The 551,497-nt window shown below is 35.4% G+C and overlaps 1 protein-coding gene and 1 non-coding gene across 3 annotated transcripts; both read left to right on the top strand.

Annotated features, from left to right (window-relative positions):
• The first annotated feature begins 242,190 nt into the window (after positions 1-242,190).
• SEMA3E (semaphorin 3E) lies at positions 242,191-486,348 on the top strand. 2 transcript variants are annotated; one of them, XM_045827770.1, is made up of 17 exons: positions 242,191-242,884; positions 385,742-385,902; positions 402,056-402,115; positions 404,444-404,563; positions 436,380-436,473; positions 446,140-446,259; positions 447,576-447,718; positions 448,709-448,823; positions 449,225-449,294; positions 452,309-452,453; positions 454,596-454,818; positions 457,250-457,350; positions 459,584-459,625; positions 461,257-461,423; positions 467,737-467,804; positions 469,324-469,463; positions 485,111-486,348. In XM_045827770.1, the coding sequence occupies exons 1-17, from the start codon at positions 242,770-242,772 to the stop codon at positions 485,561-485,563; spliced, it is 2,337 nt and encodes a 778-aa protein (XP_045683726.1). In that variant the 5' UTR covers positions 242,191-242,769; the 3' UTR covers positions 485,564-486,348. The 2 variants fall into 2 exon arrangements, with proteins under 2 accessions (XP_045683726.1, XP_045683727.1); XM_045827771.1 differs by having other exon boundaries at positions 457,250-457,341.
• LOC123812269 lies at positions 392,821-392,946 on the top strand. The gene has a single exon (XR_006784549.1). It is a non-coding gene; the product is annotated as a small nucleolar RNA SNORA28 (small nucleolar RNA).
• Positions 486,349-551,497: the final 65,149 nt, after the last annotated feature.

Genomic DNA, 551,497 nt, shown 5'->3' on the forward strand with positions numbered 1-551,497 from the left:
TTGTAATTACATGAATAGAGAGAAACAAAGTGTTTGACATGTGTAGGCTCCATACACGATTTAGTTCAGGTACTAAATTCACCTATTTTTTATTAAAAGGTAAGTAGGTGCCATAAATCACAAAATTATAATCCTTCACTGCTGGAGAACCAAAATAAACAAGTGAATAAGAATACTTGCAAATACTGAATAACTGATCCTGCATCCAAAAGGTATTTCTTTAGCCTCCAAGACCTTACTGGTTAGAAACCACACATGAGAAAATATGCTTTTCTTTCTAAACTTTCTCATGAACTATAAAGAATAAAATCTTGTTGGATAGGAGAAAGGAAGTAATATAAAATCCAATGAATAAGTGAAATAGATTAACATGGAGAAATGTGAAGAAACTACTTGTTCAGAAAATTTTCCTAACAACAGCTCTTTTCTGCCTCTGTCTCTTAACTCTGAAATCCCAGTGGAGTTGAATATTATATTTTCTTATTTGGATGGATTCACCAAGTTCTTTGTTAATTGAGAAAGCTGATATTGTAGGAATTCTTCAAATGACTGTGGTTTCAAATGAGTGGCACATTTGTAAAAGAACTTTAATTCCGCTACTATGAAATGAGAACACTATTAATCTTAATTATATTTAAAATGGCACCTAATGTTTTAAAACAGGTGTAATTTTGAAAAGAGTAAAATGTAACTTTTTTTCAAAAAGGCTTTCCTATTAGAATACAAAAAAATATGTTTTAAATATGTTGAACTTTCTCTAAAGCATTTAAAGCTAATTTTATTTAGAAAACATTGGGTTTCTTATTCACTGTTAATTCAACTCTGAAAGTTAGCCAACTATATATCTGCAGTTAGCTACATAATAAAAATATCTGCCATTGAAATATTTGGTCAAGCTGAACCTGGAATTATTAAGTAAATATTTTATTTTACAATATCTCAATCATCTCTCAATTTTGTCAGTACTTTCTAATTAATTTAACATTTTTATCATTCTGATCACAATTATACCATACTAAATGCAAAAATAAAATAGGAAAACATAAAAATATTAAAATATTTATGCAAAATAGGCATAAAATTCTCTTAGTAGCATTGGGAATTATCAAATACAAATTTTAGAAAGTTATGTAAAATGTAGCAGAAACACACAATTTACACTGATATTATGTGGAATAATTTCCATCTTTTCCTGACAGTTACCTGCTACTGCATACCCCAAATTATCTAATAGATAGAAAAGAAAACTACAATTTAATACTTTTATATAATTAAATTACAACAATCTTTTAAAATGTAGTTTTCTTCTGAAAAAAAGATAGGAGCCTGAGACCACTATGCCATACATGAGAAGACACAAACAGAATTTTCCAGTAAGATCTGGTTAAAGAAAACCCATTGTAGCTCCATCTACAGCAGTAACAGGGTGGTTTCTAAGATAAACTATAGTGACCCCAAGCAGAAAACAAGATCAAGTTGGTGGGGAAATGCACCTGTTACACAGATTAGTCTCCAGTAAGATAATGGCACAGACAGGTCCATCTGACACTGAGCTAAGACAAAGTGAAATGTTTTAAACAAAGATTTCGCACAGTGCACAAGGCAAAGAGGTGGAGTCTACGTCAGATTGTAGAAAGAATACAAAACCACCAGAAAGGCTTTGCCTGCTCAGACAACGTGACCATAGGAAGCCAAGAGACTCTGACTCTGAAGTCTTAAATGAAGCCCCACTGTCCTCTCAGAAAGAGAGTCCCTGAACTCAGATAAGGAACACAGAGGACGTAGACAATGAACACAAACCAGAAAAGCAATGAAGACTATTGAATCCTGATCCTTCAAAGGCATAATCACATTATTTATTTTTTAATCTTCAGAAAAAACTTTCTGAATAGGCTTCTAATCTAGCACTTATTAATTATTATAATAATACAGAGATATATTTGTCTGGCATCTTAACCAAATGGTGAGCTTTTTAAGAGAAAATAAAGCATGTCCTATTTATTTTTATATCTGTAGCATCCAGCTCAGTTTTAGACAAACAGTAGTAAGTTCTCAAAAATATTTAATTGACTAATTTTTAGTTAAAGCACTACCAGGAACATGTTAAATTTCCTTAACAAGCATATTAAAATCTCCAGTGCCATCTCTGAGTGTGAATGAGAAAGGTGTGTGTAATCTAATATGTATCAGCATCAAGCATATGCAACTCTCATTGGACAAAAAGGCATACTGGGTACACACTATAGTCTTTCCCTTCACATTACACCCTAGGACTGTAACGGGGTACAGCCAGCACCACCCTACAACAAAGAGGGATTTGTAATGGGGTCCAGAACTCAAGAGTGTCTAGGAAACATTAAAAATATAGATTGACCCCACACCCACAAGTCTGAACTGGAAGACTGGACTCATGGAGCAGGGCCATTGAGAGTTATTTTGCACACCACAGTTTTGCAGTTAACCTCTAGAACAGTCATTTAACATATCTATAACTTTTAATGGGTTCCATGGATGTGTTAAATAGCAGTGGTTATGCTGTGACCCAGGGAGATGGGAGTGACTTGCACCCAGGATGTAACTGGGAGACAACTCCCCCTGGTTACAGAGCCTGTGTGAGAGCTTGGAGATGGTTGGCTCCACTCCACGGGGCCACACCTGCCCTAACTTACTATGGCAGGCCAGAAAACCTAGAAAAGTCCAGGAACTCTGGCAGGTGTAGCTGATTATGGGAGGAGTCAGAAATGGGGATGCAGAGGAATATTGGTGCTGGGATTTAAACCCAGGCATAGCAGCTGTGTGGGGCAGAACCATGTGGCTTTGGGGCTCCCATTGCCACGTAGCTTAGGAACCTGGAAAGTAAGATGTAGCAACAAGGCAGAGCTCTTCATTAGCAGTTTGGAAGAATGCAGGAGAAACATTGTGGGAAGGAAAGGGGTGAAAGGATTCTTGCTGGTGGGCCAGGAGAAGGTGCCACGTGGTTTTGGATTAAGAACTGGAGATTCTGGTGACACAGCTGGTAGTGCTGGGAACTAAGAGAGGCCTGCCAGCGGAGCACAGATTACTGGGAAGGACTGAGGGCTACTTGAGTCATGGACTTCTATTTCTTTTCCTGAGATACAGTACCCCAGACTGGGCAAAGGGGGGAAGGAGGGACAGTATCTGTTTTGGGTGTTTTAAAAGACTTTGGGGTTTTAACAAAGATGTTAAGTCATTACACTAAGTCTGTAAAACTTTTGAATAAATAGTTCATTTCCTGTTCACCAATCTCCAACATTGAGAGCTATAATTCCCTGGTGACATGCAAGGTGAACCTAGTACAGGGGGACCCCAGGAGAAAGGGGGTCCATTGGGTAATAGCATATCATCCTCACCATGAGTCTGTTCTGTAACAGGACTGCAAGAAAGTGTGTGTGTATATATATTTTAATTACCTAAATGTAGACCATACTCAGAAATGAGAAGGAAAGTTTCAGAAGATCAGAACTGAGTTATTCCTGAGAAACTGAAAGAAAACAAATTTTGATCAAGCAAAAGAATGTCAGCTCAACAAACATTTGGAAGAGTATGATTTTTTAAATTTGGTTAAGAGCAAAGCCACAGAAATTCCACGGTGAATGCTTAGAGTGGGAGGGATCGGGAGCAATCATGGCAGGATGGATTGGGGCACCACAAAGAGAATAGTCTATCTACAGCCACACGCATTTCCTGCCCCCTGCCATTCCACAGTGTATCCCTCTCCACCAAGATAGGCTGTACTATTAGTGTTTGTCTCAAGGCAGACTTCAGCTTTGGAGACAAAAGACAATGCTCTAGGCAGCTGGCAATGCTAGAGAAAAACGGGGTGGGTAGCAGGGGAAGGCCCAGAAAAAAAGAGCAGAAACTCTTTTATTTAAACACTAACCTTGCCCTTCAAAGAATCACTGAAACCTTTGGGTAGTTAAAGGCCAGCTCTAGTTTGAGTGCTCAACCCTCAGACTGATTTCACAAGCTAAAGGAGCCAAACTCCTAAAGAGGCTGAATTACAAATAGGAACACTTTAATACACCACAAGCCACTTTAGGAGAGTCAGCTTCATGAGGCACAACAATCAGGAGAACTTACGTAAGAGAAAGGATTCCATACAGCAGTAATTGTCAGCCATTGTTGCAATGGAATCTCTTTAAAGAGCGTTGAGAGACCTCAACAAATGAGGATTTGGTATTATGATGTATTTGGTCCAGGATAACCAGGGATTCAGGATTTTTTAAAGTTTCTCATGTGACATTAATGTGCAACCTAGGATGAAATCTTTTGTGAATAGGCATTGCTACTAGGAATTTAAAACACATATAAACCCTCATAGAGTTAAAGGAGAGATTGCATCTGTGATATTCAAAGATCCAGAGGATCTCCACTAGTTTTCCTTTGTTGTCACTGTTATTGGGAATGAGAGAGGTTTGAATACAGATGAGCTGTGTTAAATTAGGGGTCTTCAAGGGATAACCTAAAAGTGAACCAAACAAAGGCCACGTAAAGCAGGATTACCTGCTTGTATTCAGCAAGGTCCAATGTCTGGTTTTACATACTCAGAAACTTGATCTGCCCGATTAGCTTAGTCACATGCCTCAAATGTTTGAGGGTTTCAGCTATGATTATTGGAAGCATCGTTTTATTCATTTATTAAAAAGTAAAAGGATTTACTGATATTCTTTTATGTGTCAATATAGCACATAAACATATAGACAATGTTCTTATCTCAGGGGCTTGACATTCTAATGGTAGGTGGGATGAAAAAGATAATAAAGAAATCAATACATGAATCATGAAATATATCAAGTAGTGACCACAGTGGATTTAACAGTGTCCCTCAAAAATCCATGCCTGCCTGGAATCTTCAACTGTAACCTTACATGAAAATAGGGCTTTCACAGAGATCATCCTGGACTAAGGTGGTCCCACAATCAGAGACTAGTGTCCTTGTGAAAAGAGGAGATACTGAAAGACAGGGAGAGAAGAAAGGCATGTGAAAACAGAGGTGGCTGAGATTGAAGTTACGCTTCCACAACACAAGCAATACCAAGAGCCACCAGAAGGTAAAAAAGGAAAGAAAGGATTCTTCCCCTCCAGCACCTCAGTTTCAGCCTTCTGGTCTCCATAACACAACACCTAGTTTGGGGCAATTTGTTATGGTGATCCTAGAAAACTAACCCAGCAGGGGTCCATTGTAGATTAATTCAAAAGCAGCGAATGGTAGGATAGAAAGTTAATGAATGCCATTGATTCTGCAATCTGAATGTAAATAAAGAGCTAGCCCCCCCACCCCCCCCACACACAAATAAGCAGTAAGAATGTGCAAGATAGAAGCAATGGCTAGAGCAACAATTCTAAGGCTGTCACAGGCAGGCTACATTGCAGGAACCAAAACAAGGCTAGTGCAGCTTGGAAAAGGGTAGGAGATCATATTAGAGAAGATTTCAAAATGCATGTAACATAAGGATACACATGGATTTTAATTTTAAGTGCAATTTTAAAAGGTTGGAAAATCTTAGGTAGGAAACAAACTCAATCTGATGGAAAATGTTAAAAGATCTCTCTGGTTGCTTTGGAGAGTGTGTATTTGTTTGGTTAACCCTTCAACAACTAACATATAGTCATAAGAGAGGGATAACTCAGGGTAGGCTCAGTATGTCATTTCCATGTCTAACTCAGACCAGTCACTGGGGGCAATGAAGTGGCAATAGGACAGCTGAAGAATATTGAAGTTGTGAGTGAGAAACCTTTTTAGCATTTGCTTTCATTCACTCTCATTAGCAGCTCAATTTCTAAAGGAAGACTGAAGGCCTAAGACCCATAGCTTATCAGGTGACATTACTGTAGTTGTCTTGAACTAAAAATAATTTAGAGAAGTTCTGGTTCTTTATTATGTATACTTATTTCTTACAGGATGACATAGCTAAATAGCAGAACTATTTCTAATGACTTGCATCTAAGAATCCAAGATTACCTAAGAAACAACAAAATGTTAGCCTGAAATGAAGTTGACTAGATATCCAGTTCAACTGGATATCAGTTTTTGTACTGTATAAACAAAGAACTTACCTGTACATATTGATGAATGTACTTTAATATTATATATATAAAGTTGTGTGAGTGATCTTAATGTTTATAATAATCCTGAAGATTTCCAATATATAACTTCAGTATTTATACAGTACTAAAAAGAAAATGAGTAGCAGGTACACACTTTGTTCTACGAATAAGAAGCAGTGACAGGGATATAGAAGGGTTATTGTGCTCAGTGAATCTGCTAGCATGCAACGTTGGGAGTGACAGATAGTGAATGCATGTTCTTTGGTCACCTACTTCAAGGGGGAAAAAATCTGAAGAACTTATGCTCACCTGGGGAACTGGCTCTCATCAGCTAATTCTGAGAGCAGGAAAAAGGAAATTGCGTCCCAGGCAGCTCGACAGGAGACAATGGGGCAGTCTCCTTATTGCTTAAACACACATCATGTGTGCAAAGGCTTTCCGCGCTTTGCTGTGGACAAAAAGCAAAATCAACCTCAAAAGCCAATGAAGATATTGCAAAAGGAGGATTTATTGAGCTTTATTATATCTTGAAAGGATTAGTTGCACCTGCGTATGAAGAATTTCAATCGGTTCCGATAAACAAGCTGAAGGCCCCTTCTTTATTACACTTCTGTCACGAGTTTCAAACCTCCAGGTTCACTGCTGAGGAGCGTGAGCGCCATCTTCTGGTAAATGAGTTGAAAATATACAGAAAGCTTTCCTTGAACTTTTTAGGAAACAGTTATTGAACAAATAATTTCAGTTCTTTGTAGCTGAATTGTAGAATTGTTGAAAATATTTCCTCCTAAGAATTTTATGTCACCGTAAATTACATAAAGTAATAATGCACTCTAAAAGTTAAAGTGAGAAGAAAGGGATAAGAATGACCAAAGGATGTTTTTTGACAGAGACCATTAGAAGAGAAGTTCTAATTTTACAGTTAAGAGAGGGTTTTCTTTTTTTTTTTTACACAAGGTTATTTGTATTTTCTAAAAATACCATTGGGTAAATTAATTATTTAAAAACCTTAGCCTTGAACAGATAGCTCAGTTGATTAGATCATTATACCAACACACCAAGGTTACCGGTTTGATCCCTGGACAAGACACATGAGAAATAACAATGAATGCATAAATAAGTGGAACAACAGATCAACATCTCTTTCCACCCCCTTCCTTTCTCTAAAATCTATTTTAAAAATAGAAATCTCAAACTGATGATACTTAAAAGATAATGTTCACTATTCAAGAATATTAATATCAACACTTAGAATTAGAACAAACATATATCAAAGTATAACAAAGCACAGTAGGTTTGTCAATTTTGAACTATGTCTATAACTTTGTTACACTTAAAGCATTACTGACTTATGCAAGGTAACTTTACACTTTTCTCTCAACTCCTGACCTGGATGTTAATATGCTTTAAACATCCATGTGTTAATTTTAAAAAAAAATCATTACATTGTAAATATCCCACTTGCTCTACAAAACGTTCTTTGTTTCTAACTATATTAACCAATTCCAGACTCCCCACTTAACTAATGGTTTCACCATTAAATTTAATTTAATTTAATATTTCACCATTAAATTCGCCATAAAGCTACATTGTGATAGACACAGCCAGAGCACTACTCAGATCTCCCTTCAGAAAGGACTTACTGCCCCAGACCTCAGCTTCCTGCCTCTTCAGAGATTCTGCAGTTGCATCTACCAACTCTCCTAACTGCTCCAGGTCCCCATGGTCCACATCCAGTGACAGGTGGCCAGAGAAATATAAAGGCCAGCCATTTGGGTCTAACTTTGAACTACTTTAATGAGCCCTCATAGCTCCAGAGCAACTTGTAAGGTTGATTTCTATCAACCTTCAATGCTTGACCTTAGTCTTTGCCCAATCCTGCTTCCTCTCCCTCCCGTCCACAGGCGCTAATCTCAATGGTGTCCCCTAGTGAACATCTGGCAAGCTAACTCCATCTCTGAGGCCACTGCCACGGGGGAGGGAAACAGCAACTCAAGCTGGAGAGCCTCCTTGTGACCACTTCGATTTTCACTCTTCTATGGAAAAAGACTTGTTTTTAACTCAATTAAATTTATTTATCTCTTATTAAATCATATCAGATACATAATATATTCTAAGATAACTAAAATACTATAAGATGCATGGTTCTGGCCATTATGTCTATTTTATATCACTGAAATATCTTTGCATATGTGTGTTGTTATATTGAGCTAAATTGGAAAGCCTGAATAGTTTATTAGATCAATGTTTTAAATCCTAGTTGGTTTAACTATTAGAATATAGATGCTTAAAATACATATTTTAAAGTATATGTGCTCTTAATAACTTGAGATGATTGATTGATATGAAATATTTCACCTTTGCCAGTTAATAAAGTATACTCAGTGTCTCCAGTTTAAGAGGAGGACTAGGATTTTAAGATGGAGGGAAAATGCCCTCTAGTGGTAAATATTCATAAGTCTTTTATTTTAAAGCATTAAACTCAATACTTTAACAAATAGGTATCTGTTCTCTGCTAGATGCTGTGTGAGGCCCAAGATACAATTATGAATGGAATAGAAAAAGTAAAAACCTCTTCTAATGTGCATTCTAGGAGAGAGAGAAACTGTAAAAAGCAAAACAATTAAAGTAATTGTATATTTAGTGAATAAGATGAAGGGAACAAACAGGATTCCGAGAGAGAATAGCAAGGGGAAACTTGCTTTACTATCAAATACCACTCCTCCATTTGTAGAAAGCTTCAATGCTCTTATTTATATTTTGTGGACAAAGCAAGTTTGTCATTGTCGCTATTGCTTTGTTTTAAACATTTAAGGCATGTGAGTGTATAAAACCAAAATCTCAAATTCTAAAGAGGACTCAGAGCTAAATCAATAATCTAGAGCAATATTTTTCAACCTTTTTCATCTCATGGTACACATAAACTAATTACTAAAGTTATGAGGCATGCCAAAAAATATATTACATTGTTTGCTATTACATTTTTATGTTGCTAAAAAATATACAGGCATCATTTTGTTTCATTCACATTGGACAGCTATTGTTGTATTGGCTGTTGTCATTTTTGTTATTTGACAATCTAAGCAAAAAGAGGTCAGAGCCCCTGGCTGAACAGGTATTATATGCTTTAAAAGTTCTTGTGGCACACTGGTTTAAAATTGCTGGCCTACAGACATCCTGGAATACAGCACTGGAATTCACATATACAGCAACTAAAATTTTATATAGGACTTTTTCAGGTTTTACAACATAACAAAGAAGTAAGGAAAAACTTACTTATAATTAGATGAGTATTGGACAAAAGAAGAATGAACTTTGAGATTCTACAGATGCCACTGCTTTCATTATTAATGCCACCTGAACTTCAAAATTTTGCTACAGGATTAGATGCTTTACAAAACATAAACAAACAAACAAAAAAATAAAAATGAATCACTTACCTTAAAGTAAAATGCAAAACTATAAAAGTCCTAGAGATAAAATCTAGATATCTTTGTGTTCAGAATGATTATTTAGATGAAATACCAAAGACTGGATCCACCAAAGAATAATTGATAAACTGGCTTTCATTAAAATAAAAAAATTCTGATCTACAAAAGACAATATTAAGGGAATAAAAATACAAGTCACAGACTGGGAGAATATATTTGCAAAAGACATAACTAATAAAGAACTCTTCTCAAAAACACACAAAGAACTTTTAAATTTCAACAGTAAGAAAATAAAAAATCAATTAAAAACACACCAATACCTAAAGAAACACCTCACCAAAGAAGATATACAAATGCATACAGTACAGGCATATGAAAAGATGCAGCACATCACATATCATCAGGAAAATGCAAACTAAGAGGACAATGAGATACCATTATACATCAAATTAAAATGGCCAAATCCAGACACTGACAGCATCAAATACCTGCAAGAAGCTGGAGCAACAGCAGCACTCAGTCATTCGTCACTGATGGAATGCAAAGTAGTGCAGCCACCTTGGAAGAAACTTTAGTGGTTTCTTACAAAACTAAACATACTTTTGTCATATGATTCAGCAATTGTGCTACTTGCAGTTTACTCAAAGTAAATGAAAATTTGTGCCTACTCAAAAGCCTGCACGCAGATGTTTATGGTAGCTTTATTCACAATAGATAAAAGTGGGAGGAAACCAAGATGTCTTGCAATAGATAAATAAACATTGTATATTTAAATAATGGAATATTATTTAGTGCTAAAAAGCAATGGGCTATCAGACCCTGAAAAGACATGGAGGAAACTTCAATGAGTATTAGTAAGTGGGAGTAGCCAAGCTGAAAAAGTTCCACACTGTGTGATTCTAACTACGTGACCTTCTAGGAAAGGAAAGCAGGAGACAGTTAAAAGTTCAGCGGTTGCCTGCTTTGGGGAGGGAGGGAGAGGAAGAATGAACAGATGGAGTACAGAGGATTTTGGGGGGCAGTGAAACTATTCTATATCGTATTACAATGATGGTTATGTGTTCAAACCCATAGAACAGACAACTGCAAGAGTGAACCCAATATAAAATTATGGACTTTAAATAATGATAATAATGTGTCACTGTTGGTTCATCAATTATAACCAATGTACCACTATGATAGAGGATGTAATAATTAGGGAGGCTATGCGTGTTTTGGCGCAGGGGATACAGGGGAAATCTCTCCTCTCAAAATCACTGTGAACCTAAAATGGCTCCATAAAATGAAATCTTTTTAAAAACACATTGGTTTAGGTTGTTTTTAGGGAAGAACTAGGTTGCTACCATTTTGGAACTCCGTCATCAAGGTTAAGTTAGTGACATCTAATTGTACGTCTTCTCCTCACAAATGGAGTCTCGGTGCCCAGTCAGTGCCTGACCCAGGTTGGAGAGCTGTTAGTAAATAGGTAAATGACTCATGAATCAAGGATAATAAGTAGGGAAAGAGTTTGTTATCACATCAAAAGAGTTGATTCAACTCTTCAATTGATTTTCTTTATTTCAGGAGCATGTTTGTCCATCACGTGCTGTATCTGTGCATGTATTTGTGCATGTTTATTTCTCACATCAATTGATTTTCTTTATTTCAGGAGTGTGTTTGTCCATCACATGCTGTATCTGTGCATGTTTCCTAACATGTTCCTCTTTTCCCATCTGCCTTGAATATAGCACCCGTATTTTTAGTGATTAACAAAGAATTCTAGTTCACTCCTAATTCTCTAGTTTATAAAGCATTCAAGGGAGCACCTAATTCTGGGATTATGTCAGATAAAGAAATAATTCACACTGTGTGTTATTATAGATGAAGGTAAAAGAGAACATAAAGTATAGGGCCAGACTATGGGAATGAGGAATATAAATGCAAAAATATTGCGGCGAAATGTGTTTGGGTGTTTTATTCTTGAAGTCATTTTTTCCTTCAGGATTTAGGTAATCATATTTATAAACTAAATATTCTAACGGGACTCTGACTAACAGAGCTGAGGGCAGGGAGCAGTTTGTCAGTAGTCATGGAGAAAATTATTCTAAGTACACACCCACTAACTGTCATGTCTAAATAAATAAATAAATAAATAAAATGTCATGTTCATCCAGCCAATATTTTTCCTTTGTTTTTGCAGAGAGAAAATAAGTAGTCCTCAGTTTTTTCAGAGAAATTATGAACAACTTATAATAAATAGAAAGTAGGTGAGAGCTTAAACCAGCTAATGGAAAAATCTAACACCTACCATAATGCATGTTAATAAAAAAATAACAATGGTTTTTAACAAGTTTGAAAACCCAACAACAATAGCATTTCCAAACCATGGGTTATAAATATCAAGAATAAGTTGGTAAATATGAAGGAAATAAAATTTTAACACATTTTCTCACACAACTACTTGTTGAGAAATTGGGATTTCTTAAATTTACACTGAAGTAAAATAAATACAAGCTTAAATTTATCATTGCCCTTCCCTTCATGCCAAAAAATTGGGAAGGACAACTTATCATTGAGAATGATACCCTTCATAACTGAAGAATCCACACACTTAGAAACAAATGAAAATTTTCTATGGCCCACTTCTTTACATGTCACTCTATTCTGTAAACTTTTATCTGTTATTCCACTAGAGCATGCTTCTCCAAGTGATTTCTGTGTATTCCTTGGGAATGCTGAACTCATTTCACAAGATCCCGAAGATCAATAGTATTGTTGTTTAAGTTTATTTGAGCAAATGTCCATTGGAGTTGCCCTCTGCTAAACTAGAAGTGGTTAGAAGTGCTCCCCCAATGGGAGTTAGGGCAAAGATGGAGGGATACAGATGAGTCAAAGAAACAAAGTTATTTGAATGGTTACAACTTAAAGCCTAGCTGGCTGTGTGTGTTTGTCCCTCGCATTTTGATTTCATAGCCTTGAGGCATTTACAGGTTTAGAGTTTGGTTGGCTTAGGTAGGCCACCATGGCATCAGGGCCACATCAGTTTAATGGTCTCCTGATTTAAATATTCCCCTATTTTCCTCATCTTCTCATACATGAGAGATTCACCAAAAATTTGTTATTAGCACCACTTTCTGTCACATTCAGAGCTAAGTTGCTCATGTCTCATGGTGCAACTCACAGCTTATGCTGCTCATCAAGTGAGACATCCGGTGTGCTGCTGGTGGCTGCGACTAGGTGTGTGAGGCCTGTGAGGGAACGTGGTGCTTCAGGGAGACTGTAATGACACTATTAGGAGGACAATACCGAGAGTCGGAAGTCTACTCCCTGCCAGGGCCCCCTTGAGCAAAGCCAGTTGGTATCAAATACATCAAAAGATGTAACCAAAGAGGCATTAACCTGTTTTACCCAAGTGACTTGTTTGATAATTTCTTATATTTGAAACAACACCACAAGTGTTGATCCAAACGCAGCAGGAGTTATTTGCTGTAGCAGAAACTCCTCCTTGTTCGGGCGGGAAGTGATTTCAAGTGACTGTATCATATAAAACCACTTTCGCAAGCAACTCTAGGACTTCGTGTTAGTGGGCTGACATACTTCTACTAATGATTCTTCTTACACTTTTAGTTGTATACATTCTGATTGCTTCTTAAGTTAACAACCATTTTATAATTGGATTTACTGTAGAGAAAATAGGAAAAAATTACCTGTTAGAACTATTTTACCCTCACAATATCAGTTAATATCATGAAAGTTCTTAGGATGGTTGTCAAATCGGGGACACATCTATCAGGTTTTTTTCCCATAGGAGCCATGTTATGATAGGACATATCAGGATTGCTTATTCCCTTTATATATTATAGTAATGTATTATAAGTTTTGTATTATTTTTATCATAAGCATTTTCAAATGTGTTCATATTATTGAGTTCTCTTGAATAACTTGATCATATAATCAAAAGTTTATTCATTACTTTCACTCAAAATTTATCTCATCCCCTTAAATTACTGCTTTAATATTGATCTAAAAAGTTTTGTTAAAATTCATTCTGGAAATCAGACTGATTACTACTGACATTATACATCTTTAGAATTTTTGTTTTATATTTCATTTTTCTCTGAATTTTCTCACAGCTTTTTAATAAACAAACTGCAAAGTGACTAAAATGTACTCTTCAAATATCCTCATCTCAGGAATCTGTAATTTCTCTCTTGTTTTATTAAGCATTCCAAATTAAACTTTTAAATACACTTTTATATTTTCCTTATATTCTGGTTTCACTTTTAAATCTTCAAAACTACATTTACAACTTTATAATAAGGAGCAGATTTTCTCTTTAGAGAAAACCCCCGGTTGTCAAATGTGTTAAAGATAAACCAAAGACAAAACTTGTAATTACAGCAGAACACCAAAGCAGTGTTTCCAGTATCCTAGCACTAGCTGTTACGTAAGGATGCCAAGGTTAGGCATTTATGGCATCTATTCTGTGCACTCAGCTCTGTTTTATGGGATGCTTGCAGCTCGTAAAAGCAACAATGTCATATAACAGTCTATGAATATCATTCAAAGGTAAGTTACAATCATGATGATTTTTTATCTATCACATAGTTTTAAAAAATCACTCAAAAGATTTTCCACTGTAATAATAGGGCCAGTAATTGTCAATCATTGATAATTATGCTATAATGTAAAGTTTATAACTATGAGTTATAATTAGTTTCTAGTTTATTTACTTGGACCATTATTTCATATATACTTTATCATGATTTTAATTAATCTTAGAATGCTTTAAGTTAGTTACATACTTTTGATATTTTCCATGTGCCTATGAAAATTGGCTCAATTTCAGCAATTTAGTATTTCATATGAATTTCCATTTTATTGTAGAACATCATTTTTCATCTTGACCACTGAAGACAAACATAATTTGCCTAAAAATGTGTAACCAAAACTTCTTTTCAGTATTTCAAAATAAAGCCTGTTTGTTGAGAATAATTTACACAAAACAAAGTAGAGAATCTTTTGTCCTGGGTAAAACTAACTAATATCTCTTGCATTTGATTACTTTAAAGTGTTATTTTAAAATCTTATATAAAGTGACATTTTAGTAAATTCTGTGTTCTATTTTATTATAATACTATAATACTTTCAGATAATCAAATGGAACATGGTATTAATGTAATCATAATCACTAAAAACCAGCTCTCCTTTATTAGACAATTTTGAATAAAGTTATTACTCAGCACAGCAGTCCATACTTGAGATGATGGTGGTTGCCAAAGTCAGCGTATGAAGACACAGCTCACTTTGGTGAGTGTTTTGTTGATGGTACTCATTCAAAGGGCTTTAAAAATGATTCACTTTTCACTTTTTTATTTCTTGTTTTGTACATCTAATTCTCATAATGCTTTTACCTCATCATTATTCTTATCTATATTTTACACCAGCCAAGGTTTGCCTGAAAAATACACACACACACACACACACACACACACACACACACTCACAGCACAAGAAGGAATAAATAGTCTTAACATTTAATGGTTATAATCCTCATTTCCACGACTAGTCGCATAGTTGCAGCTGATATTTATAATTACCTTGTTTCACTACCCTCAGCAAACAGCTAAGCTGGTTGTGTTGTTTACCTAGTGAACTGACCTTTGTTCCTGAAGGCCCTGGGACATTAGTAGCCCTTCATGAATTGGCCATTTGTAGCTGCCCACTGACTTTAATGACAGAACATGGTAGAACTTGGAAACACCTACAGGGATCTCCTATCTTTCAGACACGTTCCTCCTTATTTCCACTTCAGAGTTTCAGTCCAATTTTCCTGTGGTTATCAGGATCAGTAACCTCAGTAGGTACACAAACTCCCTTCTATGCCTATAGATTCAGAGGCATGAGGAGCTCAAAGTGGCTGAGAGACAATCTTAACTTCCAGTTCAATGGAATCATTTGTGCAAATCCCAGGGGAAACACCCCATCCTTTGGCAGTGAGAACTCTCGATCAACAAAAGGAGATAAGTTTCTAGAAACAGGAAGAAAACATTCTTCCAATGGATCACCAGGTATAATAGTAAGCAGCATCACTCCCATTTCCACCTCTTCTTTCCTGGGCCTGAGAATTCTGGCTATTAGAAAAACAGCAACATATATTGACAGCTGATTCAGAGCTTTTACAGCCTCCTGGAGAATATTAACCAAGTGCTAAAAGATGTTCCCGCCTATTTTGCATTGTAACTGGGTGTTCAAAGAGCTGTTTAACCATTCTATCAAGTCAGCTGCTTCAGGGTGATGGGAAACATGGTGAGACCAACAGATTCCACAAGCATGGGTCCAATGATGCATTCCATTTGCTGTGAAGACAGTTCCCTGATCAGAAGCAATGCTGTGTAGGATATTATGGTAGTGTATTAGGCATTCTGTAAGTTTTTGGATGGTACTTTGGGAAGAAACATTGTATGCAAGAATTTCAAGTCTGTATTCAAAGAGGTATATGTTCCAGTAAGAACAAAATGCTGCCCTTTCTATGATGATTAGCAATCCAATGTGATCAGCTGTCACCAGGTAGAAGACTGACAACCTGGGGGAACTGTGCCATATTGGGGGCTTGGTATTGATTTCTGTTGCTGGCAGACTGGAAGACATGCTATTGAAAATAAAATTCCTGGAACCACAGTCCAGAGTGTGCAGAATATTTTAGCAATAGTATTAAATATGCTCTTTGAAAGTGACTGCCTATTTAATATTTTACTATTAGAGTATGACTCAGGTACATTAAAGGAGTTAAAATTTTGAAAAATATGTGTTCCTAAAGTATAATGTAAACTTTTAGAAAGTGTGATTCTATATGTTGAATGATAAGTTGAATCATGTTTTGTGTTCTTTTACATAAAAATCAGCATTTTTTCTTGTATACCAGAAACTCATTCTCTATGTTGATATTTTTCTCATTTTCACTTTCAGCCAAATTTGATCATAAGTGACATAACCACCTAACATTGGGTGACAGATTTATTTAGTGCCCCTCACAGTTTCTTTCAATTAGTGTGTCAATTAGTGAAAGTGTCAAATTGGCCACAATGCATTACCTGTGACAAATGATCATACCCTGAACAGGAAACCCAAGAAACAGAGGGCAGTGTTTTCTGTGTTATCAGAATTGTGAGTTTCTGGACTTCTGATCAATTCTGAATCACTGAGAAATTAAAATTTCCAGAGTGTAGAATATGACTCTGAAGAAAAAATCATACGGTAAGAGTTAGATAAGAGTAAGAAAAATCTTACGGTAAGAGTAAGAGTAAGATATGGTAAGAGTTAGTCATACGAGGGAATCACATATGTATAATATATGTATATTAAAGAATATGAAGGGAGAAATTTATTAGGTCTTAACTGTAACAAAGAGACTTTGAGGCATCATATGGAAGAACTTGTTGATATATTAAACCTTAAAAACTTCGCCAAAGAAGATGGTGGAGCCTCCTTTTTTGAAAATCTAAATAAAAGAAGTAGGCCGGATTTCATCTTTCAGACAGAAAACCCGTGCAGTGTCAGGAACCCATGCAGACGACCTTTATGTTCTGTGATTCCATTATTTGAACCGTTTGTGAAACCCTAGCCCTTCAAGTGCTTTCTGGTGCTTGTCTCCTGGTAAGCCCCATAGGTATATTTTCCTCCCAGGCACCAGCCCACTTAAAGCAAAGCAGTAGTGGGAGTTGCCAACTCATCAAAAGCAGGGTCTAGTCCAGCATTAACCTAATTATATGCTGCAACCACTTTTCTTATGCATCTGGGAGTAACTCCTTGGCTTCCAGCCAGCATCTCTGGGATTTGATTTTCAAGTGACATAGCCAGTTACTTTAAAATGTTTACTTCCTGAATGCTGGAGATGGGATGTCATCATCACAAAGGAGCAAATTCACAATTAGATCAAAAGCCTCTGCTCGTGTTAGCCCGCATGGCATTGCCAAAGGCCAGAGAGCCCTGATCTCTGGTTTCTCTGGACTCGTATTTTCTCAGTAATGATACGGTATCTTTTTCATTACGTCTCACTATGAGATGATCAAGTCATTATGTGCCTTGCTTTTTCTTCACAGAACATTGGTAAGCAGTTTTAAAGAAAAATTTGATATAAATCTTATAAATTTCTGGCAAGAAAATTAGGCAGACATCTGGAAAAAAAAGTAGCACCACCCATCTCCATCCAAAATGTAATTTTGCTTCATGTCTATACTTTTTTTCAAAGGACAATATACAAATTCCTTAGCCATGAGCCTTTCGGGAGCATAAGTGCCTCAATAGTCTATGGGTTATCTTCTGTATCTTAGAAAAAGAACTCTGTGTTTCTCTTCCATCCCTATATTTCACAGGGCTATAGTGTGATGTAGAGCTCACACGTATTAAATCAATAGCATTTACTGTTGGAAGAAAATATGATCTGCACCCAGTAAGTAGAAACATAAATACAACCTCATAAGGAAGTTAGTCAATAAGAGCATTTCTTCTCCATCTGCTGCTGCCGAGTTTGGCTAGTTTGTTACTGCAGGGCGGTTTGTAGTGTCTGGTCCTCCCTTCTGTTCTCCCTGGTACAGGCTTTATGGGATGGTTTCCTGGGCTGTTATATGACTCTTTTCCACACTCAGTGAGTGGCTGCTTTGATTGATCTTAACAGCACCTTTGAAAATTCTGGTGGAAATCTTTTCTTAGTTGAGGTTTTTAGATATTGGCTATATAACTAAATAAGAAGTTCCATATTTCAAAGTAGTGTGTTTGGAAGGGTGCCCAGAGTAAAGAAAACATTAATAGGCATAAAAAGCTAGCATATGGATACTATAAGAAGTATGATGGAAAATGTCCAAATAAAGTAGTGGAACCTTCCAATCAAAGAGTGTGAGGGGCAGCAAGGAAAATATGTTCTCTCTTATGTTTCTGCCAAAATGTAAGGACAATACAACCTATATAGTAAATTCAGCAGATGCTGGAAACTGCAAAAAAGAACGCTAGTTGCAGCCAAGTTCGTTTAAAGTAACATACTACTTATGTCTGAATTTGATTGCAATTATATTGTTATTTGATCTATTTTATTTTGTTATTTTATCTATGTTATTTTGTCTATTAAGATCATCTTAAATTAATATAGTTAGATTATATAAAATTGTCCTGACAGAAAAAATGAAATAGTATCATTTCCTTAGAAAGATCAATATAAAAATATCTATAATATGTATTGAACCCAATCTCTTGGTAATTGTATTTTAAGTTCCCATTATGCATCTAGACATATGATAGACATATAAGTGTGGAATACGGCATAATTGCTTCTTTGAAAGTGTTTAAAAGTTAGTTTAAAAAAATGGTAGCAAGCTATACATTTTCTTTGTCCACTCTTAAGGAGTTATTTCAAGGCTTTTGATAATAAAGATTTTTTTTTGCTACTAAATTCTAAGGAACACTTTATTTTCAATCTTGAATATAGATGCTAAATTAATTATTTCTATTTGACACACATAGCTTTTAGGTAAGAGTTGTCATGTGTTATAGTATACAATTTAAAGATTCTTTTGATAGTAAGAAATAGCATAGTAACACTAGATACAGGGAAAGCAGAACTTTTTGTTTCTGACGGCTCCAAACATGACAAGGCACCAGGCCAGGCCACACAGGGTCTTCACATCCAGGGACGTGGTGGCAGAAAGCTGGAGCAGGTTAGGGCTGACGCGCACTGGCCCGCAGCATGAGTGCCCAGGAAGAGGAGTCGCTCGGCGTATACTTGATTAGCTGCTCAAAGAGAGAACTGTCCTCTGCTGAGGACCTCAAAACTGGGTCGACACAACAAAATTGTTAAGAATCTATACTATATGACACAGATCTAAACTGTGAAAATATTCTTTATAATTCACTCATAATTTCTGTAAATACTTAATGAACACATATTATGTGTTGACTCCAAGATGGACATTAAGAAAATAAGAATGGACAAGAGGATTTAAGTTTAGTGGGAGACAAAATAATGATGGCAATTTAGTTATAAATCTAACTGAGTCACATAAGTTGCTATTGAAAAACAGATGTAGGTTTTGTTTCAGTAGTCCAGATCACTCGGGGGAAGTTTTGAGACATAGGATACATCATTAAGAAAGATAAAAAAGCTAGATAAAATTTAATAAGCAGCAATCTTTTAAAAAACTAGTACAAATACACTGTATAAATAAATTTAAAAAGTCCCAGAAAGATAAAGAGACGGTTTATGTCACTAATAGTATAGGAGGCAGCCTAGAACACCTTCCACACCTAATATTCACCTATCTTTTCCCTTGTATGGTCAATATTAACTTAGTTTAATTGCAAATTCCACATATTTGACTGTCAGAACACGATGTGTAAGCATTATAATAATCTGGCCAGAAGGACCTATAAAAAAAGAATAGATTTAGAATTCTGTTTTTTAATGAATGCATTTTAAAATGAAATTCTTTTCCTGCATCGTTAAGATCTTCCCTCCCACAGTCGTCATGTCTAAGTCAGAGTCTCCCCAAGAGCAAGACCAATCTCTTTATTGGAAGTCTGAGCTTTGAAACAACCGATGAGGAGCCCTTCCAAGCACTGGCGAACACTCGCCGACTGAGTGGTGATGAGAGATTCAGGGGATTATTCTGAACAGTGCGAGAAAGCTAAAGTGAGTGAAATCATGACTGACCGAGGCAGTGGCAAGCAGAGAGGCTTGCTTTTGTAACCTTTGATGACCATGACTCCATAACAAAGATTGTCATTCACAAAAACTACATTATGAATGGCCACAGCTGTGAAGTAAGGGGAGTGCTATCTAAGCAAGAGGTGGCTTGTGCTTCATCCAGTCACAGAGGCCAAAGTGGTTCTGGAAACTTTGGAGGTGGTTTTGGTGGGAATGACAACTTTGGCTATGAAAGAAACTTTTCATGGTCCACGTGGTGGCAGCGGCGGTGGCGGCGGAGTTGGAGGCGGATATGGTGGTAGTAAGGTGGTTGTAATGAACTGGGTAATGATGGAAGCAATTTGGCAGGTGGCAGAAGCTATAATGATTTGGACAATTACAACAGCCTTCAGATTTTACACCCGTGAAAGGAGGAGACTTTGGACACAGAAGTTATGGACCCTATGGTGATAGAGGCCAATTCTTTGCCAAACCACAAAACCGAGGTGGCTATGGTGGCTCCAGCAGCAGCAGTAGCTAAGGCAGTGTTGAAAGGTTTTAATTACTGACAGGAAATAAAGCTTAACAGAAGAGGAGGGCCAGAGAAGTGGCTGGGAAGCTACAAGTAACAACGGATTTGTGGACTCAGCTAAGCAGAGGTGACAATAAATGCTAGCTGCTACAAAGACACATTTTAGACAGTACTCATGTCAATGGGTAAAAGTTCAAACACTGTATTTGTGACTAGTTTTATCACAGGTTATTTTAGTTTCTGTTCTGTGGAAAGAGTGAAGCATTCCAACAAAGGATTTGGATGTAGTTTTGTTTTTTGCTTTTTTTTAACTCATGCTCTTGATTGCTAAAAGTAATAGTCTGAGCATGATGCTGAATTAGTGTGTCTTTTTAAAATAATAGCAATAATAATAATAATAATAATAAGGAAAGAAATTCTTTTCTATTTGACAAGTGAAAATCTGGGCCTTCACCTGGTCTAGGAACCTTAGACCTGATCTTTAAGGTGGCTATAACTGGGGTTGAGCTTTGTATAATACGACAGCATACAGCAAAGAGTAAAATGCAGTTGGAGTCTCATGCTAAGATATAAATGAGTTCTCAAAATGTTCAATATTAAACCCAAAGGAAAAAGCAGGGAGCAAATTCAAGGATTAGTGACACATGCGAGGAGTGAGCCAAACCTTGGAATACAGCCTGGAAATACAACCCAAACAAGGGTCGGGGAGGAAAGCTGTAATGGATGTTGATGACTTAATCTGTGGGTAAGGAGGGAGCCCGTAAGAAAAAAAATGTGTTGATGATGGAGTTTTACCTTATAAAACTGAGGCTTTCCATTTGTATTTTTTTACATTATAATAGCTCTGTACTAGTAGAAATATATTGGGATAGTCAATTTTTATGTAGTAGTAAATTATTACAATATACTATAATGTTTATTCTAATATATTAAAGAATTAACTAGATTATATTGATTTAGAAGCCATTAGAATTATACCTTGATTATTTATTTAAAAATTATTGATCATTAGAGCCTAATAAAATTTATTAGGTGTAACTCTAGAGCTCCATCTATAGGGAGGTCCATAAGAGTTTAGAAAAAATAAATAACCCACTTACAGTCTCATTAGATATGACAAATCAACATATAAAATATTTCAGGTGTATGCACCATTTATGTGAAACAGTTGACTCTTGGGGTTATGACTTCTTTGTCTGCCTCTGAAGATGCAGAGTGTAACTTTGTGGTATTTGCATATGGAGGTATTTCCTCCATGTTTAATATCCAGTTCTGAACCAACCCCTGAACTATCAGTAACTCAGGCCTTCAAACAGACTGCAACTCAAATTGACTTCGTCATTCTTCTCCTGTTCAAATTTCCCCTGACTGCTAAACTATGCCTTTATACACTTGGTTTATTTAGATCATGATTAAAACAAAGTACAGTTACTAAATTGAGTTGTATGTCTCTCAAGGCATACATAAATTGATTTTGCTCTTGAACTGATCTTTCCCATGCCATCTTCACCATTTTTATGTCATTGACAAGGAAAATTGTTCTTAGAATGTGCTATTCTCTGAAGCTAACTAACGACTTTATAGTTTTATCATTGCATGTGTTTTTGTATCTCCTGTATTATCCTTACACAGGTAGTATACACATAAATTGATTTTCCTTCATTATCTTATCTGATAACCTATGTTTTTCTATCTGTCAAGCTTGGTCTATTATGTCTATTGTGATAACTGACACATTTAGACTTCTACCATTTTTATTTTACATTCTTATTTAAAATATTTTATTTATTTATTTTTAGACAGATGGGAAAAGAGGGATAAAGTGAGTGGGAGAAGCATCAATGTGTGGTTGCCTCTCACACACCCCCTACTGGGGACCTGGCTGGCAACCCAGGCATGTAACCTGACTGGGACTTGAACCAGTGACTCATTTGGTTCACTCAGTCCACTGAGCCACACCAGCCAGGGCTTATTTAACATTCTTAATGTCACTTTTTCTGTTTCCTGTTTTCTTATATTTTAATTTTTGGCATATTGATTGTTTTTTACTTTTAATTTTTTCCCTATCAGGTGTGGCAGTACAAAAACAAATATGATTCTGTCCTTTGCTTTGTACATTAGTTGAGGGCCATGTGAATGTAGTTGCATTGTATTCTATTTAATTATACTTTTACAGAGTATGCTAGATTCACATAACTATCATTTCTCTTTAAATTATTACAAAGAGCAACTCCCGCCAAAAGTATAAAATTTATAATGAACTAGATACATCAAAGCAATTAATTAGTTTTTAAAATCAGTCACTTTCAATGAAAATATTTCTACTGTGAAAATAGAAACAACCTCAAAACTTTATTACATATATTTAACTTAACAATTTCCTAAGTTATTCAGTATCTCAGTCCCCTAACATATAACAAAAAGTCCTTAGAACACTTTAATTCTGAACTTTCCTTTTCTGATATATATGCTACTTTTAATAGAATTTTATTTGTGTTTTAGTTAAACCTGCAAGTTAGACCATACTGTTCTTATCTTATATAGACAATACATATTTCAGTTTATTTACATATTTACTTATTTCCTTGTTCATTATTACTTTTTGCATCTCAGGTACATATGATACACCTCTTAGGTACATATGATAGAAAATTCTTTACTGCCAACCTATTGAATATTTATTCATTTTGGCTTTTGTTTTCTATTCGTTTGGCTCACTATTTTTATTGTTGTTGGTTCTGTGGTTCGTTTTGTTTTGTCTTATTTGTCCCTAGAAAGTTTTGTAGTTTTCTTCTGAGCCCAGTAATGAATTAAAAGTATGTATATTTTCATTGATTCAGGATCTTGTTTTATTTCCAGAGGGCTCTTCAGATATCCAGACCACATGCCACAGGGAAGCAGAGATTGCAGTGTGTTTTGATTCAGATGACTGGTACAATAAAAGGGAGAAGAATACTTATGGACCGAAGTAATACCTAAGAAAGGTAAGTCTACACAGGTTACTGTGACAAGTCAGGACTAAATGTCTCAAAAGGCAAGAGCATTTGGAAGAAAGGTCATCTTTATGTTTTTATAATATAATGAGTTTGATTCAAGGTCACTGATATGAACACATCAAGACTTACTGTCACCACCACTTGATTAAAAACCAAGCTAGTATATTACAATGTTTTTAAACAAATGAAGTTCTAGAATGTTGTTAACAAGTTTAAAACTAATAGATTCCTTAATACTAATGCATTTAACTTTTAAAGATTCTTTTTGGAAACTAGATACAACAGTCATGAGTTACTAAAGAAACAACAGGCACTGGCTGGCATATCTCAGTGGATTGTGTGCAGGCTGCAAACCAAAGAGTTGCAGGTTCGATTCCCAGTCAGGGCACATGTCTGGGTTGCAGGCCAGGTCCCCAGTGAGGGACACACAAGAGGCAACCACACATTGATGTTTTTCTCTCTCTCTTTCCCATTCCCTGCCCCTCTCTAAAAAAATAAAAAATAAATATATATTTAAAAAAAGAAACAACAGGATATCAGTGTTTCTAAAATACATAGTCTTCCTAAACATACATGTTTAAAAACCCCCTTCCATCTGCCCTAAAGTCCTTCTTCCAGATTTGTCGCATTTGGTCATCAACTTTGACACAAGGATGGGATTTACATGACACCTCACCATCTGGCATTCTTTCTAGCTTTGCTGCTGAGATGAGATTTCTGAGAAACTCATAGTGCAACAACATGGGACTCTGGCACTGCCAGTTTGGGGCTCAGCTCGTTATTGAGAATGTTTCTCATAACTCATCTGCACACTTCCTCATGCAGATGAGTATTCTCTATAATTCAAATGACCTGAAGGAAGGTGTATTGTTTTACTTGCTCTTTTCGCTCCAATATCCAATAAAAAAGCATGATGTTTTGGAAAGATACATTGAATGAATAACTCAATATTAATAACCTGATTTCCCTTTTCTATAAATAACCCCACTCTTAGTTATGTTTGCTTTCGTCTGAGTTTCAAATTAAATATCCAATCTTGTCCAGTAGCACAGGCTGTGGCAGTCAGTACCAGAAAGAAGAGTGTGTGAAATGCACTACCAGGTGTGGCAGTGCAAAAACAACCATGATGTTGTCCTTTTCTTTGTAAATACATTGGAGGTCTGCAAATGTAGTTGCATTGCAATCTATTTAATAATACTTTTACAGAGTATACCAGATGTACATAACTCTCATTTATCTTTAAATTATTTTTTTCTTATTTTTATCACTATGAATTGTTTATTAGGATAAAACTTTGTGGTCTCAGGACTTTTAAAACATTTCATAATTTTTTAATGCTATCCCATCTTTATTTTTATTTATTTTTATCTTTTAAAAGTATTTTTATTGATTATGATATTACAGTTTTCCCAATTTTTCCTCCTTTATCCCCCACCACCCTGCCTCCCCAACCCTCCAGCATTCCCCCACCCCTTAGTTTATGTCCATGGGTTATACATATAAGTTCTTTGAGTCCTCTGTTTCCTATACCATTTTTATCTCTCCCTGTCTATTTTATGCCTACTAATTATGCTTCTTATTCCCTGTTCCTTTTCTCCCCCATTCCTCCCTTCCCCCTCCCCACTGAAATCTCTCCATTTGATGTCCATTTCTCTGATTCTGTTCCTGTTCTAGTTGTTTGCTTAGTTCTTGTTTTCATTGATTTTCTTTTCCTTTAGGTTCATTTGTTGATAGCTGGGAGATTGTTGTAATTTTATTGTGCATATTTTTTTTATCTTCTTTTTCTTAGATAAGTTCCCTTTAACGTTTCATAGAATAAGGGCTTGTTGATGATGAACTCCTTTAACTTGACCTTATCTGGGAAGCACATTATTTGCCCTTCCACTCTAAAGGAAAGCATTACTGGATAGAGTAATCTTGGGTGTAGGTCCTTGCCTTTCATGACTTCAAATGCTTCTTTCCAGCCCCTTCTTGCCTGTAAGTTTTCTTTTGAGAAATCAGCTGATAGCCTTATGGGAACTCCTTTATAGGTCACTGTCTCCTTTTCTCTTGCTGCTTTTAGGATTTTCTCTTTGTCTTTAATCTTGGGTAACTTAATGATGAGGTGCCTTGGTGTATTCTTCTTTGAGTCTGACTTCTTTGGAACTCTCTTGGCTTCCTGGACTTTCTGGAAGTCTATTTCCTTCACCAGATTGGGGAAGTTTTCCTTCATTATTTGTTCAAAGAAGTTTTCAATTTCTTGCTGTTGTTCTTCTCCTTCTGGCACCCCTATAATTCAGATATTGGAATGTTTCAGTTGTCCCAGAGAGTCTTGGGCCTCCCTTCATTTTTCTGGATTCTTGTTGCTTTGTTCTGATCCAGTTGGATGTTTATTTCTTCCTTATGTTCCAAACAGTTGCTTTGAATCCTGGTTTCCTTCTTGTCACTGTTGGTTCCCTGAATATTTTGCTTTATTTCATTTCAGGAATCTTTCATTTGTTCTTTCATTTTTCAACCAAGCTCAATCAGTTCTGTGAGCATTTTGGTTACTAGGGCTTTAAATTCCTCATCAGATAGGTTGGCAGTCTCCTCATTGCTTAGTTCTGAGGTTTGGCTGTGTTCTTTCATTTGGGCCATATTTTGTTGTCTTGGTGCACCTGATTAAGTTGTAAGGAGCAGGGTCTTAGATATTCCTATCTTTAAATTATTATAAAGAGCAACTACCAAAAGTATAAAATTTATAATGAGCCAGAATCATCAGAGCAATTAAGTAGCTTCTAAAATCACTCACTTTCAACAAAAACATTATTTCTATTCTGAAAATAGAAATAATAACATCAAACATATAGTTGGGTTTAGGGAGGTTTTCGGTCAGTCTGGCCACAAGTCTCATTGGCTGAAGAAACAGAAAAAGAGAGGAAAAAAAAACAAGATAATTTAGCTAGGATTGAGAAAACATCTATTTGGATTCAAATATTTATAACTGATGTAATTTTACTTTACCTATTTGGAGCTTCATATAATTGTTTTAGTTAAATAACATTAGGCTTTTATAAACATGAAAGAAAAGTCTAATCTCTATCATCTCCATGTGAGTTACTCTTGCCACACGTAAATACAAGATTTCCCGTACATCTGTTTCATAATCCTCCTTCCAAGGGTGACTAGCTAAAGAATTTGAATGTCATGACAGCTCTAAACCAGCTGCCACGCTCCAAGAGCTCTTCCTGGAAGGAGTTTAGTGAGCACTCATGAAGACTGCCATTCTTGGAAGTAAGATTGGAGGCATCAGGGAATGTTCTTTTCTACCAATTGAGCTGTCATGTATCTTCAAATTTAACACCAATCTAAAAAAGACCTTCCTCTTGGTTTCTACTTGCCATATAAACATTTACATAAAACCAAGATTTGAGGAAGATCAAGGGTTGCCACAGTACAAATTGTCTGAGTGGATTAAGGTCGTTCTGTGTTTATAATAGATATGCATGTTTGATTTATGTTTGAGCAGTCTATAATATGCTTACAAAATAGACAACTAAGGTTTCACAGTTTTCATTCCAATGGAATGCTATCTATTCAATTATTTTTATTCTTTTTATATGATTTAAAACAATATAAATTGAATAAAAATAAAAGTTGTAAGAAAGTAAAAGGTAGATAATTTAATCCCCTCCTTTACTAATCTAGATTATACTAAACTATCTATTAAGATTAGACTAAAACATGAGAAAGAAATATTTAGAGGGTAAATGCAGTGATGCAGCCCTGAAAATGACAATTCTTATGACAAGCAAAAGTTTTTGGGTGAGTATCAATTCAGCAGATAAAATTTGTCTGATGGATAAATATTACATAAAGATTAAGTTGACAGGAAGTTATTGATAAGGCTCATGTAAAAATTTTATATATTATTCTTTATAGAAAGGACACAAAATGTAATTGAATATGTTTTATTAATTTGCAAATTTTAAGAAACTCATAAGCTTTAAAGATAATTGATTAGTAGTAGTAGCAGTAGTTGTAATAATAACATAGTAGTAATTAGAAATAGTTATTTTCATTATTTATTAAGTACCTACTTCATGCCTAATATATGTTAGACATTCATGCTATGAATGTATCATGCTTAATACATTAAAATGTATTAAGAAAGTTACATGAATGACATGAATAGTCCAAGATCATAATGTTGGAATGAGGTGAAGACAGGACGAGAAAGTAAATGGTCTAACCCCAGAGCCTGCACTGTTGGCCGCTGCGCCACGCTGCCTTCATTTGTAGCATCATTATTATTGATGCTACAATAATATCACATTATCTCTTATCACAGATAAGAGATAGCCTAAGATAACCTAAGTCTTTAGAAATATTACATTTAAAAATATGTTTTTATAATTATTTCTTAATTATTTTTACATCAACATTATGTAGGTTACAAGTACTTGAAAGTGGAGGAAAAATGATGAGTAAAGGTAAAGAAGCCCTCTAACCAGCCAATAGAAACGAGAACAGTATTTCAAAGCTCTTTAAATGTTACACTCAACTAGCTTATCTTGAAAGTTTCCAAATGTAGAAAAATTAGAGAAAAACAGAAAGGAAAAGGAATAGGCTCACATCATGTTATGTAGGGAACAAGGGCAACTGCTTTCTTTAAATTGATAATGTATTATACCAGACAGGCCATTACAGAGTATGCCCCACCTAGAGTTTCCAGTTGGCTGTCTGAGCATCACATGAATTCACAGCCCTAAACATTGCTGTTTACATTGCAATAGACACACAACCCCATGGATAGAGAAAGGATTCATAGGCTAAACTAAGCTAATCAGATTTTTTCCAGTAAGAACTTGAAGAACAAAGACTATAGTCAACCAATAATGAATGCTAGCCAAGTGACTCCTTTGGGGTTACAGTAGCTAGCACTGCATCATTTAAGGGTGGCAAGTAAGCAGAAGAAACCGTTCCACTGCCAGAAATAGGAAAGTATAGCAAATAAACACAGAGATAGGCAGAAATGGGAGAGATGTAAGCTCTGAGAGACATAGATTTAGTTCAATTTCTGACAGCTTGCCAGGTTCTATAAGAACAACCTCTACGGTACATTCTTTAGTTTCTGAGTCTGGGTTTCTTACACAACAATGACCCTGTGCCTGGTCTTTGCTGAAATGACTTATGAATCCTTATTGAAGTTGCCAATGACCAGATCAGTGATTTCAACCAGTGTGCTGCAAGAATTTTTAAACCATGCAATTCCTGACTATTTAGTCAGGGGCACTAACCCTTTTTCCCTTAGATTGTCAAAAATTAAATGCAATAGTCAACATAACAAAAGCTATTCTGTATGAATGAACCAAAATTATACCTATTTTTTGGTCAGATTGGCAAAACATATATTTTTGGTGTGCTACAGAATTTTAGTAACTAGTTTTTGTGTGCCATGAGATGAAAGAGGTTGAAAATTGCTGGACTAGACCAAGATTAGTGTACCAATCTCCATTTTTCTTATAAAAAAGACATTGCACTTTGTTTAGATTGAAGTAAAAGAAGTAAGAAATAGAAAAGTCTTATTCTGTATAAAATTATTTTGTTATGAATGAACAAACTTAACAAAAATTTGCTTCCCAAAGCAAACCCTCCACTGAGATAGTTTCTGTACAAGACTAACAAGTTATCTCCTTGTTCAGTAGCTACATCCTGGGAGGACGCTCAACTTCTCATCAAAGAACAACTAGAAAATGGATGAGGTAACTGAGATTTTCAATGTTCATAATAGTGAAAGATTACACTGCATTAAATACAAAGGCATCCAAGTTATTTGGTTTATGTAAAATATGTCCCAGTAGAGTTTCTTTCCCACTGTTAAATAGTTTTAATTTGGTGAATTTAACCCATTGTCATCTACATTACCAAATAATGATATTTTTATCATTTTTTCCAGAAATAGAAGTAATTATATATATTACACTTTTGACTCATTCAATTAACATTTATTGAGAGCCAACTCTCTGTTTGGTGCCAGGGTTTCATAGAAAAATACCATATATCCCCATTATAAAAGTAGTTTACTATATAGGGGAGAATACTAATTCTAAAGTATAAAAAATATATTAAACATTTAAGTGATTTTTTAAAAACTTGATAATAACTTATTAACATTTGCTAGGGATTAAGTTATAGTTGAATTAAATTAAGAGTTTTAAGCAAAATGTGAAGTGTTATCTGCTAAACTGAAATAATGAATCTATTTTTATTAAAACATTTTTTGTAAAATATTTTACCCAGTGTACATTAAATCTGCCTAATGATTTAAAAATTCTACTGTCAGGGGATTAAAGAGTTAAATGTGAGACCTGAAATGAAGAAATTTTAAAAAATAAATAAACATGGAATAAATGCTCCTTGACCTGGGTGTCGGTAATGATTTTTTTGTGATGAGGAAATCCTACCACTCATCACAACATAAATGGAATTTGAAGCGTTATGCTAAGGGAAATAAGTCACACAAACACAAAGCTAAAGTAACAAAATTAAAAATTAACAAATGGGACTACATTAAACTAAAAAGTTTCTGCAGAGAAAAAAAATCATCAAGGTGAAAAGGCAACCTATGGCATGGAAAAAATATTTGCAAACCATATATCTGATTAGGGGTTAATATTCAAGATATATAAGGAACTCATACAACTCAATAGCAAAAAAAACCTAATAATTGAAATTTTAAAATGGACAAAGGATCTGAATCGACATTTTTTGCAAAGAAGATATACAAGTAGTCAGCAGATCCATGAAAAGCTCAAAATCAGTAGTCATGAGGGGAATGCAAATTTAAACCGCAATGTGATATTAGCTCAAGCCTGTCAGTATGCCCATCACTAAGAAGACAAGAAGTGCCCTGTCTGGCATAGCTCAGTGGATTGAGCATGGGCTGCGAACCAAAGTGTCGTAGGTTCGATTCCCAGTCAGGGCACATGCCTGGGTTGCAGGCCATGACCCCCAGCAATCGCACATTGATGTTTCTCTCTCTCTCTTTCTCCCTCCTTTCCCTCTCTAAAAATAAATAAATAAAAAATCTTAAAAAAAAAGAAGATAAGAAGTAACAAATGCTGGCATGAATGTGAAGAAAAGGAAACCCCTGTGCATTGTTGATGGTGGTGTAAAATGATGCTGCCACTATGGAAAGTGGTATACATAGATTCCTCAAAACATTAAAAACAGAACTATGATATGATTCAGCAATTTCACTGCTGGGAATATATCCAAAGGAAACAAAAACAGTAACTCAAAAAGATACATGCACCCACATATTTACAGCAGCCTAATTGACAATAGCCAAGATTTGGGAACACCCTAAGTGCTCATCTAGGGGTGAATGGATTAGGAAGATAATTGTATATGTATACTAGAAAATTATTCAACCATAAGAATGAGGAAATCCTACCACTCACCACAACATAAATGGAATTTGAAGCATTATGCTAAAGGAAATAAGTCAGACAAACACAAATACTATATGATATCATTTATATAGAGAATCTAAGAAATAAAAACACCAAACTCATACAAAAAGAAATCAGATTTGTTTGTGACTATGAGAATAAGGGGTAAGAGGTATGGTGGGAAGATGGGAAATTGGAGGAAGGTGGTCCAAGGTACAAACTTGCAGTTGTAAGAAAAATAAGTACTGGGTATGCAAGGTATGACATAATCACTACAGTTAACACTGTTGTATGGTATACATGAAAGTTGTAAAGAGAGTAGATCTTAAGAGATAATTTTTTTCTTTACTTTTTATTGTATCTCTATGAGGTGATGGATGTCAACCTGGTATATTGTGGCAACCATTTCATAGTATAGTAAATCAAACCATCATGCTGTATACTTTAAACTTATTCAGTGATTCATGCCAGTTATTTCTCAGTAAAACTGAATAAAATCATACTGTCAGACAAAAATAATATTTAACACATTATTCTCCAATGGCTTCTTATACATTAAATTGTGAAATATACAACTGAGGATTCTTTACTCAAAATTAGTAAATTGCATGCTGTCATGTTGTAAAAATAAATACCAAGTATTATTTTAGCACAAGAGAGGAATTAATTAGATATTTTAAAATCTTCAGTAAATCAACACTTATCTGTAGGGGACTGGTTTGTTTTGGTCTGGCAAATGTGACTTCAGCTCTATATGGAAAACTTACAGAAGCGAGGTGGTAGGCAAGAGCCAGACCTTCAAACCGAGTTTTCCCGTGGAAATGAACCCTTGAAAATGCATACAGACTGTTACATCTTGCTCTTGCTAAAACTCCATCACCCTGGTATGAAATAGTGAATGTGTATTGTCTATCTTCAAGGTAATTTCCAAAGCCTGTATAAATTTTCCCAAAGACGGAGCTAATCAGCTCACCGCCTTTCCCTTCTGTATGTGTTATTTTCATTTCCTTGATTATACCTAAAATGTAGACAATAATATTCTATGTAATAAATAATAAATCCTTCTTTGATATAAGACCCAAGAAAAACAATAAAACCCTGTCTAGGCAAGGGTCAGGGTGCTCTCCTCTTGAGAGAGTAGCTGTGCCATCCCCTTTTTTTCCACAGGATTGCTGTAGCCTGTGCATTTATTCTTGTCTTCAGTCACAACAGGTGGAGTCTGCTGGCCAGAGTCTTATCAAATATCAAATAACACTTATCAAATAATACTTATCAAATAACATATAGTAAATGCTTAATAAAATTATTGAATAAAGTAATAAATCAAGAGTGTTTTATTTATTTATACTTTATTAAATTATTGAAGTGACATTGATTAATAAGATTTTGTAGGTTTCAAGTGTACATTTCTTGAAGTTCTTTTACATTTATTTCTTTTTTAATTTATTGGGTTTATATTGGTCACTAAGTATATAGAATTGAAATGCATGATTCTATGACACATAATCTGTATATTGCATTGTATGCCCACCACTCAAAGTGAAATCATCTTCTGTCACTATATATTTGGCCCCCTTTACCATTTACTGCCTTCCACCCCCTCCCCCTGGTACTATACTGTTGTCCGTGTCTATGAGTTTCAGTTTTATATCCCACAAATGAGTACCCTATGATTCTTAGCTTTTTCTTTCTGACTTATTTCTCTTAGTATAGTATTTTCAAGAACCATCCATGTTGTCACCAATGGCAACCATCCATCTTTTCTTATGGTTGAGTAGTATTCCATTGGATACATATGCCACATCTTCTTTATCCAATCTCCTATTGAAGAAAACTTCAGTTGTTTCCATGTCTTGACCACTGTGAATAATGCTACAATAAATATAGGGGTGCATAAGTCTTTGTGAATAGATGTTTTCGAGGGTTTTTTAGTGGATACCCAGAAAAGGAATTGCTTGGGTTATATGGTAACTCTATTCTTTATTTTTAGGAACTGCCATACTATTTTCCATAATGGCTGTACCAGTTTACATTCCCACCAGTGGTGAATGGTGAATGAGGGTTCCTTTTTCTCCACAACCTCTCCAACACTTGTTATTACCTGTCTTGTGGATAATAGCCATTGTAACAGGCATGAGGTGATGTCTCATTGTTGTTTTGATTTGCATTTCCCTAATTGCTAGTGATGTTGAACATCTTTTCATATATCTGTTGTCCATTTATATGTCTTCTTGGGGGAAGTATTTGTTCAGGTCCTCTGCCTATTTGTTTAAATGGATCGTTTGTTTGTTTGGAATTGAGTTATATGAGTTCTTTACATATTTTAGATATTAACCCCTTGTCAGAGCTGATGATTGCAAATATGATCTCCCATTCTATCAGTTGCCTTTTTATGTTGTTTGTGGTTTCTTGTTCTGTACAGAAGCTTTTTAGTTTAATATAGTCTCATTTATTTATTTTTGTCTTTACTTTCTTACTGTCTTTCAGCCAAACTCAAAATCTCTAAGATTAAGGTCCATGAGGTTAGTACCTGTGTTTTCTTCTATGTAATTTATTATTTCAAGTCTTATATTTAGGGCTTTGAACTATTTTAAGTTAATGTTTATATATGGGAAAAAATGTCTAGCCTCATTCTTTTGCATGTGGGTTTCCAATATTCCCAGAACCATTTATTGAAGAGACTCTTTTTTCTCCATTGTGTGTTTTTAGCTCCTTTGCCAAGAATTTTTTGCCCAAATACATGCGATTTTATTTCTAGGCTCTCAATTCTGTTCCATTGGTCTGTGTTTCTGTTTTTCTGCCGATACCATACCGTGCTGTTTTGATTATCATCTCTCTGTAGTATATTTAAAGTCAGGTAGTGTGATACTTCCAGCTTCATTCTTTATCCTCAGGATTGCTTTGCTACTCAGGGTTTTTTCTTGTTCCATTCAAATTTGATTTTTTTGTTTGATTTATTTAAAAATGTTATTGGGAGAATGGACATTTTAAAATATATTTTCTATGCTAAACAATATACAAAAGTAGAAGAAAGCTTTCTTGAGAAAGAGGTACTAATATAAACAGTTACTCTATTTTTTTATTGTTTATTTTCTGATGTTACTTAAGGAAAGTGACAATTAATATAATATTACTAATTATAAGAAAACCAGATACTTTAACATAAATATATCACTTCATAGAGTTGCATGTGGAACTATTTTATGGATGACTCTAGTAAATATTCCAGACTCAATAAACAAAAAATAAATATGCTTTTCTCTCTCTTAGGACACCTTACATTAGAAAGGCATGATTACTTTCAAAACAAGCAAATTTATGGTAGATACCCTTTATATCAAATTTTCAAAATTATTTCATAAAGGAAATCTTTGATTTTTAGACATAGATGAGCCAGAGAATGTAATTTAAACCAAATGCAAAGAAATTCATTCAACTTATATATACACATACACACATACACATACATGTGTGTGTGTGTGTGTGTGTGTGTGTGTGTGTGTGAGCAAAGGAAAGGAAGAAAAGCAGCATATATGTGTATGTGTGTATGTGTGTGTGTTGTTTATATGTATGAGCAAAGGAAAGGAAGAAAAGCAGCATAGACACAACTGATCATTTTCAGCACAGAAGAATTAGACAATTACATTGAGATATAAAAATAATCCGACAACCCACCCTGGCCTGGTTGTTCAGTTGGTAGGAGCATCATCCCATACACCAAAAAGTTGTGAGTTTGATTCCCAGTCAGGCACATACCTAGGATGTGTGTTCAGTCTCCAGTAGGGGCACATCCAGGAGGCAACTGATTGGCTGATTGATGTTTCTCTCTCTCTCTCTCTCTCTCTCTCTCTCTCTCTCTCTCTCTCTCTCTCTCTCTCCCCTCTTCCTCTCTAAAATCAATGAATACACCCTCAGGTGAGTATTGAAAAATAATCTGACAATCTCTTTTCCAGTTGGAACTATGGAGCATGAAAGAGAGAAGGTTTTTTACTCTGCCAGAAACCCTTAAGAAAAATAAAGAAATTTCATATAGAAATTCAAGTTATTTTGTAGAAAGTAGAGATACTAGTAACAGGGAAGACCAAATCAACAGGCTTATTATAAGGATGAAATGGGGTATCTACCATGGCTGTTCTTTAATCTAGTCAGTTAACAAATAGTAACTTCTTTCTCTGAAAAAATAAATAAACAATTTCTTCAAATTTTTAAAACCCATTGATGTTGTATAACATTTGTTTCTAAAAATAGTACTCTTTCTGGAATTATAAATGTAATTCATGTTCATTATACATTGAACATGTCTAAACAAAATATACTGTTTTTGAAATTATAAATATAATTCTTATTCATTATACATTGAACATTTCACCCTTCCATATTTTCTTATATCGTAATTTCTCATATAGTAACTTAAATTTCCATGTGAAGTGAAATCCTTTCCACAGTTTCCGAATGTTTATATTTACTTGAGTTTCCTTTGTCAACAATCAGTCTATACTAATGTTCTTAATTTTAGTTAGGCTTGAGGATAACTTATAAAAATTACAATCTAGAAAACAATTTAAAAGAAATAATATCATAATTTAAAACTTTCCCATGAAAAAAACTCCAGGCCTAGATGTCTTGGCTGATAAATTTCTCCAAATATTAAAGACATAATTTTCTCAACTGAGTTCCAGACAAGATAGAGGCATAGATAGAAACTCTTTGCTTCTTCTCACAACCAAAAAGAGAATAACAACCCATCTGAAATCAATAAACAACAAAAATTGCCAGAAAATCAAACTGCATGGAACTCTGACAACCAAGGAATTAAAGAAAAAATCAACCAGAACAACCAGACCTCAACGGCTGACTCAGAAAAACCACTGCCAGGGGGCTGAGGGGCCAGGCTGACTGCTGAGTTCTGCAAAGCTGCGCAAGGGGGACTGACTTAAGGGGAAAACTGACACTCAGAGCTGACTGTGGGCTATGCCTGGAGTTGCTATGGTGGGAGATACTTCCAGTCTGACAGGAAACTTTGTTGGAAAGTAAGCTAGAGATGAGCAGGCCAGCTGTACTGTTCCCTCTCTAGCCCCTCCACTGCAGGCAGCTGAGCAAAGCAGCAAGGTTTGCCCTGTCCCAGTAAATACCTAAGGTCCCACCCCTTACAACTTAATCAGCTGTGCCAAGTACGGCCCAAATGGAAGAACATAGCCAAACCTCAGAACTAAGCAATGAGGAGACTGCCAACCTATCTGATGAGGAATTTAAAGCCCTAGTAACCAAAATGCTCACAGAACTGATTGAGCTTGGTTGAAAAATGAAAGAACAAATGAAAGATTCCTGAAATGAAATAAAGCAAAATATTCAGGGAACCAACAGTGACAAGAAGGAAACCAGGATTCAAAGCAACTGTTTGGAACATAAGGAAGAAATAAACATCCAACTGGATCAGAACAAAGCAACAAGAATCCAGAAAAATGAAGGGAGGCCCAAGACTCTCTGGGACAACTGAAACATTCCAATATCTGAATTATAGGGGGTGCCAGAAGGAGAAGAACAACAGCAAGAAATTGAAAACTTCTTTGAACAAATAATGAAGGAAAACTTCCCCAATCTGGTGAAGGAAATAGACTTCCAGAAAGTCCAGGAAGCCAAGAGAGTTCCAAAGAAGTCAGACTCAAAGAAGAATACACCAAGGCACCTCATCATTAAGTTACCCAAGATTAAAGACAAAGAGAAAATCCTAAAAGCAGCAAGAGAAAAGGAGACAGTGACCTATAAAGGAGTTCCCATAAGGCTATCAGCTGATTTCTCAAAAGAAAACTTACAGGCAAGAAGGGGCTGGAAAGAAGCATTTGAAGTCATGAAAGGCAAGGACCTACACCCAAGATTACTCTATCCAGTAATGCTTTCCTTTAGAGTGGAAGGGCAAATAATGTGCTTCCCAGATAAGGTCAAGTTAAAGGAGTTCATCATCAACAAGCCCTTATTCTATGAAACGTTAAAGGGAACTTATCTAAGAAAAAGAAGATAAAAAAAATATGCACAATAAAATTACAACAATCTCCCAGCTATCAACAAATGAACCTAAAGGAAAAGAAAATCAATGAAAACAAGAACTAAGCAAACAACTAGAACAGGAACAGAATCAGAGAAATGGACATCAAATGGAGAGATTTCAGTGGGGAGGGGGGGAAGGGAGGAATGGGGGGAGAAAAGGAACAGGGAATAAGAAGCATAATTAGTAGGCATAAAATAGACAGGGAGAGATAAAAATGGTATAGGAAACAGAGGACTCAAAGAACTTATATGTACAACCCATGGACATGAACTAAGGGGCAGGGGAATGCTGGAGAGTTGGAGGGAGGGGAGAGGGGTGATAAAGGGGGAAAAATTGGGAAAACTGTAATTGTATAATCAATAAAAAAACTTAAAAAAGATATAATTTTCTTCAAATACACTTTTCCAGAAAACAAAAAAGAAACAAAATATGTCCCAATTTATTATTTGAAATCAATGTAATCATTATACCAATGTGCATGGTATGATCATTACAAAGATAGAAATATATAATGTTTCTTACACAGATAAACATAAAAATTGCAAACAAATTCATATATATATATATATACATATATATCTCCATATCCAAGTAGCAGTTATTTCAGAAATTTGAAATTAATTTGCATTCCCCCAAAAATGTAATTTATATCACCTTAAAAATAAGATAGAAAAAAACATGACCTTCCCCAGAGGCAGAAAATTTTATAAATTTTAATAACAGTTTATAGTAAACATTCTCAAATATCTAGGAAATTAAGGGATTTTTCTTAATCTCATGAAAAAGTCTATGAAAAACATCTACAGCTATCATACTAATACTAAAAGACAAAATATGTAATGCTTTCTCTCTAAGATTAGAAAAAGAGTAAGGATATCCACTTCCACCATTTTCAATTTTGTGCTGAAGGTCCTAGCCAACAAGGTATAAGCGAGGTTAATCAAATCTATAAATATTTTAAAGAAAGAAGTAAAACTACTTTTGTCACAGATGGCATAAGCATGTCTAGATAGTTCAAGTGGATCTAAAAATATTAGTATTAATAAGTTATTAGGAAGTAATTAATATTAGTGTTAATAATATCAATAAATATAATGCTAATCCAATGTGTTAATGAAGAGCATTCTAGAAACTGACCCACTTGCTGCAATCATAGGAAAAAGGCTACTCTGATAGAAAGATGTATGCTAAATTTACTCATATGGAGTACTAAAAGAACGTACAGATGTTTTTTGTATTGAAGAAGTAAATTATTCACACTCTCTCTATCAAACCTTGCTTTATTTCCCAGGAAGTCAGTGACTACACCTTTGCTTTTAGAGTTTAAGGCAGACTATGTATTGAGTTGGCCAAAATGTTTGTTTTGCTCCATAAGATAGCTCTAGTAGTGCTTAATTGTCTTTAACTTATTTCAAAACAATTTTGTTGAATTGTATTGTGACAGCTGTCACATCAGCATGCATTTAAAAAAAAACACTCATCAAAACTGGTGAACTTTTGTGTAGCCATTTTAATATTGAAGGTAGAAGAAAATACGCAACATTTTCAACATATTATGCTTTATTATTTCAAGAAAGGTAAAAATGTCACTGATACACAAAAATAAAAAATATAAAGATTTGTGCAGTGTATGGAGAAGGTTCTGTGACTATCGAATGTGTCAAAAGTGGTTTGCAAAGTTCGTGCTGGAGATTTCTCGCTGGATGATCTCCATGGGTGGGTAAACCAGTTAAAGCTGATTGTGATAAGATCGAGACATTAATTGAGAATAATCAATGTCATACCATATGGGGAGATAGCTGATATACTCAAAATATCCAAATCAATAAAGTTATTGGTGAAAATGAGAAATGTGTCTTTTATTTCATGGAAAAAACTGAACAGCTTTTTGGCCAACACACAGGACTCCTGGCCAATATACAGGAGTAAGGCCCGCTTGAGTGTGGTTGGTAGGGTAATAATATGAGTGTAATGATTTACAGTTTTAATTTGAACATTTCACCTAAAATGTCATATGGTGCACTTGAGCATGATATTGTTGTGTTACAGAATTACATGCTTATGATTTGTAATAAAATATTTTGTAATTTAAAAAAGCATTGTTTGTGCCAGACCTTGTATGTTTTGAAGTGAAACTTGGGGGATAGTGGAACAGACAAGTGTCTGTATTGTCCTAGCATTATTTGTTTTAAAGCTATGGTCAATCGTAGAGAGAAAAAAGTTTAGGAGAACACTTAATGATGCTGCAGTTAGTCATTATGTATCAGAAGTCCAAGTATAGTTGAATATTCAATTTATTGTTATAAATGAGCAGCAAGTTCTGTTCAAATTTAGAATTAGTAGCAACACTCGTGTGTCAGAGATCTAGTTGCATTTCCAACATATATTCTTCTCTTTATTATATTAAAAACTTGGTTACAATTCACAGCCTTGCTTGGAGTTTGATGTAGCTTTGGGAGTCAATTCCAGCCAATGAATTAGATCCGCAGATGGCGGAGCTGAGTTGGAGGTAATTTGGTGGAGCTGTCATTCCAGCCCAGTGTGTATCCTTCCTGATGGATTCTTTTTCAGTATTAAACATTTGAGACTTTACTATGGGTTAAGAACCATCCTTTTTGTCTTATGTGTATTATCTGATTAAATCCTCATGATGATTCTTTGAGATGAGTACAGCAGTCACCTCCATTTTAACAACAGAGTAAAGTGAGTTTTTGAACAGGATAACAAGTGATAAAGCATAGATTTGAATCCAGGCTGAGGTTGTTAATGTAATTGTGTTTAATATGCTTTTAAGATGTTGTTACACAGATTGACATTATCGCCAAGTATTTGTGCTTTCTTCAACCTGTTTACAAGAAGTTTTCAGTGATGGGTTTGTGTCCCCTGGTGTTTAGTCACCATTATGATTTTTCTCTTAAAAAGACCGATGTTCCTTTTGTTTAATTTATTCCTCATGTTTCTACCATTTCTTTTGGTGTGTTTCTGAGTGATCATTGAACAGAAAACTGTGGTGCCTTGCCAGTGGGTAAGGTTTTGAGATGATATTATAGAGGTGTGTGTGTAGTGTAAGGCGGGGAAGAGGATAAATGAGAATGGGGATGAATGTATTACGGCTACAGGTAATTACCTATGCCTTTATTGTTGAGGACAGCTATATCATTCTATTCCTTATCAGAAAAAAATGAGTATGTTTTTCATGACTTTCAGTCTCATCAAGCAAATATAATGAGTAAAATTTATTGACATCTGAGACTGTGGGTTTCTCGGTTCACGAGACTGTTGTCACACTGTCCATGGCAGACCCCGCTCTGTACACCAGATGGCACAGGCAGCTCTGGCTACAGAAGCAGCCATCACCAAACCAACAGTCATGAGGAAGAAAATAGCACTTGTTCCTGATTTATCACATTATTGGCATGGGAAAGTGTATTATATTTGACATTTATTCTGCATAAAGAAACATTTATTTACTGGTATATATATGTATTTGTGAATGCCAAATTGATATATATTCATGCATATATTTTTATTGTAAAGCTCATAAAATTTATTGGGGTTGATTATTGCATTAAATACTTTATATGCACATAAAACACCATTGAGGAGTTATATTGAGGAAGGTATAGCCACTTTGCCTGATAAATAGTCATATGATGCATATACGTTGTACCTAGAGACAAGTGGCCACTATGAAAATGATGATATGTTTGGTAACAGCCACAGTGTGAAACTCTTGTGCATCTACCCCTGAAATTCACCAGAATGCTAAAGTGCTTCTCATATCTTCTTGGCTATTTGGTTAAGAACCTGACTAGCTTTGTCTGAATCTTAGCTTCACCATGTAGTTGATGTGGGTCATGTTGAGTAAGTTATTTACTCCTGTTTCCTTATCAGGAAGATGGGGGTGGTAATAGTTGCACTACCTTGATGGAACTGTTCTCGGAAATCACCAATGTCACATTTACCAGATTTAGACTATGAAAACATACAAAAATATTAGCTGTTACCAGTAACAGCAGTAATATTAGCAGCAATATATAAGTACAATAATATGGATTCTGAAGATAATTACAAGGAAGCAGCAATACATTTTAACAATCAATTTTTTAAAAAATAGATTGTATATTTTTACATCCTGGGAAATGATGTCTAATATATTTGGTTTTAACTGTGTTTTAGGAATTGGTCATGCACAATTTCATTATTCGAAACTAAGTAGAAATTCCAAAAGCAATAAACTTTCCAGTAATAGAGTTCAGTTGTGTAGGACTCCGGTGTGGTCTTTACTTCCTAGTGTCTGTTGGGGTGGGAATGTCAAAAAAGGCTCTCTAAAATCACCACATGATCTGTCAGGCAATCACAGTAATACCACAAAACACTGCCCTGAATAACAGTTGTGAGCAAGGTACATGTTATAGTGATTTATTACTGAAACAATATTAATTCAGGAAAACTTTGAAACTGAGACTTAAGTGTAATATAATACTACACAGTTATATTTATGAATGAGATTTTTCTAAGGCAACATGAAGAATTTGGTATAAAATGCCTCAATTTGTGTGGACTTACAATAAATTATTGCCTTCTCTGTAACACAAAACCTTTTCCATCTTTGGAATGTTTTTCATATAGAACAGCATTTCTTTTAAAAACTGAAAGAATTTGATTGCTGCAATAACTAATGAGTTTGACTTCCACAAAACTAATGAATTGCTTGTTTATATCTTTCTGATTGGTAAGACACTAAAATGGACTTACCAATAATTGCATGATGAAACCGAGAATGTAATGTTAGAACCAGAAATAAAAACACACTTTTTTTCAGATAGCAATTCCCATATGATGATTGGATAAAGCAGATGTGTTGAGGGATCCTATCTCTGTGTAGCAAGAAGTAGAAAAAAATGGGGGCTTAGATTAGCCTATATTACTGCCAGTAGCCCCAATATGTGCCAAAAAATTATGACCAAAGCAAAACCTATTATTCTGCATGTATACAGACTGGGGTCAAAGTAATATAATAATTGATAAATAATAATACAAGAATAAACACTGTTTTGTATACTCTCAACTGTAAAACTACTTTTGTCTTGCTCTGTATACTTACTCCACCTAATAAAAGGAGAAAGAAGAAATTTCTAGAGATGATGGCAATAGTGCACTCGAAATGACTACTAGGCCACGTGCAAATGGAAAATGACAGAAGATTGTTTTGTATACAAAATGAATTCTAAAATTCATTCAATGTCCACAGTCTAGACTTTATTCAAACACATAAGCAGTATAGGCTCCCTTTGATTATATAAAGCAAATAACATATTTTATCTTTACCTTGCATTAAAAATTATAAAAATTTTATATATAATTAATTATAATAAAAATGTACATACATGTATCCCCAAATTAAGAATGTTTTATTATAACTTCTAAGTCTTATTCATGACAAATATTATAAACAGTTAAAAGAGAATTATGTAAGAATATCTAACTTCAGTTTTAGTTAAGAAATAACATTCTGGGTCATTAAGCACCAAACCTCACAGACATTAAGATTCTCAGAGTAAGTTTGGGTGCTATCTTCAGGGTAAATGAAGAAGAATACAGCAAAATTAAAATTAGATGTCATAATATAGCTATAGGAATGAATATATTAGAAATTTTCTTTTTTAAAATTAACTATATTTTATTGAGTATGTTATTAGAGCTGTCCTGTTTTTCCCCTTTGCCCCCTTCCATCTGGTTCCCCATTCCCTCCAGCAATCCCTCCCTTAGTTCATGTCCATGGGTTGTACATATGAGTTTTTTTGCTTCTCCATTTCCAACTATTCTTAACATCCCCGTGTCTATTCTGTACCTACCAAGTATGCCTATTATTTCCTGTACCTTTCACCCATTCTCCCTTTTCCCCATCCCCACTGATAACCCTCCATGTGATCTCCATTTCTATGACTCTGTTCCTGTTCTAGTTTTTTTTTTGCTTAGTTTGTTTTTGTATTTTTAGAATCCATTGTTGATAGTTGTGAGTTGGCTGTAATTTTACTATCCCAAACAAGTTGGACCTAAAGAGGACTACACCAAGACACATCGTAATTAAAATGCCGAAGTTTACAGATAAAAAGAGAATCTTAAAAGCAGCAAGGGAAAAAAAGAAAGTTACCTACAAAGGTATTCCTACATGACTGTCAGCTGATTTCTCAAAAGAAACCTTGCAGGGAAAAAGGGATAGGCAAGAAGTATTCAAAGAGATGAAAAGCAAGGACCTACATCTAAGATTACTCTATCCAGCAAAGCTATCACTTAGAATTGAAGGGCTGATAAAGTGTGACCCAGAGAGGGTAAAGCTAAAGGAGTTCAGCATCACTAAGTCCTTATTACATGAAATGTTAAAGAAACTTATCTAAGAAAAAGAAATAAAAAAAGAAACTTTTAATTTCCAGTTTAGTGAGCTTTTTTACTTTGCCTATTTTATTTTGCACAAATTTTACTATTCTGATGGAATAATTTTTGCATTTATGGAGTAGGAAGTTAGAATACTAACACAGAAAATAATTTTGCTTCATCTGAGCCTTTCCTTCCTTCCTTCCTTCCTTCCTTCCTTCCTTCCTTCCTTCCTTCCTTCCTTCCTTCCTTCCTTTCTCTCTCTCTCTCTCTCTCTCTCTCTCTCTCTCTCTCTCTCTCTCTCTCTCTCTCTCTCTCTCTCTCTCTCTCTCTCTCTCTCTCTGTCCCTTCCTTCCTTCCTTCCTTCCTTCCTTCCTTCCTTCCTTCCTTCCTTCCCTTCTTTTCTCTTCTGGTCAGATTCTTAATACCTCTAGATTAATATACATATCTTTCACTTTTGCTGTGCAACTTAATACAGTTTAGGGTTAACTAAGTTGAAATACTAAATACTGATTTCATCACAAAACTTGTTCAAAATAACATTACCAAAAGGTAATGTACAATAAAAAATTAAAATTTGTATAGTATACATTTTGACAAAATACTATATTGCCTCTGTGAATAAAAACATTTGCAAATGACATTTCTAACTTTACCACAAATTTCTATGTAACTGAAACCAAATACATTAAGCTTCCTAGAGGGTAATTTTTAATAGTGAATTTGTAAAGCGAAATTATTAAAATATAGCTGAAAGTAATTCCTGGGTTTTAGATTTCATATATACTAGTGTAAACAATTTCTACAGAACTTAGACATTACTCTATCTCATTATTTTAAATAATTAAAATATTTAGACAAAAGGGGTAAATCCTCCTTTAGTTTTACCTTCAGCTTAGTCTTGTAAAATGCCACTCACCATTATCTAGGTTTTACATAACGTATTTTAATGTTTACATAATGGGCACTAGAGTGCATATATACAAAAACATAAACTACTTTTTAAAATAGCTACAATAATGACTTCTTCCACATTTAAAAAAATTACTTTTCTTACAGACTTTGTTTGTGCACTGCACAAATGCTCTTATCACTTCACCTGGAATGTGTAATACTACTAAATGAGAGATGAGATTGTGATGATAGTTAGGAGGTGACCCAATTATATCTAATTAGCAGAGTTTCTTATTTTTAAAGCTCATCCTTCTCTGTCATTTCTCCTGCAATTTCCCCAGGGATTTCACTTCAGCATGTAAAAGATTTGAAGGAGCTAAACTCCTCCCTCTCCTTTAATTCTCATCGAGAATTTTATTTTTTAATGCAGCCAAGGAAATAAAAACTCCTACCCATTCTCTCAAATGTGTGTCCCTTAGGCAAGGCTTTTAATGAAATTCAGGATATATTTAAAGTCACAGTAACGATATACTTATTCTTAAAAGAAAGTTATATTAGTATATGTTTAGCTATAATTATGTGGTTAAGACATGAAAACAAGAGGCATAAGAGTTTTTGTTAATATTAAAGTGCTGCCAGTGGCAAGGATTCAAACAATCTTGAGCTGTCGAACAGAGAATAAATTAAGACAGTGGATGATATACCCATAGCCTATACAATGAAGACATTCTCTTAACAATTAGACTTGTTCTTGACCAAACAGTTGCTAATTTATTGGCTAATTTCCAGAAAGATGCACAAGAAAGAAAATGAATTGAATGATCTCTAAACTCACTTTATATCTGATATCCTGGTGAATAAGCCTTTAGTGAGACAAAGGAGAGTCTTAAATTTCTGCTATATTTTATTAATACTTACCATCTGATGATATAGGTTGTTAAATTAAAACTCCACACCAGGAAACATATTATACATGTCTTCTTACAAAATTGGCTCTTTTGAAATAGCTAATCTCAATTTCACTTTATGTTGCTGAGTGGTTTCACTGTATTTTCTTCTGACAATAAGCAGAAGACACCTCTGAGCATACCATCAGGAAAGCCCTCATAAAGGAGCTAAGATATATTATATTTTGATAATAAATTATACACATTAGTCTAGAATGCATGAAAGGAAATCCAATTTAATAAACGAATAAGATTTATACTGTTTAACAAATGAAAAAAATTAAAGGAAAAGATAAAAATATGGAGAAATACTCTTTTTTTCAACTAGGTATATTGAGAGACTAAATATCACAGAAGTAACAACCTCAAAATTCACCTTATGTAATTAAATTTTATTTCTTGTATTTGCTCTACATAAAGTTTGACATTCTTTGTATTTGTCTGTCTTACCTTTTAAAAGAGAAAACAAAATACTGTAAAGTATTTTTACGAACTTGATTTCAAATTCCAGAAGCAGGCCTAGAAGAGTACATATTGGATAACGGACTATTGATAAATTATTTTTCTGACTCTCTTTTTGTTAACAAATAACAAGAAATGTTACCAACAGGAACAACTTCAAATGCATGCAAATAAGCATCCACGAAAAGTGAGCTGTTTCCTTTGGCACTTTTTTGATTAGAGAAATTAGACTATTCTATATCATCACTCACTATTTAGACCAGATCAGACAATTTAATTCTTCCTATGACTTTATTTCTTCATTTGCAAATCAACAGGTTTTTTTTAAGCATAATCTTTACCTATTGATCTTAGGGTTCTGCTTACTGAATTGGAATTTCATTAAGAATTCCAAAATCTGTAAAGAAAGAAAAGAAAGATTAAGGTAGGATGCAAGCCAAATTGGGATTTCTCTTCATCCTATAATTATTTGAAGGCTTTAGTAATAAGAGTAAATTATTGGTTGTATTGTGGAACTGAATGCTGGAAATGCATGGAAGTGTGGTAGAAATAATTCTGTATAGAAGATAAAGATATTTTGGGCTTAGTCTTGGCTATAAAACAACTAACCATTCAACCTTGGAAATTCATTTTACTTAGTTATTAAATTTCACCCTCTATAAAATGGGGGGTTTATTAGATACATTATTTTCAAGGAGTTTTGTTTGTAAAATTCCGTGGCGGCCATGAAGGTGCACTACCCAGATCTCCCTTCAAGAAGAAACTTTCTCCAAAGAATATAGTTAGCTGACAGCTCCCAGCTGCTGCGCCTTTAAAATCTGATGTGGTGTTTATATCAAGGCCACTTTCTTCTGGGGTCTACTCCCACAGACAGAACAGTGGGAACACAAGAACTGGATCATTTGTGCCCAATGAAGGTAATTTCCTCTATCAGGTAATCTTGCTCATTTCTCCATCAGGCTAATGGGAGTTTCTCAGAGCGGCAGTGTTATTTGAGGCTTTATCACTCAATCTGTTCCCCTCACCTGTCTTTCTTCACAGATATTAGATCAACATTATAGTCTCATGCTCATCTATGTAGGAGCCGTGAGAATATGCTTCACAGATCTCCAACTACAGACAGAATTAATTGACCATGAGCCTACCTGCTGTGCTCTAGCATCCTTTGCCAAGTTTGCAAGACAACTATACTTCCCGGGGGATGCTGCCCACCAGTGACTGAGGGATGTTAAGGCAGGCCTATTCTTGGTAGACTTAGGATTCTGTGGTGGATATCAGCCAGCAGTATCCATCTCTGCTTCGGATGCTTGTTGAAACATGAGAAAAACATACACAGAGGCAACCAGGTCCTGTGGGGAAATAGGGACAGAATGGCCACTCTCTCTAGTGGGGAGTGCCCTGTATCTATTCCCAAGCAGATTTTTATTGAGAATACAGACTTAGTTTGTGGATTCACAGTCTGGCAGAAAAGATCAAAAGAAGTAGGTGATTTTCAAAGGTGCAGACAGAACCCCCACTGCGATTCTGGGCAGAGCTTGGAATTTTATCATTTGAAAGGTCTAACAGGGTTCAAAGGGCTAGTTTTGGTTTCCTGTCTGTGCCTTCAAATTCTAATCTAATAACATCCTCCAGCAAACAGATCTCACAGGATCTTGCATATTCTATGTCCCAGGCCTGATTACCCCAGGGGTCTGCCGTTTCTGGTCTGGGCTGTACCACCCCTGCTATTTCCACAGGCCTGAGTTAACAGAGAAGAAAAAGGCAACCAGAAGACTTGGAGTACTCGCTTCTAAGAGCAAGGACTCAGGCTTTGACAAAGCCGAGGGGGGAGGGGTTGATGTCCATCACCCCTTCATTTCCTCAGCCTTGAGTCTCTTCCCAGAAGCCTCCACATGATCATGCCTGTCTGAGATGATTCCCTCTGTGGGAAATCTTACCCGTCACTGGCTAACTGATCAAGCTTAGGAGATCAGGCACAGAACAGGCAGCGTTCATGCCAGGGAAATAAGTTTTACCTCCTTAGTGGCTCCTGGTCCGGAGGTCTCTCACCCAGCCTAAGTCACGGGAGGTTACATCTTCCTGAGACCAGGCAGGGTGGTCCCCAACAGGATTCCTCTGAAGGCTAAGACTTACATCATTGTCCAATGACTGTCCCTGCCTTCTCCAAACACTTGACCATCTTTTTTTCACACAGGCTTTTCCGTATAAATCCTGATATTTTAAATTTTATCTTGGCACCTGCTTCTCTGAGGTTTCAGATATCACACTCAGTCTCTTCCTGCTCCTTCTCACCGTTATCCGTCACTGGTATTTTCCCCAATCAATATCTTACAATCTTAGTTTCATATTGACCTATGCTTTCTAGAAGTATAAAACTGACAGAAATCCTTTCTTTAAATAAAATTCAACAAGTAAGCCCAATATTGGAAGTAATAGAATGGGTCTCTTCTGGCTGAAGCAAGATCTGGGGGTTGAAGAGTTCCTTATTCACGGCCACTCTCACCCCATCTGTCCTTCCAGTGAAAGTTTCTAAAACATCTTTGAAAAATGTTTTAGGACATGGGAAAGTTTAGAATTTCCTGAATAAGATGTCTTAACACATTAAATACTATCATTTTATAACACCTAAATGTCTTAATTGAAGTCCATATAAAGCCTTTATAGTGATCCCCCAAATCTGAAATTTTACCACCAAAGTCAGGCCATGGTAGACGTCTCCCCTGATTGCAGACACAGAAACCAGAGTGCCAGATGTAGTATGACCTTTTTTGAGGACACTGGTCAGGTTGAGAGAGGGAGAGGTGAGTGCAAAGATGGTATTCACTGGCCTGTGTTTCTTGAGAGAAATTCCCCCCTTTTTAAAATGTTCAATCTATTTAATTTATTTTCTCATTCAATTTATTGGGGTGACATTGGTTAATAAAAATTATATAGGTTTCCAGTGTACAATTCTATGATACACCATCTATAGACTGAATTGTGTGCCCACCACCAAAGCTCAATTTTTTCTGTCAACATATATTTGATGCCCTTTACTGCTCCCCCAAACCCCCTTCCCCCTTGGCTGTGTCTGTAAGTTTTTGCTTGTTTGTTTTGTGTTTGTTCATTTGTTGCTTTCAGTTTTATATATCCCACATATGAGTGAAATCACATGGTTCTAAGCTTGTTTTTGTCTAACTTATTTTGCTTAGCATGATATTCTCAAGATTCATCCATCTTGTCACAAAAGGCGGTATTTTATCTTTTCTTATGGTTGAGTAGTATTCTGCCATATCTATATACACATATATATCTATATAGGTACATATAGGTACATATAGATATAGACATGGTTAAGTGTGTGTGTGTGTGTGTGTGTGTATATCACACCTTTTTTTTTCTTGTCATCTATCAAAAGACACTGGTTGTTTTCATGTCTTGGCCACTGTGAATAATGCTGCACTGACCATAAGGGTGCATATATTTGTGAATAAGTGTTTTCAAATTTTGGGGGTAGGTACCCAGAAGAGGACTTCTGAGTCATATAATAACTCCATTCTTAATTTTTTCAGGAGTCTCCATAGTGTTTTCCACAGTGGCTGTACCAGTTTACATTCCCACCAGCAGTGAATAAAAGTTTGTTTTTCTCCACAACCTCTCCAACAACCCAATACTTGTTATTGCCTTGTTGGTAATAGCCATTCTAACACATGTGAGGTGGTATCTCATTGTAGTTTTGATTTGCATTTTTTGTTTGTTATATGTAGTCCCATTCATTTATTTTTTGCTATTACTCCCCTTGTCTTTAGGATCATATTGACAAATTTCTCTCCAAGGCAAAGGTCCATAAGTTTAGCACTTATGTTTTAGTCTATGTAATTTACTGTTTCAGGTCTTCTATTTAGGTCTTTGATCTATTTTGAGTTAATTTTTGTACATAGGGACAAACAATAGTCTAGTTTCATTCTTTTGCATGTGGCTTTCCAATTTTCCCAGCACCATTTTTGAAGAGGCATCACCTCAGGGAGAAGCTCTGGGTTTTCTGTCATCTCCCAGTTGTGGGTCACTATGCTGAGAGTGGGTTTATGGTGAGGTTGTGTTTCTGCATCTTCTACAGGATTTGTTTTCCCAATTTGTAGTAGTCTTTGCTCAGCTGTCCTTTAGATTTTTTCCAGAGGAAATTGTGCCATGTGTAGCTGTAGACTTTGTATGCCCATGGTTGGTGAGTTCAGGGTCTTCTTTGTTGCCATCTTGAACCAGAACCTACCTTTCTCTTTTAATTGAGAATTTTCAATTTGATTTAATCTCTTAAGTCTTTGTTAGACTCTTGCAGTCTCCTGAGCCTACTTGTTTTTTGTCTCTACCTGTGGCTTGGGATATTAGGCAGATTTGTGAAAAATTATATGAGAGACAGTAAGAGAAAGACAAAAGAAAAAATTAGATGAGTTTACTGTAAAAAATTATTCATTTGAAGTTGTAGACAAATGCTTTTGGTAACTTGAAGGGAACTGAGTACAAATCAACTTTTCTGATGATTTCAAGTTTGTATATCCATTAAAAAGAAACATTATATTCAGTATCTAAAGTGATTCTTACTGGTTAATGTGCACCTGAGCTTTACCTTACACTAATTCCAATGATAAGAAAAATGAAAAATTTTTATTTGCTCATCTGCTGTTGTGATGTACAGGGGTATGGGACTGGGGGTTGAGGCTGAGGGAAGGCTGGAGGAAAAAGAAAAGAAATATTTCTAAAATAAGCTGGTGAAAATGAAAATGTACAGCAAATAGGTTGGAGTGGATATACAATAGTTTCTAACAAAGAGCTGTCTCTTACAGTCATTAGGAATTTTAATAAAAAGATAGCAAAATAATACAGCCTGATAACTGTGGGTGTCAAATTTTCAGATTCCTTGAATAACAAGGATCAAATTTGAAGTTGTATTGATGTAACTGACCCATGAAGCTTTTGATTAGTTTCCTTTTCAGTCTAATCTGGAATGCTAATTGCTCAACCCCATTCACTATTGTGAGCATTAAAAGGGCTGTTTGTTCACATTATTCTGACATGCCATCACTTTGGGGGGTTCATTAGAAATATAAACACGGTTTCTACCTGTGAGTTATAGTCAACTCAGCAGGCATTTAAAACATTAAAGGTATGTGTTCCCCTTCAAAAGAGAAGCTGTGCAAGCAGTAACTTTTTATGCCTAGAGTAAATAGGAATTATGTCTTTTGTGGTAGTCAATTAATCACTTGGAGTTTACATGTGATCCTGGCTGAACTGGAAAATTTATTTATGCTATTCATTAGTTTTTGCTAATTCAACTTTGAATAGTTAATATGCATAAACTTCTTAAGTTGGCTTTCATTTTGGGTGAGTCAGGAAAATGTTTATATTTCATTGCCTCTCTCCTACCTCCTGTAGTCTTTTTGGACTGCAGGCTGTCTTCTCTGATCAGAGGTTAACTTTCTTTCTCTATCATTAATTTGTCACTTTCTACCTTGCACTGTAATTTTCTTTCCTATGCATGTATTATCTCTACAAATATATTTTAAGCGACCTGGAACTGAGGCATTATCTGAAATCTCTATATCCCCCAATTCTTCAATAGTCTTCTATTAGTTCATTCTTGGTAAATTTTTGAAACATAAATTATTCTCAGAACATAACCTGATTTTTTATATAAATATCTCACTCTGTATTTTAACTTGTGATATTCTGATAAAGCAAATAAGATACTAAATACAAATGAAGATTCCCCTCCTTTTTTATCTTAGACCATAATTTGCAAGTCAAATGCTAAAAATACTAGAGATGAAAGTTAGTTATGTATAATTTTTCCAAATAAGTGTATTACCTGTACAGCAAAAATTATTTATCATCCAGATCAAATCTACCTGGCATTCAGTCTAACTGCAGTACCACACTTTCTGATTGAATCATCAGGTTCTTTGATTATAAAACCAAAGGATTTAGAATATCAAGAAGCATGAGTATCAAAAGCTCCCAAGACTTATATCTTTAAAAAAAGTATTTCTTGTTGCCATATTGCTTGGCATTCAGACAACATTTACTGAATATGTACTATAAATTAGTAATTTTATAAGTACCTAGGACACCACAGTGAAAATAAAAAAAAAAGTTCTTTAAATTAGCATTTATGTTCCTGTAAGTGTGTGTGGAAGCAGGAATGGAGAGTGAATATGCAAGATGTCAAATTGGTATTAATTTTCACCCCTTAGTAGAGAAGGACTCTATGATGTGGTTTCATTTGAAAGGATACAAATGAAGTGATCCCTTTGGTTATTCAAGGGAACAAAGTCAAGTTAATACTATATGAGCAAGAGGAAATATGACAGAAAATTCCCCCTTGCCCAGAGAGGTGGCCAGTGTCTGATTGTAGGATCTTGCAGGATACAAAGGATATTTAAATTCTGAGTATGATGATAAGCCTTTGAAAGTTGGGAGTCAGCTGAGATATGATCTGACTTCAGCAATTTACATACTACCTTATTTTTCAGACCATAAGACGCACCTAGGTTTTAGAGGAGGAAAATAGAAAAAAAAATTTGAAGCAAAAAATGTGATAAAATATTTAATAACATAAATAACATAATATTTGACCAGTATAAATGTAAACAAAAGTCAACAACAGCATTAACAACCATTATTCCTCTTGGCCCAGGTGGGGGGGTTGCATCTTATAGACCAAAAATATGGTAGTTAATAGAGACAGAATTACTGAACGGATAAAATGTGATTTATAATGTGAGTTAGAGTCAACTCAACAAGTAGTTAAAACATTAAATATATGTGCTTTTTTTCAAAATCTCATATATGTAACTGTCATATCTAGGACTTTGAATCTTAGAGATTAACCCCCAAATATATAGAGCATTGATTTGTTAGTTTTTGTTGTCTTCAAGTGATGGAGACTTTGGAGCTGAGTACTGTGAAACTTTAAAAGGATTTGGAGGTGGCAAGACCAAGTCAGTGGTGCTACTAATGGCTGCTTAGTGTTTTTAAGTGATTTTGGAGCTCTATTTGATGTATTCAGGTAGCATAATGCCACCATATTTTCACAGGCAACTTTCTTTGGTTTCCTGTTTGCAACCAAATTCTCTGACAATGAGACACTCTCCACATTTAAGAGTCATTACTTCCAAAGGCAACTTCTACTACCAAATAAATATAAATAAAATTGGCTTTTTGGGACTAGCTGCCCCACCCCCAAGCAGTAAGCCAAGAAGCAGGGGCCTGATCCTCTGGATGTGGAGCTTTTCCCATTGATGTGGGACAACACTTTCGGCAAGGCAAACACCTCAAAAATCTGTTTTCCAGTTCCAATGACAGAAATTGGAACAAGTAGCAAAGGGCATAGAATAGAGTGCAGAGAACCTGGCCACTCTTGGCCAAAAGTGAAAATCAGAGTCTTGGGAGACAAGATCAGAACCAAAGTAACTCACAGCAGCATTCATTCACCCACTCATTCAGTAAATATTTAGTGAGTGGCTAATATGTGTAGGCATCTGGAGATATTGTGAGAACAGTGTGACCAAGACAGAGTCATGATCATTTATGCACCCACATTCTATGGTGATTTTCTTCTTGCTTTTCTCCACCCAAACTATAGTCAAGACAATCCTAGAGGAGAAAAAGCTTTCGTGATGGGGTCAGTGGTTTGTTCGGAAAGAGGGATACAAATCTGAGAAACAGAAGACTGGTATGTTTTTTCAAAGGAGGGGAAAGCAAAACCCTTTGTGACCAAGTTAGCCTAACAGTTGCTATTTTTTTTAGGTGTATGTTTGAACTACCTGGGAAGCTTTGGAACAAATGCAAAAGCCAAAGCCAGTGAAATTGGCAGCACTGGGATGGATGGGGCATAGGCATCAATGGTTTTTATAGCTCCCCAGATGATCTCAATGGGCATCCAGGGCTGGCAACCACTGCAGTCACTCAGCATGTGTCTTATGTTCTCCTAGGTATTTTCCTGGACAAGTTTATACTCCAGAGCATATGTTTACATGTGTACTTGTATGTGTGTAAATACATATGTCTTTGTGTCTATATTATACAGGGCAGTTATTATGTGAAAGCAGAAGAGTTTATCTCACTGGAAATATATTTGGGGGACTTTTGTTTTAATAAGTATATCCAAGCCCTTCTACAGGCTGTGGCAATTTAGTGTAATTAAAAAATCATGTTTGATATCACTGCAGAGAATAATCCACTTGAATCTACAGAAACTCTACAATAATAAAAAAATAGTCCCAGTATCCTTTTCTGACTAGAAGTTATTATTATCCCTGCATTAAATCCATGATTGTACTAACCCAATTAATTTTTCTATAAAAAACAGTACAACCTCTCAAAAGTTAGATTTTATCTGTCTTTTATTTTTCAGTTACAGTGTATATGCAATATTACTTTGTATTAGTTTCAAGGGTATAGCATAGTAGTTAGACAATTACATGCTTTCCAAAGTGTTCCCACCCCCAATATTCCCAGTATCCACCTGGCACCACACATAGTCATTACAATATTATTGACTTTATTCTCTAGACAGTTCATCTTTAAATAGCATGAAGCTTTTTTTACTGTACCTCTTTTCAACTATCAGATATTGATGTTACTATTTCTTATTAAGTAAATGTGTTGTTTGCTATAGTACTTATTTACTGAAAGCCTTCCTCTTGACAATGATTTCTAAAAATAAATGGTGTATACAAGTCACACTAACACTAAACCCTGACCTGAACTGCCATACCTCCCTTTGTCCCTTCTTGTAGAGTGGACAGCAATTTCTCAAAAAGTTCCCATGTCTCTCTGTTCCTCATCTTCTGCTGAACTGCTGGCACAACAACTGCTTCAGTCTCTCCCATCTCACAGGAGTGGCTACAACCCCTGCGAAACAAAGGAAAGCAGCTTCTTTGGGAGCTTAAAGCACATGTGGTCTCATAAAAAAATGGACCACACAGCTCACTTATGTCCTCTGCCTCCAGGGAAATGTGCATTCTTTAGTGTGAAGAGAGAACCAAATCAACATTAAGCTACCTCTGTGTAAATAAATCATACGATGCCAGTCATTGAGAAACTTGAATATAAGAGCATGGCCTCATACACAAAAAAGATGATTTACTTCCAGATCAGTTGACATACATCTTTAAACCCTTTCATGATGCAAACAAAACTAAGCAATTTCATTCTCTGCCTCTCTCTTCACCCTTCCAGGAGGATTCCAGCTGTGATCAGTCAGATTTTATGATGTTATTATCAGATCTAGAGTGGTTGTGCTACTTATTCTCCTGAAACATGCCAGAATTTGATCATACAATAATATTTTGCTCCTATTGAAGTGATGTTAAAAACAGATTCTATCACACTGTTTTTAAGTGCTTATCCCTTTTTTAGTTATTTTGTAACAGAACATGGGGCTTATTATACTGGTACAATAATACTTTGGGATGCATGACAAATATTTCTTCAACAGTTTATAAACATGAATAGACATTACAGGGGTTTATTGCTGAAAACTCAATGCCTATTGCTCTTGGCTTCTTGATCTTTTTGCATTTGTGTGGCATAAAGAGCCTTCCACTGACTTGATGCTGTTGCTGCTAACACTGCCAGATACAGCAAAACTAAGACACATTGCTGTGAGTTATGTCCCCATGGTTTTTGTTAGTGTTGTAACTTAGTTCCTCCACTTCAGTTCACTCAAGTAGTTCTGCAGATATCTTGATACGTTCCATATTATACATGGTCATAAATATCCTGTAGAGAAGGATTGTGTATAATAGTTATTGCTTCTGTGGTTATGATATAGGTTGCTTCTAGAATTGAGGTTATTTTTACCAGTAAACAGTTCCCAAAATGTAATTATGCATGGGCCATCCTGATGAAACAGTCAGTAAGCCAAACCTGTTTGAGCCACATGCAACCAAACCATGATAAAAAATGGTGTCTTACTGCCAAGCCTTCCCTGACCATTCATCATCAGGTTAGCAAGTCTGGGTGTTTATTAGACTCTACAGATCAGTGCTTCTCAGTTTCGATGTGTGTAGAAGACACCTGGGGACGTGACTGAAATACTTCAAAGGTTTGGTGTGGGGCCTGAGATCCTCAGTTTTCTAAGTTTCCAAGTGATGTGGATGCTACTTGTCTAAGGATCACTCTTTAAATAGAATGAACTAGGAAACTGGCTTAAAACCCATATTTTGGAGCTCTCTTTGCCTCACTTACTAAATTGGAATTTCCATAGGAATCTTATTCTTTTTATTAATTCCAGTGAATAAAAAGTTATAAGCTATAAAATATGACACATAATGTGAAGGACTCAATAGGGTAGGTCAGAGTCCAATTTCTAATTAATTTTTCTAATATATAATTGTCTCTGAAACCTTAAAGTAAGCTAATCAGGTTAAGCACTCCTGAGAATTAGGCACTTAAAGTAGAAGCCTGCTTGGGAACGCAGTGTTCAATCAGTATATACCCTTTCTCTCAACTGTCTTCTCAATCCAAAGTACAGCAAGTCCCTGACTGTCATTTCACTCAATGTAGTTTTGTCATAACGTTGATGAGAAAAAACACCAATTCCCTGTTGCGGCTACTGTCAGTGTGGAGTTTGCACGTTCTCCCCACATCTGCATGGGTTTTCTCAGGAGACTCTGGTTGCCTCCACTCTCCCAAAGATGTGTAGATGTGTAAGTGAGGTGAATTGCTACATCCAAATTGTCCCAGTCTGAGTGTGTGTGCACCCTGTCATAAATGGTGTCCTGTCTGGGATGGCCTCCCACCTTGCTCCCTGAGCTGCTGGGATAGGCTCTGACCTTGAACTGGAATAAGCAGCTTGGAAAAGAATTATCTAACTTGTTTTACTAATCTGTTGTAAATATATGTGCAGCTCACATTTCATGTTTAATATTAGGAGTGTTTTAGGTCTTTATTTAGAAATTTGGTGATGTTTTTGTGACCAGAAATATGCCATAAGATGTTAAATCATGTATATATCAATCAACCTATGGAAAAGTGGTTTTGTTATATGTTGTTTTGCTTAAAGTCACAGTTTCCAGTAGCATCCTTTAGTTGTGACAACCAACCAAAAATGTCTGTAAACATTGCCCAATGCCTCCCACCTCACCCCTGCACCAGGAGGGGAGGCAAAACATCATTTCCAGTTTTCCCAGCTGCCTCACTGGGGGTGCCATGGCAGTACTTTTGGCCCTTTATTGCAGTACTCAGGCATTAGTCTATCATTTGTGTGCACAGTACAAAATAATACTCAATAATTTAGGGTGCATACCATGTCCTCATGGAGAATGACAAGATACCTTCTCTAAGTTGACCTTTTAACTGCACTCCTTAAAAATTACCCTAAACTCTATTTTTCCAGAATTTTAGGGATTTATAGGGACCCAAGAAAACACACTTACTGGGTCTGTGGCCCTAGGGGACACATTGTGAGCCAGCTTGGCCAGGACTTCATTTATCACTGAGTGCTCAGGCACCAGTTTACAAGTGACCTGGGTTATCAGTATCAACTCAGACCGTGGGTCCTAGGTCTAAAACCCCTGTTCCCCTTCATCCCAGTATACAGCTGCCAAGTATATGGTCATGAAGTTTGTTTAGAAGTTTAGAAAAGCACTGGGGTGTCACTGCTGTATACACTTACAGTCCTGTTATAGGGTCCTTCCTTATGGGAACACGGTGTGTCTCCTTAGTAGATTCTGGTTGTAGACCTGGCTCATGTCTGGAAACTGGGCCTGAGAATGTGGCATTTCATTGCCAAGGCTGCCCTCAGCTTCCTCATTATCCACCTTTGATATTTTTTTATTGTATAAATTAAGCAACATTTCTCTTGGCTTCCTTACCATTTTGTGCCCCAGAACATTGTGTCATGCTTTCAATAGCTCTCTGTGGGTCGGGATCAGAGGCTGCCACGCAGACCTGGCTATTCATTATGCTAATCGCTCCCACCTGAATTCTGATGGTTAAGTGCTACCAGCTGGACTCTATTTTTTTCAGGCTCCTTACTACTCTCAGGGACCTCTGTTCTGAATCAGCATTTTGTATAGTCAGCCTAGCCTACAGAGGACAACTAGCAAGGGGCTTCTCAGTGATTCTGGCTCACTCTCACTAACATGCTCTTTTCTGCTTTGATAAATGGAGGGTCCTTTGGGCCCTCCCAGGAACACAATTGGCTGTTTGGGTTTTCCGCTTTATCTAGTGTGGCCATTACAGCATCCACACCTGTTTGAGCCTTTAGAAACTGTTAGTAAATGAATGTTTATGCCCCCTCCTCATTCCCATTGAAGCCTTTAACTCCAATGTGATGTTATTAGGAGGTGGGGCCTTTGGGACATAGATTTCTATGAGATCATGAGGGTGGAGTACTCATAACTGGATTAGTTGCCTAATAAGAAAATGAAATGTCACAAGAGCTTCCTCTCTGACGTATGAGGATATGGTAAGAAGGGAGAGGCCTGAAAGCCGGGAAGAGAGTTCTCACCAAGAAATGAACCTGACAGTATTTTGAACTTGGACTTGCTTGCTGTTGCCAAACAAATATCAACCACCCAGTCTATATCTTGTTACACTAGACTGAGCAAACTGAAACAGCCCTTCCTCATATATTTTAGGACATCTCTTTTTCTAAACTTCCAAGAGTATCTCAGTAGCTTATTTGCAATGTTTCATAGGGTCCCTGCCAAAATAGTAAATCTTACTTTAGGGGAGAACTCTTTGTTATCCAACTTTATGCTCTCTCCTTCATCCTGCACTCTTACCTATTATTTCTTCTTTTTCTCGTGCATTTGACCCCAACTGTGGGTCTAGGGGCCAGGTAGGGAAGAAAGGATACATTCTGTCTTGAAAAGCAGAGGCCTCTGCATTGTCTACAAATAAGGGGAAAGACTCACATTTAACTAAAAGGTTGAGTGACTTCTGCCTGTTCAGAGGATTCAGGGAGATCGGGAGTTTCAGAGATCTCAGACTCATAAACCTAGATGCCCCTATCTCAAATCTCAATCTCAAGTCCTGTTTCAGACAAACCAGTGCCTAATCTTGGTGCAGTAAACTTGCCAAGGTTTAGATTTCAAACCTCCCTAGAGCTCTATGATTAAGTTCTGGGCCTGGCCATTTTTTTCTGCCCTCTGGCTGCAGGTGATGGGAATCTCTTCACAAGTAGACAAAGAAATACTCTGACTTTCACATTTCCCCTTAAACTACTGATCATTCACCTCCAGCACTTTTTTCTTTAATACTTCAATAGCTCCCAGTAACAATCAGTCAATTTCATAGTTCTTAAAATTACTACTTTCCCAACACCTCTCTTGAGATGTTCCACCAGGCCTTATATTCCTTTCATGGGTGTTTGCCCTCATTTACCACCAGTGGGATTACTTCATTAGAGAATCTCAAGGGCTGCAGGTAGTCTACTGACCATCAGATATGGGTGTTTATTGTCACCTGGCTGGCAGGTGAGTCTAGCCAGCCAGGTAACAATTCTTGTTTTAGAGTTGGCTTCCTTAGGTCCTACCTGACAGGGGTGTTGAACCTGCAGCCCCTCAGCAGGAACTGATAGCTATGAATGTTGGTTGACTATGAATGTGACCCAACACAAAATTGTAAATTTACTGAAAACACTATGAGATTTTTTGTGATTACATGTTGCAATGAATTTAATGTGTAGCCCAAAAACAACTCTTCTCCCAGTATGGGCTGGAGACACAAAAAGGTTGCATACCCCTGCCAGGACATTTCTGACACCAACCCTTAGGCCATGTTCTCCTGGAAACAAAATGCAGTAGAGACTTGTGTACGGGAAGTATTTTGGTAGCAAACTCAGGACCACCTCTGTAAGGCTGTGAAGAAAGCAGGATTGGGAAGGGGAAAAAATAAACTGTAATCTACTTACAGTAAGTGTACTTCAATAGGTCCCCTGAGAGCTCTAGAGCAGGAGTGGCCCTTCAGATTGTTCAACACCATCTGCTCTCCTCTACACTTAAAATTAGTCATGTTTATTGTTTATAAATAATACCTTAATAAAGGAAGGAAAAACAATTTACACTTTTACAGCAAGTAAATAATTCAAAAAGCATCATTAAAAGGGAATGAAGATTTTTCTGATTATGTGACAGACAGAGCACATTTTATATATGTTAGAACACATATAAAACACAAAGCCATTAAAGTCCCTTTAAAACTCTTTTGCCCAATATCCTGCTCCTTGCAGTAGTCACTACATCTCTTCTGTAGTCTTATTCTGCCTGCAGAATTAACCCTTCTAGGAATAATTCCAACATGTCTCGGGCTGATTTCTGCCTTCTTATGCGCATCTGTATCTTGCTGTTTATTTCTTGTACTAGTTTGGCTCTCTCTCAGCTTCTGCTGTTCACAGCTCCACCTACTGGTCTACTTTACTAATGAAGGATCTTTGGGCTCTATCTGCCTTAGAAAGTTAAAGACTGGAAGTCATAAATTCTTTGTAGTTGGTATTTTGTCCTCTAATATCTGCATATGCTATGTATTGCTTTCAAACTTTCCACACCGATAAAAATAAAACTTTTTAGTATTGTACTTCAAAATGATTAATACCCTCCATTTCTACAGAATAAAAATTAAAACTCAGTGTCAACTTAATCAAAGGTTACAACTTTTAAAACAATTCAACAGGAAAAATTAAAAAGCTGTTTCTTGGAAAATGCTGTTTTTGTTACAGCAGAATAATTTAAACATGTATATCAAAAATTAATAATATTTTAACAAGATTTTATCTTATTCCATGTAGAAAAATTGACTTAACTAAAAACATACATTTCAGTTAAATGGTAGACAATGCAACAACTCATATTAAGACTCATTTTTAAATGGTGATTGCAAATTAGAGTGATACAATTTCTTTTAGATGTTTAAAAACTATTATCTGGGCTATGCCTCAAATACTATCTTAAGTTGAAAAAGAAAAGCCATAGGAATATAAGAAATATTTTTAAACTATAGGTGAGCTCACAATTTTTTTATGCCAGGAGAGGAAATCAGAAATTGCTAACTATAAACAGTTTATGTTAGATGGAGTTATGATGCCAGAAACTAATGTGAGAAAATGAGCCAGTAGACAAGCAGCTCTCTCTAATGTGAGAGGAGACTGCTTGTGAAATTCCCCAGGAGGATTTTTTAATGCCCTTTATTCATCTTCACAGGAGCAGTCGTGAGCTGCTTTTGGACTTCATTTGGACTCACCCAAGGTTTTTCTTTCCTGATTTATTTATCAATACAAAGCCAGCTCTCTTTTGTAAGAGAAATATATTGAAAAGGGAAAAAATCTTTAATATCCAAGACAATTCCAAATAATTTGAAAATAAATTGGAAGCCCAATGAATTGTACTATCATTATATACAAAATAAGGATTGCTTCATACTTGATCCACTGCCTTTGTTCTGATTTCAGCAATAGAACCTAAAAATACACCACTTAAATATAATGCAAGCATTCACCATGACGCCTGATTATTTAAATATTAACTTCTAAAAACCTTAGAGATGATGATGCTTATTGGGTTGAATCAAAGTCTAAAGATAAGTGCTCTGGAACAAAAATTTCACCCAAATCCTATCAGGCTATTTCATGCTTTTGGTGATTTCTCCAAACATAATGAAATCAGTATGAGTTCAGAAATTTTATAAAATAAAAATTACTATATTTTCCATTTTTAGCAAAGTAGTATGACTTTCTGCAGTTACAGTTGCCTTGACTCAGATAGTCTATAAGGCATCCACCTCATTGCTATGTGCCTAGCAGAGACTCAGTAAAGGAATGGAGATTCTTTCTTTAGTCCTCACCCATGGACATGCTTACTGGAAAGGAGAGAGAGAAGGAGAGAAACATCAATGGGCAATTGAACCCACAACTGTTCAATTTATGGGATGACGCTCCAACTAACTGAGCCACACTAGCCAGGGCTGCATGGGAGTTTCTTATCTCCAGAGTTCAACCCTCTTTCTCCCTTTCCTAAACAATGGTTGTGTCACTGGGCTCATTCTTTCTCATTTTTTTCCAACCAATTCTGCAAATGAATTATTTTTTAAAATCTAAATTTTTAATTACATTATATCACCCGCAGAGTAAAGTTTTGAGTTTTAGAAAGCCATTCAATGTCCTGTGCACTTTGGCTTTAGCTTCCTCTTCCTGCCTCGTGTTCCAAATCTTTCTCCTTCACGACACAGTATTCCCGTCATACCAGAGAAGTCACTTATCCAAACACATTTTGACACCTCTGTGCTGGAAATCATACCTTTCTCTCTGCTTGAATTCCCTCAGCCAGACTCTTAGCACAGGCCTCATTCAAAATTCTATGACCCTGTTCTGTTCTCTGGAGACAATTTATTATTCCTTCATCTGTGCTCCAAAAGCACACCACTGCCAATCTTCCGGTAGTTCTGGTCACCCTCTGTTGTGTTTTATAATTAATTGTGTACCTATTTGTGTTACTATGAAGGGAATAATTGCCCTCTACACTCCTCTACACCAAGAAAAATGCCTTTATGTATTAAGTTCTTAAATATTTACCATATGCATAAAATATGGATTGAATATTTAATGATTTCTCAAGGACAATTTGAAAAAGGTAGCTATGTCAGAAATACAGAAGCAAAACAAAAACTTAATATTTACATTAGAAAGTTGGTTGGCATTCATTTTCTGAAAACAAATTTGGAAAAAAAATAATATAAAGCAGATACTGAGTTAATGGGAGCAAGATGGAAAGCGCTATTGCCAAGCCATCTTTAAGAGTAATCAAGTTCTCTAAATGGAGCATAAGTCTGAGGCATGATCGAGTTAACAAAGAAGAAAAGGTCAGTGTTCTTTCGACTGAATTGAAAACAGAGTGTGGGGAAATTTGTATCCTTCCCTTGGAGAACAGAGTGACTTTATTCCTTCCATTAAGCCAATTGTGTGCCAAACCTTAGCCAATGCTTTAAATCTTTATTGATACCTCTTCTCCTATTCATTCATTCCTTGTCCTATTTTTGCCTTGCTCTGTTCTCTGCTAAGTGATTGCTTACTCACCTTAAATTTTGTGTTAATTGGCATAGTGTAATGGCTTCCATTATATTAAATACATATTTCATAGAGCATTCTGGATTTAGATACTTGATTAAAGATAAGTAAAGGTTGAATTTCCCTTATATTGACCATGCAAGATGGTTGGTCAGTCAGCAAATTTATTAAATATATAATATATGTCAACTATTATAGGATGCAGCATTGCCGAAAGAAAGACCTAACCATCGTACACATGGAGCTGACAATGAAGCAAGAAATGTAAACAAATAAATGTTAGTGAGATGTTATAAAATAATACTGCATATTGGCAAAACTAGAGCTTGTTTATCTAGTTTAGCAATAAGAAAGATATCCCTAAGATAAGATATTTAAGCCTAGTCTTAAACAAAAATTATATTTACCTGAACATAGTAATAAAGATAAGGGAGATGTATTTTTAAATGAGCAGAGTAGTCAATGTAGTATGAATAACATTGCATAGTCTCACAGACAAGAGACCAATGAAGGACTGTGAAATAAATCAAAAGATGTCACCATTTTTGCAGAGAAGACAATGAAAGAAACACTGGAATAAGTAAGGCTAGAGATGAGGGCAAAATAATCTGAGGTTTCCTAGTTGACTTCAGGATTTTGGACTTGACCCCAGGAGCTCTACCCTCTCTCTTCAAAGGATGGATTCTTCCTGCAGTTATCAAAAGTCATTTACTTTTTTAGGTCTAAATGTGTTATTAATAGTACTCCAAATTTAATTAAAATAGCAATTATTTTAAGGAAAAGCTGTTCAGTCTTCTTGTGCTCTGTATCCTGTTTCCTCTAGCATACCAAAGACATTGTTTTTGCAATCATATTCTCTTCCTCCTGAATCATTATTTTCTCCTACCAAATTATTCCTATAAAAAATAAATATACCATAAAAGAGCACATCTTTTTAAAAAAAGTCATTTCCCACCAGCCCATCATCCCTGCCACATTTCCCTGCAGCCCTTATGGAATATCTCATCCAAAAATAATGTTTATATTCACTGTCTATACTTTCTCACCAATGCACTTCACATCAATATAACTTCATCAAGATTTTGTCCCCATGCTACATAAAACCCACTTTGGCAAAGTAATCAGTGGCTTTCATCACATGCTCCAGCTGATTCAGTAACATCTAACAAGCCCCGTCTTATTCTTTAAATTTCTCAGTCAGATATCTGAGATTAGTCCACTATCATATTTCTAATTTTAATGAACACATATAAAACTCTTCATGTTTTAATTAAAACTATTTTCACTAATCTTTTAGTGAAAAGAATATCAAGGCTTATAGCACAGCAACAGCTATCTTTTTATGTAATTTTTATTGTTGATGCTATTACACATATCCCCATTTTTCCTTGCTCTGCCCACCTCCACCCAACCCTCATGTCTCCTCTTTCCTCCGGCCACTTCTGGGAATATATCCTGAAACATCCATTCAAAAGAATACTCTCATATATGCACCTCAACATTCATTGCAATGTTACTTGCAATAGCCAAGACCTGGAAGCAACCCAAGTGCTCATCAGTAGATGAGTGGTTAAAAAACCTGCAGAACACTTACACAATGGAACACTACACAGCCATTAAAAGGACATCTTACCTTTTGTGACAGTGTGGATAGAACTAGAGAATATTATCCCAAGGGAAATAAGCCAGTAAGAGAAAGACAAATACCATATGATCTCACTTATACGTGGAATCTAATGAACAAAATAAACTGATGAACAAAATGGAAACAGAGGTATGGAAACAGACTGACAGCTGTCAGAGCAGAGGGAGGGTCAGATGAAAGATGGTGAAGGAATTAGCCAAAGAGCATACTCGTATAGGCATAACCCATAGACACAGGCAGCAGCTACCTTTAAAATGTATTTTTATTCTCCTTTGGTCTTTAACTCCTGAATTTTTGGTACCCTAGATATGTGTAATGGTTTGAGATTCCTGACAGGTTTTTAGTCACCTGCATTTGACAATTCTACATAGTTGTTTCACTTTGGAATGTACAATCTCTAGTCTTAATGGCTCAGATAAACAGATGAAAACATTTCCATTTTAATATACTCATGTATCTTGACATGGGGCACAATTTTTCATTTAGAACAGAAAATCAGTCTACTTCAGGACTCTCACTCAGTTCAAAATGCCTTAGGGACTCTCCTCTATAATCGTTAAGTCACTAGGCAATTGTAGTTGAGAAAAGTGTCCACAGTAAAGTCACTTTTAAGAGCAGCATGCTTGACTTACTTGCTTTTCACCCATGTATAGTAGAAACATATGGATGAGAGAAAACATAGGACCATTTGCTAATGCACATAAGAGAACCATTTCAGTCACATGATTAAGGAAAGGAAGTGACTGAACTTCCTAAGTATGTACAAACCTGCTTTCTTGGGGGGGAAAAACCCTGCAAAGTTAATTTTGAAAGACTAAAAATATTGCAGAGAAAAAAAATAATACCTAAAAATATGAGTGTTTCATTTTATACTCAGTACAGGAAGAAAGATGGCTCAGCTCAATGATTTTCAATGGTTTTTTTCTTAAGAGCAAAGATCAATGAACATGGCAGTATGGTTTATCATTTCTCTGATAATAGAAGCAAATATATGTGGAATTATATAGTGAATTATATATTTTATATATGTAAAATTATAGTTATTTTATATTAGACACACTTTTGGCATTCTTATAAAGGCAAATAACTAGAAAGAGTACTGTTATTGATATGATTCCAAAAATTACAAGATTTCAATATTTTCATAGTTAATAAAATGGACCATCTCAGGATCATTAGAGAAAAAAGTACACTATAAAATGTCACATTAGAGTTCTGCCATTTCTACTTAAGATATTTGTCACCAATATCTATAGTTAAATGTTACCAAATTTCATAAAATGCAGAGATATTATATTGATAAGAATAAAAATTTATTGCTGAATAAAATTTATGCACAATATATAAAAGAGTTTGATTGATATTTCTATCTATTGCATAATTTTGTGACCATTACATATTGTTGTAAACCTACTATTACTTAGAAATTAACAGTTTTTCCTATTCATATTTTATTCAAATTTTTTATCAGATGCACTTACATTTAGTATATTTCATAACTTAATTGTTTGTAATGATTGTGGGCATCAACAAGATAATACAATTTAGCTTGCTTGCTTTATTTCCCTACTAACTTTATAGCAGACCATAGCATATCATACTACTGACATGTAGGGCATAACTCATTATCCCCACCACTGCATCTAATTATATCATGTATTTCTATTAGTTAAGAGCCACATTCATTTAAGCTATATGGTACAATTTAACTTTTTTGGACTAATTTGAAGAGAGAAATGGCCCTGGCTGGCGTAGCTTAGTGGATTGAGCGCGGGCTGTGAACCAGAGTGTTGCAGGTTCGATTCCCAGTCAGGGCACATGCCTGGGTTGCAGGCCACGGCCCCCAGCAACCGCACATTGATGTTTCTCTCTCTCTCTCTTTCTCCTTCCCTTCCCTCTCTAAAAATAAATAAATAAAATCTTAAAAAAAAGAAAATGTTAATTAAAAAAAGAGAGAAATGATGAACAACTTCAGGAGGTATAAGGAAGGAAATATGAATGATAGATTAAGCAGGAGCAAAGGAAAGTTGAATGCATATCTTACAATACATACTGATTACTGTTTTGCAACTAATTAGTTGAGTCATTGAATTTAAATTATCTTACTTTGTCTAATAGCATAGGGTGCTCTACCTCTGTAAGGTCTTTATCATTTCCCATTTGTGGACCATCTTTCGTACAAAACTCTCTTTATCCTCAGCACTTAGAATCATGTAAATAAAACAGAGTATAAAAATAATGGTTTTGACAGAATATAATGTACAGATAATGTGTCATAGAATTGTACACTGGAAACATATGTAATCTTCTTAACCAATGTCAGCCCAATACATTTAATTTAAAAAATAGCTTTTTTACTATGTACTAAAATGAAATATCATAGATCATCTTCAGTCAAGTCAATACTCAATTTTCTTTAGTTTTCTAATAATGTATTTTAAAACAACATTGCCTGTTAAATACTGTTGGTAAAAAAAACAAATCATACCTTTAGATGTGAATAAATAGAGGCAAGAAAAGAAAACACCACATTTTAATGGCTCATTGTCCAATTGGTACTAAGGAAAGGAGGTTTTGTATTAATTTCTAAGTTTAGAATATATGGGGGGAAATATGAGAGTTTGAAATTTCTAGCTGAAATTTTAACCTTTTCTAGCTGAAATTTTTCTAACCTTTATGTGTTAATTTGTTAATTCTTGGCAAAATGTAATCCTAGTTTAGAGATAAAAAGGTTCAAATGGACTCTAAAAAATCTTCTTAAACTTCAAAGAGCTCTTAAAGTGAACATTTTCACAATTTCAGTACAAATGAGTGAAACCATGTGGGTTATGCTTCCCTTAAATTTTACATGCATCTAGAAATTAAGGAAAAATACACATAAGAAATAAATTCTAGGATTTTATCAGACTGCATTGAGTGGCCAATAACGCCATAACATGTCCATAATTCATTTAAAATTTAAATATATCTGAAGCAGAAAAACAATTGCTAGATTAGAATTTAAAGAAAAAAAACTTTTATTGTAATACAAATCCTCAGTGTCACCAAAAATGAGTTAATTTCTGACTATACATGGCAATGCACCATAAAATGCTACTAAGTTAGATCCAGGCTCTGCTTTCTGGGACTTCACAATAATTCACAGATATTGTGAGATGAGTTTATTCATTCACCCTAAAGAAGAAAAATTAATAGATAATAAAATGTTAACAGGATATTTTACAAAGTGCATTGCGCTTTTCAAGACTGGACACGTGGCTGAAGAACCATGGGCCTGCCAATTCAAACTCTGCTGTGAGAGAAATGGATATGCCTGGGGGAATTGAGAGTGCTTTCTGTCACATCTGAAAGATAAATTAAATCTTATGTGAGATTTATTTTAAAATAATGACAAGATAGTGGCTTGTCAAGCTGGAGTTTAGGGACATTCTAAGTAGGTGGTGCTGCTAATCAAATCAATTCTGTGCACATAGAGTTAAGGAGTTCTGGCTATTGTCCTCTGCTACCAGCAAACATTCCTTATAACAGTAATTACTGGGCATTCTGTTCTCAAGGGTCATCTAGTGGAGCTACTGAATCTTGGAAAGAACCCAAAATTCAATTGTATTTTTTTATTCAAGTTATTTTAGGTTCTCCAAATTGAGATGGGAGACAGAAAATATGCAGAATTGAAAATGGCAAGAACTATGTTGTAGGCAAGCTCAGTAAACAAAGTTTCCAGTATAAATGTGGCCAGTTATTATAGGTTTGGCTGTACTTCCTAGGCGGGGTTTTTTCTGTGTTATTGGTGCAGGTCTCTAGGATTTTTCCTATTGACTCTGCTTTTTTGTTCATTGGGAATCATATTCACAAGTTTATTCTGAATTGTACTGTCAGAGTGCCTTCTGAGGTAGTCATGTTTTTATACCTACTGAGTTGATTCTCCTTTTTGAACTTTTCTGCTTGGCATTTGATCCCTTAATTCAAAATTAAGTCCCTCCATTTTTGCAGGTATCACATGGAATTTATTTTTTATTATAACCATACATACATCTCCACATTGATTCAAATAAGAAAATACATTTGTGTTCTGACATTGCCAGTCCCTAGGAAACCAGGTTTCTATTTCTCCTGCATCATCTACCTAAATGGGATACTCTGCCCAGAACTAGATGTTCTAATAAAATGAGCCCATACTCACAATCTTGAATGTACTCAGTTCCTCCAGGTCTGTCTTTTAGAAATTCAGAGTCAACTCTCATCCATCAACTTTGTCTTCTTTTTCAGAAAAGCATAGGTGAAAAATTGTAGTTCTTTCTTCAAGAAAATCAAACAAACTTGTTACCAGTGGCAAAACCTAACTGATCTTTAAGGTTTGCAACTTTACCCAGATCCTGATCTCTCACTGGGAAGGAGTGACATATCCAATTTAGACCCGTGCACAAAGCCTCTATTCTAAACAATAATGGCAGTGTTTTGGTGTCCATTAAAGACCCATGGGTCTCACAATTCTCAACAATGAATTAACATGAAGTTTTGAATAAAGAAATCTCAGTTTATTTATATTGTTTCCCAGAGGGTGTCACTCTTAATTGACTCAATGCTGGTCTCTGGTAATGGAAGAGGTGCCCATTACCTCTAGTTCAGAGTTAATGATATTCTTCCCAAAGGAAGCCTCTTAACACAGTGTGAGTACCTGTTTATTGCACTTAAGTTTAAGGAGGGCAAGACAAATTAGACAAGTAGGCTTGGGTTCACAGTCTTTCTTCCCCTCTTCATCAGACCATGTTTGATAGAAAGGAACCCAAACCTCCTCAAGCAGATTTCAGGAGGACTAAAACTTTAAACTCACAGGGATAGATCATGAAACCCGAAGGAAGGAAGCACAGCAGATAAGAAATGCTTGCTGCAAGGTCATCAGGAATAACGGAAGTTACTGTCGCATTAGTACAGGATTTCGTGGTGGTTAAGAGCATGGAATCTGCAAAGACTGTATGAGTTCAAGTCTGAGTGCTCCCAGTTGCTTGCAGTGCATTTTGAAACATGTGACCTCTCTTGCCTCCTATTTCTTCAGCTACAAAATAGGAATAATAATAACAATTCCTATTACAGAGGATTTCTATAAGAATTAAGAAATACAAGTACTTATAGTACCTGGTACATAAAAATGTATTCAATGAAAGTTAAGCACAATAATAACTTGTTTATTGCCAGTGTTGCATTTATATTACTTGTAGGCAATTACTCTTTGAATACTTACCTTTAGAAAAAGCTAAAGTTTAATGTAGAATGTCAATAAATTCACTCAGTCAAAAAAAGGGGGTGAAGCAGTGACAAAATAAATTGAAAGAGTAACATCAATCAAAATAGCTCATGGTAAAGAGTACTCATGAAATGACAATGTTTATTCAATAATATCAATCCCATTTAAATTGCCTATTTATTTTATGTCACACAAAAATTCTCCATGAAGTCTAATCTTCTATGACTTTAATATGCTTTAACTATAATTTAGCAAGATGTTTGTGTTTTTAAAAAATATGAAATGGTCATATCTAATAAAAACCTGTCACATAGAATAACAACATTTGGTAAGTAAATACTGTGTTTTTAAAAAATATGAAATAGTCATATCTAATAAAAACCTATCACATAGAATAACAACATTTGGTAAGTAAAAAAGAAAAAAACTACAATGAGGAAATTCATTGGCTTTCTACATGTACATATGTGGGCAGGTACTTTAATATACTGCAGTATGTAATCACCTAAATTTTATATTGGAAGGGGTGTGCTTTGAAAAGAAAAAAATATGAAGGCAGACTAGTTTAGCAGAAATCAAAATATATTAGGCTTAAATAATCAAAACAGTTTTCTGATAGGAATATAAATAGGAGAACAATGAATAATATTAGAAAGTCCAAAAAGAGATTCAAGTGCAAGTAGTTATAACATAATGATGAATTCGAACCAATAACTGTTATTGGAAACAAGATAGTCATTTTTGAAATCAATAAACTTGAATCCATTATATGCATCATACCTGAAAATAAAATAAAAATTAATAAAATATTTATCTGTAAAAAAATAAAATAAGAAAAAAGCTGAACGATAAAAGGAAATATCATTTTTATTTTCATTGAAATTGGGAGGCCTGTCTATAAATCAAAATCCAAAGCCCATGAAAGAAAAAATGCATTAAGCATAATTTCACATCAGTGAAATGGCTCACCAAGGAAGTAGCTCAGAGAAAATCTTCAGTCTGAAATGGGACCTGGAAACAGCCTTCTGGCCTAATTACCAGACACCAAGGAACATGAATGACTCAGCACATGTGCCAAGTGGAGAAACAAGAACCAAGGGCCCGGTGGAAAATTGTGCTTCCTAGCAGACATCAACAAGATGACAAAATCAAAGACATGCCTACAAAGTTATGGCAATGTGTTAGCCCTGAGAACTTAGACCTAAAATTAGGGAGATGAGGAAGAAGATGCCTGAATTGACTGGGATATCCTAATTGACTGAGTTAACCTGCAGCCGCTGACTTTTCACTATTAGGCAGGGTGGGACTCAAGAAACAAAATAAATTCAGTTTTTTTTGTTTGTTTGCATAAGAACTGCTTCAAAGAAAAGAGCATCATAAAGTCAAAAGACGGTAAAGACCATAAAAGATTTTTTAATCTGGCTACATATAATTGAATCCGATGTAAATACACCATTAACAAAGTCAAAATACAAATAAAACACATTGAAAAATACTTGCAATGTGTCTTATAGAAAAAGACTAATCTCCTCAATATATAAAAAGCTTGTAAAAATAAATAAGAATAAAGATATAAAGCACAAAAGAAACATAGGTTGTATAACATTAGTCAAAGAATAGCCCTGGCTGGTGTGGCTCAGTGGATTGAGTGCCAGCCTGCAAACCAAAGGGTCACTGGTTCAATTGACAGTCAGGGCACATGCCTGAGTTATGGGCCCAGTCCCCAGTAGGGAGTGCATGAGAGGCAACCACACTTGTTCCCCCCTTTCTTTCCCCCTCCCTCCCCCTCTCTCTAAAAATAAATAAATAAAATCTTTTAAAAAATTAGTCACAGAATAGAACTTTTGAAAGTTCCCCAGCCTCATGATATAAATTGTATTTTAATGCCAAAAGTCATCTGACAATGCGCTTTATTTATGAGTCTGTGGAGAGACATACTCTCATATATTATGGATGAAAGTATAGGCTTTTACAAACCTTGTGGACAATTAGTCAATATCTGTCAAAATTACAAATATGTATACATTTGACCCAATATTTCATCCTATAGATGTATTTGCTTATGTGTGTAAAATGAATGTTTATTTTTATAATATATCAATGTCTATAGTAGCAGTGATTGGAAATAATTCAATATCCATCAACAAAGTACCAATTAAATAAATTATGGTAAATCAAAATATTTTTTAAATATTTTATATATTTTTATGTATGAAACTATCATAAGATGATATACAATCATTATATTGAAAGATCACTTAAGTGAAAAAAATGACTACTTACCTTTTTACACATCTTGAATTTGTAACCATGTTAATGCATTACCTATTCAAATAATTAAAAAATTTTTAAAGTCAGAAAATGATACAGTAGTGTTCACACAAAATAAATAAAAGCTCATTAGAGAGTTGTTCCATTTTTTCTAGCAGCAAATAAGTAGTAATAAGTTTGTTCAGTCCTTTATTATAAGAAAACATCACATTAAAATCATAACATGGTACCTTTTTTCATTTATCAGACAGGGAAAATCTGAAACTTGACAAGTCATAGCACTGGCGAGGCCTTTGGGGAAAAAGGCACTGTCGTACATAGCTGGGGAAAGTGTGGGCTGTGGGCTAAATCTATGCCACGATCCTCGCCTATTTCTCTTTTGTCCTAGTAGAGCCTGTTTCCCACTGTAATAGTCAAAGATATCAGCGACTTGCTTTCCCAGCAACATGTAGCAGGGGCACGAGCATGCAAACTAGCACAGACAAATAGACTAGCATAGAGGATCCTGGGTTTGTTTTTTTTTTTCTTTTCTAGTAAAAAGAAACACAGACAAGGAGACTATTTTTCCCCTTTTTATTGAGCTGAGAAGGGTGGCACTGGTTATCTGGGGGTGATGAACACATAATACAGTGCACAGATGATGTGAAAAGGAGAATATTCCTTACTCTGTATGGTGCTTTTGACTGCAGCCATCTTCAACCACAGGGGACAAGCTAAAAATGCCTTATGTTCAACTTTTTCATCATATGAAGAGGATATATCTGCCACTGTTGGGGGGGGGGATGCCTTATTGGCAGCTGTAAGCATCCTGATACATGAAGTTTATCAGAAAATGGGTCAAATGCTAAGAAACAGGGCAACTTCGAGTGATGGTTGTAACCTTTGCTCAGGCTAGAAGCAGAAATGTACACGAGTATAAGGGTAAAAGAAGACGGGGGACGACAAACCTTGCACTTTTCCATAGGTGTGCATTGCTGGGTGTGCAACAACCTTTCTTACTTGTGTGATTTAATCCCACCATCAACTATAGTTTGTGGGCATAAAAAATGATAATATAATATACCAAATGAATGTGGAATTCAAGAAAATAGCTTCTCAATGACCAGTGATAACATTGAGTTTTAGTTTCTTTTATATCTTTGTTGATTTTATCTATTTCCAATATCAGAACCTCTTTATCATTTACACTCTTAAAAACAGTGATCATTTACAACACAGTCTCACTAATGAGCTCTCTTAAGCTGTCCAGTGACCAACAATTACCGTATGATGATCCCCACATCTACAAACCTACTAAACCCCTGCAGAATTACTTCTGCCTTCAATAAGTTTACCTTCCAAGCAAAATTCACTTTTAAATTTTCAATGCTATGGTATAAAATAACACCAAAAATTTTGTTTTTCTCTAAGTCAAGTAATATTGCCATTGACAGATTGTTAAGCTACTTGTATATAACAGATAAATTAATTGTAGAATTTACACAGTAGAATGTAAGTAAAACTTTTTGTTATCAATGACTGAACCAATTCTAATCAATCACAAAGCTGGCTAAAATGACCAATGTCACTTCTCTGGCTTTAATTTTTTGAACTAGAAACACTTTTTTTTGAAATCAGTAGTATCATCTTGAAATTAGAAAATTTTATATAAGCCAATACCCAAAAGTTGTATGTTTTTTTTAAATTTATGAATATTAAAGATTTATGAATCCTTTATTTTGCCATCACATCCCTGGCCAAAGCATATATCTTGCATAAATATATATATATTCAAGATTACTATTTTTTATTAAATCAAATTTTATTTGCCTTGTTCTTGAGTTTCTCACATAAAAGAGAGCAGAACTTTTTCTTGTGTTGCCTAAAGGGGGATCTGATGCTGCTGAGTTCTAGGATAGACTCCTATGACCCCAAACTAGGACTCTACCCACCTAGATCTTCACGGGTCATTTTAAAAATTTCTTTAGAAATTATTTCATTGTTGTTCAATTGCAGTTGTCTGCATTTTATCCCTCCTACCACCCCCACTCAAGATTACTATTTTATAGAGTTTGAGATAAATTGCTCTAAAACCTTATAAAATCTAGATGAAATTGAAACCATTTTATTTGCAATAGAAATTGCATTTAAGAAATTGGGGAAGCAAAATATTTAACATTTCATTTTTCATAGTTATATAAAATATATAATATAGAATTTGATAAACAAATTCTTTGTTAAACATTAAATTCTATTTGATTATAATGACATATATCTTTCTCTTTATATTTGAATATTTTAATCAGTATGAGATCCATATTGCATCTTCATAAGGAACAGATATATATAAATATAGCAAATTTGGTTGTTTCCCTATACCTTAAGGAGACTGAACTAGTGATTGTTTCAAGGAAGCAGATGAGGATGAAAGAGGTGTTGTGAGGGGAAGAGGAGAGGAGGGCATATATTGGAGGGAAAAAAATCAAAGTTCAACACCGAGAGCATTAAGGGATAATGAAAATTTCTGTGAATGATTCTTGGGAATATGGAGGTGGAGGCAGCATTACCACATATCACAACAAAACTTCTGAGAAACCTTCCTTGAGCACAACTTGCTTATTTACAGTTTCCATTCCTTAAAGCAGACAATACCTTCCTATTCTCATTCTCTCCTTCTGCCCAAACTTCTTTCTTCACAGGTCCCTCCTACCAAACTTTTCTTTTTTTTCTTCCTCAGCCTCTCCTTTATTTTGTTTGCCTATACCACTTCCAAGCGAAAAGTGGCTCAGCCATGAGCACTGTTTAGACTATGTTTTCCCCCTCGAAGAAGTGCATGTTTGTTAGGGTGTAGGGGAGAGTCTCAATTACTCCTCCTAAAAAGAACATTATATGTTTGTGAGAATGCATTGTGGCATCTGTCCTATGTGTCTAGGACTGTGCTCAACAGAGGCAATTCATAGTTACTGTGTGTGTGTGTGTGTGTACACACACATAACTACAACTACATGTATACACACATATATCAGTACATACACAAATACACACATATATAATGTATATTACATAATTTCCCCCATTTAATTTTATACAGGACTAACTTTTTTACAATGAAGGTTCATACTCAAACACAGATTACATGCTTCCCTATGTGATTTCACTTCCCTTTCAAAGATTCTTTGATAAGATTTTTAAATAATTTTATTGGTTTTACACCTTACACACCCATTGTTACTCTTTGCTTTCTCTGGTTTCAATTTGTTTCTGCTTCTTGGACCCCACAATGATCACCCACAATCAACCTCACAAATAGACTTGCACACAGAAGTATAAAATTCCAGAAGGAGTACATTTAAATATACTCAAAACAAGCAAGCTGCAGCCTTATTCCCAGCTACTCTCATTTTATTAAGATCTCCGTTCATGTTTCATGATGAGCCTGGTGTCATATCTATTCTGCTTTGATAAGAGCTCCAAACTACACGTCTTTACTATCATTTCATTCCAGTTGCCCAACCATTTCAACTTTTGACTCATGCAAATATGCCCTGGTTTTACAACCCCAATAGAGGAAATTTTTACAGTTAAATTTACTTTATCCAGGCACTTCCTATTCTGTTTTACTTATAATCCTCTTTGTTGGGACTTAACATCCCCCTTGTCTTATTCTTAGAGGAAATAAAGAATAACTGGTCATGTTTCAGTCATCTCCCCCTTATTTGTAAGCCATTATACACTCATTTTCTCCATTCTGTTTGATTTTTCCCCAAACCCTCCCTGTCAATTGAAGTGCATACCACAGCTAAGAAATAACTAATTTTTCAGGTTTGATTACATTGTGATGTATTGCCTTTCCTTTTAATTTCATCTATATTTTAAAAGATAAACACACAAAATTTTCCAGGAGTTACCTAATTTTAAACCACTACCAGTGTTCATGGGCATTTAAGTAAAATTGTCACTTATTCTGAAATACCCTCACTTATCTTTAAGGAGAAGGTCTTCATGGGATGTTTTTTCACTTCTGTGTACAAAGCAGTACTGTGTGTGAGTTGCAGAAAACCTTACCAGAATAGGAACAATAGGCTTCCTCAATTTCAACAGGTATTTATATATAAATATATATACATATACAACATATATATGTATATATATATATAATCTATTCCAATTAGAAACATTAGAAAAGTATGATATTTATTTTCCTTGGGCTCTAAATTTCCAAATTTTTAATCTTATACTCATCTATGGAATAACCAGAAATTTCTTTTATATATACATCAGGAAAACACTTGACTAAAAATATTTAAGTGAGTTTGTGCAGACCCACATCTAATTATGGTATTTGTGTCTCAAGGATTGGGTCATACTGCTAAAGATTACCATTATTTTTAGGTCTTTTACATTATTAGCCTTAATGCACTTAAATGGTACTTGCATCTTAGTATGGGTAAGCAGTTCAAATGAGTATCATTTTATGACAAAAATGCTTAGGGTGAGTGAGTTTCCTTTTCCAACAACTTTTTTCAGTACTAAGAGGGAAGGAAATCATTAGTAGTTATGGAACATTCACTGTCAGGCCATTTCCATTTCCTGAAGGTAGAAAAAGGCCATTAAAAAATCGTTATGGGTAATGGTAGACAAGCAACCAGAGAATGATGATGTCTCATAACCCATGGGAGCATGGGAGGGAAGGAGCAACAAAACAATCAGAAATTGTATGAGACAGGTTTCTTGTGTTTAAAAAAAAAATCTGCCGCCTGCAATGTCTCATGAGAGGTGCCCTTACCACTCTGGTGTCTAGATTTCCCGGCCTTTGCTACACGCTCACCCCTCACTCTTTAGATCTGTTCCAGCTAGGGAGTGCGAGTCATTTTCATTGTGTGATTCTTCCCCCAAAAGGATTTTTCCTCAAAATTTTAAGAAAAAGTAAACAAATTTTTGAATAATATTGTGATATAAGACTTAGAAAATGAAAGTCTTTTTTTCTATTGTCTACCTTTCTGCCCTTTTCTTTCTTCCTTCCTTCATTCCAATTATTTATTGGTCTAAACCATATATTTCTTATTTTGTTCTATTATAATGTTCCATTCAGTTCAAATAAATAAACATTTATTGAGCAGCTATTGTATACAAGGCATTTACCACCTTTAAGATACCCTCTAGCAAAGGCCAAAGTCTTAGAATTTTGAAGGTCATGGATGAAAAGATCAGCAATCAGAATAAAAGGCATCGAAGCACAATACTTATCTATCGGGCAGAAGTCCACCTGAGCCCTTGTGTGTACAGATTTTTCATTCTTTCTATGGTATTCACATGGCTTAGCACTTAGAGCCCATATTTTGAGTATCTCTGATGATTTGTTACATATCCAAATCTTACTTATTTCGATTGCTTGATTCCCACTCTTGGCCCATTTAGGACATGATACTAATTTTTCCCAGCTCCATTAAAGTTTACTAAAGCCCTTCTATTTCCAGTGGGAGGAGATTATAATTGATACTAGAAAGCGTTAGAATAGAGCCTTACATTGTTTTACACAATAACCCATTCCAGGTGGATCAAAAGCCCACGTGTGAAAGACAAAAGTAGAAAAAAACCTTGTAAGAACATACAGTAAGATATTTTCCATGGCCTTGAGGTAAAATAGGTTTTCACAAACAAAAAGGAAAAGCAATAACTATTTTTAAAGGGGTCAATAAGCTATATTTAAATTAAAAACTTGTGTTCCTCAAAAGACACAATAAAACAGTAAAAAGACAAGCCAGACACTAGGAAATAAATGATGTTCCGAAAAAACTCATACCAATTGCTGGACAAGCAGACAAAACTCATGAAGAGGCAAGATTTTGATAGTGAGGGAGCCGTATGTGTGGGAGCTAGCAGTGTATGGGAAATCTTTATACCTCTCTTTGTTTTGCTGTAAATCTAAAAATGCTCTGAGAAAAGAAAGGCTATTTTAAAAAATTATTTCAGGAAAACAAGCATTTCCATGGAAAGGCAACATTAAAGACCTTAAACATAGGGAAATTGTTTACCCTTAATAATGACTAGAAATACGCAAATTCAGGCTGCAGTTAATCACCATTTCCATTCATACCCCCAAATTGGCAAAAAATAAAATTTCTGATGAAGCTGAGGACTGGTGTGCACATGAAATGATGAACCTCTTTTCCACAGCTGGCTGGTATCTTTATTATACAGCCACTTTGAAGGTAATCTGACATGGCATGTAGAGATAAGCATTTGCATTTTCCACAGTGTTCCACTCTTGCGCAGATGTGAAAGGATACAGGTGCTTAGAGGTTATAATAACTAAACCAACCCACGTGCCCTTAGAGAAGATAATATATAAACAAATCAGGGTATATAAACAGAGTAGTATTATACAGCTACTAGTGAAATTACTAAATAAAAATAAATGAAATATAATTATATACAGCAACATAGAATAATATCCAAAACATATTTGAAGAAAGATGTTACAAGTTACAGCAGGAATAACATTTTTATGAGGTTTAAAAGCACACAAAAATCTAGCAACACCTGGGCTGTCTATATATACAATAAATGATAAAATCCTTTAAACAAAAAGAAAAAGACATGGTTAGCCCAAAATTCAGAATAGTGATAAAGTCTTAAGAGAGATAATAGAATAAAACAAGAAGCATACACAGATGGTTGTAAGGGATTGTAAATGATTTAGATCCAAAGTGGACAGTGACAATGAAAGATGCATACTTTATTATTCAGGTTTCTAATTTTGTGAATATTACATATGTTTGAGGAATTACATTGAGTGTAGATACATTTTAACAATATCCACTTATTGCAGTGATCAATTATTAGTAAAATAACTGGTACTTATAAAATTGAGGGGAATGGCAGATTCATAGAACACACTAGTAGTCACCTTACAGTTTTACCTTTTAAAGATAACAAAAACAAATTGTAATCAAACCAGTAAATGAGCAATTTATTTTTCAAAAGATTAAATCCAAACTGAACAAAACTCTACCCTAAAGCTTATTTCATCCAAATAAAGGAATAAAAGTTAGTATCCACACCTTCTCTTCTCAACTTCAGACTTTCTGGAAAAATATATGATAACTTCCAGGAGAAGTTCTTGTTGGAAAGCATGTCACCTCACTCTGAGACCTTCACTCAGGCTGATCCATTTCCCTCCAATGATTGGAATCAATGCTGAAATTAGCACTGTGAGTGATTCTAGTTCCTCTCGTCACAGACTCGGGTCTACCTGGTCACAGTGAATATCTTGTGCAGTCTTGGTGTCTCGACTTCTTTTGTGTGGCCTGGATGTGCTAAAAGCTGGAGCATTCAACTACACTTGCTGCTTTATACAGAAAACAGACTTTAGAAGACAGCAGTCCCTCACAAGCCAGCCCTGCCTGCCCTGGCTTCTTCTTCCAGAATATCACTGGAGATTAACAAATGGCTATCTGGGAGACTGCCTCAGTTTGCTAGGAATTGGAACTAAGACAATTTGGGCTAAGTGAACTGAAACATGGGCTTATATAACATGTAACTCCACTTTATGTGCATCTCTACTACTAGAACACCTTGCCACAATACAGGAGTACTCATTTATCATCTATTTAAAAAGTAACTGAATTTCACTCAAAGTTGAGCTGAATTTGTTTCCATCGAAGTATTTTCAGTATTTTTATAAGCCAACAGAAAAAATGTGTGTGTATGTGTGTGTATAATAAATCTATTTTAAGAAAGAGCTGTAAATAATGTCTACCATTTCCTTTAAATTATAGGAAATGTATTCCTCACATATAGAGAGAAAAGGTGTTTCTCCTATCCTATCATAAATTGCTCTTTTACACATTTTATTTTAGGCAAAGTCCTAATCTGGGAAAACAATCTTGCAACTGCATAGGAATTGTAAATTATAAAAATATTTAAGGTTTTTCTACAAAAGCCACCTGACTGGAAGTGCAGGGAATGCCATTACAGTGGGTTGGGCCACCCTCCCTCCTAATCTATGGGCATGTGGGCCTGCACTCTGTAAGCTGTAGACCAGGAAGTCAGTTTATAACCAGGTGTCAAGCTACACTATTTACATACTTAGGCAATTCTTCTTGCTCAGCAGGACCAGTTTAGGTATACAGGAAAGTATTTTGGTTACAGCAAGCACAACAGGTTTACAGTAAAATAAAAACTAGTTAAAACCTTGTTGATTTAGAGTTTGATCCATCATGACAATGTATGTAAAATCAGGCAACAAAACTTGCTCTGACACAGCAATAAGCACAAATATTTGAAAAAAGCAGTTTAGCACTAACAATAAGAATAGGATGAAACAACAACAAATTGCAATAATTTTCTCCAAACTATAACTAAAAAAAACAAAATTCCTATATATTTTATAATTCCCAAATATTTTTGCTATGAAGACAAATATTTGTTTTCTGTGTAATTTTTCTCACAGCTATTAGATTTATGCCTGACACATGAGTTTTATCTCCTTTCTCTTTATACAATCAGGAATAAGTGGTCATTCAATCTGACAACTAAGGACATTATTTTTAAAAATTTTTTATCATTGACACTATTACAGATGTCTCCCATTTTATCCCCCTTTGCCCTGTCCACCCAGTCCCAGCCTACCCCTCCCTCACCCCAAACTTCACCACATTTTTGTCTTGTCCATAGGCCTTGCATATATGCATGGGCTCTTTGGCTAATTTCTTCCAGTCCCCCCACCCCCTCACCTCTGAGATCTGTCAGTCTGTTCCATGTATCCAACTGAAGACACACTAACTTTTAAAGCAGTTCAGACACGACTCTTGTCACCTCCCCTTTTTCCTTTTTCTCCTTTCTACAGTTCTTTCCAAAGACATTCAGGGCTTCCTGCCTTAGGAGCACCATACAACATTTCTAAACTATGTTTGGGTATCATTTAAAATAGAAAAAATGCGCCCAAAAGAAAGAGAAATGTGGAGGACCCTTGCTTATTGTGTGAAGGCTAAAACAGGAAGGCAAGCTTGCCCTGTTCAACCTTGGGTGGCAGCACACACGTTCGGCAATTGAGATTTTCGATGTCCTATACATGTCTGCAATAACTGCATAGCTGCACCCCTAGTACAAATCCAGGGTACCAATACATTTTAGCAAGTAGATGGCATTGCAAATACCAAGCCCTTGGATAATGAGTGCTGGATGTATTTATCCTCCCACCTCTCAGTATCAGAGAGAATAAGGCTATATGTATATGCTCTTTTAGGTAGCCCTTTTCAACTTAGAAGATAAAGTAATAGCTAACATTTATTTTGCATGTGACAAGTGCCAAACCTTTGCACAGGATTTTACTTGTATTTTTTCATTCGATCCTAAAATAGTTGTATGAGGTAGAAATGTCATGATTCGCATCCCTATTTCAAAAAGAAACCAACAAGTATGGAGAGATTCCATCATTTTCTCAAGTTACATTGTCAATAATGGGCACAGGTGGAATTACTGCCAGACCACCTGTACAGCCTGGTCTACTGAAGCACTCTGCTGTGCAGCTGTGCAGGGCACAGCTCCCCACTGTCCCCACCACCCAATGTCCTCAACATACCCTGTGGCTTGGTCTCAAATTGTGTTTTTTAGCTGGGTTTTATCTCTTAAGTTAAATAGCAGCAAATTCTGCATTTCTATAACATGGCTGTGGCTTCTTGGAGGAACGTTTTTCACAGTATTTTGTCCTGCATTCATTCCGCAGAACACCATAAGCGACATATGGAATATGTTATTTTATTTTTTGAAGAGATGTTGTTGAGGACGTTGTTTTCTACATTACTCAGTGTTCCCAATATAAAAAGCATGTGAGTCATTTCTCTCAGGCTTAGTGCCAGGAGAATGCTGAGTAATACGCATGCATTTTTTCTATTGGGACAATGTGAGTCAGATTGATACCATATTGTCTAAGTGGATGCCAGGAAACTCTAGAACTCCAAAGACCGTGTATACACAGTGTCCTATACAGTCATTAAAACTTGTAGTACTAGGTAATCATCACATGTTTTAATTTTCTTCTTGTTCCTGACACTTCATTTTATTTGAATTTCCACCTCTTACATACCTCTAAATATGCTACCCAAAACCAATTGTGGGATAAAATACAAGGAAGGTATATAAATAAATAAATATTTTTGCTATGAAGACAAATATTTGTCTTCATAGCAAATATTTAAATTCATTTAAATACATAAATGAATTTGATTTGGAGTCATCTCATTTTCCATGCCACTGTCCCCTAGTGCATTTTACCTTATAGGCACAACTTGAAAATTAGCATCCAAAACTAAATGTGTAATTCCACATTTGCTCTAACCAACAATTTTAGCCTTATTCTCATTGCTTTTATCTATTTCTGGTTAAAAGAGAATGTCTAATTTGCATCTAACTTTTCTTAATTCAGTGTGATGAGATCTTACGTTTTATAAAATGTATAAGGTTATTTCTGATAAATATCTATTAAGATTTGTAAATGATGATAAAAATCTTTATTTAAAAATCATATCAATTTCTACAGTTGTTTCTACAAACAATGAAATTATATTCAAGCTCTGCAATTTATTTACAAACTTATGCATATAGATGTCACCAGGTTTCCTGAGAATGAGTAGAGGACCACATGAGGGTGTGAACAGAGTTACACCAGCAGATTATGTTTCAAAACAAAGAACGACTCAGCTTTGCAAATATTATATCAGCCTAGCACCATCATCACATTAACTTAAAGGCTAGGAACTCTTACTGATTGTGATTAAGGAAACTTACATTTTTTGTTACCCTTGTTTTTCTAGAAATGTAATAGTTGCTGACCATGGCATCAAAAATTAAAGATTAATTATGATGGGGTGAAATGGTGAAATTCTCCTGTGAGCCTGTATATAGACTCTGTCCAAAAGGTATCCAACCATGTAATATGAAAAAGAGACATTTATTGAAGAAAATACAAGATACAAGAAATACAGTACATAGGACAATGACACCTCAGTCCCCTTCAAAGTAGGTACCTTGGGACCTCACACAGTTCTCCCAGTCACCATCAGCTGCCCTGTTGTATTTTCCTGAATCTCATTGGTGGTTTGAAATCTCTTTTATTTCAAAGGTGATTTTAGTTTTGGGAAAAGCCAAAAGTCACAGGGCACCATATCTGGGCTGTAAGGGGGCTGAGTCACCTGGATGACTTGATGTTTTGCCAAAAACTCTATACCAGACGTGATGCATGAGTAGGTGTGTTGTCTTAATGAATCTTCCAATTACCAGTTGCCCATAGCTGTGGCTTTCTGAACCATCAGAATAGTTTCTGTGCAGGATTGTTCAAGCTTAATACAAAATTTGATGCAGATTCGTTGCTCTACTTGCTCAGTCATTTTGAATGTGATGGCCACACAGTACACATGCTCACTCAATGGTGTTTATCACCCCCACTGACTAGTACAGTAAAAATTTCATTTTTCACACATGTGCATTCCAGTCCACTTTCCTTGGATGCCAAGTTACATGATGTCATGAAAACCATTCTCATTATATTAACAATGGCTGAAATTTTTCCAGACAGACCTCATATATTAGAACTTTAATCCTTAAAAAGTCAAAAGGAGCAAGAAGAGAGAATAGGCAGCTATCTCTCTTACAGGAGGGATCAGCTAAGTATGTTATAAAATAAAACATGGTTTGGTCTCAATATTAGTTAACTTTATTTTATTAAGGACAATTTATATCCAGTAAGATATGGTTTATGTTGAGACTTTGAAAAGGCTTTAAATTTTATTATATAAAAAATAGTGGTTTCTGTTAATTTTCTAAGAATCAATAATCCAAATTTTGTTTCCATTATTATGGTTATAATATTGAATATATTTAAACAGCACATTGTGGATTGAGTTTGTTACCTTTGGAAAGTGCATTTTATAAGAGATAGATGGATACTTACTACATTTATATATGTGTGACTAATGGGACACTATATAAAAAGCAGAATCCTCACCTTTCCAGAAAACCAAGAGGGCAGGCCTGCTTAAGGTAAAACTAAATAAATATATAGATTGCATTTCCCCCCAGAATTTGCTGAATTTTAAACACATTAATTTACAACTTTTTTCAAAACAATGCTGAACTTTAAGCATTCAAATTTATACAAGGAATATTAGGGGAAAACTAAACTTGATTTAAAGTCATAAAGAAAAGGCCTTGGCCAATGTGTCTCAGTTGGTTAGCATGTCATCCCATAAACCAAAATATCGCAGGGTCAGGGCACATACTCTGAATTGCATCATAACAATTTAGTAATTTCCCAAATGTGGAAATTGATGCTAAAACATGTATTTAAATTTATACATGATGAGCCTGTTATTGATATTTAAATAAATTTCTAATTTTTTTATTTTTAACTTTTAATTTATAATATGACATAAAATATTAGACATCACATACATAAATAAAAGCTTTATGGTATCCTCATAATTTTTAAAAGTTAAAGTGTTCCTGAAATGAAAGTTTGAGAATTTACAAATTAGGGTAACTGATAGGGTCAAAATATATTTGAAGTCATAGTAAAACAAAGAGTGATCTGAAAAGAGAGGAGTTATTGGTGAAAGAGTAAAGTGCATGGTTGGGTTGAATAGTTTAAAGGTATTGAGTGCAAGGGCTACAGCAGGACTGTCCAATAACATTTTCAGTAATGATAGAAGTGGCTTATATCTGGGTCCTACGATATAATGGCCACTAGCCAGATGTGGCTATTAAGCACTTGAAATGTGGTTAGTGAAAATGAAGGATGAAATTTTAATTACATTTCATTTTAATAAACTTAAATTAAATATAAATATCCATGTGTGTATACCATATTGAGCACTGCAGTATCACTATGAGACTGTTTGGCTGAAATAAGGTTGGAATTAATATATTAATGATCAAAGTGCCAATATTCATTCATACAGCTATGAGTATTAACATGTACCATGTTGATACTGTCACATGTATTTATTCACTTACTCGTCACACTGGTCCTCATCACACTAAATCACACTGAGATTTAGGTGTGACTGTTATCTCCACTTTACAGATGAAGAAGCAGGGACTGTAGGCTGATAGGTAGTGTGTCATGTAAGAGGACACGAGATTAAGGCAGATTTAAACCCAGAGACTCCAACTTCAGATTTCACTATCTTAGCACTTTATACTGACTTTCTTATTTTATGTTGCTCAACTTTCTAAAGTCATCCTTTAAATATAGCAGGTCGTTGATGTGACATTAGGTATACTCTATGCTAATTACTAAGACAGGAGTCCTACACAAAGGGCTAGTGATGCAAGGCAAGCAAGACTTTACCAACAGAAAATGGTAAATAGCTTTTTGAACCACACCTCCTGACATGTATTGATGATAAAATTCAGATTCCAATGGAGGGTATCAACCTTTCTAAATTTACATTTTTCCAGTTGAGTTAATTATCCCTTTTAGCTATTTCAACAGCATTTGGGATAATAACATAGAAAGACTGAACAGACTTTTTTCAGGGTACATTTAAATATCTCCAGAGCAGGGGTGACGTACCTTTGCCAGAAAGTAAAACAATGCCATATTATACTAGCTTTACCAAGTCCTTTTCATCATTAATGATGATAGATTTAGAATATGGCATTTTGCTGATAAACACATTTGGTTTAATAAATCATAGACAGTCTTTAAACAATCCTGGCTACAGAATAAAATGATAACATAGTTAAAAGAAGATTTAAACTCCTTCTTTCATTAAGGTATTAGTTAAATTAAGAAAAAGGTAGGCACTACTTACTTTGAAAGTAATATTTTATCCACTTAACTTCTATTCCTATCTTTTATTAAGATTTAACATCTAAAGCTAGTTGAATCAGAGAGCAAGACAGAGAAAGTGCTAACACAAAACATGGGCAGTCTTAATGGAATTAGTCTATGAACAATAAAAAGCATATAGATGGAATTCATTGCCACAGAAAATAGAACTAAAATAAAAAATAGTACTCTTGGAAGTTAAGGTCAGTGGCTGAGACTGACAATACGAGTTCATAACTGTTGGTGAAGTGTCTGCACCATCCCGGTCACCATCCTAATTGATGGGGATCCAAACTGAACAGCACAGGTAGGCATCACCCCTGCTTTCGAGTCACAACACAGAGCATCAGAAAAACTAAAGGAACCTCAAATATTCAAACCTCTGTGAAGTGTAAAACATTTGATGGTTAAGAGTAGTTATACAAATAAATATCACATAAATATCACTACATAACTTTTTTGGAAAAATCAGTTTGTAGTAGAAATTTGTCAAGGGAAGTGTGAAGTTTTTGTACATAGTGAACAGTCCTAATAATATTCTTTGTGTTTTCAGTGTCTCTAGTGTGAGATCAGGAGTTATCATACCTCTCTGGGCCTTTTATTTTTCTCTGTCAAATTATCATAATGAGTCATCTCAGTTAGCAATTCTTGAAGGTGTGATAAGCCATGCATACTCTTCAAAGAGCTTTGAAAAATTTATTACCAGCACAGTTTGGTGTTGCTACAGGTTTGGCAACTTTTATTGCTACAATATATTTGATATAAATATCAACAAATGGAACAGATATTATTACTTATTATTCAAATAGTTGTTTCTAGCTATGATGTTCATTTAGGAGTAAACATTCTAACCTGTTACTATCTAAATATCTTTATTTACTTAAGTTGTCTGACTAATTATATAAAACTCTTTTGGTTACTAAAACAAATAATGCACCATCTTTCTTCCTTGTCAGGGCAATGTACCGGTTTAATTTCTTCAATAATATATAGCTTGATGAACCATTTAATTAAAGTAATAAAAATGATACTGTATGGTGCAATTAATATAATAAAATAAAATAAATGAACATCATAATGGATAGAGAATAAAATATATTTTATTATTGATTTTTGTAATTCCAAGATTGGTTTGCTTGGTATAAATTTTAGGTCCGTCAGTTATGCTCTATTTTGTGCATTTGTTGGAGCGATTTCCTGATGTATATTTAGCCTATACTTGGTTTAGTTCATTATTGTTTTAGAACTCCATTATTAAAATGATATGTGTTGCTCTAAATTAGAATGTTTTTTTGGACACGTAGGATTTGCCTTCCTATTTGGAAGTTTCCTAAATACATGGGCATGGGCATTTGTGTGCATGTGTGTGTTATATATATGTACCTTTATTTACTGTGTATCAGGAGCCCATGGCCGTGAAACTCTGAGGAGGTGGTTTTGTTATGAGAGTGTTTATTTTTAACTCAGCTTCACAATCAATCTGAAATCTGCAGATTGTATGGTCTGATGACTTCTTGTCAATAGGAAAACTCACATGGGACAGTAACATATCACCTTGTGATAGCAGGTTTTAAAAAAAGGCATTAGATGTAATGTTTCTAAGTCATAATGCTATTTGCCCTTCCTCATTTAAGCGCACATCTTCCTCACTGTTCAGAATATTTGTATTGGCAAACCTCAGTGTCACTGGCAGTTAAGAAAAAGAAGAGTGTGGCTGATCAACACTTCCCTGTGATCTAACATCCATGAGGATCCTCACTTTTTTGTATTTTAATGAACATGTGAGAATTTTTAAAGCAATGAAATATTTTACCTTAGTTTTATTTTATGAAAATTACATCCAATTGGAACTATAATTGAACAACAATAAAAAAAAAGAGAGTCACTAATTAGTGATCTATTTAAAATCATTAGTGGGTGAGTTATTTTTGAAAAGGAAAATAAATAAATCTATCTTTTTGTACATTAAACTTCTTATATCTTTTCTCTCTTTTAAGATTTAGTTTATTTAGCTCTTTATTCCCCAGTAGTAAAATAAAAAATGTTATCCTCATATTGAAGCATTTCTCTGTTATAATAAAATGGTGCTTTTCTGTATATTTGGAAATTTTCCACATGCAACATACACTGCATCTGTTTCTGTATAACTTGAAACATTTTAACTTTCTTTGTACTTGTGTTAGACATTTGATTTATTATGTTTATAGACAAAATATATTAACACGCCTTTTATACTTCACAAACACTTAAAACATATATATGGGGTGGGGAAAAGTAAGTTTATAGTTCTTATGGGAAATACTACAATAATTAAGAAATAATAACACAGGAAAAACACTGTTTCATGTACTCACAACTGTAAACCTATTTTTGCCCCATGCTGTATATAGACAGAGAGAGAGATAGACAGATACATAGGAATCCTTACATTGGTAATACACGTTATGTTATATTAGTGTTACTGATAGTACTTTGGAAAGTTTTGTTGTTTACAAGTAACACTTCTGAGGAGTCTGAGAAGGAGATTGAGACTTCAGTAAGACAGATTCTCTATATGATAAATGTTAACAACAATCAAATAGAGAATTGATCTTTCTTATACAGTGATAGCCTTCATAGACTTTACAACAATCCTTGAAATATGCAGTGATTGGTATTACTTTCATTTTATCTTGTTGAGACTAGGAGGATCTATCTACTTTACTGATTTCTTTTCACATAGCGCAGAGGTAAATAGTGCTGATCCTTTATGATCAGCTTCCCCTTCCCTTGGTGTGAGGATGGCAGACGGGACAATACAGTGTACTGGCCACAGTACTAAAAACATACTAGAGGTCAGAGGTGAACAACTAGGTGGAATTTCTCTCAGTACTGACTCTCATCCACAGAGATTCTCAGTCTTCAGTAATTTCTGAATACCATTTTGAGAATCAATTTGTATTTCTTTAACCTTAATCTGTGAAAAATTGCCCGTGATTCACATGGTTTCAACTACCTGTATTCACTGTGCTGACTCACCAAAAATTTGGAGGGTACTTGTGACTGCCAAATATGACAGTATTCTAGAAATAGCCTTTTAAAATTTTCTTATCTTCCCGTGGAAAAGAAGCTGCAGTTACGATAAACTGTGTCTTGCACACCAAACAGCTGTGCAGAAGAGTTGCCAATCAGATAACAGGCCAGAGTAACAGATAAATATTTGACCACTGTTTCCTCTTTTTAAAAATGTGTTTCTAGGAAAGTTATTCTGTAGTAAAACCTACAAACAAATTACAAATTTTACTAAAAGGAAATTCTGAATAAAATATTCTATTCTCTCCATTGTCTGAGACAAGCATTGTCAGTATAGGTCAGCTGAGGGCGCCAGAACGCCCAGACGGCTGGTGGTACTGCCCTACACAGGCCGGGGCCCAGAACAGTGCTGCCTCAGATCAACACGACCTTTATTGTTTACTGTACACGCTTAATATTTCAGATCTGCTGAATATCAGAGTCATTGACAGCAACTTGCAGTTTAGGTTGTGCATTCAGGAGACAGAAAAATCATTCAAAGTACTACAGACTAGTTTAGAGGCAAGGTTCATACCAAGTGAACGAATTATATTTAAGAGGAAAATTCCTGACTTCACAGAACAGAAATTGCCTCAAGGAACATCTGTTCTTACCGTGATTATATTTTTTTGGCCTTTTCTCCTGAGTAACTAAATTCTCAATTATCATTAAAATCCTCAGAACAAGCTGCCATTTTACATTTCAGTCTGGACTTGTAGAGGCCATTGAAGACCAATTCTCACTTTGGTCTTAAGAGAATTTCAGCTTGAAAAAAGAACAATATGTTTCAATGGATGCACTATTTTCATCCTCTGTAATATAGGTAGCCTACATCCCCTATAGGTTCCCAAGGTCAGGGATTAGTGTTATGAAATTTATATTTTACTTCCAGCACTAATGTGATGTGTAACAACTCCAAGATATACTTTGTTGAAAGAAATAAATCAACTATATTACATTATTTTTTGTTCTTCCCTTATTTATTTTATTTTTAAAAACAATAATCAGATATATACAAGGGGGGACCAAAAAACCTGAAGTTTATTTACAAAAAATTGTGTATTTATTATTACATGTTTAAACTGTAGTCACCTTCAAAGTAGCCTCTGTTTGATGCAATACCCTACCGAGACCCTTTTTTCACTGCTCAGAACAGTTTTTTTGAACTCATCGATTTTGATACCTTTTAGTGTTTCTGCTGCTTTGTGTTTCACCTCCTCCACATCAGCCAAATGTTTCCCTTTGAGGACATTTTTCACCTGAGGAAACAAAAATACATCACTCAGGGTGAGATCAGGTGAATAGGGAGGGCAGGGCCTGGGGGTATTGCTGTTTTTGGTCAAAAACTGCTGAACACTCAGCACACTGTGGGCAAGTGCACACGTAAATCACCCATCATAAAATGGGCAAACACTTTGAAAGAATCTTCAAAAACAACTCACCGAAGCTAAGTGCAGACTCTCACAACAGCATCAGCTGGTACACTGATTCAGATGGGTTCCTGTGCTATAGGTACCTATACTACAAGAGGCCTGCTCCCCAGAAGATAATTCTGATTTTTAGGGGTCCTCCTTGTATTATCAAATTTTAATAATCCAATTCTAATATCAAATATACTTTATATGATTTTATGTTACATGACTATGGTATGTTAATATTATACTATATTGTACTTTAAAATATACTCAATACATTAAAATTGATGTACATTAAAGGGGTGTTATTGTGACACATTATTCATTAAAAAATGAAAATATTAGCTAATATAATGTATTATGCTATTTTATGTTATATAATTGTATTAATTATAACTAAATATGAGTACATTATTTAAACAAAGTTTAATATCACCATATTAGTGTTATTACATTAAAAATACTTGCTATGTGCTAGTCACTTTAAATACTACAGGGTACTGATAGAGAGTGAGGAGTTCCAGCCAAGGCAGAAGTGTAGGCAGAAATGCCTCACTTCCTTGCATAACAAAAAGGAAGATAACAGCCAATTTAAAAGCAAAGAACAACCAGAACTGCCAAAGAATCAAACTGTATGGAAGTTCAACAACCAAGGAGTTAAAGAAATATTCATCCAGACTTGTAAGAGGGGCAGAAACCAGGGTAGAATGGACATGTGGCAAGGCAAGGTGGTAGACCTCGTGGGTGATCCCATATTTGCACGTGGTAAGCTGGGAGGAACAACAGGGGAGTGAAATCAACAATTTGGAACAATAGGAAGAAATAAACATCCAACCAGAACTGAATGAAGAAACAAGAATTCAAAAACAGGAGGAAAGGCTTAGGAACCTCTGAGACAACTTCAAATGTTCAAACATCCAGATCGTAGGGATGCCACAAGGAGAAGAGAAAGAGCAAGAAATTGAAAACGTATTTGAATAATGAAGGAAAATTGGAGTCAAGGAGGAACACACCAAGATTAAAGATAAGGAGAGAATCTTAAAAGCAGCAAGAGAAAAGGAGACAGTTACCAACAAAGGGTTCCCATTAGACTATTAGCCAATTTCTCAAAAAAAAAAAAAACAACCTTGCAGGCAAGAAGGGGATGTAAAGAAGTATTCACAGTCATGAAAGGCAAGGACCTACATCCAAGATTACTCTGTTCAACAAAGCTATCATTTAGAATGGAAGGTCAGATAAAGTGCTTCCCAGATAATGTAAAGTTAAAGTTAATCATAACCAAGCCCTTATATGAAATATTAAAGAGACTTATCTGAGAAATAGAAGAATATCAACAACAATGAACAGTAAAATGACACAACTCACAACTATCAACAACTGAACCTAAAAACAAAAACTAAAGCTAAGCAAACAACTAGAACAGGAACAGAATCACAGAAATGGAGATCACATGGAGGATTATCAGTGGAGAGTGGGAGGGGGAGTATGGGAGGAGAGGTACAGGGAATAAGAAGCATAAATGGTAGGCACAAAATAGACAGCTGGAGGTTAATATAGTATGGGAAATGGAGAATCCAAAGAACTTATGTACAACCCATGGACATGAACTAAGGACAGTGGGGGGGATGATGCAGGGTAAGGGGATGCAGGGAGGAGGAGATAAAGGTGAGAAAAAATAGGACAACTGTAGCATAATCAATAAAATATAGAAGGAATGAAAGAAGGAAGGAAGGAAAGAAGGAAGGGAGAAAGAAGGAAAGAAAGAACAGGGCACTTAATATAATCATTAAAACAACCTCTGATTTATTATTCCCATCTTACAGAGAAGGAAATTGAGATATTAATTTGCTTTTCTGATGAATGGAGGAACTAAATTTCAAACCAAAGTATGAGCAATTCTTGAATGATTTAGGGGACATTCTCTATCCTACATAATCATACATTAAATTCTTCTAATAAGTAGCATACATTGAACAAGTTTACATTTTAAAAGACTGCATTTAGACTCCCAAATGAAACCACTCAGTATGTTGGGTAACATGTAATAGTTTCTTATCTTATGGCATCACCAAAATAATCATGATTATTTTAGACGAGGCACGACTACTTTCCATGCATTATAAGTTATGCTATATTTGTAATAATTAAATGGCTTCCAACAGCTCAATTCACCAAGGAGAAAAACAGACGGATGCTAACACGCTCGTCACCACTGTTTTTCTTAAATTCCAAAGTTCAGTTGATATTAGAGTAAAAGAAACAAGCTAATTAATTTAAAAAATATATCAGTTGATTATTTTAATGCCCAAATGACAGCACTGGCTGCTGTTACCAAATGTCATTCTAACACTTAGTTTCTGAAACTATTCTACTTAGTGGAAGAGAATGTGGAAAATGTGTAACAGGTGCTGCCAACTCTGCAGTCTCAGTGCTCGGTTTTGCACTCAGATGTTCTAGCACCAAGGAATCAAATGAAACAGAGGCCAGGGTCATCCTCCTGTTGAAAATGGACCCCATAGCGAATGCCTGGACGTGTATTTATTAGCTCAGTGGGAATACACAGCATTGAACACCTTGCAACTGAGCATTCTGTCCATCAATATGTCACTGGTAATATTAACTGGCTATAATTAGTGAGTAAATTATGTCCCAGATTATTTCAGTGCCTTTCAAAGGACAGGAATTTTATTTTTCTTTTGCCACAGTTTTCTGGATGTATTACAAATTCTCTCCTTTATTTTTTTTCCCTTCCTGTGATTAGATAAAGGGACTTAGTTGTTAACAAGTAGGAGAAACCTTCCAAGATGATTATTTTCTAAATTTGTATTTATTTTTCCTACATAAGGTTCTGATTTTCTGAATCCTTTTGTTCATCTGCAAATGTAGAGGCTTTCCCTGTTTTGCTGCATCTGAATGGAGACTTTATAAATTTTAAATTTATTTTCTATGTATCTCTCTTCTAAATCTTCAAAATAATCCCAGGCAAATATCCATATAATGCCAAGAAACTCTGAATATAAATATCTAATTCATGTAATTAGCTCACAGGCAGTATTCCTTCAAGAAATGACATGTAAGTTCTTTGTAAAAAGGATTAAGTAATTCAAATGCAGTATTTCCTAATGTAAGTAGCTTAGATTTCCAACCTTTTGAACTGTTATGCATTTAAATTTAATTTCAACTGAAATATGAAGATTATAATTCCCACTTTGCAATTAAAAAAAGAATACAGTGACCCTAGTCTATTTTACTTAAGATAAGGCATGTGCTACTTTAACCTGTTACAATGAAACATCTTTGTTTAATTAGTATTGATAATCTATTGACATCTCAGGCATAAGAAAAGAAAACAAGCATCAAGATTTCAGACAGTCTTCCTATTTTGGAAAAATCATCAGTGAACATCCTTTTACAGCAAGTTGTAACCCCAAGAAAATGGATGTGTAACTCAAAATGCCCCCCCAAAATAAAATAGCCATTCACTAGATTAATATACATTTAGAAAACAAGAATATAGCACTTAAATCACCCATACACTTTAAAATTGCTGTAACAAATGTTTAGTTCTGTTTCTTATTTAACAACACTATCATTCTGAGGCAGGATCCTATGACAGTGGGTAAAGATAGCAACGTATAAGATGATCAATAAAATATTCACTCTCTATATGGCAGTTGCTGGAACAAAATATAAGGAAATTTTTAGTTCCTTTTTTTCTGGAATCTAAATTTTTGCAATAGATCCCAGTCAGTGTTCCCTTTTCAGATGAAGAAGCTCAGTGACATTAACCAAGCAGCTGGTCACATCAGTGTGGCCTCAAAGGGATGTGGCCCAGAGATCTACATGAGATGAAATGAGTGATTTCTCTTTTTATTTTTTTAGATTTTATTTATTTATTTTTAGAGAGGATGGGAGGAAGAAAGAGAGGGAGAGAAACATCAATGTGCAGTTGCCTCTTGCATGCCCTGCATTGGGGACCTGGCCCAAAACCCAGGCATGTGTCCTGGCTGGGAATCTAACCAGTGACCCTTTGGTTCACAGGCCAATGTTCAATCCACTGAGCCACACCAGCCAGGGCAAAATGAGTATTTTCAATCCCCACACTAAGTATGCATATAGCTCTTAGGAACTTGCTAAGATAATGGCTAAGAAATAAGTGCAAACTTACAAATCAACATGGTTTTGGTTATGGTCTATATGGCTGGTTAGTAATGAATAAAAAATAACATTTTTAGATCTGTTTACATTAACAAATGTAAAGATTTTGCCTCAGATTCTGTTTTGCTTTGTGTAAATTGAAAGATAAATTGATTTCACCAAATAATGCGGAGCCTATATCCAGACACGCTTGACTTACTGTGAATAACATCATGGCATTCAGTGTAGTAATGCAGCTACTCCACAAGAGTAAAGAATGGCAGCTTCTTTAAGGACAGTGAAATAGATTGTGTGGCAAAGCTAGTTCTTTCCATCTCTGAGCACTTACGCCTGCCAACCTATAAAAAGCACACAGACACACTCACAGAAAATCTCACAAATCACAAAATAAGGGATAAATTTAAGAGATAGAGCAAACCTTTCATTAGGCAAGGCCAAGAATTCAGTAAAAGAATAAGGGCTCCAAAATGAAAAATTATTTAAATACCCCTTATTTTTGACATCTGAACATAATCGGGGGTATTTGATGTTATAAAATATATGAAACTGCATGGTATGTAAGATATTCGCTACAAAAATAAAATACCCAATGATGGGAGCATATATACATTCCAAATTATGACTCTGTTTTACTGATTGATCCTGATACAAAACAGTGCATAGGTTCTCCTTTTATCCTATAGCAATCCTGTGGCAGGAAAGGTGGATCTTTTAATATAAGAAAAAAGAGCAAAATTTTTGTCTACCACTGACATAGACTTCAATATGGAATCAAACTAAGTTAAAATGGTAAGTAGTTTGACGATTTTTTTTTTTTTGGTCAATCAGAAGTTACGAGTAAAGTGCGTAGATATAATTTATAAAAATTTGAAAGCAGAATTTGCTAAATGCAACTGGACTTCAAAATATTGCTAAATGATTGTTAAAGTATTTAAGAAACAACTATAGAATTTAAACAATAAATATTCCATAGTGGTAAAGCTAACAGTGATTTCTACCTTGGCCATAAATTTTATGTGAAGCAACTATATGGCTAACAAGTACAGATAAGTAGATCTGTATATATGTGTTTTCTTATATATCATACACATTCTTATCTTTTAAGACTTTGTTTATTTATTTTAGAGAGAGAGGAAGGGATGGAGGAAGGGATGGAAACATCAATGTGTGATTACCTCTCATGTGCCCCCAACTGGAGACCTGGCCTGCAACCCAGGCATATGCTCTGACTGGGAATTGAACTGGCAACCATTTGGTTCACAGGCTGGCACTCAGTCCACTGAGCCATGCCAGCCAGAATAATCATACATATTCTTATAATGTATTTTTCTAACTATCCTCTAGAGCAAACAGAAAGGTTAAGTATAAACATTGCCTTTCAAAATTTTAGTTTGTGTGCCTAACATGAAAATAAAAATAGAAAGGCAGGTTGCTATTCTCTTATTATTAATGAGATCCTTTTCTGAAACTGGTCATTTCCAAACATACTTGAGCTGAAAATGAAAAACTTATAATCAAAGAGCTAAACACAAAGGAAACAAATTAAGGATTCCTAATTCGAACTGTGATCTTGATTTTAACTTAATTTTGTTAAAATTAAATATCTCTCTCTGTGATTCAATTCCTTCAGCTTTGAAAAGGTCATATTAATTTAATCAATTGCCACTTATAATGATAATTTTGTCACTTCAAGGCAAAAGTATTTTAATATAAATCTTGACAGTTCCCTGTAAACCTTAATGAACAGTAGGCACAACTGAAAGTAATTTCATGTTTTATGTAGAAATTTTAACCTAGAATTTTATTATGCCATACTTAATGATAATAATAATAATATGCCCACATAGTTTTCCCAAAATTTTAGGGGTGCATGTTTTTAAAATTTTGGAATTGAGGGTGTATAAAGTTAAACAATGCATATATCATATCTTATGTCAAATTTCCTCTAAAGTCTGGGGCTCAAATTTATAGTTCAACTCATTAAAATGCTTGCAATGGAAAATATATTATTCATCCTTTAAGTAGTCTTATACCAATTCAGGTTAAATACTGTCACCAAAAAATTGCAAAAAGTCTATTATTTTTAAAGCATTTTGGATTTCATAATTGTGGACCTATAATATTTAACATTTTAACACACTATTATTTTTTAAGCTGAATTTAGCCCTCAAAACTACCCTTAAGGCCAGGATTACTCATTAACTTTGTAGACAGGAAAGTTGAGGTGCAGAGAGTATAATCGATTTCTTGACTGAAAGCCACATTGACTGTGACCTCTCTGCTAAGATGTACTGCCTCAGAAATGGAGAGTAAAGGGATAATGTGGAAGTGAGAGGCATTTATGCAACTTTTATTTTCTTCTGACATTTTAATATATATTTTTTAAATTTTATTTTAATTTTTGCAGTACAATTTTCTATCTTTTACTCCCATCCCAACCCACTCACCCAGCCCTCCCACAGTATGGAATTTTCTCAGAAAACTAAAAATGGATCTGCCTTTTGACCCAGTAATTCCATTGATGGGTTATATCCTAAGAACCCTAAAACACCAATCCAAAAGAACCTATGCACCTTAATGTTCATAGCAGCACGATTTACAATAGCCAAGTGTTGGAAGCAACCTAGATGCATTTATGCAACTTTTCAAGCTGAAGGGAAAAATATCACCAAACTTCTTCCCACAATTAGAAATTATTAGGAAAAATGGTACTATATTTGTATAAAATATTGTAACTGTGATACAAACACAGACATTTTTTTATCTTCATCAACTTTGGGTTCAGTCACAAAGTAATCTGACAGATTTGTTTTCAGGGAGGCATTCGCTCTTCTATTCTGAGCGGGTATGCATTTTGTCCTTGGAAAAATGCAAGATTTGAGTTAATATCTCAATTTTTTTAACAGAACTGTTGAAATCTCGGTAATGAAAATGCATAACAATGAAAGTTGTAACAGAAATTTAAAGCTAGATTTAAGTGAGTTTGTCTGAACTACTAATCACATACCATAAGCAATCACTAAACCTTGTTTTTTTTTTAAATTGAAAAGTGGGAATAGCAATAGTTATCCAAAAGGGTTCTTGTGAGGATAAAGGAGATAATATATAGTTAATGCTTAGTAAATGATTGGTAGTCAATAAATGGTAATCATGGTAAGTTCCATTTTATAAATGAGGAAAAACAAACATTAAATTAGTTGACTTTCCCAAGGAGTATACCCCCAAATTATCTGGCATCCAATTAAACAAAAGAGAGGAGATACAGAGAAATAACAAGTAGTTCCTTAAGGACATGAATTATATCTTTTAATTTGTTTTAAAGCAAAGAGTCCTGACCAGGGTGGTTCAGTTGGTTAGACATCATCCTGCAAAGCAAAAGGTCACCGATTAGATTTCTGGTCAGGACACATGTCCAGGTTGAGGGTTCGCTCCCCTGTTGGGGTGCATACCAGAAGTAACCAGTTGATGTTTCTCTCTCACATAGATATTTCTTTCTCTCTTTTTATTCCTCCCTTCCCTTCTCTCTAAAAGTAAATGAATAAAAATCCTATAAATATATAAACAAAGCAAAGAACTATAGTAATACATACTTCAAGTCTCTCAAGTGGTTAAAATTAAACTGCCTCTTTTCTTGAGCTGCAACCGTCTCAAAGCTCACCTACTTTGAGCCTCTAAGTTCATTTATGTGGTTGTGGGAAGACCTGGTTCTCTATGGGCTGTTGAACTGTGTCTCAGTCCCTCCTCGTTATTGGCTAGAGACCTTCCTCAGTCCCTTGCCAAAGGACCTCTCCATAAAGCAGATCACAACATGGAAACTGATTTTCCCCAGAGGAAGTGATCCAAGGGAGACAGAGAGAGACAGAGAGACTGAGACAAAGACAGAGAGACACAGACAGAAAGACTTTCCAAAATAGAAATCAGACTTTTATAACCTAAACTTGGAAGTCACATACCATCACTTCCACTGTAACCTATTAGTCACTAGACCAATCCTGGTACAATGTGAAACAGGACTACCTAGGATATGAATTCCAGAAGGGAGGGATTATTGAGGGTTATCTTGGAAACTAGATACTACAAGGCGCATTGAGAACACTCAAGTAGAAAAGATATACGTTTATATTTGGGAATCCAACGTATATGCAGAGATAATATTAAAATATTTATCACAGTATCTGCCATGTATTTATAGAGTAAATAATAATTTCCTTATTTTTTAAGTAACATCATGTTAGATGAGAATTTAGCCATTTAGAAGACATTCTAGTTATATAAACCCTTTTATTCTGCTAATGTGAAATGAAAATAAAGACAAAAATATTGAATGTTGGAATTATTTTCATTATAGCCTGCCTATATGCCAAAATTAGACAGTTCTAATTCTAACTCATACATTTTTAGAATCATGTTCAACCCATAATTTATTTAAAGGATTCTCTAAAGCCGTGTCTATCTTGTGAGGTCATTTTATATTATACTGGGTAGAAGGTCCACACCCATCTAACTGAGCACACAAAAGCAGCAATATGTCACATGGCTTCCTTTCACATAATTTGCAAGACAGGTAATCAATCAAGTAAATAAGGGACTATGTGAGGACACCAATATCAACTCGTGTGGTTGGTATCATTACAGCTTTATTCTTCTTATTTTCCTATAAAAAAATAACACAAATAGAGTTTTTATAGTTTTTATATGCTGTTAGATCTTGCACACTTTCATACACCTTACTTTGTAGACTGCTGATGTAATGGTCCCCGAATTTATCTCCATATGATCTGGTCTATTAGTAGAGTTTTTTTTAAGTTTTGGCTTAGAAGTATCAATCATCTTTGAATGCAAACTCCTTGAAATAATCCAATTCTTTCTATCATATATCTCACAATAGCTTTTCAAAAATAAATGAACCAACCCAAAAACAAATGAACAACTACAACAACAACAACACATCCACACAAGAGCAGAGGTATATTTTACTTTATGAAAACACACCATTACCAAATTCATCATTTTTCATACTATTAGTTATTTACACTATTATAACATTTTAAAAATTGTTAAAGTAACAAAATTCAAAACACAAATGTATTTTTACATGCTAAATAAGTTTTCCAGACTTAACTGCACATATTTGCCTCTGTTTTTAAATATAGCTCATTTTCTTAACCAAAAATAATACCTGATGTTAAGTTTAATTATGATGTCAGTGAATAAATGAAGCAGGAGGAAATGTTGTCATTATTTCTTTCAAAAATTTTCTCTATAGCTCTTTTGTAATCATATAACTATATACATATTTTACACCAAATAAATTTCACATGTGAAAAAAGGCCCTAAATCAGCTTTGATAAATTTAAATACTATCCTGATACAACTACTTAAAAGTGCATATTTAATCAATATAAAAATAACCAGAAGTCTAAAGGCAAGTTCTTTGATTATTAAATTATTACAATGAAATGAAATCACAGTATTTTCCTGAACAATTCAACTAGAAGTAATGTGTAGTTATTCAATACATATTTTCATCTTTTAAGGTCTATTATTACTGGTAAGAATTTTATTTTTTTAAAGATTTTATTTTTTTCATTTTCAGAGAAAGGCAGGGAGTGGCAGAGGAAGAGAAACATCAATGTATGGTTGCCTCTCCCATGCCCCCTAGTGGGGACCTGGCTTGCAACTCAGGCATGTGCCCCAACTGGGAATCCAACTGGTGACCCCTTGGTTCACAGGCTGACACTCAATCCACTGAGCCTCACCAGCCAGGGCTATTACTAGTAAGAATTTTAGAAGTGAGTTAAAGTCATTTTAAACTTGGTATCTAGGGTAAAATTTCAAGATTTTTTTCTCTAAGGATGAAAGGTCTAGAAGAAAACAGGTATTTGGAAGGAAGTATGGAAAGGAGTAAATATTTGCAAGAATGAATGAGTTATACTCTAGTTGGTCAAGGAGTTAAGGCCAATTACTTATTTTTTTCTTTATTTTTATTTTTTAATTTAATATTTTTTATTGTTCAAGCACAGTTGTCTCCATTTTCCCCCCACCACTCCCACCCACCCCAGCCACCCCAGCCATCCCTACCTCCCACTCTAGATACTACCCCCCTTTGGCTTTGTCCATGTGTTCTTTATACATGTTCCCTGACAACCCTTCCCCTTTCCACCTCCCATTATCCCCTCCCACCTCCCCTCTGGTTACTGTCAGTTTATTCTTAATTTCAATGTCTCTGGTTGTATTTTGCTTGCTTGTTTGTTTTGTTGATTAGTTTCCTCTTATAGGTGAAATCATATGGTATTTATCTTTCACCACCTGTCCTATTTCACTTAGCATAATGCTCTCTAGATCCATCCAAACTGTCCAAAAGGGTAGGAATTCCTTCTTTCTTCCTGCTGCATAGTGTTCAATCATGTAAATGTGCCATAGTTTTTGGATCCACCCATTTACTGATGGGCACTTAGGTTGCTTCCAGTGTTTGGCTATTGTATATTGTGCTGCTATGAACATTGATGTGCATAGGTTATTTTGAACTGGTATTTCAGGATTCTTAGGGTATAATCCCTAAGCAATGGAATTGCTGGGTCAAAAGGCAGCTCCATTTTTAGTTTTCTGAGGGAACTCCATACTGTTTTCCACAGTGGCTGCACCAGTCTGCATTCCCACCAACAGTGCACTAGGGTTCCCTTTTGTTCACAACCTTGCCAGCACTTTTTGTTTGTTGTTTTGGTTATTGTGGCCATTCTCACTGGTGTGAAGTGGTATCTCATTGTGATTTTAATTTGCATCACTCTGATGGCTAGTGATGCTGAGCATCCTTTCATATATCTCTGTGACCTCTCCATGCCCTCCTTGGAGAAGCATCTGTTCAAGTCCTTTGCCATTTTTTAAATAGGTTGTTTGTCTTCCTGGAGTAGAGTTGTATGAGTTCTTTATATATTTTGGAGATCAAACCCTCGTTCGAGGTATCATTTGCAAATATATTTATCCATACAGTTGGTTCCCTTTTCATTTTGCTGATGCTTTCTTTAGCTGTTCAGAAGCTTTTTATTTTGATGAGGTCCAATTGTTTATTCTTTCCTTTATGTACCTTGCACTAGGGGACATATTGGTGAAAATATTGCTGAATGGAATATCTGAGATCTTCCTGCTTATGTTCTCCTCTAGGATGTTTGTGGTGTCATGACTTATATTTAAGTATTTATCCATATTGAGTTTATTTTTTGTATGGTGTAAGTTGGTGGTTGAGTTTCATTTTTCTGTGTGTAGCTGTCCATATCTCCCAACACCATTTGTTGAGGAAGCTATTTTTACTCCATTTTATGCTTCTGCCCCCTTTGTCAAATATTAATTGATGATAGAGTCTTGGGTTTATCTCTGGGCTCTCTATTCTGTTCCATTGATATATGTATCTGTTCTTATGGTTAGGTTGTTTATTTGAAATGTTTCTATCTTTTTTAGGTAGGCCTGTATCGCTCTGAACTACCCTCTCAGGACTGCCTTGGCTGTGTCCCATACATTTTGGTCTGTTGTGAGTTCATTTTCATTTTTTTCCAGAAACTTTTTTTATTTCTTTCTTGAACTCACTCTTAACCCATTCATCATTTAATAGCATGCTATTCAATCTCCATGGTTTTGAGCATTTTGGGTTTTTTTCCTTGGGGTTGGTTTCTAGTTTCAGTCCCTTGTTGGAGAAAATGCTTGGCATGATTTCAATTTTCTTGAATTTGTTGAGGCTTGTTTTGTGTACTATCATGGGGTCTATCTTTGAAAATGTTCCATGTGCATTTGGAAAGAATGTGTATTTTGCTTCTTTGGGATGAAGGGCCCTATATATATCAGTTAAGTCCATTTCATCTAGGGCATTGTTCAATGCCACAATATCTTTGTTGATATTTTGTTTGGAAAATCTATTTATTTTTGACAGTGGGGTTTTAAAATCTCCTAGTATAAGTGTGTTGCTGTCTATATGTTTCCTAAAGTCCTTCAAGATTTTCCTTATATATTTGGGTGCTTATATGTTGGGTGCATATATGTTTATAATGTTTATGTCTTCTTGATGGATTTTTCTCTTGAGTATTATGAAGTGTCCTTCTGTGTCCCTTTTTATGGCCTTTGTTTATAAGTTTATTTTGTCTGATGTAAGTATTACTACCCTGGCTTTTTTTCCTGTCCATTTGCTTGCAATATTTTTTTCTAACCCTTTACTTTCAGTCTGTGTAGGTCTTTTGTTCTGAGGTGTGTCTCTTGTAAGCAGCATATGTGTGGGTCATGTTTTCTTATCCATTAAGCTACTCTATGTTTTTTATTGGAATATTTAATCCATTTACATTTAAGGTTATTAATGAAAGGTACTTATTCATTGCAATTTTACTCCTTTTGTACCTGTGCTCCTCTCTCTCTCACTCTTTTCTTCCTTTTCTTAAAGCAGTCACTTTAGCATCTCTTGCAGAGCTGATTTGGAGGAGGTATATTCTTTGAGGATCCTTTTGTCTGGGAAACTCCTTACTTTGCCTTACATTTTAATTAAGAGCCTTGCTGGGTACAGTAGTCTTAGCTGCAGGCCTTTGCTTTTCATTACTTGGAATATTTCTTGCCATTCCCTTCTGGCTTGTAGTGTTTCTGTTGAGAAGCCAGCTGCTAGCCTTTTTGGGGCTCCCTTGTATGTTACTTCCTATTTCTTTCTCCCTTGCTGCCTTTGAGATTCTCTCTTTGTCTTGGAATTATGCTATTTTAATTATGATGTGTCTTGGAGTGGGCCTCTTTGAGTTCTTGATTGGGACCCTCTGTGCTTCCTGGATTTGTGTGACTTCTTGTCTCATCAAATTATGCAAGTTTTCCATCACTACTTTTTAAAACAGGTTTTCTATCCCTTGCTCTTCTTCTCCTTCTGGTATCCCTATTATACAGATACTATTATGTATAATGTTGTCCTGTTCCCTTAACCCCTCTCCATTATTATTGAGTTTTTTTTCCTTTTCTTGCCATTTCTGGGAGTTTTTTTCTACCTTTTCCTCCAGCTCGCTGATTCAATCTTCTGCTTCATCTAGCCTGCTTCTACCGCATTCTTCAGTTCAAAAAGTATATTATCCATTTCCTCTTGGCTCTTGTTGATAGTTCCTATTTCTTTTCTCATGCTGTTATAGTTTGTAGTAATTTCCTTGTAGTTTCCCTATATATTTTAGTAATTTTCAGTGAGCTAATTGAACTTCTTTATAATCATTGTTTTGAACTCTATATCTGATAGTTGACTTGCCTCTATTTCATTTAGCTTTCTTTCTGATGATTCCTCCTTTCCTTTTGTTTGAGGTTTGTTTCTTTGTCTTCCCATTGTTTGTGAGACTCTTCTTGTTAGCCTCTGCTTCTTAAATTGATCTGTTTTCACTCTCTGAGTTTGTGGTATAAACATCTATGGTAGGAGACCTGTGGTATTCAGTGGTGCAGTCTCCTTGATCTCCTGAACTTGATGCTGTTGGGATGCTCTTTATTCATTTATGTTGGCTCTTCAGATGTAATTGGGTTTTGATTGTTATTGGGTCATTCTTTGGTGGGTTCTTCCCTCCATCTGGTTGGCTGAGGGTCACTCTGCCCACCACATCTTGTGTGCTGTTGTGCAGGTGCGGCCAGAACAAAACCACAAAGCCCAGGGAACAAATAAACATCTGCAAAAATATCTCCCCCTCAAAATCCCACTATCAACAACAAATAAACCAGCATTAAAAGGGTGTAAAGAGATTAATACTATTATAAGAAAGGAGAGAAATAAACTATAGTATAAATTCTAGTGACTTAATATGCACAAACTTGCTGGACAAGAAATGAATGTTATAAAGCTATGCAGGAAAGAAAATATCACTAATCAGGAGTCCCAGCCAAGATGGAGGTATAGGTAGGAACCCTTCACTTCCTCACACAACCAAAAGAAGTATTACAACCAATCTAAAAATTAATAAACAACCAGAAGTGCCAGAAAATCAAACTGCATGGACCTCCAACAACCAAGGATTAAAGAAAAAATCAGCCAGCACAACCACACCAGTAAGGCAGCAGACCATGCAGGATGGGCCGACTCAGAAAAACTGAGGAGAGGTGTCAGAGGTATCAGGGGGGCAGGGCTGGCTAAAGGTGAAACTGTGACTCAGAGCTGGCAGTGGACTACTGCAGGGGTTGCCATGGTGGGAGAAACTCCCAATCTCACACAAGAGTCCCTTAGAAAGTACACTAGAGATAAGCAGGTGAGCTACATTGTACCCTCTCCTGCCCCTCACCCCGCCCACAGGCAGCGCCACAACACAGCAAAGAGGGTTGCCCTGCCCGGGTAAATACCTAACACCCTGCCCCCTTACAGCTTATCAGGTGTGCCAAGACAAAGAAATATGGCCCAAATGAAAGAGTAGAGCAAAACTTCAGAAAGAGATCTATGTGATGAGGTAATAACCAGCCTATATGATGGAGAGTTTAAAGCCCTGGTAATCAAAATGCTCACAGATGTGATTGAGTTTGGTCGAAAAATGAAAAGAAAAAAAAATGAAGGATCCCCGAAATGAAATAAAGCAAAATATTCAGGTAACCAGCAATGGCAGGAAAGAAACCAAGAGTAAAAGCAACAATTTGAAACAAAAGGAAAAAAATAAACATCCAACAAGAACAGAATGAAGAAATAAGAATTCAAAAAAGTGAAGAGAGACTTACAAACCTCTGTGACAACCTGAAATGTTCCAATATCTGAATTATAGGGGTACCAGAAGGAGAAGAACAACAGCAAGAATTTGAAACTTATTTGAACAAATAATGAAGGAAAACTTCCCCAATCTGGCAAAGGAAATAGACTTCCAGGAAGTCCAGAAGGTCCAACAAGCCCAGAGAGTCCCAAAAAAGTTGGACCCAAAGAGGAATACACCAAAGCACATCATCATTAAGCAACCCAAGATTACAGATAAGGAGTATATATTAAAAGCAGCATGAGAAAAGGAGACAGTTACCTACAAAGGAATCCCTATAAGGTGATCAGCTGATTTCTCAAAAGAAATCTTACAGGCAAGAAGGGGCTGGAAAGAAGTATTCAAAATCATGAAAAGCAAGGACCTATGTCCAAGATTACTCTATCCAGCAAAGCCTTCATTTAGAATGGAAGGGCAGATAAAGTGCTTGCCAGGTAAGATCAAGTTAAAAGAGTTTATCATCAACAAGCCATTATTATATAAAATGTTAAAGGGACTTATCTAAGAAAAAGAAGATAAAAATATGAACAGTAAAATGACAACAGCTCCCAACTATCAACAAATGAACCTAAAGGAAAAGAAAAACAATGAAAACAAAAAGTAAGCAAACAACTACAACAGGAACAGAATCAGAGAAATGGACATCAAATGGAGAGATTTCAGTGGGGAATGGGAAAGAAGAATAGTGGGGGAAAGGTACAGGAAATAAGAAGCATAATTAGTAAGCATAAAATATACAGGGAGAGACAAAAAATGGTATAGGAAACAGAGGACTCAAAGAACTTATATGTAAAATCCATGGGCATGAACTAAGGGGGGGAATGCTGGGGAGTTGGGGGGCAGGGAGGAGGGGAAACAAAGGGGAAAAAAGTGGGAAAACTGTAATTACAAAATCAATAAAAAATACTTTAAAGGAAAGAAAAAATATCGCTGATCGTGGAGAAGACCACATTGGATTTTTGTCTAGGTAGCCTCTAGTATTTACCACTGTTTTTACTTTCTGGTAATGGCACATGTTGGACCCTGTATGACCTTAGGCAGCCTGCTCAGAGACTGCCAGGGATCTATTGTCTGTGGCTGTTTCCTTCTGTTGTTAATCTAGTTAATCAGCATTCAGCAGTGAGGCTTAAGCCATAGGGCAAGTTAGAATCCCTCCTGGGGTTGGGGCTATTGTTTCCCCTCAGGCTGCTGCTGCTCCGAGGGGAGTGGTCTGCCTGAGCCAGATGGCTGCTGCTGTATGGGAGATGACTCAGCACCGAGATCCCTGCAGCTGCTCTCTCAGTTCTCTCCCCAAAGCTTCCATCCCCAGTCTCTCCTCAGGTGCCTCTGACCCACTGCTTCCACCTTTGCTGGAGCCCCAGGTAAGTGGCTGCAAATGAAAATTTGTGCATTGCCCTTTAAACAGCTCTTTGCATCTCCAGCCATCTGTCCCTGGAAGAGGGCAACCCTGCCGCTTTTCACCATTGGTTGTTATCTGTGTACTTTTTGGGCTCTGGTGCTCTAGGCTAAGGATCCCAGCTTAGGGTTTAGACCCCATTCTTCTCAGGGGATCCAACTGGCCACTTAGTTATCCCTCCAGTCCTGCCATCTGTGGGCACCAGGCCAACCCTCTCAATTCTCCACTGTACTCCTTACTAGGCAGGTTGTTCTGAGGCTGATTCTTCTGTCTGTCTGAGATTATAACACTTCTCTGTCACTATTGTTCAGTTGTTTGTTCTGGGTGATTTATCTACAATTTAGTTGTAATTCCAGATTGATCCTGGGTGTGGCTTCTATTCATTCATCCACCATCTTGCCTCCCTCTCAAACACACTAATTTTCCAATTATTTATTTTTTATAAAAGCAAATTTACATTGTTCAATGTAAAATTTTTTAAAAAGATTTTATTTATTTATTTTTAGAGAGGGAAGGGAGGGAGAAAGAGAGAGAGAAACATCAATGTGCAGTTGCTGGGGGCCATGGCCTGCAACCCAGGCATGTATCCTGACTGGGAATCAAACCTGTGACACTTTGGTTCACAGCCCATGCTCAATCCACTGAGCTATGCCAGCCAGGGCTCAATGTAAAATTTTTTAAAATTGAAATAATCTATGAAAAAATAGTTCTCTATATTCTCAATGAAATAACAACAGCTGGCATTTACTGAATGCTTACTTCCATCAGGATCGCTAGTAAATAAATAAACATCTTTCATTCATTGCTTTATCACCTTTGTAGTCTACTCAAAACATGAAGTAGGGGCTTTTTTACATATATTTCTAGAGATGAGGAAACTGAGACTTAGAGGGATTATGAATCTTGTCCAGTTCATTCAGGTCAGGCAACAAAGTGATAGAGCCAGCACTAAAATATTTTTCTTATTCCAGAGCCTACATCTTTTAATTCTATGCTAAGCTACCATTTAGAACACAAATGGCAAAAATTATCTACTAATTTAGTTGAAAATTACATACCAAAAAATGTCTACTTCTTAGGTTACAGAAATAGAATACTGCTGATAAAAGAAAAGAGGCTAAGATCTGAGTAATAAGAGAAAAATCAACATGGTCTATAAAATAGAATCTCAGCATAAAGGCAAGATATGAATGACTATTAAAATAACCTAGGTGAAAATTGATTGGAGTCTAAAGGAGAGTTGAAGTAATAGAAAAAGAGATGAGGAAAAATAGTCAAATATATCTAGGAGACAAAATTGGTGATAATTGGTGATAATTCAAGGACCCAAATTAATTTTCTTAAAAAATAGAGATTGAGAACCTTAATATAAAATGTAACTGGTCTTCAAATATATAGATTCTGGTCCTCAGAGAATTTTAGTAAATCTTTGATAATATATCTATAATATATATATATATATTATAGATGTAAAATATATCTATAATATATATATTATATATATCATGACTTTACATATATTTAAAACAAAGATAGTAGTTTCATCTAAAAATACTTTGAGAAATCAATTTGAAAAATCAACATACAAATTTTATCAAGAATTTTTTTCTCATATGAAAATTTATAAATGTTTATAAAATTGAAAAAAGTTATAGTATACAACCACAAACACTTTAGCATGTATATTATTAACTAAAAATTCAATATTTGTTTACATTTCTTTTTATGTAAAATTTACATACAATTGATTCACTAATGTTATTTTTACCATTCTGTAGGTTTTGATAAATGTACAAATGTGTAATACAAATACCTATCAAACATTGCTGTTCATCCAAATAGTTCTTTCATGTTTCTTCCCCCTCAGTCTTAACCCTATCCTTCAGTAAGCAACCATTGTTCTGACTTCTTCCTTCACACAGACTAATTCTGCCTGTTATAGAGCTACAATTACTTTATCCTGCAGTAATTGAATCATATAGTTTGTGCTCTTTTTTGTAAAGCTACTATCACTCAGGATATCTTGGGAAATTGGTAACTCCATATATTTATGTGTATATGTGTTTTCTGCTCCATTTTTACCATTTGAGCAAGTATATTTTCAATATTCACAACACATATATAAATATGCCATTTATTAATGTAATATTTTTGAGCAACTGCAGACAGAAATCAATGTATCTACTTTTTAAATGTATTAATTGGCTATATATTTGGCAGTTTAGAGTTTAGATGGAGAAACATTAGAAAATCACAGAAATATTGATTCAATTTGATAATGTTAATTATGAACTACTATCAGAGCCAAAAATATGTAATAAACCTAAAGGATCATAGTTGACTATCTCTGTTGTAAAAATATAAATAATGAGTTGTTTCACTTCTAAATATATATGCAAAATGAAAAATCAATTGTAACATAAGAAAAAATTTATACATAAAAACATTGCTTATGTATAAGCAATGTTATGTATATGTGGTTTATGTATAATAAACCACAATGTGTTTCTTCATTATTTTTAATAACTTCTTCAGCAACCTTTCCAAATAACACTTCACCAAAAATTAATTTTATGAATATTATTACTTTTAATTAAATGAAACTGAATGAAAAAGAAAGCAATTATGAAATGCATCATTTGCATTCTTTCATAAAATGAAAAACTACTTTTTCTTTTATACAATAAATGCCATACTTAAGTACATTTTAATCAGAGCCAAGAAATATTTTCAGAAAAAATATTATTTTTAAATGATGACTAAAGAAATTGTTCAGTTTGTATGGTAGTCAATCTTTTATGAAGTGAGCATATCATACCTTCATTAGGTTGGGCAAGATCAAGACAATATTTATTCACACCCACATAGAAATAAGAAAAAAAGTTCTGTTTTAAAGATATAAACATTTAATGTGTTTATTGAATTTATTGGGATGACAGTGATTAATAAAACCATACAGGGTTCAAGTGTACAACTCTGTAACATATCATCTACATACTGCATTATATGCTTACGATCCATAGTGAAGTCACTTTCTGCCACTATTTATCTCCCATTAGCCATCTTCCACCTACTCTACCCGCTTCTACCTGTCAATCACCATACTATTGTCTGTGTCTGCTTCTTTTTTTTTGCTTAAGTCCTTCACCTTTTTCACTCAACCGCTCAACCCCTTTCTCTCTGACAGCTGTCAGTCTGTTCTCATTATCTATGAGTTCATTTCTATTTTGTTAGTAATTTTTTTCATTACATTCCACATATGAGTGAAATCATACAGTATTTGTTTTTCTCTGTATGGCTTATTTCACTTTGCATAATACTCTTCAGGTCCATCCATGCTGTTGTAAAACTTAAGATATCCTTTTTGTGGCTCATTAGTATTCCACTGTATACATGTACCATAGCTTTTTTTTATCCACTCATCTACTAATGGGCACTTGGGTTGCTCCCAAAACTTAGCTATTGTAAATAATACAATAATGAGTATAGGGGTGCCTATACTCTTTCAAATTAGTGTTTTGGGTTCCTTTGTATATATTCCCAAAACTGGAATCACTGAGTAATAAGAGAGTTCTATTTTTAATTTTTTAAGGAAGCTCTATACTGTTTTCCAAAATGGCTATACCAATCTGTATTCCTACCAACAGTGCATAAATTTTCTCCTTTTATCCATATCCTTGCCAATAGTGGTTGTTTGTTTATATATTGATGACAGCCATTCTGATATATGTGAGGTGACTCCAAATAACCTCAACAAGCTTGAGAAAGAAGAACAAAGTTAGGAAAATCATGCTACCTGATATCAAACTGTACTGCAAGGCCACAGTAATTGAAGCGACATGGCACTGGCATAAAAACAGACATACAGATCAATGGAGCAGAATAGAGAGCCCAGAATTAAACCTATGCCTTATGGCCAATAAAATATTTGACAAAGGAGGGAAGAACACACAATGAGGTCAAGACAGTCTATTTGATAAATGGTGTTAGAAAAATTGGACAAATACATGCAAAAAAGATGAAACTAGACTACTTCCTTACACTACACACAAGAATAAACTCAAAATGGATTACAGACTTAGATATAATTTGCGAAACCATAAAAATCCTAGAAGTAAAATCTTACCACAGAAAGTAAAATCTCAGACATTTCTAGTAATGGTATTTTTTCTAATGTATCTCCTTTGACAAGGAAAATAAAAGAAAAAATTAAAAAATGGGACTATATAAAACTAAAAAACTTTTGCACAGCAAAGGGAACCATCAGCCAAATGAAAATTTGCCCACTGAATGGGCAAACACATTCACCAATGATACATCTGATAAGGGCTTAATTTACAATATTGATAAAAAAAACTTATACAACACAACACCAAAAAAAAATAATCCAATTTAAAAAATGAGCAAAGGACCTGAATAAACACTTCTCCAAAAAGGACATACACAGGGCCAATGGTTGAATGAAAAGATTCTCAGTGTTACTAATCACCAGAGGAAAGCGCATTGAATCCATTTTATATTCTTACAAATAATTATAATTGAGATTTTTTAATGTTTTTGTATCAAATGGTAAAGGCAAAATGTTTCAATGTGTTATTTAAATATATTAAAATGTATACAGGACTACAAATCACAGAGCTGATGAAACTGTAAAGTTAAAAGCATAATGTAACAGATTAGCTAAAAAAACCAAAGGATCCTAATATAATTTTAAATCTTTGTGCCTAGTTTAGATCAGTGAAATCTCTATGACCATCTACAGTCTGTAAAATACCATCCGTACATTTATCCTTTTATCAATAAATAAGTATTTAGCATTTCTAATGTGAAGCATCACATTAGACTCTTGAAATGTGTTGGTATACATAGAGAGCTTGAATTTATCAATGAGTAACTGATGAAATAATATGAGACTAATATATGAGTAAATTATACAGCATGTTAAAAGGTAATCTGAAATATGAACAAGGGGTGTTGGGGGACCATATGCAATTTTAAAAGGGTTGTTAGGGTCATCCTCATTAAGACGATGACAGTGGAAAAGTAAGAACAACTTGAGAGAGGAAAATCCAAGATGATGTCAGGGAGATATTCTAAGCAAAAAGGACAGTGACACAGACTTTCAGGCAAGGAGGCCAGTGTAGCTGGAGCAGCATGAGTAAAGGGAAGACAAATAAGAAATAGAGAAGGGAAGTGGGCCAGAACATATATTGTATTGCAAGTCATGTTAAGGACTTTGGTTTTGCCCAAATCCTTCCTCCCATTCTTTCTTAAACCTAGTAAGGGCTTTGTTCTCACTGCTCCACACACACAAAAAATAGTCAAAATCACCAATGACCTCCATTTTGCAAAGTCTAACAGCCAGTTTTTAATATTCACCATACTTGACCTATAAGAAGTATTTTACACCGTTGCTCAATGTCTCCTCTTGAAATGCTTTCTTTATTTGGCTTATGGAACAACCTCCCCCCTTTATTTATCTCCCTGAACAACCCTGTTAATTTCTCTAATTCCCAATCTCCTAATGTTGGGTACCCCATCTCAGGCTTTCTCCTCTTTTCTTTTCTATTTATATTCATTCGTTTAGTGATATTATCAAATCTTCTGATTTAAATACCATATTTATGACATTTTCTAACTTATATTTCTACTCAGATCTCTCTCACTCCCAAACTCTAAGTTTAAAAATCTATTTCACATCTCTATTGGGATGTCTGATCTTAACATCTCAAACATCATATGCAAACTAAATACATTATCTTCCCCTCAAACTCTGTACTTCTGGTTATTCAAATATCATAGTTGTTTTGAACTTATTTCTCTCATACTACATAGATAATTAATCAGGAAATATTTTTAAAGACTTTATTTTCAGAGAGGGGAAAGGAGAGAGCTAATTGTCCATATGTGACAGGTACAACAATCGTTTCCTCTTGCACACCCACAACTGGGGACCTGGCCTGCAACCCAGGCATGTGACCTGACTGGGAATTGAACCGGCAACCTTCGTCTGGCAGTCTGACACTCCATCCACTGAACCACACCTGCCAAGGCTAATCAGGAAATATCTCAAAATACATCTAATATCCAAACAAATTTAGTACCAGACCACCATTTATTTTATTTTTCCTAGGTTGTTGTAACCTCATTGGTTAGCTTCCTCACTGGTCAACCATTATTAATTCAATGCAACACTTCTCTTTAAAAAAAAAAAATTATTGTCACAAAAATGGAGCTTTGCTTTCAACATACATGCTTGATTTAATTTAACTCTCCAGTGGACTCAGAGTTTTAAGGTCTATATGGTATGGTCAATTTTAATTTAGGTACCATAATGCTACATTATTCTTGCCATATTTGTATACTTGTCTTTGGTTGAAGAAATATTTACAAATATTTTTAAATAATATAATTATTGTAATTTTCAATAAGACAAGCTTATCTGAAAGCAACTATTTGTCTTATATAGTAGCATATCTGCCTGTGTATCTGGGAAGCTTTACTATGTCAGAATAGAAACTGGCCTGTGAAAGACCTATGTAACATTAAGTGACATATAGTGGGAGGTCTATTGTTCTGGCATTATTAATGATATAAAATATGTTAACTAATTTTTATAATTGTATCAACTTTTATCTGTCCAGACTTGTTTTCTGTCTCCTCCACTCTAAGAGAACTGAAATAAATGTTTAGACCCATTTTTTGATATGTGAGCATAGCTAGCTAAATTAAATAAAATCTTCTAATACAGATTTATTTAAAAATACATAAGATTGGGCCCTCAATGCTGTGGCTCAGTGAATTGAGTGACAGGCTGCAAATCAAATGATCGCGGGTTCGATTCCCAGTCAGGACACATCCCTGGATTGCAGGCCAGGTCTCCAGTAGGGGGCACAAGAGGCAACCACACATTGATGTTTCTCTCCCTCTCTTTCTCCCTCCCTTTGTCTCTCTAAAATAAATAAAATCTTTTAAAAAATACTTAAGATTGTTTTGGGGGCGAGATTTTTTATTTTATTTTTCTTTCAAAAGGTTTCAAATCAAATTGTGGTTCTTTTTCAAATGGTCTCAATTCAATTTCGTCTACCTTTAGTCCTTTCTTCTTACCAACAGAGTGCTCTAACTTCACTTTTTTGGTAGTGCCCAGTATGAAAACAAAGAATTTACATTGTGAATATAAACAAATAAACAAACATCTTATTTTATGAGCACCTATGCAATTTCTTGGCCGACTTAAATCTTGTGTCATTTTCCTAATAGCAATTGTTGATGAGGAAGCCCAGCAGAAAGGAGTGTGGGTTCTAGACCAGACCCATCCTTGTTCAGAACCATCATATATCGTTCTGTGTTTTACCTCAGAGGCCAGTCCATTTTGGTCCCTTTGCCAAATAAGATTAATTTTACTTTTGTAACAGCTTAATTATGCTTTTAATGTTTAACTTTTGGTGAACAGGCAGTACTAGTTAGTAAGAAGTAAAAATCCGCATTTTAGAAACCTTACTAAGAATACATCTAAAGTCTAGAAGAAATGCAATTTTTTTTTGTTTTCTGTTTAGCATTCAGTAACTTTACAGCTCCTGCTGAAAGTTTCTTTCACACAGTTACCTTCCTTTTTTCCTCCACTCATGTTTATTTTCATCTTTTTTATCTCTCAGTCCTCCCAAATAGATCAAGATTTTCTACCATTTGGCTCTACCCAGTTTTCTGTCAATGCAGAGAAGGGGGTGTAGATCATTTTAGATTGAAGGTAACATTGTTGTATTCTTCTATCTGACTATATCAGAACTAAATTTTAGTTAGTTAATTAAGATATTTTGAATAAGCAGGGAATTTTAAAACATCAGTATAACATGTATACATCTTGTTTGAATATAAAGCATAAGCATATGTATTCATTTACCAATTTTGTGATGTAGAGCCAGGCCAGGCCAGTTATTTTATTTTTTAGTTTTTTGAGTATGGTCCATTAAATAAAGTGTTCTAAGGTATTTTCTTTAAAGCATACCCATAATCATCTATGATTTTCATTTCAAATTTTGTTAAAATGAATAAGAACTTAAAGATACGTTAAAAGTTGTGTGAATAAATAGTACATTTAGCTTTTTGAACTTTTTTTTCCCAACCTTCAGTAGTTATCTCAAGCATACTAAATTTGACAGCAATTTTTTTATTGACTTGCCCTTATCAAGATTTTTCCAAAGCATTCCATTAGTGGAAACCACATTTTTTTATTCTGTTCATATGCACATTTCATTGGTTTGCATAACATTAACTGAATTCTATACTTACATTAATAAGTAAAATTGCATAAACAGGCTTAAATAAAAAACACCTGACTTTCAGTAAGAATGCAGCTGTACAGGTGAAAAGAAACACTAAAATACTTTAGTGAATAGCTCATTATCCTAACATTTCAGCATATTGTAAATTTCAGTGAAAAGTAGGCTCTGTAGATTATGTCAATCAATCTTCTGAACTAGTGAAGTGCTGGGTAGATAACAATAGCTTCTACTGGAATTTTAATGGATCCTGATGCCATTAGTTTCTCTCTTCTCACCTGACCTAAAAACCCTCTCTAGTAAGGAGTTATTTATATGTCTGAAGTTTTAGGCTGGAGTAATATACTTATAACATTCTCAATATACTAATTTTCAACTCACTTTATCATTGTCAGCAAACAAGTAGGATGTCTGAAGACAAGTAAATTATGGATTAACTGAAAAATTGTATATTATACTAGCAGAATAAGAAATGGTATATATTTGTGAAATCAATAAAATTTACCTATTAGCCTAGGAACAAAGGAATTCTGATACCAATATTAGTCCTCATTCATTAAATGTATTTGGTTAATTTTATGTTTTTGCATATATGTTGGCAAATATTCACTTGAATTATTTAAGTTGTACTAGTCTCTCATCTCATGCTAGCACTATAACTCATGCTGTCTGTTATAAGCTTACTGATTTACTCTGAACTATTTATTTCTATAACATAATTTGAATTGCAAGGATTAATGGATGTCTATTGTGTTCATTTGTTAGGGCTGCTGTAACATAACACGACTAAATGAATAGCGTAAACAACGGAGCTAACCTCACAGTTCTGGAGGCTTGAAGTCCAATATCAAGTGACTGGCAGGCTTGGGTCTTTCAGAGGGTTATGAGGAAGAATATGTACCATGCATCTCCCCCTAGCTTTAGGTGGTTGTCAATCTTTGGGATTTCTTAGGCTGTAGAAACATCACCCTCATCTCTGCCTTTGTCTTCACATGGCATTCTTTCTGCATATGTGTTTGTCTCTTCACAAGTCATTCTTTTATAAGCATACCAGTCAGACTGGATTGGGAACCCACCCTATTCCAATATGATCTCATCCTGGCTTAAATATTGGGTTGGCCAAAAATTCCATTCAGTTTTTTCCTTAAAATTAAAGACGTATTTTTAATTTTCACCAATAACTTGATTGTTTAGGATATTTTGAGCATATCGGCTATCTCCTGCAATTGGCGTCTAGTGGGTAGAGGCCAGGGGTGCTGCTGAACATCTTCCACTGCATAAGACAGCCCCTCAGCCAAGAATTTTTTGGCCAAAATGTCAACAGTACCAAGAAACTTAGCAAACCATTTTTGATATGTTCGATCAGCCATAGCACCTTCTCCATACACTGCGCAAATCTTTTTTTGTGTTCAGTTGTATTTTTACCTTTCTTGAAACAATAAAGCATAATACACTGAAAATGTTGCTTATCTTCTTCTATCTTCAATATTAAAATGGATGCACAAAAATTCATCAGTTTTGATGGGTATTTTTCATGCATGCTGATATGACAGCTGTCACAATACAATCTAGCAAAATTGTTTCAAATGAGGTTAAAGACAACTAAGCACAACTAGATTTATGGTACAGAACAAACTAAACAAACTTTTTGACCAACCCAAAAATTACATCTACAAAAACAGTATTTCCAAATAAGGTCATATTCTAAGGTACAGGTGACCGGGACTTCAAAATATGAATTTTTTCAGGACATAATTCAACCCATTTCATTTTTTGTCTTTGAATACAAGAATGTGTACAGAAATTAAATAAGTGCATAAATTTAACTAGAAGGAATTGTCACACACTTGTCTAACACCTTCATTGTAAATCCCCTAAGAGCCTATGTTGCTAAGGCATAAGAATTAAAATCAAAACAATATCATAACCTAACAGATTTTTGCTTGGCTGAAGAACTAGATTTTTTCAAATCTAAATTCCTCATTCACAGGAATGACAGCAAGCCCCCTTTCTGGTCTGTGCTTCATTTAGATTTTTTTATTTAGAATTATACTCAAGAATTATAAACTTGGATGAAAATATTCTATTCACTGTCACTGCCTTCAAATTCTACATTCTTAATATGGATTACCCATTTTTCATAGTCTGTATTTTCTTCCTATGTAGTTCTACATAAATAATTAAATCACAAAATTATGTTTAAAGTTCAGTAAATATATATAGTTATTTCTGCTCTTCAAAAAATGTTCCTATAAACTGACATTACTGATTTAAAGCACAGAGTATTTTTGTGAGCATTTCAATTGTTTCTATTTACCATCTCAGTATTTTCTACATTTCTTCTTTCATGTCTCAATATTTGTTCCCTTTCATTTCTATTTGCATCTGAAATTGCTTCATAAGAATTTTGTCAGTTACTTATTATAATATTGCTTTTCTGTTATGTACTTTGGAAAGTGTGCTTTTTTTTCTTATAATTACATTTTCCCAAAATACATTGAATAAAATGTTTATCTTTTGAAGCTGTGATATTTATGATATACTATGCAAAGATGGGCAAAATAGGCTCACAGTTGTAAGTATGCAAAAGAGTTATACTTGTATTATTTATTTATTTATTATTGTATCATTTATTTGTATTACAACTACAAACCTACTTTTTTCCCCACCCCTGTATTTTTAATACTTCTTGTATGGACTTTAATAGTAAATGGGCAATAATAAGCAATGTAGGAACAAAATTTATATCACATATTTGGACTCATTTGGAAATCAATTCTATTATTTTAAATCACAAAAATATAAATTATATCACAACTTTATTATTTTTAAATGTTTCCTTTTAGTATTAACAGAATTACAGGTAATACATAGAGTCCCAAAGAGGCTCTGATTTGCATTGGTAACCCCTTTCAAAGATTGGATCTTGCCATTATAAGTCATTCAAAAATCAAGTTAAGCCTCTTGACATAATTAGAAATTTCAAAGAGATCTGAAGAGCATAATTTTCTGTAACATATGTCAAAACTAGTTGAGAAAAATACCATAGGAATAGAAAGGTCAAGGGCTAATCCACTCCAAAGTCATTAAAGATTATATTTAAATTGCTTTCAAAACTTCAAGCTTTTATGAGCCATCATCAAATGCCCCACCAGAGCAAGGGGGCTCTGACATGACAGCTGGTCTGTATGAGAAAGGGGGGGTGTCCCCTTCTCTGTCATGCTGAAGTGGACCTTTGGTTTTCAAAGTTTATTTTGTCATGTACACATTGGCATTACATAAATTTAGTTAAATTTTAAAAATAAATGTATTGTGTTATAATAGAAGAACTTTTTAACCTAAAGGAGCCTATTTCAAATTGCATTTTATAAGACCATATTTGCAAAACTAATTGCTGTCATTTACACAATGCCATCACATTAAATATTGAAAGAAAGGAGTTCCCCATTTATTCTAACATGTCACCACCACTGAAGACCTGAAGAGCAAAGTAAGTAATTACCTAGAGAATTAAGGCTACAACATGAGCATATTTTCAATAAATTATCCTGATAATTATAGGGTTTTTGTTTTTACTTCATTCTGGCAGTGGAAACCTATTTTAATTTAAGGCATTAAATTATAATCATTTAAACTGCTATATGGATGCTACAGTCAAAACAGTGTTAGATAGACCTGTATACATATATCACTAGAACACCACAAATAAGTTGGTGGAACAGAACAAAGTTCATAAGCATAACCAATTATGCCTATGAGGTCTGTCCAGAAAGTATCCAGCCATGTGCTATGAAAAATAGAGACATTTATTACAAGATTGTACACAGGACAATGACACCTCAGTCCCTTTCAGAGTAGGCACCTTGGGACCTCATACATTTCTCCTAATCACCATCAGCTGCCCCATCGTGTTTTCCTGAATCCCATGGATGGTCTGAAATCTTTCCCCTTTCAAAGGTGATTTTAGTTTGGGGAAAAGCCCGAAGCTGCAGGACACCAAATCTGGGCTGCAGTGGGGCTGAGTCACCTGGGTGATTTGATGTCTCACTAAAAAACTCTGCAGGAGATGGGATGCATGAGCAGGTGTGTTGCTGTGATGAAGCTGCCAATCACCAGTTGACCATAGCTGTGGCCTTCTGAATCATCTGAGTAGTTTCTGTGGAGGAAAGTTCAAGCTTCGGGCAAAATTTAATGCAAATTCACTGTTCTATTTCACTCAGTCATTTTGAATATAATGGCCACACAGTACACATGCTCACTCAACAGAGTCTACCACACCCCTCCCACACACTAGTACAATGACGTCATCGTTCACTCATGCACATTTGTCCACTCTCCTTGGCTGCTAGATTACATGAATGTCACGCAAACTGTTCTCATTATATTAAAAGCAGTTGGACCTTTTCCAGATAGACCTTGGTATAATTATGTGTTTACTACGTGGTGAAAGCTGAATTTAAATTCAATGGAAAACTAGGTTTATAACAAATTATTTTATCATAAGATAAAAGTAAAAATGGACTATAAATCTATGATTGAATATGCATCCTGGGGAAACAAAAATGCCACATGACTGGATACCTCATTTACCCATGAAATTGATAACTTCAGCATTATTTACAATAGCCAAGACATGGAAACAACCTAAGTGTCAGTGGATGAAGGAATAAAAAGATGTGGTATATATGTATGAAAGGGAATGTTATTGAGCCTTGAGAAAGAAGGAAATACTGCCATTTATGACAACATGGATATACCTTGAAGTATTAAGCTAAGTGAAATGTCGGACAGAGAAAGACAAATGCCGCATGGTATTCCTTACATGTGGGCTTAAAAAGTACAAATCATAGAATAAGAGAGTAGAAGGGTGACTGTCAGAGAGGCAGAGGGGTGGGGTAAATGGAGAGATGTTTGTCAAAGGGTACACGCTTCCAGTTATAAGATGAATAAGCTTTAGGAACCTAAGGTACAGCATATGAACTCTTAATAATGTTTTATATACTTGAAACTTGCTAAGAGAGTAGATTTTAAATGTTCTCACCACAAAAAAAATTGTAATTATAGATAGGATAGAGGTTTTATCTAACACTGCAGTGGTAATGCTTTTGCAATCTATAAGTGTATCAAATCAATATGTGGTATATTACTTTAAACTTACATAACAATAAATGTCATTTATAGTCCAACAAAGCTGGAGAAAATAATGCAACATTTAAATCAGTAGACTGAGCCCTGGCTGGTGTGGCTTAGTGGATTGAGCACCAGCCTGCAAACTATAGTGTTGCCTGTTTGATTCCTAGTCAGGACACATGCCTGGGTTGCAGACCAGGTCCCCAGTAGGGGGAGCATGAGAGGCAACCACACACTGATGTTTCTTTTCTTTCTCCCTCCTTTCCCCTCTGTCTAAAAATAAATAAGTAAAATATTTTAAAAAATAGAAAAAGGGAAGCATCTTTAAATAAATAAATTAGTAGACTGAGTAAGGCAGATTGTCCTCCCAAAGTAGGTGGACCTCATCTATTCATCTAAGGTCTAAATAAAACAAAAAGGCTGACCTTTTGTCAAGTAAGAGGAAATTCTTTCTTTCTGGTGACCATTGAAGTGGGACATTGGCTTTTTTCTGTCTTCCAACTCAAACTAAAACATCAGCTATTCCTGAGTCCTAAGCCTGCTGGCACGTGGACTGAAATGACACCTCAAGTTCTCCTGGTTCTCTGCCCTTGGACTTGACTAAAACTATGCCTTCTGCTTTCCCATGTCTCCAGCTTGCTGACTCACCCTTCAGATCTTGAGATTTGTAGTGTCGATCTCATTAGCCAACTCCTTATGATATGTTTGTGTATTTATATATCCTACTGTTTCTGTTTCTCGGGAAAACCTGGACTAATGCAACCACTTGAAAAAATAAAACAAGATTGCTTGACTATAAATCAATTTTTTATGATCACATTTGTTATGGTGAAAGAAGTGAATGCATTCTGGATGGAATACACGGAAAACTTTAAAGTTCATTACACTGCTCTGTTGATTCACTGGAGTGGTGAACTTCAAGAATGTTCACCTTTAAACATGTGCTTTTATCATGTATCATTTTATGTGTATGTTTCATAATATTTTTTAATTAAAAAGGTTGCAATGTTGAGAAGTAAAATAATTGATAATAAAAAGTGTTGGTGAGGTGGAAGAGATTGAATGATAATCTTAAAAATTACTGATGTAAGTATGAATGAAGTTTAGTAATCTAATTTTGGAAAGATATTTGGTACTCTAGTAAAATGTGAAATATGAACATGTTTGACAAAGCAGAGCTAATTCCAAAACATTGCCCTTCTAAAATAAATGCAACAGCAAATAACAATATATTACAACTGTATTTATTGCAACATTAATTAGAATGACAAAAACTATATAGAAACAGTACTGGTCATTATTAAAAAACTGAATATTATTTAATATCTATATTTGCAGCCATGACATTTTTTTAAAAACACAATTTAAATCTATAGATACTGACCTGAAAAGCAAGGAGTTACAAGACATTGTTTAGAAAAGAAAAAGGCAAATTGTTTTGTAAAGTGCATAGTGTGATGAGATTTTGTAAGAACAAGGCAAAGGGAGGCAATATACAATGGTGTGTGTAACTATAAAGAAAGGCCAGGTTTATGTTCCCTAAGTTTTATTTAAGTCAAATCAATTATAAAAATATCTAAACATCTGGATTGGTTTAGCACTCTATATTGCTGTCATGCAGACATTTTGTTTAAATATTTAATGTTTTAGACAGAAGGAACATAGGAGTAAATTATTTTCTTTGGGTATACTGATTTTAAAAAAGAAACTTCAAATGCTAAAATAAGTACTGGGTGACTACAGGTGCTTCTAAAAATCCAACTCCTCTGCTAGCACCCAGAAAGACTGTACACTTCTCTTCAACGTCTCTGACCAGAAGGTAAGCAATGGAGTAAGAGAGGTGTATGGTTGTGGAACATATATCGCCAATTCTTGGTCTCCTTTAAAATTCCTAAGATCCCTGCTCACCTTAGAAAATGTATATATTGTATGTACATTATACATATGTGTGTGTTATATATATTTATACCATATATAATTATTATACTATATATAACATTGTATGTGTAACATTATATACTATATTACTATATGGCAGCCCCTGCCAAGGCTGCCATAACAAAATACCACAGACTAGGTGGCTTAAAAAACAGAAATGTATTTTCTTATAATTCTGGAGGCTTACATGTCCAAGATCATTTGTTAAAATAAAAAGTATGTTGAGGTACAAAGTTGTACCCTAACCCATGACACCAAAGGAAAAATAAGATATATCGTCCATAGACTTTGGAAATCCAAGTTTTGAAAGAGGCCAACACTATTCAATTACTTTTCTTACTTTTACTTCTTTCATGTTCATCCTATTATTTCACCCACATCTGATGTGAATGGATAGAATGTTTGCTACAAATGATTGTAGATTTACAGTCCTAGAAAAACTGAAATGTGTACCAGGAGGCCAAGTCATTTAGGCATCTGTTCCTGTATCGTGTTTATTACTTTGGATAAGACCATGATGATACTAAACTATTTAACATGTCCCTAGACCCCGAAGGAAAGTGGAAACTTGATTAAATGTTCACGAATCAACCACACTAATAAGGAGTTAAAGTGTTTTGGAAAATCTACTGGGAAGTCCCCATTGAAGATAGTTATGAGAAAAAAATTCCATGGAAGGAAAGGATTTGTGACAGGGACACATCACAGATCATTTTCTGTAAAGAAATCTTTCTAGAAAGCAGAACCTTTACCTTGAGCAAGAATGTACACTTATAGTAAAAAAGAACACTAGACAGAGATTTTCAGCATATGGAAATTTATATTATAAATCATGTAAACTCAATATGCCTGATATCACTCCAAGATTGGTTCTTGGGAAGAGTGAAAAATATTTAGACACTTAACAGTGGTTTGTGGCCCTCCAAAGGACTTCAGTGCATAAACAGAAATACAGTATATTTGCAGCATTACAATTTCATGGGGTGGGGGTGAGGGCAATTATCTACAATAGTTCCCTAGGGAAGTGATTATTCTTATACTTTTTAATTTTTTTATCTTGACCTGAAGACATTTTCTTATTGCTTTTATAGAGAGAGGAAAGGAGAGGAAAAAACATTGATATGAGAGAGAAGCATCGATTTGTTGCCTCCCATACACATGAGGATTTGTATAGGTGCACGGACAGGGATCAGACAGGGATTGACACACCTGCACCATACCAGGGATCAAACCTGCAACCCAGGTATGTGTCGTGACTGGGAATCAAAGCCTCAACCTTTTGGTTATGGGGCGATGCTCCAACCAAATGAGCCACCCAGCCATGGCAGGAGGTAATTATTTTTAAAAACAAATTACTGTTGTTGGTAAACTATAAGATGGTTATATAGAGATATAGACTAAAAGAGAGCTAAACCTGTCTCCTCAAGGCTGCTTGATAAGAAAACTTGGCTGAAATACCTCTCATTTATAGCCCACTGAATTTCCAACCCAGTGACCTCCAAAGCACTCCCTGAACTTCGGGTTGATACAAAGCTTATATTGTCACGGCCTCCTCTACCTCCTGAGTTCTTGCTTCACTCTTTTAGTCTCTGTTTGCCCCTTTTGAACTAAAATGTGGAACAGAGGCACTTCACAAGATTCTATAACATATTAGCATATTAAAATACGCACAAATCACTTATGATAGAGTTGGTAGATTTTACTCCAAAGCTGGGCATGATAGAGTCACAGAGTTCAGCAGATAATAAGGAACATTACGGTACAATTCAGATATTTATGTTCTTCAAAACCCTTCTTGGCCAACCCTCAGCTGGGAGTGTCTCATGTCCCTTCATCACAGAGCACTAGAACTTTTTTCCTTTCCTTTTTTCTCCTTGTGTCCCATCATGCTGAACCCCACCCCAGTCGTGTCCCCAAACACACACAAAACTTCTTTGGTACATTAGAAGCAAATGATCTCTTGGTAACATTTATAATTCTTTGAGATTTTAACTCCTGGCTTAATGTCTGTGATGATTCATTTTGTGTCAAGTTGGCTGAGCTAAGAGATGTCCAGATAGCCAGTAAACACATTATTTCTGGGTGTGCCTGTGAGAGTGTTCCTGGAAGAAATTACCATTTGAATCCATAGACTGAGTAAGATTACTTTCACGTAATTAGCTGAGGACCTGAATAGAAGAAAAAATTAGGAGGAGGAAAAATTTGCTAGGGGCATCTTTAAGCTGGGGCATCTACCTTGTCCTAGCCTTGAAACCAGTGCTACATTCTCTGGTTCTCAAGCCTTCTGGATCTAAGTGATACACCATTGCCCCCATTCCCCCACCCCTAGCCTCTCAGGAATTCGGATTTGCTCTGGAACTCTACTACCAACTTTCCTTGGCTCCCAGCATGCAGATAGCAGATCCTGGCACTTCTCAGTCTCCACGATCACATGAGCCAATCCCTCACAATAAACCTCCTTCTATCTCTAGTAAGTGATGTTAAAAAGAGTGAAACTAATTTTATATCCTCCTTTTAGAACAAATCTTCTAGACTCACTCTCTTTAACATCGTTTTCTATTTTCTCTCAATAACACATGCCTACTAGTTGATAGCCCCACGAAATCACCAAAATTGCTTTTGTCAAAGTCACTAATAAATCCCACATTATTAAATCCAATGATTCATTCTCAGTTCTCAATATATTTTTTCTGTCTGAGAATTACTCGTTGTTTTGATTGATTACATGGTTAACTGTTATTTTTGTTTGAACCAATTTCTTCAATTCCCTTGTGACAAACTATGCATTGGTTTTTTGGGTTTCTGTTTTTGTTTTCGTTTTTTTGACCTTTGCTGATACTGCTTCTTTTTAAAGATTGGATGGCCCCAGCCTTAGTCCATCAGTCTTTAATTCTCCCTGTTTATTCACTCTGTTACTAGTCTCAATATTTCTCATGGTTTTAAATGCCATCTACACATTAATGGCTCTTAAATTTGATCTCCAGCTCAGATCTTTTTCTTCATCTCTAAATTCTTACATCCAACTGAGTGTTCAGCTCTCCAATTAGAGTATCTCATTGAAATCTTAAGTTAAACTTGTCCAGAAATAAACTCAATCATTTCTCCAAAAATCTGTTTCTCCTGCAGTCTTCCTTATTGCATACATGATCTTTCTATACTTCTAGTTGCTCAGGGAAATAAGATATTATCCTTGATTCTACTCTTTTATTCACACTCCCTATGTTATCCATTTTTGCCTACTTCTGAAATCAATCCAAAACAACCATTTCTCACCATCTCCACTGTTACCTAACTAATCTAAACCAAAGTTATCTCTCCATACTCTGGTTTCTCTTCAGGCCAAATAAATCTTTTGCAGTTTTTTTAAAGATTTTATTTATTTATTTTTGGAAAGGGAAGGGAGGGAGAAAGAGAGAGAGAGAGAAACATCAATGTGCGGTTGCTGGGGGTCATGGGCTGTAACCCAGACATGTACCCTGACTGGGAATCAAACCTGCGACACTTTGGTTTGCAGCCCACACTCAATCCACTGAGCTATGCCAGCCAGAATCTTTTGCTTTTTACCAAAGTCATCTCACTTGGATTATCACAATGGCCTCCAAACTAGTCTTCTTCCTTCTATACTCTTTCCTTCACACCCCTCCCCCTGCAAAATCTGTTCTCAGCATATTAGCCAAATATGCATGTTAAAATATAAATTTAATCATGTCACTCTCTTCAAAATCTTCAAAGGTTTCCCAGGCTTCAGATATAGCCTTAAACCTTAGCAACAATAAGTCACCTGCCTCACTTCCTTGATTTCATCTGCTCCCACTCTGCCTTTTGCTCACTTCTTCCAGCCCACTTGCCAATTAATTTTCCTTTTCTTCCTTATCATTTGCCATCTTTGTGCCTAGAATATATTTTTCCTCTTACCAACATCCCTAAGGCTTTTCCCAAAGATCTCCAAGTTTCCCTTCTCAGTAATACTTCCCTGATTACCATTTTTGAATACATGACTCTACCATTTCCTGCGTCCCTTGCAATTTTCATCTCTCTTGTTTTATTTTTCTCTTTATGAGTTTTATCCATATAAAATACTATATGAGTATATTTTACTACTTTGGTTTTTTTACTGCCTGTATCTTCTAAGGAGTATCATCTATAAGGAAAAAATTATTTTTGTTGGTTTTGTTCTCCATTGAGAGGTCGTAATTCCTGAGGGAGGGATGCTCCCACCAGGAAACAGCAAAGTGACCACCTAGCCACTTTGGGCAACTCAAGCCTCAGCAACAACAGGAAAGGAAGGGAGTCATTGGGCTGCTGGGATGATTGATCCTGACTGCCAAGGGGAAATTGAACTACTACTCCACAATGCAAGTAAGGAAAGTTAAGTCTGGAATACAAAGTCTTTAGGGTCTCAGTATTACTATGCCCTGTGGTTAAGAGCAATAAAAAACTACAACACAATCCAACAAGGATTGATAATGACCCCATTTCTTTAGGAATGAAGGTTTTGGTCATTCCACTAGATGAAAAGCCACAACCAATTGAGGCATTTGATAAAGGCAAAATAGAAGAAGGGATTTATATGAACCAGCTATGGTCACATAGCCAGTTACAGAAAGGAGAACTGTAATTATCATGACTATTTCCACCTGATTTTGTTATGAATATGTCTGTGAGTACATGTATATATATTAAGAAAATATGTTTGTTCTTTTCTCTCTTATTCCTTTATCTTATAACAAATGTATTGACTTTGTATCAGTATTTAAGTTTGGTTAATTTTATATCAAAGATTTCATGTTATGGAATATCAGAGAATAGTAAACATCATTCAAAGGTTTTACCTTCTCTTCCAAGAAGAGATTACTGCATTTTATTTATTTTTTCTGTCATATGAAGAATTGTTATATCACGTCAAGCAGAAATATGACCTTTTTATTGTCTTTATTTGGAGATTACTGTTTATGGAAATGCAAGTGTTGAGTTGGCGAGGCCTGGACCTGTGATGGTAAATTTTATATATTAACTTGACTGGACTAAGGGATAACCAGTTAGCTGGTGAAACATCATTTCTAGATGTGTCTGAGAGGGTGTTTCTGAAAGAGATCTGTATTTGAATGAGTAAACTGAGTAAAGGAGATCACACCAATGCAAGTAGGTACCATTTAATTCCTTGAAGACCCCACTGGAACAAAAATATGGAGAAATGGTTAATTCTCTCTCTTCCTGAGCTGGGATGTCCATCCTCTCATGCCATTGGACATTGAAGTTTATAGTTCTCAGGCCTTTAGACTTAAGGATTTATACCAGTGGAGTCCCTGGTTCTCAGATTTGGACTGAATTACATCACCAGCTTTCCTGGTTCTCAGCTTGCAGAAGGTAGATAGTGGGGCTTGCCTTTATAACAACAGGAGCAAATGATTCCGTTGGTTTCTACATTAAATTAATCTCTCCCTCTCTCTTTCTCTCTCTCTCTCTCCCCCCTTATCTATCTATATATCTATCTATACACACACATATATACACATGTGTGTATGTGTATTCTACACACACATGTTTGTGCTACACACATACTATTATTCCTGTTTCTCTTGAGAACCCTGACTAATATGTATGGCTAGGTGACAAATTACTTCAAAGTTTTATTGTATAAGATAACTATTACACCCACTGTCTCTGTGCATCAGGAATTGAAACAAGACACAGGATGGATGACTTGTATTCCAAAATGTCCAGCCTCATGTAGAGGTCTTGAAGCCTAGGAGCTAGGATTGTCTGAAAATGTGTTGATATAGCTGTCAACTGAGAGACTCAGGTCCTCACTCTATAGGTCTTTCCACATGATCTCTCCACAAAAGTTACTTTGAGCTTCCTCAGTGTGGTGGCTGGCTTCCCAAGAGTAGGCATACCATGAACAGCAAACCAGGTTGAAGCTGTATCCTTTTTATGACCTAACATCAGAGGTCACCAAGCATTGCTTCCACTGGCTCTATTTGTTGGACTAGTCATAAACAGTACCCACCTCTTTATGAAGGAATGTCAAAGTTCATTGTAAGAAGAACAGGTGAGAGGAGAAATGTTGTTACAGTCATTTTAGTACATACAATCAGCCACATTTACCAGTGCACGTACTGTCAAAATGCCCTTGTTCTCTGCTCTGTGCTGATGAATGCAACTAGACATTCTAGTTTTCTGTGATTCAAGGTGAGGTTCACACATGTCTAACATTAGACCTGTTCTAATAATGACATGTATACATATGTAACTGTGTGTGTGTGTGTATTTGTGTAAATAGGTAGATGTGGCAGTTGCTGACACAGAGTTCCTAAATCCCTTGCAATTTCCAGAGAAGAGGATCTTTTGTTCTCAGGCCTCTAAACAACTTCAGGATGGGAACTAGAAAGACCAAACCTCGACTAGAAGCCTGGATCTTTCATCTCCATCCCCCACAACCTCCAGGAAAGGGAGAGGACTGAAAATTGAGTTAATAATCAATCAGGCTTGCATGACAAAATCTCCATGAAATCTCTTAAATGACAGGGTTTGGAAGCTCCAGGCTGGTGAACACACAGAGGCGCTGAGAGGATAGCATGCTGGGAAAGAGCCTGGATGCTCCACGACCCTTCCCCTATACTTTTCCCTATGCATCTCTTTCATCTGGCTGTTTCTGAGTTTCATCCTTTATTGTATACCAGTAAGCTAATTAAAGCTCTTTCCTGAGTTCCATGAGCCATTCTTGCCAATTATTGAACCTGAAGAGGGGCTTATGGGGAAGCCATTTTGTAGCCATTTAGTCAGAAGTGCAGAAGGCTCTGGATTTACTACTGTTGTCTGAATATCAGAACTGAGTTGAATCTTTGGGCATACCAATGTTGTCTGGAGAACTGGAGGATTAGTTTTTGGTATTAGAAAGCACTGCAGAGTAGGAAAAGCACTATTATAGAAAATCTTATTTTAAAACCATTTTATAACTCATTTACCAACATTCTCTGTCTGCAATATAAACAACAGATAGTCATCCACTCCTACATATAAAATTTTATTTGGAGATTCCCAGTTTTTATAAAGGTATTTTTCAGAATGAGCACATAGAAATTAGCAAAATGATAGCTATCACATTATCTGTAATCTACTTATTTTAATGAGATTAACATTTCCAGTTCTCTAATCTATAACTTCTCTATGATGGATACCCTACTCTACTGTCCTCTCTGGACCTGTCAGCTAAACTCAGCTTTAACCTATAACTTATCACAGTGGTCTAGACATATGAGGTCTGTCTGGGGAAGGTCCAACCAATGTTAATATAACAAGAATGGCTTGCGCGACATCAGTGTAACCTGGCAGCTAAGGAGAGTGGACTGGAATGCTCATGTGCGTACAAGTCAGTGGGTGTGGTAGACGCTGTTGAGCAAGCACGTGTACTGTGTGACCATCACTTTCTAAATGACTGAGCAAGTAAAGCAACAAATCTGCATCAAAATTGCCTTAAGCTTGAACATTCCTCCACAGAAATTATTCAGATGATTCAGAAGTCCACAGCTATGGGCAACTGGTGATTGGCAGCTTCATCACAAAAACACACTTGCTCATGCATCACATCTCCTGCAGTTTTTGGTGAAACATCAATCCAGGTAACTCAGCACTCCTACAGCTTGGATTTGGCACTCTGCATCCTCTGGCTTTTCCCAAAACTAAAATCACCTTTGAAAGGGAGATTTCAAGCCCTGGCTGGCGTAGCTCAGTGGATTGAGCGCGGGCTGGGAACCAAAGTGTCCCAGGTTCGATTCCCAGCCAGGGTACATTCCTGGGTTGCAGGCCATAAACCCCAGTAACCGCACATCGATGTTTCTCTCTCTCTCTCTCTCTCTCTCTCTATCGCCCTCCCTTCCCTCTCTAAAAATAAATAAATAAAATATTAAAAAAAAAAAAAAAAAGAAAGGGAGATTTCAGACCATCCATGAGATTCAGGAAAATATGATGGGACAGCTGATGGCAATTGGGAGAACTGTGTGAGGTCCTGAGGTGCCTACTTTGAAGGGGAGTGAGGTATCATTGTCCTATGTACAATGTTTCTTGTATCTTGTATCTTCTTCAATAAATGTCTCTATTTTTCATATTACATGGCTGGATACCTTCCAGACAGACCTTGTCACAGTCTGACCAGAGCCTGCCATGTGATAGAATCTTAGTAAATAGATTGAATGCTGTGATAGTTACAACAACTTTTTGAGGTATGCACTATCATTTCTGTTTTATAAGTGAAACAAAAAAAAGAGTGTGAGTATATTTAATTTTTTTATACTTTAGTTAGTTAGTAAGAGCCAATTTAGCCTCCAAGAACTCTTAATTTTCTTTAAGACCAGGATGCCGCTCTTGGGCTTATCATTCTTGATCTGTGAAGCATCAGGATTCTGCTGCCCTCTTGAGCCTGCAGTATTCTCCTTGCTTTTTCCAATGACACATGCAAACTCGGTTATTGCAAACTCATTGGGATGAACATTAGAACAACCTTCAATAGGGACAGTATGATATGACATCACTGCCACGTGTAGGAGCAAAATATCAAATAAAGGATATAAACCTTAGGGTAGACTTGGGACAGGCTAGTTTTCAAAATATTACCCCCAAAATTAGAGAATCAAATAATAATATTCTATGAAAAGGAAAGAAAGACACTGTCCATTTAAACCCACCACCCCCAGAAAAGAATAATTAAATTACCAAAACTAAAATTTCCAAAATTAGGTTTATTCAGCAAAGGAAAAGTCTATTGAAAGTCATAAAAATTTAATCATGCTATCAGGTGGATATAAAAAAAGATGGGTGGTGCTGCTTTCCCTTTATAGTCATCACATTTAACAGTTCAATAAAATAAGTAAAAACATAGCCATAGCTGGTGTGTCTCAATGGACTGAGTGCTGGCCTGCAAGCCAAAGAGTCACCGGTTTGATTCTCAGTCAGGTCACATGCCTGCATTGCAGGCCAGGTCCCCAGTAGGGGGTGTGTGAGAGGTAACCACACATTGATGTTTCTTTCCCTCTCTTTCTCCCTCCCTTCTCCTCTCTAAAGATAAATAAATAAAATCTTTTAAAAATAAGTAAAAATATAACTATAATAAAAGGCAAAGCTAGATAAATGCTGTAAGAAAGGCGCAAGTATTATGGGGAGTTGAAAAGAAGGTCATTGCCAAGCAAATCACAGCACAGAAACTAGAACAACAAAATAATATAGAAGGAATTTTGTTAGCCAAAGAGCAGACATTTCGTCCTGGCTCTGGGAGAACTGTTCACTGGTTGGGCAGCCTTCAAAGGCAGCATAACACTAAACAGAAGCAAGGCCAATATTAAGCAAATTTGATGGCTGAAACAGTTTTCTGCTCCTGGGTCTATAATTTAAAGTCATTATTATGCCTTTGAGGCTAATCCTACTAGAACAAATCTAGGGGCTGTGGGCTGAGGACAAGTAGAAAAGGAACGAAAGAGCAGCAGAAAGTTCTGGTAAACAAATTCTGAAGCTCAGTATTTAGGTAATCTCTTGGGAACCAAATTCCAACCATCGTAGGTATTTTATGACTGTAATATATTAAATTTACTTATATGAGTAGCAGCACAGGTGTGTCTTAAACTATACAAAATAGAAATAACCTCCTAACAGTCATAAGGAGGTGAAAGAATGCCGGCTTTTTTTCTGTTACATAATGGAAATGTACCTAAGGCCTGGAAATTCTTGAAGAGTACTGAATAAGAATCAGGTAACAACAGCAAACAGCACTATGTCGTTTTATTTATAAGTACAGTTTAAATTTTGTGACCATTTATTGTCTTCTAGCCTGATTTTTAAGAAATAATTCTTTCTATATTTTTTTAGTTATTTAAGTATTATTTTGAATAACAAGACTAATATTTAACAAGTTTCTGTGGGACACAAGATCTTCTGATTATACAGTTTTGATAAAGGCAATTTCCTTTTGTTTTCCAAGTTAAAAAAAAATAAAGTTACTTTAAACTACTAATCACATTGACATTGATCTTTTTTTTTGTTTGTTTATTTAAGAAAAGATGAAAGCTTGGTTACTCCAGGCATATGACATTGTCGACAGACTTTTCAGCACTCTTACTAATTTATGGCTATTTAGTGGGAATCACAAAATACTCAAGTGGCTGCCCGTAGACGTCCCAATGATTTACTCACAACATCTGCCTTCCCACTACACAGGCTCCACTCAGCAGTCAGCTTCTCATAAAACGGTGCTCCTCCCGAGGCCTTTCTCTTATGCAAGTCGATATTGACACTGCCCCTTGGACTGGTATTGAAAGAGTGTGTCTCCCAAGAGAATTGCCATGAATAAATTTACTTTTCTGAATCATATCATATTTAGCTGAGTAGTTAATAGTAAAGGGGGGAGATGAAGAAAGAATGATAAAGGGAAAAAGAAATCTATGAAAATAATCTCAGGATTCTTAACCCTTAGTATCTCATAACCAATATAAAATCCTTTAGTGTCCTTTTATTTTTTTAAGAGCAGTCTTCCAGAATGAGTATCTGTGAGTATAACCTTGAAGTTCTGATATTTACTTGTAAGACAGGCAATTGCAAGAAGCTGAATATAATTACTTTCTATCACCTTAGGGAAAGTAAGAAGGTACGTGTGAGCACATGTGTGTGCCAAAGTTCAATAAGCTAATTATGGTTTAATAAAGAAAAAATCATCTCAGATTTCCATCTATCATAAGGATTAAAATTAATAAAGCCATAGATTATAAGTAAATATTATAGCAATTATCCCATAATAAAAACAATTAGTTCTCAGTACATAAATGACCAACTTAATTATTTAATAATAATCACAATAAGGATCAGGCTCCAACTCTACTTTAAAGTCTCTAAGAGCTGTGTCTGCTTAGACACATTCATGCTTCGGAGGCACAATAAGTTTTTCAAAGACATAGCATAATGAAAACAAAAGCAAGTTTAGAGCTGTTTAGAAGAAACAATGCTTTGATTATTTTTGAGGTTGTAGCAGACTAGCTGGCACAAAATTAAACATCTTAAATAATTGGAATGCAAAGAGCTCACCCGTGAATCTTTCCATTGTGGTGTTATGTAGTACTTGACACCAAGATGTGCTTAGCCTGGGAGAAGAGCCTCTAACTCCATCATATGCCAACCAAGTAATAAGATACAAATTTTCTTTTTTTCCCTAAAGAGAGCCCAGTACAGCACCAAGGTCAGAACCACCAATTCCAGAACCCAAGTTGTGAACCTAGCTCTACAATTTACTTGCTGAGTAATATTCAGCAAATTATTTTACCTCTTTGTCCTCAGTTTCCTCACTTGTAAAATGGAAATAATTTACTCAATTGCTAGGTTGTAGTAAATGACTAAATATATGGGAAGCCTTTGATAAGAGCCTGGCATATAATTTGATCTAGATGAGCATTAGCTATCTGTATTACCCCCATTTCCAGCTGAGGGAAAGCACGCATCCTGCACATCACTGTCATGTACACAAGTGCATATAATTTCCTCTCTCTCAAGCATCTCCTTTTACCTCTCTTGCTGGACCCTTTTCTTGCAGCCTTTCTCTGAATGCCCAATTACTCCTTTTTTTTCCTTCTGTCCTCATGAGGCACCACAGCCTCCTACATCTAGAATCACTTCCCACACTGAGTACCACTGTACATCATTACATTTCTTTTGTCAAAAATCAGCTTTGTCTCCACTTCTCCAAACTTAGATCCTATCACCTTCACTTAGTATTATCTTCACATGAAAGTATAATTACTGTAAATACCAAATGGATTTTCTTTCAGACAAAATTTATTTCAGATAAAAGATTTTCTATAAGCCAGTGTCCATACTCTATAAAAGTGAGTAGAGAATTATAAATAACCTTTTTTTGATAATATAGTCAGTATTTGCTACCATTAATGTGATGCATAATGTATTTTCATAAATAACTTTCACCTTCCAGGACCTTGATGTCATTGACAGAAAATTGAATATATGAAAACATTAGCAAGTGTTTCTTTAAGATAGTAATTTAAAGTCAAGCACTAGAAATGGTCTTATTTACCTGTTCAGGCTACTTTGTATGTAAAAATCATGATTGTAATCTTCAACTAAGTTTCATGTCCAGATGCCAATAAGTAAAAATGTATGAACAGGTATTCTTTAATCAGAATTTTACAAAAGCTAAAACAAAATTATGTACATACATATATTCGTTCAAATTTATTTAGAAAGCATTTGATGGTATTTTTTAAAAGATTTTATTTATTTATTTTTAGAGAGGAAAGGAAGGGAGAAAGAGAGAGAGAAACATCAATGTGCGGTTGCTGGGGGTCATGGCCTGCAACCCAGGCATGTGCCCTGACTGGGAATCGAACCTGCAACACTTTGGTTCACAGCCCACGCTCAACCCATTGAGCTATGCCAGCCAGGGTGCATTTGATGGTATTTAAACAGAGAGAGAAATAAGGCAAACTATAAATAGAAAAAATATATAGGCATTCTTGAAAAATTTTCAATGTTTCTCAATTCAGGAAACAATGAAAATTCAGAATACTTAGCTAGATGAATGGAAAGAAAATAATTGTCCTCATTATGGAATCTTTTTTCATTGTTCTCTTCACTCTTTGGGGGTTATGAGTCTGAAGGAAATGGTCTCTTGTTTCCTATTGGGGAATTTAAAGCCAGCTGTAAAAAACACCTTCAGTCATTCCCGCATACACACCACTCCACCCCTTACACTCTCCCACTCAGCTACACACACGTGGTCGTTCTCAACTCATTTAATTTGAGAGTCTCCATACCTCTGATTTTTATTGGCTCAGTAATCTTTGCATTTACTTACACAGGACAGGGGCTTCTGCTCCTAACATAATCTGAAAATGCCTTAGCTAGTTACCAATTTCTAGAGCCAATATGTCTCTGTGTAGGGCTGAATGAAGCTCTCTCACATTTTCTCTTTCTGAAGCTTTGTTCCACTATTTGTATATTTACTGGAACAGTATATGCTAGAAGTAAGAATGGATATCATCTTGAAAATTATTATGTGACATTTCCCAGGTGGAGAGAACAAAGAAATAAGCTAACAGTCCCATCATTACATTGAAAGTTTATTAAGGGAGCTCACATAGGAGGTGTGTCTTGGGCAGCAAGAGGATGTGGATATTCTCTGCTCCAAGTGGTTGGTGCTAAGGGGATATATAGGACATGGCAGGATGAATAGGGGTATTGGGTGTTACTCACCCCAGATAAAGGGAAACCACTTTACATGCTTGCCCAGGGCAGGGCATTGGCCTGTTCCAGAATGTGTTGGTATGTGGGAGGGGTCCACTAGAGTCTCTGATGGGATGTACAGGAAGCAATCTCTGTTCTGGCCCAGATCTAGCCATATCTGGCTCAAGGGTTTGACAGGGGTCACCTCATGGAATAGTGTCTCTTCCAAAAACAGGAGGGTAGTAGGCAAATGCACTCAACATTGAGACAAAATCATTAAATCTACAGTAATTTACATCACATTCAAACACCCTACTCCTTCAGCTATGGAGGTTCAACTTGGAGCAGGAGGTCCCAGCTTGGCAGACAGATATAACCATCACAGGTGTTTGAGGCCACAGTGTTGCACAAAAGGATTCTCTTGAGGTTCACTAGGAATCAGTTAGTATGAAGGAATGTGAGACTTCCTGTGAAGTACGGGAAGGAAGGTGCTACCCCTCAACAAAGAGCCATGGATGTGGTCTGGTGTGGGTGGGAGAGCTGTATCTTTGGCTCAGAGTGTCTTCTGGTCCACTCTTCATGGTTTATTCTTAGGTGATAGCCAAACATGAATTAGATAAGAGACAAAAAACATCTGAAAATGGTTCTTCATTTAACTTTCTGAGTGAATCTTATGGTATCAAGTGGTGGTATAAATGTCTGGTGTTTTCAGGAATGATGAGATGTTGCACTGACAGGTCTGAGGTAGTGTCCCTGCAGTCTGAACATGGTCCGTGGGGCAGCTGCAGCCTCTGATGCCAATATTACCATAAACAGCCAGACAGGTGGAGTGAACATTGTCATAGATGGCATTTCTTATGAGTGTGAAAGAAAGAGAGGAGATAGAGGGAGAGAGGAAATGGAGAAAAAAGAACACTCTACAAAACAAACAAAAAAGGCTATGTGAAAATTAAACAATATTGTTACATACAAAAAAAGATAAACTCCATTACCTTATAAAGAATTTTAGTAGTAATTTCCTATTACTACTTTCTCAACATTGCAAGATTTTGCTGTAAAAGTTCATTTTGACTGTCACCAAAAAAGGAAACAGAATGCAAATTAGAAAACTTAAGGTTGATTCAAAATATTTCACCTTAAATGTCATTTTTCTTTCTTAAATTAACTTGTTCTCTTGAATTCATTATTTTGTGGTTAATTTTTTAAAGGAAAAAAGGTAATAGAAAAAGGAAAAACTGTCTTAATTTTTCTTTATTTTCTCTTTCCAGAAGTGAATTGCTATTTTCAGGAGCATTTTCCTAGGATAATCATGAATCACTCTGGCCTGCTCTTAAGGGGAGCTCTCACATTTGTGACATTCTTTGTGCCCTAGTAATAATATTATAAATATTTGTTGGCACAAATACATGTGCAAATAATTCAGTATCCTAAAATCTCTCATTTTCATATGTTCATATCATGATGTAGTTCATGTTCTGATTTGAATATAATTAACACATTTGGTAAAAATTAGAAGTAAAGATATAACAAGAATAATTATATTTTCAAATGCACTAGAAATTAAATTAATAGACCAAAATCTGAGTTTTCTCTAAGTCATAATAATGTGAATTTTAAGACTAAAGAGATCCAAGTTTTATGATACATGTTAATATTTTATAACAAGTTATAAACATTTATAAAATTGAATTAAGCATGTTGCAAATAATAAAAATTCTTTACACATGTGTAATCTTCACTAAAACTTTATTTTTCTGCCAATATCAAAATAAACTACCAAATAATGTTGAGCCTAAATAACTTTCCAATTTGACTTACAAAATTAAATAGTTTATAATATATTTTAATATTAATCACTCAAAGAAAAGATTGTTGTGCTTTATATGCTATGTAGAAAGAATACTAATAAGCAGCATTCTATGCACGCCCTTCTGGTACACACAAGGTAAAATCCCCCAGAATGCTGGGTTGACATATTTAAGTTGACCCAAATCTCCACGTGGCTGGTGCAGGTGTTATCCATTGACCATAAGAGTTGATTATTCCCTTGATTAAAGGAATGAATGGGCATCAGACTATTTCTCTTGTGATATGAGAAATAGAAAACTGGAAATCCTACAACTGCATGCTTGCAATATCCATAAACTTACTTTAATGCACACAAATATTTATTGGAAGCTTCTATGTGCTAAGGACAGTATTATAGAATAGAGAGGCATAAATATGAATATAATCATTCCCTTCCTTGCAAAGAATCAGGCACTAATTAGACAGGCACTAATATAACTATTATATAAGGAACAACCTTACAAGGGCCATAACAGATCTGCCAAAGTCAAGCGAGCAGTTCTGGGTATGAAAACAGTACATTCATTTTAAATTTGACTCTCTCAATAGATTTTGTTCCTTTTCTTTCTAGTCTTCTATGTTCTTCTTATTACTATTTTCAAAGAAATTAAAAATATAATATTCTAGGCAAGGTCTTTCAAGGGAAAAATAGAAGCACTGAAAATTCAGGTCTGTTATTGTGGTATGTATAATACATTGTGTTCTTTATTTTCTTCATAATGTAATATTGACAAATTAAAAATATAATACTGATTGCATTATGGAGGATATATGAAACCTTATACTAATCAACAAAATAACTTTCTTGAGTAAATAATATATAATGAACTATGCTTCTCCCCAGATTAGGAGAAAGGATTCATGCATTAAAAAAAAGGTCCAGTTTGTCCTGCCTGCCTTAAATCACTAACAGGTTTGTTGTTGTTGTTGTTGTTGTTGTTAAGCTTATCACAGGAACTGGCTGTTCTAGATCCTGCTTGGGTCTAGGGTGGCCTGACCACAAAGGCTTGGCTTCTGCCAAGAACCTTAAAGAAACTGACCAAAATTCTGACTTCATGTCCACCCGTTTCCATGTACATCCACCATTCCAGTTGTCTTTGAGAACATGTTTATTAAAGCTGGGGAGAGTAAAACAAGGAAGGTCTTAGGACTGAAGAAGCAATAGAAGAAGAGTCTAGCTAGTGCTGCTTTCACTCCCTAGAAATATTATGGCAAAAAGGTGAGCCAAGGTGTGGTTGCTGTCAGCTCAATGGAGAGTCAAAGAAAAAGGGACCTCAGGGACAGGTACAGTCGTTAGCGTGGTATGAGCAGTCACTGCCCATTGTTCCTGGTTGCAAGTCTTGTGGGAACCCCTAGAGTTTAGGAGATGCATGCCTGTGGGGGAAGAAGAGGGGAAAGAAAAGGCACGTGCATGTTCCCAGGAAAGACAGCTCATGCTTGGTCCTTTGTCTTGAGGGTTTTAAAAGATGGGAGTTTAGGGGAGGTCTTAATGGAGGATATCAATAAAATATTCATCAGCTTTTTGCTAATATGCTAAAATAAGATTTATACCCTTAACTTCATCTGTCTTTTGGTGTGGTTGGCGAATGGCATTAATTGGATTTCTGCTATGTATCTCCCCAAGAAGGGTGACTTAAGCTATTTATCCTCTGGTTGAATAGAAGTATAAATCATTTACTCCTGTGTCCTTGGTTACAGAATATAGGAATTTGCAATTTACTAGATGACCATAAACTACCTGGCTCTTTAACTCTCTGTCTCACTTTCCCCAGTCCACTTGCTCTGGCTTACTAGACTGTCTCAATGACGCACACTGTGAGTGCGTTAGTGTGGCACAATTGGATCAAAAAGCCAAACTGGGGACAAGGAGGTTTAAGTGAAAGTAGCAGAAGGACTTGCTTCCTGTCATGTCACCCAGGAATTTTGCCTAAAAAAAAAAAGAATGTGTTCCCATATATTTTAATACACTTTGTCACCAAGTTCTCTTTGATGTACTTTGTTCTTCCTTGATGCAATGATGTCTTTTTTTCCCAAAGCCCTCTGGTGGCGGGGGGGGGGGACAAAACAAATCGGTGAAATCTGCATTCCTATGGAATCCCCCAACATATCTAATATACCTTTCTTTTGCCTCTTCTTCATCGTGTTGGTGAGGGAGGGATTCTCTTCCTAGACTTTGAGGAATGGCTGAACTCATGACACCCTACACTGAGCAGATGAGACTGACAATGTTTATTAGTTCTATCTATTCATAGCCTGGAGGAAGAGAATATCACACACGAAACAGGGCCCCATGAGCATTGTACTGATAGGGCACTCAAAACTTGGAAAATTTTAGCTTAAAGTAAAAAGTTGTAAGTCTAGCAAGTAATGTGTATGTTAAGCTTTTGTTTCAGAAACTACAGATAAGGCCCATCCTGGCTCCCAGGAAAAGCAGCCAACCTCCTGGGGCACTGGCTAGAGATTACGGCCTGGGGACATACTGGAGGCATCTGGGCCTTTTGTGTGACCACCCCTCCCACTCCCCACCCCTTGGGAACAGCTAACTCCTGAGAACAGGAATGCTGCAGCTTCGAACACCTAATCCTCCCTGAATTTCAAAGCCCTCATTGCACCTTGCTTGTCCTCCCCCACCCCCCTTATAAAAGATCTCACCAGGAAAGAGGAGGCAAGATGGTTTGTTAGGGTATGAACCCGCCACCTTCTCTGATCGCGGACCATCTGAATAAAGCACCCATAAAACATTCAATCACTGTCATTGCTTACTGGATTTAGTAGTGACAAGCAGCCTGAACACCGGTGTCTTTTCCGGCTACAGAACTGGGTGCTGTGGGGGTTGAGGCTTTGTAGTATAAAGAGGGTTGAGTACCCCTGTTTCCAGGAGAGGAATGTGATTGGTTTGTTTGAATAATTCCAGGAGCTGAAGACTGCTACTCCAAGATAAGTAGGAACTGCACCTGGACATTGTGATAAGGAAGTTGTTTGGCTAGGGGACCTTGGAGAAGAGTGGGGCGAGAAACTTGTGGTTAGGACATTCAAGTCCATCTCAGTTTCCCCAGGTGTCAAGGCACATATAACATTGGGATTTAATCTTAGGCCTTGTACCATATTCCAATGAAAGCCCAGAGAAGAAAATTTGTCTACATAGATGTGAATATTGAATATCTCTGAATACTCTGAACTTTAAACACTGTGTATGAAACTCCCTACATCTGTCACTTCTATTTTCTTCCCCAAACCCCATGACCACTTTCCAACAAAAGACAGAAAGACTTAGATTTAATTCTTCCCTATAACAAGGAAGAATGTTTTCAGCTGAGTCCTCCAGTCTTGGTTCATGAAATGCTAAAAGGAAAGAGGAAGGATTAGAAAATCCTCTCCGAAGATAAAAGCCAGTCTTAAAGGCTTTTTGACTAACCAAAAGGTCAAGTGTCCATCAGCTTTCCCCCTGGGGAGGCAAACATAGGAGTTTGTGTTAGGGTGAGGACTTGCAAGAACAGGTTTTTGGTGAGAATTGGAGCATTTGTCTAATATTTCTTCACCTATATATCTTATTTTAGAATTTCTGTTCTATCCATAAGTTTTGAACACCTTGCATATATCTTTATTACCCACCCAGAAATCACTTTAAAAAATGTCTAGAGTCTTGAACTTTTCCCCCATTTAATTATTTCCAGGACTTTTATTTAAAGTGACTATATAGATTACTTAGCTACTCTCAGAGTTGGAGATTGTATGAGGGACATAAAGCTAAATGCTGGAGAGTGGTAGAATGTTTGGTGAGAAGCAGAGGTAGGCATAAGGAATTCCATTTGGGACATATTGGTTTTGAAGTGCTATGAGATGCCAAACAAAAGGCCTAGTCTGGGTTCAGAAAAGGGGTCAATCTTGGAGGAAAGGTTTGAAAGTCATCAGTTTATAGGTAGAAATTACAGCCACATGAATAAATGAAATTTCCCAGGAGTGCACACATGAGAAGAAAAGGGAGCCCAGGCCCCCAGAACATGAGGGGAAGTTTCCCTAAGCCTATACCACTGAGAGCAGTACACTAATATTTACCTCCCACATTTTCCAGAGTAATCCTGAGTGAATACTCCTTTTTCAGGAATCAAGATGTTTACACACATGTGCCCTTGCTATTTTGATGTTTCCTCTTGGTCACCATCTGTGTCGACCCTACCAAATGAAACCTTTTATTCTGTTATATGTTCTTTGAACAAGTGTTAGAAAATGTTCACAACCTGCCCTTTGGGTTCTCTAGCTATGTGATCCAAAACTCTCACCCAACTCATATTTCTATTTTGATATTGGTCCCCAGTGACCCTGATAATATATTTTCAGAATATTCATTTAGAAATATTCACAGTACTGATACCCAAAGTTCCAAGCATGGGTCCATATGTCAGATATGCATGAAGAATATCTATAATGGTTTGATTCTCAGATGGAGTATGTTATGCATCCTTGTCTAACAGATGAAGCATAGCTTTTAATTATAAACTTAAAATCATGGGGAAAATATGTTCTTTCTCACAGTCTTGAAAAATTTGCTCTGGCAACTGGAATATTAAAATAACATTTTCCAATTTTTTTTCTCTGCTTCACATTTGTGAAATTTGCACAGAACTTCTAACATCATGCATTTCTCAAATCCAATTTATAATAGCACTGCAGGAGTTTATGGACAGCCCCGTGTGACTCATAAGAAAAAGGAAACAAGTAATAGTGTCACCATGTGCTTTGTTTTGAACACGTTAACTAAACATTACAAGAGCGGATTAGAAAAGCAATTTCTTTATTTAGTTGAGTAATTGCCCACTCGAATCTCTCAAGATCCATTATCATTACGTGAACTATAAGATTTCCACTAAGAGTCTTAAATAAGTCAATAAAAGGTCATGTTTATATACCTCAAAAATACTTGAAAGAATAATATTAACATTGACTCTCAGGCGATGCCCACACTTGCCCAGTAAAAGGTATTTTTCTAGAAAATATGCTGCTTTTGACATTAGTATTCTTGTAAATGTGCATCAGATAGGACCATAAAAAATCTTCTTTCAAATCTTTTAATTATAATAAAGAGAAGACAGTGTTAAGTTTATTCATATGGAAAGAAGTTTGCTTAACACTAAGCTGCTGATATTGGCCATTCAATTAAAAAATGTAGAAAGTCTCCAAAATGTACAACTAATATGTTATTTCAGTAGTATTGTTTTTAATCTGGCAAAGTACATATTAACAAGAAAGTGGTGTCTCACTGTTATGTGTATTCCATTATTAGCAGAAAAATTGATACATGTAGCTAAATTTGCACAACCGCCATTACTTTGGTAGTATAAAAACATGAATTCTTATTTCTTATGGAATACTCTAGATCACTAAATATATTATGATCTATAATAAAACTTGGTGTAAAAATTTTCAGAATACACTTCTCATTTACTTGTACTATAAAATGATGCAATGAAATAAATCACATGAGTTAAGAGTTATAAAAGTTGGAAGGGGAAATATAAAAAAAGCAACCTCTACTTTAATATATAAATAATAAAAACCCTATGACTTTTCATTTTTGATAAGCATCTAATTGTATATTCAAAAACTCAATGTGTTCTCTTAGACCCAGGGTAGCATAGCCTTTTCCATCATTTATTTTAAAAGAATATTAATAAAGAAGCTTCTTATTTGAAATTATTTACCTATTAATAATAAAGACCAAACTATGAGTTTTTACACCAATCTCCAGAAATTCAAGTTTTTACAAAATCAGAGTCTTTTGGTGTCAAAGAAAAGACTTCAGTACAACCACAATTGGGCTAATTCAGATTCTCTTCCCCATGTCAGCAATGAAGACCTAATCTTGGGTATCTGCAGGGGGTCTTGCAAGTAAGCAGGATTGGGACATCTGGTGTAGTTGTCAACTACAATTGGAAGAAATCTTGGGAACTCCATTCTAGGAACCAAAATCTAGAAATTTGAATGTTCGTTAGGATATTCAACAGAAACCAGCAATGTTGAATAGATTTAGAGCCAGAATGATGCTCTCATTTCTGTGAACATCTCTAAAGTCTTAATCACTCTATAAAGCTAATGTATAGACTAGTTATGAAGATTCACATTCTTTATGGGCCACTTTTGCTCTTCTTTAGAAATGACAAGGATTCAAATCTCAAATTATAATTATGACTGATTTTGCAACTGATCCTCTGACATTTCTCAGATATAAGAGTCTAATGGAGGTGTGATAAATCCAACTATCTTCTCCAAATGATGCTCCCACATTCCTCAAAAAGTTAAGTCCTGAATGTGGTCCAGCACTGGCTTTGGTTTTGGCAAATAGATAGATACAGTGATTACTGCTAACATAAAATAATTTACTTTTCATAATGGAGGAAAAAAGGTCAAGGAGGTTGAGGAATCTACCTTCCAGCAGGTGTGTTTTCTCTCTAGGAACTTCCTCACTGTACCTTGTGAAGTTTTAAAAAGGGAGGAGGGTGAAATCTTTTTTCCCTAAATGCAAGGGAATAAATTGAACATGAAGACCAAGTAAATATACATAATGATATGCTGAAAGAGAGGAGTGAAAAGGAATGAACATTGATGTCACTACAAAAAGAAGGAAAGAAGCTTGTTTTTAGGAAACCAGAAGAGAATGATGTTATTCCAATGATAATGTGTTAGGGGTAAAGAGATCTGGTCTTTTAAATCAATTAAACTTGAATAAGTATTTTCCAGACTACATAGATTATTTGCATTATTTTTAAAAAGTAATGGTAGGAGATGTGTTGCACATACTGTCTAGATGCTCATCAAATTCTTCCTGAAAACACAGAATGATGTCATATTCTTGCAGCTAGGTTGAGTCTTGGCTTCTTGTTTCTGGCCAATGAAAATCGGTGGAAAAAAATATATGTACTCCCCGATTTATATCCAGAACCTCTTTATGATGCTCTTTAGGGACCAATAACTTAAATTATCAGCATCACAATAAAAATAGACTGAATCCCTGGGTACTCACTTAAAGATAAACAGCCAAAGAGAGTCAAACCCATTATACATCAGACTGTGACAGAAGCAAGAAATAAATCCTTTGTTGTTACTAAGCTACTCAAGTCCCATGCATTATTTTCAACTATAGCATACCTTAGTCCATCCTGATGAATTCATGAATTGGTATTATGTGAGGGCTACTGCTGTAATAAAGGCCTAAAATATTTGTTATAGTTATAGAGATCAGGTGACAGAAAGCAAGAAACCTTACATCAAAATGAGAAAGATGAAGTTCTCCATTATGCTGAGGCAAACATTTGGAAAAACTGTTGTATGCAGTAATTTGAAAGGCAGACTGTCTATTAAGCTAGAAACACTTGGAGAAGTGGTTGAAAAAAAATCAAAGAAGTAGTACATTTTGAACATTATTGACTGCTTTGAATAAATTATTGTCATCAAAAAGACAGACTTGGGAGTAAATTAGCCATTTTGCAAGCAGAATAAAAGAAAATACTCTTGAAAGTCTGTGCCTTATAAATTTGGAAAAGCTAGCTGCTTACAAGACTCCCAGCAGTTGGTGCTGATATTTTAAAAGAATTAACACAGATCCAGTGAAATGATTCAGAGGAATAGAATCAATCAGGGCTAAGATCAATAAGTGTATGTACAGCCTGCCCACCCATTGTTCTAGACAGGTGGACACCATTAAATTAAGAGAAAAAGAAGTCTGCAAAAAATACTGAGGTAAAGATATGTGCACACTGTGTTTGGAAAAGAACTTTGACTATGTGATTACTAGTACATGTAAAATCAGAATAAATCTAATCAGCAGCCACTGGCTTGAGATAATTTTTATTGTCAAAAATCACATATTTTAACTAAATATCTTTTACTGTTTCAGACTTAAAACAAATAAGTGAATAATAATGATAACTGTCTTTGATTACCACCTGCACCTCAATGTTTTCTATTATCTTTGAATTGCTCCATAATTTCATTTCTCTGTTTGGAAATTTTCTATTCATTTTGTAAGGTGTCTTGTGTGTGAAGGTTTTTCCAGTTGTCTCCAGGGGTGGGGCTTAGGGTTGGGAGTAGCAATGGAGGGGAGAGGGGCCAGTTGCCTTTTCCTTCATTTTCTGATAGTATATGTTACCTATTTCTCTTATTTTATTATACTTATTATATTTGCTTATGCATGTCTTTAATTACAGGTATCTCCTCAAAAAAAGTTTAATTTACCTTTATGTTGCCATTTCCTGACATATTTTATAGTACATATTAATTACATCTTCATAAATAATAAATGTAATAGAAGAAAAAGTAGCAGTACAGGAGCTTTTTATTTTGATGAGGTCCCATTTGTTTATTCTTTCCTTTATGTCCCTTGCTCTAGGGGACATATCAGTGAAAATGTTGCTGCATGAAATATCTGAGATTTTCCTGCTTATGTTTTCCTCTAGGATTTTAATGGTGTCACAGCTTATATTTAAATCTTTTATCTACCTTGACTTTATTTTTGTGTATGGTGTAAGTTGGTGCTCGAGTTTCATTTTTTTTTTTTGCATGTAGCTGTCCAGTTCTCCCAACACCATTTATTGAAGAGTCTACTTTTATTCCATTTTATGCTTCTGACCCCTTTGTTGAATATTAATTGACTGTAGAGAGACTTGGGTTCTGTTCTGTTAGTCTATGTTCCTGTTTTTTTTGCCAGTACCAGGCTGTTTTGATTACAGTGGCCTTGTAATACAGTTTGGCATCAGGTATTGTGGTCCCTCCTACTTTGCTCTTCTTTCTCAAAATTGCAGCAGCTATTCGAGGTCATTTATGGTTCCATATAAATTTTTTAAGTGTTTGTTCTATGTCTATGAAATATGCCATTGGTACTTTAATAGGTATTGCACTGAATGTATAAATTGCTTTGGGTAGTATGGACATTTTGATGATGCTAATTATTCCAATCCATGAACACAGTGTATGTTTCCATTTGCTTGTGTCTTCCTTTATTTCTTTCTTCAGTGTTGTGTAGTTTTCTGAGTACAGGTCTTTCACTTCTTTGGTTAGGTTTATTCCTAGGTATTTTATTTTTCTTTTTGCTATTTCAAATGGGATTTTTTTTTTGATTTCTGCTTTTGCTGTTTCATTGTTCGTATACAAAAATGCCTTTGATTTCTGGATATTGACTTTGTGTCCTGCTGTTTTGCCAAATTCATTTATTAGGTCGATCAGTTTTTTGGCAGAGTCTATAGGATTTTCTATGTACACTATCATGACATCTGCAAACACTGACAGTTTTGTTTTCTCCTTTCTGATTTGAATGCCTTTTATTCCCTTTTCTTGTCTGATTGCTGTGGCTAAAAGTTCCAATATTGTGTTGAATAGAAGTAGTGAAAGTGGACAACCTTGTCTTGTTCCTGATCTTAGTGGAAAAGATTTTAGTTTTTGCGCATTGAGTATGATGTTGGCTGTAGGTCTCTATTTTATACTTTTATAACCTCTTCATTCTTTGTTAACTCACATAAAAAAAACCCCTATTTATCACAAAGCTTCTGTATTGTACTTTCTTATGTTCTTACACTCTCTTCGTGGTAATTTTATTAGCCATGTTTGTGCCAGTCTGAGGAGCCTATTCTAGGAAGGAGAAAAATAGCAGTTATACCATCTGTCTCTCCAGACAAAACTTGAACACATTTTTAATGTAACCTAATTGTTAGTACAAAACTAAATTTGTAGTCTAAACTGCATTCAAAATCAAACCACATTATTAATTTTATAGAAGACATTGGGTTTAGAATTATGAACCCATATCTATTTCTGTCTTAGTCTTATTGAAAATTAAAAATTGACTTCTGATTAATTTTTAATGTTTTGAATTAAACTATAAAAATTAACTTCTCTTTGTCATTAATACAATGAGATGAGATCAAATCATCTCCTGTTTTGCCCACAAATGATGTCTCTTAGACCCAACCAAAAGAGAAATTTAAAACAAGCTCACTCTTTAATGTAGAACTGGATTTTATAATGACATGTTATTCTTCAGAAACCAGAAATTATTTCATGCTAAAACTGTGTTTCTTTTTCTTTGGCAATGTCAAAGGTACCTGCCTTGTACATTTTATAATATGATTCAATATTCATAGCACTGACAGTTAAAGTCAAAATTTCCTTTCATATTTCCTCCAGTTTATTTAGATTCTGAGAAATTTGCCACTAAACACATAAACATTTCCTATGATGAGTCAAGAAAATACAAATTGTGAACCTACAGCATGAGGCACTATGCTAAAGGTTCGCAGAAACAAATGGCTGTCATGCAGCACAATTAGGAACTACTATTCCAAAATTTTTCCATTTAGCTGGAGATAAAGTAGCAAAGGAAACTAATACATTAAAAGTGCCAAAGGAGTAATAATAATAATCTTTTCTTTCATATATATTGTATCATTTCATCTTCATCAAAACTAAACTGGGTAGAAAGAGTTACTATGTCCCTTCCCTTTTTACAGATCCATTTCTATTTGAGTTCAACATGGGTGTGCCTCTCCATTCTCTTGTTTCAGAGAGAAATATAAAACTAATTTATTTAGTAATAATGCTTGGTTGGGGAGGTTAGACATAAGCTTTCCTTTTCATATGCTTAGGGTCCAGGATCCACTTTCTGATTCTTATGATTATCCCAAATAATATGAGGATTACCTACATCATGAGAATTATCAACATGAGGGTAAATCCAGTGAGGACTGAGCAAAGTGTCAAGAAATATAATAGGAATTACTAAAGCTGAATCAGACAGTGTGCTGACTGCAGGTCAGTGGAGGTGCTCTCAGAACACCAGAGGGAAGAAGTGTGGTCCTCAGCGTGAGGGAGCCATAGAGCTCACTGGTTGGCTACTGCAGCCCTTATAAGACACCCTGGTGCCAGCCATGGGCAGGTCATCACAAGTGGACCTTGGATGCTTACTTTGTTCATGTCTCCCTGATCCTTTGCCTCAGAACCATACAAACCACCACTCACTTCCCCAATGACCCATGCCCATCCATGTCCCTTTAACTCAGTTTTGCATTTCCTATTTCCAATCCTATTTCTTTAATGCTAGATTCACTATCTCAAATCTAAGCTACTGTATTAAGCTTCCTCTTATTGGTATCTGTACCCAACATCTCTCCCACTTCACAAACATAACATTACCTCACTTCCTAAAACACAAATCTGGTGTCATAATTTCCTCAAAGACTAGGCTTTGTAGCATAGAATGCTTCCTATCCAACAGTGCTTATCTCTCACCATCCCATGCTCCCCAAGAAGCTTTCAAAGCACTTTATCTATCCAAATGGAATGCTAAACCTTTGAGTCTTTTCTCATGTCCCCATTACTTGGGATAATCTTTCCTCTCTTCTGTATGGAAATAATTAATATTCCCACATTCACAAAATTTCACACTGCTCTAATCAGAAGAGTTAAAGCCTCTTTCCTCAATAATCTTGGGTGTGTGTTAAGCACACTTATTCTAATATTTTCAAAGTGTATTGAAATTTTCATTTGAGAACATGTCTATCACATCAGATGTTAAGGTTCTCAAACTCAGAACAAGCAAAATTCAATAGTTATATTGTCCTACTACAAAGCACAATTTATTTTTCTACCTTTGTAGATTATTTATTCTTTATCAAATATACTTATGACTTTCCTCATGATATACCTTTATCTTGAAATACTCTGGCTTGTTTTACATATGCTCAATGTCTAATTATCCTAAGATTCTGCTCAAATGTCTTTCCTATTAAGAAATGATTGTTGCATGATAACTGACTCATTATCCCCTTCTTCTTTTCTGCTTCAAAATGTATTTTTCTATTCTAGCCTTCTATAATACTGTATATATCAAAAATAACTCAGAATATTGCTATTATCAAAGAAGTATAATGTAGTGAATAAGAACTGGGCTCTAGAGACAGATAGACCTGAATATAAACCATACCCCAACCAAAGCTAACTCTGAACTTGGGAAAATTATTAACTTTATTAAGACTTGATTTCCCAGGAAACTGACTTCATATTAATACCTAATTCAGAGATTATTTTATATGTGTCGTGATTTTAAAAAAACACAATTTAAAAAGTTCTTAACAAAATATCAGGAAATAGTTAAGTATTCCATAAATGTTACATTGGGTTGGCCAAAAAGTTCACTTAATTTTTCCTATACAATGGCTCTAGTAGTGCTTATTTGTCTAACTTCATTTGAAACAATTAGACTGTATTGCAACAGCTGTCATATCAACATGCATTTAAAAAAAATAGCTTATCAAAATTGGTGAAGTTTGTGCAGCCATTTTAATATTAAAGATGGAAGAAAATATGCAGCATTTTCAGTTACTATGCCTTATTATTTCAAGAAAGGTGAAAAAACAACTGAAACATGCACAGAAAGATTTGTGCAGTATATGGAGAAGGTGCTGTGACTAATCGAACATGTTAAAAGTTATTTGCAAAGTTTCTTGGTACTATTGACCAAATAAGCCAAATAATTCTTTGCTGTGGAGCTGTCTTATGCACTGGAAGACATTTAGCACCACTCCTGGCCTCCACCCACTGAAACCATAGCAGGAGATAGCCGACATACTCAAAATATCCAAATCAATAAAGTTATCAGTGAAAATGAAAAATGCATCTTTTATTTTATGGGAAAAACTAAATGGGCCTTTTGGCCAACCTAATAATTACTACATAATTTTGTCTCTTTCAAATTAGAAGTTTGGGGAAAAAGCAGTATGCCCACATCAGCCCTTCAGTAATTCTGACAATTCTGAGATGCCCTTTCTGAGGCAGCCTGGTTACTGGAGAAGCAAGAATGCCCTATTACATTTGAAAAGACCACTAAAGTATAACAGTAGTTCAGAACCACTATTTTAGATTTAAGGCATCTCAAAGTCAAGGATGCATTTTAGTTATTTTGCACCTTTATAAATGACAATAATATTTTGCATAAAGCAGGTGCACCAATTAATTTTGTGGACCTGAACTGGAAAATATGAAGTTAGATATCATTCCATTTTTTGTTCAAAACTTGATTGTGTGCTAATTCTAATGACTCCCAAAAAGCTTTTTGAGAAAGAAATAATGTGGTTAATAAAGAAAGTGTTTCAATTGACACTCTAAAATAGACATAACCCGGTAAGAGCACAATGAACAGTGAGTGAACAGAATGTGGGCTTTTGGTTGTAGAGAATAATATTTGAAGCAAGGTGTTATGTTTGCTCTGCATGGGTGATAGTATTTAAAAACATTCATGGCAATGTCTGGGTCGTTAACCAGGAAAACCAGATTGCTACTTAGAAACAATGTATGGGGAAATAACTCACTCTAACTATTGCCTCCTGGCTCTTCATGAAGAAACAGCTTGCTCTACTATCAAACCTAAGTCCAAAGACCACACTTCAACACTTGTATAAAGGAGAAAGAAAATTCTTAAACTACTTTTGTTCCAGGTTAAAAATTACTTTATCTGCATAACATAGAATGGAGAAATTATATTTTTTGGTAATCTAGGTTATTTCACTTTAAATTGATATGAAGATTCTTCAGTCTCCTAGAAACAAAGAGACTATTTTTCTCTGTTTCAGGAAGAAGTTATGTCACATTCTTAAAGTCATTCTTTTAATAGAAAAATGAATAGAAGAAACTTCAACTTGATAGAAAAATGTAGATATTATCTTAATTTTTAAAAATTGTTTATCTCAAAGTTATAAATTTCTCATTTTAAATATCCACTAAATAAGGCTTTATATGTATCTGTTAATTTGTTTAAATATTTTTCTCTCAGTTATTTGACTCCCCTGTGGCTAAATTGTCATCTGTATTTAATTGTTAATTTTTTATGTGAAATGAACTATTAGCTTAGTATTTACATAATTTTATGGGCTTCTGAGTTAGTATTTTCATGATAGCTATTAATTCAATTTATATTAGCCTTTTTATATACTGGAGGGGAGAAGATTGGTGAATTAACCTTACTGTACAGGCACCAAATAATATATAAAGACATTACACAGTGTATGTGTTTCATTAAAATGTATGTGATTTCAGTATTTTGTGGGCCAGAATATGAATTATATTTTTAATATCACCTCATAAATTTATAAACTAGAACATGTTATATTCACTCCCCTTGGTGGTCTTTTTCAAGATGTAGAGATCCACTCTTTTAGTATATATCTTTTCAATTTTGAAGATGCATCTTTTCTCAAAACATATTAAAGATAACTGATTAAACATGGACTTTTTTAGCATAAGAAAATTAATATACTTTTAGAAAGTGTTTTGAGAAAAATCTAAATGTAATTAAGGGAAAATACTCTTTCTTCAAAATTAACTCTAAATATCAATAATCAAAATTTGAAATACTGAGATTCAAAATTATAAAAATAACTTCTCAGCTTGGAAATTTAATGTAGATCTATCAACTGTCAATTGTTCTTGTATTTAATTTTTCCCATCAACTACTAAAATTTTTATATAATACATGCAGTTTAAATTTAAAATATGTGTATATTTTTACATATACACATATATAAATATAATTTTTCCAAGAGTAAAAAATGGCATTTTAGTGAAATAATTTTTTAAATAAAGACTGCCTTACCAAAGCTTGATAAATTCATGCCAGTTTGCCTGCTGTGGAAATAACAATTTAAAATAACTTGAACAGTATATGAGAGTGTTCATTTTTCCATACTCTCTTCCAATTAGAATAGTACAAATTTTAAAATCATTGCTAAACTGTAGCTAAAAAAAAGACACCACAATGTTTTGTTTATTTAAGCAATTTCATTATTAAGGCAATCTATCTTTTATGTCTTTGTAACTGTTTTTTATCTTTTGTTACATCTTTATTTTGGTATACATTAAGTGGTATACACTTAATGCCTCACATCTAATCCACCTTTAGGGTAGACCAAGGGCACTGTAAGAAATATAACACAGAGTATGAGGAAGAATTCCTGTAGGGCAGAAAGAATTCCCTTTGCAGTGGTAGGGAGACCCCAGGGTGCTGCCATGTCTCCTTTTTCAGGATAATAGTATAATTTTGGCAATGAAATTGAAATACAGTCACACTGACCAACATATTGCCACTCATGCAGCATTATGTCTAAAACTACAGGCCTGCCTCTACAATAAACTAAAAAACATTAGGGAGATCCTTTCATCCTTTGATTTTTTTTATTAAATTAAAGTAAAAAAAAAAATCTCAACTCCGTTGTACTAGTCCACATTCATACTCAGACCAGTCCTTTGCACTCTGGCCTAGCCCTCACTTTACCAGGAACAGAACTATTTCCTGTGATCATTTTCTGTGATCATTCAGACTGCATTACCTGGCCAGCTAATATACCTAAAAGGATTCACGTGATTAAGGAGTAACCAATAAGAAAACTCATACCTGACCTCATCATTTGTCCAGATTGATGAACACATGGTCCAATCAGAGAAAATATGAGCTTCTTTCTGATTTTATGGAGGGAGACCTTTCTTCTTTGAGGTCACTAAGAAAGTAGGATGTATCCCTCAAACTGCCAACAGTCTCCTGGCCACCATGGGAAAGAGATTATCTGAAAATGAATAAGCATGTATAAAAACAAAGCTGAGAGATAAAGTTCAGAAGCCATTGTTTAAGCAGTTGAATCCAGAAATGCATAGGTTTTTCAGCTACATGAAGAAATTCCTCCTCCTATATATTCAAGGTAATTTGTATTGGGCTTTTGATATCAAGTCCAAAAAATTCTTGACTGTTACAATAATTCATAATCTGACTTCTGGTCAAGATGAAGCCATAGGTAAACAGGAGTCACCACTTTGCACAACCAGAGCAAAAAATTACAATTAAATTACAAAATAACTATCACTCATGACCATCAGAAAATTGAGCTGTATGGAAGCCCGACAACCAAGGAATTAAATAGGACAAGTGGAGATGTGGAGACATGGAAGGGGCTGGCTCCACACCCATATGTGGTAGCTAAAAATCAGGAGGGATATCCCGGGAGTAAGTAATCTTAGCCCCATATCAACTCACCTAGCCCAAGGTTCCAGTGGCAGGAAGATAAGTCCCCAAGATTTCTGTGGAAAAAACCAGTGGGGGTTGAGGCAGTGCAAGAAACTGCAGGATTCTCAGGCATCTCCTCTTCAAGGGCCTATAACGCACTCACTCAGATTCACTCCCCCTGAACTCCAGCACTAGGGCAGCAGATTGAAAGGCACCAGTGGCATACCAGGAGGAACTGAAGTGTCTGCCATCAGGGCAAGAGCAGGGGGACAGCTTCCTCCTGGACAAAACTCCAGAGGCCAGGTGGCCAGTGTTCTTTTCTGAGCCCTCCTCCACACACAGCCACAGAATGGTGGCACTGTATCTGAAAGTCTATCACCCTAGTTCACACAGCTTGCCCTGTCCTGGCGATTACTTAAGGCTCTTCCCTGTTTAATTTATGCATCCACCCAAGGAGTTAACAATGGGTTTTCTACATTAGGCCATGCTACTAAGACAGGGAGTCAAAGAAGCTCTACCTAATAAATAGAAACAAACACAGGCAGGCTGCCAAAATTAGGAGACAAAGACACATGGACCAAAATTCCAGAAAAAGAACTAAACAAAATTGAGATAAGCAATCTATCAGATGCAGAGGTCAAAACACTGGTTATTAGGATGCTCATGAAGTATCTGGATACTTCAACAGCAGAAAAATGATCCATTCAGAAATGAAGTTTACACTAATTGAAATAAAGAAAAATTCATAGGAAATCAACAGTGGAGTAGATGAAGCCAAGAATCAAATCAATGATTTAGAACATAAGAAAGAAAAAAAAACATTCGATGAGAACAGCAAGAAGAAAGAATTTAAAAAATAAGGGTAGGGTAAGGGGCCTCTGGAACAACTTCAAGGGGTCCAACATTCTCATCATAGGGATCCTGGAAGGAGAAGACAAAGAGCAAGAAATTAAAAACTTATTTGAAAAAAATAATGAAAGAAGCTATGTCTAATTTGATGAAGGAAATACATATACTAGTCCAGGAAGCACCGAGAATCCCAAACAACATGGACCCAAAGGAGACCACACCAAGACACATCATAGTTAAAATGCCAAAGTTTAAAGATAAAGAATATTAGATGCAGCAATACAGAAGCAGAGAGTTACCTACAAAGGAGTTTCCATCAGACTGTCAGCTGATTTCTCAAAAGAAACTTTGCAGGCTAGAAGGGACTGACAAGAAGTATTCAAAGTCATGAAAGGCAAGGACCCACAACCTTGATTACTCTATCCAGCAAAGCCATCATTTAGAATAGAAGGGCAGGTGAAGTGCTTCCCAGACAAGGTAAAGCTAAAGAAGAACATCATTACCAAACCATTATTACACAAAATGTTAAAGGGACTTATTTAAGAAAAAGATCGCCCTGGCTGGCGTAGCTCAGTGGATTGAGCGCGGACTGCGAACCAAAGTGTCGCAGGTTCGATTCCCAGTCAGGGTACGAGCCTGGGTTGCAGGCCATAACCCCCAGCAACCACACATTGATGTTTCTCTCTCCCTCTCTCTCTCTATCTCCCTCCCTTCCTTCTCTAAAACTAAATAAATAAAATCTTAAAAAAAGAAAAAGATCAAAATTATGAACATTAAAATGGCAACACAGTCACAACTATTAACAATTGAATCTAAAAAAAAAATAAACCAAGCAAACAACTAGAACAGGAGCAAAATCGTAGATATGGAGATCATTTGGACGGTTACCAGTTGGGAGGGGGAGGAGAATGGGGGAAATTGTGCAGAGATTAAAAAGTACAAATTGGTAGTTACAGAATATGGAGGGGGGTATTAAGAATAGTATAGGAAATGGAGTAGTCAGAGAATTTATATGCATGACCCATGTACATGAACTGAGGGAGAATTGTCAGAGGGAGTGGGATTACTACATGGAGGTGGGCAAGGGGAAAAATTGGGACAACTATAAAAATATAATAAATAAAATACATTAAAAATAATTCATTTTTGTCACTTTATTTTGGGGTATAATTTTTCATTGGTTTATAAGAATTCTTTTTTAATTGTGTTTCTATTTTGTCATGAGTTTTGATGATTTTTTATTTTTATATTTTTATGCAGTTGAGTCTCACCTTTACACATTGTTTCTTGGCTAACTACATGTTTATGAAATCACACTATATGTACTCATTTTACCAATTTCTTTAGAAATTAACCACCTGCAACTATATACTAAACTACATACTAAATTATTCTGTTTTTACTGGTCTCATTAATTGCCTAAAGAGGCAACTACTATTCAGTACTGAAATCATTAGATATTCTAATTAAATCAGAAATCATGGTTTCTAAGACAGAAATGTTGGCAAATGTTGAAAATAGGCAAGATTATACTGTGCTAACAGTTTAGACATCCCAATGGCTTATAGCAAGAACAAAATTTCTATCAATGGATAGAAAGTTTTTCCATAGCTGTACTGCATGTCTGCTGCATGTCATTTACTCCATGCCAACTGAGTTGACACTGAGGACAAAGAGAACGTGGCCAATCATGCAGTAGTTCTTAGAGCCAAAAATAGTTAATAACATTTATATACCCAACAGTTACATCATGTTCAAGACTAATGTCTTCAAGGTCAGGAATCATAATTCTGCCCCTAAATGGGACAGAGAATAGCAACTGATTCAACCCACAGAGACTATTTAATAATGTATATTAGTACAAAGTAAGACAGATAAAATTTGTTAGGGTTCAGCTTTAGGTTGTTGGCCACCATCTTGCAAACTTTTTTTCATGCTCTTTAGTTCCAAATTCTAGCTCTAAAACCACATAATTGGCAATGGTTTCCAATTCACTGAAACAAAAACACAGCTGATTCAATGAATTGCAGCTATAAAACTTCCATATTCATTGAAAAATAGGAGAAGCAAAACTCCACAATAGTCTTTGGTGATTTTGTGGAAAAATCATTGAACCATAAATTTTGAGTAATCATTTAACAAAAACTAGAAATAAAATTCTTTCCTGAGAATCCAGAGAAACATACAATCTCATTTTTCATGGTACAAATTTCCTAAACTTGTTTAAAAATCCAAACAATTAGGATTGTTTGCTGTATTTATTTTTAGCTGTTATATAGACCAGATATATTAATTTTGAAATCTGCTTCTCTAATAATGGCCTTCAAAAATAACAAGAACCCTTTAGTGAAACAAATTCCATTCATTTATCACCTATCAGTTTATCTTATTAAATGTTTAATAGACATCACTATTTCTCATTGTCTGAAATGTTTCCTGAACCCTATAGTTTTCCCAAAATGTTGTAAAAGCTACTACAATGGACAGAGAAGCTCTATTTAACAGTATATTCCTTTTCAAAGAAGGACTTATTAACAGAGCTGCAGGGAGTGCTGTCAGTGGATTGCATTCACCTGCCAGTTCCTTCAGCATGGCCTCAGGTACAATAGACCTCTTCACCCAAGGTCATGCTCCATCCCACAGCTGCCTACATCCAATGACTGATTGATATGGAGGTAAACCAATCAGCCTGGATATGGGAGTAGAAGAAACTTAATCTTTATCCAACTTTGAAAAGCTCACATGTGTTAGCTCTAGAGCTTCTTATGCGATCAGCCAGGGCCCATTGGTAAACTCAGAACCTCTCCTTCTGTCCAGTTCAGCAGCTTTCCCCTCCCATTTTCATTTCCAAAGTTATTGATTACAAGGCAACTCCCTAATAAGCCTTCTGTAAGCTAAACTCTGTTTTAGGGTATACTGTTGAAAGAGCCCAGCCTAAGACATTCTTTGAATATCCTTTTATTACTTTGTTATCATAGCACATAAAATAAAAGAAAAAGTCAGAAATTTAAAATATCTAGAATTTAATATTAACAAAATATTCTAATCAAACTTAAAGACTATAAAATCATTTTTAAGAAGATGAGAAAAGGTAAAATCTTAAAGTATTATGGTAGAATTATTAAACATTCAAACTTCATCTATTGATTATATTGATTATATTTTTATTTCATTTACTTACTAAATACTACTTAGTCTCATGGGTTGACTGTATTTTGTGATTACATCTGGCATTTATGAGTGATCCTGGCATTTTTCTGTGGGCAAATACTTTCCTATAATATTGGCCAAATCTCCCAAATTTGGGTGATTGCATCTGGGGAAAGAAATATGTTGGGTGATTTGAAAGAGGACAAGGAAGGACTGGTTTTGTTCTAATGGTGTTGTTATAACTCTTTTAACACTATTAACTTTAAAGAATCATTACATAAAATATTTGGATAAAATAGAAAAAATATTTTAAAAGAGAAAGATGAGCAATGAAAAATAAGGGGGAAAGTTGTTGTTTACTGATCACCATTTCATATTCTAGGCATTAGGATATATGTTTATTTAACCTAGTCTTCTCCCAAAAAACAAGATTTAAGTCACTTGCTCAAAGTTGCTTATCAGCATAATAAGACTCAGCTTTGAACCCAAGTAGCCTGATTCCAGAGTCCACCCTGGGAATCACTGCATAGAGCATTTAACCCCATCTTTAAACCAAACAACTGGTACAGAAGCAATGGCTATGGAAATTCAGGCATGAGATGATTTGGGCAAGGTAGCAGGATGGATTAGGGATTTGACCTATGTCTTAGAGCACTTACATGAATTTGAAATACGAAGGAATGTCAAGCGGGTATTCAAAACCCTGTGTGTGTGATACGTGTGGTGTGTGAGAGAGACAGCAGGAGAAGAGGGAGAGCAAGGCTGTGAAGATGAAATAACGCAAGGGAAACATTCTCCCCTGAATTATTGATTTATTTTAACATGCAATATTAATTAAAAACATAATTCTCCCTGGAAAATGCATGAGCATTTTGATGTTAATATATCAAAAATTTGACATAGAACAAAGTTAATATCAAAAGCAAAATATATTTGCCTTTCAGATTTTGAAGCTTTATTGGCAAATTCATGGCCTCTCAACTCTTCTCTAACAGGCACCAACAGTGTCATCATTATATGTGGATTAAAGCTTAGTATAAGGGCATGCATCTCTACCTAGGTATTAATTGGAAGGACATCTCTCCCCTTCTATAATCATTGCTGCCCATGCTCATTAATGGATGGAGAGGCCAAACAGTCTGTATTTGTTCCTTAATGCACACACACATCCTGCTTTTCTCAAAAGTAAAAAAATAAAAGTTCTTTCCACAAAACAATGGTATATGGAATGTGTCAAGTCACATGGCAAGAAGTTTCCCTGGCATATTCATATATTAGATCTAACGTTTCTTGTTTATGCTACCCTTAGTCAATATTCTTTAAAAAATACCACTCTCTGTTGGAGAAAGCTGCTAATGTATTATTTCAGAGATGTGAATGACAGTTTAAACATCATGTGATCAAGCAAAATTGTAATTGTAATTACATCAGAGTCTTCTTAGCTTGCAAACTATGATTGGTGTACAGTCCTGAAGACTGTAGGTATGTTTTTCTTTTTTTATTTCTATAAATGACCACAGTGTTAAATGGGCCACTAGCATTGATTTGGAATCCCAAACAGAATATGTGACAAAGAGTATTTTTTGTTCAGGAGAATGTGATGTAAATTTGTACTCTTTTACAAATGTTGAAATTGAAGTAAAAGAATATAAATATGATAATCTAGTTAGTTTTCTTCCAACTTCCAAGCATTATTTTCATTTACTTCTTTTCATAGTGATTAGAATAATTTTATAGGAATTTGCATAAAAATAATGATATTACTTTTAAAATTAATTTTGTGGCTTCTCCAAATACACCATTCTTCACAAAATGTAAAAGGGTTTTAACACCAAAAATGCAAAGATAAGATAATATGCTGAATGGTAAAAATTTCAATTTGATATAAAAATATGATAAGACAAAAACTTGTCAGGTTGATTTTTTTAATAAGATTTTTAATTTAAAATATTATATACAATAAAAAATTTAAGATATTGTTGAATATTTTTTATTTTTCAGTGTTGCCTGCTAAAAATGTCATTATAAAAGTCAAATTTTCACCTTCTGTGATTTCCATTTGGTTTCTAAAATCATCAATCTAGAAATATCTGTAAGCACTTACTTCCAATTTTAAGTTTTTGGAATGATACTAGAAGTTGGTGCAAAAGCATATTTATTTTTGTATTTTTGTAAAATTAAATCATTACTTTAAGATTTTATAATTTAAGCATGCACATTTTCATACCTTAAGAATATTTTATATATGATGTATACAGTAATATATTCAAATATTATATATATTTTTCAAACACATTTCATTATTTTAATTTGATGTTTCTTTACCATCAATAAAATATTAATTATTGTTTCCCACTTTTCAATACTGGCATTACATCTATAATACTTTTTGAAAATATTAAAGACCAAACACATTTGGAGAATGTGATTAAACATTTATAAATTGAGAAATGAACTCTATGTTCTGCACATTATTTTCAGGATTTGGAAGCTGATTCATCTAGAAATATGGATGTTAATTCAGATGCTAATTGTTGTTGAAATCCATTATCCCTAGAAGGTGGAAGGCAACATCCATGGGAAACAGGGCAAGCTTTGAAAGCAGCTATGGAAACTTACAATTTCCTATCCTTTAACTGCCATTGTTTTATGAGGAAAATGGGGGATAAGATGAAATCTACCAGAGTGGACTGTTAATAAGTTTAAACTATCTGATATATGCACCTGGACCTATTAATCCTTCAGCATTGTTGGTTTACTTGCTTTTCATTTCTTCCCCTCCTCTTTACTAAGAAGTCTCGGTAATTCATTTATGATTTTTTTATATGTTAGGTACTTTATTTTTTAAATATATTTTATTGATTATGCTATTAAAGTTGTCCCATTTTTTTCTCTCCCCTTTTTTCTACTCTGCCTTGCACTGCCCCCCCCCCACACACACATGCCAGTATTTTCCCCCCTTAGTTTAGGTCCATGGGTCGTACCTATAAGTTCTTTGGCTTCTCCATTTTTCATACTATTCTTAACCTCCCCCTCTCTATTTTTTACCTACCATTTATACTTCTTATGCCCTGTTGTTGGGAACTGCCCTGACTGGTATCAGAACCTGAAACCCCCGCCTAGGCTAAGGCTAAGGGAACGCCCTTGGAACCATAAGCCAGCAAGGAGACAAGCTTATCTTCCTGGCGGGAATGCTGCTTCTGCTGCTTCATTCATAACTGAACCCCAAAGCTTGGTCGGTTAGCCAAAGACGGGTAAGATTCCCCAAGGGGGGAACAACCTAAGACAGGCACGATCACTTGGGAGGCCCCCCAAAAGAAGGACTTTGGAGGCTGCAGCAAAAGGGGGTGATGGACCCTCACTCCATGGCTTTGATATAGCCTGAGATCTAATCGTCTGGGAGAAAATCTCCTTATCTCTTGGTTGCCTTAGTTCCCTTGCTCCACCTAAGCCTGAAACAATGACAGGGTGGTGCAGCTCTGTGCTGAAAAGGGCGGATTCCCCAGGTGATCAGGCCTAAGAAAGAATATGTAAATTAGTGTGAAGCCTGCTTTGTTTAGAATGCTCTCAGTTGAATGAGAGGGGTCCAAGGAGGAAGTTAGTTTGTTCCTCAAAGTCATACAGCTCTTTGACTCCGACTCAAAATAGACCGGCAGAGTCCCCTGTTTTCTATAGTTCCTTACTTCCTCATAATGAGTACTGTACTTGAATTATTATGCAAAATGAGCCCAATAAAAGCCAGTTTGGATGGTAAATCGGCACGCTCCCCACTAGAGGGGGTGGCCATTCCGTCCCTACTTCTCCACAGAAACTAGTCTGTCTCTGTGCATGTTTTTTCTCGTGTATCGTCTAGCCATCCGCAGCATTCCGTGATCACTGCTGGCCGGTGACCCACGCATCACCCTGTACCTTTTCCCCTATACTCCCCCATCTCCCTCCCTGCTGATAAGCCTCCATGTGATCTCCATTTCTGTGATTCTGTTCCTGTTCTAGTTGTTTGCTTAGTTTTTTTTTGTTGTTTGTTTGTTTGTTTGGTGTTTTTTTTTTTAGGTTCAGTTGTTGATACTTCTGAGTTTGCTGTCATTTCACTGTTCATATTTTTGACCATTTTCTTTTCCTTAGATAAATCCCTTTAACATTTCATATAATAAGAGTTTGATGTTGATGAACTCCCTTAACTTGACCTTATCTGGGAAGCACTATATGCTCTTTCATTCTAAATGATAGCTTTGCTGGATGAGTCATCTTGGATATAGGTCCTTGCCTTTCATGATTTTGAATACTTCTTTCCAGCACCTTCTTGCCTGTAAGATTTCTTTTGAGAAATTAGCTGATAGGTATATGGGAACTCCTTTGTAGGTAACTGTCTCCTTTTCTCCTGCTGCTTTTAAGATTCTGTCCATATCTTTAATGTCGGGTAACTTAATGATGATGTGCCTTAATGTGTTCCTCTTTGGGCCCAACTTCTCTGGGACTCTCTGGGCTTCCTGGACTTCCTGATAGTCTATTTCCTTCACCAGGTTGGGGAAGTTTTTCTTCATTATTTGTTCAAATATGTTTTTAATTTCTTGCTCTTCCTTTTCTCCTTCTGGCACCTCTATGATTTGGATGTTGGAACATTTAAAGTTGTCCTGAAGGTTCCTAAGCCTCTCCTCATGTTTTTGAATTCTTGTTTCTTCATTCTGTTCTGGATGAATGCTTATCTCATCCTCCTGCTCCATGTCGTTTATTCCTTCCCTACTTTCCTACTTTCCTTCCCTTCACTGTTGGTTCCCTGTACATTTTTCTTTACTTCACTTTGCATAACTTTCACTTTTTCTTCTATTTTGTGACCAGACTCAACCATTTCTATGAGCATCCTGGTTACCAGTGTTTTGAATTCTGCATTTGATAGATTGGATATCTCTTCATTGTTTAGTTCTATTTTTGAAAGAGTACTTCTTTCCAGCCACAGGTTTTCAGCCTTTATTTATCCACACGAAAATACAGGACTCCCAGTCTGCCTGAGCTGCCCTCCTGCTCTGGTCCTCCAGCTGCCACCTTGCTGTGAGTCCTGTTTGACCTGGCTGCCTGTCGCTGCCCTTCCTACCTGTCTAATGAATATTTCTTCTTTATCTCCTTGGTTGTTTGACTTCCATACAATTTGATTTCCTGGCTGCTCTGGTTATTTTTTGCTTTTAAATTTGTTGTTGTCCTTATTTTGGTTATGCAAGGAGGAACAGTGTATCTACCTATGCTTCCATCTTGGCCAGAAGCCTCATTGATGATTAAGAGTGTGACCTTTGTCTTAGAATATTTGTGGGTGAAGGTAGCTCTGTTATTTATAGCTATAACAAATCAGGGATGATATTCAACTCCTCTTTGCTTATTTCTTCATCTCTAAATTAGGGATAATAACATGCATACTTACTTTAGAGGGTTTTCTAAGGTATTAAAGAACACATTAATGAGTAATATCTAGATTATAGTAAGTGTTCCAAAAGTTCAGATATTCTTTTTTAAATTTTTTTTATTTATTTATTTTTAGAGAGGGGAAAGAAGAGAGACAGAAAGGGAGAGAAACATCAATGTGTGGTTGCCTCTCATGTAACCCCCTACTGGGGACATGGCCTGCAACCCAGGTATGTGCCCTGACTGGGAGTCCAACCCATGACCCTTTGGTTCTCCGGCTCATGCTCAAACCACTGAGCCATACCAGTCAGGGCCAAAATTTCAGATATTCTTATTACGTAGAAACAGAAGTTATGATTTCCCAATATTTACCAATTACAGTATTTTTCCATACCTGTAGTGGATTAAAGAGTGTCCTCCCAAAATTCATGTCCACTCAGAACCTGAAAACGTGATTTTATTTGGAAAATAGGGTTGCTGAAGTATTGGGGTAAGGATCAAGATGAGATTGTACTGAATTAGGGTGTGCCCTAAATCTAATGAGGGTGTCCTTCTAAGAGACAGAAAAGGACACAGGGGCAGAAAAGATGGTATGAACATAGAGGCAGGGATTAGAGTGGTGTGTCATTAGCCAAGGAATGCTAAGAATTGCTGTCAGCCACTAGAAGCTAAGAGAAACCCGCCCTGGCTGGCGCAGCTCAGTGGATTGAGCGTGGGCTGTGAACCAAAGTGTCACAGGTTCGATTCCCAGTCAGGGCACATGCCTGGGTTGCAGGCCATGACCCCCAGCAACTGCACATTGATGTTTCTCTCTCTCTCTCTCTCCCTCCCTTCCCTCTCTGAAAATAAATGAATTAAATCTTTAAAAATACAAATTTAAAAAAAATTAAAAAATAAAAAAAGAAGCTAAGAGAAAACCATCATTGTCGTGGTTTCTTCATACCAGTGATGTGGATTATGATGTATGCAAGAGAGGAGGTCAAGTCTTTGGCACCTCTTCGTCCTATAAGAATTGCAGACTAATGTTAAGAATCAACTTCAAAGCATTAATTATCTCCCTTGAATATTCAGGTTCTCATTTATGGAATATTGTTGGTATTGCTGCTGAATGCATCCAGTCAAGAGAATTACTCTGTATAGGAAATTAACTCTCTATTCTAAATCTGGGAATATATCTATGTACAAGGGTTTAAATGAATCTTATTTAAAACCCAATGTTTTCACACTATTATAAATAAGTGGAGAGTTTAGCAAGATATTTTTTATAGCACATGTGATAACCCTTAAATAAATTGATCAATGCATTTATTTAGCATAATATTACTTTGCATTTGAGATTAAAGCATCAAAGATATTTTTATCTTCTCTTTAAAACATAGAAAATCTTCACTTAAATTAGCAAATTTCAACTCATGTGCTGCAAGAATTTATAAAACATGTAATACCTGACTATTTAGTCAGGGACACTGACCTCTTTTCTCTTGATTCTCAAATTTAGAAATGATAATAGCTAACACAACAATAGCCATCCAGTGTGAATGAAACAAAATTATACCTATTTTTGTCAGATCAGCAAAAAATATAATATATATTTTGGTGTACTGCAGAATTTTACTATTACTTTATTTGTGCCATGAAGTGAAAAAGGTTGAATTACTGGTTTAAATAAATATCAGGAAGAGTCTGAGCATCACATTACTCAATAAAGATATACAAATTAAACTCTAAAAGTGATTCTGAACCACAAAACCTGAATATACAATCAATTATTCATTTAGTTATTTTTCTACTTGAAGGTTGAGGAATTCACAAATATTTTTATAATTACATTTTTAACACCCATAACATTCTAAATACTACATAAAACTTTGCAAAAAAAAGTCTGAAACTCTATCCTAAAGTAGATGGAACTAAGATTTCTAAGTGGTGATTACATGTAATGGGGAATTAGTATTGCAGAATTAGCACATTTAGAATTATGTCAATAAGTTTTCATCATTATAGGATGACTAGGGGAAAATTAAGAATCATTTGATGACAGCTGTATCTTAATAATAGGAATTTGGGTTTACTTTAGAGGTCATATGACACCTTTGCTAATGTTACATGTGCTCAAATGTTACATGCAGTCACTATTTTGACAAAGCAACAAATTGCTTACATGACTGCAATATTCTTCATCATCGATAACATGAATCACACTCTTAATCATCAACACTCTATTTCAGAATATTTGTTTATATACAAACTGGTCCTAAGTGTAGGTAATTAACAGTGAAATGAACAATGTGAGGAATAGACTTATGTGACTTAAACAAGTATGTAATAGACCCTGAAATGTAAAACATACCATATTAAAACTTTAAAGGAAATGAAAGTAAAAATAGTTTAAATAAATTGTGATCTCCTTATTATCTAAATCTACATGGATTTATTTAAATGCATGAGCCATCTCAAAGTAGAAAATTTCAATTAGGCAGATAAACTAGAAGTGATGGGTTTTTTATCAAGGAGTACAACCTAATAAAGTCCTATCAAACATCTAAGGGGATAAGATTTAAGTTGTCTTGGGTGCTTCTAGTGACACATGCACATACATACACACACACAAATAGACCTCATGAAAAAACTGTAAACTTTGTGAAAGCTATTTTATTCTCCAAGCAAGAATGAAAATATGTAACTCTAAAACACTACTCTGAATGATACCATAACATTAATAAATTGCGGATCTAGACAAATGAATTCTGTATGGGCTGGGATTTATGCCTGATCTGTTTGACATTAATTTTTATCCTAGAGACTCTAAGAACATTCTTTAAGTTATGAATCCATATGTTGAATTTAGCTACAGAAGCTAGTTGAAGTAGAAGTGGAATTTTGCCTGTGACAACTGTAAATAGGTAATTTATCCACAGCTGAAAATTAATAAATTATTTAAAAGAAAATGTATATATTAATATCTATATCTGAGACAATTGTATCTAATGACTTTAATTTGAACATACACATACATTTTCCATAGTCTGGTACTTAATATATTTTAGTGTGATATAGCAAGAAAAAAAGAACCACACATATGCACTTAAACAAAGATAATTCCTTTGTATTAAATATATAAATTCAGTTATTTTCCAGAGAACTTAGTTACATTGTCATTGTAATCTTTACTGTATTTTAATCTACTGTCCTAAAAATTAGAAGAAAGCCTTAAAATCACATGATATTTGTTTGATCTTTTCTATTAACATACTACATAGGAATGGAAATAGAGGCATCTAATGGTCTTCTGGAGAGAATTAATGTCCCAGAAGATTTCAGGTAGCTGCTCTTTTGAGGTCACAGTCTGGCATCTGAAGTCTAAAAGTAAATACAGAATGTTGAACCACTCACACGGCAGACAGATAAGGAGGCAGGACAGTCACAGACAGACCAATTCTTCTCTCATGTGAAAGAATACCTGGCTTAGAGACCTACCTGTCCATAAACCTGAGGTGGGTTGTGTAATCCACAGCTCCTGGACCATAACCTCTGCCACCATCTATAGAGATACTGCCAGGAAAGAGGCTCAGTAGCCCTTCATAATCCCTAGACCTGTTCTGTTTTCTTTTCCTCACCTCAACCCACTATCTGTTCTCCTGATTTCTTTCTCTCCACTTATTGAAGCTATGAAGACTTAGAAGCTCATTCTGATTCTGCTCTACAATGATGAGGTTTGATGGTCCATTGGAAAAGCTACATTGGACCCCATCCTTAACACTAACAACAACAACAAAAAGGGCTTGCCCTCTCTTGAAGATCAATAATACCAGTCATTATTTTTTTTAAAAAATAGCCTCTCCTCTCTGGAGAAAAAGAGAAACTCTTTTCCTTTCTAGTGACTTACTTGCTCTATCATCCTTTCCCATCACAAGTATGGACAGAAAGTCTTCTCAGTCTACCAGGAAAAAAGTACCCACAGGTGTGCATATGAGCATGTGCCTACATCATATTTCAATTATTTTCAGGGGACCCCTGCATTATTGAAGTCCCTGTTTCTTCACACAAAACTACTTACCTGCATGAAAACTGAACTGAAACACTTCATTCAATCTGTTGCCAACTCATCGCCATTGTTTCTTTATCCCTTTGCCCCAGTCATCTGGAAAAATTCCAATTCTTAATCCATTGTAGGCTTTTTGAGCTACTGAGTGTTTGGGGAAAATGCCACATTTGGGGGTGATTTTACTAGAAGTCCATGAAATCTAACAAAAGCTGAGTTCTTGACCCTGTCCAGAAATGCAACTGTGAATCACTAGTCAGCTCCTTTTTCCACTGCCCACATAACTATTTCAAACCTTCATAGTTTTCCTAGAGCCCTGACCTCTCAGTGTTTCCCTTCCTCCCTCCTGTCAGTCGATTTCAACAACCACATCCGGAGTGAAAAATGACTCTCCCTAACTGCTCACTCCACTCCCGCCTCTGGCTGCCTTTCTATTCCATCCCTCGAAACTGTGTCTGCTCAGATATTTTCTCAATGAGGCTAAACTTTGACTACTCCCTTTAAAACTGAAGGCTCCCGTCCTTGATTCTCAATCCTACTTCCTCAACTCTGTATTTCTTACAACATACTACCTAATTTACTTCTGTATTTATTATTTCTTTTCTGCCTTCCCAATGTGAATGCATCACTAAGACCAGAGTTTGTCTGCTTTTCGTACCAAGTGCTCCAATCTTAAAACATAGTAAATACTCAAGAAGTGTTGTTAAATAAATAAAATTACAGTGTTTTAAAGCCCCATATAGAAATAAATTAAAGTACTTCTAAGAACTTTAACTTATTATTAAAGAGAAATTGTAAAAATAGGAGATACAAATTTCAAAGTACTTACTAAAAAATGACCAAGAAAAGATTATATCCTGATTGTGTAAATTTATAATTAAAAAAATTATGTCAAGAATTTATAATTTAAATTTATAATTTAAAAATTATGTGAAGAAAGAGAAGATTCAAAATAAACAAATAAAACAAACCTGTTAGGCCTTCAAATCAAGAAACTAGAGGGAAGTAACACAATAGAATCACAAAAACAAAAAAGCAGGAAATGGTATTCTTAGAAATATAGGTGATATAAAACACAAAATGCAGAGAGAATATTGGGATTACAAAAAGTCTTTGAAAAAATAGATAATATATAAAACATATTGCAGTAATGATCACATCAAAAACAGGATTCAAAGATACCAACAAAAGGAAGGATTATTCTAGATGATAAAAATGAAAATGTTTAAGGAGTATAAAAACAATTAAAAACTAATGAATTAAATAATCTAGATGATAAAAATATAATTCTAAAAAACATAAAATGCCACAATAATCATAAAAATACTAACACAAGAAGAAATGGTAAACTTGACTTACAGCCTTCTAAAAATTGAAAGTGAAATCAAAGATCTACCTAAAACACTTCCCAAAATTCTCCAGTCTAAACAGTCTCACAGGTGAGCTTTTCCCAAACATTTAATGACAAAATAATATCTAATATTAATGATATCATTTTTAAAAGGAAATTGATTTAACACATTTTTATAAATCTAGTCTAATCCTGATTCTAGCACTACAAATATTTTTTTAAATAATCGGTTCATTATATTTGTGAAGATACAGTTATCCTAAATAAAATATTTACTAAATAAATTTAAAAACATATTAAAACAAGGTATTATTCCACAGAGTTTAACCCATAAGTAAAAATGTATTTCAAAATATATTTTTAAAGTAATTTTTAAAAAATTTTAAGTAATTTAAAATTTTTTGACATAATCTATTGCATTAATAGACTAAATGAGAGGAAAATAGTAATCTATAAACTTCTATTTATATTTAAAAAGATATTAGAAAAATGGGAATATAAAGCAACCACCTTAACTTATAGCAAAGATTACATGTAATGAAAAAAACTGAGTCATTCTCATTAAAATCAGAAACAGGGCAACTATGCTAGTAGTTAGTACAATATTAGAATTTTTCATTAATATTACAAGACAAGAAAATGGTAGGTTTGTAGATTGGAAAGGAGAAATAATGCTGTCATTATCCTTGTATTGTAACCTACACAGGAACACCCCCCATAAATAGAGTATCTAGAAATGATGACCAATATCAGACCAACTTACTGAAGTTAATGTTTTCTCTACACTAGCAATAATGTAAGTGAGAATGCGATAATAGCAAAGATACATTCATAATGGCAAAGAAAATCTTTTAAGTATTTAGGAATCAACCTAATAGAATATGCAAAAAAATTGTTAAAGCCTACACATTAAAGAATCGTAAAACTTAGAGAAGTGAAAATATCAAGTGTTAGCAAGAATTTATGGTGTACACTTGGAAAGTGCTTAGCAAAATTATGTGTATAGATGCCCAAGGACCAGTGCACCTACTTTAGATACATACACCTGTATCAGAACTAGGCTAGGTTTCATTCTAGTAAAAAGCACTTTCAAAATCTCAGTGACTTAAGCCAACACAGATTTATTCTTCCATTACATGTCCATTATGGGTCTTGTGGAGGGTTTTCTAAGTATTGTCCTCACATCTGGACACAGACTGACAAACACCATTTGTAATATTGTTAGTTAATGCAGTAGATTCTTTTTGGAGGTTTCAGTGAATCGAAAATTCAATGGCTGGGTCAGAATTGACAGATGTCACCTCTGCCACATTGTCCCACACTATCATTTGTCCAAAAGGCAGAAAGCCAGAAATATTTCATGAGCAGTATTGGTGGTAACCACAGTTTGCCCTCTGGTCTTTTGGCTCATTCTCCCTCCTACAGGCAACCTACACTCAGTCCAAAATCTTATCTGGTGGTAGACATCAAGCTCAAAGCACAGGATCTCTGGGAATGTGGTAATCTCTACATCAGGTCCAGATGTGTTGCTTTCTGATTCACAGACCTGAAAGGTTATCTACCTTCCACACTGCTAACATAACCTGGTAGAACCAGAAATGTCAAACTAAATGCTCCTCTTCACAAAGGTGAGGGAATGAGACATTCATAGCAGTCATTAGCCATTCCACTGAAATTCTAAAGTATATATGGTAAGCAGATTAAGAGCTCCTGTGCTCTTATCAATTTAATAACAAAGTTCTCACTTGGTTTCATATGGGCACTTGTACAGGAAATTTATCATGACATTGACTGTGGTTGTGACTGTTGGAAATACCTGGGGGAAATCAATAGGAAATAGAAAAGTATTAAAATTAAGTAAGGTAGATGCATACTATGAAATACAATACAATAATATAAGAAACTAAATTCCCAACAACAACAAAAACATATCCCAAAAACAGTATTGAGTAAATAAAATAGAAAAATAAATACATTATTTTTAAAAAATATATTTAATTTTTTAAAATTAAATATTTATAAATATATAAATATTTATATATTTATAAATATTTAATGTTACTATATAGTATTAATATATATTAATATAATATTAATATAATATATTATAATGTTTAATATATAAATATATATTTATATATTAAAGTATATTTAAAAATATTTTCCTCAAATATTTTAAAAATATTTTTTTAAAAAATATAATATTAAATATTTTGCAATAATGTACTGATTTTTTAAGGAAATATAGCAAACATAACAAGGACAATGCCTATGTAGGAGGTGGCAATCAGAGAGAATGAAAAATACAACAAAATAAAGTGAAACAAAGAAGAACAGCTTTGCACGGATGGCTAATGACAATACTCACTAACTGTAGTGCTGGTTTACCTCTCTTACCAGCTAAAGGTGGTGATAAGCAAAAACTTACAAAGAATACATAGGAGATGTGATTAAGTAACAAAGAGTAAAATACATTTTAAATAAATGTAATGAATTACATATATCAATAATTTATATAACATACTGAGATAACATACTGACATTTTTGTGGAAATTACACACTTTTTGTCTCATACCATTCATTATACTTTTATATTCAATATTGGAGGATAATATTCAGGATTGCCTCCCCTAAAAATGAGTCCTATAATTCAGCACACTAATTAAGAGTGCAGCTAGCCATGGCCAGGTGACTCAGTTGATTGGAGCATCATCCTTTATACCAAAAGGTTGTGGGTTTGATCACTGGTCAGTTTGATCGCTACCTAGGTTGGGAGTTCAGTCCTTGATTGGGGCACATATGGGAGGCAACTGATTGCTGTTTCTCTTTCACATCAATGTTTCTCCCTTTCTCTCCCTTCCTCTCTCTCTAAAATCAATAAAAGCTTGTCCTCAGGTATGGATTTAAAAAAAAAAAAAAGGATACAGCCTATGTTAGGTCATCCTTGTCAAGTTTTGCTTTAGTTTTGTTTTGTTTTCCTCAAGAAAACACAGAGGACTGCATGACTTGGCCAGACTGCTGCATGGTTTTGGAAAAGAGACTTGCTTTTGGAATGAAAGCCTACATCATTGGCCAGGTGAGGTCCCACAACACAAGAGGCATCTAAAAAAGATAGATTTAATTATACGCATGAGAACTTGGTTTCAGTGCTAAGGTTAGAACTGCCTGCTGGAAAATCTGAGAGTAGAAAACATACAAAGGTAGGAAAATTGTGTGCTTGATTATTTATATTACTATTCTGTCTTCTTCCCTCCATCCCTTTCTTCCTCCTACTCTTCCCTCCTTCTCTTTTTTCATTTTCATTAAGTGATAATAGCCTGTAGGAGTCAGTATCTGTCTAAACGTCATGAGAATTTTATCTTTAGATAAAACCCGAGCTTCTTAAAAGTTTACAAATCAATGTTGGTTATTGAACTTTGGAATGCCATCTAGTAGCCAATAAAAGCTACTACAGATTTAAGTATAGATTAATAAATAGTAGGGTTTTTTTTCTAGAAACAATTTCCTGTATTTTAAGAGAAGGCAATAATCTTATTTTAATAAAAATTACATCTACAATGTATACTATTTTCATAAGAATATAGGGTAGGCGTATATAAAATTTGTGTATAGAATGTAAATTAGAACAATATGCCAACTATTTTAATACATGCAAAACTAGGCCATTATGTATTTGAGAAGCTATATGAGCTAAGTAAATTAAATTATAAAAATAGGGGGGAATGTTCCTAAAAATTAGCTTACTTTACCAAAACAAAATATTCATTTCAGCAAACCACTTTCTTACCTGTATTACCTTTGTGGGAAAAATACATTTCTTGCACAGATTTTATAACTTTACTAATCAAGTGATTTGTTTTCCTTTTTGATAGATTTACTAACATTAAAGTGAAAAAAAACATGGATATGGTCTAACTTAGGAAATTTTTAATAAATTGTAAAAAGGTGATACTGACAGTAAAAAGCTGTGACCAAAGTTCTGACTAGTGTGGCTGAGTGGATTGAATGCCAGCCTGTGAACCAAAGGGTGGCTGGTTCGATTCCCAGTCAGGGCATGTGCCTGGCTTGCAGCTTCAGTCTCTGGTCAGGCTGCACAGGAGAGACAACTGGTTGGTGTTTCTTCCTCACATCGATGTTTCTTTCCTTCTCTTTATCCCTCCCTTCCCCTCTCTCAAAAAATAAATAAATAAAATCTTTATTAAAAAATATAATACCCAATTGACATCAAGTACAAGTGTGATCAAGGCATTTCCCACACCAATTAATATTTATCAAATTCTGTTATTAATAACATTAAATAAGGAAATACCATCTTAAAATCAAAAGTATCCTGATGTACATGGGTTACAAATTTTAATGCAACCTATTAGTTTTGTGTGTTATTTTGAACAAGGTAGAAAAAGTTAATGAAGCTCACAAAACACCTCAATGATATATAAAGCCATATACTTATTAGATGTCTATCCCTTTGTGTACAAAAAGTGAGAAAAAGTAATATTTTTTCATGCCAGTAAACTTTATTTTATCTCTGGCCAAGATTCTAGAATTAACTTTTTAAAGTTTATTGAGGCAAAATTTGCATAACATACAGTCATCCATTTTAAAATGAAAAATTTAGTGGCATTTAGTACATTTATGATATGTATACCTACCACCTCTATCTAGTTTTAAAATACATCCTTTAGTTCAAAACAAAACTCCCACCCCATGAGCAGTTTCTTCCCATTGTCTCCTCTTTCTAGCTGCTGGCAGAGTCTGCACTCTGTCCCTGTGGTCTGCATTCTCTGAACATGTCACATAAACAGAATCACCCCATACGTGCCTTGTAGTAAGTAGCTGGTTAAGTAGTTCTCACTTAGTGCCATGTTTCTGAAGTTCACTCACTGCAGTACATGTATTCGTACTTCATTCTCTTCTGTGACTGAATACTATTCCATTGTAGGCATACATCACAACTTATTTATGTATCAATCCACTGATGGATATTTGTTTTTTCCCCATTTTTAGCTATTGTTCATAGAGTTGTTATGGACACAAGTATATATATGTATGTATGTGTGTGTGTGTATATATATGTGTGTGTGTGTGTATGTATATATATACGTATGTCTATATATTTGTATATATGTGTGTATATATCTTTTATATGTATATATGTATATCTATGTATATGTATATATGTTTACATATACATACATATGTGTATATATGCATATATACATATTTATATTTGTTTGAGTACCTATATCCAGTTAGTGGCGTATAACGCACAAGTAGAATTACTGGATCATATAGTAAGTCCATGTTTAACTTTTTAAGGAATTTCAATTTCCTTTTCAGGCTGAAAATTTTTTTAGCACTCTCTCCTATGACCACTTAAAATAAAAAGATGTAACAAAAGACAACATTCAAGAACCAGATGATCATTTAGAGTAAATACTCTTCCTGTATTATTCTAAAATCATACTAATAATTTTTAAAAATGGTGTGGGGAAAATTATTTTAAATCCTATTTTAGTTTTCGTGAAACTCAGCTTTTCAAATAGTTTATATTTCTAAATTTGAAAAGTTTGATGTTTAGTCTTTTAACTATACTCAATATTTTGAAATTTATTTTTATACTCTTTATGTCAGGTTTATTTATTCTTGTAGCCTTACTTAAAATCAATAAAAAAAAGAAAATATATTAATTTTAAAGAGTAAATGTTTCCTGTGTTTTCTTTAAGAATAAACATGCAATAATTTTCTTACAGTTCCACCTCTTTTCATTAGAAGTTATAAAAATGCACAGTGTTAAAAATAAAACAATGTATTAAACATTAAGTACAGTGTGTGATTCTTTACACAATGAAAACTAGCCTTTAAAAGAAGGCTTTATTATTAATAATTTGATTCCCTTGATTTTGTTCTTTTTTTTTTATTCTCTCCATTTCTAGAGTCCATTATTCAGAGATCCCCATTCTATATGATGTATCCATACAAACCCTTCCCATTCTCTTACTTGATGTGAAATAATTACCTTAAAATAACAGAGACTCTTAACTGCTTATTAAATTATATTTATAGTGCAATTAAAAATTATAGAAATATAATATAATAATTAATTAATGTTAATATTTGAGGTTCAGTTTTTATGCTAAGACTTCAATCAGTGAAAATGTACAAAAATGCAGATATTTTATTAAATTCAAAGATAATGGCCAATTTTATTCCTTGAAGATTATAATTTAAATATCACATCTGAACTTCCAGTCAAAATGGTGGCAGAGCTAAACAAAACTCACATCCTTGCATAACTACCTAAAAATTATAATGAAACTATAGGACAAGCATCACTCAAATGCATCAGAAATCAAGTTGAATGGATATCTGACAACTACAGAATTAAAGGAATTACATCCAACCACTCTGGTAGGAGGGGCAGAGACATGGACAAGGCTGGCCCCACATATACACATGGTGGATAAAAATTTGGGAGGAATATCTCAAGAGCAAGGAGTCCCAAACCCACAGGAGGCCTCTCAGCCCAAGGTTCCAGTGCTATGAAAATAAGTCCCCATAACTTTTGCCTGCAAAAACTGCAGGGACTGAGTTGGTGGAAGAAACTTCTGGAATCCCAAGCAGTTCCTCTTAAAGAACCTACACACAGACTTACTCAGACTCACTCCCTCTGAGTTCTAACACCAGGATAGCCATTTGAAAGGCTGCAGTGGCATGTGGGGAGGAATTGAAGTGACTGGCATCAAGGTGAGAGCTGGAGGACAGCTTTCTTCCAGACAAAAAGGCTAGCAGAGGCCTGTGTCCTTTTCCTGAACCTTCCCTGCACAAGGCCACAGACCCAGCAGGTACATGCCATATCTGAGACTTTGTCAACCTGGCTAACACTATTTGTCCCACCCTAGAGATTCACCTGAGATTCCATCCTACCCAAATTACAGGCCCAACCAAGCTGTTAACAGTGACTTTCCCATTTGAATGACTGGTCTTGGTTCAGGCTTCACAATTTCCTAAGTCCTTTCAAACAAGCAACATCCAACCTCAGTGAGCCCCCAGCCCCTGTATCTCTTGCTAAGCGGTCTCAGACCCAGCATTGCAGAGCCAGCCTAGATTCACAGCTTGGCTTTGCCTGAGAATCTCCAAGCCCAGCAATAGTAGCAGCCACCTCGAATTGCTTTATAGCTCAGGCAGGGTGACAGGGGCAGAACACAGGTGGGGGCTGACTTTGGCCTATATCATCCAAGAAACCACAGAGCCTACATGCCCAGTGGACAGCTATAGACCACATCAGAGCACCACCACCCTGCCCCTGCACAGCTGATCCTACATGGAGGGCACAGGTTGGTATGCAGTGGTCACAGCCATACCTTGCTGCTGACTGGCCTGGGGAAATCCTTCCTATTGACCTGCCAACAGCATTCAAGACTAGACTGCAAGAAGAGGGTGTATTCAGCTCACACAAAGGGAGGACCTCAAGTACCCAGTTTGGGTGATAGGGGAGGTTGTGCCACTGGACCCTACAGGACACCTACTACATTAGGTCATGCTACCAAGACAGGGAGTCATAGAAACTCTACCTAATACATAGAAACAAACACAGGGAGGCTGCCAAAATGAGGAGACAAAGAAACATGGCCCAAATGAAGAAAAAAAAAGATCAATACTCTAGAAAAAGAACTGAACAAAATGGAAATAAGGAATACCTCAGATGCAAATTTATGGGGAACCTTGCCATGTACCCTATATTTTGGTCTGTTTTATTCTCCCCCAAATTAGCTGGTAAGAAATTCATTCTATTCACCCATGATTAATGTACTTTCTTTTATTTAATAGTTTATTTATTTATTTTTAGAGAGAAGGGAAGGGAGGAAAAAAGAGAAGGAGAGAAACATCAATGCATGGTTGCCTCTCACTGCAACCCAGGCATGTGCCCAGACTGGAAATCAAACTGTCAACCCTCTCTCTGGTTCAAAGGCCAGTGCTCAGTCCACTGAGCTACACCAGCCAGGACAAATTTCTATAATTTTACTATAATATTATTACGCTGACATTAATTTAGAATTGTTTAGGTTGAATAAGAAAACCCAAACACATCCAAATTACAAACTCCTGTTGCATTGTAAGCAGGAAAGCCAAGGTGTGCCAATTTCTAAAAACAGAAATGCGGTGTTTACTTTAAACAAAGTGACTCGTTCTCCTTTGTTGTTTTTGGCCTTTTGAGTAATTTGAATGGTTCACAAAATGAGATCAAAGTTGGATTTTTGAGGTTTAGGACTGAGTATTGTCAATTTACAGTGGAATAAAAGATAACAAGCAGTAAGTGGTAAACTCCCTCCATACCTCACACTCATGCAAATACACACCCCATACAATGATGACACTTATCTACACTTACTAACCTTGAATGGCAAAAGAAGATACCAATGTTATTTTTCTTGGAACTAAATGAGACATACACAATTATTACTATAATGGAACACAAACATCTATATCAAGCTACTTTAATATGAAGATTCCATTAGAATAAACTTAGGCTACCTGCCTGTGATGAAATTGTGTGTGATATAAACAAATAAAACAAAACAAAAATGGAGTTTAGGCATCTCCAGTTGCCTGTAATGAAACTCAGAAACTTAAGCCACTCAATGTGTTTTTCTTAACCAATTTTAAATAGCTATAGATATGATTATGACATGGAAAATTTTTAAAGATTAACTTGATTCTGTATTCCAAATACAAAATTTTAAGTTATATAATTTAAAAAGAGAGCAGGATGGGGGTGGCAGTAGAGTAGGGGGTGGAGGGATTGAGCAGAAAGGAAAAAGGACTCACAGACGTGGACAGCAGTGTGGTGACTGTGGGGGTGAGGAGGGTAGGGGGACTAAATGGTAATGGTAAAAAATACAATTAAAAATAAATAAACAAAAATACTTTTAAAAAGAAAAAAAAGAAACTTTTCATCACTTTGTAAATGTGTATGCCGAAGTACTTCAAATCTAAAAAACAGAGAGTAGTTAATAGTAACTTAGATCAACATTGTGAATTGCACTACCATAAAATTAGTATTTTATTTCTTGAGTAAATTTTTCCTGATGAAATATTTTTCATAATCTGAATGTGAAACTGTAAGGTAGAAAGAAAATATTGCTGAAGACTGTGGCTTTGCTTCTGTAAAGAAGAGTTTCCAGTCCACTTTCTAGCATGCATTGCAACAACGGTAGAGAATGGATAAAATCAATGAAATGTCAAGTTTACTTCTAAATTGAATATAAGTTGATGTAATAAGATAACCATAATATATATCTATATAGCATGTAATTAATAAAAGTGAAGTTCATTTTTTAAACTAAAATACCCAATTAATTATTAACAATAAACCAAGAAAGGTTTTCTCTTTAATTACAAAAGTGAAGATTGAACTGTGCTTAAGTATATGTAAAAATAGAATAATCTTTAGACAAGTTACCATGAACTGATGTTGTGCTAACTCTTTGTTTTTAAGAGGCATCAGCAGCAGGAAGAAGAAACTACTAATTCTACCAAAGCTAACATTTATTTCACTCAAGAACACACAAAAACGGGTGATTAAACCTCTTTTATGTAGAATATCAAGAATCTGCTAGTCATCCTTACCTGGAAAAATTTATATTTTTTCTGGATAAACACACAAAAAAGAAATTTCTTCCTAAAGAAAAAAGGTCATTTAATAGTGTTTGAAAATAATAATCCATAAACTTTCTTTGTTTTATTCCACAATCCTTTTTTTTTTCTCCTTTCCCTATTCAAACTCCTGTACTTAAAGACTAGATAACTGATAAGACCCTCTTGCTTGCTGTTTGCTGCAGTCTAACAGAACCCCAGTCTTGCTGTGGCAGCAGTGGGCCCAGGGAAAATTTGATCAATTTTCTAAACTCTCTTGTATCTAGCAGTAAACATGAGACATAGTTCTGGTTAATAAAATACATGAAGTCAACAGAGTAGAACTTCTGAGAGAAGTATCTTGTGTAAATCCGGGATAAAAAGATTAAAAAGGTTTTTGTTCTTGCTTGCTCTTTGAAAGAAATGGTTCAAATCCAACAGTTCTTTTGAACTAAACTCTAAGATGATAAAGCAGTGAGCTGAAAAGATATGTCAGCATCATCCTGCCTACTCTGGACTTCTTTTATGTGAGACATATGTGTTATCTTATGCAATATTGTGTTGCTTTCTGTCAAGGAAGACTAAATTTAATAGTAAAAGCTAATATAATGTTCCTGTGTTTTGCCACAATGCCTGTGCTTTTATTGCAGCACATATTTCCAAATAATTGCCAATTTATTCAACTAGACTCGATTTTTAAATTTTATGAGGCAGTATTTTTTTCTTTAATATATCAGGTAATAAAAAATCCTAACATAAAATCTACTCTTAACATCATTTCATAAGTAAAATGAGAAGTATTTTAACACCAAAAATGTATGAATGACAATTAAAAAAGGAATTTAGCTTTATGAAATTCTTACAAAAATGTCATCCCAAAAATGCTTAAACATTTTTTATAAATAATCATGGACCTATTCACAAATCAGTTTCTGGGAATCATTACATTGAGCTATACATTTCTTCAGGAAAGCTCACTATACTATTCTCTTTAAAACAGCATATGACAATGCGCTCAAGATATATTTGTCAAATGATTGACTCATGCAAACAAATTTCCACACCTAAAGAGAAAAAAATAAAATTTTACCTCCTTAGTTTTTTGTTTTTGTTTTTGTTTTGTTTTGTTTTATACCAGAACCATGTGAAAATAATTTTACATGGTCTTGGCTGATTAATGCAAAAAGTGAAAATGATGAAGTCCCTTGGATTTTTTACAAAATCTTATCATTCTGAGAAGGAAAGCCCATCATCTCTTGATAGTCCATCCCCAAATCTAACCACTTTCACTGACAGGAGTTCTTGAAGTTCACAGGTTGTAGCCCACCACCTACCTTAACCTTACACACTGAGCCGCCCTCTGTGGGCTTCAGTTTCTTCTTCCGAAAGAGAAGGGTTGCACCAGATGATTTTATAATTTTTTCACCCTGGTCTGCTATGATTATAGATATAACATAATCCTTTTACTCTGTGGTTTAAGGCTCCTCTGTCCTTTTCCAACCTCCGGGGAACTGGGGATCACAGTCTCTCTGGGCTTGAAAATCATCACTAAATTTACCTTCGATATTCTTAGGCAATCTGAATCACCTCATTTCCTGTATTTTTCTTATGTTCCCTTCACTACAGAGCATAAATTGAGTATAATGACTTAAGAAGTCATGAATAGTACAATGGAAGACGAGTAGGGGTGATTCCTATGTTTTTCATGTCCTACTGCTCTGCTAGTGGACAACACAGACAGTGGAATTAGTAGTCACTACTGCAATTGTTTTTTTTTTCTATTTTTACAGATTTTTTCATTTTTTTATTTATTTATAGAATTGGTCTTGTATGTAGGAAAAATGTTGGCTTATGAAAAGGAATTTTAACTATGCACTTTTATACTCTGCTAAAATGTAAAATACTGCATTAATATGCAAGGATGTATATATTTCCATTATTTATTTTGAAAACAGTGAAAATGCCACATAAAGATAATTCAGTGTTGTTCCACAATTCTGCTTTAGAAAAATAGTTTATTTTAAAAAACATTAGGGATAATATCCATGGGAGTTTTGAACAACATAAAAAGAAAAGGAGAGGGAGATGATGAGAATAGTTTAGGAACAAAGTTTATCTCACTATTCCCTTAGGATAGTCCCTCACTTCTAGTGCACTAAGTAAAGAAATACTATTCATTTATTTGATTTTAAGTTTTTGGACAAAGTCCCTCAGAACTCAACAACAAAATTTCAAAGCATGAAGATAATTAATCTAACTAAAACTCATTTAAAAATACCAGTGACATTGGAGAACAATAGCCAGCTATTTGGGGTGAAGAGGTGCCTTGCAGAAGAACAGCTCTGGGCTTTGTCATATCTAGATCTGTGGGGGCAGAGCAAACATTCATATTAATGAACCTAAAATAGACCAAATATTTCTTAGAATACGTATTTCTCTGGGGCTATTTTTCTTACTTGATGGTATATCTTTCTCCTGTTTGTTTACACAAACACAGACATTGAAGGTGCCGAATTTCTCTCTGGTGTTGCTTTTTTTTTCCCTCCCTCAGGCTTTCTCCCTACATCAAAGGACAACACCACAGTTAAAAAGGGAACTAAAATTATTTTCACAGCAGAGAAAAGGGTAGCACCTGTAACGTTGTTGCTCAACAGCAGTCCAAGTTATGCCTTTGCTCCTAACAGATGCAGCCTTCTCCCAACAAACATTCTGACTTATATTACCAGCCTCTGGTTCGGTGCCAGGACTAATAGAGTTCAATTATTTATTTACATTGTGATCCCCAGCATATCTGTGCACATAAAATCAAGGACGCTTAAAAACAGACGGGATTCTAAAACCATTAATATGAACTTCTCTTCCTGCATCCACAAAGTGGAAATAATAGTCATCTATACTTCAGCTAGCTGCTGAAAGAATAACAGCTTACAGAAAGCATCATTGTACCTATCTCATGGTCTGCATTAAGGATTTAATTGAGATCCTATTTATAAAGTGTCCATAGTATATGCTGTATAAGATTTTGCTAAATAAAACATTAATCAGCCCTGGTTGGTGTCGCTCAGTGGATTGAGTACCAGCCTGTGAATCAAAAGGTCATGGGTTCAATTCCTAGTCAGGGCACATGTCTGGGTTGCAGTCCAGGTCCCCAGTAGGGGAGATGCAAGAGGCAACCACGTATTGATGTTTCTCTCACACTTTTCCTCCCTTCCCCTCTGTCTAAAAATAAATAAATAATCTTAATAAAAATGTTTTTAAATAATAGATAGATAGGTAGGTAGATAGATAGATAAAAACATTAATCAGCATTCAACAAATGTTACCAAATAATCTTATGGTATTACTGTTATTGGTTTTGTTCTTAATGTTAATGACAGCCTGCACTTTTAAGTAGTATGTTGCCTAGTGCAGAATGCATGCACATACCCAGATCATTCTAAAGTGAAGGCATAATATAAGAGATGTGCACAGGACATTAGGGAGACCCAACACAAGTGCACTCATACTTTTGGCTTGCTCTTGACTTATTTTTTTTAAGAAGTCCGTAAAGTGTCCATTTGTTAGAGCATGTAATCATTGTGTTTTTTTCATCTTTCTGAATCTTTTCATCCTGAAAAGCCAAAACTGGTAAAGTAGCTAGAGGTTACATGGGGAACACAATATTAGCTGTATTGCAATTAAACCTGAAGACGCAATGGTAACAGTGAAACTGTCAAGAAATTTGAAACATGAGGAACACAGACTTTAGGGGAAAAAAAGATTCACACAGGTGCATGGCCTTGGGCAAAGGAAGGGGGTGTATTTAACCTTTTTTCTGAAGGAGAAACAGCTGGAACATAGAGAAGCAAGATTATTTTTTATGAAGAAGTGCTGTTATCCTTGGTGTTATATACTTTTAAGCCTGACTGACTTCTCAGAAGTTTGTGTCCTTCTAAAATGGCTAGACATCATCAGGGCTCAGAATCAGCACAAGAGGATTTTACAAGGCCTCAGCAATTAGAAAATAATAATGTGAGAACTTGGTGTAGGCCAGGGCTTCCTTGAAATATTTTTGTTTTCAAAGGTCCCCTATATTCCCTAAGTCTTCTCTGTAGGTTCCTCAATTCTAAATAGAGCCAGGCAACATTTGAATAAGAATCACACGTCCAGGTCATTTCTTAGACATAACGAATTAGAACAGATAACATATAAAGATATGATCTGGAAAACTGTATTTATCTGGGAATAATTTTGAGACTTTGACAAATATATGGTTCCATAGTATGAATGTATGATTCATACTATGTAGTCACTGCCTATCTGTTGCATTAAAAAATGACAAATGTGAAGGATAGCCAGAAAGTGACAATAACTTATTAACCTACATTTATAGAGAAAAGTTCATTAAATTTTAAAAATGCTTTAAAAATTACTTTGAAGTCCTAATTAAAACTCTTCTAATTAAAAATATATAAGTCCTGCTCAACTTTCTTTTGAAGAGTTTTAGGTATAAAAATAATGCTGAGAAAAATCCACATTAATGACTTTTTTATAACAAATTAATCTTTAGTTGCAGAGTATCCATTTAACACTGTAAGCATATTAAGCAATGTCAGATGTAAGAGAATCTCTCTGGGATACATTTCCCTTAATGGACTTCCATGGAAAGCCACAGAGTAATTCTAATTTATATTTATGTCCCAAAGGACACAACCCAGAGAGTTATCAAATTAAATGCAAGTAATCTCAAAATACTTTCAGTATTTAAAACTGATGTGATATTGAAATTTGGATCTCATGTTAAAGGACCTGTTTAAATTGCATATTAAATATCCATTTGCTGTTAGTTTCTTGAATGTCAAATACTACTTTAATTTCAAAGGCCAATATATAGTTCTAGATATATGTGTATAGATATATGTATAAATTATGCATATAACATATATATATACCTATGTGCTACCAGTATTTCAGAATGTCTGTTGGACAAATTATTATGATGACATTAAATTCACAAAATTTAGTTTGCTAATGTTTTATATAAATGATTAAACAATAGGTATAATTTTCCAGTATAACACTATTAAATATACTAAGTGATTTCTGATTCTAATATTCAAAATATACAATATTTGAGGCAATGATCATACTGTTTTGTAACCTTATTTAAGTTAATTTTTGACAGTGGTACAATAATAAAATGTACTCACTAATCTAGAAGGCAATACTTTATGTTCTTTCTTCAATTTATTCTACAAAAAGTTCTTGTCAGTGTCACCTATGACCCACACAAGTGCTTCCCAAAGTGTGGTCCCCAGACAAGCAGTCATGATATCATCAAGAAACATGTTAGAAATGTGCATTACTTAGCTCCTCTCAGACTTATCCAATCAGAGACTCTGGGATCCAGCAACTCATGTGTTAGTGTGTCCTACAGTTGTTCTTGGTGCACACTGAAGTTTGAACATCAGGCTCTGCTCAGAACTATGGTCAATGTCACATCTTCATCTCATTTGACTTTCAGGGAAAAAAAAGTTATAATTGACCACTTCCAACTTTAAACATTCTTATTTAATTGCGAAATATTTCAAAATCAAAAAGTACAAAGAAATATGGAACACTCAGGTGCAGCTTAACACACATTAAAGTTTTGCCATACTTGGCAAATTGTTCAAATAATTGTTCAAAAAGGAATGTTTAGCCCTGGCTAGTGTGGCTTAGTGGACTGAGTGCCAGCCTGCGAACCAATGGGTCGCTGGTTTGATTCCCAGTCAGGGCACATGCCTGGATTTCAGCCAAATCCCCAGTCTGGGGCCTGTGAGAGGCAACCTGTTGATGCACCTCTTGCACATCAATGTTTGCCTCTCTTTCTCCCTCCCTTCCCCTTCCTCTAAAAATAAATAAAAAGAAATGTTTTAGATTGTGGTGAAAACTAATACCTTATTCAATAGCTTTCCATTCTTTTTTAAGGTAATCACTGTACTAAATGTATGTATATCCATTCTCTTCATGTTTTTAATATCTTTCATACTTGTGTATATGTCCACAAATATATAATTCTGTTAGTATTTTATAAATTTTTATAATCAAAATTTTATAAAAGTATTTTATAAAAGTATATTATAATCAGAATACTTTTCAAATCAAAAATATGTTTTTGAGATCTATGAATGTGTCACAATTAATTCATCATTTTAAATATTATATGTTTTTTTCTATAACTGTCCCTCCTTTTCCATGGTTCAATTATCTTGGTCAACCACAGTCCAAAAATATTAAATGGAAAATTCTAGATATAATCAATTCATAAATTTTAGAGTTTATGCAATTTTGAGTAGTGTGGTGAAGTCTTGCACTATCCCAATCCTCCCATCCTCCCTCCCAGCATGTTAATTATCCCTTCATTCAGCACAGCCACACTGTGTGCCCTGCCTGCCTGGTAGACTCTTACAGCCATCCCAGTTACCAGCTTTACTATGGAATGGTACCTTGGTGCTTGTGCTTAATCACCCTTATAGTAGTCACTTGCTGCACTTCATTCCACCACGTAGGCATTTTATCATCTCACATCATCACTCAAAGAAGGGTGAACACAACACAACTATTTTGAAAGCAAGAGAAACAACAGTCATATAACTTTTATTAAAATATATTGTTATAATCAAGCCCTGGCTGGCGTAGCTCAGTGGATTGAGCGCGGGCTGCGAACCAAAATATCGCAGGTTCGATTCCCAGCCAGGGTACATGCCTGGGATGCAGGCCATAACCCCCAGCAACCGCACATTGATGTTTCTCTCTCTCTCTCTATCTCCCTCCCTTCCCTCTCTAAAAATAAATAAATAAAATCTTTAAAAATATATATATTGTTATAATCATTCTATTTTATTATTATTATTGTTGTTAAACTCTTACTGTGCCTAATTTATAAATTAAACTTTATTGTAGGCATATATGTATAGAAAATTTACTTAATGTATATAGGGCTTTGGTACTATATGCAGTTTCAGGCATCCATTAGGGGTCTTAGAACATATAGCATACAAATACTGGGGACCACTGTATTGTGAAGAACTACTTATAAATTTTTATTAGTTTCCTACTGATGGAAATGAATTGTTTCTGATAAATAATGCAGCCATATCCATTCTTGGGCCATGTCTTTGTATATGTGTAATATTTTCTAAAAAATAATTACATATGTTTTTGTATATAATTATAAATATTTCATAATACATAAATATTTTATATAAAACATATTTGAAATATTTATGTTACATATTATTAATGTACAAATAGTAATATTATATTAATATAAATATTGCTTAATGTTAAATATTTGAAATATGTGATATTTCAAATATAAGTATTTCATAATAAGTATATATACACACACACACACACACACACACACATAATATCTCTTGTGAGGTGTACATGCCACAACTCCAAGGGGGCACAATTAACATCTCAATCGATGTAAACAGCATCCCCTAGAGCTATGTGCTCCATATGCTAGACGCCTATAGCAATTCCATTCATAAGGGTTCTTTAATAGTTTTGTGTCCCTTATTTTTCCTTTTTCTCACTAAAAATTGATAGTAAACAACTGTAATTTTTGACACAGTATGACAAATGTGAAATAAAATTGCTTGACTACTTTGTATTATCCTAATTATTATGGAAGATGAATATCTTTTTGTAGGTTTATTGTCTATTCAACAATTTGCCTGGGGTAATTTCTGGTTTTTATTTTTCATACTCCTTTGATGTGGGTTTTATCCTACTCATAGGTTTATAATTACATGTATTGAATATAGTTTCTTGAGGGATTGGCTTTCTTTTGAAAACTTTTAAGTAGTGTCTTATGTTAACTTTTTTAAACTTTTTAATTATATATACAAAAAATGTACAAATCTTAAGTTTGATAATTATTTTAAAGTGAACACACCCAAGTATCCACATCAAGTCACAAAATCTAAATTATGTTCACTAGAACAGAAGTTTTTTGTACATTTAATGCATTTTTAGTGATTTGTACCTTTGATTCTTCTTAAGAAAGTATTCCCTAACTTATTATTATGAAAATGCTCCTATATTTTTTCTCCAAGTTTTAAAGCTTATATAATAATTTTACTTTTCATATTTTTTAAACTTTCTCAACTTTATGTATAATTTGAAATGATCTAATATTTTTTCATGAGTAATTAGTTGTTCAAATATTGCTCTAAGCTTTCTTACTGATTTGGGTTGCTATGCCATATTCAATTTCCCTATATTTGTGGTTCTATTTCTGAGTTCTCTACTTTCTTTCATTGATCTATGGCAATTTAATTATTATAGTACTACATAAACTTGTTATCTGGAAGAGTGACCTTCACCATTATTCTTTTTCATTAAAAATGTTAGTTAATTTAGAACCTTTAGTATTCCTTATGACTTAAGAATGACTTACCAATTTTTGTGAAAAATTAGAATTCTATCATATTTTTATATATAAATATGGGGAGAATTAATATATTTATTATACAGAATATCCTATCAATACTGTGGCCTACACATCTTCCAAGACCTGTTTAGGTCTTGGTCTTTATTAGTGCTTTTCAACAGTGCTTCCTCTAACCAGCCTGCATTGTATCCATTGTATATTGTGGTGGGATAACTGAACTGGCTTAACTTGTGTACGTATGCAGGTCTGCTGAGGCCTAGAGGTAACTTTTTGCAAAACTGAGGTGCAAGCTGAGGAAACCAGGCCAATCAGCAGTCCTTTCAGCTTTTTATTTATTTATTTACATCTAGTCTCTCTCAATGTTGTGCCTCTCTGACATGACTAGGGATATTACAAAGAAATTTTATCAGGGCACAACTAAGCATGAATATTCTTAGCTTCTGATATTTCTACCACAGACCACCTCTTTGTCTTACCATCAGTGTGGACATTTTCCAGGATTTACTTTTGTTGGAAAAGTTGAACTGAAAACTGGGCCGAGTTTGGAGGAAGGTTAGGTAAGGGGTGATAATCCATGTAGATCACCACTTTTCATTAGCTACAGAATAAGAATTCCTGAACTTAGATGAGATCTTGAAGAAACCATGTGCTATAAATCTATCCCTTCTGCAGACAAAATACTGACACCTAGCAACATATAGTACTTACACAAGACATGGGTTAATAATACAGATGAACCCCTCTGCAAATGCAAACTGCAGTGAGTAGGGGGCATTGCTGCACATGAAATGATCCAGATTGATTTAGTTTTCCACACTGACCTGGCAGCTCATTGCTCAGAAGCTGGATCAACAATATTTTCTCAGGAAGCTCAGGTACAGTCGAGTTCCCAGGATTTTACTGTCTTTAGGGCTTTACTCACAGGATTGGTATGAGTGCCTCTTCCTAAGAGCCTTAAAATACTGTATTTGTACTAAGTACTTTTCTCAGCTAAATTCTTTAAATTTACAGGAGTTTTCTCCTCATTAAAAATATTTTATTCATGCCCTAGACTGGATGGGGAAAGTGTAAAAAATTCTTCCACTCATTTCTCTTTTCTCTCATTCTCATTATTAATACAAATGCAGCTCTTATATTAGGGAAAGCTGGGGTAACTGTCTGTTTGGCAATTAACCAAAGAAAAATGCTGACTATCAAAAATATTTACTTTGAGTCTCCAAAATTTTAGTTGTGTTAGCAACTATATGCATGCAACCATATTTCCTTAGTGTAGTATCCTAGAGTCTGATGACCCAAATATAGGCTAAAGATGAAATTGAAAACAACTCCATATTTAAGTAGCAATTTATTCTATTTATCAATTGTTTGCTATATGAATCACAAGTTTTACTGACCTAATTAGTCACTATAATAATGTACTTAAGGAAATAGCTGTATTTTTTATTTTTCACGCTGGACAAGCTTTATTCAGCACAAAGGCAGGGATTTTATTCTGTAAGTGAATCATATATCCCTGTTCTTTTCACTAGGACAGAGTGTGTTCATTTTCTCTTGTCTCTTTTAGTTATCATTAGGTTTAATAAAAGAAAATATTCCAACTTAATATTTTTCCAAGTAACCTTCCTTAGTTTTCACACAACATTTGGAAAGTAAAAGAAACTTGTTATTACAAGTGGTGCTGAAAACATAGACATACATACCCACAAGGGGACATTCCACGAAGATATGTTAAGTAACTCTTAAATAGTCACAGAAGAACAAAACCCAGAAGTTGTGAACACAATTAAAGCAATAAATTTAAAAGAACCCATAACCTTTTATGTATACAACTAGAGTATATCTGTAATGTTTGAGTTGGAGGTAGGAGTAGGCAGAACGAAAGGTACATAAATATAAAAACAAACACAAATATAAACATACAATAGTTTGAAAACATGTCCCCCAAATTCCTTGGTGGTCCTTCTTCCATCAAGAAATAGAGTTTATTATCCCTCCCCTCGAGCCTATATGAGGCTATATAATTGCCTTGACAAATAGAGTGTAACACAAATGGCATAGCAATGCTGTGACTTCCGAGGCTAGGTTAGGAAAGGCCAGGTAGCTTCTGTTGGCATCTCTCTTGTCCGGAGCCTTCCACCACTATGTGGCAAGACCACATAAATCCCATCAAGGGAGAGAGAGATGCCCACAGAACTCTTGCTCTTTGTGTCTTCCCAGCTGCATGAGTGAAGAACCCTTCAAATGTCCCCCACCACTATCTGATGCAGTCCACTGAGAGGCCCTGAGCCTCAGGTACTGCCTACCTGAGCCCAGGAAAAACCCAGATTTTCTAACAAAATAAATGGTTATGTGACTGAATGCAGGTCCAGCTGCCTGCCACTTCAAAAGCCAATACTTGAGAGACAGGTGCTGATGTAAAAGAAAGTGGTTTATTCAGGTTCTGGCTCCCTGGGAGATGGGGGACTCTGGTCTCAAACCCCAACTCCACCTCTCAGTGCAGACAGTGCTCATTAGAAGGAGGGAGAGAGGAAGCAGAAAAAGGAGATCCAGAGAGGGGATTGCAAAGTTCTGTACGTGCAGATGAGCAGTCCATCAGATAAAGCAAGTGATGGTCCAGTGTGTGTCATCTGGTTTAGGCATCCTGGCTCCACGTCATCCTGGCTCTGCATTTGAAGGTCAGCATATCTCCTGGAGCTGGCATTCCTAAAGGTCAGGGTCTGTATCTTTTGAAGTTAGTTCCTAGGATTCTGATACAAACATACTCTTTATCTACAAGCTGCATATTAGTCAGAGTTAGCATCTACAGAAAGAATGTCAAAAGAATGGTGAGGTGGGTTACAATTCCCCACTGTTACAGCTCTTGTTCTTTAAGCCATTGTTTAGGGTAGTTTGTTACACAACTACAGAAAGAACAGTATATAATAAAATTAGCAGATACATTGCATGTGAACATAAAATAATAAAACCATGTAGTTCCACAGTGCTTAGCAAAATTGCCATAATAAACTCATATAAATTAGTTGCCAACCTAATAATAAAAACATTGGAGGTAGATGCTGACATAATTTATTTTCTAAAAGTAAAACATTTATAGTTCACTTTTTGTTATTACTTTCAATAAATGCTGTGATTTCAGGGTTACCATTTCTCTATTTTGTAACATATTACCAGAATGGCACTATTACTTGAGATCAAAATTCAAGAATAAGGTTTATTTTATGTTTTTTTCAACTAAAAACAAGTTGCTGTTATTAATCTATAAAAATTCTTTCCTAAGAAAATTATGTGTGTTCCCTCATTATAATTTTCATTCACTTTTTCTATATAATGTTCTTCTTCCATTTGATAATTGCTCCAAAATATCTCCATCTTCTTTTAATGACCACTGCTTTCTGTGATCAGAGTTCTATTTTTTTCTAAATTGGGTTTAATGCAAAAAATAAAAAGACTTGGTTTTGCTATATTTCTATACAAATTCACTATCATCCTCCTTTAGTCTTATGTATAGTTAACACTTATTTCTAACTCCAATGATATGTAGAAAATCCAGATGCTATAGTACTATTGTTATATTTGTTCTCTCATTTCTTATTTATATAATTTAAGAGTTTTGCTTGCTTTCAGGCATTGAGCTGATCAGATGTTTATTTCACTCTTAGAGTCTCAAGTCAAAGTGGGGAGATTAAATGGTGTAGCAGTTAGCTTTTACACAGTAACAACACCACTCCACAAATAAGTGACTTAAAACAACAACAATTTACTTGGCTAACGATTCTCCAGTTGGGTCATTTGCATCACCCGAACCAGAGAGTTCCGTGGTTCTGGTCTGGTTTCCCAGATAAGAATATCAGGGAATTTCATGTTTTATATAAAATTGCTACTTTACAAAATACCTAATTTGCTTTTAATTTCCATTTAGTTAGCAAGGAGAAGGCAAAGAAGTACATATAGTTAATGTGAATTGATTACTTGAGACAATTATCTAGATAAATAGGATAATACATTCAAAAACAGGGTGGTTATTAATGAAGGAGGAATATTCATTGAGGAATCATTCTTAGCCTGAAACCCTCTTTTTGCTGCTGATAAAAAACATTATTAAGCAGAAACAAGAAAAAATAAATTATTGCCTTAGGAAACATTAAGTAAATGAATTTTAAAGAGAGAGTGGTTTCTTTTAAAATGCTTTCCTTCGTCCTCTAAAACTTTTCCACTAAATGCCTTCTTCTGAGATGCTTCCTGCCAATTTATATTTTACAGAGATATTCTACTGTGATTTGGCCATAGAGAGAGAATTCCTCATTAGTCCAGATTTATTCTGTACTAAAGAATTGGCTTTCATAATCTGTTGTGATTTCTGAGGCAGCACAATCCACTGGAAAAAGATCTGTGTAAAAAGTTCAATAAACTTAAAATGATGTTCCTTTTAGAAAATTAAGAATTATTCTGCTCCAGTTAAAAGCACAGAACTGTGATGCCAAATTTCACTTTTTTATATGCCATCTTATATGAGGTCAAATATACTAACACACTATTTTTCAATAAGTTGACTCACTTTTTTATTATTAAATTTTGGGAGGTGACATTGGTTAATAAGATTATATAGGTCTCAAGTATACATATCTATGATGTATAATCTATATTGTATTGTGTGCCCACCACCTAAAGTCAAATTGTCTTCTGTCTCCATATATTTGGCTTTCTTTACCCTATACTAACTTCCCACCTCCCTTTCCCTCTGGTAACTACCCTACCGCTGTCTATGACTATGAGTTTCTGTTTTATATCCCACGCATGAGTTAAATTATATGGTTCTTAGATTTTTCTGGAAGTGTGTGTGGGGAAAGAGAGAGAGACATTGACTTGTTGCACTTATCCACACACTCATTGGTTGATGCTAACCCACAACCTCAGTGTATCAGGAGGATGCACCAACCCACTGAGCTACATGGCCAGGGCCTAACTGATTTATTTTTCTTAGCAGGATATTCTCAATGTCCATCCAAAATGTCACAAATGGCAGTAGCTCATCTTTTCTTATGGCTCAGTATCTGATCATCTACTGAAGGACACTTCAGTTGTCTCCATGTCTTGACCACTAATGAGTAATGCTGCAATGAACAGAAGGGTGCATACATCTTTGCAAATAAATGTTTAAGCTGACTCACTTTTTAAAATCAAATTCTACATTAATACTATCCTAAACAATAATGGTTATGAAAAGACCAATAAGCTGTTTATTATTGCTTTCTAATAACAATATGGAGATTGTTAACACATAATTATCAACAGGAAATAATTTTTCTATACCCCTTAATAGGCATATTTATCTTGGAAAACACTAATTGAAGTTTTCACAACTGAGAATTAAGAGCAAGAGTAAATATGTTTCTCTCACTGTTGCTATATTCAGTAAGAAACATTGTGATGATGATAGTGGTTATTGATGACAAATTCATAGTTATGGAGGTAATTAGCTTAGTTCTCAGCATCATAGTTTGAACACCATGGATAAACTAAAGCATGTTTTAACTAAAGCACAATTCAGTTTCTCTATTCCTCCAAACCAGTACTCTATATTTCACTCCAGAAAAAAAGGGAAGGTGGGCTAAAATTTGTCAGTGTGTTGAGCTTGATGTAACTTACTTATAATTTTTCAAATTTTTACTGAACTATAGAAGTAAAATATATCTACAGTGGACTTGAACCACTTACTATTTACATCAGATTGAGTGGATATGGGTGAAAGAAAGTAAATTGATTGTGTGTGTGTATAAAACTTGTTTATTTTTTTCTTTTAAAAAAATATTTTATTGTTGTTCAAGTACAGTTGTCTGCATTTAACCCCCCACCACTCTCCCTGAACCCCAGCCATCCCCACTTCTCTCCTTTGCTTCCACATACCCCCCTTGGTTTTGTCCCTGTGTCCTTTATAGGTGTTCCTGAAAACCCTTCCCCTATTCCCCCCATTATCCCCTCCCACTTCCCCTCTGGTTACTGTCAGAATGTTCTTAATTTTAATGTCTCTGGTTATATTTTGCTTGCTTGTTTGTTTTGTTGGTTAAGTTCCACTTAAAGGTGAGATCATATGGTATTTGTCCCTCCTCCTTGATCTTTATCTCTTGATAAAAAATACAATTTTCACACCATGTTCATGATAGTTGTTCTTTCAACCAGTAAAATTTAAAGTTTCACTTGACAAATACTGAAGCATCTAAAGTAGACCATAATATCTTACAAAAGAAAACTAAATGGCTCTGGCTGGCATAGCTCAGTGGATTGAGCGCAGGCTGTAAACCAAAGCATCGCAGGTTCGATTCCCAGTCAGGGCACATGCCTGGGTTGCAGGCCACGGCCCCCAACAATCGCACATTGATGTTTCTCTCTCTCTTTCTCCCTCCCTTCCCCCTCTAAAAAAAAAATAAATAAAATTTTAAAAAAAGAAAGAAAACTAAATGCATATATATGTTGTGATGAAATATTTTATTTACTCAATAAATATTTCTGATCTTTAAAAAGTCATCCTCTTAGTTCTGATGTAAATTCAGTATTATTTTGCATATCTCATAATAAATAATTTGTCTCTGTTCTAAAAAGCCCACAAAAAGCAGGTCCATAAAAATTTTTTTTTCTAATTATTTTTACATTAATTTATTCCATTTTTATTAGATGTGATATTGAATGTTACTAAAGTTAAAATAATATTTAAGTCAATCTATCTAGCTAACATTAATACAAAGGAGAATAAATTTATATGTCACTTATAATTGTTTTTAAAATATGACAAGGAATTCTTAACAGTTTTTAGGCAGTTAGCCCAACCTGAGTTCCTGTGTATCACATATTTCTTCTAAATCTCAAATTATTTGTTTCAAATATTTATAATTATAAATAATATTTTGTAATGCCTTTCAAAAATATATCTTACAATCCTATAAAATTAGATTGAGGTGATGGTTGTACAACTCAGTATATATAATAAAATCATTTAATTTTGTACTTTAAATAGATTGTGTGAATCTATTTCATTAAAGTTGTTAAACATTTTTTTCTTAAATTTGATGTATCATACAAAACTTACATCTGATAAAACTCTGCTTTTCTATCATTGCTTTTGGAGCCTTTTTTGTTTGTTTGTTTTTCTAATTGGTTGTTTTCTGCTTCGTTATAATTCAAATCGTTGATTTGATTCTCAGCTTCATCTCCTCTACTGTTGTTTCCTTGTAAATTGTTCTTTATTTCAACTAGTATACCCTTCATTTCTAACTGGATCTTTTTTATGTTGTTGAGGTCCTAACCAAGTTCTTAGAGTATCCTTATAACCAGTGTTTTGAACTCTGCATCTGATAGAGAGCTTGTTTCTATTTTGTCTAGTTCTCTTTCTGGAGTTTTGATCTGTTCTTTCATTTGTGTCATGTTTCTTTGCCTCCTCATTTTGGCAGCCAACCTGTGTTTGTTTCTATGTATTAGGTAAAGCTATTATGGCTCCCTGTCTTGGTAGCATGACCTAATGTAGAAGGTGTTCTCTAGAGTCCAGTGGCACAGCCTTCCCTATGACCCAAGCTGGGTATTTGATGTACACCCTTCATTTGGGCTGAGTATACCCTCTTCTTATAGTTGAACCTTGGTTGCTACTGGCAAGTCAATGGGAGGGATTTACCCAGGCCAATCAGGTACAAGGACTAGCTATGGCCACTGACCACCAACCACCACCCTCCATGGAGAATCAGCTGTGCAAGGGCAGGGTGGTGGTGCTCCAACATGGTCTGTAGCTGTCAACTGGGTGTGCAGGCTCTGGGTTTCCCCAGGTGGTGCAGGCCAAGGTCAGGCCCCACCTGTGTTCTGCCTGGAGCACCATGCCTGAGCCATAAAGCAGTCTGAGATGGCTGCTGCTTGAGCTGTGCCTAGAGATTCCCAGGCAAAGCCAAGCTGTGAATCTAGACTGGCTTCTGCCAGTGCTGGGTCTGGGACCAATTAGCAAAAGGTATGGGTGCTAGGGGTTCACTGAGGCTGGCTATTGCTCAATTGAGAGGATTTAGGAAGTTGTGAAGCTGAGCCAAGACCAGCCTTTTGAATGGAAAAGTCACTGTTAAAAGCTTTGGTGGATCCAAAGGTTTGGTGGGAGGGAGTCTCAGGGGATCTCCAAGGCAGGGGAAACAGTATTAGCCAGGTTGATGGAGTCTCAGATATGGCATCCACCTGCTGGGTCTGTGGTTCTGTGAGGGGAGGGTTCAGGAAGGGACATGGGCCTCTGCTAACATTTCTGTCTGGGAGAAAGCTGTTCCCTAGATCTTGCCTTTTTTTCAGACATTTCATTTCCTTTCTGTATTCTACTGTAGACTTTCAAGCTGCTACCCTGGTGTTAGACGGAGTGAGTCTAAGTCTGTGTGTGGCTTCTTTAAGAGGAACTGCTTGGGACTGCAGAAGTTTCTTTAACTAGCTCAACCCCCTGCTCATTTTTGCAGCCAGAAATTAAGGGGACTTATCTTCTTGGCACTGGCACTCTGGTTGGGGGCCTGGTGTGGGGCTGAGAGTCCTCACTCTCGAGATTTTCCTCCTGAATTTTACCTACCATCCATGCATGATGGACCATCTCGTTCCATGTCTCTGCCTCTCCTAACAGTCAGATGGATGTAGTTTCTTTAACTCTGTAGTTGTCAGACTTCCATTCAGCTTGATTTCTGAGAGTTCTGAGTGATAGTTCTTCTATAGTTTGGTTGTAATTTCAATGTGGTTGTGCAAGGAAGTGAACTCTGCTTACCTATGCCAGCATCTTGACCGGAAGTCCACCCCCCTAGTTTTTCTTTATTAGAGGTTTCATTTCCTGTGGTCAACCAGAGCTTGAAAATATTAAATGGAGAATTCTAGTAATAAACGATTTACATGTTTTAGATTTCATAGCGTTCTGTGTGATAAAACCTCTTGCAGTCCTGCTCTGTCCCACTCAGGGCATGAACCATCTCTTTGTCCAGTGTATCCTCAGTTTACGTGTTGTTTTCCCACTAGTCATTTAGTAGCCACCTTTGTTATCAAATCACTGTCTAGGTGTTACTGTGCTTATTTCAAGTGACCCTTATAGTGGCCTAATGTTGCATCACAATGTCTATGTCATTCACCTACTTCTTTCATGTAGTCATTATACAATCTCACATCATTATGAGAAGTGTGAGTACAATACAAAAAGATTTTGAGAGAGAGAGAGGCCACATTCACATAAATGTCATTACAGCTTATTGTTAGGATTGTTCTGTTTTATTATTGTTGTTAATCTTTTACTATGTCTGATTTATAAATTAAACGTTATCATAGGTATGTATATATAGGAAAAACCATAGTGTGTGTGTGTGTGTGCGTGTATAGGGTCCAGTATTGTCTGTGGTTTCAGACATCCACTGGGGGTCTTAGAATATATCCCTCATATAAGATGTGCCTAGCATACACTTAAGGCCTGCCAATTTCTCTCAGAAGGAACCCTCCACAGTTATATGGATAATTTATCTCCATCACCATCCAAAGTTTGGCAGAATTGTCGCACAGGCAGTAACTAATTAATACTCGAAAGTCCAAATCTGACAATCAAAATTAGCAAAACTATAAAACAAGATAAATGGGATAACATTTTGTAACTAGAGTAACAATTGAACAAAAATTCTCCTCTTTCTTTATAATGTGACATATTAAACATTTAATATATGGTATTGACTATGTGATATTGACATGCTATTTAAAAAGTTATATTAATGCTAACATGTTTCTCTGAAGCATACCAACATGATTGGCAAACTTAACAAGTTCTTTTGAAAGAAGATGCATTTAATTTTAAATTTAGTTCTTTAAAAAAAAACACTACTTTGGACTATGATAATCAGAACTTTCCAAAATTTGTTGATTCCATCTGGTAGGTTTACATATCTCTTTTCCAAAATCACCTAAATGCCACTCTTTTACAGTTGAAATCCAGCCATTTCATAAACAAGAAATGGAAACTGCAACCCAGTGGAAGCGGCTGTAAAACAGCAGAACCCAGTTATATAATAACGCATTGTTAAACAGACTTTATTTTTCCAGAATTCAAAATATTGTACAAAACATGGTTATAAGCTCTAAAATCTGTTCTTATGTGGTTATTATTTATGATATACTATTGCATAAAATCACTATTCTATAACTATAGAATTACACATATTGTTTACTACATTATGACATGTTGAGAAACTCAGGCTCCCCAAAAAATCTCAACCCAAATAAAAGAAAATTTTGTTTTGTTAGAGATCAACTGTCAAAATTTTAAAAAGACTCAGACAAAAGGGAATTTGCATTGCAGTCACTTGGAATTTTAATTTCTTGCCATTGATGTGATAATCAGGTACTTTAACACATGGCTACAGCATTTTTACTGATATCAATATCGAAAAACAACACATTCATCAAAATGTTGTGTAAAATACTCGTGTTCCTAAAATGTCTACTAACATTTTAGCTTATCAATATTTTTTTTAAATTAGTGAAAAAACTTAGAGAAATTCATTTATTATTAACCAATACATATTCCTTATAAAGTGTTATGACTGGGTCATTTTCAATAAAAACACAATACAAAATTTATATAACCTTTTCCATTTTATCAGCAAAAAAGAAACTCTCAGCAAACACTTTGCTTGGCAGGGGTCTTCTGACTCTGAATCATTGGCAGGTGCTAATTGGCAAAGAGAAGGCAGTTTGCAGTAAACGCCTTTTTCCATAGAGAAAGTGTGGGGCTGCAAAAGCCAAGTTCTTTGAACTTTATTAGCTGTTCAACAAATAGGTGTTTCATGGGAACAAATGATTAGCTTTACATCAGCACTACACTGAATATGTAGTTAGTTTTACTGGCTTAGTTTCACAATTAGTTTTATTACTTCATACAAAAAGTAATCTAAGGAGTTCAATACTTTAAGCAGTTAAAGTTTTTGTATGGATAATTAGTCCCCCTCCTTGAATTGCTAAAGGACCCAAAGCACAGGTACAGTTTTACATTTATTATGCAGTGAAACATACACCCTGTGCAGAATTACAAGGCTCTAATTTCATTGAAAATATCTGTGATGTCATAAACCAAAGTTTGAAAAATAGAATCTTTAAAATCCTGATATGAAAAATTAAAGACTTGTATTACCTCAATGTACTCTGTAATCTAATTTGTATATTATTTGTTTCTTAAATGACCCATTTCCTCCTTCCATATCAAAACTGGTAAATTATAAAATTATTCACAAAAAGTTAGTATTTCATTTAATAATCAGTAATAACCAATTTAAAAAACTCATTCCAGTAGGAAATTAACTATTGTCTTGCCCTAGAAATGAAGCAAAAAATCATATTAAAAATTTATGACATTGGTGAAAACATTTATTAAAATGCACATATAATTTAGAAGAATGTAATTAGGATCTTGCTTTTTGCAAAATATTAGGAAATCAGGCTGGCAATAAATTCCAAAGTTACTCCAAGGTAATAAGAATGTGTCTGTTCAGAGCTGTAAACCCTCCTGTGTAGCTTGGGGTATTTTATAGGCAACAGCTCCTTATAAAGAAAAGTTGCTACCATTTCCTACTGGCTGGGGCCCAGCTTGAGCTTAACTATGCAAGTTGGCTTAGTGAATTTAGTTTTTAAGAGAGAACCTTTGGGTGAGGGAGCCTTCATCTACGGATAACAGTATCCAGCAGTGGAAATTCTGAATATATCACACTAATATTCACAGTAGTGTGTATCTTATTCCAAGCCTCCTATAGATTTGCATATGCATTTAAGGGCACAGGAGCTATAAATAAAAGGTTTGAGAATTATTTTCAAACAAAAGTCAGTATGAGCTATCTGGAGGCTGAATGCAAAATCAGTGAGAGTTCTCGCCTGCTGACTGTGATAAATAATAATGCAATGTAGTTTTAGCATATGTATCTCACAGCGCAGGGTTCTTAGAGCATGGATTCCAGCCTATTTCCCTAGCCTATGCTGGGTAACCTCATTCTCTTCCCTAGCATCAGTCTGAAGTGGTAGCAGAGTGTCAGCACCTGGGCATCTGCATCCAAAGGAATGGGAGGCTGGAAGTGCAGTGGTAACCACACGCATCAACATCAGCCCTTAGCCACAATGATGGGATACTAGTGAACAATTGATGAAGGTCAACTTCAAATGTGCATGCATGAAATGGCCCACAAGGACACTTTGATAAAACGTGAAAGAAATCTTAAGGGACCAGAGCTTCCCTAGAAGTGTGTGTGAGGGCCAGGGGAGTGGAGAAAATATGTTTATAACTTAAGATATGCAACACTATAATGTAAACTATGGACTTTGGACGATTATGATGTGTCAACATAGGTTCATCATTTATAACAAATAGACCAGTCTGGTGGAGACCTTGATAATGGAGGAGGCAGCGCATGTGTGAGGGTGAGGGATGTACCGGAAAGCTCCATAACTCCCCCTTGGTTTTGCTGTGAACCTAAATCTAATCTAAAATATAAAGTCTTAATACAAATTTTAAAAATAAAAGAATACAGCCCTGGCTGGTGTAGCTCAGTGGATTGAGCGTGGGCTGCGAACCAAAGCATCACAGGTTCGATTCCCAGCCAGGGCACATGCCTGGGTTGCAGGCCAGAACCCCCAGCAACAGCACATTGATGTTTCTCTCTCTCTTTCTCCTTCCCTTCCTTCTCTAAAAATAAATAAATAAAATCTTTTTAAGAATCTTTTAAAAATAAAAAAAGAATACGATTATGCTTTTAGAATCATATACCCTTTACATGTTTTCTTTGACATAAATATGTTGCATTACCTGGCAGAAAATTGATAAAAAGAATATGAGAATTAATAAAGTGAATTAGTCTTACCTTCCTTGAACATTTAAGAAGCCATATCTGCTGTTTGCCTTTTTAAGTGATCTTTCAGTTTATTGAAGAAAATAATCTTGGTTAAACTTGTTTCAGTTCCTCATTTTAATAGCACTAGCAGACAGAACTAATAACCACAAATGAAATAATAAATAACCTGACTATGTGAGCCCTTGAAAATGTTTATACATGATATTAAGAACCAATAACTGCTGTCATATTATTTATACTATAATTGTTTTCAGTTAGTAAAAATCAAATATGTTACAGAAGTATATTCTTGCCCTGGGTAATATATTAGGCTGACATAGAACTAAATAACTTTTCCCTAAGTTATTAATACAAAATGCATATGCATGTAATACACATTTGCATAAATGAGATTCTAACATATTTTATGGTAGTCTTTTTTTTTTCTTTATGTAACTACCCTTTTCCTTCCCAGCCCCTCTCAAGAAACTTGTTTCCTGTGACCTGTGGCAATATCTCACATGAACATCTTGTGTCTATATTTTTGAATACCTGTGTTCTCATTATTTTTAAAGAATAGATGTTTAGAAGTTAGATAATGCCTAGAGTTTCTGGGTTAAACATTTATTTGCTTATTTATTATTTATTTTTCAGAGAGGAGGGAGGGTGGGAGAAAGGAGAGAAACATCAATGTGTGAGAGAAACATCAATTGGTTCCTTCTTGCACGCCCCAAATGGGGAACCTGGCCCGAAACCCAGGCATGTGCTCTGACTGGAAATGGAACCAGTGACTCTTTGGTTTGCAGGTCAGCACTCAATCCACTGCACCATACTAGCCAGGGCTGGGTTAAAAGATTTTAAAAAAGGATAGATAAATGGATAATTGATATATTATATTTTGAATATATTATATATAGTTGATAGAAATTGCCAGATTTCTTTTTAAAGAATATGATTTACTCTTCTCTTTTTCATCTTCATCTGTGACATTCTAACTCATTTAATATATTTTCCAGTATTATGAGAATTTCCCTTAATACCAGTGAATTAGATTTTTTCATGTTTACCCACCCTTTAGATTTATACTTGTTTTTCTTTGTATTTCCTATTCATAACCTTTGGACATTCTTTTTTTTAGTTCCTTGAGCCTTGTATAATATAGGTGATAGTCATATAGAATTGTAGGAATATCCTTGATATATTGTTAATTAAAACTAAGCAAATTCAGAGTAAGATATGGAGGGGGTGTGGGAGGGATGATCATCCAGTGTATGCCCATTTTCATATTTTATTGTTTTACTTATATCACAAAGCATATTACTAGGCAATTTAAAATACGGACTAAGAAATTTTTAAGTAATGAAAAGATTGGTGATTTAATGGTAAATATGATTGCTTAGAAGATAAAAAATATATATTTCATTTTCCATAAAAATAATCATTGTAACATTCTAAACAAAAATTCAGATGAGAGTGAAAGTAACATTAATCTCCTACAATACTCTAACAAGTTTATATTAATCTTTAAAACAGTCAGAAATTGTCTTTTCAGTACCAAAACACTTGTTGGCATATATTTATACTTTGACCAGTGAATTTTAAGCACTATGATATTAACGGAAAATATGATATGAAAAAAAGTCAATCAAATTTGATTAAAAGTCAAAAAACAAATTCTCACAAAATTGTCTTATCTGTAGACATCCTACAATAGTAACTTGGGAAACACTTCTAAAGAGAAAATATTCGCATTAATTCATAAGAATGTTTTACTTTGGCTTATTAAATGAATATATTCTATGAAATTCAAAGTATATTCTTATGCTGCTTACTTTGGATTAAAGTTATTTTAAAGTAAATATAACTTTAAACAAGAAATCTTTTAAAAATAAATCTACATAACTTGACAAAATGTACTGAAACCTACAAGTAAATTTAGAGTCTCTGGAAAATTAAAGAGATTAAGACACTTCATAGAATTGTACTTGATAATCTTATATTAATGATGAATAGTTTTTTTAATTTCTTAAAATATAAAATTCGCCAGCCAAAAACAATCATTTAATATGAGATGCATGAATGATAGCATAGATATAATCTAATTATATTTTAGTGTGAACTAATGGAAAAAAATGTAAACTTCTAGGTAACATTTCTCCTGCCCTAACTATAAGTTTTCTAGATATAGACTAAATATCTTTCTATGTGCTTGGGTCCTATAAAAAGGGGATTTTTTTCAACTATGAATCACTGCACTGAGATACTAAACATGAAAATTAGGCTGTAAACTATAAATATCAACTTGACCATCTCAGTATGAAGAGAGACTTTAATTCAACATAAATTAATTGAGAAATATTTTCAACATGAAGAAAAATAGTGATTATATAAAATCTGAACTAAATAAGGTGAAATATTTATTTGGTACAATTTGAGAGAGGTCAAGATATGCCCTCCTACCAAGACACCCTGCCGAGGGTCCTGAATTCTGACATTACTGCTCCTTTGAGAGGGCATTTAGTACAATAAAAGTATTATATAGCATATCATTAAACCAGTAGTTCAAATTTCTTTAAAACATTAATTATCCAGTCACCCAGCAGTGCACTGAGGTAATGAAATTCAAGATGGGTTGATTTTATGTTACTAGGGGACTGGAAAATAGTGGAGGGACATGTATTGACCTGAAGAATTAAGTATGCAAAAGGCCATGTGTCATAGACTCTAAATGAAAAGGCAATGACTTCCAGGGACCTGACAACTGGGCCAGGGTGGAGTTGCTTGAAACTCTCCTCCTGGGTTTCTGTGCACTTTTCAATCTCTTACACCTCTGCCCATAAACACAATCATTCAATGTCATTGCTCCCTCACAGTTCACACACCTTCTTTTCTGGTTCTCCCTCTTAAGTAATCTTTGTGTAATATCTGTTGAGTTTTCTTCCTGAAAAGTAACCGATAGTTCTTATATGTTGAATTTATGAAAAGATATAAAAACAGGCAAAATATAGGCAGGTATCTCTTAACCTTTTAAGAGTTCAAGTCTCTGAAGTATGTATGGGAACCTACTTTTAGGAACTTGTCAAAAATTATACATACAATTAAGAATTTTTGCTTATATTCTATAGTTTTTGCAAATCAAAGAAAAATCTTTTTCCTTCCCCCACTATTGTAAGGGACATGCCATTCTGTTTTCATTGAGCCAAACATAGAGTATGCTTATGTTAATGAAGGAAAAAGCAAGATAAAAATTCAAAGGGAATAGACACTAATAGGTATGAATAGAAGATGAATATATAAAATTCATTTAAAAATATTTATAGACTAGCTGGACCAACTAAATGAATCATAAGATGGTACTGAAATTCCAATGGATTCTTTTACAGTAGAACTTAAAAGAGAATATAATATAGCTATTGCAAAGAAAATGGAATGAGTTACTGATACATGCTACAAACATGAATAAACATTGGAAACATTATGTTACATGAAAGAAGCCAGTCACAAAAGACCACACATTGTATGATTTCACTTATATGAAAGTTCCAGATGAGGTAAATCCATGAAGACTGAAAAAATGTAGATTGGTGGTTGTCTAGGGCTAAGAGAATGGAAGGCAGTGGGAGCTCATGGGTACAGGGTTTCTTTGGGGATGATGAAAATGTTCTAAAAAAAGTGGGGGTTATTGCATAACTCTGTGAATGTTCTAAAAACCACTGAATTATACACAAAAATGGGGAGATTGTATCAGATGTGAATTATCTTAAAAAAAACTATTTTTAAGAGAGAACATGGAGTCCATTGTCTTTAAAAATCTTAGACTGCATATTTCCAAATTATTTGCTTTTTATTATGAAAACATGCAAATAACCATTGTCAAATATGAATCTTTGTTCCTTCATATGTTGATATATTTATTCAACAAACATATCTGGGGTAACATAGAATGATTAATACAAAACAGGATTAGACAAAGCATTTGTACAGTAGATGAGAGATAAGATGACATTAGTGGCATTAGTGGCATTAACTTCTATAAATTTAGTCTCAGATTTGGGGATAGTGGTGGTGGTAGAAAGGCTTTACCAGAAAAGATGACACCCAAGTAGGCCATCATGGTTTCATAGGAAGGTAGCCATGTAGAAGGAATATTTCTGAGAATCATCCTTCCCTCCCACACACCCTCCATCAGGGATCTACCCTTGACAGGCATATTGTTATTATTAGATCGTCACTGCTTACCACAGTTGACCAGACCATAAATAAACCCCAGACCCAAACTGCTCCAGATGTTCTCTCCAAGGAATTAGGAATTTGGATTTAGTCTGTCTAGGTGGATATAACTTGAACTAAGGGATGTAAAGTCAGAAATTATGGGTTTGCCCTTGTCTGTTATCTATATGTAGAAACTAGAGAACCAGCCTAGGAAGGTGGATGAAAGAAAATGATACCCTGAGAGAAACAGAGATAAGAAATGAAAAGCAAGCACTGCTGAGTTACTTACTGATGGCTTTCTCCTTCCTGCTTCCAGGCCTAGCAGCCCTGCCTCTTGTAAGACACAGCAGTATCTTTTCCACAAAATTACCCTTTGACTTCAGTGTTAAAAATAAAAACAACAACAAAAAGAAGGGTTAGAAAGAATGTGAAGAAAGCAGGAATACGTAGTTGAGTTCAAAGAGTTAACATGTACAAGGGCTTAGATCTGTGAGATTTGGGTAATCCTCTATTTGAATATAAAGCCTTGCTTTTTATATTGTTTATTTACTGCAGTGTTGGAGTCATATAATCATTCATAATAAAGCATGGTTTCATTAGAGGAAATCAGACAAAATCATTCAATTTATGATAAATTGTTTACCACAAAGCAACCTGCAACCATCAAAGAGTACTTTGAGAAATCAATAGGAAAAAAATGCCAGTCCAACCAGTAATTCTTATTCCTATCCATTCTCCAAAACTCTAAGCTATTTCACAGGATAGTGGGTAATTTGCAGGGTTTTTTTTCTAGAATAATTATGTCATGGAAGATATATTTATAATTAGAAAGAAGTACAAGATAATCAATAGTAGAACTTAATCCTCTGGAATAAAAACTTAACACAAAACATATCTAAATTGAGATTCAAGATATGTTTTTCCAAAATCTAGAGGAAATAATAAATGATACAACTGAAACTAATATAAAATATTGAATATAGATTGTAATTTAAATTATTTTAAATAAAAAATATTTGAAAAAATAAGTTTAATACTTACCTTATATACATATATTAGAAATTTAAATTTAAAAGGATTCAGAAGTGAGAACTGGTACAAAAACACTTCAATCAAAATAGTGAAATAAAACAAGGATTAAAAATATGTTTATAGGTCAATACAGAAAAGTTATAATGATTTTTGGATCCTGAATTAGGTAATAGAAATGGAAGAAACAGAAAATCATTAATAACTTTCTTAAAATTTGTTTACCATTCTTTGTTGACTTTTGGCCAAGAATGAACATCTTCCTGTTTATTTTGTTCATCTGACAGTTTCCCTAATGTCTCTGCCTGGATTGATCTACATGCATTTCAATATCCAGCAATCTCTTCTTACCATAATAATTTAGTAAAGGACATGATTGTTTTCGATATCACATTCAGATATAGTTCAGTACATACAATGTCATTATAGCTAGTGTCAGTTCTCACAGTTAGCATATTGCAGGGGAAAAAAGAAATGGCATTTTAAATCCTGAAGCCAAATTATTTGTGCTTTACATACATAATTCACACATAATTTTGAGTAATGTCTTAAAAGGATTAAATGTGTCAACGAAGTAATGTTTCCAAATAGGCACATTTCATTGATTTGGGCTAGCTTGGCAGATGCTGAAGATTTAGATCTTAATTTTCTGTCCCAAATAGCTGCTCTGTATCATTATACCTCTAATTGAAATAATACTAATGTCAGTTCACTCTTGTATAAGTAATTCTATTGAAAATCGTGTGTATACTCTCTATATCAACATGATTCTATATATCAGACACAATTATATATGTTCCTGGGAGCATGGTTATGGAGTTCTTTATCATAAAAAATATGTCAATCTGGATGCCATTTAGGAAAACATTACACATTTCAGGTGTTAATGGGAAATACTATATAAAAACAAAGTCATGTAGGATAAATCAATTTTACCTAATTCTCTCCTTACTACATACCCTATGTCCTTTTGCTCTTCCCCACTGTCCTTGAGCTCTTTATATGTTATGTCTTGTTAATCATTTGGTTTCTAGAGTCTGACATAGTGTCTATAGATGATAGACAGTCATGAATGTTTATTCAGTTCCTCCAATTAATACAAAAATTATTGAGTCCCATTCATTTCCAAGCCCTGCTCTAGGTAATGAGTTACAGCAGTATATATAATAATTTTTTAAAAAAATTCCTACCCTCATAGGGCTTGCATTCTAAAATAGCAAAACTTATAATAAAATGTGCAAATATAGTGTGGATATTTGTAAATGCTATGGAAGAAATAGGTCTGTGAATAAGGATAGTAAATGTTGGATAGAGAGTTATAATTTCAAAAAGAGTAGTCATGAACTTTATCATTGGGATTCTATCTATCTGAGAAAAGACCTAAAGGAGAGAGATAACCATGTGGAAATGCAGAGGAGGAGCAGTCCGGGCAGAGGGCAGAGCAAATGCAAAGATCCTGAAGCAAAAGTCTGCCTGACGTGCTCAAAAAAGCAAGGAGAGCAGTGCAGCTGCTGTGTGGTGAATGAAAGGGGAATCAGTAGGAGAGGAGCGCAGAATGGTAACAGGGAGCCAGATCCTCTGCATGTGCCGTCTGAGTCATGGTAAAGACTCAAGCTTCCGAATGAATAGGTTGGGAAACACTGAAAGATTGAAGCAGAAGTATGCTGTAATCTGATTTGTGTGTTTTACAGGATCGCTCTGGTCCCTGTGACGAGACCGAGAGGAAAAAGTGCTGAAGAAAGTTGACTGTGGTCATATAAAGATGGATAACCCTGCACAACCAGGTGCAAACATTAAAAATAAAGTACAAAAGTAAAAATACAAAATAGACTTGGGAGGACAGGAGAACTACCTGCTAGAAACTGATGGAGGACAATTCGCTGAGTTCTCAGCATGTCGGAGAAGAAAGGGTCGTGAGCAGCTGTTGAGAAACAAATAAATAATTTTTTTAGCTAATTCATAGTGGGTATTCTTCTTTGTACCTTCACCAGATGAGTAAACAACAGTCTTTTAAAGGCCAGTTGCAATAAAAAATCTGAAACCATATCAATGTTTTATCCAGGGGTGTCCAATCCAGGGCCCATGGGGCTCATGTGGCCCAGTATAGCTATGAAGGCGGCCCAATACAAAATCATAAATTTAGTAAAAACATTAGATTTTTTGTGTGATTACATGTCTCAATGTATTTAATGTGTGACCCAAGACAAATCTTCTGGTGTGGCCCAGAGACGCCAAAAGTTAGACACCCCTGTTATAGTTACATTAAAGTCCATAGATCTCTCTTATACTTTGTTTTTTTTTAATTCATGCATGATTTTATATTATATTTTCATCATTTGAAATTATTGGCTCACTGAGTTATGCAAGTATTCCAAATGTTGATACATTTTATTACATAATAGTTTAAAATATCACTTTCATTTATATCATCTCTATTTCATCAGAAAAACCTTGAGTATTGGAAAGCACAAAATGACAAGTACAAATTGTCCATAATCAAAATTTTCGTTTGAAGGCTCAAAATTTTTCACTGGCAACAAATTGTGTCAGTTGTTTTTCTTGAAATGAAAGACTCACTTTCCTCATTTGTGAGAAAATGTCTGCCAAGTTCCCAGTTATGAATAGCAATAATTTGTCTGTCAGTTGTTTTTTCAGATGAAAATGGTGTTCCAGACAAAATAAGCACAAGTGCTCTTCTTACAGACAACTATCATATTTTAGTGTACAGCAGAAATGCTTATGTGTCACACAGAATATTAAAAAGATATGTACTCATGGATTGAGATTTAATATTAATATTTTACTGCTTCTTCTAGGACATTCTTAAATGAAACTGACATTTTTTTTTTTTACCCAAAAGTGTTTGTTGGTGACTTCCACTACAGTTTGGTGCCAGTACCTTGATTCTGTAATTATTGCTTTTGTAACTTTGGAACTAAAGTCAACACAGTGAAAAATGCAAACAGCCTGTAAATATTACTATGAAACTAGTTTTTATTTCACAGACCACCTGCAGAGGTCATGGGGACTCCCAGGGGACTATGGACCAAACTTTGTGAAGCACTGGCCCAGGAGACTGAGAGAGTGCACTAGGGAATGACCAGCAGGTAGCATTCAGGTCCCTGGCGTGAGCAAGTGAAACCTGGATGTCTGGTCTTGTGTTTTCCCCCGGCCTCATTCAACCATTTGGATATTGGTAGAGATCAGACAAATAGTTCAGTTAAACAGGATTATAGTTTGATTGAGCAAATACATAGAAAGGAGAAAGTCAAGAGAATTGAATGTACAATGCCAAATAATTATAAGGATGGTGCTTAAATTTAAACTGCAAAAGGAAGAAAGTAAAGACAGGAGAGAGGAAGGAATAATAAAGTTGATGGCAGGACTGGGAGTGCTGTGTCTGAGCAGGGTCAAGGGAGTATTTATTTCGTTTGCTTCTGATTTGGAGCTAAAAAGTGGGGAGGTGATGGTTGGAGTGTGAAATATTTAAATATAAGATTAAGGATATTGACATTATGGAGAAGTTCTAAGTTATGACCAGAGGAGTAAGCAGCTGTAGTAGGATGGAGAATAAAATTGCCGGAGGAGAGGAGGTCAGGAACGGATAAACCATCTACCTGCCAAAATATCGGAGTAAATAAGAGCATGAATTCTGGCATTTTAATGCCTGGACTCAAATCAAGTAGGCTTCTGTCTGTATAACTTATTTAATTGTTGTGCCTCAGTTCCCCATCTGTGAAATGGGAATGATGATTACCGTATCAAATTTCTGGGTTGTTGTAAGACTTAAGCAAGTTAATGTATGTTCCCTGCTTAGCGAGTACGCTACCTTTTCCAGCTATGGACTCTCTGTTTCTGGAGACTCTTCTTTTGGGGACTCCAGTATGATTACCTTACAAATATAAATATAAATATGTACAAATAATTTAGAATTCTAATGGCCATTATGAGGAAGGTTCCAAATAGATAAGTTCAATTAACAAGTGCACTTAAAAGCAAGGGCTCCCAAATCAAATAAACAGAATCAGATACTTACTCTATTAGTATGTAGAAGCTTCCAAAAGGCTTCAAAATTCTATAGTAGCTTCATTAAAATATTAATTGTAAAAGCCTAATAAAAATTTAAATATATAACAGGCACCTAAAAAAAGCCTATTAAACAGTTATCTTTTAAAATAAAACCAGGGACTTTGGAGATCATCTACTCCTGACCATCTTTTTCATTGATAAAGGCAATAAAGTAGAAAAAGAATAGTTGATTGATTAGAAGGCAACACAATAATTTAGTGGCCGAATCTCATATCTTCTGACTCTTAGCAAGATTCATTCCCAGAGAATTTCAAATAATAGATATCTAAAAATATTTGATGAATGTATTATAAAACTAATGATGACATTAAACAAATTTTTAAAATAATCATGATAATATAAATTTTCAAGATATAATTTTCCTAGAAAAAATTAGATCTAATGGAACATTTATATTACTTTGAGATTTACATTAAGGAATAATTTCTATTCACATTTATTTGATGAGTGAAAAATCTGGCTTTAAGAATTCCCCATACACTTCTAACTTAATGGGGTTAGAAGTGTTACAGTAAATATTCAATTCATTATATTCAGTTAAAAATAAATTATATTACATATGGAAGAAACATGTGATGTGAAATTTTGCAGCTGCATGAAGATTGGTAATTTTACACTGTAGTTAGAAATTGTGCTGTACTGCCAGCTATGTGACTTTTTTTGCCATATGTAATTTTACATAATTAGTAAGTTTAACAATAAAGCTATTGTTATACTATTTACTATTAATTTTTTATAATAATCACATATTTTTATTTATTTTGGGAAAATTTATTGAAGGTTATTGCTTTGGTAAATAATAATATAAATCGAAACCTACTTTGGCCTGATTTTATAAAGTTTGATGCTGATTTTCAACTTAATGTGATGATCCAAATAATATAGTGTCCATCAGAAGTAACACCTGGTTGAGTTTGGTTGGTAGGGTAATAATGTAGGTGTAATAATTTATAGTTTTAATTTGAACATTTCACCTAAAATGTCACATGGTATGCTTGAGTGTGATATTGTTATGTTACAGAGTTATATGCCTATGATTTTTTAATAAAAAGAGAGCATTCTTTGTGATGGACCCTGAATATTTATAATTTTGATTTTTAAAATTTCTTTATTTTTTATCCTCACTCAAAGACATGCTTATTGGTTTTAGAGAGAGGGAAAGGGAGGGAGGGAGAGAAACATCAGTATGAGAGAGAAACACCAATTGGATGCCTCTTATACATGCCCAGACCAGGGACCAAACCCTCAATCTAGGCATGTGTCCTGACCAAGAAACGGACCCTCAACCTTTCGACTTACTGAGCCACACCAGCCAGGCCTTTTTTTTTTTTTAAATTTTAATACCATATTCTCTCTATATGAAATGAACTTTTTAAATAAAAAGCACCTTTTTTAAGATTTTGCTTATTTATTTTTAGAGAAAGGGGATGGGAGGGAGGAAGAGAGGGAAAGAAACATCAATGTGTGATTGCCTCTTGGGCACCCCCTACTGGGGACCTGGCCTGCAACCCAAACATGTGCTCTGACTGGGAATCAAACCAGTGACCTTCTGGTTTGCAGGTCAGCAGTCAATCTACTGAGCCACACTAACCAGGGCTTTGGTAAGAAAATGGATGTTAAAGTTACAAACCCAATTATGAAGTCCAAATGTGTTCATATATAAACTGAATGAACAACTGAATTCTCTCTAGAACACTCACATTGTGCACAGCAAGCAAGCAAATATATTATATAAATTGGGGTAACTCTTGGCTTGTGGTCACTGCACTTTAAGGGTTTCCCTGCCCAGCGAGTACGCTACCTTTTCCAGCTATGGTAGCATAATCTAAAGTCATGTAACTACCAGTTTTTCTGAGTGCCTATTTTTTAACCCTGAATTTTAGTAAGTTCTTTTTCATGTTCCAAAATTCCATAGAGAACATTTCCATGGAATGAAAGTCAAAAAAGTTTGAGTTTTAGGATACATTGCTCCTAAATGACTTCATGATTATTTAATACTATTACAACAATGGTTCAAAAAAAAAGATATTTTTAAAGCATTATTTAGGTTAATTTTGTTCTTGATCTCAAGTATTTTAATGTATGTGATATTTCTTTGCTTTCTTTTTTTTTTTACTCAAAGAGTTCAAATATTAAGGCATCACATTAAGGGATCGGGTTTTTATGGAATAATCAGTTACATGTGTTAGGTATTCAGAGTAAGATTAATTTCTTTTCTGCCCTAAATAAATGTCATATAAATTTCAGTAAGAATTTGTTAATATTAAATCAACTTATAAATATTTCAACTATGACTGATTTTATTTTAGGCTTTATATTTGATTTCATTTCACAATATATCTGACAGTTATCACTGTAGCACAAAAAGGCTATGTAGGAATCCAAATAACAAATGCCACACATATTTCAGCTCTTGGATTGTCTGGGTGATATGGGTATCTTAAACTTTCAGGCAACCAAATTATTTGCTTTAATGAAAGGAATCGAAACTATTTTTACAACATAGCAAAGATTTCACCCTTCGAGCCATAGTTATGCTTAACACAAAACACACCACTCATCATCTCTCTTTTTCCTTAATGGACCTTCAACATGTTTATTTTAGGTAGAGAAAGCTTCTTAAATATTTCTGGAACTAACCATTTAAACAAAGAGTATATACAATACACTTTGGAATGAATATTACAGGCACAGAATTGTCATTACAAGCAGCAGACTAGCACAAAGTAAAGATGGACAAACTCTTTTTTCTAACCAAACCCTAAAGCTGAGACATAAACTATCAGGAGATAGAAAGCAATCAAGATAAAAAGATCAAAATGGCTTACTCAGGCTGACTTCTAAAAGCCTTTCCCTATTATATGTGCTTCATAACCTTGAGCAGGACTGAATGGATTTAATCCCTTGTGTGAAACTGGTTTATCTGAAGATGTTTTATGATTGAAAACTCAGTGTCTTTCAAGATCTGCAGCACACTTTTAGAATATCTGCCTTTTATTAAAAATAAAACAACCTCTTTGTTTAGCACACATTAAGTAGTTTTAATAACTTTTCTGATTATTTTAAAGATTCTGCAGCTTTATTTTTTAGAAGTACTTCCTTGTTTTAATTTTAGCAGGTTTGAACTGCAATTTCTGTAGCTGGTTAGTTAAATAACCTTGGGGAAGTCACATACTATACTTCTGTGATTTCAGTCCTCTAAACTATTTAAAGAGGAAAAAATAACCCATAGGTCTCAGAGAGAATATACACATTCCATAAAATATTATTAAGATTTACAGAATGGAAGATATTTGATATATGTGCATCTTATAAAACTAAAGTATGCTCTTGCTTAGTAGTTCTCAAATTCCCCATCAATTTTCAGAAAAAAAAATAACATTGGTCATTAATAATGTTGTGACATGCTTCGGCGGGCTTATAGGGGCAGGGAGATCAACTGTTAAATAATTAGTGACCAAAAAAACTCCACATAAATAAATAAATAAGAGTGGGATAGGTAATGTCACTTTATTTGAAAAACCAGGGAACCGGGATGGTGGGTAAGTAGCAAGTTAGTGCAACTCATCCATCCCAGGATTGGGGGACAAAGGGTAAGGAACAGAATTCAGCCCAAAGCAAACTTTTTGTTTTAACACTAGGCAAGTATGACATTGAAATAAACATTAGAAGAACTGCAAGAATGTAAACTTCACTCCCGTGGTAAGTGGTGATCCTTGTATTGAGATGAATTTTTGATGTTCAGTAAACTGACTATAAATAAAACATGATGATTTCGGAACAATAATGGGATCATGAGTGCCTCAGGCCTAGCTTCAGTCCTCCATTTATTAGCTTTCTGACCTTGGGCTATTATTTAATAATCCTATGCTCACTCGTCTTTTCTTTTCTCTTCTTTTCTTTTCTTTTTGTTTCTTTTCTTTTCTTTTTTTTTCTCTTTTCTTTTCTTCTTTTCTCTTTTCTTTCCTTTCCTTCCTTTCCTCCTTCCCTCCTTCCTTCCTTTCTCTTTGTTCCTTATGAATTAAAATGCATTTAAGACACAGAGCATGGTGTCTATAAAAGGTTGTTTTAAAAAAGTAATTTTGACCTATTTGTAACTGAATAGGATATGTCTAGGTTAGTACCAATCAAAATGGTAAAATAATTAGATTGATTCGAGAGCTTTAGACTATTAAAGTCCTCTAGGATCACTTACCCATACCATATGAAAAAGAGGGAGAAACAAATTCATATGGGCTCAGAGGAACAGCAGATCACATTTCCTCACTGCCACCAAAGCCAGTTTCCAGCCACATGTTCAGTACATGTCTCTCTGTTAATTGTCCTGTGAGAAGCCCAGGACCCAGTAATTTGTATATTGGGTTTTAACACTTGTTCCATTCATAAACACTGTCTGCAGAGTGGGAAACATGCTGTTACTTTCAGAGTATATTCTTGCAAATGTATTTAATCTCAGCTATATTAAAGGGTATATTAATAAAGAAATCACTTAATGAAACTTCAATAAAATATTAAATGACCAACCATGATTTTTATAGTTTTGCAAAATTTTTACAATGTGTTTTTTTATTTAAAAATAATAACTATTAAAATAAAACATTCACGTTTTCTTTGATATAACAATCTTACTCCTTGGAATTTATCTTAGGGAAATATTCACAGAATTGTATAAATTTGCCTACTAAAATATAAACAACAGCAGAAAGAAGTAATTTAAAAGTTCATCGACAGATTACCTCATTGAATACTGACCTTAAAAAATAGCTAAATTTGCCTCCAGCAAATGGGTTTCTTCGGGAACAATAAAGAATTGCAATTTGGAACATGCCTCCTGATGGCAAACCATTCAGACAAATACAGAGAAACATAGCAGAAAGACACTCTTTTATGAACTGGGGAGCAAATATTGTAAACAAAGAATCCATTGGAGGAAACTGAAAGTTCAAAGTATGATTGTTGCTGGTGGAAGTGGGGTTCTTGCAGTGTCAGGAGAAAAAACATTTTCAGGGACCCAAAAAAGAGGATAAGTTCTGGTGGTAAGATTTATTTGGAAAGCAAAATCAAAAAGATGCCCTTCAATGAACCATCTCTGTCCCACCATGAAAAATCAGAGCCAGAAATAGAATCAATGTGCAGAGCTCCTGTTCCACAATAAAGCTTAGCCTTTGGCGCCCAAGCCATCTGCTATGGGCCCCAACTGCTGCTAGACCCACATGGTTGCCTGCTCCCAAGTGAGAGAGAACACACCAATAAATGGGGCCAGTGCAAGTCAGAGAGAAACAGAGAGAGAGACAGAGAGAGAGAGAGAATGAGTTCTTTTTTTGTTTCCCTGGGATTATATTAGCTTGGGTTTGAGTTGGACCAGGTGCCTTTTCAAAACAACCAATTGACTTGCTTTCAAGGCTTTTGATAGGTCAACCCCTAGTTAGACCAACAGGACTCTATGATCAAGCACCTCCCCCTGCACCCTTCAATAATCCAGTACTAGAGGAGGGAGAGGAAGAGTGGTGATCCACTTGGTGGAGAAATGCTGTAATCCCTTGGGGTGTGACTGTTGCTCCCTGGTGAAGTAAACAGGCTCATGCTCCCCAGTTTATTAAACTCAGTGTCTAATTCCCTTTGCTTCTTTTGCTAATATCTACCTAACTACCTATGGTAACATGATGCTTTTTCATTTGCTGAGTTCCATCACTCTTCCATTGGTTGAGTTATTACTGGACGAAGAGGAATCTTTTCTTCCTCCTATTGAGGTAGAAAAATAATATCATTTCCTGTCAGAGATAGAAGGTACACCTCTTCCTGTTGAGGTCAATAGTGTATGTTGAGTTATACATGCTAGAGGATTCTTTCACCTAGGACCCCTCCCCCCATAACACTCCACTTTAGATGAGATCTCTATTTATTATTTTTTACAAAATATTATTACATAATATTGATCAGCATTAAGATGATTAGGAAGACTAATATAGTTATCTAAAATATATATAATATTTTTAAACAAAATATAAATAATAAAACAGCATGAGCAGTGTTTAAAAAAGAACTACAGGTCCAAAATGGCATCACTCATGCTGAATCCCATGACACAAAACCTAGATTTAATAGATCTGGTTACAGCTTTAACCTTTCCTAGAAATACAACTTCAATATCCAGTCTGTAATTTTCTGGTCAAACACCAGTAATCTGTCACTTGGGCCTCTCTCCATCCCCCACAGAAAGAAGAGGCAATCTCCATGACAAAAAAAAAAACAAACAAAAACCTACTCTACAAATAATTCTTTCTTTTCTTTTTGTTAACTCCCTTGCCCCACCCTTCTTCCTATAAAAACCTTCCCTTTTTGTACAACCCCTGAGGGCCCTGCTAGTCGCTAGATAGGATGATGCTGCAGACATGAATGTTTAATAAAGCCACTTAGATCTTCAAATTTACTCAGTGGAAATTTAATTTTTAACAATAGCATATTGAATTATACATGGTATAAGAACTTTGTGTTACAAACACAAAAAAGTTTATTGTGACTTCTCAGGGTGATGAGTTTATAGGTTTTCTTAATTTTTTAATAGTTCCTGGATACTTTCGTAGAGCAGAAATTATTTTTACTTGGAAAATGAAAATAAAAAGGCATTTTGAATCATGTGATATTTATATTTAAAACAGACCAATACAATTTTTTAAAAATCAAGAACTTGAGAAGATAGGATTTTAAATATTTAGTCCAACTTCTTTATTTTGAAGATGCTGGAACTGCAGCCCAGAGAGGTTAAATTATCTCCCAAATTACATTAGTAAGTACCTCACATCAGTGACTACCCATGCTCCAGAACACCATTGGTGGGGTTCTGTAACAGTAATGCACCCCATTACACCCATGCTCATCCTGTGATCCTATAACATCTTTAAGTTTGTTTTCTTTTCATTCCAAATAATTAAGCAGATGTTACATATGCCTAAGTTATTTATGGCCTTAGAGATTACACCACAGTTTTGTGCAACACCAGACTGTGTGGCAAAGGTCTAGCCCATGCCAAACCTATAGATGGCCTTTCAGATAGCGTACTCTTTTACCTCCTCCCCTATTCTTCAGTCTGTTAGTTGTTGGATTTCATTTTTAAAATATTTGTTGAAATAATGCCAGGATAATGTGATCAGTGTGGTCACATTACTGCCGTCTTCACTTTGATTTATGGGGAAACCCTGGACCCTCTCCCCATGAGTCCTGAATGCCTTCCACTGACTGAGGCTTTTGAAATGGTAAAGAGCTCCCTGTATTTTCACAGCCCTAGGTAAAGTGGAGAATCCACATTCCATTCATTCCTCGCAGGGAGGGAACTTGTCAGGGCTTCCACACAGAGCACAACTGCTAAAACCACAGACAGTCCCACAGCTCTAGATCTTATAGTTCAGAGGCTCGCCCCCAGGATTCCGCCCCTGCAGCTCACCTTCTTACTTGCTCCCCCTCCCTCTCCCCTGACCCCACACATTTCCTTCTCTGAATCAAATGGAAACGCAGAGCATTTTGTAACCAAGTTTCTCACAGTTCCTTATTAAGCAAACAAGTGCTCCCCACCCAGTTTCTTATTATTCAGTTGTGTCAAACTTCCAGAAATTTGAAATCTACCAAACAACCAATAGTGCCAAAATTGTGGCCAAAAGTGTAGTTTCCTACAACTCATAAAGAAATCCTGGATGTTTTATAAAGATGGCCACTAACTCACACTATGGTGGCAACTGTATAGAATTTTAAATAATTTACCAGCTAAGATTGATTAATTTTTTCATGAGAAAATATATAAGCAGGTAATTATTCTAAGTCAAATATATTTAAATGCACAGATGAGCACAAGATAACATTCAACTGACTATAAATATAAAACTTTTTGAAGAAACATGATTTCTTGGTTCAATGGCTTGTCTTGTTGCCATATTAAACAATTTTACATCGACAGAATCGTGTTTGGTACACAAAGAGGTGTAGCATAAGTACTCCACTATTTGTAATGATGTCTCCAAAGTGTAAAAGTGTAAAGCAGTGAAATAATTATTTATAGTTTCTAAATCTGTCATCAAGTATGAAGAAATTCTAGCTAAGATAACCACCTCATTCTATGTCTTTCCTTTTTCCTTGAAGTTATGTGTACTTGAATTGGGTTTCCTAGTTCTTACAATTGATGGCTACATGTTCTTCAAGGCTTTTCTTTAAAAAAGAAATTGATGTAATGTGATGTAGACTGCTTCCTGGGTGACGAGTCTAAGGTTTGCATAACCCCTGGGCTTTCACTGAGTCTCCATGGCTAGTTTAAGGACACAGGATGGCTGGATTTTGAGTGGGAAGTTTCCATAATAGGAACCATAAAAACAAATTATCTTTGAAAGATTTTGGTCTCTGCCTTTTAGATGTTCATAATGCTTGCCAGTGTGTACAAATAATCATGTCCTCAGGTTATAAAATAAAGTTGTACAATTATGAAGTGAAGTAATGACAATTGCACAGATTTGGTTATTTCTAAGACAATAAAAAGTGTAGAACGTGACACAATCACCTTCTTTAAATAATTTTAAAAGAGCAACAACAAAATTACAAGCCTGCCTTTCTTAAATAAGTAGTGGAAATTACTTGCTAAAATCTTTATATATTGCGTATTAATAAAGAACCCAACAATTAAGTATGTACTCTCACATTTCTTTTCTCTTAGTGGTGGAAATTACAGAACATGAATTGATTGATAATTTTCTATTAAATGCTAACTGTTTCTAAGGATATCATAGTTTATTACCGACTCCTAAGAAATTACCACATTACATTTACAACCTAAAGTTATATTGCATAATAAGTTTAAAAGTTTTGCTTGTGAAACTGTGATAATGGTGATAGGAATCATGAACCTCCCTTTTAACACAGATACCAGAGGTAGCCATCTACAGAGTGGCATCAAGGTGAAAATAATTTGGGGAAATGTGAGATTCATGGGATCCTAAACAGTTTTCCCTCTCTTCAAGTAACAATAATCTAGCTTCTGTGTCAGCTGAGAGTGACTGTACCATGAAGCAAACCAAAGACACCCACCCCCATTGCCAAATACAAATGTTCTTGCTTTACTTAGCATTTGAATTTAAAGTTTCCACTCCCTTCTTGAAATTCTCTGTCCCTTCCCTTCTCTTCTATGCTTTTCTAAGTTTCACCTTTGGTATATAGTTTCTTCATTCCTTCTGGGCTCTTCTTCCCCTGTTTGAAAGTCAAATGTTACTGTTCTCCCAAGTTACTTCCTCAGCAAACTTCTGTCCTTGCATTGTCTCTGCTGAGTATTCATATCCATCCTCACAGCCCCAATTTCATGTTCTAACTGGAATCTACAGACTGGTTGCTGGCAGACGATACCTTCCACTCCATAACTCACTGACCTTTCTTGCACATCACATGTTCTGCTGTATATCTCACCACATGTCCTGCAGTAACCTCAAGTTCAGCTTGTCCAGAATTTAATGCATCCTTCTGCACTTCCTGTTGTGTTTTCTATCTTATTTTTTATGCCAACATGCAAGAAAACCAGGTGGTATTGATTCCTTATTTACTTATCTCCAAATAATTACCAAGAACTGCTGATTTTCTCTGTTACATGTTTATACATGTGTTCCCTTTTTCTAATCACCATGGTCATTTCCCTTAAAATCATATGTGATATTTTTTCCTGGATCATTCTAATACCAAAGTTCCCCTTCTCAAACACATCCTACTCAAAGCTGCCAAAGTGCTTTATATGAAACAAAACCCAAACATATTTTGCCTCTGCTTCAAATTATCAAAACCCTCCCATTACTTAGAGGATAAAGTTAAAGCTTTTTGGCAGGCCATCCAAGGCCTCCCTAATCTTACCTCTTCCGACATCTCCAGCCTCATTCTTCCCCACTTCCCCTTTCACTCTCAACTCTTGCTTGTCTTCTTTGCTTATCCCACTCCCCCAGCCCAGTGTCGCCCCTGCCACCAGACTTCCATCTTTTGGAAAGCTTCCACTTGTCTTTTAAGTTCAAAAAAGGTCTTGTTTCCTCTTGGAAACCTTCTCTGAGCCATCCCCCACTTCGTTTCCCACCAGGAATTGATATTCTTGGTGTTCAATAAAATGTAGTATTATCTGTCATTTTATTAAAATACATGTCTTGACTTTCTGAATTTTAATTCAGGCCTTAACCTAACAAAATCTGGCTGCTATTACTTCCTCCCACTGAAGCTGGTAGGAAAACCAATCAACAACTTTTTAAAAACTTATTTGTATTTTTAATTTAATTTGTTAGGGTGACATTGGCTAATGAAATTATATAGGTTACAGGTATACAATTCTATTATACATTATCTGTATGTTGTGTTGTGTGTTTACCACCCCATCTCCTATAACCTTTTATCCTACCTTTACCCTTTTCTACTTTCCCCCACCCCCCTTCCTTCATCACCGTACTGTTGTCGTGTCTGCGAGTCTTTTTTTCCTTGAAGATTTTTATTTATTTTTTTTTACAGAGAGGGGGAGGGAGGGAGAAGGAGAGGGAGATAAACATCAATGTATGAGAGACACAGTGATTGGTTGCCTCTCACGCACCACCAACTCAGGACCTGGTTGCAACCCAGGCATGTGCCCTGACAGGGAATCAACCCAGTGACCATTCATTGGTTCACAGGACGACAATCAATCCACTGAGCCACACTAGAAAAGGCTGTCAGTCTTTCTTTTTTTCCTTTGCTTAATCCCTTCACTCTTTTTACCCAGCCCCCAATCCCCTCCCCTCTGAGATCTATCAGGCTGTTTTCTGTATCTATAAGCCTGTCTCCACTTTGTTAGTTTGTTTTATTCATTAGATTCCAAATATAAGTGAAACCATATGGTAATTGTCTTTTTTCTGATGGCTTATTTCACTTATCATAATACTCTCCAGGTCCATCCATGCTATAACAAAAGGTAAGATTGTATTTTTTTATGGCTGAATAGTATTCTATTGTGTAAATGTACCACAGCTTTTTAATTTACTCATCTACTGATGGGCCCTTGCGCTGCTTCCAAATCTTGGATATTGTTAAGTAATGCTGCAATGAACACAGGGGTTCATATATTCTTTCAGATTAGTGTTTTGGGTTTCTTTGGATATGTGATATACCACATACACAAAATGAAGTTTAAAAACCACATAATCATATCAATAGCTGCAGAAAAAGCATTTGATAAAATCCTGTACCCATATATGATAAAAACTCTCAGTAAAATGGGGCTAAAGGGTACATACTTCAATATAATAAAGGCCATATGTGGGAAACCCACAGCCAACAACATACTCAATGGGCAAAAACTACAAGCATTTCTCTTAAGATCAGGAACAAAACAAAGATGTCCACTTTCATCACTCTTATTCAACATAGTACTAGAAGTACTCACCACAGCAATTAGACAAGAAGCAGATATTAAAGGCACTCAAATTGAAAAAGAAGAAGTAAAACTGTCATCATTTGCAGATGACATGATACTATATATAGAGAACCTCACACATTCCACAAAAACGTTTAGGACTCAAAAAAGAATTCATTGAAGTAGTAAGATACAAAATAAATATCTGGAAATCAGTTGTATGTATATATACCAATAATGAACTATCAGAAAGAGAAACTAAAGAAACAATCCTATTTACAATTCCTTAAAAAAATACCTGGGAATAAATTTAACCAAGGATGTAAAACACCTGTACCTGAAAAATTAATTGTAAGACACTGAAGGTAAACTTTTAAAAAATGAATTATCTAAAGCATCTGACCATGTTGGCACCTTCACATATATTTTTATCTCATGTGAACACACCTTAGTTTCTTGATCATTATGCAATCTTTGGCAACTTATCTGACATCTCTTAGATTCTTTGTCTATAAAATAAGTATAATGTATTTATATCAAAGTTTGTACAATACACGGAAACTGTTTAAAGCAGCTCCTGACTTATCATTATTATCACTATTATTGAGAGTTGATGTACATGGTATATCTGTATAAGTATGCAAGTTTATCTGTAAGGAAATTGTTAATAAGATTGTACCCTAATGGAAATCTAATAGACTTGTTCAAACACAAGGTATCAATTTTTTATATTTTAAAAGATTTTACTTATTTATTTTTAGAGATAGGGAAGAAGGGAGAAAGAGAAGGAGAGAAACATGGATCCTTTGCTTCTCGCACACCCCCAACTGGGGACCTGGCGCACAACCCAGGCATGTGTTGTAACTAGGAATCAAACCACCAACCTTTTGGTTCCCAACCTGACACTCAATCCACTAAGCCACACCAGCCAGGGCTCAAGTTTTTATTTTTTTGAAAGTCGGGATCCCATCTAAAGAATGAGAATGTGATAAAAATTTTGTAGTATAATATAATAATATAGATAAAAGTATTATATGCTCCCAGTATTTTATTAAAGCACAAGGAAATTCTCCCATTTAAAATATCTATTTTCTTGCCCATCCTAAATTATTTTATTAACATTATTATAATAACAAGAGATAACATTTTTATAGACAATATCAAGCCTTCTTGACCTTTACACTGTATTTCTGATTCATTAAATTAAACCTATATGTTGTTCTCTTTCCTAAAAAAGGTAGTTTTCTTTCATTAAAAATAAAAAAAAAATTTCCATTGCCCCAGAAATACAAATCACTAAATCTTTAATTACACTTTTATTATTGTAGGTAGTATATAATTAGCCTGTTTTTCTCAAAAACAAAAACAAAAACAAAAACAAATTATATCTTAATCATATAAATAAAAAAGGATAGTAGCTTTATTTTAACAAAAAAAAAATTACTACCAGTGTCAGTGTGTGATTAATTCTTAAAAAGGAAATATTGTCTTTTTTACTCTAAATGAGTATTTCAACTGATAGATGCAAAGCACTAGTACATTGTCCCTGTGTGACATAACCTGGACACCTCTCCTTTAGGCTGACCCCCTTCCTTGAGATCTTTTTTTTTCCATATTGTCCAGCAAAGCATACATGATAATACTCATTCTCTCTATCATTTTTCTGCTTTATGATTAGATAATAATAATAAATGAACTCTTGAGTCAGCATCCTAAACCTCAGAAGTAATATATAAATTTTATAATTGGGGGATCTCTGAGTAAATAATAGAAATAGGCATGATGATAAGTATTTCAGTGGGTTGGGGAATGTCATATTTTGGAAAGGGGAGCTGTCTGGTATCTCAACTCCCCCATCCCCATGATGTGATATTAGTTCTATTAATACAGAATACTGTGTGATCCTTTATAACAGGAACAATGATGAAAATTTTTCCACATCCTACTGGAAAGTCATAAATACTATAAAAACAATGGCTAACAATGAGCAGTATTTAATCTGGCCAAGAACTCTGCAAATTCACATACTTGATCTTTATTACTATATTATAACTACACTGTAAAGTGCACATTGTTATTATCCCTATGGTCATACAACTAGTAATTGGTGGAGCCAGAATGTAAACACAAGATCTTTGATTCCAGAGCCCAAAATCTTACCAATTATGATGGTTAAAAACCAGTTATATTTTTTCCTGAATAAATAGTTTAAAATTTAAGAAAGAAGAAGCATGATTACTATAGAAGAGCATATAACAAGATCTATATACTAAGCATAGTTAAACAAAAACTATTTTCAATCACAATGCTAGTTACTAAAGAATTCAATAGTGAAAAACACAAACAAATAACTTAATGAAGCTTACATTCCCTAAGGGGAAAAAATGATAAAAAAACAAAAATGAATGAGTAAATAAATTTTATTATGGTGAGTAATAAATGCAACAGAGGGAAAATCAGGAAAAGAAATTGAATTATGAAGATATTAAATATTAAATTCAATTTAAATAAAATTTGGTCAGCAAAAGGTGATAATTAAAGATAACTAAAGACCTGGAGGAGGTGAGAAGGCAAGCCCTTCTCCCTTCTCAGTCCAACCTCACATCCTGGAGAAATAGCATGTCACACCACAGGGATAAGTTTAAAGGCCCAGAGGAACCTGGGATCATTGCTAGAAATGAAACAGCAAAGAGATCTGTGGGCTATAGTGAAGTGAGCAAGAGCAAAGAGTGGGAGATGCGACCTGAGAGCCAATGAGGTAGAGAGGAGATTTCTAGTCTGATGAGAATGGAAGCTGTAGAAATGTGTTTTAAACAGGAGAGACATAATGTCTAATATGCTTTTAAAGAAATTATTCTGGCTTTTTTTTAATTGAGAGCAGAATGGAGGAGTGAGCCAGAGAGACAGTGTTGAAGGGGGAGGGCAATGATTTAGATTCTGGACATAATTTATAGATGAAACTGACAGGATTTGATAATCAATTGGATACGGTGTCAGAGGTAAACAGTTGAGTCAGGCCCAAGCTTCTGGAAGGATGGAGATTTACTAGCCAAGATACAGAAAATAGTAGATGTAGCAGGTTTAGGTGTCTTCTGAGAAAATATGATGATGAAAAAAAGAGACAAGGAAGTTGATAAAGTATGCAGAATGATCATAAAAGACTGACCACACAATATAATTGGGCTGAAGCAGAATGATTCAAGAAAGGTGGGCTGGGAGGAACAATATAATAGAATCAAGGACTGTAGGTTCTGTTAAGGCTGTAGGTTTGCTGACATCAGAACTAGAATGGTGATTAATTTAATGAACATAAACTCTTGCTCCCTTAAGTCAAAAATGTATTAGAGCATGTCCTAGCTAGAGTCCCTAATAGAGGCCAGTTCCTGGACTCTCATATATTTTATTTCCATCTTAGGTTTAGTTAACCTAGTTCCCTTAAAATGAGTAAAGACTGAATGATTTTCTAATTATCTAAAAATTAAAGACTCCAATACTTAATATATGAATACTTATAAGATTTGGCTATTAGGTGGCCAGGAAAGCAGGACTGCAGGTGCTGTATCCTGTATTTCCTTAATTCAGCTTGACAGGGGATCAGACCTGAAGTGCTACTGCCTTTGGAGACTCCAGAAACATCTGGACTCCTCCAGACTTCCAGATTAAAGGAAGGTATATGCAGGATGATGTTTTCTCTGGTGTTGGGTCTTCTCAAGTATGTGCTGTGAATATCTTACTTTTGTTTGCAATTACTCATACTCACCAGTACTTATTGGAAATGTAAATAAAGAATCCTAGAAATTATGATGACAAGGAAAGGGAACTGTAATACTCTCTGGCGGGGGCTGTCCATACACAATGATAGGTCCCGGAGGGTATCCCAGGCTGTAGGGATCCCCTAAAGTCCCCAAGGCTTGCATTTTCCATCCGGGTGTGGGCCAGTGACTCAGGCTGAATCACCACTTAACCAGGCCAACTGTTTTCATTTCCACAGCTGGGAAAACCTCCTCGGGCTCCAGGTTGTCAAAGGTAGTCATTTATAGTGCTTTTTAAATTTGTTGAAGTGAATTCTACCTTTAAAAAGCCCGAAATAAATTCTGCCCTGTTTTTAGACTTATGAATCAACCTAGGAGCCAAATCCTAAATTACAGAAAAGGAAAAAAGTTACTCAAACTCTACAATTAGAAACCACTCTTGCACTGGGACTCTTGGTTTAACAACACATTCTAACATTGAAGAAAAAGAAAAGAAGGAAAACACTAAATGCAATAAGAACGGTAACTTTTCAAATAAGTATTTGGTCACAATTTAGGACTTGATAAAAACAGAGTGAAAATTATTTTAATTCTAACAAACAGTCCTATGGAATTAATAAATATATGTGAATGGAAATGAATTTATTTAGGAAGGATATATTTCATTAACATTTGTGGAGTAAAATTGCTAAAAGTACTAGAGATGAGTTAGGTCAGACTCTGGCTTATTTCCCAGAAAACATATTATCTATAAAAGAAAGTATCATAATCTGTTTCTGACGCTACCCATGCAGGTGTCTCATGTTTAGTTGAAATTTAAAGCAGATCTTCAAGGAGGAATCTACTTAAAATGGAAAGGAATAAGACCAGGTACCAACAGTAGGTGTGTGTTTTCCCTGTGTATAAGAATTTTAGAGGCATGCCATCTTTAATTGTCATAGAATTGGTGGAAATAAACTGTAAAATAATAATGTTAGATTTATAGAATTAGAACATACTTATTAAGAATAAAAAAAGAGCCCAATTTCATTCCTATAGATCAAGGGTGTCAAACTCATTTTCACTGAGGGCCACAGCAGCCTTTGGAGGCCTTCAAAGGGCCAGGTGTGTATAAATGTAACTACTCCTTAACAGTTAATCTGGAGCTCCTCGCTGGCTGGATAAAACAAGGTGGAGGGCCAGATTTGGGCGTTGGGTCTTGTGTTTGCCACCTGTGCTCTATAGTATAGGTTCTTAATGGGTTTTATATCCCCAGGGGACACCTGGGACTGGTAGGGGTACTTATGATTTTCACAATAATTGCGGGACACTACCAGCACCTAGGGGCTGACAGCCAGGGACACTAACCATACTGGAATATAACAACAATTTGGCACAAGGAAAAATTTCCCACATAACTTTGAAATAGCTTGCTAAACATTTATATAATTGCAATACTTATTTATATCATCTGAATGTAGAGTCTCATTCTATTCTATGCATAAACAAAAAGAAGTATTTTGGGTTTAAAATTATACAGAATTTGGGATCTTTCAAGAATGCAACTACAGTGTAAATGGAAGTGTAAGTTTATGTGTTTACTTGTTTTTATTACCAAGGCTTTAATCCCAAATTAATGTGGGAATTCTGCTATCCCTCCAGTTTTAAGATCTAGATTTGAATTAGGTGTACTGGTGTTTTTCTTGCTCTTGTTCCTAGAACATCCTCTTCTTTTAACCAGAGGCAAGGAATCCTGAGCCAAATAAAAGAATACTTCTCCCTAAAGTTGAGAGAAGAGCTGTTGTAAACTGGCCACCTCAGGGGGCCTTCCTCTGGTTTTGCTAAAATTTCACAAGAACAAACAGACCTCCTGAGAGAAGATAGTCACAAGCTCATCCTTACCATACCAGTCGAAAGGAGAGGAAGCAATTTAGAAGAGAACGCTCCACACAGCAGAGACTGTAACCCCTTAGTTCCCCTGGGACAGCTCTTTCAACACAATGACCTGCTGTCTTTCTAACATTACTGAGAAAGAGAGGCTTAGGGGTACTCCTATGGTGTATGGCCAATACTTACAATAATTTACCAGAGCTATTTTCTTTGTGATTTTTAAAAGAATTTGAGTAATTTTGTCAAAAAGGGGAAATAATTAAGCAATTATAACCTAATAACTATAATTGATTTTATATGCACATTTATTAACAAGTATGTTAGAATTGAATATTATAATATACTTGTGGGAATATAGTATGTTTATTCCCATTATTACATGAATGATGGTATCAGAAAATACAGTTATGTGTCACTATATTGAATATTTTATATAGGCTAGAGTATTTAGAAATTTTCCCCCAAAATGTACTGTACATTAATGCTCTGTAACTACTTCTTGTATTACACATTTCTCTCTATTCCTACTTATAATCTATCCAGATGCATTATTACCGATTTCAATAAAAGGGTGATTTGAGGTCTCACAAACACACACACACACACACACACACAGAAATACAATCTTAAAAAATGTTCTGGACATGATGTGATCTTTTAAAATTATTTTTTGTGCCCTGGATGGTATAGCTCAGTGGATTGAGCATAAGTTTGTGAAACAAAGGGTTGCCGGTTCAATTCCCAGTCAGGGCATATCCCCGGGTCACAGGCCAGGCCCCCAGTAGGGGGCATGTGAGAGGCAACCACACACTGATGTTTCTCTCCCTCTCTTTCTCCTCCCCTCCCCCACTCTAAAAATAAAGAAAATCTTTAAAAAATATATTTTTTGTAGCTAGTAAATTTTGCATATTACACTAAAGTTGTAATCCAGAGCTTTACTACTTAGAGGGTGGTTATGGATCAACAGCATTAATATGGTATCACCTGGAACTTGTTTAAAATGCAGAGTTTTAATCCAGAAAATAAAAATTTGTATTTAAAAAATCCTCTTTGTGATTTGTATGCATATAACATTTGAGAAGCCAAGATTTTGATCAAGGCTTAGCAAGCATTATATAAATGGCCTGATAGTAAATATTTTAGGCTTTGTGGGCCATTTAGTATCTGTTGCAATTGCTCAACCCTGTAGTTGCTGTGTGAAAGCAGTCCTAGATAACATGGAAACAAATGTGTGTGTGTGGCTGTTGCAGTAATACTTCATGAACACAAATTTAAATTTAATTTAGTTTTTATATATCACAAAACATTATCCTTTAGATTTTTCCCCCAACATTAAAAAATGTAAAACCCTTCTTAACTCACTGTGGGCTGCCTTAGCCTGTGTTGTAATTTAATGACTTCAATTCTACAGCATAGTAACTTTTTATAAGGTGACTTTTTATTAGAAGTAATAGAATATTTGCAAAGCAAAATATAGAATTGTAAATAGAATGGACCTATTATCAAATACATGCAAATTGTATTAGAGACAATAATCAAAGACAATAAAATAAGATGATCATGAAAAGAAAAATGTCCTTTATTGTATATGTAACATATGCTTATAGAATCTATTGAAAATTATTTAAAAAAACATTTTAAATTATGCAAACCATTTCCTTCAGAGACAAACACTGGTAAACTATCAGATTAGCCAGATATTTTTGTAGACATACAAACACTTCATTATATACAACTTTATATTCTAATTTCCTCATTAATCCTATTCCATAAGCTTTTTACATGTTATCAAATGAGCATCCAAAAAAATTACTTTAAATGGCAACCTAATATTCTAACATCAGGGTGTGTCACATTGTATTTGTCCTTGGGATCTTAAAGAGACTAGTGGAAAACATGGCTAGGATAACTGAAAGTTGGGAGAATGAGTAATGATTACTCAGCTTCACATGCTAAACCTAAAAAAGAAATGGCTACAGGCATTCCTTAATTTTAGATTTCAAGAAATAAAAAAGGCATCCATTGAAGGATGACCTCATAGGAAGGTTGGCACTTGGGTACATAAAAGGAAGACACCTGGGCATGCATGTATATATAAAATAAAGTTAATGGATATTTAGAAATTTTAGAAAATTGCTTTTTAAATACACAGAAGATATTTGAAAAGCCTTAATTCTTCTAAATGTGTTCCAGAAATACAAAAAAAGTTCTACACCCCTAAACAAAGGAAAGTAAAATTAAATCTAATGTAATCATAATTTAAGACAAAAATAAATTATTGAAATCATTCAGTGCTGGCTAAGATCTTCATTGCACATTGCATGCATAAAGAAAAACAAAAATAATGTGAATAGCATAGTTCTTCCTGTTTTAAAATAATAAAGACCTTGATAGCAATGTCATAACAAATGATATACAAAACCGCTGTAGTGAATTCTGGAACTGTGTTGACTTCTTGATGAAAATGGTACCATTGCAATTGTGACTTTCAGCTGTTGTTATGAGTGAAAGATACCAATGTTTTTTATTATTAGAAAAATAAACATTTGTCTTAGGATTTAGAAATGGAAAGAACCTAAAAGTAGAATGTTAGTTAAATCATTTAAAAATTGTCTGAACTCCAAAAATCTAATTGTTTTATAGAATTAACAAATTATATGCATTTATATTTTAAGTACATTTTATTGATTATGCTTTACTGGCTATAAGTATTTTTTCAAAACTTTCTTCAAATTCCCTGAGTATGCTGAGAGACAGAGTGTGTGTTTGCCTGCATGCATACATATGCATAATTTCTTCTTTATTATAAAGTTGCTCTTGGTGTTTATTCTGTGATGATTACCATATAGATGGATAACTGGGTAAGCTAAAACTCTAGAATGGTGTCTAAAGTACAATTATGAACACTTTGACAAAAGTATCATTGTATTTATGAAAACAGCAAATTAGTAGGTCAGATGTAACTTTGATGACAACGTGGTTAGATTCTACCTACAAAAGACAACAGCAAACTGCCTAAGCTGCAGACCTGGTTTTCAATAGACACCATCTCAACACAATCTTTTGTGTTGTGTTTAAAAGACACAATCTTTTAAAATAAGCCAAAGCAAATGTGACCAATCTATTTTTTGTACCTACATAGATCTTAATATTACCTTTTTTTTTTTTTATTATGGTGTCCCTTCACCAAAAGATTACTGATAACTGCTTGGAAGACCTTTTAAAATGAAAAGTACCTTCAAGTGATAAATTATTGCAAAACTTAAGCAAAACAGCTATTCAAAGAATAGAATGAAAGGCGAATAGGAGGCAACTCACATACCATGGAATGAACATTTAAAATTTTCCTTTAAGTACAATGTGCCTTTCTTGATTCAGGGTGCATTTCCATCTTATAGGTGATATAACTGTATAACATACAAATACGGCAAAGGTGATGGGATATACAAGTTTTTGTGTATTGATTGTGTTACTATATTATATGACATTGTACTGCCTGGTTCAAGTCTCTTTTTCCCTAGTTCACTTTGAGGAACCTAGTGGCTATGTTGGGGAATCCTATACAATAAGAATCTAAGTCTGATGGTGACGCAAACACCGTCCCGCAGTGTCCAAGGCATCATGGATGAGACACGAGACATTGACACGGACTACAGAGTCTTGTGGAGGAAAAGGGATGGCATGGGGAAGGTGCCCCGGAGCAGCCTGGACACTCTCTGAAGAGAAGAGCATCACAATCCTTCCTTACAGGGTTTTTATTGGCTTTTAATTTGCCCAAGAATACAGGTAAAGTTCATTAATCATTGTCAGGCAGTAAGGATCAAACAACAGATAACATACAAAGAACTCTGAGGGCCTATTCTGAGTCAGGGTCTGTTAGCTAAAGGGCTACAAAACTTTTTGGGAAACAAACTCATTTCCTGCCCAGACCTTTATCATTTAATTAAGAGCATTCTTAGCAAAGCAGGTTTCAAAGAGTTTATGTATTCTTTCTTAGGCCTGATCACCCAGGGAACCCACCCTTCCAGCACAGGGCTACACCGCCCTGTCATTGTTTTAGGATTAAGTCAGGCAGGGGAAGTAAGGCAGCCAAGAGATAGGAGACTTCTCATAGGCAGAATGAAGAATCAGGCTTTGTCAAAGCCAAGGGGCGAGGGTCGATCACCTTCTTTTTCCACAGCCCCTCAAGTCCTTCCCTGAGGGCCTTCCCATATGATCATGCCTGTCTCAGGTCGTTTCCCCCTTGGGGAATCTTACCCATCATTGGCTAACTGATTGAGCATTGGGGCCCAGTTATGACAAGAGGAGCAGAGCGGCACTCCTGCCAGGGAGGTAAGCTTTGTCTCCTTGGTGGCTCATGGTCCAAAGGTCACTCACTCAGCCTTATCCATGGGGGGTGTCACACCTCCTGACACCAGGCAGGGCGGTTCCCAACATCAGGGCAGCTTTCCTGGACAGCCTGTAAGAAACTGAAGTCCTCAGTCCCACAGTCACTATAAGCTGAATTTCACCAACAATCTGAGTGAACTTGAAAGTGGATCCTTCCTTAATGGAGTATGAAATAGACCTCAACTCCGGCAGTGTAGAGAGCCCAGCCGGGTTAGTGTATATATTCAGTGTATAACTTCATTTCTCTATGCAGCAGTGCCTAGCTACCTTGGGTTTAGTCATGGGGAAAATACGGAATCAGGCTAATACAAAGCTAGTGTTCTGCCTGATGATGGAAGAATAAGAGAGGGACTAAGGGGTTTAGGTTATTGGTGATAGCATTATTAAAATTGGGCAATCTTAGAATCAAAGCAGGATAAAGAGGGAAGTAAAGACAGGAGAAGGGTGGTGATCTGGAAGAAAGTCCAAAGGTGAATATAGTCTAAATGAGCTGATGAGAAATAGCAGGGGTTGCAAATGAGAGCCCACAAACCTACCCTGGCCCTGTTTTCATATAGCCTGCAGCTAAAACAAGGTTTTTGTATTGTTAAATGGTTGAAAAAATATCAGAGATGGATAATATTTTGAGACATGTAAAAACTGTAAGAAATTCAAGCTTCAGTGTCCATTTAAAAAGTTCATGTTTCCATCACAACCAGCCCTTTTGTGTACATATTGTCTACAGGAGTTTCTGCATGATACCAGCAGAGTTTAGTAGTTAAGACAGAGACCCTATGGGTGCAAAACCTAAAAATACTTGTTCTCTGGCATCTGAGCTTTAGAAATTGAAGGACTGAGAAATTAAATTTGGGTTAGAGGAGGTTTTGCTCTGAGGATGGTTACAGAATTACTGCTTTCCAAAATGGAGAGATTTTGTAGTAAAAAAATAGTAAGTTGTGCCCATGACATTGGAGCTTAGAGGAAGGAGGTAATCAGTGGTGATTAGAAACTCAGTGAGTAGAAAGTGTTGGGTAAGTCAGTCACCCAAATATTGAAATCATTTAGAATGCTGTAGTAAGTGCCATAGTCTTTGATGAAAGACTGGAGCTAATAAAGAGGTTGTGGGAAGCATCAATGAGAAGAGAGTGGCTAGTTCAAAAGATATAAATTCCAGAATAGCAGAACCTTTAAAAAGGAGAGTGAGCAATTGCCTTTGAGATGGATGGGTACTGAATATGATGTAGACTTGCAGCTGCTGTCTCTACTCTTCTAGACCAGAACGGTGGGAAACACGCGATTCCCTGTTGTGGGGAGGATGAGACAAATTTTGAAGCTCTATTTTCAACAAAATAAGGTTTTGATCACAGCTAAAAGGAACAAGAGATTATTTGTTGGACAAAATTTATGTTATGTCAAAATTGTTAGTGCCAAATATAGTTTTAAATGATCATCTTACTTGTATTAGAACAGAGCATGATTTAAAATTTTATTTTTCTTTCCATAATTTCTCTAAACTAGGCTTATGTTGAATAATTATATTCTAAAAACATTTTATAAGTTCAAAAGTATATACCTAATATGTTAATCATCAATTTTAAACTGATTTATTAAGGTATAATTAAAATACAATAAGTATGTCATTTGATAATTTTTGACATGTGTATACACATGTGAAATAGTCACTATACTCAAGATGGGGAATATATCCATTCCCCTCCCCCAATTTTTTATGTTTAATTATTATTTTTCTGATAATAATAAAACTTAATTTTAACTTGGGGTATTTGATATATTTTATTTCATTCATTTGTTTTTATTCTTCAGTAACAAGTAAATTAGTACATTAAAATGAACATATTATGTTGAGCATACCAAGGCTTTGTCATGGAAATATAACCTAATCAAGGAGTATAAATTTGTTCAGAATAAATATTATTTTCCCAACATGTAAAAAATGAATATTATTTTAGTAATGAATATCACTTAAAACCTCTAAATAAGTCTATTTTTACAAAGAAACTAACCTCTTAATGTAAAGGAAGCTACTCTAAGGTACACATTTTATAAAATATTTTGCCATGTAGATTAAGTTCAGCATAGTTTTCAAAAACATTTTATACTTCTGTAAATTCTGACCTTGTTGAAAATGTTCTCAAGACTGTTCCTATATTGATTGGATGATATTAGCTCCCTTTTATTCTGAGAGGCCAGATTGTCTTTCTGAAAAGGTCATTCATTTCATTAGAGGGAATGGAGAGGTATTGGGTTGCCTAGTACCTACATCTCTTCAACAATACACAGGAGACGCTCTGCATCTACAGTGATGCCTCCGAATATATGGAACATTAGAAATGACACGAGAGCCAAGTTATTTAAATCTCAAAAAATCAATTATCCTTTTTGTAACGTTATTTCCAGAAGTACCTGATAGGAGACAGTTCTTAGGGGGAAAGCAATATTTTAACCTATTCAAATTATAGGAAAAAGCTAACATATTTAGAGACCATCATGCAGATCTTTTTATAGCTGCAAAATATTGTAATAGGAGTACTTATTTAAATATTTCAATGTGTTAATGCTAATACAAAACAATATAGAAAAATTATAGAAATGTTTGCATATTAAAGCTTTGAATATAATCATAGCAGTTTCAAAATATATTTATTCTACTTAAGCTTACTTCACATAAATATCTCCATTACAGATGCTAGAAAACAATACTCAGAAAAAGTTAATATTTTGATTAAGAGCACTGAGCCATATAATGTCAAGGCAGGATTTAAAACATGACTTTTTATTCTAAATATTGGTCTGAAAATAATTTTTTATGTAAAAACATCATTGTACATATTTGTAGATGATTGAAATATAAGAAATCAATGTTTAGCCCTATAAATTATAATAAATTATGTTCAGCATTCATTTTCTTAGTAATTCTGTCTTTTTAACCTTATGACTTGTAATAAAAATTTAGAATTATTAAGAGGTAAGAGATGGATTTCTGAGGGGAAAGCTTTATAGGAAGAAGAAACAGCAAGTGCAAAGGCTCTGAAATGGGATTGCGCTTCAGGGAAGGTTGGGAACTACAGATAAGTCAAAAGACCTGGTAGGAGCCAGATCAAGAAGGACTTCATAGACCACTGTAAGAATTTGACTTTTATTCTAATTGATATGGAGCAGAAAAATATTGGTGGGGAGGGACATAGACCTTCTCATTGACTTGGATGGGGGAAGTAGGGTCACCGACTGAGGGGGAAAGGGTAAGTAAGAAACCAACAGTTCTGCTTTGACACGTTAAATATGTTCATTAAAATCCAAGTGGAAATATCTAGAAGGCAATTGGGTTTGCAAATATATTTGAGTTTACTGGGGTTGAGGGGGTTGAGGGGTTGACTTTATTGAAGTAAATTTGGGATCCTCAACACATAAACATATGAAAAGCTATGGGCTTCCATGAGATTTTTGGAGCATGTAAGCAGTTAGGGTTTAATGAAAGAAGTCAAAACTATAGTAGATACATATGGATTTTTAACAGGGATTTGTTTGACCTTATTCTTCTGTAGAATCTAGTTAATAAGTTACTGTAAAGTTGATGTTTTCGTGTTGGATGCTAAACTTTTAAGTACACAGAGCGGGCAGTCAAAAGAGAAGAAGGTTGTTGTAAAGTGGAATAGGAAAAACAAGCTGGAACCCACAAATACAAACATGCACCCGATGAGGACAGACTGAAACCCACGCCAGCAATTGTTGCCTCTGCCTTTGGTGTTGTGGGTGTTCAGCAGAAGCTAGAGTGTGAAGTTAAACGCACAATACCTGTTCCAGGAAACAGAAAAGCTGAAGGAGTTTCCTTGGAAGGTGAAGCAGTTGCAGATGTAAATACAGGAAAATATGTGTGTTACAAAATGTTTCCCTTCCACTCTCCAAACCTCCCAAGAGTTTTCCTTTTGGCTCACCTAACTAGAAATAGGTAAGAAAGGAAATTCTCAGAAAGGTAATTCAGCTTAGCTTAATTGACACCTTGCAAACTTATCACAGGGAGTGAATAGGTCTGAGTCCTGTGGCACTAAAAAATTTTGAGGTCAGAAATAGTAGGGTTTTTTTAGAAGTATCATAAAATGAAGAAAACATGTCCTTTTTCATTAATTCCTAATTACTTTTGGCTGCAAAGTGGGTGCTATGGCTGAAGCTTTGATTGTGAGATGGAAACCAACTATTAAGGAAGGATAAGCAAGATAGAAGGTGCTCCTGTTAGTATTAGTTAGTTCACTATTCTGCCACACCCATCCGAAACCCACCCCTGGACTGGGGTTATCAGAGGAAGAAGTCAGATTTGTCATATTTAAGTACCTATTGTTTTCATTTTTTTACCGCCTGCAACCAAACCTATTTCAAACTAATAGAGTAGATTCAGGAGAAAATTAGAGATAAACAGCTGAAGACAGAGTATAGACAATATTTGGAAGGAATTTCAGTATACATTGAAACTCAGAAATAGGTCTTTAGCTAGAGGATAAGTGAGGATAGAGAGAGATTTATTTTTAGATGGGAAATAGTGGCACTGCATTTTTCATCAGGTGGGGGATTATCCAGTAGAGAAGGATTATTTGCTCCTATAGGAAAGAATGAGATCAATACAAGGAGTGTGAACTGAGTAATGGGAATAACAGAATATCCTGGGAGAAATATTTAGTTTACTTGACTGCTTATTTAGAATGAATACAATTGTATTTGAATTATTTTCATATCATTTAGCTGTTAATATTGTTATAGTTAAAAACTACAGGAAATAGCATTCTATAAATTTAAGCAAATTAGCATATTTTTAAGAAGAGTCTCTTGTATCCACTTTTTATCATTATTATTAAAGATTTCATTTATTTATTTTTAGAGAGAGGGCAAAGGAGGGAGATAAAGAGGGAAAGAAACATGATGTGTGAGAAATATAGCGAATGGTTATCTCTCTCATGCCCCCAACTGGGAACCTGGCCCAAAACCCAGGCATGTGCCCTGACTGGGAATCGAACCAGCAACCTTTCCATAGATGGGTGCTCAATCCACTGAGCCACACCAGCCAGTGAAAATTAGTGTAATTTTTAATCAGGAAATCGGGAAAAGATGATATGCTATGATTTTAATGCTATGAAGCTGAATTCATTGAAAATACTTGATAGACTTTATTTTAAAACTTATATCACTCACAAAATCTTTAATTTGATTTTCAACTTTATTTGTAACACATGTTGTTTCTTTTATTTAGTCCTGGATAAAGCTTATCAAGCTTATTAGAAGTATACAATACACTAATTACTTTTCATGTTCAGCTATTAAAATTTCATTCAGAGTACACAGTTTTTATTGAAATTCCATTTTTGTACTTTTCATTACAATGATAATTGATGTACCTTTAGATTACTAACCAATTTATTAAATTTCTGCAATTAATTTTAGGTATACCTCTATGCACAAAAAGTAATTTATCCTTGGGAACATGCTTATTTCTTGGCCTTATCTAACACAAAGTGAAATTCTAGCTTGAAATATTTCTGTTTTGATCTCTGGGAAAAGACACTATTTTCTTTTTGTGTATTTATTTATTTATTTATTTAGGCAAGCCAGTGGAGGGACATTAAAGTTTAGAGCAGCTGATATTTTCTGTTCATATTATTAAAAACATGGGATAATATAAAGAGGACATGTTTATATGCAATTGTATCACTGTCTCAATATTGGAGATGCTTTAGGTATGAGACCCAAGAGTCATAAAATTAGGGATGATTAGTTTTCAACTAAGTTTGCTAAATTTTAATGAACACATTCGCACAAGCAATATTTTCCTATTTATTAAATACCTTTGTTTTTTGACACATTTATAGTTATCTCTTCAAAACTGTAAGCCTTTAGTTCAGAAAATATTTCTTGAACAGAAATCCTCAAATTCTTAAAAGTTTTACAAAGAACATTTAACTCCTTTTTCCCTTAACTGGCAAGACCCATTCTACCAGCCATGTAAAATGGCTACACTTAGAATGCAAGGTGTCACATTATTATTGCATCAAGCACATTCTTTCACATTGTGATAAACAAATTTTGCACATGAATGGGTTGTAATCTGGTTTCATTTACAGCTGAAAACATGTAGTTCCAGTCTTGGCCTCCACATGGTGCTAGTGTTATGTACTGGGACCAAACAGGCCAGAACTACCTGGTGATGTAAAGTAACCACTCATGCTGCCCATCAGAAATAACCCCAACGATGAAACAACACATTCAAATAAAAAGGCACTATACCTGAAATTCTGCCTTACAAAATATATGACTCATGCACAATAAGAAATTTTCCAAATCATGTATGTAAATTGAAGTAAAGCCGAATAAAAGATGACATCAAACAATGAGTTTAGTTTTCTTGTTTCATCTTTGCAAACTCACCAGCAGATTCAACGTCACATTCTCTTTTTCTAGGTATTATATTCTCTCTTTTCATAGATGGTTGTTTGGAATGGTGTTAAGGAAAAGAAGTCCCTGGGGAAGGAGTCTTCATAGGACTTCTGCCAGGCTTTTTCTTTGGTCACTGTGATTCCTTTGAACTCCAAAACCCACTTTCATAGCCAAAATATGATTTATTTTGAATATTCTGATTTTCTGTCAGATTCTTCACAACTTTAAAGTTGTTTCCATTTATTTTAATGTGAAACAGGTATGTTCATTGAGTTGATGGCAGCTTTATGATATATAAAATTTTATATACATCTGCCAACTGTATGACAATTGAAGATACTATAATATATTGCAAAATATTTGGCTTTTTTGCTTAGTTTCTTGCCAACTTACTAATAGATAATTGCACTGGCTTTATCTGAGTTCTTTCTTTTCTTCTTTCATAATGAGATAGCGTTTTTTTTTCACTTAATGCTTACACATTGGACATTCATCTTCTGTCAAGACAAAGTGAACAACTAAAGAAATGTTACAAATAATTAACAGAAAAAAAACTACTTTTTGGCTTCTAAATATCTTAAGCTATACAAAGTGCCTTGCAATTATCATACACTCAGGAATATATTCATTAAATAAATCACTCCATGCCAACTGGTCTGACTTCGGCCATTGTATCTAAAAAAACAATGGAGATCATAAAGAAAACAACAAGGGTTTAACACTTGAAATAAAGAAACATTTTTTAAAATTACATTGTATCATTTCTTGTTTTCTTTTCCTCACTCCTTTCTTCCTTCCTTTTTTAAAAAAGTAATCCATAAAATGACCTTCAAAGAATTAAGTCAATTTTTTCTAGGAAGACAAAAAATATATATGTGGTCTTAAATTCTAGAATGAGATTGAAGAAGCCAGTGGATGGGTAACTATTCTACTCTAGTTTATAGGACTTATTATTGGTCTCATATTGAGTCTGTTTCTTAAGTGGGTTTGAGTATAAAATGCTGACTTTATTTTACATACATTAGTATTAACATTGTTTGAAGATGTTGGAATCTTTTGAAAAAAATAATATTAACATCAGTAACTATTTTTAAATGACTTATTTCCCTTACATCCTTTTTTGCAAACCTTTTTCTTCTCTTATAACCATCACTAGAATGTGCCTGTATGTGTATGCATATATCCATATACATGTGTATTTATACATATTTCTACAAGTAAGAATAACTATTATTATCTGACAATTTTTCTTTAAATAACTTTCTTTCTTAGTTCTCTTAGAAATATGTTCTTTAACAATTTTGCCTCCTGCATTTAGCTCCAGCGTTGTGCCTAATTACCAAGGTAAGACTCTTTTCTAAACTAATAGCCTACAAGGCCCAGTATCTGGTCAATTAAACAAATACTAAAATTTGTGCAGCTGACAGTCTTTAACCTGAAATAGATGAACAGAGCATTCTCAACCATCTGACACAACTTTGGATGGAGAATTTATCTGGAGAATTTAATTACAGAGACTGATTTTTGATTGTCTTGAAAGGTTTTTATTTTAAAACCATATACAGTTCATTATTAAAATTTATTAAAGATAAGTTTCTATCGGTGTAGAATTTGAAAGCAGCCCCATGAATCTTATCTGAATAATATTCTGTGAGAGGACAAGTGTAATGGTTGGAACACAGGTCCTGGAGTCTGGGTTTAAGCTGGTGGTTTTGTTGCTTACCAGTATTTCACCTCACATCTGTGTTCCAGATTCTTTTTATATGTAAGTGGCAATAAAAATAGTATCTATTGCATAGGGTTGTTGTCTGGATTAAAATGAATTTTGTATAATTGTGTCTTTCATGGCCTTAGCATGCAGAAAATAACAAATTAACAGTAATTGCTATTTTTATTCCACTAAAATGGAATCAGTTTGATGTATTGCGTTAGGTTTTGAGAATATTGGTCATGTATTATGACCAACTCACAACTCACCATTGGTGGCACCAATAACACAGAAATATCTATTACAACAGACCTGAAAAACAATATGTGATGGAGGTTTCTGCTACATTTTTTTAAAGCTGCTGATTGGAGATCCCTCTCTTTTTAGGAATTCTTTATAACCTATAAGGAAGCCTATAAAGAAACCTCTCAGGACTGACAAATTAAAGGATTTTCACTGTCAATGTCACACATACTAATTTTATTTTTCCATAGAAAGAGCCCAAGAACAATCACTGCTCTTTGATCAAAATCAATGAAAGCCAACACTTGGCATAAAATGCTCAAAATGCTTTTTCTGCTATTCTTTATTGTCAGGGATCAAAAAGAAAATGAGAATAAACCTAGTGCAAGTCAAAAACAATTTGAAATTTTATGCAATGTAATCTTTGCTCAAATTTAATGAATAGATGGCCAAAATGAAAAAAATAAAGAGAAATTCATTGAATTGTTAGTTATTTAAATGATGACAGCACAAAGGCATCAGCCAGGTCTCTTTCAGACAGGCCACTGGGCCTGATCTTGGATGGTACTGATTGACGGGATACCATACCCCACACAACTCAGGAGGGACTTGGTTGACTATTTATCTTCATCTTCCTGAATCAGTGAATGTGAGAAATGGTCAATCCAGACTTCTGGAACCCTCACAGGTTCTGCAGTGTAAGGCATCTGAACTGACTGACCCATAAACGCATCAGCAGTCTTGCCTTCAAAACCCAGCAGTAGTGATGGTGGCGCCAGCAGTAACAGCAGCTGATGCTGGGACATGTGAGATGCTGCAGGGCTAGCAGAAGAAGAAGAAGGATTAGTGAACCTGAAATGCCACAGCCAATACAGATAAAGTTTATCATCATTGCTATTGTGAAACTTTGGTTTATTAATGGTCTTAATTATAATAATATTGAGATGTAGTGTTATAACCTACATCTTCACCTATTAATACTGTTTACAACATCATTTTTGTGTACACTGTTCAACTTGAAAACCCAAGGGTATATCCCATTCCATTCTAAAAATGACATAGAGAATCACTTTATCTTTTACTTGCCCCCCAAGTATTCAGATCTCTTGCTGGCTGTTGCAGTCACTTCTGCCAAAGTAGTTTTAGTGACAGATAGGAAGAAATAGTGACTCATTCACACTATATGTCTATCCAAGAGCATGTTTCCTAAAGTATAGTAGATAAAAATGTATGCATTCAACATGGGGCTACCTCTTTCACTGTAGAAAAAAACTTGAAAGAGACAGAAGAGTTACTTAGGAGTATTTTACTGCCTCAGACTAGATGTGACACACGTCACTTTTGCTTTTATTAATGTGGTCAAAATTAGTCAAACTGCCCAGGGGTGGAAAACAGTTTCCCAGATATCTCTACCATCTCTATCTCTATCTCCATCATCATTTGTATCTATAGCTATGTCATCTATATCTATATCTATACCTAATCTATGTCATCTCTCTCTCCCATCTTTCTGGAAGGAAGGAAAAATGAATGAATATTCTTGATGCCATTAGCTCTGTTTCCCACAGTATGTGAGATTACTTTAAGTGATATAGAGATAACCTTTTACAATTTTTGCTGTTTTTCAAGTTTATTTGAAAAATATAAGTAGGACATCAAGCCTATGAGGAAATGGTTTATTTTAATTGTTAAATTTTAATTGCAATTAAATTTTAATTATTTAATTTTAACTATGCTATTATGATAAAATTTATGAATATGATGAACAGATGTTTAATGGTTGAATAACACTGACCTAAAGGAATCACAGTAAAACTGAAACTTTGGCACATACAACTTGGCAATCTGGGACCATGAGGTGGGGCACAGGAACCTGCCCTTTTTACAAGTACCCCACAGGATGCAGACCACGCAGGCTGGGACCACGTGCTGGGCGGGGTTGCTGCAGAGGCCAGTTGCTGTTACCATTGGGGAACTAGTGGCAGAAGCCGCCATGGGAGAGCATGGACCTCCTGAGGCATACTCAGTTTCCCTTTCTTTTTCTTCCGCACTGAGTTGCTCTCCATACAATGTTGTGACCCTAGCAATAAATGGTTTTGAAATGAGGTGTTTGGCCTGCTGGGCAATACCCTCAGAATTGCCATTTCCCGTCTCACATCTTTTTTTTAAATGTTATTTAATGTATTCAAACTGGTAGTCTAGCTCTTCTCAAATCAAATATCATAATATGAACAAGTATTGTTGCTAGAACCAAAACTCTTCTGTTCACTAAAGCTCTTCACTCTCTGTTGGTGGCAAGTCAGTTTTTTTTTTTTCCATTTCCATGTTTTCCAATGATACCTAGAAATCTCTCCTAAGATGATTTTGATATCCTGATTTGTTTATAAAATTCTTAGTTTTCACATAATTATGAATAGAAGTCTCTTTTACTCTCACAAATGTCTTATTTGAATGACAAGTTATATGATTACTCTACTTCTGAGGGTTCTGATTTTATTTTATGATGTGAATGACAGATTTGGTGTCAAAAACTCTTCATTCTATTGCCTGTGGCTAAAGCCACATAGGTAGTTCTGGATGTTTAGTTTTTTTTTAAATAGTAATTTTGGGGGTATCATCTGCATGTATAATGTAGGCTAGAGAGAAAGGTAGAGGATGAAGAAAGGAGTTAAAGGGAAAAATGCCGTGGCATTGATGACACAGGATAAACCAAAGCATATTTTGAGAAAACCAAAGAAACTCATTACTGTGGTGTGTGACACGCCTTATTCTCCTAATATAAAGGATAACATGTACAACTAAAGATGAACCTCAGTATGTAGCTTGTGTATACATAAGTGGTATTCATAACAATTATTCCCGCATTGATATTTACTGGTGTGCATTTGATATCCTCATGAAATTGGATACATCTTACACTGTCTCAGTTACATTACTGATTTAGGATGTGCACTGTGTAATCTTAGATGGAATTTTAGGTGTATGAGAGTAGTCATATATTTGTAATAAAAGTTATATTTACTTTTCCAGAATCTTACCATTAGACGATACATGTAAAAGCTGCTATTTACTTTCTAGTTACTTCAGTTGTGGAAGAAAGTGAAAGAGGATTCCCAAGGTACAATATATCACATTTACAACAACTTTCAGCTCTGTAGCTCATCAGACTGGTTTTTAAAATATGCAAGTGCCCACAGTGACCACCCTAGGTTAAAAGTCTCTAAACACCTCATGTCGATTTACTGTTAAATAATGTTCAGCATTTGTTATCTTTTTTTAGGCCTTGGAAATCTAATTATTTATAATATCCAGTGACATTTACATTTTGCAAAATATGCTCTTCTTGTAATAAAATATATCATGCCTAGGAAAATGGGTGGAGAATGCCTAGCTCTACATTTGTTTATATATGTATATAGTGCAAAATATCAGGGTAACCTATATTATCTTTTTGTAATAATTACATGATTTAAAAAAACATATCTCTCAAAAAGTGTCCTTAATCATTATCATTTAAAATACTGAATAAGAAAACATTTTATCATAGTCAAAATTTGTTTACCATTTAACTCAACTATCAAAAACCTATTCAAGTTCATTGATATCTTAAAATAATACTGTTCATTTCCAGGCCAACAGCTACAGAGTGTTTGGTTTAGTTTTTAAGATTGATTGAAAGTGGATTGTAAAGTTGACCTATTGTGTTAAGCTTATTTACACAAAGTGGTGTCTAGGAAAATAAACTCTGAAAGTGCATAGCAGTTGAACCTAAAGTATTTCACATCCTGAGTTTTCTAATACGTGCTTTCCTGGGGTCTGTTGGATAAAAAATGTCAGCTTTACCTTAGTTATCTTAACATAGGAGAAAATTACTTGAAAATTTATTTAGTCTTAAATTGAGATAAAATTTATGATCTGCTTTAACTGATTTGAAGAATTTGCCTCAGCAAAATAATTTGTCAGTTCTACCACATCCATACAACAGATAACATTTTTTTTCAGCCTCTTGAGATACACTTCTCTTCAAGAGTTGAAAATAACATTTGTAAGATATAATCAATATGGAGAACCATAAATGTGAAAAAATCAGTGGAAATGCTAAAAAAACGATTTGGGTACTAGATGGTGACAAATTGATGGTTTAAAATGAATTAATATTTATTTAAGGGTTATTCTTGGTGACTGAGCATTTAAACGCCCTCCCTGCCACAACATCCTTGTTTGTTATGTATTCTTAAATAATCTCCCTATTATACACACCATTCTCGCTCCTGATTGCCCCTTTCCCATAACAACTGCGCTGACTTTCCTCCTGCCGCTGCGTGACGCGGCCTTAAAACCGGGAGGGGGAGGTGGGAGCAGGGCACGTGCACCAGAAACACTTCCTAGAAACAGCAAGTACGCTGCTCAACCCTGCCTGAACTTTCCCTGTAAACACAGCTCGCTGACAGAACGGCATCCCTCCCTGCTTGGTGGATCCTGCAACTCCTAGAGGGAATGGCACTTCTTGTTTTTAATTAGCAAGGTGAAAGGTGAATTAAAACTAGCTGTTTGGCAAGCCAGTGCAGGAGGCTGACTGAGAGGCTTCACGGAGCCAGAGAAGAGCTGAGCGATAGGAAGGCAGTGCGTGTGCTCGGGGGCTTTTTCCTGAATGAACTGCTTGCAGAAGTGACTAAGAAATACAGTTTCTTCTTGAGCCTACCGGCGTAGTTACCGAACTGAGTGCAGGACATGGCTCTGAAGACTCACTCCTTGGAATGTCCTCCTGCTCCCGGCTTCTAAACAACTGTCCGGGGGAAAGAAAGGTTTTGCATATCTAAATACCGCCTGACAAATGGCAGTTTGGAACTGTGCTCTCTGATGACAACGCGTTTGATTTCTCACAAAGCCTCTCCCACGCCGCCCCCGGAGGGGAGTCCTAAGTAAAACTCAAACCCGTCTTAAATTCAGGATCGGAGGGCTTGCACGGTGAGCGGCAGTATGGCATCCGCGGGACACGTTCTCACCTGGCTGCTGTGGGGTTACTTACTGGAGCTCTGGATGGGAGGTCACACAGCTGATACCACTTACCCCCGGTTACGCCTGACACATAAAGGTAGGTCACCTTTTCAGATCCTTTTGTAAATAAATAAATACATAAATAAATAGTCATTCAACATAGATCTTTGGTCTTCACAGACCCTTAAAATGCACCTGAAACATTATTGCAAAACTGACTTAAGAGTCAAAGTACCTCTGATTAACATGTCATCTTAGCAGAGCTGAAGGTAGAGCAAAATCACATGCCAACTTACAGATGTTATTTTTATCTTGTAAATGTTAGGTTTTACTAGTGAGAAGTTCACTCATTAGCAGACACAACAGAAGAGGGTAGAAATCAGGTTGTTAATAGCCTTGAGGGGCTGAATACACACTGAGTTATCAGTTGGTATTTAAATACCAATTTATGGGAAACAAGGATGTCTGGGAAGGGCTTTAGAAGTAGAGGTGCAATTGTTTTGTTGTTTTGTGTTGCCCATAATGGGGATGAGGGGAGGAAAAAAGAAAATTCCTGACAAACAAAATGGGTCCTTACTCATGATAACAAAGTACTAATCATGTAATTAAAATGACTAACATCTGAAATAAATTAGATTTTCTTGTTGAATTATTACAATTTTTTACATGTGGCAAAAAGTATAGTTTATTAGCAGTTTTGTAAACTGATGTATATTGATTAAAATATTAGATATTACTCATTTGCATGAATTTTTAATATAAATTCATATTGCTTACCTGCTGATCTATCAGAGTACTTAAATATCTAGTTCTGCAACTATGTCTTTTAAAGCAGCTTTTAGTCATAAATAAATGATCAAAAGATAGCTTTTGCATCAGGATCAGTAAAAGCCTGTCATGAATAGGTTTGGTGATTCTTCCTGTAAAGAAACAAGCAACAAACGAAACCCACACTCTGAGAAAGTGACTTTGCTGATTTAAAAGAAATTTGGAATAAATTTTCAGGAAAGAAGGATTTGTTATTACCATACATTGAGACAGATAATAGATGCAACAACAGAAATTACATAAGAACCATTTTTTAATTGTGTAAGCTTTCAAATTGCTCCCCACTGTAGAATGAACAGAAGTCTATATTTTTAAAATATAGGCATAATGTTTATCAGTAGGGGAAACAAAAAGAAAGACCTGTCTCAGTTTTAAATGACATGGTTGGTCTTTTTGTCTTTTTATTGGACAATCAACAGTTAATTTTAACTATAGGAATCCTGCACTTTTAGAATAGCTAAAATTTGTGGATTTTTTTTAGTTTAAATAGATTTCCTAGAATACTCTCCAGTAGGTAATATGAATTTAAGAGGCACATTGGCACTAAATGTGTAAAGTTTTAAAATATAGTACTTAGCATTAACAGACATCTTTGACTTGGGAAGATGTATCATGGTGTGTATCAAAATGCATATTCCTAAGAGGTAATGATCAAATATATCAAAATGTAGAAATTTGACATGATGGAATATGAACAAATAAATAAGGATATCAGAAAAAAACATAATAAATGAGTTGTTTTTCTTATGTGCACAAGTAGATACATAAGCTGTCAGTTTTGGCAAGATACCATTCTGTTATGCCCAGAATTAACCTTTTATACATCATTATTAGGGTTCTTGTTTTCTGATAGATAAATATCAATGTATTTTCAAAGATAATCTCATTTTAATATTTTATTAGAGGGTTTATAACTTTGTTGGAGAATACCAAAACTCTGTAACGCAGCTAAATGCTATGCATACTATAGTTATCGAGTTCACCTTCACTAAATCTCTCTTAATTAAAGGCATGCTGTAACTGATTTTATGAATTGTGTTAAATGGTGTGGAAGTAGAACTGCTAGTATCTGTGTGTGCACGAGACTGAAAACTCCCACAGAATTTCCCTTTGGCTTTAATGGTACTGACTGAGAATGTGCAATATTGTGCTTTTTATACAAAGACAGTGTGGAGTTACCTGAAAATAGAATGTTCTCATTTGTGCAGTTAGCAAAGTCAGCTAAGAGATCACACTGGGGATGCAACCCAACGTAGCAAATGCACCCTGGAAGGGGAAGCAATGGACTGTCAGAGCAGGAATATGCAGTCTCATTGATGAAATATGAAGAACGCATTTACCACTCTACCTTTTGGAATTCAATGTACATTTAGAGGTATCTAAAAACTATGGGTAGGATATTTCTGACTATAATCTTTTTCTATCTTAAATCCTATCAGTAATGGTAAAATCTCAGCAGTTGGTGACATAGGTCATTAAAGTTATAAATAAGTGCTTGATCCATCAAAACAAGAGGCACTAGGTTAAGCAGTGTAGCACCTCTGCACTGCTGCCTGACCCCACCTCCCTGGAGGTGGCCTACTGCGTTAATCCTAGGATTCATTTCATAGCTGTGCTCTATGCCATATGGGATATGGACAAGCATTTTTCTTATACTCTCCATTATCAAGATGACTCTTGAGACCACAAGCCTAGGTCTCTTCCCAAAGAGTCATATATAAAGCTTGAGTTAAATTATGTGAAAATTTGTCCAGAGGGAAAAACAATCCAACAATTTCCTTTTTCTCTCTTCTCCATCCATCACTATCTTTGGAAGTGGCATGTTCTAAAACACAGGTTGGGAAGAGACCATTAGGACTAAAAGGAAGAAAAGGCAGAAAAGGAGGGAGACAAGGCAGAAAGTTGGTGTCACATATGGAGCATCTTCTGCCTTACTTTCCACAGTGGGATGAAACTGAATTCCTCCCCTTCTTGCTGAATTTTCACTCCACTCCATCTTAAGCAAATATGTTAACACAGTGCAACACTAATTGATTAAAAATGAGATATTTACCCTTGTTGGGGCAATACACATTTTTAAATGTATTTTATAGGTGTAAGATAAGTGGGATTAACAAATAAAGACCTAGCAGAGATTACAATGTCAAGATTTTTGTCCTGCTCTGTAAGAATTTTCAGTAAAGATGTGAGTTGAAGTTAACTATATCAGGCAAGTATTTAAAAGTTTATGAATATTTAAGAATATAGCTAACTTTATAGCCAATACTGTAAAGAGGGTAATATTCATGTTATTAATTCAAATTTATAATATTCTACTCCAAGAATTTCCTTGAAAAATAGCTGTGGTCCTCCTGACAAATGCAAAGGAAAGAGTCCTGGTGGATGTAGCCACTTCCCTCTGTTAATGCCTCTTCTCACCTTATCTTTCATCATCCTGCATTAACGAGGTTATACAGGGAAGGCACAGATAACTTTTTTGGTAATGGAGCTGGAAGAAGAAAACAACAAAGGAGCAAAGCCCTATGTCATAGAAGAAATCCCAATGCACATGGAAAGCTCCAGAAATTCAATCAAGGGAGCTTGGCAGATGGGGTAGGTGTTCAAAGTCCCAATAAACAACAACGCAAGCACAGAGGCCAATGGCTGCTTAAGCAGAGGATGTTCAGTGAAAAAGTAGCTAAATAAAGGCATGGATATGGCAGAAGATCATTCCTAAAATATATTGCCTTTGTAAATGTAGATTTGAGCATCAAATATATATCTATACATATAGAAAGTGGGGTAGAGAGTGTTCATCTACATGGATATAATAAGCATTTTATACAAAATTGCCATTGTTCAGAGAGCCCAGAATTTGTAGTCAGATGCATCTATAGCTGAAGTCCTTCCCCTTAATCCACAGGTGGAAAACACAAGGCCCGAGGGCCAAATCCAGCCCTCTGCTTTGTTTTATCCAGCCCAGCACCTTGTTTCTACCCGGCAGGAGCGCTGAGCTCTTTGCCCCTAGTTAAGCAGTAGTTACATTTATACTGTCCTAAAATTACATTCGGCCCTTTGAAGGCAACTGTGAAGCTGATGTGGCCCCCAGTGAAAATGAGTTTGACACCCCTGCTGAACTATTGGTAATTGTGCTTTGGTTTCCTTAAGTTGAAAATAGGGATCGTAATGGTGCTTTCTATATCTTACTGGGTTTTTGAGAAAAATTAAATGGAGCACCAATATCTGGGAAAGCATTTTCTAACCTAAAAATTATATTATTAATGTTTTCCAAAGATTGCTGTAACTGAGGTTGAAAGGAAGTGTGCCCTAAAGAGAAAAACCTTTGGGAATGGCATGAGTTTGGGTATCAGTCAGTGCTATAGAAAACAGGAGAAGTGGCTCCTAATTAGCATAAAATCATGGTTTATCTTGATAGATTTCATGCATTTCAAATCCCATTTTCCATACCTTTTACCTCTTGTTATAATAATTTAGAAGATGATTATGTCATGTGTGTTTCCCAAAATTCAGTCAGTATTTTTTTGTTATAAAAGTATACATATATTCATTTATTATACATATTTGCTTTACAGGTTACATTAAAATTTTTTTTCCATTTATATACATGGAAAAAAAGAGACAGCATTTTAGAAGAGCATTTCTGAATGATCATCCTGGAGGCTGTAGCATTTACTTTATATCTAGGGCAGGTAAAAAAGAGGCAGTGACCAAGCCAGTCTTTCCTGACCCAGCTCATAGCTTTGTTTCTTCAGCGGTAACTAGGTATCATCAATGGTGACATTCGTCACACATCCCTGTGTGGTTAGTAACTAAAAACTGGTCATGAGGCATCACTTATAAAGGAAGTAGTTAAAATAGGACCCAGAAGTAAATATAAACCATCCTGTCCAGATCTCATTAGGGGGAATCACTGAAAATTAAGTAAGGGAAACTGTGTGTGTGTGTGTGTGTGTGTGTGTGTGTGTGTGTGTGTGCGCGCGCGCGTGCATTTTTAAGCCACTGGGTGAAATGAAAGGAATTAAAATGTTTTGTTGAGTTTGGTTTACACGGAATGTATCTATAGAACACACCTGTATAAGGATTTTGGATAGGGCTATTCTTTGTATTTTTATATACGTTACAGACAAATATTGCCTGTGCATCACAGAAGTGTATCTGGATATACAAAAGCCCCTGAATGGCTCTATGAGTCTTTTAGTTCATATCTGAATGTTGGGTATTACATTGGGAATACAATTACCCTTTAGTATAGAAACAGAGTGAGGTGAAGTCAGAGTTAAGAAAAGCAGTAAGTGAAATTGGTAAATGAATGAACCAGGCCAATTTTGGATGGAAGAATAATTTAATCGTATAAAATCATTTCTTAAAAATTTTGCAAGGACACTGTTCCATACACAATAAAGAACCAATACTTTCTTGACTAATCAATATATGCAATGGTCATTTTGTTACAATGAAATGTTCTTTCAAAAATGTGTGTTGTCCTATTATTTTGTTGTTTAGCCTAAAAGCATTTCATCAAGGAGGCCTCTTCTGTCTGGGATGAGATCACTCAGTGGCCTCAGTTCTACAACCACGTAATAAGGCATCAAATATCAGATTGGTCATTGCTGGTGAAAACTGTTGTGAACCATCAGCTGAGCCAGTTTTGTTTCATCAGTTATCTGCTGGACTCATCATTGGGAATTCTTAGTGGGAGAGCCTGCAAAGGCTACTCCTTTATCTTTGTGTGTAACACTAGTCTGTGGTTTAGGAGAGGAATTTAGTCTGCAGGAATCCAGAAATGGCACTATGCATGCATGCATACCCCATCATACAGAGCCATGGCAGTGCTGAAGTGGCCTTGTAAATGCATTCTCAAAGAAATGAAAACAAAACATAACTGAAGTTATATGACTTAAGCATTTCCTAAAAAGGTGCAGAGTGAAGATTTAAATTATTTTCTCAGTTTCAATAGACAGAGCTCAATGTTGGTAGTAGTCTTTAGCACAATATCTGACATTTTGGAATATTATATAAATTATACAAAGGGTAATGATTATTTTAATAACTTTTTTCACAGTGTGGTTTTAAGTACCATTTGAAGCATAAAAGAAATTATCAAAGTCATTAGTTATTTCTTATGCTTAATTTAAGCAAGCATTATTTTTATGTTCATGATAATTATGGTAATGAAAAGACTGGATATTTTATAGGCAGGATTTTCTGGACTATGAGTGAAAAGGATGTGTTAATATCCCATTTGAACCAAGTATTATAATCTGTGATATTGACAGAACATTTTCTGTCAAAGAATGTGGTGATTTCAAGAATGGAAATGTCTGTGGAACTGATAACTTGACTTCATATTCACATGGCCCACGTGGTGGACCAGGTGTGATTGATGACTCAGGAAGTTTTCAGCCTTAGTGCTAATGGCTAGTACAACATATTCCCACCATATTGTCCCATTTTCTTGGTAATCTTGCCTCCGCTACTAGTATGAAAAAAAAAAAAGAGAAATCCATGATTTGCCTGATTTCTGAGCTTTAGAAATGTATTTCCACTTCTATCATTGGTAACTAAACTTGCAGCTCTCACTGCTCTCTCTCAAGGATTTAGCTCGAAGCCTTGGCACAGTACACACAGCAGGGAGTGTAGGCCCCGGTGTCAGATACAAAACACTGCCACATTCTAGACTTTGGGTGAGTCATGCCTAAAGTGAGTCTTGCTTCTGCCTGCGTGACCTGAACAATTCACTTATCTTTTCTGAGTATAACCTTCTCATCTTTAAAATGGGGTAAGGTATAACTTGCGGGACCCTCAAAGGATTATATGAGATAATACAAATTAATGTGGCAAAAATTTTACCCTTAAGAAGCTTTTTCTAAGTTCTTCAATAAATCAGAAGATATTCAGAGAGAATTAGCCTACCCTCCTTTCCTTTTTTATCCTAAAAGCAATCATGAGTTAATTATTAATTTATAACTTAAAACAAGGGAAGATCCTTAATCATCAGTTTTTTACTTGAAAGCAAAGATGTTTCTTTTATGAATCCAGCTCCTGTTGGAATAAATGACAGGAAAGAACCCGAGATATTGGCATCTCTTGTGTTTGTAAGTTACTGTAGAATTTTGTTGATAATTTAAAGTGGGAACTTTGCCTGATGGAACCTTGGAGACAGCAGACCAAAGCCACAAAGTAAACAAGTTACTAAGAAAGGTAATTGTAGACCCAGCTTTGTGAAGCACAAAAGAACTAATATTACTAAGGCCAGACTACACTGTTAAAAGTTAAACTAAACAGTGTCCTACAAACAGCCACCAGCCTAGCAGGTATTGTTTGTTTTGAAAGTGAAAGAATGCTTTCTATTCTACCTGATCCTGGATAAACAGGTAAGCCGTCTGGTGTGGAGCACCATTCCTGACACTTGGTAGGTGTTCAATAAATGCTATTAAGTGAGTAGATGACTCAAACAAAATGATTCAGGGCAGTGTTTTTAAAGGAAAATCTGATGGGGGTGGGGTGAGGAGTACCAAGGAGACTAAGGAATCCTGAACAGCTATTTATGGCTCCTTTGGTAAAACACACATTAGGAGAAAGACTAGGGCTTTCTCTGCCTATTCACCTCCGTGTCCCTCAGTGGCCATTGTAGTGAAGTGTCTGGGGCCAGCAGATGCGCTCCCAACACCAGCTGTAAGTTCTCATCTGTAATCAGTGTTCTTTTATTGTTGATGTTGCTTTTAAATCTACTCCCCCTCCTCCACATTTTTAAAGACTTTTTTTTTTATAGAAATTGTAGGTTTCCAGCAAAATTAAGAGGAAGGAACAGAGATTTCCCTAATACCCCTGTCCTCACACATACATAGCCTCCCTATGATCAATAGCCTCCGCCAAAGCAGTGCCTATGTTACCATGGATGAACCTACACTGACACATCTTAATCACCCAAGTCCATAGTGTATCTCAGGGTTTGCTCTTGGTGGTGTACATTCTACAGGTTTGAACAAAGGTATGATGACATGTACCCATCCTGATACTATCATACAGAATGTTTTCGCTGCCCTTTTAAAAAACCTCTATGCTCCACCTATTTAGCACTCGCCTCTGACCCCTGACAATCCACATTTTGGTGCACTTGGCTTTCCTGGGTGATGACCACAAGCCCTTTGTTTTGTCCGTATCACCTCATACATTCATTACCCACCTGTGGTGTCACTACCCTCTTCCCCTCTTGTACTCCTCCCCTGCTTCTCTTCCAGAAAAGTGTGTTTATTTCATCCTCACCTTAAACCAAATGTAGAAAGAAAAGATGTTACTGAATATGTATTTATTGGTCTTCAGTTTACCCATGATATTTCATTTTTGTTGTCTAATTCAATGAAAAGAAAATGTGATGGTTAAATTTTTAAAAATTTAATTACAGTCATTAAGCATTCAAAATGTGTTGAAGTTCATGACTTAGGAAATGAAATATTAAAATAAATAACTTACGAGCTACCTGGAACTTGTCCTCTTTGTCTAGTGTATTTCGCTAGTGCAAAGCTGATGATGCTCCCAGGCGCCACAGGACTATGCGGCATTGAAAAGGGAAGGGATTAGGGTACTGAATAGGAGTAAACACTCTCTGCCATCCATGCTGTGGCTAAACTTAAGTTCAAACATTACTTATGTCAACCTATTTCTATGCAGTTTTGGTTTGTATTCTCTGAGTTTTGAGTTTTAATTCATTGAAACCAGAATGCAGAGGGGTTTTTATTCACAGCATAGAGCAAAGGAGCAGCATCCTGAAGGATAAGTCACACTGGTGATTTTAGGTGTTTGGACCAATTTCAGAACCAGAAAAGAACAGCAGCAGAGAAAATGGGAATAAAAGAGGAAGAAAATAGAGGTCATCTGGGGACACTGTCTCTTTCCTTCCTACCAATTCCCTCCCAGGAAATAATGGGAACTGAGGAGGGCTTTAAATTCAAAGCTCCAGATACACTGTGGAACTAAAGTCAAAGAGGCTGACAGCACTGCAGTGCAGCTATTTATGCCTACTGATTGCTTTTTTCCTAACCCCGAGTCAAAAAGTTTATTATGGACTGTGTGCTTTCTGAGATCCTTTCAATTCTTTGCCTCTCTTTACCAGACCTCCCAGTGAGGCTAATTTCTCCAAAACACTTCTGCAAATTTTATTAGCATGATCTAGTGGAAAGAGTATGGGCATACAATTTTAGAATTCTAGGTTTGAATCTACAGCGTATCCTATTTTATGCTGAATTTTTCTTGCTAAATCATTGAACTTCTGGGACTAATGAACACTGGCTTTCTATCTAATGTGCTTCTTGTAGAAAATTTAACTGTACCATGGAGATGTATGACATTGTATTGTGTTGACTTATAATGCTCTCTAGTTTCTATGTATGTTTTAAAATATATTTTAAGATCTTTGAGGACAAGGATTACTGTTTTGGTAAGATATTTGTGGACAGAATGAAATGATTTATTCAGATCATTCCTAAGGACTGTAATTGAAGGCTGGGTATTTAACATCTTCTTAATAAAAAAACAAAGAAAATGTTTTGTTGTTTTTGTTGTTGTTGCCTTCACGTATGGTGAAAATGATAAAATTATACAGGCTTATTTTATTTTTTAAGAGGTAGAGCCACTATATTGTTCACCAAAGGAAAGGCTTAGTAGGATTCAATTGCAGAGGAGATGATGTTGTTTATGGTTTTTTTCTGCTCCTCTTCAAACTGAAGAGGAGATAGAAGCTGGGGTTAAACCAGCACTGTACAAAGTGGCCAGGCCTGGCAGCATCAGCCTCTCCTGGGAGCTACTGAATCAGGCCTACTGCATCAATGATCCTGGGGCTCTGTGTTTTCACGAGCCCTGACAGTGATTCTTAATGCACACTCCAGCAGGAGAAACCCTGGGGTAAGTGTCTGGGGTGATGCTACAAAGGAGCTTCACTTTCATATTATCTTTTTAAACTTTTTCCCCTTGAGTTGTATCACCCAGGTTAAGGATGTAACATTCAAATTTCCAAATGACAGCCTTGGTCTTGATAAATATACTTAAATTCATAAATATCTAACTATTATATTATTCTATATTTATTATATTTATAGTAGATAAGATTTTTTAAAAGAGTTTATTTATTTATTTTTATAGAGAGGGGAATGGGGTCAGAAAGAGAGGGAGAGAAACATCAGTGTGCGGTTGTTTCTCACGTACCCCCTACTGGGGACCTGGCCCACAACCCAGGTATGTGCCCTGATTGGGAATTGAACCAGTGACCCTTTGGCTCAGAGGTTGGCACTCAATCCACTGAGCCATGCCAGCCATAGCTATAGTAGATAAGATTTTTATATAGAATTATTGATAACAGTATACAAATTAAATCTCTTTTTAATGATACAAAGTGTGACATAATGCTATCATTGAGTTCAGGTGAAAAAACACCTAATATTGGTTGACTGAAATTGCATTTTGTAACATTTCAGAATTCCTTAATCTCTCAGTGAAAAGTTTTCTTGGACTAGTGAAATTAGGTCCACTTCATTTCTTTGTTATATATCCTGATCTTTTTCTTCAGGGATTTGGAAGCATCTGTATCTTTTTAAGCCATATTTGTTCATTTAGTCATTCACTTATTCTATGATTGTTTGAAGAGCTTCTTCAAAGGTTTAGGTACAGAACATCATGCTAAAGACTTAAGAATTTAAAAAAAAAGTTTCCTAAATGCAATGTGTATCCTGGATGGAATCCTGGAACAGTAAAAGGATGTTAGGATAAAAACTTAAAAAAATCTGAATAAAAATGGGCTTTAAACATCAATAATAGTGTATTAATATAAGTTTATTAACTGTGGCAAATGTACTGTATTAATGTAAGCTATTAATAATAGGGGAAACTGAGTGTAGGTATATGGAAACTGTTTGCATTATCTTTACAATTTTTCTGTAAATCTAAAACTATTCTAAAGTAAGTTTATTAACACACATCCACATCCCCCCCACCACCTATACCATCCCAACCCATTCTCCAAGAAGCTTAAGGTTTAGTTGTAAAAAAGAGACAAACCATAATAAAGCAGGATATATATATAATAAAGCAGACCATATATATATGTGTGTGTATATATATAGTTGAGAAAGTATCCAGCCATGTACTATGAAAAATACAGACATTTATTGAAGAAAATACAAGACACAAGAAACATTGTACACAGGACAATGACACCTCAGTCCCTTTCAAAGTAGGCATCTTGGGACCTCACACAGTTCTCCCAATTGCTATCAGCTGCCAAATTGTATTTTCCAAATCTCATCAATATTCTGAAATCTCTTCCCTTTCAAAGGTGATTTTAGTTTTGGGAAAAGCCAGAAGTCACAGGGCACCAAATCTGGGCTGTAGCAGGCCTAAGTCACCTGCATGATTTGATGTTTTGCCAAAAAACTGCACAAGACATGGTGCACGAGTGGGCGTATTGTCGTGATGAAGCTGCCAATCACCAGTTGCCCATAGCTGCAGCCTTCTGATTCATCTGAATAATTCCCAAGGAGGAATGTTTAAGTTTAAGGAAAAATTTGATGAAGATTTGTTGCTATACTCACCCAGTAATTTTGAATGTGACAGTCACACAGTACACATGTTCACTCAATGGCAGTTACCGCCCCCAGAGACTACTAGTACAGTGAAGTTGTCATTGTTCACTCATGTGCATTCCAGTCCACTCTCCTTGGCTGCCAGGTTACATCAATGTCGTGCAAACTGCTCTTATATTAACAATGTCTGGACTTTTTCTGGATAGATTCTGTGTGTGTGTGTGTGTGTGTATACACACATGCATATATATACATATATGCATAAAAATATATCTGTATATATCTTTAACAATGCTATAGAAATAGAGTTCAGAGTTGAAGGAGAACCAAAGCTTAGTCTTGGAAATGAGTAGAGGAGTCTGGGCAAGAAGCAATGAGCATATTGTCTATGTGTCTTATGCTTTCTTGTCACCATTCTGGCCATCATCCCACTGCCATTCCATTGTATATAGTTCACTGTGTCCTCCTTGAAACAGAGTTACCCTTGAATATCCAATTAACTGAAGACCACTGTGTTCATAGTTCTGCTACACATGATAATATCAGAACTGTTCTTTATTATCCTCAAATTACCCTTGTTTCTTCACTACTGTAAGGAATTCTCACTTTCCTTAAGTAATATACAAATAATGCAAATTCACAGGTAGATTTGAAATATTTGAAGGCAAGCAAGCTTATTGCATTTTATTGTTTGAATCCTTAGAATCTGACAAACTTCTTGTACTTAATAAATTTATTTTATTTATTGCATTTGATGTATAGAATTTAATTGTTATCTCTATTCGCCTTATTATTACCAATCTTAAGTCCTTTCTCAAGTGCCACATGTAAAAGCTTCCAAATAAAGATCTCAGAAAATGAGATGCTGGGTATGGTGGAGCATTCAGAAGTCAGGAAAAAAGGTTGAGAATACTTTTCTTCTGCCCCTGTTCCACAAAGTTGGGTCCTGGTTTGGCTTCAGGTCTTCTATGATAAAAGCCCTGAACAGATATCCAGAACTGCTTTAAAATTACTCAGAAAATATTCATATTTTATTGAAAGATACAGTTTGAGGCTTTGGCAGAGGGTGGTTTGAATTTATCTGGGTCATTATGTAATCAACATCACACTTCAGTCACTTTTCTTCTCATTTGCTCCAGTGGTGACCTCCCAATGTCCAATGTAGCATCTCATTCATTTCTAGAATGAAGAACTATGAAGAGAGACAGTTAATGCATGTAATTAGTAACAAAGAAAGCAAGGATAGGACTATGAAATCATAATAACTGACATCTTTGTTTTAGAGGAATGCCTTCAATGACAAAAAGCCAGAGTGTTGTTTTTTTTTTTTTTTTCAGTTTATCCCTGTGTGAAGGTCATTTTATGAATAATTTGGTTGTTGCCTTTGTTTTGTGGATTTATCACTTTAAAAAGCATAGTTGTAAGTAATAATATGGGGAGGAGAATAATGATTACCAGTTTTATAATTATAATTAGTTTATATAAGGTATTTTCAATTTATTTTTCTAACCTAAGTTAATTCAGAAAGAACCAATGAAAATTTTATCTTAATAAGATTTTATTATCTAAAAGCCTTAAAAAATGACACTATATTTTGCAATGTTGTATCCTTGAAGCTTTTTTAGCACCATATAAATTAAACAAATATAATATACCTAACATGAAAGAGGAATTTAATAGAAATAAACAAAAATGTCAAATGTAAAGATAATTCAGGAGAATGCACACATTTGTCACTGTCTCTCACTATCATAAGGAGTAAATAAATATGGAAATGGGAAACACTTGATTATTTTAGTTTTAGAAACTAAAGTAAGGTTGTCAAAATAAATATGTAGAAGATAGGGTCATGTTGATAATTTTTTAAAAAATATTGTATTTTTTGTTTTTCTTTTATTTATTTATTTTTACAGAGAGGGGAAAGGTAGGAAAAAAGAAGAGAGAGAAACATGGATGTACTAGAGAAACATCAATAGAGAAACATCAATCAGCTGCCTCTCACACACCTCCAACTGGGGACCTGGCCCACAACCCAGGCACGTGCCCTGACTGGGAATTGAACTGGCAACCTTTCAGTCAGCAGGCTGGTACTCAATCCCCTGAGCCACACCAGCCAGGGCTCTTTATTTTTAGAGAGAGGCAAAGGGAGGAAGAGAGGGAGAGAAACACTGATGTGAGAGAGAAACATTGTTTGGTTGCCTCTTCAGTGCACCCCTACTAGGGACTGAACCTACAACCCAGACATGTGCCCTGACTGGGGATGGAACTGGTGACTTTTTGTTTTGCAGGATGTTGCCCAACCAACTTAGCTGCATTGGTCAGAACCATTTTTATAATTCTGAGCAAGACAAAAGTAATATATTTGTTAAAGAAAAGGGGAAAAGTAATGGAAAATAAAAATGATTCTTTTGGAAATAGTATCATTATGGATGAAACTGGTATATCTTATATTTCCTTATCAAAAGCAAAAAAGGAAAAAAAGAAAGGGAAAAAAGAAATTTCAAGTTTGGCATCATCACAATGCATAAATGTTACACACATTTCTCATCAGAGTAGTGGAATCTGACAGACACTTTATAATTGCTTAGAATGAGGACTTGAATACTGAGCTTGCTGGCAGTTTAAGGGTCTGCAAAACTTGAGTTAACCATATGTTGTGTTCTCAGAATAGCCATATCACCCATGTTTAAAATTTAAACCAAAAAGAAAAAAATATTTCTTCTAAGTCAAATGATATAACTTTAGTTTCTGATGTACTTAATTACCTAAAAATCACATCTTCCCATTAATAAGAGAACAGAAAATACTTCCATTTTGTTTGTCCAGATGAAGAAAGAGAAAAGAGAAGATAAGATTATTAAATACTAGAGTGGATTTTATAAGCCACAAAAATATCAATTTTTTACTATATTGTTACAGTTATAAGAAGTTAATGTTTAAACTTCAACACATTAATATACTTTGATTTTCTAGTAATTTCCCAAAGCAAAATTACCTTGTAATAATATGCAGATAACCATAAGAAGAAGAAAAATGTTACAGTTAAGTCCATTATGCTTACAGTTAAAAGAATGTAATTATATATTTGTCATTATATTTCTCTGAAGTAAAACAAAAGTTATGTACTGGGCACTGTTTTTGACAGATTTCTTTTGCCAAATATTTTTTCCTTGCTCCAAAACAAGTATGCCCAAACTGAAATCTGATCTATTTTAGAATGGTAGAAGAAAATTTCCTATCTGGAGAATAAAAAGAGAAGTCCCCAAGACTTAAGTATCAATAAAAGTGGACAAGAATAAAAATGACAAATAAAATTAAGAAATGTATACCAGTGAGAAAGTCCACGTGCAGTTAAAGTAGTAATCACTCTGAAACACATTAGATGCCTTTTATAACATAGGTCTCAGAGTATGTAAAATAAATAGAATACTAGGATTTATTATATACAGTTATATTTTGGAATATGTAATTATGTTTACAAGGCATTTACATTTCTGTCTTAGTGAACATATTATAACAGAAATATATTTTTTTAGACTAGAAATGTCATTTGTCCCTTCAGTCTGCTAATTTACACCCACTGCATTGTTAGCACAGTCCTAGATATTGCTTTATTTTTGAATGCTCAGAATACTGGTAAGTGAGAAAATTTATAGTCATTGGTAAGAATAAAACTTGCCAGCAAAAGCATTGGTATAGGGTGCACTCTGCCTGTGAATGGTTTCTGGAATAGAGATTCATTGCTGACAGATCCACTGCACTTTACTTCTGAGACTCCTCCAGCCAGGCCCCCAGTTGCCATTCACACTGCTAGCCACTGAAATTTCCCTTTGCCTTTCATTATTTTTTTCTTTTATACAAATAGGCCCAGCTGCTCCTGCAGCCGGTTGCCACACTCTCCCATACTGCTCTTGCTGGGGATGGCAGCCAGAGCAAAGAATAACAGCTGGGATTGGCTTACTTTGGCATCTAAATAATTTTGGGTGGGTCCATTCCTAACTTTATTATTTCATTTAATTTATAATCTTTCCTTCTGCTGAACTTTTAAAAAATAGACAAATGCTGTTTTTCCGAAACATTTTCCTCCTCTGGCTGCAACTCTCTTATACCTGGCTGCTCAAGGCAAACAGACTGGTTCATTTTTGCACATTGTTATTTTTTCCATTTTTAAGCACCTTTTGGAAAACGAATGCAGCAGAAACAAATCTGTTGGTGTGATCTTGGACACTTACTAAATTTTTCTTTGACTCAAAGAGGTGAATAATAACAGTGCCTATGTCACTGACTGTGATAAGGATTGAAAGAAGGAATATTTGAGTGCATTTAGAGTAGTGCCTGGCACAATAGTAAGTGCTAAGTGATTGTTTGATAGAAAGAAAATCAAAGAGAGAGGGACAGGAAAATAGAGCAGAAGAGAGCACACCAAAGCACGAGTGGAGCAAGAAGGAGGAGAGAGAGAAGAGGGAGAAAGGGAGGGAGGTAGGAGGAAGGTGGGGGACAAAGAAAGAGTAGGAGGGAAGAAGGAAAGGAGGGAGGAATAACTGCTGGAGTGTAGAAAAATGGAATTAATTGCACTTGTGCAATAATTAATGTTATGCACTTAGCATTTCATACATATTATTCCAACCAAGTAATCAACTGAAATCATGAAATAGAAGACTGGAGTTTAGGAGAACTTGTGAAATTTCACTCAAATTATAGAATTTCTTTGAAGGTAAGCATTTTAGATGGCATCTAGTTAGGTGGTCAGACACTACTTGATAAGGAAGACCATTTCACTTTAAATGTTCTAATAAGGAGGAAGTACTTACCCACCTAATTCCAAATCTGACTTAACTAGATATCTTACACTTATTAGCCTTAGTTCTTCACTCTGGTGCCAGCAGGGCATACGTCTTGACAGTCTTCCAGATGCTTAAAGTTATCATGCCCCTTTGTGGAGGGTGCATCTTCCTGGAGCCATGGTTATTCTGACTCTCTGACTGTGTTGTTAGTGTTTTGATCATGCTCCCCTTTGACAATATCCCCCTTAATAGAGAGCATCACAGCCAATACTCAAGAGATGCCTGCCTGGTTCACAGAATGGTGTCACTATTAACTGGTGACTTTTGTTTATTAAAGCCACCTGAGTTGACAGTAGCTTATTTGGCAAATATGCCACTGTTGGTTTATGTTGAGATTGCTGTCAGCACTTCTAAGGGGTTTTCATAAAGACTCTAAGTCAGCGCTCTCCATTATTTCAGGTGAGGTTTATTTGTGAAAATTAAGGATAACCCTCTCCTGCTCTCTCCAGTCCAGAATGGGGATCATAAGCACAGTGACAGCATTCAGTGCCCTGGAAAAGGGCAGGCGCTCTGGAGTGAGGCATTCAAAGGCTATTTCTGGCATTGTGTATTCTTGCTTAACTTTCTTCAGTTTCTGCATTTATTGTCTTTAGGGAACTGGTTAATTAGCAAGGATAAAACTTGAATTCATTGTAGAAATTCTTTTAAAGTATTTTAAAATTTATAGTATACATTTTGGGAAACTCTCTCTAAAATGTCAGTATTTGGAAGAAGTTAAACACACATTGAAGACAATTTTAAAATTAGAATATGCAAAATATATGCTTTTAGCATTTAGGAAAGAAGTAGACCATAAATATCATTGCTGATTTTTCCTAAATATTGTAAAAGAATTTACATAATATAGTAAATGAAAGTTTAATTTTAAATTCTTTAATATGAAGAAATAAAAGTCCTTTTTTAATGGCTAAAGTAAACAGACTTTTTAAACATCTTAACAATTTTTATTTTAAAAGAATCTGGAATAGTCATCACAACAGAATGGCAAAATTAAAGTACTATTATAGCTGTGATTGCTTAATTTTGTAACTTTAATTTGCTGTTGTTTTGTAGATTTGCTAGTCTCTCTGGATATTTGTAAAAGTTCTATGCTTCAAAAATAATCATATAATACTTTAATAATTATTTCATTAACTCTTTATAAATCAAGGAGGAAAATCAGAGGAGGAAAAACTCTAGAAAAATAATTCCACAGAAAACTTTATATGATTAAAAATATGCATCATTAAAATGAAATTTTAAAAAATCCTATATTTTTACTAATTTACATATAGTCTCTGTTTCATTTTAGTTATGGGATTAAATTCATCCAGGCTCCTTTGCAATGATACTGTTTTATGTATCTTTATGCAGCTATTTACACTTTTTTCAGATTTTGAATGAAAGAGGAAGAATGACTCAATAGTAAAACATTGTCATTGTTATAAAATGTATCAGTAATTATCATATGTAGCTCTGCATACAAGTTTATATAACATTAACTGACAGTGTTATAAAATTTTATGCTATAATAAATAGGATATCTGTGTGAGGGAGGACCCCCCACAAAAAAGGAATTAATTTTTTTTAATTGTATATTTATTCTTACATGTTTAAGCTTCAGTCACCTTCAAAGTACTCTCCATTTGATGCAATACACCTATCGAGACATTTTTTTCCACTGCTCAGAACAGTTTTTGAACTCATTGGTTTTGATGCCTTTTAGTGCTTCTGTCTTTTTTTGTTTCACCTCTTCCACATTGGCCGAACATTTCCCTTTGAGGACTTTTTTCATCCGGGGAAACCAAAAAAAAAAAAAATTATGTCAGGGCAAGATGGGGTGTATAGGGAAGGTGGGAATGGGGTCATGCTGTTTTTGGTCAAAAACTGCTGAACACTCAGTGCAAGGCATGCTGATAAATCTCTCATCCTGAAATGGGCAAAAGTGTTGAAAGAGACTTCAAACAAAATTCACTAAAGCCAAACAACCTCTCACAGCAACACCAGCTGGTACACTGATACAGTTGGGTTTCTAGAACTCTCACCTAAAGGGGAAAGCCTGTACTAAAAGGAACGAACCTTCCAGAAGATAATTCTGTTTTTTGGGGGGATCCCCTTTCATACTGTCTCATAAGATGACACATGACAAACAGATTCACTACACTACCATAAATTAAATTTGCTTTGTAAGGTATATTTGGGGTGCTTTTGTGGTTTTTAGCAATAAATTATCCTCATGTACTTTCAAGCATATTTAAATATAATGTTTTTCCTCTAAGTTACATGCACTGATTAGAGAGATAAGGTCAACCTTTTGCTATCCTATTTTATATTTATAACATTTTTATTAATGTAAAGAAATGAAGAAAATAAACCACTTTTCTTTATGTTATTATAGAGACTGTTAAAGTTTATTTTTCTTTAAATTAAGAAATGGAACAGTTCTTTTTAAATAAATTAATTTATCTTGGGTAAATAAAGAATAGTCTATAATATTATAGACTCTTTTATATTATAAAAATATAACAGAATTTCTATTTGAAAATAGAATTTCCAAACTTAAATTTATGTTAAGAATGAACATTTGTTAAAGTAGAGATTTATAAAGCAAAATTATTTTATCACTGTTTTTGATAGTAAAGAAAAGTGTGAGTTGAGACAAAGTACAAAAACTACCTGAAATCACATTGCTTACTTACCAGTTCAACTAAAAGTTGTTAATATTTTTGTAAATAAGCACCCTTCCAGGTATGTACTTATAAATTTGAGCACACACATGACTTTTATAAAAATGGGTTCATATTATGCGTGCTGCTTATAAATCTTCTTTTATCAATGCTATGAAGTATTTTCCAGGCTGAGGATGAGTATAGAGATATAGTGTGTCTTTTAAAATTATCCCATACTATTACTTTGTTTAATGTACTATGCTTTATGTACTCAATTATATATTATAGAACATTTAAGTTGTTTCTAGTTTTATTTTCTTATTATAAGTGATATTGGTATGTTCATTAGTGTACATATCCCTTCATACATATGTCTGATTATCTCCAAGGTATAAATTCCTAGGTGTAAGATTGGTTAGTCACATGAGAAGGTATTTTGGGAACCTATTAGTAAAAATTGAGAGTAATATTATTTTTTTCTTTTTAACTCACTATATTCTTACTCAAGCATTACCTTGACCTCAGGCCACTTTAAAGTGCCCACATTTTAAAAGCAAGACCCACTCACATTATTATTGTAAACATCAGGCATAATATCAATTCTGATTTGTCTTTGGTGTAAATCAAAGTTGGGAACAAAACTATCTCACAAAATGTTTTGCATTCATCATTTCAATTATTTTTAGTATGGAAGTCTACAGGTAAAATTATACATTATAGAAGAGATTCCTCATTTTTTGTTACTTCATTCTTTCCATTCCAAGCTGTTTAGGATATATATGATGAGAACCTCCTTCTTCTCTCCCAAGATTAATTAAGTAAGGCATAAATCATTTAACTATTTATTGAGCAACTACTTATTTTCTGAGCAACTACTGAAGCCACAGTATTATTTCCAGGGGGGTTGAATAAAACAATGAGCATGGTTTCCACTCTATCTATATCCACAATTAATAATATTACATCCTCTTTTCTAACAGCAGTACATTTTTTTCTACTATACTTTTGCTTTGTCTCCCCTTTCAAAATAATTTCTGAAGAGAGAAGAAAGTAGTATTTTCTCACATGTGACAAATTCAAGACAAGGATGATTACTTCTTCCTGGTTTATTCATAGGAGACATGGAACATGACTTTACTTCTGAGACCAGGCATGGCCTCAGAATCCTTCTTAATACAGTGCTTCAAGTGAACCATTGTTTTCTTTATTTCTAATTTTATATTAAAAACAAGTACAGGAATGAGACTATTTGAAATGACAAAAATTGGCTAATAATGGGTCTTTATAAGCTAAGGGCTCAAATTGTGGTTGTCAGATAAAATTCAGAACACTCAGTTAATCATATTTCAGGTAAGCAACAAATCATTTTTGTAGAAGCTCAGGTATGTCCTAAATATTGCACGGAGGCATACATGTACTAAAATTATTCGTTTTATATGAAAATTTTTTTTTGCTAAATTTGGCAAATCTAAATATGACTCATCTGTATTTTAGGAAAATGACTTCAAGAATATGAGATTAAATGACCTTCTGAGGGTTACACCATGAATTTAACACACATTTGAACAGATCAAAAACAAACAAAAGAATTTAGAAGAGACTAAATGACTCCAAGACCTGTAAGTTTTGTGATATAAGGTATTATTACATCAAAAGAAAAGAAAGCATCCAACAGAAGGAGTCATGGTTTCTAAAATAAAGCTTTACAACATTTATTAAAATGTAAAATTTTGAATCATCTTTGAACCACTTGATATATATGTGTGTGTATACATGTGTGTATGTATGTGTCTATAGCATAAGTTATAGGAAAAAATAAGATGCTTGGCTAAACATTATGCATAACATAATCTCATGTTTGTATATATATTTATATGAAAAAATTCTGAAATATTGACTATCCCACTGTATCTATCTCTGAGTAGAAGCATATAAATTATGTTCACTTTCTCCTTAATACCTAGTTGAACTATCTTAACATTTACAACTAGAATGCCCATGAAGCTATTTTATTTTAAAATCCTATTCATCCACCAAAATATAGAGAAAAAAAGGTCACAGAGGTAAATTTTATCAATATTTAGTCAAACACTGTTGAAATGAGAATAAACCCAGGCCAATAGATTGTTTAATTCTGTCCCATTAGTAAGGCCATGCTGGTTATAACATGAATAGCTGAGGACAAAGTGGCTGATGCTATTACATATACATTTCTACAAACTTATTACCAGAATAAAGTAGTATCTAGAGAATGAAGAACTGAAATTAGGGGATAAACTTTTCACTAAGTCTAAATTGCCATAATGAGGTTAAAGAGAAAAAAGATTACATGGTATTTAACCTCAACTCTTACTTCCTAACTGTGTGAATTTGGGTAAATTACTTAAACTTCCAACAACATCATTTTTTCTCAACTTCAGTTGCAATGGATAATACCTACTTTTAATGTAAAACTGTGATTCATATCCGGTACTCAAAAATGTTCATTCCATCAGTTCCCATTGCCTTTCTTACTGTGACTTTTCACCACTCCCTTGCTGTCACCATCTCTTTTGTCACCTACCACCCCACTTTGTACAGGACAGGTGATGAGTAAAGGAAAATGCCAGAGGGTGGAGAGCTATCACTCTTCCCCTCCCCTTAACTCTAGACATCAGTGAGAAAGGGAAGGAAGGAAAAAGAAATATAAATGGCACACCCTGGGAGGCAAGTCCTTATAAATTTCAGGCTTGTGCATCAAATTATTTGCTAAGAACCTCTACTAGTGATACTTCCTTAGTGCCCACAAAGTCAACATATCCAAAACTTAATTCTCTATCTTCAACTTCGTTCATACTCTTCCTCCTGTGTTTCCTGTTGCAGTGGGTTGCACATGCATTAACCTACCTGGCCCAGTTGCAAATAGCTAAGTGACCCTGGGTCTTGATTTCTGTCTTCCCAGAACTTACCATCAACAACCAAAATTGTCTGCATTGAGTCAGGTGGTCATCTTGTCCAATGAACACTACATATTTATTATTTTCTTAAATCAATGTATGTCTCTCTGGTCCCCCTAATATTTTTATGGTTGAACTGCATTAATGACATTACCTTACTGTCGATTCAATTTACTGTTCATACTATAAGCAGAGTGATCATTAAAAATGCAAATCTTACTCATTTCACTGCCCAAAATAACTCTTTAAGGGAAGAATACACATGGTGTTTTAGAGAAAATGCATACTTCTTGGCATGGCACACTAGGCTTTTTGTGATACAAATCCTGTTTACTTTCCCCTCCTTCTAGTCACATATCTTTTTTGAGTTCCAGTCTTAAGTGCTGCTAACCTCCATGACATTCTAGAGACTAGCAAGTTTTTCTTGCTTTCAGGCCTTTACGCATTGCTTCCTAGAATGTCTCCGTCCTCCCTTCCCACTCTGCTTGCTGTAAATGTCTGCTCATTTTTAAGACTCAGTTTAGACATATGTCTTGGGCAGTTCTCCCTTACTCTCAGCAGCACTCTGTGCATGCTTTATTATTATAATTATTCTACTGTATTGAAATTGCCTATTTATCTGTTGAGTTCACTAGGGTATACTCGAGAGTAGGGGCAATATTTCATTCATCACAATGTCACAAGCATATATCACAATACCTAGCAAAAGTAAAAACTCAATAAATGTATGGGTGTACGGTTGTGCTACGGTCAACTTGTCTGGGCTCTCATTCTATATAAGAAGCAAGGGAAAGCTATACTTCAATGACACAAAGGCATCTTTCTCTGTCTTACTAGAGCCAGAAATAGCCTATTCAAAGATAACTTGAGAATCACCCACAAATAAATTATCCATAAATGTATCATTTTAGGTTTGTATTATTTTTTGTTGTTGTAAAAGAATATTTTTTGATGCTACTCTACTTTGTATGAATTCCAGACCATTTGGAAAGACCTAGTACATGAAGTGATCTTTTAAAAAGCCCATCAAACAGTGATTTATAATTTCCTCCTTCATAAAATCACTTAGTTACTAATGTATTCAAATTATAAATTCTAATCAAGGAAGTGGAAGCTCTTTATACTCTGTGACATGGTTATGGAAAAATATTTGGTGGGGTTAGTTTCATCCCTTTGTAGTTAAACTCCTTAGGGCACTTATTAGAACTTATGTATGAAGTGGAAATTGGTCATTTTTACAGGAGAATTATTTATACATACTAGTGCAAAATGAAGACTATATAGGAATATAAAACGTTAAAAATATTTTAATAATGAAAAGGAATTTTTTTGACCACGAAAATACTTAAACTAAAATATATTTTGCACTTTGTATTTTCTATTTAAAATAATAATTCTTAACATATATTTTGGAATTTTACTAAAATATTAAAATGAAGATTGTAAAGATTATGAATTATAGTGTTTGAAAATGGTTTTTTAGGCAGAGGTGGGATCTCACCTGGGCCTTGAAGGATGGGTAGGACTTAGTAGAGAGAGAACAAGGAGAAGGGCATTACGGGCTGATGCACAGGGCAGGAAGGCAGTGGAAGTTGTAATGCATTATTTGGAAAAAGCTGGACTTTTGCAAAAGAATGGGGAATACCATTGACTAAGTAGACCGGGGCCAATTTGCCAGGTAGCTCTTCTTTCCTAGTAGATATTGAAGTGTGACAAATTATAGTTCTTGTACAAATAAAAATGCAAATGTAATTTCCTGTTCAGTCAAAATGCCCCATCTCAGAACCAGTTATCTCTAACATGAGATGTATGGTATTTCTATTTGGTCTGCAATGTAATGTACTTGTACAAAAGGAGAAAATGCAACAAAAAGTATTTGTCTTATGTAAAAGAGGTCATAATGTGAGTGACATTTGCCCTCGCTAGATCAAGTTTTGTGATAATCCAAGCATTCCTCTCTTACACATCATAATTACTGCCATAGTCCAGAGTATGTTTGCAGTATGAATACTCCATTTACCAAAAGGTTAAGAAAATAGACTCACACATAATTAATTAACAACATCTATTTACCCACAACTGAATATAATTATTGAAATCACAAAAACATAGATTTGGAAGGCACCCAAACAGGTTATCTAGTTCATGGTCTAATCTTCTCAAGAGCATACATTTAACCTTCCACAAAGAGGGGTACTACCAAAGACTTTTTATTTCTTTTCTTAATCAACTTAATCCATTTTACTAACTTTAAGCGGGATTGTTTAAAACCTTTCCTGATGAAAAATTCCATTTAATAAATAAAGCTCTCTGGATAGTGTGAGATTCCACAACAGCTCTTAGTATTTAGCGAAGCTTAGTGTTTGGAAAGCTTAATGAAAACAACTTCTTTATTATACTTAAGGTAACTCCCCATGCTTCTTCCATGTGAGACCACTCTCTCTAGTGGTGCTCAGTTCACTCACAACTCACTCCCAATAGTAGAATGGCTTTAGAGTTTTCGTAATGTCTTAGGTAGGAAGGTGTGGGTGTATGTGTGCAAATCTCTTTCCTCCAGTGATTAAAACAATGATGGACATATATAAGGTGTGGCTTATTAATGTAATTCTTGTTATGAGCTTAGCTTCCTTTAAAAACAAAAAATATCGTCCTTCCCCTGCCAGCTTCCAGGAGCCCTCATATCCACCAATGGCTGCCCACATTATGGTAAAACCCACCTGAATCTGTTTTTCTCTCTGGGTCATCATCCAATTTCTTACATGTTCCCTAAGTTTTTCTTATCATCAGTATTTTACTAAGTCTCCAGGTCTCTCAGTGCCACACTGTCTGTTAAGCAGAGGGCTGAAAAACAACCTTATGTGAACTGCATGGTATTTATAATAGAAACTGTATAAATAGTATGTTCACATTTTAGCACTATTTGGAAGAATTAAATTCCAAGTTCAGGAGAACAATGGTGGGATTTTTAGGTCACCTGTAGATAGATAAAGTGTATAGGTGCCACAGGAGTCCTTAGCATAGTGCTGGGCACAGGGAAAGTGCTCAGTGAATTTTTGTTTTTGTTATAGCTATGAGGAAGATGCTGCTGGTGGTGGTATTGCTAAATATCTCAGAGCAGGAGTAGTATTGTATTCATTTTCATCTTTTGCATGGAATATAGTGCTTTGTTCTATTTATAGATATATTCAATATCTATAGCCATACAGTAGCCTATAGTACATTCAATAAGTATGTACTGATTCTATAACTGACTAACTGGGGCTCAGCCATATGGTGCCTTGACATGTGACCCAACAATTTGTGTTGAAGGAAACAGGTTTAGTAACAGGGTTCCAACCTCATGGGGGCTAAGATCACTTCTTCCCAGAGCCCTCGGCTTCCATGAGACCCAGACCTTTTCTTGCTCCCCGAAGGATGCAAGCCAGAACCATGCCCAGAAGTTTCCAATACCCTTATCTGTTCTGAAGCCAGTCACACAAACTGGTCTCCAGCCCCTCTGGAATGTGCACTTGTGGGTTTCTGAGTCGCCATCTTCCTGCTGCAGCTATCTCCTTCAGGGTCTGGGGTTCATTGTCCTCAGCCTCCATACAGTAGTTTAGGGAAACATGTGGCCTAAAACACTGGATCATGGTGGAGTCCAGGGAGTCACACATCCCAAGAGAATGACTTCTCTGCATGTCCTTCAGAGAAGCAGAAGTACCTCCTCTCTCTTTACACACCACATGGCTTCTCCTTTACACACCAGACCTCATGTGGAACCCCCATGTCCCTCTCACTCACTTTGGACCTCTTCTCTTCATGGTGGACTCTCTCCTACACACCAGACCTTGTGGTGGACTCCCTCCCTTTCAGCCTGACCTCATTTCAAAGGCTTGGCCCAGAACTTCCTATGTGACTTCATATCCAGCCCTTCCTATGATGTGTTAGCGTTCGCCATTTTTGTCACTTCCCCAGTGTCTTTGATCCTCTTTCAGCTGCGTCTTTAGTCAGAACATCTTTAGTCAGGGTAGGAGTTCCCAGTGACACAGGGGCATCAGAGGGGACCTGGGGGTGGGCATCCACCTCCCCAGGCTACGGCATTAGCCACTACACTCTCTTGAAGTCCTGTACACCTTTTGCCCTGGGCGGCAGTCCCCTCCCCTTTAGGAAAGGCACAGCTATTAACTTGCCATTGTTATGCAAAGTATCCTAAGCGCCATCATCCACTTCCCTCTTCCTCCAATCAAGGGTCTTGGGGAATATACTCTGCTATTTTCAGGGGGTCCCCCTACCCCGCTCTGTACCCAATTACAATTCAACCAAAATATCCTCTATTTAAGAACAAAAAATAAGAATTGACTTAAATTTGCATGCTATTTTGTGAAGTATCATTTGAACTGTTTATCAAGGTTTTTTTTAATCTTTGTTGGACATATGACAGAATTGTGTATCCCTGCCTCCCCTCGGAATTTAGCATGGCTTTGTGACTTGCTTTGACTAATTAAATGAGGTTAGAATTAACAACTTCCACTTCTGTGCAGAAGCTGTGAACTGTGAGACCAAGAGTGTGATTTCTCACATTCCTTTTCCTGATTCAGCAGTCGCAAACACGCTTGCCAAGATGGAGACTCTGTTATCCTGGGTCCCAGAGTTACCTGCTGAGCAGGGTCGTGCTTGGAGACCTGCCTTGGATACACAAACTGAGCTAGAAATAAACGTCTGTTGTCTCATGCCACTGAGATTTCTGGAGTTTTTTCATTTTATTCTGTTTTGTTTTTGTCACATTACCTGTCCTCTCTTGACAGACAATTGGCAACACATTTATTTGTGGAGAAAACATTTTTGCTATTAGACATGACCAAGCAAGCTATTTTCTCCAGATACAAATAAATGATGTTCAGGTGTCACTCTGTAATTGATGGTGCTATGCCAACTTTCTCTACACTGAATGTGGTGAAATTCTTTCCTTACAAAAAAGAAACACAGCATCTTTTATATTTGAACAGGAAAACAGCTTCTGGCTGGCTGTCCACAGTGCTGAATCAGTAATCAAATCTGGCTGGCTATTTATCTCCTGATTTTTAACCCTTTGGAGAAGTGTGAGGGGATAGACTTGCCCATATTATTGCACCTTACACTCCTTTATCTCTCTCTCTTCTTACACATGAGAAGCTATAGAATGAAGAAAGTATAGATGATGACTTGTGACAGGTATAATTGTTAAATAATCACTTGAGACTTTCAGTGGCAAACAGCACAAATCTTCTCTTAGCAACAGCAAGAAAGACTGAAGGGTGGAGAAAATATTCCTTATTTTTGTTCTTTTATCCCATGTACTTAGTAATTCATTGAGAGTTTAAACAATTTTCCTGGAATTCTTGTTCCCCTGCTTTTATATATGAAAATTATTATGTACTTTTTATGTACATAAAAATTACTATGTACTTTTAAATGCTTTAAAAGATGCTGTATCCTTAGCAGTCATGTTTGTTACATTTTTTTCAGTAAATTATTATAAAGAAAAATGCATTTGTTAACTCTCTACTGGGAATGAATAGGAAACTAAGATGAAATATTCAGTGATGGGGCAACTAAGAGAGCTACGTGAAACAAACACTATTTTGAAAGAACTGCCTTTCTGTTTATGCCATCCTCAAGGGTATTGAGTTTATTAACTTTTACATTAGTTTTATATCTTAGTAGTAAGAATAAAGAATGATGATAAAAATAGAAATGTGCACTATAGAATACAAAAGAATATTAAATGCAGAATAAAAAATACTAGTCTTAATTCAAAAGCTTTGTTAACTATATATTTTGGATTATTTTTAGGCCTGAATCATTATTCTCATGTGATATTTGAGTAATCCTGTTTCTCCATATAGCTAGTAAACAGAGTTCCTTGTTAGTTCAATTTTAGATGAAATGAGTAAAAAAAGAGTCTGAAAACAGAAGTTATTTCATATTGTTTTGTGGGTCACAGTGCTCCATTAAGAACAGCACTGTATTGTTGGGCCTATTTTAAACAGTCATACAGTTTGATTCACAAAGAAGAATTGGTAATTGCTTCCAATTTTTTTTAAGAGAGAGAGGAAGGGAGGGAGAAAGAGAGGGAGAGAAACATCGATTGGTTGCTTTCCCTAAGTGCCTAAACCAGGGCCTGAATCCACAACCCAGGCATGTACCCTAACCAGGAATTCAGCTGAGGACCTTTTGGTTTGTGGGACAATGCCCAACAAACGATGTCACACCGGCTAGGGCTCCTCGCCATGTTTTATTTCTATATATCTTACATTTACTTTTGTATGTTATTTTTTTTATTGATAGGAGAAGGGCAGAATAAGTTAAGCAGATTCATTGGAAGACATTAAAAGTCAAACAACGTCCAATGCATTCAGGTATTAGAATAGCTAGAATGTCAGAGTGCTTCTTCCAATACAAATAAAAATTACTAAAAAATATCTATTACTGTGTGCCCGATGATTTAGATGTATCATCTCATGTCCTCCAAAAAGCTTTATAGTATTATTCATGTTTCATGGATAAGCTAAAAGAGCTCCAATTATTTAAATGTATTGCCCAAGTAAAACCATGTATTTAGCAAATGACAAAACTGGGCACGAACCCAGTGTCTGTCAGTACTTTTTGAAACAATACACTGAATTATGGATGTGGGTTTTGAAAAATTATTTCCTCTTAGGACATCACACTGTCTTTCCCAATGGTGTAGATTCATCTTCATTATATTTGTCTACATGAAACATTGGCTTTTAAAATAACTATGTTTTAAGGATGGAGATATCTTGAGGAGTTACTATATAAACTCTGAAATGTGGTTTTCAAAGAACTTGTTTCTTGGGGGAGAAGCACAGCTATCCCAGAAATAGACAGTCACGTCTTCTGCCTCATTCCCAGGAACACTGGAGCACTGTGTTCTTTAAAGTCCAGGGTTAAAATTAGGCAAGAGACTGACAAACATACAATTATAAAATCTACCCTTAGCTTTAGGAAGGTAGTGGAGACTGGACAGGTATTTTGTTTGCTTACTCTTCTCTTCCATTAAAAATAAGTAGAATTTTGGCTGTGTGACCTTGGGTGTGTTGCTAGGTCAGTCGCAGTCCTTCATCTGTATAATGTCCCATGTTCTGCATAGAATTATTGTTTTGATTGATTTGAATATTAAGTTATGAGTTTAAATCACAGGGCCTGTCATAGTAAGACCTTAAAATAGCATTTAGTGAAAGCATTAAAACATATGGTAAGAAAGGCACTGTATTATTATTCTGCTTTATCTCTGCAATACAGACCTTATGTGTGTGTATATAAATGCTAATTGTTGAATAGTAATCTGAATACAAATAAATATAATAGGTTAAGAAGGATAGAGTGTGTCAGGGGCTCTGCTTTACCTGGGGTGGTCAGAGAGATTGTTTCTGATAAGGTGATATTTCAGCAGAGAAAGGCATAAGGGTAGACACCCTTTGTTTCCTCTCACAACCAAAAAGAGGATAACAACCAATCTAAAATCAATAAACAACTAGAAGTGCCAGAAAATCAAACTCCGAAAACCAAGGAATTAAAGAAACAGTCAACTAGACCAACCAGACTAGTGCGCCAAGACAAAGAAATAGGGTCCAACTTAAAGAACAGAGCAAAACTCCAGAAAGAGTCTTAGCAATGAGGAGATAACCAACCTATCTGATGGAGAGTTTAAAGCCCTGGTAATCAAAATGCTTACAGAACTGATTGATCTTGGCTGAAAAATGAAAAAACAAAAGAAGGATACCCAAAGTGAAATAAAGCAAAATATTCAGGGAACCAACAGTGACAGGAAGGAAACCAAGACTCAAATCAACAATTTGGAACAAAAGGAAGAAATAAACATCCAACCAGAACAGAATGAAGAAACAAGAATTCAAAAAAAGTGAAGAGAGGCTTAGGAACCTCCAGGACAACTTTAAACATTCCAATATCCAAATTATAGGGATGCCAGAAGGAGAAGAACAACAGCAAGAAATTGAAAACTTATTTGAACAAATAGTGAAAACTTCCTCAATCTGGTGAAGTAAATAGACTTCCAGGAAGTCCAGGAAGTCCAGAGTCCCATAGAAGTTGTACCCAAAGGGGAACACACCAAGGCACATCATCATTAAGTTACCCAAGATTACAGATAAAGAGAGAATCCTAAAAGAAGCAAGAGGATAGGAAAGAGTTACCTACAAAGGAGTTCCCATTAGACTATCAGCTGATTTCTCAAAAGAAACTTTGCAGGCAAGAAGGGGCTGGAAAAAAGTATTTGAAGTCATGGAAGGCAAAGACCTGCATCCAAGATTACTCTATCTAGCAAAGCTATCATTTAGAATGGAAAGGCAGATAAAGTGCTTCCCAGACAAGGTCAAGTTAAAGGAGTTCATCACCAAGCCCTTATTATATGCAACATTAAAAGGACTTATCTAAGAAATTATAGAAGTTCAGTCTTCCTGAACTATGTACAGTTGCATCAGCCAGAAATTGTTGGTACAGTTTGACATAGCCTCCTGCCAGTGGACTTAACATTTAAGGAATGGGAGTATGTATAACACCCTGCATTAGGCTTCAGATAGTCTCAATGCAACATAAAGATCATGAAATTACACTATTTTTAGCTTTAACTTTAAATATAGCTTGCAATCTTTGCCTTAGTGGATCCTATTCTCTAAGGTAATATCAGTGACAATGTGATAAGCAAATAGGAAAATAACTTTATTTGCTTAAAACAATAATTTTTAATCTGACTTAAAAAAAATCTCATGAGATTGCCAAGGAAATGAACAAGCTACTGAGACATGTCGACTACCAAATCATCAAGTCTGTGGCTTTTGTAGCTCACACCAAGAAAAATCATTAACTACTTTTTTCTTTTTATTCTGTAAATCAAGACTTTCAAAGGTTTTGCAGTTTGAAATGCATCCAAGACAGCAACCATCAAGTTTTCAATGTTCTCATCAAGTAGTTACCAAGAGTGGCTAAATGCCACATAGCTATGTAATGATTGCTGTTCACCAGAGGGTAGTCGGGTGCTGGCTTTCAGAATGTTTACTAGAATATCTGGATACCAAAATGGATTTGTTTGAATTGCTCTTAATTTTAAAATATATCTCCCTATATATTTCATGGTTCATATAATAAAAATTTCTATATATATCAGAAGATTAAGAGGAGAGACCACTGAGTCTCTCACACACACAAAATGGAATCATTTTTACTTCACACACACACACACACACACACCACACACACACACACACACACACACACACACACACACAATGGAATCATTTCTATTTCAATTCAGAAAGTGCCCTAAAAGCCAGGTGCCTTTTCACAAACTGTAGACAGCTGGATTCATAGTATACACATAGGACTTAAATAGAACAAGACATCTGAAGAAAGCAGTTTCTTTTCTCTGTATATCCTTATTATTATACTAATTTTGCTCCACTTTTCAGGGGCAGAGTCAAAATTTCTCTGTTCTCGTCCTTTAACTTATTTGTTTTGCAAATGCACTACTGCACTTTATTCTATGAGTTAAACAAAGAAGCAGCTCTTTATTCATTCTTAGAACAGTTTTTATGTTCCAAAAATGTGTTATAGTTGGGTTCATAACTGGAACCATAAAATTATGGGGAATTTTTACTCTCTGCACCTGAAGAAATTTCTGACAGTAGATGATTTGGCAGGAGAAGCTCTATGCAAATTTAATTTTCTATTCAGACTTTTAACAATTTAATTTTCTTTTTACAGCCTTTAAAAAAACGCTCACATGTCCAAGGGGAGTAGCCAAATCCAAAGAAAGTATGCAAGTGTTTGTATTGTCAATGTAAGAAACATTCAAACCTGTAGAGAATTTTTTTTTTAGTTTATTTTAGCTGAACTGAGGACAATTGCTGGGAAGCAAAATCTCAATTTGAGATAATGCACCAGAGAATGGCAGTTTTGCACTTTATACATTACAATCAAAAGAGGAGGTGTAAGGTGGTTCAGGAAATGCATTGGTGATAGATGAGGGAGGCAGGAGAAAGCAAAGGATAGTTAACAGTTAACAATTAACATGATAACAAGAACAATAAGGAGATTTGTGGTCTCTTTCTGGTGCAGTGCCTGTACTCTGAGGGGTCCTGAAAAAGAAATTTAACATTCCATAGCTCTGTAAACATAGATGCATTAAGATAACAGACAGGCTTGGTTAAGGTAAAAATTGACCTTTGGTAAGGAGAGATACTGTCCCAGAACTTTAGTACCTGCTGTAAACTGCTTTTAGATTAAAAACTATTCATTTTAGCCCATCCTATGTGGTTACTTTAGGTCTCTGAGTCTATAAGGTCACCGTGCATGCATCCCCTGAGCTTGTCAGGTTTAGTATGTGGCCCCTTTTCTTCTATAGTGTAAATACTTGTTGTAAGTATTGTTGTGTGGTGTTTCAATAGTCCCAAAGACTAAATGAGTAGGATTTTTAGAAGAATGCAGAGGTCTACAGCAGAAAAACTGTGGCTTAAATGATTAGAATATACCTGCTTTTGTGAGAAAATCATTACACTTTTGGTCTTTTCCTTTATACTTTAACTAGAACTGTACCTCTCTCACTTTTGGTAATGGAATTAATCTGTTAAATAACTAAACCTAAACTCACATTAGGGACAGAGTACCTGCTGATCTTAATGCAATTCCTATAGCAGCATTAGTTTTGCTCTAAAAAGAGGGGCCATTTTTCTATACGAGTGGTTATGAGTTATTTCAGTAGTTGAGCACTAATGTGATAGGAACACAAAGCCTCCTTTTCTTTGATTCTCACTCCCTCTACCTGATAATAACTTGCAGATATTTTTCCTCCTGCTGTAAAGCAGAAAGGATCTGCCTCAGGTTGTTAGGCTTTTATGTCCCCTTTCATGTTTCACCTCCCAGACATGGCCAGCAAGAACTGAAAATAACCCAACACTCACACTAACACATGAACTTCAAAGATTTTTTTCTGATGGGGTATAATGATATACACATTCCTATTATATTCCTAAGTGCTTTATTCTTCCCAAAGTAGGGGGCTTTGACCAGGGGGTTAATGTTGTTTCATGGAGTAATAATGGTGTCGGGTTAGAGGCTTACTGAAGAAATATTATACAACGTAACTACTTTGTCTTAGGGAAGTACTTATGCATAAAACAATATAGAATTACACATTTTGGGTGGGATAAATGTCTATATTAATTTAATTGAACAAATATTTATTGAGGACCTACTTATACAATCAATGAGGTTCACATGGGCCACGTATACTTTCAGCCATTAGGGAACTCACAAAGGGAAGGGCGGTGCACTTGAACAATGGTGGGGGCCAAATGTAGTTCTACAGGGGCATTCCAGACAAAAGGTAAGGAGAGTCTTGAGAGGAAAAGTGAGACTCAAGTTCAACAGTGCTGATGTTTAAATTAGGCTAGAACAGCCCAGTTTAGTGTATGTGCTGCCGAAGCGAGCACAAGAACAACCAATTTTAATAGTTTTACTTTTTGAGATTAAAATTGATACAGTCAAGAGTGTTTTGCTTTGATTTCAGTATCTTAGTTGGCTCCTGAATGAACCCCCAAAAGATATTATTAGTGCTGGCACATTTCAAATTATGTCATGAAACTAGAATTGATTAAATTAAGAACTCATCTAAGGCAAAAAAAAATGTGCTTCTAAGTGTCAGGTGCTTTAGACCCATGAGGGTAAAGTGAGAACACATCTTTTTTGAGAGGGAGAGGGGCATGCACGTTTGAAATTTATTGAACACTCACAATGTGAAAAGGACTTTTAGATACAGTATCATGAAAGGTTTTATGAAGGCAGTTGGTGGTAGTTCATACACAAATCATGAATCATGATTTGTTACCTTCTCAAAGGGGTGTCCGACTCATAGCTGGTGGGCTAGTATTGCAGCCCAAGAAGAAATGGTAAATTTACTTAAAACATTATGAGATTTTTCTGTTTTGTTAGTGTTTGTGTATTTAATGGGTGGCCCAAGACAACCCTTCTTCTTCCAGTGTGGCCCAGAGATGCACCTGTGAGAGAAATGGCTTACTTTCTTACATTTTCTACTTTATGATTTTGGTATTATTGAATTTATTGTGTCTTTTTATGATTATGCTGGACTAGAAACAAAAGTGAATTTTTCCTGTCCTGAAACAGAGTTAAAGAGACAATATTCCCATTTGCCCTATTCCCAATGTAACCTAGAGTACCCAGGGATCCTCTCTACTATTCAGAGTTAATAAAAACACTGTCTTCCTCCTCTCATCCTCCTCCTCATAGTGGAGCTAGTAGTAATGGTAGTATACACACAAGCACTATTGCCATTTATTGAAATCTTACTATATGACAAAAATTATTTTTACAATACTAATTACATTGTCATTTATCCTTACACTTCTACTTCAAGGTACATTTTCATGTCAGGTTTTTTTCAAGTAAAAGGAAACCTGTACTTGATTAAACAAACATGCACATTTATTACAAGATAGGGGACAATTCATGAAAAAGCGCCACAGTTGGACCAGTCCTGTTGAAAGGAGAAGAATCTGGACCTGACAATATATGCAGAACTCAGGAAGGAGGCTCAGGCAGTCTCTTATCTTTGCTTTTTTTCTGTCTATTGGTAACTTTGTTTTCTCTATTCTTGTGTACATGTGACTAGAGAATGGTGGTCACTCTACAGGTTGGGAGACTAACCACCGCTAATGGCTGTCTCTCCAAACCAGGTCCAAATTCTCAGGAAAGAAAATTTGACCATGGGAGTTTGGGTCGGGTATCCAAGACTGAGCTGAAGAACTGTGTCTGGAGAGTCAGTGTACTTAGAATACACGCAGGAGAAGAGTGCTCAGAGAAAGAGATCTCAAGAGATCTCCCGCGTTAGGATAGATCAGAGAGGGCAAGTAACTTGCCCAAGTTCACACAGTAAATAAATAAGGAAATGGGATTTCATACCACAGATTTTTATCTGCTTTTAAAGCCCAAGTAGCTATCATTGCATTGTGTTGATTCTTTTATTAGTTTCTTGTTGCTACTGTAACAGATTATTGTAAACTTAGTGTCTTTAAACAACACAAATGTATTACCTTATAGTTCTGGCTGTTAGAAGCCTTACTTGACATGGAAGGGTCATGTTCCTTCTAGAGGCCCTAGGAGTAATCCATTTCCTTGTCTTCTATAATTTCTAGAGACCACTTCCATATTTTGGTCTGTGGCCCTTCCCTTGCATCATTTCAGCTTCTGTTTTCTCATTACGTCTTTCTCTCACTCTGGTCCTTCTGCTTTCCTCTTGTAAGGACCTTGGTGACTGCACTGAATCCACCTAGATAATCAAAGATTATCTTCTCTTGTTAAAATCCTTAATTTCTCTGCATCCCTGAACTCCCTTTGCCGTGTAAGGCAGCATACTCACTGTTAGGTAGCCAAGGTGGCTAAGAAAGGACCGGGAGACAGGCAAGTTCACTTAGGGGCTTTTATTCGAGGCAGGACACTGTGATGAGGTGGACTGGGTCCCAAAGGACAGCAGCCCCAAGGGAAAGAGTAAAAGGGCTTTTAAGGTGTGTAGCAGACCCTGGGGAAGGGTGAGTCACCCCGCTGATCTGTTCCAGGTGTCCTGGGTATCTGATCAAGGAGGGCTGATTCTGTAGAAACCTCTATAGAGAGGGGAGGGGACGGTGAGGACTCAACTGGTTTCCAGGAAGATTCCAGCAGCTATTCCTTCATAGCTTCTGATATGAGGAATCATTTGGTCAGGTATTTAGCCAGTGATTATACCTTCTTTGTTCCAGCATAGGCAGTGGCTTAGGTCCGTATCCCAGTACATTCTGATACTCACCAGTTCCAGGGATTAGGGATGGATATCTTTGGGGAGGCCATTGTTTATCCTACCTTAGCTCTCTGGAGTCTAGTTCATTCCTACATAGTATTGCCATTGGAGTTTATCTTTTAGCATTCTTTTTACAACTTCACTTTTTCCCTATTTCTAGCTATCTTTATTTTATCTATGATTATGACCTTAATTGGCAAAAAAAGGAAGAAAGAAAGAAAAAATATTTTTCTTTGTTTCACCTTTATACCTTTTAATTGCTTCAGATTCTGTCATGCTTCCAATAATAAATATGTTTTGGTCTTAGTAATACCTAGACCCTTAACTTCTAATGTAACCTATCCATTTTTTTGAGATGGACTTTGAATCAGAGTTTTAATTCTCACAGACACAGATGGGAACAAAGATATTTCATTTTGAAGGACTTTTATGAACAAAGCCCAGAGCAAGATATGCACAGCAGAGCCAGATGGAGTAGGTCTGTAGGGAATGTGCAATGGAAGGGCAAGAGAGGGAAAGTGGATTGAGAGTCATTTCAGAAGCTTTTGAATTAATCAGTAGTTTACTTATGTAATATGATTGGTGGAAAATTTATCATCTCAAAGTTAAGTTTTCTATAAATACATTATGTAAAATATATTCACATTATAGAAAAGTACCCATTTAAAAAAAACTTGCCATTCTTTGCATATACATGTATTCTACTTTTAAAATTTCGAAAAGGGCCCTGGCCTGATTGCTCAGTTGGTTGGAGCATTGTCCTGCACCCCAAAATATGTGCATTTCATTCCCTTCAGGGCACCTGCCTGGGTTGCAGGTTGGATCCCCAGTCAGGGCACATATGGGAGAGAGCCAGTTGATGTTTCTCTCTCACATCAATGTTTCTCCCTTTCTTTCTCTTTCTCACTCTTGCTCTCACTCTCTCTCAAATCAATAAACATATCCTTGGGTGAGGATTAAAAAATAAGTAAATAAAATAAAATTTCGTAAAGATATTTTTAAAAATGTATATTGTTTTATTATTTAGAAGAGGCAGACACACACACACAAAGCCATCGACATGTTAGTAGGACCTCATGCAGTACTGATTGTAAAACAGAATTGGCACACTGTAACAAACACTTTTGAACAAAGGTTTGTTTATTCTGCTTGTCTCATTCTGTAATACAAATGATTTTTAATAACATTTAATGGTTTTCAGAATGCAGAAATTAGTCTATACATAAATTGTTACGGAGTAGGTTCTCAATTGCCCTATATATACTACTTTCTATTGTATTCATTTTGGGTAGAACTATTTATATTAATGTTAACAAAAGTCAGCTTAATTTTATAGTCATTGAGGACCAACTAACCAACTATGAAAATATTTAATACATATAAATTAATCTTGGCACAAAAGTGGGTTATTGAATTTAAGCTCACTGTATAAATGGACAGTGTTGGCACCCATTAGATTAAAATGATTATATTGCTTCTCTCTTGTGTCTCACATTCACATAGGAAGTTTTATACTTTTGCTTAACCACAAAATACTTTACCCTCTAGCAGGGAGGAAAAAAGCAATCCCATAGCTTTATAATGAAAGGGGCATTGTTTTATGTGTAACTTAATGTTTCCTCTAGATACACTATTTTAGAAAAGGCTAGAAGCGGAAAATATTAGACATTAGTGACTTACAATGACATCATTCTGTATTTAATTAAAATGTGTCCTTAATTCTTCACTAAGGCTTTTAAAACCATAGAACTTTCTCTAATTTCATTTTTACTTTTAAAATTGGAGTTTTTAGAATTTAAATATTTGAAATTAATTTTCTGAAGTATGATAAATGATTAATCACTTAAGCAAATTTAACTCAGAACAGTTTTGCCTACTAAAATTTTCCTAGTGACTATGTTTATAAAGAAAATTTTCCATGTTTACAGCTTACTCATTTACTTAGTTGATGTTTATTAAGTGCCACTTATTTAGAAATACAGTCTTCTTTAAAGATTTTATTCTCTTATTTTTAGAGAGGGAAGGGAGGGAGAAAGAGATGAGAGAAACATCAGTGTGTGGTTGCCTCTCGAGCATCCTCTACTGAGGGCCTGTCCCACAACCCAGGCATGTGCCCTGACTGGGAATCGAACCATCAACCCTTTGGTTCACAGGCCAGCACTTAATCCACTGAGCCACACCAGCCAGGGCTAGAAATACAGTCTTACAGAGATATGAAGTCTTAGAGATATAAAAATATATAACATATAGAATTTGTTTTAATAATAAAATTGATATGCAGTTAATTATGTAGCACATAAAGGGGTAAGTGGATAAGTGCTGATAAAGACATGTAGAGATGCCATGGAAGTACTAAGGAATGTCACAGCAGGTTTTCTGGAGGTAAATTATGTTGTAGTTAAGTATTAGGAGTCTTGTTGATTCTGAGCATTTTGTCCCTTAAGAGAGGGTTGGAATTCTCCCAGCTTAAGCTCTGCAAATGCTCAAAGCAGCAAACTGCAAGCATTATTAATGCAGCATATTTACAAAGGGAGACTGTAGACTAGCATTGAATCACCACTGATTTTTATACATAAACACTGACTCAATTATCTATATGGGTAAGCAAAAAATGGATGAATAAAACCCAAGATCACTTTATAAAAGCCTTTATTATTCAATGTCTTATATTATTATTTCAGTGCTTTTTCACACTAACTCATTTGCTAAAGTTGACCAAGAGAAGAAAATGGCATCATTTATCATGGTGACATTGTTATAGTCTTTTAAAGGGTCTCTGAACAATTACATTTCAGTATTATGAAAACTTGAAGTATACAGAACAACATTGGAGAAATGGTAGATCCAGGATGTCACTGCATTTAAGTTTTGGCACAGTCCATGTGCCATCTGGACAATCACCCTAACACCTGCCGCTGCAGGTGGGTCTAGCTCACCTGTGCTCTAGTGTTCCAGGCTTCTGTGCAGCCAAGTACCATAAATCTCCATATTCATGAGAGAATAGAGTATATGTGAGAACATTGTAGAAATGACAGTTTATATACCAGTATGTGGCTTTATAATAACAGTGCAAAGTTAGTTACAATGCCTTTGAAATATTCTTCTTCCTCGCAATTTCCAGAAATATCCCCTAAATGCAACTGATCATTCTTTTAGTTATTTCTTATTCTTTTTCACTCATATATACTCTTTTGTACCTATACATATATATTTTTCCATTAGACTTATTAAGTTCTTTTTTTATATCAAAGTATGGAGTATTAGTTCTATAGAAACAGCAGAGGATAGTGATGGAGTATTAGAACTGGGTTTGATATTAGATTACAAAAACTTGATCCTATACTATCTATGGACTGAATTTTCCATGAATTCATATTATCTTACCATAACAATAACTAAGGAAGTACTGAAACATAGTTATGCTATATCATCTTCAATATTTTAACCTATGTTTGGACAAAGTTGCATATAGTCCAGTAAAAATGTAGTATCAATTACTGGTTGGAAATGGGCAAGAAAATTAGAAAGCTTTCTAAATCTAACATTATGTATGAACATGTTCATAGGATACTTTCTTACTTCTAATAGGTACAATAGCTCAGTGAAAGTCACAACTAAGGTGTGAGAGCTGGTAAGATAGGAACTTGTGTTGAGCAAAACACAGTAGATAGTGAAATGGATGAACATAAAGAACTAAGTGCAACTCAGTGCATTGATCTGATGTATTCTTATCAGAGAGTTCATAGAGATGGAAGATTACAGAGTAAATATCACTAAAGGTTCTTCTTGGCAGGGACACATTTCAGCTAACAAAAATGGCTATCATAAAGATGTGTCATGTTTTTGTTGTTCTTGTTGTTTACATAAGCCTGAGTCCTACAAATGGCCAGATACCTCCATGACCAAGGTCATGGGACTTAGGTCATGATTTCAAGTGCTTTTTTTTTTTATTGTCCAGTCCTGCACACTATGGCCATAAGACTGTGAATCACAGTGTTAGTGTCAGAGACATACTTAGGCAAATGTGGTCCTTGCCACGACTGTAAAGTATGTGTGTGGGATCCATAAAATAGATGATCGTGCTGATGGTTCTAGAAACTGGGTGTTGCTGGTCTTTCTCAAAGTGTCAGGCAGTCACATTTCCAGCTGGTCTAGACATCATTCGGTAGATTTGTGGAGAACAGTGTGGTCACTGAGTAGAGGGTTAAATGGGTAAATCAAAGGACCATTGACAGAACTGTCAGGTAAGAGAGCTCTCTAAAGCCCCACTTCAGGAAGTTGTTGTTTTCAATTAGATTATTCTACCCAAATGATATTGTTTCATTCTGCCTAGGAAAATTTTAGGGAGCAGGTGAAAGATTCACACAAGTTCATATAAACATAGGAAAGTCCAAGATGTCAACATGAGATAAGGGAGCATAGGAAAGAGACTAGGACATTAATAAAAAGAGATTCCATATCGGGTTTGAAATAGAAAATGGGCAGCTAGGAGGGGCTAGTGAGCAACATCACTTGCCCAGGGATTAAAAAATAGGTCAATGAAACAGGCTGGAAAGTAAAGATTAACAGATTTTCCTCATGAAGTTTTAAGATCTATTTATATAGCCAGATACATAGAAGTAAACTAATATGAATGTGCTAATATCCATCCATATATCTCCTGTCTTTATCCACTAAGGGAATCTAGAAACAGTGCCACTCAGGCAGCAGTGGGCATAGCTAGCACATGGTATTCTCTATTGGAAGGAACCAGGGTTTCTTGGGGAAATGGTTGGAGTGGTTGGACTAAAGCAGGGCAAGTACAAGATGCACCTGTATTTAAATGTGCAATAAAGAAAGAGAAGAGGAGAGAGAGAGAGAGAGAAGATGGAGGAGGAGGAGGAAGAGGAGGGGCAGGGGGAACAGGAGAGGAAAGGGGAGGGGAGAGAAGAGGAGGGGAGAAAGGAAGGGTGACATGTCAAAAGGACACAGGAGCCAACCTGAAAGAGCTCCGTGTGGCCAGTGCTGGAACAATTTGAGCAACAACTAAATTATGACAGTATTGGATTATAACCAAAAGAATTATATAAATATCTGTGAGTTCATACTACTACAAATAACTAAGTCAATAAGTAAATGGGAGAAGAGACACTCTTTCTTATAACAGAATTTTAATTAAAAATATAGAAGAAATAAGGAATATAGGAAATTACCATTAGAACACCATGGTAATAATTGCAGCAGGCAAGACCCAGTTGATGGATGATAAAATTAGTGGGGAAATATTTAAGGAGAGACAGAATATTTGTAGAGTCCCAAAATATCCCTTCCCCAAAAATATCAATTTCAAAGAGAAATCACAACAACTTTACAGCTGAGGACCCTCACAGGTGCCACCTTAACCAAGTGATCAGGGTAAGTGCCACCAGACCTCTCAAACCATGGACATTCTCTTCTGGTGCACTGAGATGCGATGCATCTCTGTAGGACCCTCCCTCATAATGCATTGTCTCAGTCTTATTTTGAGAAAAACACCAGACAAACCCAACTAGAGCAACATTGTGAAAAATACCTGATTAGTACTCATTTAAGAATGCCAAGGTCACGAAAGACAAAGAATGAAGAACAAATACCACAGAATAGAAAATATTATAAGAAGACATGAAAACCAAAAGCTATCTGGGGTCATAAAGTGGATCCTGAGAGAAAAATGACAATAGTGGAGAAATTTGTGAAATCTGAATAAAGACTGAAGTTTAGTTAATAGCATTGTACTCATGTTAGTTTTTTAGTTTTGGTAATATACCACAGTAAAGTTTTAACATTAGGGAAAGCGACATGAAAGGTGTATAGGGACTCTCTGCTGTGTTGGTAACTTCTGTAAATCCAAAATCACCTCAAAATAAAGCAAGAAGAAAGACAAGACTCTTAAAGAAAATAGAAATCAGGCCCTTGCCAGGTAGCTCAGTTGGTTAGACTATCATCCTGATATACCAAGGTCACAGGTTTAACCCCAAGTCAGGGCACATACTACAGATGGGTGTTTCTCTCTCTTCCTTTCTCTTCCCCCTCTTTCTTTCTCTCTAAAGATCAATTAAAAAAAAAGAAAATAGAAATAATTTATATATCATGGAATTGTAAAAAAAAAACAACTGCTGTTTAAGCACACTGCTATCAGGATGCTTTGGCTGTAGGTAACAGAGAAACCAACTTAATTGTCTTAAATAATTTTTATTATTATTTTTTAATCCTCACTGGAGGACATGCCCATTGATTTTTAGAGAGAGGGGAAAGGAGATAAAGGGAGGGAGAGAAATACTGATGTGCGGAAGAGAAACATGGGTGGGTTGCCTCTCACATATGCCCCTATCAGGGACTGAACCCACAACCCAGGTATATGCCCTGACTAGGAATCAAACCCCCAACCTTTTGGTCTACAGCATGATGCTCCAACCAACTGAGCCACGCTGGTCATGGCAATAATTGCTGATCTAACTGATGGACTCTTAAAAGTTCTCAATCAAGATATTGATTCATTAAGAATCTGGCTTCTCTTAACACATACTCTTAAGTTTAGCTTTCCTTCACAAGCCACTTTATCCTCACCCTTATAATGAGAAAGCTACAGGAGTTGTAAGCTGATCACTAGTGTCCACAGTGAGGACCCGATTGCAGTGGATGTCTTTAAAGTAACAGACTGTCCTTCCCCGAAGTTTCCAGGAAACTTCATCCCCCAAAGATCTAACTGAAATAAATTGTTTGGACCCTCATTACAGGTGCAAAGTGAGCAACTCAGAGCATTTGTCACAGGCTTGGTTTCTAAAAGCCACAGGCCACAGAGTTTCAACTTCTATGCCAACCCCAGAGCTGAGGATGGGGTGCTGAGCTGTGCGGAGCTGGTTTAAGTAGATGAACTGAAGTCAAGTTTAGAAAGAGGAAATGATTATTAGGAAAGAATGAAACAGTCCAATATAACCTATTTTTCAAAATAAAATTGTACACATTATCTGGTACTAATAAATATTCTAATATTGAAACAAAAGGAATAGCTAAAATTCATATCTTTCTGTAAAAACTGGGAATGTTTTCTTCACTCATCCTCTCTGTGGCAGTGCTATAATTATTTCAGCAATCTGGTGAGACCCAGTAGGTTAACTTATTAGTCCTGTAAATTCCACCACTAATAAGTCTGATTTATTTCCACTTGTTTCAGCCAACATCCTTGGAAATAGTTCTTTTGTTTATGTACATTTGGTATATTTTCCATCCCTAATTTCATCAACTGCACCTGGAAAAATGGTAATTTCTTTGGAAGATTCAGGTGCCTTCATTAAGGAACAAAGAATTACACAAACTTCCTGCTGGCTGAACAAATTTAAATTGTTCTCACATAAGCTCCTCACCATCTTACACAAAAATTTTATATGAAAACCAAACAAAAGAGTATCTCTTGACAGAGAGGCTAAAAATATTCCATGCTCTCTAGGGAGAAACAATTTTAATTGGAATAAGCCAGCAAAGTTCTCTAGATTGGCAACCTTCACTATGTGGAAAAACCTCATTCATTAATACTAGTGTACGCTAATTAATATAATAATAATATTAGTGAATACTAATACCTTGATACCAGTGAATGTATTATGAAGGCACAAACATAACTTTTAACAAACGTAAAATAAAACCTTGTAACTTTTTAGCATTCAAATATTTAAAAAAAATTAAAGATTTTATTTATTTATGTTTAGAGAGGGAAGGGAGGGAGAAAGAGAGGGAGAGAGAAACATCAATGTGCAGTTGCTGGGGGCCGTGGCCTGCAACCCAGGCATGTGCCCTGACTGGGAATCGAACCTGCGATGCTTTGGTTCACAGCCCGTGCTCAATCCACTGAGCTATGCCAGCCAGGGCATTCAAATATTTTTAAAATTATCTACAAGTAATTCTAGTGCTTTTTAAATCTTTATTAACTTGAGAGAGAGAGAAATATCAATTTGTTGTTCCACATATTTTTTAAGTATCTTATTTTTTATTTTTAGAGAGAGGGAAAGGGAGGGAGAAAGAGAGCAAGAGAGACAACTATGTGAGGGAAGCATCGATAGGTTGTGTCTCAGATGTGCCCAGAGAAGGGACTGATCCCACAACCTAGGCATGCTCCCTAACCAGGAATCAAACCAGCACATTTTGCTTTGCATAGCAGTGCCCAGCAAACTGAGCAACACTAGTCAGGGCTGTTGCTCTACTTATTTATGCTTCCACTTATTTATTATTCTTGTATGTGCCCTGATCATAGATCAAACCTGAAACCTGGGTGTGTTAGGATGACACTTTTAAGCAACCGAGCTACCTGGCCTGGTCCCTACAAGTAATTCTAGTTTTGCAGGTGCCATCAAGGGAAACCAACTTGAATTTATTTGCTACAGATTTTGTGATGTATTTCTATGGTGTATGTTAAAAAGTATGTGGATAACTTGCTCTTACAGTGAGTATCAGTTGGATCCACATCTGTAGATCTGAACTCCTTCTCTCTAAACCTGGTACCTCCTGCTTGCTGGCTTTCTCCATGTGGATAAACTTTGACTGCTCAAAGTTAGCTCGTTCAAGACAATTTATTTTAATACAGCCCAAACCTGTTCTTCTGCATCTCTATTTTCAGTTAAAAGCACCTCCATCCCCCTGTCATCTCTAATTCCTGCCAGCTACCTTTCAGCCTCTGCATACAGTTACTAAGTGCTCTTGATTTTATTTATACCTAAGCATTTTTTAAATCTGTGCTTCCCTTTCCTTTCCCACAATGACCATCTTGTTACAACAGATTGCATATCTTCTAGCTGATCCAAAGGAATCCCCTTCCCCCAAAACACTAACGCACACATGCACTCACATTAACACACAGCTTTCAGAGAACATTAATACTACACACATTTGACCTTCGGGTCTTCTCACTCCCTGCTTCAGAATATTTGATGGCTCACTCGAAACTAAAGTTTAATAACCAAGGCTCTCCATTATTTGGCCACTAACTCCTTTAGAAGTCTACTTCAGGGAATACTTTTTTAGATCTTAGCTTAATTGATTTTACTTATGTCTTCTTTTTTAAAAACATAGTTTTTGTCATTCTCCACAATGCTTTTCTCACTTATGTCTCTTTTCTTCCTATCTTAGTTTGTCCTGCTATATCAAAGGACCATAAACTAGGTGGCTTATAAACACAGAAATATATTTCTCACAGTTCTGGAAGCTGAAAGTCCAAGATCAGGGTGCTGGTATGGTTGGGTTCCAGTGAGTGCCCTCTTTGGTGTGGCATGCTGTCAAGTGCTTGTCGGATGCCCACATGGTTTAAAGAGGACAATAGATTTCTCTGGGATCCCTAATATAAGGACACTAAGCCTGACTTTATCTCTGAAAGGTCTCACCTCTTACTACCATCACGTTGCATGTTAGGATTTCAACATACAAATTTGGAAGGGACACAAATATTCAGTCCACTGCACTCCCTGACCAGGTTATCCTCAAATATTTCATCTGCTCTCTTTATTTTCCCTAACACCTCTGTGGTAATTATTCCCCAGTTTAGTACCTTCAGCTGAGACACTTCCCTGAATGCCAAACCTATATATTGACTGCCTGATACTTAATAGATCCTCCTGGATACCCATCAAACTTATAACTGCCCTCTCCCCATTCACTGTACCCCTCTGTATTGTCATCAAGCATTGATAATTCCACCTCCTACATATGATGGTTATGTTAGAAAAGTTCCAAGCCTTTTGGCTTAATCTGGATACTGGCTATTGGTGGGGACAAGATGGGGAAAAAATGTAAATTTGGATCTGTTAATTAACAATTACACCAGAGAAAATGCTAAGAATTCAGGATAGACTCCATGGTACTTTGAAAACGAGAACTAATGAATGCTTAGTGAATATAGCAAAGTATTTTCCCCAAATTACCCAGTAGCCTAACTGTAAGTGTATATTTATTCATGTTATCTAGCTTCTAGCCACATAGTACAAAACATGTTTGATATTGAAGTCATCTTCATTTGGAGTTGCAGAATAATTTATAAGTCTCAGTTTCACCTTTTATAATATAAATAATATTTTAAAAATAAAAGCATTACTATGTACCGGGTTGGCAAAAGTAGGTATATAGTTGTGAGTACATGAAACAGTTTATTCTTGTATTATTTATTATTTTCCATATGAAGAAATGTAAACTTACTTTTGCCCCATGCTTTATGCTATTTCTAAAGATTATAACAAGGATTTCTTTCATTAGATTCTCCAAAAACTCTGTCAAAAATATACATTAGCATTAACACTATGCTATGTTAATATACAAATACTTATAAATATTTTAATTTGCACAATTAGAATAGAACATTATACCTATAAAGCAGTTTTGTTGTTATATATTTTGTGTGATTGTTTTTGTTAAGACATTTTTAATATTATAACTGGGTCAAAAGTACTTGATCAGAAGTACATATGATACATACATATACATCAACAAAACCATAAATCCTTCACCCCATTGTTGCCCCATCAGCTGCATTACATTAATCCAAAAGAGCTCTGGTTCTGTTTCTTAAGTGACATAAGCATACTATATTTATTTGATCATTATGAAAACAAACAAAAAAATCCCTTTGAAATACAAAACAATGCCAGTTTTTATATTTTCTGAAAAAGTTTTAAATGTTTATTTTAGTTTAAACCAAATAAAATTGCTAATATTCAATCATTTTGCCAAGAAAAATGGCAGTTTTATACAATTGATTTATGTTTTGATTTTATCCCATTAAATTTACTCAAACTATTTGTTTAATTTCTGTGCTCAAAATTTGTACATTAAATAGAAATGTTGAAAGAATATTTGAATTTAGCTGCCAAGTGGTAGCTAAATACATGCAAATTCACAAATATAGTACAGATTTTTATATGTTACCCCTTCTTCAAAATTGATGTATGGAACACTAGACATACTCCTTAAGCAAAATATGGACTATAGTAATTTATAAAAATAAACTATTATAATCTGCTACTGATAACAAGCTCCACAATATCCTATAATCCAATTAAGAGTACTGATGGTATGTTTACATTTTGCTTATCTAAATTGTCAATTTTCTTTCTACTGGCAGTGAAACTAAACATTTATTTATCCTCTGGAGAATTCATCTTTCTTTGCAAATAATTCTAAAATGAAGTTATAATGTGTGGGAGGCATATGGGAATAAATTGAAAGAAAATTAATAACTTCCTCATCAAGAATTTGTGTCTTAAATTCTCATTTCCTTAATGAAAATAATTCCTAATTCATTTTGACAAAGTCTATAAAACAATTTTCTCAATGTTTGCATCAATTAAGATATTTAAGTTTCAAGTATCAGAGAATACCAGTAAGAGTGGGTACCATTAAGAAGATTATTTTCTCACATCCTGGGGAGACACTAGTTCTGTGATGATATCGAGTATCCTGTCCATCATTTCATCTGCTGGTTCTTGATGTGGCAGCTTCTACCTGTGGGCTAAATCCTTTCAGAGCCCCAGAATGGCTGCTGTCCTTGTAGGCATCACAGATACACAGCAGGGTCCAGGAGAAAAGAATGCTGTTCTTTTCTGTGCAGCTACTCTTATGAGCATGGAAATCTTGTCCTTGTGCTTTGTTTTTACTGGACAAAATTACATAACATACCTCTGGGAAAGTCAGTCATTGGCCAGGAGAAGGGGATTACCTAGTTGACTAACGCTAATCAATATTTGACTTTTTAGCTCTTCTCTGCCTGCATGACACTGGTGATAATGAACACTCAGACAAAATAGAGGCTCTGTCAGCAAGAAAGGATGAGAGTGGAGAGCCTTCAGTTGGGCAACCTGAAGTTTCCAATAGTTTTCAAACATATTTATGCATTTGACCTTGCAAATGAATCTACCTATCCTCGTTTAGAAGAAAATCTACATGAAACGTTCAGAATGAATCTGGATATTTAATGCCTCTTTCTAAACATCTTTTTGATACAGGAAAATGTCTGGAGTGATACATAGTAAACCTTGAGTAATTCCAGGACAGGGGGGACTCTGAGGGGAAAGTACTTTCACTTTTTAATTTATGTACTTGTATGGTGTTTTATATTAATCTTTTAAAAACAAAGAAAATAGTTGTTTCTTGCTATATAGTAAATCACAAAAAATGATTGTATTAAAAGAGATATTTTTTCTACAACTCAACAAGAAGCAGAATAAAGCATGTATTGTTGATAACGTGCTATTATGTACTGATCTAGGGAAACCATTTTTCAAGATGTAAGGAGTCCATCCTTGGACATGGTATACAGAAGTTTGGTATTAACATTAAACAAGGTTTTTAGACTAAGTTTTGTTGAGCCACTTTGAAGCCTGGCATTTTTGGACTATTTCAGATCTCTACCATCCAATAAAATACCCACTAACCTCATGTGGTTACCGAGCACTTCAAGTGTAGCTAGTCCAAAATGAGATGTTCTCTAAGTGTATAATACATACTCAATATCAATAAAATATCTCATCAAATTTTATATTGATTGCATACTGGTATAATATTTTGGATGTCTTGGGTTAATAAAATATATTATTATAATTATTTTTCACCCAATTCCTATTTATTTTTTAAATGTAGCCCATAAGAGATGTAATGCTACATTCATAGCTAAGATTTGTGACTCGCATTCTATTTCTGTTGTACAGCGTTGGCCAACATGTTTCATAAGGAGGGCTGTTTAGACTTCAGTTGTATGAGAACCAAGCACTCTCAGGTGAAGACCAGTGGCTAGACATACTGGGATTAAAGTGAAGTTTACCAAACTCAAATCTTGTAAGTCTTGCAAAAACAAGGGCAATTTTTAATATCATAGTTAATTATCATCTAGGTATACAGAATGTAGGCAGAATCTAGATAAATAATCTTATGAAAGAAACTCATGCTAAGTGAAAAAAGCCAGGAGGTGAAAGACAAATACCATATAATCTCACCTATAAGTGGAACCTAATCAATAGAACAAAGAAGCAAGAGAAATGGAACCAGAGACATAGAAATAAAGAACAAACTGACAGTAACCAAAGGAGGGGGGGTAATGGGAAAAAGGGGAAGAGTCAAGTCAAGGAGCATGTATAAGGGACCCATGATCAAAGACAATGGGGAGAGGATTGAATGTGGGAGGTGGGGGGTCATCAGAGCAGGGGAGAGTAATGGCGGGGGGGGGAATGGGAACAACTGTAATTGAACAACAATAAAAAATAAGAAAAGAAAAGAAAGAAACTCACTCTGAAGAAACAAGAAAACAGTGTATACCAAATAAGGAGTGATTATTTGTTAAAAGTCTGAGGAAAGAAAAAGTAAAAGAAAACCTTGGGAGCTTGATTTGTAATCAACAATATATCTGGGAGTCTTCCCATTTCAGCACACCTAAATTTACCTTTTGTTTTTTAAAAGGACTGATTAGGTTTTCATAGTATGAATAAAACATATTAAATAGTGTAAAAAATAACTTTGAATAAAATTGAAGGAAGCAAGTTGCTTTATTTAAGAAAGAACAAACTTTACTTTTTTAGTCTTAGAGCAGGAGAGCTTCCACAGGTCAGATATGAGAGATTCGCATGTGTGAACATTTCATCTGCACATGAGGAAACCTTGTCCAGAGAGCATAAGAAGCTTCCCTCAGGCCAAACAGTTAGTAGATTGTGTGATGGTACTGCTAACAGCCTCCCATTATGGTATAAAAGGGTAGATTCATTAACTGAATAGATCATTGTGATAAAGCAGTATTTCTGGTTGAAGGGAAAAAACAAATAAACACATGATAAATATGATGGAATATAGGTTGTGATGGCTGTTAAAATGAAATTGAATAATGTGACTATGTGACTGATAGGATGGCAGCAACTACTCAAAATATATGCATATCTATTGTCAGGATAAGTTGGCATTTAGTAGTACAGTTCGCATGGAAAATATAGAACACAAGAATAAATAGTAATACAAGAAGAAACTCTGAGTTTCACATACAACTGTGTATCTACTTTTGCCCACCTCTATGTATTTAAAAATCTATTTAAGTGATCTGTAGTTCATTTACAAAGATTTGAACTCAACAAATTCTACTGAAAATTATAAAGAATTCTTCTTAATTTCTGATGATTAATATATGAAGCCGTATGTTGGAGCTGTGCAAGGTGAAAAAGGAAGTAGCATATCCACAGTCTGTTTCTTTCTCGCCTGCTAAAAAAAGATATTTTTGCCTCTGCTAGTTTGGCTCCTGGTTTTACTAATCTTAATCAGGGCAAGGTAATGGGCAGGGAAAAAAAATAGATGCCAGGAGTACTACATTGAGTTGGAAAGAATAGCTTTATTTCTGAAAAGGAAAAGTAATAAATTTATAAAGGATGGAAAGGGAAGAAATTTGTTAAACATTTGGAGAAAAGACAGGTCTTTCTGGGAATCTTTAGTGTTAATGAGGTCAAAGACAAGAAGGAGTTTGCTGTACATTATGAATGGGATCTTTTTTCCCTTTAAAAATTACTTTAGTAAAGATTGGTAAACTTGTTATCACTTTTCAAATATGAAATCAAATGTTTAAGAATAATTTGAAAATTAGAATTAATTTGACAAAAAGTGTTGTTCATGAAGAATACATGGCACTATTAAGTGTATACAATTGAATAAAACAACTGTAGTTAAGCAAAAAAAATAATAGCAAGGGTAGATAAAAAGTATTAAAAAAGAAATACAGATACATTACATTGTTACTCATGAAGCCTAAAAATAAATACTGATGAGTGTCAGTTGGGAGTAATGATTTCTTAAAATATTTCAACATAAAAAAGGGCACATGGTTAAGACAACTGTAAGAAAGTGAAACTTTTAGCAAGGTGCAGCAGAGATGTAACTGAAGAGAAATAGAAACTATAGGAAGGTACTAACATAAAACAGGTGTGATTAATTAAGAAAGAGTTAACTGTTTCCTATGGACACTACAGTTGACCCTTGAACAGCATGAGACTTAGGGTATCTGACCCCCATGCAGTCAAAAATCCACATATAAACTTCTGACTCCCCCAAAACTTCAGTTGTCCCTCAGTATCCAAAGGGAATTGGTTTCAGGAGTCTTTTAGGTGTCAAAATACACAGATGCTCAGGTCACTTAGCTAAAATTGTGTAGACCATCACATAGAGTTCTCCTTTTGTGTCTACAGATTCCCAATGGTGGATGGAAAACACTGTTTTCAATCTGCGGTTGGTTGAGTCTGCTGATGCCAAACCAGGGATACAGAGGGTCGACTATATGTTTATTGAAAAAATCCACATTTCAAGGGACCTGTACAGTTCAAACCATGTGTGCCAAGCATACTAAATACTAACATTTTAAAGCAATAAATAGCAGGCACATAATTGAATTTCTAAACTAAACAAGATTTATTTCTATGAGAAATATTAAATGTAAAATTTGAAATATTATATGTAAAATGGAATTAGGAGTATGTCTTGCACATTTTTCAACCAGATACTCCAAATATCTGAAAGTTAACTACAGGAATGAGTGACCAACATGATTCGTAATACATTAAGTACGTATTTCCTACAAACCTCAATGCTGTTGAGCCTTAGCCTCAGGAAAGTATGCATTAAGAAAAAAACTTTTTCATAACACTTTAAATAAAATTTTAGTTAATATTTATTAAACACTTAACTATATTCTATGAATTTGCTAAGCTGAAAGTAAGGTAGAGTATTTTCACTCATTTCATCCTCAAACAACTCTAAAAGTTAGTTACTATTATTACCCACATTTTAGAGAAAAGAAAACTGAGATATACAGAGGTTAGATAACTTGCTCAAGTCACCCAACTTCTAAGTGGTGGAAGCAACATTCAAATCCCAGAAATGTGGTGTGAGAGCTTGCAGTGTAACTACGACTCACCGTTACCTCACTCAACGGTTGATCCAACCTATTTTTAAAAGCTACAACCATGTACATTTGAGGGGAAAACAATCACTCTTGAAAGGCACAATTTTAAAACTGATTTGATGAGTTTTAAGTGAAGACTTTTCTGCAAAATTATTTCTGTGCTTTTCAAATAATCAAGGGGAGCTTTGCACATGTTGTAGAACTCTTATGCCAGATCTACAGCACTGCATTCCAGTCCGATTGTTTGCATTTCCCATATTACTCACTCATACTCATGGTGAATAAGCTGAAAACTAAATTTGCCTTAATTTTCAAGAAATGCCACCTGATAGTTGATAATATATTCCTTACAAGCTTCAAATAACAGAAAATTCTGTGAACTTGAAAGAAGTGGGAGATATATAGAATTACTTTACAAGAAATTGCTGGCATGTTTGCATTGTTGACATTTGTTTCACGCAATGATATTTTGCAGAAAGTTCTTCAGTTTCTGTTTGGTAAACTTTAGAAAGGAGTAATAGAGAAACAGTGAATTTTAAGAACATCATAGCTCTCAATTCTTCTCAGATACATATTCATTCTAATCTTTATTTTATAGCCTTCAATGTACAAAATGCAGAAATATGGCTGTTCCAGTAAGAATGACCTTGAATTTTCCTATGCTGAAAGAAATAACTTGAATATAGCAATTTCCGAGCTCAAGGAAACCTGGAGTCTGTATTTATATTGTTGACTATAGAGATTATTTCCTTTGCTGGTGGATGGTGGGTAATGACAGACTGCACATGGAGAAACGGAAACCTGTAGATTTTTATTATAATGTTTGGAGGAAGATAAGTTTACTTAAAACAACCTCTATTATAGTCTCTTTTCTGGCTTCTTCTTGGTCTTTAAAGATAGGATTTTAGTGATTAAAATAGCATGCCAAATTTCTTTAGTTGCTTTAAAGTGATATAAACCTGAAACATTGTATCAATATAACAACTAGTTAGGATCTTCAAGATTCTCCCAAACCAAGATTGCTCTTTTGGAGTCCCAAACACATCTGAGACCTGATGAAAGCTATGCTTGCTCTCCTTAGAAAAAGATACATTTGACTACAACTGCAACACTTGCTGTTTGGCAGGGATTCAGGATTCCACACTGTCCCACAAAGTTCTCTAAAACAGGTTCACAGCCTCTTAACTACCAATGCAATTGTTTGTTTCATAGATAATAAAAATGATTTGAAAGACAGAAATGCTGACATGGCGATCTGTGCTCAAGTGAGTTCATTCATCTATTTACATGTACACAGGCAGTGATCTATTTACTTTTTGTAATATGTATAAATTGAGTTTAAGTAATCCATTCTCTGTGTCCATTTCCCCATCTTCCTTCTCCTTTTCTCTCTGTGTCACTTGTTAAGAGGACACTTGTCATTGGATTTAAGGTTCACCAGAATGCTCTCATTTTGAGATCCTTAATTATATCTGCAAAGATCCTTTTCTAAATAAGGAAAACTTATTTCCTAATAAGATTACACACACACATGTTCTGGGATGTGAGTATGTGTCTTGGGGCTACCATTCAATCCACTATAGTTACTATTATTGATCATTTGTTAGGCACAAGGCATTGGGTATATTATTTTTTCCAGTCTTACCAAAATACTGTGAAGTAGGTAGCAGGATACCCATTACAGATGGAGAACTTGAGACCCATGGGAGTTAAGTAACAACCAGACTTCATACAGCTTAGTCAGTGGTGGAGGTTTGTTTTTGTTTTTTTTTTTGGCCTGTGTTCTCCTTGCTCAAGGCTTAATAAAGAGAGCTCAATTAGTTACCCAGAGTAAAACAAAACAAACAAAATTTCCTGAAGTCCCTTGGACTTTGTGATTTAATAAAATAGAAAATATATTAATACAAATAGAGATGCAAAATAGGAAGTATATACCAGGAAACATGCAAATTTCTAAGGGTTTTGAGAGGAAGCTGATTTACCTAGCCATTTATCAATTTATGGTATCTTGATACCCTAAGACAGTGAGGCTGATTATACAAGGTCTGTCGGAAAAAGTCCAATCGCTGTGAATATAATGAGAACGGTTTGCAGGACATTGATGTAACCTGGCAGCCAATGAAAGTGGACTGGAATGCACATGCATGAACAATGACTTCACTGTACTAGTAGTCAGTGGGGGTGGTAGATGCTGTTGAGTGAACATGTGTGGTCGTCACATTGAAAATGACTAAGTAAGTAGAGCAACAAATCTGTATCAACTAAGGAGCACATGAAAAAAATCAAACAGAATATGGAACATTTTACATGGAAGGAAGTAAAACAGATACAGGGGAATATTCAGAACAGATGAGCTGAATGGAATGCACAGAAGAGGGCAGAGTACTTTGTGGTAGAGAAAATGTTTAGAGGTAAGAAATTGGTTGATGGATTAGGAGGGAAGATGGTGAAAGGAACAATTAAAGAAGACATGAATAACCTTGGTTTAGTTCTAAATTTTTGCCTGTGTTAATACTGCCAGTAAATATTGATATTAATTCATACATCTTTCAAACATGAAGCTATGTCATTTATTGTCTAATTCTCTTCCATAAAAGAACAAATTAAAATGACAATTAGTAGGAAATATTTGTGTTTTATCAACTTTGTATAGCTCTCAGAAATGTTTTTTTATATACAGATATTTTTCTTTTGAAAATCTTTCAATGTAAAACAAATGTTTGTAAGATTCTTTTCAATCTATATGACCTTTTTGTAGACTTCCCTGTGATATTTTGCTAGTTACTTAATAATGAATAAATTGCCCAACTGCATTTAAACCAAGTTGATAATGTAAGTTAAATAATACATATGATTTGAAGGCATAAATTATATAAGCAAAATACAAAAACAAAGAGCTACATAAAATACTAATCAAGGATAATGGGTACCTGCAGTTAAAGGTGATCTTTCTGTTCTCCATCATTTTAAATTAATTACAGTACCTGAAACTTGTGGAACATACGAGGTCTGTCTGGAAAATGTCTAATCATTGTTAATGTAAAAAGAATGGTTTTGTGCAACAAGAATGCAACCTGGCAGCCAAGGAGAGTGGACTGGAATGTGAATGTGTGAACAGTGACAACTTCACTATCTTGGTCAGTGGTGGTGGTAGAGGCCATTGAGCGAGCATGTGTACTGTGTGGCCATCACATTCAAAATGACTAAGCAAGTAGAACAATGAATCTGCATCAAATTTTGTGTTAAGCATAAACATTCCTCCACAGAAACTATTCCGATGATTCAGAAAGCCACAACTATGGGCAAATGGTGATTGGCAGCTTCATTTCGATTGTGCCTGCTCATACATCATGTTTCATGCAGAGTTTTTTTGGGAAAGCATCAGATCACTCTGGTGACTTAGCCCTCCTATAGCCCAGATTTGGCTCTCTGCGACTTCTGGCTTTTCCCCAAACTAAAATCACCTTTGAAAGGGAAGAGATCTCAGACTATGGATGAGATTCAGGAAAATATGATGGAGCAGCTGATGGAGACTGGGAGAATTGTGTGAGGTCCCAAGGTGCCTACTTTGAAAGGGACTGAGGTGTCATCCTACATACAATGATTTTTGTATCTTGTATCTTCAATAAATGTCTCTATTTTTCATATCACAAGGTTGGATACTTTCTGGACAGACCTTAGTAAATGCCTCATATGGCATTCATTCTATGTCATTACTTTAATACTCATATATGCAAATCTATACTGAATTACTTAATGGCGAGCATTCAGGCATTTAGTTCTTTAACATTTATGGAGTTTCAGAAAATTCTGTTATACACTCAAGAAGATGTACTGGTAACAGTAAGTAAATTGCCACATGTAGCAACATGGGTTCCAACCCAATTGTACATGCTATCCTATTGTACATGCTGGTGGAAGAGTTAGACAGCAAAAGGCAAATATATAATATGATAGCTAGTTTTAATGCGTGTTATGAAAGCAATGGAGAACTCCCTTAGAGGACAGTGGAGGAGATCCTAGTTTTGTGGGATGGTCAGGGAAGACATTTTGTGAGTGGGGCATCGCTGCTGAGGTAGAAGCATGGAGCGGTTACACGTGAAAAGAGTGAAAAAAGAGGCTTGCAAACTGAGATACTAACATATGCAAATCACCTAACACCAAAGAATACTTTGTGCTTTCAAAGAACTAAAAACAATGATTAGTATAGGAGTATGTGCAGGCTCTTGCACAAGGTAAGGGAAGGAGTGAGGATTTATCCTGGGTATATTCAGAAAACACTGCAGGGCTTAGGCAGAGAAATGAAGTAACTTAAGCATGGAAATGAAATGAGTTCCTTTTGGGAAGATGCTTTTGGTGTTCTAAGGAACATGGATTGGAGGCTGGCTAGAGTGATGGAGGAGGGAACAGTAGAGAGACGTTGAGAACTTAAAAATTATGTCAGTATTCAAAGTTTACTTAAATGATTGCCAGTCTCTGATGTATGTTAAGAGTACATTGTGCTTTTTAAAAATACTTTATACATAATGAACAACAGCATATATATGTACACATATACACACACATACACATATATACACATACACACACATGCATATAATGTAGGGTTGACATAGTTGTTTCTTTGTTATGCAAAGAAAATTTATCTAAAAATAGTTTCTCTCATGGAAGAGATTGGAAGGTAGTCCCATCTCCCCAGCATCCAGCGATCCAAATAGAAACTAATTTATCATGGACAAATGGATTTGTCCATGATATCATAGACTTACCTGGGCTGCGCTGCTGTGCAGCTTTGCTCTCACTAGCTGTCTGTTCCAGAGATTTTACTTTTCTCACTTGCACACTTGATATTGAGGTGCAGCCATGTACAGAGTGGAGTGACTGCCAGGTGTCAGAATGTCATCCAACCAGTGGGAAAGGTGGCGCACGGCCTTACTGTGTAGATTTTCATGCATTTTCTCCTGAACAGTCTAAAAACAGAGTTGCAATTTGTATCTCAGGAAACCTCTAATGCAGTTAGTTTTCAATTCTACTTTTTTCTTATGAGTACAGATTTACGTGATTTTATTTTTTATAGCTGGAGTTATGGCCTTCCATGTATATATAAATACTTGTATTTGTGACTATAATAGAAAGCAATATTCTTTCTATGACTCAGACGCTAAAGGTTAGTTTAGGTTATGACCCCTCATTAGACCTGCCTTAAACACTTCAGTATTTTTAAGATGTAAAACTCTATTTCTTCTCACAGCACATGAAAAAGAATAATGTTGGTATTTTGCAGTCAATTCAATTACTTTTCACTAGTGAAAATGGTGACGGGATTTCCTATTGTTAAGAAAAGTCCCCCATCCATTAACCTTGATTAGAAATACAGATAAAAATTCTTGTGAATGAAATAAAAACATTCCCAATTCATTTCTACCTATACATGCTGATAGACTTCTTCACATGGAGTTTCAGCCTGTTTTCTAAAACTCAGACTTCAGTAGCAGTTCAACGACTGGTTGGTTAGCCAAGAGCTTCCATCAAACTCCAGATTTTGATGATCACTTGTAGTAGTTTAAGTTATGTGTCATTTTATGCCATATTTATTTTTAGATTTAACCTACTGATGTTTGAAAAATTTATTTTTCATGGTGCAAAATTCAATTTGCACCATGAAAATTTGTTCAATTTGTTAAATTGAAAACTTTAAAAAATTATGGTTTAGAAGCTTTAGTTTTAAAAATGCAATACTACAAAGATGTTTGAGAGACATGTACACTTGAAACCTATATAATCTTATTAAACAACATCACCCCAATAAAATTAAGAAAGAAAAATACTGAACATGTTAAACAAATAAATATACCCTTAAAGCCAAAATAAAACATACTGGTTGTTTATTCATTAGAATGAGTCTTTTGAACAGGAAAACTAATAAAATTAACATCCCTCTTGCAACACAGAAGTTTAAGTTACAAGAAAACTAAAAGTCCATGGCTATGAATATTACTCTGAGCAGTGCAGCAGTCTGCTGCAATAGACCATGTGTGGAGAATTAAAAAAACAGTTTGGAAACTTGAATGGTGAAATAATACACAATGGTAGAGACTTCCAAAACATGTACTGGATTTCATTTTTAAGTTTTGTTAGGGGAGTTAAGCACCTCAGTCATGACATGGACCCTTGAAGGATGCTGACTCTTGGGAAGTTGTCAGTTACCTTTAGAATGACTTCAGCATTCTGATACTACTTTGGAAAGGCTATGGTAATGAACCAGTTTCAGAGTACATATGTACAAGCCTTAATTTTTGAAACTTTAAACTACTTAAAATATTTTAATTTATTTCTTAAAATCCAAATTCATCATCTAGGGGATATAATAACTTATACAATATAAAGATCTGATATTACCATTTTTGACATGGAAGTCAACATATTAATAGTACAAGGACAAGGATTAAAAAAATCTTGGCAAATGTATTTGTTGAACATTCACATTTAACCTTTCATATTTGCTTGGAACAGGTGTTGAAAATTAAAATAATGTGGCTCTTACTTTCAAGGCAAAGGGGAGAAGGTTAAATAAATTAACAAATACAGTTCAATGGCATAAATACTGAGATAGAGAGGATTAGATAGAGAGGAAACACAGAAAATAAATTTATTAGATTGAAAGTTTAAAAAGTCATCCCAGAGAAAAGTGATTTGACCCAGTGATCTCACTTCTGGGAGTATATCCAAAGAAACCCAAAACCCTAATATGAAAGACTGTATACATCCCTATGTTCATTCCAGTGTTATTTATAATAGCTAAGAGTTGGAAACAGCTCAAGTGCCATCAGTAAATGAGTGGATAAAAAAGGCTGAGCTACATTTACACAATGGAATACTACTTGACTGTAGAAAAGAAGGATGTTTTACCCTTTGTGATAGCATAGATAGACATGGAGAGCATTATGCTAAGTGAAATAAGCCAGTGAGAGAAAGACAAGTGCCATATGAATTTACTCATATATGGAATCTAGTGAACAAAATGTACTAACAAGAAAAATATTGACAGACTCATAGAGAGAGTAGGCTGACACCTGTCAGGGGGTAAAGTACTGGTTGTGGGCAGGGATAGGAGGATTAAGCAAGAAAGAAAAAAAAAGAAAATGAACATACACACTGAGAACAAAATTAATTGGTAGGTTAGGCAAAGAGTGGTGTGCTTTGGTTAACTAAATTGGGCAAAAGCAAGACTCTTCATCATGTTCCTAAGAATGACTCACTCTTTCAGTGAGTTCATTCATTGCTAGTCTTCCAAACACAAATTTAACAAGCCAGAATTTGGGACTAGAGTTGTCTACTTTTCTAGCTAGATAGTCTTAATAGCAGTCTTACCTTAATGTCTGGCAAACATTATGGTAAATGTGAATTTAAAAAGGATAAAGAAATAGTCGTGGAAGATGAAATTTGTTCCTAGAGATTTTACTCAAATCTCCATTGTATCTATTAATTGAAAACTTATACAAAACATTTTGCATTGATTCAGGATTTCTAGTAACCATGTTTTTCTCTTCCATATTTCTTAGTATATACCAAGAGTTGTATTGCTACAAGTGATATGTAGAAATGTCTGCCAATGTGAAGGGCCAGTTTTAATCATAATTTGATTTCCACTAATCTGTGTCAAAATACATTATGTAGTTATGCAACTGTAAATTCTATTTATTTGTTTTTATTACAAATGATAAGCTGATTTCTTATGAAAATTTTTCTAAGATATTTTTAAATTGCAAATTTGAATTTGAAAATTGGTTGTAACTTTTAAAAAGAACACTAAAAATTTTCTGCTAATCCAAACTGAGATTATCACACTAAAGCACACAATTATTTAATTAAAGCGTACAATTATTTAATTAAATACTATGTAGATTACATTTACATAGCTTATTGCATAGAACACAGCCATGTATAATAAATAACCAATAGCTTTTTTTAAAAATGTCTGTCCTAATACATTGTATTATAATCATATAACATGCCATTTAAATGTGAATAGTAAAATCTAACAAAATTTCTATACACCTCAACATACATCTACAAATAGTTAAATTTTATAATAGGATATATTGTATTTTTTAGAATTCATCTTAATAAAGTATGGTCAAACTTAGCTCTTTATATATTAAATACTACAGTGTAAGTAGTTATTAGCTCAATTTCTATACATTTCTGATTATTTCAAATAATGGTACTGATTCCATTATTTTTGTGACTTTTATTATTTAAGGATTTAACACAGCTCCACAAGTCTAAAGGGCTGATATTTAAATAAACTATCTTTTATGTCTACATTTAGTCAAATGAGGCATAATATATATTTAAATAAACTATCTTTTATGTCTACATTTAGTCAAATGAGGCATAATATATTTTTATTCTGAAGTTACCTGTTTTTTATTATAATGAGTCCTTCATTTGTAAGTTTTCTCTTATTAGTTACAACTGGTTCTACTATTAGGAGGAGTTTGTTTTGTAATAGTTATAGAAGAAACTAAATATTCTTCACTTTAATTTTAATACTAGTCTTTTATTTATTTTATGAATTGTAATAAATACTTAAACAGTTTTCCATATTGGATAGTTTCTTTTAATTGTCCAACTATTGATTCTATCTTTTAATAACATCAACAGTATGAAAGATAATTGGCATAGCAACATCACACAATAGAGCCATTAAAATAAATTAAATATCAGAAACCTAAGGAAACTTTTGGGAATATGTAAAAACTTTTATTATTTCATTGCAGTGGTTTTTTTTTAGAAAGCTGTAACAGTCATAACTGGATGCTAACAATGTTCTCTCGCAAAAACATGGGAAGGTGGAATTGATGAGGTCATATCCCTTTTCTTATATGTGCCAACATTTTGAGTTAATATTTTGATATTTTTAAATTTCTGGCACCTATTTGGATTACACAGATTCTTTAGAATCAATAAATTTTAGGTTTCTTTATTTAAAAATAAAAAGCATATTAACCCCTTATCAGATATATCGGTACATATGTTCTTCCATTCTGGGGGTTGTCTTTGCATTTGGTTGATGATTTCTTTTGCTGTGCGAAAACATTTTGGTTTCATGTGGTCCCATTTGTTTATTTTTTTCTTCTGTTTCCCTTACTTGAGGAGATATCCAGCAAAAAAATTGCTACAAGCAATGCCTGCAATTTTGCTGCCTATGCTTTCTTCTAGGAATTTTATGGTTTGGGGTCTAACATTTAAGTCTTTGATCCATTTTCAATTTATTCTTGTGTGTGGTGTAAGAAGGTGTTTTAGTTTCATTTTTCTGCATGTTTCTGTTCAATTTTCCCAACTCTAATTATTGAATAAACTATATTTAGCCCATTGTATGTGCTTGCTTCCTCTGTTGAATATTAATTGACTATAAATGTGTGGGTTTATTTCTGGGCTCTCTATTCTGTCCACTGATCTATATTGTGTTTGTTTTTATGCCAGCACCATGCAGTTTTGAATACTATGGACTTACAGTAGAGTTCAATATTAAGTAGCACGATTCCTCCAGCTTTGTTCTTTTTTCCTCAGGATCTCTGTTGCTATGCAGGACCTTTTGTGGTTCCATATAAATTTCAGAAATATTTGTACTTACAAAGATCAACACCAAAAAAATGAACAACCCAATAAATAAATAGGCAAAGGACCTGAATAGACACTTCTCTGAAGACATACAGATGGCCAACAGACATATAAAAAGATGATCAATGTCACTAATTATCAGAAAAAAAATGCAAATTAAAACCACAGTGAGATACCATCTCTCACCTGTCAGAATGGTTATCATCTATAAATCAACAAACAGCAAGTGCTGGTGAGGATGTGGAGAAAAAGGAACCCTTTTGCACTGTTGGTGGGAATGCAGACTGGTACAGCCACTGTGGAAAGCAGTATGGAGACACCTCAAAAAATTAAAAATGGATCTGTCTTTTGACCTAGCAATCCCACTTCTGGGAATATATCCAAAGAAACCCAAAACCCTAATATGAAAGAACATAAGCACCCCTATGTTCACTGCGGTGTTATTTACAATCCCCAAGATATGGAAGCAGCCTAAGTGTCCATCAATAGATGAGTGGATAAAACAGCTATAAGGCATTTACATAGTGCAATACTACTTGGCCATAAAGAAGAAGAAAATTTTACCATTTGCAACAGTGGATGGACCTGGAGAACATCATGCTAAATGAAAAAAGCCAGTCAGAGAAAGACAAATATCATATGATTTCATTCATATGTTGAATCTAATGAACAAACTGTACTAACAAGGACAATGGGGACAGACTCATAGAAGGAGAGCAGGATGACAGCTGAGTGAGGAGGTTATCAGGTGGAGGGATTGAGCAAAAGGGAAAAAGGACTCATGGACAAGGGCAATGGTGTGGTGATGGCTGGGGGTAGAGGGGCTATAGGGGGACTAAATGGTAATGTAAAACAAATAGTGATTAAATTTTAAAATAATAAAATAAAAATAAAAAGCATAATTTTAAAATTGATATACATTTAATGTGAAGACATTTTTAGTATTTCCTGTGGTATGTTAACATATAAGTTCTCTAAGATTACTTATACTTATGGTAAATATGAAAGAATAGCAAGATATTATATTATTTCTAATCTTCTCAATTTAGATTTTTCCTGTTTTATAATTTTTTTAAAATAACTCTACATTCTCTCTTATAGAGCCAATTTTTCTCTATTTTTGCTTTAAACCTATTATGTATCATCTTTCATCTATAATTAAAATGAGTAAATATTCTGCTAATCCTTTATTTGTTGTTTCAATTTCATCTAGTTTGTGTATATTAGAGAATTATTAGGCTATAACTCATTTAGGCAAAGCATTACATGTCTATATATTGCATTATAGTGATCTTCTCAACCTGTAAAATAAATGCAATACTGATCAAGTGACCAAGACATACATGACTTCTATAAATACTAGGATACATGTTGGACATTACATTATCTTCTAGAAATTTTAGAATAACATATTGAGTCTTGGCAAGTTACTGACATCCTATTGTTCAGATGCTAACTTAAGTTAAAGTAGAAATGAGTGTGAGAAATTTAAACTATACAACAAAGGGCTGCTATACAACATGGTTTTTAAAACTTTCTTCAAAGTTTTGGGCCTGTGGATAAAGGATTTATGTTTTCTAATGCCTATTAATTTATTCCTTACCCTTCAATTTCCTGTTTTACATAAAATAATATCTCAACTTTCTTGCTATAGACTAAGGGCAGAGTATGCCTTGCTGTCTGTGTATCTAATCTGCCATATATACATAGGTTATGTGATGATACACATGTTGATATATTTTTAATATAGCTATTTTTAAATTTAGATCTAACTCTCTGGTGGTTTGAATTAGATGATTAGTTGGGTGAAATATATGTGAAGTGAATATAAAATATGTTATGTAAGTGAGAAAATGATAAATTCAATTTATAGATCTTGAAATAATATGGAACAAACATAACTATCATTCAAATTATTTGGAATTTTAGCTAGTAATAGTAAAGATTAATAAGTAAAGATTAATCATGTTCTTTCAGCATAACACATTTTACGTGTTCATCTAGAATACTGAAAAACACATGTTCATATGGCAAATTTACTTACAGAAAAAGACCAATATTTAGAGACTCCTTGGTAATTTTTAGCCATCTCATGGTTATCTATCTGTTGACCTTTCCTCTTTCTTTTTAGAAACACACCCCTAAATTTTAGCTGGGTCTAATGCTGCCTATTTTAAAGTCTATGTTCTCCATCTTCCCATATAGTTTATATGCTATTTGCTTGAAATTTGCATATCTCTGAAGTTTTTCAATAAAAGTTTGAAAATATTAACATCATGATCCAATAAACAGGGATAAGCTTCTAAGGGATACTCAGGTAAACTGAAGAATGAATGAACAAGGGATCCAGTACAAGCAAATAAAAATTTAATATTATTCTAATGTGATTACTAAATTTATTAATGAAATTTAAGAAATGCTGGCTATGAGAAACAAACTTTTAGATGATTATCATTTGTATTATCTTAGAATAACATAATTTTATACAAATGTTTCCAATAGATTTATGTCGTAATATGTATTACAGTACATATTCTTTGATAGTAATATGACATCATTCACTTTAAGTTGTCTTTTCTTTGAAAACTAATATAACTTAACACATTGTTTGAAGGCTTGAAATTATTATGTATTTGAATAAATACTTAACCACCCAGTGCCTAATGATATGAACAAAACATCCTTTATAATTCTCTAAAGAGCTGAATTTATCTAGTTGTTTATGAGATTGATGAAATTATAATCTGAAGGTTTAATATGTATTGTCCTTCCATCAAGAATTTGTAAATTGTATTTTCCCACAAGTGGAAGGAAAAATGTTAAAAGATCTCTTCTTCAGTTTTTCAAAGGGTAAGAAAATCAAGGATAGGAGATGGTGTCCACCTTCATTGTTCAGAAAGAGAGTGACCCACAGTTTAGAATAACATGTGATTAGCAATGACAGCAGACACAGTGTGGCCATTTCAGATAATGAGCCCAAGGGCTGACATAAAAATAAAAGAAACCTAATAGTTTTGCATGAGAGTTTTATGTGTTAAAACTAAAAAAGTAGAAAATATAAAAATGAATAAAGCATCAGGTACATTGAAAATTACATTTAATAAATGCTTATTGAATTTATAGTGGAAACAAATAAAAATTGTATACAATAACATAGGTAAGTAAATTAATAATTTAATTATATTAATTTTAATAAAGGTTACTGCTTTTTACTTTGTGTCCAAATGACATCTTGTGCTTGAGATATCATAGTCCGTAGAATGTAATGCCAGGTCTAATCCTTGGTCTGATGCCTTATTGTCAGCAGGCAATAATACTGTGATCTGCTTCTCTCCAAAATACAATTTTAAGGCATTCTATCCCTCCTGCCACTCTCCTTCAACTAGGACAGGAGGCAGGGGTGTTTTATTGTTTTCTAGCTTTTCATCAAGGCTATCTTTTAGGGTAAAATAAACTTATCTAACAAACGCACACTTCAAAGGGAAGTGAAATAGTAGCTTGTTTTGAAGCCAGTAACTAAAATGAACCACCACGAGGAGAAATATATAAGTTTATCTTGTTTTATGTCTCAGCAAAAACTGTCCCCCTTTTCTGTTTATTGCTTCCTGTATCCGTTAGCTTCTGCTGTATCAAATCAAGTCCAAATGTAGAGGCCTAAAACACCTTAGTTTCTTTCGTTCATGGTTCTGTAGTTAGAATGGGCAGTACCTCTCATTTGTGGTAGCTTGGCTTATCTGTACTGGGTTCTCTCAGGTTGGCTGGCTGCTGCATGATCAAGCATGGCCTCACACGCCTGGCTGCTGGCAAATTGTTGACTAGTGCACTATTGGCAGAGGCTCCTCAGTTTTCCACATGGCCTCTCATCCCCCATTGGATTAGTCCAGCCTTGATCACTTTGTAGTCTAAGGGTTACACAGCAAGAGAGAGGAAGTCTCAGCAGGCGAACACTGTTGAAGTCTCCACTCTTACAATGTTTACTCTTATTCTATTGGCCAAAGAAAATCACACAGACCAACACAGGTTTCTGTGGGTGAGGATTACCCAAAGATGCAGATATGGTTAAGACAGATTTTGCTAACAATCTACCTCACTCATTTTTTTTTATTTTGTTTTTTCCTTCTTCCTCCTTTCCTCAAAGTAAGTCCTCTATTTCTCATTGCATGAATCTCATGATAGAGATATCTCTTCCATGACCCTATGCCTTCCCATTTTCTTTTACTGTTTCCTTTCCTAAGGGGAAAAAATTCAGTTCAATTGGATTTTTCTACTTCTAAAACAAGTAAAAGTTGTTGATTAGAAAAACAGAATTATTTCCCTCCTATAGTTTTGTTCTAAAATTCTAAATAGTGTTAGGAACAAACGTGAGGCATCCTTCAGGCAGAATAGGCTTGAGTGTTGGAAATTCTGCAGTGAGATTTTTAAAAATGCTAATCACTGAAGACTTGGTTTGCATTTCTATTTAGTAAAGAATTGAAGGAAAAGTTAAGGTTAATATTTGAAGATCAAGCTACAATTTTGGTATTTACATATAAAATGTTGAGCTTTGATCAGAGGAAGAAGGGTTTATCACTATAAAATTTTTAATCTTGGTTCATTTTTAAAACCTTTCTTAGAACTTTAATTTTTTTCCACTGGCTTACAGAAGCCAGTGAGAAAAGTTATTGTAGCTATTTTTTAAATTATTATATTTTATAAAATGCTAAAAGAAACAATATTATATAAGATTAAAATAGTTTTCTCATAAAAATAAGAACCCAAGAAGACTGGAGTATCTGATATGTAATAAAGCAGCTACTTCTATTATTTACTCCAAAATTAAAAAGGGTAACATAAATGTATACATTTCTCTATATGTGATGAACTAGTTACTTTAAAGAGGTAAGGTAAGGAAGCCAAAACAATAGATATTAGATAAGTTGACTTCCCTGATTTTAAAGGTTATACTTGATTGCAGTGGTCAAAGAAAATTACAAACATATGCTCATTATTTGTGCTTAAGTCAAAATGTTTTCATCCTTCTATTATTTTTATAACTGACCAGACTATTTTATTTTATTTTTTAAAAGATTTTACTTACTTATTTTTAGAGAGAAGGGAAGAGAGGGAGAAAGAGGGAGAGAAACATCACTGTGTGGTTGCCTCTCACACACTCCTAACCAGGGACCTGGCCTACAACCCTGTCATGTACCCTGACTAGGAATCCAACCGGTGACCCTTTGGTTCATAGGCTGGCACTCAATCCACTGAGCCACACCAGCCAGGGTGACCAGACTATTTTAGAATGGCGACAGCAACAAACTATATTTTCCCCTTCATTCCTAGAGTTTCCATTTTTTTTGCAAGAAAATACCAATATTTCTATGGCAAAATTTATCTTAAGACAAATTAAACATTTGTCTGTATGTCCATACACAATACATGTGGTGTAAATTTTAATTTTATTAAATAGTCTGTGAAAGTGTAAATTTGATTAATTTTAGAGTAGGTAAATCAAGATGCTCGAAGACCATAACTATTGACAATGACATTCCTCCTCAATGTAAGGATCCTATAGAAACCAATTCTGAGTGGTCCCTACAATTTTGAAAACTATTCCAAAAGTAAAATAGATAACATTTAGTGAGAGTGTATTATATATTCAGTATTTGTCATCCATAGCTCTCACAATATTGCCAGTATTCCTTTACAAATGAGGTCGATGAGAACGAGAAGTTAACAAGCCCAATATCAAATAGCTATAAGGCGTGGAAACCAAAATTAGAAGAGTCCAAAGTTACAGTTCCAAAATTTTGGTCTGATAATTTATTTCTTGTATGGAGAATTAAGATTGCCACACACAAATTTTTAGACAAGGGTTATAAAAGTTTGTAGTTGTCAATATGCAAGAAAACCAAGATAAAATTATATTGGCAGAATGGGGAGGGGAGAGCCTTTCTTTAAAACACACTAGACTCTAAGAAAGGCCAATAACTTGGGGCAAATAATCAAGACTGGCACCATAGACTGCATGACAGCTGTTAAGGTATGATGGAAGGAGATAGTCTTCTTGAATTAGCAGGCTAAAAACAAACCAGTATTTCACTGTTGTTGAAGGGAAGAGAGGCAATATGCCTGCATTAGCCCATATTAGTGCAAGCATAAGATGATGGGCCAAAAGCCAGTAAGGGTGAAATATGATAAAATAGTAAGCCTATGTAGGATTTAGGCTTTGAAAAAAAACTTGAGATAGTCCAAAAGAGAATGAATTGACTTTAAAGTTTCAAATATAGCACATGAGAAAAGGTTAAATGAGTTAGGTATTTTTCACACAGGAGTGAAAACATGGTTAAGTAAGGAAGTGTATAAATCAGAAACAGCTTTAAGATGTGTTCACAAAGACGGAATGATGGTAAGATTTTAAATTCCCTGAAAAACAACTTTTTAAAAGAAATAATGTGAAGAAGCTAGGGAGTAAAAGGAGGGACTTCTTTCCTGTCAAGCAGATAAAATGCAAGAAGAATTCCAAAGAAGGTCATAAAATTTCCACCCCTGGCAAGTGAGAAAAACATTGCCAGCTGTTCTGTTCAGATAGTCTGTAACCTGTAGGCAAGGAAGCTGGAGCAGAAATGCTCTTGAAGTCTGTTCCACAGAAGCAATATTAAAGTTTAGGTATGAAATAAATATTTTGGATACTTATATACTAATTGATAATGAATCATTAATTCTTTATGCATTTGTTGTCTATCCCCAAGAAATATTTTGAGTTCATAATTTCTAAGCCTATCATTTTCTTTTTGAAAAAGTATTTTGATTCTTTTTTGCCAACCACATAATTATCTTTTTATTACATAATCCCTCAAACATATTGAGCAAGAAATATGAGCCAGGTAGTGAATCAGGTGCTAATGTTATAGCTGGTAGAAAGACAGATAATTTCCTGTCCTCATGGAGGTGACAGTTAATTAGGCGAAAGTGGATTGCATAAATAATTAACTGAGCAATTGTTAAACACAATAGTGACTAAAGGAAAAATTCATTTACTAAAAATATTTTAATTAAGAAGGGAGTGATATACTGGTAGAAAACCTTTTTAACATACTACTGACAGTACAGTGTTGGGGACACTGATCTGGAAAGACCAGGAATGCAATTTTGTAATGTGTTTTTTATAATACTTGAATTTCTCTCTCTCTCTTAACTCCTTGCAATACAGTTTTCCTCCAGACTATGGTCCATTTTTAAAAAAATGGCTTCATTTACAAAATATATTTGAGAGGCTATATAAAGCAAGGGCTTTTTTAGAGAGTGGGTTCACTGCCCACTGAGAGGTAATATTTTAATCCCATATTATACCTCCAAGTTTGGCTTCTAAACATACAGATTCCAGGAAGTTTGACAGCTCTTATTTGGCACTGTTGTCATACATGATAGGTTGGATTGGTTGACAAATGAAGGAAAAGTGGTGAATCTAGTTGTTGTCATCTTAAATTTAAGATGGATTATATTTCTTTATTGGTGAGTTGAATTTTAGGCAGAATTCCAGACATATGCTAAGAAGGAGTTGATGAACAACATTTACTCCTTGGGCAATAGGAAGAATCATGTCGATGAGTTTTGTTTAGCTTAGAAATGGGAAGCCTAAATGAGGTTGGGAGAACTGTAAACAGTTATATACTTATATTTTCATATGTATCAAATATTGAGGAAAAATTTAACAGAACTCTTTGAAGTCATTAGGGAGCTTGAAGAATAATGGCAGATGGACATATTCAAGTGATGGCACAGAGCAGAGGTTCTCAGCCTCAGCATGTGTCAGAATCTTGTGCAAATCCAGAGTCCTCACTCCTGAGTTTCTGATTAAGTAGGGCCCTAGAATTTGCATTTTTAATAAATTCCAAGATGCTTCTGGTCTGGGTACCACACTCCGAGGCCCACTGGCAGAGAATATATGGCTGTGAGTAGTCTTTGGGTAAAAAACAGTCATCAAAACAGTGAAAGCCAAGACTAGTAACAGTAGTGGCAGAGGCAAAGCAATGACAAAAGAAAAAGCTGCAGACAACATGCATGAGGGATTTATTTCAGTGCTTGCTTTGCGTAGAGCCCATTAATAGAAAATTTGTCCTTCCCACAGGCCTGCTGCCTTTAAATGACTATGTCTTATTAGAAGTGATGATCAGGATACTTATGAAGCCGAGGACTTTACCTGTCTTGCTCCTCACTGTGTCTGCAACATTGTCCCTGATTGCACAGTTTACTCCATCCACAGGCTGTGTAAGGACGAGATTCCGAATCTCAGGAATCTAAAACACACAGAAGATGCCTGTCCACAGTGGACACTGGAGCTAAGAAGTGAACTGATTCCACCAAACTCATGAGAAAGTGGAAACCACGAGTAAACAAGGCAGTCAGTAGGAAGAGAGAAGATAGCTGAGAAGGTGTAACACCATCCTTGAGAGCACTGGCCTGTTTCTGAGGACTTGCCTGGGTCACTGAAATTAGCTCTATTTTATTTCCTCGTATTTGATTCCTATCAGGTTTTCTAATATCTATAGAGTAACTCCCCCCCCACCCCCCTTCCCCCTTTTGGCAGTAAGTTGGAGATATCTTTGCTTCGTGCTACCAAAAGCTCACACTAGAACCTAAAAATTTATTTCCTTGAAAGAGGTTGCCAATAACAGTCACTTGTGAAGATAGTGAAAAGACAATATTGTTATCTGAAACGAGCCAGATTCCCTTTGCTAAGGATGAACTGGGTTCTCTAAGGAAGATCCTTTGAATAAACCTGTTTTCAGTGTCAGAGTCTGCCAGCTTCAAAGAATAGTTTGAGTAGACTGTGCCTAAGATAGTGCTGCCACTATAGTGGTCGTTTTATATGTTTAACTGAAAAAGGAGATTCTAGAAAGCCCACTCTGGCTGCATCCTTGGATTCCAAATGCTTCTTTGCAGGAGCCATGGCTGGATAGGAAAATGCGCTGGCAACTTCCCTCTCAATTGCAGTGTAGAAATGCAGTTGATAGGGTTCAGAAAAATCAGGTCCTTTTCCATGTAAAACTCTCAATCAAAAAAAAAATCACACAAAAAATGTAATTAGAAATTGTTCTCCAGGATAAAGTTTTCAACTTTAAATTAAGGTTGAGAAAACTCTGTGGTTTTAGATTATTCTTTTAAGAACATGCTTTTCAAATATTTTCTTTGGTAGATTTTCATTTCAAATATGCATATTCAATTCTAACTAAAATGCTGAATGTCAGACTGGTGAATTGTGAGTACTATGCTTGGTTATTCTTCGGTGTTATATTTTCCATAGTGTGTCCCTAGGGGTCTGGTAAAAGGGGTCATGGACCACATGTCCCCTTCCCACCAGGCTCCAAGTCAACAATAAGCTTATTGAGTATTTTTGTACAGTTTTCTTTCAACAGGGGTTCTATAGCTAAAAACTTAGAAATTGAATCCTCAGATATTAATTAGTATACTTTCCCACTTATCTAAGCCAAAGTGTCTATATTTTTTATTTTATTTGCTATAAAATCAATGATGCTATGTACATGAGGTCTAGGGTATCAGAAATATTGTTTCTGTTAGCATATTGATGGAATACTTACCCAAAATGAAAAGGTTAACTTTTAAAATCAGTTCATCATTCTGCTGCAGGTGAGATTGATACACAGTCTCCAGAGTGAATTGAAAATACTATCAGCTCGTTACTGTGAGAGCTCATGAGACTATGCAATAAGGTTCTCTTGCAAAGGGCAAATACTTTCAAAAAGCAGCTTCATTAAAGCATCAGTTGAGCTATTGAGGGGCATGGTGTTAAGAATGAAGTTGCCTACCAGAGGGAAGAATATAATCAGAGATTAGGAGGCAGGCAAAATTGAAAAACAGGAAAGAGAAAATTATTGTGTTTGCAAAAGCCTGAAAATCCTACCATGAAATTATTTCAGAGGCTCAACAGAGATGTAGGCAGGCAAAATTCTCAGGGACTCATAAGAGAACACTATGGGAAATATTTTATTATAAATGAAAAATAAAGTAATGGGTAATTTTTCATTTGACTAAATGCCTAGTTTATTTTGTGGAAGCTTATTAAGTGATCCAATCACTTAAAATGAAGTGTTATTTTGGAGATCGAGGTGAGTTCTCACATCTGTCATATTGAAAAAGTATGACTATATCTTGATTTATCCTGTTTCTTCACACTGACAGTCTTGTACACAGGTTGGTAAATACAGATTCCTTATTAGTTTTGTTAGTTCTTGAGAACAGCTGTACACTCTTAGCACAATCAGTGGGTGCAATAAAAGTACATTAAAATTCCCATATCAAACATAATAATTTCTTTAGTGTTTCTAGATTTGGAAATTCTAGTAAATTAAATTATAGTTTATCATTCATATTTATTACATTAAAAAGGAAAGAAAAGTATGCTTTGCTGGCTGGCATGGCTCAGTTTGTTGGGTGTCATCTCACAAACCAAGAGATCACCGGTTTGATTCTAGGTCAGGACATGTGAGTGGGCTGCAGACTCCACGCTCTGTCCCTAGTCCGGTCACTTGCAGAAGGCAACCAGTCAATGTTTTCTCTTTCACTTCGATGTTTCTCTCTCCCTCTTTCTCCTCTCCTCTCCTCCCCTCTCTCTATAAGAAAATTAAAATATTTAAAAAATAAAAATAAAAGAGCTATGCTTTGAAAAGTAGTATTATATAATTGACAAGATTAGTTTATCCCAATCCATAAGTTTGACACTGTTACACATGTCAAAAAAGATTATTTAGTGTGAAAGTTAAAGTGATGTAACAGGAACAAAAAACTATGCTCACAGTAGTCTGAAAAATTCTTTTCTAGTGTGCAAATTCCATTGGTACAGAAAATACAATATCAAAAATGGAGAGCCTTTGTCAAGAATCATTTTTAAAAAGTTGAAGTCTTGTGTCTCATACAAATATTAAGTAAGCACATGTCAAAGATTAACTAAACTCATTCATTACTCAAGAGAGAAATAGTAAGACATTATCAGCAGTGAAAAAGAAAATTCTAAGAATCCTCTTGTATAGGGATCAAGAAGTTTTGAAATGAATTTACAAATAGATACAAAACCTATCTATCTACAAGGCATAATTAATTGAATACCATCACACATATTTGCATTCCTATGGACAAGAATCATTTTTATTATTATGAGATTATGTATATATACATATATGTGTGTATATATATATAACAGGTGAGCTATATTATTACATATATATAACTAGTGACACCATAATTCTCCATTTTAAAGTATTGCTGACAGCAATAATACTTAGAATGTTAGCCCTGGCTGGTGTAGCTCAGTGGATTGAGTGGGGTCTGTGAACCAAAGTGTTGCAGGTTCGATTCCCAGTCAGGGTACATGCCTGGGTTGCAGGCCACGGCCCCCAGCAACCGCACATTGATGTTTCTCTCTCTCTATCTCCCTCCCTTCCTTCTCTAAAAATAAATAAATAAATAATCTTTAAATATTTAAAAAATACTTAGAATATTAAAACAAATATGGACAAAATGAAACTGTTAAGACTGTTTCCATTACAGATTGCTTTTATTTTTGCACATCACCGTATATATGTTTCAATTCTGTCAAATATCCTTCAGGAGAAGTTTCATTTACAGAAAAGAAAACCATCTTTCTGAAGCCCCAAGAGCTTACAGCTATCCCAGAGAGGATTTTGACTTGCTCTCTTACTCCAAGTTCATTAGTGTTTTGCTACAAAAGTGATACAATCTAAGAAAAGCAATAATTATTGGTACTTTACTTGTGATTATTAAAACCAAATGGTCTTCAGTTATCATCCAACCATGTTGGTAAATTTATACTTTATTCAAAACCTGTGAGCATAAATAAGTTTGAGAAAAATAGTCTTTTTTAACTGGTGAGCTAGCTGTAGTACCGAAAGGAAAGCAGAAAGGAGAGCTGAATGTGGAAGCTTACATTTCAGTTGTGTTGTATATCTTTTTTGTTAAACAAAATATTGTGTATTTATTGAAAATTTGATTTTTGCATGAAATGACATTACCAGTCACTCTTCATTACACTAAAAATAGGAGTTTTATTCTTTCATTTTTACATTGCTAAAATAGAAGGGTTATTATCTCATTGTGGTTTGTCATTGTAGCAGTGACTTGCAACCATATTTTTATTAAAATGTATCAAAATGTTTAGTTCAGTTCTGAAATGTAACCATAATTTAAGAAACCCATCTGGAATATATCTCTGAAAATATTAGTGGCTCTATTATTTTTTTCCTATTTCATAATTTGACAACCGCACTTTTTAAAAAGTGGATAAAAGTGTATTTTTATAATTTTATTTCTCCTCCAAATGCCACATTTTACATTTTAAAGGGAAATTGCTAAAGAAATGTTCTTTAAACTATCCTACAGTTGTCTTTTGAAACCAAACACCAGTAGCATAAAAGACCACAACAAATTATTCAGTAAAATCTTTGTTCCAGTCCTTAGCAATTAAAACAATATGAAAAATGTGTTGTTTTGAAAAGTCAAGGCTGGTATTTTTATATACATCATTTCTTGAATTATTACTCAAGGTGGCATGGGGCACCTTTGATGATATATTAGTCAGGGATCTCCAGAGAAATAAAAACAATAGGATATATATATATATATATATATATATATATATATATATATAAAGGGAATCATATATATACATACATATATATATGTATTTGTGTTACAATTATGGAGGCTCAAAAGTTTCAAGATCTCCAGACCCAGGAGAGCTGATGGTACAGTTTCAGCCTGAAAATCAGCACGATCGGGACCCAAGGAGAGCTCATTTTTCAGCCCAGCCTGAAGGCAGGAAAAGACCAATGTTCCAGCTCATTTAGTTAGATGGGTGGAGTCATTCTTTTCCGTGGCCTTTTTTTTTTTTTCTTTCTTCTCTTCAGGTCTTCAATGGATTGGATAAAGGCCACCCCCATTAGGGAAAGCCATCTGCTTTACTCAGTGCACAGACTGAGGCATTAATCTCATAGAGAAATAGCCACAGAGATACACCCAGAATGATGGTTGAAGCATCTGGGTACTCTACGGCCCAGTCAAATAAACATAAAATCAACCATTGCTGGTGAAATTTTCAAATCTTTGTCTTTTTCAAGTAAAGCCTTTGCAGGCATTAGATAGACTTGTTTTTTCCTGGTTTTATTGAGATATAATTGGCATATAAAACTGTATTAGTTTAAAGTATACAATGATTTGATATATGTAGGTATAGCAAAAATCATCACCACAATCAGTTTAGTTAACATTCACCACCTCATATAGCTATACAATTTTTCTTTTGATGATAACTTTTACAGTTTACTCTCTTAGCTACTTTAAAATATACAATATTGTTAATGGTATACATTACATTTCCAGAACTTATTTGTTTTAAAATTAGAAACGTTTACTTTTGAAATACACTCATTCATTTTTCTACCCCTGGCTTCTGACAACTACCAATTTATTCTGTTTCTAGAATTTGTGTTCTATATATTCCACATATAAATGAGATAATTTTAATAACTTTTCAATTGCTATATTTACATATTATATGTACTTTTCAGATTATTAAATTTTAAATACTATAAAAGTTATTATTAAGAATATATGAGATAAGTTAAATGTAGTGTTCAATTAAACAAGGACTTTAATTTCCTCCTATAACTTGGGTACACTGAAAAAATATTTATCCTTCTAAATAATTTTCTTTTTTTTAGCTTCACCTTGCTCTTTTTTAAAAAAATATTTTTTTTATTTTAATTATAGTTGACATACAATATTATATTAGTTTCAGGTATATGGCATATTGTTTAGACATTTATTTAACATCTGAAGTGATCACCCTGATAAATCTAATACCCATTTGATACAATACTAGACACTAAAATTATTATAGTATTATGGACTGTATTCCCTATGCTATACATAACATCTCCATGACTATTTTGTAACTACCCATTTTGTACATCTTAATCCCTTCTCCTTTTTTTCCCCCCACCCCAACTGCCCTCCCATCTGGCAATTATCAAAATGTTCTCTGTAACTATAAGGTTCTTTATTTTGCTTTTTAGATTGCATTCATTTTTAGGGCTGAATGATATTCCAGTTTATGTAGTTACCAAGTCTTTATCTATTCATCTATTGATGGACACTTAGGTTGCTTCCGTATCTTGGCTATTGTAAATATTGCTGCAGTGAACACAGGGACTCAGGTGTCTTTGAATTAGTGTTTTAGGTTTCTTCAGATAAATATCCAGAAGTGGAATTGCTGGGTCCTTCTTTGTCTCTTATTATAGCCTTTGTTTTAATTTTTTGTTTTAAATCCTCATCTGATGACATGCTTACTGATTTTAGAGAGAGGGAAATGGAGAGAGAGAGAGAGAGAGGGAGAAAAACATTGATACAAGGAAGATAGGCTGGTTGTCTCTAGCACATGTCCCAACTGGAGACTAGACCTGCAACCTGGGCGTGTACCTTCACTAGGCATCAAACCTATGATTTTCTGGTTTACATTCTGTGAAAATCCCACATTTGTAAAGTGTTATTATACTTGTTACAGGGTTAATGTTCTAGAATTACACATTAAGAATAATATATGAAAGACTTCTTTTTCTTTTAGCTTAAGTGGCAAATACGCTTACATTACTGGACTGGAAAACTATATTGACATACTACATTTTGTAAACTGGATTTTAAAAACATGTCCCAGTACTTTTCAACTTCTCAAATGTATCTATATTTTTAGAATGGTCAGCAAAATCAGCTCAACTCTGTGGAGATTTTGAAAGCTTTATTGGTGCACAGTTCTGTACTTAAGGCCCAGAGAACCGAGGGTGCTGCTACGGATCAAGACATTTGGATTTAGCTTTGTATATGGATTTATCTTTCCATTTCTTATTATCGTGACAGCCTCAATTTAAGATTGCTGTTGATATATTAAAAATATAAATATTCACACCTATTTTTACAAATAGTGTCAATCATTTTGGCCATAAAATGTGAAAAAATTGCTTTATACACTTAACATACATGACTCTGGGTTAAAGTCATGCTCTTAAAAGATTTTATTATATTTATTTCTTAATTTGTGTTAATAGTGTGATTATGAGAATACATTCTTGACACGTTCAGTGTCAATAGTGGCATACATAAGTATGCCTGAGTGAAATATTTCTGATGTATGGGATTTTGAAATTATAGTTCAACAAAGAGAAGAAAATAAAAATGACAGAGAATACAATTAGAGCACAGACTTGATATTGTCTTTAAATGACAGATGAATGGGGATTCACAGTACTATTATCTCAACTCACGTGTATTCGAAATTTTGCATGCTACAAATAGAAAAGTCTTTAACTAAGAGAGATATTGCATAGTTCTTCAAAGATGAGTTACAGACAGACTTTCTCTTTAATTTATGGATAAGAATTGTGTAGGAGAGGAAAAAATCTTCTTTCTACTCTTCTAAATGCTCAGTTGGGGCTCTGTCACAAAAGATAGAATAGAAGAGAAAAGCATGCAAATTTATGTAAGTTTTATGTGACACGGGAGTCTTCCTAAGAAAATGAAGACCCTAAGAACTGGGATAAACCCAAGTATTTTTATGTTAGGTTTGCTGAAGAATGGAAAGTCATGGGAAAATGTGGTAGGAAGAAAAGGTTGTGAGCTAAATGTAGTGAACTAGGAGAAACTTAGCAATGCCTATGCATTAGGGTTCCTCTCAGCATCCCTCCATCTTTGAGACAAAGATGCTCATTTCCTCCAGTATAGGAAGGGCTCCTCTCACAAGAGGGTCTTATAACCTGCTTCTGGGGAGGAGGAGGTGGAACTCATGAATCCTTCAAGACCTGCCATTTTCCAGATTCTGTCAGCTTAAAATATTCAATAAGCCGAGGTGTCATGCTTTGGGGTAGCATGTTCTGAAGCCTGTCAATTGATAACTTTGTCTATAAAACTATAAACTTATGACATAAGAAGAAATATTTAAATAAAATGTTTAGAGCTCTTACCAAAAGTGTTGCAAAAATTTGTTTGATTTATATTTTCAGTATTAAATAAGTGGCAGAGCGGCTTGATCTTTATCAGCTATTTTGGAGAAAGCAAAGTCCCGAAATTAATGAATTTATTCATTCATATGTATTCAAATGACATGTATTGATTACTTACTGAGGCCAGATATTAAGCTAAACTTTGGTAATACAAAGATGAAGAAGACGTAGTAGCAGCTCTGGAGAAACTAAGTGGAGGAAGCTGTATACATAGACACGCACAATTGTAACAGTGTGAATGCATGCAACACTGGAGGACTGTCCGGAGGTTCTGTGGAAGCAAAAAGGAGGAGAGTGACTGTTCTTCTCTGTAGGGTCAGATGGCAGCTCCTTAGGCAGAGATGGAAGTCATTGTCATCAAGCATGATAACATGTGCAAGTCCATAAAGGAGAGGAGGAATATATACATGTTCATCAGGGTCAGAACTATGGTTGGGTATCAGTGTGAATGTTTTTTGCAGATTTTTTGACACCCTTCATATACAATACACAGGCATGTGACAGATTAAAAGTAGTGTATCTAATATAAAACATAATGTGTGTATGTGTAATAGTGGTAGCACTGGGATTTTTAGGATTTAACATTTGGCTGCAAGTGAATCCAATCTTATTTCATATGAATCTCACATAAATTGTCCTTATAAAACAGCATGTCTAGACCAGAGTGATTTTACCCTCAGGGGATATTTGGCAATGTCTGGGGACATTTTGGTTATTACAACTGGGATCTTGCTGCTAGCATCTTGTGATCAGACCAGGGATGCTACTAAACATCTTAGAATGCAGGACTGGCCCCACACTGCAAAAAAGGGGAAAAAGGGCAGTCCAAAATGTGAGTAGTGCTGAGCTTTTACAAAAGATGAAATGTAAATGTCAATAGTAGGGAAACTCTTCTCTACAATTACTATTGGTCATGTTTTATTTTTTTAAAAAGTCTAAGAAAAAGATGTCCTAATGCTCTTTCTACTAAATCATCCTCTGAATTTTTTTCCTGAGATAATTATTTTCCCTAATTTTTTTATTCTTTTCCTTAAAAATATCCTTAGATATTGGTTTATTTCTGCTTTGTTTTACACTTCATAAAAGCCACATCATAATCTGTGTATTCTTCTGTGTGTTTATATCACTCAGTATCATGTTTTGAAGAATCTTTAACATTATTGAGAATAGTCATATTTTATTCATTTTCACTGCTGCATGTCACCACATGGTGAGTGTATGCTAAATTTATATGGCCATACATCTTTCGATAAACATTTGGGCTATTTTCATTGTTTGGGTGGCTTTTATAAATGATTTTATTAATATTATTGGATGTCTCCTGATGCATATCTACAAGTTTCTTTAGGAAATATACTTAGAAGTGAAATTGCTGGGTCATAGAGCATGTGAATGTTTAGGTAATCTCACACTTTTAGAAAAGTTGTACCAATTTGTAGTCCCACCAAATGAGTGTGTGAGTGTCCCTTTGATCACATATTCATCAACACTTAGTATTGTCTGGTTTCTTAATTTGTGACCAGCATGATGGGTCTAAAATGATATCTCATTGAGGCCTTAATTCTGTTATTATTTTATTACTAATAAGATTGCAAACTTTTCATATGGGTATTGACATTTACATTTCATCTTTTGTGAAAGCCTAAGCATATTTCATGTCTATTTTTCTGTTGGGATATTTAGATTTATCTTGTTGATTTATGGGTGTGTTATATCTGTTCTAGTTCTGTGCAGTGTCAAGGAGTAATGATCCTAAGAAACGACTGGAGTTTCTACTAGTCCACTCATCAGAACAACTTGAGAAAAAAAAATAATCTACCCTGGCTGGATGCTCAGTTGGCTGAGCATCATCCCATACACCAAAAGGTTGCCAGTCTGACCCCCAGGTCAGGACACATACCTTGGTTGAGGGATCAATCCTTGGTTGGGGCATATATGGGAGGCAGCTGACTGGTGATTCTCTCTCACATTGATGTTTCTCTCTCTCTCAAATCAATAAAAAAACATATGTTTGAGTGAGGATTTAAAAAAAATAATCTTCTGATGGGTAGATGATAGAATATTAGGAGAAAGGATTACATTTTGAAATATATTATTTCTTGATTTTAAATATTTTGTCTTTAATCTGTTACATTATAACAATAGAGAGTGAGAGACACTGAAACTGTTGGCTATTTTATGATATAAAATACATGCAAAAAAATCCTTAAAAAGACATATGTTTCCTTGGTAAATGAAAAGAATGTCAGAACTTCTTGTTCGAACTTAGAATGTATTACTATGTTTATCTTTTGAAACAGAAATGTCACATCTTTTAAAGAATCAACAAAAAGTGAAAGAAAAAGAACAACAACTGTATTTCCCCATATTTGGAAAGGATAAATATAAAATACTGAAATGCTTCAAAAAAAAAGTAATGCCCAATTCTATATTTATATGCATTCCACTTGCGTTATTGCATACTGCACATATGTACAGGAATTCAGAAGTTAGCCTCTGGGAATTGAATAGAATAACCATTTTAAGATAATAACATTTTGATCTGTTCTCAGTGCAGGAATTTCAGATCAACACAAACCATCATCTGTCTTAGGCAGTTGTGACTGTAAGTGTTACCACTTCAATTGATAGGTGACCTACATATTCAATAACCACATGTGTTTAATATTGAAGGGAGATTAGATAAAGGAAGCTAGTTGATTTTCTTGGCTCTGGCTGTTTCTTTAACATACTTTCTGTGGACTCAACTGTGTAACCTCAAGCAGTGTAAATAAAACTGTGGTCTTTACCTTGCATGAATAATGGACAAGTAAATTTACTGCAGAATAGGGGAGGGTGTTCTGACATCCCAATGTTAATCGTGTGGATGATCGAGCTTGTTTGTGTTAAGGTAGAAAACCTTTTAATTTTGAAAATGAAAACTCTTAAATATGATTATTTACTATTCATCTCTAGTGTGAAATTGGTACAATAAGGAATCACAAAACATTCATGTTATTGATACTAAAGAGAAAACCTAGAAGTTGTAAAGATTTGTCAGAGATCCAACAGAAGATGGAAAAAAGTGAAAAAGCTCATTTTTAAATATTGTTTTATCTTTGTAGCCATATTGCTGGAACTATTTCATGGCTATAAGATGATTAAATAAAGGTGGGTTAGATGTTAGATGTACACACAGAGATGGTAGTGATTCAATGGGAATTGATGAAATAGTTAAGAGCATAATTTCCATTAATTTTTAATAATATGGATGGAATAAAAATAAAATCTAAAACTATTTAAAATAAATCATTAAAGAAGCTGTGTTAGACTGTTCCAAGGAAAATGAATAGTGACAAATGTCAAAATAGGAAAAGGGTCCCTGGATTTGATTATCAGGCTAATAAACAGGGGAGTCAGAATTCCATCTCAGGTTCATCCAATAGGCTCTTCCATTTACACTTAGCTGTATCCATTTAGAGTATGTAATCATAGTACTTGACTATTTAGAGATAATGAGGATGGTATTATTTTTTTTTATAGCATATAGAAAGAGGGAAGATTTATTAAACAATAGTACACTCCATAGGACATGGGAGTGGGCCAACTCTGAGCAGAGAAGGAACCAGGATGGTATGATTTATTGAAGGATAAATGAGATATTACAATTATAAAATATGTTACAATATTTTATAAATTAAAAAAGATTTAAAAGGATAAGTTGGTGCAGGATATTGATAAGAATATTTCTATATGACTTGAAAATCGAGTCTTTATAATGTGTAGAATATAAATTACAATATCAATTTTTTCTCTTATTTGGTGAGAAATAAATATAGTTTAAAATTGAATATCAGTTTCTGTTTTGTTGTATTTTCATACTTTCAAATTCCCAGGAAGTAGCTAGGCTTTTAGTATTCTTTGTCTGGGGACCATAGGTGGGAAAGAAATTACCAAAGATAAGCCCTCTTCCTGGCTTTGGTTTTCCAAACCCTAAAATATGAGGGTTTATGCTTAGAAAGGGAGAGGTAGAAGTTGAATTTGTGGATGAGAAGGGTCCTTGGCACAGAAGAGGCTGGGGAGGTGGAGTGTTCTGGGAGTAGTGGGGGCTCTTACTGTCCTTATTTGTCTCCCTCCAAGAAGGTGATCAGACTTTGGGAAATGCCATGTGGTATATACATAGGGAGAATGTATTTTCTGCTCTGGGCACTAGGATTCTCAGCCTCAGTAAGAATCTTAAAACACGAGTTTGAGAAACACCTGAGGGATAACAATCATTGAGGGACTATGCAGCCTGGAACCTCAGCCCTTTTAGAAGAGATGGGTGTGGCTCAAAGAGCAGAGAACTTGCCCACCACATATTTTTTCTGGATGGAAACAACTCTAAGGATCTTCTCAAGAATCTATAGAAAAAGAAGTATTGATAGTGCATTAAATTGAAACTCCTTCTTCCTGTTTAGTGGAATTTCAGAGTCATACATGGATAATTTTATTTAGCTAAAAGAGATATTTTTTGTACCTAACTAGAATACTGAAGTACTTATAATTTGTATTAAAAATAAATTCTGGGCAAGAAACAAATCACAGGCCTTTATATGTTGACTTGCTTCTAGCAAGTGATGAAAAACTTGAAATAGAGCTCTAAGGTGGAGCAGACTTAAAGATTTTTTAAGTATCTGCACAATTACAGCATCAACATGGGTGTGAGAAGTGATCGAGTTCATCCCAGTTCTCTGTTTGTCTCAAACACGGGCATGAAAATGGAGAAAGGAAAGGCTTGGGCATAGACTATGCATTAAGAAAGGAGTGGAGCAAGATTAATCCTGGAAAAAAGACAGGAAATAAAGAAAACTAAAGCTCTGGTTCCTGAGCCCACCTTGGACTCACTGGAGCCAGATATGGAAGAAGATATTCTACTGAGGGTAGCAAAGTTCACCCGCCTGGATCTGGCATTACATCCAGACTGAGAAACGCTACCAATTCCTCATTCTTGTATATTTTATTTTCTGTTGAAAGATTAATGATTATTCTAGCATCAGAGTGGGCAAATTTTTCTTATGTCTGCCTTAGTAAGCCTACCGGAGTCTGGCGACTTGCCTCACCTGGCGGCAGCCACAAGGCAGGATATACTCCTCTGGAACTCTGTGGGTGGAAGAGAATTTGCCTTGGCCTGTGTTTGCATTAAACAAACCTACTAACCATCACCTCTAGAAGCGACCCAGAGGTTTTGGCAAGCAGCCAGTTTTCTAAGGTTAACATAAATCTTTAAATATGATTTGATAAGAATATAATAATACCATACATTCTTTGGGACGAGGGTGTTTATAGCAAAGTGTGTCTGACCACAGCAGACCAGTCAAACCAAACCACCATGGGTTGTCTTCCTTATTTGCTGGGCAAAAGGCAGAATGAGTGATTCCTTTGTGAAGAGAAAGCATACCCATAGCAGAAAATTGAAGTTGATGGTATCTTTGCATGAAGTCTGGACTTTCTCTTAAAATTTTAGCAATAATTTTGCAAACTGGAGGAGAATAAGGGAAGATTTATATACCAGTGATTTTGTTGCTGTCATCTTTATGAACTGGTCTCAGAATGTTGGACCTTATGTGGTGCTTATGGATGAATAATATGCAGTTCCACACACTGTGATTTCTAAGACTATACTTTCAGGGATCATTTCTATAGTTCATCACAGATTATGATTTCTGACTTTGTTTAAATATTAATTAATAATAACCTAGAATATGACATATTGAAATTGGCAAAAAGTAAACTATAAATTATTCAAAAATAAAATAATATCTATAAACATAATTTTTATTAATAAGGTTATATTATTATACATGATTTACTCATAAACAAAATTATAATGTTTATTAGAATACCCTTAGGACACTAATTTAGTATTCTAAGAATAAAATTTGGCTCCACTTAACATTTGGTAGTTTTCCAAAACTCTCAAGGTATTCTCATAGGCAGAAGTTTGAAATTTTAGGAAGAAAAATGTTTTGGTTCATCCACAGCCTTGTTTTTAGCTGCTTATATATGGGTTTCAACTGCTGCCATTCGTGTTTCATATTCAGACAGTATACTCACTTAATTTTGTTTTCAATTTATTTGGTCATACACATTTTATTAAAACAACTTGCATTTTATTATGCAAGTAAGATAAACATCTCCATCAACAGACTTTCGACCTCAGACTTGGTGAGTTACTTAAACTAGTTTGCTTTGCATTTTGAACACAACTCTGCCACATCTTTATGCCAAGGAGGTAGATGCGCACATAACTCAAATGTGCATTGTGTTGCCACCCATTTCATCTTCATTGAAATGTGAGACTTAGTAGGATAACAGACATGAGATCTTTCCCTGGCCTCAGCAAGTAGCCCTGGGAAGTTTGAGAGACACTGACAAAAAGTGATTTCAAACTGCATCACTGAATATTGATACAAATCCAATCTTGACCCTACATTGAAATCTAGAAGAGCTAATGGAGGAAAAACAAATGCATATAACACTTGTGAATAAAACTAACATTGGAAATGTGGGTCTTTTTTTGTCTTGGTCTCCCTTCTTGCTTGTGCTTACTCTCCTGCTGCCAAGAAACTGGAGCTGTGCCTGCTGAAGGCATTCTCCCCTCCCTTACCAGAGGGTCCAGCTGGCCCTGCACTTGTCCTACACCTCACTACCATTCTCCTTCCTCCCCTCCCACAAGTGCAACAAAGTATCTTCCCCTTATCTCATTAAGTACACAGTATTCAACTAGCTAAGTCCTCAAATAATCAAATCACAGCCCATAGTTTTCCAGGTTACAGATCCCTCTAAATCTTGGTGCTTTAGTGGAGCATTAAAACACTGATATTAATTCTATTAGCTGAAAATGGAAGTTTTTTCTTAAATGAAAAAATAAAATACAAGCATGCAGGTCTGCCTCATCCAATATCTAGTGCTGATACATTATTATACTGGTCATCTTAGAAATATAAAATGGGAATGCATATACAGTTATATCTCCATTATGCCACTGGAAAGAGGCATTAGCATATAGTTATCTCCTAGCCTACCCACAGAAGAGGGAAGAGAGCCCTGTCACATGTGCCCATTAGCTAGAAGTTTGCACTGCCCAGCACTTGCCTCTGTTTGATTCTTACTGGCCCGTGTATTTATTTTCTCTACTCTGGTCTCTGCATTTTTTTCTTTTCTCTTGAACTGTTTTGATCCTTAACGTTTAAAAAAGAAAATGTTAGCAAAGAAAAGCATTACACTGATATAAAACTACAATGTTTAATAGATGTCTGAAAAGCTTTCAGGAAAAGTCCCTTGGGGATTGGGAGTAGACGTCTGTCATTATGAAGGGCACGATGAAGATCCCTGAAGCCAGGGAGGACTGGCCCAAGATGGATGGGACTGGAACCCAGTGAAGCCATGGCCCTAGGAGATTATCTTGACTTCAGAGGTTTTAAAGAGGAAGGAAGAACATTTGCCATTTTAACAAATGAACATGGTGCCAAAGGACTGTGCCCCCTTAGAGCTTCTTCAGTTATGGCTCCTATTTCTGAACATTCCCAGCACTAAACCAGGAATACAATGCACAGTAAAAGCACATTTTCAAATATTTATTCCATGAGCAACAGGTGATTAATAAGTTGCTGGATTTGGCAAGGTCAGTAGATCCTGAGTTTCCTACTAATGGATTTATAATGCTTGTCCATCAATTTTTAAACTAGTAGCATTATTAGGTTACACCAAAGCTTTACGTTTGAGAATACTTTTATCCAGTAGCCTGATTTTTCCTATGAATTAGAAAAAAAATAAAATTAAGGTTTCATCAGTAAACACCTTTTGTCCAACTGAAGGAAACTATTAAACCATTGTTGTAAAAACACATAACTAATCCAATAGGCTATAAAGGAGTGAAAAGAAGTGTCCCAAATAAGATAAATAAGACATAAGATATAAGTGCTATGAAACTACAGCACAGGAGCCCCACTGGCTTAGTTTAAACAAACCACCTCCAAGGCTTTTGATTCAGAGATTCTGGCCTTGGAATACCAGCTCTACCTATGCAAAGGCAGTGTGTTCTTGGGAAACTACTGAAACCCAAGAATAAAATGAAGAAAATAATTAGTGCCTACCATATTGAGTTGTGTGATGGTTATATACGATAATGCACGTAAAGTACTTCGGACAAAGTGTACATGTAGGCACTAGCACCTGGCACTTATGTTAACCAGGATTTCTGAACACACTGCAGCAGAAAGCTTTCCCACTCATCAGTGAAGCTTTTATATCTCCCCCAAGTGGAGCTTTGTTGTTTCCTACAAATTATTCCAGTAAGTAGTCACCAACTTGGGGGTTAGAAATGACTATTATTTATATATGTAGCTACTAGGATGAATAACTAACACTGTATCCGAGCAAACTGAGCTTGTCCATGTGTCGCCTTGATAGACAACCGAACATTTAGTGTTGAAGGAAACAGGTTTTTATTTACAGAGGTCCAATTTTGGAGGTTGCTGAGAGCACTCCTGCTCAGATCCCTGTTCTGCCATGAAATCCAGTGCTTCCCTTCCTCCCCACCAGGCTACAAGCTAAAACTATGCCCAGAAGTTTTCCATATTTTTATTTGTTTTTAAGCCATCCATGCAAACAGATTTTCATTCCCATGGGAGGGTATTCCTGTGGGTTTCAGAGTTGCCCTCCTGTAGCAGCAGCTTTCTCTCTCAGGATTTTAGGCATGCCATCCTTGGCCTCCAGGTGGTAGTTCAGGGAAACATGTGCCATGTTACACTGGATCATGGTGGAGTCCAGGGAGACACACTTTCCAACACAGTGACTTCTCTGTCCACCCTTCAGAGATACAGAAGTCTGCATTTCCAGTTCCAGTGCAGTTCAACTCCAAGCATGTCCCACAAATCTGTGCTTGGTTAGGCAGGTCCCCACACAGCTCCAGCAGCTCTCTCCTTATACCCTTTCTTCCTCCACGACTGCTTCCCCTACTACAGACCACATTTCTCCTTCCTTACTACACCAGATTGCTGGAAGAATTCCTCAGAGAAGGAGAAGTAGCTCCTTTCTCACTAGAGACAGCATGGCAGAATCCCCTTCCTTATTAGCCCAGGCTGCATGGCCAAATTCCCTCTTTTTCAGCCTTCTCTCATTTAAATGCTTGGCCCAGAACTTCCTATGTGACCTTATATCCTGCCCCTCCTATGATTCACTACTTTTGCCAGTTCCCCCATATCTTTTACCATCTCTCAGCTGCCATATTTGGTTAGGGCAAGAGTTCCCCATGGCACAGGCATCCGCCTCCCCTGGCTATGTTGTGAATCACTGAATGCTCTGAGTCACATACACTGTTGGCCCTGGGCCCCTGGGTAGCCTCATAACTATTAACTTACTATATAATGCAAAGTGTCTTAAATGCCATATCACCCACTTCCCCCTTTCCCCACAGCCCATGGTCCCAACCATGGTCCCAACCATGGGCTGTGGGGAATATGCTCTATTTTGGGGGCCCCCCACTCTGTCCCTCATTAAACAACATTATTATTTTATATGATGTACTAGATGTGTTCAAGCACAACAGTTTTCCATTATCTGTAAATAAGGTTTTAAATAAATGATCATGTAGAATGGAAATAGTATAAAGAATTTACAGAGTCTACTTAAAAATATTTTTACCATCCTGCCTTTAAAGGCCTATAAGGTATTCCTATAGTCAATTAGACAATTATACAAGTATCTATTTACAAGATATATTATGACATCTTAGGAAGTTATTTAATAGGTTCTTTATATAATTTTTTGTTAATATCTTTATTTTAAAATATACCTACTGTATGAAAAAGGAAAGAGAAAGGAACAATTTAAATAGTATTTTCAGGAAGGAAGGATAAATGGCAAATATAATGATTAAAGAATTATTAACCTAACTGAAGTTTAAAAGGTAAGGTAAATTGATCAAGAAATTTGAAAGATCACACTGATATTGAGGTTTTGGCTTGTGTTTCTTCTTTTCCGTATACCTTAGCAAAATGGAGGTGTGTTTGCCATTCTGAAGTCTGTGTTGTTTAGTGCATCATTTTACAGGCATGCAAGACAAGTCCAGGAAAATAAGTCATGTAACTGCTGAGGAAAAGAGCCATGTTTAAACCTCCCCCATGCCCTCCCCATCCTCATCTTCTGCCAAGAGGAATTCGTGTTACTGTTTTAGTTACAATAGAACTGTCTTAGCTTGTTGATGCCCACAAGCATTTTTGCATGTGTGTATCACTTTAAATTTCTATAACCATTACATCATAGATTTTTCAGTACAAAGGAGCTTATTAAGAGGATGATATAAGTTGGAACTTTATCATATTGAGTAACCAAAAACACAAATGAGTTTATATGAGTCTAGACACATACGCAGGTTGCTTGGAATCACAGAAGTTGTATTTTAGTCTTATAACTTCTAACAGACTTGGCTTTCTATCTTGCCCAAGACACAAAGAGAAATCTATTTAATTTTGTTATGTTGCTGGTGGAATAATATATATGGTATTTCAGAGGATCCATGGAAATTAACCACTATATCTAAGACTGAGATTGGTGAGTTGTTTTCTTTGCAGGGGTGGGGGGTGCGGTAGTGGTTGACTTTTCCAAATGAATTTACATTGATTTGTTTCAATTTACCCAAACTGAAAGTCCCTCCATGTATTTTACCAGTACAAGACTATCCATAATTAATAACTACCACTTACTGAACACAGGCTATATACAAGGCATTGATACATTGTCTCTTATACCAGTCCTACAAATAGGTATAGCTGGGAAAAACTGAGGTCAACATTAACATAGGAAATAACTTTCCCAAAGTCTCAAGACAAGTTAGCTTTTAAATAGTCTACATATATAAAACATCTCACTTTTTTGACTTATAAGCTATAAAAAGCCTATTGTTCAAAATTCTCCATTATTTATTTGATTATAATATTAACTTATAAAAATAAGTTGATAAAGTTTTTGAGCATCTACTGTCAGTTATAGTTGCTTAGAGGTGGAAAAATACATAAAAACAGATAAATTACTACCTAAATCCTGCCCTTCAGGAGTTTACAGTGTAGTGAGACAGGCACTTCTGTCAATTATAAAACCAAGTACCATGAAGAGGTAAGGACACAATCTGAGACAGGAACAAAGGTCCTGTATATTCTGTTTGCTTTTTAGGGTGAATTATTACACGTTATTTTATGTTATGTTTTCAAAATGGTCAAATTTTCACTGTGGATTTTATTTTGCTCATTCAACTATTCAAACACTACAAAGTTCTATTAACTAAACTATTTTATATATATACATACTTATTATGTGTAGTTCTATTATGTATAAAAAAGACATACATTTAATATAGTCTATATATATAATATATCTTACATATACATAGTACATTAAATAAATTATATACAGGTTTACATAAAATCTATTGTATACATAACAAAATTATATAATTATAATATGTACATATATAACTAGCTCTATTACATAGAAAGCAAAATGAAATAATTTTGTTAAAATATTTTAAATTTAAGTTTTCAGACTTCTAAAATATGAAAATAGAGTTAACAACTACAAAACATGATTTATATGAACACTAACTCTCTAAAAATCTTCAGAGTTCTACTCTGGCTTAACTAATTCTGGTCCTTAAGAGTTAGGCTTCCATCTGGGCTGTTTCTGAGTCACTCACTACACAGCACCTGTTTTCCAAAGCTAGGTCCTATAAGGAGGTAGCAGTGAGATGCTAGCTGCTCTCCACAGATTCTATTTCCTTTAGTGTAATCCTTCTAAGACCTCATTTAGAGTATGTTTTCCCATGCAGTTCTCTTCTTAGAATACTCCTTAGAAATGTGAAAGGTTATATATTCTTTCTGACTTATAAAAAGCCACCATATCATTCTCTATATTTTTGTCACCATGGCTGTGGTATCATGCTAAGGTCTTACACCAGAGTCAGAGTTTTTCAGGTTCGTTGAAGGGTTCACTTCATGCCTGCATAGAATTTTCCTGGATTTGTTGGTAATACTATGTTGGTTGTCCAAATATCCCCTATTGGCTAAAAGTAAAAACCCAAAATCACACCCTTCAAGAATCTCCCATTACTACCTTGTTCGTGTTTCATTGGTCTCTGAAAACGGTTTTCAGATGAGCTAACAGTAACCTCTGTTTGCCTCTCCTAGCAAAGAATAGGGACTGATAGAATTAGGTTCACAGTATGGGCTATGCTTGAATTTGGGAGCATTTACCCTGTACAACATATGCATTTTCTTAGTATTATGGTCTCCCATCATCATGTGTCAATATCAGTTCATGCATTCAACAAATATGTATTGAACAGTTCTGTGTGTGGCAGGCCTGGTGCTGGGTGCTGGAGACAAAACAAGGAATTTGATAGAAATGACTCCTGCCTTCATGGTGCATAGAAACTAGTTACAACCTTTACATTAACATCAAAGAATATCTGAAGACTCGAGAGGTGAGCTGTGCTTGGTCCTTCCCTCCAGAAAATAAGTGTTGTATGTGCAAATTCATGTTCTTATGCCCTGGAATTCTTCTTCCGTAAACTAATGAGGTGGAGCAAATGCCAGCCCCCAATAAACTGATTGGCATCATCATTTAAGCACTTTCCTAAGATTCAGAGAATCTGAAAAAACTCAGTCATCCCTTTACTGAGTATCTAGGCAACTGACCTTCTTTTGACTCTTTCCTCAAGCTATAACATGAAATGACCTCTGAGTCACTTGGATACAAATTTTCCAAATATTTTCTTTAGTAAACAGTTATATTTAAATAAACATCTCATACTTTATGACTTTGGGGTATAAAACATAAATTCACTACAACCTAAAAGTAAAATTAATTTCATAACCTCATTAAACACATTTTTTCAATGTGATTCTCAAATTTATTGTGCCACAGATTTACCTATAAAAGTGGAAAAAAATAAAGACTGTACCCTCAGAGGTGCATAGTTCTTTGGTGGGCTAAGAAATCTACATCTTTATTTTAAAATTTTCATTTTCATTGAAATAATCTGTGGATCAAACCTGGAGAAATGTTTAGGTAATAAATATAATACCTACCAGAACTGCAGAAGTAAAATATCTAATAGGATATTGTTTATATTTGTTTATTATAAATTTAATTTATTATGATATTTTCAAATGATGCATTTAAAATGGATATATTTATTCTAGGGAACTAAAGTAAGAGAGAGTTTAATGAAGAAATATTATTAAATACATTTGGGCCATATATATTCTTAGAAGAGTATCCTTATAATATATATTGGGCTATTCCCAATTCAAAGATAGAAGTATTGTTTTACATATTCCTTGATGTAACACCCCAAATTAGTATGCTTTATTTGAATAATGTTCAGATTTTAAAAATATGCTTAGTGGGCAATTTCAGGTCTAAAATTTGACATCAACATCTTTTAAGGTTAGAATTAAGTTAAAAAATGGAAAGAAGCCTTTAAAAATATGACAGGATGAACATGCATATTAGCCTTCCTATTTTCTCTAAAACTCATTAAATGTGGGTAATGCCAACAGAACATTTGGTAGGCATGCCATCAGGAAGAGAATGGGGCAGGGAACACAGCAGTAATAACTCTAAGAAAAGGTAGTGAGAGTGGACTTAGCAGTAATAACATTTGGAAGTCTGGAAACCAAAGGAATAAATGGTAGTTACTTTAGCAGACCAAGAAAGCTGGATCCTAAACTGGAGTAAAGAAGGCTGACAGTAAATTAAGTCTACCAGGGAACAACCCAAACACCAGGAATTGGCAGTACCAGATTCTTTAAAATTGGGATAAAGTGGGCTTACATAGGAAGATAAGTTTAAAGTCTGTTTACGAAGTAAAGTATCAGACTCTCCTTCCCTTCTCTACAACCAGATGCCTGCCACTTTCTGTGGCATCAGAAGAGTTATGGTTTATTACCTGTAGAGTATAAAGCAGAGGCTTTCTGACTGAGGGATACCAGGCACAGCTGAGAGGGGGAATAACTCTTCTAAAATATTTGGAGATAAAGAGACATTTTACTAAAGTATGTTGAAATTTCAGCTCTCTTCCTCCTGGGGTCTCAGAGGCTGGTACTAAGCCTATACCTAACAGAAAAAGATTAAATGAATGTTTTATGATGAACAAGGCCAGTGTTAAGGTAAGATCCTACACTTCCTTTGAAAGTTGCCAAGCAAAACCACCATTTAGTCCTAGAGTTGAAAGGAACCCACGTACCCAACTGAGGTTCTAATTAATTTTTAGTGCCTCAGTCTTATACATGAGCAGACAGCCATGAATGTCACCAAGTATCTAAGGAAAAACTTTAATAAACAATCCAAATTAAAGAATTAGTGTTGCTATAAAAATCAACTTAGAGGAAACAGAGATATGAAGAAGCAATAAACAAAAAAAAGAAAGAAAAATTCATTGATATCTTCCTCAGAGAGAATAGTAACCATGGCAGTCATGAAACAACAAAATGGTACTGTTGACTTTTATTTTAAATGTTGAAAAAAGCTCTTTGCATTAAACATGTGATAGTTAAAACAATCAATAGGTGAGTTGGATGTAGGATAAATAAACGTCAGGGAAAGAAGAACAAAATGGCAACTAGATGGAGACAGACAGAAAACAGAGAAGAGAAAATAATAAAATAATTAAATAATATTTCCTAGAATTAAAAGGCTAGTATAAAGGATGGAAAGACTCAGACCCAAACACATTATCATGATCCTTTAAAGGACCAAGAGAGGACCCAAAAGCTTCCAAAGTAAAAGAAGGGTGTCATGCAAAGGACAAGTATCAAAATGGCAAGTTTCTCAATAGCAATGCTAAGGTAAGAGGCAAGAAACCAATTTCTTCCAAGTTCTAAGGCAGAATTATTTCCTGAATTCTAGGCTTAGCCAAGTTAACAATTAAATGGGAGGGTAGAATAACATAAAGTCTCATAAATTATGCTCCTCATGTACATATTCTCAGGAAGCTTCAGAAGGTGTGTTCTACCAAGACAAAAGAGGAAACCACGAAAGTGAAAGTCAGGGATGCAGGAACCCAGTCTTCAACAGAAGAGAAAGGGAAGAGCATTCCTAAAGATTATAAAGAGATCTCCAAGTAATATTTGTGTAGGTGATCTAGAGAAAATCAGGTGGCTCCAGGAGAGATTTATTCAAGAATATAAAATTGATTTTAGTGTATTGAGAAGAGATTGATAGCAACTGAGAAAGGGTTCTGAGATATGGCAATAAGCACTGTGCACACATAAAAACATGGACCTGGAGAACACTATATTAAGTGAAATAAGCCAGATAGACAAGGCAAGTACCATATGATTTCACTCATATGTGGAATCTAGTGAACAAAATAAACTAACAAACAAATAGACTCAAAGCTAGAGAAAAAAACTGAGAGCTGTCAGAGGGGAAGGGATTAAGAAAAAGAAAAAGCTTGTAGACACAGACAACAGTATGGTGATTACCAGAGGGAAGGGGTTTTGTGGGGAGGGGTAAATGGTGATTGAAGGAGACAAGACTGGGAGTGGTGAACATAAAGTACAATATGCAGATGATGTATTACAGAATCGTACACATGAAACCTATATATTTATTAACCAATGTCACCCCAGTAAGTTCAATACAAAAGAAATAGTTTTTCCAGAGGGAGAAAAGTTATGAAATCATGAGAAGGACAAGTAAAAGAAAAGAGAGTTTATGCAGAAGTTGTCAAAATGATTCAGTTGTCAAAAATATTTATATAGTTCCAATAATAAAAGAACATAAAAATTAAATATTGATTTAACAAAAGTACAGTTTTCAATATATTGGAAGAAACAATGAGATTTTTGCATGTGCATACTGGGGGTTGCTGTGGATGAGATAGAAATCCTAATATGTCTCTAAGGAAGAAATATGATAATAAGCACATGAAAAGATGTTGAATGCCTTTAGTCATCAGGGAAATGCCAATAAAAACCACGATGACATAATACTTCATACACATCAGGATTGCTAGAAGCAAAAAGTCAGATAACTATTGGCAAGGGTGTGGAGACATCAGAACTCTCACACATCACTGGTGGAAATGTAAAATGATGCAGCTGCCTTGGAGAACAGCTGGCAGTTCCTCCCATGATTACACATGGAGTTACCATATGACCCAGCAATTCTAGTAGGTGTGTGTACCCAACAGAAATGAAAGCATATGTCCACACAGAAATAAAAACATTTATACACAAATGTTTATAGTAGCATTATTCATAGTAGTCAAAAGGTGGAAACATCCCAAATGTCCATCAAGGGAAGAGACAAACAAAAGGTGGTACATCTATACAATGTACAAGTACGTCTATACAATGGAACAAGATACTGATACATGCTACTACTAAAATGAGCAATGAAAACATGTTAAGTGAAGAGAGCCAGTCAGAGAAGTCCACATATTCTATGATTCTACTCATAAGTCCAGAGTGGAGAAACTGATAGGGACAGACAGTAGATTAGTGGCTGCTTAAGTCTGGGGGCTGGGTAACAAAGGAAAGGGCAGTATGGAGAGGTGATACCAAAAGATATGGGGTTTCTTTTGAGATGATGAAATGTTCTAAAATCAACTGTGATTATGGTTGTAATTATTTATCCATGATTGTACTAAAAACATGAAATTACTCACTTTAAATGGGTGAGTTGTATGATATGTGAATCATACCTCAATTTTTTTAAAAGAAAACTTAAGAAGCAGGAAAACAACCATATTACTTAGGGGTTTGAAGATAATTATCAAAAAGTCATAGCATAAAAGCAATTGACTCTAAGGCAAAGTTCCTCAGACTGGGCATTGCTGCTGTGTGGGGCCAGGTTATTCTTTGCAGTATATAGCTGTCTTGTGCTTGTAACCTGTTTAAAAACATCACTGGGTTCTACCCACTAGCCATCAACAGCATCCTTCTCCATCTTTTCCCACTTGTGATAACCAAAAATGACTCTAGACCTTGCCAAATACCGCCCCTCTCCCGGGGTTGGTTCCCCTAGTCTAGGGACAGGGAATTGGACTTGGGGAGAGCTGCAATGAGGGGGCATGGCTATTTTTCATAACAAATGTTGAATAATGATTTGACTATTTAAATTGTGAACATGTATGTGTTACCCAGCTTGGGCTGCTATAACAGGGTACCACAGACAAGATAGATGAAACAACAGAAATTTATTTTTCTCGCAGTTAAAGAGGTTAGGAAGTCCAAAATCAAGATTTGGTTTCTGATTATCCCTCTCTTCCTGACTTTTAGTTGGCTACCCCCTTCCTGTGTACTAGCAAAGTAGGGAGTGGGGTGGGCAGGGAGGGAGAGTGCATTCTCTTCTTTTTCTTATAAGGCCATCAATCCCATTGGACTAGGGCCCACCCTATGAGCTCACTTAATGTTGATTACCTCCCCAAAACCTGATCTCCAAATGCAATCATGTTGGAGGTTAGAGTTTCAACATATGAATTTGGGGGAGACAAAATTCAGTCCATAGCAATATTTAACTTCAAATAAAATATAAACTAAGTTCTGGATATTTTTACAGAAAACCTATGCTACCATTAGCCACAAAAGTTATCCCTTTGCTAGGTTATCAATGAGATAACTAGGAATACTGTTTTGTTGTGGGTATCTATGTTCATTTGGAAGTAATCTTTTCAAACTGTTATTGTAAACTGTGGTTTTTAAAGCTCTTAATATAGCTGGTTATTAAAAATCCTGAGTTGTTTTATAGGCAAGATTTTTTTATTATTTGCTTTACTTGTTTTGTTTAGCCTTAGATAGATGTGGACATAAGTCTTTACCATATTTGTCTAGTGATTTGGGAGAAAAGGTGCTATACAAATGAAACATTACCCAAATAACTCTAGAAGCATTTTCATATCAGACCTGAAATACACAGACAGTTATGCTACTGTCATAAATTGGTATCCATTGTTTAAATCCTAAATAATGCATTAGTAAGAGATAATAGCCTTAGTTGTTCTAAGGTGTTCCCCTGGCAAACTAAAATCATTTGTTATTGTGGTTATTTCCCTGTATGTTGAAGCCTTTAAACAGAAATTCAGTTTTAAAGTTTTCTTTTAGTCAATTTATCAAAAAATGTCAAATGATTGTAGTCAAAACGATCAAAGCTTTATTTAGATTTTTAGTGAATAATTCATCTTAGTTTTACTATATACATTTCTCAACATATTAAAAAAAAACAAGAGTAGGTACTTTTGAAAGAATTACCCCATTTATCAAGCTGACATTTTGGCTGCTTCACAAAAAAAGCAGATTCCATCATTGGTGTATATAGAGGCAAAGTAAAATCAAATCATTTGTTACACTTGGGGATGTTTGATTAATGAGATCTTGAGTGGGTTTACTAATCTCGCTGCATTTTTCATATCTCACTGAGGACACACAGCCCTTCTCTTTGGAAGCCACCATTATTTTCTTTATGTGTCATGCAGATTTAATCATGATTTAGATTTAGAATCTTTTTCCTTTTAGAAGTCTTTTTATAAACCTTTTATAAGACCTTTATTTCTAAGTTAAATATATTTTTCTATTCTACTATACGTTGTGAAGATCTTTCTATTTTTTTTACCTCTGTTAATAAAATCCACCTGGCAAATAAAATAAAAACTTAAAATAATTAATTGAGACCTTTTGCCTCAAGAATATTTCTCTTACCATATCTTTAGAATACAGAAAGATATAAAAACACACCTTTAAATTATAACATCAGAACAATATAGCTTTAGTAATTATTCTCAATGTCAACAACAGTTTCTTAAGTGCCACCTTTGGAGAAAGTGTGAATAGGATCGAAGTTGCATTAAGAACTCAATGGCTGTTGCGATTACTTAAAGTAAGACATTTGATAGATGAATAGGGCACACACATGTTTACCATGTCAGCTTAATGAATACATCAAGTATTACCTTCTTTTAAAAAATAGTAGTCTTTTTACTGGTCTCTTGGTCACCTTTAATTTCATGGGCTTGCTGCTTAATCTATGTGCTGTCAAATCCACGGCAGCTTCAGCTTCAGGTGAGAAGCATGGCTAATCTCCAATACCACCTATCCTTAGAGAACAAGAGAGACACCTTTAGGTGCAGTCAGAATGCCTACTGTATATAGTACAGAGTTACGAAACCCTTTGGTGAGACACAGCCAGGAATAGTTATCTAAAAATTGGCAGGAAGACCATGGCCGGTGTGGCTCAGTCGGCTAGAGTGTTGTCCGGTACATGGTGCACAGAAAGACTGCCAGCTGGATTCCAGGGCAGGGCGCATGCCTGGATCGTGTGTTCCATCTCCTGTGGGGGCATGTGCGAGAGGCAGCCAATCGCTGTTTCTCTCTTACATCCATATTTCTCTCTCTCTGTCTCTAACTCTCTCTCCCTTCCCCCTTCTCTCAAATGACAATAAAATAAGCCTTTAAAATAATAAAAGTAAAAATTGTCAGGCAGTTATAAATTCCAGGTGTTTCATAGTCAAATCGAGGCCAAGACTAAATGAACATTTAGTGGATTCACAGGGAACATTGACCACAGTATTGGAGGGTAGAAATGCATAAGGCACAAGATACAATTTCATCTGTGCCTAATGTGCTCTATTTTCAAGGTTTCAGAACCCCTCTAGAAACTGTTGATCAGAAAGAGCTTCACTTACACATGGGAATGGCTCATTATTGCCCTTGGGGGAAAAAAATCCAATTCCTGTCTTGGAATAGATGACCATTCAAGATCCTGCTCCCCTTTCTGACCTCTTTACTTCTTGCACTAACACCACTCTTCCTAAGGCAAAATATGTACTTTAAAAAGAGGGGTAAGCAAACTTTCTATAGGGTAAGATAAGAAATAGCAGAGACTTCGGGGACCATACAGTCTCTGTCACACTACTCAGCCCTGCCATTGTTGCAGGACGGTAGCCATAGATGATACACTAAAAAGTGGGTGTGGCTGTGTGTCATACAGTTTTGTATACAAAAACAGGTGGCAGACCTGATAAGGCCCAGGGGCCATTGTTTGCTGACTCCTGTTGTGAATATTTAATAGAGGATGCAGTCACTTTTAAAGGCCACAGCCATCTGTTATTCATTGATTAATTTAACCTTAAATCTCACAATCATTGTTTATGACAAAGATGGACCCTGATCCTCATAATGGGCTTATCAGTAGGATTTCTGACAGCCAGTTCAATGCACTCGGGCCTCCAAACTTTTCAGATTAGCAGTGATGGGGATCAGGTACCAACAGGGTCTGGTCATACCAAATGAGTATTTTCTCTCACTTCCTTCAGCTTCATTCACATCTGCAGGTAATACGCCTCCAGGGCTTTGGAGAAAAACTGATGTTTTGCATAAATCGGGGCCATGGGTGACCAGCACCCTTCACACCAACACACCCTCCAACAGGGGAATCGCTCATTGAGCAGAAGGAAAACAGGTGTCGGTAGTTTGTTTTGCAGTATGAGCTCTAAGTCAGGGGCATCCCATTCACTTTAATGAGGCCTTTGCCCCTTTGCAATGTTCTGAGGCTGGAGCACCTTGCTGGAATTGGAAGACCTGCATGGACTGGACAGGGCCCTCGGACTGCTGGTGATGGGTGTAGAGGAAAGCTGCTGGTAGCACAGCACCACAGTCCGATAAGGCCAGTGTTTTTGTTTGACTTACATAAATGCTTGTTTTTATTATTACTTAAATTCTGGGTAGTACAATTAAACAAGAAACAAACTAAGAAATATAATGATTGCAAATGAAAAGGTAAAATTATTATTTACAAACGACAAGACCACATTCCTCAAAAATCTAAGCTAATCACTTGTTACAGGGGAGACCTGAATTAGGGGACTCCTCCTCCTCCATTCTTGTCTTGCTGGTGAGAGATAAATTCAAGTAAGAGACAAAGAGTGTAGTGAAAATGTGGTAGCAAGTTTATTTATGAAATATACTTTTGCATGAAGCTGGAAGTGGGCACCCAGCTAGGTCCGAGTGCCCCACCTATTGGGGTTTTAGGGGTTTTATGCTTGCAGCCAGCCTCTGGTTTCTCTGCACTCTTCCCTCCTCTGGACCTTGGGATTAACACAGTTTCAAAGCCTTCCTTTCCCAGATAATGGGAATGATACACATAATATCAATGCCTCCCCTTCTCCTGCGCTTATCATGGTCTCTCTTGTGATGTTTGGAACACCTGGCAATCTTATCAGACCGGGCTCTGGAATGCTGAATTAATGGGTGAGACATGTCTCCTTTCCCCTCCCTGCCTTGGTTTGCTGTCTATTCTGCCTAACAGAAAGGTGGTACCCAAAGTGACCTCACATGGGAATCACCTGAGGAATGCCTCATCCTCAAAATATATCTTGATGCTTGAACCTCACCCCCAAGAGACTGATTTAATTGGTCTAGCCATTTAAATATTATAAAATATATAAAATATATATATAGTAAAATAAATCAGAAAATATTTGTGTATATTGCACATAAGAGTATTGTTTTATGAAACCTTGTTTTCAAATGTATATTTTACATGTTTGTGTGTGTATTGTATTGACTGTGAAGCAAAATGAATTTGTTACCTGTGGGCATGGTCTACAAAGTTTGAAAGCTGCCCTAAATGACCTAGAATTGGCATAGGCTTAAAATGGGTGCTACATTGTCTTACCATGGAGTATGTTACCTAGAGCAATACTTGAATTGTTTATAGTGCTGAGGGTAAAGAGAACTCCAGAAGTGGGAAGGCCTTGTAGGAATACAGTCAGGGGTATTAGCAAGGAGAGTGAGCCCGTCTTTGGGGGGAGGCCTGAGCACAGCTTGGAGGGCAGCACGGGGACTGACCCACCAGCAGTACCTGAGCCATCTGAACAACCACACTTCTAATAACTCATTACTTTTCCTTCTCCTCCTTCTTTTTAATCATTCAAATCTCTTTTAAGCAGAGCAACAAAGGGAAGGAAGTTGTGGATGGACGTAACTTCCCTGGGGCAGAATAATCCTGGCTGAGGTTCAGTAGGGACCTGAAACTGCTCATCCCTCTGTCTTATCTCAGATGAAGGATATTTGTGGCATGTGCTTTCCTGTCTTTTTCTGCCCCCTGGCCTTGCTTTTTTTTTTTTCCCACATGTGACTCAAATACAAATTGAGGTGAGAGAAGGGAGGTTTCCTTTTAGGTTGTAATCCTCAGAACCCCACTTAATACCCTAAGGAAATTCAGGTAGTGACAGAAAAGTGTAGGGGGAGGAGGAAGAGGAAAAGATACCAAGGGAAGTGCTTTTAGGAATGGTTTATTAGTATAGTTAAGATATTTGGGAGATGGAGATATCCTAGATATTTGCAGAGGGTAAATGAGAAAACCATGCAAAAATATTTCATGTTCAGGATTTAGTGTTCATCTACACTAAAAGGACAGAAAAGGTGCCCTGGTGAGAGGTGCTCACATCACATGGTACTTCGTTAACGAAGGAACACAACAGGCAAAGCAAGACTGCAGTTTCAGATCTGTCTTTTCAGCTGGGGTACATATATGAATTGGACAGGCCTTCAAAATTATATACAACTATTTATTCCCTGTTTATTTTATTTTCTTATTAAACTGAAGCATTTAGAGCAAGAGAGTAACTGCAGAGCAGAAACTAGAGCCCAGCTTTCAAGATACCGCCTCGTTAGATTGTCCTCATCAGGGCAAACTTCTTCCTGAAGGAAAAGGTTCCATCTTGCTACATGTTATTATGCAGTTCACTTATGTATTTATTAATTCACCCTTTCAGAAACTATTGTTTGAACTCCCACTATGAGCCAATCACTCTAAGTGCTTCTCTTTCAAAGTCGAATGAGGCAGGCTTGGTGCCTGGCCTTATGAAGTTCACGCTCTAATAGGGAAGACAGACATTAAATCATATTAAAAACATTAAGTTCCAGGGAGGAAAGGCAGTTGAATACAGGTTTCCTAAATTCTCATATCTGATGATGTTTATTAAATCTTATTCTCTATAATTTGAGAAGTTTCCCAGCTATATTTTATGTCCTCAAATTTAAAAACTAGTCAAAGAATATAAGAAACAAAGATGTGATGAAATGAATAAACCTTAAGTCTGGAAAAGATCCCTGAATTACTTTAAATATTGCCTTACATCTTTGCATTGAAAAAATCTCCTTCATATTTTCTTAATTTGTGCATGCTGTTACCCAACAGAAATGACAATCAGCAACATGTGCTAATATTAAAAAGTCACATTTGTCACACTTTGGTTTGAGAGCCAAAAGCGAAATGTCCCATCTCCTGAGGATGCCCGTATGGAACAGTAGAACACAAATATTTACATTTAAATTATTTTCAATGTGCCTCTCTTATGTTTGAAGGTGATTCAAATTAATCAAAGGGAAAATATACAACTCTTTCCTGAATAGTTTTTACAGCAAAAAAAATGTGAAGTAGATGTTAAGTAAAATATTTTAGTATCTTAAAATATATGCATTTTCATACTTAATGTCTGTTCTAAGTGGAAAATACAAAATTTTAATAAGTAAATAAATTAAATGTCATAGAAACATGAAAGAAAAATATAGATATTTGAAGCTCTGAAATTGGGATCATTCTTCAGAGTTATCCTGTATTTTACCCACACACAGACCAGGCATAAGATATGGGCCACCCTGGGAAGGGGCTTGACCTTGCACAAGGTGGCTGTCTTCTTCCCTTCAACTGGGATTCGCTGAAAGGTTTGACAGCTGAACTGTTGTCAGCACTCCCAACAACTGTGAGAATGTAACTATTTTCCTGAAGGAGGTTATCCGCTGCACATCACAGTGCCTGTCATCAGAACTGAAGCAAACAAGGAAGCAATGAGCCTAGAGGTCAAGTTTGTGAAGGCCTGGGACTGAAGTTGGTAATAGGGACATTCAGGAGAAGTCAGACATTTTTCTAGTGAAACTGGATAAATCACATTCCTACTGCCCATCACTACCAACACCAATAAGCACAGACAGTCATTGACTCTTTACTGGCGGTTTATTCAGATGGCTGGCGATCTGAGAAGACAGCGGGTTATGTACACTAACAGACTGTCTTCCATTTCCTTTCAAGGCAGTCTTTTTTTTTTTTTTAATATAAGGGGGAGACATGTAGGTAAGGGATTTGGAACTCAAGAAAGAAGTTAATCAGATAAAAGCTGTAGTCAGCAATTTCCCTAACATCCTTTCATCTGCTGGCTGGTGATTTTCTTTATCTGTGTCCTGTGTTCTGGGTGATTTTCTTTACCTGTGTCCTGGGCAGTGGACTGTCTCCTCTCCCTGGAACACAATGGCTTGGATACCACCTTGATTGCTTATGCCTCTGGACACAAAGGTCAACCGCTTGTGATCTGGAGTCTGGTTGGGCTGTACCATCAGTTCCTGAAACAGTAGTTTTTTACATGCATTAACTACTAGGCTTATTAACTATTACCTTCAACTAAAATTTTCCAACTCTTGAAAATTCAGTATTTATCCACTCAAAAATGTAACATATAATTTTGAAGAAATAAGTTTTATTTTTATGAACACGAGTAGACTAGTATTTTCTATATCTATAAACATAAAGATAACTAACATTAAGAAAAGGTATTTCTTAGTCCTGACTGGTGTACTCAATGGATTGAGTGCCAGCCTGCAAACCAAAATGTTGCCTATTCAATTCCCAGTCAGGGCACGTGCCTGGGTTGTGGGCCAGGTCCCCAGTAGAGGGCAAATGAGAGGCAACCACACATTGATGCTTCTCTGCCTCTTTCTCCTTCCCTTCCCCTCTCTCTAAAAATAAATAAATAAAATCTTTTTAAAAAAGGAAAGCTATTTCTTAATATTTGATACAGTGACAGGCAGTATTACAAAGTGGTTCAGAAGATATATTTTGGGTCAGAATACCTAGTGTTTATTCCCCCTCCACTACTGGTTATGTATGACCTTTTACAAGTTAACCTTTCTATTCATCAGTTTTCTAATCTGAAAAACAGAAAAAATAATATTACTTAACCCATAGGGTTATTGTAAAGAATAAGCAAGTTAAAACTCTTTAAATTTTTAGAATAGTGGCAGGAGCCTTGTAGGCAGCAATTAGCAATATGAACTCTATATCTGCACCCATTTAAATGTAAGTTCCATTCAAATAGAGACTTTATCTTTTTGATCACTGCATTATTCTGAAGGCCTGGGAAAATTGGCAGCCCATAGGTATGGATGAATGAAACCTGAATTCAAATCTGAGAATGTGTTTATGTATCCTGGAAAAATATATATAATGATTTTAAGCAATTTATGGTATAAATAAGTAAATTGATCCTGTTTTGGAGTGCATATGATTAAGTTTAAGATATTTTAATTTATCTTTTATAGTCTACTTAGAATTTTTAAATAATAAGATATGATATTAAAAATGCACCAAAATGGAAGTTATTTTCAATTTTGCCATCTAATTTAAATTAGTTTTTCTTTCTAAATTTTTATCCTAATATATAATGACAAAAGTTTGAAGCAGATATATTTTTTATCTCTAACCCACATATATACTATTTTTCTCCATTAACCTGATTTACTGTTATGGTTTTCGTTCATTTTTTAAGATATTTAATTGAGAACCAATTTAAAGTCATGTCCCTTCATCTACCTCTTAGAACCTCTATCTAGAACAGAGCACCTGATTATTATTTGATTTGGCAAACATCTACTGGGTACCTCCCCACTGTGGTAAAATTCATTGTGGGAAATGCAAATATGAATGCATATTTTATCTGTTCAAGGAGCCCACAATTTAAGAGATGACAGACACTTAATTAGGACAATTAATGAAGAAAGCAGAGCTTGTAACAAATGTGGACTAATCATGAATTAGCTAGTATGAATTGACACTGTGGAACTAAGGAGTTGGACATCTCCTTAGGTGTGAAGGAGATTTCACACTTTCAACCAGGTGTGAAATTCATCTTTCTTATCATAGTGCCACTTCCTAGTATTCCAAAGAATGGCTTGGGCATCTAGCTAATTTCATATTAATAGTTTTTCTTTTTGCCTGTTCTGTTCACCTAATTTTATTATTTGAGCATAAATGTCTTAGGTATTGTTCCATTTCTGTTTTTAGCTAAGAGTAACTCCTTTATTTTAGGGAGCTACTTTCAAATCCATGTAGTTTTAGAGTCTGGCAATCAAGATATCCCTGAATACGCCCCTATTCTTGACATAGTGACACAATGACAGTACTGTATACAATCACAGTACTCTTCACCCACAAATACAAAATTAGATTCAAAGGGTGAGCAAGAGACCCATGTCAGAATAATCTGAGTTATAACCTTTAATTCTTTGAAAATGGTGGTAGAAGGGTAGTTTTTCCTGGGTTGAAAGGGGTCTGTCCAGATACAGTTCAGCACTTGTCTTGCCATTAGCTGTTCTTGCCATATTGAGTGGACCTGACTACAGATGGGGAGAGAAAACTATAATCAGTTATAAGAGTACATGTGTATGTTAGAGAAAGGATACGAACTAGATTGTAGTCCTCAACTTCAGTCCCTGAAGCTCTGATTCATTTGATTCCAAGAAATACCCCAGTATACTTGTCAGTCACACAACTCCCCTTTGCTAAATGCTTAGTCCAATTGGAGGTGTGTTTCCATTACTAAAAGAATACCAACGCTTGGTGTCTGCTTCAGTATGTCAGCCTAGCTTTTCTGTTCCATGGATTCCAGGTACCCTGGTGAGGTTTCCACCTCCTTGCTTCACTTTTTCCTGACCCACTTCCAAGTAACAGTAGATCTTATATTACTAGTGCTGTTCTAAATCCTAGATTAGCTAGTGTCCAGTATGTGTGCTGTTATCACCTGGAACAGCCATACACCTACCCACACACAAAAAAACATATTTTAGGATTAAAAACCTTTCAAATGCATAGACTACCTAGGCTCATAAGATGTTTGTGAATTTTTGTGAAGTAGGATCTAGTTTTTTTCTGAGAAATTGAATCTCTTTACCATATACTGAGATATTATATAAAACATATTTGCTAGTTTTTGACTGAGATACCTCAACTTTCCACCTATTACCTAGAATATACAAAGGCAGCTATTAACTATTATACACCTTGGTCAATGTCCTTCTGATAAGTCACTCTTACCAGGAAAGCAAAGTCATCAGCAAACAGAAGCAAATATGTTAACACAGTCACTAGAGTACAGTTTTAGGCCATGATGTTATCAGTAAAGAATATGCCAGTAACACTCCTCTGGGGTAGAAGAGAAATGGCCTTTCTTCCCTTTTATCAAGAATGAGATATTTTAGTCATTTGAAGGGCTGCTTCTTGTGGCATTTATGAAATTCTTTAGTTACTATTTAAAATACTTATGTTACATTCCAGTGACCACTCTGTGCATGATTTAAGATACTTTAACCCTTAACAGGGGTTGAATAGGAAACTTGAATATTCTTCTAATCTCAGACCTTGTCTGAAAGGTTTTCATAAAGATATAATTGATTATCTAAAACATATTTACTTTTCCACTTGAGTGTGTTTTTCACATATTTCAACCCTTTATAGTATGGTTCATTAAGAAAATCTGAAAAACTCTCTGAAGATAGAGAAGACACAAATCACTGCAATTTCACTTGAATTTTATTGTATCTTTTAAATTTTTTAATACTCTTTCTGAAAATCTATTTATTTAAAATATTTTTTAAGAAAAAAACTTGAGAACAGAATCATGTTAAATGACTTTTTATTTTATGGGTCCTAGTTTGCAAATGAAGTTAGTATTCAAAACAAAGTTGTTAAAACAAAGAGGGTAAAATAGCTTTTATAATGAGATCTTGGACTTAATCTTTTTGTTGTTGTTGTTTTTTGCCTGTATAGATGAGTGGGTACTTTTGGCTCTTGATAATATCTTATAATTTGTAGTTAGTAGTTTAATATGCCAATCATTTCCACTGCCCAGTCTGTGGTACAATCCAGATAGTCCTAAACACATCATGTCATCAGTTCCATCAAAGCTTTTACTCAGTCCCCAATAACATTGTATCTCTATTCTAACTTCAAAGAAAGAGATGAAAATATTGGATGTTATACTTGGGATTTCTAATATTCAGGGGTTTTTTAAATTTCTTTTTCCCCTAGTTAGGTGCTTAAGAGCTCCTTTTTAAGATTAGTTTTTACAATGACTATTATATAGAGATTATTTTTATTTTATTTATATGCCATATCTTTATTATGGTAACTTTGATGACAATTACTCTTATCCTAACAATGAGGGCCTTATGGGAAGAATTATGACAGAAACTGTATATAAGCATATAATTGCATAAGTTTAGTGATTAGATAGAAAGAAAGTCATTTTCATCATATTATGGGCAAGAGCTATGAATTGTTTTGTTTTAAAGGTCTCTATCTCATTACAATTTATTCTTTTTCATGTTTTTTTTTTAAACTACTCACATCTTAAGTCACTCAATCCTTTGGACAGAAAACATAGGTTCTAGATATAACCACTGCGTAAATGTTTTTGTAACAAGTGACACAAATGATACAATTTGTCCCCTCAAAAAACATTAATGACAAAAAGTAAAATAAAATTAAAAATTTATTAAAAGTACTCTTTAAATATTGATAATATATCTGATTCTGAGAAAATTTATAATATTACCTTAGCTCAAGATATCACTGAAATTATTGGTCTTTGTACCAACTAAGTTTGAACTTTCTAATTTCAAGGCTGAAGTGTTTACACCAAAAGGCTACTATTTTATCTGTCCCACCTGTAATTTTTCAGTATTTAAGTAGGAATATATTTGAACAGTTATTTCCGAGGCCATTGCAGCAGATTGCAGTTGTAATGTTAATTCTTGAATAGCGGAGGTAATTGAACAGGTGTGGACAGAAGCAGGGGCCTAAACATCACATTCTTTGTAGGACCGGGGCTTAATGACAAAAGGGTTATATTGGTGCCAATGGCCTAGTCTCCCTTTTCCTCTTTGCCCACCCCACTCCAAGCAAGGAAAGGGCAAAGAAAAGCCTTGGAAGTGATCATTGGGGGTTGTATTAATTTCCAAGAGCTGTCTTAACAAAAATATCACAAACTGAGTGGGTTTAAATAACAAAAATTTATTCTCTCACAGTTCTTGAGGTTAGAAGTCCAAAATCAAGTTGTTGGCAGAAATATGATTTCTCTGATGAATCCAGAGAAGAATCCTCCCTTGGCTCCTCCTAGCTTCTGGTGCTTGCTGGCAATCCTTAGCTTCCCTTAGCTTGCAGCTGCATCACTCCACTGTCACAGGACCTCTGCTCTATGTCTCTGTGTCCAAATTTCTCGCATTTTATAAGGGTACTGGTCATTGGATAAGAGCTCACCCTGATCGGGCATGCCACGGCTTCCCTTGATTATACCTGCAGAGACCTTATTCCCAAATGAGGTCACATTCACAGGTACTAGGTGTTAGGACTTGAACATATTTGTAGGGCCTCACAATTAACCCACAGCAGGGTATGGAGGTTGCCAGAGCTGATCCTCTGGCAGCCATGACATGAGGCAATATAGGACTCTGGTACTTTAATTCTGAGTGGTTAATTAAGAATAGAGTTGAATAAAGATAACAACATGTGTGCCTTTATTTTCATATTATCCCCAGTCCTCCTGAAACAAAAAGAAAGATTTTAAAAGCATAGGCCACTGGACAAAAAGAAGGGGACAGAAAATAATAGCACCTGAATTTTGGAAAGTGGAAAGAGCATGGATGCATGTAATTGACTTGGCAGAACCAAGAGAGCTAAATCTTAAACCCACAGAGGCACAAATCAAGAAACAACATGATTTATTCCATAAAATTCCCCAAAGCTTCAGGAATTGAAAGCATCAAGTACCAATGGAAGTGAGGGTAAAAGTTGATTCAGACTTTTGTTTGGAAGTCTGTGTAATACACACTGAGATCCTTAGACCTTCTACCTCATCCAACATAATCCTGCTAGTTCCTCTCCCCTGTAAAGACTGAACATTTTTTTCTTTAGAGACTGTAAAACAGATCATCTCTGCACAGAAGGACTAGGCTGAAAACAGAAGAACCAGGTGAAAGATTAAGTATTAAATATGGAGACCAGCAATGTGCTGGTTGGTATATGTTTAATAACCAGCTCCCTGGAGAGAAAAAATTCCTTTGTTTGTAGAGCTGGCTGATTTCACCAGTTTCATACTATAAACATGATGTCCCTTATTTTAAAGGTGGGAAAATATGTACATAATCATCTTATATGACTGAGTTCATATCAGTTTCAGTCCACTAGTAATTGAAAATTGCCTACCCATCTTTTCCTAAAGCTTTAAAATTGTGTCCCTGGAGGGACACACTTAGAATACTCTTCTCAGAGGAGTAGGACCAGTATAAAGAAACATACTGATGTCAGGTTTCCTTAAAGAAACAATCTACCAGTCTTCTTCACAGCAAAGGGCTCAACTGACAGGTCCTACCTATGTCCTAGAGCTTCCATTTCTAAGACCCCTCTTAAATATAAGCATAGAAGGGAGATGGGGATGGCTGGGTTTGGGGGGAGATGTGAGGGGAAAATGAAGACAAGTGTCCTTGCACAATAACAAAATGTTAAAAAAATAAAAAAATAAAAAAATAAAAAAATAAAATGTTATGTTTCATAAAAAATATAAGCATACAACATAAGACCACTGGACAGCTAAGGAAAGCTTTAAAAATAAAAAAATAGAGACCAAATAAATAATTAAAGGAACCTGAGGGAACAGAAACTATACTGGTGAAAGAAAAGATCTTTATACAGATTAGAGAAAATATTGCATCCATAAACCAAGGTTAAATGTTATTTTAAGGAGGAGCAGGAAAAAAAAAAAAACAGCTCCCTGAATTTAACATCGGAGAGGAAGAATAAAAATCACAAAAGAAGTTTTGGAATATGAAGTTGAGGAAATATCTTTAAAGTAGACAAAGAGAAAAACGATGAAAAACTAAGTGAGAAAACATAAGCACATTTAGGGTCAATCCAGAAGTTCAAAAAAATAAGCATGAAGAGAGAGAAAATGGGGAGTGTGTGGGAGAATTAATCAGTAGTCATTGGAGAAAATGTCCTAGTGCTTAAGTAAATTTATTTGCAAAGTGAGAGGACAAGTACGATAGATGCAAACAAACATGCCAACGTAGGTCATCATAACATTTTAGAACACTGGGGAAAATATTGTTTGAGGTTCCAGAGAAAATAAACAGGTTACGTACTCTTCCAGGATTAGAATTTGTGTTCTGCGTAGCTTCAACGCTAAAAGCCAGGAGGCAACAGAAAACTGCCTTCGAATATCAGAGGGAAATGATTTCCAATGTAGAATTCTATATCTAGCTAATGTGTCAATTAATTTCATACATTTGAGACTTGCATGATCGCAAACAGTTAACTTTGATGCAACATTTCTTAGGAAACCATTAGAGGATTTGCCCACCAAAACAGGAGAGTAAACCAACAGAGAGATAAATCCAGGAAGAAGGAATTCAGGTAAAGGGAAGCCAGGTCACAAGGCTCCAGGATTAGGGATTCAAGAAAGATTTCTTTGGAGCAGTGAAACTGATGAACTACCAGATGCATCATAAGCATATTAAGAGGGGATTTAGACAACTGCTCAACTGCTGGTGTTGGGTTGAATTTGTTGTAGTGTATAGAAAACTAGGATTAAAAAAGAAACGGGGCCCTATAGCTCAGGGGTTAGAGCACTGGTCTTGTAAAAAGAAACGGCGGGGTGGGGAATGTGGTGGTGGGAAAATGGAGACAACTGTATTCAAACATCAATTTAAAAAGTAAAAAGAAAAAAAACAGATAAAAGAGAGAGAATATTAAATCCTCTAATTAAAAGAATACCAGGAAGAAATTACATATAATTTTGTTCAAAGACAAGCTTTTAAAAAGTCACAATATTTTAATAGCCTAAGAACCGGCAGTTCTGTGCTATGTACAGTGACTGGATAAATTCATAAAACACACCACCTGCCCCTAGGAATGTGGCGCGGTTCCTGCACAGATTGTGTGCCCTGCATTCTTGGAAGTGTTAACTTAGTGAGTAATGAAACAACTTTGAGTTTCTTCTTCCTTTGACGTTAGTACTCAAAAAGATGTCAGAAACTTCTTAGCTTTGGAACTTCCAGGTCCAAATTACCAAGACATAGTTTTGGCCCTTTTATTTCACCCTGCTGTGGAAGATCTGAGCACATCCTTTGCTCTAATATACTTCAGGGAGATTCATAGAATATTAATGCATTAGAGATCTTATAAATTTCTCTCCTGACATGACTTTTCTATTAAGGGAGAAGCAAAGTTATTCCTGCATGTTCTGTAGGGCAGACTTAGCAAGGTATAAATTTAAAAAATGTGTTTTTGCTCAAGTCTGTATTCTATTTGCACTAAGGTGATTCAGTTTCACATGGTTTATGAAGTATTAGATAGCAATATTTTAATTAATATAGAAAATAAAATGATTTCATAGTTCACTCATGATAAAGCAAGTATATTTCTTTTAAATGAGAGCTTTAAATAAGATTTTAAAGTAATTTCCCAAAAGAAGTATATATGAACTTTTTTTGCTTGTATGTTAGTTACTCAAATGCACAACATTATTATGCCAATTTATACATAACAAATTCAAAAATTAGTTTCTGGTTACCTTCTAGGTCTGAGGCAATGGAAATGCAGAGCCAACACATGGTCTTTCCCTAACAATGACATATTTAGTCTTACAAAAGGAAACTACATCAATATTATTCCTTGTAATTTGATAAAAATGCATTTGAAATTATTAAATACAATATAGGGACACCAAAGGAAAATATGTAGAATATATAGTCCTAACAATATCATTGTTTATGAGAAAGCTGAGGAAGAAAATTCACCAAGGATACCGGGTGGTGGGCCAGAGCTGGAAGGAAGACACAGGAAAGTATCAATGACAGACAGAGTTCATGATGGCAGAATGGCTAGCCAGGACAAATGCCACCGAGAGGGAAAGATGGTCATGGCAAGAGAGTTAGCAGTAAATTTGACAACAGAGTTGTTTGATTACCTTCCTGAATAGGTCAACTTATCTATTGTATTACATGGATTTTGTTACATTATAAAAAAGAACCCCCTGACTGTCTCCTACCACAATCCACTATGACTCCCTTCTCTCACCTCTTTCCTGAAAACTTTCTTCACCTTCACCTAATTAAAAGCTAGTTCTCTCTTGAATCACTCTTATCTGTGAAATCACAAGCAAAAACTGTTAAGTCTCCAGCTCATCAAAGGCCAAGGTTGGGAAGAAAGCAATTTGGCCTGTTAGCAGAGGCAGAACCACCACTAACTGAGTGCCTGGTGTGTGCAACACTGAACATGAATCTTTGACACTCACTTCCTCCAGCAAACACCCTCTAGCTCTTTTTGCCACTGCCATCTGCCAGCCTTCTATTTTTTTGAATTCATCCACTCTTTTTGCAGATGTTATAGTTAACCCGTGCTATTCAAGCCTCTGTAAGTATTTGATCACACTGCAGCTGACACCTGCTCCTCACCACCTTCCCAGCCCTGTTTCCTCAATCCCAAGAATTGTGCTTTGGGGTTCAGTAAGGGTAACAGAAGTGTTAGGAAAAAAGTGGGAAATCAGATGAGACCAAGTGTCTCAGGCAGACTGAGCAAAGTATAAAGGGAAAAAAGTCTTGGGTGATACAGTGAACCAAAGGATGAGGGATTAAATTTGAATTAGTAACAGAAAGACAGCTAGAAGGATGTCATATTAAAATATGGCAACACTTAATTATCCGGTTTTCCCCATTGTATCCTTTCATAATGTTATAGATATTATGTCAAGTACTGTCTTTGTTGTATTCCCCAGAAGTCCCTAAGGTGAATATTGGGATGCAATAAGGTGTGCAAGAAATTTATTAAGGAAGCGGTCCCCTGGGAGAAGGACAGGGTTGGGGAGATCAAGACCAGGAAGTAGGGCAAACAAGCTTCAGCCTGATCCCACCATGGAACTTTAAGTTGTAAATTAACTCTCAAAGGGTTAACCCCTAATCGACTGATGCTGGGATTCTGGGTTTCTGTATCCTTGCATCTTTCTCACACTGGTCAATGGCTGGTTGAAGAAATACATTTCAAGTACTTCTTGTTTTCTGTTGTGTTAGCAAAACTCCAAGAGCTGAGGGCAGTGATCTGAAGTCATCCATGAATTCAGGATGCTAGGAGAAAAACTCTCCAAATTAGAGGAACACACAGCAACCAATAAAGAAATGGAAAAACTGATTTGAGAGGATAGAGGTGGAACACTAACAAGTGTCTTTAACTAAAATAATTGCTGAAAGTAGCATTGAAATTTAGGAGGAAACTCATTTATAATTTCATAAGAATGAAACATGATGCATCTGTCTGATACACCTGTAGGGCAGTTCTGAGTAGCACTTCTTCATAATGCTTCTGTATAAACATTTGTGTAACACTCTCCTAGAACACATCTGTCTAATTCTTGTCTCTTCCCTTAGTGTCTTTGTAGCATCACATAACACATAACTTAATTTTGTGTAAAAGTACCTGCTGTGTAGACTGAATTGTGTCGCCTCCAAATTCATATGCTGAAACCCTAAGCACTGAGGTGACTGAATTTGCAGTAAGGAAGAAGAGCAGAACCCCTTATCCTGGGGGGTACATTCCAAGACCTCCAGTGCATGCCCGAATCTGCAAACAGTTCTGAACCCTATATGTATTGCTTTTTTCCTATATACACATGCCTATGATAAGGTTAAACTTATAAATTAGGCACAGTAAGAGATGAACAACAATAACTAATAATTATAACTAATAAACTACTACAATGATAGCATACTGTAGTAAAAGTTATGTGAATGTGTCCCCTCTCTTCTTCTGATAACTGATCTAATCACTGAAACATGTGAGGGGCTAATGGACAGGTACCATGTACAGTGTGGACATGCCAGAAAATTGATGACTTACATCCAGGCAGGATGATGCGAAATTCCGTTATGATACTCATAATGGCATGCAATATATAACTTATGAATGGTTTCTTCCTGGAATTTTCCATTTAATATTTCGAGACTGCAGTTGACCACAGGTAACTGAAACCATGGAGTGTGAAACCTCAGATAAGGGGGGGGACTACTATGGTTAAGGTTAAATGAGTTCATATGAAAGGGCCCTGATAGGATTAGTGTCCGTATAAGAAAAGATAACCATTCAGCTTGCTTTTTGCCATGTGAAGACAAATTGAGAAGGCGACTACAGGCCAAGAAGAGGGCTCTCACCGGGAGCTGAATTGGCCAGGATCTGGATTTTGTTACTTTCCAGCCTCCAGAACTGTGAGAAACAAATTTCTGTTATTTAAACCCCCCAGTCTTTTGTATTTTGTTGTAGCAGCTAGAGCAGACAAATACTGTCTTTTCTGTGCTTAGAAAGTCAGAACCTGCATCCTGGCAGATTGGTATCTGAGAAACTGCAGGATGGACTATGGCTTGAAGAGAAAATATTCACTGGCAAGAACTGCTACATAGGTCCCTGCAAACTTCCACTGGCATTCATACACAGGACCTAAAAAAATCTTAAAAGGTCCCTATGCTTCCCAGAACAGGAACCAAAGTATCTATTAACTGCAATGCAAATACTCTGTTTACAGGCACACTGTAGAAGAGGGGGCTAGCCATGTGGCTGACATTTCATTCACCCTACAACTTAATGCCTCAGACTCTCTCAGATCTTTGAACCCCGAACAGAGCCAGGCAGGGGGCTATTGGGAGCCAGCCAACAAGATCTGGCAGCCCGCCACCTTATTCTCCAGGGCAGGTGTCTGTAACTGGCCAGTTACAAACAATTTGAACTTGCCAGTTTCCTGTGATCAACGAAGCTAATTTGGCTTAAAATTGTCTTCACATTGAGTCTATGATAACTCCTATCCTATCTATCCCCCAAGAGTATTTGAATTGGAAATGCTAAATGTGCATCTTTTTCTTAAGTGAAATAGAGGTTAGCAATCCAGCACTGACCAGAGGTATATCTCATTCCGCAGGGGACTTCTTAACCCCTCCTGCTGCAGAGCCAGTCCTGAGCTTGTTCTCACTAATCCTCCCCTTCCTTCCCCCGAGTCTCTACTTCTCCTTGAGTCTCTTTTCCCACCAACTGAATGACAGTGGTAGTAGAGGCAGGAGGTGTTGGAGAGAACTGGAATGAACTTTTGTGCTGGTTGATAAGGAGAGAGGAGAGTATAGAGAAAATTAACACTGAATCTATAGCCAAACATTTCTCTCCAGGGCCCTTTCATTGGAAAAGGGGCTTGGTAACCAAGACAGGAGCAGCTATCCGGCCAGGCCCATTTCTGAAATTCCCTAATCTCCTATTGAATGTAATTTTCTCACTGTACTCTCTTAGGCATAACTTGCAAGAAGAGTTATAAGTGGCACTCAATAAATATTAAAATGAGTGCAAGCTCTCTGGTGCAGAATAATTTTGGAGCTTATTCTACATACAGAGACCAGAAAAATGCCCAAAAGAAGAGAGCCTCCTAGCATCGCCATTGCAAAATCAGTGTTGATTTTAATGTAAGCTTTCTTCAACTATAGCTTACATATTCATTGATCTTTCAGATATTTATTGAGTAGCTACTATGCAACAAGCTTTGGGACTGAGAGACTAGTGTAATGTTTAGGAGGACTGGGCATATTAAATATGTGGACAAAATTAAACCATGAATTGGTTCATGGTCTAGTTTTAAATCTTAAAAGTTTAAAACTAGATTTTAGAACTAAACTTTTAAGGTTTAGAACTAGAGTTTTTTCTTCTTTAGAACCTTGATTTTTTTCTTCTATAAAATGGCAGTGATGAGAAAGATAAATACATCATGGGGTAGTTTTTTGGGTTGAGGCTGGTGCATGGTAGTAGACCTTCAAGTTAATAGCTTCTGTTATTGTTATGCCAGGTTCTATCCGTGCACAAATCAATAAGACAAAGCTTCCAATGATCTCATAATTTGGTGGGGTCTAAAGATAAGAAAATTAATGAGGAAAACTCAGAGTGATAAGTGCTATAACAGAAGATAGGTTCCAAAATGGTGGCTTCCTTACCAGGGCTACTCAGTCTGAGCAGAGGGAGATGATGTTAGGGCTCAGAATGAGACAGGAAGGCCTTTACCAAGGGGACAAGAGGATGGATGAAGACTGCAGAAAAAAGAGAGAAAAACATGGGAAAATGTGACCTCCTCAAGGAATGCTGCATAATTTAGTATATCTGTTACCACAGGAGATTCTGGGGGCATGCTAGAAAATGAGGTTGGGGTAATAGGAAGGGCCAGGCCATGCTAAAAGTGACAGTTTTTGTTGTAGGATATTAGACAGGACAGATTCTAGAAAGTTTGCTCTTGAGAAAGATTTATTTGGTTGATGTCTGAAGGCTGAAACAAAAAAAAATGTGAGAAAAAAAGAACTGTAGTGAGGGGTTTTATTATTGCTGTAAAGCAGAGAAATCTGCATCAGAGGAAAAATGGCTAAATTTGAGGGCTGTGAAAGAATAGAAGGAGGTAGGGAGTCTGCCAGAAAGGAAGGGCTGTGCCAGAATCTAGACTGATAGGATCTCTGGGCATTACCAAGAAAAGGACGAACCAGAGAAGGACAGGTCAGCATTACCATTGGAATTCACTGCAGTCTGTTGAAACTTTATCCTCTCTTTTTACTAATGAACATAATATTCTTTTATTCTACATGATCATGTAATTTTATCCTTATAGTAATTGTATCATGTAAGTGCTATAAGTACTATATTGAAAAGGAAAATGACCCAAACTGAAGATATCATATTTCGCTGTGTATAATGCACTCTTGTGTATAGTGCACACCCATGTTTTTGGTCCAAATTTTCAGGAAAAAATATCTTTTGTTTTAATTTTTTTAAATTCAATTATTTATTTATTTAGTTAGTTCTATTTAGATATAAAACTGATTATTGCATTCCAGGGTATTATTTTGCATAGATATCATTATTGCTTTGTAGAATTATATTTTTAATGCATAAGCATAAATAAAAGAATTAAAAACATTTATATAGATACAGAATTAGTATTACCCATGTACAATGTGCATCATTATATGTCCCTCAAAAACTGGAGCAAAAAAGTATGCATTATACATGGCAAAAATGGTAAGTTATTTGCCTGTGATGAAGTAACTGATAAGGTGATCTTAGACTTAACTTCAGGTCAGACTGAAATCAAAGTTTGATTTCTGTACAGTTATTCCAAGCTATGAGTCTCTTTCTTGTTTATAGGTCACTTTTAAAATTACATTTTATTGATTATGCTATTACAGTTGTCCCAACTTTTTCTTCTTTGTCACCCTCCACCCAACACCCCTCACTCCCTCAGGCAATTCCTACATCATTGTTCTTATCCATGGGTCATGCATATAAGTTCTTCAGCTACTCCATTTCCTACACTGTGCCATACATCTCTCTGGCTATCCTGTAACTACCTGTATGTATTTCTTGGAAGGCAGCTATGTTTACCACTATACCACCAATGCCTATTTGTACTTCTTAATCCCCTCACCCCTTCACCATTTCCCCACACACCCCTCCCATCTGAAAATTATCAAAACGCTCTCCGTATCCATGATTCTATCTCTGTTCTCCTTGTTTGCTGTTTGTTTTTTACATTCAATTGTTGATAGATATGTATTTATTGCCACTTTATTATTCATAATTTTGTTCTTCTTTTTCTTAAATAACCCCCTTTAACATTTCATATAATAATGGTTTGGTGAAGCTGAACTCCTTTAGTTTTTTCTTGTCTGGAAAGCTCCTTATCAGCTCTCCAATTCTAAATAGTGTCTGTGCTGGGTAAGGCAATCTTAGTTGTACAACTCTGCTTTTCATGACTTGTAACCTTTCTTGCCAGTCCCTTCCAGCCAGCAAAATTTCTTTTGAGAAATCAGCTGACAGTCTTATGAGAACTCCCCTGGAGGCAACTAACTTCTTTTCTCTTGCTGCTTTTAAGATTCTTTCTTTATTTTTAACCTTTGACATTTTAATTATGATATGTCTTGGAGCAGGCCTCTTCATGTCCATCTTGTTTGGGATTCTCTGTGTTTCCTGGACTTGCATATCAATTTCCTTCACCAAATTAGAGAAGTTTCTTTCATTATTTTTTTCAAGTAGATTTCCAATTTCTTGCTTTTTCTCTTCTCCTTTTGGCACGTCTATTCTGTGAAAGTTGGAAGACTTGAAGTTGTCCCATAGGCTGCTTACACTATCCTCATTTTTTTAGATTCTTTTTTTCTTCTTTTCTAATTGCTTGTTTTTTGCTTACTTGTGTCCCAAATCATGAATTTCATTCTCACCTGCTCTCAGGTTATTTCCCTGTAAATGTTTCTTTATTTCAATTAGTGAATTATTTGTTTCTGACTGGATCTTTTTTATACTGTTGAGGTCTTCACTAAGTCTTGGAGCATACTTATAACCAATGTTTTGAACTCTGCGTCTGATACATTGTTTATCTCCATTTTGTTTAGTCCTTTTTCTGGAGTTTTCATCTGTTTGGTTTTGTTTATTTGGGCCATGTTTCGTTGTCTCCTCATTTTGGCAGCCTCCCTGTGTTTGTGTCTATGTATTAGGAAGAGCTGCTATGACTCCCTGTCTTGGTAGCATGGCCTAATATAGTAGGTGTTCTGTAGGGTTCAGTGGTACAGCCTCCCCTATCACCGAAGCTTGGTACTTGAGCTACTTCCTTCGTGTGCACCAAGTACACCCTCCTCTTGTAGTTAAGCCTTGATTTCTGTTGGCAGGTCAATTGGAGGATTTCCCCAGGCCAGTCAGCTGCAAGGACTGGCTGTGACCATGTACCACCAATCTCTGCCCTCCATGGAGGATCAGCTGAGTAGGGGCAGGGTGGTGGTGCTCTGACATGGTCTGTAGCTGTCCACTGGGTGAACAGGCTCTGCAGTTTCCTGGGTGGTACAAGCCAAAGTCAGCCCTGACCTTGGTTTTGCCCAGGGCCACCCTGCCTGGGCTATAAAGCAATCTGAGGTGGTTGCTATTGTACTGGGCCTGGAAATTCCCAGACAAATCCAAACTGTCAATTTATGCTGGCTGGTGCTAGTGCCGTGCTTGGGGCACTTAGCAAGAGGTTTGAGGGTTGGGGATTCATTGAGGTCAGCTGTTGATTTTTTTAAAGGATTTAGGAAGGTGTGAAGCATGAGCCAAGATCAGCCATTCATATGGCCCTGTGGCTTTGTACAGGGAGTGTTCAGAAAAGGGACAATGGCCTTTCTGTCTGGGGGAAAGCTGTCCCTCCAGCTCTTGCCTTTTTGCCCCCTCCCTGTATTCCACTGGTGCCTTTGTAGCTGCTAGCCCAGTGCTGGAGCTCAGAGGGAGTAAGTCTGAGTATGTGAGTCCATGTGTGGGTTTTTAAAGGGGAACTTCTTGGGACTCCAGAAGTTTCTTCCACCAACTGAGTTCCCAGTGTTTTTTGCAGCCAGAAGTTACAGGGACTTATATTCCTGTCACTGGATCCTGAGCTGGGAAGACTGGTCTGGGTGTGGGACTCTTCACTACCAAAATATCCCTCCCAATTTTTTATCCACCAACACATCAGTGTGGGACCAGCCCATTCTATTTCTCCAACCCTCCTATCATTCTGGATGGATATGGTACCTTTAATTCCATAGTTGTCAGACTCCATTCAACTCAATTTCTGATGATTCTGAGTCATGGCTGTCCTAAAATTTAGTTGTAATTTTGTTGTGGTTGTACAAGGAGGTAAACCCTGTTTACCTATGCCCCCATCTCAACCAGAAGATGTTTGTATGTCTTCTTATCTTTTTCAACTCCCAGTTTCAACCAGATTTCCTTGTACCTTTCCTTTCCTTACTTAGGATTTGTAAATGCTCACTCATCTTCTATTTCTTATTAGTGGGCTAATGAACATATTTGGCAGAAACCACAATGTTAATTCATGTCATCCCAATTTGGACTGAATCCTTATGTAAGTGTTTTCCAGACAATTTTTTACATACATTTTATCCATTATGTGACCTGTTCCCCATAAATACCTCTTGAATTGACACTATAGTCCTACTGTACTAACTGTATGTCTATCCCCAACTCACAGATGTCATACTTTTCTCCTTTCATGAAGAAAACCAAGGCCATCATGGACACTTCCTCAAATCTCTATTCATTCTGTAGATTTTGTCTGTCATCTCCTTCAAGTCCCCACACATTTATGTGCCTCTAATGGAAACAGTAGTTTTGGAATTTCAAAGCTCTTAATGGAATTAACTCTAGTAATTACGTTGCTCACCTAGAATCCCTCCCTTCTTCACCATGGTTTTTATTTATTACTACTGCAAACACATTCTCATTTACCTCAGGCACCCCCGCCCCTGCCAAATGTACCTGTGCTCCTTCTCTTTCAAATTACTCTTGCTTCAGATTCCTATAGGCATTAAAAGGTGGAAAACCTCATTTTCTGTCACATAAGAAGTTTATGGGATGTGCAATTAGCATCTGAATTTGCTCTCTAACCCATTTTTGCTCATATGTTGATTCTCTTTCTCCATCTCTTATTTTCATCTCCTTTTTCCTGTGTTCTGTTTGTGGTAATGTTGCTGTTCTAGGTTTCTGGTATTCTTCTCACTAACCCTAACTCTATTCTTCATGAGAAAGTAAGGGAATACCTAGTCAAGAAAAGTATTATATCTCCTTAGAAGAAGGTAAATTATGATGAAGCTGGTAGATTCATCACAATCTGTACATTGCAAATCCTTTACTAAAAATTAATATTTTTCATATATCCCTTTCAGGTTGGAGTGAGTGTAGCAAAAAGCAGCATTTCCTGGAGTACATTTGCAATTAAATTGCAAAATATGAATAGTTTTTCTCTTTCTAAACTTTTGGGTAACTAAGGCTTGCAAAAGCTGTTGATGCATTTTGAACAAGCTCTGGAAGTGACAGTGCTTCATTACTCACTCTCCCTCCTCTACAAAGCCACCTTGTTATTTAGAGACAAGAGTGTACATGCCATGGAGCAGAGTCTTTCATGCTCTGTCTAGCATAAGGCAGCTGCAAAAACACATGATTTGGAGCATCAAAGCTATTGCTGAAATCTTTCCTTGTCACTGCAGATGTTCAACTTAAATGCATTTGCTTGTAGACCCTAAGAGGAGTAGGGTCTGCTACAGGAATAGTAAAGGTGTGCAGTGTTTCCCTCATTTTGCTACTTACAGAGTACAGAGTTTAAAACTGCATTCCAGGAAATAAAATATTTCACAGAATGGATGCAATATTCTTTGCGGGGTTTTTTTGTTTGTTTTTTACACTTCTTTTTTAAGTATTTTTTATTGATTATGCAATTACAGTTTTCCCAATTTTCCCCACTTTATCCCTCCTCCACCCTGCCCCCCAACCCTCCAGCATTCCCCCCCCCCCCAGTTCATGTCCATGGGTTGTACATATAAATTCTTTGAGTCCTCTGTTTTCTATACCATTTTTATCTTTCTCTATCTATTTAATGCCTACTAATTATGCTTCTTCTTCCCTGTATCCTTCCCCCCCATTCCTCCCTTCTCCCTCCACACTGAACTGCCTCTGTGTGATGTCCATTTCTCTGATTCTGTTCCTGTTCTGGCTGTTTGCTTAGTTTTTGTTTTCATTGTTTTTCTTTTAGGTTCATTTGTTGTTAGTTATGAGTTTGTTGTCATTTTATTGTTCATATTTTTTATCTTCTTTTTTCTTAGATAAGTACCTATAATGTTTCATATAGTAAGGGCTTGGTGATGATGAACTCCTTTAACTTGACCTTATCTGGAAAGCACTTTATCTGCCCTTCCATTTTAAATGAAAGCTTTGCAGGATAGAGTCATCTTGGATGTAGGTCCTTGCCTTGCATGACTTCAAATACTTCTTTCCAGCCCCTTCTTGCCTGTAAGGTTTCTTTTGAGAAATCAGCTGATAGTCTTATGGGAACTCCTTTGTAGGTAACTGTCTCCTTTTCTCTTGCTGCTTTTAAGATTCTCTCCATATCTTTAATCTTGGGTAACTTAATGATGATGTGCCTTGGTATGTTCTTCTTTCAGTCCAACTTCTTTGGATCCAACTTCTTTGGGACTCTCTGGGCTTCCTGGACTTCCTGGAAGTCTATTTCCTTCATCAGATTGGGGAAATTTTCCTTCATTATTTTTTCAAATAAGTTTTCAATTTCTTGCTGTTGTTCTTCTCCTTCTGGCACCCCTATGATTTGGATATTGGAATGTTTCAGGTTGTCTCTGAGAGTCCTCAGCCTCTCTTCATTTTTTTGGATTCTTATTTCTTCATTCTGATCCAGTTGGATGTTTATTTCTTCCTTATGTTCCAAATAGCTTCTTTGAATCCTGGTTTCCTTCTTGTCACTGTTGGTTCCCTGAATATTTTGCTTTATTTCATTTCAGGAATCTTTCATTCTTTCATTTTTTTTGACCAAGCTCAGTCAGTTCTGTGGGCATTTTGATTGCCAGGGCTTTAAATTCTCCATCAGTTAGTTCTGAGGCAATGTCCTCATGGCTTAGTTCTGAGGTTTTGCTGTGTTCTTTCATTTGCGCCATATTTTTTTGTCTTTGTGCAGCTGAGAAGTTGTAAGGGGCAGGGCCTTAGGTATTCACCTGGGTGAGGCAACCCTCTTTTCTGCACTGCCTGTGGGGGAGGGGCCAGAGAGAGAACAGTGCAGCTTGCCTGCTTGTCTCTAGCACACTTTCCAACAGACTCTCCTGTCAGACTGGAAATAACTCCCACTGCAGCAACCCCAGCCGTAGTCCACAGTCAGCTCTGAGTCTCAGTTTCCCCCTTAAGTCACTCCCTCCTGTGCAGCTCCACCAAGCTTGGCAGTCAGCCCCACCCCTCAACTGCCTTGCTGTGGGTTTTCTGAGATGCCCACCCCGTGGGGTCTGCCTTAGCAGCCTGGTTGTTCTGGTTGATTTTTTCTTTAATTCCTCGGTTGTTGAAGTTCCATGCAGTTTGATTTTCTAGTGTTTCTGGTTGTTTATTGATTTTAGATTGGTTGTTATCCCCCTTTTGGTTGTGAGAGGAAGCAAAAGATTTCTACCTATGCTTCCATCTTGGCCGGAACTCCTGGATGCAATATTCTGATACTCATAGTTTCCCTTTGTACTTACTATAAATATTCAAGACAGGTATATATAAGGTCTATGATTGTACATCCTCACTTCTACTGCTAAAATTTATAGTAGTTTCTGGAAGGTACTGTTAAGTACCCCATCTCTCTCAAGCATGTCTCTGTCATCCAGTTAAAAACAATGTGGCAGGTGAAAAAATGATTAATTCATGACTATTGCTTGTACATACTACTTTGTGTCCACTGATATTGAATATTAAAATTAGGTGTGGATAATATCAGAACACATTGGCTTTAGTGGTTATAATAAATGTATTTTGTCAATTCTAAGCATTTATAACATTAGAAATTATTGAGTCTATATAATATTGGCTTATCCTCTTCAATTACTTAAGCAAATATTATCTGTCAGCAATGTCAGAATCAAATAACAGAAAATCTTCATGGTAAGATATGCTAAGTATTATTTACACTCTGAGAGATTTCAGTTTTGCATTATTTATGATAGATGTATATTTCCCCTAAATAATTTAGCTTTACTAATTTTTTAAAGTAAAGTCAATGTTGAAATGATTAAACCAAAATATCTTTAATTTTTTTAAAGAAAAAATGTTTTCTCTCTAAAGGAGAAAATGTTTTGGCTAGAGGATGGAAACTCTATGGAGCCAGGGTTTATGACTATTTTATATATTAGTATACCCAGAAACTAGTACTGTGCATAAAAATACTTAATGAATAAAACTAACTTTAAATGGAAGAAAATTAGTTTATAGTTAACAGTGATATGTTATATAAAAATGTCAATAAAATACAATCACAAAAAATGCCAGTTTAATGATCTTAGAGAATCAGTTACCTAAGAGAATCAAAACAACTATTTAAAACATAGTTGTTTTATATAAAGACAGCATTTTTGGAAAAAATACATGAAATCCAATTTTTTTAATAGTCTGGGAGTCTTTCCATTGCTTCTGGGAGCAATCTGTCCTGGAGATCCCTGATAAAATCATTTCTGTAGTAACCTCTAAGGATTAAGTAGATGGGTTAAAAAATCATGGTACAGGCACATCTCAGACTTTCGGGAGTATTTTGTTATGGGATGATGATGCCCGTTAGGACTATCTTGCACTCCCTCTTCTTCCAAGCAATACAGGAAGTTTGGAGGAAGGGGCAACAGGTTAAGGAAATCAGTACCATTTCTGCTAGGTTTTCTGATTGTTTATACCACTATTTTGGATCATTTTTAGTATGAAAGAATAGCTCATGCTTTAGAGCCCAAGTACTTTGTAACAACATTTATTTAAAATTGAGAACATTTCTTCTTTCCATTAAAAAAAAAAAGAAAAAATCCTTGATTGAGTTTAAAAAGTGCTACACAAAGTAAAACACCTGCAGGGCAAGAGGTTTCCAGAGAGGCCCCTGCCCCCTGTGGAGCCCTGAGAGGAGAGAGGGAAGGAGCAGGAAGGGGGAGGCACTGGGTGGGGGGAGCCCCTGTGAACTCACTGTTTTCCTTCTGTCCCATCTGCTGAAGGTTGTTGCTTAGCTTAGTTTAATCTCTCTTTGCCCTGGCAGGGACAAAGCACATTTCAGTTAGTCAAGTTTCTGTTGGCAACGGTAGTTGCTGTTTTAATGGGGAGGAAGGAATAATATGTGAGAAAAATAATTTTTCTTCATTTTTTTACCTATCATGTAAAAATGCATGCCTGTAGGCAGGAGAAGCATCTAAGTAACTATGATATTAAATCATTGCCCAAAATAAGATTCAGTTTCTCCCTGATCCTCTTTCTAACTCTCCTGATTCTTTAAAAATATATTCACAAATGTCGGTAAAAGCAGTATATTTCTAATTAATTAGTTCACAATTTGTTACAGAATGTCTAGTTAATAAAGACCATGTAAATCTAACTTCACTTCAGTTAATCTTTTTTTTTCCCTTAGAATAATATGTTTTTCTTCTGCTGCTGGTGGGTAGTTTCCAGTTAAAGGGGGAAACAGAGCCTAGATTGTACACTGAATTTGATATTCCATAGGGCAATAAAATTTATACATTATATTTAAAGTCAACTGTGGTATGCAGTTACACTGGACAATAAATAAAGTTTTGTTACTTTTCCTCACTTTTAAGAAAACAAAGTCTTTAAGAAAAAATGATAGGGATCAATGTATTACAAGCTTGTTAAATCCTGAATTTGAACCCTTGATACCTTTATACAAAAAACAAGATTTTGACAGCTGGATCAAGATAGTATGGCCTTTATTTCAAACATATATAATTGGCTAATGATATTTGAAAACCTAATTTTATAAGTTTTAAAAACACAGTACAATTATTGGTTTCCTCTAAGTGCATAGTGAAGTCACTTAACTAAGTCATTTCTCTTATAATATGAAAATGTATGTAAAGGTGTATTTTTTAAAAAGAAGATCCAGTGATAGCCTTGCTTTTAATGATAAAAGAACCTCAATATGGTTATTAGACTTTTAGTTTTGTGGCAAGTTCATTTCCACTATAAGACATGTAACTACAAGATTTAAAAATAAAATGAAGGGGAGAAAAAAATGGGACAATTTTAATAGCATAATCAATAACATGTACTTAAAAATAAAAAAATTAAAAATGGGTTTGTGTGATCAACATTGGACAATTATTATATGCATTCATCTATTTTTAGGAAAAAACAATTACTTTCTTTGCTTATTCCTTAAACTGTTTATGGCACCTCTGTTGATTCCCCTGGGAACTGTGCAGAGCACTGGGGAGTGTTCCGGGAAGGGGTAATTATGCTGTCCAGGGAATTTGTCAGGGAGCGGAGCTGGGGGAGATTAAAAGAGATGTGATGGTTGCAGGGTCACAGCCTTGATTTTGAGCCAAGACTCACTATCACTTTTTTTAATTGAGTCTGAAAACTAGAAAGCTGTGATGTGGTAACCACCTATTACCAAGCAGGACACATCTTACTAATTGGAAATGAGTGAGCATGGGGCTTAACTCTGAAAACAAAGAATGAAAACCACCAAATATGAATGGCAGTTCATTAAAACACATACTCACATAGAGATTTTTGTATTATAATTGATGTGTACTCTCCCTTTGATATTTTAAAAATATAAATTCACTATTCCTATTTCAAAAAATATGAGTAGTTTAGCCTGAATTCTAGATTGTCCTTATGTAAGAAATAAAAAAAAATGCTTTCAATAAATAATGAAGCTTTGAACCTACAATATTCATTTTTATATATTAAAGTTTTTAAAATTATATTTATAGTATTAATGCATATTATTTTATTGCCTTACTATACCAAAATTAGAAAGAAGGTACAACTTATGTCAGTTGTCATATTCAAAGTACAGAAATAGCTCATTATGATGTTAAAATACCTTATTTACCTTATTTAATTTAGTATAATTGCCTTTGTTATGGCTACAATTCCTTTTCAGCACATTCCCTTGTATATTCAAGTCTCAAATGGTTAATTGCTAATTTCAGATACTATTTAACAAGACTAAGTTTTATAACTGCAAAATAATTTTCAGTTATAAAAAGCTTGACATGTTCTTTCTTGTTAAACTCAAATTCATATTAATTACAATATCTCTAAAATATGCTTATTTTATCTTTTTCCCTGTTTGCTTCCTTTGGAAGTTCCAGAGTATCAAAACAAAATACAATGTTTTTTTCGGAATGGAAAGCCCATTGTTTTGCCTTGTTTTATCCAATGTCTATACACACAGTAAAATGAATCTAAGCCACAACCTTTGTTTCAAGGTTTTGCTAGTTCGTGAAGCCCAGTAAATGAAGACTCAGATGAAAAGTTTGAGCCTTAAGTATTTTAATGGTGTACATGTCGCTTCTGGGAGTTGCAGCCTGGGAGATCTGTTCTTCTTCTCCTTGAATGGGAAGTTAGGAAGTTTGTTTGCTGGGATGGATTTGGGAGAGTGGAAGAAATCAGCCATTTGAATGAACACTTTGGTTAAATTAATCATGAGAATCAAATGGGTGAAAATGTTCATACTAGAAGATTTATGGACAAGCTTAATTTATGGGCCTTAAGTAGTTCCTAATATTCACCTTGCAATCAATTATGTATTGTTTTTCCCATTTCTGTGGGGGTAAACAAATGAATCAGCAAATGGTGACCTCTCTCTTTAGTACTGAAGTAACATTGACATCATATGTCCCTTTCTCAGAAAAACTTTTCATTTACTGCAACAACCAGAACATGCGGTTGTTTCTTGCTGTTTCAGTGTTGCCATTAGAAAAGGGAGAGGGACCTCTGCCTTGACCCTGACCTCAATGGACAAATGCTGATCTCATTGGCCCAGACCCTTTCCCCTTAGAAGCATTCAGCTGCTGGTGGGCAGAGACTAGATGTGCTCAGACCTTTTCAAAATGCTCTTTCACTGAGGAGAAGACTGAGATCACTGGGAGTAACAATGAATGTTGCTTGATACACTTTTCAGTAGAGGATATGTCTTAAAAGGTCTGCTTTATTCCAAACCTGACCCAAAGAAAGCATTCACCTCTAACACTGACAAGCAGCTTGTGCAATTTCCTACCGCGTTGTTGCAGTGCATGGGATAGACATGGCCTGAAATCTTTTAGACGAGCTAGATTTCTTACCCCATTGCCTTAAAAACTTTACAGATCACAGGAGGCACACAGTTTATTGAGATATCTGGAGTGTTGAAAGATGCTCAAGTGCTACACAGACATTTATTTCTGAGTTTATTTCCCTTTTCATGGTCATAAAGCTGAGTGATGAAGCACTATCTTTTAAAAATTAACTTTCTTCCAGCTGATATATTCAAAGTTAGCCATTACACAAAACATGTGCTATCTTAGTTATTTTCTTGAATATCGTACAGAATAGATTTATCACATGAGAGGTGTCTTAGGGGGCAGATGAAGAACATTCCACTAAGTATCAACTAATCACATTATGGAAAATATATATAAACATATCAGAACAGTCACATCTGCTTCCATTATTAATATGTTGTTATAATGTTCAAGTAAGATTGTTTTTCTCATCCCCTTTTGGTCTTATCTGTAATGTCAAGCTGTGATCAGTTTTATTTTCCCCAGTTACTAAGTGCAGATTAGGTAATGACTGGAACATTCTGGCAAGCCTGGTGCCCTGGCATTTCTTTGTAACCGACCCACAAGCTCACAGACCTATGATTATGTACATGCAGATTTTACATGTACATCTTATCTAACAGCCGAACTTCTGCAGGATTATTCTACAGCAGAAGTTCTCAGTTTTGTGTCATATTAGAATTACTTGGGGGAGATTTTTTAAAATGCTGATGTCAGATGAAATACACCATACTCTCTTGGAGAGGGACCCAGCATCAGCCTGTTTTAGAGCTTCCAGGAGATTCCAGTGTGCCACCAAGGTAGAGCAGAAATGACCAAACAGCATAAAGTCAGTCCCCCACACTGAGCACTAAATTTATCATTAAAATCCTGTTTTTCTGTCAGGTAGACGGGTGCCAAAGTAGATTTTTGACTAAATTATTTAGACTTTTGTGACACCATTCAGATATACCCTCACATGTCACAGAGTGTGTCTCTCGAAAATTAGGCCAAAAGTGAACAATTTTGTTGGCTCCAGAGTCCCTGCTTTGGCAACATGACAAAGCTGTGTGCCAGGACCTAGACGCCAGGCCTGTTAGGGCAGCATTATGAAAGCTGTATTGGTGTCAAACTTAGCGCCCTGACCACCCCCACATTCCCCCTAACCTAATACAATTCTTTTGTCCACATGAAAAGCACTCCTCCTCCTCCAGGTTTATCTAATGTTATATTTACCCTAGATCCAGTTCACAGGAAACTAAGTTATTAGTTGATAAAGGTTTGAGATTTAATCCCTCCCAAAGGTTCTAAAATTTTAATAGGGCTCTTGAAAGCCAGAAATATCAAAGTTGTAAAACTCTAATGACAGGTGTAACTGAGAGAGGATTAAATAATTGGACTCAAAGGGCCCTCTATATTACCCTTCTTGAAATTATACCACATAGGCAGTCCTGCTCATTAGCTCTACCCGCCTGGAAAACGTTGAGCTTCTGCTCATAGTAAATTCAGAGAACTCACTGTTATCTGATTTTTTTATGGGTTTTTTTTTGTTCTTTCGGTTCCAAATATGGTGTCTCTGTGGTCATATAATTATGCTATGTGGTCACATATTTATGTTAGGAATTATTATTTTACCCATCATAATTTGCTATTAATGATGCACTAAAATGCTTTATTTACTAAGGGAAGTAAGCTAATTAATTACCTTCCAAAAATTTACTCTAGGTCATTTATTATCATAAAATACCGTATAAGTTGTCATAATTCTATGCAATATCAATGAATATTAAAACCATGAATGAAGTAAATATAGAATTTTAAATACTGCAATTGAGTTTTTAGGAGTTACAATCTCAGTTAGAAATTTTGCCTTTGGCAAAGAAAACCATTTACTTGCTTTTTAAATGTTCTTGAACTGTCTTATAAACACTTTAATAATTTGAAAGCATTTAATAATTTAGGCATAGCAATATATGTTTCTATTTTTTTATATGAGAAATCAGGAGGGTCCCTGAGGTCTGAAATTGATAAAAGTAGGCTGGGACTTGGTAGCTTTGAATACCTCAATATCATGTCTATTAATTTATATTATTATTTAACAATATGAACTATGACAAATTATGATTTCTTGATATTATTTATCTCAGTTTAAATTACCATTTTTCTTCCCCCTGTTGTAAAATGACAGAAAATTTTGAAGTGAAGGATTTTAGTCTTCCTGTTTGCATCGCATACCATCCTCCCATTCACATTCTTTGTTTTGTCTCTCTGTTATGTATATATACACATGCACACAGAGCTCTGCTCTCAGGTGGTAATTCCTGGCTGTCACTAACGCAGTCACTAACACCTAACCTTAGGCATTCTAAAAAATTGCGTCATCACTTTGAAGGGCATCTGCCAATCAGGGAGGTTAATGCATTTGCTCCTTTTCAGTGGCAGAGGCTATCTCATCTTAGTCATGGCAGGACAGAAATATTGACCTCCTGTTCCCAATTTCATGTGGAATTTTTTCCCAGATAGGGGCAGTGACCCTGTCAGAAGGATCCAAGTGCGTGTAAAATCATATTTGACTTGGTGATGGATGGCCAGTTACCTAGGTGTAAGCATCTGTCCTGATAAAGTTGCAGCTAGGGATAGGGCAGCTGTGTGCACTGCATTTTACACATGCCTCCAGGTGGCAGAAATGATATTGTCAGAACTTCAGGTGATTCCCAGTGGAGATGATGGGCAGTCTTATAGTCCTAACATAAAATATAAAATAAGGATCCAATCTTGAATTTCATGACAGAACTCAGGTGTCATTCTTTTAACTTACTCTCCTAATAAATTACTTGTCTAGAGCAAATTTTATACTTTGAAGTTTCTCCAGTGATTTCTATAAAAGGCATTTTAATTTGTCTCATAAATGCCTTCCAAATTTTCCATGCTTTTAATTTTTTAATTTATTTTTATTGTACTTTTTTCTATTACCATTTATCCCCCTTATACCCTCTTCTACTTCCCCCATCCCCCACAATCACCACACTGTTGTCCATGTCTATGAGTCCTTTTTCATTTTGCTCAGTCCCTCCACACCTAAAGCGCCCCCTACCCATTGAGCTGTCAGCCTGCTCTTTACCTGTGAGTCTGTCCCTATTTTGCTTGTTAGCTGGTTCATTAGATTCCATGTATGAGTGAAATCATATGGTATTTGTCTTTCTCTGACTTATTTATTTCACTTAGCATAATGCTCTCTGGGTCCATCCATGCTGTTGCAAAGGTAATATGTATATTTTAATGGCCAAGTAGTATTCCATTGTGTAAATGTTTCATAGTCATCTACAATGGACACTTAGGCTGTATCTAAATATTGGCTATTGTAAACAATGCTGCAATGAACATAGGGGTGCTTATGTTCTTTTGAATTAATGTTTTGGGTTTCCTCAAATAAATTCCCAGAAGTGGAATCACTGGATCATTACTAACCATCTGTTCTCTTGTTCTCAGCATGTGGGAAGGTGTTTTCATCTGCCAAGTTACTTGCTTCCTGAGTAGTCAGGTTTTGGCTTAGGTGGTTATATTATAAAGGTTTTGACACATCTTTCAGCTTTCCTAACTTTATAATGGGCTCATTTATATTTTCTCATTTTCTTGAAAAGTATGTCATATTAGTATGAAGTTAGAATACTTTTGACTTATAGCTTCCCCCTTATATTTGAAGCCCATCAAAAGGAACAGAAGAGCAGATCAACAATAAATTTGTTATTTTTTATACTCATAGTGATAAACTTTTTTGACATAAGAACTCAACAGATATAAAATTGTATTTTCAGCATTAATTTTTGTCTCCATACAGCAAAAAATAGTTCTGCAGTTCTCATAGTTTACAAAAATGAATAAATTTCAAAGTTCTAGAAAGCAACCTTTGGATACTTACAGTTTGTGTTTTCCCACCTGGAGATGATATGTTTCATGATGTGATACCGTTCATGGAGCCTGAAGGAACCGAGCTAGTAGATCTCATCTACTCCTCTCATCCTGCAAACAAGCAGCTTAACCTCCTGTAAATGGTATGCTCAGTGGCAAAATTGGGAAAAAACACAGATGTCTTTACATATGTTTAAAATTAATTTCTATCTTTAAGAACATTATTTTCTCTTATTTGAAATACATATATATGTATGTTTTAATTTTCTTTTCTTTTCTTCTGTTCTCTGTATTATCTGATCATTCCAGCCACCATTTTGTCTGTTGGTTTTCATTGGGTTGGACAACATAAACGTGGCTGCCATGAGATAACCTTTAGGACTCCTGAGGCAAATTATGAGAAAAGATTGAGGTGCAGACTGAAAAAAATGCATGCCTCCACAGGTGTCTATGACCATTTATTATGGGTAAATGTTATTTGATAAATGCATGAGATGTGGGAGACAACTGTAACATCACTCCTAAGAGATTTACCGTGCTGAAACTCTTGACTGATCATAGTCAATGAAGAAACTGTATATTTATACAAAGCCTCTGTTTATACTCAAATAACAAAGTGAGCAAAATATTGTATGAGATACCAATATTCAAATTATGTGTGACCTTAGGAAGTTTTTTAAGAGATTTTATTTATTTATTTTTAGAGACAGGACAGGAGGGAGAAAGAGAGGGAGAGAAACATCAATGTGTGGTTGCCTCTCATGTGCCCCTTACTGGGGACCTGACCTGCAACCCTAGACTGGGAATTGAACCGCCGACCCTTTGGTTTTTAGGCCTGTGCTCAATCCACTGAGCCACCTCATCAGCCAGGGCAGGAAGTTTTTAACTTTCTGTGTGAACTTCTGTTTCCTAATCTGTAAAATGGTGAGCATTGTGCATTTATTGCTGGAGTGATGCGAAGGTCAAATGAAATTATGTAAATTGGATATTTTTCATGCAGTACCTACAACACAAGAGCCTTTCTGTGGATCAGAGTTTTCCTTCCTTCATAGTTTCCAGAGAAAACCTGGGTGGTCTTTTTAGGTACTATTTGCCTTGTGACAGGTTATAAACAACAGGGTTTTCTGGGTAGTGAATCAGTGCTTACTGAAGATTGCCGGAAAAGGAAAACAGAAGAAGAATTTGTTAGCAGCTTAGTCACTAAGGCGACTTTTTGTGAAAGAAAGTCATCAGTGAATTGTACACATAGCACTGGCTTGTCTCCTCTCTTCATGTTTCCCTTAGTTAGCCACATCTGAAGAGAACCCACCAACCCAGGGGGCCTATTACCTATTAAGAGCCATCCGGTTCACATGGCAGCAGCTACCGTAATTGAGGCATGTAATTCAAGAGCAAATGAGCTTTTAGTGGTTGTCTAGCATTTCCAAACCTATCAAATGATGTCAAATAACACACAGCTTCATTTCTATATCCAGATATACATCTGTCAACTGTATTATTGGCATTAATTTTTTGTCATTATGATGATGAGTAGATTCAATGTCTATTTAATTAGTGGGATATCAAAAGACTATAAAGTCACTTTTAATTCTGCCAGGATTTGAAATTTAGTTATTATTCTGTCAATATTGAAACTATGAGGAAAATGTGCTATTAATGGAGAACATATCCAGATTACACAGTAGTCTTTTTTTCATGGTGATATGTCAGTTGGGAAACTACATACTTTTAAAGGTGCAAATGTTCGGTGTGTTAGATTGTCAGATTGCAAACTCCTGGTACATCTGGAAGTCATTTTTTTCTGAGAAAGAATGTTTTGTAAGATTAAATTATGCAGGTTAAAAGAAGGCTTTATTTTTATAAAGATGAGACTAAGATCTTTATTAGAGGTCAAGAGAGACACTTTGACAATGATGCTTTAACACCATGTCAAACCATGCACCTGCCTAGAAATTGACATCTCTGTTCTTATAAAAACAACTAGTAAGTGAAATACTGGAAAACTCATAAAAATGTGATGTTTAATAGTAATAAAGCACAAGTATTGAGAGAATTTGTGCCTGCTATTCTGGTACTTTGAATTTAAATGCCAAGAGTGGCGGGGAGATAGTTCTGTATACAATGCATTTTTATTGAACTTATAAATAAATAGATGATAAGGAAATTAAGCAAATTTTCTAAGGAAATAAAGACAAAATTTCTCTTGCAAGCTGAGACAGATGTAGATTGAAAGAAGGAATAGAAAATTATACCAATCTACTGTTTGTAGGAAAGCAAGGTTTTAACTTAAAATAGACTAGCTGTTTACACTGATCACAGTAATTGTGTACTTGCAAAATTTCCTATTTCACTCTAAGCTGATATAATAAGCCCAGAGAGAAACTATGTCCACTTGACAGAATATAATTAAGAAAGACCTATTTTTGCAGGGTGAATTTTCATTCAATGTTGTTGGCCGATAATTCATCAACATCCAAGAAAGAAGAAAGAAACCCCCATATATTGGCCATTCATTTGGTACTATGAATTATTTGATTCTTACAGCCACCCACTAATTAATTTTTATTATCCTATTTTCATGTATGAAGTTGAGATTCAGGCCTCATTTGTTTCACCCATCTTTACTGAGTGCCACCTGAACAAATGGTGAGCACTGGCCTAGGCTCTGGGACTATCACAGTGACCAGGATGGAAAAAGTCACTCCTATAAGGAAACTTGTTTCCTGTCAGAGAAGGAAGAAAATATATAAGTAAATAAAAATATAAACAAACAAACAAAACAAAAGCAAGTAAGCTTTATGCAATGAAGGATAGTAAGAGAGAGTGATAGATTTCTTAGACGGGAAAGACTTCACAGAGGGAAGATCCAAATGACAGGGGAAGCCAGCACTGTGGAGGTCAGGACACACCTCAGACAGAAATCAGGAGTCAGGGCAAAGCTCTAAAGCCCATGCCTTGGAGCTGCAGGAGAAAGGGAGAAAGTGAGAATGTGAAGCAACATTGCTGTGAGGTAGGCAGCTGACAGATTATGACATACTCTGGGGCAGGATTCTAACCTATAAGGACATTGGGAAACAATTGAACAGTTTCTGGCAGAGGAATAAACAACATCTTGATCTAATTTCTATATTTTTGTAATCCTCACCCAAGGATATGTCCACTGATTTTAGAGAGAGAGGAAGGGGAAGAGAGACAGAGAGAAACAGAGAGAGTGAGAGCAGGAGAGGGGCAGGGAGAGGAGAGAGGGAGAGAAAGAGAGATCCCTGTATGAGGCCCAACCAGGAATTGAACCCACAACCTTTGGGTATATGGGATGATGCTCCATCCAACTGAGACATATGGCCAGGGCTAATTTCTATTTATACTGTGAGGTAAACCAACTGGGTAAAAGGAGAAATAGGGGAGAGTAATGGCAGAAAAATAGGTTCTTTTTCTGGTCTAATTTAGTGGTTGTATTGGAGATGTTGAGGACAGATAGCAAGGCATTCAGAGAAAACAGAATTAGGAAATATCTTAGATTTTTTACAAAATCCAAGGAACCATTTGCTAAGAATAGAAGACTGACAGAGTTGGTTTATGGGTAGAAATCAAGACTTTATTCTTCATTCGCTAAATTGGGGAAGCCTGTTTATTAGATAACAGAAGAAGATGGTAAGGATGTATATGGCCAAATCAGTATGGATTTTAGGGTCAATATAGGATGTAAAATATTGAGTCATTATTTTGAAGAATTTGAAATATCAAATATTATTTGAAGCAGTATACAGTAAAGTAAAATACAATTCCAATTTTACCTAAATTGCTTGATTTTTTATGTAATAGATTATCAAAGAAAACATTATAATTTATTACAGAACAAAGATCAGCCCTGATTGGTGTGGCTCAGTGAATTGAACACCAGCCTGTGAATCAAAGGGTCACTGGTTCAGTTCCTAGTTAGGGCATATGCCTGAGTTGTGGGTCAGGTCCCCAGAAGGAGGTATGTGAGAGGCAAACACACATTAATGTTTCTCTCCTTCTCTTTCTTCCTTCCTCCCCTTCTCTCCGAAAATAAATAAATAAAATCTTTAAAAATTTTTAAAAATGAATAAAATATGCTTTAAGAAAAACAAAGATCAATGAAGTTGTTCAAAAATGATACAAAATTTAAACAAAAACATAAAAATTTAGATGTGGGGAAATGGGTGAATATATTAAAAAAATACAAACTTCTAGTTTTAAAATAAATGTCATGAGAATATAATGTACATTATGATGACTATAGTTAACAGGACTCTAATGTATATTTGAAAGTTGCTAAAAGAGTAGATCTTAAAAGTACTTATCACAAGAAAAAAAAACTATATGAGATGATGAATGTGAACCAAACTTCCTGTGGTAATTATTATGCAATATAATCAAATTATTATGCCATTTACCTTTAACTAATATAATGCTATATGTTAATATGTCATTTATATCTCAATAAAACTAGAAAAAACAAAAATGTATACCTCTTTAGAAAGTTATATTACTCTAACTCTAAAAGATAAAATACAAAATGAAAAACAAATGGTAATAGACACGTTCAACTTCTTAACATCACTTAAATTCAATGAAACATACAGATTGTAGAAAATACATTTGTTTTAGAGCATAGAACATTTCTTAATTAAGATAATATTGTTATTATCTTAGTTAAGATAATATTGATAATTAAGTTAAATATATAAATCAATTAATAGCCAATTATACTAATTACATTTGTGTATACATTAGCCAACTTTGCTAAAAAATCAGAAAGCATCTTACTAATGCATTTGGGGTAGGTATTGAGGGTATAAATTGAGCAATGGAAGTCAAAGTTATTACATATGTGCTGGAAGGAATGGATTATGGAGTACTGTCACTCATTCATTTTAAACTATATCTAATATAGAATATGATGCGCATTTATAGAGTAGTTGTATTTTATTATCCTTTAAGTTTTAAATATTAAATGAAAGCAAAACCATTATGGAATGACATCCAGAAAAACTGGCCTTCGTTGTGAAATAAATCTAATTTATAGTCAACATTAAAAACATAATAAAAAAATCAAGGCTTTGTTTTTTACCACAGACAGTTTTGTAGATTGTATGAAAATATTTTGAAAGGAAGATTTTCAGATAATGATCAAATCTGCAGTGTTCTGACTATTATAATACTCAGGGCATTTCAAAGGACTTTAGAAACCTGTTTCTTCCTACGCCCCTTCTCTAGGATAGAGTGTAAATGACTAACAGTACATAAAATAGTACAGTACTTCACATGTATTCTATGCCCGGTTTACTATTACTTTATTTAAAACATCTTGTAAGGTATTGTTACTCAGAATTCTGTAATTCTCATAAACAAGTGTCAAGAAAGCAACATAAAGTCAAGTTAAAAGTATGCTTTGAAGGTCGGTTTTGAGTAAGTCATTTTTCCCTCTGTATGATCGAAACTCATTGGTATTCAGTAAAACCCTGAGTATGAATAAAAATTGACCTCCACAGTAGTAGCCTGGGGAAAAAACTACATGTAAGCACAACATTTTCTATGTTTTATAATAGTAAATCATTGAGAAAATATAATCTGTGATAATAAATTTGGGAAATTATGGGTGACTAAAAATAACTGTTAGTGAAAAACCAAATAAGTAAAAATGGATTCATTAGTGAGCTTTAAAAATGGTGCCTTAGGCAAGTCCATTCCTCCTTCAGAGGAAATCTGAAGGGGATTATGGTCTGAAGAGACGAGATGGAAAATATGGCCCTGAGGGCAGAGCAGGTGAATGATCAGCATCCTCGGGAAGGAAGCAGCTCACCTAGGCCTCTGGTTGGGAAACCACTGTCCCCGCCCCAGCTGAGGCACCTCCCCTGTGAGCAAAGCTACACATTTTCATTCCCACACAATCCCTCAGTGCCTGGGAGTTTGTTGACCCCCAAAATCAGACTGTTGGAGACTAAATGTGTTCCCTGCCCACTTCTGATTCATAACAATTTTTTAAAATTTTTGTGAACTATTAACTGCCAAATTAGTGACTTACCCTGGATAATCAAGAATGAACTCTATTTACTACACCAAATATATAACAGACTAAAATATATTTTTCTAACGTGCTTGAAGCACTTTTGTCCACATTTAAGGGCCCAGCCTCCTCAATCTCTAACTGATGACTTCACATAACATAAAACTTAACAGTTTGACGCCCTGGCTGGTATAGCTCAGTGGATTGAGTGGGGGCTGGGAACGAAAGTGTCACAGGTTCGATTCCCAGTCAGGGTACATGCCTGGGTTACAGGCCATGACCCCCAGCAACCGCACAATGATGTTTCTCTCTCAATCTCCCTCCCTTCTCTCTCTAAAAATAAATAAAATCTTAAAAAAAACTTAACAGTTTGAAAATTCCTTAAATTCATACATTGACAAAGTAACTTTAATACTGTGGGAAAATAGGCACTAGTACAAAGAGAAAAATGACAAAAGCTTAAGACAAAGTCCTCTAAGATGTATGAAAAAATGCTTAACTTCATCCAAAGTGAGAGATATAAATTTGTGTTTCCCGCATCAGACCAGCTGAAAATCCTAATTTTAATAACAGCATTATCAGAGCTATGGGGAAACATTCTCATGTATATTAATAGAATTTTAAACAGATATTATCACCATTGAGGCAAATTGGCAATATTTCTAAAAAATAACAAACTTGCTCTGTCCAGGTGAATCAGTTGGTTGGAGCATTGTGCTGTGCACCAAAAGGTTGTGCACCAAAAGGTTGCAGGTTCAATTTCCAGTTGGAGCATGTATGGGGGGGTAACCAATTAATATTTCTGTCTTACATGGATGTTTCTCTCTTTCTTTCTCTCTCCCTTTCACTCTCTCTAAAATCAATAACCATACCCTTGGGTAAGGATTAAAAACAAAACAAAACAAAACACAAATCATGTACCTTCTGACCCATTAATTTCATTTCTAAAAATGTATCACAAATTTTATGTATATTAATTGACATATACTCATGTTTATACACTGTAGTGCTATATTAGCAATATTTTGAAAGACTTCAAATGCCTGACTATAAAACAGGTGATTTATATAACAGAAAATCATGCAATTGTACCCTAAATCTTGATACTGAAAGGCTTCCAAGATATAAGTGAAGAAAAGCAAAGAATAGGGTTTATATTATTTTTCTTTTGGTTCACATAAGTTGGGAAGGTATAAAGATCTACATGCTTTATTTATTGTATACACATTAGAAAATCTGGAAGAATACCCACGAAACTAGACAGAGTTAAGCCATTGAAAACTAAGGAAAGCTATGAGAGCTATATAGGAAGAGGGATTCCAGATGCGAGGGAGTTTATCATCATAAACCTCTACATTCTTTCTGGCTTTAAAGCTAAAATGTATTTTTTAAGAAAAAGTGAATGGGCTCAATTTATCAAGACCATAAATTTGAAAATTCTTACCTCTTAAATTCATTTACAGAAATAAAATGAGGAATACCAAAATCTGATTTGTGTTGTTTTATGGAATTGTATTAATATCTCTCTAAAACTCAGATATAGTGCCTAATATAGTGGATGTCAATATATATTGAATTGTTTATCAAAATGAAATACAATCCCAATCCCAAATAAATTTAAAAATACTTTTACCTTATTGTATAAAATATGATGCCTGGCTTTCTTCCATTTCAACCTCCAGGCTTCCACCTTCACAATGTACCGTGCTTTGCTACTATCTCACTCTTCTTGTGCTTATTTATTGAAAAAATAAATCTTTTTTCAATCTCCTTTCAACTTTTGCCCCCTGCTGGCCATTATATACTTCATAACCAATTGGTATTTTAAAAGTAAATGTGGCCATATAATTGCTTTTAAAACCTTCACAGTCCTTCCCATTACATTTAGAATAACACACAAGCAACACTGAATGAATGACTCTGTGGTCCCAGTTCCGAGTACCCTCCGGGATGCAGTTCAGTTTAGGAAGCTGTTCACATAGGCCTGCTCCTTCGGCCTCTGATGAAATAGAATATAGTCATAATCAAACAGTTAGGCAATCAAAAACAAACTGACTTTTTAGGTAGTAGCATTTTATATTCTATGAGTTTTAGTTCAATAATTTAAATACATGCACATAAACACATACAGCACATCAATAGACGTACAGCACAATCAATGATTCTGTGTAACCTTGTTCCAAAGTGACCTCATGTTCATAGAGGAGTTCAAAGACCAATAAGCTAAAATATTGTGTATAATACTGACTAATAATAACTTACATAAATAGAAAATGAGTAATCTTAAAATTTTGACACTATTTTGTTTTCCTTGACTGAGGAAATAAAAGGCTATTTAATCTCTAGGCTATTCATATGTCCATTTGAACTCTTTGTGCTTTCATTGGAAGTAGTTTACAATAAAAACTTAGAACACCACAATGATGATGCTTGTTGTAGATCTTTGATTTATAAGAAAGTTAGAATCTAAAAGTTCAGAGCATGCATGAAAGGCCAGCCACAGTCCTTTGCTAGAAAGACCAATTAGCAAACCATTGAGTTATCCTATTTACACTTAAAGAAAGTTAATTGCTTATTTCTTTACCACTATGTCTCAACATTATTACAAGCCATTAGTGATCATTCATCAGACCTGTCAAAATCATTAAAGCATGTTGCAATAAATCTTTTCCTTTTGAACCATCAAGGAATTGAAGAAAATGTCTAATGATTATTTCTATATTTCATTGTTATCACCAATGCTTACTATATGTGCAATTCAATATTTTATTTTTTATTTAAGTTGAAGAGATGAACTGAATAAAATAATTTATTTACAAAAATGATGTCTAAAGTCTTGAGTCTTAAGAAGTCACCACTTTGCAGGTGACAGTGGAAAAGGTGTACATTCAAAAGGGAGCACCCTCCCTTGGGAACGTTTTTTTGTTTGAGAACTAAAAAATGTGCCCTCTTTCCGCCCCCATTTATACATGGAGGTGTGGAATTTAAATATATTTTGACAAAGTGAAGGGAACTGTCTTTGTAATATATTGCTGTCAATGAGTTTTAAAACTATTTCCCTTGCAGGTTAAGAAGAAAGGCCATGAGAGGAAATGACTAAATCCTCTGTATATCTTCATTGACAGCTGATAATTAGCATGCAATTTAGCAATAATAATTAGTTCCCTCCTGAGAAAATTTCCGGATGAACTCTGAGTTGGCGCATCTCAGTTTCTTCTTGTTTCTTTGTCCACTCCCTCCCTCAAGTAATGCATGTTATTTTTAGAGGAGGAAGAACTCAAGATGAGACTCCTCCTTTTTACCAAGTCAGCACCGTCCATTCTTCACACTGTGTTTTCTGGAGATTACCTGAGATTCACGTTTCTTTTGTCCCCTTCTTCCTGGATGTTTCCTGATTCTTTCAAATAGGCAGCTTGAAGCAGTGCAAAGGGATAAAGACATTAGCCATTGCTTGGTAAATATGCCAAGTCTGTGGACTATAATTTAGAAGGAAGATCAGAAATAGTATTGCATAAAGTGCTGGCTCAAAAATTAAAAAGAGAAAAATAATTGAGGAAGAAAGCTTTCTGCTTGAGTTTCATTTGGCTTCAGTATTTTTAGTATACACCAAAGATCTTTCTATTTTGAACCTCTATGGCATACTAAGTAAAAACATTTTAATTGTCTCAAAAGTAAGTTGTATGAAAATGTCATGAATTGATAAATCAAAGCAACATGAAAAATTCTGTAGTTGTTTGAGACCATTTATAATGTAGGAATTAAAGGTAATAAAAAGTGAAGTTGATATTAACTTGAATTTTCCTGTTGATATTGCTATTGAATTATTTTGAATTATATCAAGTTCAACTATTGAATATTGAGAAAACCTTCCATTTATCTTGCTATTTATACTAGGCTCTGAAAAAATACATTTGATTCAGACACATAAACCCTTAGTAGATTATTCTTAGTTGTTTATGTAGGGAGTTGTATGTATAATAGGTAATAGAGTCATTGTTAATAAGGAATAAGCTTTAGTAAGTCAAAAGATCTTTTTTACACCTTTACCCTGGGGACCAGAACTGGGGATGAAATAATTTCATTTTTAATAAAGTAATATAATTTCACTGGGAAAATTGATAAATTTCCACCTTCATTTCTTTGTGTATTTAATGAAGTGAATTCCTTTTATGCAAATTAGTTTTTGTCTGTCTTCTATTATGATGTCTTTTTACAGTACAGAAGTGATTGTTTTTTCTTCTTACTTTATAATATGTTTTCTAACATTTTGAAAGAGCAATAATTTATTTCCCTATCTCTGATGTCTACAAATACTTTTTAATTTTTTTTCTAATAATTACATGTCTGCTGTTAAACTTTGGAATTACTTGATTTATTAAACTCTACTGTTTTTATTTTATTAATTGCTTTTATGTTTTCAATGCTTTTTACAACTAAAACATACTACAATTTCTATACATTTTATAAGTATGGGATAGATGATTGTCTCTCCATCCCAAAAGAGAACAGAAAAGGAAGTATTTTCTGTGATGAAAGTAAAGTTTATTCTTCAATCATAAGTGACTTTAACTATTCACTTATATCAGGAAGGATGGTTGAAAGTCAAACTAATAATGGAAACCCAAATTTTCATTTTTGGCAGTTGTTTGTTTCAAAGTTAATAAGATTATATTGAACAACTATAAATAGCAGGTCAACTAATTCAGCCTATTGAACATAGAGATTGTAGTGAAGTTGTTATTATACATGTATTCATGAGTTAAGACAAACTGGATAAGTTTACCTATGTGATTGATATATGTTTCACAGTGACAGCTCTGATCCCCCAAAATTATAGAGACCATGTTGTTTACTACATGGCTTCCACATTTAACCTCAGATGGATAATTGATCTCAAAGCATCCAATCTACAGAAAACCAGCAATCTATGAATCCATGAACAGTGGCTAAACCCATTATATTCTCATCTTTGAGAATTTTGAATTGAAAGATTCAAAAGCTATTAACATACAATGGTGGGGTGGATGATGGGATGTCATATAATTGGGGGCTATGTAAACCTATCTGGCCATAAGCAAACTAATGAATAAATCCTTTAGAATCAGTAGAGTGCAGCAGTGGCATTAAGAGAAGCAAGAAGCAAGAACCAAGGATGCACAGCTTCCTAAGAGATAAATTACCATGTGCTTCTGTTGGTTTCCTGGTTACCAATAGGTCTGGTTTTCTGTGCCTGGGTTTACACTATTCTGATTTAATTAATCTTCATTCATTGCAATCATTAATGTCCTGACTAATATGGCCACCCATGGCCATAAAGTCACTTTTGGTAGATTGCACTTTGACATGAATTCTGTTGGCTTGTATTATGATATAATTATAAGCAGAAGTGTGAAACTTGATAACTTATTTTTAGCAATTTTACACAATATTATATATATTCAAAATATATACATATAATGAGGAATTAGTATTATTGCAATTACAGAAGCTGAGAAGTCCCACAATCTGCTGTCTACAAGGTAGAGAGCCAGGAAAGCTGGTACTGAAGTTCAATCTGAATCTGAAGGCTTAAGAATCAGGGGAGCTGACATTTCAATTCAATCAGTCAGGCAGAAAAAAGGGAGTGAATTTTTCCTTCCTCCACATTTTGTTCTACTCAGATCCTCAACACATTGAATGATGCCCACACACATTGGGGAGGGCAATGTGCTTTAGTGAGTCCACCAATTTCAAATGCTCATATGTCATCCAGAAGCACTATCACAGATACACTTAGAAATACTGTTTAGCCAAATATCTGGGCAAACTTGATCTAGTCAAGTTGACACATAAAATTAGCTATCACAGCAGGCACTGCTCCTAAGCAACTAATACAGTTTTTCTTTTATACTATAGTGACTTTGAATTGTAGGAAGCCTGGGTTCAATTTTGGTATTCACTTTAACAACGTATGTGATATTAAAGAATGACTTTCAGTTAATAAAATTTATTCTCATCTTATTTTTCTACCTTGTCTTCACAAACCTAGTAATATGTTTGTTCAATTGAATATACTTGTATAAGTCATTATGGATCTTCTGTGGGAACAAGCAAACTAAATAATCAAATAAATAAAAGAAGAAAATGAAATGTGTACATTTCACAAATAAAATGTGATCTGCACTCATGCTGTGCACTCTCCTGTCCTCTCTCTATAGCCATGTGGCCTTAGCAGCCACGTAGCCATGGTCATGCAGACTCCACACACAGGCTCCAGGAGGGAGCTTGAATACCACTGAACAGCAGTGCACTGCAGCTGGAAATACTCACTAAGCTAGCGAGATACTGACTGCACAGTACATTAATATGGAGGGGGAACTCTGGACACTGGCTTTTGTCTTTGCCTTGAGGACGTGGGTGGGCTTTTTCCATGGTGGGACAAATGGAGGTGGGACATTGGGAAGTACAGAGGGGAACCCCCTTACTTTCACATCATCTGTAAAGTTTACATCATCAACAAAGCCCCCACCCTCCTGTGTAGGTCTCAGGAACCTCTTTGCCTTGTGACACCACAAGAACTCACCTCCCACCAATAACAGATTATGTATTTTTTTACATAATGCGTAAGTATTTTAAATTTTTGTCCAGTTTTGAGATACAGTTGATATATAACATCGTTTAAATGTATATGTTATGAGAGGACTGCCACACAAATTTTAGTTTTCTGTCCATCACCTCACAAAGAATATTTTTCTTGTGATGAGAACTTTTAAAATCTTTTCTCTTAGCAACTTTCAAATATGCAATATAGTATTGTTAAGGCACTGTGTATTTTTAATCTTTTGAGTAACAAATTCAAAAACCTTCATATTTCTGATAAAATGAATGTTAACAACACAGTTTCAATAGGTATAAAAACAGAGCCATGAGATAAGTATTATAAAGTTATTTTTCTTTTCTCTTGTGTTTAGCATTCATTTCCTTTTTATTTCAGAGCTCTTGGAATTTAACAGAACATCCATCTTCCATAGCCCGTTTGGATCTCTTGATCTCCATACAATGCTGCTAGATGAATATCAAGAGAGACTCTTTGTGGGAGGCAAAGACTTTGTGTATTCCCTCAGCTTGGAACAGATCAGCAATGGCTATAGAGAGGTATGAAAACAACAAACTGTATTTCAAAAGGGAAAGAAAAGGGGTGAGGGAGATATCTTCTTGTATAGCTGTTATTTGGATTATTTTTTATTGCCTGAGTGATGCTTTTATTGAAAAAATATTCATTAAAATGAAGTCATCTTGAGAAAAGTTTATAAATTGAGAATATGTAACACTGAACTTTCAAGCTATATTGCCATTTTTAGTTGTCATAATTATTTACATTATGATATCTAGGAAAATAGGTCACACTTTGTTCTTTTTCTTTCTTTTTTTTTTGCAGTTTTCTTATTTTTCCTATGATTAAATGTTACCATGTTTTTATTTGCTTAGACTTTTATTTTACTTTCAAGAATTTTTTACCAAATTCTCTATCAGATTTTTGGTAAAAAAACATCAGTTTCCATCAGTTCCACATTTTTAGTTTTTAAACTAAATATCAGATATCCTTCCTGATTCTCTTTTCAACCTAGACTTGAATGTCACCATCATCCTTGAACATCCCCTTAATTTCCAACTTGTATGTAACCCATGTCTTCTTTGGGGGGTTTTATTCTGACATTTTACTGAACACACCTTCTACCATCTTCTTGAAGAAAGATCCAAAGCAAAATTTTGAGTTTTGTATCATCTAAAATAATATTATTCAAACTTTATACATAATTGTTAGAAATAAAATTCTAGGATAAAAATAATTTTCTTCAGAACTATCTGACCATTGCTTTCATTGCATTTAAATTTTCAGTACAACAGCTGAGAAGTCTCATTTTAGAATTTTGTATGACCTGATTCCTGCCACCTTCTCCCTCTAATGCTGACCCCGTGAGCCTCTGTTTTTGAAATTCCTCTTAGATTTGATCTTTTTTCATCCACTGTGCTGGGATGAAAATGGACCTACTCTGGGGGAGCCCCATGGCCTTCAGCTCTGGAAAGCATTCATCATTACTTTGATATTTTTTCCCCTTCGTTTCCTTTTCTTCTTGATTCTCTTTCCAGGACTGCTATAAGTCAGATTTTTTTTAGCTTTTTATTTTTTACATTTTTCAATTATAGTTTACAATTAATATTATTTTGTATTGGTTTCAGGTATACAGCATAGTCAGGTTTTTCTTTTCTCAATTGTCTAACCTTCCTGTTTATCATACAGATTTTTGAGCCATTTCTTCTTATTCTCATAAGGACTCTAGCTGCCAATTTCTGAGAAGTTTTGAAATTTCCTTCATAATTACTCGCTTATTGGCTCCCTTCACCTTCCAGGCATTTAGATTTTAGCTTTTTAGTGTATGTACAATGCCAATCAACACGTGTCCACTTGATGAACTTACAAAATGTTGCTGGTATTTCTTTGGCAAATCTATTTAACTTCTATTTGTCCTTTTTGGATGTCTTTCTAATTTTGTTTTCATAGTCACAAGATGGAGTAGAACCCATATTGTCTATCTTTCTAACTCAATAATATTTAATAATATTTTTTTGTAGCTCTCAAAAGAGAGGATTGATTTCTTGCTCTTTGTCTCTACAGACAATACACACATACAAGTCCTCACCTTAACACCATCAGTAGGTTTTTGGGACTATGGAGAAAAGACATCTAACGAAACTGTTTTACTATAGGCTAATTGTTGTAAATAAGAGTTAAGTTCCTATGGCATCTCATCAACATTATAATGAAATGGTGTAATTTGAGGACCTGCTCTGTGTGTGTGTAAACACAGCCAGAAGATATATATTAAGAGATCTGATGCCCAGAAGATTAGGATTCTGCATTATGGAAGTAGTTCATACATGCCACATATATGCACAGTGTCGTTCTCCTTCCAGTCAGATTTAATGCTCATTTCTCTCCTTCCTTGAATGGTCTTGGTCCCAGTAACTGTAGTGTTCACCATGTCACTTTCTTCTTTTTCTCTCAGACCATGTATACATTCTGATTTTCTGTGAAGGAATATTTAAGCTAAGTATCATAAATATGAGGGCTATAGAATAATCTTTGTTACAGATTGAATTGTGTCTCCTCAAATTCCTATGTTTAAGCCCTAACCCCCAGTATTGTTACAGAACAACAAGGGGGGGGACTGGGACGATATACTATTACTGAAAGAAACCCCCCAGGCTCGTTATGTCTGCCTCCAGAGGAAAGACATCTCTCGATGCCAGAGATTCACGAAAAGGAAAGGAAATGTTTATTTAATGCTATACAAACTTAAAGTAGTGACCTAATATCTTCATCAAAATCCCAAAGTCCTTTAAAACACCCACAAATACACACAGTCCTTCCTTCTTCCCTCTGCCCAGTCTGGGGTACCATATCTCAGGAAAAGAAGTAGAAGTAAGGTGTCTCAGTCAGCCCCTGGTCCTTCCCAGTAATCCCTCTCAGCTGGTAGGCCTCCCTCAGTTCCTGGCGCCATCAGCTGTGTCACCGGGACCTCTGCTAAAGCCAGGTGATGGTTTGCCCTTCTAAAGCTTCAGGGTTACAAAACCACATGCTTCTCCCTCCTCAATGGTTGCAAGGAGTGGGGGTCACCACTCTGCCAAAGCTGAGTGGCAGTTCTCTGCTAAAGACGTGGGGTTCTCCCCTCAATGGCTGCCACATCTGGGTTTAAATCCCTGAGCCAGTCTTCCTCTGCAGCCCCATTTCTGACTCCTCCTACAATTGGCCCCACATGCCAGAACTCATATCCTTCCAGCTTTACTGGACTGCCATCCTGAGTCTGGGCAGGTGTGGCCCCATGTCATGGAGCCAATCATTTTCAAGTTCCCATGCAGGCGCTGTAACTTAGAAGGCCTGCCCCCCAGTTACGTATTGGTGGGGAAATTACTCCCATTCCCCTGGCTCAGAGCTTGGCCACAGCATTTAGCATATCTAAGCGACCAGCCAAAGGCTATAGGTATGTTAAATGACCATGCCATGGATTAGCTGCAAAGCTGTTGCTGTACAAAACAGCCCTGCAATGTTCTTGCTCCGTGGGCACCTTCCCCCACTCACACCTGTGGTGGAAGGAGTGAAGACATCTTAAAATCTCCTGGACACCTTGAGTTCTGGATCCCATTTCAAATGCTCATTTGGGGTCTCCCCTCTTGGTTGCACCCTGTAACAGTATCACAAAATGCAACTGTATTTGGAGGTAGGGCTTTTTGAGGTGATTACGTTCAAATGAGCCTGTTAGTGTGGGCCCTAATCCAAGCGGACTGGTGTCCTTGTTAAGAGAGGAAATTCTGTCACACAAAAAGTCATCGGGGATGTGCAGCCACAAAGGAAATACCATTTGAGCACACATAAAGCAGCCATTTGCAAGCTAAGGAAAGAGGCTTCAAAAAAAACCAATCCTGCTGACACCTTGATCTTGGACTTCCAACCTTAAGAACAAAATACATTTACAATAGCTAGGTGCTGGAAGCAACCTAGATGCCCATCAGTAAATGAATGGATCAAAAAACTATGGTACATTTACACAATGGAATTCTATGCAGCAGAAAGAAAGAAGGAGCTCCTACCCTTTGCAACAGCATGGATAGAGCTGGAAAGCATTATGCTAAGCAAATCAAGCCAGGCAATGAAAGACAAATACCATATGATCTCACCTTTAACAGGAACCTAAACAACAAAACAAAGAAACAAGCAACATATAACCAAAGACACTGAAATAGGGGACAGATTGACAGTGACCAGAGGGGAGAGAAGAGGGAATTTCAGGGAAGAATGGGAAGGGTTTACAGGAACAAATTTAAAGGACACATGGACAAAAGCTAGGGGGAGGGTGGTAATGGGAGGGAAGTGGGGAGGGTTGGGTGGGTGAGCTAGAATGGGAGTAAAAGGGAGAAAACTGTACTTGAACAATGATTAAAATAAAATTAAAAAAATACATTGCTGTTGTTTAAGCTGCCCAGTCTTGTGGTGACGTGATGACAGGCGTAGCAAACTAACACAGTCCCCATGTTAAAATTAAAACTATATGAATATTGAAAGATTCCTCAAGGGATCTGATACCCAGAAGATTAAGAATCTGCATTAAGGAAGGAAGTAGTTCTTCAATAGTTGTCTTTGGATCAGGCTCACGTAATTCTCACAGAGTAGATATCTGGAATCCACCTGCATAACAACCTTTGAAGATGAGTGTAGGTACACAAAACCTTCTAACAATTTTCCTGAGCTGTTTTTTCCTGTGTGGAATGAAAACCAAGAGATAGCAGCTTCCCACTCTAATGTGATTCCCCTTTAAAGTGGAGGAAATTGAATCGCCTACTTATTCTCCTTTATTGTTTTGGCCTAATTGTACCTTCAGGCCTTTCATACTGGAAAGACTGGCTTTTATGGAGGAAATGACCTGTGAAAACTGTATAAGGGTATGAGACTTGAAGAATGACGAGGCTTTATGGACTGCATCTTAGGGCACTAAATAAACTAGTGTGGCTATTGAAGCTCCAGGGTGCCATCCAGCAAGGATGTAGCCATGCAGATGATGAAACTGAATCACTTGCTTGCCCTCAAGGGTAAATCCTCATTTTGTGAGGCCTGAAGTGTATATGATTTGGTGGACCTCTTCAGGAAATATAATTAATCCAAACTTATAAATTTCAAAGTTGCTAAGGTCCCTCCCAGAGTCATGAAAGAGAAGGTGCCAGTAAGGGGTCCTGAGGCTTAAGCTTTGAGACTATAAAATAAGCTATAAAATATTTATAATGTAATGGAGAAAAGATATATAAATGTCACATACAGCTAAATGTCATATACCTATATATGTCAAATATATATGTATTTCACAGATAGCATGTAACTCAAGGTCCAAATAAAATGCTAAGAAAGTACGAAAAGCTGGGAGTTGGGGTTTCCTGGAGGAGATGTAATTTAAGTGGGAATTTGAGTAATAGTTGGGTTCTTATTCAGACATATTAGTAGTGGTAATAGAGTGAGTAGGGGGAGGAAGGACAGACATTCTGGGGCCTTTTGAAATGATGAGTAACATCCTTGGCTGAGGTAAATAGGTAAAGTGAGGGCATGTGGGCAGGAACAGGGTACGAGTGAGAGTTAAAGATGGAAATGTGGCTGCAAACAAATCCTGAAGGATAATGACTGCTGTGCTGTTGAAACTAATCTTCTAGGCAGTGCAGCAACCATCGGGAGACTCTGAATATGTGCAGAACATAATTAGAATTGTAGCTTAGTGCGATCAGTTTAGCAGCAGCGTGTTATATATAAAAGAAAGGAAGAGAACAGAGCCAGGAAGCCAGGTAACAGAATTTACAGCAGGTCCATTTCTCTTAGCAGACTATGCTCTTCCTGCTACATCACGTTATTGAGAACCAGGTTATTGCTTTGGTGTGAACTTCATGTCTCCCAAATTGGCCTTTGTTATGAGGTGTTTCTTTCCTTTTGGTTCTTTTTCGCTTTACATGACTGCAGTTTACCTCAGTAATCATTAAGAAACCAGTGGAGCCATTAGATGTTGGTTATACTGGTGGACAAAATTACTGACTAGTAGAGAAAACTGTATTCCCCTTGTTTGCTTATGACAAAGGTTGAGAGCCCAGGATGTTCTATTGGGTTGGCCAAAAAGTCCATTACATTTTTTCCATAAAATAAAAGACACACTTTTCATTTTCACCAATAAATTTATTAATTTGGATATTTTGAGTATGTCAGCTCTTTCTCACTCTTGGCTTCTAGTGGGTAGAGACCAGAAGTGCTGCTAAGTATCTTCCAATGCATAAGACAGCCCCACAGCAAAGAATTATTTGGCCAAAATATCAGTAGTACCAAGAAACTGCACAAACCATTTCTGACATGTTTGATCAGTCACAGCACCTTCTCCATACCCTGTAAAAATCTTTTCTTGTTTGCATTTCAGTTGCATTTTTACCTTTTTTGAAATAATAAAGCATTATATGCTACACATGTTGCATATTTTCTTCCATCTTCAATTTTAAAATAGATGTACAAAAATTTCACCAATTTTGATATTTTTTAACCATACACTGATATGACAGTTGTCACAATACAATCTAACAAAATTGTTTCAAATGAAGTTAAATACAACTAAGCAGTCCTAGAATCATTGTACAGAATAAAACGTAATGGATTTTTGACTGACTCGATAGTATTCAACCCTGGGAAGGAGATTAGCTTATCTGTATTCTGTCTATATAGCCCTTTGTAACCTGTGCACATTTGACACATTTGACAATTACTAAGACTTTCTAAAAGCAAATCAAAATTATTAACTAGTTTGAGGCCTATGATTTTTTTTATTCCACAAGGAAAGTAGAAGTGAATGTTTGTTTAGTAGAGCTATATTTTATGGGACTTTGTAGAATATTCCATATTTAATAATGAACTCATTAAAACAAATTTTCACCCAACTTTTTCTGTTTCTAAACTTCAGCTTTTTCCTTACAATTATTCTCAGCATATTATTTTAACCTATAATTACACTACTTAATTTGGATATCTGTAGATAAAGTTCTGTTAAACACATGTTTGTAATAATATTTATACTTTCTCATTTATTGAACTTGATTACATCAATGTTAAAAATATTATATTTTAGAGTTTAATTTTTATTGAGTGGGAGAAAGGCATTAAACTATAAATTGCATATAAATAGCAGATGATATTTCATATTAATGATAGCAATTGAGTAAATTTCATCCATTAAAAAGGGCATGTGCCAGGCCAATGATATTTGTGTAGTAATAATATTGTTTTAATTCATATGCTTTGGGGTATAAGCATTTCAAGTACAAATAGTGTTTATAATCCAAAAAATTATAATTCTGGAATATTAACTACTTGAATAATGACAGTCATTATATTAAGTATAAAAGCATAAACACTAAAAGGATAATATGTATCAAGTTAAAGACTACCACTTATAAACCATTAGGATTCTTAATGTGTTATATTTAAAATACATTCTTTGCAAGCAACACTCTGTGGCAGATGATGAAAACTGTCTGACACATTTCGAGCTTGCCATAACAGCAAAGTCTAACCTATTCAGGTGCTCTCTCTTCTACAGGACAAGCCCTTATATAGACTTAGACAGTGTAAAAAAATAAAATAAAATCTATTCTCTCCATTTTAGTGGTACTTATATAAGGACAAAATATATATATATATATATATATATATATATATATATATGGACACTGGTACTGTAAACTCATATGTAAAATGTAGAGAAAAAATAAAATATAAACACATGTTTTTATTAGAATAATAGAATTAGGAAGAGAATATTAGATGAATTATAATAGTGTCTTGGTCACTTAAATGTATTACATGAAAAGAAACTTACATTAACTGAATGATTATATTATATTATTTTATTTTATTTGCTCAGTCTACTGCTCTATCCAGCCTAATTTTATTATTTTAAATATAAAGAAAAATCATCTTCCTTTTGACAGTAAAGTTATTGCTTTTTTATTTGTTTGTTCTTGCTCTACTAAATCTCTGTATGTCACAACTACATGTAACAATAAGTTGTTAAATTGTTCATCCTGGTATAATTATGAGTCTCAATAGAGAGTCCAGAAAAAAATTGCTTTGTAATTTAATTTAATTTGTATTTTATTTTATTTTATCTTCCTCCATAGAGATATGCAAGAATAGAAAATGGCCTTTTAATATGCATTTAGACAATTAAATTATTTTGGAGGAATATTCTAATGAAATGTGTATTTTGCTTTTTGCACCTTTTTGGTGCAAAGTTTTTGGAAATATAATTACACCCTGTTGCTTAATTGCCTTTAAAAAGGCAGTGTTCTGCACAATGTTTTGTGCAGAACAAATATGTTAATTTTATGGGTTTCGTTGATGTTAAACACTGGAGCAGATCCAAAAGACATCCTGACTGCCAAAAAAAGAAAAGAAAATCATTTTCCTTACTATCTTTCCTTACTAACATTTGTACATAATGGCTTTAAAATAACTTTCCATTTCCAATGAGGCCTTTCTCTAATTTTTTTCTCAGCTGAGTAAATATTTGAATGCAATCCTGAGCCTATTAAATTTTGTTTTAAACAAACCACACTATCCCTGACCAGATAGCTAAGTTGATTAGAGTATTGCTTTGTTACACCAAGGTTGCCAGTTCAATCCTTGGTCAGAACACATATCAGAATCAACCAATGAATAAGTAAGTCAAAGTCTCTCTCCTTTCTCTCTCTTTCTAAAATCAATCAATACATAAAAATTTAAACAAACTAATACCATAACAAAAACAAAAATTTAGTAAATCTAAAATTACGTTGTTCCTTTGGAGACTTCTAAAATGCTTTGGATCTCATGGTGGTGAGTGTTCCTAGTTTAATCTTCTATCTCTCTGTCATCTACCCAAAGTTATTTGGTTAAGATACTTTTGTCTGCCCTCAGAAATCCTAGCAGTGTTTCAAAGCATAGAGTATTATTACAATCCTATAGAATTTTCTTGCTGATTAAACTGGAAATTACTTTTCTCATTCTTTAACACTGATTATAGCATTTTCATGTCAATGGATCTTATTTCTCAAACTTTACTGTAATCTCTTCTAGTGAATAGACTTTTTAAAGAATGTGATAAGGATATGTTGATTAATACAGGTTAATCAATAGACATCAAATAAGCAGTGACTGCATTTAAGACATCATGTCAGATGGGCACTGGTAGGGGTACAGAAGTAAGTCGCTGCCTTGCCCTCTGTAACTTAAAGTCTAATAAGAGAGGTAACCTGAAGTATACAAATTATTATAACCTTAGGTGGAGAAAGTAAGAAAAACAATATAGAGAATCAAAGGAGGTAAAAATACTATCTGTGAAAAAACTATCAGGGAAGATTCTGTTGGGAAACACTTTGTAAAATGTGCCTGAAATAATAATTTTGTTATACACAGCACAGCTGTCTTTTGTTAGGTTTGCTGTTAGAAACAACACATTCTGACAATCCTAGAAAAGCCATTTATTTCTTCACCATTATATTACATATTATCCTTCCTTTCTGTCCAGAACTATAAAGCATCTGAGATTTTTTCTCTCCTTCAAGACAAGTTAGCCTGTCATAATTTCACAGATGCTGGGGGAAACATGAGACTACTGAATCAGAGACAAAGGACTTCATTACTCACAACACAGCCTACAGCAGGAGCTTTTTGTTCCCCCCTCAAGTCCCAGAGGGCGTGAGGCCTACCAGCTTAGGTAGTTGCTACACATACAGTGAATATGTGTTACACCTAATTAACCAACTCAAGCTTAGAAACTCCCAATCTTATAAGGGGACTGCTAGCCAATATGTCCAACCTTTGCCCAGAGAGAGACATTTCTTTAATATCCTGGTCAGGAAACAATCTTCCATCTGCCCTGGGAGGAGATTCTAGCTTTATCTTCCAAGGCTGTTTGAAAAGATAGTGTAGAACAAAAGTAGATATGTAGAATGCTGTAGAGAATTATCCTCAAACAGTGTGTCTACATAGTCCTGGAAATAACTATTATGAAGCAGTGATTTAGGAAAATATATGACTATATTTTCAGGTTTGTTTTTGTTGGCCTGGATATTATTTCATCATTGAAAACCTGAAGTCAGTGTATTTTTTCCAAAGAATAGATTGTTATCTACTACAATGAAATTGTGGAAATCCAGTGTAAAATATTATTTTCATAATGATGAAAAATAAGGAAGAAATGATAATATTCTAAGAAAAAAAGAGCCCTGCATTTCATAAGTTGTATATGTTAAGTATATAAAGCATTATTCTGAATTACAGATGAGGTATTCTCTAATTTATTCATATCAATAAATGAATTAGTCATAAAAACCTTTACAATGATATATGATCCTAAAATGAATTTGTATTTTCTTTACACACATGTTTTCTAGCATATCCTTTTGAATAATTTATGTATCCACAGTAAAATCATAATTCCAAAACCAAAATGAATCTCAAATTAGAATAGATTTTAAAATTGTCTGAGAAAATCTACCCCTTCATGCAAGATTTTTTTTCTAAAATAACGGGTCAGTAAAGTTTGTAAATTCTACAGCTTCAGTTCCAGGATCTCTGCTCTATAGTGATTCTCCTCAGGCCAATGCAAGGCTACACCTGAACCTGACACTGTTGTATTTATGTGATATTTTTCCTGAATCATCCATAATCCACTGATGGATTCACTGCTACAAGTAAGAAAATGGATTCTAGGATTTTATGCATGGGATTTCGCTCTTTAGTTGATTTTCTTTTATATTCCTACTTTCTTTTCTTTGTCTTTTTTTCTGTCACAACATAAATATAAAAGCTCACATGTTTTCATTTAAAAGTCTATACACTGCATTAGGAAAGCAAAAGAACACCTAATGCTGAATATTATTAGTAAGAAAGTTGGTGGGTTGGGGGCTACTATACTAATGAGAACATAAAAGTAACATTATGTGCCTGTAATTCAAAGCATAGAGTGTTTCCTCCTATGATAACAAATGTAATCATATAAGGATTACCATAATAAAATGCTACTGTCCCCACTTTTATAAATTCCCAATATTTTTCATGTACCAGGGACTGAATTTGGCTACACAGTGAGTGAAGTAAATGACAAGCCTTTTTTACTTCTTCAGGTTAGGCAGCATGTAAGTGCCTAACCTGATATTTTATGGGGCACAGTTTTTAAAACACTTTAAATCTTGATCATATATGAGATTCAAACACATATATCATATTTCAAAAACTAAAATGCCTACAGGGCAGACACTCTGATGAAAATCAGTGTCTGTCCCATTGAAAGACTTCAGAGTTTCAGCTATAAAGGAATGTTGCCACACAGGAATGCAGGCTTGTTGCCTGTCTTCACGTTTTTCTAGAGAAACAAGAAATGTGGATTTGGATGTAAAAGTTCTTATTTTTGAATGCTGGGCACTAATTAAAAATAATCAAATAGTGTGCTCATAAAATAAAAAATACCTTCAATCAGCAACATCTAATATGTAGTTAGATAGCTATAATGTCCTTCCAGGCTAGCAGAGCCCACGATGGAATGGTGGTAGGTTGGAGGGAGGAGATATCAGAAACATAACAGGAGTCTTTTGGGAACAACAGATCACCATGGAAAAAGAGTCTGGAATCTGAATAGAGGCTACCAGCAGTAAACTTTGACAGTGGGTACTAGGAAGCTATACATGAGCTCTTCTCAATGTAGGCCCTGAGGACTCATAAGCATCCTGAGGAGAAAGGGATAATTTTAGAAATAGTATCTTGAGAGGCCCAGGCTACTCTACTGGGAAATTTCAATTCTTTCACCAAAATGTTGACTTGAGAGTGGAATGTGACTGCATGCAAAAACAAAACAAAACAAAACAAAACAAAACAAAAAACAGGAACCAAACAAATATTGATGTAGCCTGGCTCAAAGCAGCCACATGGGAAGGAGAGGAAAAGAGAACATCTTAGGAGTTCCTTAGGCCAGTGTATGTGGATCCAAGGTACAGGCTTTTGGAGGTAATGAAGAAAAACTATAAGGTGTTCTGCTGAAAGCCAAGATTCTCAAAATAGGATCATCACCTTACTAGCAGAGCCTATGAAAGTGATACATTAGCATTGAGTAGGAACTCCATAGAACTCTGAGACACACAGAAAGGGGGCTGACTGAAGTGCTTCAGTGTAGTAGGATAGGGTGATTAATCCAGCAGGTAACCCTATTAAATATTATTAACTAGGAGGCTTAAGATTTTGGGATACTGGAAACATTTGGGAATTTAGTAATTGTTACAGTTACTTAAATGGATCACACCCCTTGGTTTCCACCCATATATCTACTCTATGTTATGGGGTTGGACAGAGAAATATCTAATTTCGTAAAGAAGCTCCAAAATGGTCCTACTTTCTTGATAAAGTTGTGGTAAGGATTAAGTTAAATCTAAAGTGGTTAGCACAAATTTTAGAAAGCCGGTAATTCCAAGTGTCAGTGAAGATTGCTGGTGGAATATAAAACGTTACCATTCTGGAGAGCAATCTGGCACTACATCCAAACTGAATATATGCTTGCTCAAAGACCCAGGGATTCTGCTTCTGGTTATACATACCAGTGACATTCTTATACAGATGTCAAAAGGACATGTGTAGAGATGCACCATGTGTTTTATGTGATAGAGACTTGGTGACCCTCTGGGTGTCCATCCCTGGGAGAGTAGATAAATAAATGTGTAGGGGGATCCATACCTTGAATATTACAAAGCAATTAGAAACAGCAGACTATATGTGTTCAAAAAACTATGTAGAACAATTTCAAAAACCCAGTTTTAATGAAAAAAATGAGAAAGACTTTACATAAATTTGAAAATACCATTTACATAAATTTTAAAATATGCACAAAAAGCAATAATATACATTTTATAAGAATATGGAAATAAAAAATAGTGCCCAGTAACAATTTACAATAATTGCTCCCTGCAGGGATGCAAGTAAAACATGGAGCAGGAAGGAAGGAAATAAATAAAATAAGAGAAGAATCTTTTAAAGTCAATGATAATAATGAGTCATGAATTGAGTAAACACAAACCTTTGTATAACTGAGCAAACTGGAGTTTGTCCACATGGCACCGTGACACATGACCCAACAATTTGCTTGGAAGGAAACAGGTTTTTATTAACAGGGTTCCAACCTCAGGGGGGTGGAGAGACCTGTTCTCCCATGAAACTCAGCATTTCCTTTGCTCCCTACCAGCCTAAAAGCCAAAACCATGCCCAGAAGTTCCCCATTTCCCTATCCTTAAGCCAGCTGCGCAAGCAGATCCCCATCCCCTCTAGAATGTGCTATTGTGGGTTTCAGAGTCTCCATCCTCTCCCACACCTCTTTCCTTCTGGATCTATTGTACATTGTCCTCAGCCTCCATGTAGTGGTTCAGGGAAACATGTGGCATGTTACACTGGATCATGGTGGAGTCCAGGGAGGCACACAACCCAAGAGAGTGACTTACCATATGTTCTTCAGAGAAGCAGAAGTCTGTAGCTCAAGAGTCTCAGTTCTGCTCTAAGCACCACCCATGAATCCTTGCTTGGTTAGGCAGGTTCCCACATAGCTCCATCAGCTCTCTCCTTACACCCTTTCCTCCTGCGTGCATTGCTGCTACCTTACTACAGACCACATGGCATCTTTCTTCTTAACTACCACAGGCTACATGGCAGGAAAAAACCCTCTCTTTCAGATGTCCCTTATTTTAAATGCTCAGACTGGAACTTCCTACCTGACCTCATATCCAGCCCCACCTATGATGCGCTACTTTTGCCAGTTCCCCTGTATCTTTTTAGTATCTTTTACCTTCTTTCAGCTTCTATCTTTAGTCAGGGCAAGATTCCCCCTTAACACAGGGCATCCACCTCCCCTAGCTATGTCACGAGTCATTATATTCTCTGAAAGTCACGTATACCTTTTGCCTGGGGTGGCAGCACAGCTATTAACTTGCCACTAGTATATAAACTATTTTAAACATTGTATTGTCCACTAACCCCTTCTCTCAATCCAGGTTTGTGGTGGTTTATGCTCTGCTATTTTGGGGGACCTCTGCTCTGTACCCCATTACATTTGCACATGATTGTATCATGTGAAAGAAAGAAAAAGTAAAATAAAGTTCTTACCACATTGTCTGATATATAGTATATGTCTTAATTCTATCACAAGCAAAAAGAGGAACAGAAGCAGTCTAATAAAAGAGAAGAAAAAGAAAATTTCTTTTATTAAGATTACACTTCACAGTCAGAAATTTGTGGCAATAACAAGTATTGAATGATTTCTGCTTATGACCCCAGCAAAGTGCTAGATATAATTGGAGGTAAAACAGAAATACTTATTGCATTCTTCCTCTTCAAGGAAGAAACCAATCAACTTGAAATATAGTGGAAAATATCTGAAATCCAGTGAGAAATTGGTAGAGTTAATGTTTTAAAAAATAAAACCTTCATGAGGTTGAATAGCCTCAGCAATCTTGAGAAAGAAGAACACAGTAGGAGGGATCACAATACCTCATATCAAACTATACTACAAGGTCACTGTAATAAAAACAGTCTGGTGCTGGCATAAGAATAGACACATAGATCAATGGAACAGAATAGAGAGCCCAGAAAGAAGCCCATGCCTCTGGTCAATTAATATTTGACAAAGGGGGCAGAAGTATACAATGGAGTAAAGACAGTCTCTTTTTTTAAAAAAAATTTAATATTTGTTCAAGTAGTTTTCTCCCACTTACTCCCATTCCAGCCCACCCACCCAACCCTCCCCTCTTCCCCCTCATTACCCCCCACCCCTAGTTTTTGTCCATGTGTCCTCCAAATTTGTTCCTGTAAGACAGTCTCTTCAATAAATGGTGCTGGGAGATCTGGAATGGTCCATGCAAAAAAGAAAAAAAAAAGAAAGAAAGAAAGAAAAGAAAAGAAAAGAAAGAAAGAAAGAAACTAGACCACCACCTTACATCATACACCAGAATAAACTCATAATGGATAAAAGACTTACACATAAGCCAAGATACCATAAAAGTCTGAGGGGAAAGCATAGGCAGTAAAATTTCACATATCCCACCCAGCAATATTTTTGCTTATACATCCCCTAGGACAAGGGAAGTAAAGGATAGAATAAACAAATGGGACTACATCAAATTAAAAAGTTTCTGCACAGCTAAAGAAAATATTAGCAAAATGAAAAGGGAACAAATCATATGGGAAAACGCATTTGCCAACAATACCTCAGACAAGGGTTTGATCTCCAAAATGTGTAAAGAACTCATAGGACTCCATGCCAGGAAGAAACAATCCAATTAAAAAATGGGCAAAGGACCTGAGTAGACACTTCCCCCAGAAGGACATACAGAGGACCAAAGACATATGAAAGGATGCTTAACATCACTAGCCATCAGAGAGATGCAAATCAAAACCACCATGAGATACCACTTCACACTGGTCAGAATGGCCATCATTAACAAATGAACAAGCAGCAAGGGCTGGCGAGGACATGGAGAAAAGGAAACCCTAGTGCACTGTTGATGGGAATGCAGACTGGTGCAGCCACTGTGGAAAACGGTATGGAATTTCATCAAAAAACTAAAAATGGAACTGCCTTTTGACACAGCAAGTCCACTGCTGGGATTATACACTAAGAATCCTGAAGCACCAGTCCAAAAGAACCTATGAACCCCTATGTTCGTGGCAGCATCATTCACAATAGGCAAGTGCTAGAGACAGCCTAAGTGTTCATCAGTAAATGAGTGGATCAAAAAACTGTGGTATATTTACATAATGGAATACTATGCAACGGAAAGAAAGAAGGAGCTCCTACCCTTTGCAACAGCATGGATGGAACTGGAGAGTATTATGCTAAGTGAAATAAGCCAGGCAGCGAAAGAAAAATACCATATATGATCTCACCTATTATAGGAACCTAATGAACAAAACAAACAAAGTAGCAAAATAAAACCAGAGACATGGAAACAAGGAAAAAACTGACAGGGACCAGAGGGGAGGCGGGAGGGAGATAAATGAGGAAAGAAGGGGAAGGATGCAGTTAAAGAACAGGTGTAAATGACCCATGGACATGGACAGCAGGTTGGGAATTGACTGTGGGAGTGAGGGGGTGGGTGGGGCAGGGGAAAGCAACACAGGAAAATTGGGACAACTGTAACAGAACAACAATTTTTTAAAAAGTAAAACCTTTATGTGGTGTATTATTAGCTGAAACATAAATAAGCACTTAGAGACATTAATCCCTAAATCTGTTCATGCAGCAAATATTACTGAGTCCAGCACACATCAAGTTCTGTGCTAAGTGGTAAAAATACAAAGGGAGCTCAAGTTGGTGCCCAACTTAAAGGGATAGACAGGTTCAGGAGACAGCCTGGACTGCAGAGGTTTTGTAAAGTGGGTAAAGTACAGAGCAGGGTTGGTTAAAGTGTGTGGCCTCTGAACAGCTGAGACATGAGTTCAAGCTTCAAAAACATTTTTTAAAATAAGGTTTAGCATGAAGTGAAAACTCAGATAGTTGTCTTAATTATGCAAATAATGATGTAAAAAAGATGGTCTTGCTTTATCCTTTCAGAAAATAGAACAAATGAACATGTATTGAATTACAGAAAGAAATGAAATGGTGTTTCAGTGTGGTTTATTTTTATATGCAGTTGCATAACAGTCTATTATCTTTTGTTTCAGATATACTGGCCCAGTACCTCACTAAAAATAGAAGAATGCATAATGAAAGGAAAAGATGCAGTAAGTAGTATTCATTGTAAATTAAGCAAATCATCAAATAGATCTCTCATCAGTCACAAAAGACTGAATCCCTAACTCAATTTGCTTTAAAAATCACATATGTGGTTTATGTCAGGAATAAAAATATATATTCCCTATACTAATGTTTATGTTCTACAATTTGGGAAAAATAATTGTGGGTAATTTTTTAATTTGAGGAAAAGCTAAGCATACTCTGAGATTTTATTTCACTTTGTTTAGTAAATTCAAAATATGCAGAAATAAAAGGAAAAAGCAGAAAAACAATTTGAAAGAAGGCAAAAGCAGTAAACATGCCTCATGTATTCCCCAAATATAAGAGGGTCTTTCCTACTTTGAGATGTGGTGTTCCGTTTCCCCATGGCTCCTCTGCACTGTGTGAGGGGAAAGGTTGTCAGTAGCATTGTCCCTGTAAGAGTTGCCAGCACATCAAACAGGAGTAAAGGAGGGACCTTCACCTGCTGACCAATGACGCCATTACATATCTTTGGAGAAAATCATACATATATCCTTTTGAAAGTAAACTTACCCTGTTTTTCAAGGAGAAAACAAAACCCCTTGTAGAAAACTAATACACATTATACCAGTTCAATTTTCTGTAGCAATTGGGTCTCAGCCAAGGAATGAGTCAAGACATTCTTGCTGGCTTGATCCTCAGCGTGATGCTGACTAATTGAACACACTGTAAGACTATGTCCATATAAGCCTAGCTGAGCCAAAATGTGATCGAATTGGTTCATTCAAGATGTCAGTATTTCACCTGGCTGGCATAGCTCAGTGGATTGAGCGAGGGCTGCGAACCAGTGTCGCAGGTTTGATTCCCAGTCAGGGTACATGCCTGGGTTGCAGGCCATGACCCCCAGCAACCGCATATTGATGTTTCTCTCTCTCTCTTTCTCCCTCCCTTTCCTCTCTAAAAATAAATAAATAAAATCTTTTTTAAAAAGATGTCAATATTTCAAGAGATGAAAAGCAGGTGTTTTTAGCAATATGAGAATAGAACGTTGTCCCCATGCCTGGGAAAAATGGATTATTTCAACTATATGGGTCACCCATAGAATAAAATGCTACACGAGTGGGAAATCAAAGAAATAGTTTTGTGCCCTGGACTATCAGTTTAGTATACCTGAATAATTTATGGTGACATGGTTCTGCTGTTTTTTTATCCTAATACTGTTATATTAGAGACTTTAAAGTCACATTCTGTCCTTCTGAAATATTATATTTACTGATTATTACATTATGGTATATATTAACATCAAAATAATATTTAACATTAAAAGAGTTTAGCATGTCTCTCATAATTTATATGAAGTAGCAATACCTAATTTACCAACAAGGTATTTGCAAGAATTAATTTTAGCCAAATTGGTTTGAAGGAATTTTAAACTTTTTTTCATTTAGCATACTGATCATACAACTTGCCTAGTGACTGATATATTAAAACTTTGTTAAGCATGTAATATATATTAGGTACTGTGTTTAACTGGGGAATACAAATATGTGTAAACTAGAGTTCCTGGGTTAAATGTGGCCTGCCATAAATAAAGTTCCAACATAGTCATGCACATTCATTTGTGTATTGTCTATTGCTGCTTTCACACTATAGCTGAAGAGGTAGGTAGTCACAACCACAGTATAAGTAGTAGAGACCATACCACCCATCAAGCTAAATACATATACTATATGGTCCTTCATGGAAAAAGTTTGCTGATCCGTGGACCATGATCTTATGTAATGGCTATAACATCTTACTTTTATTGGCTAGCTTTCTATCTATTTACATGAAAATTCTCTGTGAATATGTTTTGTGTGAATTTATATTTGAAGATTTGACTTACTTCCCGAAACATTAAAACTCTGTAATGCTCTACAGTCTGCATATGTTTTCTTATGAGTAAAGAGGCTTTTCCTAATTATTAGTTTTCTGACTTTATGCTGATTCATTGTTTATATATACTTTTAAAAAATAACAGCATTGGGAATAACTTAATTACTTAGTAGAACATATTGCCATGTAAATCTTTATGCTTGAATAAATTTCTCAACAGTGCTTTTATATTTCTCAGTTGTATACTGGAATTCTTGAAAATGTTTTACTTGCATTATTAAATGTAATTCCTACATGGCCGCTAACAAGAATGTGTACCAATCACCCAGGTCCCTTCTTCCACTGGTCCTTGTACTCTTTTCACCTGTCTCTCTGGCCACAGGAGACTTAAACATGAGATTTCTGGGGTTAAGAAACACAAAAATAAAAAAAAAGGGCTGAACATTCTACCAACCAATGTCTTCTTTTTTCTGCTTTAGAGTGAATGTGCCAATTTTGTCCGGGTTTTGCATCACTATAATAGGACACATCTTCTCGCCTGTGGCACTGGAGCTTTCGACCCACTTTGTGCCTTCATCAGAGTTGGGTACCATTTGGAGGTAAGACTATTTCACTCCCTGCTGTCAATAAAAGCAATGACTAAAAGAGCTTTGTTTTTAAAGTTAGGTCGTGGCATTTCCTTTGAAGGGAAAGAAAAACAGCATTTGTGAAATACTGATTCAGTTTGCTTACGTCAGAAAAATGTTCTCTCAGGGCCTTTAAAATCTTTGTGAGCTGTAAAATTTGTGAACCAGTTCTTTATGTATTTGTTCAGTGAACAATTTTATTTGCTTAATTTGTCCACTTAAAAATATTTCTTAATATGAAACTGTGTTCTCTATCATGTTATTAAATGAATTTTATTAATATAACCACCAAGATGGAATGAATATATACATGAATTTATATATGCATATATATATAAATAAATTTATTTGAATAAAATTCCTATATTTAGTATTTTATAAAGGACACATAATTACTCCTTAGTCAAGTGAGATAAGAAGGTGGATTTGAATATGGGGAGAGATTGCAAACTTACAAGCTAAGTGTGAATGGGTGAGAACTACACAGCTCTTTCCCCCAGACTCTATCACTAGGTGATACGTTATAATGAGAATGAGTTGCAAGTGAATTCTGCCACAGACATAATGTTTACCAACAAGCAGGTTTACAGATCAGTTATAAAACCTATTTCAACAAATTGATAAACTCTCATTTATTTGAGGCACATTTTCAAGCACCTCCTATCCCAGTTTTACTCTCTGAAACATATTAAACAATATTCTGGTGTCAGAATCTGTTTGCTACCTTTCCTTTAGGAAGAACCCTGCCTTAAGATGGGATACAGATAAAACAGAACCCTACATATTCTCTAGTTCAGCAGCTAGACTCTCTCATTCTTAAATCCCAATTATGAGAGGGCATCTATGACTATGAAATATTTTCAGCCAGCCCATATAAAGAACAACATACTCCTCTAATGAAAAATTATGTATGATGTTCCTTATACTAGTTAACATTCAGGTGCACATGTAGTTAACAATATCTGAAGTATTTAAACTGCCTCTGTAGAGAGCCCTGATTGAAGTACTTTATCTGTTAAGTATCCTTATAGGCTGGGTTTTGATTAGCATATTTTTAAAAAGATTTTATTCATTTATTTCTACAGAGAAGGGAAGGGAGGAAGAAAAAGAAGGAGAGAAACATAGATGTGCAAGAGATGTATCAATTAGTTGTCTCTCTCATGCCCCCAGTCTGGGACCTGGCACCTGGTCTGCAACCCAGGCATGTGCCCGGACTGGGAACCGAACTGATAACCTTTGGGTTCTCAAGACAGCACTCAGTCCACTGAGCCACACCAGCCAGGGCTGATTAGCATATTTTAAATGTTAACTAACCACCCCTAGTAGTAGACTAAAGTTAGTAAGTAGCACGTGCAAACACATCACAGTGTATTTACTGAATTATTTTAAAGAAAAAATACAGCTGCTATAATAGGAGAACTTTCGATGGAGATGTACGAGAAAAGTAGGTCCAGTACAAAGTCAGGATGTTTACATATATACAATGTTATAATATATACATCTGTGGTGCAGATCTACTGGAGACAAATCTCAGTTTTCATTTATCTGAAAATCCCTTTTTTCATCTTTATTTTTGAAGGATATTTTCTCTGTATATAAAATTCTGGCTTGACAGTTTTGTTTTTCTTTAAGCATCTCAAAAATGCTTATGGTCTTATAATCTCTCTCTGATGTAAATTCGGATTCATATATACATATCACAAAGGAGAAGAAAGAGGGAATAAGGAAGGAATATTATTTGAAATAATAGCCAGTTATATATATTTGATAGACTTAAACATTTGGGCATTGTCGCACAGATCATCAAGATTCTGTCAATTTTTATTCAGTCTTTTTCTTCTGCTTTTCAAGTTGGATAAATTCTATTGATTTATTTTCAAGTTTATTAATCCTTTCTTCTTACATCTCTGATAGGCTGCTAAGCCTACCCCATTAATACAGACAGTACAGATATTGTACTTTTCAGTTCTACAACATTTACTTTATATAATTTCTTTTTCCATACTGAACACTCCCCCCAGTTTTTATTCATAATGAAAATATTTTCCTTTAAGCCCTTGAAGATATTTTTAACACCTGTTTTTTTAAATGATGGATTTTAATTTTATCATGTGGGTCAACCTAAAGTAATTTTCTTTGACTGCTTTTTTTCTCTATGAATCATATTTTCTTGATTCTTTACATGGCCAGTAATTTTTATTGTGTACTGAACATCACAGATCATATGCTGTCATTCAGAATCCTGATTCTATTACCTTTGAAGAGGTTGATTTTTATTCTCTCAGGCAGTTTACTCAGCTGGACTCAAACTCTAAGCTCTCTTGCAATGGTCAGCAGCCACAAATCTCTCTCAACTCTCCAGCCACTTCTTTTCATGGTCTGCTTGTATATATGAGTCATGTGTCAGTCAAGGATTTGGGAGAGAATCTATGCACAGATTCCAGGGTACCTCCCTCAGTTTTTAGATATGTCTTCTCACTTTTTACCTGATCTGGTACTTTACATTTCTGTTCTATGACTTTTCAAGCTATAAAGTCTCTAGCTTTCTGTTTCATTGTAGCCTTTCCCATAACATGAACTGGTGGTTTCCTTAAGTTAAAAACTGTTCAGTATTTGTCAGCTCTTAAGTAATCTCCAGTGCCTTCAAATAATTGTTTTTATATAATTTTACATCATTTATCATCATTATCTGTGGGACTGTTACTTCAATACAAACTGCATTGTCATTAAATGAAGTGGAACTCTATGTAATTTACCCTCATACATGTGACATTGAGTATTTTTCTCATGTAATTGTCTAAGCATTAAATATGATTGAAAACATATTTTGAAAAACAATTCTGAATATGACATAAGAGGAACTAGTGGACATGGCAATCAAAACAGTGAGATTTATTCCCCAGACCCCATTTGGAGACTTGATAAAATTTTATCTGAGAGAATGAAAAATTACAAATTATTATAAGCAAGCCAAGTACTTTGATTAAAAAATGTAGGGGCAGGCACACGTGGAACAGGTTTGCAGACATTAGTCTCATTGGTTCAGGAACAGCAGGGTGTAAAGCTAGGACAAATTAATTGGTGGAGGATTTTATTGTTAGACAGTGGCATTTGGTAGTTATTTTATAGATAACATGAAAACTATGAAGGAGTTTGAGCAGAGTATTTGATTAAAGTGACATTAGTAATATTTTGGATCGATTCAAGCAGGGAGACATGAAAGACAGAGAAAAATTAAAGGATCATGAGGATATTTAATAGTGCTGCCCCAACAGCAAAGGACAGGAAGTGTGGAACTGATATGGGCAGCTGCTCAGCAGGGGAGTTTATGAATCTTAATATTTTATTGGATGTTGCTGATGAAAGGATATTTTAAAATTCCATTTTATTTCTTGATTGTGAAGATAAAGAAAAGTCTTTAACAGAATGTGGGAGCTAAGGAGGCAGAGTTGGTTTTTGTGAAAACATAAAACGTGTTCAGTATTTCTCAGTTGTAATTTTTCCCACCTCGTTTTTTTTTATTGTATTTTCCATTACCATTCAGTCCCCTTCCCTTATATCAGTTGTAATTCTTTAACTTCCACATATAGTTATTCTAACTGATCCTGAAGCTAGGAGAGTGTGTTCTCAGAATAGACTAAATATCACAATAGATTGAATTATTGAATCCTAGGGAGTTAATGGTCCCTGAAGGAGCCTGAATGGTCTCCTCTATCCCTGTCTTATTTTTTTTCTTTCCCTTGCTTTTTCTTTCTATCTTTTCCCCTTTCACTTTATCAAATGAAATTGGAAAATGCTATTAGTTAGATGATAGTAGAATATCTAGGGAATATAAGTGTAAACAGACTGAGCAGACAGAGTAGTATAAGGCAAAACAGGTTATTGCAAATTCAGAATCATTGTAAGAGGAAAAAAACATTTAACAATTATATACATCATTAATGCTACAGGGAGGGCAGTTTTGGTAAAGGGAAGAGTAATTACAATGTAGGAGATTAAGAAATGACTGGAAAATGATAGAATAATGGCAGTAAATTACCTATATAATCCAGAAACAGAATTATTAAAGAAAAGAAATATTGGGGAGAACATAAAAATGCATAGGGGTGTTGAAAGGAGGTTTTCTTCACCTAGTAGATACAGAAGCGTAAGTTATTTATCAAAACAAGAGAATATGACCATTTACCTTCTTGGAGTTAAGGAGGGGGCAGATAGGGAGCAGTTTTGTCAGTAAGGGGGTGGGTATTCAATGGAGAGATGTCATTAAAAGTTGGGTTTAAAGGGCTGTTTTTCAGGAGAGAGACCTGAACTAGAAATAGATTTCAGAATAGTGTGTGTGTGTGTGTGTGTGAGAGAGAGAGAGAGACAGAGAGAGAGACAGAGAGAGACAGAGACAGAGAGAAGGGGCTGAGATCGTTAGGTATGATATTATTGCTTAGGAAGAGAATTTGAGTGAAAAGGGAAAGCAGCTGAATATGGAATGCAGAAACACCAATAACTAATGTTTGAAAGGCTGGCAAAGGAAGAAAACCTTGCAAAGGAGATGGATAAGGAGTGATGAGCACAGAAATGAGGGAGTGGTTACTTATGATAGACATCTCAAAGAGGCAAAGTGGCACTGGACCTAGAAAGTCTTTGGAGACACTTATGAGAGTGGTTTCAGTGAAAGAAATGTAAACCATGGTCTTCTGGCATAAAAGATTTCTCTGGAATCACTTTTACCTCTTTCTTCATTTCATTATTTTTAATTTTTTATTGAAGTATATAAATAGTCAGTATGTGACTATCTTTCTAGATCATTTCCACATATGGAATACCCCTGTGCAACAAGCACCCAGATTGAATTATTTCTTTTATTTCTATTTTTATTTGTATTTTTGCTTTTGTTTCCCATAGAGGGCATAAACTCAGGATTTTTTGCCCACATGCCCTTCTAGTTTAATGTTTATTTTCAAAAGGTTTTTTTCATTTCTTTGAAATGCTTATTTCAAAGAAGTTGCTGATTTCCATCACCTCATTTCTGAGTTTTTCAAAATTAGATTTATTTTCTTTTATTTATCATTCTCTTTAGTTTTGCTTCCTTTGAAGTACTACACATTATGGTTGGGTCTCACCCATTCTGTGCCATGTCTTTCAAGAAATTTCATTGTTCTTTTTTTTATAATAACATTGTACAGGATTCAACTGGGATGATATTTTATTGCTCTTTTTATATCAAATTAGTTTTCCTAAACTTTTAGATCAAAGTAGACATCTAGCTTTATATTCTAAAACCCAGCATTCTGCCTTGTTTGGGGAAGTATTTAATATAGAAATTATACACACATGTATGTACATATATATATGCTTTTTATAGTTATGTACATATATACTATTTTTTTCTGACTATGATATCTTTCTCTTTTATCTGGATGTTACATTTTCCTTGAACTTCTTTATCCCTTTCTTGAAACAGCTGCATTCTTCTCTTTCAGTTTTTTCTTGGAAGGGAGGTGAGCATGTTAATTTTGAGGGTTCACAGGGCTTCATCCCTCCCACAGACCCCTTGTCATCGCCCACAGATTAAATCAGCAAAAATCTCTCCCAGGTTCAGCTGTCATTCTAAAGTGACACTACACTATCATTGAGTACTAATTGGTAATTTGATAGTTCCTTTTTTCCTCGGGTTTCACAAAACATGGTTCTTTCTCTCTGTTTTTTTCCCCCCAGAAGATATTTATACTCTGTGTGGTTTATAGCTTGCAGTACTTTTCCCACACTTGCTGCTACTTGGGGACTCATGGAGATTCTTAATAGCTAGTTTTGCTGTAGGCATTGTCAATGAGCTTCCAGTCATGCATTTCTGGTTAATTCATATGTTTTTCTGGGAGAATTTTTAGAGAATAGAATGTATGTATCTGTTACTATCCTCTCAGACATCTTAAGAGTACCTTTTAAATAGTAAAAATGCTATACAAATGTAAAGTACTACTTACAATACTACAAGTTTACGTCTACCTCTAATTTACTCACCTATCAAAGAACATGGAAATTATGTGTTGAATGCAGAAATTTGGATAAAAAAAGCAGTTTCAGGTATAAAATATATATTTCTAGGGAATTGGCAAAGGCCTTGAACTCTTACAAAATTAACATGACTTTGATTATTTAACAGTCCAAGTTTCACTTAGAACACACTGACTTTAGCACAATGATATTGGCATGTCACTATTTGTATTAGTTTTCTATGTTTTGAAACAAATGACCAAGAACAACATGTGTCTATTATTTCATGGCTTCTGTGGGGCAGGAGTCCAGGTGCTGCTTAGCTGACCCCCAGCTCCAGACCTCTCCAGGTACACTGCAATCTCTCTGTCATCTCTCTGGACCTCAGAGTCATATTCTAAATTCTTGTGGTTGTTGAGAGAATTTAGGTGCTGGCAGTTGTAGGATTCAAGTTCCTATTTTCTTAATGGATGTCACCCAGGGGCTGCTCTGGCTTCTTGAGGCTACCTGCAGTTTCTTGCCACATGGTTCCATCACAGCATGACAATAGATTTCTTCAAGGTCAGCAGGAGAATCTGCCTGCCTAGTTTACTGTGAGGGAGTCATTTAACATAATTTAATCAAAAGAATTACTATACTGGAACCATATAAATTGCTAAAATCTAGACAGTGGTTTCTCACCTGATTGTAGGTTCCGCTCATACCCAAAGGGTAGAGATTATACAGGACATTTTCATGGGCCGGAGGAATCCAGAGTGCGATTAGTGTTCTGCCTACCGCGCTATCCTTCACACGTGTTAGGCATGAAAGGGAGATTGTGTTAGTGCAAGTGTTTTAACAGGATGTTTATGGGGGATGTAAGGCTAAGCACAAAGTAAAGGGTAAGAAATGAAGTCATCCTTTTCTAAGTTTGTCCATGGCTCTTCTCTTAAAAGAATCCTGAAGACATGAAGTCATTCTTTTCTAAATTTGTCCATGGCTCTTCTCTTAAAAGAGTCCTGCATTCTTTCTTGCAAGGACCATAAAAATTAAGGTATGTTTGGGCCATCTCCAGAATTAGTCTACCCAAACATGGGAAAATATGATTGTCCTGTGGGCATAAGCTTTTAACTATAAATTATTGCCATGTTTCATTAGTGTAGGGTACATGTTCTCAGTGTATCTTAATTTATGCTGAATAAATTACTCATGCAAATATATTTGGCACCAAAGAAAAGCAATAATTCCCTTTTTTGATTTTCAGTAATGATTTTGACACAAGCTTCTTTTAGTGCAGAAAGCAGCAATTTAGCTATTTAAGTTGGAAGATTATAAGCTTTAAAATCATAAGAATACATATACCAATCCAGTATAAAGTCTCTTAGAAAATATGTTGGAAGCTGTATTCAAATAATGTTCTTACCAAGTTAGTTCATGCACTAGAAATGATGTGTTTTCTAGTTGTCTGCAGTTGTTTGTAGCCACTGAATATTTTGCAGTGCGCTCTAAGAGACGACTGTTTAGAAATACGGTTTTTAGAGTCATATGTTTTATATATTATTTCAGGTAAAAATAATTTTATGTTTAATAAATACTAAAAATACCTTTTTAGGCAATAATACTTTAGTATACAAAATAGAAATATGCATGTTATAAATACATGAATTTTTATCAGATGTATTTTTCTCACAGATAATTAATATTTGTTTCTTTGTAGACTAAACTATACTTTCTACTTAGAGTACAGACTAAAAATGTCATGGGAATAGTCCATAAAACTAATGACAATTTCTAGAGGCTTAAATAGCAGCTCATCAGGGCTTTATGACTGATATTTGTGTTTTGTTTCACACAACTGAGATCAATGTGCCATTCATTTAATATTCTGTGTTTTCCACAAATAAATATTCATATCTTGATACTTTGTTTGTCAACTCTTGCCGCACCCTGCTTCTAAACCCACAAAATTCCAAAGATTTCCGAATTTGTTATTTCAATAGGTTTCTGTTAGGTCCCTGTTTATTTCTATTTGTTTAGCTACAGTTATCTTAAGAGGTAAAAAATGTTAAAGTTAATAATCTTTATACAGTTTTTAAAAAACTAGTGTGGCTGTTATCAATTTCAATAGAATAAATATATGAAAATTTACACTGAGTACTTAGTAATAGTTATACTCTCAGATAATTTTTATATATTACAAATGTTTTTTTAACAAAAATGTGCAGATTATAACTTGCAACCAAGATAGTTTTATAAAAGTATTGGTCACCTGGTTTGAAGGGTAACAAAACTCTGTATTTTTCTAATCCATTTGTGTAAAAATAATATATAGAAATGTTTTATATTTTTGAAATTATAAAACATTTGGCAATTTTTATATTCTCATTTCAAATAAATGATTAAGAGGTAAAATGTATCACCCTATGAAGTCAGGTTTATGTTTGATTTGGCCTCAGTCTGCGAGGTTTTCAGTCTGCAGATCAGGTGTTGTGTATGTATTTTTGACTGAAAAAGTAATGGAAATTATTAGCAATGAAAATAGAAATTACCCTGATGACATTTGTTTTGAAGCAGGGAAGGTGGAGATATTTTATACATTTAAATAAATATTGAAAGTTAAATATGAAAGAGGAACTTATTTAAACTAACATAGTAATGATCAGAAAAAGATAATATATCAGCAGTTCTTTAAAAATAACAAAAACTTGAGTAGATAAAGAACACTTAGGAAACTTTAATTGGACCAATGTTTTTAAAGAAATGATGTCTTGTCCATTGGGCACTCAGCCATTCACCACATTGTTTTTTTATGCATTCTTTACCACAAATCAAAAGGCTTTTTTCAGTGCAGGTGATAGAAAAGGCAGCCTTAAAAGGTGAGCATGACACTCTCTCCAGTATATTGCAGTCTGTCATTTTTGTGGTTTTTAAAATCCCTAAAGTTTTTCAAAAATGCCTCAGAATGAAGGGGTTGTTCCTTCAAGTTGTTCTCTCCTGTCAGTCATAATAGTGGAAGCTGATGACATGATCTGGTGGGAAGGAAAACAGCATTCTTTGTGCTGGTTTTTGTCTCACTGTGGTCATATGGAAACTCTTGGAAAGGCAGAATGTTTGCTGCACTACACGCACAGCTCTCCTTTCCCCTCTCCGTGTGTGTGTGAGGCAGGGAGTGAAAAGCCTTGCTGTCCAGTACCAGGTGTCTGTGAGCAAAGAGAAGGTGAAGAGAGAAACCAGGTGATACAGCGTTGCTAAGCAACTTCCCTGTTGGCCCTGGGGACTGAGGGGCCTGGAGAGGCTTATATTGGGCCAGAACTGTTACTAAAGCAGCAAGTCAGAATCTTAGGGAGCAGTGAGCTGTGCTGTGAGGGCTCGTTTTCTACTTAAAAATATGAACACATGGAAGGAGTCAAAAAATGAAACATGAAAGTGCTCCACTACCAACTTTTGCCCTCTTCTTCCACAGCACTTTTTGTGACTAGTTTGATATTTATGTTTTGAAATGTCTGTGCATGTTTGTATAATAACAAAAATATTCATATTCTACCTGAAGGCCTTATTTTGTTTATTTTTACTCAAAAACAAAACTTCATGGGCATTACTATATATCTGTTAGGGCATAGTAATTCTCTCATTCATTTAAATAGCTGCACAGTATTCTTTAGTAAGAATAAACCATAATGTGATTTATTTGTAACTGTTTATCTTGAGGCTACAGTGAAGCAGACAGAGAGTGAGTCTGATGCTTGAGTGGTTGGGCATCTAAAGGGCACATGAGATGCTCGTGGGTGTAGACCAGTAAGCAGTCATGTCTCCAGTTCAATTAGACATTATAAACTAGAGCCATATGTCCGATTCAGCTCACAGATGTGCTCTGTTTGTCTCAAATAGTATTTCTTGTTTGTTTATTTAATAGAGCTTGCATTTGAAAACTGGCTGGTTTCACATAGTAGATTGTGATTTCCACTGGACTGACATGAAAAGAATCAGTTGGTGCTAAGTAGCTGCTGCCCCACTCCTCAATAGGAGCTCGTGATGAACAGTATCCACAGTCCCCACCTCTCACACAATGAATGCTTATACCCAGCCTCTTCTCCAGTCTGCCATCTCTGCCTGGCCCTGACCAGGCATTTGCATTTGTTCCTCAGGGACTACAGGGTTATGAACTTCCTCAAAACTCTTAAGTGCTTAGAATCTTGTAGTTAGTAGTAATCGTAGAATCATTGAGTCTGTGGTGAATTAATGCATGAATGGGTTTTGTTACATTGATATTTGATGTAGAACTCTAAGATTCTAACAAACCCAAAGTAAGAAATTGGTTAAAATGGTTATAAGGTAGAATTTATAAGTACCCTCCCACACACATTTTTTCTTTTATTCATGTAAATTTTGCCAACTCTTGAACAGGTTTTGTGATAACATAATAATAGATCATTTGTTTTTAATTTTCTGGTCAATAGAATATAAAGTAAGCAGCATAGCATAAAACAGCAGAAATAGACTTTATGTGTACTTTTTTGGCAACTTATAAAATTCATACAAAAAGTTGTGCAGATCAAAAATATATCTATGATTCATTTTTAGAAATTGAACCCATCTCTGTAACCAGGATACAGATCAGTAAATAAAAAACATCATCAGAACCCCATAATCTCTGTTTTCCCCCTCTAAAGTCACCATCTCCCCTAAATAATGGCTTTTCTGACTTCTATTGCCATAAATTAGTTTTTCCTCTTTAAAAATTTTATGTAAATGAAATCACACAACACATATTTTGTGTGCGTGTTTCAAGCTTCTTTTGCTTAATAATATGGTAAGAAAAATCCAGGTTGTGTGTAGTTGTAGTTCATGTATTCTCATTGCTGTGTAGTATTTCTTTGTATGGATATGTCAGTATATTTACAGTCTTTTGCTGATCACTTGGGTCGTTACAGCATTTGTGCTATTATTGCACTGGAATGAACATTCTTGTGCATGTCTTTTTGTTAGCATATGTGCATGTTTTTGCTTAGTGTATTGTAGGAACAGGATTACTATGTCATAGAGGATGCATATGTTCAGCTGGAGCAAATAGTATTGAACTGTTTTCTAGATATTCTACCAGTTTCAAGCCCAGCAGAAATGTATGAGTGTTGTAGTTACTCTGCACTCCACAGACAATACAGAGTATTACCTTTTTTTTTAAAGTCATTTTGGTGTGTATGTAGTGATATCACATTGTGGTTTTAATTTTCATTTTCTTCATGACTAATAAAGTTGAGTACTTTTTGTGTATTAATTGAGACTTAGAAATTTTTAGTCACTCTTGAGTTGTCTTTTGTTGGCCATTTAAGAGATGCCTGACATTTGCCAGGTGGAGCTTGTTGGGGATTTCATGAAGGAGCAAAGGTAAAATATCCAGTTTAGTGTTGGATGTAGAGAAAATACTCAGTAGAAGATAACGGTGCCTTTTTAAACTGGTAGAAAATTTAAAACAAGGGTCAAAAATAAAACTGGGTAAAGTGGTGGAAGAGAACAGTTGGGTAAAAAGAGGTGATAGGAAAACAAGAACAGGAAAGGAGAATAAAACCAATATTGATTGATTATGATATTGACCTTCTTGTCAACAAAATAAGTCCAGGAAAAAAAATATGTGATATAGTTCTCATTAGGAGGGATGAGTGTAGACATTAATGGCATAAGTTCTGGATTTAGGAATAACTGAATCTTCATTTTTCACTGTAACTCAACTAGATATCTTCTAAGAATTTCAATAATACTGTCTTTATAGAGTCAGTAGTGAGAATTACATACATATATAATATTTAAATATGAATTTTTAATATGAAATATAATTAAAATAATATTTAAATTAAAAATTTAGCCAATTAATGATGTAAGTGCTCAATAAAATTAACTACTTTTAGCACTTTTATTTGAGCTTTGAGATATAGTTCTGACATAACTCTTTTTATAAGGAACCTTAGCAACATAATACACAGTGTTCACAATATATGTTCGTTATATAGAAAAAGCAGAGACTTTCTACATACGGACTTTTGTGCCTCAAGTCAAGAACTGGTTATCACAGTTTATCACTTTGTATGTGTATAATACTGTGGCATGCAGGTGATTTATTTTCCTTCTGTGATGGCTCTTGAGTGATGGTGGATGTTTTGTGGTAGCCGCATTAGTCTTCTTTAGGTTGGAAGTAATGGCAAATGAATTTGGTATTTAAATACTCTCTTGAGATTACAGAGAAACCTTGAAAAGTATTTCTTAAGGTGTTAATAAAATTCTCTAACTCTAAAGATACATTTGACATTCATTGAAACTTAATGACGGTAAGGAGAACACATGTTAGCCTGGTTGGACTTTTTTGTTTTCAAGAGTATTTTCACTAATACATTTGAGTAACATTAGAGGATTGAATAATGTGTTGGTTCTGTACAACTAAGATGAATTTTATTAGTGTATTCAAGATAAGTTAGTTAAAAATTCAAACACATGCTATACTATTGCTAATTATGAACATGATATAGAACAGATGCACATAGAGTTAAATTTGGTAGTCTAATTAAAATATTGGCTTAATTAAAATTATGCATATTTTCAGTCTGGCAAATTGACTTTTGTCAGGTTCTAGTTTCCAAAGGGAAGTTAAAATATATTTTAAGGCAAGTAAAGTCCAATTATACTTATTTACTGTGTTAACTTTTAAAACTCTTCAGTGTAGATATATTTGCCAGAAAACTTATTTTGAGCATTTGTGTAGATAAAGCAGCTGGATGGAGAAAGGTAAGAAAGAGGGTAGAGAAGTTCAATAGAAATTCAGGATTCTTGATGTGCTCCTTATCACCATGATTTTCCTACAAGAAAATGAAGAAAAGGAATGTAGCAGACTCAAACAGAATGGAGTCCTTTTAGCATCCTGATCTTGGGGAGCAATATTACTTGGCAGGGCGCTTCGGTGCTATGTCCTGCCCCCACCGCCTTTAAACCAACTGCGGAGTCTTCGTCAGCATTTTCTACACTGTCCCTTCGGTGCCATTGCAGAGCACAGATCCCCCAGTTTTTCTCTTCCTCTTAAATAACTTTTCCTTTTTGTATTTGGAATAAAGAAACTTCTGAGTCAGCCTTTCTTTTTTCTCCAACAACTGCCGTCCTTCTTCTAACATTAAAATGTTAAATGTGGTTTTCTATGTCAACCCATATTCTCATATCCGAAACATTTGTCAGATTTTGGTAGTTTATATAAATTGATCAATATATAGATTGAGGTGTTTTTTTTCTGGAATAAAATTTTGGAACAAAATTAACAAGTTGTAGCCTTATCCTCATTCAACCTCCTCAGGAAAGTGTGCTCTTCTCTCTAATCTCCCGTTTTTTTATTTGTAAAATGAGATGATGGCATCTTCTAAATTTAAAATTTGCTATCCATGAATATGTCTTTTTTATTGTAAGAATTAAATCGCCTCAATAAGAACCTTAATAAATATAATACTCTGTATCAAGTACATTCCATGGGCCAGATGATATTGGTCATTTGCTTTGATTCCCATAACTGCCCACAAAGAAGGAATTATTGCTTTTATCTACCAAATGAGAAAAGTGAAAAGAAGTTAAGTTGCTTCTTAAAGCTGTACAGTAAGTGGCCACACTTGGGCTTCATGGTCCAAGGTCAATTGTTTTCATTCAGGAGTGCTTCTTTCCTGAATGAGATAATGTGCACATACTAAGGCATTTTGTAAACTATAAAGTGCCTTATGAAGAATTTAATTATGATGGTAATAATTGTATCTACAGAGGCATCTTCTGTGTGAATCCATGTCTTCCAGTCTTCCATTCTTTCCTTTAAACTTGATCTTCATCCACAGCTGTCTGTAGACATTTTCCTATTCTGTCAATTCTCCAATCCCTTCAGATTTTACTTTTGTCTTGATACAGCAGAGACCTCACTGCAGTGATTCACAAACACCACCACAAGCCACTTTTTTCTTTATATATTCACATTTACAATTTACTAACCCTGATTCATTTGAAGCTTTCTACTTTTTCCACTGCTGCTGCTCAACTGATGAATATCATTAGAGACAATTAGAGGATGTTGGTTCTCATCATTGTTATTCAGATGAGCCCACTTACAGTGTAGTCAGTCATATTCTAAGCCCTTTATTAACTCTCCTCACATTTTCCAAGTCACTACCATTGTGGAGGTGGGATAGGGAATAAAATAATGTACTGAAAAGAATGCAGGCTTTGAAATTGGACAGACGAAATTTCAAATCTGGGTTCGGCTACCCACTGCCTGTGTGACTTTGGGTCAGTACTTAATGTCTTTGGACTTAAGCTTCCTCATCTGTAACCTTTAGTCTCTATATTAATATGAAGCTTGCCAAAGCTGTATGGATTTTATGAGACAAGATAGCTGGGGAAGCTGATGCCCTAGGGATTGGGGCATAGAAATGTACACTCGATGTTAACTTTTCTTTGCATATTAAGTCTCCAATGTTGACTTCCTAGTTCTTAACTCTCAGCATTTGAAATGCTTTCCTATTAATAAAAATCAAATGGGGGCCATAAAGTAAAAACTCATAATTTCTCCTCTTTCTACTTCTAAATGTAAGTATTTAATGCTACATTTTTCTGCCTCAGATGAAGACACCAAGATTCCATCTATACCTTTTATCAAGTCTCTTTCCTTTCTCATTACTTTAATCTGCCAAGTATTTTTTCTTCTTTACTCGCTTTCCTTTTAGTCCACAAAAATGTTTAGACTTTTTTCTAAAATAAAAATTACAAAACAAACAAAAATTTAGCCTCACTTCTATTTGGCCTATAAACTTATTTCCTGATTTTGGTAACTTCAGAATTTCCCATCAATTCCTGGCAAGCATTGTCTGTATTTTCCATTCCTCAACTTCCCAGCATACAGCAATCACTTTGCTAAAACTGGCCTCTTACTATTGCTCATGACTTTCTAGTTGCCGAATAAGTTTCTTTTTAACTCCTCATCTTATGGTATTTCTCTGCAGTTTGATGGTACTTATGTTTTTGTATATTAGCTTTCCTCTTTACTTTTTATTTTATTATTTTTTCATTTTAAAGTTCTGAATAGTCTTCCTTTTCAGCCCTTTAAATTTTGTGATGCAGAAATTCTATCCTTGGTATGTGTTTTCCTACAGTGCATGCTTTCCTTGATGTTCTCATTAATTCACATGGCTTTCTCTATTATCTATAGCCAACTCAAAGAACTTATCCTTGGTTGTGACCTCTATCCAGAATTCTACATCCATATTTCTTATACCTACTGAAAATCCAGAAATTAATTTCCTAGAGACATTGTAAAGGAACATTTTTTTTAAATAATAAAAGTCTTAAAATTCGGGTTGTGAAAAGAGGGAGAATCTCATGATAGGAGGAGCAGGAAGAACCTACACCACCTTTCTGGCTCCCCTTATTTTAAGAGATCAGTGCGGCACTCACAGCCTTTTGGCCCATGTCTCAAAGATATGGCATTCTCTTACTTCCTTACATCTTTGCTCATGCTGGCCCTCTACCTAAAGAAACAAAAAATCTTCATCTTTATTCTCTGCTTGAAAATTCTAACTCATTTTTCAAGACTGAGCTCATACATCTCTCCTCTGTGTGCTTATCTCAGCCTCCACTTGGTGAAGTTAATTATTTTTCCTTTGCATTTTCATTGAACTTAAATTTTTTTTAATTATGAATTATGGTTTCTATGCACGTGCTGGAGTGTCTCTAAGGAAGAGACTGCCATTTCTATCTCTGTTTCTTATGGTCCAACATAATCCTAATAGTTGTCATTGAAATAATTCACTAAAGAGATATAATGAGCAAATATATAATCAAATATATGGAAAATAAAATAAAGTTAATTTTAGTCTATGAAAATACAAATATTTTAAATGTATTTAGTCATTTGTGTATGTCTGGTAGGAACATAAAAAATGTACAAATTTTTGTGTCTGTTTATTTTGAAGTATCTTTAATTTTATATCTATATATAATTCACTTTTATTTGATAAATGTATTCTAAATTTACCTTGTGAACTTTAACAAATGCATATATTCTGGTAACTACCATTACTACTAGGAGTTGTAGTCAAGCTTTCTGAGCCCCTCCCCAGCCGTTGGCAACCACTGACCTGTTATGTGTCCCAAAAGTTTTATAATTTTGTGAGTGTCATTTAAATGGAATATCACAGTAGGCAAACTTTGAGATTGGCTTCTATCCCTTAGCATAAAGCATTTGAGATGCATCAAGTGGTATGCCTATCAATAGTTTATTCCCTTTCATTGCTGAGGAGTATTTTGTAACAGGGCATATCTCAGTTTGCTTATTCATTCACTTTTTGAGGGACATTTGGGTCACTTCCAGTTTGGGGTGACTATGAATATTGCAGCTTGCAAGGTCAAATTCTAAATTGGGCCCCAGAATCCACATCCCGTATAACCCCCTTCCCTTGAGTGGGTCAGACCTCTAACTTGCTCTTACCCAATAAAATATGGTAAAAGTGATATGACATTACTCCCTGTGATTAGGTCGTGTTATGTGACAAGGAGGAAGGGATTCTGGGGCTGTAATTATCCCTAATCCGGCACCAGTAGATGGCGATGAGAAGCATTCTGGAAGAGGCCTTTCTCCTTGGTTGACCTCCTTCACCAGACTTTTGAAGAGTACACTCTTTCTCCACCACCCATCCCCTGTGGTTTTCTCCAGGATGAGGTGCCTGCCACACCAAACTCCTCTAGCATCTGGCCGCAGCTCTCAATTTAGTCAGCGACAGCCCTGCAGCCTGAGAGCTGTGTGGGGATGTACATACCCCCAGACAGTTCAGCTTGTCACTTCCCCGAGCCCTTTCCTCTCCCCAGGCACAGGTTGGGCCTGTGCGGCTGGCCAGCCCAAGAGCCACCCCACCCATGGTGCCATACCTCATGCTGGGGTCTGTGGATGGAGCTCCCGCCAAGTTCCGACTTATGCCCTGTGCACCTGACCTGGGGACAGTGAACCAGCTCCGACTGGGCAATACCACAAGCTTCTTCACCATTTAGTGGCTGGCACCACACACTCTTCAAAGAGATTTGAACCCCCCCTCCCAGTCTGTCCTTCCTCAGCTCCCGAGTCATCTTTGTACTTGCTCTCCTGTGATCACTTAATATTTGTTTATATTAGTGACCCCTGTTTAACTTACTGTGTGGTATTTTGTCTCTTGATTGGATCCAGACATAGATAATAAAACTATTCCCTCTACCTCTTAAGAACCACCTACTTGTTGATTTTCTATTGAAATTACTAAAAGGATTTTACCAAAGGGAAAACTTGGATCAGCTTAGGCTGCTAAGGAGGAAAGGGCTACCGTATACTAGAAAGTCCAAGGACAATTAGCTATGATGTCCAACCAGACTGGAGGAGGGTGCTTAGGATCACATAGTAGTGTTGATAGAGCAGTTCCTCCCCATGGGAAGCAGAAAAGTTCCCGGCAGCTTCTCAGGACCTTGCCAGGAACATCTGGAAAGGGACTAGGTGACAACCCATTGTGTACACAATATAGAAGCTGACCTAAAAAAATGTTGCATGCAAAAAGGCAATAAAGCAAACAAACATACAAAAACCCTGCCTGCCAGTGCCACACTTTGGCAAACACAGAAAGGAAGAAAATGAGGGTTAGCAGACAAACCCTCCATAGATGGTGTTTTCCTCTGAGAACTTTCTGAAGGACTCCCATTTCTTTCCCCACAGGTGACTAAGTCCCCAGTTGAGATAACATAATATTTACATCAGCTAAATATATGAGAGGACAAAAGTAACAGGAGTCAAGAGGACACCGAGACAGTTCAGTGGAGAATGTTTACCTTGCTTAAGATAAAACCAGGGTGGTAGATAACGTCTTCACTATAGTGACATCTACTTAAACATCAGCAAACATCAGGGCTAAAGAAATGTTTCTGCAGCTAAAATATCACAGCACTGGAATTTAAAACATATTTATTAAAGATATGGAGAAAGAATGTAATATTTGACACCCAAGTAAAACTCAACATAAGCTCTATGAAATAAAATACTAAAAATGTTATATGGACTGGAAGGAAATATAACATAGCTTCAACAGTGGTTATAATGATATACGGATTTACTATGTAAGTAATGGCATTGTTTCAGTCATTGTAGTCACACAAGTCATTGCCTTCCCCTTTGTAAGGCATTCACAACACAGAGACAAACTGAAAGTGTTTCTTTAATGTTTTCTGATCTCAGTCCCTTCCCTGGACTAAATCACCGCCAACACTTTGGATTGTGTCTTTCAGACCTCTCTCTCCTTCACTCTGGAACAACCCATGCAATATGTGGCTCAGATATATACAGCTATATATCTGTATCCATTTTCTTATCTATCCATAATAATTCCACACCTATGGGCTTAATCCCAGTCTCCTACTGGCTGAGTAATTTAGAGTAAATCACTCCTCTTTCTGCTTCAATGTCCTCTATAAAGTAAAGCTAGTACTGGTACTTTGTGTACAGGAGTGTTGTGAGGATTGACTTCATATCAGTAAAGCACCTAGAGTAATGCTCAGTGAATAACAAATGCTATGTCATTGTCAGCTATCCACATCACCACCAACAGCAGCATTTGTCAGCATCCTATTTCTTTAATTTCCCCATTGGCATCAACTATTGCATCAACTGTCACAAGCTCATTCACAAATCTGAATTCCGGGTTCTAATATATATTTTTGACAACCTATATTGCATTTCTAGTTTTCTGTGTCATTTAAAAAGTATCCAACTTTATTAGTCAAACACATTCTTAATATGAAATTTATCATGTTTCTTTAAACACCTATTCCTCTTTCATTCCTTTTTACTGTGCTTCTTATCACAGTTAGAAGATATTACTCTTTCCCTTTATACCTGTGCTTAAAACCTCAACATTGTATTTATCAACCCAACTTCTCTGTAAGTTGAATCAGGGGCAAAATTCTTTCAGCTGTATCTTAAAACTATCTTTCCAATCCATTCCATTCTCCCTTCCTTCTGCCAGAACCATTATTTTCCCTGATTATCTCCTTTAGCTGCCTTACAATTTTCACTTGCTCTTCAATCCAGCTGTCTCTCTGCTGTCTAATTAACTGTGCTAAACAATGAGTCCTTTAAAAAAATTCATGATTTACCCCAGCACATCAAGTGAAGGAAGTCCAAATGCCTTATCTCAGAAAGCTGGTGTCCTTCACAGTCTGGCTGTAACATACTTTCTCAGTCTTCTCTCCCTCCCACTTATTAAACTTCCCCTACACAAGTTTGGTTACAGTCAGCCAGAGCTATTCACTCCTTTTTTACCCAGCCCTTCATCTAAGCCTTGAATGAAATGTTTTGTTCTGCATCTAAAATACCCTATTATAGGAGAGTGGCTGAGAGACTGAAATTAGATCTTCCTGTTACTAGCTGTGTGAATTTGGATAAATTTCATATCATGGAGCTTCAGAAACTTGATCTATAAGAGGAGGATAAAATTATCTGTCTTATAAAGTTGTAGTAACAATAAATAAGCAGTGCTGTTAGCACAATATCTGAGACATAGCATTCCTAATACAAATCGTTAAGAAAAAAATCCCAGAATGTCACCACTGTCTCTCTCAGTCCAGACCACTCCACCCCAAGAGCTAGAATTAGGTACCAATTTCCTATTCTCCTATCTGTGCCTCATTATAAGACTTTTTCATTGAGATAGTCATTATACTATTTGTATTTCCTTATCTAGAGCCCAGAAGATATGATACTCTCCTGTGATATTCTTTGGAGGATCACTGTATTTAAATATGTATCTTAAAGATTTATGATAAACTATAAACAATGCTTAGGTAAAAGTGTTTTGAAGCTTGATAAGTGCTCTACAGAGATGAATTGTTACTACATTTGCACCACCTAACACACCTCTGTTCACCCAATACCGAAGTATATGTTGAATTGAAGTGCACACTGAAATGATGACATATGGAAGTTATGTTAGGTACCGTGTTTATTCTACATTCTGTTATCTTTGGTCATGTAGTCCTAGTAAAACATGCTGATTTTCTCTTAATTTTATTTCCAATTTATTATATGTCTACTAGAATGAGCTTCCTGCATAATCTTACAGAAAAACAGGCTAAGAACATGCTCACATCCCTTTTTAACTTTTGTGTAATAAGCCAATGCTTGTGTTTTGATCAAGGGAGAAGTGAGATGCAAAAAGAAAGGTGGAACACACAGTCTCATGCTCAGGACTGGGTTATGGAGCGGTGCTTCCCATTTCAGGTGCCCAGCAGATTAGACTGTGGCCTGGCAACAAAAAAAACAAAATGGGTGTCATTATTATTGGCTTTAAAAATAATTTTGGAATACTCACCTCTAACTATATAGAATACAATAGTGTGAATATGTTTCCTTACAAGTGTATATATTTCCTCTTTCCATGAGAAAAAGCTGGGAATTCATGGCCCAGACTCCTCTGATAACCATGAAAGACTTTGCACATTAACCCTGCTTTCCAAAATTTCCTCTGTTGATGCTATTAACTCCAAGAGCTGTGTGGTTCTAGCCAGGACGGGATGGCAACTCGCCTGTTAAAGAAGTGTCCTTTCCCTTGCAGCTGTCTAATTCTTACTAGACATGCAGATGGGGGGTTTATTCCTCCTTTTACCAGAAAATTCCTTTTTTTTCCTCACTCAGGACTGTGATCCTTTGTGATCGTGTATGACTCAGTCAGTGGCAGGAACACTCATAGAATTGAGGAGTTTTCAAACGTGTCCAAGTGAAAGGGAACAGGGTCTCAGAAATGAAGAATCGCTCCGAGGGCTGTCTGCATATTAAAAAGTGGCTATGACTTCCTTCCCATGAAAAGTAGATATTCATAGTTTCACAGAATGCAGCTTTGTCCCCAAAAAAGAATTTTGACTCTTGCTTCATTGTGTGTGGTCAGAATAACAGTGAGGATAGTCAGCTCAGGGAAGGTGGACAGGAAAATCAGTGCAGAAGAGAAATCTAGATCATGAAGCTGACTTGAGTCAGGATGGTTCATTTCTTGTCATGTGTAAATGTCTCAATAATTACTTCCTTTCTTCATTTAAATTTTTGAAAGTATACATAAACATTTACTCATGATTATCTCTGGCATATCCCTATGTAATATTAAATGAATATAAATTAATAATAAAATAACATTAATATCTCCTATTTAATATTTTGCAAATTAAAATATATAAATGATTTTATTTTCTAGAGATTATTATATGCACATCTATAAATTATATCTATACCATATATTTTATCTAAGAAACAGTCACAGTTCAATCCAATTGTTGGTTGGATGTTCTCTGCCAGTTATTTCACCACGCAGTGTACTGAACAAGTATTTACTGACTCTGAAGTTTACACTGAACAAGTGTTTGTTTTCTTCTACAAAAGTCACTGTAAAATGTATGGACAGCATGTTCATAACTGTTCAAAAAACAGCCATAGTTATATTCATTAAAATTACTGGCATTTTATTAAGCAGGAACTGAAATTATGAAATCTAGACCATGATGCCAATGATTGCAAAGCTTTATTTTCATCAGCCTTTTTACATATAATTCTGCTTTGAATATTATATAATTTTTTTATGTAAAGAGATTCCTAGTAAGCAACTTGAGTAATTTGTTATAAAATGCTGTTCTAGTTTCAATATGACTTATAAATTTAAAGTTGGAATAACTAGGTACTCCAGGAAGGGGTTGAGTAGACATATGTAATGCATTTTCTATCACATTAAACTTGACTTTTTACAAAATCAAACATAGATGATAATAAGGTAAATGTATCATATTGGTATGTATGCTATAATTATAAGAAGGCTGAGTGTTCTCATCTTTCAAATAATTAAAATACCAATTTCTTAATCTCAGACCAGGTATTTATTATAATATGACATTTTCTAATATGGCTTTCAAGAAATTTCCAACTAATATTGCCAACATTCAGCTGCTCATATTTTTAGGGCTATTTAGGATTATTTTAATCCCTTTCAGTTATAGATGGAAACATTACCATATTCTTGGACAGTAGATACTTCTTCAAGTTGACATCTAAGTCTTTGTGATATAACCCTAATAGTTTTGATAGCTTTCTTTGATTTCTAGAATGAAAAAATATTCCAAGCCCCCTGTGTACATCTATGGCTCCAGATGGTTTAAAATTTTTATTTTTGGTCTTTTATTGATGTGTATGAGTTCATTGTATAGTAAGAAAAAAGAAAGCCTTTGTTTTCTATTTGAGTGAAAAATGTTTGTGGTATTTTTCCTTGTAGTATTTTTCTTTAAATTTTTGTTATATTACTTATCAATCTTTCTTTTATATCTTCTGGACTTTGTGTTTTATTTTAAAGGGCCTTTTTCCATACCCAAGATTATATACAAAATTTTTATAGCTTTTTCTATTCCTTGTATAATCCAGTTTCTTATGTTTAAATTGTTGGTCAACCTGGAATCTGATTATAGAGCTATACGACATGAGGTAGTGATCAAACTGTATTTTTTTTTACAAATGGCAGTCCTGTTGTCCAAACACCATTCATTGAATAATCCATCATTTATCCACAGTTCTTTGAAATTCTATCCATATTAATGTTCATTCTTATACAACATTGACTTCTTATAATATAGAACAAGATTTTAAAATTAACTGTAGAACAACAAAAACAAAAACAAAATTCTGAATGAAATCAGCATTGTGCACCGTTGGGTTTGATAAGAAACCCAGTTGCAAACCTTTGGATTTGTAAGAAATCAGTTTTCTTTTCACATAAGATGATTTCATATATTAAAATTTTCTAGTTCTTATAGTTTTCAATCTTCATTTTTTTTCTCTCATTCTCACAGAAGTCATAGGAGATAACAGCACAGAAAAATTATTTTTTGTTATAGGTAATGAAATTGAGGTTGAAAGAGGTTATGAGACTTGAGAAATAACAAATCAGAACCTTTCTTATCTCTATTTTAGATTAACTATCTTTATAAAACATCCTGACTCTTATTCTAACTCTAATTACTATTCCTATTATCATTCTTCTTCTTTTTCTTTGTCTTTTGTCCTAGGTTATGGGAAAATAGTATCAGAGACCTAATTTTATTTCTGCCATTGAAATGATATATTTTCTAATGTGATTCAACTATTAAAATGTATTTACTAGAAATTGAAATATAGTTAATAGATTTATTATTGAAAAAGTTAGCTTGCTATATTATAATGTATATCACTTGTAGTCACCTCTTCATTTGCCTTTGTATTTGTTAAACTGACAATTAGAGGAGGCTACTTTGCTTAATTTTTATGGGGTTTAAAATGTGTAACATGCATCATGCGTCTTACATTGAATATTGACTAAATACTTGGAACACAGTAGGCTTCTTAATTGTTTGTTGGATGAGCCATATATACATAATCACAATGCAGTGGGAATAATGCCACAAAAGGTACATAGTGTAGTCCATGAGAGAAATTTTACCTGGGGAAGTCTTGGAGAATATCAGTAAAGTCATTTTTCAATAGTATTTTCCCACTAAGTAGGAGTTAGTGTTGTAGAGGAAAGGAAGATTGAATTTCCTTTTCCCAAAGGGCAAATGTAATCAAAGAGTTGTGGGTGTCACCATGCATAGAACTTTGAAAGAAAGTCAATTAGATCATGCTGCTGAGTTTTGATTGGATGGTGAGAATCATGAGGGATCAAGCCTGGGGTCAAACTATGAAGGTTAGAGATTATTCAGTAACAACGAGGAAGCACCAAAGGTTTTTGCACATAGAGAAGTACATGATTATACTTGAGAAGATGATGAGGAAGAGGTAGGCAGCAGTGATGATGCTGTTTCTAGTGAAAGCAAACTTCAGGACAATGTCATTATTAAAGTTTGGAGAGTACTTGCTTCCAATACTCTTAGTACACCCAGGCCTACATTATCTGGTAGATGGAGCTACCAGTGTGGAGCTGAAGAGAATACTGGCATAAGGTTAGAGCTCGTAGGGTGAGGAGGAGAATGGAATCCCAAAGTAATAATTAAAGGATACACAAAAAAGAGGGAAAGATTAATTTGCCTTCAAATATAGGTTTAAGCAAATATTTATTTATAATTCAGCACAAGAAGATTTAGAATTTTACTGAAATGTGTTAAATGCCTTTAGAAAAATGTTTGCTAGTATCTACATGATCTTTTAGTAATATTAAGGGAAAAAACATCAGAACATAGGTAGTAAATAAATAATGAAATAAAATATTTTTCTTTTAAAAAAATCTTATACATTTTTAAACTTAGATTATACATTAAATACCTCCATAAAAGACAATCAACCCCTCCCAGCAACACAAACCTATGTACTCTTCTCCATTTACAATGGGAGATAGGGCAGCAGAACTGTAAACAAATGTGGAACTGGAAGACAGATTTGCAAAGCCCCACCTTGTTTCTGATTCCTCAGCTCTGTAAATAAAATGATGTATGTGAACAACATTATGGACTCTTACTTCACAGGCTTATTTTCAGGATGAAATAAGATTATGTATTCAAGAATGCTTTCTAAATTTTAAAGTATTATACAAACAATGTATTATTTTTAGAAAAAAATGTGCAAACAAAGGCAATTGAAATGCAAAACTGTTAGCCTTACAGTTAAAATATTTACTAACAACTTTATTTCATTTTTATATTTTTTTCTGTTTATTTATTCAGTCTTCAAGGGATGTTTCAAATATTTTTTAATAAATGTTTTTATTGCTTGTCAGAAAAAAGAAAAATGGTAAAAAAGCAAATCATATTCAAAATTAATTTGTGTTACAGATTATTAAATAGCTATGTGGTAAAGAATTAAAGTGCATATTATAGTTACTTGTTTGAGACATTTATGTACCCAAACTGCATCTTTGTTTGGTTTTCATTGTTGACAGACATAGGTGTCTGAGCCTTGTGTGTTTTACTTTTTCTCTAACCATTAGGAATAGCTAACATTAATAGATGCTTTTTTGTTTTGTCTTGTAGTATGTGTAATATTCTAATTTACTTTAGACGTATTTCATATGGGACATTCTCATTTTAATTGCCGTCATGGTTAACACCTGATATGCAGGACTCACACCTACTGAAAATAGCTTACAGTAGGCTTGCTGAGTTCTGAAGGCTTCCTCAGGACCTAAATGGGATAATTCTCCTGGGAAGATACACCATTTATTCTTTACAAACATTTTTTTTCTGAAAAGCTCATGCATCAATTCACATTTGTAACCTACATGTCTTGCTTTCTCTCAAGCACAGGAGGGTCTATTGAAAAGCTTCATATCATACTGAAACAAAAAGTGCAGCCTAGGCTGTCAGTGCTAGCCAGGCCTTGTAAATTTAAGCCATGTTACTCAGGCAGAAATTCCAGCTGTTAAAACATAGATAATAGAAAGCCAGTGTAAGTCGTGACCAACATTCTCAGTAGGGTTAACACCAATATTACACATTACTTGAACCATAAACTTGATTGCTTTGGGGTCATTGACAATGTCATCATGCCTCAAGTTTTTTCTGGTTGGTTTGGTTGCAGAATTCCACTTCATGGAAGAAAATTACATTACTTGCTTTTTAGTATTTTATTGGATTGTACGCTAAATTATATACTGAATTTAAGACCACACTGAACTCTCAAAATAATGTGAGAAACTTTCTCCTTAAATTCATAGTTAATTTTGAAGTTATCTTGATTTACACAAAGCAAAGCGATAAAAGTTTGGAATTTGCCTGCTTTTCATCATAGTATCAGTACTACTCCGTATGGTAAATGTTCTTTCTTTGTACTTGTTTTTAACAATTTTCACACCTCAATTGTATAATGTTGCAAAAATAATACATTGAATCCTGAGAAATGAAAAGGAATTGGATCAGTGTATCTTTCTGTCATATGTAGTTTAACAAGTTAAAGAAATCCTCTGTTCTAAAATCATGCAACTAAAGCTCAATTAAATTACTTAAAGCTACTATCAAGTTAAGTTGTTTGGAAAAAAAGTAAGAACTCAGTCTTTAGTCTCAACTCAGCAATGAAGTTTCATTACCATATACCATAGAATAGCTTTTTCTCCTAAAAAAAAATCAGTCCCATGGGAAAAGGAAAGCCTTAACCAACAAACAATTGTACCTCCCTGTCTCATCTCTGTATTACTTCAATTACATAGTGCCATTAATAAGGTCTTAGGGGATAAAATAAATCACCTTTATAATTCTTCAATATTTTATTTTTAATAACTATCATGAGATATTAAATTATGTTATAATCATCCTAAACTTTAATGTGTTAATCCTGGCAAGAATCCATCATAAATTATAAAAGTATATTTAAAACCATATGACCTTCATCGAATAGCTAGGGAAATTAGGAACATATCTATTCTTCCTTTAGTTGTTGTAGCAATTTAATGTTTTACAGTGACAATCCGAATATAGAAAAAAATAGAACCATGATGTGGCCGTATAAGCAACCCTAAGAAAGCATATACAACATATCACAGCCCAAATAATTTGTACACATCTCCTAGTTCCAATCAAAATACCTAGCCACAACTATGTTTTGTGAGTTGTTTTGGATCTATAAGAAAATAGACAAGGGCCCTGCAAGAAAAGAGATAAGAAAGCAATTTGTTTCCTTAAAGGTAGTATTTATTAAAATGACATAAACAGCAATGCATTTATGTGCCAGGTATTTTATTTGACACAGGCAATCAAAGGTAAATGCCCCATGGGCAGTTTCCTCAAAGAAAGCCCACCAACCAGGAGGGAAGAGAGCAAACAAGCAGGCAGCTATAATACAGAGAAGCACATGATACGAAAGGGGATCTGTGTGGTGCCACGGGGAGACAAAAAAAGGTGAGGAAGCAATACTAGGCCCAGCGAAGGGGTCCTGCCGGTGACAGTCTGTGCTGAATTTTTAATGTTATATGATCATTATTATCCTAAACACAATAACAGGCCCAAGTAAGAGATACTCAGAAATCTTCACATAGTTCAGAATAGCTGATACACTCAGGGTAGCCTTTTAGAGATAAGGAAGTCCTGTGTTTAAATTCTCTTATAGAAAATTCTAAAGACTTTAGAATTTGTTCTGTGGAGGCTATTGGAAATCAATGGAAGATTTTAAGCAGGGAAATGATAGGAGCAAATTCACATTCCAGAAAAAACTCTGGCAGCAATGTGGAGAATTAATGGCTGGACCAAGGAGACTGTCCAGGAAGCTGGGGTTAAAACTAAGGTGATAAGAAGTAAAGTTGTGAATCCAATAAGTGCCGAGGGGCAGGCAAACCACATTGAATGTTGCTAAACAAAATGAAGAAAATTCTATTTATTTGAGGTAATTTTATAAGAACAATAAAAAATGGGTCTTGGGGTTTTGTTTTGTTTACAAGTTTTTCCAGTTCCAGGATGAGGCCCTGACATACAGGAAACACTGATTTTTTAAAAATAATTACATAAATGATCTAAACCTATTTTCTCCATGAAACATAAGGTGTGAGGTTGGCTGCCGAGTGTCCAGAAAGGTCACAAGTTCGGGTGCTTGAGTAAGTGGCTGCTCAGAGGAATTATAAAATGACACGGCCCATGAAACATAAAAATGTCTTGGCAATTTGGAGGGCAGATTGTTAGTCATTGTTTTACGTTTTTGGAATGATTTTCTCTAACAGTTACCAGTATCCTAGGTTTAAGAATGAGAAAGGCACACACATGGGTGGGAGAACGAGGGACACAGGAATTGAGGGCTGACTGAGGAGGAGAAGGGGAAGGGACTTCAGTATTTTGAAAAAAAATACAAGGGTCTCAACTCTGGAAGTTTGCATGAGGTCAAACAATATTTATAGCGTTATGAATGGTTGTGTAGATAAGCTGAAGGGAGAGAGGCTGTGGGGAAAGAACAGAACATTCAAGCTTATTATTCTACACGAGCAGTTGCACTGAATGATGAGGTCTATGGTATGGCCTTGGTGTTATGACTGAAATGCAGTGTGGCCCTGAAGGTCATTGCCACTGAGGACATAGGAGCCATGGGGCTAGACTGTGGAACAGTGGGCACATGGACGTTGAAGCTTTCCCGAGTAAGGGTGGATTTAGCATGTGGAAGAACCCTGTGAAGTTGGATGGTGTAGATGTCAGCGAAGGAGAGCAACAAACTAAAAGGATTGTATAGATTGATGGGGTGAGTATTGATAGAATGGTTGATGGTATTATAGTTTGGAATGTAGATGGGGGAGCCTCAATTATATTAGTATTTCTCTGCAAAATGTAGAGTGTGAGTGAAAAGGGAGCCCTCATTTAAAAAGATTTAGTCAGGAAGCAGTGTCCGCATAGGAGTTTTACTAGTTTTCTATGGCTATTGTAACAAATTAACAAAAATATAGTAGCTGAAAACAATATAATTTTTAAAAATCTCATTGTTCTGTAGGTGAGAAGTCTGAAATGATTCTCAGTGGGCTAAAATTAAGGTATCAACAGGGCTGCATTCCTTCTGGAAGATCTAGAGCAGGGGTGTCGAACTCATTTTCACTGGAGGTCACATCCGCCTTGTGGTTGCCTTCAAAGAGGTTTCCATCTTTGCATTGCTTGACTCCAGGAGTGTTATTAGCACATGTTCTGAATGGATGAGCTGACTGTGCCCTCTGATGATTTGGACTTTTCTTCTGTTTGTTAATAAAGATAATGGTACTTCACTAAAGCAGGAATGTTCCAATAGTTCATCTTTTTAAAATCATTACTGGGCTAAAAAATTGGAAACAGTAGAACACATGCAGTTTTAGCATTATTGAGGTATAATTGACAAATAAAATTTGTGAGATATTTAAAATGTATCTCATGATTTTATATATATATATATACATACACACACATAAATGGAGAACGTGTATTTTTAAAATAAAATAATAGATGTGTCTATCATTTAAGCTACTTCAATATGTTTTTTAGTAGTCATATAAAAATGAGGCAGATATTTAATTTGTTATTTTAAATGACTATTTTTGAGATAGTTTTAGCCATTAATCAAATAAATGAGAAATAGAGACTCGAAGTTTCTGGAGGTAGGTAGAAAAGGTTCAGTCACAGTGCATCTAAGTTTGGACCTGAGGCATAGATCTCTGAGGATGTGTAAGGATTCAATATTTAATGCTGTGTATTCTCAGAATCAAAGATGAGGCTTCATAAAAATGTGTGTCTTTTACAGACGCAGACTTATATTTTATATATTACACAGAATTGTGCCTCAGACATAAGTAAAAGACCCAGTATTGTTCCGGGTTTCACTTTATGGTTATCAAAATGCTAGGGTGATAGGCATCATGACTACAGCTTCCTGTTGATTCAGTCCATTTCCCCCCAAGTTGATATGTGGGATTGCTACTTCAGACACGTGCTGAAATTCACCAATCAACACAGCCTCAGCATCCTAACTTAGGTTTTATATTTATAAAAACCTGTGACTTTTTGCTAAGAAATTGTGACTTTATTTACTTCATCAAACTCCATAGTTCTTCAAAATCTGAGATGTTCTTGATCTTAGAATTCTTACAGTTTTCATTTACCATTTCACCCAATTGACGGTTGAAATTTAAATACATGTATTGTACTTGAAAAAACAAGCATTGTGCTTGTTTTTCTTTTGCGATTTCAATTTTAGAGTTTAAGGTGTCTAATTTTATCCATTAGATGAATCAACTTTATCAGTTATTAGTGATAAAATGTTAATTATCACAGAATTTTGAAGCTATAGAAAGTTTGAATTTAAGAACGCAGTTCTGCTAAGAGAGCAGATTTTAAAAGTAACCATCACAGAAAAAAGTGTTTTGTCACTACACACGGTGATGAACGTTAACTATTTTATTGCAGTGATCATTTTGTAACACACATGGAATCATGATGTTTTACACCTGAAACCAATGTTATATGTCAATTAAAAGAATAAACTAAAGATTAGAAGAGAGAAAAAAATCAAATAGTACAAGTGTACAGTGAAAAGTAAATACACACTCCCCCCGCCAAAAAAAAAAGCAGTTCAGTATCTCTTTTTCAACAGCTTTATATCCAAACATTTAGACTTTTGACCGTAATAAAAAATGTATCATATGCATAACTTACCTCTTTTTCCAAAATTTTGTAAAGTGACACTGACTAAAAGGGCAAGCAATAGCCGTATCCATAGACCTACTCACTTTGCAAATTTAGATGAAACCCCTTCTGGGTGTTCACAGGGAAGACTGACAGTTATAATTCATTTGAACAAACTTTTTCTTGGTGTGTCATTGCAGACTTTTTATCCATGGAAAGTGAACACAAAAGTGTCTCATGATTTATTGGGACCCTTACTTTCTACTAAGTTGTGTAAAAAATCTGAATAGGTAACACATTTTTTGGCTTAAAATATTAGTTCAGTCACATTCTGCATCAGGAGAACATATTTGTTCTGTAGGCTACAGTTCAACCCCAAGGATACAAGTGGAGGGTTATGGGAGCAGGCGAACTCTGCATTTACCAGAAGGGTTTTGAGAAGGGAGAATCAGAGTGGTGATTTTGAGATATCATAAAGAGAAAGAGGGAAGTGTGCCAAGGAAGAATAACAACACAGGGCCACAAAAGATAAAGTGGAGTGAATGGAGTGGCTAGGAGAATCAAAATCAATTTCGAGGGAAGTGCATGTAATTCCCAGAGGTTGTTCAGGACTCCAGGAATTCTTATAGGTTCAGGATTTATGGATGGGCAGGGCTACTCATATATGCCACAGTGGGCAAGATTGGCAGTATTCTATTACAAAGTTCAATTGACCCTTGAACAGCCTAGGCTTGAACTGCACAGGCCCAACTATACATGCAATTTTTTTTAATCAAGCATCAACTGTTATTTTGATCTGTGGTCAGGAATCTGTGGGTACAGAGGGCTGACTATTGTTATATGCAGATTTTCAACTGCACAGAGGTAGGTGCTCCAACCCTTGTGTTTTTCAAGTCAACTGTAATTTTTTCTCTAAGACTTTTAATATTAAATTTTATTGTCACTTTTCCAAGCCAACTTTCTTTTATTTAAATCATTTATAGCATAATTAATGAAAATTATTTGTAAGGTGTATGCTAATGAAAATTTTGAAATCTGAGAACACTCCAAGAAAATGTCTGTGGTTATGTGCTTGCAGTAGGAACCAATAAAGTAGTAGTTTTTCATGGAAATATTTAAGTGCCTCATTTGTGTAAAGTCACACTGAAATGTTGCTCATAGTATGACATTTATATATACATGTATATTCAAGTAATCATACAGTAATTTCTAACTTATTAAATATTAGATATTTATACAAAGAATATGTGATGAAGAATAAAAATGATTGGAAATAAATATTTCAGATGGTTGATGGAAATTTTATTATTTTCTTTTACAGACTATTCCAAAAAAATCAATAATGATATCATGGAATAAAATCCCATTACCATGTTTATTATTGAATCTTCTTTTCAGTAACCTTTTTTTTTTAGCAGGTTTTCATTTCTTGGGAACATTTAACTGACACAACTCAGAATAAGTAATACTGTCAGATCAAGTGATAAAAACTGCTCATTTCATTCATTTCATCACCTGCATACTTTTTAGGAGGAGTGAGAAAACCCATGTGGGCCTGCAAAACCCATGCATTTATTTATAACACCCAGTTTGCTCCTACATAACTTGATGTTCCTATCCAGTGCCTTGTTTACAGTACCTGTTGTGTCAATAATTAAAGTCGGTACCTACATAATGATATTTTTGGTTTTCTTTCAAGGATCCCCTGTTTCACCTGGAATTGCACAGGACCGAGAGAGGAAGGGGCAGGTGTCCTTTTGATCCCAACTCCTCCTTCATCTCAACGTTAATTGGTAATTATTGCTGCTGCACTCATCAGGTGGTAGTCATATTGGTTTTGAAACTTAAGTTATATTATTCCTTTGGTATTTCTTTATATGTGTTGCCTTGTCATGTCTGTTTGTGCTGGGAACAATGATATTAAATTTCAAGCCATGCTCACTTGAGCCAATTTGACTGTAAACTTAGTGCAATTGTTACTAAGTATGTGTGTCTCACTCTGAAAATATGAATTGTCACTTAATACCTGATATAAGGCATTTTGTATTGTACCACTTATTGTCAAAAATTCAATCATGTGAAATTTTATAAAAATTTAGCTAGAGACACTAAACTATTTTAGCATATGTCAATTTTTTATGTTTTAGTTATTCTATGATTTTAGGGGAACTTTTAATAATTTCTTCTCGGTGCCTTTCTCTGTATCAGTAGAATTCAAGAGAAAATCATCCTCAGTGAAAACTTCAAAGTTATTTATATAAATTCCTGTTAATCTAGAATATAAACTATAGAAGTCAGCCAGCTCAAATGACCACTAAATGTCCATATTAGAATAATAGAATAAGATGCCCATGTTCTGTAGATTTCAGTTTGATTCTGTTTAATCAGATGAAGTACCCAAGAACTTTACATAAGGCACAGCAATATACTTTTTCTTCTCTTTCATACTATTTGGGGTTTAAAACGGCACATTTGTTAAAGGGCTCTGCCACTGTGATGGTACAGGTGGATGGATGAGTTTCCAAGTGTAAAATTGAAGAGAGTGATCCCTGACACTTCACACAGGTGCTATCAGGAATCATCCTGTTTTCTCAGCGTTGGAGGTTCTGATATAGGAATGGCATGATATACAAATTTCTTTCATTTGCAACACGTAGAGTTATATACTAACATCAGGCCAGCCTGTTTACAGAAAATGAGGATGTGTAAACCACATATAGAGACTTCCTATTTTAAATAAATGATAAATCCTAAAATTCCCTATTGATGCTTCATCAAAATATCTTATCCTTGATTTAGAGCTGATATGGATGTTTCCATATATTCTAGAGACTACGTGCTCACTGAACTTATTTCAGACAGTTGGTTCTGATGGGCTTCGCACCTTACTTCCTACACTCCCCCATCTCACTCTACAAATATGAACATTGGTAGAGCAAAATCTTGTTAGGTTTAATTAATAGGGAAAGTTTTATTTACTTCAGCTTCACAAGATGAGAATTTCACATAGTAATTAAGTTCTTCACAGGCTTGAATACAAAGATGTAATATTTTCAGGAATATAAAATTATAAAGAAAATATTTTTTAAGATATATTGAGTTTCTGTGTGTGTGCATGTGTGTGCATGTGTGTGTGTGTGTGTGTGAAAACAGAATATTGAGGAAGGGAGGTTTTTAATATGGGAATAGTGTTGTCTAAGTCTATTTAGACTTTGGAGGAATCCAAACCTTAGGAATGAGAATGCCAGATTTATAACTAGTAGAAATTCTTATAGATTGGCAGCATATATATTAATATGCATGCATTTGATGGACTCAGATGTGTTTTCCTAATGCTTTATTGGTTTTTAGCTGCAAATATTTAAAATTGGAATATGTCTGAATAAAAGAGACTTTCTTATCACCTTTCTTTTACCTTACAATACCTTGGACAGAAAAGGCCTCCTATAAATATTGACTGAATGGAACACTCACTAGGGTTTCTGAATAAGCAAAGAAACAAAACAAATGTGGGGGTAGTACAAATAATGTTGAAAGTCAGCAATTACACAGTAACTGTATAGTGAAATTCTAAAAAGATTAGGACATCATTTATTTTTAACAATTTACTTAAATTGTTGAAAGTAGTTTCTTTTGCCATCCTGCCGCTCACTACTCAGGCTCCCTAGAGTTTGTCTATGCATGAAGCTAGAAATTTAAAACTGAATTTTTTAAGAGGGCAAATATTACTTGAGGGATATTTCCAAGTGAGTTTCATTGAACTTCCAAATCGAATTACACTCTGCTGAAATGCGAAGTGCTTGCCATCTGGGTGGCTGTTTCGCTTATTCAGAAAAGAAATCAAATCATAAGGGCCCTCCAAACTAAACACAGAAGTTATAGAATAATTCCTCCAAAGAGAAGAAATAAAAATATAATTCTTCACATTTATCCACTAGCTTTCATCCCAAAGTACCTTTGAGAGATCATTCATTCACTGTGGAAATGCAGCAGCCACTGGGATGGAAATCTGATAACCTATGTCAGCCAGCAGCTCTTTAATGGAGAGGAAGTAGAAATAACTTACCCAATTGAAAGAGCAGCAGGAATTTGGGCTGGAAAAATGGAGCTACCTGAGTTGGAATTTGGCAAGCTCCATGTAGCTTACTCTGACAGGGAAAGAATGCATTAATGTGGTATTTTCTGACCACACATGTTCACTGCGGATAGGATGGGACAAGAAAGACTCTAGGAGAAAAGATGGCCATTTTTAGAACATTGCTCCTTCTTTGTTTCTTTGTTAATCACTCCTCACACTTAACATTTAATACCTGCTCATTAACATGCAGTTTCATGGTAAGAAAAAAACTTGATTTTGTAACAAAACTCATAAAACTAACAAGGCTCTCAAAGAAGAAAAAAATGCTCACAAATCACAGACTTTCTTATAATTTCTTTACTTTAGATACAGTTTATTTCACTTACCTTAAATTGATGTGGAATAAAAGCTTACTGTAAAATTGAATAAAAGAATGAAGATTATTTGCTAGATGAAACACAAGTTAATGAATGTATTTTTATTAAGCTTTTAATTTACTAACAAAATATTAATAACTTGTAATGGTTCTATGTGAAACAGAGTAAAACGAGCTCCTTATTGAGCTATTTTTTATATGTTCAGAACCAATCAAAAGGAAATTATCTGTTAATTAGGCTTACTCTTCAAAAGTCATTTGGTATTAACATAATTTATTTTTGTGGCATGTAAATTCATATCTCGGGAGTAATATTTCTACATGTTTAGCCACGTTCACTAACATCATATTTAAAGTAGTTTTAAGTATACAAGACATTACAACCTGGTTTTAAAAAGTTTGTTGAAACAATGAATATTTAGTAAATGAATTGCTACCTTACTTACCCATACTTTTCAATTCCCAGAGATACTAGGATACTAGGTACTTGCCACTAAATTGGTAGGTTTGGTGACTGGTCGAATAAAAATTCAGGACACATTTTCTGTATACTATATATTATTTTGGCCAAAAGGAAAAATAATAGTTGACTATATTTCATCAGTTATATATGATGTATTATTGCATTATTCTCCTTATAAAGTTGATAACACCTTCAGTAACTTTAGGATTTCCCTTATAATTTGCCTTCTCAGTTCTATTGCCTTTTTTTTTTTCCAGAACTTTTCATTCTGTGCCAGGTTTGTATTATCAGTTCCAGGTGTAAGTTAATACCTACCATACCTGAAGTGCCTACAGTAGACTAACATTCATGTTATATAATATATATTACATGTAACTAGTTTTAGGGGAACAACACTCTAATTTGTCATGTACTTTTTAACACCTGCTTTGAAAGTGTGAGCTTTGTTGTTGGGATATTTTTAGGGTGCTTCTTAAGTTCAAGGCTTACTAAAGGATTACTTCAACAAATAACCACAAATGTTTTACAGCCACTCAAATTTTATTTTTATGTTTTTTTTGTCCTATGTTACTATTTCTAGGAAATAAAGCTACAAAAGTTTACAGCCACTGAAGATTTTTCCCTGCACTTTCATCCATAACAACGAGACCTTTGTGACTATATCTCCCCATTACCAATTCTTTGAATTAAAGGTCAATGTTGATTGAATGATAGGGAGTTGCAAGAATAATTTAAGTGATTATTTCAAGCTCCTAATAACATTAAAACCTTTTTAAATAAATAAATGTTTCTTTTAAATTAATTCAGGGCGGAATTATAAATGAATAGCTTTTTCACAAAATAGGGCTTGATAATATTGAAAAATAAATGAAAAAGTCTAAATGAAGGTAAAATATGGCTTCATCATTTTAACCTCTATAAATGTAACAAGTGAATGTGCTAGCTCATTTTTTTAATTCATCCCAACTGTATAACAACTTAGACAAAGTTATTTTCTTATCACGTTTCTGTCCCTAAAGAATATCTGTACTTTCTTACCCCATACTGCTGCTCTCTCACATTCGGCTGAAGGCCAATTATCCACATGCTTACTGTTGCTTCTGGCCACAACTGCTAGTCTCCAAGGAGCTGTTTGAATTTTTTGCTTAAGGTTTCTTCAAAACAAACAAAACAAAATCAAAGTTAGAAGGAAAAAAGTTCTACACTTCAATTCCCCATTGACCTTCTCTCCCTTAGGAATCTGACTTGACCATGTCGGCATTGATATCACTGGTTCGCCACCAGGACAACTCAGAGAACCACCCTGGGTGCCCACAGGTGTAGACAAACAGGCTCAGAACACTTTTCTTCTTCTTTCAGGCCTCAGAAACTGCCTTCCTAACCTTGGGAGCTAGCGCTGGCTACCTGCCAAAACAAAACAAACAAAAAGGCCCGACAACAACTATGTAACCATAAACCAAACAAAAACACATCATTTCCAGTTTCAGCATTCTAAGCCAAATGTGAGGGTGAACTGGGATGACAGATTTTATGGGTCATTTTTATCCATCTTTACATTCTCCAGTGCATTTTGTTTCTTTTTGCAGTTATGCATGTCACAGTCACTCTACACAATAGTGCATCTAAAGTAGAATAATTTTCTCACAAAATTATGCAGGTCAGTCATGAAATGAGCCAATTAAATCAGCCTTTAACCATGTGCTTTCCTTGAGGTAAATGTATTCCACATTAGATTTGGAGACATTTACAGCATAAATAAGAGAAATGCTTAAGTAAATCATAAAAAGATAAGAAAGGCATAAAAAACTACTGTGAATTTTTCTCACTAAACAATTGAGATCTATATTTTCAGTATGGTGAATAAAATCTCTAGTTGATTAACAAAAAGTCTATGAGCAAAACTCAGTAAATTCCAAAAAAATAGAGTGTAAGGCAATGAAATACTCTTAACTATAACTTCAATTAGAGTTTGTATAGAGTCTATAAAAAAGGAGTTGTGTACAAAGATATTTTAATGATGCATTTTAGCTTAGAATTATTTACAGTGGAATTGTTTTTTTATATCGTCAGGAGTCAAATGACTGTATCACTTTCTTTCAAATAAACAATTTAGTGTAAATAATGTTTTGGGAGCTGAAAGTAATTGGAAACAAATAGTAGAAGAAAATGGAATCCCTATGTTCATGAATTAATATAATTGAATAACAAGTCTTGAGGAGCAAAAATGCTTTAAAAAACTCTGTTAACTCATTCAAATCCCTAAGAGTTTTTCTTTTTTGTGATGTTTCCCCATGAGGTAGTTTTAAAATATCAGAATCTCATCCAGAGTTTTTCATATTGTATTTCATAGCTTTTTAACTTAAACATGTAACAGAGTTTTAGATATATTCATTTATTAATTCATTATGTCATTCATTTGATTTGACAAATGTATATTGAACGTTTTCTGTATTCCAGACACAGTACAAGGTACTGGAATATATAAGACACATGAAGAAGAATATATAATATATAAAAGAATATATAAGACACATGAAGAAGTCTGCATTCTAGTGAGGCATGATGTCAAACACATAAGGAGTTAAACAACATGTAGTAGGACGAGCACTATGATAGAATAGGCAGGGGTGCTATGGTGGTACTGTGAAACTAACAAGTTTTGCCATGGAAGGATTCATGGAGAAAGTGAGCAATAGCTAGGTAAATGTGAAGGAAAGGGGGAAGGAGGTGAATAAATCCAGGAAAAAAAAGAGGGGACAGCAGAGAGACCATAAAAGCTTCTCAGGTTTAAGCAATCACTTGTAGGTCTCTCTAATTCTGCAAATACCGAGACCATTGGATATTGAATGTTCTTGTCAAGGTCAAACAGCGTATTTCAAGCTGGAGGCTTGGTTTGCCAGACTTCCAACGCAGAACTATTCCCAGTATTCTCGTATCTGTACATAGAGACTGTTGTTGAGCATGACATTGATAAGTTACATTCACCTGTCAAAATATCCTGCAGATGTGTTTTACTTTTTAATTATAGCCACACCTGACCATTTAAAATTAACATAACATCAGTTCCCAACAGAAGTCAGTACTCTAATGATGAAAAATAATACATGGCATACAAATCAAATATCAAAATAGATTATATCCTGGTTGTTGACTAAGCTAACAGTTATGAAATATCATGTCTCTGTAGACATAGAAAAACAAAAACTTGGGTAGTTCTGTTCTTATCATTGAAACTGTAAAGCACATCTTACTATATATGAGAAACTTTTTATTTTTAATTCATGAAAACATGATTTATTCAGATGTTAATTTTGCTATCTGTAAAATACCAAAATATTGATTTACAGATTTTCTTTAACTATACCAAATAGCTATAGTTTCAAAGTAAAGCTTTTAATTGTAAACTATATATTTACTATAAATGGTATCAATCACTATAATGATGGTGAGTACCTTTGTTCATTTAATTACTATTAGGTAACAGTTCCTAAAACTTTACTCTAATTTATTATTTTATGTTATAGTGTTTATTTTTTCTTAGGAAAGTATTTTACCAAATATCATTATTGCTTGTTACTATGAATTTACCAACTGAGGTACACCAGTCAGGGAATTAAAACATCTTTTTTTTTTCCTTTGTGCAGAAAACCAGCCCTGAATATAGTATTATTCGTATCATAGGGTTGCCATCTAGTGGATCCTAGAGGTACTTGTTTGTTAACTTGATAGAATTGATTAAAATAAGTGGAACTTTGAAACATTGTCCCAAATTGGGCACAAGAGAATAAAATTAATGCGAAGCAATATAAAGATTAGTTTCTCATAAGAATAATTTCAGATATGAAAGTTCTAGAAAGATTTTAGAAAATGAAATCAAATATTAAAAACTTACAAAATAAAAAACTGTCAGGACTTTTAAGAAATCAGTATTTTGTCCAATGTATGCATAAATATTAATCCCAGACAACATAAGAAAAATAAGTCACATTTAAAAAAAATTTAAATAATAGACTTTATGTTTTTAGATGGGAAATATAATCAAGTATAATAATTCAAAACAAAAAATATCTCAGAAATTTACTCATCCTGGTGGTTCAATAGTGATCAACTCTTTTACGGTCAGCTTTTTTATTAATCACATAAAGACGGTGATCCCCAGGCTTTATGATGAGTCCAGCGTGACTCTCTGTGACCCAGGTTCAAGGGGTTCAGAATCCCACGTGTGGCTTGTACCCCTCACCACCGAATGCATTTTATCTCAAAATAGTCTTTCTGCACTTTTGAATTTAAAATTTCTGATGAGGATAGCATCATACTCGTGTATATTATGTTACTTTCTTCCCCCTTCTATTACCAAAGAACATGTTTAAATAAGGGTTTTTATATAATTTTCTCTACCAAGTTGTATTTTCTTAGGTCCAGATGTGGAGCATCTTTGTTTTACAGTTTCTGTTATTTGTCTTATCACACCTCTCACTTAGCATACAGGATAAACTCAGTGAATACAGTTCTTTTTCAAATGTTATCTTGAAAATTTTTAAATACGGGGAATTGACAGAGGAGTAAAATTTATACCTGTATGCCCTTAACCTCTGATGTACAAATTGTTAATGTTTTACCCCAGTTGCTTCTTTCTCTGTCTTTTATAATATGTATAGTTTAAAAGTGAATTTCTTTGTGAAAAACTTATATTTATGTTTATATCCTATATAGTTTTTAAGAATTCATAGTGCATTTTGAAAACAGAAAAAATAATTTACAATTACTTGGCTATTTATAAAAGAAAAAGTTTATAATTAAATTTCTAAAATCGTATTTATCTTAAGCCTTTGAATTCAATTTCTACTTCATTATTCTATTTCTAAATCTGGTATAACAAAAACAATCATCTTTACTTTTCAAGAATTAAATCAGTTAACTAAACATGAAAATAAACTTCCTTACAAAGTGTCCCATTTACAACTCAGTTGATTTCTTTCTCAAAATTTAAATCATAAAAATATATTTAATCTAAGTTTTTAAAAGCTTTAAAGACTTCACCTTAGAAAAACCTTCATAGATATTAAAATAGTTTGTAAATTCTATACAACAACATTTATAAATATGACACTCATCTTTTAAATTCTGTTTATATACTTGGTCAAATTTGTCTGTCTGTACCTTTAATAATTCAAATTCCAAAACCGAGCATGCAGCTACAATATGTGAATTTGGAAACACAGTTTGTTTGAATGCTCTCAAACTTCAGCACATTAAATACCATGTGGCCACCTTTCACATTTAACAGAAAAACCTTAGTACTTTGGGTTTAGTGTGGGCATCATCTCTGTTTGTAAACCTGACCAGAGTTATAGGACACTCATTAAGAAAATAATCTTACCACCCTAAATTGAGGTTGCTGTTTCCAGTGATCTGCTGCTGTCATTTTTTTCTTTTTTTTTAAAGATTTTATTTATTTATTTTTTAGAGAGGGAAGGGAGGAAGAAAGAGGGAGAGAAACATCAATGCGCTGTTTCTGGGGGCTGTGGCCTGCAACCCAGGCATGTGCCCTGACCGGAAGTCAAACCTGTGATGCTTTGGTTCGCAGCCCATGCTCAATCTACTGAGCTATGCCAGCCAGGGCAGTCATTTTTTTCTTAATCAGAGATTTTGCAATGGACAGGACCTGGAGGCTGCGGAGGCCCGGAACAGCTCCCATGGCATCACTGATGGGCACACTGTCTTTTGTTGTCACTTCGACAACAGAGGACACCAAGTCCCTGTGCTTGAGAGGTGTTGGTCTTTCTGGGCTTCCAGTTACAGCCTTGTGTTATTTTTCTGTTATTAAACTTTTCTTTCTTTCCTCATGTCTTTCTTTCTGGCTGGCTCCAGACACATTGTAATTTCTTGAGACATGGCATTCATTTTTGTGCTCCTCAATCTGATTTAGGTCTGCCATCTCTACCACATGTCACAGCTAACTCCAATTGTTAGGTTGACTGCCAGATTAAATTATATACCCTATAGCTTTCCTATGTAAGTAGCCGATTTACAAATTAAATGTCAACTAGCTGGATTTACACAACTTTGTCAGACTTTGTGGATTCCACACTAAAATCATGTTGATGGAAGCCATTTCCTATTACAAAAAAGATTTTAGTTAGCTGACTCTCATATACGAATAATAATGATAATACCCTGATGATGTGATTTTTAAAAGTTTAATAAGATTAAACCACGTTATTTATCAAATGCTCATATAAGTCTTAGCATGTGCCAGCTACTTTTTAAAGTTCTTTACCCTTTTGGGTGCTATTCCTATTAATAAATAAGGAAACTGAGAGGTTAAACAACTTGCCCAAGTTCTCACAGCTGGTAAGTAGCAGAATCAGGATTGAAACTGGAAGTCTGACTATACCATGCATGCACTTAACAATAATATTAATTTCATAAGGTTGTATTTATCATAAGCCTAGATGTGGCTGACTGTAGTTGTGGTTTATACACTGCCTTCAGATCCAGAAATAAGCACTGACTTCTTTTTAACTGATGTTTCCATGTAGGCACTGAACTGTTTGCTGGCCTCTACAGTGACTACTGGGGCAGAGATGCGGCAGTGTTCCGGAGCATGGGGCGCCTGGCTCACATCCGCACTGAGCATGATGACGAACGCCTGTTGAAAGGTAGGGCTGAGGGAAAAAAAGTATGTAAATCAGAATTAAACGTAAATCTAGAATTCATAAGGAATTCGCCATTTAGTGATAATAACTACAAGGGTAATATATATTTTTACAAATTTTAGGATTTTTAAAATTAGCAACATTTATGTATTAAAATATTATATATGTGTATATCATCTTATATCAACATGATTTGACTTTATTATAAAACCAAATTATATTTACAACAATGATTAGAAATAAGTATTCAGACCTGGCTGGTGTGGCTCAGTGGATTGAGTGCTGGCCTGAGAACCAGAGGGTTGCCAGTTCAATTCCCAGTCAGGGCACATGCCTGGTTTGCAGGCCAGGTCCCCCGTAGGGGGAGCATGAGAGGCAACCACACATTTGATGTTTCTCTCCCACTCTTTCTTCCTCCCTTCCCCTGTCTCTAAAAATTAAATAAAATCTTTTTAAAAAATAGAAATAAGGATTCATATTAAGAAAGCAAAGCAAATACATGAAAAGTAAAAAGCACTTTTATCCAATAAGTTGTTATATCAGTTGGCACCATTTTAGATGAATTGATTGCTTTGCTCATTTTAATAGGATCACATTGCACTTTAGAGACAAATAAAACACTAGGAAAATCACTAGCCATTCATTGACATAGAATTCTTTGTAAGGAATTATTTATATGTTTTTGCACACTGGTGTACCTAAGGACTAAAACATCATTTTATGGTGAGTGTTGCCATTATTCTCAGCCTTTTTATTAAGTTTTAAAGTGCACAGTTATTATTGGCAGTATGTTATTATTAAAATATTTCACCGTCGATATCAATCAAAGCTTATTCCCTGAGATACTTTAAACTACAAACACAAAAACTTAAATTTTCTATCTTAAAATTAAAATGGTCTTTCATGAACTAGACTGCTGTATAATTTATGAATTTAAAAATAGACTTCTTTCCTAAAATATTTTGCAGATATTTATACTGATCTTTTATATGTATGGGAAGAAATTATTTATGGAGATTCCAATGTGTTTTTCTATGAATGTGTTTCAAGTCTATAAACATGGTGTTCAAAATTTTTTTCTCCTGACTATTATTTTCCAGTTAAACTGTCCTCTGGTATTTCAAAGAAAACTTGTTTATTGCAAATAAAATGATGATGGCTACATGATTTTTAACACATTTAATGTAAAATTTCAAGGAAAATATTTCTTCATAAAGAATTAAAGTTAAACTGAAGCTTCCATGTGATATATAATTGATTTAAGTAACTTACTATTTTGTGATAATAACTATTGTAATTTTCTTTTTATTCTTCTGTAGAACCAAAATTTGTAGGTTCATATATGATTGCTGACAATGAAGACCGAGATGACAACAAAGTGTATTTCTTTTTTACTGAGAAGGCCCTGGAAGCAGAAAACAATGCCCACGCCATTTACAGCAGAGTGGGGCGACTTTGCTTGGTGAGAAACACATTTCTCCCTCATTAAGCTTCCTTATCTCATGATCTATGGGCAGGCCTTTGTTAGTGTTTCTACTTTAAAATATTTACCACTATTCTGTAGGCTGTCTAAAATTTGTATTTACTATCTCATCTTTATACTTTATATTCAGTGAAAGTTTTCTCTTAGGGGAACTTTGCATTTTGTACGATTTCCTCATTTTCAAAGCCATACTAAAGAAATAGAGTATTATTAAGTTGTTCTTCCTCCCCCACAGAAGTTTGAGCTCCATTTTAAAAAGTTAACTTAAGCAATTTTTTAGTTTCTTTAGTCTACATTCTAAGTATTATAATTTACATAAGTATGTTTCAACAGTGCAGTTGGCTCATTCGGTAGAAAGAAATAATCTGTAGTTTGTTGGGTGTTCAGATGGGTTGTTTGAGAACATTTAAAATCAACTGAAATAGCAATATATATTGAGAGAATGCTAATAATATCATGAGTGTAAAGATACTCTGATATTTAGGATATTTAATAAGTACATTTCAGAAGAAATTGTATATATGTCACTATACATATAGTATGTGTCTGTGTGTACAAATATTTATTACATGTTTTATGCATGTTTGTGTTTATATGTGTATATTTAAAGTTCTTTTTTTCTAAAAGAAGAAAACCAAAAGAATGTTGGGATATTTTTGAGATAAGCAGTTTATTAATAAAATAATAAAGGTTACTGTATTATAAAAGCCCCTACTTTATTCAGAAGAAACTGTTCTATTAACATTGTTTAATACTCATAAAGTATATATAATGGACCAGAGTGAAGTATGCTGGCCAGGCAGAATGTGCAAACCTAAAACTATATTATGACAAATTACATCTGTTATTATTTGAAGTTTATGCTAAATTTTCCATATTAAATGAAAAGCCTGCATGTTTAATGACACAAAATTTGTCATTGGTAAACGTTCTGTGAGTGCCCACTTACCTAGTCTTTGGTTTTCCCAGAATGACGTGGGAGGACAGAGAATACTGGTGAACAAGTGGAGTACTTTCCTGAAAGCGAGACTGGTTTGCTCGGTGCCAGGACTGAACGGAATTGATACATATTTTGATGAATTAGGTAAATATTGGGAGAATTAAATTTTACTCTTCGATGTAGATGCCACTTTATAACCCTCACCATCTCTAGCACATGTGGAAAACTTGCTTTCTGCAGTGTTCAACTTCCAACTTGAAGCAGGTTTCTGTTCTTTCCTTTTGGCGAGGTCCGCGGTGGAGGGCAAAGGAGTTACAGGAACGGAAAGAGACCTCATAGCTTAGTCAGCACTTCATCCTTCCTGAGGCTCAGCTCAAAGCCACGCTGAGCAGCCAAGTGTTTCACTCTTTTGTGATTTACTCATGGTTGTGTGACTGCATGTGAAAATGTGTTTAATGAGTTCTAAACTATTTTGTCAATGTATTTTCTTTACGTGCACAGAAAACTAAAAATACTAAGTAATGTAATGGTGTTTAATTTTTCAGAGGATGTTTTTTTGGTGCACACAAGAGACCACAAGAACCCAGTGATATTTGGACTATTTAACACTACCAGGTGAGAAATCTATGTGGTCAATAATATATTATGGAACAAAATACAACTTCCCCTTCTTGTGTATCTTACTTGGAAATACTATTAACCTGCTCTCTTTCTCATTTTTTATATTTCATAAGTCACCAATTTCTCTTTGTTATCCTATGTTTAAAATTGTTCTTTCATTTTTAAAGCCACAATCTCAATCTAGATATTTATTTGCTTTTGTTTGAATTATCCCAGCATCCTCCTCTGCTCGGTATCCTGATTGTTTCCTTCCCTCTCAGATCCACAACAGAATGACTTTTTTGTCATATAGTTTATGACAAGATATTAATTAGTTCCATGCTATAGAGTCTAGGATAAGTTTTTTACTGAGATCTACACTGGTTAATAACATTATATAAGTTTCTGGTATAAAACATTATAATTCAATATCTGTATACACCAAAGTGTATTCCACAACAAAAGTCTGATTTTTGTCCATCACCATGTATTTGACCCCCTTTGCCCAGTTTTCCCTCCCCTACTCCTTCCCCTCTGGTAACCACCAATCTGTTGTCTGTATCTACAAGTTTGTTTTTGTTTTGTATGTTCATTTGTTTCTTTTTTGTTTTCTATTCCACATGAGTGAAATCATATGATTTTTCTCCTTTTCTGTCTGACTTCTTTGTGAATTGAACTCCAATGGGAAGGAAACGACTAGGATAATTTTTGTCACAGAAAATTGTCATGGAAAATTTTCCAAGTCAGACTCTCAAAGCTATCAATGATACCCACTCAGCTTTCGAGTACTTCCTCTAAGCTCTCTGAAGTTCTGCTTTCAACAGGGTAACACTATCACTGAATCCCAGTATCTACTTCATTAGTTCCTCTCGCTGTGAGTTTGTTTATCTGCTGCTTCTCTTGCTTCCAGCGACTTTCCTTTGCAACACTACTTGTATCAGTTCTTCAATACTTGTCAGTTTTCATCTTCAAGAAATAGTCCTTTGTTCTTAATCACAAAAGACTTTATTTACCCTTTGCTCTGGTTGTCATATTTCTGTGTAGATTTACAGAGAACACATGTTTGAAATTTGCCTTCCATGTTTAAAATTTATATAAGCTGCTCACGTTTAGAGCTTATAATCTATTATTTCCCCTTTTTTATATTTTTATATTTTGTATGCATTGGGAAAATGAATCAGTTTGGTTGAAAGCATGTGTGTGTGTGTGTGTGTGTGTGTGTGTGTGTGTGTGTAATTTCCCCTGGGTCTTTCCAAATAAGGCAGGGTGGAGGTGAGATGACTGGAATGAGAAATGGAAAATACACTTCAATTCTTGAGAAAGGGATCTAATGGTATAGTTTAGTTACTCTTTTGCATTGCCTCAGCCTTAAACTGTGATATTATCATATTTAACTTATTTGCTTAGTGTCTCTCCACAAAACTCCTGTTTAGTTTCCTAGCAGGTGATTTCATATGCTCACTTTGAAAAAATAATGCAGCTCTTTGAATAAGTTTCCTGCTATTGTAAGGAGACCTTTTCTTCAACAGAGAAACATGGAAACAATTTTGCTGTCAGTTGTTCCTTCATGCAAAGGAAAGTAGTCACTATAGATTGGTAGTTATCATGGGCTATAGAAAAACCCTTACTTTTTTTAACTTTATCTTCTCCCTTAGGCCAGTGGAGATTTTATGCATCACATGATAATTCCACAGCTTTGCATCATAAATACAAGCTATGGGACAATCAGTATAGTTTTCTGTGAGTTAATCAGTTTGTAAGCTACTTTCCTAAATGAAAGATAGTGTAATGGATCTGTCTAGATTTCAAAGACAGAACATTATTTTCTTCCATAATTTCAATGGTGAGTATTCAATATGCACATAACAGTTTCCCAGCTGTTTCCTGACGTAAGAGTAGATATTCATAGCATGGTGATCAAAGGTTTATTGCCACTTCAGTTGGGAGACTATCTCTGGTTTTCTCACTATCGCAGGCATTTCCAATTGCTTCAAGGTGTGTTATAGAATGTGTGAATTGATGTTCTAAGACAGCATCATAACTGCTGTTGTACAGGTGTCTCAGAGTGTAGGAACTTTTATATTTATAAAGAACTTTTCATCTTGCAAAGCACTTTCGCATTGACTATTTTAATTCTCACAATGAGGTGGCTAGGGAAATGTGAGGATCTATTCATTTAGATCATGCCACACTAAGAAAGGGCCAAAGTTTTAAAGCAGATCATTTAAAAATGTCAGTTTGTAGAATTTTATTCCATATGCCTCCAGTAAAATATGCCATAGTTAGTTACCTACTGTCTTTATCCTCTGCAAGTAGAAAATTTTATCTAAAAAATAATTTCAATTGCAGTTCTGTAGGTAAAGAATCTAGGTTCTATATAATTTAAATAATTTCCCCCAAATTAATCTATTTCCACTCCAGCACCATTTTCAGTGACCTGGAGGAATTAATGTACAATAAGCTTCTTAATGTCTACATGACCCCAAGGTAAAGAATGGGACAAATACCCCAAATTTTTGTGAGACTTTCACTTGCTATTCAGATAATACACACTGAGAAATCTTAATAAATTTGAATAGAATTTGTAGCAATATTAACAACATGGTGATTAGGAGAACACTGTCTATTCTTAATATAGAGTAACGTACAAGGAGTTAAAACCTTAAAATGAATAATTACGCTTGGAAATGAATCTTTTCAAATATTAAACCCTTATAGTCCTTAATAAAAAATATAAAAACACAACATAAACTTTCACAATAATATAACAAAGTGGTACAACTATCTACTGTTTTATTCTAATGATGTCATTTTAATTTATTATAAATATTAGGCAAATGAATATTAAGTTTTGGAGTTTTAATTCTTGAAATATTACAATAGTTAATATTTCTAGAATATCCTGTGCTTAAGGGATCACAACATTTTTACCCAAAAGACTTCATTCATACAGGTAGTTTGGAAGGCTTGACTAGGTAACCTCTGAGTGAGTGCCATGACAGTGATCGTCTCTCTTTTGTATTTTTCAGTAATATATTCAGAGGACATGCTATATGTGTCTATCATATGTCTAGCATCCGGGCAGCTTTCAATGGACCCTACGCACATAAGGAAGGACCTGAATACCACTGGTCACTCTATGAAGGGAAAGTACCCTATCCACGGCCAGGTTCTGTAAGTTTAGGCATTTAACAAAATATTCTTATTTTGAAAGCCTTTTAGTAATATTGTGTTCACTGTTTCAGATGCTTTACAAAACTTTGCATTAAACAGTTAAATCCTACATATACAAATATGCTTGCATGGTAAAGAAAAATCACTTCTTATATCTAGTTACTACATGTTTGTTATTTAAATATTCTATAGTGGGTACATCTTAACAGCATTATGAAGTATGTATTATCACGGATATTTTGGCTAAGTAACCCCAACTAAAATTTTATTTTTAAGGATGCTGGTGAATACAGTAACAATCAATCAAAGGAGCATCGTATTCCTCCCAGCTTCTGTGGGAGAATTAGTGCTACATATAATTTTCAATCAGGATATACTTTTATATTCTAATATTTGAGTTCTATGCCAAACTAATATTTGGGTTCTGAGCCAGACTTTCTCCTCGGATTGTCACTTTTAGCATCTAAAAGCAGCTTTTCTTCTGTCCCTTCAGAATACTTAGCATCTCATTTACCATTCTTGCTGGCTCCTAGAAGTGCTAATACAAAAGTGCTGCTAGGGTACAGGAAGTTCCATGCCCTACTCTGAACCAGTGCTACCAAGATTTTCCCTCGCCAGCCATTCAAACTTTTGTGCTCATAGCTGCACACATACCTAAAAATGATGATGACTGTGGCAATGGTGATGGTGATGACAGTGATGACTTTGGAATCATGTATCCTGTGTGCAACTAAGTTGGGAAAATGTATGATCATTGCATGAGCTATGTGAGCCACAGAGAACACTTAACTTGTCGTGCAAGTCAAAGTCTACTCTTTATGAGCAGCTGGTGAAAACCCATCACTATGCTGATTCCACAGGTACTTGCAAGTCCAGTAGAAAACCCTTCTACAGAGCCAAAATCCAAAGTGGAAACAAACCTTACCTCCATTAATGAGTGTAAGGCTTTACCATTTCAATCACTCCCCCTCACTAGCTTAAAATTATGACTTCCAGTAAGGCATAAAGTATATTTTATTTCACTCTATTGATTGAAATTACAATTTAAATGGAGAAAACTCACTCCTGTGGCTTTGCTGGAAAAGCTTCTTGAAACCACATGGTATTAAAGATTTGGAGGAAGTGACTGGTTACTGAACTGCTTCCAGGCTGGTCCAAAATGTTTCCAATTATATAGCATGAAAGTGTGCTCATGTGAAAAATTCAGGCCAAATTAACAAACGTAGCCTCAATTTTTCAAACAAACCATTAAAAATTCCCTCTTTGCAGAATCTGATTACTAAACTACTGTATTTATACTCTAACGTGGAAATTTTTTAATCAAGATAACCATGGCAATTGCTGCAGATTCTGAAGGAAAGTATGCAAAATGAGGGAGCGCTTAATGACAAGCATGAGTCAACAGTTAAAGGTACTCATTCCAAGAAGCTGCTATGGTGCTCTTGGATATTTATTTTTAGAGACAGCAATTTAAGAATTGAGACATGTTCTTGCAAATATTTCTGGTTTTCTCAATTTATTCTGTCTAATCCATATAAAAACACTACAAATTCATACAGATTACAGTAGAACAGAGAGGGTTTTTCCTGAACCAGTAATGATGGAATGTGAGCAGGTTCCTATATTACAGGATGAAGTTCTAGTTAGTGAGCCAGCGGGAACCATCACCAGTGATCATCATCATCTCCACAGTGGGAGAGCTGCTTTGTGCTGCTGTGGGGAGGAGAAGATTGAGCACGACAAAGAGGCTTTTTGTTTTCCTCCAAACTATACATTGTTTACCTTCAAATTTTAATTTACAATGTAAGCAAATGAATTTCAGAAAGCAGGGAAAATAACTACAATATTTATGATCTTATACATTTTTACCACCATCAAGCTGTGCCAGTATTAAATATATTGCACTTTTCCAGGATTTCACTACTTTCTGTGTATTTCTGTATGTTTAAGTCATTCAGGGTCTCCTTGCAATTTTTAATGTAGATTTCATTTCTGTAGTAAAGAATATATGATCACTAAATATTTCTAAATGCACAGTTAATTAATCTAGCATATCCACTTTTCTAATTCTTTTCATTATTGATTTTAAATTTGCTCTTTAGATTTAAGGCAAAAAAATGACCTCATCTGCTTGTGTTTTAGTGTGCCAGCAAAGTGAATGGAGGGAGGTATGGATCCACCAAAGACTATCCCGATGATGCTATCCGCTTTGCAAGAAGCCATCCACTTATGTACCAGCCCATAAAGCCTGTCCATAAAAAACCAATACTGGTAAAAACAGATGGAAGATATAACCTGAAACAAATAGCAGTGGATCAAGTAGAAGCAGAGGATGGCCAATATGATGTCTTGTTTATTGGGACAGGTAAAGAGGTTAGAAAGACTCAAGATATTTAAATTGAACCATGTACTCAATAACATTATTAATATTTTAAAAAACTACCTAACAACAAATCTCCTTATGATATATTATCTTTTTATATATTGATTATTTGATGCACTGGAAGAGAGGTTTTGGGGCAGTTACAGCACCTAATTCGTAGTACATAGTCAGTACTTAATATACTTGAACAAATGAGCAAGTGAAGGAGCAAATAACTGATGTTAATAAACAATGCTGGCTCCAAGTAGAACTTATCACAGAGGAGGTAAGGGCTGTAGATGGTTCTCCTGTCATTTCCCAGGGCCATTGCCGACTTTGGCTGCTCAGTAAGGTCTCAAGAATTTTTTAACATTTGGGACAATAACTTCACCTAAACTTAAAATCACAATGTTTATCAGGCTCCATCAGAATCAACCATTTGTACCAAACAGGCCAAGTGTTACTCATAATGGAGTTAAACATTTAGATCAAAGTTATAATATCCTGCATTAATAAAATAAATTATAATAAATATGCTAAAAGTGAAAATTTCAAATAAATCTATAATTTCAGTTGATGCCATACTTTAGATCTAGCTTGTGAAAGAGAACTTGGAATCTTTTGGCATCCAGAGTAATATGTAGAAAATTTTGTCAAGTACTTTAAAATTCTACAGTCATTCAAAAAGTTTTTAAATAATCACTTCTTTATTTTTTCATATGCATTATAATAATTGCTGCAGTGGTTGCTATTTAAAGAATAAGCATTCTATCATACATAACTTTAATCATAGACATATAATTCTAAATAGACATCACATATGCCCGAATCAGGAATCAGGTTATAATATTAATATTGGTACGTGGGCGTTTGCAATCATACATTTTGAAAAAGCAAACATTTAAGTAAGGAAACATTCATCTGATTTCCAGAAATTGATCTCTGGTGCAGGCTACATTTTATCCATTTATTTTAGGAGATTAATGTTAATAACATGCTCTGCACTGTGGGATCAAGATTTAACAAAGCATCAGATTTCTTTAACAAACTTAAATTACCTCAGCCATGAATTCAGTCACAGTGGCATCAACAGAGTTTTTAAAAGAGTTCTATAAACAAGATCATATTTGATAAAGTCAGTTGTGGAAAAAAAGTGTGTTATTTTTAAATGTCCTAGAAAGTAATCCAAAAATATTTTTAGAAATACTTTCTTGTTAGATTAACCAAAGCTATTTGAGAGAATTTCAGGAATATCAGGCATATACTTACATTACCATGAAAACCATGTGTAACTCATAATCATATTGTACCACAGCCTTTCAACACAAAAGAATGTATTTGATGAATGTGCGAGGAATACAACATTGGAAAATCCCACAAATGATAGTTATTTTCCTCCAAGTTTACCAGATACATGCTTTAATATTATCTATCTATCTATCTATCTGTCTATCTATCCATCTATCTATAGAGGGAGTCCTTATTGCAAAATCAGTGGCAAATTAATAATTTTAGTTTCATCTTTACTTTTTTGCTTGATGTAATAGTAATTGTGGGATATTTAATGAGTGTGCTTGGTTATAAAAATTATGATAATTTGTATTATTTTTAGCATATAATATAGGTAGTTGTTATTAGTTTTATTTTAATCAAATTTTATTAACCTAAATACAAGATTTAATAAGTTTTAAACAAATTGATAAATACTATAGTAACTCTTAGATCAGTGCCTCCAAAGTGTTTATTTTTTTACTGGGTTATTTTTAGCACTATACCAATTTTTTATAGGCAAATTAGTGTCTTATTAAATTTTTCATTGTAACTAACAAGAATATCAGGAATAATACAAATTAGGTATGCTTTTAAAGCATGAATGTAAGTGTATAAAATTATCGATAACAATGGAAGCTGAGTGATTAGTACAGGAGCATTTACTACACTCTTCTCTCAATAGTGTATCTTGAAACTTTTCTTATTAAATGTGTGTGTGTGTGTTACCATAGTATTTTGTTCCCTAATGTTAAAACTATATTTTCTTACCTGGAAATATGCTTTATGTAAAAATTTTTATCTCTTCATACAACACAGAAGAAGCTAAAATAATTTGTCTTATATTTTCATCCAAAGATATTTTGACTCCTAACCTTTAATTGGATTTTTGAATCAAGTTATTTAAAAAATAATTATGTACAATTTATGGAGGGTTTTTTTTGGCCAGGCATATAAAGTTATTATTTTTTCTAATTAAAAATATAAATGCATAACAAGTATAAGATATAAAAACATTGTTTTAACCAGCAGTGATTAAGTACTTCATGCATCTATATTTCAAAACTTACTTGAACCCGTTGTCCCTAAGTGGTTTTGAATTGTTTGAAAACCAGATTGTAACAAAACCTCTAGTTTATCTCTCTGTCTCTTTTTTTTCTTACAGATAATGGAATTGTGTTGAAAATAATCACAATTTACAACCAAGAAACAGAATCAATGGAGGAAGTAATTCTAGAAGAACTTCAGATATTCAAGGTATTTTTGGTAAAAAAAAAATGTTATCTATATATAGGTATATATATGTATATATATAGAGATAACATATATATATAGCCAACATTTATGTATTACAGACAATTCCAAGTGAGTTGTGAAAAGGAAAGGCATTATGTCAGTTTTGTTCCCTAACAGGCATGTTGTGAATTCAGAGTGATTTGAAGTGAGGAATGATTTAAAATCTTATTGCATCTTTTATTGTCATAGACTATTCAAATGAAGAGGCCAGTAATTACCTAACTTGAGAAGAATTTCAATATCACATATGAATTCCAGAATCATTATTGCAAAGTTTCATCTTGTCAAAAAGTACAATAAAAACACAGAATTCAAAAATAACAGTAAGTTTTATACTGGAGACACTGTGGTGTGATAAGCACATTATAGCATGCAAATTACACAGAGAATTTACTAAAAAAGAACTCAAAATAATGGAAAAATTAGACATGACAAAAACAATTGTATATATTTATACCCACATATAAACAGAGTCAAGTCTCAGTATTTGTGGCAGTTTTTTTCTCAAAGAGACCTTGAACACTGAATTGGTGAATGCTGGTCATTGGCCCTGGGAGAAACGGAGGTTTGGTTCCTATGAGACTCCAGTCACAACTTTTTGTCAATTGATCAATATATAACCTTGTTTAATGTATGTTTTTGTTTAAAGACACTTTATTTCATTATATGTTGTGGATCGATTCAGTTTACATTGAACTCATGGCCAACAGCTCTGTAATTAACACCTGAACAAAGTTTATCTAACATGCTTAATTTCTCCGTAAGGCATAATGCAGCCTTTTGGACCTTAGGAACTTTATAGAGCACTTCTGCATGGTGGTTAGGGGCCATTTTAAAGACGAAAATTACCAGCAAAAAGGCCAAAAATGTGAAAAATGTGGCATCAAATGAGGCCATAAAAAGGACACTTTACACGTGACAGCTGAAACAAGACGGCACCTTGGATGGACGTCAGCCCCGGCTGCGCACACAGGGCACCTGGGACTGCGCCACTCCGCACCCATGAGTCCCTCAGTAACTGAAAACACCACAGATACTGGGACTGGGGCTGCAATGACTTTTAGCAAGTAGGCAAATCTGCAGACACACAATCTTTAAATAAGAAAGATTGATTATGTATGTATGTAATGAATACATATGAAAATATTCTTATTGATAAACAACAGTTCATTTCACCTTGGCTGTCTAGGAGATTAGATTCCCCCCAACCAGACCCAAAGCTAAACACATTTCTATTTCAACCAGAGCAGCTATGCTTTTGCTTATTTTTCATATCACACCTCTGTGTAAGAATTCATTTCACATCGGAGACCGTAGTGCTCATGTTAACAGCATCCACAGCAGCAGCTTGTTCCTATTAAACCTTAAGAAATATTGTTGACTGAATGAATAAATGAATGCATGCATGTATCATGAAGCATTCTGTAGTTTAAACTATTTTTAAACATTGACAAAGGAAATCAAATTTTCTCTTTCATAAAATAATAATTCTAAGGATAATCAAATCATCCACAGAGTGAATCCCATCGGCCAATTGCTTCACTTGCAGAACTGGCCAGAGTGTGTGGTGTCCCTTAGAGACACTGCAGTCGGCATCACCACCCCAAGAATAATGCATGGACTCTTCCGGCTCTACTATAGAAGGCACTTCCTTTGGAACAGTTCTGAAACAATGAGGTTATTCATCTTGCTCAAAGCATCCTGGGTGCACTGTGATTAACCACAGTAACTCCAACAGAAATGCTTTGTTTAGGGTTGGGTTAAAATAATTAAAGATGACAAGGTTTTTATAGCAATAATACCTACATGATGACATAATAACTGTTTTACTTAACAGTTCAACTACTGTATAAGAAAAACAAAACTCCAACTTGATTGTTTTATTTAAAGATACCCGAGTTTCCAAAGCATGAATAGTATTCAAATGCAAATACAAAAAGTACATTCCAAAACAAATAAGTAAGCTGCTTAAATTATTCACTACTTTTCTCAGCTACATATCTGTCCCACTCTTTTAGAAAAGGTTTTTAAATAGAAAGCTATATTTTAATATTTATATTTACCTACCAGTTTACTAAAATGGAAGCTGTAGATTGCTTGGCATAGAACCACTCACATATAATATGATTTCAGGAGATTATAACCATACTAAGGCATGTTCTTATATTTTCTTTACTAAAAAGGAAACATTTTAATTTTTCAGGATCCAGCTCCTATTATTTCTATGGAAATTTCTTCAAAGAGAGTAAGTTGTGTATTTGTGTGTTCTGTATGTGAGCTCAGGTTGAAGGGTAGAATGGAAGTGCATGTGCTTCTACCTGAACAGGTTACAGTTTTATTCCAACAAAAAATATATAGTGATTCACATGTAATAGATTTTTATTTTTTATTTTTAAAAAGGCATATATGAGTCAATTTATATGTACAATTACATGATATTGTTCCATACTGTTTTGCTAATAGTTTTGTAGAAATAATGGTAACACAAAAAATTTGTGCAGTGAAATTCAAACCTCCATTCCATTTTACTAGGCCCAGTTTCCAGTGTAAATGTCTCAGAAATAGTTTCATATATTCCTGAAATTTATTAATAAATAACCTTTTATGTTTAGGCAAATGGGAACACACAATGTTGGTTGTTCTGCCACTTGTCCTTTTTACTTAACAGCATATCTTGCAGCTTATTCCATATCATTCTATGCATGTATAGCTACATCACTCTTCTACATGTAGTATGTCAATGCACACTCTTGGTGGGAATGTAAATTGGTGCAGCTACTATGGAAAAAGTATGGAGGTTCTTTAAAAACTTAAAAATAGAATTACCATATGTTCCAGTAATTCCACTTCTGGGCATTTATCTGAAGAAAATAAAAGCACTAATTCAAAAAGATATCTGCACTCCCCTGTTCATTGAAGCATTATTTTCAATAGCCAAGACATGGAAACAGCTAAAGTGCCCATGAAAGGATGACTGGCTAAAAAAAAAAACGTGATACATACTATGTACAATGAAATATGATTTGGTCATGAAAAAGGAAACCTGCCATTTGTGATGGCATGGTTGGTGCTTGAGGGACTTATGCTAAATAAAATAAGTCAGAGAAAGACACAAATACCATACGGGCTCACTTAGATGTGAAAATTTAAAAAGCTTATAGGTACAGAGAACAGATTGGTGGTTGCCAGAGAGTTGGGGTGGGGTAAGTAAAATGGGTGGAGATAATCAAAAGGTACAAATTCCCAGTTACAAAATATGTAAGTCCTGGGGATGTAATATGCAGCATAGTGATTATAGTTAATACTGTATCAAATATTTGAAAGTTGCTAAGAGAGATCTTAAAAATTTTCATTACAAGAATAAGGACTTTGTACCTGTGTGTGATGAGGGTCATTGACTAGACTTGTTGTGACAATCAGTTGGCAACATGTAAGATATTGAATCATTACATAGTATACCTGAAACTAATGTAACATTGCTTGTCAATTATATCACAATTTTACAAGTGTAAAAATAGATTATTTTATTATTTAATCTCCTACAGAACATCTCTATTGATCTTTTAAAAAGACCTACAATATTAGATGATCAGAGAGTGTTTCTACTTAGAAAATAGTAAAATAATAGTCAACTACTTGAGAACTTGGCAAGTTACCCTAGCAATTTTGTTACTCATGCATCCAAGTCTATAAAGGTATTTCATACCTTGGAGAAATTAAATATCAATGTTCCATTATCTATCCTGAGGAACTGCAGTCATTTAAGTGAATTTTCAAGGAGGTAATGGTGTATAAATGTGAAAATCTAAATGTAAGAGCTCAGTGAGAGATCTGTCCGTTTCTGCCAGTGGCCTCTCTCTTCTTTGATGTCTATAGCAACAGCTGTACATTGGATCTGCTTCTGCCGTGGCCCAAGTCAGATTCCATCAGTGTGACATGTATGGAAGCGCCTGTGCTGACTGCTGCCTGGCTCGAGACCCTTACTGTGCCTGGGATGGCATATCCTGTTCCCGGTATTACCCAACAGGCACACATGCAAAAAGGTGAGATGGTCCTTGACAGAGTATTTCCCTTGTTTAGGAAAATGCTAACACTTTTTTTTCTGTACCCATTCCATGAAAATAACCATGTTATTTTGTTTAAATTAATCATCGTAGTCATATTTTATGCATAATGTAAGCTTTGAAAACTTACTTTTTTCTGAAAGTAACTCCCATCAATTATTGTATAGAGACTGGAGCTGAACATGCTGCCAGATTTTAATTTTGCTACCCAGGTTTGAATCAACTCTTCCATCTTCTGAAATTTTTGCTGCAAGACATGAAACCAGTTTAGATAACTTAAAAAGTGGAAATTGCAAGGCACCTCACATGAGGAATTCAAAGACTTAAAAGGAAAATAAATAAATTCTACAATATGTCCTGAATTTGCCCTGGGTCCTCTCCAGCAGCTGTTCTCCATTTATTTCATTTTGAAAGTGAATATTTTAACTCCTAGGCAAATGCATGACCTGTATAATTAATGAAACATGTGATTTAATTCAACACAAATGAAAGGTACTTAAAGACCTCCAAACTCTAATGTCTACAGTTCAGCAAGGTCATTGCCACTTGTTAGAGAAGGTAAATCTCATGATTCTTTGAACAGGAGATCTTGAAGTACAGCACATATTTTGAAGAATGAGAGTATTTTTTCACTCAAGCCATATGAAATTTGGGGGAAGAAAATAAAAGGGAAATATTTTTATTTTTATTTAATTTAGAACAAGAAATTGTTTTTCTTAATAAAATGACCAAAGATAATAAAAAGCAAAAACAGAGAACTACATATAATTTCCTTGCTGAAAAGCAATTTTTGTTCATACCATTTATTCTCTCTTTCACTTTGGGTTACTTTTCTTTAAAACTTTTTCAAAATTTAATTTAACTCAATTTAATATAGTTGTTATTTTTATAGGTTCACATATATAGTAGAATCTCATTAAAAAAATTTAGTCACTAATTCAAAACTTTTGTTAATTTTACCTTAGCTAAATTAACATTTCAATCAGCAAAGGAAGGATATACTTAGCAGAGAGTAAAAAGATGCTTTCAGAAGACATTTATGAACTAAATCATTTACTAAATGTATTAAAGAATTAGGCAACTTGATTATGTACTAATGCTTATTGATATTCAAAAATGGTTCTTAGAGAATGTAGCCATTATTACTTTAATATACTATTTAATGGCTTATTCACCCATTAAGGCAGTTACTGTATTGTATGTGAGGGTAATAGAAAAACAATCACAGCCTCTTGTCTACAGGAAATAAGAATATAAAGTAGAGAATGGAATTGTAAATATGTAGCTCACTACTTGGTACTTACTAGATATGAGATTCTGGAATAAGTGAAATACACATAACATATTATTTAATTCCCAAAGAACCAAACCTTTGCACTCAATCTTAAAGACAGAGATATAAAGTAATTCCAGTAGAAGGGAACTAATTGTTTGTACAAAGGTATAAAATGGTCAGGAAAAAGTTTGTAGTTCCATAGGCTAGGAGTGAAGTATCAAGAGCTGAGGGTGGAAAGCTAATTAGGGAATTATTATTAGCAACAATTAAAAAAATGTTTAGAAGCCTTGCATCAAATACTTGTAAATAGCACGGTTTTTATTAGGCATTTAATAGTAATGATGAATTTTAACTGAGCAGTTTCCATTGCTAAGTATTTCTTGCTATATGGTTCATCTTGTATGCATGTACAATCAAAATCTTGATAATACATTTAAAAACGGGTGGACAAAAAGAGTTATTTAGCAAAAGTTAAGTGAATGGGCAAACACATAGACAGGAAGGTGTGAAACGCTGGAGTCAGGAGCCCTGCTCATGAATGAATTAGTTCAGTTCGGTGACATGTAAGGGAGATCTTTCAGTGGTATCAGATTCTTTTAACCATCACTCACCCCTGGAGGAGGACGTTTTGGGTAAGTTCCAATACATGAAGGGAAAATAGTTTGCTTTTATAGCAGATCATTTTGCTTCAGACACGACTACCAGTACAAATTAAAAACTGATCATTAAAATAAATACTTTTCTGTTCAGAGAGTGAAAATAAGACAACAGAGGAAAATCATTAATTCACAATCAAAAACACTTGTTTAAAATAGTCTTCCAAAATACACTATAATTTATACAGTTAGGTCTTTTTCCTTCTCCTTGCTCTTGTAACTTGTCTATTTCCAGCATTCTCTTAAAAAAGTTTCTAAGAGGCAAGAGATATAAGAAAAACTAGACAACCTTAAGAATAAAAGGCAAATTTGGGTAACCTTTCTGAAACTCCTGAGCATTTACATTCCTTTTTAAATGCTGAAATAAAGGACAGCTATCCTAGGAAAGTATAAAATGAACAGTCACTGGATGGGTAGCTCAGCTGATTGGAGTAGAGAGCCAAGACTGCAGATTCAATCTCCCTTCAGGGCACACACAAGAAGCAAACAATGAATGTATAAATAAGTAAATAAGTGGATCAGCAAATTAATGTCTCTCTCTTTCTCTCTAATTCTCTTTCTCTCTCTCTCTCCTGCCCCCCGCCCCATCAAATCATTTTTAAATGAATGAAGCCTTGGAGGATGTGATTTCTTTCCTGTAAATGCATGTTTCCAGTAATTTTATTTTTTATTTAAAAAAAATTTTTTAGAGAGAGGAGAAGGGAGGGAAAAGAAAAGGGAGAAAAACATCAATGTGTAGTTGTCTCTCATGCACCTCCTACTGGAGACTTGGCCTGTAACCCAGCAATGTGCTCTGACTGGGAATCCAACTTGTGACCCTTGGATTCACAGCCTGGCACTCAATCCACTGAGCCACACTAGCCAGGGCTATTTTTTAATTCTTAAAGTAGGTTTTATTGATTATGCTATTATAGTTGTGGCATTTTTTTTCCTCCACTTTATCCTTCCTCTGCCCTGTACCTGCCTCCCACAAGAATTCTGCCCCCTTTGTTCATGTCCATGGGTCATACATATAAGTTCTTTGGCTTCTCCATTCCCTATACTATTCTTAAGCTCTCCCTGTCTATTTTGTACCTACCAATTATGCTTCTTATTTCTTGTATCTTTTCCCCCATCCTTCCCCCACCCCCTCCTTGCTGCTAACCCTCCATGTGATCTCCATTTCTGTGAGTCTGTTCCCATTCTAGTTATTTGCTTAGTTTGTTTTTTATTTTTCTTTTTTAGGTTCAGTCATTGATACTTGTGAGTTCCTTGTCATTTTACTACTCTTAGGTTTGATCTTCTTTTTCTCAGATAAGTTTCTTTAACATTTCATAAAATAAGAGCTTGGTAATGATGAACTCCTTTAACTTGACCTTATCTGGGAAGCACTTTATCTGCCCTTCCATTCTAAATGACGGTTTTGCTGGATAGAGTACTCTAGTTTGTAGGTCCTTGCTTTTCATTACTTTGAATACTTCTTGACAACCCCTTCTAGCCTGCATAGTTTCTCTTGAGAAATCAGCTGATGGCCTTATGGGAATTTCTTTGTAGGTAACTGTCTCCTTTTCTCTTGCTGCTTTTAAGATTCTCTCCTTATCTTTAATATTTGGTAATGTAATTATGATGTGCTGTGGTATGTTCCTCCTTGAGTTCAATTTCTTTGGAACTCTCTGAGCTTCCTGGACTTCCTGGAAGTCTATTTCCTTTGCCAGATTGGGGAAGTTCTCCTTCATTATTTTTTCAAATAAGTTTTGAATTTCTTGCTGTTCGTCTTCTCCTTCTGGCACCCCTATGATTCAGATGTTGGAACATTTAAAGTTGTCCCAGAAGTTCCTAAGCCTCTCCTCATTGTTTGGAATTCTTATTCTTTCATTCTGTTCTGGTTGAATGTTAATTTCTTCCTTCTATTCCAAATTATTGATTTGAGCCCCAATTTCCTTCCCTTTACTGTTGTTCCCTGTATATTTTTCTTTATTTCACTTTGCATAGCCTTCACTTCTTCCTCTATTTTGCACGGTCTGACAGTGTGTCTTACTCCTCAGTCCTTCCTTCCAGTTTATCAGCATGTGAATGTGGGACACCCAGCCTGCCAGCCACTGCCTTGCTGCACGTCCTTCTCCACCCTAGCTGCTCATCTCTGCTCCTCCTACTGGTCTAGGTGAATGTTTCTTCTTTAACTCCTTGGTACTCAGACTTCCATACAGCTCAATTTTCTGGCAGTTCTGGTTTTTTGTTTTTTGTGTTTTTTTTATTTGTTGTTGTTCTTTTGGTTTGTGAGGAAGCAAAGCGTATCTACCTATGCCTCCTTCTTTGCTGGAAGTCTGTTTCCAGTAATTTTAAACAGATTTTTGCATGGTTATTATTCACATTACTTATCTAGAATTATCTAGATGTAGTTCCCTTTATTCTCGTATCACTTGTATAATACACATAACACAACATCATTTCTGCAAAGTGGAAACTATCTCCCATTTCAGTAATTTATCCCCGTTCTATTATTCCTCATTGCTCAAAACACTTTGGATTCCCAATACCAAAAAATTACTCAGTGCAGTGAAGGTTTAGCAAAAGCAGTTTAAATCTCATCTAGAGCTGCCACCAGTTGTATTATCACTATACATGTTAGTATAAATTAATGAGACCATACAACTTTTTACTTTTGCTTTTTACTCATTTGTCAACTTCTATTTTCAGTTCAGCTCAACAGAATGATCTATGTGGTAGACTTAATTTTAACTTTGTAAAATCTCAGGTCTTTGGGTAAAGTTTTCTAAATAATAGTAGTTATTTAAAAAAACATGCTTTTAAACATAGGTCATAATCCTAGAATTGATTGAAAGTGTTCATCTGCCCTAGCTTTCAGTATAAGGAAATACTTAAATAATTATTAAGAATTGAGTTTTTATAGGCCTGGCTGGCGTAGCTCAGTGGATTGAGTGCTGGCTGTGAACCAAAGTGTCGCAGGTTTGATTCCCAGTCAGGGTACATGCCTGGGTTGCAGGCCATGACCCCCAGCAACCGCACATTGATGTTTCTCTCTCTCTTTCTTCCTCCCTTCCCTCTCTAAAAATAAATAAATAAATAAAATCTTTAAAAAAACCCAATATGTAATTCTTTAAAAAAAAAGATTTGAGTTTTTAACTAAAACCTAAACTCACATGGGAGAATGAACTCCATCTCTTGAAACAGTGTTCCATTATCAGTATGTTGAAGCATTGAAGGGAATCTAGAATGAAAAATATTGAAACTGGTATAGATTTTAGGTGTCAGACTAATTTTGTCCTACAAAAGAGGACACTCAGAACCAGGAAATGGGAGAAATATGTCTAAGATCACATAGCATGTGAATGGGGGTGTTGGGATTTGAATCTGGTTCTCTTGTCCAAACACTATCATTGCATATGGTCGAAGCTTCTCATCATCGTTTAGGAAACTTCCCCATCTCACTTTATGGTGAAACTTCTGCTTTGCCTTCTGCTTTCCCCACGATCTTGAAGAAATGCCATGATTTAGAGAAGCAAGTGGTATTTTCTGCTTTATATAATACTTCTGTTTTTATCTCTAATCTGAGTTAATATGTGAAAGATTTTTATTTTAAAATTCCAGTATCAGTAATGATAATTTCCATTGTTTATTTCCTCAGAAAGCTGCTTACAATTTTAAAACAAGATATATAATTAGGAAATCCTTTTTAATAAAATTGGCTTTTTTCAACTATATATCTAAACAATCTGTAAAATATGAAAATGTACTAGAAGTGATCCTGATTTTAATAAAGAGCCTTGCAGGATATCCTGTTAAAAATATGTAACACACCACCACATTAAATAGAAGCATATGATTTCTACATAAGATATCCAAATAAAGGAAGTTAAATATGTTATTAGTTTATCTTTTTGATTAGCAACTGTGTTTGTACTAATTGTTCACAATAGCTATAGAAAAATATTTGGATTCAAACACATTTTTTACATGTACTTCTTTATATAGGAGTTTTATGTATTTTTGCCTCAAATTCCACTCTTCCTCTGCACACAGGCTTTACTACCCAAGACTCCCATTTCAAATCAGGTTTCTTATTGAACTAAATTTTAAATGAAATGAAAGAGAACGTTCTTAAATTATTGTTTCAGATCCAGTATTCAAACTTATGTAAACATTTAAAGAACAGTTTTAGAAGGATTTTATCCAATGAATAATATATTGTTCAGTAGAAATATTGAAAGCAATGAAATTTGGATTTTATCCTTGTTTTGTATGACTGATCAATTTTTTTCAGTAACAGAATACTACTTGAATTTTTAATGCAGTTGGCTATATTTTAAAGTCTGGAAAATTGAAATCTGATCATCTCCTAAATGCATTTACTTTCTTTCAGGCGGTTCCGCAGACAAGACGTTCGGCATGGAAATGCAGCTCAGCAATGCTTTGGACAGCAATTTGTTGGTAATCCATAGAAAATTGACTGTGATGGGTTACTTAGAGTGTACATTGAAGAGAAACTGTGAACTTCTTAAAAGGGTCCTTGTTTTCTTTGTGGTTGATATATGCAAGTACAGTGCTACTGAAAGTATTATTTTTTTTCTACCACATGGTTAAAATGTTGTGGATTTGACATATAATTTTAAGTTACTTAGGAAATTAAGTTTTATATTCTAACATCAACCTTCACTGTTAGTTTTCAAAACTAGGGGAATCCTAGAACAGCAATCTGCATATTTTAGGTGGTTGATGCCACAGTGACTTATGAGACTTATCTTTTTACCTCAACATTAGGAATATCACTATCTTGTTATATAACATGAATTTTTATCAAGAGTGATCTCACTCATGTTGTTACCTATTAAATTGGGTATAGAATAAAGTGAAAAACTTTGACCCTTTCACTTGGCATAGAATAAGCTGAGAGCTGGTTGGTTGTGCAGATGTGGGCTCCTGAGGAACAGGATAGGTAGGAACAGTGCTGTGGCTCTCTACACCAGTGATGGTGGTTGGTGAATGTTGTGCTTCATGTCACCAGTTTCACCAGGATGTAACAGAAGAAAGGGGCATCATGACTGGGAGACCAGCGATGTTTACACCCAGTTCCAGAAATTGTGGTGCAGTAGTAGTTTGTTAGACTGTGGACTGACTCAGGATTTGGTGCGGGACATAAGCCTCTGAGAATATTAGCCAGAGAAAGGCAGGATAGTAATATTAGGGAAATTTAGGAGTCCATTGTAAAGGAGGGCACAAGCATAGGGAAAAAAATCCTGCTGTCAAATTATTGAATTTAACCTTGGTTAAAACAATAAAAAATAAATCCACTTGTTTTTATTCCCCATTGAAGTTAGGTATACTTGCTTGTATGCAAATTTGGGCTCAAGTTCAGTGAGAGCTTTTCTGATCCAAGATACAGTTTATAATCAAGAAGCTCTGGTTCACGAAATCCTTAGTTCAATTTCATGCTCTTTTCTTATTGCAGGAGCCCAGTACTTGGATAAGTGCAATCCATTATCAACATATCACTCACACCTGTGTTTATGGATTGCCATATAACTCGACATCTGCTTTCTGTTTTTGTTTTAACCATGACTTTAGTCATATTCCTTGCTTGAACATTTGGTGCTCACCTTCCCTTGTTTATTTTGATAAGTACTTGCCACTGATTTCACATAAATTTCACACTGATGACTAATTTAACACTGATGCATCCTTTTACTGTCCTGATTGTATTCTTTTTTGAAACCAAACTCCCAGTTACTTCCTTCTGCCCCACCCCATAGCCTGCTGTGTCTTTTTAATGTTCAGATTTTGGTATGCCATAAATCTAAAATAAAAAAACTTCTTTAAATGAACTTTCATCAAAATTAGCAATAAGTAATGAAAGTTACCACTTTGCGGCAAAAATCTGAATAAATAATCTTCTGAAATAGTATCTACCAAAATCAAAGTCTTAAGGCTGATGTTAACATTCACATTGTAGGGGATGTTTTGGACATGACTGAAGAGCAGCTGGTATATGGCGTAGAGAACAACAGCACGCTGCTGGAATGCACGCCACGCTCCTTGCAAGCAAAAGTCATCTGGTTTGTACAGAAAGGACATGACACAAGAAAAGAGGAGGTAACTCAAACTGTGCAATCACACCATGGTGTCCTTCATATAGTGTGCAATTAGTGAACAGATGATTATTTATTTGGGTGCTTAAAAATGTACAGTTTTGTACTATACATGCCATTAAAAGGTAGGTTTATTATGTGTGATTTATATACATATAAAGATTTTAAATACATAGACCCAAAGATTTTTATATACATCTATACTTATATATATAATATAAGTAAATTATATATACATATGTTTGTATATATATGTGTGTGTGTACGTATATATATATTTTAGATCCTAGAAACTGGATTTTTATTCAGGAGGTACTTATAACTTCATGATTATAGCATCATATTGTCAAATGATAGTCTTAAATTATACTGCCCAAGGCAGCTTTCCAGAAAAATAGCAAAGTGAAACATCATTAACCTGTGTATATAAGACATATGGATAATCAGATTAAAACAATAACAATAGCAGCGATATTAAACCCTATGTGATACTGTTGTTAAATCATGTAGGAGACTGACACAGGGGGTCCACTGTTGTCCAAGGGAACAAGAGAAAGGCATTAGCTCTTAGATTTCCCAAAGCAGGTTTAGTGGTGGGGAATATATTTCTCTAATCATTTAAATAATGAAAGAAGAACAAATCAGGCAACTTTTATAGACAGACGGATAGGCAGGCTTTAAAACACACATAGAGAAATAGTCTGGAGGCAGACACTGGATAAAAAATGTGAGTCTAGGGAGTTGGTGGCATAGAGGAAGAGGCCAGGGGCATGAAGCATTCAGGGAAAGCAGATAAAGCTTCGTTGATGCTGATGTAGGCTTTGAACTCAATTTTCACAAAAGTGAAACCATGAAAATAGAAAGTAGAAGAAAATCTGCTTATATTAATGGTCTATAATTGCCCTTGGTAAGGAGAAGTTTTCGAGTTGAATAGAGGAAAGAAAGTCTAGAGACCTGCCTTAGGACACAAGGGCTAATAAGGACATAACGGAGAGAGTGAGTGCATGACGTGCTTCCACCTCATTCTGGCACTGGAGACTAAACATTCGTCATTGGAAGCCTGATTATTGATTCTAAATATAGAGCACATGGACTTTTCATGCTTTTGCCCCCAGCCTATTGTGAAACTATAAATCCAGCATGATTTTCGTCCAAAATTATACAGCACACTCTGAAAGATGATTAAATTTATAAATCCCAGGTTTCTGGAATAGCTTCTGGAGAGTAAGGCACCTCAGCTTAACAAAGGCTATTAGAAATCATGTAAAAAGGCAATCAGGAAAAGAGAAGTCACCTAAATTTTATAATGTCATGAGAATAAACACATTTCTAAAATGTTATAGTATATTTTACTGAAATAAATTGTTGATTTAGCACTAATATATTTTCCATTCCACAAATCAGAAATGAGGCTGTTTTTTAAATTCCATCAAAACTCACTTGGCAAGAGAGGACCTCCTCCAGCTCAATGACTTCAGAAGACAAAGTAATTCTTTCATCAGTAGTTTTCTCAGTTGGATTGTTCTGGTTCTAATTTGGAACTCAGCATAAACGGTCTTGTTTGGAAATCTTTACCAAAGAATTTTGACATGCTGCATCTATCCCAGTGTTCACTTTTAAGCTTCTTTCTCACATTGTTGATATAATTGCTTCTCCTTTACCCAAATTTTAGTCCCTATTTTAAGCTACATTTAAATATCCCTGACTGATGTATTTACTGATATTTAAAATTTTGAGTGTACTCTTTTCATTGAAAGTTTTGTCATAAGAAATTAAGAGAGCACTTAATTTCTATAGACATAGCAATATGTGTGTGTGTATCTAAAATAAAACAAAACAAATTTGTTAACTTCAACAGAAGCTGAATACATATGCCATATACACAACCAAAATAACTTTGCCTATGTGCCTTTTAAAGCTTTAAAAGTCTGTTTGAGTATTTTTTAGAGTTTTTATAAAGGTCAGAATTTTATTTAAAAACAATTTTGCACTTATTATAGTTACTATGAGGCAGCTAAGATAATTATTTATCAGATCTTGACCATGGTGAAGGGTGTTTCAGTCACCTAGCCCAGTCCTTTCCTTATATGGAAATGCTCTGTGGGTGAGTGCCCCTGTCTGTGGCCATCAGGGTCATCAAGGACACTGCAAGCCATATGAAGTCATTTATTTGCAGTCAGACCACAGAGTTTGTAAAAAATTGATTGTCATATGTGCACTTGCCTTTTATTGAACTGAAGTTTTTGAAATTGGAGTATCTGTCTACAAATCCAATCTCAACCCTCTGAAGTTACACAGAAATCACATATTTGGCATATAGTATTTTTGTTTAAATAAATCTTTAGAAATGCTTCAGGTAGCATCTAGCAATACAGTTATCTAATTTCTAAACTACATTAGTACAATTCTCTTGCATATGAACTTTAGTCTCCTGCTTCCTTAAACACAATATATGAAACATAATCTGTATACTTTTTATTAATTGCATAAATATTTATTGAAAGCCTACTGTATAAGCACTTCATAACGGGGCACTTCCTTTGGCTTGATATGTATCAGTTACTGAGATATCCTGAGGGAAAGACTTAACAGAAATGACTTGATAGATGGGGCTGTTTTTTAATGTACATCTACTGAATAAAGGAATCATGGTAGGTGCCCTCCCTACCTTATTATTCTTAGTTCTCACAACTGCACGTTAGACATGATAATCCTCATCTTACAGATGCAGAAACTCAAGGGACCATAACTCATAAAACAAATCAACAAAGCTCATAAACATAGGCTCAAAACAAAGCATAGACTATAAAACTAAAAGAACCATAACTTATAATCAAAACAGACCCAAGATTTGGACCAGGTACTCCTTTCTCCAAAGCTGATCTATTTCACATTTAGTTATTGTCTAAGTAACTAGGAATTTGCTATTGCATTTTGTAAAATGTGCCATTTTATTCTAAAATTTTATTTATAGATAAGGTAATTGAGATATAGAACTTTCCTGATTACTCACAGCTAGTAAAGCAGATTCAAATGCAGGTCCCTATGTTCTTTCTACTAAATTACACAACCTTCTGAAGTCATAATTCTTAATATAGTTTTGGATGCTGTGGGACATGGGGCAAGTAGAAAACTGTTCACAGCAGAAGTCCTGGAAATTGATTTTTGGAAAATGCTCCTAATATCATCTTGAGACATACAGATATACATACAGTTATAGATATTTTTTTCATCAGAATGTAATGGCATGTACTGCGGTAGCCTTGGTGCAGAGGCAGTACTCTTATGTTTAGATGTCTGAGAACTTGCCATTAATTTAAACAGTTCATGTTCTAAGTGTTAATACTAGCAGTCATTATCATATAATATGTGCATCGGTGTATTTCCGATCTCAAATTTCTTTTCAGACTTCTATGCCTGTTGGTTGGATAATTCTACATCAAAACAAGTGTGTTCTGTCATTTGAGTCTATGTAGGCATAAAACTCAGAGCACTCTACCTCTATTTTTCTTGGGTTTATTTATTCATTGGCTTTATTCCTTCATCTGAAACTTATTTATTGGGCATCTATCATAGAGCACCTACTCTGCTTTCATAGAACTTGTATTCTGGAGAACAGAGAAGATGAGGATGACAATAACAATGACAACCAACAACAATACCATTATATAATAATTATGTTTAATGAATCAGATGATCATAAGGAGAAAAATGGTCATGGAAGGTTTTACCAAGAAGCTTATCAACAAAGTGATATTTAGAAAAAGTCTTGAAAGAGGGGAGGTAATAGGTCTTGTGACAGTGTTGGGGAAGTTTAGGGGAACAGAGGTACAAAGGCCCTGGAGGTAGGGGTGTACCCGATGTATTCAAAGAACATCAGGGCAAAGAGCAGTGTGGCTGGAGGAGAATGAGCTCTAAGGACACTAGTAAACTCTGAGTCAAGGGGTACCTCAAGTAGGCATTTGTGAACCTTTGTAAAGTGACCTTAGTGTTTGCTCTAAATTAAATAGAAAACCCTTGGGTAGTTTTCACCAAAGCCATGGCATGATCAAAATTTGGCTTTAAAATAATCACTTTGGTAATTGTATTAAGATTATAGTGTGTGGGGGGGGGAGCATAAGGTAAATAAACAGGATGTCAAGACTGTACTATTTAAGAGGGTATTTCAAAATAGTCAACTGAAAGATTTTTGATGAAAACTCAACAGTGGTAGCTAGAATGGAAAAGACATTTTAATTGAGTGCATTTGATATTTGAAATAAAAAAGAAGCAATAAAAATGAATCACATGTTCCTTGTTTGGGTGTTTGTGTGATTAGTGGTAGAACAACATGATTCAAAGATGGTTGGGAGATGACCATCTCTGGGTGGCAGTACAATATGTAGGTGTATGTGTTTAAATTTCTTTTTACAAAGTTGGAATCATATTACACAAATTTAAATGATCTTTTTCATCTACTATAGTGATAATATTTACCAAAGTCAATAAATAGTATTTAAAACTATTTTATGCATATGAGATACTCCATCATGTGGATGCACAATAAAGAATTTAACAAATCTTTTTGGGGAGTTACATTGATTGAAGCCATTGACTCTTACAAACTATATTGCAGTTTATTTCTCTGTGCATTTTGTGCACATCTACAAATAGTTTCCTAGGAGAATTTCCCAGATGTCAGTTTGATGGACTGAACTAGTTTGTTTTTTTCTCACCAAAAACTGTAGCAATTTACACATACCTCAACAATGAATGAGGGTACCTGTTTGCATCCTCTGTAACCAATCCTGGATGTTATCATTTTTAAATGTTTGCCAATTTGGTGGTTAAAAATATTGTGATCTAATTTTTGTTTATTTGCTTTCTAGAGAAGCTGAACATGAGTTCTTATTTATGGGTCTTTTTTATTTTTATTTTTTAAATTGTGATTTTGTGTTTTACCCCTGTTCTCATGGAGTGTTAATAGTTTTCTTATTGATTATAAAAGGGGTGTGCATACTAATACTAGTTTCTCTTTTTGTGTCATATATATTGCAAATATTTTACCTGGTCTGTTGATGTCTTTTAAAAGTTACTTTAAGTTTATAGAAATTTTCCATTTTTATTCAATCAGTGCTATCAACTCTTTTCCTTTGGGGTTCTATCTCCTCTTTTGTGTTAACACATTCACCACCCCAAGATTGGCTAAATTTTAATTTATATTTTTACCTTGTTCTGTTATTGTTTTTCATTCTTATATATTTATTTGTTATTGTTTTTCCTATTACCATTTATTTCCCTTATACCCTCTTCCACCTCCACTCACCTTCCTTTGCCCCCTGCAGTCACCACACTGTTGTCCATGTCCATGACTCCTTTCTCTTTTTTAACATGATCCCTCCACCTTCTCTATACCCTCAACCCACACACCCCCAGAGCTGTCAGCCAGCTCTTTATCTTTGAGTCTGTCTCTATTTTGCTTGTTAGTTCTGTTTATTAGATTACACATATGAGTGAAATCATATAGTATTTGTCCTTCTCTGCCTTGCCTATTTCACTTAGCATAATGTCCCTCAGGCCCATCCATGCTATTGCAAAGTGTAAATTTTCTTTTTCTATGGGCAATTATTCCATTGTGTAAGTGTACCATAATTTTTTTATCTACTCATCTACTGATGGGCACTTGGGCTGGTTCCAAATCTTGGCAATTGTAAATAATGCTGCAGTGAACATAGGAGTGCATATATTCTTTTGAATTAGTGTTTCTGGTTTCTTCAGATAAATTTCCAGAAGTAGAATTGCTGGGTTATAAGGCAGTTCCATTTTTAACATTAAGGTACCTCCGTACTGCTTTCCACAGTGGCTGCACCAGTCTGCATTCCCACCAACAGTGCAAAAGGGTTCCCCTTTCTCCACATCCTCGCCAGCACTTGTTGTATGTTGATTTCTTTACTTCTTTATTTATAAATATATTTTTATTGATTATGCTATTACAGTTGTCCCAATTTTTCCCCTTTACCCCCCTGTGCTGAGTACCCACTTACCCTTCAGTAATACCTCACATCCCCTTTGTCCATATCCATAGGTAGTGCATATATTTGGCTTCACTTTTCCTATACTATTCTTAACACCTCCCTGTCCATTTTGTACCCACCAATTTATGCTTCTTAATCCCTACCCCTTTTCCCCCATTCTCCTTGTTCCACCCCCTAGCTGATAACCCTCCAAATGATCTCCATATCTATGCTTTTGTTCCTGTTCTTGTTGTTTGCTTGATTTATTTTTTTTAGATTCAATTGCTAATAGTTGTGAATTTGTTGCCATTTTAATCTTCATAATTTTTATCTTATTCTTATTCTTAAATAAGTCTCTTTAACATTTCATGTAATAATGGCTTGGTGATGGTGAACTCCTTTAGCTTTACCTAGTCTGGGAAGCATTTTATCTGCCCTTCAATTTTAAATGACAATTTTGCTGGATAAAGTAATCTAGTTTGTAGGTCCTTGCTTTTCATTACTTTGAATACCTCTTGCCAGTCCCTTCAAGCCTGCATAGTTCCTCTTGAGAAATCAGCTGACACTCTTAGGGGAACTCCTTTATAGGTAACTCTCTGCTTTTCTCTTGCAGCTTTTAAGATTCTTTTTCTTTAACCCTTGGCATTTTAATTATGATGTGTCTTGGTGTGTTCCTCTTTGGGTCCAACTTGTTTGGGACTCTCTGTGCCTCCTGGACTTGTATGTCTATTTCCTTCACCAAATTAGGGAAGTTCCCTGTCATTATTTTTCCAAATAAGTTTTCATTTATTTGCTCTTCCTCTTCTCCTTCTGGCATCCCTGTAATTAGAACATAGGTACATTTGAAGATGTTCCAGGGGCTTCTTATTCTATCCTTGTTTTTTTAATTCTTTCTCTTCTTGCTGTTGTGGTGGAATGCTTATTTATTCCTTATGTTCCAAATCATTGATTTGATATTCAGTTTCATCCCTTCCACTGTTGGTTCCCTGTGGATTTTTCTTTATTTCACTTAATGTGACCTTCATTTCTGCCTGGGTCTTTTTGTGCTGTTGCTGTACTCAGTGAGTTCTTTGATCATCCTAATAACCAGTGTTTTGAATTCTGCCTCTGATAGGTTGGTTATCTCTATTTTGTTTAATTCTCTTTCTGGAGTTTAGTTCTATGCTTTCAGTTGGGCCATATTTCTTTGTCTCCTCAATTTGGCAAACTCCCTGTTTCTCTTGGGGTATTAGGTAGAGCTACATTGACACCCTGTCTCAGTAGCATGGCCTATTGTAGAACAGAAGACCTGTAAATTGTGTGGGGTGGAGTCTTAGGTGATTTCCAGGGTGTGGCTACCTGTTTTGTTGCTTTTTGGTGCTGTGGCAAGAGGGCTCAGAGAAGGGACAATGCTGCTGCCTGACTTCTGGAAGTTTACCCAAGGAAAGCTGTCTCCCAGCACTTGGCCTGCTTCCTGTGTCCTCACTTTCTCCCTGTATTTGACTTGTGCCCCTCCAGATGTTGCCCTGATGCTAAGGGGACTGTGTAAGTCCTAAGTCTGTGCAGGTTTTTTAAGACAAGTCTCCTGATAATCCAGAAGTTTCTTCTACCACCCAAACAACCACTGGTTTTAACAGCCAGAAGTTATGAGTACTTATCTTCCTGGCACTGGAAACCTGGGCTGCTGGGTAGTCTGCTTTGGGACTGGGAACCTCACTCCCAAGGTATTCTGCTCAATTTTTATACGCCACACGTGAATGTGGAACCATTTTGCCACCTCTCCAAGCCACTCCTGTGGCTCTGCATATTCTCTTTGGAAAAGTATCTATTCAGGTTTTTGCTCATATTTTAGTTGAATTGTTTGGGGTTTTGGTGTTGAGTTGTGTTAAGTTCTCTATAAGATTGGAATAGTAACTCTTTTTCAGATGTATCAGTAAATATGTTTTCCCATTCTGTGGGTTGTATTTTTATTTTATTGATGTTTGCTTTGCTGTGAAAAAAATGTTTTAGTTTGATATGGTCCCATTTGTTTATTTTTTCTTTTGTTTCTCTTACCTGGGGAGATATTTCAGATATAATATTATTGTGAGCATTGTCCAAGATTTTATTGCCTATGTTTTCTTCTAGGATTTTTATGTTGTCATTTAAGCCTTTAATCTATTTTGAGTTTATTCTTGTGTGTGGCATAAGAAGGATGTCTAGTTTCATTTCTCTACACATGCCTGTTCCTTTATCCCAACACCATTTATTGAATAAACTATCTTTAACCCATTGTATGTGCTGCCTTCCTCTGTTAAACATTAATTGACTATACAGGCATGAGTATATTTCTGGGCTCTCTGTTCTGTTCTGTTGACCTATGTGTGTGTTTTTATGACAGTACCATGCTGTTTTCACGACTATGGCCTTATGGTATAGTTTGATATTACATAGTGTGATTCCTCCAACTTTTTCTCCTTTCTCAAGGTTGCTGTTGCTATTTGAGGCCTTTTGTGGTTCCATATAAATTTTTGAAATAATTGTTTTAGTCCTGTGAAATACATCATTGGTATCTAGGTAGGAATTGTTTTGAATCTATAGATTGCTTTGGATAGTATGGAAAATTCCTCTTGTTCTAGTGTAAATTATAGTTCATGTAGTCTTATACAGAATAAAAAATATATACCTCTGATGAAGATACAGCTGGTAGCCTAGAACTGTGTATCTGTTCCACATTTCTAGACCCCATAGAATAGCTTAGATTGAACTGTATGGGGTGGGGTGTACCTTGTCCTCCCCAGACAGTGGTATGTTACCTTAGGGAAAGGTATTCATTGTATTGCTGTTGTTTGGATGCCTGCCTCTAATTTTATGTAAACACAGAAGAGACTTTCCTTAGTCCTCAGTACCAGAAAAAGATATGCTTCTCTTAAGGAACAATTTAAAAAATATATTTAGGAGACATTTGGATCTTGTAATTCATCATACTTTCTTCTTGACATTGATGACGAGGCAATTTAGCATTGAATTTGCACTCCAGTTATGGTAGTGGTTCAGGGCCCTGTGTCGTGCATTTCTGTGTTCAACATGCCTTTACTTTTATCCTCTGTCCTCTTATTTTCCCTTCATTTTGATCATCCATTATTCTTAGCTTTGGACATTTCTAATAAAACAACAACACCCTCAAACCAATGCTGTTTGTTCAGTTTTGAGCAGTATTTATAAAAATCACATGGCTGGAGTATGCTCAAGCATGAACAGATTACAGACAAACTTAGTTTATTGGTTGCCAAACCAGGATAATCCTTGCAAACAACTGGTGATTTTTTTTGCACTTTGATTCGGCTTTTTTTGCCTTCAGATGCATAATTTAGTTAAACATGCTATTTAGCTTATTTACAGTGTCATGAGCTGTCCACACACACAGGTCTCCTTTGGTTTGACTTTCTGTTTCTTAGACTACCTTTCTCCACTTGCATCCTTCCCATGTGCATCCATCGTAAAGATTGCAATGTCTCCAGTATTACATTGTATACTGAGTAAGCATATAACATTTTGAGTTTTCATGAGGCATAAAAATAAATGTTATAGATCTTATTCTGCTGCTTCTTCTTAAAAACTCAGCACCATGTTTTTGTGGTTTACCACTCCTCCTGTATATCTCTATTCCATGGTTTCTGACTGCTACTTCAAATGTTATACCATGCATTTATAGCTCTTAATTGATCCATTCTCCTCAGAGTGGTCCAAAAGTGTCATGAATCCCACTGTCTTGTCTTTATTTATCATCTCTGCAAATAACTCCATGTCGATCTGAGTGCAAATTTCCACATTATAACTTTCAATACCGTTCATTTCTATAATTATTCATCTACAGAACTTCTGGACTGTTTTCACTCTCCAAGCAGTTCATGTGGGCTCCCATTTTCCCAAATCCTCACCAATATTTAGTATTTTCTAATGTTGGCCTTGCTTCTCTGTGGAAGGTAGTGTCATTTTTAAATTTGCATTTCTAAAATTACTATTGCTAATTAAACATTAACTTGAGTACTTATAAAACATTTGGGTTTCTCTTTTTCTAAATTACGTATTTATATACTTTTCTCATTTTCTCTTATATTTTTTTTGTTGACTTTCAAGAGTTATTTGTATCTTCTATATATTGATCCATTCTTGAATATAAATATTTGGAATTCATTCTTTGATAGTTGGCATCTTTGAATATACCATTTTTTCACAGTATGATTTTGAATACTTATTTATAATTACTTTCTTCTCATTATCTTTTTATGTTAGAAATACATTTTCCACATTTGGGCCTTTAATTTGAAGTATACATAGACAACTGTATTTGTTTTATATATAGTGAAATTGGTTTCTTAAATGAGCTATTAATTAATTTACCCTGTCTGTATTGGGTAATCATCTCTGTCATACAGCAGGTTCATTTTGGAAAGTGTTTTTAATAAAAGGAATTTTTATTTTTATGCTGTAATATATATTTTCTTTAAGTAAACCAATATTTTTGGTTACAAAAAACAGATAAACAGACAAACATATAAATTTTTGACCTGTATTTCCTGACTAAAACTGATTTCATTGTTAAAAATATTCTCAAGTAAACCAATTCAAAGCCTGTGTCTGTCCTTTTCCTAAAAAAAGTATGGAACCATGTAGCTGACACACGTAGAAATCACCGCTTCTTCCTGACCAGCGACCAGATGTGCAGGGTTCTTTGTTCAATTCGATTGTTTTTTGTTTGACATTGTGAAACATACTGAATCAATCTTTATAGCTAAGAATATTAAAACCATTTTCAGTAAGAAAGTCTGTATGTTCTTAGATTGCCTGTAAGAATATTTGATAAAATGACGTATTATGCATCATCTTTTTGACCAAGGAAATCTGGTCTGCAGACGTAGAAAAGAACAGCTGGATGAAAACACTTCTGTAACCAAGATTTGATGTGGACGGTGCCCATGTTAACCACAGTGGAAAGATTAAGTTGTGGAAGGACTTCAAATACAAATTTCTAAGTTATTCATTATTTTTAGGGATCCCTAGGCCATGGAAGATAAATTTAACTTTCAAGGTGATTTAACCTCCGTAGTGTGCAGCCATCCAGATCTGAGAGTTAAAACATTTTTTATTCTTGAATTTGTAATTCACTGTAACCAGGAAAAGAGACCTGAATTCTGAGACAGGTGGAGTGTCTGACATGCAAATCAATGAGGTAGAACAGTCCCCGTCGTACTTGTCATGCTTCCACATCTTTGGCTGAGTCTGGACTTCATCCACACACACAAGGCCACGTTTCTCACATGGATTTCTGATAAAGGAAACGCCTTCTTTGTACGCTCGATAAAAAAAGACACTCCTAATCCAGAGATCAGTGATTTGTATTTATTTCCATTTTTGCTTTTTTATTTTAAAATAATGTCATAAACTGCTTGCTATGTGCCAGAAACCAGGCTAGATGACATGTATGTTTTCTCAACATGTTAGTTGCTCTCACAGGAGATGCAGCAGAGAGAAAACGAGGAACCACATTTAGTGAGAACAGCTGAGCGCACATTCTTTTCAGGTGCAGGCGGTTTCCTGGGCTGTCTGTCCTGTACACCCTGAAGCCTGCATGCCCTCTGACACTGGTTGCTAGCTGCTCCTGAAATTATGCCTATCCAAATCTCTATTGGATTTACACAGAAATGGTGAAGAACTTGGTTGTATTATCAGTGTACCTCGTTTCCTTGCATGCTTGTGTGCTCTGAACTGATTAATAGGTTTTCACTTTCACTATGTTCTGAGCACTCTACTCACCATGGAATATTCATATTAATTCAGAGCTACACCTTTACTTTTATGAAACTTACAATGCAGGGTGTGGCAAAAGTGAGTTTACAGTTGTATATGAAACACAGTTTATTCTTAAATTATTATTTATTAATTATTGCATTATTTTCCACAAAAACAACTATAAACCTACTTTTGCCCCACTGTGTATTAAAGAGATGAAACTTGCAGGGAAAAATTATTTGAAGAGGATTATAAATACCCACTTGTGTGCTACAAATATGAATGCTACTGAGTTATAAAAAGAAACAAAACATATTTATGGGGCTATAAAAAAGTATTCATTTAAGACATGAAAGCTCAAGCCCACTACTTGCCCTTAAAATTAAATCATTGTTCTTGGGCTGGTAGCATGACCTTTATTACAGTGTTTATTAAATGTTCACAAGAATCACACAAGAAACACATCCTCTATACTCATAACTTGTATTCAAATATAAAAACAAAACAAATAAATTTTCAAATATAAGCAGATCTGCACATCACTTAAATCTTTATGTAATGTAATTATTTTTCATTGACATATGGCATCTCCATGAATGTAATATGGGACACAGACTACCACATGTGTGTGTGTGTGTAAAACATCTGTCTGTATCACTGTGTGCCATGTGATGACTCAATCCCCTTAACACTCTATTCAAGTGGCTTCAAAACTTTTTATGTACATTACTACATAAGGATGCTGTTTGGTTTTCATTTGGCTGGGTCGTATCATTAACATATTAAATCCACCTTTGTTCTTAGCAGCTGGAAACTATCAAAGCTTTGAAAATGGCTCAGACCTATGATAAACACAAATACTAACAATGAGGCTGATCTTCCCCATGATCCCAAATATAGCTTTTTAAAAATATTATATTGATTAACAAGGAAATAATCAAACTAATATAAGAAATCCTTATGGAAAACTCATTGATCTCAGAATGTACCTATGCCACCAACTCTAGTTTAAAATATTCTGCCTTCAGCTGTTGAGGGTATAGATTCAGAAAGTCAGGGTCTGGTTCATTAAACAATTGTCACTTGCTCAGACAAGCAACAGAGAGTCTGAATTTACTCAGGAGCATGACAAAAGGAAGTAGACTTTGAAGAAGAATAAAACAGTACTTATTTGTTGAAGGGAAAAGATATCAGTAAAAAGAAAATTAACTTAAGGATTCTTTTATGTTTGTAAATATGTTGCTTGTTCATGTACAAGGGTTAACCGGTGAAATGATGGGAATGAGGGAATGCAGACACTTGCATGGGCTGTGGGGGAGGCCTTTTTGAAGTGATTACATTTAGGTCAGCCTTTCTGAGTGACAGGGAACCAGGGGCAGGGAAGTTTCTTTAGGCAGAGACAAGAGCATAGGTCCTGAATGGAATCCAGCCAGGCATAAAAGCCAGGACAGAAAAAAAGGAAAATTTAAGGGAGTTTGCCATGAGTTAAGGTCAAAGAATCAGTCATGAAGCATATTTGCCACAGTATGCTTCATGAGTCTAGCATTGTGGCAAAAATTGTGGAATGGAATGACTGTTTCTGATGCTCCTCACTGAAGAAATGCTGATGGCAATTTGAAATGTTTTGGATATGAGGACACTAAGGAGAAAGAAGTATATATGATCAACAGTTGCAAATAGAGTGACTAGAAAAATGATGTAATTGTCAGAAATAGGGGAGTAAATGGGGGAGAAGCGTGAATGGAAAGACTCTGAATTGTAGGTAATGAAGTATCATGTAGGTCTCTACCCAGTTTTCGTCATTTATAGAGAACAGAAAACAATGGGTTATCTATGTGTAAGGTGCACTGTCTTAAAGAAGCTGATTGAAATGAGGAAATAGAAGAGTTATCAAATGGATGCAAATAAAACGAGTTCAGAGAAGGACAGAGGATTGTCCTGTAGAGGAAATGAGAAATCCACAGAAAACACAAGGGAAAGACCCAGGACAGTATAATGGCTTGTGCCACACACACACACACACACACACACACACACACACACACACATATTTAAGTAGGCCAGTCCATCCATGTCAGTTGCTGCCACAAGTTTTAAAACGATGGAGGCTGTCCTCCAGAGTCAGTATCATGAGAGGCACAATGTGATCATGGAAAGATTGCAATGGACCGTGAGTTTACAGAGAAAGCTGGTGTTGAAGAGAACATTGGCAAGAGCCCTGCTTCAAAAGAGCAGAGCAACACAAAGTCCTTTAAGAGTTATTTATTGTCTGTGGCAGGTGCTAAGGATACATTCTCAGCAAAACCTATTGATGAATACATTGGTTCCATGTAGCGAAGATGGTTTTGGTCTGAGAGCTCTTTCTAGTTCCTCACTGGAGAATTTCTTGAGTTAATGACTGTAGTGTATTGTCTGCCAGGGTGTGGCACCACCAGATCAAGGAAGGCACCTGTGCAGGACACGTGGAGCCCCTCTTGTCATCCAGCTCTGTCATTCTGAAGCTTCTGAATAATTAGTTTACCTTACATAGCTGAAAAATACCTCAGGGAGCTTTCTATTTGAGGTATAATCTCTTACTATTGTCACGAATGCCATTTTACCATGTGATTGCCAATTATATAAATGACCACACATGAGTAACCACATATGAGTAATCACATTGCAACTTTGGACATGCTCAAATGGCCCAAGGTTTGGAAGAGCTGAGCCTGGGAGGCCAGGCCAGGACCTATCACTGGTACAAACAGTGCTTGCTGGAATGCCTCCCTGCCAGCGTGGGTGTGCCTGTTGCTGCTATGCTGCTTTTATGTTGGCAAAGGTGGTTATTGCTTTTGTTTTGTATTCTCAAAGGGGAAGTCATCCCAGGTAATATAAGTGACCTCTGTACCATCATGATATAGTCTTGGGCCACATGAGAACATACATCAGTTTGTGTTTGGTCAAGGAATGTATATAAGGAAAGGTACAGAGATAAATATTGATAGCACTATGCAAAATAGTCTTACCTGAGTTACTTAAACTTCACAGAATTCTTCAAATTACATTAGCATTATTATCTTCCCTTTCACAAATAAAATTAAGGCAGAGTATACATAAATGCCCCAAATCACACCCTTAGTAGATAGTCGTGCCAGTATTTGAAATAGTTTTGTCTAATGTCAAATCATATACTTACTAGTACAACTATTGGTGATAAAATATGAGCTATTAATTGAAAGCCTACTGTGGTCTTCTTATTTTAAATTGTAATTATTTATGTAATAATGTTCACAATTTACTATATTACTAACATAAAAAGAGGTATTTGAGCACTAAAGGTGTATGAAAACTTAGTATTTGTTAGACTGTGAGGTCCTTCAGAGCAGAATCTAGATTTCTGGATTTTACTTGTTAGTTTCTAATGTCTGTTAAATGGACAGCCTCGTAGAAATGTAAAGAATGCTACAGAATGGAGTGACAGATGGATTTCTTTTTAAGGAAAGAGGGTGAGGGTTGCTCAGCTCTCTAAACAGAGGTCCTTGCAGTGACATAGGTCATTATCACCTGGAAGGCATAAGAGCCCCTGAACTAATAATTTGAGAAATGGAATTTGTTCTGTCCATTAAAAGAGAAATTGAATACATTTTACAAATTGTCATTTCACTGTGACTGCTATATAGAATGGAATGGGTTTTTCTCTCTAATGATTAATTAAAGTCACTACAGAGAAAGCTCTCTCATGTTGTTCTTAAAAAATATTGATCTAAAATGACCTTGGAGTCATTGATATGAAGTGACCGCAAATGTAATTAAGTTTAAGGCAGAGAAAGAGCTGATTTAATCACTTAGCCCCCCTCCTCTCTCATCTATATAATCTTCTGGATAGTAGTTCAGTGCCACTGATTTTTTGTTGTTGTTGTTATTGCAGGTGAAGACAGATGACAGAGTGGTTAAGATGGACCTCGGTTTACTCTTTCTAAGGGTACGCAAAATAGATTCTGGTACCTACGTTTGCCAGACAGTAGAGCATAGTTTTGTCCACACTGTCCGCAAAATCACCCTGGAGATCGTGGAAGAGGAGAGAGTGGAGGAAATGTTTAACAAAGACTATGAAGAGGGCAGGTCTCACAAGATGCCTTGTCCTGCTCACAGCAGCATCCCGCAGGGGACAAAGCCATGGTACAAGGAATTCTTGCAGCTGATTGGTTATAGCAACTTCCAGAGAGTGGAAGAATACTGTGAAAGGGTATGGTGCACAGATAAAAAGAGGAAAAAGCATAAAATGTCACCTTCTAAGTGGAAGTATGCCAACCCACAGGAAAAGAAGCTCCGCACAAGAGCGGAGCACTATCGCCTGCCCAGGCACGCGCTGGACTCCTGATGGGGTGCAACCATCGACGGGCTTCTGGAGAGTGTATATTCGGAACCTGAAAGTAAAAGAATGAGAAAACATCCAGCTTCTTTGCATTAAAGAGATTTCTGTAATACAGAAATGACTGTAAAGGTGTTATGATAAATTATTCTACATACTCATTTGACTGGTTAAGCATCACATAGAATTAACTAATATTTTTTAGGTATTTGGTTTAATAGTTTCACATTATATTTATCTAAAAGTGACCATAGCTGCAGTTTTGAGCACCTGACTGTTTTTTCATGGCAATTATTACTTTACTCTTGCAAGACTTAAGACAATGGGAATATTGGTGAAAATTTAGAGATTTTAATAATGGTGGAAAAAATAAAAATAAGTGTTTTAATCTTTTTGAATTTTTCCTTTACACCACCATGTAAAACATACATAGCATCACATACTTTAACATTCTCTTGCGAACTGTCCATACTTTTTAAGGATTATTGTATTAGTGTTGGCAGAGCCATGAGTTTGATGGAGTGGGGGTACTGTGATTATTGTAAACCATGAAAGAAAAACTGTGGTCAACTTGAAATTTGTGCCCTTCATAAAACATTCATTAAACCACATTTCCAGTATCTCTGTTTCATGAGGAAAATACATTCTTTCAATTTTACTCCAGAATGAAGTGAAGCAGAAGAATGAAGTGAAGGTAACTTCTCAGAAAGATCTCAAAGAATGTCAACAGATGGGAGTTACAGTCTGAACTGTAATTGAAAAAATCTACTGCCCTCTTGTGGTAGAAAAGTATATTCTCTCTCTCTCTTTTACAGTTTGTCTAGTAAAGATTTGAAAGCAGTGTCTCAGTAAGTACATCTAATCCATTTTCAGAAAAACCTAACTGAAATAAAACTGTATTAATGCTTATCTCATTATTACCTCATTAGTCCAAAATGATATTACAGCACTGAAGCTCTATAAAAACTTAAATTTTATGCCTTCTAAATAATCTTCCCTGAAATATAAAAATAGATTCCCAAAACAATATTTTATTTCTGAAAAAATAGTAAAGCATTTTGCTCCCAGATATCAAATTTTCCTCTATTTTATATTAAAAAGTGGGTGATTATTTAATGAGTTCACTTAACCACCAAATTTTTCACAGCACTTCTAATTATTTCTTATACATAGTATCAAGAAATTTTATTTTTGAAAATGTTTACTTTCTGAATTTTTTTCTCCTGTTTTACTTAGCAATTACTTTTCTAAAGTATAATTTTTGACATTATACCTTTAAATAAAAATTAAAAGCCAGTGAACTACACCCAAAAAGACAAATATGAATATTTAAATGTTAACTTTAAACAATATTCATTTCAGTTTTCAAAATTAGCAAAGAAGCTATATAAATAAGAAAGTATTGGTAACCTTATAATGACTTTTCATTTTATTCTAAAATTAACAAATACATAAATGTCTTAAGATAGTTTAAAAAGTTCATTCAGTAAGCTGCACAGGTCTAAAGGATACAAATATATTGAAAATTAACATTCTCTGAAAAACCCAGTTGCTATTTACATAGGAATCCACAGGAGGTCATTGCTGCCCACCAATATTAACCAGAAACAGAATGTACTGGAAGTCACAGATATTTTAAAAGAACTGCATTTCAGTAAAAGCTACCTAATGTAGAAGAATAGAACCATAGACACAGATTGCAGAACCCTTAGCAAAGTTTAAGTATGAAACAGTTTTCAAAGTGAACAGATAAGTCAATAAAATACAATGTATTGAAAATATTTTCCATTAACACAAGATAAGGGAAATCAGAATTTTCCCTGTATTTGAGTTTTTAAAAAAAGTAATGCAGATATGGCATTTTGATCTCAACACATGCAAGCAGCTAGTAATAATGGCAGCAAGAATGTCACTTGTAAACTAAAATATTTGGTAACTGAAGAAATAAAACTGAGGAAAACAACTTTTCCATGACTGGTCGTAAGAACTGAATGAACCTACACACAGTTTGACTAAAATGAATTAACCAGAAAAAAATACTTTAAGTAAAATGCTCAACTTGATTCTAGAAAAATAAATACAATCCCAAAACATTTTTGAAGACTCAAGTCCACTGTTTAGTGAGAGCACTAATTTCCATCCATGTGTGTATATACATACACGTGCTTTTAAATTTTTCCCATCTTTTCTCTCTCCTCACCCACCCTGCTCCTTTTCCTCCCCATGCCTGCAGGTGCATGGCGTGTGCACACACATTGTGACATGCTTTAAGAGAAACCCATTGCCCTCTCAAAAGACAAACCAACAGCCTATGTTGCTCTGTCCCTGAGCATCTGAGAGGTACAACAAAAACATACTTCTAGTCTTTTTTTCTTTCTGGAGTTCAAATTCAAATTCAGAATCTTGTTTGAGAAATGCCCACTTGGAAAATCACAAATGAATTGATAAGATTTATGCCCTCTTTCTTGAACTTGGGAAAGGCATATGCTTAACCACTTGCAACACTTGAAAGAATTAAGAGTTTGCCCAGAACCCACCACATTTTCCCCAGATATAAACTCAGTGAAGGAGAGAGGGAAACAAATCTTAAAAATATCACAACCACCAACCCTAGTTTCAAAGGGGCACCTCCGTGCAGGGTCAGTCTCCTGCTTCCTCAGATCCGTACTACATTATTGTTCTCTGTTAAGAGTGAGGACCTGTGGATGGAATAGGCACTAACATCAAAATGTACCCCCCCCCCTTTCAGTTTTACATCACCAATGGAGCTAGCAATGCAAGTCTGTTAGCAAGGGTTACAACATGAAGGTATTTTTTGTCATGATTTGTGGCATTTCCATGCCTAACATCCTACATTACTAATTTTTCTTTTGCTGTTTATTACTGAATAGCTCAGCACAAAACAACCAATCTGGGGAAACAGGGATTAAGAATAGAATTAAATACTAATAAGGGCTCTAGGGGAAAAAAAGGGAACAGAAAGTCGTTGCCTATTTATTAAGTGGCAATTCCATATATATTTTAGAGTTGTTTCCTTCCCAAAAGTAGTTACGTACTTAAAGATGTTTTTATTGTGTTTACTATTTGCTATAGGGTGTAGGGTTTTGTAAATCTTAACAGTGATTATAAACATTTGTAAAGTTTGTAAAATACAATAAATCATTTTGAGTGTTGGTGATAAGCATGAAACAAACACAGCAGCTGTGGTCCTTAAAAATGGATTGTCTTTAGCCTGATAGATAAAGAAGATCACTGGGCATTGTGTAGATATTTGAGATCCCAAAGGGAAGTGCTGTGGTTATGAGGGCAGTAGGAAGTCAGGGGTATCACATCAAGTTATGTCTCTAAACCAGTGCTTGCTCATTTTTAAGGACAACACTGTTGCATTTAAACCAGATATAAATACTAGATTTCCACAAAACACTCTTTTGATTGTAATGTGTTATTTAAGCTGGCATGTTTATTTTCTTTTTCTGGGAAGATAGCGTTCTATTTTGGCCTTCATTGTAAATTGAATGTGTTCTGTTTGTTACAAGCTAGAGTACTATGTTGAAGTGTTCTTGTCTGGGTGGCTTCTTTCATGTGCTCGCCTGTGTCCATAGAGCATGTGCCAGGTTGCTTCTCTTCACTGACTGTAAGCCAGGAGACATCATCTGGGGGCAAGCGGCAGAAACCATTGATCATCCCATTGCTCTAGCGTGGATCTGCCACTGTGCACTGCATCATTTTTCTGTACCATTATGTACAATTTCTATTTAGTCCAACTTAGATGATAAATAAACATTTGCTAAACCTTTATGTGCTTTCTGAGGAGTGCTTTCTAAGTTTTTGCCAGTTGGATTCAAGTTTCATAACATGTCAAGCCTAAATGTAAACATAGAATGCTAGCGTAGCACTATTTGTTTTTGAGAATTAGGAAACAGTTCAGTTATCTTTCCTTGGAAATTCGTTAAGTCAACTTTCTTAAGCAGGAAAAGGTCTATCTCATTACCTTGCAGCAGTTGGGTTTATGTATGCCACCCCACGCTTCTCAGACCAGCAGCCAGAAACTCCTTTCTAAACTGTGTTATCCAGATAAGAAATAGCGAAAAAGAGTGCTCTTATAGTGGTAGCCAGCAGGATGTCTGTGATTTTGGCAAGCCTCAACTTCTGTCTTAAGGTATCTTCACTGTTATTTTTTTCTGCTATTTTTGTAACACCTGGAGAGGTCATTTAAATGAGATTTAGGGATAAATGAATCTCACTTTTGGGAGTTTAATCTGGACTATTGTGGCAGCAAACGTTTACTGACAATGCATTGAAGGAAGACGTGGGCAGAAGCCCATGCACATGTTTTGGGCAGCTTCATGGTGTGACGATGCCGTTGGTGGTAATCGTTTACACAGGTCTTACCCTCTCATTCACACACAGAGCCGACTCTTAGAGGAGTGCCTGATGAACCCATTAAAACCGCTCTTCAGATACATATTCACCTATTAGCCAACGAGAAGTAGAGCAATAGCTGTGGTGACTGGAAATCTCTTACCTATTATTCAAAGACAACAAAAGTATAGACCTATCTTTTTTATTCAAAAACTATATGCTAGGTGCTAGACCAAGTGCTTCATAAAGTATAGAAATGTTAACACCATCAGTTACATGAATAAATAAAAATTGAATTACATTTGTTCTAAGAATATGTTGATAGTTTTTACTGGAAAAAATTCAAAACATTATTTACATTATGCAGCATGAAACAAGAGTATAGCTTTTAAAATATATATTTCAAATATGTGGAATGTTGTAGATGGTATTTCTAATTATGAATCTTGAGACTTGCAGTCAGCATGACATTGAAATGATTCAAAGGAGCATCCCTGATGTAGCAATGATAGGTCGCATATAGGAAGGGGAAATAATTTAACAAAAAGCAAACAAGACACAGCAAGAAGGAAGCTGTCTGCAGGACAGGGAGAGGGCTCTCACCAGGAACCCAATCGGCAATGCTCTGATGTTGGACTCCTGAACTGTGAAAATAAATCTCTGCTGTTTAAGCCACCCAGGCCATGGTATTTTCTTATAGTAGCCTGAGCAGACTAGTACACACAGAACAGAGAAAGGAAGAGAGTTTAAACATAATCAGGAAAAATTAAGAAGCCTATTAATATTCCAAACCATCTGAAATTATCTAAAGTAGCAAATAGTGATATCTGGAAAAAAAATGCATGAAAAGTGACTTCTCAGCAGTGATTGTTGGCTTAACATCAAGACATTCAGAAACAGTTTCCAAATTGTAGGTGATTTTTTTTCCCTGTGGATCAGAATAGGTTTCTAGGGAAGGAGAAAACTAAATTATAAACTTATTTTTCAACAACAACAAATAGTAAAAACAAACAAACAAGCAAAAAAACTAGTGACAAGCTGGATCATCTCTTGAAGAGTATTTCATGGATTCAATCTGGTTTGAAAGAATGGTTTAAAAACTTGTTGTTTTACATGTTTTGCTTTTTTAAGCAGGATAAAATAATAAAACTTATTATCTCATGATTTTCATAAGTCAGAAATCAGGATATAACACATCTCAGCTGGATTGTCTGCTTAGGATCTCCAAAGGCTAACATCAACCACTAGCTGCCCGGGATGTGGGGAAGCATCGACTCAGTCAGGTAAGTGGGAGAATTCTGGTTTTTGTGGTTCTAGAACTGAGATCCCCACACCTCTCCACATTCGGTGTCAGTAATGGACTATTGAATCCTTCCCCGGTTTGGAATCTCCTTGACTTTCTCTTATGCCACAATTCTCTGCCTCCAACTGGAGAAATTGCTCTGCTTTTAATATCTGTGTGATTAGACTGGACCCACCCAGATAATCCAATCTGCCTATTTTAAACTTTGTAACTTTAATTACATCTGCAAGGTCCCTTTGCCACGTAATGTAACACATTCTCTGTCTCTGGGGATCGGATGTGGATATACCCAGGAGACCACAGTTTATGCTTTGGCCCCCAAATATTCATATCTTTCCCCAATGCAAAATACATTTATCCCATTTTGAGGTCCCCAAATATCTCATCCTACTACAGCATCAGCCCAGATCTAAATTCTGTCTTCCAAATCAGGCACAGATGAGGCTCTTGGTGTATTCCATCAAATAGCCTCCCAGAGCGCAGCTCTTGTCCACCTGTGGCCCTGAGAAACTAAAGGAGTAAGTTCTCTGCTGCCAACATTCAGTGATGGGACAGGCACAGGGTAATAGTTTACAGATATTCTGGCTCAAACAGGGAGAAAATTGCCGAGGAAATGGAGTCAACATCCAAAGCAGTGTCAAACTTCAGCCAGGCAGCCCCCTTTAGGTTCCAAGGCCTGGGAATACTCTCCAGTGGTTCTTGGTTTTGCCCTCTGAATCTCCATCTGTCCCGTGGGCTCTCTCTCCCACCCTCTGCATTCCTACGTGGCCTTTTAAAACACACCAAAGTCAAAAGCATGGCTTTTCCTAGAAAAATTAACATGAAGTATACAGGCAATCATCTGAACTCTCAGTTTGTAACCTAATTCTTGTTGTTGTTGTTGAAATCAGGATGATGTGTGATTGACAGATGACCCTGGATAAGCTGTGCTGACTGGAACATTCTACCAGGTTAATGAATTAAATTCTAAATCCACAGCTGTATTTGGTAAAAGGCTTGTGGGAGGGTGAAGTCAAGGCAGAATTTAGGATAAAAAAAATAGCAAGTTTACATTTATAAGCACCTATTATGCTAAGTAGTAAATATTTCCAAGACTTTTTTAATTAACACTGAAAACAAAGCAAAACCTCTTTGAGAAGAAACCTTTATTTACAGAAATAAGAAACCAAGTCATTTGTAGATCCCACATGCAAGGAAAAATATTATACAATGACATTTACCCAAAAGTCAAGGTCGTGAAACTCTGTGGGGGCTTCTTCACTTCTTTAATGGCTTTTAGTTTCAGACTCCATTTTTTCTCTCTGAGTTTTTATCACAGCCCTCCTAATTGGTCTCTGCCTCCATGATTACCTTCTCCTCATCCATTGTTTACCCAGAAGCCAAAGTCATCTTTCTAAAGCACCACTGGGATCAGGTATTATCTCTCCCTAAAAACATTCAATAGCTTCTGCATCACTGATATAAATCCCAAACCCCTTATTGACTTTACGCTCTCCTTGATTTAACTTTAAGTTTTCTCAGTCTTTATTTTCTCCCACCCTCTTTGTCCTGCTTACCATATCTATTGCTTTTTTCTCTTGTCCACCTAACTATCTTACCTGAGGCCTTATTCCTGCTGGTATTTCCTACAATGCTTTGAGTACCCTAAAATAATTCTTATTCCCAAGGTGAGTAAGGGGAACCCACTATATGACCTCACACTTCTCTGTAGGCAGCCTTTTCGTATCACTTCCATGCTGCATTGTGACTGTTCGGTTTGCTTTGTGAGGGAGCTGTGGGCAGGAACTCCACATTGTTCACTCATGTCCCTGGAATATAGTGTCAATAACTGGTAATGGACACTTAGTAAACAGTTATGGCACAAATAAATGAATCCATTGGGTCGTGACTATGCTGAAATGATTCATAATGTCCTGAAATTGTATCCACATTTTGTTCTGAAGAAAAGTTGATGGCCAGTTTTCATCAATTATTAAAATAAGCATTGACCCAGAGGTCAAGAAGAACTGTCCTAATATAGTCCATAGCATTATACATGAGGAAACAGAACCAATGATACTAAATGACTTTTTAAAGATGATATAGAGATACGAATTAGAAAAGAGTCCAGAACATCAGATGTTGTGTATTCTTATAAAGGATACAATGTGTCTCTTATCAAATAAAATATAACATAAAAGATTTTTAGGTGCCTGGGCATAGTATTAGAATGCAATTACATTCAGAACAATAAGTTTCAGTCACTGTAGCAAACTACAAATCTCTCTGTTCAATTGTCCCTCCACCCCAAGGTGAAGACAGAATATTTGTTGCTTTGGCTGAATGCTAGAATGCATGAATGAGTGGATGATGAATGAACAAATCAGAGAATAGCATCACTTAAGTTCAAGGAACAAACTATCAATAAAATGTTCTTTAAACAAATAAGACATTTATTCCTTACACAACTAGAAACCCACAGGGAGGCGGTTCCAGGGTTGGTTAGGTCTGCAGCACAGCAACATTTTCAAAGGCTCAGGAATTTCCATCTTCCCTCTGATGTGTTGAGCTTCACTCAGTCCTACACAGATGCTCTAGGTAGAGACATTTTCATACATGAGGTGCTCAGGCCAGTTCTCCAGAGCAGGTTACCTGCTCACCCCACCCACCCACCACCCCAACTACACCAAAGTCTCCAGAAGACTTCCGTACCTGATTGGGTCAACCCATATCAGGGAATCAGGGAAAGACAATTTATAATCCTAAAATAGAAAACAAATATACCTATATGAAAGAAAGAGAATGGGAGAGACAGCTGTTGGGGTAGGCAAAAAAAAAAAAATGAAAAAAGAAAAGAAAAGAAAAAAACAGGATCTGTTACAGACATCATCTGTTGAGGCAACAAAAAATATATTGAAAACTAAAATTTAAATTTAAATGAGTCATACTGGTGTAGAATAGTCAAGGACTCAACCATCCTCCTGAACTGATAAGAATCCAGATTTTGGCAAAACATTATACTCAAGCAATGTTTAAAAATCACTTATTTTGGTGGTAAATTCTACACGTTTGAAATTTTGCTACAATTGTTTATGAGAAAGTAATATTTAGGCAAGCTTTCTGAAAAAAAAGTTAACCATAGGTAAAGGTTCATTTTATATAATTGAAGCAAAAGGGCAGAATCTTGACAGCCAAAAGGGTATTCGGAGTTTACATTTTATAAGATATAAAAGGACAGCATGTTCTTTTTCATCATGTAATTTTTTAATTGATTTCAGACAGAGAAAGGAAGGGGGAGAGAGAGAGACAGAATGAGAAATATCAATTAGTTGTTTACTTATTGATGCATTCATTGATTGATTCTTGCATGTGCCCTGACTGGGGGTCACACCCACAGCCCTTGGTGCAGCAGGACAATGCTCTAACCAACTGAGCTACCCGGCCAGGGCCACCATGTCACACAATTCTTGAAGAACTGTTGGCAGAAGCAGAGACACTTTTGGGGCATTCTTGGAATATCTGTTCCTTGTCAGTTTTGTTATTATTTATATTAGAAAATTTAGTCTGTTGACTGTACAGCAACTCCAGAAATATGTGAAAGGTGTCCTAGCCTAAGCCAGCAGGACAGAATTCTAGTTCTCATTTTTATAGGTAACTTAGAAAACCCAATAGTTTCTCTGCTTCTAAATATATGAAATATACTACAGTTACTAAATATGTAAAATGAAGTGGTGGGACCAGGAGCTTTTGGAATACTTAATATTTAGAACATCGTTTGATCCTATGAAATGAGATTTCATTTCAAAAGACTAAGTTCAAGTATCTTAAGAAGAAAAATTAAACTCTTCAGTTTGAATGCCAAACTATTTTATCTTTAAACTGATTTTTAAATCTCCATTGACAAAAAATAAACCTCACATACTTAAAGTGTACAATGTGGTAAATTTTCATATATTGTATACATCTGTGAAACTACCACAATCAAGCTGATGAATGTGTATTCATTACCCTAACAGTTTCCTTATGCCCTTTCACATTTATTTCTCCCCCCACCCCACCCTGCTCAGGCAACCACTCATCTGTTTTCTGACACTATAGATTAGTCTACATTTTCTAGAAATGTGCGTAAGTGGAAACATACAGTATGGTCTCTATTTGTCTAGCTTCTTTCCCTCAGCATAATTAATTTCAGATTCTTCCAAGTCATTGAAAAGAACAAGTACTTGTTTTTTTTTTTGTTACTGAGTAATATTCCACTGTAATGAATATAGAAATATGCTGAACATTTTAGTTGTTTCAGTTTTGTTTATTACAAATAAAATGGAATATTCCTGTTCAAATAAGGACATAAAAATTTATTTCTCTTGGGTAGATATCTAAGAGTTCAATTTCTAGGTTGTATAGTTGATATATATATATATTTAATTTTAAAGAAACTGCCAAATTGTTTTCCAAAGTGATTATACAGTCTTAGATTTCCACAAATTGTGTGTGAGAGTTCAGTTTTCCTCATATCTTCACCAGTAGCTGGTCAGTTCAGTCTCCCTTATTTTAGTCATTCTGCGAGGTGTGTGGTGGTCTGGCGTAGCTTTTCATTCACATTTCTCTAGTGACTAACGCTGTTGAACATTTTTTCTTGTACTTATTAACTACCCATAGGTCTTCTTTGGTGACACAACTATTCAGATATTTTGCCCATTTGATTGTGTGGTTTGTCTTCTCATTAAGCGGTAAATGTTGTTTATATATTTAAGAGAAAAGGCCTTTCTTAGGTACAGGTTTTGTAAACATTTCTCTGGATCTTTAAGTTTTTTTCATTTATTTTAGTAATAATGGCTTATAAATAGCAAATTTTTTGTCCAACTTATTGACATTTCAAATTTTTTCTGTTTAAGAGATATTTGACAAACATAAAGTCACTAAGATTTTTCTCCACTATTTTCCTCTAGTACTTGAAATTAACTTTGTGTTTGTTGTGAAGTGTGCGTCAAGATTCATTTCTTTGGTGACTACTCCACTACTCCAGTAGTATTTGTTGCAAAAATGATTCTCCCATTGAATTGCCTTGGCACCTTTTGATGGAGGTAATAAGCTATAGAAGTTTTAGGCTGGCTGAGCTGGTTAATTTCCCAGACTTAATGAGATACACCTGTCCCCAAATGTACACCATTCTGTGTGTGTGTGTGTGTGTGTGTGTATATATATATAACTTTTAATCTAGTCTTAAAATTTATGTCAAATAAAGATGTCTTTGATTTATCAAGCAACCCTCTTTAAAATGCTAATAACGTAGAATTGAGTGGGTTAGAATTCACACAGCAGTATCAGCCAGTCAGCTGGCTAACAGCCATCTGAGCCACCTGAACTGTCAAAATGACATTTTGGATAGGCTGGAGGTAGGGGAGGGAAGTTAGCAGAGGAAGGAAGGCGCTATTAACTGGCTTTTAAGAATGGAACCTTTTAGGGAGAGTTTAAACATTCATTAAAAGCCTAAAAGTAACCAAGGAAGAATGCGATCCTAGGGGTAAGAAAAAAATAAAATGAGATAAAATTCTTTTTAATGCAATTTTCCCTGTATTTGTTTTGCCCTTTTTTCAGGTAGAGGGATAGACTTTAAAAATATTTTCTCTCACCCCATTCACGTCTGTTGTTCATTTCCATCGCCCACAGCTTGAGCTCCTAGATGTCAATGTCGTCTTCCCTCCCCTTTCTGCCCTGTGTGGCCTTAACTTTCAGATCAGAACTTAGGCTAGTTAACATAGGCAAGGTCTTTCAGGATCACATCAGTTTAAAAGATTCTTGTGGGCTCTCATAGTACTTAGATAGCTATTTACAACATTATTTCCTTGGAAATAGTTCATTTTTGAGTTAACCAAACTAGTTTTCAAAGAAATGCAAACTGTCCCTTTGGTGATGATTTTTCTGTGTTACATAATCATAATATATCATCTACATCCTCAGAGATTTAATTTCATGCAAAATAATCTTAGGGCTAATATAGTTTGTTGGAATGTCATATTCTGAAATTTGAAATGCATATTTGATTATCATATTCTTTATTAACCAAGCTATTATAATAAGTAAAATAATATGTCAAATATAAACTAGCCCCCAAAATTTGTGCATAAATAGATATTAACTATATCATTCTTACTCTATTAGAAGTGATATTGCAGATATATTCTTGGTAGCAATGTGAAAATTAGTTTGGATTTTATTTTTAAATGTGAGAATGTTTCATTTCTTCAACTAATTAATTCCATTTAAAGAGGACACACATTGGAACACTGTGAATTTATTTATTTAGGTTTGTCAGGTCTATATGGAGACTAGCAGTCAGAGCATCTACACAGCAGACTTTAAAACTGCATTCATTTTACACATTTGATATAGCTCAACATAACAGAAAAAATACTATGAAATGTTTTCAGAAAATCCATAAATGAAAAGCTGAGACACTACTGAAATTACTATTTTGTATACTACCTATATCTATTCACCATCTACTATGTTTGAGGCGTGCTGTAGATGCTATATTTGGTACAGTGCAAGGCTTCCTCTTTTGTACTATGTGAAAAATTGTCTCTGCACTAAGGGACTGCCCCTATTCAGGCATCTGTTTAATACCAATCTCCTGCCTACACTGTGCTGTCAATCCTTCGTGTGTGTGTGTGTGTGTGTGTGTGTGTGTGTGTGTGTGTGTGTGTATACATATGTATATGTATATATATATCTACATATATTTTTTAAGTGATCTAGTCTTTAAAATTTTTTTTACCAACTCTACCTTCATCTCATGGCATGCTATAAAATAGAGCTACAAATTCACTTACTTTACAACTGGGACAGACAGAGAAACTGGCTTCTTTACAGTCTTTATATCAATGCCCGAGGTCTTTTCCCACAAGCTTTCAGAATCTAGGTATCAGGAAAAACACATTAACACTTTTGATTGCAACTTGCTCTGATGAAACGACTTTCTTTGGCCATCCTCTTCTGGTTATCCAAAGTCCTTCCGGGACACTAATGCTCAGTCTGTCAGATGGCCACAGGCTATCCCCCACCCAAGTTCTCCCAGGAGGAAAGTGCTCAGGGCTATATGAGAAGGAAGAACTACATGATCTTGTGTCATTGTGAATGACTGTGTCTTCATATTCAAGCCATGCTTTAGAGAGTCTTTGGGCTCCTAGCATCTTCGGTGGAATTATGATGGCATAAAAACATTTCATTTTCTCTCAAGGTCTTGATGATAAAAACTCACCTGCAGAGTCTCTGGTGCAAAGTCACTCTGGATCTGGCTACAGCACTCACGGACTTAGCCCAGATATTCCACCCACGTGCCACTGCATCTCTTCTCATAAGCTAGCTTTCTTGTCACTCATTTTCCCAGGCTTTGGAAGAGGGAGTCATGACCTAAGATTTTACCCTACTTACAAGTCAACAAGGTAGCCTATCACTGTTTTAGAGATAATGGCAGGAGACACAAAGTTTCTGGATTAGAGGCCAAGGGCTTTGTTACTATTCACATAAACATTGTGAGTATACTGTTGGCACTGGTTCCTCTTGTCCCCTAAATTCCATGGAGGTGACACAAATGGTCCAGGTGAATACTAAGCACACAGTGGGTTTGATTTACAGCTGAAGAACATTGATCTTGGGGAAGCTGCCACTTTTATATCAAGCCTTGTCTTTGTTCTGGATGGATTCATTGCATCCCACAAAGTTACCTCTGCCAGGATAACCATGAAGATGGCCAATGTGAGTGCAGTCAAGGCTTTGCTTCTTTGTCACATCCAGGAAGACCATGGAGAGACACTTACCTTCTACGTCAAAGTGCTTCTCCCAAGAAAAGGTTCATACACACACCTTGTACTTAGACTCTCCTACATCTCACTCCTGTCCACAGTCCTCCAGGTCAGGAGTGAGCTTTTATTTCTTTTTCTTCTATATTCTTTTAACCTTACACAAAATCCTTCTTTCTCATCAATGCCTTATTGTAAGGTATTGTAAAGGAGTATCTTCCCTACATGTGGGAGGATAGTACTCACATGTTCCTCCATAACTAGCTCTTGAAAAAGTCAGTGGGAGCTGAATCAGTGTAGGTCCCCCGGAAAACAGGCACCAGGGTGGAATTAGAAGTTCAAGAGAAGTTTTGGAGGTAATGCTTGTGAAAATAGAGGGGAGAAGAGGAGAAGTAGCCAGGTAAATAACGATACAGGTCTGACACTTAAGAGAAGAGAGTAGGGAAGGAAGGGGCATTTGAGAAAAAAGGTCCCTGACTGTGTTGTAGTACCTCCAAAAAGCTTTCAGGCAGCCCGAATGGGGAGGGGGGTCAGTGCTGGAAGAAATAATCAGACGTGTGTCCTGGCCACACTCAGTCATCACGTGCCCTGGCCAAGGGAACAGCTAGAGGTCATTAGCTGACCACACTATCAGCCACTGGTTCTGTCTCACAGTGAATGCTTGCACATTCTTGGCTGCCACAAGCACCATAGGAAAAGTGTAGCTTCTCTCTTTATATAATGGCTTGTTCTAAAGCCCGTTATTAAACTAAAGAGCTCAAATAACATGTCTGTCCTGGAGCTATAACTGATGGCTGATACTGGGAGACTGCAATGGGAGAAATTAGAGTCTATCCTTTAATATTTGAAAAATATTTAATTTTTGAAAAATTCTGTTATGTCTTAAGATGTTGAAACCTTATATCCTTCAAAGTTCTTTCAAGATACATCCCCTCCATAAAGCTCTCTCACAGTTAATCCTTAAGTAAGTCTGCATTAATAGTATGGTATGAATGAAGATCCAAATAATAGGTTAATCATGTGCCTAAATCCCACTCGTTTCTACCTCATTTTCAATACCTCCTTTCTTCTTTTCATGAAGGGACCTCAAAGACTATAACTACGTGCAAGGCTAAGCTTGTCTCGGTCTACGCACAGACTTAACAGAAGCAGAAATTTTGTTAGCACCCTCTGTCCCACTTTTCAAAAGTCAGATCGCTGTCCCCAATATCAGATCTGTGGCCCAAATGTAGTCTGCATACCCTCTTTTTTTAACCATTCCCCTTCTGATTATTATTTTTTTTTACTTCTAATCATATGCAAAAATCCTCTGAGATAGGGGTCTTAGTTACCTCTATAACCAACATGGAAAAGCCATTCAAAACACCATGGAATATATTTTTATTTGAAAATTGTAAGACAGCTCAGAAGAGGGTTCTACCTCAGGGGGAGGGGAAAGGAGTAGAAATTGCTAGTGCTTTAGTAGAAAGGGGTTATTCAAAATCAGTTACTATCAGGAAAAATGGTCTTCAAAAGAGGAAGGGATTATTCTTGTGGATTAGTCACCATTGGGACGGAGAAGAAGACCTAGAGAATGACATCAGGGGCCAGAGGAGGTGAGAGGAACAGCTCTGGAGGCCAAGGACAGAAGAGGGTCTCAGCGAAAAACCCTCAGCTCTTCTGGTTCCTTACACCTTGAATCCCAATTTCCTACATGGCCAGTCCAAATTCCTAGGCAGCTGATCCACTTCCCATATCCTAATTTCTGCTCACTTCCCATGTCTCATGTTACAGCCCATTGCCAGAACTGCCCAACGTGTTGGAAGCACTGATAATATTTTAAATTCAAGTGTTTGACCCTTTTCCTTTTGCCCCTAATAATCTATCAGGGTTCACCATTCAAGGACAAGTCTTGGAGGCTACCAAGCACACTGCCTTATTTTTTAACTGGACAAGAGCCACCACGTTGAATTCATCTGCAGCTCTGTCCTACAAGTGCAGATGAAGCTGAGCTGTGTCTGCATTGCCTGACTGCCCTCACCAGGGCAGACACGGACTTTGCCCTAAAAAGCAGGTCTCCATTTGGCTTGCTTCTCTTCCCTACTGTCTCCACTATGCCCGTGTTTTGGATTATTTTACACCTAGACATAATCCTCCCCAAGTCTTAAAAGAAATATAAATGAGATTTTAGAGATAAATAAGATCAAAGGAAACATCAATAGCAAAAGTACAAAGGGAAAAATGAACTCAAGGCACTGCAAATTGCCCACCGTGACCATTGCAGCTAGAACAGTTCATGGAAAGTTTATTTATCAAGGCCGGTATGGATGCAATAGAAACCAAAGCTGTAGCTCTTGATTGGGGAAGGAGACTATAAAGAGATTGCTGATTATGCCTAATTTCCACTCTTTTTCTTCTGTGCAACGATAGCATCCTTTCCATTACAATTGGACCCACACCAACCTAGACTCCTTTGCACTTAGGTAGAGACATCTTACTCTACTTAATGAATGGCCAAATGAATTATGTCTGCAATTGTTGAGAAAAATCCCTAACCAAGCAAATTTGTGTGTGTGTGTGTGTGTGTGTGTGTGTGTGTGTGTGTGTTCTGTCTATTGGTTTGTTTTTTGTCCTTTCTCTTTCCTTTCTCTCCTGGCAGTAAACAGTAGGCATTGGGCATTGGATCTGCTGCCTTGGACTCCAAGTTAGAATTAGTGTCAAGAACAGCAAGAACACTCTGTTCACCCGAATATTTGAGCTTTCTGTAAGAAAACAATACATTTTATCTTAGCTTCTGTTTTGCAGTTCCATTTTTACACCAAGTTATTGTTTTTATTAATGAAGAGCTTTTGAAGACTTTGGAGTAAATTGTGAATGAAAATCTCAGGGTTGACTGCCAAAAATAAATAATGCCCATCGAGGGAAGGCTATGGTAGAACATGTTCTTGCCCTAACTAACACTGATACCGGGATGAGTCTCACATTTAATCTGGTTCTGTGTTCTTTTGGCGAATATAACAAATGCATGAAGAGACATCTCTTCCTCTTTCTCACTGAGCCAGAGAGATGGTACCTTTCAGAACACTAATGAGCTTTGGAAGAGTAAAACTGCCTTTCTGTGTCAGCAGGGCAGCCACGGTTTTGATATGATACTCAGCCTGGCACAAAGCACCTACTTTATATTCCTACCCTAGTAACTCTTCCCCTAGGGGTTTGTAGTTAAAACATTGCTAATGTTCATGTGATCCCTGGAAGAGAGGGAAGACCTGAGTCTTCTCATATATTGCCTATTTGCCCAGGTAAATTGTTTCATTAGGAGAAAATGTCAGAAAAGTAGAAATAAAGTAATTCAATTTTCCCTGGAGCTTTGGCCGATGAGACCTGAGGCTGTGTAAAGGGTGCTCTCAGAGTTCCTTGTCAATGTCTAGCACTTAACAATAGGCAGGCCTAACAGAAACATTGCCTCATCTACCTGTCCCAGCAACCCTAAGTCAGAGGACTCTACTACCCATTTTACAAATGGGGACACCGGTTTAGCAAGGTATATGGACTTTCTCAAGGTCACAATGAGTGGTAGAGCTGGTGTTCAAACCCAGTAAGACTGACTTTATAGCTTTTGGTTTAATCTGCTCACTCTACTACCTTAACATCTTGGGGTTCACCTGAGGAGCTGATACAACTCATCCTTACCTGTCCATGCAGCATGGAATTGTCCTTGAAACCACGGGGCGTGAATTTCTCATCTGAGGGCAGTTGATGTGATATGGCAGAGCAATAATGTGATTTTAGTTAGACTGCTACTATTCCTGATGGTGGAAAGACCCTAATAACAAGAAAATACATGTGCAGTAAAATCGAAGTTTGATAGATGTTTTCAAGATAAAAAGTTATGTGCAGTTTCTAAAAACATCTGAGCCTAAACTCACATTTCATTAGTCAGTTATAAACCAAGTTGGTTTCTTAATAAAAATTATGCAAATCCAGGTTTAGGATCATTTTCCTTTCCCTTGAAATTTTCTCATTTAAAGTTTTTAAATAGATATTTCACACCCTTCTTCTAAATATATCATACCACTTTTTTTTTCATTTAGATCATTTGAATTTCATATATAAAGAAAACCTGAAACGACCTGAACCCGGGAACCAGAGCAGCCTGCCCTCCCCTGTGATTTAATCAGTGGGCCTGGCTGTGAATTTTCTGAGTGAGTAGGCTCTGTAATGAGCTGCTTATTTTCCCAGTTATCATAATAGAAAGGGCATGAACCAGAAACTGGTTCCGGAGTGCCGCATGACTGTCAGATAAGAGGTGGAGCTGCTCCGAGAATGCGCCAGTGACTCAGCTCTGTGAAATTCACCAGCACGCTTCCCCTAGACAGACACTGAATGGCAGACTGAGAAATCTGTTAAAGTCTTCTATTGGGAAAGGATCCTGAAAACTGAACCCTCTCCTGAAACTGAAGGGATACTGATGGCTGGTTGATCTAGATAAGAATGGGGTGAAGTCCTTGGATTTTTACGGTGCTGAGATTAGCACAATTTGTGGTCCTGTAGATTTCTAAGAGATTAACAAACCTCCTTGACTTCACATGTGACTCCTAGACCTCTGTGATTTCAAATCCTCTGAGCTATAGGACTCTAGCTGAGCTTTCTTCCTGAGACTAACCATAACATGCCTCATAACATGGTTACTTTATACATATGTCAATAATTTTATGTTTCCTATTTTTCTATTGAATTCAGTTTCTCAGTTTCTAGGCAAATTTATATTTGTTTACTCCTGAGATTAGTGTTTTGTGCATGTATGTAAATAGACTTATTGAATAACAGGGTGGAATGATTTCTCTCTTTCTTTTAGGTATGCTGAAGAATTTTTCCTTTACTTATCCAGTGTTAGTTATTCCTTTGCTCCCTGGCCACAGACTACTTAGTAAATGAATGAAGTTGTTTATATTTGATCATTTGTGACCTACAAAATCAACAATATGTTTCAAATTAAATTTCCCACAAATCACAAACTATGAAATAAAAATCACATTAATAAAATGAACATAACGTGAACTGTATATTATGTTTAAAATGCCACATTTGAATATCTGTGATATTGTTACAGAACAAACAAGGGGGGCCTGGGACGATACACTATTATTGCAAGAAGGTCCCGGGTCCGTTATGTTCACCGCCCGAGGAAAGACATCTCTCAATGCCAGAGATTCGTGAAAAGGAAAGGAAATGTTTATTTAATGCTATACAAACTTAAAGTAGTGACCTAATGTCTTTATCAAAAATCCTAAAGTCCCTTAAAACTCCCACAAACAAACACAGTCCTTCCTTCCTTCCTCCTTTGCCCAGTCCAGAGTACCGTATCTCAGGAAAGGAAATAGAAGTCCATGGCTCAGGCAGTCCTCTGGTTATTCCCAGTTAGTACTCCATCTCAACTGGGAGACCTCCCTGGGTTCCCGGCACCCTCAGCTGAGTCGCCGGGATCTCTGTTAAAACCAGGTGGTGGTTCCCCCTTCTAAAGCTATGGGGGTCCCCACTCTGGCAAAGGCACGTGGTCCTCTCTCCCAGGGCCACGGGAGTCTCCACTCAGCCAAAACCGTGTGCTTCTCCCCCTGCACAATGGCTGCAGGGGGGGTGGGTCGCCACTCTGCCAAAGCCGAGTGGTTCTCTCCTCAATGGCTGCCATGTCTGGGTTTAAATCCCTGCGCCAATCTTCCTCTGCAGCCCCATTTCCGACTCCTCCTACACTCAGGCACACTTGCCCTCAATCTGCTGTCTTCTCCAGCTTTTCTGGTAGCCATCGTGGGTCTGGGCAGGTGTGACCCCATGTCCTGGAGCCAATCTTCTCCGAGCTCCCACGCAGGCGCTGTAACTCGGGGGACCTGCCCCCCAGTCACATCTTGGGGGGAGGTCCCTTTCCATCCCCCTGGCCTTGAGTATGGCCATAGCTATTTAGCATATCCAAGCAACCAGCCAAAGGCTATAAGTATGTTAAATGACCATGCCATGGATTAGCTGCAAAGCTGCCCTGCATGTTCTTGCTCTGTGTGCCCCTTTCCCCAACTCACACCTGTGAGGGAAGGGGTGAAAACACCTTAAAATCTCCTGGACACCTTGAGTTCTGGACCCCATTTCAAATGCCTATTTGGGGTCCCCCCTCTTGGCTGCACCCTGTAACAATATGAGTTTCAGAGTGTATCTTGGATGTCCTCCTCAATATTTTAGAGTCCAAACACATAAACTCCTTTTCCATAAGAAATCTTTTTATCTCTTGGTTTATGTTTCACAATATAAAAAGGTACTAATTGCCACCTAGACTTATTTATATATTATTCTGGAAAATTTATAAAATATAGGTCTAGCTTGCATGTAAGCTATGATAGTAAAAATTATTTTAAAATTGGTTAGTAGATTGCATAATATTAAAACTGTGACTCTTATTGCATTATAAAATATAAAATATTTATCTACCCACTTAACAAGTGTTTCTTAAATTTCCAGCATGGAGGAGGGGCACTGACTCTGGGAATACAGACATGAAAGAGGTGATCTGTTATATTTTCTCAAGGAATTACAAAAAGAAGATGAATAATGTCCCTTATATTCTTATGTTATATAATGAATCATCTAGTTATTTACACTGTAATTTATTGGGTAAAAGAAGTTATTTCCTCTATTATTATAATTTACCATCTAAATAACTGTTAAAGTGGGTATGTCACTCTATGGCTTAAGTAGCATAAATATGTCCAAATCTTTCATTTCTAAGTCTGGGTCGATTGAGGGAAGTGCTTTAGGAAACAAATGCTGCTTTTACTGCAGGTGGCCTTTAAGAGATCAAAAATATAAGGCAAGTAGTTCACAGAGAAATACTAATTAGTGCTAACTCACTCTTCCTGCCTCCCATTCAAAGCTATTTAAAAGAGCTATCAGGTAAATCTGTGAACTTGCCCACTTACAGGTTATGGATGGGGAGGGCTCTCTGCTGCTCCCAAAGCCTGAAAGAGGCCCGATAATTTTCATGGGTAGCAAGTGAGCCTTTTACTGGGTAGGTGGGAGTTTTTTCTGTTTCTGTGGTGGTGTGGTAGGCTCATCTAAAATAACTTCCAGTGAAACCTGCCTCCTGGCATTTACAACCTTGTGAAATCCTCTCCTTTAGTAACCTGCTTTTAAAGAACAGAATATAGCAACAGTGATGTCACTTCCAATATTAGGCTGTGAAAATGCCGGTACTCCCTCTCTGGATCTACCTGGCATATTCTGATGAATCCAGCTACCTTCTGCTAACCTTGCCAACAGCCTTGTGCATGAGCTCAGGAGCAGATTCTGTCCCAGTTGAACCTTGAGATGATCGTGGCCTTGGATAACACAGCTCCTACTGCCTGTGAGGGACCTGGAGTCAGAGCAACCAGCAAAGCAGCACTGGAAACCTGACCCAGGGAAACTGTGAGATAATGACAGTGGCTCATTTTAAACTATCACATTTCAGGGCGATTTCTTATGTAGCAAGAGATAACTAATACAAGTAAGGTTAAAAGTAAAGATGTTAGCTCTGAAGTAAGGTGGTGAAGAGAAGTGTGAAAGACAAAGAAAGTAAGAGAGAGAGGGCAGATTAGATGGCTGATAACAAGCATCTTTTGTCTCCACCAAGATATTGGGAATCAAGGGAAAGAAAGGAGGACAACCAAAGGGAAAAGAGCTTTTTAACAATTTGATCAGAAAACAACTCTAGAGACAAAGTTAATCAGCAGGAAATCCTTTCAATGTGGCATCAACACAATATTTATCAACATGATTAATTCCAGTAGCTATTATCATTAATTTTTAAATATCGAAAGACTCTTCAAAATATAAACATAACAGAGAGATATACACAGTGTACAGGCATTCCTCAAAGATACTGCAGATTTGTTTCCAGACTGCAGCAGTAAAGCGAGTAGTAATCTTTTTGCTGGTGGGGAGTCTTATTTTCAATTTGTAAATAACCCAAACCTGTGAAGTGCAATAAAGTGAAGCTCAAAAAAACAAGGTATGCCTATTTTATCTTGGTTATTCACTAGGTGAACTCTGGAAAATTGCTTGACTGTCCTATCCTCTCTTTCTGTATGTCTAAAAGATTGTACTATCCATCCCCCAGGATTGTAGGAAGGAGAAAATGTATGCAAATCACCCAGTGCAGCACCTGGATCCTACCTGTATGATTTAATTTTCCTCTTTCATCATATACGATGTGTGAGAGTCTCATTCAGTGACTATGACCACTCAGTATTTAACCTGAATGATGAATGCCCAAGTGCTCACAGACTGGGAATCTTACAGGCTGTGAGGCATGCTGTCTGAGCATTGAGGCTTCACCATAATGAGTGCGGTGGAGAGAGATTTGCTAATCATGTCAGAAAATTCCTAATTTGCTTCCAAGTGTGGAATTTGGAGTTCACATTCCAGAAACAAAACTCATTTTCACACCCACTCTTCACCGCATATATAAATCTAAGTCTGTGACATGACATGCTGTCTTAGTTGAGTTCTACTTTGTTGGGGCTGCCTCAGACAGGATTGTTATTTTCCATATAATCATGGAGGATCTTCTTTCCTTCTTTTCTGCCCTCCTTTGTGTCTGAAATATCAGTTGGTAAAAATGCTGTATCTTTTCCCACATTGGTTTTTCCTCTCATCTGGCATTATATTTTGAACTAGAATAATCCTTCAGAAATATCACATGGTGTTTTGAAGCAGCCAGTGCCAGAAATCCAAATAAGGGAAGGGAGGAACCCGTTATTAGTCAATAAATACTTTTCCAGGAAAATGGCAGTCCTGTGATTACTAATTATTCTGTAGCTACAATATGCCATACTTGAAGGTAATGGGAACCAATTCTGTTTTCACATAGAACAATGTGAAGAGAGAACTAGAATCCGGGCTGAAAGGAAAGGAACTTTGCATCTACAGGAGGTTGTTACAGAATCCCAACCTATGCAGTTCTGAAACAGATGTGCGGGAGGGCCTGACTGCCTGCCGCCGAGACTCTCAGTGCTGGAGTTTGGTTAAAAGGAAAGAAATTGTTTATTTAAAAGTTATACAGATTTAGAATAATGGTAGAATTCTGCCACTAAATCCGACTCCATTTAAAAAACAAACACACACACACACACACACACACACACACACACACACAGGCCTCCCTTTTGCCAAATAAAGCCAGTTTTCAGAATAGGCCAGTCAGAAGTACTGTTTTCCAGGAAAAAAAAAATATAAGTCCACAACTCAGCATTCCCGGTCACAGCTCAGCATCTCAGGCATCTCCCATTAATCCATGCTTAGCTGGAGAGGTCCCACAATCCTCAACACCATCAGCCCTGTCACCATGTTCTCCAGCTCTTAATCAAAAACCACGTGGCACCTCCTCACAGTGGGCCAGTGGGAGTCCTTCTGCACCCTTTCAACCTGCATGGCCAAAAGAGATTAATGGCTGCCATGCCTAGTTTAAATTTTGGCTGGGAGCTTCTGGCACAACCCCACTTCTAACTCCTTCCACATGGACCACACCTGCCCATTCCCTGTATCCTCTGCCTTCTCCTAGCTGCCACTGTTAGTCCAGGCAGGTGTGGCCCTGTGACACAGAGCCCATGGACTCCAGCTCTCATGCAGGTACAGCAACCAGTAACCCGCCCCCCTCCCCTACATTACCATCACCAGTTAAAGTAATGCCCATCTCCCTGGCAGCACAGCTTTTTAACATAACTATGAAGCTAGCCAAGTTGCCATAGTAACACAAAGTAACTCTTAATGACCATTCTCAGCTTCTCCTTCCCCCAAGCCAGGTTAATGGGTTTTTTTCCTAGGTTTTTGGGCACACTGAGATGTGTACCCATTACCAGGTCTCCACAGCAAGAACCACTGGATAGTCCTATTCAGGCACTACTGCTAGAGTGAGTACATAACTGAATAGATTTGTTGTTGTTGTGTTCTTCATTTGTGACATTTTACTCACATTTCAAAGTCCTGAGAATTTGTTGGAAATGCATGGGTCAGCTGGGCACGACTCCCTTTATATCAACAAAGTAAAACAAAAGATCACAAAAGGAAAAGACTCCTGTTGCCCTTTAAGCTTCTAAAGGGGAGGGCAGAGCCTCCTACCCTAATCTATTTTCCTTCCAAGGCTGCACATAATTTCCCAAGAAAATCTCTGTGCACCAGTAGGAAGTAGAAATGAATGCTGAGTGGCTTACAATGACATCACCACCTGTGTTTCATAAATACTCATTTCTCAGAAAGAACCCCACTTGAACTATGTCTAAGATCCAGCCTATGAGACTGCGCCATCACCCTCAGGTTAGGGAAAAGCTGTAAGTCATGGTGCCTTAGAACTCAGGCGCTAGAGCAGGGGTGTCAAACTTATTTTCACCTGAGGCTACATCAGCCTCGGGGTTGCCTTCAAAGTGTAACCAGAAAAGACACCAGCATTCGGGCTGCCTGTCACTACCAAACCCAATAAGCAATAACAGCTATTGAATCTTTTATGGGCACTTTATTCAGATGGCCGGCGATCCGAGAAGGTGGTAGGTTCATACCCTAACAAACCATCTTGTCTCCTCTTTCCTGGCCAGATCTTTTATTAGGGGGGTGGGGGAGAACAAGCAAGGTGCGGTGAGGGCTTTGAAATTCAGGGAGGATTAGGTGAGCGAAGCTGCAGCCTTCCTGTTCTGGGCAGTTAGCTGTTCCCAAGTAGGGGGAGTAGTCACACATAAGGCCCTGATGCCTCCTCCAACATGTCCCCATCCCCAGGTGGTAATCTCTAGCCAGTGCCCCAGGAGGTCAACTGCTTTTCCCAGGAGCCAGGATGGGCCTTATCTGTAGTTTCTGAAACAAAAGCTTAACATACACATTACTTGCTAGACTTATAACTTTTTACCTTATGCTAAAATTTTCCAAGTCTTCAGTCCCCTATCAAAAGGGCTGAATGTGATTTTAGGACTGTATAAATGTAACTACTCCTTAACAGTTAAGCAAGAGTTCAGAGTTCAGTGCTGCCGCCAGGTAGAAACAAGGTGCAGGGCCAGATAAAACAAGGCGCAGGGCCAGATAAAACAAGGCGGAGGGCCTGATTCAGCCCACGGGCCTTGTGTTTGCCACCTGTGTGCTAGAGTCAGAATGAAGGAATTCAAATCCCAGCCCTGTAGCTTAGTAACTGTAAAATATTGGCAAACTATGTTTTCTGTACCTCTTTTCTTATCTATAAAAGGAAATAATAATATTACCTACCTCCAAGGGATGCCATATGATTTCTTGTGTTACGTGTACAGCAGTTGGTAAATCCTCAGTTTGTGTTACTATTAAAGTTAAAGAGTGGAAGGTTAAACATCTAGTATTGTGGGATACAGTATGAAGCTCATTTAGGTTGTTTGTTGGTAATCAGTTAGGTTATTATTCAATGGGCTAAATATACAAGTAATCAAACTGCAGAGATCAAGGCAGTAATAAAACTCAGGTGTCATAGATAATGGAGGCTCCAGCCAGCTTTGAGAATGACACCAGGTGAGCAGGGACATGAGAATCAGGACACAAAGTGAAGAACAAGGCAAAACCCCAGACCAGCCCTGGCTGGGTAGCTCAGGTAGTCAGAGCATCATGCCCGATATGCTAAGGTTGCAGGTTCAATCTCTGGTCAGGGCACATACAAGAAGAAATCAATGAATGCATATATAAGTGGGAAAACAAACCAATGTTTCTCTCTCTTTCTCTTATTCTACCTTCCTTCTTCTCTAAAAATCAATAAATAAAAGTTATATTTTAAAAAACCCCACTGAACCAGAGGTATTATAAATAGGAAACAAGAGATCCACAGAAGCACCATGGAACAGAAGGCAAAGCTGGTAGAGATACATGGATTCAGCATCAAGGACACGTGTTCTGTGTAATTCTGTCTCCATCAATAGCTTCTCATAACTTCACTATCAATCCTAACTAAATCTAGGTTTTAGGGGAGAGACAGTAGCCAAGCCACTTGCAGAAAACGGGACTTGATTGTACCTAGAAATAAGGGTTGTGAGGATTAGACTATAGGCAGTGAAGGACACGTTAACACTGTGATACACATGCCTACCAGTAAAATGTAGTAATGATGCCACTACCACTAATTAATAGCCGCAATAATGGCAGATAACATTCAGTTGCATCTGCTATGTGCCTGGCACTGTGCTAAGGGCTTTATATCCATTATATCACTTAGTTCTCCTAAAATATCTTTGAGAAATTACTAGAAAATAAAATCCTGGAGGGCACAAAATTTGTCTGCCTTCTTCACCACTCTATCCATACAGCTTAGAATAGGACCTGGTACATAGAAATATTTCCAAAAGTGTTGTATGGTCCCCAGTCAGGGAATAGAAATGTGGTTTCTGTAGTGTAAATACCTTGCTCAATCAAATAATGGCAATTTGTAGAGTTGAGGTTCAAAGTCAGGGAGCTTGATTCCAGAGCCCATGCATATGCTACAGTTTCTAGGCAACACTATCCTGTCTCCAAAAGTCACCCACAGCTGGTTTTTTAGTTACTTTCCTTCAGGGCTACACTTCCTTATGTCATCAGATTGTTCTCAAAGAGGAAGAAGAAACAGTCAATAATGAGATTGTTAAAAAAAACACAATAATGAACACAATGTTCAAGGGGCTCCAAATCAAAGTTTTTGGTATTACACACACATGGGCACTTCTAACCAATTAGATCCGAGGCATCATACTGACTGGACAATAACAAACACGATCAAAACAGGTCTCTAAACTTGAAGGATCCAAATTCTAGGGGGAAAAACATGGATGAATACAAACAAGTAATCTATGAAGTGCAGAAACAGAAGTGTTGGGTGTCCTTTAGCCTAGCTGGTCCCAGCAACAGTGAAATTCACTGTGTCCGGGCCACAGCAGACATGTGGAGGAGTAATAGGATGAGGCCAGAAGGGTGATTGATAAGACATAGCAAGAAGGGGCTTAAACATGATGTCAAGGAGATGGTACATTATTTTGTAAAAAGTAGAAAGACAGCAAGGTTAAGGTGTTAAGTAATAACTCTGCTGTTTTGACTGAAGTGAAGTGAGATGGACAATAAGAGGCCCAGGCAATAATGTAAGGCCAAAATGTGTAGAGCCTGAAATGAGGTTGTAGCAGTGGATCCACGCAGAATCAAATGGCTGATTGTATTTCAGCATGAAGTGGGGAGGTGTAACAGTACTAATACCAAGAAAAACAGGAATAAATAGGAAAAGCAGATTTGTCCACAGTAGGAAGAAAATTTTTCATGTAGATACTACAACATCTAAACGGTCTCTAAAAATGCGAAGAAGGAATTTGAGCACATACAAGGGGGAAACCCCCCCAAAAGAGAATTATCTTCTGGAGGGCGGGCCCCTTGTAGTACAGGCTTCCCCCACTAGGTGAGGGTTCTGGGAACCCATCTGTATCAGTGCACCAGCTGGTGTTGTTGTGAAAGGCTGCATTTGGTTTCAGTGAAATTTTGATTTGAAGATTCTTTCAATGTGTTTGCCCATTTCATGATGGGTGATTTACAAGTGCACCTGCCCACACCACACTGAGTGTTCAGGAGTTTTGGACCAAAAATGACATTGACCACCCCATGCCCCACTCTCTCTATTCACTGGATCTCACCCTGAGCAATTTTTTTTGTTTCTTCAGATGAAAAATGTCCTCAAAGGGAATAATTTTGCCAATATGCAAGAGGTGAAATAAAAAAGTTGTGAAAGCACTAAAAGGCATCAAAATCAAAGAGTTCAAAAACCATTTTAAGCAGTGGGAAAAAAGTCTTGATAGGTGTGTTGTAACAAATGGAGAGTACTTTGAAGGTGACTGAAGTTTAAACATGCAGGAATAAATTCACAATTTTTATAAATAAATTTTGGCTTTTGGAGGTTCCCCCTTATATAATGATACAAAATTCCATATTTTTGTTATAAAGTATTACATTGGACAGCAATTCTATTATTTCAGCAGAGTTTTTTAAAATTTTTTTTATTGCTATTTTCTAAGAACTTAGCTCCCATGGTATAAGTAAGCAACTTAATATAGTTTACTGGGAGGTGATTTAATATAAACTTTTCTTTTTCTGTCTTCCATTTTAATCTTGTGTAACTAATGGTAGTTCCGTTAATAACCTATGAGACACAATTTGGGTTTATAGTACTTAACGTTGAAGTCAGTGAGTAGGTCTCATTTTAAGTCACTGAGAAGATAATTTTCTTATTTGGAACATGATTTGCAAACCCTTTCCTATACTTTTTAATTTTGTAGCCCTAAGATAGAGGAAAACTTAATCTAAGTACAGGGTCAATTAGAAAAAGAGCAAGAAATGTAAATGTTCTGAGAACAAGACTGTCAGATAGTTGAGTCTTCAATTTATCAGAATGTTGAAAAGTACCAGTGGGCAACTGACTCTTCATACTGTCACTTGACCAGCCTTGTTAAGATATTTAAACTTAAGTCTTTTACTTAATTGCTCAGCCACAAAATTATTATTTTTTCCCAAATTTTGAGGTATAACTTGTATACAAAATTGCACATAATTCACATATATAATTTAGTAAATTTGGACAAACATATACATTGTGTTACTATCATTACAATCCAGGTAATAAACATATTCATAACCTCCCAAAGTTTCCTTGTGTCCCTTTGTTTTTACCTTTTTTTCTCCTTTTTTATAGTATAAGGACACTTGATGAGACCTACCCTCTTAACAAAACTTTAAGTACATGATATCTTAGTTAACTCCAGTCACTATATTGTACAGCAGATCTTTATCACTTACTCATCTTACATGACCATAACTTCATACCATGGAACAACTCCTCATAGCCCCTTCCTATCATCCTCTGTTGATTGTCATTCCATTGTGGACTCCTCTATTTTTACCTATTTTATATCCTTTAAAGTTAAAGTATCTCTAGACCTAGAGTTAGATACTGTAAAATTGAGAGACATAAAGTATTTGACAGTATTTTCTTTCAAAAGATATAAAAAATGATAACACATATATATAAACATATATATGTGTATAAAGGAATAGAAGTCTCAGGTTGCAAAGAGGACAGGTATGAGTGAATAAATCTATAACTAATTGCTTTTTTTGTGTCTACATTTGTGAATTGGGTAAACATATTTTGACCTTTAAATGCATATTTTTGTTTGAGAATTATTTTTTATTTTTGTTGTGTCACAAACTTTTAATTGCTTTGCTTTTTTTTTTGCTATTTAAACATCTGTTTCTGACTTTTATATTCTGGAAAGGTTAACTAAGAGAGATATCTGGCAAAAGTTATATACATTAAATTGTTTGATTTCCATATGGAAAGTTCCAGTTTGTGTAGTCTGAAACTATCAATTTATCTTGAATATATTAATTAAATATCAAAGGAATACTTACATAAATATAAGGTATTAAATAAGCTATCAGATTTCCTATTCATCCAAGTAGCATCTTAATATTTAATAAAGAGAAAATCAGTTTACAGATTTTAAAAGCATCATTAAATTTAAATATCTAATCCAAAGAACTACAAATGTGAATCATAACCTATCAGGAAATGTTAAAACCTAAAAGCTTAGCCCTGGCTGGTGTGGCTCAGTGGATTGAGCACTGGCCTGTGAACCAAAAGTCACAGATTCAATTACTATTTTTAGGGCACATTGCTGGGTTGCTGGCCAGGTCCCCATTAGGGGGCACTCGAGAAGCAACCACACATTGATGTTTCTCTCCCTTTCTTTCTCCTTCTTCCCCCCCTTCTCTAAAAATAAAAAATAAAATATTTAAAAAAAAAACCCTGAAAGCCTAATTATCAATGACAATGACCACCACTTGCCCTTCCTTCAGGTGCCCTTTTCTGTGGTTTTCTGGTGTTCCCACTGGAAGTGGGTACACATATGGCCATTCTATGTATTTGTCTTGTTGTTCATGATTTTAGTGTAAGTGGCACTTTCTCACAAATTATTTGGCCTTTGATTTAGTTAAACTTCTTTTCTTTTTTTTTTAATTTTTTTTATTTATTTATTTTTAGAGAGGGAAGGGAGGGAGATAGAGAGAGAGAGAAACATCAATGTGCAGTTGCTGGGGGTTATGGCCTGCAACCCAGGAATGTACCCTGGCTGGGAATCAAACCTGGGACACTTTGGTTCGCAGCCCACGCTCAATCCACTGAGCTATGCCAGCCAGGGCTTCAAATACTTCTTTTCAACCCCTTCTTGCCTGCAAGGTTTCTTTTGAGAAATCAGCTGATAGCCTTATGGGAATTCCTTTGTAGGTAACTCTTTCCTTTCCTCTTGCTGCTTTTAGGATTCTCTCTTTATCTTTAATCTTGGGTAACTTAATGATGATGTGCCTTGGTGTGTTCCTCTTTGAGTCCAACTTCTTTGGGACTCTCTGAGCTTCCTGGACTTCCGGGAAGTCTATTTCCTTCACCAGATTGGGGAAGTTTTCCTTCATTATTTGTTCAAAGAAGTTTTCAATTTCTTGCTTTGTTCTTCTCCTTTTTGCACTCCTATAATTCATATATTGGAATGTTTTATTGAAATATTGAGAAATCCAGAGATTTCTCAGCTTCCCTTCATTTTTTTTTTTATTCTTCTTTCTTCATTCTGTTCTGGTTAGATGTTTATTTCTTCCTTTTTTTCCAAGTCATTGCTTTGAGTCCTGGTTTCCTTCCTGTCAGCTTTTGTTTCCTGAATATTTTGCTTTATTTCATTTTGGGTATTTTTCATTTGTTTTTTTCATTTTTTGAACTAGCTCAATCAGTTCTGTGAGCATTTTGATTACCAGAACTTTAAATTCTCCATCAGACAGGTTGGCTATCTCCTCATCTCTTAGCTCTCTTTCTGAAGCTTTGCTCTGTTCTTTCATTTGAGTCATATTTCTTTGTCTCAGCATACCAGTCTCGTTGTTCTGTTTGACTGTTTCTTTAATTCCTTGGTTGTCGGAGCTCCAGGCAGTTTGATTTTCTGGCACTTCTGGTTGTTGATTGATTTTAGATTGGTTGTTCCCTTCCTTTTGGTTGTGCGAGGAAGTGAAGGGTTTCTACCAATGCCTCCATCTTGGCCAGAACTCTGATGGGACTGAGGCTGGAGAGGCTCCTGTCACCGGTGGGCCACCTTTAAACACAATAGTAGACTGTTTTGACTGACAAACTTCAGAGAACAGATCAGCAGCAACAATCAGACTTCCAGTCACCTGCCACATGCTTCTTGGGCACCCCTGCTCACATTCTTTCTCTCAAGCTCCAGTGTGGTTGGAGCTTACACTGGGGATGATTCTCCTAGGACTTGAAGGACAACCTGTCTGACTTCCTTTGGGGAATATCCTAAGAGTGATATTGTTGACTCATAGAGTAGGTCTATGTTTTTTTAACTCCATTTTATTTATTTTATTTTTAAAATTATGGTGAAATACACATAATATAAAATTGACCATATTTTTCATTTTGCGGTAAAAACACTTAACAGCCCTATGTTTAAAATTTTAGAAACTGCTTTTCCAAAGTCATAGTATTATTTTACACACTCATCAGCAAAATATGAAAAGTCAAAGTGCTTAATAACCTTGCAAGCAATTGAAAATTGTCAGTCTTTTAAAAACATGATGTATAATGTTATTAAGTTGTGGCTTAAATTTGCATTTCTCTCATATTTAAGGATGCTGAGAACATTTTCATGCACTTGGTCATTTGTATATTGTCCTAAATAAAGGGACTTTAAAATTTCTTGTGTATTTTTATTAGCTCATTTGGCTTTATATTATTTAGTTATAGGAGTTTCTTTCTTTAATATTTTCTGGATTATCATATTTTCTTTAATATAATCTGGATACAAGTCTTTTTTTTAAAATATGTGTCTTACAAATAATTTCTTCCAGTCTATGGCTTGACTTTTCATTTTTCAGTGTTGTCATTTGAAAAGCAGAAGCTATTAATTTTAATGAAGCCCAATTTATCATTTTTCTTTTATTATTAGTTTTTTTATGTCATGTCAAAGAACTTTTTGTCTACTCCATGTTTGTCTTCCTATATTTTTTTCCAGAAGCTTTGTTGTTTTAATTTTTACACTTAGGTCTATGATCCATTTCAAATTATTTTTTTGTGTAGGTGTGATATAGGAGTTCATTTTCATTTTGATCTCTGCAAATATCTAATTGTTCCAACACCATGTTGAAAACATGATCTCTTCCTCATTAAGTTACTTTGGTGCTATTGTTGAACAACAATAAAACATACATATACATATATATAAAGTCATTGTCTCTCTCTTTTCTCTTTCATTGTTTTATTTATATAGTTTGATGACAATTACACACTACCTTTATAACTGTAGCCATATTGTGAGTTTTAAAATGAGGGATAGTAAGTGAAATCAGGCAGGAGATATGTAATTATGTTTACAATATTATTTTTTCTAAGCTCTTAGCATTTTCATGTGTTTCGGAAAAAGCCAGTCAGAGTCTCCATATAAACTGTTAAGCTAATAATTGATATTTTGTTGAATACTTAGTGCAAACTGGGGAGAACTGACAACATTGATTCTTTAAATTCACAAACATGGCATATTTCTTCATGTAGTTTTATGTTCATCTATTGAGTTCATCATAGGTAGTTTTTCTTCAGTTTATTAGTATAACAAATTATTCTTCATTTTGAAATGTTGAAGTAAATTTGCATTCTTTTCTTTTTATTGAGATATAATTGACATATATCAGTTTCATGTATACAACATGATTTGATATTTGTATACATTGTGAAATGACTGCCACACTAAACTTGCATTCTTGAGGAAAACTCTACTTCATGGTGTTATACTGTCATTAGGTATATTCTGGATTTACTTTGTTAACATTTTTGTTGTAGATTTTTCAGTATGTTCATGAATGATATTTGTAATTGTTTTTTACTGTTCTCATCAGATTTGCTATGAGCTTTACAATCTATTTTACTTCACACTCCAGCTATCTCTTCATTACTCAAAGAAGATAAAATGCTGATCATGTCACTATTCTGTCCTGGCAGGTTGTATCAATTTCTACCTGATATAAAAATAAAATACCACAACCTTAAATTTGGTGGCTTCAAATAATGAAGATATACTCTGTCATAGTTCCCCAGACCAGAAGTCGAAACCAAGGCATGAGAAGGGCTGGACTCCCTGCGAAGCCTCCAGAGGAGCATCCCCCTTGCCTCTTCTAGCTTCTGGAAGATCTCGATATCCCTTGACTTCTGACTACACAACTCCAGTCTATCTCTATCTTCACATGGCCTTCAATTCTGTGTCTTCTAAATCTTGTAAGAAACATAACTCATAGATAGGCAGCAGGTTGACAGCTGGTTGGGGGAGGGTTGGGGAGTGGAGAGTTTGAGCAAAAAGGAAGAAGGACTCATGGACATGGGTGATTGGAGGGGAGGGGTATAGGGGAACTAAATGGTAATGGAAAAATACAATAAAAATAAAAGCTTTAAAAAAGGAAACTTAATTTAGTTCTCACCTAGATAATCAAGTGTGATCTTATCCCAAGATCCTTAATATAATTACATCTAAAAAAACCTTTTTTCAAATAAAGTCACACTCACAGTTTTGGGGTGTTACTGGGTTCTATGGCTCTAGGCTCTGTTGCCTGCTGCTAATAAGAATCATGACTCTCAATGCCAGAGTCTTATGAAAAGGAAAAGAACTATTTATTCAAAAGTTATATAGGTTTAGAACAATGGTGGAATTCTCCCATTCTATCCTACTTGCTTTAGAAATTAGAAAAACACCCTCAAACGCACAGTCACACCTTGCCTTGCCAAACCAGGCCAGTCAGAGGTACCATCTCTGAGAAGAAATAGAAGTCTGTAGCTTAGCTGGGCAGATTCCTGTCTGTATTATGGCTCTTTCAGTCATCTGTGCTCAGCTAGCTAGGCCCCTGCTTTTAATCCAAAACTGCATCCTCCTGGTTGGCTGGTGGGGGTCCTTCTGTATCCTTTCCAGCAGTGCAGCCAAGACAGCATGGCTGCTCCATGCCTGTGTTTAAATCCTGGCCTGGATCCTCTTCTGTAACCCCATTTCTAACTCTTCCCACACCAGTTTATACCTGCCAGCACTCTGAGTTTTTCAGCCTTTCTCTGCTGCATTGTTAGTTTGGGCAAGTGAGGCCCTATGGTGATGCTGAGCGAACTGCCTTCCTGCTCTCACTACAGGCACAGGAAGCCCCTCCAGTCACATCCATCACAGGTTAGAGTCACACCCATCTCCCTGGCTCTAAGTGCAGGCCACAACTACTTAACATTACTAAAGTTCTTTAGATATGCAAAGTAACTCTCAGTGGCCCTGCTCCACCCACCCCTTTCCCCAGCCAGATTATGGGGGAACTTCCTCATTTTGAGGGACTCTAATATTCCTTGTTATATTAAGATATAGATATCTTTTGGGGAACCTCTAAAGAACCCATCAAGGCTTGAATCTTGTTTGTGTTTAAACAGGAACTATGTACGTTCAATTTTAAGGCCAAAGAATGTGTCTACAGAGTGGGGCAAATGTAGGTTTATCATGGTGAGTACATGAAATGCAGTTTTTCCTGTGTTATTATTTAATAATTATTGTAGTATTTTCCATACAAACCACTATAAACCTACTTTTGCCCCAACCTGTATTCTTCTTACTGGAAGAAATATAGTTAATACAGGAAATCCCAGGCAGGGCTAACATTACTTAATAAATTAATTCAGGTCTTCTGAGAAGAGGAAACCAAGAAGGGCTTAGGTATACAGGAGTTTCGCTGGGGAAACACCTCTGAAGGAAAAGGGGAGTTAGAAAAGGTGAGAATCCTGACTCCTGTGAAGAAACAAGGTAAGGAAGAAGGGTTGGGTAGACAGATTCTTAGATTGCAAGTAGTTCCAAAAGTTTCACTCAGGTTGATGGGTAGTTTTTAAGAGAAAATTACCCATCAAAGAAATTCTACATCTTAGAGGAATGGGTCTTACTCATTCCTGAGTAAGCCATTGGAAGAGAGAAGAGAGGGAAAACAGGGTGGTGGGAAATTCAGAGACAAGAGGTAGGGCTACCAGACAAATATGTTTTCTGCATTAGGTTTGAGTGAGGCATTGTATGGATGCCACACTTAATACATATAACTCTAAATTTTATTTGTTTTTGGCTCAACAATGAAGTAAATAATCCGTCTACTCCCAAGCCCTCTTGACATGGTGTCATGATTTTAATTGATTTTTATTTTGTACGTATAATGTATATTTTCAAAGGAAAGATGGCTTCTCATAGGATTAATGAATTTAGATCATAAATTTATAATCTAATTTCATCCTAATTATAATTCACAATCTATCTATAAACTATTTTTTAAAAAGTGTTTTTCTTTGTAAGTATAGAATTTGGCCTATCATTAACTAAACAGATTTTTAACCCCCATTAGAACTTTTATCCTTTCTTCACAGATTTGGACATTTGAAAGTTGAGGGTTAGAATATTATAACATGATGTTTTAAATACATTTGTCCTATGTACAGCCTTTCCAAGCCAGAATTAAGAGGTCCAATTTGCTAGGAACCTTGGAAACCCACATGACTCTGTAGCTACGGGTGTTGCTCCTGCCACCACTGGGCACTTGAACCACACCTCCACACTCTCCCTGCTGCCTTCTCACAGCGTGGGGAGGGATGGGAGTCACATGCTCCAGAAGTGCAGTGAGGGCAGTAACACAAGTTAGGATGACCTTTAGAATCTGTTGGACTGAATATTTTATTATTTAAACACAAGGGTCGTTTTGTGGCAGAAGGAACCAAATTCTGTAGGTCTCACTCCTAGTTTAAAGAGTTCAGTTGAAGTACTCCATTTTCCCTGAGCTATGTAATAATAAAACAGTCTCTGCTGTGTCTCTTCAAGATAGAATATGCATAGTGGGGAAGGTGGTGTGAGCTACAAATGATTGTACCTCAAAATGCAATACTTTTCTTCCTCTACCTGGTTAGCATGAAATGCATCTATTATTGCTTCTCTCTCTATGTCTTATCAGTGAAGGATAGGGTGGAAATGTGTAAGAAAATAAACATCTGGAGGTTACTGAAGTTAAACATTGTATTTAATGTTTCTGGGCTTCAGACATTTGCTCCTCAAAATGAGAATTAAACTTCTCTTTCTAACTTTCTAGTCCAGCATTAGTAATCTGGATAATGCCATGTGGATTATGAATTATCATTTTATTAATGGAGTCAAAAATACAGATGTGTGTGTGTAGCTAAACAAGCTAGCAGAATTTTAGCAATAGCTATATAATATATAAAATATTTTAGAGAGCATTGGATATGTGCCAGGCACTTTGGAAGTACTTTGTATAGTAAATAAAACAGAGTTCTTGCCGCTGGGTGCTAGTCTATCTTGGGAATAGCCCAGTAAATCTAGTTTCAAGGTGCACAGCATGTACATGCATGTGTTCATAGACATTACATATATGACGTGCCATTATGTGAATTCCTTCTGGGACATCTATGAGGGTGACATCTGAATACTTGATGATCAGTACTATCGTCCCAGGAACATCTGAGGCAGAAGTAAAAGAATGAAAAGTGGAAGTTTATATTCTGTTCCAATTTCTTTAATAATTTGGTGTGGCTAGACTACAGCATGTATATAAACATATATAAAAACTGGTTGAGATTGGAAAAGTCATCTGGGACAAGGTGGCAAAGGGCTCTATTCTGTAGATACTGGGTACTGCTGGAGGTTTCAAAACTAGGCAAAACTTGATGATAGGACAGAATCTGAAAAACTAAGATTCTAAGAATTTTAAGGATGTTTCCTGATGAAACTATTGAGAAAGAAACAAGATAACACAATAAGCAACTTGGAGTCCTTAGCAATCTCATCATTTGAGAAAACCCATCTAAGCTAGTTCCGGTAGATTCTAGGTGAAATTGTCCACTGCAGGTATCATGGTGGAGTGAGAATTAGTTTGGCTTTTTAAGTGGGATAGTCAAATAGCACTATGAGGAAGGGCATATCCTATATAAAGCTCTACTGTATTCCAGAGAGAAAGAGATTAATTGATCAATTGATTGATTGATTCATAACAAGTTCTGAGTCTTCAAAACTCTAGTTCACATTTCATTTGAAGAGGATTCAAATGTCTCAGTGATCTCTCACTTGTAGTAAATTGAGACCCTTTTTATGTGCACATGAGTTAGAAGTGACTTTGGGAAATGCACTCAATAACTAACATTCACCTGATGCTCCAGTCTTAAAAGCCCTGGTGGTTGTTACCATTACTGCCACTGTGCACAATGGAAAGTAAACACACATACTTTCTTTCCAAGAACCCAACACACTTGACCTTGACAAATTATGATCATATATTACATTGATAGCTGATACCTACTTCTGACAAGTACTTAAAAACAAATTTGCACTTGAGTTAAAATTCCCAGTAATGCTGACAAAGTTGTTCCTCTTGAGAAAGTAAAACAGCTCTCTCCCTCCATTGACTTGCTGATTTAATCTGCATTTTTCACGTATGCAAAGCAAAATGGCTAGCTGTGTGCCCGTTGGGAGAGCTATTTCTGGCATAGACAGCAACCTTTGCTGTTGAACATATGATATCATAGTAGCTTGGACACGATTTTGCTCCCTGGATCATCAGCCCTCCTCAAGAGTTTTATGATACTTAGATCCCTTTTGTGGATTTGTACTTATGCCTTCTCACTCTCAGAAAGCTTACAATTTCAGACTGCAGCAGAAGGGATTGAGTCATCGTGCTCTATCAGAGGATAACCAGTCATAGTGAGTGGATGTAGGAAATTATTCTAGCTTTGGGAACAAGAAAATTTATAAGATGTGAGACTTAGAAATCTGTTACTTAGTATACTGAAACATATTGAAACACTTATAAATATAAAAATGTGTTTAGTATTTTCATTCTAAGAGCTTTTACAATCCTATCAACAAGTAGATTATACTGAACCATTGGCTGTATTCTACCATAAACCAGGGAGTCACAGTTTATAGTGCAATCACAGACACATTAATTAATTGTGCTGTTTGCTGTAACATAATTTTTTTTTTCTTAAAAATAGTTTTGAGTTCTCAGGATTTTTTTCTGTTGTCATTATTGGGCTAATTGTATATTTTTTGCACGTATAGAACTACTGCTAAAAAATAAAAATCATAGTTAAAGGACTTTGCTTATTCCATATTTGCAATTATTAATACAGTTTTAGTCTTCACCATGGATTTTTAATTTTAAAAATATTATTCTATCATGTAAACATTTGAACCCATTTTACCTTAAATTTCTCATAGATCAAGAGAAGATTTAAGCTGTATCGACTTTTCTCTTCTCTACAGACTAACACTGAGGCTGTCTATCCTGGCTGGTTTCCAGTTGGATTTAGGCAATGGCAGGCAACAAAAGGAGGTCACTGGGAGGGAGTGGGAGAGAGAGCATCTATTCTGCTTCCTTGAGCGCTCCTTGCTGTGATTCTGAAAGTTCCCCAGCAGCCACAGATCCTCCTTCCACAGCTCCAGGTCCCACCAAGCTCAGATAACATGGTCTGCTCTCTTGACATGTTGGACCTACAAAGGGTAATGGATTCTAGTCTCACTGCCCACTGACATTTCCTTCAACCCTTCACACACTTCTGAACATGGTCACTTTGTTGAGCTTAACACAGTATCAGGAGTGGCCCCAGGAAACAAATGTTCTAATTGAGAATCTGGTACCAGTTTCATCCTACATTTAATGAACATGTGGATAATGACCTTCCCAGGAGAGATGGAATAGTGGCAATCCATAGTATGCAGTGAGTAGAACAATTAATTAATCAAGGAGCAGAGGGCTTCTTTCAAACAACAAAGTGCTGCCAGATCAAGAGGTTGTGGCATTTAGTTGTTATCAAAAATGGTGATTGTAAAGATAATGGAGTTGCATATTTCCTTCTTATTACACTGGAAATATTACAAAAAAGAAAATATATATGCTTAGGAACTTGGGCCCCCAAAACAAAGTACAGGTAGAAAATCAGAAAAACTTTATGATGACTAAGAATCCTGTAACTTGTATCACTCCAGGAGAGACGAATTTGAAGGTTCTGTCCCACCTGACTGTTGGGATGTAGAGTTGTCATGTCAACCAAACATGCAATTCCACCCTGTCTCTCATGCTAAAACCACACCTTTCAAGTTATCTTCTGGGAATCACTGGAAATCCCTAAGACATTTCAGAAGGTTCTTGAGGTCAAAACTATTTTCATACTAAAACGAAGATGGTATTTACCTTATCATTTCCATTCTATTCTAAGTCTCCAGTAGAATTTGGTAGAAGCTACATGAGTTGAGATAAAGTCACTGCTCTCACAGCTAATGGGATGTGTGTTGGTGTATTCTTGTATCTGAAAATTCCCTGCTTTAAGTTAGAAATATTAAATATCAAGAGATATACTCCACCTAGTAAATACTATTTGAGAATTATCAATTACTTTTAAAAGGATAAAAGAAGCCTGAGACAAAAAGTTTGTGAACAACTGCACAAACATAAGGCACTGGATGCCCTTGGCTTAACTATTAGCTTAGAAGTGAGACTGAGTTGTATGATGAGGGCATTTGAATAGATTTAGATGCTGCTGAGAATTTAAAAGTTTCAGTTTCCTTGAGGCTTTCCCAGTCTCTGAGGAAGCTGGCCTTCCAGTGCAAAAACGCTTTTCATTACTACACTTACAGAAATTGTCCCAGGAGAATGATTATTTTCAGTGACAGCCTCTCCCCTCTCAAACACACACACACACACATACACACACACACACACGCAGACACCCCCTATTTTCCTGAGTTGTATTTCATGGGTTGGATTCCTTTATAATTTATAAAATTAAAAGTAAGCTTTCCTTCAGGAAAAGAAATCAAATGCACTAAAGATGCAGCACTTTGCCAGTCTGCATTGTTATAGAGGATTGGGGAACATGCACAAGAATGTATTCTGAAGATGTAAAAGCAAGGAGAATAATATATAAGTTAAATCAGGCTAAATTTCTTAATATAGATATGTCATCCAGAATTTAAGATTTAATGTGCTGCCACTATAGAAAGCAGTGTGGATATTTTTTGAGGACTGACATTCCTCAAAAAATTAAAAATGGAACTGCCTTATGACCCTTCAACTTGTAGGTATATATCTAGAGAAACTCACAACAGTAATTTCGAAGAATAGGTATACCCTATGTTCATTGTAGCATTATTTACAATAACCAAGATATGGAAACAACCCATGTGCCTCAATAGATGATTGGATAAAGAAGTGGTGGTATATAATATGCTTACGATGGAATATTACTTAGCCATTAAAAAGCATGACATCTTACCATTTGCAACAGCATGAATGGACCTAGATAGTATTTTGCTAAGAGAAATACTTCAGTCTGAGAAAGACTGATACCATACAATTTCACCTATATGTAAAATCTAAAGAACAATATAAATGAACAAAAAAAATAAAAAATGGACTCACAGATACAGAGAACAGACTTATGATTGCCAGAGGAAAGGAATGTCAAGGACTGGGTGAAAAAAGTGAAGGGACTGAGAAGTACAGATTGCTAGTTACAGAATAGCCACAGGGATGTAAGTACAACATAGGGAATATAGTCAATGGTATTGAAACAACTATGTATGGTGCCTGTGGGGACTGGAAATACCAGGGGAGCACTTTGTAAAGTATAATTGTCCAAACACTGTGGGGTCCACCTGACCAATTCAAAATAATGTTGAAAATAAATAAATAAATAAATAAATAAATAAATAGCGATCCTTGAAAAAAATGGATATGCTGTTAGACCACCTAAGAGCAGCTTTTAATATCTGCCATGTTAGTTACTTAAAGCCCAGTCATAGCAGGTGGGCACAGGCAATGAAATTAAGATAATGGGACATCTCAGATACAGTAGAAAAAGGAGTCTAATACTTAGGGTTGCAGGACTGATGGGGTAAATGCATTTTTCACAGCTTGCTCAGCATTACCTTTTGTACTAGGAGAGCTCAGACAGCCCTTTACTGGTCAAGGCATTTAGAAAATCATAGCCCTTTAGGGAGATGTGGGTCATTAAAGAAATCAGAATACTGAAAAAAATGAAAAGAAATTCATATAGTGAGAGGAGTACTAGCATCCAGAAAAGTTCTGGGTTGCCTGTCCTCTGTAGAAAGGAGATCAAGTCCTTCTGGCACCAATGAGAATGGTGGCCATTAAAGTAGGGCTGAAGACTATACTTGGACCAGACAATGAAAGACATGCCTCCTGGCCAAGGCTGAACAGGCCCCTACTTGACTTCGTTTCAGTAAGGGCTAATGCTGGGTCGCTGATATGGCCCCATGCCCCAGGAGGCTCACAGCTGCCCAGTGTCTGGTTGATTACATTGGACAACTTCCCTCAAAGAGGGGGCAGGAATTTAATGCCATGGTGCCATGGGAATATATGTGCATTCTGCATGCAGATGTCCCTTTCTTGACTGAAATATTTCTGCCAGCCCTGTTACTTACAAATTCTAGAATGCCTGAATCATCACAGTAGTATCTTCTACAACAAACATATTCGCTAACCAAGGATCTTAATTTATGTTGAAAGAAATGCAACAGTAATGTCAAATTTAAGAAATGTAACTTTACTATGTGCTTTGTTACCTGGAGACATCTTAGTCAACAGAATCGTGGACTTGCCTAGTGAAGTCAGTAATGGCCTGAGCCATGGGATCATATCCTGTGGGTTGTTGATTTACAGGCTGTAGTTAATCTAGAAGCAAATACATGGTTCACTGTGAAAAGAATACTTGTTTTAGGAACCAATTATTGTTGCCCTTGATAACTTGCTGAATTTTATGTTTGTGAAGTCACGAGCATAATAACAGACAGTAGGAGAAAAGAACAAGTTTGGTAAATTTTTTTCTCTCCTTTCTCTTGCTTACTCATTGAGGTTTTGGCAGTGGGTGTGTTCCTCTACAAGGACAAATCAAATCAGGTGCTCCTTGTTCCTTGGTTTTAGCTCTCCCTGGGCTCTTGTAACTCCATACCTTTCTCTTCCCCTTTCAAAACTCAGAATGGTAACAGTTTCCCACTTCCTGTCTGTGAGTGGTGCTTGGTACTTGACCATCCCTTGTGGGTGTACTGTACAGAACTCTGCCTTCGCCTCTGACATAATCCCTGAGATCAATCTTCCACTTATACCCTTTGAGTGCTCCATCTGTTTCCTCCCCCTGGCCGTAATTTATAGAATAAAGAACAGTTTTAGTTACCCTGTGTTCATAATTTGAATCACATATATAACCCATCTTGGGTGAATTTAAATAGAGCAGAAGAAATAAAGCATTGCTTATACATAAAGCTATAATAAAATACTTGGAAAATAATTCTTTAACTGAAATTATTTAACTGATAATCATGTATTCTTAGATGAGGCAGAAAGAAAGTGACATCTTTTAGAATAACAGAAGACCTTAAAGTAAACATTTGAAAAGAGGACAGAAATATTGTTTCAATTCACACTTAAGGTGAGGTGGGTACAGGCCTGGGGAGTCTGCCAGATGGCCAACATCTGTCAGCACATGCAGAGAAGAACCGGTGGGCTGCAGCGTGGGGGTGAGTGGCACAGACCGTGCCTGGGAGGTTAGAAATTAGTGAGAAATGCAGTGGAATTTAAATCATATGACCTAAAGGTTTTAAAGTACTGTCCAGGTTTTTTTTTTTTAAGTTTTATCTTAATTTCATAAAAGGATACTGAGAGTTTGATATTTGTCACCCTTTGGTGACACTAAAGGGAAAATATATATAACTTTCTTTCATCCACTTACACATTTAAAAAAGCACTTCAGAAACTGTCTCATCCAGGGCCGTCTTTTCGTGCCATGTGTTTTTACTGGCAAAGTGCTGAAGACAATGGGAATAATGTTGCTTTCTCCATTTGTCTGAAAGAATGAGAAAACATTTTAATGGATTTTTTGTAATCCTTTTTTATGACACATTGTAAAAGATATTTAAATTGTCTTCCTCAATAACCTAAAGGTATCATAATATGAAATAGAAAATAACTATATAATTTATAAGGATTATTTTTGTCCTAAGTAAGAAAAACCTGAAGTACAGCAGAATCGTGTTGCCCATAACAACCAGGTGCTAAATTATTGTTGCTGGGTGATTTATTGAGAATTTAATGAAGAAAGGTAATGAAGAAACTGCCTTGCACTCTGTTTGCACTATTTCAAATTCCTCAGGCAGTACTATAATATAAGGTATTTCCCCCAACTCTCTGCTCCCAAGAGAGAGCCAGGTCTTCATGTTCTTAGGGCTTGAGTATTCCTTGAGACTTGTTTTTTATTCTTCTGAGACCTATGTCTGTCTGTGTGGGCCATTCTCATCCACATCTTTCAGAGAGGCAGTGAACTTTATGACTGTTAAAGGCTTGGGGAGGAAATTAGATTGGCCACCGTGTGTTCTTCGAGGACTAAATATTACACAGTTTTGACCTAGGGGCAAGGTGGGGACGTGCATACACCTCCACTTTAGTCTGTCCCAGTGCTGGAAAAATGAGAACATCTCAGAGGAAAGGGCGGGGCAGAACTACATGGACCTCAGGAGCCTAGACCATGGGCCTCAGGGCTGAGGTTAGGGAGCGCCGAGTAAAGGTATGTGTCCGTCTCATACAAAACAGTAAAAGAGTGAATTTTCCAAATGATGAATGTTGTTTCTTCTTAGCCACAGTATTTTAACTAGGCAACACAGGCAAGTTTTCCACATAAAATACACAGAAATATTGGAAAGTAAAAGGAGAATATATTCTTATGCCCACATCAAAGATACATTTCTGATATTTTCCTGAATATTAAAAGAGCCCCATACTAAATATTTATCAAGGTTATGCTGGTTTAAACTTATTCCCAGATAATAAATAATGCAGCAAATATTTTTTAAACTTCTTAAATTTACAAAAAGTTCAATAGCCTTGTTATGGCTGAAAAAATAAAAACAGCAATAGCACAGATTCATTTCCATGCACAAAGGCAAGGAGCATTCACCTCCTACATATGTAACACAGTTTCTGATGGAAGTAAACAAGTAATGAGAAATATGAATGACTCAACAGATGAAACCCCCACAAAGGTCATTTCCTGCACTGAAAGGAAAATGAGTCAAAAAATTTCAAAATCAAGGTTAAATGGTAAAAGATAAAGGAAGTCAATTTTCTAAAACATGGCAAATAAGATCTACAAAGCAGAACTTCTCAAAATTCAATGCACATGTGAATTACCAGGGGATTTTTTATTTTAAGTGAATATTCTGACTCAGTAGTTGTAGGATGGGGCATGAGATTCTGCATTTCTTCTAACAAACTCCCAAGTACTGCAACATGCTGGTTGCCAGAGAAACAACCACCAGGATATCAATGCTCTGATTGTATGTGACTGTAAAATGAGCAAACTATAGTCATAGTAGCAGATTTCAACCCTAAAGGCATCAGCTAGAAGTATTCTGCTTCTGAAGACAAATCAGCTGATAAATTTGTAATCTACCTTAAAAGGCTTCCCTCAGAAAATAGACAAAGTAATAATAACCACTAACTTATTGAGCCCTTGTCTGTGCCATGTGTCAATTTTATCATTTTATTTAATCTTTGTAATAACCCTTTTATGGCAGATTGATAACAAGACTCAAAAAATGACTTCCACAGATTAATATTAAGCAAGAGAATATATAAGATGGTTAAATAAACATTTTTCCACTTACAGAGCACTGTAATTCTACACAAGTATCATGATCAAGTAATCACACTACCAGAAATTCAGATAAGAAAGGTCATGGTCCTGGCAGTGAACCAAATAATTTAACATGATAGTATGAGTTCATTGTTAAACCACAAAAAGTGCTATGCTATAGCTGTTCTGGGGTGTTAGATACAACATATACAACCTTGACAATGTTCTATATGTTATTGAAATATTGAAACATTGAAAATGTAATGTTTATACCAAAGGCATAAAATTTCCACTGTGGTCTGTGCTAGTTAAAACATATTTATTATAATTTATTATTAACTCTGGTAGTCAGAAATTAGAGTTATCAACAAAATGGTGTACATTCAGAAGACAATAAAGCAGGATTCTAAAGTAGCTGAAAAACAAGTCAAGCTGAAAGTTTCCAAGTCACTCAGCCTGGTGGCCTCCTTCGATAACGTGATAAACTGATTGAAGCTTCAGTTCTGGGAGTGAAGGAGGTCCATCAAAGTTCCTGAGACTGCGAGTTTTCCTGAGGGAACTTTTACTTCCCTGATTATCTCTTATTCCATTTTTTTGCTTTTTCCCTGAATTATGAATTCCCATATCTGGGTCTGTTTTGTGGGGCTGTTATCCTATTTCAGTATCATTTTGCTTCATTCCTGGTGAACACCCTTTCTTCTGAATTCCCCAAAGAACCATTAACACAAGGCTGCTGGGTACAATAGCCCCTTTTTCTCAGGAATTAAGGATAACTCAGCATCCAAAACACTTAAAAATTTATACTGCTCTCTCCTTTCAGTCACTTTAAAATAGGGAAAATAATTAAATGAGTAAATGGAGTCCAACAAAGCACTAATTCCCTATATGGTTATTTACTTTATTTTTATTTTAACTTAATTTACTTTTTAATAGATAATTCAAGCAATGATATAATTTAAAGATGCACAAGGATCTAATGTGAAGAGTAATTTTCCACTCCACTTCCCCGACATCTAAAATCCTGTTTTCCAGAGGCAACCCAAATTATTTTCTTATTGTATATTTTCCCACAGAAAATCTATACTTCAAGATTTTGAAAAATAGCAAATTTAACATTTTATGAAGTTATATTCTTTGACTGCATTTCTTTGAAAATCGCTCTGAGTACATTCTTAGCCTTTTCACTGGCCAATATGATGGTGGTAGGATCCCAGCCCTGAAAACAGCTTAGAACTTACAGTTTATCTAACTGTTCAAAAGTCATTTTGCCATTCCCCTAACATAAAACATATCACCTGTCCCTCATCTCTGCTTCACCATTCAACCCATTGTATAACATTACCTTAAATTAAGTATATGAAAGAAAATCTGGCTTCACTTAGATGTGTACTTGGAAAAGAGAGGATCCTGTGAACCCCGAAAAGGGTCTGTGAGACCCTCACAGTTCCTCAAACCACACTTTGAGGACCACTGCTCTTAAGAATTTGTATTCAAATCTCACTAAAAGTAACTTAGCAACATCCCATTCTGCATTAACTGAATCCAAACTTATAGGTCAGGGACTGAAAAATTATTTTGTAAGAGTTCTGATAGTTACCTGTTTTTAACATAAACTTACAGCTATAATGATAAATGATTACTATATAACTTTGAAATACCTATAAATAATGATTTAAGTGAATATTAAAATAGTTTGTGTGCATGCGTGGAAGCTCTTCTTGGTCTTTGGAAACCAAACATGCAACCATGAACAATACCCTTTTTAAGACAGAAAGACAGAATGTGTGTATGTGTGTGTGTGTGTGTCTGTCAGTGTTTTAGATACCCTAGGGTACTATTGAACCCTAGCAATGTCACTCAGTGTGTTTAATTTAAATGACCTCATAGTTTTCTGTTAAAAATGCCCATAGAAGTTTTAGTAGGCAGGATAGAGATGTTTAAACAATATATATACATAAATATTATATACACACAGGTTAATAAAAAGTTGAAAAAGTGAAATGTGATTATTTTCTTCTTTTTTTTAAAGATTTTATTTATTTATTTTTAGGGAGGGAAGGAAGGGAAAGAGAGAGAGAGAGAGAGAGAGAGAGAGAGACATCAATGTGCGGTTGCTGGGGGTTATGGCCTGCAACCCAGGCATGTACCCTGGCTGGGAATCGAACCTGGGACACTTTGGTTCCCAGCCCGCGCTCAATCCACTGAGCTACGCCAGCCAGGGCGATTATTTTCTTCTTAAACACTTATTTTTAGGAAGTTACTATAGGCAATGATTATATGTCTCTTATCTCATGTATAAGAATAGTATCAAAGATTCATTTTCATAATCAATTAAGCATAATTTCATATTAATTCATTTAAAATTATTGATTGAGCATGTCTGTATATAAGACACACTCCTGGATTCTAGGGACAGAACAATAAAGAAGATGAAGTACCCAACTTATAAAGAATATATTCTAGTGGAATAAAACAGTTAATAAATTATCAAATAATAAAATGCCACTAAAATTAAATATTATTTTATGCTCATTCTTTGACAAATATTAATTATCTTATGACAATATTAGAGATGGTGTAGGCTTGAAGAATACCTTAAATATGGTTGGTAGGAATGTAAATTGAAAGACAATTTACTTTTGCTTTATAAAGTTGATCAAAACCTAAGACCTAGTAATGCTATTCCTAGATACATATTTATGAGGAACTCTTGCACATTAGCATCAGAAGATATGTACAAAAATATGTGCAGCAACACTATTAATAGTAGCAGAAAACTGGCACCTACCATATTCAGGAAAAGAGGGAAAATGATGTGTTTACACTATGAGGTATTACACAGTGTAGGAAACAACTACAGATACTTCCATCAACATAACAACACGGTTAGGTTGTATTTTAGGGCAAGTAGTGAGTTACAGAGATTGCATTCTGCATGAAAACTTTGTAAAATTAATTTTTAGAGAGAGAAAAACACTGATTTGTTGTTCAAATTATTTAGGCATTCATTGGTTGATTCTTGGGGGAGCCCTGACCTGGGGATGGAAGCCACAGTCGTGGTACATTGGAACAACGCTCTACGCAACTGAGCTACTGAGCAAGGGCTGCATGAAGATTTTTTAATAAAATTGAACAATGTTAATTTTTTAAAAATTGTTGTTGAAGTGATCATGCATATGCATACATATGTGTGTGTTTAGGAAAGAAAATAATAAATACAGAATTAAGGATAGTGGTTAGCTGCAGTGAGAAAGGCAGGAGGTTCTATAGGGAAAGGGCACATTAGTGGAATTTATTTTTTATGTTTTAGGTCTAGGGATTGAATATTGGTTCAGGATTAATAATTTGAACCAGTCAAATAAGCATCATTTCTTATATAAGCCTTTTTTAAAAAAATGTTTTTCTCTCTTTTTTATTGTTGTTCAAGTATAATTGTCTCCACTTTCTCCCTATCACTCCCCCCACCCCAGCTATCTTCATGTCCCACCTTCAGTCCTACCTCCTTTGGCTTTGTCCATGTGTCCTTTATACATGTTCCTTGATGAGCTTTTCCCCTTTTTCCCCATTAGCTCCTTCCACCTCCCCTCTGGTTGATGCCAGTTTGCTCTTTATTTCAATGCCTCTGGTTATATTTGGCTTGCTTGTTTGTTTTGTTGACTGGGTCCCACTTAAAGGTGAGATCCTATGGAATTTCTCTTTCACTGCCTGGCTTATTTCAGTTAGCATAATGCTCTCCAGTTTCATCCATGCTGCTGTGAGGGTAGGAACTTCTTCTTTATTTCCACTATGTAGTATTCCATTGTGTAAATGTACCACAGTTCTTTGATCCTCTCATTTATTGATGGGCACTAAGATTGTTTCCACCACTTGGCTATTATCAATTGTGCTGCTATGAACATTGGGGTGTGTAGGTTTTTTTGGATTGGTGTTTCAGGAATCTTAGGATATAATCCCAGCAGTGGAATTGTCAGGTCAAAAGGGAGTTCCATTTTTAATTTTCTGAGGAAATTCCATACTGTTTTCCATAGTGGCTGCACCAGTCTGCATTCCCACCAACAGTGTACTAGGAATCACTTTTCTCCACAACCTTGCCAGCACTTGTTGTTTGTTGATTTATTTATAATGGCTATTCTGACTGTGAAGTGGTATCTCATTGTGGTTTTAATTTGCATCTCCCTGATGGCTATGTGACAGGACATAGCTGAGCAGTAGCTATTCTTAGGTAGGAGATGACCAGCAGCCCTTCCCAGACAGCAGCCATTCCCAGATAAGCAGTTATCTCAAGGTCGTACACTAACCCCTGTTTTAGCAACTGCACTCCTTCCCCTCCTCCTTCTGCCTGTGTAACAAGCATATAAAGGAAACTCCAGCTTAAGCTCAAGGCCCATAATTTGGATTTTATCTCCTCTGGGTCCACATGCATGAATAAACCTCACTTTGCAAACTCCGAGGCCGTCTGAGTTGTCTTTTTCGTAACAGCTAGTGATGCTGAGCATCCTTTCATATGTCTCTGGGCCCTCTATATGTCCTCCTTGAAGAAGTGTCTGTTCAGATCCTTTGCCCATTTTTTACTGGCTTGTTTGTCTTCTTGGAGTGGAGTCCTGTAAGTTCTTTATACATTTTGGAAATAAAACCCTTGTCCAAAGTATCATTGGCAAATATATTTTCCTATGAATTTGGTTGCCTTTTCATTTTGCTGATGTTTTCTTTAGCCATGCAGAAGCTTTTTAATTTGATGTAGTCCCATTTGTTTATTTTTTCCTTTATATCCCTTGCTCTAGTGGACATATTGGTGAAAATACTGTTGTGTGGAATATCTGCATGGAGATTTTCCTGCCTATGTTCTCTTATAGGACTTTTATGGTGTCACAACTTATATTTAAGTCTTTTATCCATCTTGAGTTTATTTCTGTGTATGGTGTGAGTTGGTGTTCGAGTTCCATTTTTTTGCATGTAGCTGTCCAGATTTCTCAACACCATTTGTTGAAGAGGCTATTTTTACTCCATTTTATGCTCCTGTCCCCTTTATCAAATATTAATTGACCATAGAGACTTGGGTTTATTTCCGGGCTCTGTATTCTGTTCCATTGATCCATGTGTCTGTTCTTAGGCCAATACCAGGCTGTTTTGATTACTGTGGCTTTGTAATATAGTTTGATATCAGGTATTGTGATCCCTCCTACTTTGTTCTTCTTCCTCAAAATAAACCTTTTAACAGGTTAAATATAACAGATATTGCCCTAACACTGGTAAAGAAAAAAACTATCTACAAAAACACACTATCGAAATAATGCCAATTAGAGTAATTTTTTAAGACATGAACAAGACAAACAAGTTGGTATATTGACTACAATTCAACTATATTATAAGATTAAAGTGAATCCATCAGTCAAAAAGGACAAATAAGGAATGTTTTCAGAAACAAAAATGTGTAATTACTTGAATATAATTGCTTATCTAGAAATATTTGTTTTATGAAAAATTATTAAATTATTGTAACCAGTAAAACCTCTGATTTTAAAATATATCTAGAAAGAAAGGTATGAAGAAAAAGTGACTGAATCTTGCAAATCTCTGTAATAACATTTATTGGAAATAGAGAAATAGAGATGGATGAAATGCAATAGTCAAGATATATATACACAAGTACACACACAGATGTCAGCAAAAGTAGGTTTACAGTTTTGAGTATGTGAAATGCATTCATTTTTGTATTGTTTATTAATCATTGTATTATTCATTTGTGTTACAACTGTAAACTTACTTTTGCCAATTTTATTTTTCAGGCTTAAGTATTTATTTTTGAAAATTATTCCCTTCTACGAAAACCTAGCCAAAACCTAACATGTTAACAAAAATGAATGAAAAAAAGGAGAAGAAGAAAACTAAAGAAAAGAAACAACGCCCTGGATGCTGAACATCTACATCACCTTTATCAGTGAAAATGATACCTCCTTCATAGATTCCCTGCTGACACCTTTTCCTTCATGCTGGGTGTACCAACCTGTTTCTCATATGGGTGTTATGTAGCCATTTCAACTGCCTGAGGCCAAACTAAATAGCACCCACACCCATGCAAATATCCACACACTTTGTAACTTGAAATAGTGAATAATAGTTATTACTGTTCAAGATGAAAAACAAATGCTTTACCTTTTTATTAAATATTCTAATAACATTTGCCAAAAAACTTAAGACTCTTTCTTAAACCACTCACAATCTATCTTACCAGATTTGTTTTAGTTTTCAAAAAACAAATATTTTCATTCATCATGGTTTTTTTATGTTTTTAATTTTAATTTTAATTTTTCAATTACAGTTTATATTCAATATTATTATGTGTTAGTTTCAGATGTACAGTAGAGTGGTTAGAAAATTATGTACTTTACAGAGTGGTCCCCTTGCCCCATGTTTCAAGTATCCACCTGGCCCCCATTCATAGTCTTCATGATATTATCAGTGATATTCTGTGCTGTAACCCACATCTCTGTGACTATTCTGTAACTGTCAGTTTGTACTTTTTAATCCAACCTTTTTCACCCAGCCCCCAGCCTCCTTCCCAGCTGACAACAGTCAGTCTGCTTTATTTTTTAAAAGTTGGAGTGAGCAGTAATTACCAGGGAGTGGCCATGAAGAATACAAATGAAACAAAATCCAATGATCCTAGGTTTGAAACAAACGAACAACACTGATAAGTAAGACACACGACAACACCTAGATGAGAGGGATGCTGGGAAAACAAAGTTCTTATTAACTGTGAAGTTCTGCAGTGGTCCTCAAAATGAACCTTTGGCATATGAGGCAGGACACATCTTCTGCAGGACTCAGAACATCAGGGCAGTTTAACATCCCTGACTTCTGTTCACTGAATGTCAGCAATGGTCTCTGGTCATTGCTGTAGACTTTCCTCCAGATGTTCTTAGCACTGTGGGTTGGGATCCTTTGAGAGCAAAAGCATGCTCTGAATCAAGGAAGAGGTTGACCACTTGGAAATTTTGGTCATGACAGGCATAAGTTCAGAGAGAATAGCTCAGGTTTTGAGAAATTGGAGCCATGTGGGGCTTGAGTCAGACTAGGGGTTCCATAGAGCTATAGGCATGCGAGCTGGGGTGAGGACTGGGAGGCTTGGCTTTATGATAGTGACTCACATAAATAGGAATATAGAGCTTAAAGGAATTTTCTTGATCTCTTAAAAAGGTGTGAATGATAGATTCTGATGGGTTCTAATTGCAACTTTCTTGTCCAACTCTTCTCTCAGGAAGTTCCAGTGGTGAAGCAGATAGTAAGGGTCTCAGGAATTGACCCAGGAGCACTGAGAGGTCTGGGGACTCTCACTTAGCTCCAGTGGTGGGGGTGGGCTGGGTTCAGCTGTTGGAGAGACAGCCATCCTGATGGAGACACATTCGGAAAATGATTTTATCATAAGTGATCATATTCTTCATTCCAACAGAAGTTTATATCATCTTGTGATGCTTTCTGTAATCCCACACATTATATTTGAAGCTAATGCAAATTTGATGAGGCATTAATTATATAGCCTATTATAATAATTTCTGCCAACCAACCATCCTTATTTTTGTTACTCTGTTTTGGTTGTTTTAACCTTTTGTTTCAAACTGTTCTTTAGACTGCTACCCATTTAAGCAGAAGCAAATTAAAACTTGTTAGAAATTAAAATTTCAGCATTTTATATATCAGGTGAATGTTATAGCTAATTCTGATTCATTTCAGTTGATTCTGAATTTTAATCTAACATAAAATAATTTAAATCAAATTGACTCTTAGATTTTAAGTTAAATTTAAATTCCTAATTTAAATGCTATTCAAATTCAATTTTGAACTTTAATTTATTTAAAATATAAACCTATTTACATTAATTTTAAAATTCAGATTTCCTTTAGATTCAATTTCAATAAATAGACTTGTTTTGCTCTGTTATTTCAGCTCATCAGTGTAGACTAACTGAAATTACATCCTTTTGCTATAGCTTCTTTTCTTCCCTACCTCCTTCCATCCCTCCCTCCCTCCCTCCAGTGTTTTACCAAAGGGTAAGAGAAAAGAGCAGCTGCAAGAAGGATATATATTGTAAAATCAATAATAAAAACCAACTCAAAAAAGTCCATCTGACTTTTATATCACAATGCACCAGCAATTTTAAAAAACTGATCAATTCTAAAAGTAATGTTATTGATAGTAGTTTTTGTTGGTCTAAGTTGTAAATAAGTTGTGGTTGCTGTTCAGTTTTAATAATATAAATATAAACTCCAAGTTAGCATAATTTTATTGCAATTTTTCTTTTTTTATGTTTTACAGCTTTTCCAGTTATTTCCCCCTTTGTTCCCTTCCTCCCAGCCCATGACCCACTTCTATAGACAAGCCCTACTTTATATTTTATGTGACAGCTAATTTGGAGAACTTCCTGTGATACATATGTGAACTCAGCTTCATCTGCAGAGTAAGCTTACAATGGTTTAGAATCACTCAAGGTAGCTTTGGTTATAATTTCTGTTTCACTCCCAGCTGGCATTGTGTCATTCTATATTTAAACATTAGAGTCAAATGATCAATGACAACAGAGTTATTGTAAAGGTGAAGAAAAGGACTTGAGTCACTTCAAATCTGTCATTTGATGTGATCACTCAGAATTATTTTTTATTTGTAATTAAAATAATGAAACAGCAGAACATGCAAGGTTTAATATTTTTATTTGATAAATGCAAATTTTAGCTCACTAATTTTCTTCAATTTGAATATCTTTAAAATTAAAATCAAGTTCTTAAAAAATTGTTATTCTTAGTATTTTTAATTTTTTTATTCCTGTTCAAGTACCATTGTCTCCATTTTCCCACCACCACTTTCCCCTGCCCCACCCACCAACACCTCCCACCCTCAATCCTACCCCCCACTGGCTTTTGCCATGTGTCCTTTATACATGTTACTTGATAACCTTTCCTCTTCTTTACCCTGTTATCCCCCTCCCTCTTCCCTTCTGGTTACTGTCAGTTTGTTTTTTATTTCCATGTCTCTGGTTATATTTTGCTTGCTTGTTTGTTTTGTTGATTAGGTTCCACTTATAGATGAGATCATATGGTATTTGCCTTTCACTGCTTTGCTTATTTCATTTAGCATAATGCTCTCTGGATCCATCCAATCTGTCTTGAAAGGTAGGAGCTCCTTCTTTCTTTCTGCTGTGTAGTATTCCATGTGTAAATGTACCATAGTTGTTGGATCCACTCATTTACTGAGGGGCGCTTAGGTTGTTTCCAATACTTGGCTATCAAAAGTTGTGCTGCTATCTTAGTTATTATTAAACCATACTATTGTTATTCATTACACAACAGACCAATATATAGTTGTCAGTCTTTTCCACTTTAGAACACATACACTAGTGTAATTAAGAAGTATTAATCCTCTATTTTATTTTCCATTTTCATGCTGCAATATTACTTGTCTATTCATCTTATTATGGCATGATTTTATACACACATGTATATTTCAATGAAAGGCAATTTTCACTGCCTATCTTTTTTCTAGACATTATTGCATTAATTGTATGTCATGATTGTTACTGAACATAATTGTGTTATACTGAGAGCTGTAGAAAATGACCTGACCCCCTCCCAGTGTCAAATACACTAGGAATGTTATTCCCTTCCTCCAGCTCTTTCCTTTCCCTTCTCTGCCCAACCCACTGTGTGAGAACATAAAGTTTGAGCACAATTTGTGACTCTCCTGAATCTACAAGTTCTGAAAGGAATGTTGGGTGCTTAGTAAGAATTCATTATGGATAGCACCATATTATGCCTATTTTCTTCATTTTTGAAAAATGTATTGGGTTAGTTTATGAGAAAGAAAGAATAATTAATTGCCTATTGGGATTATCATGCATTGTATTCTTATTTGGAATTCTAATTTTCTTAAAAACAATGTAGTTATAAAAAAATCTATGAAGTTCTCTTCAAAGAATGAAATAAAAAATTGATTGCATTGAAAAGATTGTGGAGAGAGAAAGTATTAGGAAAAAATAAATAAGTACTCTATTTTACTCTAGTTATCTACTGTTCCCTCCAAGTTTCTGAAGAGCTACAACAACTTTCCCAATAGGAAGAAAATGTTGTTTGAATCATAGACTTAAATAAGTTTTATTGTAGCTGAATCTGAGCTAATAGTTGGAGATACCTCTTCACTCTGAAAACTAAGGCAGACTTGATGACTTCAGCACAGTGCTCATCCCTGGAAATGAATCACAAAGACAGAAGCCCCAGACTTTAGACACAAGTGCTTTTAAGACTTTTTGCAATGTGAACTTCATTTTTCTGTAACCTCTACAAGCAAAGTGTCTGGAGACAGACAACTTTGGCCTAAATAGCAGGTTCGTCACTTTGCTGTGTCATCTTGCAAGTTACTTAACCTGTCCTTGGAAAAACAACAAAAACAGTTTGTGAGTATTAAGTGGATTAATATATGTAAAGTGTTTAGAACATATTGACATACGTAAAGTACTTAGAATATCACAAATATATGCATATTATTATTCAATAAGTAATGCATTATTAATACACTGATTCTACATGTGTCTTTGATTCTTTATTTTAACCTTGTGAAGTATGATTAAGTGAAAATTAAGTGATTTTTCTTCAAGTCAGCAAAAGTAGGAAGAATATTTTAACTCTTTCTCATAGTTTGGTAAAACCAATGCATTTAGAGGGTTTACTTTAATATTAAGAAACGTTTTACTTTATTCCTCTTTCCAAATACCACTTATATAGCCTGCAATTGTTAATATTGTCCATGTTACATTTATGTGACTCATGGAGAATGTAGACAAGTGCTGATGAAAATGGGTTGTTTATAATATGATAATTGTTGAGATTATCTTATTCTTAAAAGAATATCAATAATAATTCTGAGAGGACAAGGGCAAGAACAGAACATAATGTTTTTAAAAGAAAAATCCAAGGCGGCATCCCAGATACAAAATGACTAACCATCTTTTCTTCTGAGTAATTGCTGCCTTTTAACCAACAATATCCCCAGTCCCTCTTCACTCTCCCACTTAATAGACATAAATAAGATACTGAATTACCCCCAATTCTTGACAACATTCAATGTAAAATTCCCCTCCTTAGAATAATCTAGCACATATCCAAACCCTCTAAGAGATACTCTAGAGTCCAATTCTTATGATATGTGTTATCTCTTGCTATCTGTAAGTCAAAAACTTTTTTTTTTTGCTACAAGTGTTTCCTGTGACCTTTAGTCAGTGGGCTTTAAATTTTCCTTTAGCTCAAAGGTTATAAAAATCTATAGAAGAGAATCGCACATTACACATTTTTCATCTCTCAGTGAATCTGTACAGCTGCACATATTCTGTAGTTGACCATACCAGTCATTAATTGGCTGTGAAGCAGGAAAGTTAGAAAAGACAGCATTTTATCTGTACTAATGTGACTTTAGTAGATCAATAATTTGTTTTTAAAAGTATATTTTCTATAAGTCATCTATGAGAATAAAATAAATAAAAAATAGCTCTCCTGGTTTTCTGGATTTATTTTTGTTTTAAAAATAGCTGCTAGAACAGCAACCCATGGGAAAATGCTCATAGTAAACTAAGATTGTAAAATCACTGTATACTCAATTACTTTTTAAACAGACTGTGGAAATGCATAATTCTATTTAGTAATGCAAGGGTTTATATTTTATGAAAATAGTTAATTTTATAATTAATAGTCTATAACATTAGGGAGGATACTGTCAATATTCATCCCCTCCTTCTCTGTCTTTTGTGTTTCTGCTTGACACTATTGGTAAGCAAAACTTTAGCACACTGAAAAAGTACATACAGACATTGCTGCAAGGCTTGAACAATATGTCTGAATAACAGTACCACTTAATCATTGTTTTACTCTCTTTTGTTTTTTTCTTTGCATTTCTAGTTTATTTTTACTTCTATATTTTATTGGGAATTTCCCCAAAGTGTTTATGCTTTCATGGTAATTCATAGGACTAGGTCTTTCATGTCTTTCTTACCTCATGAAAATCACATTGGTTTATACAAATTTAAGAATAAAGAAATAATTTGGCGACAGCAGATTGAAGAATTCAAAATTGAGACAAATCTCCCTAGCCCACCATTTTGTCTAAACATTCCATTTTCCCAATCTAATATTTTATCCCCATTTTTTGCTGTATTTAATAATGGAGATGAGGAGCAGTAATGGTCTTGGTGTGGCAAGGTAATCACACTGTGAAATGCATCTCCATAATACATTAGATAACACCAGCGTTAGAAAAGCCCTCAAAAGTAACTAGGCTTGAAATTCTATTATGAATACTAGTCAGGTTGTTACTGTAGGTAGATGAACAATGAGGCTTATTGAATTTTCATTTGCTTCTGCACTTCCAGATGTTTGAACAGAGTTACATAACACCTGGATTTTCCACCAAGAATCACTGTGAAACAGAAAAATATCCATTGGCAACAAGAAGAACAAGGTGCCATTATTTGTAAATGTTGGCATTAAAGCTGAGCCTGAAAGAGCCTCATCATTTTAAAGTCAGAAGCTGAGTGAGCAACATTTTTGAACCCCAGCAATTTATCATCAGCCTAGATTTTCAAACTAGAACCAGATGACTCAGAAGCGTCCACAAAGAATGGCTGGGTTGGAGGCGCTAAAGGAAACCAGCCGACCTAGCATATATCTTTTCTCACAGCATACCTAGTAGAAAACTAATGCTACTATCATTATTGGATTATATTTTAAATTTTAAATAATATTCCCCAGAAGCATTAAAAACAGTTTTTCAAATCAGGCAGAATAAAAGACACTGAAAGGGGTACATCATTAGTAAGTATTATGTCTTCCTTTATAAGAGAAGCTTCTAAGACAGAGGAATGAAATTTGGCTTAAAAATAATAATAAAGCGGATCTGGGGCAAATAGTTTAAATAAAAACATAAGCTAAAACAATTCTATAACCACATTACTTCAATATTTTAGATTTTGATTTTGAGGGTGAAATATATCCTATTTTTAATTCATTTTGTGGTTTATTTATTGTATTTCTTATCTACAAAGGACTGGATTGTGAAATGCTACAAAAGGAATTAATACTTAGGAATTTATGCAACACACAAGTGCTTTCTAAGTGCCAGGAATTCTGCCAGTTGAGGGGGATGCAGAAATATCCTGTATAAATGTGTATCAGATACACATATTTTTCTGTGTTCTTGCTTGTGTCAAAGCCTACATTCTACAGAGGCAGAGTTCTTTCCAATGTCCTAGAGAATTTCTTAATTAAAGTATGGCTATCTTCTTCGATCTCAACTTCAATATCTCCCCAGAATGGTCTTCCCTGCCTGACCGACCTTTATAAATTAGAACTCCACTGTTATTTATTATGTCAGGTTTCTGTGACCTTTACACACACTATCAATACTTTCAACATTTATATGATTTCAATTTATCTTTCATTTTCTGTCTACTCACTATATTGTAAACTTTCTGAGCTTAGGGACCAAATCTGTATTATTTTCCACTGTGATTTTTGCATTTAGCACTATGTTTGCCCCAAAGCAAGTTCACTTTGTCTTCATATAGGGTTTCAACAAAATTATAGTCTCAAATATCATATTACATTCAATTTGATAATACTATGATCAATTTTTAAATTAACTTTTATTTTGCTTGTGTTGAGTCACAATCAGAGTAGGAAGTAGGAAGAAAGGTAATACCTGTAAAATAATTTTATCTGCTACTTCCCTTTTAAAATAACAAAATGAATAAAATTTTACTCAGTATAAAACAAGTACTACAGAAAATTTGAAACTACAGGAAAACTTTTAGTTTTTTTATTTTGGAATAATTATAGAATTATAGGAAGTTACAAAAATAGTACAAAGAGGCCTCTTGTACCCTTCATGTGTTTTTTCCCAATTTTTACATTTTATATAACTATAGTACAATATCAGGGAGCTCCCTCGTGCTCCCTGTGTAGTACAGTCACACTCACCCTGCCCCCACTAGCATCTCAACCACTGGCAACCACTAGTGTGTTCTCCATCCCTATAATTTTGTTATTTTAGGAATGTTATATAAGTGGAACCATACAGTATACAACATTGTGATTTCCTTTTTTCACCTTTTTTAGAACGGGTTCTTTTATTCACAGTTATTCTTTTAACATTTTGCAATTTTTATTTTTATTTTTTAACATTTTGCAATTTTTATTGTTGTTCTATTACAGTTGTCCTAATCTTCCCCCATTGCTCTCCCCTGCCCCACCCACTCCCCACTCCCACAGTCAATCCCCACCCTATTGTCCATGTCCATGAGTCATTTATACTCCTTAAAGAACAAGTCATCTCAAATGACTATGAGATGTATCCAGTTGTTTCTTTTTGTTGTGGGAGTAGTATTCAACTGAAGAATATAACATTGTTTAACCCTCACCCATTGAAGGATATACAGGTTGTTCCCAGTTTTTAGCTATTACAAACAATGATGGTATTCACAGCATTTAAAGATTTGTGTGTAGACATCATTTTCATTTTCATTTTTATATGGACATAAGATTTTTCTTATTTGATTTTTATTTATATTAATGAAGTAACAGTTATATGAAAAAATATTATAAAAATTTGAAACTATATAACTTTTTTTACCCTCACCCGAGGACATGGTTATTGATTTTAGAGTGGGGAAAGGAAGGATAGAGAGAGGAAGAGAAACATCAATATGAGAGAAAACTTGATAGGTTGACTCTTATATGTATCTCATTGGAACCTGGAACCTAGGTATGTGCCCTTGCCAGGGATTGAACCTCAAACATTCCGATGTACAGGATGATGCTCAACCAACTGAGCCACCTGGACAGGGCAGAAACTACACAAAAATTTTAAGGAGAGGAAAAGCAATCATCTATATTCCCACAAATGAACATCAATCACTATTCCTATTTTGTTATTTTTCTTTCTGTATATAAGATTTTTACTGCTGTTTATAAATAGTTATGATCATGGTACATACATCAAATTTTTGTATCCTGATTTTTTATTAGTAAATAAAAAAATCATGAAAAAAAATTGTTACCAAAAATGTAGGAAAGATATACACATATACAAATATAAACATAGGCCTATTTGAAATAAAGCATAATAATTAAACACCAACCCCAAGACCACCACCCAGTTTGAGAATTAACATATATTATTACCATTAACATTCCCTTCAGTTCTCTCTGTGTTTTATTCTTTATTTTTAAGGTGTTTTTCAAGATATCTTGTCAACCATAGTGCTGAAAACAGATGCCATGCTTTCTTGTTTTTTTTTTTTTAAAGATTGTATTTATTTATTTTTAGAGAGGGAAGGGAGGGAGAAAGAGAGAGAGAGAAACATCAATGTGCGGTTGCTGGGGGTCATGGCCTGCAACCCAGGCATGTACCCTGACTAGGAATCGAACCTGCCACACTTTGGTTCACAGCCTGAGCTCAACCCACTGAGCTATGCCAGCCAGGGCCAATGTCATGCTTTCAAAGCAAGATGTTAGATGGGGAGAGGTAGGAGCACCCCTAACTTTTGTCTTAATTCACTGTGACTGGTAAAACTGGTACATCTCCTTTCTTTCTTCTTAGTACTTTTTCAAAAAAAAAATCTTACTGGAAGCATCAAAACTTTCTTCCTTTACAAATACTATGATTTAAATGTCTTGAAAATGAAGAGCCAATTAATTTGAAACTATAACTGACTTAAAAAATGGTGAAACTTAAAACCTTACCTGTGAGCATTTTTGTAATTTATGTTTGTAGTATAGTTAAAGCAGCTGGCCAGGCTTTTTCTCCATCATTGAAATGGAGGCACTGCTCTTGAATTGAATATAGATTTTTCTGGGTGTGAATTAGTTTTATTCTTGTACTGCATCAGGAAGCTAATTTTTGCTCATATTTATGCATTGTGAATACATGATGTTTGCTTTGTTCCTTGTACTTTACCTCTAATAAATATCATAAAAATTATACACTTTAAACTATAATTATTCCAGCTTCTAGGGGAATATGAAATTTAGATTTATACATATCTATCTTTTTTTTAACTTGTCACTGTCAGACTCTCCCTTTTTCCCAGAAAAAATGCAATTGTTATGCTTTTTATTTAGAGCTATTAAAATTTTAATAGACTCAAATCACTCTTGATATAATTGGAAGAACTACAAAATCAGATTTGTGAAGCTATATATAGATTCTAATGATTTTCCATCTGTTATTATCTGCTGGATATTCAGAAAATTTAACATGAGAAAATGCTTCTACTGAGACCTGTGTCAGAAAAAGCACAAAGGTAGGGAGCGTTCTCTAGGTAGGAGGGCAAGCTCCCTCACAGTTTTCAATGAGACATAGGCCTACATAACAAAGTTTGCAGTTCAAGCAATTCTGGTTTCAACTGGCCATTGGCTTGGTGATAATCTTAGTATACAGAGCTTCCTGGAAAAGTGGTATTAAAACAGCAACATATCAGTGAAAGAAACTGATGGCAAACACACAATGAAAATTGGCAAAGAAAATGATCACAATGCTTCAAGATGAAAATCGATCCTCAAGTGTGATCCTAACCAGTGTCCTCCAGGTGTCCCAGACTTTTCATTCTGAGACTTTTAGGTCACATTGTATATAGTATAGGCATCGTATACACATATATTCATATTTAATTTTAATGAATAAATTATGGCAACTTTAGTCTTACTAATCTGATTGCTAGAAATTAGTCCCACTCACGAAGTGTCAGTTGTTGTTTCTAAGAGATGCTTAAAGAGTTTCTCATGTACAGATTCTAAATGAGCTGGTCAACTGAGATCACTCTGCAACATCACCCTGTTTCCTTTCTTTGCTATTCTGGTTCTCAATTGTCCACTTCTCTGGCTGCAAAGCCACTAGATGATGCCCAGTTACTACTGCAGGTCCATTACTGACTTGCTATGTCCTCCAGTCCTCAAGGCATGAAGGGTTTTCTTCCCATCACAACTACACTTTTTCTTCCAGGACTTTAAGCAGATCTCATTAGTTCCATAGTCTCACATATCTTTATCACATATTTTTTTCTGCTGGCTTTTATTTCTTATCTGTATGATTCCTAAAAATCTCATAAAAATAAAAATAAATAAACAAAACTAACTCTAGTTCTGTTTATTTCTGGACTTCTCTTCTCCAGCTACAGAAGCTCAAGTTCAGTTCACAGGACCAGACAGAATAGAAACGATAACTATACTACTTTCTCCATTTGATTGTAAATGAATCTCCTTTGTGTTGCCCCAGGTTTTATGTGCACTATAGGTACATGCTAGTTTATATAAAATTACTGGGAAAGAAGACTAGGGCTTTATCTGCACTCACAGTATCTGGAACCTACATCAGCAATCTATTCATTCATCGAATATTTATTGGGGTGACTATTATATCATAGCCACTAGGTAAATGAAATCTACCCTCATGGAGTTTACATTCTAGAAGGAAAGACCTAAACATAAACAAATAAGAAAACATACATTTGGAAGTTGGAGGTTGTGCTGATGGCAGAGTAAGAATATTTGTTAGCAGATAACTGGAACAGGATGTGCAACTTATTCACATAAGGTATTTAAGGAAGGATGATCTCTGGGAAAAAATCCTACAGATGAGACTTTGGAAAAAACAAAGAAAGAGCATTCCAGGGAGAGGGCAAGGTGCTACAGGAGGGAAAGTCCCAGTGAACTCAAAAGCAAAAAGAAAACAGGTGTGCTGGAGGAATTTTTTTCTGGGAAGGAGTGAAACCAGATTCCGAGAAGAAGGTTAAATACCAAGTTGCTGTAAAGAGAAGAAAATTTGAGTAATTGTTGGATCAGAATATGGAGTCAATGGTATTTGGGGGGCAGGGTTTCTGTGCACTCTTTTAAAAGTAGGAGTATGTTGATTGTCTTATCCAGTGGAGAGAAGTCTGATGATACAAGACAGGAGACAGCAGAGGAAGTGGAGATGCTCAGCTGGATGGGATCCAGAGGCATCTGCAGAAATTCACATTTGATAGGAGTGGGAACACTTTTCTAGTTTTAACAGAAGATGGATACAGGGTGAAGTCAGTGTACAGCTTTTGGGAAGGGAATAGAAGGCATTTCTGCTAAGCAAACAAAACTCCCTTTGTTATGAGGAGGGATCCAAAAAATGTAATTTATTTATTTAAAAATATGTATTTATTCTTACATGCTTAAATTTCAGTCACCTTCAAAGTATTCTCCATTTGATGCAATACACCTATCAAGACTTTTTCCACTGCTCAAAACAGTTTTTGAACTCATCAGTTTTGATGTCTTTTAGTATTCTTGCTGTTTTTTTAACATTTTTTATTGCTGTTCAAGTACAGTTTTCTACCTTTTCCCCCTACCTCTCCCCACCACCCCAGCCCTTCCTACCTCCCTCCCCTGTCTCCAAGCCCCACTTGTTGTTGTCCATGAATCCTTTATAATTGTTCCTGTTTTTGTCTCACCTCTTCCACATCAGCAAAGCATTTCCTTTTGAGGACTTGTTTCATCCAGGGAAACAAATGAACAAAAAGTCACTTGAGGTGAGATCAGGTGAATAGGGAGGGTGGGGCATAAGGGCCATGACATGGTGTGGGCAGGTGCGCTTGTAAATTACCTATCATGAAATGGGCAAACGCCTTGAAAGAGTCTTCAAACAAAAACTCACTGAAGCCTCTCACTACAACGCCATCTGGTACACTGATACACATGGGTTCCTAGGACACTCAGCTAGCAGGGGAAGCATTTGCTACAAGGGGCTCACCCTCCAGAAGATAATTCCTGGTTTGGGGGGGTTGCCCCTTGTACATTGAGCAACTTAAAGGAACTTAAAAGCTGTCATTCTAATATCAAGTAGTTCTTTGAAAATTTAATGAGCATAAAGTAACAGAAGCTTGTTATTTAATTTAGATTTTCATGCTACTCTCAGAGATTTTAATTCCATAGTTCTTGATGTGAAGAAGGCATTTTAAAAAGTTCTAAAAAGTGATTCTTTTTGCAGGTGATCTTAGAATCTCAGATCTCAGAGTTGTGGAACTCTGGTATAAATGAATCTCAGATTCAGTTATATGCATACAGAACAGTAAGTTAATAATCCACATTCAAGTACATATTTCCATTGACAGCAGCTCTCTTGCTTTTCTTCCTCAGTGTTCATCTACAAGAATGAGAGAGAGTTACTTCTCGACTTTACTCTGGAAAAATAGTATCCTAGACTTCATAGCTTCAGGTTGAAACTGTTTTCCTCAAAGTCACAAAACCCCATGTCATTCAAATCCCCTATATTCAGGGCATAAAAATTTTCTAATATCGCCCCTCCTGAGCAATGCTACATGAATCATTGCGGTCTCCAAAGTCTTCCCCCTTTAGCGTCCTGTAGTGGTCTAGATCAACAGATCCCATCATTTCCTGTATGAACCAGTTCGCACCTTGCTCACAATCCCAATACCCAAGGTGACTCACAGCCAATTTCCTGCTATCCGTGCTGTGAACTCCCACCCAGTCACAGCTGAGAAGAACCTGCTTGTGCCCCAGCCTAGGGACCATTGTGTTATCTCAGAGCACATTTTCAGTATGCATTTTGTTTCCAGTTTGTGTAACAGACAGCTGAAAATGACTCTTTTGAAGTGAAATAGGTTACAACACTTCTGGTCAAATAATCTATGTTACATACATTATTCATACACATCCACACACTCACACCCACATGAGAATTTCAAAATGTAAGTTCACATGTTTTAGGCTAAGTCCTGCATTTCTTTTAGAATTTAGTTTTTACCTAAACAAACCTATTTCATACACTTGACAATTTAATCTTTTTCCTTACTGTTTTTGTGAGTGGCCTATGAAGCAACTCGCTGCTGACAGAGAATTTGAAAAATTCTGACAGAGAATAATAGCATTCTCAAAGCTGAGCAATACTTCTGTTTCTAGGTTATCAGCCAAATGGGAATATTAAATTTAAATATAAATATGAATTTGGAAAATACAATAATAATGAATTCAAGACTCCTCAAAGCTAAAACTCACCTGAATTCGGCGGTTTTGGAGTAATTATTGAGTTAACCGTAGAGAACTGGTTTGTGGTCAGTAGATCAAATTTCATAATGCAGCAACAAATTGAATCAATCAGACAAAAATTGAACTTTTGGTCTTCTTGATATTGGATTATTTCTGTAAAATAATATCTTTTTCTTTGTATGAGTCTGAGCTGAAACGGGGTGACTCAGTAATATTTATAATACAATATTCTATGATATACAAAATCTTTGCACTGTGGTTAAAAAGACAGAAGGGAGAGACTTGCTGGATGCATGTTTGGGCCGCAGGTAACGTGGTCTCCTTGAAGTACGGAGGTGAACGACGGCAGCGGATGCCCTGAGGTTTATTAACACTAATCACAGGAGATGACAGACAAATAGAGAGTATAGTGCTCCAAGTGCTATTGTCAGCATAGGGCATCCTGGAATCATAGATCATTTTTTAGAATGTACTAAAAAAACTCCTCTTCATGAGTATACATACATAATTAAAATAAATCAAATTTTATTTCTGAGTATAGTTTTTGGTGGGAGTGTGAAGCATTAAAGTATTTATTTTTATTTACATTTACTGGTTGAATAATGGATGAATAGAATATGCAACCCATGATCAGGATTTGGAGTGACAGACATAAAGGAAAAAGCAGCTAACGTTGAAATAGAAATAATGGAAGAATGCTGCCATTACATGCTAAAATGTATATACCACTGGAAAATTATTGAACTTATTTTTGGCATCCTTATCAAATCACTTGATAAGACAATGGTGTAATTTTATTTGTACATTGTGAGAAATAATATCCTTTTAATATCAAAAATCATTGGCTATGTCTCATGGGTTATGATATTAAATAAAAATATTTTAGGCCCTTAAAACCTCTAAATCAGGCAGAGTAGGGAAAAAATGAAAACTTGGCATTTGAATGAAAAACAGGAAATAATTTAACAATATGGCCAATTAACTTTCCTAAGAAAGAGGGGATTGGGCAAGTTGTACTGTCACAGGGGCATGCAGAGTGTATGACTTCCTGATAACTGGGGAGTTTTTAATTAATTTAAACTGGTGACACAGCGAGGCAGTGGACATTGTTCTGTTTTTGATGGGAGAGCATTAGACCAGATGCATTCAGGAGCTTGTGGCCAATATCACAGATTTGCTGAATAAGGATGACCGAGTCTGTGATAAGGAAGGTTAACTAATTACAGGCCAAATAGACCAGCAAGTGAAAACCACTTCAGAGGCTGCAAATGGGTTGGAATAAGCATGCTTCTGGAGGGTTCTGGAGGATTTCAACAACTTGAGACATTAGTGAAAAAAATCACGATTAATCATTTTGAAGTTATTAATAGTTAGTGTAGAATATATCTCAAAATATAGGCTTAGAACAACCATGTGGTTCTTTTTCTTGACTAAATTTGACTCTACACTGAGCTCCACGATAGTAGCTCTGAGACAGGGGCCATTCACAAGTGCCGCATGAATTTTTAGGCACATGACCTTTGAAAAATACTAATGTACAGGGTGTGGCAATAGTAGGTTTGTAGTTGTGAGTACATGAAGCACAGAGTTTATTCTAGTGTTGCTGTTTATTAATTATTATATTATTTTCCATATGAACAACTGCAAACCTACATTTGCTCCACCCTATATATAGACAGAGATTCCTCACACTGC

The sequence above is a fragment of the Phyllostomus hastatus genome, unplaced genomic scaffold (assembly GCF_019186645.2).
Source record: "Phyllostomus hastatus isolate PE091 unplaced genomic scaffold, TTU_PhHast_1.1 phas_scaffold_78, whole genome shotgun sequence".
NCBI classification, from domain to species: domain Eukaryota; kingdom Metazoa; phylum Chordata; class Mammalia; order Chiroptera; family Phyllostomidae; genus Phyllostomus; species Phyllostomus hastatus.

Coding starts and splice junctions, on each gene's coding strand:
- SEMA3E (XM_045827770.1), top strand. CDS start 242,770: ATGGCATCCGCGGGACACGTTCTCACCTGGCTGCTGTGGGGTTACTTA. Junction 446,260..447,575: donor TGACGAACGCCTGTTGAAAG/GTAGGGCTGAGG, acceptor ATTCTTCTGTAG/AACCAAAATTTGTAGGTTCA. Junction 452,454..454,595: donor CCTATCCACGGCCAGGTTCT/GTAAGTTTAGGC, acceptor CTTGTGTTTTAG/TGTGCCAGCAAAGTGAATGG.